This window comes from Podarcis cretensis (genome assembly GCF_951804945.1).
Source record: "Podarcis cretensis genome assembly, chromosome: 10".
NCBI lineage: Eukaryota > Metazoa > Chordata > Lepidosauria > Squamata > Lacertidae > Podarcis > Podarcis cretensis.
The window spans coordinates 5477871-5964053 of record NC_137179.1 but is presented as its reverse complement, the minus strand read 5'-3'; the positions used below and the strand labels follow the sequence as shown (position 1 = coordinate 5964053).

Sequence of the window (486183 nt, the reverse complement as noted above, 5' to 3'; positions counted from 1 at the left end):
AAAGTGTTTCAGTACTTGCCGTTGGGGGTGGGAGAGAAGCAAGAAATTTGTAAGAGGGTACAAAATAATGGGCTCATTCAAAGGGATTTTAAAATTGGTTTGTGGAGCCCACATTTTGCAAAAGGAAGAAATGATATTCACTTCAGGCACCATGTCAAGGACAAAGATAAACAGATCTCAGCTTAACATTAGCCGCTGTGAGACATTGTGAGACAAACAAACCCAGCAAACCCAGTTTCTAAGTTCCTAGCCATTCCTGTTTGGGTTATAGCGGGAGGGTCGGAAAGTGTTGTGAGATGCTCTCCAACAGCAAATCAACATAAAAGCCCGGGGGGGGGGGGGCAGCCACATATATCCAGGTCAGATAACCCTAAAATCTCTTTGGCAGGAAAAAGGACTGATTAATAGGGGAAGGTGGGTTAAAGACCCCATCTGCACTACTCTTTTGAAGCAGTATCATACCACTTTAAGCAGTCATGGCATCCCCCAAAGCATCCTGGGAAATGTTAAGGGGGCTAAGAGACTTGTTTAGGAGAGCCCTATTCCTCTAGGGACGCAGGTGGCGCTGTGGGTTAAACCATAGAGCCTAGGACTTGTCGATCAGAAGGTCGGCGGTTCGAATCCCAGTGACGGGGTGAGCTCCCGTTGTTCAGTCCCTGCTCTTGCCAACCTAGCAGTTCAAAAGCACGTCAAAGTGCAAGTAGATAAATAGGTACCGCTCTGGCGGGAAGGTAAATGGCATTTCCTTGGTCACATGACCCAGAAGATGTCTGAGGACAAACGACGGCTACTTCGGCCAGTAAAGCGAGATGAGCACCGCAACCCCAGAGTCGTCTGCGACTGGACCTAATGGTCAGGGGTCCCTTTACCCATTCCTCAAACAGAGATACTGTGATAGCCTGGGATTTGGACTCAGAGGCTAAACCTGAGGGATCCCAGCCTGCACAGGATTCCCTGCCTCCAGAACCAGCTGAGCCGGGGCTGGGGCTTGAGCCTGAAGGGTCCTCACCTGTGCTGGATCCTCAGGTGCAGGCACCAGCTGAGTCTGCTCTGGCTCCTGAGGTGATGGAGGACCCATTGCCTGCAGGTGCTCCACTCTCAGCCCCGTCAGAGGAAGCTGAGGTTGCCTCTGGGTCCGATAACCCTTCAGCCTCTCCTGAGCTGCAGAGACTTAGGGCAGAGAGGTGGAGGGAACTAAGTTCCTGCAGGAGGAGTGCTCGCCTCCAGGCCAGGAGAGGCGAGTCACCTGAGGATCGGGGCCACCCTATGCCTCGGGGCAGATAAAAGCCAGCCAGCCCCAGTCCCTGGTTGCGGGAGCAACATTGTTGGTAGCCTGTTCCTGTCTGCACCCTGTCCTGCTCTTCTGCCAGAGTTCCGACTCCCTGCCTTGGACCCCGCTTCAGCTTTGACGGACAGCCTCCATACTGCACCCTCGACCTCGGACTGGACTCGGAACTCGCTGCACGGTTAACCCTCAAGACCAGCACAGATACCATTTTTATTTATGATTTATTTCTCGCATTCATAGCCCCCCTTCCCCCCCCCCCCCGGAGCTCAAAGTGGCGCGCCTGATTCTACCTCTCATGAAATCCCCACAAGAACCCTGTGAGGGAGGTCAGGTTGAGATGCAGCGATTGGCCCCAGGTCATCCGGTGAGCTTCGTGAACGAGCAGGGATTCGAACCCTGGTCCCAGTTCGACACCCTAACCACTGCACCATGCTGTGTCTCAAAGTGGTTTAACAATCTTCGCATGAAACTCTGGGAACTGTAGCTTTTTGCGAGGAATGGGCGTCTCCCCTAACAACTCTCAGCATGCTTCACATACTACAGCTCCCATAATTCTCTGGGAGACTCTATGGCTGTTTAAAGGGGTATTGTTGTTGTTGTTGTTTAGTCGTTTAGCCGTGTCCGACTCTTCGTGAACCCCTGGACCAGAGCACGCCAGGCACTCCTGTCTTCCACTGCCTCCCGCAGTTTGGTCCAACTCATGCTGGTAGCTTCGAGAACACTGTCCTGCCATCTCGTCCTCTGTCGTCCCCTTCTCCTTGTGCCCTCCATCTTTCCCAACATCAGGGTCTTTCCCAGGGAGTCTTCTCTTCTCATGAGGTGGCCAAAGTCTTGGAGCCTCAGCTTCAGGATCAGTCCTTCCAGTGAGCACTCAGGGCTGATTTCCTTCAGAATGGAGAGGTTTGATCTTCTTGCAGTCCATGGGACTCTCAAGAGTCTCCTCCAGCACCAGAATTCAAAAGCATCAATTCTTCGGCGATCAGCCTTCCTTATGGTCCAGCTCTCACTGGACCATAAAGGGGTATAACGGCGCTTTAAACGTATACTGCAGATGGGGCCTAAATCCACCTGCCTGCTTCTCTTATGGTGCAAAAATCCCTCCGGTGTGTCTCCCCCCCCCCCCCCCCCGTTTCCCAAAGTTGTCAACCATTCACTGGGGCACCCCTGAGAGGCCGGCGCACTGGCGTAATGCACCAGTAAACCCAATGGGAAAGGCCGCTCTGTCTGCAGGTCGGGCTGGGAATGTCCTCTGCCTGAACTCTGAAGAGCTGCTGCCAATCAGTGTGGGAAATACTGCGCTGGATGGGCCAATGGTCTGCTTTGATATAGCGCAGCTTCCAATATTCCTTTGTAAACCACAAACCGGCAGCATTGCCGTGTCCTCCTTGCGCTCTAGCCAGGTCCTGGACATCACTGTGCCGTAATTTTGCTTTTCTGATGCTGTAGTCTGCAACGTTTTAATCCGTTCTCTTCCCACAATGCTCTTTGGCACCAGCATTGCAGTCTTAAGGGAGGCGACGCAAAAAAATAAAATAAAAATCCCTCTGGGTGGCCCTTAAATCACTTTTCCACTTCTCCACTTCTCATGGGATTAATCTGTCCAGGACAGCCACCCAAACAAAACTCACAAGGACTGATGCCACCAAAAAGAAACGAAACAATTTCTTGGAACAAGGTTGTCATTTCTGGATGCAGTCCATAATACTTACCCCACCCCCACCCCTTTTCGCTATCCACATTGAAAGCAGCAAACGTTTACCGGGAACCATTCATGGTGATGTATTCGGAAGAATTCGACTCGAACCCACGTCAAAAGGCTTCGCTAATACAACATCCCAAAATTAGAAAGAACAGGAGCTTGGAAACTGAGGTCTAAAAATAAAAGGGAGCTTGTTTTTCTCTCCTTTTCCCCTCTGGATAATTTCTGCAAAAATGCCATATTTTTGGAAACTCTATATTTAGATATTTGTCACTCCTGAAAACAAGGTTGTTGGTTTGTTTTGTTTTCCATGTTGATTTTACAATATTTCACATCATCGAGGCTGAAATTTGTGGTCGCCCCCCCTCCCCATAGGAATTGAACGGGGAGGGGGATGTGAGTTGAATTTGCATTTAGGCAAATCTACTGAATTCAGTATGTTTCTAAAGCACTATGGCGGTGATGGTATAGTTGGTATTTGTATGCAAACCCAGGATAGATAGATAGATAATCTTTATTCGCATTAGCCAACAGCCATGGCAACATAAAACAAGCAATATATACAAATAAAAAGACAACAATGGGTAAAAAGGGCAATCAAATGGCCAAGATTATCGTTCAGATGTTGTTGTTGTTGTTTAGTCTTTTAGTCATGTCCGACTCTTCATGACCCCCTGGAGCAGAGCACGCCAGGCCCTCCTGTCTTCCACTGCCTCCCGCAGTTTGGTCCAACTCATGCTGGTAGCTTCGAGAACACTGTCCCATCATCTCGTCCTCTGTCGTCCCCTTCTCCTTGTGCCCTCCATCTTTCCCAACATCAGGGTCTTTTCCAGGGAGTCTTCTCTTCTCATGAGGTGGCCAAAGTCTTGGAGCCTCAGCTTCAGGATCTGTCCTTCCAGTGAGCACTCAGGGCTGATTTCCTTCAGAATGGAGAGGTTGGATCTTCTTGCAGTCCATGGGACTCTCAAGAGTCTCCTCCAGCACCAGAATGCACTTTCGATAAACCTAGCAACCTTTGCTGTTGTCTGATCATTTTGATCTGATAAAAGAAAGAACAATGTCGCCGCAGATGCAGACCCAGGATATTCTCCCACCAGTGAAGATTTTAGGTCTTTCAGAGACCATTTGTGGGCTCATGTACCCCGCTATTCTGTCTTGGATGGACCACATCTGGTGTCCTGTGTTCAGTTCTGGACACCACAATTTAAGAAGGATGTTGACAAGCTGGAACGAGTGCAGAGGAGGACGACAAAGATGATAAAGGTTTTAGAAACTAAGCCTGATGAGGAATGGTTGAAGGAGCTGGGCTGATTAGCCTGGAAAAGATGAGACTGAGAGGAGATAGGAGAGTCATCTTCCAATATCTCAATATGTCACACGATGGATGGAGCAAGCTTGTTTTCTCCTGCTCCAAAGGGTAAGGAACCGATCTCATGGTTTCAAGTTACAAGAAATGGGAACATTCTTTCATATGTGGCGGACCTGTAAAAGGGTAAAAGAGTATTGGGAAATAATCTATAATGAATTGAAAAAAATGTTTAAAAGTACTTGTTTAAAAAAAACAGAATCCTTTTTGCTGGGTATAATTCAGACGGAAATTCCCAGGTGTTAAAAAAGGTTATTTATGTACGCCACTACAGCAGCCCGTGTTTTGTTAGCCCCAAATGGAAAATGAGCGAGATCTCAACCAAAGAATAATGGCAACTGAAGCTGATGGAATATGCGCAGCTTGCAGACTTAACATATAGAATAAGAGAACAAGAAGAACATATGTTTAGAGAAGATTGGAAAATGTTTATTGAATCCAAGGGGGGGAAATTGTGTACACCTGAAAATGTTGGCAGCATAAAGATAAATTCAGCAGTGTAAATAAGTTTGGATGGATGTAATAATCGAGGACTGAATGGTTTAGTTTATGTAAAATATTCGGGGATTTATGATATGCAAAATGAAGCATGGAAAGAAAAGAGGGGAAGTCATTGATATTTTTAAGGATGTTTAAATGAGTAATCTAAATTGCAAATCAATGGTGGGACTGCGTGAAGATATGAGAATTCTGGGACATAATATATAACAAACTCAAAAAGGTTTTTAAATTCTCCTTCAAAAAAATCCAGAAGCCTTTCTGTTAGGCATTATGTCCACCCAAAAAAATTAAAAAATAACTTTTTTTATGTATGCAACCACAGCGGCCAGAATTTTAATAGCAAAAAATTGCAAAGGTGACCACCAAAATTGACTGGCAGGCGAAGATAATAGAATACAGTGGATGCTCGGGTTGTGAACATGATCCGTGCGGGATGCACGTTCGCAACCCGCAGCGTCTGCAACCTGCAGCACCCGCAACCTGCAGCGCCGCGTCTGCGCATGCGCAGGTTGCGATTTGGCGCATTTGCGCATGCGCAAAGCGTAATTTAGCACTTCTGCGCATGCGTGATTGCCAAAACCCGGAAGTAACCCGTTCCAGTACTTCCGGGTTTTGGCGGTGTTCAACCCGAAAAAATGCAACCTGTGGCGTCTGTAACCCGAGGCAGGACTGTATTTAGAACTTGCAAAAATGACTGAGAGATTAAGAGGAAACTCAAATCAGAAAGTGAGTAAAGATTGGGCAATATTCAAAGAATATCTAAAAAAGTGTGGTAATGCAAATCTTCTGACAGGTCTAGATTGAACCTTGAAAACTAAGGAAATCATAAAAGCAAAAATCTCCTCTTGATATGTGACAGTTAAAAAATAAGGAAGTGCGAATAGACCAATAGTGTGTAAAAAGTACAGTGGGGTGACTCGGAAGTCAAAAGTGTGTGAGATGTCAAATGATAGGTTGTTAGTTAGTGTTCAGTTGTTATGAGGGTATAGTATTGGTTTGTTTGTGTTGTTTTTTATGTAGTATGTAAATTGTTCTGCAATGAAGCTTTAATAATAATTTTAAAAACCAGAAAATTTAATAAAAAGTATTAAATAAAACTTAGGTCATGGCCACTGGTCCCATCACCTCCTGGCAAATAGAAGGGGAAGAAATGGAGGCAGTGAGAGATTTTACTTTTTTGGGCTCCATGATCGCTGCAGATGGTGACAGCAGTCACGAAATTAAAAGACGCCTGCTTCTTGGGAGAAAAGCAATGACAAACCTAGACAGCATCTTAAAAGGCAGACACATCACCTTGCCAACAAAGGTCCGTATAGTTAAAGCTATGGTTTTCCCAGTAGTGATGTATGGGAGTGAGAGCGGACCATAAAGAAGGCTGATCACCAAAGAATGGATGCTTTTGAATTCTGGTGCTGGAGGAGACTCTTGAGTGTTCCATGGACTGCAGGAAGATCCAACCTCTCCATTCTGAAGGAAATCAGCCCTGAGTGCTCACTGGAAGGACAGATCCTGAAGCTGAGGCTCCAAGACTTTGGCCTCCTCATGAGAAGAGAAGACTCCCTGAAAAAGACCCTGATGTTGGGAAAGATGGAGGGCACAAGGAGAAGGGGACGACAGAGGACGAGATGGTTGGACAGTGTTCTCAAAGAGACCAACATGAGTTTGACCAAACTGCGGGAGGCAGTGGAAGACAGGAGGGCCTGGCGTACTCAGGTCCAGGGGGTCATGAAGAGTGGGACACGACTAAACGACTAAACAACAACAAAAGCAAAGTTTCAAACTCTAGGAACAAAGGCAAGCAACTCTCCTTACCTAATAGATTCAGGAAAGGCACACGATTCTTCATTTGGTGAGGGCTGGGCGGGGGAATGGCCTGTGAAACTCCTTGCCACAGGTTGCCACGGTAGCTAGAGTAAGTGAGCCTTGGGAACAGATTTGTTTTGTTTTTTAGAGACACTGATAACGCTGTATATCACCCTTTGCCAACCTAATGCCCTCCAGATGTTCTGGGCAACAGCTGCCATCGTACTCTAACCCTGACCCCAGTGGCATTAGACCTCTGAAAACCATTTGCTGGAATTTCATAGAATTGTAGAGTCATCTCTAAGGGTCATCTAGCGCAATGCCCTGCAGGAATCATAGCTAAAGAGTCCATGACCAATGGCCATCCAACTTCTGCTTAGAATAAGATGGAGGGCAGAAGGAGAAGAAGGGGACGACAGAGGACGAGATTGTTAAGTTGTGGGCGAACATAGCAGATGACACAGCGATTTCTCCAGAGCAGCTCTTTACTTGTACGCTGGCAGAACTGAACAGCAAACAGCTCAGCCGGCCTGCTTTTATAGGCAGCCGGCTGTCAACATTGTAGCAACAACAACCCAGAGTTTCCCGCCTAAAATAACTGACGTGGACCTGAGTGAAAACTATCTACAGACCTGAGTGAAAACTATCTACAGTATCCCCCTGCTGGCCCAGGGTGAAACTTCAGTACATAACACCCCTCCCCACCGAGATAAGGCGTTAGTTACAATCGTAATGGTTTCCTTATATACAGCACTACGCGTAATGGTTCAATTAGGCACAAAAGCATATCGGTTACATTTCCCATACTTAGACCAACAGTGATACATGTCCAACAACATAGTCCTTTAAATAAGTTGGGCGCTTGGAAACTCTGCCAGACCGCCGGGGACTGGTAGCCAAGTCCGGAGGGCCACACAGTTCTTGCTGAGGCTGTGGTGTGACCCTAGGTGGCGTTGGAACCAACTCCCCTGGATCCGCTGCTGTGGGTGGAGCCTCCGCAAGTGGAGTGGTCTGAGTCTGTGGTAAGTCTGGCAGACCCTCTGAAGCGGCTTGGTTCGGCTCCACGCTGGCAGTTTGCGAGGGAGGTGTAGATGGGGCCTCGCCATCTGTAAGTGTCTCTTCTGGAGCCGCAAGCGCAGTTGGGGGCACCATGGTAGTGTCCAAGTCCCCAACCCTGCGCCTAAGCTGGTCTATGTGCTGTCGCCACAAGCGTCCGTCTTCGAGTGCCACCTGGTACGAGCGAGGTCCAGTGACTCCCACTACTGTGGCTGGCACCCAAGGAATGTCCCCCACATAGTTCCGGGCAAAGACCTGGTTTCCTGGGACAAATGACCGTGGCGCGTTGGCACAGCCTGGGGGTTCAGCCACGGCAAAGTCCGGGTGCAGCCGGTCGAGCGGTGACCTGAGGCGGCGGCCCATAAGCAGTTCAGCAGGACTCCGCCCTGTGGCTGCATGAGGGGTGATGTGTTGCACGAACAAGTATTCGGCGACCCACTCATGCCAGTCTCCCCGGTCCAGGCGCGCCAGTGCCTCTTTTGCCGAGCGCACCATTCTCTCCGCTTGCCCGTTGCTGGATGGATGAAAGGGTGCTGTTAGGGCATGGCGGATGCCCAGTCCCAAAAGATACCGCTCAAACGTGCCTGACGTGAACTGCGGTCCGTTGTCGGAGACAAGGACATCAGGACACCCATGCGTTGCAAACAGGCCTCGCAGCACCCGGATGACGGCTTCGGTAGTGGTGGAGGGCATCAGGGCGACCTCCAGCCATTTGGAATAGGCGTCCACCACTACCATAAAGGTCCAGCCATGAAAGGGGCCAGCCAGATCGATGTGCACCCTCGACCAGGGTGTCTTTGGCGTCTCCCAGGTGTGTCCCTTACTTGCTGGTGGTGCAGGCCTCGACTCTTGGCACGCTTGACAGGCGGACACCCAGGCAGTGATGGCATCGTCCATATTAGGCCACCAGACGTAACACCAAGCCAACGCCTTCATTTTGACAATTCCCGGGTGGCCAACGTGCAGAGCCTCCAGGACGCGCTGACGGAGTCCCTGGGGAATCACGACGCAGTCTCCCCACAGCAGACAGCCGCGATGAGCCGAGAGTTCATGTTGTCTGGTTGCAAAGGGCTGGAACTACGATGCAAAAGGCCCTTGTGGCCACCCACTCCACACCCAGTTGAGCACCCGGCTGATGGTGCGATCCTGGGCAGACGCGGAGGCCACAGTGGCAGCCGATACAGGCGCTGCCGGAAGATCCTCAATCAGGAGGAGCGATGAAGCTGGAGCCGGGTCTTCCACAAATGCTGGAAGAGGGCAACGGCTGAGGGCGTCGGCATGGCCCATCGATTTCCCCGGGCGATGGATGAGCCGGTAGTGGTAGGCAGCCAGGAAAACAGTCCATCGCAGCATGCGTGGCGAGAGGACCGGTGGAGTTGGACGATCACCGGTGAGGAGGCCCAGGAGTGGCTTGTGGTCAGTGATGAGGTCAAAAGTCCTGCCATAGAGGTATTCATGGAACCTCTTCACTCCAGCCACAAGTGCCAGTGCCTCCTTGTCGAGCTGGCTGTAATTCCGTTCCGTCGGAGATAGCGTCATGGAAAAGTAGGCGAGCGGTGCTTCTCTTCCATCTGGAAAGCGGTGACTAAGGACAGCGCCGATGCCAAAAGGTGAGGCGTCACAGGCAAGGACCAGCGGCCTGGATTCACTGTACTGTACCAGCACACTGTCTGATGAAAGGAGAGCCTTGACCGCGTTGAAGGCCGCCGTCTCCCGATGACCCCAGGCCCAAGGCGTCTTTGTGCTAAGGAGTCGGTGAAGAGGCTCAGCCACTATGGCTTTGTGGGGCAAGAACATGTTATAAAAGTTCAGCAGCCCCAGGAACGCCTGCAACTCCGTCTTGTTCTTTGGGATGGGGGCCTGCTGGATAGCGCGGATGTTGGATGTGGTCGGGTGAAGGCCGGAGGCGTCGATAAGATAGCCCAGGAACTCTACCTGTGTAACGGCGATCTGGCACTTTTCCCTCTTTACCTTGAGCCCGGCCTCTTGGAACCTGGTCAGCACGGCACGGAAGCACTCGAACAGCTGCTGGTGTGAGTCTGCAGACACCAAGACGTCATCAAAATATGGTACCACGCCCGGAAGCCCTTGCAGGAGACGCTCCATAAGGCTTTGGAAGATGCCAGGAGCCACACTCACCCCGAACTGCAACCGGCGGCAACGGAATGCCCCTCGGTGGGTGACGATCGTCTGGGCTTCAGCAGTGACATCATCGACGGGCAGTTGTTGATAGGCTTGGGCAAGGTCCAGCTTAGCGAAGACCTTACCCTCACCCAGGGAATGCAGCAGGTGTTGGACAACAGGAACCGGATAAGCGTGCTGCTGAAGTGCCTTGTTGATCGTGCACTTGTAGTCAGCGCAGATTCTCACCGACCCATCTGGCTTGACAGGCGTGACGATGGGGGTTTCCCACTTGGCGTGGTCAACCGGCTCCAAAACTCCTTGGGCGATCAGTTTGTCCAGTTGTTCGTGTTATTCTAAAGCAGCAATGCTGCAGCAAGCAAAGGCACCAGCAGCTCAGTCAGCTGCTTGTGGCTGCAAAGCCAGACAGGATGTATGTGACTGTTGCCATGGAAACAAAGGGGCAGTCCATTCTGTACTGAGCACCGGATGTTAGCTCAGTGTGTGTCATATGACCTGTACAGGATGTACATGGGTGGAGTTTGGAGTTTCTCTCTGTTTGTTGAAGAGAGCAGACATGTTTTCTCTGTACTGAAGTGAAAGACAGGAATAAAAGCAATGTAGATGCATTTCTGTCTGTGTCTGATTCCCCTCCCTGGGGATATGCTGGAGAGCAGGGAGGAGGAGAGCAGTTGGTGTGTTTTTCTCACAGCCTGAGGAAAATCGCCGGAACGGACCTCGTGTGTTTTTCCTGCCGGGAGTCGCCGGAGGGAGGTCAAAGGAATTCAGCCGGTGCCTCGACAGATAGGCACATACCTCTGACCGGCCCTGAATTCTGACAATTGGTAGCAGAGCTGCTGGTTTCTACGATCCATGGAAGTCTGCAGAAATAGGAGCAGAGCTGCTATTTTCATCCCTCTCCATGGAAGCCTGAGATGGAGGCTGATTCTCTGCAGCTAGAAGCTGACCAGAAGAAGCTGAAAGCCAAGCTACGGAGCCCAGGTATGAGATTTTCGGGCTTAAGGGTGTGAATGCAGATGGATTAATTCTCTGCTTCATGGGAGCAACGTTTGGGAAAAACAGCTCCGAGAGAGAAGAGTCTGCATTCCAAACATTCCTGTGGTTTTTCCTGTCCAAGGAAAGGAATGTGGTTGCTTTGCAACGCAGGCCAGTTTCAAGATAAGGGCTGGAAGTCAGGCTATGCCCAGAGAAGCAATAACAGCTCGTGTTTAGACTAGGCCCTTACAAAGAAACTGTGAAAGGGACTTTCCAAGTGGCCAGTGTTATTGCTGCCAGGTGCACAGAGTGTAAACAAGCCAGCTATTGGATTTTAGAGGCTTGTGTTTGAGAGTCAATGCAAGGACTCAAAATGGATGTCAAGAAGGGAAGCCTGCCTTCTCCACCCCTCTTGACCAGTGACAATTATGCATCTTGGTCTGTTAAGATGAAGGCCTTGCTGCAGAATCAGAGACTGTTTGGGGTGATTGAGAACCCCATCCCTGCAGCACCAACGCGTCCTTGGGAGTCACAGGATGTGAAGGCCAGAACCGCTATAATTCTGTGTGTGTCAGACTCTCAGCTTATTCATATACAAGATTTACCGCACGCGAAAGATGTTTGGGACATGCTGAGAAGGACACATCAGAGAGATGCAGGTTCTTCAGCGTTGCTGTATTTTGAAAAGCTGACTAACCTGAGGCTTGCGCCTGATGGAGATGTTCAAGCGCACCTGACGGAAATGAAATTTCTGCGTCAGCAGATGGTGGAACGCAATTTCCGTCTGCAGGAGGAAGTGTTTTGCTTCATGGTGATCAACAGCCTGAATCGGACTTACAAAACGGTTGCCAGTCAGCTGGGGTCTCTCCCAGCGCAAGATCTAACGTCGGACAGGGTCTTTGCCGTGGTTCTTTGTGAACATGACAGACTTGCCGCCCTGGAAGTCAAGGACAGGGGGAGGGAAGAACGGAGTTCAGACACCCCCACTGCTGTAGCTACTGGAGGAGACGCCGTAGCTTTGAACGTTGTCCGATGCCACAATTGTGAACAGACTGGGCATCTTCAGCGGAACTGCAGGAAGCCACGTCAGAATAAAGGAGCCAAGGGAAGCTCCACGAAGTCTGAGGCGTCAGGCAGAAGTCATGCCAAGTCACAGGCGAAGCCTGCAAAGGCTTTGATGTCCCTAAAAGCCACACCACAAGTGGGGAATTCCTTCGTATTAGACACGGGAGCGACGGTTCACATGACCCATCGCAGGGATTTGTTTTCGTCGTTTAAGAAGCAAAGCTTCGTTGTACAACAAGCCAACGGTCAAGAGCTGGAAGCCACCGGAATTGGGACTGTGTATCTTAAAAGTCTGAACTTGACTATAAACAATGTTTATTTGGTTCCAGAGTTGAAGTACAATCTGCTCAGCGTTTCGCAGATTGCCAAGAAGGGACTAAAACTGTCTTATGATGATGAGAACTGCGAGATCTACAAAGATGGAGAGTTGTATCTTTCTGCCAAAGAGAAAGATGGACTGTATTTGTTGACTTTTGATCAAAGTGATTACATGGAATGTAATTCTTGTGATTCTAACATGATTTCTTTTGCAGGTGTAGCCAAGAAGAACGCCAAGCAGGTCACCTCAAGGGTCGACAGGGCATTTCAGCGGGTGTATGCTGATGTGATTGGTCCTTTAGCACCATCTAGAGGCAATGCAAAATATTACCTAATATGTGTTGATTCTTTCACAGGTTTTGTCTGGATTTATCTTTTGGAGAGACCGAAAGAAGCCTTAGAAAGGTTTAAAGAGTTTTGTGACAAGGTTAAAAATATGCATGATGCTGACATAGATTGTCTTTGCACAGATGAGAAGCCAATTTTTCTCTTACAGGATTTCCAGAGGTTCCTGAAGAAGAAAGGGATAAGACACAAAATTGCAGCTTCCGAAGAAGCTTGGAACAGATGTGTTTGTGTTAGAGTGAACAAAGAATTGCAAAAGGGAATGCATGCGCAATTGCTTAGTTCACATCTGCCACATGAGTACTGGGCTGAGTCGCTAATGTCGTTTTGTTACACGTGGTTGAGAAAGTTTTCAAATGAATTGGGAAGTTCTCCTTTTGAGAAACTGTTCCATAGAAAACCTTCTGTTGCCCATTTCAAGGTTTTTGGGTCTCATGTGAGGACAGAAGCTCCGGGGGGAGTAAAGAATGCCAGAGGCATTTTTGTGGGTTATGAAAAGGGTCTCTACAGAGTAATTTTGTCTGAATCTGGTAAGGTGATTCTCACAAAATTTCTAGAGAGTACTCCTGAACAGGAGCGAGTGATTGTTCACACATTTCCCACAGGAGATGATGATGATTCTGATGATGATGGTGATGAGTTTGATCTTATTGAGTTCAGTAGTACTGATGATTGGGACGCAGGTGGCGCTGTGGGTTAAAGCCTCAGCACCTAGGACTTGCTGATCGAAAGGTCGGCGGTTCGAATCCCTGCGGCGGGGTGCGCTCCCGCTGCTCGATCCCAGCGCCTGCCAACCTAGCAGTTCGAAAGCACCTCCGGGTGCAAGTAGATAAATAGGGACCGCTTACCAGCGGGAAGGTAAACGGCGTTTCCGTGTGTGGCTCTGGCTCGCCAGAGCAGCGATGTCACGCTGGCCACGTGACCCGGAAGTGTCTCCGGACAGCGCTGGCCCCCGGCCTCTTAAGTGAGATGGGCGCACAACCCCAGAGTCTGTCAAGACTGGCCCGTACGGGCAGGGGTACCTTTACCTTTACTTTACCTAGTACTGATGATGACAGCGATAGCTCAGACAGCTCAGTTGTCACAGTCATTGAGAAGAAATCTCACACAATGACTAGACCCTCAGAAGAGGAGGATGAACCACTGATTAAGCTTAGTACTGGTTCTCCAGAGAGCTCAGAGGCTGAACCAGAAAGCAGAGAAGAGCAGCACCTCTTACGTAGGTCTGAGAGAGCAACGAAGGGTGTACCACCCAAGAGGTATTCAAAAGAGTTTGCTAACCTAGCTATTGCATGTGTTGCTGTTGTAAACGACCAAGGTCAAATTGAAGCTGTGTCTGAGTCAGAGACAAAGGCACAACAGAGAGTTGCTAACCAAGGTAATGCAGAAGCACTCATTCCTTGGAAGTCACACAACCAGAGAGGTACATTGGTAAAACCAGTGGCGGGTAGTTCCAAGGGTGGAACTGAAACAACAGGGGAGTGTTATAAGTATAACAACTGTTTGTTTTCTTCTCTGGATGACGCTTTGCTCGCAGCACGCATTGATGCTTTAGGGGGAGTATGTTATTCTAAAGCAGCAATGCTGCAGCAAGCAAAGGCACCAGCAGCTCAGTCAGCTGCTTGTGGCTGCAAAGCCAGACAGGATGTATGTGACTGTTGCCATGGAAACAAAGGGGCAGTCTATTCTGTACTGAGCACCGGATGTTAGCTCAGTGTGTGTCATATGACCTGTACAGGATGTACATGGGTGGAGTTTGGAGTTTCTCTCTGTTTGTTGAAGAGAGCAGACATGTTTTCTCTGTACTGAAGTGAAAGACAGGAATAAAAGCAATGTAGATGCATTTCTGTCTGTGTCTGATTCCCCTCCCTGGGGATATGCTGGAGAGCAGGGAGGAGGAGAGCAGTTGGTGTGTTTTTCTCACAGCCTGAGGAAAATCGCCGGAACGGACCTCGTGTGTTTTTCCTGCCGGGAGTCGCCGGAGGGAGGTCAAAGGAATTCAGCCGGTGCCTCGACAGATAGGCACATACCTCTGACCGGCCCTGAATTCTGACAGTTCGTCCACCTTAGCCTTGAGAGCAAAGGGAACCCGGCGTGGCTTTAGCTTGATGGGGGCGACTTGTGGATCAAGGCTAAAGGAGATGGGCGTACCTGTATATTGCCCCAAGGTGCCGTCAAAAACCTCGGCAAAGTCTTTGACCAGACCCTCAGTCTCTGCGTTAGAGATGCAGTTGATGCCGGTGACTTCCAGGCCGAGGGCATCAAACCAGTCTAGCCCTAGGAGGCTTGGCCGCTGACCTTTGACCACCACCAACCCGAAAAATCCTTGAAGGCGATCCGGAACCGGCCAACGCCTACCACGGGAATGTCGTTTCCCTGATAGTCTCTCAGGTGTACGCGGTGAGAGTCGAGTTGCCTTTTGGACACTCTGGGTACCAGTCTTTTGATGGTGCTCCAAGACACGATGGACAGGGCAGACCCGGTGTCAATCTCCATGTCACATGGAGCTCCTTCAATGAGCACCGTGACGTTCAGCTTGCGTCGCGTAGGCGAGTCAGTTTGGCCAATCGTGGTTCCAGACGGGCAGCGGCAGTTGGTGAGAGCGAAACAACTTTCCTTGGCAGACTGGAGTGAAGACTTGGACTTGCGAGTCGATGAAGGGGGGGTGTCAGACAGAGCCGATCGGCAGACCTTAGCAATGTGGCCCCTTCTGGAACACTTCCTACAGATGGCGTCTCTGAATCGACACTTGGCACAGGAATGGTTGCCTCCGCAGCCGGCACATTCCGGTTGGCCCTTGGACTTCTGTTGGAACTTCCTGCACTCCTGCTTTGTCTGGTGCACGTCATCGTCTTCACTGGAGGATGCCTCATCAGTGCTGGCTTCTTCATGATGCACCGGAACTGGCTTCCTAGCAAGACGCGGGCTGCTGGACTTGCAGATCTCCTGGGCGGAGCGTTCAGCAGCTTCTGAGGCCACAGCCTCCTCAATGGCTTTCTGTAGCGTGAGGTCTGGCTTGGCGAGGAGACGCCGTTGCAGATGGATGCCCCGGACCCCGCAGATGGATGCCCCGGACCCCGCAGACGATTCGATCCAACAGGGCATTGTCTAAGTCTCAGAACTCGCAGTGCATTGCAGCCTGTCGCAGGGCAGTGGTGTAGTTGTTGGCAGGCAGCAATCTTGGACGGCTTTGGTGCGTAGTGGTTGCGGAGCTTCTCTTGGCTCGTGTCCCACGGTGTTGCCTGGACTGCTTCAGGCGCAACCAATGCTCGGGCCGTCTCAAACACCTCAGGCCCACAGAGGCTGAGGAATAGGCCCCGCTTACGTTCCTGTGATACTTGTGTCAGCTCGTTGGCTTGGAGGTAGCAGTCGAACCGAGCGAGGTAGGAGTTCCATGATTCAGAGGCTGGCGCAAACGGCGGTAGAGGCACAAGTGAAGCCATGATTCCAATGCCGGCGTGAAGGGCGATGGATGGAACACCGTGCACTAGCCAGAACAGTCAGCTCTGAATTGGTTCTGTTCAGTGATTCAGCTCTGCTCAGAGGTGGCTGCATCTGGCTGTGCTCTGATGTCCATCAATCCCATCCTCGTCGCCAGTGTTAAGTTGTGGGCGAACATAGCAGACGACACAGCAATTTCTCCAGAGCAGCTCTTTACTTGTACGCTGGCAGAACTGAACAGCAAACAGCTCAGCCGGCCTGCTTTTATAGGCAGCCGGCTGTCAACATTGTAGCAACAACAACCCAGAGTTTCCCGCCTAAAATAACTGACGTGGACCTGAGTGAAAACTATCTACAGACCTGAGTGAAAACTATCTACAGTATCCCCCTGCTGGCCAGGGTGAAACTTCAGTACATAACAGAGATGGTGGGACAGTGTTCTCGAAGCTACCAGCATGAGTTTGACCAAACTGCGGGAGCCAGTGGAAGACAGGAGTGCCTGGTGTGCTCTGGTCCAGGGGGTCACGAAGAGTTGGACACAACTAAAGGACTAAACAACAAAATAAAAAAGAAAGAAATGCAGTAGCAAGATTTACCAACCATCCAGGAGTGGCAGGTGAAGATGATAGATTTTGCGGAACTTGCCAATTTGACAGTAAGGATCCGGGACCAAGGGGACCAAAGATACAATAACAATTGGAATAAATTTATTGAATATATAAAGGAGAACAACAAAAATATGAAACTCTGAAACTCTGGCTGGTTTCAGAGAGAATCTGCTCCTCAGGCTTTAAGTCTTGAAGCTTCAGGGGGTGCGACACCCTCGGAGCAGATGTTTCGAGCTCAAGGTTGATCTGGGAGAAGCATTTAGGAGCCTGGGGCGGGAACAGATCACAGCCGTCCTCCATCGCACGCAGCAGGGATCATTTGAAGTCAACCTGAGCAGGAGGAAGCGAGATTGGATCAAGCCGGCTCAGAGGTTGCGGCTCTGATCTGCTTTCTGAAAGCCCCTTTGATGTGGAGCCAGAACATTCCCAGCTACGCAACCGTCTCCCTGCCGGCACATCTGAGATCAAGAAACGCGCCCTGACAGACCAGGCCTCGGACCTGGTTTCCATTAAGAAGTCAAACAGCTGTGAACTGGCTCGCCTGAATTAAGAGAGAAATATTAGCCCAAGGTCTCTGAAGGAGGGCTAGGAGAGGAAAGCAAAGGCTCCCTTTCGTTCTCATCGACTTGAATCGTCATTGTTATGTACTGAGTTGAATAGGATCCAAAATGCAGCAGTCTGATTTGTCCTAGAACAATAGGATTCAGAATGCAGCAGTCTGATTTGTCCTAGAACAATAGGATTCAGAATGCAGCAGTCTGACTGGTCCTAGAACAATAGGATCCAAAGTGCAGCAGTCTGACTGGTCCTAGAACAATAGGATTCAGAATGCAGCAGTCTGATTGGTCCTAGAACAATAGGATTCAGAATGCAGCAGTCTGATTGGTCCTAGAACAATAGGATCCAAAATGCAGCAGTCTGATTGGTCCTAGAACAATAGGATTCAGAATGCAGCAGTCTGACTGGTCCTAGAACAATAGGATCCAAAAGGCAGCAGTTTGATTGGTCCTAGAACAATAGGATTCAGAATGCAGCAGTCTGACTGGTCCTAGAACAATAGGATTCAGAATGCAGCAGTCTGATTGGTCCTAGAACAATGCAGCAGTATGATTGGTCCACAGGAGCCACCCAATCCAGCTCCAGATGGAAGTGAATCCACAACCTGATTGGCCTACAGGAGAATTCCGGAATTAGCCAATCACGTGGGGCCCATTGTGTAAATAATGTATATAAAGCAGATACTTTGGGGGAACATCCATTCCTCCTCACCACTATGAGCTGAATAAAGAGCATGAAATCCACTCTCGACTCTGAGTATATTTCAGTCATGCTGGTTGCGGGGTTCCTACAAAACATGGCTGCCTGAGGAGAGGCCAGCCAAAGACATTTTGCAGCCTGAGGCAACCTAAGGCACATGGGGCACAAGCAGCCCACGGGGGTGATTTAACTGGCCCCCGAGCCGCCTGCTCAGCAAGTCCCCGCATACTGCGCTAAACCGGCGCGGGAAATCGTGTCTGCGTAGACGCCGAAAATCATGTCTGCGCAGACGCAGACCCCAGAAATTGCCGGCGCAGGCACTCACACACACGCGTGATCTGGCCCACAGAGGGATCTCCGCTGGAGTGAACTGCCCAGGTAAGGTAATTCTTGCCAACCCCTGATGTAACCTGTCTCCTCTTTTCCTGGCTAAACACACCTAGCTCCTTCAACTCTTCCTCATAAGACTTGGTTTCCAGACCCTTGATCACCTTGGTTCTCTTCCTTGAGGCGAGCTGAGGCAATTGCCTCGGGTGGCAGGATCTAGAGAGGCAGCAGATCCTGATGTAGATTGCTATTCCCTACTCGTTCCTGAGATCTCCTGCACTCGCCGCTTTCCCCCCGGTGGGGAGGAAAAGCACCATTTTGTCATTCACCTCAGGAGCCAAAATGTATCAGGGTCACCTGGCAGAATCGGGAGGAACAGGTAGGGGAGCTACCAGCGGCCCCCCAAAAAAACTTCCGCATCCTTATCTCTCTCTTTCTCTCTCTCTCTCCAAATAAACTGCAACTCCTCCAAGCAACTTCAGCAAAGGCTGAGGGTGCCTCGCATACAGATTCTGAGAATGAGGAGATGTGAGAGATCTTATCAGCAAAGGAACTAGCAAACATCTCGAAGTGGGAGGCCAAAGAGTAAATCTTCCAGCCTCTTTGATCTCCTAAGCACTCTTATTTCTTAGACATGTTACACAAGCTAGTCAGAGACTTGTTATGCAAGTTTCGCAGGACGGGGTAGCAGTGCTGCGCTACATCAGGCCGCAGGTAGGGCTTGAATTTCTGAATGCCCTCCCAGATTTATTTATTTTTTTAAACCCCCACAAATCCTCCTCTTTGCATGTAGAAATCTAGCACGAGAGAGTGCGAGGTTTTGCAAAGGCTTCTGGCTTACCGCGAATAGGCAGCTTTTTTCACATGGGTGAGAGGCAACTTAGGGACGCGGGTGGCACTGTGGGTTAAACCACAGAGCCTAGGGCTTGCCGCTCAGAAGGTCAGCGGTTCGAATCCCTGCAACGGGGTGAGCTCCCGTTGCTCAGTCCCTGCTCCCGCCAACCTAGCAGTTTGAAAGCACGTCAAAGTGGAAGTAGATAAATAGGTACCACTCTGGCAGGAAGGTAAACAGGGTTTCCGTGAGCTGCTCTGGTTTGCCAGAAGTGGCTTAGTCATGCTGGCCACATGACCCGGAAGCTATACGCCGGCTCCCTCAGCCAGTAAAGCGAGATGAACGCTGCAACCCCAGAGTCGGCCATGACTGGACCTAATGGTCAGTGGTCCCTTTACCCTTTTTAAGGGACAACTATATGGAAGTGAGAGCTGGACCATCAAGAAGGCAGATCGCCGAAGAATGGATGCTTTTGAATTATGGTGTTGGAGGAGACTCTTGAGAGTCCCATGGACTGCAAGAAGATCAAACCTCTCCATTCTGAAGGAAATCAGCCCTGAGTGCTCACTGGAAGGAAAGATCCTGAAGCTGAGACTCCGAGACTTTGGCCACCTCATGAGAAGAGAAGACTCCCTGGAAAAGACCCTGATGTTGGGAAAGATAGAGGGCACAAGGAGAAGGGGACGACAGAGGACGAGATGGTGGGACAGTGTTCTCGAAGCTACCAGCATGAGTTTGACCAAACTGCGGGAGGCAGTGGAAGACAGAAGTGCCTGGCATGCTCTGGTCCAGGGGGCCACGAAGAGTCGGACACGACTAAACGACTAAACAACAAAAGGGACAACTGAACTATGAGTTGTGTCCTGTTCAGAGCAGACTCACCATAGATAACAGGTTCGTTGATTTCAATTGTTCTACTCTGAGTAGGACCAGCCCTGAAAACTACCCATGGTCTGAAATTGTACAGTCAGGGCTTGTACCATGTCACACTTCACAATGCCAGGGTTAGGTAACGGGGTGACAGATATTGGACTCCAACTCCCATCAGCTCCTGCCCATTTAGCCCAATAGTCAGGGATGGTGGAAAATGGGGTCCAATACCTGGAGGTCACTACGACAGGTGCCCTGGAGAGATGCTGCCAGCCAGGGTAGTATTATGCTAGTCTGACTCAATCTACGGCGGGTTTCTGGGTTCTAGGTTCAATCCTGCTGCCTGATGAGATCCTGAAGAGTCATTGCCAGTCAGAGTTGGCAGTACTAACCTAACCAATATGACTTAGGTCCAAGCTATCTGAAAGACTGTTTTTTCCCCATATATACCTGCCTGTTCTGAGATATTTTGGGGGTGCCCTTTTCTTAGTCCTGCCACCTTCACATACATGCTTGGTGGGGATGCAAGAGAAGGCCTTCTCGGTGATGGCTCCTCCCGGAAAATTCTGGAACTCGCTCCCTAGAGAATCCAGACTGGCTCCCTCCTTGCTATCTTTCTGCTGGCGGGTGAAGAAGACCTGCTTGTTCATTTACAGCCTGTAATGCTTTGAAAGAGAATATGATGAAAATGATGTATAGATGGTATATTACACCAGTGAAACTAGCTAAAATGTATAAGAGAAATAATAAATGTTGGAAATGTAAAGAAAAAGAAGGAACATTTTATCATATGTGGTGGGAATGTAAAAAAGTAAAGAACTTCTGGGAAATGATATATAATGAGATGAAAAAGATGTTGAAATATACATTTTTTAAAAAAACAGAAGCATTTTTACTTGGTATTATAGGTCAGGACATTAATAGGCAAGATGTTTTTATATGCAACAACTGCGGCAAGAGTATTGTTAGCCCAGAAATGGAAACAAGAAGAAATTCCGACAAAGGAAGAATGGCAGACGAAATTAATGGACTATGCAGAATTGGACAAAATGACAGGAAGGATTCGAAACCTGCGGGACCAGAGATTTGCAGAAGATTGGAAGAAGTATATGAATTACTTGAAGAGCAACTGTAATCAACAAATTACGCTAGTAAGACTATAAGAAGTTCTGTAAGGAGAAATATATGAAGTGTTACAAAGTAGAAAAAGATAGAGTTATTGGTTATGAGTTTGAAATGTAATAGGGAAGATAAGAAATGCATACTAAGAGATTAGATTGAAAATTTTTCAAACAGGATTGATGGAAGTCAAAAATTTGAATAAGATGTAAAAGTATGTTTAATTACTGTTGGAAATGGTATGTTAAAAAAAACTAATAAAATAAATAAATAAATAAATAAATAAATAAATAAATAAATGACCTGCTTGTTCCAACAGTCTTGCAGGAACTGACTGCTTATAATGAAAGTGCTGGCACTGTTTTTATTGTAATTATCTGTATGTTTTTAATATTGATTATGAATGCCATGGCACATTGTGACCCTTACAATATGACTTTTGTTGTAATTGTTCTGTTTAGCTTATTCTTCTTGTTGTTTTACAGAACGTCATTGTTCTACTGATGATTTGTAATGGTTTTACTGAGAACTTGTTAATCATTCCATACGATTTATGTTGCGTTCGCGATGTTCTATTATGTTATCACTGCTTGTGAGCCGCTTTGTGATTCACGAATGAATCACAATGGAAAGCGGCATAAAAATATGAGAAATATAATGAACGGATGGAAAAATGAAACGGATGAATGAATAATAGATATTACAGCTTGCATACGAAACAGAAACAGCTAGAAACACAAAAAATAACGACAATAATTAAAAAGTGAACATTAATAGAATTAAAGCTACTTTCATAGTTTTTAAAATACTGCTGTTGTTGTTTTCTACGCTTTTAGCTGTTACCTTTTTATTTGTAAGCTGGCTTGAGTCCCTGCTAGGGAAAAGGGTGAGGTATACATAGAAGAAGAAGAGGAGGAGGAGGAGGAGGAGGAAGAAGAATTTATTATTTATACCCCGCCACTCTGGACGGCTTCCACCAAAGTAACAAAATACAGTAGTCTGTTAAACATTAAAAGCTTCTCTAAACAGGGCTGCCTTCAGATGTCTTCTAAAAGTCTGGTCATTGTTCTTCTCTTTGACATCTGATGGGAGGGCGTTCCACAGGGCGGGTGCCACTACTGAGAAGGCCCTCTGCCTGGTTCCCTGTAGCTTGGCTTCTCGCAATGAGGGAACTGCCAAAAGGCCCTTGGAGCTGGACCTCAGCGTCCGGGCAGAACAATGGAGGTGAAGACGCTCCTTCAGGTATACTGGGCCTTTTAGGGCTTTAAAGGTCAGCACCAAGACTTTGAATTACGCTCAGAAACGTACTGGCAGCCAATGTAGGTCTTTCAAGACCGGTGTTATGTGGTCTCAGCGGCCGCTCCCAGTCACCAGTCTAGCTGCCACATTCTGGATTAGTTGTAGTTTCCGCGTCACCTTCAAAGGTAGCCCCACGTAGAGCGCATTGCAGTAGTCCAAGCAGGAGATAACCAGAGCATGCACCACTCTGGCAAGACAGTCCGTGGGCAGATAGGGTCTCTTCCTGCGTACCAGATGGAGCTGGTAAACAGCTGCCCTAGACACAGAATTGACCTGCACCTCCATGGACAGCTGTGAGTCCAAAATGACTCCCAGGCTGCGCACCAGGTCCTTCAGGGGCACAGTTACCCCATTCAGGACCAGGGAATCCTCCACACCTGCCCACCTCCTGTCCCCCAAAAACAGTACTTCTGTCTTGTCAGGATTCAACCTCAATCTGTTAGCCACCATCCATCCTCCAACCGCTTCCAGACACTCACACAGGACCTTCACTGCCTTCACTGGTTCTAATTTGAAAGAGAGGTAGAGCTGGGTATCATCTGCACATTGATGGACACCTAGCCCAAACCCCTGATGATCTCTCCCAGCAGCTGCATGTAGATGTTGAAAAGCATGGGGGAGAGGATGGAGCCCTGAGGCACCCTACAAGTGAGAGCCCAGAGGTCTGAACACTCATCCTCCACCACCACTTTCTGGACACGGCCCAGGAGGAAGGAGCGGAACCACTGTATGTCAGTGCCCCCAGCTTCCAGCCCCTCAAGACGGTCCAGAAGGATGTTATGGTCAATGGTATCAAACGCCGCTGCAAGATCCAGCAGAACTAGGAAACAGTTCTCACCTTTGTCCCTAGCCCGCCAGAGATCATCAACCAGCGCGACCAAGGCAGTTTCAGTCCCATGATGAGGCCTGAATCCCGACTGGAAGGGATCCAAACGGTCCGCTTCTTCCAGGCGTGCCTGGAGTTGTTCAGCAACCACCCGCTCAATCACCTTGCCCAAGAATGGAAGATTTGAGGAGAAGAAGAAGAGGAGGAGGAGGAGGAGGAATAGCAGGAAATATTTTTAGTTTAAGATGATATTGGAAAGCTGTTACATGCAGGTAGAATGAAATTCGGAAGGGAGGGATTTGGGGAAGTCAGTTAACAATGTAAATAAAATTGGGCTTTTAAGGGATATGGGATTAAGGTTGCTTTTTTATTGTTGTTGTTTTGTTTTTGTTTTTTAGTATTGTATTTTTTTCCCCTTTGGTATTTTTTTTGTCTTTTTCTGTCATATTTGTTATAATTGTGGAAAACTCAATAAAAAAAATTGAAAAAAGAAGAGGAGGAGGAAGAGGAAGAGGAAGAAGAAGAAGAGGAGGAGGAGGAGGGGGAGGAGGAGGAGGAGGAAGAAGAAATTGTAACTCCAGATGTTGTTGGACTCCACCTCCTATCACCCCCCAGCCTGCAAGGCCAAGGATGATGGAAAATCATAGAATCATAGAACTGTAGAGTTGCAAGGGACCCCAAGGGTCATTTAGTCCAACCCCATGCAGTGCAGGAATCTTTTGCCCAACATGGGGCTCGAACCCTCAACCCTGAGATTAAGAATCTCCTGCTCCACCGACTCAGCTACCGTGTTGGGTCTCCCAAGCATGATGTGCAGCTGGGGCTGAGGAACCTGTGCCTCCCCCAAAGTTGTTAGACCACAACTCCCTCCACCCCTTGGACCCTGGGCCATGCTGTCTAGGGCTGTCAAGAACCGGAGTCCGTCAACATCAGGAGCACAATGGATTTCCCCCTTCCGTGATGCAGAGAACAGCTCTGAAGCTCTCCATCTGTCGGGATGTTAACGGAAAAATCCGAGGGACAAAAACAAAGACACTGACCAGGATAACTTGGAGCAAAACAGCATCCTGTAGGCTTGGCCTTTATTGAATACAGTCGCAACAGGACTCCCACCCGCAACAAGATGAAGCAAAATGGAAGCCCAGAACAAAAGAAGACCCCAACTTTTATTAGTTACTAATCCCCCAAGCTACACTCCTAAGACTTCATCATAGAAAGGAGGGGTTGAGGGAGGAGTTGTGGTGGTAACCTGAGTGTCCTGTCACCTGGCTGGTTCCCCCTTTCCTCCCTCCCCATGAGTACTTTCCAGGTGACAAAGGGGAGTTGGCAGTTTCCTGCCCCCAGAGGGAAGAGCTGATCATTGTCATTTGTTCCAGTCCGTGTTGAATCCACTCCCATATGCAAGTTCTTTGTGAACTTGATGGTCTTCTGCCTAGGACCATCAGGGTTGGCATAGCAACTGGGCAGGGCCTCCTGTGTATGTGCTGGTATGCTCAAGGGATTATGACTGGCCTGTATTAAACCTTCCCCATTTTGTAGTCCTTCCTTCATGGAGTAAAATAAAAGTGGAACGGTGCAGATCCGATGTATGGTTGATTTTCTATGAATTTATAACAGAAGCGTCGAGTATGTCGTGTGTGTGTGTGTGAGTGTGTGTGTGTGAAGTTTGTACAAACTGAATGATTGAGGGGGGGTGTTTCCTACGACAGGGACACAATACTGGCGGCGAAGGCGGACTCTACAAATGCCAAGCATCAATTAACCAGGCGCAGCAGGCACAGATCGCAGGGGTTAAGGCGCCATTGCGTCAGCATCGTTGCACAGCAAGCATGGCTCCAGATGATCCCGGCGAAACGAACTGCTCTCATAAAGAACTGTCTCCAATTTTCCTTTCCCTCTTCTCTGCATCTGTTTCTGTTTTGGGGTTGATATTTTTCCAGCCCTGGGGCAAGAGAGGCTCTCCGGAGGAGCCCAACTTTTAAGGCCGCCAGTGGCATCCAGATCGAAAAGAGGAGGCCGGCGGTATTTGTTTAGCTCCGAAAACACAAACGCCAAGATGGCAAAGGCCACGCATTCCGTGGGGATCTCCGAAGGTTTAAGGAAAAGAAAAGGGAAAAGATGAGCCAGAAAGGGATGGAATCTTTTGGCTCTCGTTCCCAATACATTGTGCGGGAGTGTTTGGCTGGGAGGGGGTCTGGGGAGGGAGCCATTCTAGGAAGGAATAGGGGTAGTTCGTCTTCATGCCTGGAGAGTTAACTGGATCCAGAGCCCAGAAAGGCCATAGCCATAGCTGTCAACCGTCCCTTATTTGGCGGGAAAGTCCCTTATCCCAGTGCCGTGTCCCGATGCTGTCCCTTATTGATGATGTCCCTTAAATTTCCCGGGTTCCAGAGGAAGCAGCTCCTCTCCCTCCCTCCCTCCCTCCCTGCCGGCCAGGGAGGAGGGAGGCTCCAACTGTGTTGCTCACCCAATAAGGAGTCTGAGAATGACTGGGGGGTGGAGCTTGCATGCCTTGTGCCGATCAAATCGGCCGCCTTGCCTGGGGACTCGCCTTTGCTCAGCGCTTCCCAGCGGAGAGGTGACGGTGGTTTTCCTTGCCGCATCCCCTTTGCCGGGTTGCTGCGCTGTGAGAACCACCGCTTGAGGCTTCGTTTGGCTGCTGGCTGGGCTTTGTGCCTTTGGCTCAGAGGGGCTCAGAAGCTGAACATACCTGTGCCTGGAAAATCCCTTATTTTGGCTGTTGATCTCTTATTTTTGAGGCTGCTGGTCCCTTATTTTCAAATCTCTAAGTTGACAGCTATGGCCATAGCTCACTTGTAGAACATCTGCCTTGCACAATAAAGGTTCCAGGTTCAAGTCCTGAGGGGAAGTGTGTGGGACAGGTCTCAGTGTTCTGAATTCTGGGAATGGAGTTGAGAGACGCCCTAATCTGGGGAGAAAACAGCAAAGACCCCATGAAGAGAGCACAGCAGAGGTTATACTTTCTGAGAATCCTCTGGAAAAACAATCTCCTAAAGGACCTGTTGATGGCATTTTACCATTGTACTGTGGAGAGTGTATTAACTTATGGTCTGTGTGTGTGGTTTGGGAGCTGCATGGCCGGGGAAAAACAACGCTGTCCAGGGTTGCAAAGACTGCGGAGAGAATAACTGGGTGCCCTCTTCCCACCTTGGATCAAATCTACGCTTCCAGGTGCCATAAGAAAGCTGCAGAGATAGTGCAGGATAGTGCCCACCCCAGAAATGATCTCTTTCAGCTTCTGCCTTCTGGAAGAAGGTATAAAGACCAGGACTAGCCGCCTGAGAAACAGTTTCTACCCAAATGCGATTTTGGTTTTAAACACAGTGTAAGGTAGTCAATGCGATGCGGGTGGCGCTGTGAGTTAAACCACAGAGCCTAGGACTTGCCAATCAAAAGGTTGGCGGTTCGAATCCCTGCGACAGGGTGAGCTCCCGTTGCTCGGTCCCTGCTCCTGCCAACCTAGCAGTTCGAAAGCACATCAAAGTGCAAGTAGATAAATAGGTTTCCATGCGCTGCTCTGGTTCGCCAGAAGCGGCTTAGTCCTGCTGGCCACATGACCCGGAAGCTGTATGCCGGCTCCCTCGGCCAATAAAGCGAGATAATAATAATAATAATAATAATAATAATAATAATAATAATAATAATTTATTATTTATACCCCGCCCATCTGGCTGGGTCTCCCCAGCCACTCTGGGCGGCTTCCATAGAAACCAAAAATACAGTAAAATGATGAGCGCCGCAACCCCAGAGTCGGTCACGACTGGACCTAATGGTCAGTGGTCCCTTTACCTTTACTTATAGGAGTATATTGTATTTAATTATGGGGTATCAGAGTTTTTAGGAGGCTAACCAGGCTGGGATAGCACGGATAGCAGGCTTGTTGGTTTCTGAATGTCTGATGTAGATTTTCAATTTTGTTGTTCTGTATGGCACAATGACAATAAATATTATTGTATCGTATCGTATCGTATCGTATCGTATCGTATCGTATCGTATCGTATCGTATCGTATCGTATCGTATCGTACCATCTCCAGGTAGCAGGGAACCCAGCCTGAAACCCTTGAGAGCTGCTGCCAGTCAGTGTAGGCCATACTGAACTAGATGGAGCAATGATCTGACTCAGAATAAGGCAGCTTCCTATGTTCTTATGGCTCCTCCTCAGTCTGGTCCCTGACATTGAGTGAGCTGACATCCACATTGTATAATGCTAATGGCAGAGGAGCCTCTGGTGCTGATTGGCTTATTGCAGCCAACTAATCTGCATGGATTCCATGAATGGGCAGCATGGATTCCATGAATGAGAAGCAAAGTCAGGTCTTTTGGGGTGGGTGTGTTGGCAATGGGTCCCTTGGTAGGGTGCAACCCCTGGAGCTGCCTTTGAACACCCCCAGGGCTTCGCCTTGGATAGCTCAGTTCATAGAATCATAGAATTGTGAGTTCGAAGGGGTCCTGAGAGTCATCTAGTCTAACCCCCTTATAGTTGTCCTATAAGGGGATTTTACCTGCAACCTTGGCGTTATCAGCACTGCACTCAAACCAGCTGGGCTACCCAGGCTGGTTAGACTCGCAGTGTTTCCCAACCTTGTGCCTCCAGCTGGTTTTGGACTACAATTCCCATCATCCCTTGCCACTGGTCTTGCTAGTCAGGGATGATGGGAGTTGTAGTTCAAAAACAGCTGGAGGCACAAGGTTGGGAAACACTGGGTTAGAGCGTGGTGCTGATAACGCCAAGGTTACAGCTTTGATCCACGTTTCAGACAGCTGTGAACAGTGCCTCGCGGCCTAGGACCCCTGTACCTACGGGACCGCCTCTCCTGGTATGCCCCACGGAGGACCTTAAGGTCCATAAATAGCAACACCCTAGTGGTCCCAGGCCCTAAGGAAGTTAGATTAGCTTCAACCAGAGCCAGGGCCTTCTCAGTGATGGCTCCAGCCTGGTGGAACGCTCTGCCTCATGAGACCAGAGCCCTGCAGGATCTGATTTCTTTCCGCAGGAGCTGTAAGACAGAGTTGTTCCGCCTGGCCTTTGGTTGGAGCCAATTTGATTCCCTCCCTCTCTTTCTTTTTCCTTTCTCCTCCTGTGATGAGGCTGCATTTTAATACTTTAATGTTTCAGTATTTTAATGTTGTATTTTAATGTTGTTTTTAAATTGTATTCATTTAACTTGTTTTTATTATTGCTTGTTAGCCGCCCTGAGCCCGGCCTTGGCTGGGGAGGACGGGGTATAAATAATAATAATAATAATAATAATAATAATAATAATAATTACAATGGTACCTCGGGTTAAGAACTTAATTCGTTCCGGAGGTCCGTTCTTAACCTGAAACTGTTCTTAACCTGAAGCACCACTTTAGCTAATGGGGCCTCCTGCTGTTCTCATCCTGAAGCAAAGTTCTTAACCCGAGGTACTATTTCTGGGTTAGCCGAGTCTATAACCTGAAGCGTCTGTAACCTGAAGCGTCTGTAACCCGAGGTACCACTGTATTCCAGCAGAGGCTTGGACTACAATTCTGTGATTCTCCTACAACGATGTATCACAAGGGACATCTTCTGAGTGATGATGACTCTCTGCCTGCTAAACTTCCAAGGAATTTGGGGGGGCCCTGGAAACACTGTCAGACTAGAAACAAGATTTCAGCCAATCTGGTTTACTCACTTCCCACCCCTCACTTGTGGGTTGGGAGCCAGAGTGGGCGATCTTTATCACCAGCGTTTTCAATGTATACTTGGAAAACATGTCTGTGTGACGCAGTCCTTCTTTCCTTTCCCTTTTATTCTTCCTTGAGCAAGCAAACAAGCGTTTAATATCTGATGCCGTCAGAGTTCAGCGCAGACTGCAAAAGCCGACAGGCTTGGAAGCCACTATAAATAGCACAGCCCTTCTATTGTATTTCATCTGAATACATGTCACAACGCTCTTTTTATAGCCTTGCTGAACCTGATGTTTTCGTTGGCTGTTCAAACCCTGCGGACCAGAGAAGTCAGAGGATACGGCGGCCATAAAGACACCTCCTCTCTTTCTTCTTGAGGAATCCCATCTGTCCCCTACCTACTCTGAGCTCTGTTTCTTGGTCACTTTAGAGCGTGACAGAAAAGTTGGGAGCTGAACTCAAAAGCCAACTGCCAACCTTCCATCCCTTCCCACGCAGGGAAATTTATTTATTTATTCATTTAAGCAATTAAAATTTAACTCATTGCATTACTCTACTTGGGGAGGGGGAATAAAAGAGTTTTATGAAACCCTCAGCTCCTGACACTGGTACTCCCCATTTGTAAGAACACTTTCCTACGGAACTTTCCAAGTCATTTCTGTGCCCATTTCACAGAAACAGGAAGCAAAGGCATCAGAATTCTTTCGGGGGTTTTTTTAACAAAAACTCCAAGGTGCACCTATCAGAGCCTGGCGCAAAATGGTGGTTCGGGGGCGGAGCCACACCCACAAATCGTACACCAGAATGACCTGCATTCTACAAGTGCAAATCTGTATTTGACATACGACACATCAGTTAATCTGGCCCCAAACTCTTAATATTGGTTAGCAGTGTTGGAATCGGGGGGGGGGGGGATAGAACAGATCAAAAGCAACCAATTAATAATATTTGCATTCTGCAGACGAGGTTGAGCAATTAAAACAAGACCAAATTTATTTTCACTTGCTGATGTTACACTATCAGGCATCAGAAATATTCATTATATTATTTGTACCCGTCCCATCTGGCTGGTTTGCCCCCTCGCCAATCTTCTACAGCCCACCCAGTAGATCATAATCTACCTTCCATCTGTTGACTCCGTTCTAGACTGTGGTTAGCCACCTCCTCTCAATTCATTTTGTAGCAAGAATACAACGTGATCCCATTTGCCGCACCACAAATCCCTCTGAGCCACAGAGAAAGCGAAAGGAAAAAGTGCATTGGAACTCCGGATTCTTCCATCAAATTAACGCTCCACCGCTCATTATCCGTTTAATCATATTTGATAAGCCACTAAGCCAAACCACCTCACCCAGACCATGCAAAGGAGAAGAAGACATGTCTACTGAAATAGCTGGAAGTCCCACTGTCCTCGGGTACGCAGACCCAAGTCCCTCAGGAGCGGTCTTCACTTGCCGGACATGATCCGCAAGAATTCCTCGTAGTTGACCTGCCCATCTCCGTCCACGTCAGCCTCCTTGATCATGTCCTCCACCTCTTCGTCCGTCAACTTCTCACCTAGCTTGGTCATGATGTGGCGCAGCTCCGCAGCGCTGACGTAGCCGTTCCCATCCTTGTCGAAGACCCGAAAGGCGTTCCGGATTTCTTCCTCCCCATCGGAGTTCTGGATCTTCCTGGCCATCAAGGATAGGAACTCTGGGAAGTCCACAGTGCCATTCCCATCAGCATCCAGCTTATCGATCATTTCCTTGAGCTCGGCTTCTGTTGGGTTTTGCCCAAGAGACCTCATGACGGTGCCCAACTCGTTTGTGGTGATGGCACCATCTCCATCTTTGTCGAAGATCAGGAAGGCCTCCTTGAACTCAGCGATTTGGTCTTCTGAGAGATGTTCAGTCATGGCTTCCTCCTTGCTTCTGACAACTTCCACGGTCGCCCTGTGACTGCCTTGGCGTTCTCCGGCGCAATGAAGAAGTTCTTCTCTTCCCTTTTTTGGGAGTTGCCAAGAACCGCGGGTGTCTTCTCTGGCCCTCGGCCCAGGGATGAGCCACAATTTGGGGAAAGGTTAGGCAACACCCAGGTGGAGCTTCTGCTGGAGCAAAGTGAATCACGGGGAAGTAGGAGATCCACACCCTTTTAAGTTACACAACCTGCCTGTCCCGTTTGGGTAGAAGAGGCCAGAAGGTAGCGAACATTATTTTATTTTATTTTGGATTCCATGTAATTGGAGGAAGGGGAATCATGAAATTAGAAGTGTGGTTTTATAGCAAGGCCTTCATTTGGGGGCAAAAGCAGTTTGCAGAATCTTGGGATGCTAGAGGTAAAAGGGTTAAATTGTAAAGGACCCCCTGGATGGTTAAGTCCAGTCGAATTTGACTATGGGGTGCGGCGCTCATCTTTGTTTTCAGGCCGAGGGAGCCGGCATTTGTCCACAGACGAATCTTGGAGGTCCCAGGCCACAGGGAGGTTAGGCTGGCCTCAACCAGAGCCAGGGCCTTTTCGGCCGTGGCCCTGATCTGGTGGAACGCTCTGGTCCAAGAGACTAGGGCCCTGCGGGACTTGACATCTTTCCGCAGGGCCTGCAAGACAGAGCTGTTCCGCTAGGTCTTTGGCCAAGGCACAGTCTGACCTTTGGTAATCCTCATAGAACTCTAGCCCAGTGGTTGCCATTAATTTGATTTTGATTTGATTTTAGAATGAATTGATTTTAGAATGCTGTATTATTTTTCATAGGGACATGGGTGGCGCTGTGGATTAAACCACAGAGCCTAGGGCTTGCCGATCAGAAGGTAGGCGGTTTGAATCCCCGCGACAGGGTGAGCTCCTGTTTCTCGGTCCCTGCTCCTGCCCACCTAGCAGTTCAAAAGCACATAAAAGTGCAAGTAGATAAATAGGTACCACTCCGGTGGGAAGGTAAGCGGCGTTTCTGTTCGCTGCTCTGGTTTGCCGGAAGCGGCTTAGTCATGCTGACCACATGACCCAGAAGCTGTATGCCGGCTCCCTCAGCTAGTAAAGCGAGATGAGCGCCGCAACCCCAGAGTCGGCCACGACTGGACCTAATGGTCAGGGGTCCCTTTACCTTTATTATTTTACTGTTGTTAGCCACTCTGAGCCCGGCTTCAGCTGGGGAGGGCGGGATATAAATAAAATATTATTATTATTATTTATTATGGGCCCAGCAGGACTAAACTGCTTCTGCCACAACAGGACACCGAGATGGAAGCCAGAGCACATGGAAATGCCATTCACCTTCCCGCCAATAGATGACATAATAAGAGTTTATAACATTCGGCATGGCATGGGTGGAGAAAGGGATTTCTCCCCCTGTCATAAGTCTAGAATTTATAGGCATCCAAGGACGCGGAATGTTGGAAGATTCAGGACAGATCATTTCGCTTTGGAACTCCTGGCCTATTGAAATAAAGTACGTGCTTTCCTACTGGAGTCTCTTTGGCACCTGATAAAAAGGTTCTTGTTTAGACACGTCTACCCACATGCTTAGAAAGTTGGAATAATTTCAATCTTGTTTCAGTATGTTTCAATGCATGGTTTTGAATTTTCCCAGTTTTGCTGTTTTATCTTTTTGTAAACTGCTGGGACTTACCAATTAATAGGTGTATACATTTTATGAAACAAAGACAGACAGACAGACAGACAGACAGACAGACAGACAGACAGACAGACAGAAAGAAAGTTCTTCTCTTTTTATGAAGATTACCCACTCTGGGATCCCACAACTAATTCTCCCCTGGGGTCTCCTCGCTGGCCCAAACAGGACTAATTTAGCCAGCTAGCCCTGGTGATCATCTAATGTTTATTGGATGGATTTCCCCCCTAAATTGATTTTTGAATTCTGAATTTATTGTTATTCACGTTTTATACTGTATTTTACGCTGTTTTGGCTGAATCAATTGTTAATCAATTTATTGTTAGCCGCCCTGAGCCCGGTTTTCTGAACTGGGAAGAGTGGGGTATAAATAAAAATCTATTATTATTATTATTATTATTATTATTATTATTATTATCATCATCATAAGACTAGTACTTGCAGACATCCACTGAAGCTGACTGTTGGGAGATTCGGGACAGAGGAAGAAAGTCCTTCTTCACACAGCCCAGTGTTAAACTGTGGAACTCCCTCCCACAGGAAACTGTCATGGCCACCAACATGGACGGCTGTAATAAAAGGATTGGAGAAATTTATGGATGACTAAGGTGGCGCTGTGGGTTAAAGCCTCAGCGCCTAGGACTTGCCGATTGAAAGGTCGGTGGTTCGAATCCCTGCGGCGGGGTGCGCTCCCGCTGCTCGGTCCCAGCGCCTGCCAACCTAGCAGTTCGAAAGCACCTCCGGGTGCAAGTAGATAAATAGGGACCGCTTACCAGCGGGAAGGTAAACGGCGTTTCCGTGTGCGGCTCTGGCTCTGGCCAGAGCAGCGATGTCACGCTGGCCACGTGACCCGGAAGTGTCTCCGGACAGCGCTGGCCCCTGGCCTCTTAAGTGAGATGGGCGCACAACCCCAGAGTCTGTCAAGACTGGCCCGTACGGGCAGGGGTACCTTTACCTTTTTTTTAATGGCTGTGAGGTTGGAAGTGGTATGTTTCTGAATACCAGCTGATGGAAACTTCAGGAGAGGGAGAGTTGGTCTTGCACTCAGATCATGCTTGGAGGTTTCCCTAGAGGCACAAAATTGTTAGGGGTGCAAAATTTCCACACCCGGTGCTACCTCAATACAGCTGCAAGCTTCCGTCTCCAGGCTCCGTTGCAAACCAGGAAGCAACTTCTCCAGACAATGGAATGATTCTTCTTTTATGATCTCTGTGGTTTCGGTCTCCTGGGTGACACGGGAACCCTGAGGCAGTGCTCCCTCCCTTTCCCTCCCTCCCACCATCCCCTCCACAAAGCCCCGGGCACTGGCAACCCATCTAGATCAGCATCTAGATCAAGGGAAGTAATAGTGCCACTGTATTCTGCTCTGGTCAGACCTCACCTGGAATACTGTGTCCAGTTCTGGGCACCACAGTTCAAGAAGGACACTGACAAACTGGAACGTGTCCAGAGGAGGGCAACCAAAATGGTCAAAGGCCTGGAAACGATGCCTTTTGAGGAACGGCTAAGGGAGCTGGGCATGTTTAGCCTGGAGAAGAGGAGGTTAAGGGGTGATATGATAGCCATGTTCAAATATATAAAAGGATGTCACATAGAGGAGGGAGAAAGGTTGTTTTCTGCTGCTCCAGAGAAGCGGACACGGAGCAATGGTTCCAAACTACAAGAAAGAAGATTCCACCTAAACATTAGGAAGAACTTCCTGACAGTAAGAGCTGTTTGACAGTGGAATTTGCTGCCAAGGAGTGTGGTGGAGTCTCCTTCTTTGGAGGTCTTTAAGCAGAGGCTTGACAACCATATGTCAGGAGTGCTCTGATGGTGTTTCCTGCTTGGCAGGGGGTTGGACTCGATGGCCCTTGTGGTCTCTTCCAACTCTATGATTCTATGATTCTAACCCACCCTATGCCACTGACCACCGGGCTAATGTCAAACCTAGACCGCACTGGCAACCCATGCAATGCCACTGACCACCGGGCTAATGTCAAACCTAGACCGCACTGGCAACCCACGCTATGCCACTGACCACCGGGCTAATGTCAAACCTAGACCGCACTGGCAACCCACGCTATGCCACTGACCACCGGGCTAATGTCAAACCTAGACCGCACTGGCAACCCACGCTATGCCACTGACCACCAGGAAAATGTCAAACCTAGACCGCACTGGCAACCCACGCTATGCCACTGACCACCAGGAAAATGTCAAACCTAGACCGCACTGGCAACCCACACTATGCCACTGACCACCAGGAAAATGTCAAACCTAGACCAGTTTTCCCGTGCTTCCTCTTCAGCTGATGAGCTGCTGCCGGTGAAAACATAACTAAGTATATCAAGGTTAAATTTGCATTCATTGGACTTCCGGAGGCGGCGCCATCGGTAATGGCGGATTCCCTCTGAAACAGAGGGAGAATCTCCGCAGGAATCGGGTCCACCGCTACAGCGAAGCGGAGGACCCTTAAAAAACCTGCAGGCGGGAGAAGCCTGGGGCCGTGGGGCTCAGTGGGCACGCTTTGCGCCCCCCCGAACTGTCAAAGGAGCTCTGAAAAGAGCTCCGGAGCGGGGCGGGGGTTCAGCGCTGTGCTGGAGCCGATCGCTACTTCTGCGGAGAGAAGCTGCATAGCAGTTACCGGAGAGCGCTGGCCTTTTTCCTGTGAAACGTCAGATTAAAACAGCTATCCGTGAGTAAGAATTTGGAACTTGGAAAAGATCAAAGCTTAAGACCTATAAAATTTGGACTTTGAATTTGAACTTGATTGGACTTTGAATTTCAATTGATTGGACTTTGAATTTGAACTTGATACTTTGATCGGGACTTTGAACTTGAATTTAAACTCGGACCTGAAATCGGTAAAGTGCAAACAGGAAGTCCGCTTTGCCGATCCTGTAAATAGAATGAAAGCAAGGGACAAGGGAGCTTTGAACCATTGATTTTTCTTTCATATAGAGCTAAATTTCACTGTCAGATTAAAAGAAAAAATCCACCGCTCTACATTTGATATTGGTCTGTTGGTCTGCTTTAAACAATTGCAAGGCTACTCTGAAAGCACTGTTTTATGGACATTGTAACTTTTGTTGAACTCTGAGAAGGACTGGCAACAATTTAAGGGAGCTTTTAAGTTTGTAACTGTTTTATTCCTGCAACAACTGGGAAGATAACTGGGGAGTTGATGAAGTTACTGTTTAACAACCATTGATGAAACAATTTGGTACTCTGCTCCCCTAGAGGAACTTTGTGTCATAGCTGGGGATTTTCCACTGCAGCTGTTATTGCTTATGGTCAAGAAGGAAGCTTGAGAACTGTGTGTGTGACCTTGATCTCTAGAGGCAAAGCAAAGCAATGGATGAGAAACAACTAGATAAGCCACAAGAAAAGCCTCCAGAAAAAGTATCCACAAGAGCCAAAGCTAAACAACAGCAGCAGCTGCAGGCACAGCAACAATTTCTGCATAGAAGAACATCATCAGCAGGACTTTCTGCCCCACAAGTTACAGAAAGGGAAGAACCAAAAGGAACAGGCTCGGACTCTGCAACATTAGACAAGATTTTACTGGCTTTACAAAATTTGACAGTTAAGATTGATGGCAAGGGCGTGCCAGCGCTCTCTCCGCTGGTTTCGGTTGAAGGGTCTTGGAGCCCTGACACCGATTCCTCCATCTCCCTCTCCTCTCTATTGGTGTCACGCTGAATTCCTTCCCTCCGACTGGTTCCCTCTCCGGCATCGCTCTGGAGCCCTGCCTCCGCTTTCGCTCTGATGTCAGTTCCCTGACACAAAGGAAAGAGGGGGGTTTGCCCTGCCGGACCTTAAGTTATATTATGAAGCAGCAGCTTTCTGCTGGCTGAAGGATTGGCTACTTCTTGAAGACACGGACATTTTAGATTTGGAAGGATATGATAATGTTTTTGGGTGGCATGCATATTTGTGGTACGGTAAAGCTAAAATTTATAAAGCATTTAAAAACCATATTGTCAGGAAAGCATTGTTTAATATCTGGATGAAATATAAAGATTTATTGGAAAATAAAACCCCAAGGTGGCTTTCACCTATGGAAGCAAAGGCCCTGAAAAAGCTTAATATGGAATCTAATTGGCCAAAATACTGGGAAATTTTGGAGCAGGAGGGAGACAAAGTGAAATTGCAGAGCTATGAGAAACTTAAGGACAAGGTGCGAGACTGGTTACACTATTTTCAAGTAAGAGAGGCCTATCATTTTGACAGGAAAATCGGTTTCCAGGTGGAAAAATCAAAGTTGGAAACAGAATTGTTAGAACCCAATGCTAAGACACTGTCGAGAATGTATAATCTGCTGTTGAAGTGGAACACTGAGGATGAAATGGTAAAATCGGCTATGATAAAATGGGCACAAGATGTTGGTCATAATATCATGTTTGTTGACTGGGAAAAGTTGTGGACCACCGGTATGAAATTCACGGCATGTAATGCCTTAAGAGAGAATATTATGAAAATGATATATAGGTGGTACATAAAGAAACTGAAGGGACATTCTTTCACCTTTGGTGGACGTGCCCAAGGATTAAGGCTTTCTGGGAGATGATATATAATGAACTGAAAAAGGTATTTAAGTATACCTTCTTGAAGAAACCAGAGGCCTTTCTCCTGGGCATGGTCGGCCAATTGGTGCCAAAGAAGGACAGAACCTTTTTTATGTATGCTACAGCAGCAGCAAGAGTACTTATTGCAAAGCATTGGAAGACGCAAGATCTACCCACCCTGGAAGAATGGCAGATGCAAGTAATAGACTATATGGAACTGGCTGAAATGACCGGCAGAATTCGAGATCAAGGAGAAGAGCAGGTGGAAGAAGATTGGAAGAAGTTTAAAGTCTATCTACAAAAACACTGTAAAATCTTTGAATGTTGAGGACATTGAAAAGGAAAAGAAGGGGTTCTAGTGACTGAGTTAAATAAGAGCACAAAGGGAGGGATCAAGAATTAAAATGAACAAAGACTGAGCTTGCTGAACTAATTATTACATAGAATACAAGATCGGGAGGCGGGTGGAAGTAAGGAAAATAAGGTTTTAAAGGTTATAACTGGAAAGTGAGGTTTTTTTATGTTAAAATCTCTTTTTTTCTTTTCTTTTTTTTTGTCTATGTTTTCTTTTTCTTTTGTAATGTTTGTGAAAATCTGCTTTTTTGTTCTTTTTTGTGAAAAATGCAATAAAAAATCATTATATATAAAAAAATTGCATTCATTGCTCTGTGCACTTTTGTCTCTGGCCCACGCATCACCAGCATCCGGCCCCCAGATGGCTGCCCAACAGGGAATGGGGCCCTCGGGCCCTCATCCACGTGAGTACAAGAAAGCGGCCTTCCTGTTCTCTGGATCTAATGTCCTCCTTCCCTCCCTCCTTGCTTCACTTCCTGGCAGGTTTTCTGGAGAAAAGATCTGGTGGCTCAGCGTGGTGCTTCTGATCTGACCATCATTTGTCATTTTAGTTTCTGGCCCCCATATGGGACCATCTTTCACCCTCCGTCATTTTCCGTAGGAACCCAAAGGCCTCTGACAGAACAAGAGCCATTTGCTTTTCCTCCTCCCTTCTCAGGGAACGCGTGTTTGGCTCAGAACTACTCTGAGATGGTTATTTTTCACATGCATCAGGGAATCAAGTTGTTTGGGGTTGTCCAATGCTCTGAAATCACCACCTTGAGACTCAGGGGTGGAGCCTTGAAGCTAAATACCTTAAGGACTTCCTCTCCACATATGTCCCAGACCTTGTGATCATCATCTGGGGCCTTTCTTCAAGTGCATCTTCCACAAGAGATCAGGAGAGCAGCAACCTGAGAACGGGGCCTTTTCTGTGGTGGCTCCCGTTTGTGGAATGCTTTCCCTAAGGAGATTCACCTGGCGCCATCACTACAGATCTTTAGTTGCCAGGCAAAAAAAAACCCCTCTTCTCCCAGGCCTTTGGCTAATTAAACATGGCCTTCTGACCTTCTGGCCTTCTGGGTTGTGGTTTTTGTTGGTTACTATGGTATGTATGTATGTATGTATGGTATGGTATGGTATGGTATGGTATGGTATGGTATGGTATGGTATGTATCGGGATGTGGGTGGCGCTGTGGTCTAAACCACAGAGCCTAGGGTTTGCCGATCAGAAGGTCAGTACTTTGAATCCCCGTGATGGGATGAGCTCCCGTTGCTCGGTCCCAGCTCCTGCCAACCTAGCAGTTCAAAAGCACGTCAAAGTGCAAGTAGATAAATAGGTACCACTCCGGTGGGAAGGTAAATGGCGTTTCCATGCGCTGCGCTGCGCTGCTTTTGGTGTCCCATTGCGCCAGAAGCGGTTTAGTCCTGCTGGCCACATAACCCAGAAAAACTGTCTGCGGACAAACGCCAGCTCCCTCGGCCTGTAAAGCGAGATGAGCGCCGCAACCGCAGTCGTCCGCAGCTGGACTTAACTGTCAGGCATCCTTTACCTTTATGGCATGTATTTTTGTGTTTTTATACAGTCATAACTCATGTTACGTTTGCTTCATGTTACCTTTTTTCAGGTTGCATCCTGCGGCGACCCAGAAGTACTGGAAAGGGTTACTTCCGGGTTTCACCGCTTGAGCATGCGCAGACGTGCAAAATGGCGTCACGTGCATGCGCAGAAGCGGCAAATCACAACCCGCGTGTGTGCAGATGCGCCGCTGCAGGTTGTGTTCCTTTCATGTTGCGAACGGGTCTCTGGAATGGAGAGGTGCCACTGTACAGTGGTGCCCCGCAAGACGAACGCCTCGCAAGACGGAAAACCCTCTAGACGAAAGGGTTTTCCGTTTTGGAGGCGCTTTGCAAGACGAAAATGTCTTGCGAGTTCCTGCAGGGTTTTTTTTCCTCCCCCCCCCCTTTTCTAAGCCGCTAAGCCGCTTATCAGCTGATCCGATAAGCCAATAAGCCGCTAAAAGCCGCTAAACCGCTAATAGCGCTAATCCGCTAAGCCGTCAATGGGCTTGCTTCGCAAGACGAAAAAACCGCTAGACAAAGAGACTCGCGAAATGGATTAATTTCGTCTTGCGAGGCACCACTGTATTCTAAACCACCCTGTGATCTTCGGATGAAGGGCAGTATAAACATCTAATAAATCAGAATAATGATTCTCCCTGGCTGAGATGGGTCCGTGCCCTAAGTTTCACTGGAAACCAAATTGCCTGTGAATTGCCTATGAGTAAAGTTTGAACTGGAACGGGTAGATCTTCTGGCAAAAGGGCCAACCCAATTGCAAGGGAGGATCAAAGCTCAAAACCTGCTTGCCCTGGCTTACAAAGGCTTGGGACCCAACCCTGGGAAGGTCTACTGCACAAGCACCCCTGAACTGAATGGGAGAATCTCCCAGTGGATTGTGCCCAGAGATGGAACTGCCAGCCCTGCCAAATAATAGACTCCACAACTGAAAAGAGTACCATGGATTTATTTTCCCCTGGGGCCTGAGACGTCAACATCAGCAACATCTGTCCCAGATCTTTATTTTGGGTGTGTCTCCTTCAACCCGGCTGTGAGGAGGCAGACGCTTGAGAATGTTCCTTTGCAAGCTCCTCCAGTTCTCAGGTTGCAGTTCCGGGTATTAAGTGTCAACGGGAATGGTGGCGAGATGCATAGCATTTTTCTGCAAATTTCAGCCAGCGGGTAAACCGAAGTCTCAGCTCCACTGCAAAGAGAAAAGGGGAGAAGAAAGAAATGGTAAAATAGAGAATACAGTGGTACCTCAGGTTACAGACACTTCAGGTTACAGACGCTTCAGGTTACAGACTCTGCTAACCCAGAAATAGTACCTCGGGTTAATAATAATAATAATAATAATAATAATAATAATAATAATAATAATAAATTTTATTTATATCCCGCCCTCCCCAGCCGAAGCTGGGCTCAGGGCGGCTAACAACAATCAAAATAATCCAACGATTCTAAAAACATTTCATTATAAAAATTAATTAAAATCAAATTTATGGCAACCAATAAGCAAAATTCGGTGCAGATTGCCAGAGGAGGGGGGTCAGGCTGCGCCCTGACCAAAGGCCTGGTGGAACAGCTCTGTTTTGCAGGCCCTGCGGAAAGATGTCAAGGCCCTGGTCTCTTGTGACAGAGCATTCCACCAGATTGGAGCCGCGGCCGAAAAGGCCCTGGCTCTAGTTGAGGCCAGCCTAACCTTAAGAACTTTGCAGTCCATGGGAGTCTCAAGAGTCTCCTCCAGCACCATAATTCAAAAGCATCCATTCTTTGGCGATCAGCCTTCTTTATGGTCCAGCTCTCACTTCCATACATCACTACTGGGAAAACCATAGCTTGAACTATACAGTGGTACCTTGGGTTACAGACGCTTACAGGTTACAGACTCCGCTAACCCAGAAATAGTACCTCGGGTTAAGAACTTTGCTTCAGGATGAGAATAGAAATCGTGCTCCGGCGGCAGCAGGAGGCCCCATTAGCTAAAGTGGTACCTCAGGTTAAGAACAGTTTCAGGTCTAAGGAGGTAAAGAAACTTAATATGAGAACTAATTGGCCAAAATATTCTGAAATTTTAGAACAAGAAGGTGGTGAACTTAAACTACAAAGTTTTGAGAAAATAAAGTCCAAGGTACGGGATTGGCTCCATTATTTTCAAATAATGGAGGCTTACAAACAAGACAGGAAAATTGGTTTCCAGGTGGAGAAATCGAAATTAGAAACAGAACTGTTAGAACCCAATACTAAGAACTTATCAAGAATGTATAATTTGCTGTTGAAGTGGAATACAATAGATGAGACAGTGAAGCCAGCTATGGTTAAATGGGCACAGGACATAGGTCATGACATTATGTTTGCTGACTGGGAGCAGTTATGGACCACAGGTATCAAATTCACGGCATGTAATGCCTTATGAGAAAACATTATGAAAATGATTTACAGGTGGTACATGACCCCAGTCAAGCTTGCGAAGATTTATCATTTGCCCAATAACAAATGTTGGAAATGTAAAGAGACTGAAGGTACCTTCTTCCACCTTTGGTGGACCTGCCCAAAGATTAAGGCCTTCTGGGAAATGATCTATAATGAGATTAAGAAAGTACTTAAATGCACCTTTCATAAGAAACCAGAGGCATTTCTCTTGGGTATGGTCGGCCAGCTGGTGCCGAGGAAGGATAAAAATTTCTTTTTGTACGCTACTACGGCAGCAAGGATTCTTCTAGCAAAGTATTGGAAGACACAAGAGATACCCACGCTGGAGGAATGGCAGGCGAAAGTGATTGACTTTATGGGACTGGCAGAAATGACCGGCAGAATCCGCGACCAAGAGAAAGAGACTGTGGAAGAAGACTGGAAGAAGTTTAAAATATATCTTAAGAGCTACTATAAAATTGAGGAGTGCTAAAATGCTAAGGGAGAGGAAGATGTAGAATTACAGCGGTAAATTTTGTTTGATTTAGGGCAAAATTAAAAGGGAGAATGAATTTATACTTAATTGGCTAAAAGGGTTGTTGAATAATTGTTAAAAATAAAAGGATGCAAAAAGGGGAAGGTATGGGGAAGTCCGAGAAAAGAGGCTTATGGAAATAAGGTTAAGAGATTATGAATTTGTGTGTTTGCTTCTATGTTGTTTTTGTTGTGTTTGTTAAAAATTGGAAAATTAATAAAAATTTATTTAAAAAAAAAAAAAAAGAACTGTTTCAGGTTAAGAACGGAACTCCAGAACGAATTAAGTTCTTAACCCAAGGTACTACTGTATGGTGAGGACTATTCGTCGACCCACTTGGAGTCATTATTATTATTTATTGAATTTATATTGCGCCCTATACCTGGGGGTCTCAGGGCGGTTCACAGAATAAAATCAAGATATAAAACCACAAAATACCTAATAAAAATAGAAACAACAACCCAATAGCCCCCCAAACCCCCACATAGGATGCAAATCAGATCAGTCAAAGGCCTGGTTAAAAAGGAATGTTTTTGCCTGGCGCCTAAAGGGGTATAATGAAGGTGCCAGGTGAACTTCCCTGGGGAGAGCATCCCACAGGCGTGGAGCCACTGCAGAGAAGGCCCTGTTCTTGCGTTGCCACCCTCCAGACCTCTCGAGGAGGAGGCACACGAAGGAGGGTCTCAGAGAATGATCTCAGGTTCATATGGAAAGAGGCGGTCCTTGACATATTGCGGTCCTGAGCCGTGTAAGGAATCATGGAGTCGGAAGGGTCCTCAAGTCCAACCCCCGCAGGAATCTCAACTGAAGCATCGCTGTCCGATAGCTGTCCTACTGTCCAAGAAAAAGCTAGCAAGAGCTTTCACACCGCAGACAGTAACGGAACGGCAGGGAACCCAAAGATCATCTGTTCGGGCCTCAGGGCCACCTGGTGGTGAGGCCAATGCCAATAGCCAAAAGTCCCAAGGAGAGTCCAAAATCCAAAAAAGCTGTTGTCAGAGCTGCCTCTAGGTCCCAGCTCACAGAGGACCAACGCCAGACTGTCGTTATGTACAAAAGTCTTTATTGAGGTTTAGTTTCCATTTCAAAGCCGCAGCGCGCAGCTTTACGTCTTAAAGCCTAGACCGGCGAAGTACCGTCTGAGTCTCCTCCCCTATGACACCAGTTTAAGATCCTAGCCCGGCTCCACCTTTTACGCTGCTCTCTCCTCATCTGGGTCCTCCTGCCCGCTGGGGCATTGCCCTTTCTGGACTCTTCCGACGCTGAGTCGCTTAGCTCCTCCCCCTCCCTCCGGCGGGCTTTAGGACTCGGTTCCCAATCCTCGTTCTCTGCTGTCCCGCGCTCCTGTACATTTGAGCTTGCCTCTCGCGCCAACCCAGTGACCTTCCTCCTGACCGTTACACTACTTCTGTCACTGCTTCCCTCTTCCGGGATACTGGCCGGATCTGACCTCCCCTCCGTTGTCTGACTCTCCGATGGAGGTGTGGTCAGCCCTGCCTTCTCTTCTCTCCCTGGTGGGGAATGCACTGGCCCCGATCCTTGGGACTCTTCCCCCCCACTCTGCTCTGGTGGGGAAGCTGGTCCTGATTTCCAACTACTGCTCTGGGAGTCCCTGCTGCCCCCTTGCTCCTGGGACGTTCCCCTTGGGAACCCCCTACCCCTGGCCACTGGCGCCCCCTTCTGTGAATCTTCCGATTCGCTGGAGAGGCTCATGGAATCCCTTGGTCCACTGTCCTCTTCTCCTACGCTCCCCTCGGATTCTTCCCCTTCACTCTCCATCTCCTCTCTTCCCTGTGCCTCTGCTCCTGAACCCCTGACAGCTGTGTTCATCCAGTATTTTATACACACACACAGAGAGAGAGGTTCTCTTTCATAGCAGGGGGTTGGACTAGATGACCGCCCCGGGTCCCTTCCAACTTCATGAGTCCATGGATATATATAGAAAAACACCAAAGAGCAGCAGTACATAGCATAATCGCCAGGACAGATCCTGTACCATTATCCCTCACCTCTTCTGTTTTTCCCATCCTATGAGAAGGATACTACCGAATTGGATGTTATATTAAAAAATGTCCTTTAACATGCATGTTAGAGATGTGTAACTAGAAGCTGCTGGAGGGGCAGATAATGATTTTAATCACAGCAGGCAGAGTGGGGGAGTTTAACCCTTTCCTTCCCTCACCGCCGCTGCAATCCTGATGAAAAGGACCCCTCTGAAGCTGCTATTTGCACAGGAAGGACACACACACAATCGGGTGCCAATGCGAGGAAGACACGTTCCGTCTCATGCCCGTTTTTGTCCTGGTAAAGCCTTTTGTAAGGCTGGAGCCGTGAGGAGAGATCTGCAGGGCCTCAGCCCTATGGGACCGCCTCTCCTGGTATGTCCCACAAAGGACCTTACAGTCTTCAAATAAAAACATCTTGGAGATCGCGGGCCATAGGGAGGTTAGGCTGGCCTCAACCAGAGCCAGGGCCTTTTCAGTACTGGCCCTGATCTGGTGGAACGCTCTGTTACAAGAGACTAGGGCCCTGCGGGACTTGACATCTTTCCGCAGGGCCTGCAAGACAGAGCTGTTCCACCAGGTCTTTGGCCAAAGCGCAGTCTGACTCCCTCCTTTGGTAATCCTCACAGAACTCCAGCCCAATGGTTGCCATTAATTTGATTCTGAATTGATTTTAGAATGAATTGATTTTAGAATGCTGTATTACTTTATTGTTGTTAGCTACTCTGAGCCCGGCTTCGGCTGGGGAGGGCGGGATATAAATAAATTATTATTATTATTATGAAGCAGAGTTCATCCCTCAGCCTGCTATGGCCGGCCAACCAGGGGGATCCAGGTAAATCCACAAGCAAGACAGGAAGGTCATCCTTAGGACTCCGAATCCCATCAGCCCCAGCCAGGGTAAGGCTGGCTATTAACAACTTGGGACCACTTCAGCTACGAGACGCATTCGCTGAGATTCCTGCCTTGCAGTGGGCTGGAATACAAGCCTTTGGGGTCCCTTCCAGTTCTACAATTCTATGAGATCACCTTGCCCCACATGAGCCCATTCAAATGCTTTGATTGGTGGAATTGGCATGGGTGCCACAAACAGCGGTACCTCGGGTTAAGTACTTAATTTGTTCCGGAAGTCCGTCGGGGGGGGGGGATGGGGGGACACCAGGAATGTCATAGTGACATTTGCAGCTGGCGACGTGGTCTGCAGTCTATGAAAACTCCAGGCACAATCAATAATATGTCTGTCTTTTGTAAAGGTAAAGGGACCCCTGACCATTAGGTCCAGTCGTGACCGACTCTGGGGTTGCGGCGCTCATCTCGCCTTATTGCCACAAAACACTTCTTCTTTTAGGGGGAAAAAAAAGAGCTACAACAGACTGAACACACGGCCAACCTTTCTGAAAATCCTTTTCAGTATAGAGTTGTTATCTCCTTCAGTCAATTCCAACAGGCCGGAGTCTATTGCAAAGTTGAAAAGCAATTTCATTTCTCCTGCGCAATCGTCAGGTTAGTTTCTTCCAGCCTTCTACTGCCTCTTTTTTTCTTATAGGGCAATCAGAAGAAGATACAGTGGTACCTCGGGTTAAGTACTTAATTCGTTCTGGAAGTCCGTTCTTAATCTGAAACTGTTCTTAACCTGAAGCACCACTTTAGCTCATGGGGCCTCCTGCTGCTGTTGTGCCGCCGGAGCACGATTTCTGTTCTCATCCTGAAGCAAAGTTCTTAACCTGAAGCACTATTTCTGGGTTTAGCGAAGTCTGTAACCTGAAGCGTATGTAACCTGAAGCGTATGTAACCCGAGGTACCACTGTAATACCTGGTCCACATTTGTAATAGCTCGATAATTCAGCATGGCAGCATCTACACTTTGGAAGTCCCTGCCTATTGATACAGTAGGTGCCTTTGCTGTACTCTTTTTGGTGCCTGCTAAAAACATCCCTGCTCCTGCCCACCTAGCAGTTCGAAAGCACGTCAAAGTGCAAGTAGATAAATAGGTACCGCTTTGGCGGGAAGGTAAACGGCGTTTCCGTGCGCTGCTCTGGTTCGCCAGAAGCGGCTTAGTCATGCTGGCGACATGACCCGGAAGCTGTACGCCGGCTCCCTCGGCCAATAAAGCGAGGTGAGCGCCGCAACCCCAGAGTTGGTCACGACTGGACCTAACAGTCAGGGGTCCCTTTACCTTTACTCAGTTTCTTAGAAAGTTGATGTGAATTTTAACCTGTCTCATCATTTTAATTTCTTGTAGGTTTTAAGCTACTGTTGTCAATTTCCCTTGATTTTACTGTTTTACCTTTACAGGCTGTTTTTTACAGTGTATAAATCTTATGAAATAAAACGAACAAAAACAGTTGATTTTTTTTGTTTTGCTGTGCCTTTTTTTTTTTTTTTTGAGTCGACCTTTGATATTTGTGTCTGTACCTCTGATATTTACATCAGGAAAATGGCATGGGAGGGGTTAAGCCTATCCTCTCTCCCCAAACCTCCTGCTCTGGTCAAACTCAGAGCCCTCAAAAACTGCGTGTTTCGGATTGTCGCCAGCCAAGCGTTACTCAAAGTAGATGCATCAAAATTCATAGGCCAAAGTTAGTCACATCCATACATTTCACCCTCTGTTTTAGTCGTTCTTTAAAAGCTATTCTGTGCATCTCAAATATCTTGAAATGAAAGGTAGTTTGAGAGCTGAGAATTAGGCAGAGGAAAGAAGCAAGAGAAAAGGCCAGCAAGAAACACATTTCTGATTCTGCCCAATTTTCATCCCAAAATGGGATATATAGCATATTTCCACATTTTTTCTCAGAGAAACCCATGATAAAGTGCTGACAGATATATGCCTAATATATACATTTTTGCTAAGCAACTTCTAATATAATGCATCTTTGCATCTCGTCGTTTTCAGGAGTTTGCATTGCTTGGTTGGGGCAAGAAAAACAGAATGCAAAATTCGGAGAAGCGCAAATTTCAAAGAATGGTACGTATTGAATTGAATTCCTGCCCTGTCCCTAAGAGATGACTCCCTGCCTGTGGTCACATCTCCCCTCTTCCCTCATCCTTCATCCACGCATCACTGCCAAACTCTTGAACTGGAAGCTCCTCAGGGCAGAGAACTCTCCTGCAGCTGTGCATTTAATGTGAGATTAACCTGTACCTAGAGTGCAGGGCCGCGGGGGTCTCTGGCCACCATCAGCTTCTCAAACTCCTCGTAGGTGACTTTCCCATCCGAGTTGGCGTCCACCTGTCTCATCATCTCCTCCACCTTCTCGTCCGTGAACGTCTCCCTCAAGTTAACCAGCACATGCTCAAGCGAGCGCATGACTTCTCCCAGCTCCGACGAAGTGATCACCCCGTCGCCGTCCGTGTCAAAATGTGTGAAGGCCTCTTTGACCACGTCGAGTTCTGCTTCTGTGAATCGGTAAGCCATGGTGTGTCCGTCCTCTGCCCAACACAACCTCTCTCTCTCTCTCTCTCTCTCTCTCTCTCTCGTCTCCCGGAAATCACTCTCTCGTTATCCCTGCTGAAATGGGAAAATCCAGCGTCTGCCGGAAGGAGGAGATGATGAAGGGCCGGATTGCTTCGGTCCACACCCTGGCCTGGAGAAGGATCTACTTGTTTGTGGTGAAACCAGTCAGAGGAACAGCTTTGCTCCAGTGTAGGTCGGGCTCTTATAGGGTTGGCAGACCAGGTGATGCTCCACTATCAACATCCATCATCTCTGCTTCAAGGAATACAAATTGGGTGGAGCTCTCGCACGTCGCATTATCCGTCCGGTTTCGTGACATCAGGACAAAGCCCTGAGGTCTCCCTAGTTGATTTTGTGGGTGTGTGCGTGTTTGTGTGATAAATGCACCATTCGCATAGGTGTCAACCATCCCTTATTTGGTGGGAAACTCCCTTATCCCAGCGCCGTGTCCTGCTGCTCTACCTCATTGATGATGTCCCTTAAATTTCCCGGGTTTCAAAGGAAGCAGCTCCTCTCCCTCCCTCCCTCCCTCCCTGCCGGCCAGGGAGGAAGGAGGCTCCAACTGTGTTGCTTGGCTGCATTGCTCACCCAATAAGGAGTCAAAGAACGACTGGGGGGTGGAGCTTGCATGCCTTGTGGCGATCAAATCGGCCGCGTTGCCTGGGCACTCGCCTTTGCTCAGCGCTTCCCAGTGGAGAGGGGACGGTGGTTTTCCTTGCTGCATCCCCTTTGCCGGGTTGCTGTGCTGTGGGAACCACCACTTGAGGCTTCGTTTGGCTGCTGGCTGGGCTTTCTACCTTTGGCTCAGAGGGACTCAGAAGTTGAACATACAGTGGTGCCCCGCAAGACGAATGCCTCGCAAGACGAAAAACCCACTAGACGAAAGGGTTTTCCGTTTTTTGAGGCGCTTCGCAAGACGAATTTCCCTATGGACTTGCTTCGCAAGACGAAAACGTCTTGCGAGTCTTGCGATTTTTTTCGCTTTTTTCTCCCTTTTTCTAAGCCGCTAAGCCGCTAATAGCCGCTTAGCCGCTAAGCCGCTAATAGCCGCTAAGCCGCTAATAGCGCTAAGCCGCTAAGCCGCTAATAGGGTTGCTTCGCAAAATGGAAAAACCGCAAGACGGAGAGACTCGCGGAACGGATTCTTTTTGTCTTGCGAGGCACCACTGTACCTGTTCCTGGAAAATCCCTTATTTTGGCTGCTGATCCCTTACTTTTGAGGCTGCTGGTCCCTTATTTTCAAATCTGTAAGTTGACAGCTGTGATAGGAACTTAGGAGTCAAACCGACAGTATTCGTCTCAGAGAATCGCAGAATTGCATTCTTTTCTGGTGTGGAAAGAATGCAGTCTGTCACTGAGCTACATAGTCCAAATATTAATCCTCCACACAGTGATTCTGCTGCAGATGCAACACATTTTACTGACAGGGAAAACGCAGTTCCCTTTCTAGCTAGTCCATTGCTATTGCTGATCCTTCGCTCACAGTTTGGTGATGGACTTGACATCAGGTGTTTGGGGTTTTTTAAAAAGGATTGGGCAAATTCATGGAGGATTAGGCTACTGATGGTTGCTATGTGCAGAGGCAGTGTACCTCTCAGTGCCAGGTACTGATGGAATGCATTGGTTCCTTCACACCCTGAGATTCTAGGAAGCATCTGAGATGAAGAACAATGGACCTCTATAATTATGTCCTTATTGTAAGAACACATAATTATTTCCTTATTATGCTTTTTATAATTGCATCCTTATTATGACCACAATGTGAAATGTTGATCTCATTGACCCTCCTAGACCCATATTGGAAAGGGATATCACTGGTGACAACTTACATTGCTCTTCCTCCTGTCTGCAATAATCTGAGACCTTTAAGAATTTAATTTTAATTTAATTTTAATTTAATTTTCTGTTTTACAATTTAAGATACTCATTTTCACACCCTTAAAATACCAGTGACTTCCCTCCTTCTCTTTCCATGGTTCATTTTACATATCATAAGTCCTGGCATATTTTACAGAAACTATACCATTCAGTATTCCATTATTACATCCATCATAACTTATTTACCCTATTGAATTTATCTTAATGCTGCCATTCTTCGGTGATCAGCCTTCTTTATGGTCCAGCTCTCACTTCCATACATCACTACTGGGAAAACCATGGCTTGAACTATACAGACCTTTGTTGGCAAGGTGATGTCTCTACTTCTCAAGATGCTGTCTAGGCCTGTCATTGCTTTTCTCCCAAGAAGCAGGCGTCTTTTAATTTCTTGGCTGCTGTCACCATCTGCAGTGATCATGGAGCCCAAGAAAGTAAAATCTCTCACTGCCTTAGAATGCAACTTAGATGGATACAAACCACAGGAACAAAGGCAACTGAGTCCGGCTGTTGGCCCATTGAGCTTGATATTGCCCACACTGACTGGCAGAAGCTCTCCAGGGTTTCAGGCCTCAGTCCTCCCCACCCCTGCCTGGTGATGCTGGTGGAATGGAGCTGGGATGTTCTGCACTCAAAGCAGATGCTCAACCCCTAAGCTATGGAGACCTGGAGGATCAGGCCAGTGGCCCAGCTGCTGCAGCTCCCTGTTCACACAGCAGCCAACCAGATGCCCGTGCGAAACCCACAAGCAGGATTCGAACACAAGATCCCTCTTCAACGCTTGTTTAAATTACTGGATTGAGCCGAGATGGCAAAGCTGACATGCCTAATCAGAGAAAAGCCTTTGGCAACATTTACTAAAGATAGGGGGGGGGGGGGATCTTAATTTTTTTGCACAAAAAAGAAAAAAATAAGTCATTATATTTCGGGCTGAGGATTGAAGATAATGTTGGCATATAGAAAGCAGTTTTGCTGGCTGTTTGGATGTGTTGAATAATTTTTATATACAACTGACAGATGAAGAATCGGAAGTTCTCTTTTTTCTCTTTTCCTCTTGCTTTCTCTTTTTCCTTTTCTCCTTCCTCTATTTCCCTGTTTTCTCTCTCTCTCTTTTTGGTTTGTGTTTTCGCTTAGATTAGGTTTCAGTTTCGACAAAAAGAGATTTGGTCATAAACTTCGTATTCCTTCCCCCCCAGATCTTAATAAAACCGATTCAAAAATAAAATAAAAAACAGCCCTCTCCCCTCCTGTGGACTCCAGGAACTGGCATTTAGAAGGATTGCTTGCTGCCTCCAGCAGTTTGAGAAGCCTCTCAAATTTGCTGAGTTGCAGAGAAACGGAGTGCAGGCGGCACTTTGTCCAGTTTAATTGTCAAATTTCTCCTGCCTGCTACACCACCACCTTCCCAGGAAGGAAGGCTTCTGGCCAGGCAAAAGAAAAAGTGAGAGCACAGAGGACAGAAGCGAATGACTACTAAGGGAAAGTGCAATTTGCGGAGCTCCACGGAGCTCCCTGCGAATTAAACATGGAGCTCCACGAATTAGTGGTCAACGTTGGCCACAGTAAAGTCTACAGGCCTGTGCCAGTACCTGCTCATGCCCATCTCTGTATCACCCTGGCTTTTCTTATTCCTCCTTTCTCTTCGTTCTCTCTCCAATTGAGTTTTGGGACTGTAGGCACCTTGGGGCAGGGAACTGCCTCCTGCACGCCACCGCAAAGCAATGTACCGCTGTGAAAATTGCAATGGTTCGAAGCTTCTGGGAAATGATATATAACGAGATGAAAAAGACGCTGAAATATACATTTATTAAGAAACCAGAAGCATTTTTACTTGGCATTGTAGGAGATTATATTAACAGACAGGATTGTTAGTTGTTTTTATATGTAATGACGGCAGCAAGAATATTATTGGCACAAAAATGGAAGCAAGAAGAAATACCGATGAAAGGACGAAATCGATGCACTATGCAGAATTAGATAAATTAACAGGAAGGATTCGAAACCTGCGGGACCAGAGATTCTTAGAAGACTGGAGTAAATATATGAATTATTTGAAAAGTAATAGCAATGAACAGATTACGCTAGTCGGATTGCCAGATGTTTTGTAAGGAGGACTATTTGAAAATATTACAAGTAAGATTATGAGGAGAATTATTAGTTAGTGATAATTAAGAGTAACAGAGAAATTAAGAAATGCAGAAGAACGGAAAATCATCAGAGGTGTTGACGGAAGTCAAAAACATTGTATAAGAAAAGCAGTTATGTTATATGAATGTTGGAAATGATATTTTAAAAGCTAATAAAAAGTATTTTAAAAAGAAAATTGCAACGGTTTGTTACCTAGGCCCTTCACTTCTCCATCATCACCCGCACAAACTCTTCATAGTTGACTCTCCCATCTCCGTCCACATCGGCCTCCTTGATCATCTCGTCCACTTCTTCGTCCGTCAGCTTCTCCCCCAGGTTGGTCATGACGTGGCGCAGCTCCGCCGTGCTGATGTAGCCGTTCCCGTCCTTGTCAAAGACCCGAAAGGCTTCCCGGATTTCCTCCTCACTGTCAGAATCCTTCGACTGCTTGGCCATCAGTGAGAGGAACTCTGCAAAGTCCACCGTGCCACTGCCATTGGCGTCCACCTGGTCGATCATGCTCTGCAGCTCTGCTTCGGTGGGGTTGTGGCCCAGGGAGCGCATGACGGTGCCCAGCTCCTTGGTGGTGATGGCGCCATCGCCATCTTTGTCAAAGAGCGAGAAGGCCTCTTTGTACTCGGTGAGTTGCTCCTCCGTGAGCCGCTGAGCCATGCTGCTGCCTCCAATCTCACAACAAGCAACCTCTCTCTCTCTCTCTCTCTCAGTTGTGTTCCCTGCCGAAACAGGAAAAGCTAGCATGGTGTAGGGGCGTTGAGTGATGTCAGCCCACACCCTCATTTGTGGCCTAAGGCCTGGCTTTAGATCTTGCTCCTTTCTGGAGAAACCTGCTGAGAAGATAGACTCATCAGGCGTGGTCTGATGCCAGAGATGGAGGGTGCTCCTCAGGGAGGGGCCATAGCTCAGTGAGAAGATCGTCTGCCTAGCAAGCAGAGGGTGTCAGGTTCAGTTCCCACTGACATCTCCAGGAAGGGCTGAGAGGGACTCCTTTGAGCTAAAAGCACAGGTTAGTTATTGTGACTGGCCATAGTTCTAGGATCACAGAATTGTAGAGTTGGAACGGCCCTTGAGGGCATCTATTCCAAGCCCTTGCAGTGCAGGAATCTCAATAATAATAATAATAATAATAATAATAATAATAATAATAATAATTTATTTGTACCCCGCCCATCTGGCTGGGTTTCCCCAGCCACTCTGGGCAGCTTCCGACAAAGACCCAAAATACACTAAGATGTCACACATTAAAAACTTCCCTGAACAGGGCTGCCTTCAGATGTCTTCTGAATGTCAGGTAGTTGTTTATCTTTTTGACATCTGACGGGAGGCTGTTCCACAGGGTGGGCGCCACCACTGAGAAGGCCCTCTGCCTGGTTCCCTGTAACCTGGCTTCTTGCAGGAAGGGAACTGCCGGAAGGCCCTCAGCGCTGGACCTCAGCACCCGGGCAGAACGATGGGGGTAGAGACGCTCCTTCAGGTATACTGGGCCGAGGCGAAGCTGAACAATATAACACAACACGATGGCCAATAACAATGGCACTAAACACTATTTATAGACTAATGCAAATGGTCAGAAATTGCAACCAAAGTATCTGAATCTTCTTCCCCAGTCACGGTAGAATAATTCAAAAGTTCGATATGTACGTAATCTGTCACCGAATATTGCCAGAACAGAGTTTCCAGATAATCAATCTGCTTCGCTCAATGCTTCATCAGCCTATCTTGATCTATTCTTCATCAGCCAGACTTGTAAGAAGTAATATGAGAAGGATGCAGTTTTATTTCTTTACAAGACAATCTTGCAGTATCATATGAGCACTGATCCAGAGCATATTTTCTACAGCGTTTATATTTGCTTACATATAAGATTGGCAAAGAAGCAAAGCAGCTAGTAAGCCTGATCTTTATTGAACTGTTGCAACAGGGTGCTCCCCTCACATGCAGGAAAGGAGGAAGAACCCAGAACAAAGGTGTGCCTGCCCTTATATAGACATTTTAAATTGCCCGCCCTGGAGTCCAGGACCACCACCAGAAACATCAAAGCTACATCACAGAAAAGGTGGTCTACAGCAGAAATCTGAGTGGGTTGTTTATCTCTTGTCTGGCAAGTTACCTGTTAAAGCTTACTTGATTGGATACCCTGTGGAGCCTGGCCAGTCTTTTGTAATGATGAATACTTAGTTCCTGGGCCAGGTCATAAAGGTAAAGGGATCCCTGACCATTAGGTCCAGTCGTGGCCGACTCTGGGGTTGCGGCGCTCATCTCGCTTTACTAGCCAAGGGAGCCGGCGTACAGCTTCCGGGTCATGTGGCCAGCATAACTAAGCCGCTTTTGGCGAACCAGAGCAGTGCACGGAAATGCCGTTTACCTTCCCGCCGGAGCGGTACCTATTTATCTACTTGCACTATGGTCATAGGCTCACCCTATTCATACACAGACATACCCTTAAGACAGGATTTGTGAAGGAAAAGACAATGGGGAGGCTTTTCCATTTGACTTTGCAAACATTTGGTCAGTTTGGGAGTCCAAAACGGTTCCAGGACTGTTTTCCTGTGCTGCTTCAGACATGTGGTTTATATATTTATGTAGATGTTTGCTTGGTACATTTATTATATATGTAATACCTTATTTTTTTTTCATTTCACAGGGGAACCCCCCCCCCAATTGTCTGCTACTCTTCTGATGACTTAAACATTCTGTTTTCCCAAAGCAAGAGAGCTGCTCCATCAAGAGGGGGGAGAGGCAAGGAGGAACATCTGAAGGAAAACAAAGCAACTTCATATCATATGATTCCAGCGCTCCACCCCTCCGTTACACGGGAAAACACTTTGGGCTGTGTGGAAATTTCCAGGGGGCAAGACTCCCCTGTGACGCAGTGTTTTGTTTGTTTGTCTGTTTGCTTTCCCAACCCCTCCACCTGGGAGCAAATCTCTGAAGCAAGCTGCAAAGGGTTTGTTGCAAGAATTTATGTATAGGTTTGGGTGGAGGGTTGCCCCTCTAGCAGATATCATGCACATGCAGCCCACTACCAAAATCAGCAAAATCGCTTTTGTGACTTTTGTGATTTGTCCCCACAAAACATTTCATCACAGTTTCTTCCTATCTATTCAAAGGGCCTCTGCTGCACGATACCAAATGTAAGAATTCACTGATAAATGTCTCTATGTACTGGCTCACTGGGAAAACCTCAGAAATTCATATAGACATGTGAGCTCAGCTGCTCAGCAGCCCCTCTGCCTGAGTGATAATCCCTGGCCTCCTGATACCTGAGTGCCAGACAGGTAGCCATTCCAGAAATAACAAACCCAGATGAAGACAAAAGGGTGCGATTAACTTGGCTGGGAAACGGGGAAATGTAAATATCTCTTTTGTTACACTTGATGGGTGTTTGGTGGAGGGCAAGGGGAACCATGGGGCAGGGTCCAGGATGCTCAGATTACTGCCACCAGACCTCCCCTTTCATGATGTAACCATGATGTATTAGTGATGTAGTTTAGGGGGGGTGTAACATGGGGATTCTCTTTTGTTGGCGGCTTCCATCTTGTTCCACCTGGTGGCAGGTGGGAGTCCTGTCACGACAGTCTTCAGTAAAGACCAAGCCTACTGGCTGCTGTTTTGCTCTGTTATTCCTGGCTGGGGTCCTTGTTTTTTGTCCAAGGGAGACCTCAGATTTCTCCATCAACAGGTTTTAGATCAGCAACTCCTGAGGATCAGCCAGGTTCAGGCTAAGGTTGCCAACTTTCAAATCAGCTTGGCCAGCTGCGTCTTTCGCAGCAGTTTGAACAGCAAGGATTTCACAGCATAGGTGTTAAGCGCCTCTTGCTCCTGTGAAATTTCCTGGGAGGGAACACAATCCTCTGATAGAGTTTCTCCACCCAGCTTAAGCAACAGTGATGGGTCTCTTCCTCATAAACACCACTGTGGACTCATTCATCCTCGTGACAGAGCTGGGCCTGTAACTCTCTGCTTTAACAGGACTTCACATGTTCCTGGAACGGATCCTGGCACCGGACCAGATTCCGTGGCTCAAGAACTCAACATAAGCCTTTAAATACAAAAAGGATTCCCCCTGCCTCTGTGCTATTGTTTTCCTTTATTACTCAGTTCTACAGTATTTCTCTCCGTCGTGTATTTTGAGCCTGAACTGCGCTTGCAATTCTCCAGAGGTCTCTTTTCCAAGAAACAAAACCAAGGCGTTGTCTGTGTCACTGACAACCCAGGAAGAACCTGCCTTTATTTCCCCGTGAAGCCTTGATGCAGAAATATCATACACACAGCGCCTGGGTTGTTCAGTTTCACTTCTTTTCTCGCCGTTCCGAGGCACTCGGAAGACGAAGATGACTCATTTCTAAACAGGATGTGACCCTTGCCAACCCAATTTGCCTTCGGTTTCCAGTTCAGGCTCTTCGTTTCGTTTTGGTGCCGTGTCCAGTCAGTCACTGCAGACGAGGGACACTGAGGTCTCCGTCAAGCTAATGCAAGCTGTTATAAGAATTTTAAGGTCTTAGATATGTAATAAATGTTCATAAATGTACAAAGCAAACACGTACATAAATATATAAACCACATGTCTGGAGCAGCACAGGAAGACTGTCCTGAAACCATTTTGACTGACCAAATGTTTTCTCTGCAAGGAGGGAGGGGTGAGGGAACCTTCCCATTGTCTCAGGAATTGGGTAATCACCATCTCAAAGGAATGGCCAGACTACCAGAAAAGGCAATCAGATAAGGCATTATCAGATAACCTGGCAGACAGGAAAAACAACAACATTCAAATTTCTTTTGTAGACCACCTTTTCTGTGATGTAGGTATGATGTTTGTGGGGGGCGGTCTTGGGTTACACCCCTTCTGTGATGTATGTATGATGTATGGAGGGGTGGTCTGGAGCTCCAGGGAGGGAATTTAAAATGTCTATATAAGGGGAGGCACACCTTTGTTCTGGGTCCTCCTCCTTTCCTGTGTGTGAGGGGAGCACCCTGTTGCAACAGTTCAATAAAGATCAGGCTTACAAGCTGCTTTGCTTCTCAATATTCTCTGGTTGGCCTCTGTTCTTATCTCCGACGGATGGAGAACCTACAAAGGATTCTTGTGTCCCTATAAAGGAATAAGGGCAGATTTTCGTTTATTACACATGCCAGGGGGAGAAAGCAGCAAACTGGACGTAGAGCTCCCTCCCCCTCCATGTTTCTTCAGGTGCTCGAATGAGATCTATATTTTAATTCTTTGTTGAGTTTATAACCCACTTTTTCCATTTTAAGGAGCTGGAGGTGCTGGCACATGTTTCTCCCCTTCTCCTCATTAAAGCCCTACAACAACCCTGTAAGGTAGGTTAGAATCATAGAATCATAGAATCATAGAGTTGGAAGAGGCCACAAGGGCCATCGAGTCCAACCCCCTGCCAAGCAGGAAACACCATCAGAGCACTCCTGACATATGGTTGTCAAGCCTCTGCTTAAAGACCTCCAAAGAAGGAGACTCCACCACACTCCTTGGCAGCAAATTCCACTGTCAAACAGCTCTTACTGTCAGGAAGTTCTTCCTAATGTTTAGGTGGAATCTTCCTTCTTGTAGTTTGGAGCCATTGCTCCGTGTCCGCTTCTCTGGAGCAGCAGAAAACAACCTTTCTCCCTCCTCTATGTGACATCCTTTTATATATTTGAACATGGCTATCATATCACCCCTTAACCTCCTCTTCTCCAGGCTAAACATGTCCAGCTCCCTTAGCCGTTCCTCAAAAGGCATCGTTTCCAGGCCTTTGACCATTTTGGTTGCCCTCCTCTGGACACGTTCCAGTTTGTCAGTGTCCTTCTTGAACTGTGGTGCCCAGAACTGGACACAGTACTCCAGGTGAGGTCTGACCAGAGCAGAATACAGTGGCACTATTACTTCCCTTGATCTAGATGCCATACTCCTATTGATGCAGCCCAGAATTGCATTGGCTTTTTTAGCTGCCGTGTCACACTGTTGGCTCATGTCAAGTTTGTGGTCAACCAAGACTCCTAGATCCTTTTCACATGTACTGCTCGCAAGCCAGGTGTCACCCATCTTGTATTTGTGCCTCTCATTTTTTTTGCCTAAGTGCAATACTTTACATTTCTCCCTGTTAAAATTCATCTTGTTTGTTTTGGCCCAGTTCTCTAATCTGTCAAGGTCGTTTTGAAGTGTGATCCTGTCCTCTGGGGTGTTAGCCACCCCTCCCAGTTTGGTGTCATCTGCAAATTTGATCAGGATGCCCTTGAGTCCATCATCCAAGTGGTTGATAAAGATGTTGAATAAGACCGGGCCCAAGACAGAACCCTGTGGCACCCCACTAGTCACTCTTCTCCAGGATGAAGAGGAACCATTGATGAGCACCCTTTGGGTTCGGTCAGTCAGCCAGTTACAAATCCACTGAGTGGTAGCATAGTCAAGTCTGCATTTTACCAGCTTCTTTACAAGAATATCATGGGGCACCTTGTCAAATGCCTTGCTGAAATCAAGGTAGGCTACATCAAGGTTAAGAGGCAGCGGCTGGCCTAGGGTCTCCCAGTGAGCTTCAGGGCCAAATGGGGATTTGAACCCTGGTCTCCCAGGTCCTAGTTCGATGCTCTAACCATTACAGAGTAAGGGCTGTGCCTGAAGCCACTGTCGATGGGATGTAGGAAATTCTGTGGTTGGAATTTCCAACACCTTTTCCAGAAATTCACCTGTACGTGTGCACATGCGTGATTTGCAGCAAGATACCACTGTCAGAATTCCTGCTCCATGATTGCAGTCATGGGATTTTTGTCTATCACAAGATGGTGTATGTTTTGACTCCACAGAGTGGAGAGTGATGGAGACAGGATGTTTGTGTTACTGTGTTCCGTGAAGTGGGACTATTGTCCTTTTTATCTTTGCTGTCTGATACTAGAGACAGAGGGAGCCATGTTGCAGTGCTCTGTGTGTAAATAAAGTAGATTAGCCAAAATGCTGAGTTGCTGAGGTCTGTCACGCAAGCTGCGAAGACTCTGCGGATCCATAAGTGTGCCAATGTCTGTTGGCATCAATCACTGTGATGTTCAGGCTGAAGAAAGCTTTTTTATATATATATAAGATATTTATTGCAGTTTTCAATAATAATACAATGTAAAACAAAAAGAAAGAAACAACAAAAATACAAGAATAAAAACAACTAAAAACACATATAATTTCCATTTACTTATTTTCTTTTAACTTATTTTCCAGACCTCCTCATACCTCCCTTTCTTATATTCCAGTTCAAATTATTGATTCAGCAAATCCTCACCATTAGTTTTTGCTTATCTCAAGACCTTATTTTCCATGTCTCTTAAGCATTACAGCTGGAAACCACTTAATTTCCAGGTTGAAGAAAGCTTTTGAAGCTCCCGAACGATCGACCAGGAGGGAGAGAACATGCCAGTCGGGCTATGTCTCTGCCAGGGTCCTACTCGAGTGTAGGCTGAGCTCCTGACAACCACATGGGGAGGAAACAGCTTTAATGCTTCCCCACCCCCCTCAAGGCTGATCTTCCGATTTAAAACCACACCTGTTATGTACTGAGTTGAATAGGAATCAGAATGCAGCAGTCTGATTGGTCCTAGAACAATAGGATCCATAATACAGCAGTCTGATTGGTCCGCAGGAGCCACCCAATCCAACTCCAGATGGAAGTGAATCCGCAACCTGATTGGCCTACAGGAGAATCCCAGAATTAGCCAATCACGTGGGGCCCATTGTGTAAATAATGTATATAAAGCAGACATTCTGGGGGAACTTCCATTCCTCACTACTATGAGCTGAATATTGAGCATGAAATCCACTCTCGACTCCAAGTATATTGCAACACCCACTTTTTATCATCATCACAACCACCACCTATTAGTGACAGAAAGGAAAACAGGCTGTGCCCAGGGAGCGGGTGAAAATCTGCATCAGGACCAAAACTTGGTGGTGAGAAGGATTGGACCACCCTTCAAACACCAAACAGGTGCTTTTTTGGGTGGGGGGAGGAGATGTCAGAGCTGCCACCCCACATCTGCCCCAGCCGTCAGTCCATAATAATTCTATCTGTAATAGTGGTGCAGTGGATAGTGTAGAACTAAGACCTGGAAGAGATCTTGGGCCAGTTCCTGCCTCTCAGCCTAATCTACCTCACAGGGTTGTTGTGGGAATTCAATAAGGACTAGGGCCTGGAAGAGACCAGGGTTGAAATCCCCATTCTGCCATCCATGAAGCTCACTGAGGAATGCAGGTGGCATTGTGGTCTAAACCACTGAGCCTCTTGGGCTTCCCAATCACAAGGCTGGCGGTTTGAAGCCCCACGACGGGGTGAGCTTCCGTTGCTCTGTCCCAGTTCCTGCCAACCTAGCAGTTTGAAAGCACACCAGTGCTGTTGTTGTTTAGTCGTTTAGTCGTGTCTGACTCTTCGTGACCCCATGGACCAGGGCATGCCAGGCCCTCCTGTCTTCCACTGCCTCCCGCAGTTTGGTCAAACTCATGCTGGCAGCTTTGAGAACACTGTCCCACCATCTCGTCCTCTGTCGTCCACTTCTCCTTGTGCCCTCCATCTTTCCCAACATCAGGGTCTTTTCCAGGGAGTCTTCTCTTCTTTGAGGTGGCCAAAGTCTTGGAGCCTCAGCTTCTGGATCTGTCCTTCCAGTGAGCACTCAGGGCTGACTTCCTTCAGAATGGAGAGGTTTGATCTTCTTGCAGTCCATGGGACTCTCAAGAGTCTCCTCCAGCACCAGAATTCAAAAGCATCAATTCTTTGGCGATCAGCCTTCTTTACGGTCCAGCTCTCACTTCCATACATCACTACTGGGAAAACCATAGCTTTAACTATACGGACCTTTGTTTACTGGTAAATAATTTGGGGTCCTAGGAATTCACTAGGGTGGCACTTGAACTCAGTTCTTCTGTTCATGATGGCGATGGCACTGAGTTCTAATCCCAACCCAGTGACTTCCACTCAAAAACCCCAAAATATCCAAGAATGGAATTGTTCCTCTATCATTATCGCAATTATATCATGTGCCAATGTATAAACGACATACCTGCTTGATGCTTGTTTTTAAACAGGACATTACATACCAGCTGCATGAGGTCCTAGGGATAATTGAACTATATCCTAATTAATCACATGGCTAATTAAAGCACCTGACCAGTAGCCGCAAGCAATTCGTTGACTAACCCACAATTATTTACGTCTGCCTGTTTCCCTCACCTGTCTTTGCTCTGCTCCCAAGTCCTCAATTATCACCTTGCCCAGAAACTCAACAGCTAACCATCGCTCTCTCTGAGAGGCCATCTGGGATGTTGGAGTAATACTCTTGACCTACCCTGCGGACAACAACTACCAGACTTTTAGAAGACATCTGAAGACAGCCCTGTTTAGGGAAGCTTTTAATGTTTAATAGGTTATTGTATTTTAATATTCTGTTGGAAGCTGCCCAGAGTGGCTAGGGAAACCCAGCCAGATGGGCGGGGTATTAATAATAAATTGTTGTTGTTGTTGTTGTTGTTGTTGCTAGTTGGGCCACCTGTGGTTTCGTGCTGGATTTTCCCTCTGTTACCAGACTGGGGTTAGGGGAAGATGCAGCTGGGAGATGCAAAGGGAGATCGGGAAAAGCTGTTGCACAGCTTCAAGGAGGAACGGCACACGAGCCGCAAGTGGTACCCGCAGCCTCATTACAAACCAGCTCGGCGTCTGACGTGCAGCTCAGCAGCTGAAAACAATTAGGCTTCAATTGTGTGTCCCCCTCCCCCTTTTAAATAAAACGTTCTGGACCAGATGTTTTCCAAAAGCACATCACGCACAGCGAGACACAAAAGCCAGATGCTGCTTTGAACAGAGCGTGCCGATTACAACTTGGGAAGAGGGAATAACCGCGCGAGCTTTCTGGGGTTCAGAGGGCACTTTCGAACAGAAGCAAAGCCTCGTGTGCTTTCATTTCAGCTGAACGTATAAAAGGTTGGGGGGTGGAGAAGTCTGGAGCCTTTCTCTCGCTCCGAGAGACCCGCTCTTCCCCTTGGTGCAGGCAACCCAGACCAGCATGGAGTTAAGGAGTGGGACTGCATGTGCACCTTTCCAGTGGACAGATTTCTCTTCGAAGGGTGGTTGGGAGAGCTGTGTACAGGATTCAGCTAAAGCCAGAGTGAATCAGGCCTATTTGGGAAAGCCATGCTTCAGCCTGGAGCTGCAGGTGACAGCTCCAGATCACTCCGAGATAGGTTGAGCCACCTGGTGTGTTCTAGGGATGTCAAGAAGCAGGGCAGACGGATACAGGAGGGACATGTTTTGTTGCAGCTGGGGCAGAGGAAGGCGTCCGGTTGTGCTGCTGCGGATGCACCAGGGAGGACGTTGCTTCTCTCTGCGCTCCTCCCAGTGGTCATTCCTCCTCTGGTCTCTGCACAACCTTTCTGCCTGTCTCCAGGCAACTGCAGTTGTCTACAAGGGATTCCCACACGGCGGAGTTGACAGAGACATTTTTGCAATGCAGTGCGCGGGTGGTGCTGTGGGTTAAACCAGAGCCTAGGACTTGCCGATCAGAAGGTCGGCTGTTCGAATCCCCACGACGGGGTGAGCTCCCGTTGCTCGGTCCCTGCTCCTGCCAACCTAGCAGTTCAAAAGCACGTCAAAGTGCAAGTAGATAAATAGGTACCACTCCAGCAGGAAGGTAAACGGCGTTTCCGTGCGCTGCTCTGGTTCACCAGAAGCGGCTTAGTCATGCTGGCCACATGATCCAGAAGCTGTACACCAGCTCCCTTGGCCAATAAAGCGAGATGAGCGCCGCAACCCCAGAGTTGTCCGCGACTGGACCCAATGATCAGGGGTCCCTTTAACTTTTACCTTTAATGTTATTATGTAGGCGTCATGCCATCAGTTTCAAGCAAGAGGGATTTTTAAAAATGCAAATATTTACAGCCGGGTTCCCTTGGACTGTTTGTATATGCAATGCTAGCTTCTTATTGTGCTGGGAATTGGGGAAGGGTGGTAGTTCAATGGTAGAACTCATGCTTTACATTTATAAGGTCCCAGAGACAGTTACCAGAATCCTACCAGGTGGACTATTGGTTTGACTCCACATAAGCCAGCTTCCTATGAATGCACACATTCCCTTACTGTCAACAAGCATTGCTGCCACATCCAGATCACTCAGTCGAGAAGAGCATGAGACTCTTAATCTCAGGCCTCTGGGTTCGAGACTCACGCTGGGCAAAAGATTCCTGCCTTGGCAAGCGGCTTGGACTAAATGACCTTTGTGGTCCTTTCCCAACTCTATAATTCCATGGTTCATATCCCAGCAGCAAAGCCCATATAGCTTGCAACAAGCTCATCTTGACTTTTAATTATGGATGGAGATATTTTTTGAACTAAAACCATCAGCTAGCTGAACTTTACTACTTTGGGCCCACAAGAGGCCAATGGGCTCAGTAAAGAGACCGATAACCCAGCCTACTGTAAGGGAGTATGTTTCCCAAGATAAATATGTGTGCTGTTTTTTCAGGTGACGCAGCCTCAAAGCTGTGTGACAGAGCTCACGTCAAGTGCCATTTTGCTTCACTATGTGTTTACTGTCAAAATACAGAAAAGAACCCTCTCGGAAAAATGAAAGCGATAAGGATAGTACAATACGCACCAACAGGTTTGGGACAGATGTTCCCATTGGGATAGGAACCCAGATATCTGAGCCACAGCTGGAGTTAAAAGATGCCACTGAGATTTCTCTGCTTGACCTGGAGACCTGGCGATTGATGTGCCTGATAAACCACTCTCACATTAAAGATGAAAGACAAGGAAATATGAAGGAAGTTTTAATTGTTCACCACACTTAACACTGTACAAAAACACACACATTTTTACAGAGTCGTTGTGCTTTGGTTGTTTTATTATTTACATTTGTTTCCAGAATTTCATCCCCATTCTAGCTTCTAGCCTGATGGTTCTTCTGCACCAGAAATTCCCCCTCGGGGGAAAAAAAAAGAAAACTTGCAGAACTCGGCTAATTTTTGGAAGTGCTTCAGATGCATTACTAGAAGCGCTCAAAGTTTCTTCCTGCTAATTTGCGTTACACTAAGGTAAACTGCCCTCCTTCCTTGAAATTCAGCAGGGGGGACGACCTCAAAACCGCAAGTAAGGACTTCACCCGTTTCCTTCCTTCTCCTCGCTAACACCACCTCCTACCAAGTCTTGCAACATACACTGTGCCACCTTTTTGCTTCCAAATGCATCTTTCTGATGCTCCCTTCTAAAGACCTCCTCCCTTTTGTGCTCACTGTAGTATAATCTCTTTACCTAAACCTTCTGCGACATTCCCTAAGCCTTCTGCGTCCACTGCGATCTGCTTTCAGTAGTTTGGAGTACACAAGGCACTCTACGGGCCTGTGGCCAACCCAAAATGCTACATCAAAACGGACCTCAAATCTTCCCTCCCCGTAAGATTGCCAAACTTGCGGGCCACCTAAGTTCTCCTGTACCTTTAAAAGGAAATACAGAATTCTGATTACTCAGCACCTTCTCTCTGCTGAAGTAGAGCTGTTTTAAAGGCACAGGCACCCCAGGTCAGTTTGGGGGATGGGGGTAAAAACTCTTATTCTCCCATTTTCCCAATGGCTCAAGAACATATGGCTTTGTTTCACCTTGAAAAGTCCTGAACTGGCTTTTAAATATACATAACATACCAACACATGCTCTCTCTCACACACGCACCCCATCAAGTACTTAAAAAAAAAAAAAAAGGAAGAAAAACGCCAATTCGGATGTTGAGAAATACAATGAAATCAAAGTACAAAAGTTCTCTACAAATGTATTCAGGTAAAAATAATAATAATAAAACAAGATTAAATACTTGGCAGGTCATGTCAATTCACACAAGGAATGTACAACGAACAAACAAAAATTAAGTACAGAATTCCAGTCAGTAAAATGGAAACCTGTTGAACGTGGGAGTCTGTTTCTCTGAGAAATGTGGGTTGCAGGTCTCAGACCACCTTGCTTCTACAGTAATTGCTGAAATAAACCAGATTTAACAACCTAGGGGGAACTGCATCAATCCGAATTGCTCCACAAGCCAAAGAAAACTCAAATTTTAAATAATGAGCATTTTTCCATGTGGAACTGCTGAGAGAGAAATAAAACACTCTTTTAAAGATGGGCCTGCTCTATTTTCTTTGGGAATCAAGCCTCAAAAAATTCACAGCTCCTTGGCAACAGCTGAAGCTTGCTCCAAAACGTTCCTCACAGATGCAACATTTTCAAAACCCACTTTGTAACCCCAAAAATCAGAGTCCTTGCTTTTCAGAATCAGACTCCAGTTCAACAGTGTTTGCTGAAAACCAGTAGCTGCCATCAAAGGAGAACAAAAACACAAACAAAAAGACCACAGACATTTATATTCAGAAGGAGTAACCATCCTCACATTACAGGAAAGAAAATGTACACTTTTTATTTATAAATAAACAGTGGGGAGAAGGGCTTCCAAACCCTTCAAACGAGTGTCTCTTTCCGCTTGCCACTGAGCTGGGCTCTCTCCCTCGTCCTCCGGAGCCCAGAGTGCATCCGGTACGGCTTGGGGTTCTTGGCCTCATCCGCCGCCATGTCCGTGACTGAGCTGCACTCCACGCCATTCTCGTCCAGCTCCATGTGGAGGCTGCCGGAGAGGGTGGACGGCCTCCTTTTGATTTTGGCACTGGGCACAGAGGGGTTGTTCTCCTCTGCCTCTTCGCTGAGCTCCGGCAGCTCTTTGAGCTCGCAAGGCGCAGCGCTCAGCTGGTAGGGCCCAATGGCCGCCCGGATGCAGTTGAACCACTGTTGCTTGTGGAAGATGTCGTTGGCCTGCAGCGTGTGGGACTGGCCAGGAGCTGGGTCTCGGAAGCGGACCCGGAAGATGTTCTTAGCTGCAGAGGGGGGAAACAAGGGGAGGAGAGATGTCATCAGAATGGAGCTTCAAGATTGCTGATTGACACGAGTTAACTGAGCAATAAGGACGTGGGTGGCCCTGTGGTCTAAACCATGTAGCCTGGGGCTTGCCGATCAGAAGGTTGGTGGTTCGAATCCCCGTGACGGGGTGAGCTCCCGTTGCTCGGTCCCCGCTCCTGCCCACCTAGCAGTTCGAAAGCTGGTCAAAGTACAAGTAGATAAATAGGTACCACTCCGGCGGGAAGGTAAATGGAGTTTCCATGCGCTGCTCTGGTTTGCCAGAAGCAGCTTAGTCATGCTGGCCACATGACCTGGAAGCTGTCTGCGGACAAACGCCGGCTCCCTCGGCTAGTAAAGCGAGAGGAGCGTGGAACCGCAGAGTCGTCCATGACTGGACTTAACAGTCAGGGGTCCCTTTACCTTTTTAACTGAGCAATGGTCATAGAGGTTCGCTTGCCTGACTACTTTGACACATGTTCCTGGGTCAGCCAAAGTCTCCCTCCCAGCTCCCTCCCCCAGAGGTTTTCATTTGCTGAAAGGGTTTCACGAATGTTTGACCTACATCCAAATCATGAGTCACATTCAGGACCAATGCTGATATTTTTTCAGGGCCTGGCAAGTCCCAATCTGGATTTGTGTGGAAGTTTATGCCAAAATCCAGGGGAAAGGGCACTAATCCTCACAAATTCCCGTTAAAGCAAAGACAGCTGCATACAAGCCAGCCTTCGGACAGAATTGCTGAAGGATGTGAGCCTATTTGCTTCATACCTTTATCGGAATTGCCAAAGGCACCTCGAAAGGAACCTCCCATTTTCACGTCGCCATCCTGCAAGTCCTCCAGCACCAGGTCCTGAGCAGGTATCGGCTGCCGGTACACTTGGTAAGAATGACGCTCGTTACGTGTCACAGGCCGAGTTAGAACCAAGATATCTTGGAAAAGGAAGACGTAGAGCTTCTGAAGCGGGGAGGAAAAGCTTTGGTCAAGATCTTAAATTGGAACAAAATACATATATATACATGCTACATGCAAAATTACCGTATTTTTTGCTGTATAAGACTCACTTTTTCCCTCCTAAAAAGTAAGGGGAAATCTGTGTGCATCTTATGGAGTGAATGCAGGCTGCACAGCTATCACAGAAGCCAGAACAGCAAGAGGGATTACTGCTTTCACTGCGCAGCAATCCCTCTTGCTGTTCTGGCTTCTGAGATTCAGAATATTTTTTTTCTTGTTTTCCTCCTCCAAAAACTAGGTGTGTCTTGTGGTCTAGTGCGTCTTATAGAGCAAAAAATACGGTATTAGGCACGTCTCCAGTTGAAAGGATCCAAGGGGCCCTTGCTTGAAAGACCTGCCCAAGGCACAGGAGACTGTGCTGGCAGTCAGAGAAAATGCTCAAGCAAACTGGGTCAGCGGAACAACTCCAAATAAGCACCAGATCTCCATAGGCAGACAACCACGATAGAGGACTCGCATTGCCAGAGCCACTAATGATGCAGGGCTGCCAGCCAGGGAGACACAAGATAGTTTTGACTACAAAATAGGTTGAGCTGACCTATGACAAGACGTTTTGCTCATAGCTGGGAGGAAGGCCAAGCAACCCCTTCAGGTTCCAGCTTCTATTTTTGAGAAGCAGCACCGGCCAAGCTTTTAGAGAGCCGCTTTAGACTCCAAGCTGTCGTCAGTTTTCTCCAAGCCCAAAAGATTACATACTTGGAAGAATCTAAGGGATGCATTACATCACTGGGAGCCCGCAGGAAATACCTCTTGACCCCCCAGCAAAATGCATACCGTGCTTTCTGTAGTAACTTTATGCTAATTATTTCACAACCATCTGCAACCTGGGCAGATGCCAGCCCTGCTCTCGGTGTCTAAGTGTTGCCTGATGCCTCTTTATGGGTTCTTTAATGACCTGGAACCAAAGTCAAGGGCTGGAAAGAAAGTGGGGGAAAGGGGTGCCTATTCTGTCACAGCAAGATACAGTGGTGCCCTGCAAGACGAACGCCTCGCAAGACGAAAAACTCGCTAGACGAAAGAGTTTTCCGTTTTTTGAGGTGCTTCGCAAGACGAATTTCCCTATGGGCTTGCTTCGCAAGACGAAACGTCTTGCGAGTTCTTTTCCTTTTTCTTAAAGCCGCTAAGCCGTTAATAGCCGCTAAGCCATTAATAGCCGCTAAGCCACTAATAGCCGTGCTTCGCAAGACAAAAAAACCGCAAGACGAAGAGACTCGCGGAACGGATTAATTTCGTCTTGTGAGGCACCGCTGTAGTCTTCTCTTTTAAAAAAGAGAGAACAAATTGAGAGGTAAAAGTGGCAGATCCTGGGCACTTATTTCTAGAGGGTTAAAAGATGCAGCGCCATCAAGAATTTGAGACAGGCCAAGCTCTGGACCATTCCACCCTTTGCTTTAAGGTGGTGCCGCTTCACTCTGCAGTTCCTTGGCAGGTGTTGTGGCTGCAGGATGGAAGCATCTGCAGCATCACCTCTGTAAAATCAGGTACTTACATGGCCATTCTTGTTCTTCAGCTCCCCGTGGCAAAGCAGCACTTTGCTCGTTTCGATTCGTGGGTCTCTCTGCTTCTCGTCGAGGTACTCCAGCTTGTCAATGTAATACTGACATTCAGACTCCCCTTTCTTCAAGTTGATGTCAGAGAGGACTCCCTGGATTATGGAGATCTAAAAGCAAAGGGTCCACCAATTAATGCTGCTTGATAACTGAAGTCGGGCAGCGAGAGCACAGGCCTCAATACAGGCAATGGATTGAGAAGATACATGGGTCAGGGCCTTACTCAACCCAGTAAAGGTAAAGGGACCCCTGACGATTACCACAACACAAAGCAGAAACAGAATGTTCAATTGCTTGAGCCAAGCAGGACTGCCCAAGACGTTTTGGGGCTGGGGTAGAAACTCCAACTGGCAAGTGGAGTACAACACACAAAGCAGTTTCCTACAAAACTGCACCGCGGTGAGCAGAAGCCCTTGGAAGAGCACTGCTTTGTGCTTGCAAAGCTCCCAACCCATTTCAATGGGACTTGCGCAAGAGAACTTCCTGGCAGCTGGAACCCCCATGAATCAGACCTCTCCCTTTGCTTTTGTGCCTGGTGTTGGGCCTGCCACATTTAACAACGTATTTAAAAGAACATCAACTAGTACTAATTGAGAGGGGCCGTTTCCACCTAATCTAATCCATCATTCAACAAACTGCATTTACTTTTTATTGCAAGAAAGAGACAGTTTGTAAGGTGGGACTAGGTTTTAAAAAGGTACTTTACTATGGAAAGAAGATTCCGATTAAACATCAGGAAGAACTTTCTGACAGTACCGTATTTTTCACTCTATAAGACGCACCAGACCACAAGACGCACCTAGTTTTTGGAGGAGGAAAACAAGAAAAAATATATTCTGAATCTCAGAAGCCAGAACAGCAAGAGGGATCGCTGCGCAGTGAAAGCAGCGATCCCTCTTGCTGTTCTGGCTTCTGGGATAGCTGCGCAGCCTGCATTCGCTCCATAAGACGCACACACATTTCCCCTTACTTTTTAGGAGGGAAAAAGTGAGTCTTATGGAGCAAAAAATACGGTAAGTGCTGTTTGGCAGTGGAACGGACTCACTCGGAAGGTGGTGGACTCTTGTTCACCGGAGGGTTTTAAGGAAAGGTTGGATGGCCCTCTGTCATGGATGCTTTAGCTGAGATTCCTGCATTGCGGGGGGCTGGACTAGATGACCCTTGGGGTTCCCTCTCAACTCTACAATCATTAATATATTAGAAGCTCTGTGCAGAGAATCCCCAGGCACTTACTGCTTCTTCCAGAATCTGAACGTCGGGGTGATCGTTGGGTGTATGCCTCAGGATTTCCTTCAGGAGGAGAGGGTACTTGACCAAGCGACTCCGAGGGATATCCAGAAAACTCCAGAGGTCCAGCTTGCGGCTGAAAGGAGATTCAAGGCAACGCTGGAGGAAGTCCTGGACTCGGCGGTCTTGCTTCTTCTGGTCCAGGAGGGCTTTAGCTGCCAACTGGTTGCTGCAATAGGCCTTGTACGCATTCAGTCCCGGTAGCTAGAAAAGACGATGCAAGGGCATTTGTAAACTGCTGCTTCAGAACTGCCGCCCCCTCCCCACTTGAAAGAGTCAGGCAATCTGCTAGGTGCACTACAGTGTTCTATATGAATGTGAGGAATTCCAATTATGCAGCTCCCACTGTGAAGAATATAGCAGGGGGAGAAGAAAGCAAGGGGCACATTCCATAGCCAATTCCTCTGGAGTTCATAGCTGCCTTTTGGTTAAGTGAATACTGTCTACTCTCCTGCGAAGATCTTCAAAAGTGCAAAACTTCAAGAGAGGACTTATGAACTCCATCATATACCGTACTTTTTCAGACTAGAGTGCTAATATACCTGTCACATCTCTTTGTTCATAGTTGCAGTGTACAAAGTTTCTTTTAGCACGGTTTATTTCAAGTGTCCAGGTTACATCATACAGGTTATCTCAGTAACCCTTACACAATAGCCCTGTAAGTTAGGTTACTATCATTCTCATGTTTGTAGATGAGTAACTGAGGCTGGGAGGAGGCAAATAACGTGAGAAGCAGGCCTCAGATGTTGTTGCTGCTCATCTCAAATTAACTGGCAAGCAACCAGACAGAAATGCAAGTCAATTCAGCTTGAAAAGTTCATTATGCAAATGAAATCCGGAGCAACACACATCAGCTTAATTATAGGATCTCATGACTTTCCAAAGCCAATGTTCCCATGAATTTTGGATTCCTGATCTCCCGTAAGGAACAGAAGGAGAGAGATCCGAGGGTTACTCACCCATTTCACAAGAATGGGTCCAATTTGCTCCACTGTCCCATCTGGCCTTGTCGCTTCCCCCAGCCTTGCCAGAAAGTCTGCAAGATAAACACAAAGGGGATTGGTATACCAGGACACTCTTCTCAACATACGCATTTAAAAAAAATTTACATTTAAAACAGTAATCAACACAAGTGCAGAGCGCTGGGGATGACGTTCAAAGCCTTCCACCTCTGCACCACGGAGAATGCTTCTTCTCATGTGGCTTTAGATCTGCAGAAAAACCCTGCTGCACATCGCAGAAGAGGTCTGCTGGAGAAGCTGGCCAGTCCCTCTCTGCAGTGGCACTCAGCACCACTTTGCTGGTGGGTGTATGAAACAGCCCTCGCCACGGACAATTTACAGTCAGGTAAAAACCTGGCTGGACACAGGTAGCGCTGTGGGTTAAACCACAGAGCTTAGGACTTGCTGATCTAGAAGGTTGGCGGTTCGAATCCCCACGACGGGGTAAGCTCCTGCTGCTTGGTCCCTGCTCCTGTGAACCTAGCAGTTCGAAAGCACGTCAAAGTGCAAGTAGATAAATAGATACCGCTCCAGTGGGAAGGTAAACGGCATTTCTGTGCGCTGCTCTGGTTCGCCAGAAACGGCTTAGTCATGCTGGCCACATGACCTGGAAGCTGTACGCCGGCTCCCTCGGCCACTAAAGCGAGATGAGCGCCACAACCCCAGAGTCGGTCACGACTGGACCTAATGGTCAGGGGTCCCTTTACCTTTACCTTTTAAAAACCTGAAGCTTTCAGAAAGCTTTTGCCATAGGCAGCCCTGTGCTGTCTGCACATGGAATTTTATGTGAGTATTTTGTCGTAGATGCGTTATGGTTTTAACATTTTATAGGCTGGTTTTTTGAGCTACTTTGATGTGACGGGCAGAGAATGTGGCATGTTTATGTGAATTCATGAGTGCTGGAGGTTTGGGGGTTTTTTGGAGATGGGGTGAAGCTCACCTTCATGCAAAGGGATATAGGAATCCAAGTCCCCAAAGATGTGAGTGAGCTCTTCTTCAGACATGATGGACAGCTTCAGCATGGGGTCATGGTAAGCCTGTCAACAAGAAAGGATGGGAAATTACAAAAAAATAAAAATAAAAAACAGCTTGACATGGCATTGCAGTGCAGCTGCACGGTTTGGAGTGGGGGGGAAAGGGTAGTGACAGAGCCATATCTGAATGGTAGAGCACATGCGTCACACGCAGATGCTTCCAGGTTCAGTCCCAGCACTGGTCTCCAAGGAGACCTGGGATAGACTCAAACACCAGAGCGCCACTGCCAGTAAGCAGAGACAAGGCCGAGGGTCTGGCTTGTTATATGGGCAGCCTCCTATGGGACTTTCCATCCAACAGGATTGCGACCTCCAGGCAGCTGAAGCAAGAGCTCCCAGAGCACTTTGTGGCTGCGGGATTCACTGCCCACAAAAAAGGCAGGTGCACTTGCTGACTGTCGGGCTGGGAAGGACAGGTGAGCCTATAGCGGAGTTCTCTCCTCTTACACCTTCTCCCCTCCCAAATGCTATAGCTGCAATTTCTGCATTGCAGGGGGTTGGACTAGATGACCATTTCTAAACCACTTTGTGTTTTTAAGAAAAAATCTCAAAGCAGCTTGCTGCACATTAATGGTATATCCTGCCACAAAGGTGCTGCTTTGAGATTTTTTCTTAAAAACATAAAGTGGCATAGAAATGAAAATATTTATGATTATTATTATTAAAATTACCGTGTGACTTATTTCACTGAAAAACAAACTGGCAGGGGAGCAACCAGCACAACTACTTCCACAAGGAATACATTTCTCCAGTGACCTTTAATGGAACGAGCAAAGTCCAGAAAGTCTGAGGCCTAATCCAGGATATCCAGTGCATTTAACTATTGCAAAGTGGTGGGGGGGGGGGGAGCTTACAAATATATTGATTTGCAGTGTCATCAATATAAAGAAAGCAGAGAAAGATACTAACCTTTCTGGCAAGCTTCAGGTCCTCGATCAAATCCTGCTCACCCCGAGACATTTCGTAGATCGCCTGTGAACGAAAAGTGGGGGAAATATCAGAACTGTCTCCATTTTATTGCCCTAGAAATAACAGCTGCTGAAGTCAAGAATGTACCACTTCCGGGTTTCGGGGGTTTTGCTGACCACAGACTATTCCACTAGCCACTTATGTTGAAGCAGAAGCAAAGCAACAGCCAATCAAGCCCCACCTGTATAGCCCAAACCGTTTTGATCAAGAAGCCAGCCGCTCTGCAGCCCAAAGGGGGGAAGCTCAACCGTTGAGCTGCATCCGCCCACCTGGGCTTAAGGGCCAAAACGGAAGGGAAAGGCTTGAATCATTGCTGAGAAAAGTAAACTCCTTGTCATGAAAGGAGGCTTTGAAGCTGCGAGATCATGCCAAATCAAACATTGGGACGCGTTAGACTTCAGTGTGAAGTGCTGAACTCACCCAGAGGGCTGAACTTTGGCCCTCTTTTTCTCGTTTGCTGCTTCAGTCATTTGTATTACTGCATAACTTTGGTCTGGATCACCAGCTAGGATGATTCATAAAGCTGGAGTTTCAGAATTAATCATTTTTTAATGCCCAATATGAAGTATATTGTCTCCCATGTTGGGGCCTTGGCCAGGGGGAATATATTATCAGTCAAGATTCGGAGGGAGAATTTAACCTGTTTTTTAAGGAATGTGTCGGGACAGAAGACCTTCTTTATGTAGAACAGAGTTCTTCAAAACTCTTCCACCACTATTTTCTACGCACTGAACAACTGAGGCCTCCTCCCTCTCCCGTCCTTCCCCCCACAAGCTGCATCACAGAAATGCAAAACCAGAGAGCACACTATTTATGCAATCTTCTTCTCATGTATCTACTTGCCCAGTTCCTTTGCCTTATTCCAGGCAGCAAATCTGGGGATATGGTGGTGGCAGGAGGTTAGCTGTCATACATGGGGGGCTGGAAACATGATTGCTGCCTCCTGAACACTGGGTGCTTCTCTTTACACTGCCGACAGGTTGTCTTAACACGCCTCCAGAGACCGTGAGGACTTAGAAACATATTGCTCTTTTCCCTCTCAAACAACAGCCAAGATGCTCAGAAATCCCAATTCAGTGCTGAATTCTAACAGCCCCATCCGTCTGGGGCTGGCTGTTGGGGTTGCCCCACTGGAGGCATACCTCTTGGCGCTTGATTTCTTTGGTGCTCAGCGTCTCTTTCATGTTGACATCCAACGTCTCGGACCAAAGCACACTGTTTCTTCTTTTCGGTGGCGTGGGGGCAGCTGACCGGCTGCACAGTTTCTGCGCACTGCCTGGAGATTTGCTCTCGCCGCGAAGAGAGAACGACTGCAGGACAACAGGGTGGGGGAAGGAGATGGTTTGTATTCGGTCGTGAACCTTAGGAACTTAGGTGTATTTTAACAGACGCTGTACAGAAAAACAGCCGCGAGGCATTTCATGCCAACCAGGGATGTTGCAGAGCCCAGCAAACTGTGTGCATAAGCACAAACACCACAACAAAGTCCTGGTCAATGCAACAGCCTCTTGAAGAATGCCTGTGAAAATATCCTTAAGATCAGGCCCACATAATCTGTCACAAACCCACTCATGCAAGCCAAAGGCAGCTGCATGCTAAGGAAGTGACAAATAGGTGAGTTGTCAAGTACCTAGCAGAACGCCATGCCCTGGAGGTGGAATCCAAATTGCGCAGGCCTGCCTCAAGAAACTTCACCCTTAATGGCTTCAGCAACCAGGGTGTGTGTGTGTAGCTAATCCAGGCACCACGGAGCCTTGAGAGATCTAATTTGCCAATGCCCTCTTTTGCTTAACCCTCCCCCTTCCCATACTACAGATTTTGGATAGCTGGAGAGGGTTGGGGTTAAGCAGGCTGAGAATCTGGTTTCAAGTACATAAATAGTGTAATTCTACCTCTCCCAGCTCTGGTAACATTAACAAGCCATGGGAGCTGTGTTCTTTGTGGCTTGAAACAGCACTAGCATCCAGAGCAAGGAGTATTTACACAGTTGGGGTGGATGGTATATCTTACATGACAGGCTTCGCTGAGGTCACGTTTCTATTATGAACAGCCGGGTAAACTCAGACTGCAGCACATGCTGCAGTATGTCACATGCAGCCATCAAGTGTTGGCACAGGCGGCAATCTAATGCCCACCCCCCTGCACATTGGCCTCAGTTTATAGGCTACTCCTTATAAAACTGCACCAAGGTCTTGACTGGGCCATCTCTCCACAATTATCTGCAAAAGTAATCACAGTGAAAAGAATTCTGCATCCAAAAGCATGCAAATTTCATTTGTTCCAATGACTTGCTTATAGGTTTGTGCAGAAATGTGGACTACAAGGCAGTTAGGACACAAAATGCCAGTTGGTATGTGGAAAAACTGAATTAAAATATTTGTGGGGAGGAAAAATTCTAAATCCAAGTTCTGCAACTGTAAGAACTGAGCAAGTTTCTATGTCCCCCTCACCCTGTGATTTCACTAGAGGTGCTTGGAGAAGAGAAGGAAGACAAAGAAGCTATTGATACCCTCAAACATCCACTTCAATTTCCCCCCTCTGGACCCATGAGGACTATAGACTTGCTCATTTAAAAAAGTAAAAAGAGGAATATGAGGCTCGGTTCTGCAAGCTGCAGAAATCCTTTCTTCAGCAGAACTGTGGATAATACTTACTCCATAGTCACCCCCCTCCCAACAATTGCAACATCAAACCCACATGCTTATCTACTCTCTTACCTGTATTGTCTGTCCAAATCTTCGCACTGCACCATTTCTCACAGGAGAAATCAGGTTTGCCAAGGAGGTGACCCGAGCCAGAGGTCGGACGCGCTTATTGCTAGGCTCCTGCAAACAGATGAGAGAACAAGTTGTACTGATTGTTTACTCAATTCTTAGTGCGTTGACAGTGTCCAGACTCTCTTGGAGGAAGGGGATAAGGACTGCACAGAGCATCAAGGCACTCAATCCCAAAGCACACAAGCCCCATCAAAAGACAAATATATTTTGTTTAAACACTAAAGTTATAACCATAGTACAGACCAATTGCTCAGGTTAGCAAGAAGCAAGAATAACAAAGTCCACTATAGCTGGAACAAACAAAGTTGTTTTCAGGGCCAACTTTTTTTTGGCCTGTCCCCCAGGGAGAATGAGGTGTGAGGTTTTTTTCTGACTCTGCCCCTAAATCTATGCTGGGTGTTAAAATAAAAATTATCATGACAGTCTGAAGTGTCTTAGTAAGACAGGCCACCACAGCAAAGTACGCGAATAAAGGAAGAGACTAGCTATCTAATGAGAGGTGTGGAAGAAGGAAGAGTGTCTCTGCCCTGGAAGATGACTCCAGTTTGCTAGAAGCTTGTTCACACACAGAAAGGTTTGTGTGTCACTGGCAGTCACCTCCTGTGTATCACTACAGATGTGCTGCTACCACTGCCAGGCAATGTGCTGGAGGCAGAGAGCAGGGACACATCCTTGCATTCCTATGCCTCTCTCAGAAAGACACTCAGATTCCCAAAGCAAGAACAAGGCACAACTGTGCATTGAGAGAGAGAGAGATGTTCAAAGGCCTGAACTAAATACCTTAGGGCTGCATAGCTGAGGTCTGTGTCATTGCTAGGGCTGACTTTCAAGAGATAATGTCTTAAGGTATTGTAAAAGTCTGTCCCAAAACAGTAACTGCACTTTGAAGTTGCAAGACAGGGATTTCCCCTCCCTTGGAAATACAATCATGATCTCATCAAACTTCCCTCCCAGTACTTTTGATTTAAGCTATCAATTCCAACCCAGCTTCCCTTCCCCAACTGATTTCAAGCCCTTGGGCAAGATTCTGTTGCTTTGTCAGTTTTGGTACAGCACCCACAATCGCAGTGGCCTTCTACACTTTTATTTTCGATGGGGAATTGACAGGATGCCGTAATTTTACAAGAAGCCAGAGCAGAAGGCAACCTCATCACAAGACTGTGTTGTCAGCCGGCTCTATTTCACACTAGAAAAGGGTCAAGTTCGTTTGATGTTTTCAATCCAGGAGATTTCTCCTAGAGAAACCAGAAAGGTGGAAGCTATTGCCATGGGGATTAAAAGTGGGACCAACTTCATTCTTAGGTGCACAGATAGTAATGGTTGTTGGGGGTGGTGGTTGGGAGTTTACACATGCTGCACAGAGGAAGTGGTAGGACTAAAAAAGGAGAAGGACTGAGTCGGTCGGGCTTTACTGTCATGTCCAGGAGTGACGATTCAGAAATAGCTCTGCTGGAGTCAGTAAAGCACAGCCCCAGCGAGCAACAATGCTTTGCTCTCCCATTAAGATACCAATGAACACGGAGGAATGATGTCATGAATTCCACAGAGGGGGGTTGGGGTTGGCAGAGTGCAGGATCCACTTTCAAGGTAAAGCAAGGAGCATGCACATTGACAGCCCTTCTGACAGAGGAAAGTCCCATCACTGTTTGCTTGCAGTTTCATAATGTATCTCATTTGGGGGGAGGGGGGGAATGAACACACACACACAAAATCTACAGTATGTGAAATTGTTTTATATAGGTTTTATTGTTAAATCGCTTTGAGTTGTTTCATAGGAAGCAATGCACACAAAAAAATAAATAAATAAAAGTATGCCATTTTCATGTCCATGGGTGTATGCAGAACTCCTTTCATACAGACCTGCTAGGTCACCAAAACTCATGACAGATAACCATGTTTCCCGTTTTATTTGTTCTTGCGGTTAAAGCTGTGAAGCAGGGTGCCGTTATTTCCAGTTCACATATGTTGAACAGAGGCTTGGGAGCCAAGAGACTCACCAGTGAATCTAACCTGTTTACTTTGCTCCAGATGCAAGATTTCGGCTACAGCCTAAAGACCAGCTCCTCCCACCTTGTCTAGCCCAGAGAACAGCAGGTTGGGGTTGGGTCTGGGAGTGCCCCATTTGCCTCACTGTATAGCCTTGGGCAAGGGACGCAGGTGGCGCTGTGGGTTAAAGCCTCAGCGCCTAGGACTTGCCGATTGAAAGGTCGGCGGTTCGAATCCCTGCGGCGGGGTGCGCTCCCGCTGCTCAGTCCCAGCGCCTGCCAACCTAGCAGTTCGAAAGCACCTCCAGGTGCAAGTAGATAAATAGGGACCGCTTACCAGCGGGAAGGTAAACGGCGTTTCCGTGTGCGGCTCTGGCTCGCCAGAGCAGCGATGTCACGCTGGCCACGTGACCCGGAAGTGTCTTCGGACAGCGCTGGCCCCTGGCCTCTTAAGTGAGATGGGCGCACAACCCCAGAGTCTGTCAAGACTGGCCCGTACGGGCAGGGGTACCTTTACCTTTACCTATAGCCTTGGGCAAGTCACTCTTCCTCATGTAAATGTTGTGTGCAACAACTATCTGAAAGGGGTACTGCCAATATAAAGCCCTCTGTAAATAAAATACTATATTAATGACTTAGGTGGATGAAGCGAACTTAAGTTTGCACTAAAAAAGAGGACATATTCCCCCACATTTGCTCAATGTGGAATGTATTACGGAGGGTGCTTTAGTTTGTGAGCCTGAAAAGGTAGACTAGACATCGATTCTTTAAAAAAAATAAGCAAAAAGTGATGATGATAATAAAAACAAGAATGAGTTTTTCATGGTGGCGTCTACATTCTTTAGGCACTACAATGCATTCCACAGCTGTGCTGCAACATGATATTTCAAGTGGAGAGTAAGGAAAAGGTTTACATGGGTATATGCTGAATTCAGCACTGTAAAATAAGGTAGAAGAGAAGCACCCAGAAGCTAGAGCTCTGCAGAGGAAAAACTAAGAACTGGCAGGCAATCTTCTTTTCCCAAGGGCCTGTTACAGGCATGTATCACAGCACCATGCTGTTGGTGTGTACATTAAGTTTTCATAGATGCCTGTATAGCACAGCACTGCCAATGTGAAGCACACATATGTGGCAAGGCTGGCAAAAAAAATATCCCTTTTTTTACAGAGCACAAAGGATTCCACACACACATTCCCAATAGGCTTAGGTTGCCACTCAACTTCTTGGCAATTTCATTCCAAATCAGACAGACACTGGGCAGAAACAAAACTGGTTTTCTTCAGATTGGGGGGAGAGGAACTTCCCCCCTCTTCTAATTTCCTTTAGCCTTAAAAAAAAGGAACAACACCCCTTTTAGACAATTATTGCTCTTCTGGAAACCTCTGTGAACAGGCAGACTGCATACATTTTGAGTTCACTGTTCTCACACCGAAATAGTTCACCAAATATTTTTAAATTGTCTTTTGAGCAATTTGTTCATTGTTCCTGATGGCAGATCGGGAGGCAAGCTTTGAGTTTCGGAGTTGCAGCAATGGAGAGCATGACTGAACCAGTTTTTCAAGTTGTGAATTTTAAAGAGAGCATTATCTGACATCCTTGCCTGCTCTCGTGTAGAAAATAGCCTTCACACTTCAGCACAGAAGCAGAGAAGAGAATATAAAATACTCTTCCAGAGGCTTCTTTTGCTTCAGAAAACAAATCAGTCACGTTCAGATGAAACCTTTGAACTGAACCTGAATGCCTCCCAGGCAAGCAAGTCCAAATGCTGAGAACACCTGGGAAACATAGGCCAAATGAGATGTGAGCTGAAGAGCTCAGGGGCACAGGTTTTACACCAGCTGCCTGGAAGAAGAAGCCGACACTTGATAGCCACATCTGGAAATTCACTTCTAAGACTAAAGTCTGATCCCACAATATGCTTCTGTTTGTAGTTAGATATCCATTGGAATAGACCACGTAGGTGGTTCCTCAGCACTCATGCAAAGGTGATCATGTGACAGTCGTTTCTCTCCACCATTTTGCCATATCCAGGGTAACAAAGGATTTAGGACTATGAAGCTGTTCATCTCTGAACCCAATAGAGAAACTACAAGGTTTCTCTGGAAGCAGAAACTCTTCTCTGTCACACATTTATGACTTAGACGTAAACCCTATAAACATACTGGTGAATCAATAAAGAATCTGACTTAACCTCCACTCCTCAAAACATCACCGACATCTAATTTATGGAGTCTCTTTCATCAAGTCAAGATGTTAATCCTAAGCGCCTGTGTGTACATTTCTAATGGCATTATCTGTTCGGCAAGAAGAGCAGCAGCTCACTACATCTATTAATATCCACTTTAGGAAAGTTATGGCAATATCCCAAATTAAGACAGGTTAACAAATGGCAAAGAGACACACCCTGTTGTCTTCAATTCAGCAATCTCAGGCAGTACATCCAAGCTGCGTTCAAGACCTATATAACCTGTCAGGACTCACAGTACTGAACCTTCAGGTTGGCAGATAACATAAAAACGGTTTTTTGCCCTGTCCTCCTAAATTAATAAAATCTCCTGTACATGGAACATCCAGACAGACAAATAATGGCAAGCTTACTGAGAAATATCCTGAAGTTTGCTTTCAGTTGGTGTATTTCACCTCCACAGCTGCCAAAAATCCTTGCGTGTGTCGCACCAGAATGTTTAGACTCAACTTCCAAGTTCTGCCTTATTAAAGCCGAACTGTTGAATCATAAAGAAACCAACAATGCTTCCGGACAGGATGTCATATGTCACAAGGCATCACTTATAGCAATCTTGACTTTTGAGTTCTCATAATTCCCACCATCCCACCAGAAGACCCCTTGAGGTATGCATTTCAGCAGGATTAAAGTACTTTCGTTATGCCTCATATCACCTGGTCCATACAAGCAATAATCCTGTAGGAATGTCTTGGAGACCAATTTACTCAAGAGTAAGGGAAATGCCATTAAAGTGTACAACTAAGCACCCACAGTGGAGCTTGATCCCTTGAAAACGCATACCCAGACAAGTAACCCTACTGGCAGTCAATGAAATACTGTAACTCATTTGTGTCCGCTTACTCCACTGCAGGATACACACACACAACATCACAAGATTGGGAGGTGGGCGGAATTAATGTAAAAGAGGAACAACCCATGCTAAACTCAGAAGGTTAGGGGGAGAGGAGAGAATGAGCAACCAAATTCCACTGACAAATGGCTCAGTTGCTTCAGGTTCCTTAAATGGTAAACGGATGGAGGGGGGGGGGAAAGCTTATTTCTCTTTTTTGTAATCATTTTTATTAAGTTTCCAATTTTACATTTCAAAACAAACATTTTACAAACTTTAGAATATCCAAAGACTTCCCTTCTTCTCCTTCCATGGTTCATGTCTTTGTCAGCATGCAACTTTAGATAACATGCATAATATTTTAGGACTATACAGCCCTGGCTCCTCAACATCATTGCTATAAGCAGTCCCTCCCTCTTAATAAATAAAGCAGGGTCAATGCCTAGACCTCAACAAATACCCAAAGGGTTTCAACACTCCCCAGCAGCTTCCTTTTAACAGGAAAGGCATGAGACACACACTTGGCACCCTAATTAAGGAGTTCAGAACTGCCTGCCGCAATTACACCTTTCCTTAACAGCGCCCAGCTGTAAGAGAAGCTTTTCCTGAAAGGGCTGTGTTAAGTCACGCTTAGCTAGCAGCTTCAAATAAAGTACACAAGACACAAAAGTACAAATAGTACTACTCTCTACTCACTGACTCACACCTTAGCCTACGGAGAGCAACCCGGTTTTCACTCTCTTTTGCATCTCTCCCAGCAAGCTGACGACATTTATACAGGACTTCCACGTTTGCCTGCTTCAGGTGACTTCATTTCAGTCATTTTTAAACAGGCAGGTTTAGGAGCAAGGTGCCAAACAAACCAACGCTTCCACCTCTTACACGCGCAGCGTAATCCCTTGAAGGCTTACTCTGAAGCAAACCTCCTTCTGCTGAAAAGAGCGGACTTTGGGCAGCGCTTTGGGCAACTATGCAGAACCGTGCCACTTCAGAAAACCCTCTATCGTTCTTGCGATTGCTTAAGGCTTTTTACGCACGCCTTACCTCTTGTTCCCTGAAAGACTGGTTCTGCGCATCTATCACCCGAATAGTCCTCTTAATGGGGAGCAGCCCCCCGGCGTCATCGTGCGCCACCATAGCCCCTCTTCTTTTCCAAGGCTTCCTCGTGGTTTGCGCCGACTGTAATCCGCCCTCCCCACCCCTGATCCTGCGAGCCAGGCGGTTACTCAGGCCCGATCTGCCCCTCGCCGCGCTCTGAGCTCTGCTGGGGCTGCAGCAACAGCTCCATCCCGCTTCCGGGTGACTCACACAGACGCGCTCTGAGCCCGCGGCTCCGAGGAGAGGAGTCCAAGAGGCAGTGGGCGGGGCGTAAGGGCGGGCTGGTGGGCGGGGCTTCATGGCAGGGGAGAACCGGCGCTGGACCACTGGGCTGGAGCCCCCTGTAGGAGGTATCCTGAACCGTCGCAGCACCAAGGGAGACTGGTTTTGCGTGTACAGCCCTCCCACCCTCTCTTCAGACGTTTGCCTTGCACAGGAGGACGCCAAGGGAAGGCTAGCGTGTTCTCCTAACTTGCAACAAACTGAATAATTTTTCTGGAAGGAAAAAAAAATTATTTTGTTTTGACTATGGCAGACCAACACGGCTACCTATCTGTAATTGCAACAAAGTGTCAGTGTTAACACCCGCGCAGCCTGGAAACGTAGGAAGAAATTAAACTCTAAATGCTGAGATCAGAAGCCTTTGCAAAACCAACCCCTCGCGAAAATTGGACGACGCGATCCCGAGGAATAAGCTTGCAAACCCCATGCATGTTTTACCGAGCGGCGCTTACTTGCAAGTAAACGGGCTTGGCTTGTGAATCGCAAAAACAAAGGCTGCGAGCCTAACCGTGTCTACTCATAAGTAAGTTATTGAATCCAGTGCGGCTCACTTCCAGGAAAACGGAATTAGGTTTGCAACCTAACCGGCAAAATAAATGCACGGGATCGCGGCCGGGTAACCCTATCCAGTGCATGCTTTCGCAGAAGTAAGTTCCGCCAAGATCCGTCGCACTTTACTCCCAAAGTAGGTTTCACAGGGTGTACTGCACACATACTTGAGGGTTAATTTCCGAGTTAACATGCATACGGTCGGGTTGCACAACGGCAATCCTATGCACGTTTCCTTCAGAGTAAACCACGCTGACCCCCCCAGCAAAAGTCAAGTTACACAGCAGCAAAAGGATGCACGTATCTGGAAGTAAACCCTACCGGTGGCTGTGGGATTTGCTTCTGAGCAAACAAGCATAGGTCAAGGATTTATTGCTTAAACAATGAGACTTCGCAAGTAAGTAAAAAAGAGTCGTGGCACTTTGCGGGAGGCGGAACTAGCTACGCAGATCGCTCTTTGCAAGAGGAATTTGTGGAGGCGTCAGGTTTCTCACCTCTGCGCGACAAGTGACACCTGCTAAATGCCTGCTTTTAACACAACGTTTTTGCATCCTTCACACCTGGGTTATTCCTATATTCACTGCGTGGCGCGTTTGATGCAGCTTTATCGGAACTGTTTGGGGGGACTCGCTAGAAATCTAGAGCGTCTCTATAAAAATGAGCTTTAATTTACTGTATGTGCAGCAACAAGCTCCGCAAGTGGTGCTAATTTCAAAGCAACTGAAGTTCAAGCACAGCACTTGTGCAGCTTAGGGGAAATTTGAGGCTGCAGTTTTGGGAACACTTACTGGGGAACAACTCCTAAGTCAGATCTGCTTCTGAGTAGTAGAACAGGACTGAGGAACCTTTGCTCAGACCAAGGTTTGCATTCCTTTGGGGACAAACTGGGGGTGTGGCATATGCCAGTGGTCAGTGGCGTAGCGTGGGGGGTGCAGGGGGGGCCGGCCGCACCGGGCGCAACATCTGGGGGTTAGGGAAATCCACGGGTTAGGGGGCGCAAATCCACAGGTTAGGGGGCGCAAATCCATGGGTTAGGGGGCGCAAATTACTTGCCTTGCCCCGGGTGCTGATAACCCACGCTACGCCACTGCCAGTGGTGGGTGGGACCAGAAGCAAAAGTGGGCAAGGCAACTAATGTAAATTTTACCTTTGTCCAGACGACCGATTTCTGCACACACCCCTCTCTGTCCTCTACCCAGGCAGGCGAGAGGCATTATCAGAGTTCAGGATGCATCCCAGCCTGGGAAAAGAGGGACGTGGCCTGGGGAGAAGTTTAAGGACCAGGCAAAGAGGCCACATTTGTTTCCCAGGTCTGAGGTGGCCCACCCCTGGTGTATAGGGCTGGGCTGAAAGATAATCAGATGCTAAAGACAACAAGGCTTCTTCCTGTATCTTTAATAGTGAAGGCTAAGTGGGAATTTTAGCAGGTGATTGGTTTTTCTCTCACTCCTGGGGGGGTGGGGCAGGGCAGCTGCATCTGCATCTGCACCAATCGCCTCTTCTGCCCCACCCTGACCCTTGAGACAAGCCCCGCCTTCCTTTGCATGTAAAAGGTAATGGTAAAGGGACCCCTGACCATTAGGTCCAGTTGTGACCGACTCTGGGGTTGTGGCGCTCATTTCGCTTTATTGGCCGAGGGAGCCGGCATACAGCTTCCAGGTCATGTGGCCAGCATGACTAAGCCGCTTCTGGCGAACCAGAGCAGTGCACGGAAACGCCATTTACCTTCCCGCTGGAGTGGTACATATTTATCTACTTGCACTTTGACGTGCTTTCGAACTGCTAGGTTGGCAGGAGCTGGGACCAAGCAACGGGAGCTCACCCCGTTGCGGGGATTCAAACCACCGATCTTCTGATCGGCAAGTCCTAGGCTCTGTGGTTTAACCCACAGCGCCACCCGCATCCCTTATCCTTTACATGTAGCAGCCCCTAAATATGTCTATGAGCCAGTGTGATGTTGCTAGACTTTGACAAGCAAGAAGGCATGGGTTCAAATCCCTGCTAAAGTCGCAAAGTTCACTATGTGATCTGCGGCCAATTGCCCAACTTAACCTAACAGGACTGTTATGAGGATTAAACAGGGGGACTGACTGGGGGGAATCATGTGGGTGGTGATGCTCCAACCACCTTAGAGGAAGGCGAGGTACAGATGCGATGGCTAAAACTGAGTTAAGTAGCACAACTCTAGTGACTTAACGGAGCTTACTCCTGAGAAAGTGGTTCAAGGATTTCAAACTGTGTGTGTCTACACCTTTATCAGATCTGAACCTTGTGGAGCCACACGTGCATTGATCACCTGACATCAGGCAATTGAACTTGAGGACTCCTGAGTGCCCAGATTTCAAAGGCACCAGAGGATCAGGTTTAAGGTGCTGGTTTTAACCTTTAAAGCCCTATACGGCCTAGGACCCTTGTACCTACGGGACCGCCTCTCCTGGTATGTCCCACAGAGGAACTTACGGTCTGCAAATAAAAACATCTTGAAGATCCCAGGCCACAGAGAGGTTCAGCCGCGGCTCCAACCTGGTGGAACGCTCTGTCACAAGAGACCAGGGCCCTGCGGGACTTGACATCTTTCCGCAGGGCCTGCAAAACAGAGCTGTTCCACCAGGCCTTTGGTCAGGGCGCAGCCTGACCCCCTCCTTTGGCAATTTGCACAGAATTTTGCTTATTGGTTGCCATAAATTTGATTTTAATTAATTTTTATATTGAAATGTTTTTAGAATCGTTGGATTATTTTGATTGTTGTTAGCCGCCCTGAGCCCAGCTTCGGCTGGGGAGGGCGGGATATAAATAAAATTTATTATTATTATTATTATTATTATTTACTGCCCATGAGGTGAAGGGCAGTAGCCAAAGCTTTCCTTAGCACAATACATATACTGTACAGTAGTATCATATCCCAATCCTCAATTTGTTGGATTAAACAGATTTTGACCCCAGTCTCATGCCTTGGGCCCATTTCTACAGTGCCAGAGTAATTATGCACCTAGGTCTTAAAACAAAAGACGTGAAGCAACTCCCTTCACATCTCAACAGGATTTGTAGCCTAGTAAATATGCTCAAGGCTCACAATATTCAACCAACCTGTAGCTCACACCTGTGCATGATTATTCAAGGGGGAAATCCCACCGAGTTCTATGGGATTTATTCACACATGTGTGTATTAGACTGCAGCCTTGCAACATGGTTTTTCTTGTATGGACATTATCCTCTGCTGCTAGAACCTTCAGCTTTTCTCTCAAAACTAGATACTGTAAGTTATTTGTTTTAGATTAAACAGCTTCCTTAGGTGTTCAAATATTCAAGATTTGCAAAACCCACATGGAATAAGAAAGAGGGCAAAAGCAACTAAGATGTTGTGACATTTTCTCTTGAAGCAAAGCAGCTATGTGCTACAGTTTTTCTTAATGAAACTGGAACCCCTGATTAATATATCCTGCATTCCACATTCTTTGTTCTCAAAGCTGCCCCAGCCAGCCAGCAAACTGGATATGTTAACATCCTCTGTTTTATTTTCTGCTGTAAACAACTGTGCCTGCTGTAGGGATTAAAAAAAGCCCTACAAAAATCCAAACCTCAGGATGGTCCAAGGCAGGAAATAAATTCAGTTATTGTGGATATGTGCTAAACATTACAGCCATTCTGTGCAGATGCCCACATTTCAAGCACTTTCCCCTACATTGCTCCCTTACTTGAAAATAAGAGTCAACCCCAAACATTTTGCTTGCTTTAAGGAGTGTGGCAATGTGCATCTTTCAGAGTGTTCAGGGCTGAGTGACCCATAGCTGGTCCTCAGCACCCTCTGCAACATTAAAAGGGAACTCAAGGCAGGGGGGCAAAGTTCAGATGAAGCAGCTGTTTCAGTGGTACACATGGGCATAGCAAGGATTTATGTTGGGGGGGCAGAACCTCAGTTAAGTGTTTTTATTGATTTGCTTGATTTGGGAGGGGCAGCTGCCCCCCGAACCCTCTTGGCTATGCCCTTGGTGGTACCTGAAATATTTCACATGGCTTGTGAAGTTAGATTGATCCTGGACTGAAAGAACTTATCTTGGTGGCTCCCTCTGGAGGCCATGGGTCCACCAGAGGGGAGAATGTTGTTTCTACACTTAGGGGATACTTCCTGAACTTTCGGGTGGACACCACTTACATACAGCTGCTCTGTGACTCTTGTTCTAGAAGTCAACATGACTGCATTTGCACTACTGCTTTTGAATTAAGCAGAACTCTGCATTCTGTTTAATGAGACAGGCTAACTTCCTCCTCCGCCTCCTCTCTACAATCTAGAACAGGCTCCCCCAACCTGGTACCTCCAGATGTTTTGGACTAACATCAAATCCAGACAGCACAGCAAAAACAGCCAGAAGGCACAGGCTGGGGAAGGCTGCTCAAGAACGTATTATTTTACTCATTTTGCATCTCAAGATCACACAAGCATCGCTGTAATAACAGCTCATCTGTTTTCCCGTAATTCTCCCCACCCCTAGCCCCCAATCCCATCTTCAGTGCATTCAGTTCCTAATAAAATCTGTGTCAAACAGGGTCAAAGAACTGGTCCTATATTTAAGTATTTTAAAAGGATGGAGGAAGTTCTCGTGAAACTGAGAGGGGCGGGGCGGGGGAAACACCCTAAGCATCCAGCTGGGCTCTTTTTAATTAATGAAGGTTCTCAATTTTTGGCCTTCCCCAAAGTAATGAGAAGATGTAGGGCAAGCCCTTCCAAGGTGTAAATAAACCCACATTAAAGCTTAATTAAAAGGTGGTGGACAGCAAGGGTTTAGATTATGGTCAAAATAAGGAGCACCTGTTGCGATCACGGAAAAGCAAACCGCCATTGCTTTCTCAGGGATTATTTAGACAGAAGCTTGATTAGAATTTGCAGTCCACCCCTATGCATACTTGCCCAGAAGTAAATTTCACTGAATTTGTTTGTGAAGGGACTGTAGAGAATGTAAGGACACAGGAAAGAATGTAGCAAGCTGCACACTACCGAGTTAGACCATTAGTTGATCTAGCTCAGCATTACCGTATTTTTCGCTCTATAAGACGCACCAGACCACAAGACACACCTAGTTTTTGGAGGAGGAAAACAAGAAAAAAATATATTCTGCATCTCAGAAGCCAGAACAGCAAGAGGGATCGCTGTGCAGTGAAAGCAGCAATCCCTCTTGCTGTTCTGGCTTCTGGGATAGCTGCGCAGCCTCGATTTGCTCCATAAGACGCACACACATTTCCCCTTAATTTTAGGAGGGAAAAAGTGAGTCTTATAGAGCAAAAAATATGGTATTTGTGTGGGAGCATGCAGTCAATACACAATTTTGCACCCAGTTTAGTTAGGTTTCTTTTTCATTTTCGGCTTTGCCAACCCCTCAGACTCCATTGCTTTGAAAAAGGGAGTGAGCAACTTGAGATTGTTTGTATAGCTGCAAAGTGTTAGGGGCTATAAACCCATTTCATTCGTATTCACAATTATTTCAATGAGATCAAGGGGCAGATGAATGGCACAGCTTTCACAAGTGACACAGGGTCTTGCGGGTGCCATTTCTCTTTCTCTGAGGGTGTGCCATGTGATTTTTCCCCTTGCTCTCAGGAAGATAGATTAAAGGTATGAAAATTTCAGCTTCTACTATGAAAGTTTGACAACAGGTATGAGAGAAAACACACCCATTCTCTTGAGTTACTTCAATTTCATTTATTTCAGCTTTTCATCTGTGCCATTCTGGCTTAGAGCAGGTAACATCTTAAAAACAACAACAACAACAACAACAACAACAACAACATCCTTCAGAAAAGGCATTACCTAAAGAATAAGGTTCTTTTCCCCATCTTCAGGGTCACACTTTGGTAACCCTTAGGAGGAACATATAGTAAGGGGATAATAGCAAATGACCTCACAGAGCAGTCATAAATATTCTCAGTAATGTATATTCTCTAAACCAGTGTTTCCCAACCTTGGGCCTCCAGCTGTTTTTGGACTACAACTCCCATCATCCCTAGCTAGCAAGACCAGTGGTCAGGGATGATGGGAATTGTAGTTCAAAAACAGCCGGAGGCCCAAGGTTGGAAAACACTGCAAAATTAAGGAACGTTAGAAGGTTGTTGGAATGAAGTGATGTGGTTTTAGCAGAAATGATATAAAGGATTAGGTTAAAATTGACTTATTAATTGGTGAAAGACGAGAATTACAGTATATTAAGATCAATTATTAGGATAAAAACAAAGCTGGAAAGGATTTGCTGAAACATCTAACTGAACTAGAATACAAAAAAGGGAGGTGTGAGGAGGTCAAGGAAATAAGTAAAGTAAAGAAAGCTATGTAAAGGTTTGATCTGGGTTTTTTTTAATTGTTTGTTTGTATTTCTTATGTCTTTTTATTTTTATTTGTTTTTTATTGTTTCTCTTTGTAATCTTTAAAATTTGAATAAATACTATTTTAAAAAAACAACAACACTGTTCTAAACAACCACAAGACATGCATTATAAAAGGTAAGTAAATAGGTTTTGGACGCAGTTCACTTGTATTGACTATATGTGCTGGTGTTGCTTTAGTTTTCAAAGGAAAATTGTTTAAGGTGGATTTGGAAAATTTGGAAAGGAAACATATCAAACTTGGTTCCCAGTTCTGAAACACAATTACTGCCCCAGCATTCATTCCAGCATCACTCTCACTCCACTTCTTTGCTAGGCTTCCCTCACACCCACATAAATCCCTGTTCCAAGTTATCTACTTCAATCTAGTGATAGGGATGAGAGAATGAGACAACTGAGCCTTAGACTCTCATACTTCTAAGTTTGTGTCAAACCACAGCTTTGACACAAAATCATGGTTTGCCTCATGAGGACAAAATAAGCTATGATTCAAGTCTGGTGTCTTCCCATCACATCAAAAAGAAGGGGAGCGAAGAGTGTATGAAACTAAGGTTCTTATCTGTTCATTTTTAACAAATTAGCATGGTGTCTAAATTAAGCCAGTTCTCCTACTGCTAGATCCTTGCCCGCCAACCCGGCCCCACATAACAGGCCCAGTTGTACAGGAAACCAGTAGAATATCTTGTATTGGAGCCTTTTTCTATTATATAAAATACGATGTATTTTCCTTACCCCATCTCAAACTATTAACTATTTTTAAAAAGAGCATATTACTTTAAAAACTCACTTCAAAGGACCAGGTAGACATCAAGGAGCTGTTCTAATTGTACTGGTTCTTCAGATGCTCAGGAAATCACCACATTTTCCCGTCAGTCAAAACATCCTCTGGTGGGCAGGAGATCATCACATCACAAGATCTGTACAGCTAGTCTCTAAAGAGAGTCCCAAAGATACCCACAGCAAAACATCGAGCCAACAGAAAGGCTAGCACAGCAATGTAAATGTGGTGAAGAAAAGGACAGCGCTACTAGCAGAAGAGCAGCTCCATGGAGTCACACAGGAACTTGTCATCAAGTAATTAGTGTTAATTACCTAATACAATGAACTGATGTTCTGCCTCTTAAACATGCTTGGCAATGGATTATGTAAGCGTGGGCATATTTTGTGGATGTGAAGTGTTTTCTTGTTACCAAGGGCCTTGGTATGGAAGAACTGTTCCTGACCTGGGATTTGCCAATGCTGCCCAACTTTCACCTACCCAAATGCTCCAAGCTCATACTTAAATGAAACTAGCACATGATCAATGTTAGTTGAACTGCAAAGGAGACCTAATCTATTGTGACACAATCTTTTGCCCCTGGGAGGTATAAGAGGCGCTGAAAAATCCTTTGCAGCCTGTGAAGTGCCTTGGGAGGGGACAGCAGGTGATGATTTAATGCTGCAAGGTACACACAGGCAGGTATAAGTAAGTGGATGTGATGATTCTCTGCAAAGGCATTTATGGAACTAATCACATGTGGACAATCTCCAGGCATGAGCAATAAGAGGCTCTTGCAAGTATGATGGTGGGGGTGGGGAATGCGTTGTTCCTCCCTAGCTGTGGCTCCAATGTGCAGTAATTACATTTTGATTGACTATTCCCCCAAGGAGTTCAGCATGGCATGCATGTTCTCTCCACCCCCACTTATGGAGTAGGTTAGGCTGAGGAGCCCAAGATCACTTAAGTAGGTTTTATTCAACATCTTTATCAATGACTTGGATGATGGACTCAAGGGCATCCTGATCAAATTTGCAGATGACACCAAACTGGGAGGGGTGGCTAACACCCCAGAGGACAGGATCACAGTTCAAAACGACCTAGACAGATTAGAGAACTGGGCCAAAACAAACAAGATGAATTTGAACAGGGAGAAATGTAAAGTATTGCACTTGGGCAAAAAAAATGAGAGGCACAAATACAAGATGGGTGACACTTGGCTTGAGAGCAGTACATGTGAAAAGGATCTAGGAGTCTTGGTTGACCACAAACTTGACATGAGCCAACAGTGTGACGCGGCAGCTAAAAAAGCCAATGCAATTCTGGGCTGCATCAATAGGAGTATTGCATCTATATCAAGGGAAGTAATAGTGCCACTGTATTCTGCTCTGGTCAGACCTCACCTGGAGTACTGTGTCCAGTTCTGGGCACCACAGTTCAAGAAGGACACTGACAAACTGGAACGTGTCCAGAGGAGGGCAACCAAAATGGTCAAAGGCCTGGAAACGATGCCTTATGAAGAACGGCTAAGGGAGCTGGGCATGTTTAGCCTGGAGAAGAGGAGGTTAAGGGGTGATATGATAAAGGTAAAGGTAAAGGTACCCCTGCCCGTACGGGCCAGTCTTGACAGACTCTGGGGTTGTGCGCCCATCTCACTTAAGAGGCCAGGGGCCAGCGCTGTCCGGAGACACTTCCGGGTCACGTGGCCAGCGTGACAAAGCTGCATCTGGCGAGCCAGAGCCGCACACGGAAACGCCGTTTACCTTCCCGCTGGTAAGCGGTCCCTATTTATCTACTTGCACCCGCAGGTGCTTTCGAACTGCTAGGTTGGCAGGCGCTGGGACCGAGCAGCGGGAGCGCACCCCACCGCAGTGATTCGAACTGCCGACCTTTCGATCGGCAAGCCCTAGGCGCTGAGGCTTTAACCCACACCATGTTCAAATATATAAAAGGATGTCACACAGAGGAGGGAGAAAGGTTGTTTTCTGCTGCTCCAGAGAAGCGGACACGGAGCAATGGTTCCAAACTACAAGAAAGAAGATTCCACCTAAACATTAGGAAGAACTTCCTGACAGTAAGAGCTGTTCGACAGTGGAATTTGCTGCCAAGGAGTGTGGTGGAGTCTCCTTCTTTGGAGGTCTTTAAGCAGAGGCTTGACAACCATATGTCAGGAGTGCTCTGGTGGTGTTTCCTGCTTGGCAGGGGGTTGGACTCGATGGCCCTTGTGGTCTCTTCCAACTCTATGATTCTATGATTCTACATTTCCCAACTCTTATTTAATCACTACACACACTGACCTCTGTTTACTCAGAAACAGAGGACGAACAATCAAATGGAAGACAAGCAAGTCAGCAAATGTCCCTATTTCCATCCAAGAAATGTTGGAGGGTATGGCGTTTTCCAACCCCTGAGCAGGCTGAGGCAATCCTGTGTAGGGAAGTTTTTAAATGTTTATTGTTTTATTATGTTTTTATATATGTTGGAAGCTGCCCAGAGTGCTGGGGCAACCCAGTAAGATGTGTGGGTTATAAATAGTAAAAGTATCACTAAGGAATGGGATGTCCATATTTTCATCAGAGAATCGTTGGAGGGTGTGCATTATGGGCGTACAGCATATGCTAAACTTCTCTTTGCTTCTCCCCACTCTCTGACCCAAATGCCTGGGAATTCAGAAACAATGTTAACTCTTAAGGGGTGGATGCACAACTTCACATTACAGTGTTTGTGCAGAGCAGCATCCAAATTGCATGGGGAGCATTGGCCAGCAAACCCGGTGGCTTGCTGAACTAGGACATCCATGTCGTGACCAAGTTTTAGTAGGTTCTCCCCAATTATTATTTTTTATTCCTAATTATTATTTTGTAGTTTGTGTAGTTTGACTCTAAAGTAGGGTTACCAGACGTCCCCAGATTTGCAAATCTGTCCCCGGGAAACGTGGCAGCGGCAGCCTCAGCAGCCCGGAACCAGCCTGGTAGCGCAGTTGGCTCTGGCTGGCTTCAGGAGCTCCTCGCTGCTGTGGCGCCTGCCATTTTTCCTCACTGGAAGTCCCCATATGATGTCATACGCCATGACATCATATGTCAGGCACCACAGCAGCGAGCAGCTCCTGAAGCCAGCCAGAGCCAACTGTGCTACCAGGCTGGCTCTGGGCTGCTGACTGCCGTTGCCACCGCCACTACCGAAGGGGAACCAGGGATGTCCGGCGGTACAGTTCTCCTGCCCCCTTTGTTTTGACTGATTTGGGCGGGGGGGCTCAGAAGTTGTGGCCAGCCGTTGCCCAATTTTTAAAAAAAACTCTGAGCATTTATGTTTCACAAGGTGCAAAAGAAGGGCTTTGCACCTTGCCTGGCAGAGAAACCATGCACCTTGTGCCCCTCCTGGGCAACACCCACCCACCTGCGACTCCCGAGCCTCCCCCCGATCTGTCAAAACAAAGGGGGAAGGGCGCAGATCATCAGGGAAGGTTCAGGATATGCTTGGGCCCAGAGTCTTTTGCCTCTCCAACCCCACTACTGACTCCCTGTTGCTACTCAGCTTAAAAAAAAAAGTCTCCCCGGATTCATTGAAAAAAATCTGGTAACCATACTCTAATGTTATTAAAGTTATACCACCTTCTAAGGATCTCAAGGTAGTTTCCCTGGTTCTCTTCCTCCCCGTTTCATTCTTAGAATCATAGAATCCTAGAGTTGGAAGAGACCACAAGGGCCATCGAGTCCAGCCCCCTGCCAAGCAGGAAACACCATCAGAGCACTCCTGACATATGGTTGTCAAGCCTCTGCTTAAAGACCTCCAAAGAAGGAGACTCCACCACACTCCTTGGCAGCAAATTCCACTGTCGAACAGCTCTTACTGTCAGGAAGTTCTTCCTAATGTTTAGGTGGAATCTTCTTTCTTGTAGTTTGGAACCATTGCTCCGTGTCCGCTTCTCTGGAGCAGCAGAAAACAACCTTTCTCCCTCCTCTATGTGACATCCTTTAATATATTTGAACATGGCTATCATATCACCCCTTAACCTCCTCTTCTCCAGGCTAAACATGCCCAGCTCCCTTAGCCGTTCCTCATTAGGGATCGTTTCCAGGCCTTTGACCATTTTGGTTGCCCTCCTCTGGACATGTTCCAGTTTGTCAGTGTCCTTCTTGAACTGTGGTGCCCAGAACTGGACAAAGTACTCCAGGTGAGGTCTGACCAGAGCAGAATACAGTGGCACTATTACTTCCCTTGATCTAGATGCTATACTCCTACTGATGCAGCCCAGAATTGCATTGGCTTTTTTAGCTGCCGCGTCACACTGTTGGCTCATGTCAAGTTTGTGGTCAACCAAGACTCCTAGATCCTTTTCACATGTACTGCTCTCAAGCCAGGTGTCACCCATCTTGTATTTGTGCCTCTCATTTTTTTTGCCCAAGTGCAATACTTTACATTTCTCCCTGTTCAAATTCATCTTGTTTGTTTTGGCCCAGTTCTCTAATCTGTCCAGGTCGTTTTGAAGTGTGATCCTGTCCTCTGGGGTGTTAGCCACCCCTCCCAGTTTGGTGTCATCTGCAAATTTGATCAGGATGCCCTTGAGTCCATCATCCAAGTCGTTGATAAAGATGTTGAATAAGACCGGGCCCAAGACAGAACCCTGTGGCACCCCACTAGTCACTCTTCTTACAACAATCCTGTGAGGTAGGTTAGGCTAAGAGATGGTGACTGGCCCAAGGTCACCCAGTAAGCTTCATGGCTGAATGGGGATTTGAACACGGCTCTCCCAGGTCCTAGGGTTAAACACTTCATGATTCTGCCACTTTATTCTGCTTTCTGTCCTTTAAAAAATTCAATTGTATTCATTATCTACTTATTCTAGGTAGAACTTTTAAGAATTTACATTTCCTCATAGTTGGGTTTGGGGGCCCACAGCTAGTTTAAGCTGCTGCCTTGTTCAAAGGTGTCATCTAACAAATGCTATGACCAGAATGCACATACACTGAGAAAATTACTGCTTGCTTTAGCTCTTTGGGAAAATACACAGCTTTGTTCGAATGAGTGCTTATAGGAAGTCAGCCCATATGACCTGCTTGACCACAATACTTCTTGGCTATAACCTGCTTTTAACATTCCAGCAATAGATATTTATGTCCCTGTCAAAAATGTAAAGCTGTGTTCTTGTAAGCAGACGAAGGGGTTGCTTGGCTCCTATAATGTATACATGCAGTCTGGAACACAGCATTTTATTAGGCTGATGGGATGTCTCTGCAGTTAAGATGGACTATATAAATAAAAAGCTCAGCAGCACAGATGTGTTTTTTCTACAATTCATTCCCCCATTGAAATTCAGCAGTATCACTAGTACCGTTCAAATATCAACATTCAAGATGGATGAAAGCACAGAAAATCAAATAAAGCCTTCTCTTTATTCTTTCACATTCTGCCTGTGTTAATACAAGAGCTTTGCAATAAGCTCCTGGTGTAAAAACAAGCAAAGATTTACATGAAAGGAAGGGAGAAAAGCAGCCACCACACTACAAGTTTGAAACTACTTCATATTCTTTATTTAAACTTATATGCTAACCATACACTCATGGTTATTTTCTCCTCATGACTTGGGTGGTCCAGTTGGCAGTTCATCCTAAATGCTGATCTCCAACTAATAATTTATCTTTCAGGGCTGGCCAAGACAAATGCATGAGTTTGAGCTGCCATGCCTGACTAGGGTTACTATAATTGTGGGCCCTGAAAGTGGTACCCAACACAGGAAAGGATGCTATTTTTTACAGCAACATCTATCTGGTATAAGAGTAATGGCCATTCTTTAAAGAAAGTCATATACTCTAAAACCCACAAGTTCTAAAACTTTTTTTCTCTTGGCTACACTTTCAGAACAAAAATCTGTTCATGGCCACACCATTTTTTTTTAATTGATAAGAAATACATTGGAAAACAAAAAGAAACAACTCCTAGCAGTGCTTGATTTATACCACAGAACATAACTACTTTATAATATGATCATGGGACACCCATACAGTATAAAACAATGCAGCTACATAAGAACATGAATCATTCCCAAAATATAATTATAAACGAGCCTCTTACACATGTACTTTAAGTATGTATACAAACTCAGTGAGAGGTGTGAGCTTGCTTTTTTGCCGGGTAATCTCATTTATATTAGTTCTGATTTGAGACAAACTCTCATCTCCTCATTGACACAAAGAAACCTTTCTCTTTTATGATCTTTCATATTTGTCAGAGTCAAAAATCCCTGTTCGCTATATGCAGTGATCAGGGATTTTCGACTCTGACAAATATGACAAATCCGTTTTTCACTATATGTAGTGGAGAATAGTAGAATAATAGCCAATGCTCTTGAAGAGAGGTATGGATAGTTTCTGGTTGAATATTTTTTTAAAAAATTACTTTGATACTATACTATATTATACTACACTGAATTGTTTAAATGTTTCTTTGATTGTCCTTGAATCTTCCTGCCACACTTGCCATCCTTTCCTGCCACACCCTTTGAGAACTGCTGCTCTAACCCCATGAAAGGTTCATTTACTCCCCAAGGACTGGTTTATGTTACTACTAACAGCGACCATTTTACACTTGTCCAATTGATGCACAATCATGCACACGCTGGTCTCTGCCAACCTAGAAGTGGTCTGAAAGGGGGGGGGGGCAGAATGGGGTGGACTTAATGTGTGCTCCACTGATGCGCACAGGGGCCAGGAATGGAACTCCCGTGCAAAATAGTTGCCACCTGTATTTTGCTTGACTACTGCAAGTTTCATAAAGCAGCAACAGCCGAGAAGCTAGTTTACCATGCAATATAACTTTATCTGGACAAATCTGGAGTCATCATCTTAATATAAAAAAGAGCCCAGCTCAATCAAACAAACAAAAAAAGTCCACCTACTCCAGCACCTCATTTTCTACAGAAGTTTGCAGAAAGTTCAGGCACAGGGCGTGATGGTATTGCCCCTCTACTGTGGTCCCGTTTGGCCATCACGATTAACAGCCATAGATAAGAGATGCTGCCCATAAATTTGTCTAAACTCCTTTCAGATGGTTTAAACAACCACCTACGTTTGCGGTAGTCACATCTTGGATCAGCAAATTCCATAATGAATTATGTGCTGCATTAAATACTGTCATCCTTAGGTCTACAGCCTATCAATTTGAATGGCCCCAAGTTCTGGAACTGTGGGCAAGGGAGGGAGGAAATCATAACCCACTTTCTCCACACAATGTCTAACTTTAGTACATTTCTCATGTCTCCACTCATGTCGCCTTTTTTCTAAAGCAGTGGTGGGGACTCTCTAGTATGCAAACCTATTAAGGTATGGCACAGCCCCAATTTGGCCTGTGAGACTGTTCCCCACAAATTATGCCCATATGCCCCATGCCTGATGCTCTCAATTGTTCCTTTACAAGTGAGCTCCCCGTCAGTGCCCATCAGCTGACAGGTGCTGACAGGAATCCTCACTGAGATCAGATGCACTAAGGAGTTCCCCTAGAGCGGCCAAGGGGACTTTGTTAGAAGCAGAGAAAGATCTTTTGATACCGGGAGCTCACTTTTATATGGACTTGCTCTGATTGCTTGAAGTTCCGTATTTTTCGCTCTATAAGACACACTTTTCCCCTCCTAAAAAGTAAGGGAAAATGTGTGTGCGTCTTATGGAGCGAATACAGGCTGCGCAGCTATCCCAGAAGCCAGAACAGCAAGAGGGATTACTGCTTTCACTGCGCGGCAATCCCTCTTGCTGTTCTGGCTTCTGAGATTCAGAATATTATTTTTTCTTGTTTTCCTCCTCCAAAAACTAGGTGAGTCTTATGGTCTGGTGCGACTTATAGAGCGAAAAATACAGTAGTTTGCATTCAAACCACTTGGCTAAAATAGTGCTTCAAGTGTGCTCCTTGAAAGATGCACTTCCAGCACCAATTAGCTGATTGGAGCTGGGAGCGCACCTTCAAAGTAGGTCGCTGTAATAGCTGAGCAGCTGGTTGGGGGTTTCTAGTGATTCCCACTGAACTATGACATCAAGTGATTGACAGGAAGGTGATCCCATCCGCCTATCAAAGTAGGCCCACAAAAGGTGGGGGCATTTGGGATCTGGCCCACTGGCCAGATCCAGTTCCCCACCCTGAATCTAACGTAAAAAGCCATAATGCTTTAGCTTTCTTTTGTAATAAAGGTGCTTCAGCCCTTCATGTGCCAAGGGTCCTGCATTCTGTTGCACGTGTTGCTTCACACAGTGGATAGTTTATAGTAAGGGCTACTGGCTCAGGTCTCTCTAAAGCAGGATTAGACAAATTCACAGAGGATGTCAATCAGTTATTAATATGCTATCTAACTGACTTTCCATGGTAAAAGGCAGTACAGTGGTACCTCGGGTTACATACGCTTCAGGTTACATACTCCACTAACCCAGAAATAATACCTTGGGTTAAGAACTTTGCTTCAGGATGAGAACAGAAATCGTGCTCCAGTGGCGCAGCAGCAGTGGGAGGTCCCATTAGCTAAAGTGGTGTTTGGGGTTAAGAACAGTTTCAGGTTAAGAACGGACCTCCAGAACGAATTAAGTACTTAACCCGAGGTACCACTGTATCTTCCTATAACAGTGCCGTTTTTTATGTGGTTTGCTACATTTAGTGCACTAAACTACTTCTTTTTTAAAAAAACAACACACTCATATTTTCTTGGCACAGAATTTCTATTTCTTTCACATAAGTAATTCTCACAGTACTCCTTACCAGGCTTTTGAGGACCTAGAGCACAGACTAGACTGGAGATTACTAACTATAGCTTCATCATGCCCTTTGCAAGCTGCACTGTACTTCTCTTCGACTCAGCGCTGGATACTGAGGCCCCCGCAATCTTGTTTCTAATAAACATTGGCCCCACACCTTCTGAACATACACACACACCTTAGGCTTCACCTGGCATGAATCATTAGTTTGCAACTTACATAATAGCAGAGCTTAGCATTGTAGCACAGTATACACAATGAAGACTTTATCTTCATTGTGGGGCAGGTTCCACAGGGGGAGATGTATTGGGACACCCGATCTCAGTGATCACGGGCAGGAGGAGGAGTTATGCTAAGACCAGACCATGTCATTACCGAGGAGGCAGGTTTAGTCGTTGTTTGAGGACTATCCCTGCCTCCAGGTCTGGTCCTGACCGGAAGGATACAGTAATCAGCAAGGGAAACCCACATGACCTGAAAGTGTTGCTGTGCAATGCCAGGTCAATGATGAATAAAACCACTGCCATCCACGACCTGATTGTGGATGGAGGATTTGACCTGGCATGTGTGACAGAGACCTGGTTGGATGAGGCAGATGGGCCTGTCCTTGCCGCTGCTTGCCCACCAGGTTTCTCTTACGCACAGCAACCCAGGTCATGTGGGCGGGGAGGGGGGGTTGCAGCGATTTTTAGGAAGTCATTAGTCTGCACCAGGCGTCCTATTGGGAAGACCCAGTTTTCTGAGTGCATGTTCTGGAAGTTGGGCAATAGGGGCAGTACAGGATTCCTACTGGTGTACCGACCTCCCCGCTGCACCAAGGATTCCCTGCCCGAGCTGCTTCAGGTCGTGGCGGATATACTCCTGGAGACACCTAGCTTGGTTGTCCTGGGGGATTTTAACATCCATGCCGACACGACCTTACAAGGGGCAGCTCGGGACTTCGTGGAAAGCATGGCCTCCATGGGGCTGTCCCTGAATAAGTCTGGCCCAACTCATAGCCACGGACATGCCTTAGACTTGGTGTTTACCTCTACGGATGTTGGTGATCTGACATTAACTAAAAGCGAAACAAAAGAAGTGCCATGGTCAGATCACTTCCTGGTGCAACTGGACTTCTCCGCAGCCCTTCCCCTCCGCAGGGAGGTGGGACCGATTCGGATGGTCCGCCCCCGCCACTTAATGGATCCAATTGGCTTCCAGAGAGTGGTAGGGGATGCTTTATCCCAAGTTGATGGCCTTTCAGCTGATTCCCTGGTGGCACGCTGGAATGCGGAGTTAACCAGGGCTATTGACTGTCTGGCTCCGAAGCGCCCTCTCCGATTGCATGGAGCCCGGACAGCCCCGTGGCTCTCCCCGGAGCTGAGGGTGATGAAACAATCGTTGAGACGGCTAGAGCGCCGGTGGCGGAAAACTCATTCTGAATCAGACCGGACACGGGTTAGAGCTCAACGTCGAGCCTACCAAGTGGCAATGGCGACGGCGAAGAGGGCCTTCTTCGCCGCCTCCATTGCATCTGCAGAAAACAGCAGCAGGAGACTTTTTCAGGTGGTTCGCAGTTTATCGGAACCACCTGTACCACCGGGGCCTGGTAGGGACCCCAAGATCTCCTGCAATGCTTTTGCAAAGTTTTTTGCAGATAAAATCGCTCAGATTCAGAAGGAAGTAGACTCCACAGTGGGAGCAGGGCCAGGGCGGGAGAGTGCTAGAGTTCTGTCTGGTCCTGTTATATGGGATCAATTCCAATCTGTTACCTCCGAGGATGTGGACAGGCTGCTTGGACGAGTGAAACCGACCACCTGTCTTCTTGATCCTTGCCCATCCTGGCTGATAAAAGCGAGCCGGGAAGGGCTGGGCGATGGGCTTTGCGGGGTGGTGAATGCTTCCCTCTGTGAGGGAGCCTTCCCAGACCCGCTGAAAGAGGCGGTCATTAAACCGCTTCTTAAAAAAACATCTTTAGACCCGGCCAATTTGGCCAACTATCGCCCAGTCTCAAATCTTCCATTCTTGGGCAAGGTGATTGAGCGGGTGGTTGCTGAACAACTCCAAGCACGCCTGGAGGAAACGGACCATTTGGATCCCTTCCAATCGGGATTCAGGCCTCACCATGGGACTGAAACTGCCTTGGTCGCGCTGGTTGATGATCTCCGGCGGGCTAGGGACAAAGGTGAGAGCTGTTTCCTAGTTCTGCTGGATCTCTCAGCGGCCTTTGACACCATCGACCATAACATCCTTCTGGACCGTCTAGAGGGGCTGGGAGCTGGGGGCACTGTTATACAGTGGTTCCGCTCCTTCCTCCTGGGCCGTGTTCAGAAAGTGGTGGTGGGGGATGAGTGTTCAGACCCTTGGGCCCTCACTTGTGGGGTACCTCAGGGTTCCGTCCTCTCCCCCATGCTTTTTAACATCTATATGAAGCCGCTGGGAGAGATCATCAGGGGGTTTGGACTGGGTGTTCATCAGTATGCAGATGACACCCAGCTCTACCTCTCCTTTAAATCAGAACCAGTGAAAGCGGTGAAGGTCCTGTGTGAGTGCCTGGAGGCGGTTGGAGGTTGGATGGCGGCTAACAGATTGAGGTTGAATCCTGACAAGACAGAAGTACTGTTTTTGGGGGACAGGAGGCGGGCAGGTGTGGAGGATTCCCTGGTCCTGAATGGGGTAACTGTGCCCCTGAAGGACCAGGTGCGCAGCCTGGGAGTCATTTTGGACTCACAGCTGTCCATGGAGGCGCAGGTTAACTCTGTGTCCAGGGCAGCTGTCTACCAGCTCCACCTGGTACGCAGGCTAAGACCCTACCTTCCCGCGGACTGTCTCGCCAGAGTGGTGCATGCTCTGGTTATCTCACGCTTGGACTACTGCAACGCGCTCTACGTGGGGCTACCTTTGAAGGTGACCCGGAAACTGCAATTAATCCAGAATGCGGCAGCTAGACTGGTGACTGGGAGTGGCCGCCGGGACCACATAACACCGGTTCTGAGAGATCTGCACTGGCTCCCAGTACGTTTCCGAGCACGATTCAAAGTGTTGGTGCTGACCTTTAAAGCCCTAAACGGCCTCGGTCCTGTATACCTGAAGGAGCATCTCCACCCCCATCGTTCAGCCCGGACACTGAGATCCAGCGCCGAGGGCCTTCTGGCGGTTCCCTCATTGCGAGAAGTGAGGCTACAGGGAACCAGGCAGAGGGCCTTCTCGGTAGTGGCGCCCGACCTGTGGAACGCCCTCCCATCAGATGTCAAAGAGATAAAGAATTATCTGACATTCAGAAGACATCTTAAGGCAGCCCTGTTCAGGGAAGTTTTTAATATGTAACGCTGTATTGTTTTTAACACTGATTGGGAGCCGCCCAGAGTGGCTGGGGAAACTCAGCCAGATGGGCGGGGTATAAATAATAAATTATTATTATTATTATTATTATTATGCCAAGTCATAGAGTTGCTAATAAATAAGTGCCAGTCCACTTAATTCATGAGATCCCTCAAAGAACCAGAGGAAGCCAAGTGTTATGACAGTACACAATAAGAACATAAGACAAGCTTGCTGGATCAGGCCAATGGCCCATCTAATCCAGTATCCTGTTCTCACAATGGCCAGTCAGATGTCTGTGGGAAGCCAGCAAGATGGACATGAGAACAGCACCCTGCCCATTTGGGAGTCCCAGAAACTGGCACCTAGAGGAACAATGCCTCCATCAATGGAAGCAGAACAGAGCCATCACGGGTAGTAGCCATTGATAGCCTTTCCCTCCATGAATTTGGGTAATCCTCTTTTAAAGCCATCCAAGTTGGTGGCTATTACCATAACGTTAGCAAGACAGGCAGAGGCAGTTTTACTGCAAGTACAGTAGAGTGAAATGAGAATGCAGTGGAAAGATACACATGCACGGGTTCAAGTACACAGTTTTGCAAAGATTCCTGCCAGCTTCACATAACTACATTTCCTAAGAGAAAGCTAAGCATCTAAACCATACAATTTATTTTTCACAGTGCAGCTGTAAGCACAGCTATGCTTACAAATTTGGCAGACTACTGAAGCTTGTCAAATAGTGTGGACTGGGATCCCCATGAGTTGAGGAGGAGTTCACCAAGCAGTAGAAAGTTCTCTCATGAAAGCAGGGGAGAATTAGGAAGCAGACAGCCTGTATTTCTCAGTTTTAGTAATAAAGAGAGAACCCCCGAGTGAAGTGTGATACTAAGAACGTACTCCAACCTTTCACAATTTCAAGACCAGAGTCTGCATCAAATATGCTTTATCAAACCACCTTTATCAATCTGAGGAAGAATTCACAACGCCACAAGAAGTTCAAAACTTCCAAAGTCAACTGAATCTAAAATGGCCATGCATTCTTGTCCCTTCAGTCCACCAGTGCTGCAGCCGTCTCCACAGCCTCACTCTTCACTGCTCAGAACAGCCGCTCATTTATTGAATTCTAGGCTCTCGATCTTCACTGTTTGGCCTTTCACCAGTTAATAACCAGCATTTATGAAGAACATATCTGGATACTGGCCCCAACCAGGGTGAGGCTTCTGGAAAAGTAGTGGGACCAACAGGGCCTTCATGGGTCATCAAGCAACCTTCACCCATTAACCTTAAAGGCAAAGGGAGCAAACACTTGAAAAATACTGTCATCAGCTTACAAGATATTTTTGCCATCGATCAACATTTGTTGGCACAGACCTTCACCAACCTCATGCTCTAATAAAAATAGTTTCTCTCTCTTTGTTTCTCTCTTTTTCTCCAAATGTGTCAGCTTGAATGCTGGAGGAAGGTCAGGGATTTTTACAAGCCTACAGTGACGTCAGCAAGACAAACTTGAACTGCTGAAAGCTAAGATCTAACCTTCCACCTTGTTGGCTTTGAATGTTAACAGTTGTGCATGTTCAGAAGCAAATGCCATTCAGACAAGACCTTTGCAATAATTCGTACCAGCTGCAAGAGAAATGGATCCCAGTTACTGTGGGGTGTATGAGCTACGTGCTACTGAAAATAGCAGCATTTTTGCTTAAATGAGTCAAAATGAAACAATGCCATCTTAATGTAGACAGCCACACCTTTTCAAAACAAATATTGAATTATAACCACTAAGCATATATATTTGGTTTGGTAGTACCATTGCACTTAACTGTGTGCAACAGAACAGAAAGCTATTTCAATGAATTAAAAGCACACTCTGTTGGATGCTATCAAGCCAATTAATACCGATGTCTACCTTTTTGGTATTAAGACTACACTAAGCCTTATGCGCCGGGACGTGGGTGGCGCTGTGGGTAAAAGCCTCAGCGCCTAGGGCTTGCCGATCGAAAGGTCGGCGGTTCGAATCCCCGCGGCGGGGTGCGCTCCCGTTGCTCGGTCCCAGCGCCTGCCAACCTAGCAGTTCGAAAGCACCCCCGGGTGCAAGTAGATAAATAGGGACCACTTACTGGCAGGAAGGTAAACGGCGTTTCCGTGTGCTGCGCTGGCTCACCAGATGCAGCTTTGTCACGCTGGCCACGTGACCAGGAAGTGTCTCCAGACAGCGCTGGCCCCTGGCCTCTTAAGTGAGATGGGCGCACAACCCTAGAGTCTGTCAAGACTGGCCTGTATGGGCAGGGGTACCTTTACCTTTACCTTAAGCCTTATGCAGAAGATACAAATGGTTCACTTAAACCAAGGCTAGAGACCTGGGGGTCCTTTAGATATTTGTTGGACTCTCTTTTTTTTAAAAAGATATTTATTAAAGATTTTTTGATTACCATACAAATAAAGAAAGAAACACATAATAACACATATCATGACATATTTTCTTAACTTCTTTGGACTCCCTCACATCTCCCGCTCCTGCGTTCCTGATTTATAAATATCTAACCAGCAAATTATCCACTTATTTCCGTTCTTATTATCTATTTTTCCAATATTATATCTCTATTTTTAGATATCTTTTATTCAAATCTATAAAATTTAAATTTAACCTGATAATTATCCAAAGTTTATCTTTTCTTCAATTTAGCTTATCTTCATACTTCACTTCATCTAACTTAATGGTGCCAAATTACATTCCAATCTAGCATCCTTCTTAACATTCATACAATTTATAATGTTTCTGTAGGTAGGTCTTAAATTTCTTCCAGTCTTCTTCTACCGTCTCCTCTCCCAGGTCTCGGATTCTGCCAGTCATCTCAGCCAGTTCCATATAATCTATCAGTTGCATCTGCCATTCTTCCAGTGTCGGTAAATCTTGGGTTTTCCAGTGCTTGGCGACGAGTATCCTTGCTGCTGTTGTTGCATACATAAAAAATGTTCGATCCCTCTTTAACACCCTCTGGCCGACAATACCCAGAAGGAAGGCCTCTGGTTTCTTAGGAAAGGTATACTTGAATACCTTTTTCAGCTCATTATATATCATTTCCCAGAAAGCCTTCACTCTAGGGCAGGTCCACCAGAGGTGAAAGAAAGTTCCTTCATTTTCTTTACATTTCCAACACTTACTATCAGACAAGTGGTATATTTTTGCAAGTTTGACTGGGGTCATGTACCATCTATATATCATTTTCATAACATTTTCTTTCAAAGCATTACATGCAGTGAAATTCAGCCCAACAGTCCACAACCTTTCCCAGTCTTCAAACATGATATTATACCCAATGTCCTGTGCCCACTTTATCATAGCCGATTTGACCGTTTCATCTTGTGTGTTCCATTTTAACAGCAAGTTATACATTCTTGAAAGTACCTTAGTCTTAGGTTCTAACAATTCTGTTTCCAACTTCAATTTTTCCACCTGGAATCCTAACTTTTTATCAAGTTTGAAAACTTCTTTAATCTGAGCGTAATGTAACCAATCTCGCACTTTGTCTCTCATTTTTTCCATACTCTGCAATTTCCAGTTATCTCCATCTTTTTCTAATATTTCCCAATACTTCGGCCAATTGGCCTCCATATTGAGTCTTTTGCGGGCCTTAGCTTCCAATGGTGAGAGCCACCTTGGAGTTTTATTTTCCAATAAGTCTTTGTGTTTTGTCCAGACATTAAACACTGCTTTTCTGACAATATGGTTCTTGAAAGCCCTATTAATCTTAACCTTGTCATACCATAGATACGCATGCCAACCAAAAGCATTATCAAAACCTTCCAAATCCAGTACATCAGTGTTTTCGAGAAGCAGCCAGTCTTTTAGCCAGCAGAAAGCTGCTGATTCGTAGTACAACCTTAAGTCTGGCAGGGCAAAGCCCCCTCTTTCTTTCGCATCAGTTAATTAGATATTGTTGGACTCTCATCTCCCATCAGATCCAGCCAGCACAACCAATTATTACAGCTGATATGAGTTGTAGTTCCACAGCATCTGCAGGGCCTCAGGTTCCCCATCCTTGAATCAGTTGGACAAGCCAGGAGAGGTGAGAAGACACCAGCAGCAGCAGGACAAGCCAGAGAAGTTGTTGATGTTGTTTAGTTGTGTCCGACTCTTCATGACCCCATGGACCAGAGCACGCCAGGCACTCCTGTCTTCCACTGCCTCCCGCAGTTTGGTCAAACTCATGCTGGTAGCTTCGAGAACACTGTCCAACCATCTCGTCCTCTGTCGTCCACTTCTCCTTGTGCCCTCCATCTTTCCCAACATCAGGGTCTTTTCAAGGGAGTCTTCTCTTCTCATGAGGTGGCCAAAGTATTGGAACCTCAGCTTCAGGATCTGTCCTTCCAGTGAGCACTCAGGTCTGATTTCCTTCAGAATGGAGAGGTTTGATCTTCTTGCAGTCCATGGCACTCTCAAGAGTCTCCTCCAGCACCAGAATTCAGAAGCATCAATTCTTTGGCGATCAGCCTTCTTTATGGTCCAGCTTCCATACATCACTACTGGGAAAACCATAGCTTTACCTATATGGGCCTTTGTTGGCAAGGTGATGTTTCTGCGTTTTAAGATGCTGTCTAGGTTTGTCATTGCTTTCCTCCCAAGAAGCAGGCGTTGTTTAATTTCGTGGCTGCTGTCACCATCTGCAGTGATTATGGAACCCAAGAAAGTAAAATCTCTCACTGCCTCCATTTCTTAGCCAGAGAAGTATCAATTAGCAAATAGGTACAGTGAAAATATGCTGATTCAGCAAAGGCTTTGTTGCCTTCAGAGTGACAGGAGGATAAAGTTTTGATGAGGAGAGCAGGGAGATTTATTTCTTTATTGACAAAAATAGTTATAGACCACCCCTCCGCGTATAAAATATCCGGGTGGCAAACAACAACATTTATAAGTGCAATAAAATATAAAATGCAATTAAAACAATGCAAAATAATCATAAAAATGAAATGCAAACTAAATGACTGGCTCACATTGAATAAGTTTAAACAACTGAATAGGCCTGTTGGCATAAAAGGGTTTTAAGAGACATCTGAAAATTAGTTGCAAGGCTGCCTGCTGAATCCCCACTGAAGAATATTCTACAGCATGGGACCCATGACACTAAACAGCCAACTTCTAGCTGAAGCCAGTCAGGCTTTTGAAAGACAGGGACAATTAACAGTGCTCCCCAGGATTATCTCAGTGACCAAGCTAGGATGTAAGTGCTCAGGTGATCCTTAAGGCATCCTGGACTCAGGTTGTGCAAAGCTTTGTATAACAATTCAAGAACCTTGAACCTAGCCTGGGGGTGTAAGGGCAGGCAGTGCAGAAGTTTTAGCTGAAGTGTCTACACTTTAGCTGGAGTGCTAAGTACAACAGCAGCAGCAGTGGGTGAAGGCGGTAAAAGTGGTAGATTATTATCCACCTGAGAAGAGGCACGTATTTCTTTCAGCGGTTATCTCTGGATACTTGTATATTTACTGAGCTGATACTAAGCCTCATTTCTTCCAAGGTTTTGGGGAGCCCGATGAACAGGGAGATTTGTGCAATCCGATCTGAAGCAATCACTGAAGAGGGCAACAATTGTGTTGTCTGAGCCTGCTTTGATACCCACTTGTTCTGAGCTGAAGGAACCTACACGTGAACCTTAGATTAAAAAAAACAGTCACAACCATTCACAGGTCAGTGAATCCACTTTTGAGAAATAATAAAATTGAGGCTGATAAAAAGACCAAACAATAGAACCATTAATTAACAAAGGAGGCAATGATTGGGGATCCCATAGATCAGAATTAGCATGTCTCAATCTCATAGTGTTTACTTCAGGAAAAGATAAAGCCACATACAGGAAAAGTACTGCATATACTCTTAATGCCAGTTACACTCAAGGGACAGTGCATTGCAAGGTTTTACCATTACAAACCTTTCACCATTGCTAAGTTCTTGCTTTTGGCACTGGGAGGTGTTCTTTCATTTATAAAATGTCTAAGTTACCTTTCCATTTTGTGCTCAGGATGCTACGCAGCGTACATTTCAAATTGCCAGTATTTATTTTTAAATATTGTCACACACATTAGAATTAAGATTACAAAAACAACAAAAGGAAGCAATTTTGAGCAGCACAGTCTTAAAATACTCTCTTCATCTTCTGGAAAAACATAACAGTGGAAGAGCCTGGTGGGTCTTCCCAGGGAAACGCTATTCTGCAGCAGGAATAGCCAATGTGGTACTACAACTCCCGTCAGCTTCACCAGCAGAACTAATGGTCAGGGCTGATGGAAGTTGTAGTTCAACAACATCTGGAGGGCATTATGTTGGCTACACCTGCTCTACAGCATAGGTAAAGGTAAAGGGACCCCTGACCATTAGGTCCAGTCGTGACCGACTCTGGGGTTGCGGTGCTTTATTGGCCGAGGGAGCCGGCATACAGCTTCCAGGTCATGTGGCCAGCATGACTAAGCCGCTTCTGGCGAACAAGAGCAGTGCACAGAAACGCCATTTACCTTCCTATTTATCTACTTGCACTTTGACGTGCTTTTGAACTGCTAGGTTGGCAGGAGCAGGGACCAAGCAACGGGAGCTCACCTCTTCACGGGGATTCGAACCGCCGACCTTCTGATCGGTAAGTCCTAGGCTCTGTGGTTTAACCCACAGCGCCACCTGCGTCCCACGTCTCTACAGCATGGATGCCATTAAAAAGCCCAGAGAAATGAAGCCCATCCTAGGAAAACAGATGGCATTTTACAGTCCCTGCTAGAAAAATAGGGAGGAAAGGGTGGTATTCAACTAGGTTTACTCAGAATACACCCACTGAAATTGATGGAGATGACTAGGTTAGGTCCATGAATTTCTATGCATCTAGACCAAGCAAAACCTAGTGTAATATTATTCCCCAATGTCAGGCAGTGGGAAATTGGTTGCTGATGGGTAGGGAAAAGCTGAAGGGAGAGCAGTCGGATACACTGTGGGATGTCTGTTGATAAATTATATTAGTTGTGGAAGGTACAGAAATAATTATTCAGAAAAATTGCCCCCTTTATGACATTTTGCTAGAAGAATGCAAAAAAGCAGGTATTGAAAATCTTCCATCCTACTGTGTATCTTGAAGGGAAACCATTTTTATAGCACTGTTTCTTATTCTTGCCTCTTGTAATTGCTCAATAAAGTTAGAATTCTGTAATAAAAAAGCGAAGTAGCAACATTCTAGGTTTCACGGTCACAGAGATAGGTTTGGAAATAAACCAAAAATCTTCAGGTAGTATAGCCTCTGGTGATATCCAATGCTCACCATACTAAGGGCAGACTCAATGAAATCACTGGGCTTAAGTCCATCGCTTTCAACTATGAGGACAGAGTAAGATAACACCCTCCAGGTCTGGAGGTCTCAATTATCAGAGACGATAATTTTGGGTTCTTTCATGTGTTGGATTTGTCAGCACTGGCAAGTAGGTAGGTGTGCTGAGGCTGAAGCTGGGCAACTGAAGTTCAAATGCCAGTTTAGCTGGGGACTTGGTGGGTGGAGCCTTTGGAAAGTTGCAATCTCTCAGTCCCCATTTCCCATCAATTAAATGGAAACAGGAATATCCTCTCAACTACCTTGGATGGTTGGTCAACAGAAGAAGGAAAACAATAAAACCCACCACAAGCCTACAATGTAAGGTGGACCAGAAACCTCAATGAATGCAGCACCTTTGCTTATCAGCACAATCATGCGAAAAATGTTTTAATTACCTTAAGATCGAGGCTACAAATACTGACAACATCATCATCTCTCTCTCTCCGCTTCCTCTTCTATAAGGAAAGAAAACACTAGTTATACGAGTTACGTGCCTGGCTTTAATATCCTTGAAAGGAACCAGCTTCCCCAAGTGTTACGTGCCCCAAAGCTGCCCTCCTTTTTACAACTATGATGTAAACAAGCTGGAGGAATTTCATTCTGGCAATTAACGTCATTTGACTTGACATACAAGCAATTTGCCTAGAAGTTATTGCCTCCTTTGTGCTCCTATGAGAAACAGATTAAAAAGAGAACAATGAAAATCCAGAAGGAAGGAGAGCAACATGCATTAATGTCGCTATTGACACCTGGAATTCTTTCAAGAATTTACTTAATGAAACAAGAAACCTGTTTGGATTCCACAGTTCTCAGTTATGCTTACCATTATATAAGAGCCAATGTGTGCCATCTCCCACTTCTAAGTTCTACACATCACAACTATCCCATAATAACGTCCTTCCCAGTTCACCTCTGGTAGTGGCAAGTAAAATTTCCTCCCAGTGCCCAGGCAAGTCCCCTTTGTCAGAGGAATACAGGCATGTGTCCCACCACCAGAGCATGGCCTTGTGTTCATAAAGGACCATACTCTGAGAACAACATATATGGCTCTCATTCCCCCTTCTAAACTTAAAAATATTTTAGCCTCATGTAGGATCCCTGTAGCACAGCGCTCTTTAACACAAGACTTGTTATTGTGGTGGCGCCCACAATTCTATCACCACAAGACAGGACTGTGTTGCAGAGGCTGCATGTGGCACTGTTTGTCTCTCTGACAGAATAATGCTTTGGAGATCAAATGTGAGTCTCCTGTTCATGCATGCATTGGGGGTTGGGGGTGGGGGGGTGGACGGAGTGAAGCATGCAGGAGAAGCAAAGGAAAACATCTTGAAAGATACTCTGTTCTCCACCAAATGATTTCTAAAACATTACAGTGGTGCCTCGCAAGACGAAATTAATCCGTTCCGCGATTCTCTTCGTCTAGCGGTTTTTTCGTCTTGCGAAGCAAGCCCATTGACAGCTTAGCGGATTAGCGCTATTAGCAGTTTAGCGGCTTTTAGCGATCAGCTGTTAAGCGGCTTATCAGCGGAACAGCTGATAAGCGGCTTAGCGGCTTAGGAAAAGGGGGGAAAGGGGGGGGACCCGCAGGAACTCGCAAGACATTTCGTCTTGTGAAGCAAGCCCATAGGGAAATTCGTTTTGCGAAGCGCCTCCAAAACGGAAAACCCTTTCGTCTAGCGGGTTTTCCGTCTTGCGAGGCGTTCGTCTTGCGGGGCACCACTGTATTAAAAAAAATTATAATACCACGAGATTATAAACAACATGGAAATGAGTGTTTTTGCACTTCAAAGTATTTCTAACCATATCTATCACATATCTGCAAATTATTCAAAGGAACAATTTGCAAATTAACTTTACAGGCTTGGTCAGACTACCATTAAAAATAGACATGGTTTTCTTTTTATTAATCTTGCAATGCTACCAAGAATTTCAGATTCTGCTTTTTACTCAGAAACCCTAGTTTCTGCAATTCAGCTTTACTCCCTGCTTATAGCCAACCTATAGGCTTTAGTCTCATCCAACTCCAGACTCTAAAGGAAGTCCAGAGGTTTGTTTTTAAGACTGGCTAGACTAGTTTTAATAGGTCTTGCCTTGGCTGGGCCCTTCATTTTTCTCAGCCCAGTTGCGATTCATACAGACAGCAGACATTTGACAGCAAAGCCAGCTGTTTTACATCTGCTAAATCAGATGCAGACTCTTTTTAAAAAAAAAACCTGCACTTGAATGGCTCAGAGAAACAAAGGGCTATCCGGATTGATACGTTCTTCTCAGACTGGATGACCCTTTTAAACTCTCCTGAGATCAATTCATGTGGAAAAGTATTTCTGAGTGCACCAGACTGAAAAAAGCAGGATGTCTAAAGACTCAGCAAAAAGTGTTCATCACCTTTTTATAAAACAAAAAAACCCTTAATTAGAAAGAAAACCCATCTTTCTAAAATGGGTGATTCAATGATTGTATCAGATGACAGGAGGCTTCTTATTTGTAAGGAGAGAAACTTCCTTTGGGCGAGGTTGGCTTCTTTTTATTTCCACACCAAATCTTATTTTAAAATAGCCTTTATAACATGCCTCTCCCCTCCGGAACTCAAAAGTGCGCACATATCACACACATGCCACATTTTGTCCTCACAATTTGGAGGTAGATAGGCTGAAAAATGGTGTCTAGCCCAAGGTCATCCAGTGAGCTTCACGGCTGAGCAGGGATTTGAACCCAGGTCCAAGTCTGACAGTCCCTCACTTGATAAATCCAGGGACCAGGAGATCCTGAGGTCAGGTTAATGGTTCCCTTTTATTATTTGCAGGCTCATCTTGCTACAAGCTTAAAATCAGCTTGTCCTAATCTCCCAAATCAGGAAACCCTAGGAGCTGTACTACCCAGGTGAGGTCAGGATTCTTGGCAGCCTCATGTCATTGGGGACAATTCATGTCTGTTAAACTTGTATAAATACAGTTTCAGGTTTGTAATATATAGCATCTAATCTTGTTATCCTCGTCTACTGGAAAAAGCCTCTATTAAAAAAACATTTACTTACCCTAAGCCTTAATAACATAATGAACAGAGCAAAAAGTATACAAAAGCAGCTCCTCAAGAGATTAGGAGTGGAGAAATAGTCTCATTTTGAGAAGTATCACCTATCGGAAGTTATTACCAAGGGGCTGGCTGGAATTAAAAGCAAAGGAATATTTCTACAGCCATATTTCTAGATTTATAGCACACAGACTTCTGTCAAACAGCACTTATTACTGCTAGGGGTGCTCTAGCTCTGATTCAGCATCAGTAGCCTGAAGGCAAGGTGGATTTTCTGATACATAGAAGAAGTGTGGGATGAGCCAGTGTACTCCATTTACCTTATGGCTAATTTCCGTCACTTCCACTAATCCCATACAAGCAAACTGAGCAGCAAACTTTAACAGAGCAGACAGGCACCAACTTTTGCTTCTCGATTTCATACTTAAGGGAGACTTGGCACTTCTTGTTTTATGTGTTCTGAATATGCAGATATGCATTCATCAAATCTTGCTTACAATCCTTACCAGCTCAAAAAAGGGGAAAAAATCAGGTTCTTCCATGACCTCGTGCTGCGTTTGAAACACGGCACAAGGTCGGGACCAGTACCATGAAGTAAGAGAAAACTGCTTAGACCAGGCTTCCTCAACCTCGGCCCTCCAGATGTTTTGAGACTACAATTCCCATCAACCCTGACCACTGGTCCTGCTAGCTAGGGATCATGGGAGTTATAGACCAAAAACATCTGGAGGGCTGAGGTTGAGGAAGCCTGGCTTAGACTACGGGTGGCTAACCTATGGAACTCCAAAAGCTGCTGAACTACAACTCCCATTAAAGGTAAAGGTAAAGGGACCCCTGACCATTAGGTCCAGTCGCGGACAACTCTGGGGTTGTGGCGCTCATCTCGCTTTATTGGCCGAGGGAGCCGGCGTACAGTTTCCGGGTCATGTTGCCAGCATTTCTAAGCTGCTTCTGACGAACCAGAGCAGCGCACGGAAACGCTGTTTACCTGCCCGCCGGAGTCGTACCTATTTATCTACTTGCACTTTGATGTGCTTTTGAACTGCTGGGTTGGCAGGAGCAGGGACCAAGCAACAGGAGCTTACCCCGTCGAGGGGATTAGAACCGCCGACCTTCTGATCAGCAAGCCCTAGGCTCTGTGGTTTAACCCACAGCACTACCCACGTCCCCACAACTCCCATTACCCTTGACTATTAGCTATCCCAGGCTGGAGCTCACGGGAGCTGGAGGCACATCTTAACTTACATTAGTTAGGGTAAGGCCTGCAGGGTTTCTCCTGCCTCAACCATTTTTTCACATAAAAAGATAAAAAGGCATTTATAGTGAATAGGGAAAACACAAATTAAAATAAATATTGCTGCCCATATTCCTATCTACTTTCACTCCTTTGCTTTTAGGACAATAAAAAATAATGGCCTTATTGTACTATCATCATTTTCTTGTACCGCAATCAACCTTAAAACTGAACTTATGTGGCTTCATTGCACAGGGACAGCCAGATCGCTAGTCCATCCAACCAAGTACTCTATTAATTGGCAGCGGTTTTCCAGTCTTTTCTAGCCTTGGTACCTCATGACCTTTTGGGTGAAGATATCAGGGATTGAATCTGGAGCCTTATGCATGCACACTATGTATCCTACCACTACAGCTGTTTCCTAGTATTTGCTCTGGTTGAAAAAAAGTGAATCGAGCTATTAAAACCCCAGTGGACAAGTGCCCTGTGCCTCAAAGCAAGAGGAAGAACTTGAGTGTGATCCAGCTCGTTATCCAGTCAATGCTCTGTACAGGCCTCCATTCCACAAGATCCAAAATAATTTGAATTGTATACAAAGTTACTCATACTCAGAGCAGACCCACTGAACTCAATGGGCATGGCTAACTTAGTTTCACTTAAGTTCAGTGGGTCTACTTTGAGTAGAACATGGCTGCCTGAGTAGAACATTGCTGGATATATAACCCTTAGCATCCCTATCTAGCTTCTGCAATTCATGAAGAAATAGAAGTGGTGGGGAGATGAGGTTCAAGTAGGGAGAGCAGGAGAATGGCTTTGTAATCACTTTTTTGGTTGTTGCCTTGAAGGAATGACCAGTCTTAGCTAGTCACCGCAGGATCAAAACTGAGGCAACAGTTAAGATCATAATAGTCAGTCACCCTTGAGAAGCACATTTCCCCCTAGATAAACAGCATGAACTTCCACTTAATGAGCAGGTCTGTAAGGACTTGTTCTTGTGATTGCTTGAACATGAATATAAATCTCCATGGGGACACTGATAAAGGATAACATGTATGGAGACATTGGGGCAAGACTTGCATGTACGCCCCTGCCTCCCACCAGATACAGCATTCACATGTTCAGACAAATGCCTGAACATGCCTTCTGTGTTCTAAGTTTGAAATGCACCATCTCCAATAAGCAAGATGGAAAAAAAATACTATTTTCTCCAATGATGCCAATAGTCCCAGGCAAGAAACAAATGTGTAAGCAGAAAGTGCCATTGGAAGATAAAATTACTTTAGCTGTCTAGCCACACAGTGTTCCTGCTAAAAGCAATATGCTTTTCTGAGCCGCAGGAGTGGAAGTAGCTTCTACATGTAAGGAAATCAACACACAATGGGCACACACATTTTGAGACGGGAAATATCTTTTTACTGGATGATTTTTTTGGAAATCAGTTCCTGACTGTGGGTGCTGTATATGTCACATTGACTTCAGCAGGTCTTGTTTAAATTCTACTCAATCCATAGCTGGTCAAATTATTCTGTTACAGTATGCAAAAAGAAGAAATTAATGGCAGACGTTGTTCTAGCACATGGAAATACGCTGCTGCACATCATGTAAGTCTCACAAGGCAGATCAGGTACACTGACTACCATCTGAGAGCTAGCAAAGCTGGTTTAACCAGCAGCAGCATATAGAAAGTAAAAAACTGTAGCTGTCTGTCTGGGCACAGAACAAACTTTTAGTTGAGAGAGGAAGAACATGAACTGTTTCTTTGTTCATTATTCCAATTGTGAATTAATACGCTGTTTGCTTTACTCACCAGGGTAAAATCCCAATGTGGCCCAGGAGTTAGAAATGTGAATGAGCTTCCTCGCCGCAGAGAGTACCTGTGGACAGAAAATGTTTTCTTGTTTATGACAGCAGTTACAAGGAAAACCCTGAAGCTCTTACAGAGTTCCAGGCTGCTTTGCTATCAAGAACATTTAGCACAAGATATACATACACATGTGTGCGTGTGCCAGCGTGCCTTGACCCCATGCAAGGCAGAGATCTTTTAAGCAGAGTTATGTGTCATCAGCATATTCTGACAACCTACTCCAAAACTCTAAATGATCCCACTCAGCAGTTTCATGTAGATGTTAATTAAGCAGCATGGGGAATAAAATTGAAGCCTGGGAAACTCCACACTGATGGCTCCCCAAGCACCACCCTCTGGAAAAGACCATCCAAGTAGGACAGGAACCACTGCAAAGTGGGGCCACCCACCCCTAAGTCGGACAGCCACTCTAGAAGGATACCATGACTGATGGTATACAAAGCCAGTGAGAGGTTGAGGAGAATTAACAGGGACACATTTTCTCTGTCTCTTTCCCAACAGGTGTCATCATATGTCATCATACAGGGTGACCAAAGCAGTTTCTGTTCCAAAACCGGACCTAAAACCTGGTTGAAATGAATCTATAAAGTGAGTTCCCTCCAAGTACACCTGGATCTGGTCCTTGACCACCCACTCAAGAAGGGGAGATAGGTAACTGGCTGGTAAGTTACATAAATGTTTCTCTATAACCAAGCCTTTGGCTAATTGACATTCTATGGCATTTTGTGGGAAGGAGGTTACTGGTTTGTTTTTGTTTCATTGTGTATTCTGTGTTCTCATTTTGAATGTTTATGTTGTGAAATGCCCTGTGATCTTCAGATAAAGGATGGTATACAAATTTTAATAAATAATAATAATATCATGAAACTGCAGCCCACTAAAATGCCCTCACAAGTAATTCCAGGTCAAGAACTGAGAAGGGAACACTCCATTCCTAACAACTTCCATCTCAGCACCAGTGCTTAGTTTCCAAAATTAGATCTGACTCTGCTCAGGTCTCTGCATGCTTGCTCTCATCAGAACAGAACAGCTGTTTCTGGCTTTCCAGTGCAAGAGAATGGAAAATCACTTATTTCTTTGCACGATCACTACCTGAATTTTCATAAAGGTACAAAGTAAAATAAATAAATATTGTTATTCTTTCTGTGCTTCTGAACATCTGCCATATGTCAGTGATTTCCATGGAAATTGCAGGTTCTGAAGAAGCCATATGTTTCTGACAAATATTCCAACTGCAATGTTGTCTCAGTATTTCAGTGGCCAAATCAGCCTTACAGAGAATGGAACAGTGCCAGGGAGTATTTCATACAATACCACAGTTGTGTGACATACACCTTTTAAGGGTGTTAAATCATTCTCCAGGACTAGAACAAACTTAAGCAAATACATTCACTTCCAAGTTTCACTGTCTAATAAGCTTGAGGCACAGACCTTTTCATTTATTTTGGACTCCGTAGCTTTTATCCAAAACTCAGATTTTTAATATCTCAGAAGAGTAGTTTTATATAATGACAACACCTAATTTGATCAAATAATGGATTTTTTATTACATGATGCTCCAACAACTAGCAGGCTATAATGTTTCCACTCTGTGCTTCCGTTTACATCATAGTATTTGGGTGGGTGGAAGTCCTATAAATGCTGTAAACTGTATAACTTCAATCAGTGCTCTGCTGAATCAATCTGAAACACATGCCTGTTCTACATCATTTACACAGGAGACATGCAGGAACCTGTGCAGGTACAATCTTTTAAAACTGGGAAGAGAAGTCATAGATGGGAGATCTGTGGGGGATGTGGAGACGATTCTGAGAAGACAAAAACATCTACCATTTAGCATGTACATTGATGTTGCTGCTACAATGCAGAAGAAAATATTTGCTCTAGCCACCATGGCCAGTAAGATGCTAGTTACTGAACCTGGCTCCTCTTGCTACTTCTGCTGGGTAGAATTCAGAGGGCCAGGGCATTGTTCTGTTCCTTTGTATTTACTGATGCTCAGAGCTCTTTGGTGCTATTTGACAAGCCATTTGAGCATACTAGAAACTCTTAAATATTTACTTGAGGAAGACTGAACAATGGCACGACTTCCTCCAGCAAATAGCTGCAATCACTCTGGGATTTGACAGGAAGCTTCTGAGCCTCTCCATTTGTCTATATCAATATGCTAATTCGTCAGTTGCTCACTCCCCCCCCCCCCACGCACAGAAAAATTGTTGGAGTCACCAACCTCCAAACTGGTGTGGAGGAACTGGATAACTTTTACACCTCCATCCTGTATACCTGAAGGAGCGTCTCCACCCCCATCGTTCAGCCCGGATACTGAGATCCAGCGCCGAGGGCCTTCTGGCGGTTCCCTCATTGCGAGAAGTGAAGTTACAGGGAACCAGACAGAGGGCCTTCTCGGTAGTGGCACCCACCCTGTGGAACACCCTCCCTTCATATGTGAAGGAAATAAGCAGCTATCCTATCTTTAAAAGACATCTGAAGGCAGCCCCGTTCAGGGAAGTTTTTAATATTTAACGCTGTACTGTTTTAACACTTGATTGGAAGCTGCCCAGAGTGGCTGGGGAAACTCAGCCAGATGGGCGGGGTATAAATAAATTCTTCTTCTTCTTCTTCTTCTTCTTCTTCTTCTTCTTCTTCTTCTTCTTCTTCTCTCAATTGCACAGACGAGTTGTTCTTAAGACCGTCCTGGAATACACTATTCAGCCAGCCATAATTTGCAGTTACCATCATCCCAGCCTCTCCCCAATTTGGAGGTGAGACAGGTTTTCATCCCTAGGAACATAATACAAGGCAACTTTCTGAGTTATTGCTCCGCCTAGCTCAATACTGTTTACATTGATTAGTAGCAGCTCTCCAGGGTTCCACAGAGATCTCTACCAGCTGGGACATTTTGCATACAAAACACATACCAGGTCTAGGTCATCCCTAGGAAGCCCTACTACTTTCCAAGTGTCTTTCCAAGGTTCTTAACCAACTTGGGTCCAGGACACCTCATGGAACACCTGATCCCTTATATTCTGTGCTCAATCCCAGCTGTCTTCAGGGGAGTCACTGTTAGTGGTCCCCTATGGCTCAGATGTACAGATGCACTGGCCCCCGGTCGAGTACAGGATCAGGTTTAAGGTGCTGGTTTTAACCTTTAAAGCCCTATACGGCCTAGGACCCTCGTACCTACGGGACCGCCTCTCCTGGTATGTCCCATGGAGGACCTTACGGTCTTCAAACAAAAACATCTTGGAGGTCCCGGGCCACAGAGAGGTTACGCTGGCCTCAACCAGAGCCAGGGCTTTTTCGGCTGTGACTCCGATCTGGTGGAATGCTCTGTCACAAGAGACATGGGCCCTGCGGGACTTGACATCTTTCCACAGAGCCTGCAAGACAGAGCTGTTCCACCAGGCCTTTGGCCAAGGAACAGCCTGACCCCCTCCTTTGGTAATTCTTCACAGAACTCTAGCCCAATGGTTGCCATTAATTTGATTTGAACTGATTTTGTAATGAATTGATTTTAGAATGCTGTATTATTTTACTGTTGTTAGCTGCTCTGAGCCCGGCTTCGGCTGGGGAGGGCGGGATATAAATATTTTATTATTATTATTATTATTATTTCCAAGCAAGAGCCATTGTGGGCCCAATTTTATGGAACTCACATCCAATTGAAGTAAGAGAGGCCCCCTTCCCTGTTGAACTTCTGGCACTTACTGAAGACTTCTTTAATCCAGCAAGCTTTTAATTGGGATCTGATTTTATTGTTTTAACTCATCTTTAGCCTCCTGTACATCACTTAGAGACAACTGTGATTAAGTGGTAGACAAGCTGTTGAAATAAATATAAATATGTTAATAAATTGTGGGTGTCTTGCTCCATAGTCACAACTTGCACAAGTGCAGTGGTATGAGGTCTCCCTTATCCACATTTGGTCTCATCCAGCAGACCATGGGTAGGTAGGGTAACGCAGCAAACTGAATCCTGTCATTGGCAAATCCGTCATGGAGCAGCAGTGCACGCCATCCACTTGGATAGAACAGAACAGGATATTCTCCTGTTGAGATTGGATGGTGCCTTTGCTTTGCAAGCAGCCAGGAGTCTGGCCAGCATATCTCAATGTTTATGCCATCTGGTTCTTTTTCTAATTTCTGCTTTGCCTCTCCAAAGATGCTTTGACAGCAAGTTCCTTTTGGCTGCCTGGCTGGAAGCTCAGCTTGTTTGCTTAACCTTCCCCACCCTCTCTCCTTCCAGAATTAATCTGCACCAAGGGAGGTAAACTGAAGAAGGAAAAACAAGAGTGTTTCCCTTCAGCCAAATATACTGGACCCTTGTGGTAGGTTTCCTGTTCTGCCTGCTTAACTCAAAGGAAAGCCTGCTACCCATCCCCACTATATGCATATCTTATCAATCTATTGTTGTGGAGGAAGCATGCTGGGAACATCAAACAGAACAATAAGCTTGGATTCTTCCCAAAATATAGATAAGAGGACCCTTTGAAGGTCCCAAAAGATGCTGATGTAAAAATAATAATAGCAGAGCTGTCAGGTATTCAAAACATTTTTAGTTATGCTTCAGTCATCTGCCTTTAAAACAGATGGATCAATTTTAATAAATCTGCATGTTACTAAAAACTAAATATGAATGCCTTATAATTCAACAGAACTAAGTTTTCTTCTTCATTCCTTGCTTGAGCAACACACACTGGTCCGTTCAGCCTGAACATTACAGTCCGGATACATAACACTATTAGACGAGAGACATAGATACTCCCCTTAGGTAGCAGTATATCTTCCAGTCCAGCTTCTTCTCCTCCAAGTCACCTAAATTACTGCAAGTCTCAAAAGATTCCATCAGCATATTCTACCAAACTTTGGTAGCTGTTCTGTTTGAGGGTTTGTCCAGAGAGTTTAATCTAGTAGTCCTGTTAACTTTAAAACACCCTTCAATGTCCAAAATAAATTGGGTAGCAATTCTCTATTTCCTTCCTCTTTGGCTTCTAACCAGCTTTGTTTTTCCAGTTTTAAAACACTGGCGCACAGCTCTATTCAGTGATATTAAATGCATATTAAATAATCCATTTTCGGGCAGCTAGATTATGCTAATGACAATTTACAATTACAACAAGGAAATAACCTTCAGCACCCTCTAACTAACAGTTGTAAACAAGGCAGAAACCGAGTATGCATTTTTAACTCCTAGGTTGGAAAGCAAGTTCTTTCAGCGCACTGTATTTGTATCTAGTTTACATCTTTTAAAGCCACAATTCTACATGTTTACTAAAAAGTAAACCCCACTGCACACAGCTTATACTGTTACCCTACTTTTGTTGTTTCTTAAAATATATATACTGTATACAGCTTTTCACATACAGTAAACATGATGTTAAAATTCTTAAATCCTTAGGAGTGGGAAAGGTAGAAATCTCAAATCTAAGGGGAAATTCTACCCTCCGAGAGAAGCAACTCCGAAAACACTCTGGCTGAGCCACTATTTGGCAAAGCCACTTCCGGCCTGCCCTATTTAGGGCCGGCGCGGAGGGGACTCGCCCTCTTTTCGCCGGCTCGCCCCCACGTTTTCCCACCCTCCCTCCCTTTAACTAGGCTTAGGTAGGTCTTTGACTTTGCTATGGACTTCAGTCTGTCGCCGCAAGGGGCATGGTAGGAATTTTTCCCAATTGGCGATTTCTGGTCTTTTGGTTTTTCGCCTACGTCGTAGCAACTCGTCACAACTTCTCGGCATTGGCGGTAGGCATTGGTAAGAAGGGGTTAAGAGGATGTGTGGGGGGGGAAGAACGCCATCACCTCCCCCCAGCGAGCGAAGGGTGGTCCGTTAAAGGACTCCAGGGGACGTGGCCCTGTCCGAAGCCTATGGAGGTGAGGGCCAAAGGCACGCCCCAGAGCGGTGACCCGGGGGAGCTCCTAGTCGACGTGCCTCGGCAGGAGACTCCCCCGATATAAGGTTATTCCCTTCCCCGTGTCTCCAGCAAATGGGCTGGAGCCGGATAGTCGTTAGGACCAATGCCTAAGCCAATGCCTCTCATTCCTGAATTCAATAAAGTTGTGGCCTAATTCACCCAATTAACCTTAAATTATGGTGTCTCGTGTCTTTATTTACCCTGGTGGGGGGCAGGAACTCGCCACGCAATCTGCAACTCTGAATCAATTAGCAATTCTAGTGGCTGCTTCTAATGCAGCAAAACCATAAAAGTGGCACAACTGGGTAGAAAAGTTTAAATAGCAATTGGTGGGTGGGTCTGTGTGCAAAACAATATCTGACCACTGAAACCAAGTGGATCGGACACAGACTGCTACTGTTGATTTCAGGACTTCTTGTACTTTTCAGACAGTCTACAGCAGCCACTACTTTGATCTTTTTATTTCCTTTGGGGTTTCTGGGGAAAGTGGCTTTAGACACCTCAGACAGGTTTCAGCAATATTGTGCATGTGCTCCCCCACCTCCTTTTAAATAGCAAAAACAATGGCTGTAATCATAAACACGCCAGCTTTTGAACAAGTCCCATGGCGCAGTGGGACAGACTTCTAAGAACATTTGCCCTCAACTTCTTTGTCCAGCTTGAAAAGGTGAAGCAACACAGCTGAGCTAATCAGAGAATATTAACGAAGTGTCATTATCCACAAGTAATTTATATGATGGGCAGTGGTGATCTGGCATGCTTCCCACATCATCATGGCAGCATGCATGCATCAACCCCGAATTCACCATTTAACTCCTCCACTATCTCCCAACAGCAGACTTCCTATATTGGCAAAGGACCTTCCTTTCATGTTCTCTCCGGATTTTCCTCCCATGGGACTTCTGGTCCAAGTCAACTGCCTAGCAACCTGTAATAGGTTCGGGCCAAGCTACTCTGCAAAGGAAATTAACTCTGGACAACATTCCAAGCTTGCAAAGAGTCACTCATTTGAATCTCTGGGTAGAATATGAGCTACCTACAGGTAGGAAAGCCTACACCTTATGGCTTTATTTGAAGAGCCACAATATTACAGTCCTGCTCAAACAACTGTAAGCAGGCACTTCCTTGGGGGTGTCTGCTTCAGTGGCTTAAGGTTCTCACAGTGCCAGAGTCCAGCATACTATTTCAAACCACAAAATGTACTCAAAAGATATTCTGGGCAAAGTGTTATGACGGCGTGACCTCTGCAAGACTTAATTCTGAGTACATCCACAGAGGACTTCCCTGGTCCCATCCTGTCTCCCACCTGCACCCACCCCATGCACTGAAATTAGACTTCAAAGGACCTTTCTATTTGAGTCGAAGGCAGCTTTATTCAAACCTAATTGGTTTGAATATGGGTATGAGTAGTAAGTGGAGCAAGGGACGCAGGTGGCGCTGTGGGTTAAAGCCTCAGCGCCTAGGGCTTGCCGATCGAAAGGTCGGCGGTTCGAATCCCTGCGGCGGGGTGCGCTCCCGCTGCTCGGTCCCAGCGCCTGCCAACCTAGCAGTTCGAAAGCACCCCCGGGTGCAAGTAGATAAATAGGGACCGCTTACCGGCGGGAAGGTAAACGGCATTTCCGTGTACGGCTCTGGCTCGCCAGAGCAGCGATGTCACGCTGGCCACGTGACCCGGAAGTGTCTCCGGACAGTGCTGGCCCCTGGCCTCTTAAGTGAGATGGGCGCACAACCCCAGAGTCTGTCAAGACTGGCCCGTACGGGCAGGGGTACCTTTACCTTTAGTAAGTGGAGCACATGAGTAGCTGTGTGGTACATGCATATGCCTACGTTTCCGAGCACAATTCAAAGTGTTGGTGATGACCTTTAAAGCCCTAAATGGCCTCGGTCCTGTATACCTGAAGAAGTGTCTCCACCCGCATCGTCCAGCCCGGACGCTGAGGTCCAGTGCCGAGGGCCTTCTGGTGGTTCCCTCGCTGCGAGGTTACAGGGAACCAGGCAGAGGGCCTTCTCGGTAGTGGCGCCTGCCCTGTGGAACGCCCTCCCAGCAGATGTCAAGGCAATAAACAACTATTTTACTTTTAAAAGACAACTGAAGGCAGCCCTGTTTAGGGAAGTTTTTAATGTCTGATGCTGTATTCTTTTTAATATTCAGTTGGAAACTGCCCAGAGTGGCTAGCGAAACCCAGCCAGATGGGTGAGGTATAAATAATATTGTTGTTATTATTATTATTTTATATTATATATATTGTGGCATGAGGGCAGTGCCAACAGCCCCCCCCAAAAAAATAAAATACTTGGGAAATCCTCCTGTACAAGTTTTGGAATGGGTAGCAGACATGCAAATCCATGCAGCTGTATCTAACTGCATCCTACTCTGAGTAGACCGATTTAAATAAATAAAACAAGTTTGTCATGTCCATTAACTTCAGTAGGATTACTCTGAGTAGGATTGTGCTGAATACCCCTCACAGTGATACCTCTAAACCAGATAGGAAAACAAACCAAGTTTGGGAGAAATATCAGATACTTTGTAGCCTGCATCAAATCTCCAAGAGTCCAAAAACACTCCTGGCTCTGCTCCCAGTTATCCCCATTACAAACAGGGAAGCAAGCAGAGAAACTGCAACGGAATCAAAGGCATCTATCTAGTGAGTCAACAGCAGAACACACCACAAGACTTCACAGATCCAAGTCCACCACACTCTGTTGGTGCTGGCTTATCAGTTAGGACATGTTATCTCTTGCCTCCTATTCTTAAAAAAAAAAAAAAAAAAAAAAGCAAGCAAGCCTGGGCACACAACTGAAAAATGAAGGTAGACAGTTAGGACCATCAAAACCCAAGACCTAGCACTAAGCAGCAGTTACAGCCTCAGCAATAAATGGGATTTATATATGGCCAATGCTCAAGGATAAAAGTGAACTCTAATTCCAAAGCAGAACAGCAAACAACAGCGTTGATGGGAAAGGGCAGATTGTGCTGTACTCATTCCTGTAGAAAGACGCACACCACGTTGTTTCCACGTGGACCGTGGCACGGCCCACGATTCCTTGCTGCCACCCACCAGCCCCTCGGGATTTGCTCTGCCTCCTTTTTAAGTAAGCTTTCCAGCTTACTTAATAGACTAGAATAGAATTCCAGACTAATAGCATGTTTCCAGTGAGCAGGCAAGAGGCCAATTCTAAGGCTGAACTTGATGCACATTTTTTCCTACCTATTTCAAGTGCTCCCACAGACGAAGAGCAAAGATCAAATAAAGGCACTGGGCCAAATCCATGAGCAAAAACCCCACTCGCAGATTATGCCAGCTCAAAAGAATTGCCAGTTGTGGGGTGGGGGTGGGAGGGGGGAGTTCAAGAGACATTTTAAGTTCTTGTGGGAAATTATGCCCAACTAGGATCAGCAGAAGTCGTGGCATGAGATTTGTCACAAAACACATTTCCCATGATTAAGACACTGTTTTCCGTTAGCTACTTATTTTAGATGATCACCTTGTTTATAAGACAAGTATTCCTTTAGTTTCAAGCAGTGTTTGCAATGAATAGCAGCAAGATTTCAGTTATACGTTTAGTTACGGGAATATACAGTGGTAGCTCGGGTTACAGACGCTTCAGGTTACAGATTTCGCTAACCCAGAAATAGTACCTCAGGGTAAGAACTTTGCTTCAGGATGAGAACAGAAATCGCGCGGCAGCGGCGCAGCGGCCCCATTAGCTAAAGTGGTGATTCAGGTTAAGAACAGTTTCTGGAGGTCCGTTCTTAACCTGAATGAATTAAGTTCTTAACCCGAGGTACCACTATATAGGGGATGGATGCAAAGAGATCAACTGTATTCTGTACAGTAAACAAGTTTCCATATTTTTATCTTTGGGAAATAAATCCATACATAATAGGCTAAACTTTGTCCACTGTTGGTAGGAACATATTGCAATCCTTTCTAGACACTGAAAAGTTATGGAGTGTTCACTCATATGGAGTGATGAGATGGAAGCTGACCATCAAAAGGATAGTCACAACCAGTTTACATACGGTACTTAAAAGGAGGCAGTTGTGGGGAAGCAGTTGTGTTTTACTGGGAAAAGCCCCACAGAGAAATAGAAAGAGCTTGTGCTCAGGGCAAGCAGGTGGGAGAGAGGGGGAGACTGAGAGCTTGGAAACAGAGAGCAAATTAATGAATTAGTAGTAGTAGTACCACCCTGAAGATCACAGGGTGATTTACAACATAAAAATGCAGAATGAGAACACAAAATACACAATAATTTAAAAACATCAATAGCAGCCCCCCAAACACATTTAAAAGGCCATAGAACTTTTAATCAGCTAAAGGGCCTAGTTACAGAGAAACACTTTCATATAACACATAAAGATATGTAATGAAGGCAGGAGGCGAGCCTCTATGGGGAGAGCAGTCCATAAATGGGGAGCCACCGCAGAAAATGTATTTTCTCATGTTTCCACTGTCCAGACCTCTTGAGGAGGGGGCACATGAAGGAAAAGCCTCAGATGATGATCTGTAGACAATGAGTTCAAGCACATGAGCCTAAAATATATCTTGTTTGCAGAATGTACAGGCCTGAAAGAAAGAGGGCAAATAGAAGCTGGTCGAGCCTTTAAAGCACCCCATAGTCGCCTTGGACTGGTCTTAACCATTCAGGGGTCCTTTACCTCTTTTTACCATTTACTGGCATATTGGAATAGCTAAGAAATAAACTTTCGGGTCAGAGAAGAGAAATAATTTCACAAGTATTCAGATCTGAGTGGGACAGAGGAGAAAAGCAGGAGCAAGACAAATACTAGGTATTTAGCAGAGATAAGTGGGAGCTACAAGAGCAAATGAGTCTTCCAGGAAAAGGCTGAGGCAGCAGAGACAGGCAGCTTGGGGGGTGAACACAACTGGGCTGGGTCTGCTAGGAGTAATGCCTATATCATTTAGCAAACCTTAAAAAAACCCAAAAACCATTGTGTGGGGGTGGCCAAGCTATGTTCATGGATCTTTCATTTTGAAGGTTCACAGTGCTTATAAAAGAACAGCCATATCTGTGTCTACTGTATGTCTCCACCCTCTCTTCTTAACCAACAACCAGGTAGTTTGCAAATTGCTAGAGACACAAAGCCCACAACTTTTGGTCTGCACAAGGATTTGTGGTCAAGTAATAATAATAATTTATTATTTATACCCCATCCATCTGGCTGGGTTTCCCCAGCCACTCTGGGTGGCTTCCAACCAAATATTAAAAACAATACAGCATCAGTAAACAGGTGTGCTGAATTGGCTATCAAATTTCAAACAAGCCATCTTTTTTAATGGAACAGTAAAAAAGCCAAATGTTCAGCACCTAGTTTCTCCCCTTACCCAACAGTCTTTTCTCATACCTAGCATTTTGCCGTTGGCCTTTGTGCAGATACCCTCCTCAGCCATTGACAGGTTGAGTCAGAAATAATTTTTCCTTTTTACCAAACAACTGTATTAGGACCATGAAGAGGCTTTAATGTTAAACTGCAACTTATGGTAATAAGAAAATTAAAATGCCTGGGACAACAGAGCTGTAAGATCTAGTGTGGCAAGAGACACTAAATTTGTCTGTTTGAAGATAAAAGTTTGAAAGGGATCAGCCAAAACCGAAGATGAGGAAGTTCTGTGCCTCATCTCCAGTAGCTCATTTTGAAATTGAATAGCATGAAGAGCTGGTAATAGTCTTCCCTTATTCCAGTTCCTGTCTCAACTGCAGGCCACTTTGGGAGACCCAAATGAGGAAATGCAGGGTGTGAATTCTCTGCTAAATAAATAAGCAAGCCTTTAGATGCAGCTTACTGTGGAGCACCTAGCAAGTGATAATGTAGGCCACTTTGCCATGCATAGCTCCTCCTGCTAATTCCTGCATATCACCCTGCTTGTAAAACACATAACTAGATGAGATGACTGAAAAGCTAGCAACCACATCCCATTGTCCCACCCATCCTGCTTCATTACCACAGCCTCTCCCCGTTAACATTTTAAGAGCTGATTTGAGGCATAGACACCCTTTCACCATAGCCAGCTTGCTAATTTCCTTCTGTGAGAGAAAAGGGTAGTTTCTGAACTTGCATAACTCTGACTATTTTAGTCTCTTCCTTCATTTCCTTTTTGATGCCACATCAAAATCTCTGGTGAAAGGATAGTTGTACAGGTGTAACTGTGCACATTCAGAAAGGTTTGATTTACTATTTGATATGTAGTATATTAGATGTATATCCAAGAAGTTATGTTGTTGGGGGGGGGGGCGGGGTGAGAGAACAACATGCAGGTCAACAGTGTTTCAAATCAAAGTTATAGCATATTCCCTTTCATATTCACATATACATTGGGTGTCACATTGTATCCATTTATGAATTATGGTGGCCTTTTGGCATGGCCATAAGCAAAAAAGTTTGTGTGTGCATTTTATTAATTAAAGACAAAACAAATGGGAAAAGCAGACCTCCGGTTTTGAGTTAATCTACACAAAGAGATGTGTTATTCTCTGACCAAGCAGCCAGATTGCATTTTCATGTAAACACCAAGATGATGGTACTGTGCCCTTCCCAAGGAAGTAATAGTGCCACTGTATTCTGCTCTGGTCAGACCTCACCTGGAGTACTGTGTCCAGTTCTGGGCACCACAGTTCAAGAAGGACACTGACAAACTGGAACGTGTCCAGAGGAGGGCAACCAAAATGGTCAAAGGCCTGGAAACGAAGCCTTATGAGGAACGGCTAAGGGAGCTGGGCATGTTTAGCCTGGAGAAGAGGAGGTTAAGGGGTGATATGATAGCCATGTTCAAATATATAAAAGGATGTCACATAGAGGAGGGAGAAAGGTTGTTTTCTGCTGCTCCAGAGAAGCGGACATGGAGCAATGGTTCCAAACTACAAGAAAGAAGATTCCACCTAAACATTAGGAAGAACTTCCTGACAGTAAGAGCTGTTTGACAGTGGAATTTGCTGCCAAGGAGTGTGGTGGAGTCTCCTTCTTTGGAGGTCTTTAAGCAGAGGCTTGACAACCATATGTCAGGAGTGCTCTGATGGTGTTTCCTGCTTGGCAGGGGGTTGGACTCGATGGCCCTTGTGGTCTCTTCCAACTCTATGATTCTGTGATTCTAATAGTAATCCCTGTTTCTACACTGTGTTCGGATCAAGGACAAGATGAACCTACATTCCGTAGTGTGCAAGAACGCTGCTTATTAAGTCAGTTGTGAAGGAGCTGTTATCCATGCACTTGGAACCATAGAATTGTAGAATCGGAAGGGACTGCAAGGGTCATCTAGTCCAGCCCCCTGAAATATAGGAATCTTTTGCCCAACCTGGGGCTCAAACCCATGACCCTTAGATATACGATACCTTTATTGTCATTGTCCCACACAGAACAATGAAATTGAAACTCTATTGACTGAAGTATCCTGAGTTCTGTTGATGTGCAAAGTGTCTTCTAAACACTTTGGGATTAGAAGAATAATAGAATCATAGAGTTGGAAGAGACCACAGCTTACTGTGAAGAGAAGAAGAGCATTTGTTTCCATCTGAACACATTACAGAAAATAGCTTGCAGCTTTCCAATGCATTAAGAGTGCAGGGTGCTTCCCACCTTCCACCATAGCCCCAGGTTTATTCAGCCAACACAATCCAGTTAAACACAACCACAGCATAACCATCTGCACAATTCACTGTTTTCATGTTACCTGCAAGTCTACTAAAATAACAGTCCTCAACAATAGATTGTTGTGAGAGTGAACAATTCAAGAGTGAACAATGATTCAGCAGAGGAAACACAGCCCAGAATAACTAAGGAGATAGTACAAGAATACTTGGCTAGTTTAGATGTATTAGAGTCTCCAGGGCCAGATGAACTGCATCCAAGAGTATTAAAAGATGATATTCTTGTAAAGAAGCTGGTAAAATGCGGTCTTGACTATGCTACCACTCAGTGGATTTGTAACTGGCTGACTGACCGAACCCAAAGGGTGCTCATCAATGGTTCCTCTTCATCCTGGAGAAGAGTGACTAGTGGGGTGCCACAGGGTTCTGTCTTGGGCCCGGTCTTATTCAACATCTTTATCAACGACTTGGATGATGGACTCAAGGGCATCCTGATCAAATTTGCAGATGACACCAAACTGGGAGGGGTGGCTAACACCCCAGAGGACAGGATCACACTTCAAAACGACCTTGACAGATTAGAGAACTGGGCAAAACAAACAAGATGAATTTTAATAGGGAGAAATGTAAAGTATTGCACTTGGGCAAAAAAAATGAGAGGCACAAATACAAGATGGGTGACACCTGGCTTGAGAGCAGTACATGTGAAAAGGATCTAGGAGTCTTGGTTGACCACAAACTTGACATGAGCCAACAGTGTGACGCGGCAGCTAAAAAAGCTAATGCAATTCTGGGCTGCATCAATAGGAGTATTGCATCTAGATCAAGGGAAGTAATAGTGCCACTGTATTCTGCTCTGGTCAGACCTCACCTGGAGTACTGTGTCCAGTTCTGGGCACCACAGTTCAAGAAGGACACTGACAAACTGGAACGTGTCCAGAGGAGGGCAACCAAAATGGTCAAAGGCCTGGAAACGATGCCTTTTGAGGAACGGCTAAGGGAGCTGGGCATGTTTAGCCTGGAGAAGAGGAGGTTAAGGGGTGATATGATAGCCATGTTCAAATATATAAAAGGATGTCACATAGAGGAGGGAGAAAGGTTGTTTTCTGCTGCTCCAGAGAAGCGGACACGGAGCAATGGTTCCAAACTACAAGAAAGAAGATTCCACCTAAACATTAGGAAGAACTTCCTGACAGTAAGAGCTGTTTGACAGTGGAATTTGCTGCCAAGGAGTGTGGTGGAGTCTCCTTCTTTGGAGGTCTTTAAGCAGAGGCTTGACAACCATATGTCAGGAGTGCTCTGATGGTGTTTCCTGCTTGGCAGGGGGTTGGACTCGATGGCCCTTGTGGTCTCTTCCAACTCTATGATTCTATTCTATGATTCTATGATTCTAAGTATTCTGTGGCTGAAACCCAAACATACTATCAGAGAATAATCACCACTCAACACAGTGGGATTCATTTCCACATAAGAACCCCTGACCGTTAACTCCAGTCGTGACCAACTCTGGGGTTGCGGCGCTGATCTCGCTTTATTGGCCGAGGGAGCCAGCGTACAGCTTCTGGGTCATATGGCCAGCATGACTAAGCCGCTTCTGGCGAACCAGAGTAGCGCACGGAAACGCCATTTACCTTCCCGCCGGAGTGGTACCTATTTATCTACTTGCACTTTGACATGCTTTCGAACTGCTAGGTTGGCAGGAGCTGGGACCGAGCAACGGGAGCTCACCCCATCGTGGGGATTCGAACCGCCGACCTTCAGATTGGCAAGTCCTAGGCTCTGTAGTTTAACCCACAGCGCCACCCGCGTCCCTTTAACCATACATAAGATTGCACTATAAAAACTTTTCTGTTCTGAAACAGATGCAGAACTATTGCTGCAACACAACCTGTTTGGTGTAGCTTAGGTTGAAGCTTCAAGAATGCTTCCAAATAACATGTCAAGAAACTTTTACTATAGGGAAGAAGCTGGGGAGGGAAGAATGCACACTTTTCTATTCACAAGGGAAATGGCCTGTGGTCAGGAAGAAAAAATATTGTACAGCCAAACACAGAACAACCTTTGCAAACACTCACATTGTTCTAGCTACTGAAAACTGAAAGACTTTCCATACAGAACAAAATATGCTGTTTTCCATAACACTGTCCAAAAGCAGCTCCATTCTAGGACCAAGTTGGTCAAAATACAAAAGCAGCATTATTTGCGCCACCTTGTGCTCATGCATATACAGCATGTTAAGATACATGCTATAATCAGCTTTAGTGGCATTCTCTTTAAGAACTGGGAAAACATGTGCAATATAAAATGATATGTTTAAGCGATTAATTCTAATGCCAGTAACTAAAAAGATGGGGCCTTTTCTGATAAGAGGGGGAAAGAAACAGCAACAACAAAACACATCCTTTCAGACCAAGATAGAACCAAATACAGTGGTACTTCTGGTTAAGAACTTAATTTGTTCTGGAGGTCCAGAACCTGAAAAGGAGGTCCAGAACCTGAAACTGTTCTTAACCTGAGGTACCACTTTAGCTAATGGGGCCTGCCGCTGCCGTGCGATTTCTGTTCTCATCCTGAAGCAAAGTTCTTAACGTGAGGTACTATTTCTGGGTTAGCAGAGTCTGTAACCTGAAGTGTCTGTAACCTGAGGTACCACTGTATAGTGTGCCCCCAAGCAATGGATAGTTGGCTTTTCAAGCAATGACAAGCTTTTGGGGCAAGGGGGGTGGAATTCCCTGATGGGGAACATTACAAAATCAGCACCAACAGTAAAATCTGATGCATTGTTTGGGATCATCATTTGTATTCATGAAGTCCACATGGCTTCCTGGAAAGCATGGAGCTTGCTCTTCGTTCCCCACTTGCATCATCAGCCATAGCCATAAGGGGGAAGCCTTGTTAATTTCACTTGTTCTGGATGGCTTGCAAATCACGCTGACAAAGCTTTTCCTTTCACTTTCTACTCCTGGCTCCCACCACCAATCAACCCATTCCTGTGTTTCATTGTTATACTGTGCTATGAACCATAGAGTAAAAAGGTAGGAGAAACTGAAAGGAAAATATCTGCTATAGTATAGATTCAGAGTCTACTTTGGTGCATCTAGCTCAGTGCTGTCTACATGGATTGGTAGCTAGCTCTCTGTCCTACCCAGAGATTGAACCTGGCACTTTTTATAAGCAAAGTATGTACTTTGCCTCTGAGTTGCAGCCTTTTCCCAATCTATTTACTTTTCTCTCTCATCTGTACATGTTCTCTTGAGACCTGGAGGGAAAGCTCACACCCAGAACTTAATTTCTTTAAAAAGCAAGAAAGGAGGTAGGACACTCTATCACACTACAGGCCAAAACCAAAGTGAAGGGATCATTTTTTATTGTGTGGGGGGAAGCATTCAACCTCAAGAATACCAAGAAACACCAAACCCAATATATAGTTATGTTGTACTCAGTTAGAATCATGGAACTGTAGAGTTGGAAGGGATCCTGAGGGTTATCCAGTCATGCAAGAATCTCAGCTAAAGAACCTAGGGCAGATGGTCACCCAATACTACTACAGCTAGCTGGGGAAAGAGCAGAATTTCCCTTTGAAATCCACAAACATGTGTGAATACCTGTTTGTTAATAGTAATATTTTCGGTGAGTGATCTGAGTGTATTTCCCTCATCTAATCTTTGACATTCAGATCACAGCTTGCATTTCTGGGAAATGCTGTCAACACTTTAAAGGAAGAAGCATAGTTCTTGGTGGTTCAGGCCACAGGTACCCAGGAGTCTTACTATCAGAAGACATACCGTATTTTTTGCTCTACAATACTCACTTTTTCCCTCCTAAAAAGTAAGGGGAAATGTGTGTGCGTCTTATGGAGCGAATGCAGGCTGCACAGCTATCCCAGAAGCCAGAACAAGAGGGATTGCTGCTTTCACTGCGCAGTGATCCCTCTTGCTGTTCTGGCTTCTGGGATTCAGAATATTCAGGTAGAATATTGTTTTCCTCCTCCAAAAACTAGGTGCGTCTTGTGGTCCGGTGCGTCTTATAGAGCAAAAAATACAGTACTTTCCTTGTAATAATTTGTGGTTTTTAGTATATTTTCTCTCCTTTGCTTTTTACTAGCCAAGAGGTGGAAAACCTGTGGCCCTCAAGGTGTTGCTGGACTCCCTCGTTCCTAGGAAGCATGGTGAATAGTAAGGGGTGACAGGTGTGGGAATCCTACAACCTTTTAAGAGGCCCAAGTTCCCCATCTTTTAGGAGTTCAGCACCCAATTCTGCTTTGTTCTGCATCCAGCCTTCCCAAACCATGTCTGCCTTACCTAGTTTACACTGCAAACTGCAGGCAGGGGCTGCTAACATTACAGCTAATTTTTACAGCGCCTAGTCTCTATAATTATCACTATCATCTACTGGCATCTAGTGGACAGGAGCTGACTTACAGTCAACACTCTACAGCTAGGCTGGCACTGTTACGTGTTTCAAGAACTGTATTTACAGACATATCAAGGATTAGTTAAATCTAAGCCTATAACACATAGGCCTGCTTGTCAGGCCTCACTTCCTAGGTCTAAAAAGAACAACTTGCACCCCATGCTTTCCTGTTGAAAGTCATTTTCACACCATACACCTTACATTAGGTAGGAGAGACTGAATAGCTAAGGAAGTCCAGACTATAAAAACAAAATCAGTTCTGCTGAAACAATCATCCAGAGCACTTAGGGGCTAAATAGAGCTATATTTTGTAATTTTACACCCTAATTAAGGCTCCTGGGACTAATCCCCAATGAATACCATGGGACATATACTTCCAACTAAGCATGCCTCATATTGTGTTGCATGAAATGTCCTTAAGGGAAGGATTGCACCCACTCACCCTGCCTTGCCTTGTTAATTTCTGTAAGGAGTTTTGTGCCCTTGAGCTTGAGGTTGTAAGGAGTGCCCCAATGTGAGAGCCTGAGTGTATAAAAAACATCTCTGCATCATTAGAACAGACATTCAGTTGGGATAAACAGAAGAAGAAGAAGAAGAAGAAGAAGAAGAAGAAGAAGAAGAAGAAGAAAGTTGGATATTTCAAAATGCAATTGAAGGGATGGGCTGATTTCTTAGCATATACCCAAAGTGTATTTCCAAAGCGGCCTACAACTGGTTTGAATCTCTCTGAAATACAGTGGTACCTCGGGTTACAGACGCTTCAGGTTACAGACTCTGCTAACCCATAAATAGTACCTCAGGTTAAGAACTTTGCTTCAGGATGAGAACAGAAATCATGCTCCGGCAGCGCGGCAACAGAAGGAGGCCCCATTAGCTAAAGTGGTGCTTCAGGTTAAGAACAGTTTCAGGTTAAGAACGGACCTCTGGAACAAATTAAATACTTAACCCAAGGTACCACTGTATTATGATAAAATTTGTATTGTGGAGTTCTGGGCAGTGATTGGACACTGGCAACTCTTTTCCATATGCTATTGGAACAGTGCTTCATCTTACAATGTTTCAACAACCAACTAACCAGCCTCATTTTAAACTTAATATTGACTCACTTTAAACCTGGGATTCAGAAAAATGGGTAAGACTCAAGCATGCATGTTTTTGAGGGTTCCACAGACTGATACTCAAAATCCCAGTACCGTATATTTGGAAAGTAAAGCACATGTGGTACACATATGTGAGCCACCTTTAAACATTCTGCCATTAGTAAACTTGTATAGGATTGCTCCAAAAGTGGCTGGCAGAATGGTAAACCTGTTTTGTCACTTTCTCTCACCCTAGAATAGTTCTGCTATAAAATGGATGAGTGGTTTTAATGTTCACCTAGCTTACACAAAGAGGACACAAGCACTGCAACCCGTAAATGCTAATACAGAATTGGTGTAAAATAACTTTATACAGTGGTGCCTCGCAAGACGAAAATAATCCGTTCCGCCAGTCTCTTCGTCTAGCGGTTTTTTCGTCTTGCGAAGCATCCCTATTAGCGTCTTAGTGGATTAGCGCTATTAGCAGCTTAGCGGCTATTAGCGGCTTAGAAAAAGGGGGGGAAAGGGAAAAAACTTGCAAGACGTTTTCGTCTTGCGAAGCAAGCCTATAGGGAAATTCGTCTTGCGAAGCGCCTCGAAAAACGGAAAACCCTTTCGTCTAGTGGGTTTTTCATCTTGCGAGGCATTCGTCTTGCGGGGCACCACTGTACCAGCTTTGACCTACCTTTTAAAAATGACAAATGTTTCAATACTGCCAATTGGCACTCCATCCGCAAAGTAGGGCTGGGATGCTGGTCAACTGGCTGCCTATTTGATTGGGGCCAAATATTATGTGAAGTTGAGAATACCCTGGCATAAGTGGCAGCTAACCTTTATTATTACATCATGGAATCGTTCAACAGGAATGGCAGGAGTGAGGGCACCTTCCTTCACCTTAGAGGCAGCACCTGAATCTCCACCTGTCTCTCACACATTCTGTATTTAAGGGGAAGCCTGCATTGCACTTAAACTCCTAGAGAGCATCTGCTCTCCTCACTTTCCAATTAATGTAAATGATTTAAAATTTCCCAGTACCTCTGAAAAGGTACATAAGAATTCAAGAGAGAGGATGTCATAGCCATCACTGGCTCCAATAATGGAGACCTACTCTATCAATTCAATTTTTACCCTCCATTAAGCCAGCTATTGGTATAAAGTACTGTGCAAAGGGAGAAATCTTGGCCAGGGCAGAAATGCTTGAAAACAACCCTGTTTGTCCTTGTATGCCTCAAGAAAACTTGACCTACTTGAAATAAGTAAAAGTATGTTGCTGGCTGCTGAATTTTAATTGGAGTTACAATAAAAGGCTAGTAGAAGGCCATCTAGCAATAAAAGAAATGTTGCATGTTGAAGGCTTCATCTGCACGTTGCAACATTATGAGGTCAAGGTTAGTAGTGGTAGAATGTACTGCACAACTTTAGGCTGTGGGGAGGGGGAGGTTGTCAGATTTTGAATGTGACCTGGTTTTAAAAATAAAAAAAAACTCCACCCCACTAGCAGACAACTAGCACAACAGCAGGGAGAAGGCTGGGTTAGAACTTTTCTCCTTAGTGTGCTAGTGTGTTTGCTTGTTACTTGATTACTCCTCATCTGCAATTACACAGTCTATTTTATCCTATCATGATTCTGCCACCTCATTCTGCTGCATAGGTAGACCAGACCTAAGGTTGGATTTAGACATAATATCAGGTCTACAAGAAAAACGTATCCCATGCATCGTTCCACACAACTAGCTTCCCTAAACTGACAAGAGAAGGAGCCCAGGGCAGCAAGCGCAAATTCTATCAGTTCCCAGTTAGCATGAGAGAAATATGCCAAACTTCATTTTATATAATGCAGCCATTTTAGTGCTAAACTTGAAAACTACCTGGGAAGAAAAGCAGTATATAAATCCAAAACATGAATAATGAACTGTTTTGAATGGAATGTGAGTGACGCTTGCCGGGGTCATTGATAGAATCACAGAATTGCAGAGATGGAAGAGACCCCCAAAGGTTATCTAATCCAACCCTCTGCAATCCCTGACGGAAGGCTAACCAACCTCCATTTAAAAACCTTCAAGAAAAGAGAGTCCACAGCCTTCCATGGTAGTCCGTTCCACTGTCAAACAGCTCTTACTGTCAGAAAGGTCTTCCTGATGGTTGTCAGAATATCCTTTCTTGTCATCTGAATCCATTGGTTTGAGTTCTACACTCTGGAGCAGCTGAAAACAACTTCACTCCATCTTCCACGTGACAGCCCTTCAGATAATCTGAAGATGGCTCTCATGTCACCTCTGACTCTTCTTTTTCAGGCTAATACACCCAACTCTTCCACATGCGGCTTGGTTTCCAGACCCTTGATCATCTTGATCGCCCTCCTCTGCACACATTCCAGCTTGTCAATATCCTTCTTAAATTGCGGCACCCAGAACTGGACACAGTATTCCAAGTGTGGTCTGACCAAGGCAGAATAGAGTGGTTCTATGACTTCCCTTGATCTGGACAGTGTACTTCTGTCGATGCAGCCTAGAATAGCATTCACTTTTTGTGATGCTGCATGACCCTGTTGACTCACATTAAGCTTATGGTCCACTAAGATCCCCAGATCCTTTTCACATATAAATTTACAGTGGTACCTACACACACGCTTCAGGTTACAGACTTCGCTAACCCTTCCATGGTACAGTGGTACCTCGGGTTACATACGCTTCAGGTTACAGACTTTGCTAACCCAGAAATAGTGCTTCAGGTTAAGAAATTTGCTTCAGGATGAGAACAGAAATCGTGCTCCGGCGGCAACTCAAACCAATGTCTTCAGATGACAAGAAAGGAGAAAGGAAAATATTACCTTGGGTTAAGAACTTTGCTTCAGGATGAGAATAGAAATTGTGCTCTGGCGGCGCGGCAGCAGCAGGAGGCCCCATTAGCTAAAGTGGTGCTTCAGGTTAAGAACAGTTTCAGGTTAAGTTCGGACCTCCAGAACGAATTAAGTACTTAACCTGAGGTACCACTGTACTTACACAGCTCAGGACCTCAATACCTTAAGGACCGCCTCTCCCCATACAAACTGACCCAGACCCTGCAATAGTCATCTGAGGCCCTTCTCTATGTCCCCTCTCCCAGAGAGGTTCAGAGGGTGGCAACAAGAAAACAGGTCTTTTCTGTGATGGCTCACCATCTGTGGAATGCTCTCCCCAGAGAGGCTCGGCTGGTGCATCATTACATGTCTTTAGACACCAGGCAAAAGCATTCTTCTTTACCCAGGCCTATGGTTATTAAAAAATCTATGGCCTGCAAAAGTGTTGGGGATAGGACTCTTGTTATTATTATTTCATAGAATCATAGAGTTGGAAGAGACCACAAGGGCCATCGAGTCCAACCCCCTGCCAAGCAGGAAACACCATCAGAGCACTCCTGACATATGGCTGTCAAGCCTCTGCTTAAAGACCTCCAAAGAAGGAGACTCCACCACACTCCTTGGCAGCTCTTTCTGTCAGGAAGTTCTTCCTAATGTTTAGGTGGAATCTTCTTTCTTGTAGTTTGGATCCATTGCTCTGTGTCCGCTTCTCTGGAGCAGCAGAAAACAACCTTTCTCCCTCCTCTATGTGACATCCTTTTATATATTTGAACAGGGCTATCATATCACCCCTTAACCTCCTCTTCTCCAGGCTAAACATGCCCAGCTCCCTTAGCCGTTCCTCATAAGGCATCGTTTCCAGGCCTTTGACCATTTTGGTTGCCCTCCTCTGGACACGTTCCAGTTTGTCAGTTTTTTATTATGATTTTATCATTGATATTGTGTAATATGTTTCTAATGTTGTACACCACCCTGATCTTTTGATAAAGGGTGGTATATGAATTAAATTAATAGAAGTAACAACAATAGTACTGGTAAGCCAGGTGTCCCTTATCTTATATTTGTGCAGCTGCTTCTTCCTGCTTAAGTGTAGAGCCTTACATTTGTCCCTATTGAAATTCATCTTGTTAGCTTGGGCACAGTTCTGCAATCTGTTACGGTCATCTTGCATCCCGATTCTGTCTTCTGCGGCATTAACTACCCCTCACTGGGCACACATCTTGAGGGGAAGGGAAAAGACTTGCACCCTGAACACACTGCATAAACAGCTTCTGTGTCATAGGGAAAGGTCCCTTGGGCATTAATCTAAAACATGCAGTTTTGCCAGTTGCCGGGGAGCAATACTATTGAGTTTATGCCCTCTTTCTGACCTTCCCAGGGGTGGGACGGGACAGATTTGGCTGGCTTTTGTGGGTGACAGGATGCAGAATGAGATGGATTTCTGCTGTAATCCAGCAGCGCTCTTGTGTTCTTACGGATGCCTGCTGTGTCATTGTTTTTTTTAAACCACACACATCACATATCAAGTGCCCATTTCAAAGATCCGGATGAAATATACAAAAGAGCTGGCTGGCTACGTCACTCTGATTTTAGGATTTTTGCCATACTGCTATGGGTGGTGCAATAGGGGACTGTCGCATTTGCTCTGCTTCTTCACCCGCCATTCATTTTCTTTTATTTGAGTGCAGTGGCGGCTCGAAATCCTTTTAGATGAGGGCAGGGGTGTGTGTGTGTGTGAGAGATAATAACGATACAACAATACAATACGAATAGTTTGCACTCAACTCATGACGATACAAGGATATAATACAAACGGGGGCTCATCCCTTTAACAGGTGGGGGGAACCTGCAGGTTCTCACGCTTCATGTCAGACCCTCTCCGTCCCCTTTTCAGGTAGAAAGCTGAGTCTGGGCATCAATAACACATACTACTACTGCTACTACTACTACTAATAATAATAATGGTAATCTTCTTTGGCGATCACTCATAGCTGAGTAGGGGACGCAGGTGGCGCTGTGGGTTAAAGCCTCAGCGCCTAGGGCTTGCCGATCGAAAGGTCGGCGGTTCGAATCCCTGCGGCGGGGTGCGCTCCCGCTGCTCGGTCCCAGCGCCTGCCAACCTAGCAGTTCGAAAGCACCTCCGGGTGCAAGTAGATAAATAGGGACCGCTTACCAGCGGGAAGGTAAACGGCGTTTCCGTGTGCGGCTCTGGCTCTGGCCAGAGCAGCGATGTCACGCTGGCCACGTGACCCGGAAGTGTCTCCGGACAGCGCTGGCCCCTGGCCTCTTAAGTGAGATGGGCGCACAACCCCAGAGTCTGTCAAGACTGGCCCGTACGGGCAGGGGTACCTTTACCTTTACATAGCTGAGTAAGATTGTCTTCCATACAGCAATGAGAATAAATTGTACTGGACTCATCCCTTTAACAGGTGCGCCGTGGGGGAAGGGGGACCCCTCTGCAGGTTCTCAGCTTTATCTCAGACCCCCCCCCCATGCCCTTTTCAGGTAGAAAACTGGGGCTAGGCATCAATAACACTAATACTACGAGTAATAATAATAGTAATAATGGCATACAGCAATGCGAAAAAGATTGTACTGGACCCGTCCCTTTACCAGGTGTGCCGTGGGGGAGGGGGGACCCCTCTGCAGGTTCTCAGCTTTATCTCAGACCCCCCTCTATCCCCTTTTCAGGTAGAAAGCTGGGGCTGGGCATCAATAACACTAATACTACAACTAATAATAATAATAATGGCATACAGCAATGCGAATGAGATTGTACTGGACTCATCCCTTTTCCAGGTGTGTCGTGGAGGATGGGTGACCCCTCTGCAGGTTCTCAGCTTTATCTCAGACTCCCTCCATTCCCTTTTCAGGTAGAAAGCTGGGGCTGGGCATCAATAACACTAATAATAATAATAATAATAATAATAATAATGGTAATCTTCTTCTTTGGCGATCACTCGTAGCTGAGTATGATTGTCTTCCATACAGCAATGAGAATAAATTGTACTGGACCCATCCCTTTACCAGGTGTGTCGTGGGGGAAGGGGGACCCCTCTGCAGGTTCTCAGCTTTATCTCAGACCACCACCCCCTCCCCTTTTCAGGAAGAAAACTGGGGCTGGGCATCAATAACACTAATAATAATAATAATAATAATAATAATAATGGTAATCTTCTTTGGCGATCACTCCTAGCTGAGTAAGATTGTCTTTCATACAGCAATGCGAATGAGATTGTACTGGACTCATCCCCTTAACAGGTGTGCCTTGGGGGAGGGGGGAACCCCTCTGCAGGTTCTCAGCTTTATCTCAGACCCCCCCCTCCATGCCCTTTTCAGGTAGAAAACTGGGGCTAGGCATCAATAACACTAATACTACGACTAATAATAATAATAATAATGGCATACAGCAATGCAAAAAAGATTGTACTGGACCCATCCCTTTACCAGGTGTGTCGTGGGGGATGGGTGACCCCTCTGCAGGTTCTCAGCTTTATCTCAGACCCCCTCCATCCCCTTTTCAGGTAGAAAGCTGGGGCTGGGCATCAATAAAACTAATAATAATAATAATAATGGTAATCTTCTTCTTTGGCGATCACTCGTAGCTGAGTATGATTGTCTTCCATACAAGCAATGCGAATCAGATTGTACTGGACCCATCCCTTTAACAGGTGTGCCTTGGGGGAGGGGGGGACCCCTCTGCAGGTTCTCAGCTTTATCTCAGACCACCCCCCTCCCCTTTTCAGGGAGAAAACTGGGCCTGGGGTCCAAGAGTACAATAGTAATCAATATTGGTGGTGATGATGCAATCGGATCGTCCCTGTGACGGGGAGGGGGCTGAAGGCTCTTACGCCCCCCCCCCTTTTTGAAGGGAATAATATTGGGGAGGGGGTCAGCACCCCCAGCACCTCATACCGCCAGCCCCCCCAGATTATTATTCCCGTGAATTTATTTGTCACCCGCCCCTCACCCTCAGGACCCAGGGGGGCGGGGGTGGGAGGGGGCACTTACCGCCCGCAGGAAGCGGAGGAGGAGGCGGAGGAGGAGAGGGCGGCCTGCCGGGCCCCTCCGGGGGTCTCGAGGAGGGGCGCGCCTCCGTCGCTTCTCCTCACAGGCGCTCCCCCCGCGGCGGCGGCGGCGCCGGGCCTCGCCGCTTGCTGCTGCCGCCGCCGCCTCCCCTTCCTCCTCAGAGGGGGCTTCTCAGCCAAGGGGCCGCTCTCCATGCCGGGCGAGACCAGACTCACCTCCGCCGAAGCCCGGGACGAGAATGGTTAATGGCGGCGGCTGAGGGAGGAGGGCCGCCCGGCCGCCTCGCCACAAAAAAAAAAAAAGCCGTTTGAAAATGGCGGCGGGAGCCGCGCCGGCCAATCAGCGCCGCCGAGGGCCGGTTGCTAGGAGACGGCGCGGGGTGTGAGGTGGGGGGGGAGAGGCCTAGTTGCCAGGCCTGAGGCCTGCTTCGCTTTGGGGATTATTTATTTTTCAAAAGAAGGAGGGTGGGTTGTTTTCCCCCTTCCTCGTATCGCCTCGTCTCGGGGAATGTGGAAAGAGTAGGGTTAGGCTCCAGAAATGAACGGAGCGGCTTCCTACGGGTTTCAGTGGGTCTACTCCCGAGTATGGTGTATTATGTAGTTGTTTGGGCACGTCTGGCACGTCTGGCGGCTTACAGATAAAAGACCAAAACACAGCTAAAATCATAAGAAAAAGACTATAATAATATAATATAATATAAAATATAACATAACATAACATAACATAACATAACATAACATAACATAACAACAATACAATACAATACAATACAATACAATACAATATAATACACATATTTTGTGTGTGTATTTATTTTTTTCCATAAAATAACTCATTTGAGAATTCAGCTCCCATTATGGCAGCAGCCATGGTTTCCATCTCCTCCACTAGTGTCCAGTTTACTCTAATAATAATAATAATTTATTTGTACCCCACCCATTTGGCTGTTACCCCAGCCACTCCGGGCGGCTTCCAGCATATATTAAAAAAATGTTTTACCATAACATTCAACCTTAAAAAGCTCTATACAGCACTCCCTACAGATGTCTCCTAAAAGATACAGAATTACTCAAAGCTAAGAAATGAATGCTGGTCTGGGAAAACTTTTGCTAGGATAAACCTGCGGACAAGTTTATTCTGTTAGTTAATTAATGCATTTATAGTTCACCTCTACTCCAAGGAGTTCAAGGTGGTGTACGTAGTTCTCCTGTTGCATGCAATATTATATATTGCATCTATTGTCGGCATACAGTGGTGCCTCGCAAGACGAAAAGAATCCGTTCCGCGATTCTCTTCGTCTAGCGGTTTTTTCGTCTTGCGAAGCAAGCCCATTGACAGCTTAGCGGATTAGCGCTATTAGCGGTTTAGCGGCTTTTAGCAGCTTATCAGCTAAGTGGATAAGCGGCTTAGCGGCTTAGAAAAGGGGGGGGGAAGGGGAAAAAAGTCGGAAAAACTCGCAAGACATTTCATCTTGCGAAGCAAGCCCATAGGGAAATTTGTTTTGCGAAGCGCCTCCAAAACGGAAAACCCTTTCGTCTAGCGGGTTTTTCGTCTTGCGAGGCATTCGTCTTGCAGGGCACCACTGTATAACCAGTGCTCAGAGATGTGCAGTGTTCAAGGTGTTACTATTTTGGACCAGTTTACCTGCAAGTTCCCCTTAGCCCATAACATGCCCATCTGACCACTTGGATCTGCAGAACCGGCGCTGCTTCGATTCGGTTCTCCACATCTGCACACCAGTTGGCGATATATTTATTTTTTAAGTCCTAATATCCAGTTTTGCCTAAGTTTTTTTTTTTTTTTTTTTTTTTGCCAAGCAATTTCCCCTGTAGCTTTATGAGGCTTTGCCCTCGGGTGGGAAAAATATTGCGCCTGGGAAAGGGAAGTGGGAGTCAACAGACACTCAAGGAATAGTTTCGGAGAAAAGGCTTTTATTTCTACCATCCATGAACTGGTAGAAGGAGCAAGTGTGATAAGTCACAAAAAGCATGCACGAGTTCACAATCATGTGCACAAGCATATATACCCATTCCAGATCCCTCCCCCTTTCTCCTCCCTAGGTGAGGTCACCTGTCCTCACCTTCCTTCACCCCAACATTTATACTTGCGCTTTACCCTGCTGTGTGCATCTTAGTACACATGACTTGGCTGGAGAACTGCCAAAAAGTGTGGATTTTGGAGGATGGCTGCATTGCGGTTTGCACATTGCTTAAGAAGCTATGGTTTTCCCAGTAGAGATGTATGGAAGTGAGAGCTGGACCATAAAGAAGGCTGATTGCCGAAGAATGGATGCTTTTGAATTCTGGTGCTGGAGGAGACTCTTGAGAGTCCCATGGACTGCAAGAAGATCCATTCTGAAGGAAATCAGCCCTGAGTGCTCACTGGAAGGACAGATCCTGAAGCTGAGGCTCCAGTACTTTGGCCACCTCATGAGAAGAGAAGACTCCCTGGAAAAGACCCTGATGTTGGGAAAGATGGAGGGGCACAAGGAGAAGGGGACGACAGAGGACGAGATGGTGGGACAGTGTTCTCGAAGCTACCAGCATGAGTTTGACCAAACTGCAGGAGGCAGTGGAAGACAGGAGGGCCTGGCATGCTCTGGTTCAGGGGGTCACAAAGAGTCGGACACGACTAAACGACTAAACAACAACAACAAGTGTGAACTGAATCAATTTTCTCCCATATCCCTGTCTCACTATGGAGCTATGGTCTGCCCCCCACCCCGTCACCTGTGAGGCAGGCCTGTGTCACGTCTGCATTTGGTACAGAATACCCCTTTCTTTGGAGGAGGGCTGGTAAGGTGGTCTTTAGAACTGCCTCCTGCTCCATTTCTGCATTTTTCGCCTACTCCACCCCCATGTGTTACATGTCTGGCCAAAGTCTGAAGGCTCCTTTCAGGTACCGGAGCAAATCTCTCTTGCTGGAGTGAACAGCCTTGGCAAAAGAACCACCTGACTCTGGTTTCATTTCTCCACAAAAGGGCAAGGAGTGGAGGGGGGAAGCAGTAAATGAATGTCATCTGCTGCAAAGCAGTTTTGACTGGTTCAGTTATTTTAAGCCAAAGTGTACAGTTTAGAATCTCTGTACCAATGCTAATGAGTTTTGTTTATTGCTTGGCATGCACACAGGGCCATTCTAACTACTCAGAACACATTTCTGCAAAGAAACTCCACTTCAATCTTATAATGGGTTGACATGTTTGGCTGACTTACCCTCTTACCGGCTAATATTTCCCATTTTCCCACTGTAAACATTTGCATCTGCAGCCTTAAGGAGCCCCAAAAGTGATGTCTGTAGCTCATATTTGTCTGCACCGTTGAAGGTATTGCTGGATGTGTATAAGTATTAGGAAACAGACAAATACTGAGCCAGCTTTCCAGGGTTTCAGGACAGACAGCTCTCCCAGCCCTTCCTGGAGAAGCCAAGAATTGAACCTGAGTGTGTCTGCATGCAAAGCAGATGCTCTACCACTGAGCTACAGTCCTCCTCTTGATCTAACATGGTTCATCTTCGGTCCTTAAGGAACAATTTCTCCTAATCTGAGACATCTAGGTTCCTGTCCTTTAATATCTTCCAAGATGCTGGTTCATACCTTATTAGCCCGATCCATAACTCCTTTTAAATATTAGTGAAGGCCGACTGCAAGTAATTTAATCTCACTAAACCCTTCAGAATCATTTTCCTTCCGAGCTCTGGAGATTTGTGATAATGTGGAGGGCATGAATCTGGAACACTGTTGACTAAATATAAGAAAGAACTTTCTGACGGTAAGAGCTGTTCAACAGTGGGATGGTCTCCCTTGGGAGGTGATGAATCTTCCTTCCTTGGAGGTTTTCAGGCAGCGGTTGGATGGCCATCTGTCATGGATGCTTGAGCTGAGATTGCTTCATTGCTGGGGGTTGGACTGGATGACCCTTAGGGTCCCTTCCAATTCTACGATTATATGATTCTGCTCTTCCTTGGATAAAGTCGGTTAGCGTTCTTCCCTCCACTTTTCTTGCGCTGGGAGACAAGTTCTTGTGTCACTTAAAGCTCATTCGGAGAACTTTGGAGGATAGATGCGGGACAGCTTAGAAATTCGTAGCATTTTAAAATCCCTGGTGGCTGGCAGGGCTGGTGTTTTCATAAGTTGCTTTCTGAAGGTAGTGCTGCTCAAACTATTCAGATGCCCGGGGGCCAGCAGCAAGAAACATGCAGAGATGACTTCATCTGATGAGCATGGAAGCTGGTCTATTAGGGCAAATCGGAAGCTGTTCCTACCAACAGCCTGCCCTCACTTGCCTGCTTCCATTTTTAATAGTCGGGGAGTGGCTTTGCCTGCTGTTGGCTCTGGCTTCACCTTCTGTTGGTCTCCATCTTCCCCGGTCCCTTGTTGTTGTTTAGTCGTGTCCAACTCTTCGTGACCCCATGGACCAGAGCACACCAGGCACTCTTGTCTTCCACTGCCTCCCGCAGTTTAGTCAAACGCATGCTGGTAGCTTCGAGAACACTGTCCAACCATCTTCTCCTCTGTCGTCCCCTTCTTCCGTTAACTAAACAGAACTCCTGTGTTGGTGGCTACAGAGGTATACCATTTCAAAAAGACAAATTGAGTATGGCACTGTGGCTTGTCAGACAATGGTACCCATTGAGACGTCTGCTTCTTGGGAGAAAAGCAGTGACAAACCTAAACAGCACCTTAAAATGCAGAGACATCACCTTGCTGACAAAGGCCCGTTTAGTTCAAGCTATGGTTTTCCCAGTAGTGATGTATGGAAGTGAGAGCTGGACCATAAAGAAGGCTGATCACCAAAGAATGGATGCTTTTGAATTCTGGTGCTGGAAGAGACTCTTGAGAGTGTCCATGGACTGCAAGAAGAACAAACCTATCCATTCTGAAAGAAATCAGCCCTGAGTGCTCACTGGAAGGACAGATCCGGAAGCTGAGGCTCCAAGACTTTGGCCACCTCATGAGAAGAGAAGACTCCCTGGAAAAGACCCTGATGTTGGGAAAGATGGAGGGCACAAGGAGAAGGGGACGACAGAGGACGAGATGGTTGGACAGTGTTCTTGAAGCTCCCAGCATGAGTTTGACCAAACTGCGGGAGGCAGTGGAAGACAGGAGGGCCTGGAGTGCTCTGGTCCAGGGGGTCACAAAGAGTCGGCCATGACTAAACGACTAAACAACAACAAAGTAATCATTAATCACTCTTAAAACATTGCTCTCCAATACCTCTTGAATAACACTTTGCCTGAGAAAAACAAATCTGACTCCCTCCCAAATCTACAAATCTACGCAACACACAAGGAATAGATACTCTGGATGGATCAGAACTAAACGACCCAACCAGCTCAGCACCGACTAACCAGAAGCTCTTTAGACACTCATAGCACAGATATAAAAGTTCTAGTCTTTTCTCGTTCTCTCTTCCTGCACCTGATACTCAGGTATACTACATCTGAAAACTGAGGTGCTTTTAGCAATCACATCTAAATCCACTGGCTCAGAGGCACCCCAAGGTCAGGTTAATCTGGCCCCACGATTTGCAGGATGGTCTGATGCTGCTTTAAATGCCCACAGAGGGGAAAAAAGAGGTTTAATCCGCAGGCATGCTGGCAACTGCTGGATGACGAGTAACAGCCCCCAGTCCAAAGGGGGAAGAATGCGCACCAAGATCTAACTTCAAACATTCTGCAGTTATTGTTTACATAGCGTCATTGGCGCGCCTGCTTCTTTGACATGTTTCAGCCTTGGCACCAAGGCAAACTGAGGATCGGGCCCTGGCTTGAGCTAAACCATAAGCACAGTCTGTTTCAGCTCCTTTCGAACAGCGCATTTGGACACTGCTGCCTGTTTGGAGTAGAGATTATAGCATTTGGTGCATGCTTCTATCTGCACGCTGCACTGCCAACCCCTTTTCAGCTCTGCTTTAATGGAATAGCATTGGAAGTTAAAGTCACAGGAATCTTGCAGTACAGCTCTAAACTTTAAATTCCCCCTCCTCCTCCCTGCTATGGCGTCCAGATTAAGATCCCGTTAACCCTCTGCTTCAAGCCATTTTACTCACCAGTAATAATATCTGAAAGGGATGCAGGTGGTGCTGTGGGTTAAACCACAGAGCCTAGGACTTGCCGATCAGGAGGTTGGCGGCTCGAATCCCCGAGACAGGGTGAGCTCCCGTGGCTCAGTCCCTGCTCCTGCCCACCTAGCAGTTCAAAAGCACATCAAATGCAAGTAGATAAATAGGTACCGCTCCGGTGGGAAGGTAAACGGCGTTTCCGTGCGCTGCTCTGGTTCGCCAGAAGCGGCTTAGTCATGCTGGCCACATGACCCGGAAACTGTATGCAGCCTCCCTCGGCCAATAAAGCGAGATGAGCACCGCAACCCCAGAGTCGGTCACGAGTGGACCTAATGGTCAGGGGTCCCTTTACCTTTTAATAACATCTGAAGGGCTGCTGGATCAGGCCAATGGGCTATCTAGCCCAGCATCCTGTTCTCACAGTGGCTAACCAAAACCCAAAAGCAGGATTTGAGCATAAGAGCACTCTCCCCTCCTATGGTTTCAAACAACAGATATTCAGAAGCATCACTGCCTCTAACTGAGATACTGGGGTAGGAGATCTGAAAATAATACCAATATATTTCATATCTGGCCAACCAATGAGTCTCTTGGGTTTCAGATGGATGGTACATCTTTCTGCAGGGCCTGCAAGACAGAGCTGTTCCGCCTGGCCTTTGGTTTGGACTCAGTCTGACTCTTATGTTTCCCTCCCCTTATGGTTTTGATCTATGGGCTACTTTTAAAATGAGGCTGCATTTTAAATTGCATTTTAACCTGTATTTTAAATTGGTGTTTTTTTTTCCTATTACCGTATTTTTCACTCTATTGGACGCACCGGACCACAGGACGCACCTACTTTTTAGAGGGGGAATTCAAGGAAAAAAATATTATTCCCCCCCCCCAGCCCCAAAGAGCAACAGACAGGCTGTGCTCTTCCTCTTTAGCCTTGAGCAGCATCTTTAGCCTTGCACAACGGGATGGATCGCACCCGCTGTCCACCGGGGCTGGACTAGATGACTCCTGGGTTTCCCTTCCAACCCTGCAATTCTGTGACCTCGGAAGTTGTTGGGGGTCTCCACCACTGGAGGCTTTTAAGCAGGGGTTGAGGGACCATCTGCCTGGCGTTCTTTAGCTGTGAGTCCTACATTGTGAGGGGGCTGGGCTAGATGACCCTCGGGTGGCCCTCCCAACTCTATACAGTCCTACACTTCTGCGGCAGGAGATCCACAGCCACTTCACACAATGCCCACCCCCAATTTTCATTGGAGAGGCATGTGGCTTCACTGTCTAGGTAGGTACCCCCCTACCTGCCACTCTCCCCCCACCCCACTTAAGCTGAGGGAATTTCTGCCCAGAGAAGCTCCCAGGTGAGGCAAGGGTTAAGATCTACCTCTGGTAAATGGCTTTGTATCCTCCCTCTTTCCCTTTTCTCTTCTTCTTCTATGCTAGTTCCTTCTCTTGTGTTTTGTTTAATCTGTTTTTATTGTATACTAAAATAAAAGCTGCAAAGTTTCCTTTTTTATAATATTCCCCCCCCCCCAAACTAAAACATTAATCTAGATAAAAACACTGATCCAGAGGAAAATAGGGGGGTGGAGAATGGACGAAAAAGGAAAAAGAGGTAGAGATAGAGAGATTTTTAAAAAGTTGGCTTCTTTAGCCTTGCACAGCCTCCCCACGGCTGGAGAGATTGCACAAGGCTTTTCTAGAGGAGGGAGAAGGGACTGACTGGCCGCGTCAGTCCCTTCTCCCTCCTGGGGAAAAGCCTGCAAGAGCCGCGCGAAGCTTGTGTGTGGCCCTTGGGGGCTTTTCCTGCTTGCCTCCCCCCCTGCATTCGCTCCATAGGACGCACAGACTTTCCCCCTTAGTTTTTAAGACAGAAAAACTGGGTCCTATGGTGCGAAAAATACGGTATGTTTTTGCTGTAATTTTACTGTTGTTAGCTGCCCTGAGCCCGACTCTGGCTGGTGAGGACAGGGTATAAATAAAATTTATTATTAGTAGTAGTATTAGTATTATTATTACATGGGTAGACAAGTCCCAAAAGCCCAGGACACAAATTTTCACGGCCCACTTGCAGCTATGGTGGCCCATTTACCAGAATATATTTAGTGTTAACTCTGGAAGTGTGTATTCGATTCTGACCAAAGAAGCCTCCTAGAGCCCAATATACATCATGGGAGATGCAACATCAGTGCCAGATTTATGTACGTACAGTGGTACCTCGGGTTACGAACTTAATTCGTTCTGGAGGTCCGTTCTTAACCTGAAACTGTTTTTAACCTGAGGCACCACTTTAGCTAATGGGGCCTCCTGCTGCAGCCGTGCCACCGGCGCGCAATTTTTGTTCTCATCCTGAGGTGAAGTTCTCAACCCGAGGTACTACTTCCAGGTTAGCGGAGTTTGTAACCCAAAGTGTTTGTAACCTGAAGTGTTGGTAACCCGAGGTACCACTGTGTAAGCTAAACAAGATATAGCTTAGGGCCCCACTCTCCTGGGGGGCCCAAAAAAATTTAAAGGGGAAAAAACTGGATATCACATGCTATATGATAATTTAAGGACCTAATAGGTATCTAAAGCCATTTGCACATGTTGCACATGCAACCAGTCCATGCAGAATGTAGGCATCCTATATATAGAAATACAAAAACCAGCCGAAATTTGTTGTTGACAAAGGACAGCTGGACATATCAAGGGCCCCATGACCTTCAGTAGCTGAGGGCCGCATCAAACCAAAGTCCGGCCCTGTGCAACATGCCCAGCAAGCTGTGATGTGGAAGGTGATGAATGGTAAGATTCATCTCTCCCTACCCCATAAGGCATAGGTAAAGGTAAAGGTACCCCTGCCCGTACGGGCCAGTCTTGACAGACTCTGGGGTTGTGCGCCCATCTCACTTAAGAGGCCAGGGGCCAGCGCTGTCCGGAGACACTTCCGGGTCACGTGGCCAGCGTGACATCGCTGCTCTGGCGAGCCAGAGCCGCACACGGAAACGCCGTTTACCTTCCCGCTGGTAAGCGGTCCCTATTTATCTACTTGCACCCGGAGGTGCTTTCGAACTGCTAGGTTGGCAGGCGCTGGGACCGAGCAGCGGGAGCGCACCCCGCCGCGGGGATTCGAACCGCCGACCTTTCGATCGGCAAGCCCTAGGCGCTGAGGCTTTAACCCACAGCGCCAGCTGCGTCCCACCCCATAAGGCATAAGCCAGTTCTAATGATAAGACCGATTTAAATTGGGAAAAGGATATGGGGAGAGGGTTATACCCTGCCTCACCAAGGTTCACACATACAGAGACACTGCCAGCTGCAAAGCGGCTCCCCACCACCATTTTGGCCTCTCAACTCATCCGGGGCATCTGATTGAGGTGTCCTGAGACCACCCCACTGATCTCCCATCAGGTTTGGCCCTCAAACAGATCCACGGTACTGGGAGAGACACCCACATTATGAAAAGCTCTTTTCTTTCTGCTGCATGCTGGCTTCTGAAGCAGGTTCATCATCATCATCATCATCATCATCATTTATTATTTATACCCTGCCCATCTGGCTGGGCTTCCCCAGCCACTCTGGGCAGCTTCCAACAAAATATTAAAATACAGCAATACATCAAACATTAAAAGCTTCCCTAAAGAGGGCTGCCTTCAGATGTCTTCTAAAAGTCTGGTAGTTGTTTTCTCTTTGACATCTGGTGGGAGGGGGTTCCACAGGGTGGGTGCCACCACCGAGAAGGCCCTCTGCCTGGTTCCCTGTAACTTGGCTTCTCGCAGGGAGGGAACCGCCAGAAGACCCTTGGAGCTGGACCTCAAACATGCCATCAAACATTCTTAAGAAGGGAAATTTACTCCGGTTCGTTTATGATCCAGATAGGCTGTTTACTGAGAGGAGATGGAGGAGGAATTTGGATTTGATATCCCGCTTTATCACTACCCTAAGGAGTCTCAAAGCGGCCAACAAGGTCACCCAGCAGCTGCATGTGGAGGAGTGGAGACTCGAACCCGGTTCACCAGATTACGAATCTACCGCTCTTAACCACTGCACCACACTGGCTCTCTTATGCAACGGATGCAATGGAAACAGCAGCAGAGCAATTACGCAGCCAGCCACACAAGTGGCTCTGCATGCGCCCTGCAGGCAGGATCAATCTGCGCATGCACACACACACACACACGGGTTGCCAGGTCAGGAGCATCCCAGCCCCTGAGATTTCAGGGCCCAAACCTGAGACCCAGTTGCAGCCCCCAGTGATGTCACAGGCGACAGGGCCCTCGAGAGTCTATGCAATAATTTGCAGAGATGAGTGTGAATCATAGCTGTCAACCGTCCCTTATTTGGTGGGAAAGTCCCTTATCCCAGTGCCGTGTCCCGCTGCTCTCCCTTATTGATGATGTCCCTTAAATTTCCCGGGTTTCAAAGGAAGCAGCTTCTCTCCCTCCCTTCCTGCCAGCCAGGGAGGAGGGAGGCCCCAACTGTGTTGCTTGGCTGTGTTGCTCACCCAATAAGGAGTCTAAGAACGACTGGGGGGGTGGAGCTTGCATGCCTTGTGCCGATCAAATCGGCCGCGTTGCCTGGGGACTCGCCTTTGCTCAGCGCTTCCCAGCGGAGAGGGGACGGTGGTTTTCCTTGCTGCATCCCCTTTGCTGGGTTGCTGCGCTGTAGGAACCACCGCTTGAGGCTTCGTTTGGCTGCTGGCTGGGCTTTGTGCCTTTGGCTCGGAGGGGCTCAGAAGTTGAACATACCTGTGCCCGGAAAATCCCTTATTTTGGCTGCTGATCCCTTATTTTCGAGGCTGCTGGTCCCTTATTTTCAAATCTGTAAGTTGACAGCTATGGTGTTAATTGGGTGACGGGAAGAATCTGTGCAGTAATTTGCACCCAGCTCCTGCAGGACTGAAGATGGCAAGTTGCACACAGTGTCTTCTTAAGCAACTTTTTAAAAAAGGAGCATAAAAAGTAGAAAAAAAGAAAAGAGAATCAAAGTTACAAGACAGTTTCTTTTAAGACGTGCTTTAATATTTAGCATTTATACAAATCTGGGGTGTGCAAAGCTTCAGGATCCTTGCAAGAAGCCAGGAAGATTATCCCTTGATGGCAGATATGTGAGGGTTAGAGCAGAAGAAGGTGGAACGTTTAATGTCTTACCCAAAGCCCCCACTACGAGTTTGTGGCAATAAAGGCAGCGTTAGGACCGGGGGCTGCCCGATTCACCACTCAACCTTTCTGCAAAAAGGCAGCGCCTTTCCAAGCCTCAAAACAGATGGTTTTAACTTAATCCTTGGAAAGAAATTTTCTGGCTAGATGCTGTTCAAATTGACAAGAACAGCGGGGGCTGGCTCAATGGTTTTGACTCATACGAAAGAATCTTTCGGTTGGGAAAGCCATCACTCCCTTATAAGTACTTGTAATCAGAGTCCTTTTACTATATATATTCTGCGCTTATGCATGCTTACTCATGAGCAGCAAACTCCTATACATGTCTACTCAGAAGGGAATGCAATGGAGTTTGATGGGATGCACTCCTAGGTTATGTGCCTATGGGATCCCGCCATAAGTCCCACAACATTCGGGGAGGGGGGTTTACTCCCAAGAAAGTAATTGTACCGAGAACTTCAGTCTTATATATGCAGCCTGATTATTGCAGTGGGTTCTTTGTGTAGGTGTCAGTACAAGCGACGGCAGGCTTGAGAACTAAAGCCAAATTTTTAGAAAATCTTGGGTCAGCGCTGCCTCAGAGAGAGTCCCTCCAAAAGGTTTTCACCTCATTGTATAGAAGAGAAGACGAGTTTTGGATTTGATATCTCGCTTTGTCACTACCCGAAGGAGTCTCAAAGCGGCTAACATTCGCCTTTCCTTCCTCCCCCACAACAAACACTCTGTGAGGTGAGTGGGGCTGAGAGACTTCAGAGAAGTGTGACTGGCCCAAGGTCACCCAGCAGCTGCATGTGGAGGAGCGGAGACGCGAACCCAGTTCACCAGATTACGAGTCCACAGCTCTTAACCACTACACCACACTGGCTCTATAGTTGCAGAGTCGCCCTACCCTTGAAGCACCTGCCTCAGGCAGCGGAAGTGCAAGGGGCAGCGCTCTGTCCGCCCCACCACTGATGGCAGAACTATTTAGTTCTGTGTAACTCACTTTTGACAAACCTAGACAAACCTAGAAGTAGAGACATCACCTTGCCAACAAAGGTCCGTATAGTTAAAGCTGTGGTTTTCCCAGTAGTGATGTATGGAAGTGAGAGCTGGACCATAAAGAAGGCTGATCGCCGAAGAATTGATGCTTTTGAATTCTGGTGCTGGAGGAGACTCTTGAGAGTCCCATGGACTGCAAGAAGATCAAACCTCTCCATTCTGAAGGAAATCAGCCCTGAGTGCTCACTGGAAGGACAGATCCTGAAGCTGAGGCTCCAGTACTTTGGCCACCTCATGAGAAGAGAAGACTCCCTGGAAAAGACCCTGAAGTTGGGAAAGATGGAGGACACAAGGAGAAGGGGACAACAGAAGATGAGATGGTGGGACAGTGTTCTCGAAGCTACAAACATGAGTCTGACCAAACTGCGGGAGGCAGTGGAAGACAGGAGTGCCTGGCGTGCTCTGGTCCAGGGGGTCACGAAGAGTCGGACACGACTAAACGACTAAACAACAACAACCACAACCACAACCACAACCACAACTCACTTTTGATGCCATTTAAACAAGTGGCCGTCTCTGCTTGACAAGCTAATGAATGTACACTTTGCGGAGACCTAATAACTAGCTTGCTTGCTTGCTTATGTGATAGCTACATACAAAGAGAGAGAGAGAGCTAGCTATAGAACAGCTGTTTGTATAACACAGGAAGTAGGTGGTTTCTTCACAGGAAGTCGCTGCAAACAGGAGGAGACCAAGCTGCATGGGGGGGGGGGTGTGCAGAACTGCAAGCAGGAAGGAAATGTCCATGCCAGAAGGACAACAACTGCCTGAGAGGCTGTCCACGATCGTACTCCTGTTTCTGATGGATGCTCTGCTGAATCTGTACATTCGCAGCCTTTCATCTGCATCCAAGAGGGGGCATAGGAAGATCTCGGTTGGATCAGAACAAAGGTTCTCATCGTCCTATGAGCCTGGCTGCAGGATCCGACCAAAGGAGGTCCATCTGGCCCAGCACCCTGTTCCCAGCGTGGACAAACAGATGTCTCTGGGAAACCTGGGAGCAAGACCTGAGCACGAGATCCCGCTCCCCTCCTGTAGTTTTCGGCAACTGGTTTTCGGATGCATGCTCCCTCCGAGAGCGGAGGCATTGAGGCTAGTACCCCATTACCCACCCGCATTCCTCAGATGAAGATAGGGACATTTCTCACTCCCCACAACTGACCCTCCTCAATCCCCCATTTTTATTTTTTATTTTTTTGACATGCCCCAAGGTAAAAGACTTCTGGGAAAGGATTTATAATGAACTGAAAAAAGTGTTGAAAAACACATTTATTAAGAAACCAGAAGCCTTTTTACTTGGTATAGTTGGGGGGGGGGTGAAATCCCCAAAAAAGATGTTACTTTTTTTCTGTATGCCACAACAGCTGCAAGAATATTACTAGTGAAGAATTGGAAGAAACAAGATTTACCAACTATCGAAGAAGGGCAGATGAAGATGATGGACTATATGCAGCTTGCCGAACTGACCGGGAGACTCTGAGACCAGAGAGAAGAGAGGGTGGAAGAAGTTTAAAGAATATTTGAAAAAATATGTTAATATTTAAATCTTAGAATAGCTTTGGGAGTGGATATAGGCTGTAGGATTAGAAGTAGAAGACGGTGTATTTTAAAATGGTCTTAAAATGGCCCGTACGGGCCAGTCTTGACAGACTCTGGGGTTGTGCGCCCATCTCACTTAAGAGGCCAGGGGCCAGCGCTGTCCGGAGACACTTCCGGGTCACGTGGCCAGCGTGACATCGCTGCTCTGGCCAGAGCCAGAGTCGCACAAGGAAACGCCGTTTACCTTCCCACTGGTAAGCGGTCCCTATTTATCTACTTGCACCCGGAGGTGCTTTCGAACTGCTAGGTTGGCAGGCGCTGGGACCGAGCAGCGGGAGCGCACCCCGCCGCAGGGATTCGAACCGCCGACCTTTCGATCGGCAAGCCCTAGGCGCTGAGGCTTTAACCCACAGCGCCACCTGCGTCCCTCACACCAGACGGGAGTCAGCCCCAAATCTTGCGGGGTGGGACATTCCACCCCAACCTTTTTCAAAAAGCAGCTTTCACACTTCTCAGGTGCATACATTTGAAGCACACTGAAAGCTCATATACCCAACGCCGGAAGCAATGTGCTTTTAAATGTATTCGGTGTATGCAGCCTTTATTGTATTCAAGAGTCAACTGTTCCTTGCCGTACGGTTCATGGTAACCACCTGGGAATGTTCTTCTGGAATCTCCTTTCTTTCTATTTCAACCTGTTGGATTGGCTCCCACCCTCTAGAGCAGTAGAAAAACAAGCTTCCTCTATCTTCCATGTGACAACCCTTCAGATATTAGAAGATGGCTATTGCTTTTGAATTCTGGTGCTGGAGGAGACTCTTGAGAGTCCCATGGACTGCAAGAAGATCAACCCTCTCCATTCTGAAGGAAATCAGTCCCGAGTGCTCACTGGAAGGACAGATCCTGAAGCTGAGGCTCTAAGACTTTGGCCACCTCATGAGAAGAGAAGACTCCCTGGAAAAGACCCTGATGTTGGGAAAGATGGAGGGCACAAGGAGAAGGGGAGGACAGAGGACGAGATGGTGGGACAGTGTTCTCGAAGCTACAAACATGAGTCTGACCAAACTGCGGGAGGCAGTGGAAGACAGGAGAGCCTGGCTGCTCTGGTCCAGGGGGTCACGAAGAGTTGGACACGACGAAACAACAACAATCATATCATCTGTCTCCTGTTCTCCAGGTTAAATACCCAACTCCCTCAACTGTTCCTCATGCAGCTTGGTCTCCATACCCTTGATCTGCAAGGATCAATATCCTTCTTAAACTGTGGTGCACAGGACTCTAGGTGGGACCAGACAAGAGCAATACATGTTTTTATACTGCTGTTCTTTTTTTATGTGTAAAATAATTTAATTTTATTTTTAATTCCCCCCCTTTCCTTTATTTTATTATTAAATTCATATTACACGTTAGTTACTGTACAATTTCAGCACTGTACATAACACAGGTAAAGGTAAAGGGACCCCTGACTGTTAGGTCCAGTCGCGGACGACTCTGGGGTTGCAGCGCTCATCTCGCTCTATAGGCCGAGGGAGCCGGCGTACAGCTTCCGGGTAATGTGGCCAGCATGACTAAGCCGCTTCTGGAGAACCAGAGCAGCGCACGGAAACGCCGTTCATCTTTCCGCCGGAGTGGTACCTATTTATCTACTTGCACTTTGACGTGCTTTCGAACTGCTATGTTGGCAGGAGCAGGGACCGAGCAACGGGAGCTCACCCCATCTCGGGGATTCGAGCCAACAACCTTCTGATCGGCAAGCCGTAGGCTCAGGGGTTTAACCCACAGCGCCACCCGCGTCCCTTGTACATATCATATTAAATATACGGATTCCCCACATCTAACCCTATACCCTATTCATCATTTACCCAAATACACGTGACTTCCCTCACCCACGTCCATGATGTCCTTCTTGCTACATTAAAACTCTATCATATCACTGTGCTTGTATTTATTCATCACATTAATCAATCCTCTATTCGAGAATCATTACATCTTAGCTTAATGAACTCAATCAGTACTTACCCAAAGATTTCCATTGAACTAATATTGTACCATATATTCTTGAACACACTTCCATTCCTTTCTTAATTCTTGTTTAGATTGCATTCTAATTAGAATTTATACTGCTGTTCTATTGGTTCTGGTCTATATTTATATTTTAAGGATATATTTTGTCTTTTATATGGCACACCACTTAGACTATAAGAGCAGCTTGACAGTGGAATGGTAGTGGATTCTCCCTCAATGGAGCATTTTAAGCAGAGGTTGGATGGTGTCCTAAACTGGCTGGATGAAGTTAATATTTAAATCTTAGAATAGCTTTGGAAGTGGATATAGGCTGTAGGGTTAGAAGTAGAAGATAGTGTATTTTAAAACAGTATTATTTGTAAGTGATAAAATGTGAAGTTTTCTATGGTTAAAGTAAGTGTGATTTTAAAAAAATGGTTAGAAATTATGATATATGTAAACTGCTAAAGATGAAGTACAGTGGTACCTTGGGTTAAGTACTTAATTTGTTCCGGAGGTCCGTTCTTAACCTGAAACTGTTATTAACCTGAAGCACAACTTTAGCTAATGGGGCCTCCTGCTGCCGCCGCGCCACCGGAGCACGATTTCTGTTCTCATCTTGAAGCAAAGTTCTTAACCTGAAGCACTATTTCTGGGTTAGCGGAGTCTGTAACCTGAAGCGTATGTAACCTGAAGCATATATAACCTGAGGTACCAGTGTAAAATGAAAATCAGATAGGTGGGACGTGGGGAAGCCCACCTAACAATGTTTAGAAAAATAAAGATAAGACAAGAATCTGTTGGTATTGTTTGTTTTTCCGTTTGTGTTCTCTATTTGTGTTATAAAATGAATAAAAAAATTAATAGACCGGCTGGATGCAGAGGAATGGTGGGAGGCAGCAACTGAGTAAGAAGGTTCAGAGCTTGGGGATTGGTGGTGGGGCGATGATGAGTGTTCAGAGGGAGCAGACTGAGAGGAGGAGAAGGAGGTGTCAGAAGCTGAAGAGGTAACAGGGTTTAGTGCGCAGGAAGAGGCTGTTGCAGAGAAGTCCAAAATCGGAGGCAGAGGTAGAGAATGGAGAGGACTGAGGGAATCCAGAGGCAGAGATGAGGCAGGTTGGTGAAGAAGCCAGGGTGTCTCCCCCTCCTGCTGCAACCAGCTCCCCTCTATTCTGGTCTGCCGGAACCAGAAGAGATATGAAGAGAGAGGAGAAAAGGCAGGCATGCTGGCGTAGTCTCAAATTGCTTGGGAGCAACCCAGAGGAGGAGGAGACTTAGACAACTGTTGGAAGGTGGGGAACTTCAGTCCCTACAACTGCCTCATCATCATCATCATCATCATCATCATCATTTTATTTGTAGGCCGCCTTTCCATAGTGAAAACAATGCTCAAGGCGGCTTACAGCACGACAAGATTTACAGTCTCACCTCGGGTTACAGCTGCTTCAGGTTGTGTTTTTTCGGGTTGCGGACTGCCGAAACCCGGAAGTACCAGAACGGGTTACTTCCGGGTTTCGGCGGTCACACATGCGCAGATGCGCTAAATCACACTTTATACAGGACTGAGGCATGTGGAGGATCCTCCATTCGCAGCTCTAGCCGTGAGCAGAGGATCCCGGCGCTGGCGGCAAACCACTATGTACAGTGTATGTGCACCGTCACATGCATGCGCTGTATGTGCTGTACATAGTGGTTTGCCGCCACGCCGCTCGAGCACTGTACAGATGACAGTGGGATCCCTCTATCGCTGCTACAGCCGCATGTAGAGGATCCTCCGTTCGCAGCTGCAGCTGCAAGCAGAGGATCCCTGCACCGTTCGTACGGCACTGGAGCGCATCATGTGTAGCGATGCCCCGCCCTGGGTGTCACGACGCCTTTGTTCGCCCCTGGTGTTCCGTGTTCACGATCTGCTGCTATAGTCCAACAATTGGGGGAGGCAAGCGTCTTGTTTGTGGGAGGGTTCTTGCCCCCCAGCCCCCAATCTGGGGCAAACCATAGCTGCAGCTTCCAAACCAAGGGCAGCCCTGCACAGAGAGCATTGCAGTAACCCAGTCTCATGGTAGCCAACGCCTGCATAGCATACTGTAGCTAAGCTAAGAGCAAGAAGGCAGGAAGTGCAATATGTTCCTAGCTGTAAAAGAAACAAAAGGTTTTCCCTGTCCTGACAAGACAGAAGTACTGTTTTGGGGGGACAGGGGGCGGGCTGGTGTGGAGGACTCCCTGGTCCTGAATGGGGTAACTGTGCCCCTGAAGGACCAGGTGCGCAGCCTGGGAGTCATTTTGGACTCACAGCTGTCCATGGAGGCGCAGGTCAATTCTGTGTCCAGGGCAGCTGTCTACCAGCTCCATCTGGTACGCAGGATGAGACCCTCCCTGCCCACGGACTGTCTGGCCAGAGTGATGCATGCTCTGGTTATCTCCCGCTTGGACTACTGCAATGCACTCTGCAAGGTGCCCTGGAAACTGCAATTAATCCAGAATGCGGCAGCTAGACTGGTGACTGGGAGTGACCGCCAAGACCACATAACACCAGTCTTAAAAGACCTATATTGGCTCCCGGTACGTTTGCGAGCACAATTCAAAGTGTTGGTGCTGACCTTGAAAGCCCTAAACGGCCTCGGTCCAGTTTACCTGAAGGAGCGTCTCCACCCCCATCGTCCTGCCCAGACACTGAGGTCCAGCGCCGAGGGCCTTCTGGCAGTTCCCTCCCTGCAAGAAGTGAGGTTAAAGGGAACCAGGCAGAGGGCCTTCTCAGCAGTGGCGCCCGCCATCTGGAACGCCCTCCCATCAGATGTCAAGGCAATAAACAACTATTTTACTTTTAAAAGACAACTGAAGGCGGCCCTGTTTAGGCAAGCTTTTAATGTCTGATGCTGTATTGTTTTTAATATTCAGTTGGAAGCTGCCCTGAGTGGCTGGGGAAACCCAGCCAGATGGGCGGGATATAAATAATATTAATATTAATATTAATATTAATAATATCACCACATTGGCAGTATTGGAAAACCGACACCTGTGGGTTCCCCACCACCACCAAAAGTGTGCACAGTGCAGGATCCTTCCTGGGGGGGTCGGGACGCTCTCAGAAAGGATGTGAAGATTTCTCAGCAGCCGTTTCACTCCGAACCTGACAGCAAGCAGAGGCATAAGCCAGTAGCAAACTATTGCGGCCGATTCCAGCCTTTTCCTGGCATTTTTTGAAAAAGCGCCTCTGTTGCTTTAAATGAGGAGAGGACTTCATCTTCAGGTGGAGTCAATTCTTGCTGGGTTATAAATTTGCTGGGAGCCGAGAAAGCAGCTGGTTGTTGTTTTTTTGCTGGAATCTTAGCAAGCGTATAGAACCAGTATGGTAAGCTGATGGCATTGTAGTTTCTCGTTTGGATTTGAAACTGTCGCTTGAGTGCTGTATGTATTGATTTTATCTGGGCTGTGGATCTTTTTGATAACTTTCAGTTAACTTTTCTGGAAGGGTTATTGATGAATACTTTAAGCTCATTTGGGCTGGTGTTTGCTCCTTATAAGGTAAAAGCTAGGCTGTAGCAAAAGGGAGGTTTAGAGTGAGGGGGGTCTTTTCCGCACACCCCTCCCCTTAGTTTTTCTCTGTTCAGGGGCTTAGCTGATCTTCTTGCAAAGTTGTGGGTCTCCTTTCTGACAGCTGAGATCTCTTTTCCCTCTGGATCTTTAGAGGCATAAAATGTGTTATTCTGCTGTATAAAGTCCTGCTCTCGTTTTTCCACCTCCCCTTTCCTCCTGCCCTTTCCCCTACATTATTTCACACTTCAGTTATGAGCATGGTTTAGGTAGGAGATTACTGTACTTTTGCAGATTTCTTCCCCTTATTCCCCTCCCCTGTATAAGAGGAAACTGCCATATTGCCTTTGTCTACTGTAATCCCAAGGGCTGATATGCTAAAAGAATAGAGCTGTTTCCCCTTTCCAGAAAAAGAAAAATTATATATATTATTTGGGAATGTTTCAAAACTATAGACTCTCGGACAACCCCAAAAAAAGTTTAACTAAACTTCTGGGAAGCTCTTCCAAAGGACTGCTGCTTGCATTTCATTTATTTATGCTAATCTTAATGGATTTTAATTAAGATAGCTGCTTAGGGGGTGTAGGGGGAGTCCAAAAATCTAGAGTGCTTTATCCCAAAAAGGAGATCCATTGTTGGTCTTTACTCGTGAGTAGGCCCAGGTCCACTGACAGGGCAGTTCTGGAAGTCTATATTGCATGAGCTGAATTTCTGAGCTGTGACTTCACTCCTTAACCCAGCAAAATTTTGGATTCAAAGACCTATTGTTCTCTTGTTATCAAGTTGCCCAGTTGAGTATTTGCATGGAAGTTTAACTAGGAAAACCTGCCAGTCCAACAGTGTTTAGTTGGAATTCCTGGAGGGGGAAGAAAGAAAAAACCCTGTACAATTTTGATCTTGTATGGTCCTGGAGCAGAAACGGATTAAGCTTTTTTATTATTTTAATTTTTTTAAGTTGGGGGGTGGTATGCTTTAACAGTTGCACGTGGAAGCCAAGAGACGGCTGTCTCCGACCGAGGAAATCTGCAATTCCAGACTGGCTTCCTTGCTCTGTGGTTGCGTCGGGAGCAGGTGCTACCACTTGGCAAACTGTTGAGAGAGAGGAAAATGGGGAGTGGGGAGACTTCTCTTCTTTGCTGGCCGCAAGGAATGTCCCGAGTGACTCCAGCAAATTGGGACAGAAGAGCTACAATTAGAACTCCCATCATAGCTAGATGGACGGGGACTGTGGCATGTTGCGGAGGGCGGCGTGAAAAGCAGCTGTCAGATCTGATGAGCAGAAGCTGGTGTGGTCATCTCGCATTTTGATCGCCTGTAGGCTTCCCGGGGCCGACCGTTGTAAGATGCAGGAGGGAGGGAGCGAAGGACTGGATGAACTCTCCTCTGATCCTTCGCGTTGTGTTCTTGACACATGACTCATAATCTCGCCGCAGTTGGAAGAACACGGATCAGGCTGTGGCTGACCGTAGTCATCTCACTGGGATAAAGCTTTTTTTAAAAAAATAAATGCTTCTTCTGCTTTATTTCTCCTCCCAAAAAGCACTCATGTGTCACGGTCGTGGCATCTCAAATATGCTGAACAGATTTCGCCGGGTTTTACACCTGTTATTGAGGCGCTCTTGTCTCTCGGGCCATTTCTGGGCTCTGAACCAAAGTCTTGCTACAACTCCCTCTTAAAAAAAACAAAACAAAAAGGGAAGGCGCTATGTGGAGTCATCGGAAGTAACTGCGGGAGTTCAGGACAGCTGAATGGAAGCGGTACTGCATTTATGGTCAACCAGGATGATCGGCCTGAATCCATCAGTTTGGGGAGCTTCCAGGATGTTCCTAGTTTGGGGTAGGATTCCACTGCATTGCGGTCAGTCCAGGTGGCGCAATTATAGTCGATCGAGAGCTCGAGCTACAAACCTGCTTTGCCAAAAGCTTGGGCTTCTTTGCAAGAAGGAAAATGTCAGGAAGATGTGCTAGCTTTGATACAACATCATCTGTCCTCTCCCTGCAAACAAGCCAGGATGAATGCACACCAACTAGCCAATGTTATCCAATCTCCTTGCAAACGAATCAGGATAGATGCTCAATATAACAGAGACATCTGTAAGTGAAGGGCCCTTAGTTTGAAAAACACAGAGCTCTTCAGCCAAATGTTTATTATCTGCCCTTCACCCTGAGATCCCAAGGGCGGGGTGTTGTTGTTGTTTAGTCGTTTAGTCATGTTTGACTCTTCATGACCCCCTGGACCAGAGTACGCCAGGCTCTCCTGTCTTCCACTGCCTCCCGCAGTTTGGTCAAACTCATGCTGGTAGCTTCAAGAACACTGTCCAACCATCTCGTCCTCTGTCGTCCCCTTCTCCTTGTGCCCTCCATCTTTCCCAACATCAGGGTCTTTTCCAGGGAGTCTTCTCTTGTGGTGTGGTGTGTGGTGTAGTGGTTAAGAGCGGTAGACTCGTAATCTGGTGAACCGGGTTCGCGTCTCCGCTCCTCCACATGCATCTGCTGGGTGACCTTGGGCTAGTCACACTTCTCTGAAGTCTCTCAGCCTCACTCACCTCACATAGTGTTTGTTGTGGGGGAGGAAGGGAAAGGAGAATGTTAGCCGCTTTGAGACTCCTTAGGGTAGTGATAAAGTGGGTATCAAATCCAAACTCCTCTTCTCTTCTCCTGAGGTGGCCAAAGTCTTGGAGCCTCAGCTTCAGGATCTGTCCTTCCAGTGAGCACTCAGGGCTGATTTCCTTCAGAATGGGGAGGTTTGATCTTCTTGCAGTCCATGGGACTCCTAAGAGTCTCCTCCAGCACCATAATTCAAAAGCATCAATTCTTCGGCGATCAGGCTTCTTGATGGTCCAGCTCTCACTTCCATACATCACTACGGGGAAAACCATAGCTTGAACTATATGGACCTTGGTTGGCAAGGTGATGTCTCTGCTTTTTAAGATGCTGTCTAGGGTGGGTTACAACAATTTACAATTACAACCCAGGGTGGGTTACAACAATTTAAAATACATCTTTTAACAACGATTAAAGCAAATGGTTAATGTTGCTGGCTATGAAATGACCCAGACCCAGCAATCCCCTGAGGCCCTTCTTTGTGTGGCTCCTCTTCGAGGCGTCTGGAGGGTGGCAACACGAGAACGGGGCCTTTTCAATGGTGGCTCCCCAGTTGTGGAATGCTTTCCCCAGCCAGGCTTGTCTGGTGCCTTCCTTAAATATCTTTAGGCACCAGGCAAAAATGTTTCTCTATAACAGCTGTTCTCAACCTGTGGGTGCCCAGATGTTGATGGACTACAACTCCCATCATCTTTGAGCTCTGGCCTTGCTAGCTAGGGATGATGGGAGTTGTAGTTCAACAACATCTGGGAACCCACAGGTTGAGAAAGGCTGCTCTATAACCAAGCTTTTTGGCTGATTTACATTCTATGGCATCCATCTGTATCGGGAGACAATACAATACACCTCTGGGGGCTGAAGTCAAGATGTAGGATGGTTGCAGCACCTGCTGGGGCTTCAGAGACAGATGTGGGGGAGATTACTGGTTTGTTTTTGTTTTATTACGTATTTTGAATCCTAGTTTTCTATTTTTCTGTTGTGAGCCACCCTATGATATTTGGAGGAAGGGCAGTATACAGATTTAATACATACCGTACTTTTCCGTGTATAAGACTATGTTTTTTTTCTGTAAAAAAATCATGCTAAAAAGTGGGGGTCGTCTTATGCATGGGTAGTGCATAGGGTGGACGTTTGATCGGTTGATCAGCGGCTATTGTGCGTGTTATTGGTTGCTACGTCAATGGGTGGTGTTGATTGGCTGATGCTTCGGCAGTTGGGTGTGTGATTGGCAGCTTCTGCTGCCGATGGGACAGACGGGAGTCGGATTTAGCGACGCATGCAGGTGAGTGATTTTCGGCTATCACCCTAAAAAATGCTCAACAACCCTGAGTAATTCCCCCTAAAAAGCTCAACAACTCTGTGGCATCTTCCCCCATTTTCTTAAATTTGAGTCCCCCAAAATAGGGGTCATCTTATACATGGGGGCATCTTATAGATGGGAAAGTAAGGTAATAACATTTGAAACTGGTACAGTGGTGCCCCGCAAGACGAACGCCTCGCAAGACGGAAAACCCGCTAGACGAAAGGGTTTTCCGTTTTGGAGGTGCTTCGCAAAATGAATTTCCTATGGGCTTGCTTCGCAAGACGAAAATGTCTTGCGAGTTCCTGTGGGGGTTTCCCCCCCTTTTTTTTCCCTTTTCCTAAGCCCTAAGCCGCTTATCAGCTGATCCGCTAAAAGCCGCTAAACCGCTAATAGCGCTAATCCGGTAAGCTGTCAATGGGCTTGCTTCGCAAGACGAAAAAACCGCTATATGAAGAGCCTCACGGAATGGATTAATTTCATCTTGCGAGGCACCACTGTATGTAAACCTGAATTTTGCTCAGCTACGCCTGATTCCACATGTGTGTGTGTGTGTTTCTGTCTGTGTCTCTCCCTCTGGCAATCTTCTCTCCTCCTCTGGATTATGTTGTCTTTTGGACACATTAGTCCTCCTCGCCATCACCACAAAATACAGCTCATCTTTGGCCTTCTGCCCCAGGCTCCTGCCTCCTCCTTTCTTAGACTCTCTGATTTGAGCAGCGCAGGCAACCGTAGTTAAGCTTTTCCCAGGGACGGGGGATAAATTTGATTCCGTTCACATTTAAAGGCAGGCTTACTGAATCTGGATTTGCTTTGCAAAAATGCGAATAGTAGGCAAAATTGCATCGAAAAATGTGTATAGTAGGAGAAAGACACACGAAACGCTGACAAATTTTCCCGAAGACTTTTAAAAAAAATATTCACAAACTGGTTTAGAAATGAAGATTGGGAAAAATGAAAAGCGAAGGTAGCGAAACACACACATTTTCCAATCCCTGTCTCTCCTGGCTGCCCTGTCCCTCTGTGACATCACAGAAGCTCATCCAATCCAGGCCGGAGGTTCCTCCCACAAAGAGTCTCTGACACAGCACACTGCAGCATGGATTTTTATTGCAGTTAAGGTCTATTATTGATTGCTGGCCACAAAAGATAAGGATGGAATCTCTTTAGGAATAAAGGGGTTGTTTTAAACACGTGGCTATCATAAGACCAAAGGTTTATCAGCCGAGCTGGGGGAGGGGACTCACATCTGGCAACCAATGTGCCCCTTTGGTTTCAGATAGTACACAAGTAGACGAGTCTAAAAAGCCAGGGATACAAATTTTCATGGCCCTCTAGCGACTATGGTGGCTCATTTACCAAGACGAAGGTATTTAGCATTAACAATTGAAGTTTGCACTCTATTCTGACCAAACGAAGCCTCCTGGTGTATCTTTTGCTCTAGAATACACCTAAATATAAGGACGCGGGTGGCGCTGTGGTCTAAACCACAGAGCCTAGGACTTGCCGATGAGAAGGTCGGCAGTTCGAATCCCTGTGACGGGGCGAGCTCCCATTGCTCGGTCCCTGCTCCTGCCAACCTAGCAGTTCGAAAGCACATCAAAGTGCAAGTAGATAAATAGGTACTGCTCCGGCGGGAAGGTAAACGGCGTTTGTATGTGCAGCTCCGGTTCACCAGAAGCAGCTTAGTCATGCTAGCCACATGACCCGGAAGCTGTACACTGGCTTCCTCGGCCAGTAAAGCAAGATGAGCACCGCAATTTCTGCTCTCATCCTGAAGCAAAGTTCTTAACCTGAAGCACTATTTCTGGGTTAGTGGAGTCTGTAACCTGAAGCATATGTAACCTGAAGCGTATGTAACCCGAGGTACCACTGTATTAAATAAGAGAGAATCGGTGTTCTGCCAAGAATTCACCCCAAGGTTATGCTCAGTCCAGCCTCGGTCCAGTATACCTGAAGGAGCATCTCCACCCCCATCGTTCTGCCCGGACACTGAGATCTAGCTCTGAGGGCCTTCTGGCGGTTCCCTCCCTGCGAGAAGCCAAGTTACAGGGAACCAGGCAGAGGGCCTTCTTGGTGGCGGCGCCCGCCCTGTGGAACACCCTCCCACCAGATGTCAAGGAGAAAAATAGCTACCAGACTTTTAGAAGACATCTGAAGGCAGCCCTGTTCAGGGAAGCTTTTAACATTTGATGCATTACTGTATTTTAATATTTTGTTGAAAGCCGCCCAAATGGGTGGGGTATAAATAATAAATTATTTATTTATTATTATTATTATTATTATTATTATTGCTGATGAAGGGTGTTAAAGCATTTTTCTCTCTGTCCCCTTCCATTCCAGAGGGAGTGCTTGTCGATCCACATTGGCCAAGCTGGAGTTCAAATGGGCAATGCCTGCTGGGAGCTCTACTGCTTGGAACATGGGATTCAGACAGACGGCACCATCGCCGGGAACCAGGCAGCTCCCAAAATCCTGCCAGAGACGGAGCAGGTGGATGCTTCTTTCGAGACGTTCTTCTGCGAGACTGCGTCAGGGAAGCATGTGCCCAGGGCAGTCTTCATTGACTTGGAACCGACTGTCATAGGTAATATCATCTGTAGCGATCCATTGGGATGAAAATGACCTCTGGGGTGATTTGTCGATGTCCAGTAGTGAGTGCTGCCAACTCACCTGGGCGCAAGATACAAGAGAGCTGCCTTAAGGCTCTTCCAAACTTCTTTGTTTCCAAGAACAGGTCTGGGCTTTAAAGCACTGCGTTCAAGCACTTCCTGGGAAAACACACTCTCTACCATAGGAAATGGAGCAAACAGCAATCCACAGAAAACCCAAATAGCTGTTTCTTCCACTTCAGAGTTAAAGAGCGGGTTTTCAGGCAGGAGTATTTTCCAGTTCTACCAATACATAGAATCATAGAATCATAGAGTTGGAAGAGACCACAAGGGCCATTGAGTCCAACCCCCTGCCAAGCAGGAAACACCATCAGAGCACTCCTGACATATGGTTGTCAAGCCTCTGCTTAAAGACCTCCAAAGAAGGAGACTCCACCACACTCCTTGGCAGCAAATTCCACATGCAGAGGCTACATCCAGGAACCTTTTGCATGGGAAGTACCGTATTTTTCGCTCTATAGGATGCACCGGACCATAGGAGGGGGAGAACAGGGGGAAAAAATTCTCCCTCTCTCTGCTCAGCGGAGCCCCTTCCATTTCTTCCCCCGCTTCGCTGAAGGGGCGCTGCGCAGAGAGGGAAAACTGTGCAGCGCCTCTCCAGCGAAGCGAAGCCTGGAGAGCAAGAAGGATCAGCGTGCACCGACCCCCATCTGCAGCCTTCGGAGCACGGCGGGAACTCCTGCTGCGCTCTGAAGGCTCGTGGATAGCTGCTTGAAGCCCCTGGAGTGCAGCAGGAGTTCCCTGAGCTCCGGGGGCTTCAGGCGGCTTCAGCAAAAGCAACGCAAAGCCTCCGGAGCGCGGGGGGAGCTCTCCCTCTGCGCTTCGGAGGCTTTGTGTTGCTATCGCTGAAGCCAAGGAAGCCTGCATTCGCTCCATAGGACGCACACACATTTCCCCTTCATTTTTTGAGGGGGGAAACTGTGTCCTACAGAGCGAAAAATACGGTATGTACAGGGCCACTAGGCTACAACTGTCATACCTCATGTTACGTTCGCTTCAGGTTAAATCTTTTCAGGTTGCGTCCCCCGGTGACCCGGAAGTACCGGAAAGGGTTACTTCCAGCTTTCACTGCTCGCGCATGAGCAGAAGCGCAAAATGACATCACACGCATGCGCAGAAGCGGCAAATTGTGACCCGCGCACGTGCAGACGCGGGTTGCGTTCTTTTCAGGCTGCGAACGGGCCTCTGGAACGAATCCCGTTCGCAACCAGAGGTACCACAGTACCGTCCTTGCCACTTTTGCGGGCAAGGCTGCTGTGCCTGTAAAACCTGTATTATTGGTGGGAATGTAAGTTGTCCAGCTATTTTTATGTTTGGAGACTTCAAGTACAGTTGTGTCTTGGATCCCGAACGCCTTGGTACTAGGATGTTTTGGCTCCCGAACACCACAAACCCGGAATAATAATAATAATAATAATAATAATAATAATTTATTATTTATACCCCGCCCATCTGGCTGGGCCTCCCCAGCCACTCTGGGCGGCTTCCATAGAAAGCAAAAATACAATAAAATATCACACATTAAAAACTTCCCTGAACAGGGCTGCCTTAAGATGTCTTCTGAATGTCAGGTAGTTGTTAATCGCTTTGACATCTGCTGGAAGGGCGTTCCACAGGGCGGGCGCCACTACCGAGAAGGCCCTCTGCCTGGTTCCCTGTAGCTTTACTTCTCGCAGTGAGGGAACCGCCAGAAGGCCCTCGGCACTGGACCTCAGCGTCCGGGCAGAATGATGGGGGTGGAGACGCTCCTTCAGGTATACTGGACCGAGGCCGTTTAGGGCTTTAAAGGTCAGCACCAACACTTTGAATTGTGCTCGGAAACGTACTGGGAGCCAATGTAGGTCTTTCAAGACCGGTGTTATATGGTCTCGGCGGCCGCTCCCAGTCACCAGTCTAGCTGCCGCATTCTGGATTAGTTGTAGTTTCCGGGTCACCTTCAAAGGTAGCCCCACGTAGAGTGCATTGCAGTAGTCCAAGCGGGAGATAACCAGAGCATGCACCACTCTGGCGAGACAGTCCACAGGCAGATAGGGTCTCAGCCTACGTACCAGATGGAGCTGGTAAACAGCTGCCCTGGACACAGATTTGATCTGTGCCTCCATGGACAGCTGTGAGTCCAAAATGACTCCCAGGCTGCGCACCTGGTCCTTCAGGGGCACAATTACCCCATTCAGGACCAGGGAATTCTCCACACCTGCCCGCCTCCCGTCCCCCAAAAACAGCACTTCTGTCTTGTCAGGATTCAACCTCAATCTGTTAGCCGCCATCCATCCTCCAACCGCCTCCAGACACTCACACAGGACCTCCACCGCCTTCACTGGTTCTGATTTAAAGGAGAGGTAGAGCTGGGTATCATCCGCATACTGATGAACACCCAGCCCAAACCTCCTGATGATCTCTCCCAGCGGCTGCATGTAAATGTTGAAAAGCATGGGGGAGAGGAGAGAACCCTGAGGCACCCCACAAGTGAGAGCCCAGGGGTCTGAACACTCATCCCCCACCACCACTTTCTGAACACGGCCCAGGAGGAAGGAGCGGAACCACTGTATGACAGTGCCCCTAGCTCCCAGCCCCTCAAGACGGTCCAGAAGGATGTTATGGTCAATGGTATCAAACGCCGCTGAGAGATCCAGCAGAACTAGGAAACAGCTCTCACCTTTGTCCCTAGCCCACCGGAGATCATCAACCAGTGCGACCAAGGCAGTTTCAGTCCCATGATGAGGCCTGAATCCCGACTGGAAGGGATCCAAATGGTCCGCTTCTTCCAGGCGTGCCTGGAGTTGTTCGGCCACCGCTCGCTCAATCACCTTGCCCAAGAATGGAAGATTTGAAACTGGGCGATAGTTGGCCATCGTTGCCGCATCTAAAGATGGTTTTTTAAGAAGCGGTTTAATAACCGCCTCTTTCAGCGGGTCTGGGAAGGCTCCCTCACGGAGGGAAGCATTCACCACCCCACGAAGCCCATCGCCCAGTCCTTCCCGGCTAGCTTTTATAAGCCAGGATGGGCAAGGATCCAGGAGACAGGTGGTTGGCTTCACTCGTCCAAGCAGCCTGTCCACATCCTCGGAGGTAACAGTTTGGAATTGATCCCACTCAACTTGACTAGACAGAACTCTAGCACTCTCCCGCCCCGGCCCTGCTCCCACGGTGGAGTCTACTTCTTCCCGAATCTGAGCGATTTTATCTGCAAAAAACTTTGCAAAATCATTGCAGGAGAACATGTGGCCCGTACTGGGCCCCGATGTTGCAGGTGGTTCCACTAAATTGTGAACCACCTGAAAAAGTCTCCTGCTGCTGTTTTCTGCAGATGCAATAGAGGCGGTGAAGAAATTCTTCTTCGCCGTCGCTATCGCCACTTGGTAGGCTCGACGTTGAGCTCTAACCTGTGTCCGGTCAGATTCGGAATGAGTTATCTGCCACCGGCGCTCTAGCCGTCTCAACGATTGTTTCATTGCCCTCAGATCCGTGGAAAACCACGGGGCTGTCCGGGCTCCATGCAATCGGAGAGGGCGCTTCGGAGCCAAACAGTCAATAGCCCTGGTTAACTCCACATTCCAGCGGGCCACCAGGGAATCGGCTGAAAGGCCATCAACATGGGATAAAGCATCCCCTACCACTCTCTGGAAACCATTTGGATCCATTAAGTGGCGGGGGCGGACCATCCAAATTGGTCCCACCTCCCTGCAGAGGGGATGGGTCGCAGAGAAGTCCAGTTGCACCAGGAAGTGATCTGACCATGGCACTTCTTTCGTTTCGCTTTTACTTAGCGTCAGATCACCAACATCCATAGAGGTAAACACCAGGTCCAAGGCATGTCCGCGACTATGGGTTGGGCCAGACTTATTCAGGGACAGCCCCATGGAGGCCATGCTTTCCACAAAGTCCCGAGCAGCCCCTTGTAAGGTCGTGTCGGCATGGATGTTAAAATCCCCTAGGACGACCAAGCTAGGTGTCTCCAGGAGAACATCCGCCACGACCTGAAGCAGCTCGGGCAGGGAATCCTTGGTGCAGCGGGGAGGTCGGTACACCAAAAGGAATCCTGTACTGCCCCTATTGCCCAACTTCCAGAACATGCACTCGGAAAACTGGGTCTTCCCAATAGGACGCCTGGTGCAAACTAATGACTTCCTAAAAATCACTGCAACCCCCCCTCCCCGCCCACATGACCTGGGTTGCTGTGCGTAAGAGAAACCTGGTGGACAAGCAGCGGCAAGGACAGGCCCACCTGCTTCATCCAACCAAGTCTCTGTTACACATGCCAGGTCAAGTCCTCCATCCATGATCAAGTGAGTGTTCCAGTTTGCAAACGTTCTTTGGAACCTGAATGTCCGATGGGGACAATCCACGGCTTCCAATTGGCTGCTGGAGCTTCTTGCAGCCAATCAGAAGCCGCACTTTGGTTTCTGAATGCATAGGAAGTTGAATGGACTTCTGAAACAGATTCCATTCGACTTCCGAGGTACGACTGTAAACTACTTTCCTTGCATTGTGTTCTCTTGCTATGATTTGACAACGTCACAGCATATGATTAAACAAAGCAGTGCCATAGCTACAGGGAGACTAATTGAATCCCCCCCCCGGGGGGGGGAAGCCTTCAGGGGGGTGCTACTGAGGCTCCCAGCTTTTGTGTGTGTACGCAAATGCGCGTTGGGAGGAGAGTCTAGGTTTGCCCCTGACATAAAGGTAAAGGTAAAGGTACCCCTGCCCGTACGGGCCAGTCTTGACAGACTCTGGGGTTGTGCGCCCATCTCACTTAAGAGGCCAGGGGCCAGCGCTGTCCGGAGACACTTCCGGGTCACGTGGCTAGCGTGACATCGCTGCTCTGGCGAGCCAGAGCCGCACACGGAAACGCCGTTTACCTTCCCGCTGGTAAGCGGTCCCTATTTATCTACTTGCACCCGGAGGTGCTTTCGAACTGCTAGGTTGGCAGGCGCTGGGACCGAGCAGCGGGAGCGCACCCCGCCGCAGGGATTCGAACCGCCGACCTTTCGATCGGCAAGTCCTAGGCGCTGAGGCTTTAACCCACAGCGCCACCTGCGTCCCATAATGGGCTGCAATTCCGGGGGTGAGTCTAATGTACAGTGGTACCTCTGGATACGAACAGGATCCGTTCCGGAGCCCCGTTCGCATCCTGAGGTAAACGTAAAACGCGACTGCACGTGCATGGGTAGCGTTTCGTCGCTTCCGCGCATGCATGTGACGTCATTTTGAGTGTCTGCGCGAGCGGCAAAACCCAGAAGTAATGCGCTCCATTACTTCCGGGTCGCTGCGGAGCACAACCCGAAAATACTTAACTTGAAGCTACTTCAACCCGAGGTGTGACTATAGAAGCAAACTACATCACTTCTTTTGGATTTTTGTGAAAGCAGGCAAACTGTTAGAGGCAGGACAAACGTGGCGCCCGGCAGATGTCGAGGACTAAAACTCCCAACAACCTCACCCAACAGGGCCAATGGCAAGAGATGTTGGAGGGTACTCCATAGTAGAGTAACAAGGGGCATTTTCCTATTTATTGTGCCTGTGGACTCCCTGTTATCCATGGGTCAGCAAACTAAGGCCCAGGGGCCGGATCCGGCCCAACTGCCTTCTGGATCTGGCCCGCGGATGGTCCGAGAATTGCCGTGTGGATCGGCGTGGGGATTCTGATCATTCGGGCTGCGCCATTCCCCCCCCCCCCAACACACACGACGGCGCGTCCTCCCTCCCTCCCTCCTCCTGGCTTCTCCCTGCCCTGCCTAGAGGAGGAAGGGGGCTGGGCTTTGTTGAGCCACAATTGGCTAAGTGCCATTTTAAGCAGCCCCTCTCAGGAGCCAGCAATTTTGCGCCGCTCATCGTCCCTCCGCCGCCGCCCCCAGCCCCTGCCGCTCGCAAGGGACAGGAGCTGCGGGTAGCTGAGGGCTATTTAAAGCAGAGCAGCCCCTCTCTGGAGCCAGCCCTTTCGTGCCGCAATGCGCTTTATGTGGGGTTACCTTTGAAGGTGACCCGGAAACTGCAATTAATCCAGAATGCGGCAGCTAGACTGGTGACTGGGAGTGGCCGCCGAGACCACATAACACCGGTCCTAAGAGATCTGCATTGGCTCCCAGTACGTTTCTGAGCACAATTCAAAGTGTTGGTGCTGACCTTTAAAGCCTAAACAGCCTTGGTCCAGTATATCTGAAGGAGCGTCTCCACCCCCGTTGTTCTGCCCGGACACTGAGGTCCAGCGCCGAGGGCCTTCTGGCGGTTCCCTCATTGCGAGAAGTGAGGTTACAGGGAACCAGACAGAGGGCCTTCTCGGTGGTGGCACCCGCCCTGTGGAACGCCCTCCCATCAGATGTGAAGGAAATAAGCAGCTATCCTATCTTTAAAAGACATCTGAAGGCAGCCCTGTTTAGGGAAGTTTTTAATATTTAATGCTGTATTGTTTTTAAACACTCGATTGGGAGCCACCCAGAGTGGCTGGGGAAACTCAGCCAGATGGGCGGGGTATAAATAATAATAATAATAATAATAATAATAATAATAATTTAGTATTGTTACTAGTATCCCGTCGCCGCCATCGCCAGCCCCTGCCGCTCGCAAGGCACAGGTAAGCAGCCACCGGGGGTCGTCTGGTGCTGTCAAGAAGGGAGGGGAGATTCGGTGGGGGAATTCCCCCCCCCTAATATAGTCCGGCCCCCCACAAGGTCTGAGGGACAGTGGACCGGCCCCCTGCGGAAAGTTTGCTGACCCCTGCTCTTATCTCTCTCCCTACAGATGAAATCCGCACTGGGCCTTATCACTCCCTCTTCCATCCCGAACAGCTGATCAGCGGCAAGGAAGATGCAGCCAACAACTACGCCCGAGGCCACTACACCATCGGGAAGGAGATCATTGACACAGTCCTGGGCAGGATTCGCAAAATGGTTAAGTTTCCCCTGCACACACACACACGCTAACACCTATGCCACAGGATGGCGTAAAAGCTTAATTCACAAATGTTCATAGCCAGGCTGGAGCCAAACACAGGAAACTGCCTTAATAAAAAGTCAGGCCATCTTGTCCGCCCATCCCAGAGTTGTCTACTTTTTTTGGCTGGCATGGCCTTCTGGTGCCTTGCTCAGGGGTCCTTCCCATCACCTGATCTCTTATCTGGAGGCACGTGGTATGGGTTTTGGTGCACAGTGTTGTGTTGTGAACTGGTCTGATGGGGAGGGTGGCAAGCCTGGTCCAAACATGTTGGAGCACAGGCAGCTCCGAGTGAGCAAATAGGGGCCTTTTACGCCTCTGTATCCAGGCTCCTCCCCCTTGAGAGAGCTTCAGAGCCTTAAAGAGTCAACCTCTGGCTTGAAGGTGGTGGCAACACCATCAGCATGCCACAGCCTCCCTCCTACTGTGCTGCTGGACTGGTGATGAGCGGTGCAAGGCATCCAGGCTCTGGCCCAAGAGGCCTTGGTGGCCTGGGAAGCTCCACTGGAAGTTGTTGTCCAGGCGCCTCACGTGCAATGGCCTCCCTATCTTCAGCAGTCAGCTCTGGGTCCTGACCCCAGACCCTGCTCCACATCTTGTGCCCTCCAGCTTCCAACTCTGTGTCCAGGTCTGCTTTGCATTGCACCACTCTGGACTCCTTCCAATGTCCAGAAGATCAGTGATTATGTACCTAGAGGATCCCACTTCTGGTGTTTCTAACATCTCAAATGGTTTGCTTTTAGGAGTAATGGTTAAATGGAGCTCTGACTTAGAAGAGGTACTCACTGACTCTTGGGATCACTGAGTGTTTTCTCTCCAATCCCCTACTGCTTTAAGGTGGGCTACGTTCAGGTGCCACAAGCCCAGTCCTTCAAACCACGGTTTGGCAACTTGGGACTGTGCCGTGGGTTCCCTCCTCCTCCACTTCCTGGTTTTCTCCCATCACAGTTTGCTGTGATACCCCAATTGGGCAAACCATGGTTAGCACCTAAACCTGGTCCCACTTTGTGCATATGTACATGATCACATAGCTGTTGAGCAACGTTCTTACTAATCGAGCTGTTATATTGCCAACAGCCATGTCTAATAACCAAATTTCTCTTCCTGATGCAGGCTGACCAATGCAGCGGCCTCCAAGGTTTCTTGGTCTTCCACAGCTTCGGCGGAGGAACAGGATCAGGCTTCACTTCGCTTCTGATGGAGCGCCTCTCGGTGGAGTACAGCAAGAAGTCAAAACTGGAGTTCTCTGTGTATCCTGCCCCCCAGGTCTCCACAGCCGTCGTGGAGCCCTACAACTCCATCCTGACCACCCACACCACTCTGGAGCACTCCGACTGCTCGTTCATGGTGGACAACGAAGCCATCTATGACATCTGCAACCGCAACCTTGACATCGAACGCCCCACCTACACCAACCTCAACAGGTTGATCGGGCAGATCGTCTCGTCCGTGACGGCTTCCTTGAGGTTCAACGGCGCCTTGAACGTCGACCTGATAGAATTCCAGACCAACCTGGTGCCTTACCCCAGGATCCACTTCCCCTTGACCACCTACGCCCCCATCATCTCGGCCGAGAAGGCCTACCATGAGCAGCTCTCCGTGCCGGAGATCACCAACGCCTGCTTCGAGTTCTCCAACCAGATGGTGAAGTGTGACCCGCGCCGGGGCAAGTACATGGCTTGCTGCCTCCTGTACCGGGGGGACGTGGTACCCAAGGATGTCAACGCGGCCATCGCGGCCATCAAGACCAGGAGGTCCATCCAGTTTGTGGACTGGTGTCCCACCGGCTTCAAGGTGGGCATCAACTACCAGCCGCCCACGGTGGTGCCCGGGGGAGACCTGGCAAAGGTGCAGCGGGCTGTCTGTATGCTGAGCAACACCACCGCCATCGCGGAGGCCTGGGCCCGGCTGGACCACAAGTTCGACCTGATGTACGCCAAGAGGGCCTTTGTCCACTGGTACGTTGGGGAAGGCATGGAGGAGGGGGAGTTCTCTGAAGCCCGGGAGGACCTGGCTGCCCTGGAGAAGGATTACGAGGAAGTCGGGAGGGATTCTGCGGACGGGGAGGAAGAGGATGCTGAGGAAGAATATTAAACCCAAGGCCATGCGTCTGTATGGGCCAAACCTGCATGCAACTGGGCTAAGATGGGGAGGTGAACCGAACCTGTTGACTCTTTCTTTAAAAATAAAAAAAACCAACACCCCGTAATAAACATTACTGTATCTCTTACAAGACTTGTGTAGCGTAAGGACTCTTTAACACATTGTACTTTGTTTAGAAGGCACTTCCTTGTAGCTTTTTGAATCTTTACTTCCTATCTTAGAATTATGTGAAATTAACTCTTTTGAGTGCGGATCTTCAGAGGGAGCGGGTGCAGGAGAGGCTTGGCTGTCCTGTATCACTTCTGCGCACTCGAGAATGGGTAAGGGGGGTAAGGGGTAAGGGGGGGGAGTACCCTTTATTATTAGAAGACGCTGTGATCTGCTTCTTTGTACTTTAATAATAAAAAAGTGGAACAACTCTAGTATGGGAGCTTCCTTTCTGAGGCAAATAGCAGGCACGAGGACCCTAATCTGGTTTAGGATCACACCAGCGGGGGAAGGGGGAATGTTAAAACCCCTTTACCTGCCCCCTCCGCAACGCCAGGGTCCAAATTGAGGCTGCTGTGCTTGATTTTTTAAAAACCAAGTTGTACTGTTGCGTCTAGTTTGGCTCTTATATTCATGAGCAGTGTTCCCCAAACATACAGTAATTGCATATTCCTTTTGGGAGTTTAGTCTTACCAGTATACCCCTTATTGAATGCTGGTGATTTGGGAGTAGTTCTAATAATACTATTTTGAAATTGAAATACTTTATTGTCACTTGTACAACTTGTATACAGTGAGATTACACGAGCACCCCCTACTCAGCTCTCTTAGTCTTAATTCCCCTCATTTTCTGATACCCACCCACCAAACCCAAAAGTCAGTTGCCCTGTTATCTTTTCATTCAGCAGCCTAACAGCCCATGGATAGAAGCTGTTCTTTACCCTGTTGGAACTACTAATCCTGCTTCTGTATCTTCTGCTTGAGGGTAGGAGATCAAGAAAGTGCCGGCCAGGGTGTGAATCATCCCTGAGAATTTTCCTCACTCTCCTGAGGCAACGTTCTTCCGCTGTTTCATCCAGCGGATTCATGGGACAGCCTATAATATCTTGTGCTGTATTCACCACCCTCTGTGGGCGCTTCCTATAAGTTGATGTCAAACCAGCGTACCACATTGTGATGCAGTATGAAAGGACACTTTCATGGTGGACTGGTAGAATGAGATCATCAGATGTTGATTGACATCGTTCTTCCGCAATACTTTGTCTCGACTAGTTCAAATACAATCTCTCTCTCTCTCTCTCTCTCTCACACACACACACACACACACACACACACACTATAAGTTAAGTTATGATAAAGAAATTCTGCCATGTACCCTTTGAAATCCTTTCGCATCCCTGCTGGGATGTGTGCAGCACACTCTGGAAAACACTGCATTAGTGCAGTGTTTCCCAACCTTTTTTGGGCAAAGGCACACTTGTTTCATGAAAAAAATCTCGAGGCACACCACCATTAGAAAATGTTAAAAAAATTAACTCTGTGCCTATATTGACTATATATAAAGTAACTCTCTTTAATAGGAATCAAATAAACACAAAGAAAGTATTTTATAATTACTTTATTATGAAATAGTAAGTAAACAGAAATATGAAAAATTATAAAATACTTTATTCAGTGCGCAACCTGGGCCTGTTTGGCTGAACACAAAGCTGATATTCTGGCTGGAATCGAAGAAAGACACACACGTAGCTCTTCGTCAACAGCTCTCAGTCTCTCTCTGTATTTAGTTTTTATAGCAATCATGCTTGAAAAGCTCAACTCACAGAGTTATGTAGTGGAAAATGGGAGCAATGTCAAAATAGCTTTGTTTGCCAGAAGGGGGAACTCCTTGGCAGTTTCCAACCAAAAACTGTCCAAAGGTAGATCAGCAAATCTTAGCTTGAAACCACGATTTTGTCTCAGTTCAGTTAGTTCCTCCTGCTCCTGTAAAGTCATGTCCTTTCCACCAACTGATGCTGAGCTATAAGGGTCCCTAACCCAGTCAAGGCATTCAGTGGAGACTGAAGAGAAATAAAATGACAACTTCCCCTCGAGAGTTTTTAAATGTTTACCTATTATCTCACACAGTGCAGCAGTGTGAACACCTTGCCACTGCTTGGTGAGTGTGAACATTTCAAGATTGCCACTTTCCACGTGTTGATGCCAGAGTTGGACCTTTGAACGGAATCCATTTATTTTATCTGTACTTGTAAGCAGGTTTTCATTTCGGCCTTGCATTCGTGTGTTCAGTTCATTCAGATGATGAAATATATCTGCCAGGTATGCCAGCCTTGCACACCACTCATCACTTGCAAGCAGCTTTGCGTAATCTGACCTCTCATTTGTCAGAAACACTTTAAGTTCCTCCCGCAGCTCATACACACGAACCAAGACCTTGCCACGCGACAACCACCGGACCTCCGTATGAAACAGCAAGGTTTTATGCTTCGCTCCCATCTCCTCACACAAAGCTGCAAATATGCGACTTTTCACGGGTCGTGACTTTACAAAGTTTACCATGCGCACAACATCATCCAACACATGAACTAGGTCTGCTGGTAAAGTCTTGGCTACGAGGGCCTCACGGTGCAAAAAACAATGCGTAACAATCACATCTGGATTTCTTTCCTTCACTCTGCTTACAAAGCCTTTGGTGTGCCCGACCATGGCTGCAGCTCCATCGGTGCAGACACTTGTGCAGTTTTCCCACTTAAGTCCTCCTTGTTCAAGGTATTCTGATGTGACCCGAAAAATTTCTTCTCCTGTTGCTTTTTCTGGCAATGCCTTACAGAAAAAGAAGTTTTCTCTAATTGCATCACCATCAACAAAACGCACATTGGCCAAGAGTTGAGCATGTCCACTGATATCAGTAGACTCGTCAAGTTGTAATGCAAATTTCTCACTGCTATGGATCTTTTCCAAAACCACACTTTCAATGTCTGCAGACATGTCATTAATACGTCTGGAAATTGTGTTGTTTGAGAGAGGGACTTTGGCTATTTCCTTAGCTGCTTCAGGTCCGAGCATCTCCTCTACAATAGCTTTGCAGGCGGGAAGTATTAATGTCTCTGCCACAGTGTGCGACTTTTTTGACTTGGCTATAAGTTCAGCAACGTGATAGCTAGCTTTAAGACCTCTTTCATTTACCTTTGAGGTTTGTCTCATGAAAGTTGCCTGTTTCTCCGTGTTTTCACGCAGGCGAACAAAATAGTCCGCATTCTTGTTTTGAAGCGAAGGGTGTTTCGTTTGGAGATGGCGTTTAAGTTTGCTTGGGACCATAGCACTGTTAGCTAGCTTTTCACCACACACCACGCACAGTGGAGTTGGTTGGTTTGCATCTCCGGTGAAAGTAAATCCAAATGAAATATAGCTTTCGCTATATTGCCTTGTGCCAGAGAATTTGCTTGAGCTAACCATCTTTGCTTTCTTTTCATGCCCACTCATACTTGGGCTCTCATCTGGCTCCAAATTTTGTTCAGAGTCCAGTTCTTTTCTTTTCAAAAACTTTTCCATCACTGCAGTATCCGGCCATCCAATTGCCACTGACAAACGGATACAGACCCCTTTTTTTTACAGCACAGCTCGCACAAATGTACACGGAACACCCTTTTCGAATTAAAACACACAGTCTCACGAGAGCAAGGAGCAGCGATTTTATATTTTACGAAAAGAAGTCGCTAGTCCTCATGGTGACAGGTTGGAAAATATTTAAAAGCAGAACCACCTTGAGGAAGGTGGAGCCATATCACATCCCGGCAGGAGGCCTAAATTGGTGGAACGCTCAGGCCCCGCCTATTCAAAGAGGACTATTAATTTGGAGAGCTGCTATCTTCCAAACTGTGAGACGACGAGGCAAAAGGGGAGCCCTGAATGGAACTTTGCGTTTTTGTCTCAACGCCGGTCTCGCGCTGCCGCTTCCCGCGCTCTCAAGGACCCGGGAGGAGGAAGCCGTGAAGGGAATCCCGAAGGCGCGAAAACCTCGCGCATGCGCAGGCCTTCCGCCTGCGACAGCCCAGTAGGCCGGCCGAAGCGAGCGGCGATGGGATGTGGGAGGGAGGGAGCTCGCCGCCCCGCGTGTGCTCGCCGCCGCCGCCCCGCCTCTCGCCGCCCGACTCGCCCGCCTCCCTCCCACGGCACACCAGGCAACGTCTCGCGGCACACTAGTGTGCCGCGGAACACCGGTTGGGAAACACTGCATTAGTGTACTGCACTTCCCTGCATTTCTGTGCAATCATGAGGACTAGGTACTTGTAATGAAAGCCAAATTCTGTGTTGGAATGGCACGTTTGGCGCATGCCAGTCATCAACCCAGGTGGTGACAAATTGTAAAAGTATCACTCCTGCTTTTCAGACCTACCTTGTGTCTTTCCACGTCTTGTAAGGAATTCAAGTTGACCTCTCACTCTTGTGCCCAGTGCCCTGAGGAGCCATATGTGGAAGAAAAGCTCTTACTCTGCACCCCCTCTGAAATATACTTGGAGTCGAGAGTGGATTTCATGCTCTTTATTCAGCTCATAGCAGTGAGGAGGAATGGAAGTTCCCCCAGAATGTCTGCTTTATATACATTATTTACACAATGGGCCCCACGTGATTGGCAAATTCCGGGATTCTCCTGTAGCCAATCAGGTTGCGGATTCACTTCCACCTGGAGCTGGATTGGGTGGCTCCTGTAGACCAATCAGACTGCTGCATTCTGGGTCCTATTGTTCTAGGACCAATCAGACTTCTGCATTCTGGGTCCTATTGTTGTAGGACCAATCAGACTGCTGCATTTTGGATCCTATTCAACTCAGTACATAACACCCTCCTTACCTGAGGATTGCCACTCACTGTGAGTTTAGAGTGTCTGAGAACCTTTAGGCTGCCACTGACGCTGAAACTCAAAAATTGTCACTACCCTACTCAGAAGCCATTTCTCTTTTAAAAAACCACAAAAATGCACTTGGTGCGGACTGTGCAAGAGGTTAACCAAGCAGGTTAACCTGTAAATCCCACTGTGTTCAATTTACTGCTTAGTAAGGGTGCCTAAGGTTAAAGCCTCAGCGCCTAGGGCTTGCCGATCGAAAGGTCGGCGGTTCGAATCCCTGCGGCGGGGTGCGCTCCTGCTGCTCGGTCCCAGCGCCTGCCAACCTAGCAGCTCGAAAGCACCTCCGGGTGCAAGTAGATAAATAGGGACCGCTTACCAGCGGGAAGGTAAACGGTGTTTCCGTGTGCGGCTCTGGCTCTGGCCAGAGCAGCTTTGTCACGCTGGCCACGTGACCCGGAAGTGTCTCCGGACAGCGCTGGCCCCTGGCCTCTTAAGTGAGATGGGCGCACAACCCCAGAGTCTGTCAAGACTGGCCCGTACGGGCAGGGGTACCTTTACCTTTACCTTTAAGGGTGCCTAGAATTTGTTAATTTTTCATTTGAATGGAAACCTTCTAAAAACATTACCTTTGGGGCTTGGCTTTTTCTAGCCAAGTTTGTAGCACTGTTTTCGTTTAGATGGCTTGATGGCAGGAACCCTCATTTGTGACAAGAGGAGACAGACCATTGGTCAATTTTCCATGGCAATTACTGGGATTCTTGGAAAGAGTACAGTACTGGATCTCTGCCTGGCCCCGCAAGACATATCTACACGCTTTAAGAAAAGCACTTGCCCTGTATCACTTAACCTAGAATAATTATGCCTTTCAAGCAATGTATTCAGTGTCTCTAGATGGGAGGCGTGCCAAAAATCCTTGTTAGCTGCAATTTATCTGGAGAGGGGTCTTAAGGGAAGAGGAAGTACAGTGCATACAAAGCACTATAACTTTTTATACTCTATATTATTAAAGGTGTAATTATTAGGGAAAGGTTTCTGGAGGACATTCTTTTGTTCCTAAATCTTAATGTAGGAGGGGTAATAATGAATTTAGGTGATACTCAGTAGGGGAAAGGAGTTGGTTACCACCCATCTTATGCTTTTTCCCCGGCCAATTCAGGAATAAAAACTGATGCAGTGCTTACTGTAACGTATTAGGCGGATGAAACATTTTACAAGGTGGGGTAAATTCTACTGCTGAACATTTATGGCAAGCTGTACAAATACTAGGTCTGGTCTTATGCTGTGTATAAAATGATGTTTTATTCCCATGCAGGCATTCATCGGCAGTTTTTAGGAAATAGTTCCTTATATCTTAGTTAAAAGGTTTTGGTAAGCAACTCGTGTTACAATGCAGTGATGGGTATGGGCTATGGGAACTCTAGTTTCAGGGGGGAAATGTGAAGTCCAAAGGTTCCAAAGGAATCCCTACGTACACTCGCTTTAGCATAATTCCTCGTGGGACTTATTCCCTAGTGTTCACACAGTGTGTTCATTCTATTCTGCTGTCAATTGTGTAAATTGTGTCCAATTGCTAAAATCCACAGGTGTCTTGATTAGGGATAACCAACCAAAACGTTCCTAAAACAACTAGTAAAATTGTGAGCTCTTTAAAACTCTGCAGTAGTCTGCCTGTTACGCAGAGAGAGGGAGGAAGAAAGCTGACATGGTATGAAAAGCAGGAGTCACCAACACTTTTAGGGTTGCGAGCACATTTACAAGCAAACTTATGGGCACGACACCTAAGCACACACTGCAACCTATTCAATTGCTTTCGTCTCCAACTCTGAAACATCTATTCTCCCCCAACACACATTTTAACATGGCTCAAGCAAAGAACAGGTCCCACCGATCAATTATGTTATGGCAAAATGATGTCATGTGGTGGTCCTGTTCACCTGTCAAATTTGGCCCATGGAGAACGAAAAGGGTTCCCTGCCCCTGAACTTTGTGGGTCAGGACCCAGTACTGTGCTGTGGTCTAAGGGGAGTCACAGCTGCACTGCTACTGTCATCTATAGGGGGGAGAGTGTGAGAGAAAGAGATAGAGAAAGAAATAAGTCCCCAAATAAGCACTTGAGTTAAAAGTGGCTCCCAGGTCTGAGAAATCTAAATGCTTATTTTGAGTCTAATTTCAGAAAGAGGTGGGGATCCCCGGGGGCTGCTGAAGATCTTTTCTGGGCAGATGCATACCTGTGGGTACCACATGGCAGATCTTGCCGGATGGGTGGGATATAAATAAATTATTATTATTATTAAAGCCACAAAGTCTGCAGCTGCAGATATGAACCCGGTGAGCTTCTGCTGAGATCAGATTTCAGATTGAGTGGAAGAGGGCTTGGATAAAGAAACAGTCTATGATCAGGCATAGGGAAACTCGGCCCTACAGATCATAGCTGTCAACTTTTCCCTGTTCTTGCGAGGAATCCCATTTGGAATAAGGGAATTTCCCTTAAAAAAAGGAAAAAGTTGACAGCTATGCTCCAGATGTTTTGGGACTACAACTCCCATCATCTCTGACCACTGATCCTGTTAGCTAGGGATGAAGGGAGTTGTAGTCCCCAAAACATCTGGAGGGCTGAGTTTACCTGTGCCTGGTCATGACTAATCATTGAAACACGAATATATTGCTTTCAATTGTTTTTTGAAAACAGTAGCCCCACAAGGTCTGTCTCCAGCTGTAAGCCGAATTTGAACGTAAAAAAAGAAAAAGGAACAAGCCTTATGAGCAAAGCTTTAAGTAAAGAGCTTGTTGTTGTTTAGTCGTGTCCGACTCTTCGTGATCCCCTGGACCAGGGGCCAGGCCCTCCTGTCTTCCACTGCCTCCCGCAGTTTGGTCAAACTCATGTTCATAGCTTCGAGAACACTGTCCAACCATCTCGTCCTCTGTCGTCCCCTTCTCCTTGTGCCCTCCATCTTTCCCAGCATCAGGGTCTTTTCCAGGGAGTCTTCTCTTCTCATGAGGTGGCCAAAGTATTGGAGCCTCAGCTTCAGGATCTGTCCTTCCAGTGAGCCCTCAGGGCTGATTTCCTTCAGAATGGATAGATCTGATCTTCTTGCAGTCCATGGGACTCTCAAGAGTCTCCTCCAGCACCAGAATCCAAAAGCATCAATTCTTCGGCGATCAGCCTTCTTGATGGTCCAGCTCTCCCTTCCATACATCACTACTGGGAAAATTAACTATACGGCCAAAGTATGCTGGCAAAAGTAAAGAGCTACTGGAAGCCAAAGGGTTTCATATTCCCTAGTGGTTGGAGGGTATGACGTCACCCCACGTTTAAAATCCCACCTGCAGCTGCAAAACGCCCCTTCCCTCCTATTAGGGCCGCTGTCTCTTTAAGCAGCGCGCTGCTCGCTCGTTCGCTCCCCCTCCCATCAGCTATATAAGGGGGCGTGGCTACAGCTGGGCGTGCCCTACGCAAATGAGGACCCGTACTTCCTCCTCTCGACGGCCGGCGTCGCCCGTCAGCTGTCTGAGGGCGAAGAGTGGGCGTGGCCCCGCCCGCCCTTGACCGGCGGCCCCGCCAGCCAATGGCGGCCCAGAGAAGTAGGCCTGGCGGGCGGGACTTCCTCCCCCGGGCCGCGAGCGTGTGTAGGCTGAGGTAAAGCGGGACGAGAGCAGCTTACCCGGCCGCCGCCGCTGCCGCCGCCGCCATGATCAAGAAGTTCGACAAGAAGGATGAGGAGTCGGGTAAGAAAGCCCCGCTGAAGGGTGGTCAAGCGCCGAGCCTCAAGCTAGGCAGGGTGGGCTGCCCCTTCCGCAGGTGGGCCGGAAGCCCCGTAGCGGCTTGCCCCGCCCACTGGCTCGGGACGGTTTAAAACGGTTTAAAGGGGGGGGGCGGGCGCTACCACTTCAGGACGAGGGAAAGGGGGGGGAGATGGTAGTGTGAAGAGGCCCTTCTGGATCGTACCAAAGGCCTTTTTCAGGGGTGGGCAGCCTGCGGCCTTGCAGGTTTTCCCCCCGGCACCCCCTCCGAGGTGGCGCCTATGGTTCCCCCCGTGCCCCATTTTCTCCTCACAACAACCCCGCGAGGTAGGTGAGGGGACCTGAGGGGAATTTTTGCCCCTAGGCTGCGGGCTTGGAGGAAGGCCGCCCTGTGGAAAGTTATTTAAAACAAAACAAATAATGGTCTCCCCGGCTATTTCTTCCAACAACAACAACAACAACATATTTTATTTTATTTTATTTTATTTTATTTTATTTTATTTTATTTTATGTGTTTGTTTCCTGTTCAGGGAAGTTTTGAATGTGTGACATCTTAGTGTAATTTTGGTCTTTTTTAATAATTTTTTTTATTAGCTTTTCCACAGTGATAACACAAACCACAAAGCAAAATGATACACAAAAACAGAAAAAGGGGGGGGGGACAATAAACAGATAAACAATAACAACAAACTTAATTCTTCACAATAATAATAATAATAAATAATAAATTTTATTTATATCCCGCCCTCCCCAGCCGAAGCCGGGCTCAGGGCGGCTAACAACACTAAAAGTGTATGACATTATAAAACATTATAAAAATGAATTAAAATCAAAATTGATGGCAACCATAAACTAAAGCTTTGTAAAGATTGCCAGAGGAGGGGCAAATCCAACCTTTGGCGGGCTTGGAGGAAGGCCGCCCTGTGGAAAGTTATTTAAAACAAAACAAATAATGGTCTCCCCGGCTATTTCTTACAACAACAACAACAGCAACAACATATTTTATTTTATTTTGTTTTATTTTATTTTATTTTATTTGATTTTATGTGTTTGCTTCCTGTTCAGGAAAGTTTTGAATGTGTGACATCTTAGTGTAATTTTGGTCTTTCTTTCTTTTTTAATAATTTTTTTTATTAGCTTTTCCACAGTGATAACACAAACCACAAAGCAAAACGATACACAAAAACAGAAAAAGGGGGGGGGACAATAAACAGATAAACAATAACAACAAACTTAATTCTTCACAAATCCAACCTTTGGCGGGCTTGGATGAAGGCCGCCCTGTGGAAAGTTATTTATAACAAAACAAATAATGGTCTCCCCGGCTATTTCTTCCAACAATAACAACAACAACAACAAAATAACAATGGTTTTATTGATTTTATGTGTTTGTTTCCTGTTCAGGGAAGTTTTTTTTTTTAAAAAAATAATATTTATTAACATTTTAAAGACTGCAAAAGAAAGACAAAGAATTAAGCAAAACAATACAATACAATACAAAAAAAAACACACCACACAACACCAACCCCAAAACATTAAATTAACAAAACCAAACAAACACAATTTAAAACACATCTAATAAGTTCAGTATCTTAACTTTCATTCCCTTGTTTCAACGACCTCCTCGCACCTCCCTTTTTGTATTCCACTTTAATTAACTATTTCAGCAATTCCTTTCCATCTTCCTCTGGTTTCAGTCCTGTTATTTATCTTAACATATTCTAACCTTATTTTTCCCTTTAATATATAATTATCTTAACAGATTTTAACTTTATTTTCCCTTCAATACTCTAATAATCTATTTGTACTTAATTCCTTGTAACATTTTTACTAAAGCCATATAACTCCTTTCCAACATTTTTCTAACACTCATTAATTTTACAATATTTTTATAAATAGTCTTTAAACTTTTTCCAACCTTCTTCCACCGACTCTTCTCCCTGGTCGTTTCTGCCAGTCATATCTGCCAATTCTCTATAGTCCATCAACCTGGTGATCTTCTGTCCGATGCTCTTAACTCTTTTCCAAGTCCCTTCTGCGAGTCTTCTTCATATTTATACATGAACTTTACTTTATCTTCCACTGATCTTATTTTCCTTTTCCTTCCTTTGAAGCTAAAGAGTAGATCTTGGGGAAACTCCCACCTAAAGATGATTTTATTCCTTCTCGACAGGGCAACCAAATCTCCGTAGTTTAAGATCCGAAAGGTATTTCAGGACGTCTTTCAAAATTTCAGGGAAGTTTTGAATGTGTGACATCTTAGTGTAATTTTGGTCTTTCTTTCTTTTTTAATAATTTTTTTATTAGCTTTTCCACAGTGATAACACAAACCAAAAAGCAAAATGATACACAAAAACAGAAAAAGGGGGGGGGGGATAATAAACAGATAAACAATAACAACAAACTTAATTCTTCACAAATCCAACCTTTGGCCGGCATGGATGGAGGGCGCCCTGTGGAAAGTTATTTAAAGCGGAACAAATAATGGTCTCCCGGTCCCGTGTCTAATACACAAGCGGCTATTTCTTCCAGCAATAATAATAACAACAAAATAACAATGATTTTATTGATTTTATGTGTTTGTTTCCTGTTCAGGGAGGTTTTTCATGTGTGACATCTTGGTGTAATTTTGGTCTTTGTGGAAGCTGGCCAGAGTGGCTGGGGAAACTCAGCCTGATGGGCGGGGTACAAATAAATAATAATAATGGTTAATAATAATAAAAGTTATCAATACACCAGCAGAGAGTTGCAAACCCAGCCAGATGGGTAGGGTATAAATAATAAATTATTATTATTATTATTATTATTATTATTATATGTTTATTACAGTGCTACCTTGGTTCTCAAATGTAGTCCGTTCCGGAGGTCCGTTCCAAAACTAAAGCATTTCAAAACTAAGGCGCGCTTTCCAACAGAAAGTAATGCAAAATGAAAATCAGACTTTTAAAAACAACAACAACATTAATAAATTATTATTTATACCCCACCCATCTGGCTGGGTTTTCCGAGCCACTCTGGGCGACTTCCAATAGAATAATAATAATAATATATTAATTATAGCCTTTATTAATTATTATACAGTGGCACCTCAGGTTAAGTACTTAATTCGTTCTGGAGGTCCGTTCTTAACCTGAAACTGTTCTTAACCTGAAGCACCACTTTAGCTAATGAGGCCTCCTGCTACTGCCGCGCCGCCAGAGCACGATTTCTGTTCTCATCCTGAAGCAAAGTTCTTAACTTGAAGCACTATTTCTGGGTTAGCGGAGTCTGTAACCTGAAGCGAATGTAACCTGAAACGTATGTAACCCGAGGTACCACTGTAATTAATAATATATTAATTATAGCCTGCCCTTCTGGCTGGGTTTCCCCAGCCATTCTGGATGGCTTTCAACAAAATATTAAAATACAATAGTCTATTAAACATTAAAAGCTTCCATAAACAGGGCTGCCTTCAGATGTCTTCTAAAAGTCTGGTGGTAGTTCTCTTTGGCATCTGGTGGGAGGGCGTTCCACAGGGCGGGTGCCACCACCTAGAAGGCCCTCTGCCTGGTTCCCTGTAACTTGGCTTTTCGCAGGGAGGGAACTGCCACAAGGCCCTCGGCGTTGGACCTCAGTGTCCGGGGAGAACGATGGAGGTTCCTTCAACCCCCAAAACAGCCATTTAACATGAAATTTACTGTGTAATGAGATCATTGATCCATAAAATGAAAGCAATAATCAATGTACTGCACTATAAAATAAATAAAACACTATTGTAGGTGATAAAAAATAAAATTATTATTATTTTCTTACCTGCACGGATGATAGTCATTGTTTGGATGGGAGGCCTGTATCCATTTCCGCAGTCACACGATCAATCAATCAATCAGTAGCTGAACTGGGTTCTACACAGTCCCAAAAACAAATTAACCGAAAAAGCCTCAGAAACAAAAACGCAAAATAAATATCAAAAACGAAAGTGCCAAACTTCATCTGTTCCGGAAGTCCATTTGACTTCCGAAATGTTCGAAAACCAAGGCACAGCTTCTGATTGGTGCAGGCGCCCCAGAAACAATAGTCGACAGCTGCGTCGAACGTTCGGCTTCCGAAAAACGTTCGAAAACCGGAACACTTCCGAGTTTTTGGTGTTTGAGAACCAAAGCGTTTGAGAACCAAGGTACCACTGTATATTATATCACAACAGTTTGCAGACAGCCTTGCCCAAGGGTCAACCGAGCAGGGGCTGCATGAGAGGTTTGCCATTACATTGTGCGTTTTTGTGGTTTTTGTACTGTGAACCCCACACAATGTGCACTATGTAAATATTTGTTTAAATAAAACAAGTAACAGTCTCCCAGTGCTCCAAGCCTAACACATAAGCAGCTATTTTTAAAAAAATAATAAAATAATAGTAATAAATTATTTTTGTTTGTTTAATTTTGCCACCTCTGTGTCCGTAAAGATGTATCACAGCAGTTAACAAACAATATTGGAAATGTTAAAATCATCCAACTATAAAAATCTGTGATTCTGTAAATCAGAGACCGTTGGGGGGGGTGCTCTTAATGGCCTGCATATTTATTAAATAGGTATACCGTACAAGCAAACATATGTAACTTAAGAAAAAAGGAACACGGAAACAGGGAGGGGGGAATAGAGTTTCCCGTTTACATTAGCTGACAATTTGCATTCAGGAGTTTGAAGAGAAGGGGGAAAGGACGGAAAGAATTACAGCATAGTTCACTTCCTTGCAAAAAAAAAATAAATCTGTAAATCTGTCAAAGAAATAAGGTACAAGAGAAATTTGTAACTTCTTTTTTTAAAAAAATAATATTTATTAAGATTTTGGAAATTACAAAAAGAAAAAAGAAAAGTTAAACATACAAAGACAGAAACAAAAACCAAAACACTACATAAAACATTAAATTAACAAAACAAAACAAAACAAAAACAATTAAAAACACTTCCAATATTTTCGATCTTAACTTTCATACACTTGTTTCATTGACTTCCTCAACGCCTCCCTTTTTGTATTCCACTTCAATTAACTATTTCAGCAAGTCCTTTCCATCTTCATCTATTTTCTATCTTAAAGTTAATTTTAACATATTGTAACCTAGTTTTTTTCCCTTTTAATGCATTAACAATCTATCTGTACCTAGTTCCTTCTAACATTTCTGCCAAAGCCATATAGCTTCATTCCACCTGAGAAATTTGTAACTCCCAGGGAGGCGGGAAGCAGCAGTTTCTTATAAGTTTAATGTGGCAGTTGCCCACACTTTGGCAATCCCTGCATTTTGTACTCAGGCAGGTGCCTTCACTCTACTCTTATCAGCTCCTGCTAAAAACATGCCTGTTTAGACAAGCCTACTCAGATGCTTAGAAAATTCAGGTAATTTTAATCTGTTTTAGTAGAATTGTGAACCTTTCTTGGTTTTACTGTTTTACCTTTTGTAAACCGCTTTGAGGTTTTTCCTTTACCCTCAAGCGATGTGTAAATTTTATGAAATAAATAAATAAGCCATGGCAGGTAAGGAGGCAGTTATTCTCGGCTTTCCATGTCGGGCTCAGCATGCTTCTGAATGAAACCTGTTGTTGGAAATCACAGGTGGGAAAATACTGTGGCACTCAGGCTCTGCTTGTGTGGGCTTCTCGAAAGTGCCATCTTGGCTGGCCAGGGTGAGGACAGGATGCTGGTCTTGAGTTGAGCCTTGGGCCTCATCCAGCTGCAGGGCTCTTCTCACGTTCCTTGCACACCAGACTTGCTTTTTCGTTGCTGGACTACAACTCCCACCATCCCTTGCCACTGGCCATGCACTAAGTTGCTTTAAACTGTTTTTAACATTGTGGTTGAATTGTTGTAACCCACCCTGGGAATGTAGGATGAAGGACAGGTAATGAATTGTGGAAGTAATGCCGAATATAAGCTGCACCCGAATATAAGCCGCACCTTTAAAATTGATTGGGGGGGGGAGAGAAAAAATACCTGAATATGTTATTGTTGTTGTTTAGTTATGTCCGACTTTTCATGACCCCCTGGACCAGAACACGCCAGGCCCTCCTGTCTTCCACTGCCTCCCGCAGTTTGGTCAAACTCATGCTGGTAGCTTCGAGAACACTGTCCCACCATCTCGTCCTCTGCCGTCCCCTTCTCCTTGTGCCCTCCATCTTCTCCAGCATCAGGGTCTTTTCCAGGGAGTCTTATCTTCTCATGAGGTGGACAAAGTATTGGAACCTCACTGCTCCTGGCTGCATACCGGGGGGGGGGGGGGGAGCCAGAGGCCTTTCCCCTTCCTCGCTCTTTCCTTTTCTGGCCATAGGGAAGAGGACAGGGTACTACGTGCTCCTGGCATTGTTTGCCCCACGCTCCTAGCTGCATACCGTAAGGTCGCAAATATAAGCCGCACTTTAACTTTTCACAGTTGGAATTTGGGGGAAAAGTGAGGCTTGTATTCAGGCCAATACAGTAATAGTAATGTTGGCTGGGGCTTATCGGAGTTGGAGTCCTACAATATCAGGGCAACAGGTTCTGCACCATTGGCTTCTTCCCTCAACACTCCTGTGGAGTTGTACAGTTCAGAGAAAGATCACTTGTGATGAGGCAAAGTATCTTTTGGGATACTCGTCCATTATTACTCACCTTCTCAGGAAGGTAGGTTTCTAGGGAAGCCCCGAGTTCCTCCAAACACAGTTTAAAAACGACGTATAGAATTGTCATCAAGGTATTTTGTGGCTAGCATCTGTCCCCTGCCAACATTGTGTTTTGTTTTTCAGGTAGTGGCTCCAACCCCTTCCAGCATTTGGAAAAGAGTTCTGTCCTCCAGGAGGTACGACTACACCTTTCTATACACCCCCCATTCCAGGATTTCCCAAACTTAGGTCTCCAGCTGTTTTTGAACTACAGTTCCTATCATCCCTGAACACTGGTCCTGCTAGCTAGGGATGATGGGAAACAGGTCCAAAAACAGCTGGAGATCCAAGTTTGGGACACCCTGCCCTATAAGATCTCTCTTTTTTGAAATCAAGTTTGGGATTTGCAGGCTAGAGTGTGTGGCTCTCTAGGGCTCTGATTCTTGGGGGGGCACTGTAGGTCCACTGAGTCTCTGCAACTTCCCTTTTTGTGGCTACCGAAGATGTGGCTGCACCTTTGGTGTGTCTGGAAGCAGCTGGCGTCTCAACCCCAACCACCATGTTTCCTTAAAGAAAGATGGCAGCCTGAGCTGGAGAAATGGGTACATGGGATGGATAAGAGGGCAGATCTGTTCAGCGTGAACTAATTTACATGAATCTTGGGCTTGGACATGTGAACCACAACATCGGGGATGCCACGGGATCATCAGCCATAGGGGTGCTATATGGGTGTCAGAGAGCCTAGCCTTGTCTTATTGCACCTTGGGCATCTCTATACAATTGGGGTGTTGCCTGTCTGCATAGTTTCTAAAATATCTTGGAACAGAGATAAGTAATGTGTGGTGCAAGAAACCTCCCCTTTCTTGGAGACTCTAGAAACTGCATCCTTAATATAAAAAGATACCCTTGTGTGTGGAGACTTTGGGTCTTGGGTTATAACCTTGCATTGGCCACTGAGTAGAGATGCTCTGAGGGCTCTTCCCAAAAGTAGAAGCAAGACTTTGCCAAGTGAAGCTTTCTGGGTTTATCTGTGATTAGAGCCAGAAGGAAATAGTGGGTTGTATCCAACAAAATAATACCATTAGTACAAGGGTTTATCTTTGTGCAATTTCCCTTCCCTCTCCTCTTGCACCAAATCTGCTCCAGAAGATTGGGGGAACCCCCCCCCCCAGAACAGATTCAGGTAAAGGAAAAGAGGGAGAAGTTATTTTGTGCAGTCAGAGGTCCTTGCTGCATATTGGTTCCCGCCCTCCATTTTGTTGAAAAGGAATTTTAGGAAACTTCAGAATGAAAATTCCTAATATCCGTCTTTGTTGACTGCACAATTCCTGTTCCTTTTGCATAGGCGCGTATCTTTAACGAGACCCCCATTAATCCAAGAAGATGCCTGCATATACTTACCAAGATCCTTTACTTGCTGAACCAGGTAAGTGCAGCTGCTTTTGTTCAATTGAGTTGCAGCCTTTGGCTAATGAGGAAACTGTTAGAATTCCTGCTCCATGATTGCAGTCATGGGATTTTTGTCTGTCACATGACGTCGTATGTTTTGACTCCACAGAGTGGGAAGTGACGGAGACAGGATGTTTGTGTTACTGTGTTCCGTGAAGTGGGACTATTGTCCTTTGTTCTTTCTCTTTGCTGTCTGATGCTAGAGAGAGAGGGAGCCATGTTGCAGTGCTCCATGTGAAAAGGATCTAGGAGTCTTGGTTGACCACAAACTTGACATGAGCCAACAGTGTGACGCGGCAGCTAAAAAAGCCAATGCAATTCTGGGCTGCATCAATAGGAGTATTGCATCTAGATCAAGGGAAGTAATAGTGCCACTGTATTCTGCTCTGGTCAGACCTCACCTGGAGTACTGTGTCCAGTTCTGGGCACCACAGTTCAAGAAGGACACTGACAAACTGGAACATGTCCAGAGGAGGGCAACCAAAATGGTCAAAGGCCTGGAAACGATGCCTTATGAAGAACGGCTAAGGGAGCTGGGCATGTTTAGCCTGGAGAAGAGGAGGTTAAGGGGTGATATGATAGCCATGTTCAAATATATAAAAGGATGTCACATAGAGGAGGGAGAAAGGTTGTTTTCTGCTGCTCCAGAGAAGCGGACACGGAGCAATGGTTCCAAACTACAAGAAAGAAGATTCCACCTAAACATTAGGAAGAACTTCCTGACAGTAAGAGCTGTTTGACAGTGGAATTTGCTGCCAAGGAGTGTGGTGGAGTCTCCTTCTTTGGAGGTCTTTAAGCAGAGGCTTGACAACCATATGTCAGGAGTGCTCTGATGGTGTTTCCTGCTTGGCAGGGAGTTGGACTCGATGGCCCTTGTGGTCTCTTCCAACTCTATGATTCTATGATTCTATGTGTGTTTATATGTAAATAAAGTAGATTTGGCAAAATGCTGAGTTGCTGAGGTCTGTTACCCAAGCTGCGCAAACTCTGCGGATCCCTAAGTGTGCCAATGTCTGTTGGCATCGGTCGCTGTGGCGTTCAGGCAGAAGAAAGCTTTTGAAGCTCCCGAATGAAAGACCTAACTGTCAGGGGTCCCTTTACCTTTAACGCTTGATACAGTAATGCTCTCTTAAGCAATTCACATGAGAACAAGAACAAATACGAACCAGAACATTAATCATTTCCTAAAAACTAGGTAAAGAGAAAACAGCACTGTATATCACACATAAAACTGCACAGTTTATAAAACAAACTTGCTAATTAAGAAGAGTTCGGAAAGGCTAATGGGTGGTGGATGGGGAGGTCAAGGCTGGGGCTTCCCTGCATTGGCAGATGAGAATCAGGGTCACGTGGCAGAGAATCCCACTCGAGGCAGACATTAGGTCGTCCTGGGATCACCTGTGATGAGCATGGCTGAAAGTGATCTCTGGAGCTAAAAGCAGGTCTTAGTGGAACACGGTCAGCTTTTCATATATGCTGGCTTAATTTTTGTCACATATTAATTCGCTTCTCTCTAGGGTGAACATTTTGGAACAACAGAAGCCACAGAGGCCTTCTTTGCAATGACAAGATTGTTTCAGTCAAATGATGTAAGTTCCCAATGCCCCAGGAAAGGGGTTTCTCCTCTGCCTGTGTCTCTGGTTGCATGATGTGCTATGGAGGATTAAAAAAAATGAAATTCTTTTGTGGGATGCAAAGCAGCTTCATGACAGAACATTTCTGAATTTTGCAGAAAAATGTAAAAGGCAGCAGTACAGATTAGGTGGTGGTGGGAATTTGCTTCTTTTTTCTTGCGCTGGGATCCAATGTAGATCCTTTGGGACCAGTGTTATGTGGTCTCGGTGGCCGCTCCCAGTCACCAGTCTAGCTGTCGCTTTCTGGATTAGCTATAGTTTCCGAGTCACCTTCAAAGGTAGCTCCACATAGAACACATTGCAGTAGTCCAAGCAGGAGATAACCAGGACATAAACCACTCTGGTGAGACAGTGCGCAAGCAGGCCAGGATCACAGCCTGCATACCAGATGGAGCTGGTAGACAGCTGCCCTTGACACAGAATTAACCTGCACCTCCATGGACAGCTGTGAGTCCAAAATGCCCGCCAAACTGGTCCTTCAGGGACAGTTACCCCATTCAGGACCAGAGAGTCCCTCCCACCCACCTGCCCTCTGTCCCCCAGAAACAGTACTTCTGTCTTGTCAGGATTCAACCTCAATCTGTTAGCTGCCATCCATCCTCCAGCTGCCTCCAGTCACTCACACAGGACATTCACCACCTTCACTGGTTCTGATTTAAACGAGAGGTAGACCTGGGTATCCTCAGACCTTTGATGAAAGTTGGTGTTCCCATGGCTAACTTCCTGGGGGGTGACACTTACGGTTATCTTGCCCTTTCCACAGCAAACATTAAGGAGAATGTGTTACCTTACCATCAAAGAGATGGCCAACATTTCGGAGGATGTCATCATTGTCACTAGCAGGTACTGATGTTCTTTCCCCAGGCATTTGGTTGAGTGTGGAGGATCTGGCTCCAGTCAGTAAGACTTAAGTCCCTCCTATCATGTTCAGGTGTGAACTCTGTTTTGCCACCTCTAACCACCGTTTCACACACCATGCGAAAACAGACTTGCCTTTGCCACTGAGTGCCCCTTGTGTTTGCTTCCTGATGAGTTGACTGACTGGTACAATATACGCCAGAGGCAGTCCCTCCAGACATTGAGGGACTCCAAATCCCATCAGCCCCACCTAGCATGACCAGAGATAATGGGAGTTGCACTACAAGAACAACTGGAATGGTGCAGGTTTCACTTCCCTGATATTTGCAATTGCATCTTGGTCAAATGTAGACTTTACATTTTTACACGTGCACTTACAGCCTATGGGGGGGTGTATCTAAAAATATAGGTGAACATAAGCTGCTGTAGGGGTAGGAAGTGTCTCACATTTAAACTGACCTGCTAGTGCCAGACCAAAAGTGTGGTTGCCCCATTTTGTACCAATTGAAGCCTCCAAGCTGTCTTCAAGGGCTGCCCCAGAATTGAAGCCAAGTCCACCTGTTTTCTGCAAAAAGTCTGTGTTAACAGAAGCTTGCCTTAACTTTTCTAGCCTGACCAAAGACATGACTGGGAAAGAGGATGTGTACCGAGGCCCTGCCATCAGAGCCCTCTGTAGAATCACGGATGTAAGTATCAAATTCTTCAGCCATGAAAGGGGTCTTGCTGTACCCATTTTTAATGCCAGGTGTTCTCTCTCTAACATGCCTGGAATGAATTACCCTGATCCCTGTTCTCCAAGCCATTCTTTCCCCAGTGACCACATGTGCTCACTGTAACCAATTGTTTGAGTTTAGTGCTGTCTGTTTTCCAGCAAATGGGTTGGAGTTGAATAATAACGTGATGATTACCATTATCTTGATGGTAACCTGGCCATCTGAGCTTTCATTGGCTGTTTGCTCCCCCTACAGCTGTGTACAGACAGTAACAGGAGAGAGCAGTTGCTCATGTAGAGCTCAGTCACTTTTATGAATGGGATACCAATGGGTTTTCTCATCCACACAAATATCTGTACATACTAAGCTTGGCACATTAGCCTGTGTTGCCTACTCAACGTAGTACTACAATTTTGCTTTTTAAGGAATGTTTTCCCTAAATGTTAAAACTTATTAAAACCAGCCAGGGTATAAATAATAAATTGTTGCTGTTGCTGTAAACCACTGCCTGGTGTTATTTTTAAACAATAAATGGTAAGAAAGGGTTGGGGGTGTTTCAGGAAGAATAGTGGGAGGCTGTGAAAAGAGTGATGGAAGAAAGTGCAGAGCCCAGAATCTTGACCTATTGAACGCTGGAGCTCTTTGCAGACACTATTTCCATGCATGAGGTCTAGAAGCTTTTATTTTAAAACGGAAAGTGAGCTAGTTAGGAACCGATACCAGGTATCAGGTTCTGCCTGAACTTGGAGAACAGAAGCAATCCCAAGAAGATAACATTCTCTGTGTTGATATCTCTGGCGTCTCTGTGTGTTGGTACCTCTTGTTCTCTCTCTCTCTCTGGATTCCCAGGGCACCATGCTGCAGGCCATTGAGAGGTACATGAAGCAAGCCATTGTGGACAAAGTCCCCAGTGTCTCCAGTTCAGCGCTGGTGTCCTCCTTAGTAAGTGAAGGAATCTCTTTGCTGTCATCCGATTACGTTCAGGGACTGGGCAGACCCGAGCAGCTCCGACTTGTCGATATCTTGGCGGCCAGGCCAGCTTCTGCATCCTCCTTTATTGGCTAGGCCATGTTGCGCACTGTCTTTTGCTTTCTGGGTGCTTCCTGCCCTGTCCAATTTTGCAGCAAAGTGCTTTGCTGGGAACCACTGACATTCTCAATGCCTGGCTGGGGTTCCTGCCACCGCCCTCCTCCCTTACTCCAGCAGTAATTCCAATTCTCCCTTGCTGCCCCAGCTTTGCAGGATTTTAAAATACAGTGGTGCCCCGCAAGACGAACACCTCGCAAGACGGAAAACCCGCTAGACGAAAGGGTATTCCGTTTTGGAGGCGCTTCGCAAAACGAATTTCCCTATGGGCTTGCTTCGCAAGACGAAAATGTCTTGCGAGTTCCTGCGGGGTTTTTTTCCCTTCCCCCCCCCTTTTCCTAAGCCACTAAGCCGCTTATCAGCTGATCCGCCGATAAGCCGCTTAACAGCTGATCGCTAAAAGCCGCTAAACCGCTAATAGCGCTAATCCGCTAAGCTGCCAATGGGCTTGCTTCGCAAGATGAAAAAAACGCTAGACGAAGAGACTCATGGAACGGATTAATTTCGTCTTGCGAGGCACCACTGTACGAGAAAAGCAAACTCTGAAAGAAAACATTGCCGACTAGTTGCTAAACCTCCTCCACAGTTTACATACGAAGCTGCCTTATACTGAGTCAGGCCCTTGGTCCATCTCGTTCAGTTATTTCTATACTGATTGGCAGCACTTCTCTGGGGTTTCAGGCGGAGGACCTTCCCAGGCCTACCTGGAGATGCCAGGAATTGAACCTCGGACCTTCTGCATCCAAAGCAGATGCTCTACTGCTGAGCTACAGCTCTGGCATTCCCACCTTCGCCGCATCAAGCAGCTGGTCCCTTACCTTTCCCACCCCGACCTGGCCACAGTGATCCATGCAACGGTCACCTCCAGGCTTGACTACTGTAATTCGCTCTACGTGGGGCTGCTCTTGAAGCTGTCCCAGAAACTCCAGCGGGTGCAAAATGCTGCAGCGAGGCTCCTCACGGGGTCTCTGCCATGGGAGCATATTCACCCAGTGCTTTTGCAGCTGCATTGGCTCTCGGTGGAGTACAGGGTCAGATTTAAGGTGCTGGTTTTGACTTTTAAAGCCCTTCACGGCCTAGGACCCTCGTACCTACGGGACCGCCTCTCCCGGTATGCCCCATGGAGGACCTTAAGGTCCATAAATAGCAACACCCTAGGGGTCCCGGGCCCTAAGGAAGTTAGATTAGCCTCAATCAGAGCCAGGGCCTTCTCAACACTTGCTCCGGCCTGGTGGAACACTCTGTCTCCTAAGACCAGGGCCCTGCAGGATCTAATCTCTTTCCGCAGGGCCTGTAAGACAGAGTTGTTCCACCTAGCCTTTGGCTCAGAATCAGTTTGATTCCCCCTTTTTCCTTTCTCCTCCTATGATGAGATTGCTCCCTAATTGTTCTAATATTGTATCTTAATCTTTTAAATTGTATTTTAATCAACTTGTTTTTATTATTGGTTGTTAGCCGCCCTAGGCCCGGTCTTGGCTGGGGAGGGTGGGGTATAAATAAATTATTATTATTATTATTATTATTATTATTATTATTAATACTGGGTTTGCTAGTGTGATGCCTATAATTGCCCTGGTGTCTGTGAAGCCCCTGAACGGGCCCCATATTATTACAGTCATCCCTCATGTTACGTTTGCTTCATGTTACGTTCTTTCAGGTTATGTCCCGCGGCGACCCAGAAGTACTGGAAAGGGTTACTTCCGGGTTTTGCCGCTCGTGCATGCTCAGACATGCAAAATGACGTCATGCGCAGAAGCGGCGAGTTCGCAACCAGAGTTACCACTGTATTAATAGTAATTTTATTACTTATACCCTGCCCATATGGCTGGGTTGCACCAGCCACTCTGGGCGGCTTCCAACATATATAAAAACATGCCGTATTTTTCGCTCTATACGACGCACCAGACCATAAGATGCACCTAGTTTTGGGAAGAGGAAAACAAGGGGGGGGGGATTCTGAATCCCAGAAGCCAGGACAGCAAGCGGGATTGCTGCGCAGCGATCTCACTTGCTGTCCTGGCTTATGGGATAGCTGTGCGCAGCCTCTCCCGGGCAGCGGGATGAAGGCTCCCATTGTCTGGGAGAGGCTGCTCGTGGCTAAGCAAAAAGCCAGGACAGCCAGTGGGATCACTTGCTGTCCTGGCTTATGGGATAGCTGTGCGCAGCCTCTCCCGGGCAAGGGGAGCCTTCATCCCCTGCCCAGGAGAGGCTGTGCACGGCTAAGGCTCCCCCAAGAGCCATACACACACTCCGCACACTCTTTAAAGTGAGCGCTGAGCAGAGCCTCCCCCCCTGCATTCGCTCCATAAGATGCACACACATTTCCCCTTACTTTTTAGGAGGGGGGAAAGTGTGTCTTATAGAGTGAAAAATACGGTAGTTAAAAAACTTTCCAGTACAGGGCTGCCTTCAGCTGTCTCCTAAAAGTTGTGTAGTTCTTCATCTCCTTGACATCCGATGGGAGGGTGCCGCTGCTGAGAAGGCTCTCTGCCTTTCCACCCTCCCCATAAAAGTGAAAAGGGAACTTGGAAGAGGGAAGCTTCCCCCCCCCCACTTCCTCTTTCAGCTCTATGTGCTTTTTGAAGGTCTGGTGCATCCCCTGCTTTTGGGACGGCAGCAGGCAGGTGTCCTGCTCCAGAAAAGCCTTCCTAAAGTGTAATCGTTGTCCTTCTGATCTCTTCAGCCACAGTAATATGCTACTGGGTTTAAACTACCTGCTAAACATGACACCAGTCAAGCTTGCAAAAATATATCATTTGCCCGATAATAAGTGTTGGAAATGTAAAGAAAATGAAGGTACATTCTGTCACCTTTGGTGGACGTGCCCAAGGATTAAGGCTTTCTGGGAGATAATCTATAATGAAATGAAAAAGGTATTTAAATATACCTTCCTGAAGAAACCAGAGGCCTTTCTCCTGGGCATGGCCGGCCAATTGGTGCCAAAGAAGGATAGAACTTTCTTTATGTATGCTACAACAGCAGCAAGAATACTCATCGCAAAGTATTGGAAGACACAAGATTTACCCACCCGGGAAGAATGGCAGATGAAGTTGATGGACTACATGGAACTGGCGGAAATGACTGGCAGAATCTGAGACCAGAGAGAAGAGTCGGTAGAAGAAGATTGGAAGAAATTTAAAGACTATTTACAGAAACACTGTAAAATTAAGGAATGTTAGAAGGATGCTGGAATGAAGTTATGTGGTTTTAGCAATAATGTTACAAAGGGGCATGTAAAAATGGATTGCTAACAGGTGATAATGTAAAGTTACAATATATTAAGATAAAATATCAAGATAAAAGCCAAAATGGTAAGGACTTGCTGAAACAACTATTGAACTAGAATACAAAAAAGGGAGGTGTGAGGAGGTCAGGGAAACAAGCAAATGAAAGATAAGACATGGAAAGACTGATTTGTTTTTAATTGTTTTTATTTTTCTGTATTTTGTATTTTTTTTCTTCTTCTTTTTTTTCTTCTTTTCATTTTTGTAACTTCTTTGAAACTTTAATAAATATTATTTTTTAAAAAATAAAAAAATAAACTACCTGCTAAACAGGTTGGTACCCGCTAAACTTGGTTGGTAGACATGCCATGACAGGAGCAGGGCTAGTATTATTGATTCTCGGCCATTATTTCCAGCACATGATGAAGATCAACTATGATGTGGTCAAACGGTGGATCAATGAAGCCCAGGAGGCTGCTTCCAGTGACAACATCATGGTGCAGGTACGATGCTCCCACCTTCCTTGAATACATGCTTTTAGCACTGCAGGTGGTTTGAATTGGCTTTGTGCAGTTGTAATACATGATATGGTTAAATAACAGAAACACTTCCCTCCCACTTCCAGAGGAGTCTTTGCATTAGTCTGCTGCAGCAAGTACAGTCGTATCTTGGTTTTCGAACACCTTGGTGCTCTGACGTTTTGGCTTCCGAACGCCGCAAACCCCGAAGTTGTGGTTTGCGAGCTATTTTTGGAAGCCGAACATCCAACAGGGCTTCTGATTGGCTTCAGGAGCTTTCTGTAGCCAATCAGAAGCCGTGTTTTGATTTCTGAACATTTTGGAAGTCAAACGGACTTCCGCAATAGATTCCAAGGTGTGACTGTATTCCTGCGGCACCTTAAAGATTATAACACATTTTATTATAGCATAAGCTTTTGTGGATTGAGCCTATTTTTTATTTAAGTACTTCAGAGTAGCTTCATTTGAAAAAGCAATCATATTTAGTTGTATCTAGCACAACAGTAATCATGGATTTATTTGCTCCCTCCCCAATTATTTCCCCCCTGACCTGCCAGTACCATGCCTTAGGGCTGCTCTACCACCTTCGGAAGAACGACCGCCTGGGTGTTTCCAAGATGCTGAATAAATTCACTAAATCTGGGTTGAAATCCCAGTTTGCATACTGCATGCTGATTCGGATCGCCAGCCGGCTGCTGAAAGAGTCTGAGGAGGGGTAAGCATGTTTGTTTGCCAGGGCTTTTAGCAGAACAGCCATACAGTGGTGCCTCGCAAGACGAAATTAATCCGTTCCGTGAGGCTCTTCGTATAGCGGTTTTTTCGTCTTGCGAAGCAAGCCCATTGACAGCTTAGCGGATTAGCGCTATTAGCGGTTTAGCGGCTTTTAGCGGCTTATCAGCTTAGCGGATCAGCTGATAAGCGGCTTAGCTGCTAAGAAAAAGGGGGGTGGGAAAAAACCCACAGGAACTCGCAAGACATTTTCGTCTTGCGAAGCAAGCCCATAGGGAAATTCGTTTTGCGAAGCGCCTCCAAAACGGAAAACCCTTTCGTCTAGCGGGTTTTCCGTCTTGCAAGGCGTTCGTCTTGTGGGGCACCACTGTACTCAATTCCTTTCTCTCTATGGCTTCAAGGTCTTCACGAGGTATTGAAGCTGCTGGGTAGTATTGTGCTCAGGGCTGCATGCGAGGGCACGGCAACCTGGGATTGTAGCTGCAATTTCGGAGAGCAGCAGCTCTCAATTCTGGCAAATCCATAAAGGCAATTTCCTTTCTCTCTGGCAGGCATGACAACCCGCTGTTTGATTTCATTGAAAGCTGCCTGCGGAACAAACACGAGATGGTCATTTACGAGGCTGCCTCCGCCATCATCCATCTCCCAAACTGTACAGCCAGGGAACTGGCACCAGCAGTCTCAGGTGAGCATCAGGAAGACGTGACCTTCACCAAGAGCAGTTCCCCCCCATCCTGGTGCCCTCCAGATTCTTTAGACTACAACTCCCATCAACCTAGCAGGGGCTGATGGGAGTTGTAGTCCAAAACATTGGAAGATCGGGGGAGCCTGATATGGCAAGCATTTCCAGAGGGCAGGAATGGCTGCTGGCTACCGTGGGAGAACGAATCTCAAGCATCTTACAGCTTGCTCTCATCCACCTAAAGTTGGAAGGGGCTGAGATTGTTGTTCCCTCTGACCTAGTGCTGGCAGCTCTGGCTTGCGCTCCTATTCAGCAGTTGCTAGGAACTGGCCATAGGCGGTTCTCAACCTGTGGGTCCCCAGATGTTGTTGGACTACAACTCCCATCACCCCTGAGCTCTGGCCTTGCTAGCTAGGGGTGATGGGAGTTGTAGTTCAACAACATCTGGGGATCCACAGGTTGAGAAAGGCTGCCCTTGGACCTGGGCGCACAGAGCGGTAAAAGTTCCTGGGATTGTGCCCTCACACGTGAATTCCTTTTCGTTTCAGTGCTCCAGCTCTTCTGTAGTTCTCCCAAGCCTGTCCTGAGATACGCCGCAGTCAGGACCCTCAATAAGGTAAGCATTTCCAAGGCACCTTGCACATCCTAGAGGTCCTTGTCCGATACAGGTGGATTGTCAGCACTCTCCAGTGGGTTTTTACTGTTTTCCTCCCCCTCCCTGCAAGGTGAGAAGGGGGCTCCTGTTGGGGCAGTGGGCCTGTAGTATTACTCTGGCCACACGCCCCTCCCTCACCTGTCTTTACCATCCAGCTGGGTCAGGTTTAGAGAAACGGCGGCCGGCCGCATATACTTTTTACAGGACAAAACGCATCAAAAGGGTAGTTGCTGCCACCACTCCCCTGTGCCTGGGTACCAGAAAACGCAACTCAAGGGAGAAAGTTACGCTTCCTAATTACCGGCTGCCCTGCCCTGCAAGTTACTTTCACAAAAATGCAGGCAGAAATTCAACAGGTAGTGCGTAACTGATTGGTCAGGCTTCTGGACTCAGACTTCCCCCCAGAATGGCACACAGGACAAGAAAAAGTCTCTCTTTAAAATTTATTTAAATTAAAAACAGGTTTAAAGATACTTTAAAAAGTAGGCACATCTCTTGTACATTTCACACTAAATGTACACTAAAACAATAACATGGTATAGTATAGCTCGCTAACATACTTACAAATGAGAACAAAGGCAAAGTTAGTATGGTTTCAAAGTCTCAATGAAATCTGCATCTCCAAGACACAAAAGATCTTCATTACAAAGACCCACAGGCAGGATGACTATCACAATGCTTTGCTTCTCACTTGACCAAAGTTTTGTCTATTGAAATTTCCTAACTTCACTACAGGGCCTGTCGCTGGTCTTTGTGGGGTGGGCAGCAAATTCTTGGCCCAGTAACCTCTAGGACAGGTCCTGGGTAACTATGCTGCTCATGCAAGCCAAAATACTATGTAAAATCCAGCAGTTTCAAAACAGAACACAGAGGGGTGCAATTCTTGAGAATCAAGAGAAGCTGGTCTCAGCAGCGGGCGTCTCACCTTCATATTCACTGGTCCCCTGAACCGCTGCTGTACGATTCTTCCATTCTGTAAGTTGTTCTGGGTTGCCAATGTCCGACTGCCCTTCCAGGTGGCGATGAAGCACCCGTCGGCAGTAACCGCCTGCAATTTGGACCTGGAAAACCTGATCACGGATTCAAACCGCAGCATTGCCACCCTGGCCATCACCACCCTCCTGAAGACGGGGAGCGAGAGCAGCGTGGACAGGCTCATGAAGCAGATCTCGTCCTTTGTGTCCGAGATCTCGGACGAGTTTAAGGTGAGGCGATTTCCCGTCTGCCCTTCGGCCTGCAGAATTCTTAGGCGGAAGGTGTTCCTAGCTGGCAGGGCAACCTTTGTCTCCCTGGGGTTGGGCAGCGGTCCTGGCCTAAGTGAGGACAGGAATCAAAGCTTTTCAGAATCAATTATAAGAGAACACTTGTAGTTTGTGAACCAGCCAACATTCAGCATTAGACAAAGCTAAGGATCGTTTGGGAACCAGAATACAGTGGAACCTCGGAAGCTGAATGCCTGTAAACTCAAACATTTTGGCTCCCGAACGATTGAAAACCAGAAGGGATTGTTCTGGTTTTCGAATGATTTTTGGAAGCTCTATGTCTTCCGCAGCTTCTGATTGGCTGCAGGACGCTCCTGCACCAATCGGAAGCAGCGCCTTGGAAACTGAACATTTTGGAAGTCGAATGGACTTCTGGAACGGATTCTGTTCAGCTTCCAGCTATATTGTTTTTGTTTTATGAAATCATTTATTTCCTGCCATTCAGCCCTCACAAGGCCCAAGTGGGGCAAAGTGGAATTAAGGCTGTCCATGGCCTGTAGAGATCTTTGCTGAATTGCAGGTACTGATGCCCTTCTCTCAAACCTTGTGCTGCTCTTGCCTTAACAGGTGGTGGTGGTCCAAGCCATCAGTGCCCTGTGCCAGAAGTACCCGCGGAAACACAGCGTCATGATGACCTTCCTCTCCAACATGCTCCGGGATGATGTAGGTTGTGTTGCCTGCCTTGTGTGGGGCAACCGGCAAAGTATATCAGCACAACGCTCATATTTGGGTGAAATACAGTTAGTGTATCCAGTAGCAATTTTCATGCAAGCTAAAAGTTTGCTCTTGATGTGAAGTTGCCACAGTGTGACGTTGACCCAGCATTTCTGTATCATGCATCTTTTCCCAAAGAGGCCTCCATGCTCCGATTGGAGGAACCTCACATCCTTGAGACCTCCTGCTTTTAAGCCTAGGACAGGGGATGGTCGTGGTGGAGATTAATAAGTAGGGCTTGTGGCCAGAGCAAACATACTAGCCTTAGAACGATCTGAAAATCAAGGATGTTTGTTTTAGTCCCTGTAAAGTTTTGTTTTTCCTGGTTATCTGTTACACTAGATTATCTGCTGCACAAGAACAAAGGAATTTAGATACTGTTTCATCACTGACAGCTAAAAGTCCAAGAAGCCAGCCTCCCTCCCCCCCCCCCCCTCTCTCTCTCTCTCTGTGTGTGTGTCAGTCATTGTTGTTAGCACAGTGGAAACTCAGTATTCAGAGCCTGCAAGTAGCTGGCGAAGAAAAATATTCTGTGCTAGGATATAGTAAACCTCAGATCTTTCCATTTGGGAGCGTGTTCAATGCAGAAATGATGGGTAAACATTCCATTGTGGCATTTTTACTTGTGATAAATATGGTGGTGGGAACTGGACTTTCAGAGGCCATTCCAGACCATTCCTCTTCCTAGTCACTTCCTGTGGCACTTGTGGCTGGTCACGGTTGGCTCACATACCCTGTTCCTGCTTTGGGACTCGTTTCTACGACTTAGAATCAGCCAAACAACACTTGACAAATTTTGGTCACCTCATTGGTTTGGCACATGGACAAAAAATGAAGGTTTTTTTTTAAAAAAAAATGAATGTAGTTTTGCCTCCTAATTTTTCATTCGTTTTTGTCATCCTTTTTTCTATTTGTTAGGGCAAGAATTTCTCTGCTCTTTTTGTTTGATTCTTGCCCCCATTTTTAAAAAAAACCCCATTGCGAACAGCAAGTTGCTCTTGTGCTTGCAGATGTGGGAAATCCCTAAGAGGCTGTCCATAAAGTGTGTTCCTCAGTTGATTAAGTGCATTTGGGAATAGGATCTAAGCTTGATGGATGTCTGGGCTAGGCTGGTCTTCCAAGCTCCCTTTGACTCCTGCTTTTCTTTCTTTTTTTTTAAATATTTATTAAAATTTTCAAAAAATCCAGAATAAAAAATAAAAAAAATAAAAAATAAAATTTGCATTTAAAACCTTACTTTCATTAACATCTTTCCAGGACTTCCCCCCCCTCCCCCTCTTGTATTCCATTTCCATTAGATTAGTTCCACAAATTCTTACCCCAAATTTTAAAACCTTATTATAATTATAATTAGCCCATTATTCAAATTTAGTTTAACTTGTATAACCATTTCTCTTTATATTTTTTGTACTTCCCTAAGATCGACCCCAGTTCCCTTCCACGAATTCCCCTTTTTTTTGTCACACAAAGTAAAACAAGAAAAAATAAAAAGATATAATTTTACAGCCTTTGGGTTCCAAATCTCCCTCCCCCCTTTCCCGGTTTCGATCCCCAAAATCCATCCATCTGTCTACTGCCGGCCTGGAGATCCCATGTCCATGTCTAAATCTCTCTCGATTCCGCTTTGCCGTCTTTTTGGTAGTCTTTAATTTCAGAAGGCCCAATCTTAGAGAAACTCTCAGAAAAGACCATTCTTCTTCCATCCAGACCTCTATATTTAAGAGTATAACTCAAATTCTGTTTCTTGATCCTCTTAAAGTCTGGATGTCCCAGATGTTCCAACTTCGAGCTTGGTCCAATTTTTATTCCTCAGGTTTCTTTTCCTGTTCCGCTGCAAAAACCTTCTAATTCAAAAAATTCTAGTTCCTCTACAGAGGCTTTATTTGTTCAGGAACACAAACTTACGTCAAGTCCCTTCCTTTCTTCAATAGATAAATCCATTGTCTCCTTTAGTGTAGAGACCTCTGTAGACAAAATAATACTTCGTTTTTGCAGCTTTCCCAGGAGATAAAAAGTCCTGTTCAATTCCATGAGTATTTTTCCACTTGCTGCCATTCTTGCAATGTCCCAGAACTCCCTCTAGAGGGATTATGGTAACTTAGTTTCCTTCCAGATCACACCCAAAAGTCAAATTAACTTGTTGCCCTTATTTTCAGTAATTTATATCCAAATTGTAACGAATCTAACCGGCAAAGTCATCGTAACAAAGTTCTCTTTTATTCTCCCACTTTGACAGCTACTTTGACAGCTGTCAAAATTTCTATATCTCTTCACCAGTCTCTCATAACGGATCGCTCCCGGTTCCCGGGGGGTTACACTTTAGTTCTCACAAACCACTCTTCTCCTCCAGCACAATTACTTGTAATTTCCCTTCGTGAAATTAATAACTTTTTTCAAATAAACAGATTCTTCTCTCGATCTTAGTTGTCAAATCCTTGCGTTAGAACATCTACAACGGGGGGGGCGGACTTCCTTTTTGCACCTCCCCCGCTCGCTCCGAATTCGTAAAACAAATTTTTCCTTTTAAGTCCGATAAATTTACTCACGGGTTGTTCTTTTTAGCCCAAATTTTCAAATTAAGAAGTCGGTGCTCTCCGTCGAATGGCATGCGGCTTCGCTAGGCAGGGGAAGCAGTGGACTCATAGCACCACGCCCCCCGTCACCCTCTCCGCAGCCTTTAAAAAGGCTCCTTCGCGGGTCGGGGGGCGCAAACGGTGCCCGCCGAGTCACCAAGTCCATGGGCATCACCGCCCATGGTTTTTGAGGGTCCCCGCGTCGCCGGCGCAGCGGGACCCAACCCCTGCCCAGCAGGCTCCCTCCGGAGCTCGGAGGGAGTCCGCCATTCGGCGATGGCGCCAACCCGGAAGTCCTGACTCCTGCTTTTCCGCCCCCTCTGCAGGGTGGCTTTGAGTACAAGCGAGCCATCGTCGACTGCATCATCAGCATCATCGAGGAGAATCCGGAGAGCAAGGAATCCGGCTTGGCCCACCTCTGCGAGTTCATTGAAGACTGCGAGCACACGGTGCTGGCCACCAAGATCCTCCACCTGCTTGGCAAGGAAGGGCCCAGGACCCCCTCCCCTTCCAAGTACATCCGATTCATTTTCAACAGGGTGGTGCTGGAAAACGAAGCTGTGAGGGCCGGTGAGTTGGCAGGCTCCAGACCTGTCTTTGCTACGTAGCCAAGAAGGGGAAGGGAGCAGGTCTTCCCGGGGGAGGCTGCCGTGAATGGGGCCTTTGAGTCCACTGGCTTCATCCCAGAGTTGAATACATGCCCCAGATCCTTTAGCTTAGCAAGGCTGTTTGTAGGAGGCCCAGGTGCTGCTGTGTAAAGATAAGCTTGGCTTTTTGTTGGGAAGGCTAAGGGAGCAAGATGCCAAGCTTCAGTCGTGAATTTTAAAGGTGAGGGGTTGTTGCTGTTGTTTATTAGATTTATATACAGTGGTGCCTCGCAAGACGAAAAGAACCCGTTCCGTGAGTCTCTCCGTCTTGCGGTTTTTTCGTCTTGCGAAGCAAGCCCATTAGCGGATTAGCGCTATTAGCAGCTTAGGGGCTTAGCGGATCAGCTGTTAAGCGGCTTAGCGGCTTAGCAGATCAGCTGATAAGCGGCTTAGCGGATCAGCTGTTAAGCGGCTTAGCGGATCAGCTGTTAAGCGGCTTAGCGGATCAGCTGTTAAGCGGCTTAGCGGATCAGCTGATAAGCGGCTTAGCGGCTTAGAAAAAGGGGGGGAAGGGGAAAAAACCCGCAGGAACTCGCAAGACATTTTCGTCTTGCGAAGCAAGCCCATAGGAAATTCGTTTTGCGAAGCACCTCCAAAACGGAAAACCCTTTCGTCTAGCGGGTTTTCCGTCTTGCGAGGCATTCGTCTTGCGGGGCACCACTGTACAATAGTACCTCAGGTTACAGATGCTTCAGGTTACAGATGCTTCAGGTTACAGACTCTGCTAACCCAGAAATAGTACCTCGGATTAAGAACTTTGCTTCAGGATGTGAACAGAAATCGTGCGGTGGTGGGAGGCCCCATTAGCTAAAGTGGTGCTTCAGGTTAAGAACAGTTTCAGGTTAAAAACGGACCTCCAGAACTAAGTTATTAACCCGGGGTACCACTGTACCATCCTTCATCAAAAGATCTCAGGGCGGTTCACAAGATAAAAGCACAATAAATAGTTAAAACAAAAGCAACAAAACAACAGCCTGGCGCCTAAAGATATGTAATGAAAGTGGCAGGTGTGCAGTCCTGGGGAGGGCATCCCTCAAACGGGGAGCCACTGCAGAGAAGGCCCCGCTCTCGTGTTGCCACCCTCCGGACTTCTCAAGGAGGAGGCACATGAAGAAGGGCCTCAGATGATGAACACAGAGTCCAGGTTGGTTTATATGAGGAAAGGCTGTCCTCGAGGCATTTAAGTGTGCAAGCCTATATGGAGAGACCTAAAGCAACCACAGGATAATAACTTACTGATGCCCTTCTTCAGAGTTACACCCCTTCCCCACTTTATAATAATAATAAAATAATAATAATAATATATTATTTATACCCCACCCATCTGGCTGCATTTCCCTAGCCACTCTGGGCGGCTTCCAACAAAGTATTAAAATACAGTGATCTGTTAAACATTAAAAGCTGTTAAAAACATAAACAGAGCTGCCTTCAGATGTCTTCTGAAAGTCTGGTAGTTGTTTTTCACTTTGACATCTGATGTGAGGGCGTTCCACAGGGTGGGCGCCACCACCGAGAAGGCCCTCTGCCTGGTTCCCTGTAACTTGGCTTCTCGCAGGAAGGGAACCGCCAGAAGGCCCTCGGCACTGGACCTCAGTGTCCGGGCAGAATGATGGGGGTGGAGACGCTCCTTCAGGTATACTGGACTGAGGCCGTTTAGGGCTTTAAAGATCAGCACCAACACTTTGAATTGTGCTCGGAAACCTACTGGGAGCCGATGTAGGTCTTTCAGGACCGGTGTTATGTGGTCTCGGCGGCCATTCCCAGTCCCCAGTCTAGCTGCTGCATTCTGGATTAATTGCAGTTTCCGGGTCACCTTCAAAGGTAGCCCCATATAGTGCGCATTGCAGTAATCCAAGCGAGCGGTAACTTCCCTTTATCTACAGACTCCCTTTATCTACAGACTCTGTTTTCTTCTGCAGCTGCCGTCAGTGCATTGGCAAAGTTTGGGGCCCAGAATGAGAACCTCCTTCCCAGTGTCTTGGTGCTCTTGCAGAGGTGAGTTCAAAGTCAGGGAAGAGACTTTCAAAGCAGGTTCTTTCCTGTCCCTTGAGCATTGGGTTCCGTTGTGGCATCTTGGAAACAGCCACATAAGGGGCTGTTTGCCCTCTTGGGCATCCGTCAGGGCTGAGCTGAGTGGCGGTAGAAAGCAGGCATCTTAATTCACCTATAATTCACTTTTGATTCTGATTTTTTAAAAAAACCAAATCAGCTGCCATACAGATAAATTTAGCTTTGCCGTAATATTGCAAAACATTATCCAGCTCTAGGTGGAAATTCGAAAAACTGGTAAGAAAAGGGAGGAGAAAACACTTCTATGTATAGGTGTAGAAAAAGGGGGTGGGATTCTTGCCGGATGTTTAGTAGGCTTGACTGTGGAGGGCCCCCCCGTCCCAGTGTTTTAGCCACACCCACTTAGCAAGCCACTCCTCCAGCCTTCACCACGCCCTTTCTTCAAAACTACAAAGTAGAAAAAGGGAGTTGAGCTCTCGACCACCAAAGCTTGCCTTCCCACTCTCTTAGAACCTGTAATGCAGCTGTGATTCCTGAATCGCAAGGGGCTGGACTAGATGGGCTTTGGGGGTCCCTTCCAACTCTACAGTCCTATGACTCTTAACTAAGGAGCAGGGTTCTCAGGGCTCTGCATGTGGACCTGGGCCCCGGCCCCTCTCTCTTTTGTAAACAAGGACTACCTCAGCATCTGAGAACACACACTTAAAATAAAATTAAAAAATTCCTTCCAGTAGCACCTTAGAGACCAGCTAAGTTTGTTATTGGTATGAGCTTTTGTGTGCATGCACACTTCTTCAGATACACTGAAACAGAAGTCAACAGACCCTTATATATAGTGAGAGGGTGGGGAGGGGTATTACTCAGAAGGTTGGTGGGAATGGTTGATTGGCTGATAGGTGTGGTAAATGTCGATGACTGTTAACGACTGCTGTTGGTCTTACAGGAAAAAGCAAGGGGTGAGATGGCTAAAATAGCTTTATTATGTATAATGAGATAAGAATCCAATGTCTCTATTCAGACCAGGTCTCTCCATGGTTCTAAGTTTGGTAAAAGTAAAGGTAAAGGGACCCCTGACCATTAGGTCCAGTCGTGGACGACTCTGGGGTTGTGGCGCTCATCTCACTTTACTGGCCGAGGGAGCCGGCGTACAGCTTCTGGGTCATGTGGCCAGCATGACTAAGCCACTTCTGGCGAACCAGAGCAGCGCATGGAAATACCATTTACCTTCCCGCCGGAGCAGTACCTATTTATCTACTTGCACTTCGTGGTTTTGAACTGCTAGGTTGGCAGGAGCAGGGACCGAGCAACGGGAGCTCACCCCGTCACAGGGATTCGAACCACTGACCTTCTGATCGGCAAGTCCTAGGCTCTGTGGTTTAACCCACAGCGCCGCCCGCGTCCCTTTAAGTTTAGTAATGAGTTGCAATTCAGCAACTTCTCTTCCCAGTCTATTTCTGAAATTCTTTTGTAATAAGACAGCTGCTTTGAAATCTTGTATAGAATGTCCTGGGAGATCGAAGTGTTCTCCTACTGGTTTCTCTGTCTTGTGATTCCTGATGTCTGGTAGTGGCCATCCCCCCTTCAGCAGCCTTCAAGGGCTTTCTCTCCTCTTTTGCCATGCAGGTGCATGATGGACAGCGACGACGAGGTCCGTGACCGAGCAACCTTCTACCTGAACGTGCTGCAGCAGAGGCAGCTGGCTCTGAACGCTGCATACATCTTTAATGGTTGGTGCTGGCTGGGAAGGGCGGAACTGCACCTGCGAGTCCTAAAAGAATGGGATGGGGGGAACAGGGGCAATTGGTTAAGAACTGGATTGATTAAGAACTGGAACAGGGGCAATTGGTTAAGAACCTTTGTAGGATATCCAGGGAATTGCCACACCTCTTGGGGCTGCTCTGGACAATGGATTAAGCTCTGGTGTTGGGTATTTATGTCTATTGGCCCTTCCCCACCCTTGATGCTCCTGCCAGCAAATTGGGCCTCTGAGCCCCACGTGATCCTTCCTTGAACACCTTTCACCCCTCCCTCTTTGCAGGCTTGACCGTCTCCATTCCCGGCATGGAAAAGGCCCTGCACCAGTACACCCTGGAGCCCACGGAGAAGCCTTTTGACATGAGGTCCGTGCCTCTGGCCACTGCCCCCACCTTTGAGCAGAAAGCAGGTAATGGGGCAAAAACAGGCTTAAGGGGGGAGGCCTTCTGCTCCAGATGTGGAACTCCACTGCCTTTTGCTGTTGTTGTTTAATTGTTTAGTCGTGTCTGACTCTTCATGACCTAATGGACCAGAGCACGCCAGGCACTCCTGTCTTCCACGGCCTCCCGCAGTTTGGTCAAACTCATGCTGGTAGCTTCAAGAACACTGTCCAACCATCTCGTCCTCTGTCATCCCCTTCTCCTTGTGCCCTCCATCTTTCCAACATCAGGGTCTTTTCCAGGGAGTCTTCTCTTCTCATGAGGTGGCCAAAGTCTTGGAGCCTCAGCTTCAGGATCTGTCCTTCCAGTGAGCACTCAGGGCTGATTTCCTTCAGAATGGAGAGGTTTGATCTTCTTGCAGTCCATGGGAGTCTCAAGAGTATCCTCCAGGACCAGAATTCAAAAGCATCGATTCTTCGGCAATCAGCCTTCTTTATGGTCCAGCTCTCACTTCCATACATCGCTACTGGGAAAACAATAGCTTTAACTATACAATGGTACACCTCGAGTGACAGGCGCTTCAGGTTACAAACTCTGCTAACCACTGCCTTAACTGCGTGCAGTGCCCACCGGGGTTCCAAGTGGCATGATGGGGACATCCAAGAACAGCATCCTTGAGAGATGCTGTGAGCTTTCCACATCTTGAGTGTTTATCGGGTGCACTGCCAAAAGGTATATGTAGATATATAATCTGACCACGGTTAATCTTGCGGAATACAGTGGTACCTTGGTTCTCGAACTCAATCCATTCTGGAAGTCTGTTCAGCTCCCAAAACATTCGCAAACCAAGGCGCAGCTTCTGATTGGCTGATTGGCCCCAGAAACAATGCCAACAGTTGAAACGGAAGTTCGGCTTCCGAAAAACACTTACACTTACACGTTTGCGATGTTCAGGAGCTCATTTGTTCATCAACTAAGCCATTCGGGAACCAAGGTAGCACTGTAATGGTCTGTACAGGTTCTGATGATAATATTCTGTGCTGTTCTGTTCCCTTAAGTACTTACGTACTGCCTTTCAAAGCCAAGCCATCACAAAGCAGCTTATGAAAGGTAGTTTTTTGTGCAAATGGAGCTTCATGCACACAGCAGAGACTCTCTGCTGCAGCTCTTCTCCAGGCAGAATGGAGGGTTGCCTAAGTAGTAGTAGTAATAATGATAATGATAATGATAATGATAATAATAATAATAATAATAATACATTTATTGTCATTGTACGACCTGTGTACAATGAAATAAATGAGCCTCCCCCCAAAAAAAAACACTCAATCTGTTATCAAACAACACACCACCTCGCAAGTCAATTTCGTTGTTATTTTTCGTTCAACAGCTCACGGATAGAAGCTATTTTTTAGCCTGTTGGTACGGCTGCTTCCTCCCCTCTTTATGGCCTCTGAAGTGGCAGATGGAAGCAGGAATGGGTCTGGAGGGCTCTCCACCAGAGCTGTATCCAGTCAGAATGGATACATACAATATATTTTCCATGTTCTTTTGGAGAAAGCTATCCCGTGTTAAAACACCGTGTGTTTTAAGCAATTTTAACCCAATTCCTGCCTGGAGCCTGTGGCAAGCACAGTTTGGAACTTTGTACATGCCATGGGTCTCGGGTAGATTTTTTGCATGTTGTGCCTGGAGTTGCCAGAGTGGCTCCCGGATGCCCACATGAGCCTGCAAAAGGCCTTCCCTGGTGCGTAGTAAAATAAGGTGCAGTGTGTGTGATAGGTAAAGGTAAAGGGACCCCTGACCATTAGGTCCAGTCGCGGACAACTCTGGGGTTGCGGCGCTCATCTCGCTTTACTGGCCGAGGGAGCCGGCGTACGGCTTCCAGGTCATGTGACCAGCATGACTAAGCTGCTTCTGTTGAACCAGAGCAGCTCACGGAAATGCCGTTTACCTTCCCGTCGGACTTGCACTTTGATGTGCTTTTGAACTGCTAGGTGGGTAGGAGCAGGGACCGAGCAACGGGAGCTCACCCCATTGTGGGGATTCGAACCGTCGACCTTCTGAGCAGCAAGTCCTAGGCTCTGTGGTTTAATCCACAGCGCCACCCGCGTCAGGACAATTTTTCTGGTCTGCAGTCATGCCTACATGCTCACGCCTCTGCATTATGGATTTGTCTTGGACACCTTGGCAGGAAATTTTATTGGCGTTTTCTCGTTTCAGAGATTGCCCTGGTGGCCAACAAGCCCGAGAAAATGGCTCCTTCCCGACAGGACATATTCCAAGGTAATAAACAACCCCAGAGCCGCGCTCTTAAACCTTGGAGAGCTGCAGAAGGTTGTGTTTTAACTGCATTTGCCATGGCAGTTTGCAAGGTGGCTGGAGGGAGAGAGCATGTTGTCTCCCTGTAAGCTGAGTCTGTTTCTTCCCCTTTAGAACAACTGGCTGCCATTCCAGAGTTCAAGAATTTGGGCCCTCTCTTCAAGTCATCCGATCCAGTGCAGCTGACCGAGGCCGAGACGGAGTATTTTGTCCGCTGCATCAAGCACGTCTTCTCAAATCACATCGTCTTCCAGGTACAAGAAGCCTCAGCGTTGTTGGCAGAGGCTAGAGAGGATGCTAGGTGCAAGTTAAACCCCGTCCATGCCACATGCCGTGGAAAGGAATTTTTGGTGCTTCTTTGTAGTCTCAACCTTTTGTAGGCCACTGTAGTAAGAGTGCTGAACTCTGATTCAGAAGACCTTCAGTCACTTCCTTGCTCAGCTTGAAGCTCTTTCTGGCAGGCTTTGGGCAGTCATGCGCTCTCACTGTAATGTACCTCACGGGCTTTTTAGGTAATGGTAAAGGGGCCCCTGACCATTAGGTCCAGTCGTGACCGACTCTGGGGTTCCCGCGCTCATCTCGCTTTATTGGCCGAGGGAGCCGGCGTACAGCTTCCGGGTCATGTGGCCAGCATGACTAAGCCGCTGCTAGCAAACCAGAGCAGCGCATGGAAACGCCATTTACCTTCCCACCAGAGCGGTACCTATTTATGTACTTGCACTTGGACGTGCTTTTGAACTGCTAGGTTGGCAGGAGCAGGGACCCAGCAACGGGAGCTCACCCCGTCGCGGGGATTCAAATCGCCGACCTTTTGATCGGCAAGCCCTAGGCTCTGTGATTTAACCCACAGTGCCACCCGCGTCCCCCATGGGGTTTTTAGAGGGATTTAAAAAATGATGTTAAGGGACGCAGGTTCGAAACCCCGCGACGGGGTGAGCTCCCGTTGCTTGGTCCCTGCTCCTGCCCGCCTAGCAGTTCGAAAGCACGTCAAAGTGCAAGTAGATAAATAGGTACCGCTCCGGCGGGAAGGCAGACGGCGTTTCCGTGCGCTGCTCTGGTTCGCCAGAAGCGGCTTAGTCATGCTGGCCACATGACCCAGAAGCTGTACACTGGCTCCCTCGGCCAATAAAGCGAGATGAGCGCCGCAACCCCAGAATTGGCCATGACTGGAGCTAATGGTTAGGGGTCCCTTTACCTTTAAAAAATGATGTTACTTTTACGGAGGAAAACACGATTGGGCTTATGACAACAATGAGGATGCACTTCAGTCTGAGGTGACAAAAGATCCCTGACTCTGTAGTAGTTATTACAGAGGTTAGCAACCTTATCTGAGAATGGGCCAGTCGACGCTCTGTCGGTCAGAGGATGGGTCGGAGTGTGTGTGCCCGTGCACTCTTCCTGGGTCGGAGGAGCGCCCATGCACACATACTATTTCCGGCGCTCCTCCATCCCGGAAGTGCGCAAGAAATAGTGTGTGCACATGCGCACGGGTGCTCCTCCATCCCATATGCGTGCACATATGCTATTTCCAGCGCACATCTGGGTTGGAGGAGCACCTGTGCACATGCACACAGGCACCATCAACCCAGAAGTTGGTTCGTGCGCCGCACCAGTAAGAGCAGGGGGCACCGTGGGCTGGTTAGACAAGCCTCTTGGGCCACTACCGGTCCATGGGCCTTAGGCTGCCGACCCCTGAAGTTATCACTTTATGCCTTTTGACCACTGTGTCTGCTGTGGAGAAGGGCAAGAACTCTTCTGAATGCATTTTCCCAGCAGGGCTGAGAAAGAACCCTTGCCCCAAATCCTCAAAAGCAGCTGTCAGCCGGTGTATTTATTGATTTATAAAAATATATATATGCCGGTATCATAAAATACCGTATTTTTCGCTCCATAAGACGCACCTTTTTCCTCCTAAAAAGTAAGGGGAAATGTGTGTGCGTCTTAGGGAGTGAATGCAAGCTGCACAGCTATCACTGAAGCCAGTACAGCAAGAGTGAGAGCTGCGCAGCACCTCTTGTTCTGCTGGCTTCAGCGATAGCTGCGCAGCTTGCTCTGGCTTTTCAGGGAGGTGGGAGAAAGGACGGAGGGCAGCCCGTCAGTCCCTTCTCCCACCTCCCGGAAAAGCCAGCAAGAGCCGCTCTATCTTTAAAGAGCTGCACCAAGCGAGCGTGTCCGCAGTTCTTGCTAGCTTTTCTTGTTTTCCTCCTCTAAAAACTAGGTGCGTCTTATGGTCGGGTGCGTTTTATAGAGCGAAAAATACGGTACATCTCACAGCAGTTTATAACAATATAAAAACGCAGGCAATAAAATCACAAAAAGTTAAACGCAAAATGAAATTAAAAGCAAACCTCAATAGACCATTGTGGGTGGGTGGGATGTACTTTTATAGAACCCTAGAATTGTAGAGTTGGAAGGGATCGCAAGGGGCATCTAGTTCAACTCCCTTCCATGCAGGAATCTTAGTTGTCTGCACAGGCCTGGCAGAACAGAAAAGTTTTCAGCAAGTGTTTAGAACATCTGCCTCCCCCAGATGCTTTGATCCACACTTCTGACGAGCCCTGTGGCCTGTTGGTTTCTGCTCTCTTCACTGTGCAGCGAAATGCTTGTCACAAGACAATGTTTACATTCCAGTCAGAGTTGCTGTTGGAGTTTCTCACGGGAAAGGAGACTGGATGTGACGTACACTGGTTTCCTGTTTTTCACTGTTCACACACAGTTCTCTCCGTGCTTTAGAGGAGAGAGGATGCTTTCTCTGCTCCGGTAGAGGCAAGATGTTTCTCTGTAATCTACCAGCTTTGAAGTGTAAATAAAGTAATATAGAGTATGTGGCACGTACTCCTCATCATTCCGCTGTGCTTGGGACACTGCAATTTCAACATGGCCATGCGTGCTCGGGCTGAAACATCTGGCGGGCACCAGATTGGAGAAGGTTGGCGGAGTGTGCTTTGCGTGAGCCCTGGAGAAAGGGCAACAGAAGAGAGATCCTGGCCACAAGGAACCCTCAGTTTGTTTCTCCCCTCTCTCTCTAGTTCGACTGCACAAACACCCTCAACGACCAGTTACTGGAGAAGGTGACGGTGCAGATGGAGCCTTCCGACGCCTACGATGTGCTCCGCTGCATCCCTGCCCCCATCCTCTCCTACAACCAGCCAGGAATGTGCTACACACTTGTCCGACTGCCCCTGGACGACCCCACAGCAGGTATGCTGCTTTTTCAGTTTCCCAGATCCAAACAGAATCTCTCTGGGAACAAAAGATGTCTCCCTCTGGATATCAAATTTCATAGAATCATAGAATCATAGAGTTGGAAGAGACCACAAGGGCCATCGAGTCCAACCCCCTGCCAAGCAGGAAACACCATCAGAGCACTCCTGACATATGGTTGTCAAGCCTCTGCTTAAAGACCTCCAAAGAAGGAGACTCCACCACACTCCTTGGCAGCAAATTCCACTGTCAACAGCTCTTACTGTCAGGAAGTTCTTCCTAATGTTTAGGTGGAATCTTCTTTCTTGTAGTTTGGAACCATTGCTCCGTGTCCGCTTCTCTGGAGCAGCAGAAAACAACCTTTCTCCCTCCTCTATGTGACATCCTTTTATATATTTGAACATGGCTATCATATCACCCCTTAACCTCCTCTTCTCCAGGCTAAACATGCCCAGCTCCCTTAGCCGTTCCTCATAAGGCATCGTTTCCAGGCCTTTGACCATTTTGGTTGCCCTCCTCTGGACACGTTCCAGTTTGTCAGTGTCCTTCTTGAACTGTGGTGCCCAGAACTGGACACAGTACTCCAGGTGAGGTCTGACCAGAGCAGAATACAGTGGCACTATTACTTCCCTTGATCTAGATGCTATACTCCTCTTGATGCAGCCCAGAATTGCATTGGCTTTTTTAGCTGCCGTGTCACACTGTTGGCTCATGTCAAGTTTTTGGTCAACCAAGACTCCTAGATCCTTTTCACATGTACTGCTCGCAAGCCAGGTGTCACCCATCTTGTATTTGTGCCTCTCATTTTTTTTTTGCCCAAGTGCAATACTTTACATTTCTCCCTGTTCAAATTCATCTTGTTTGTTTTGGCCCAGTTTCATGATGGATTTTTAAATGGTACTTATTCTTTGCATTCTTTGTTTATTTTTAGTCTCTGGGTAATTTTATGAACATTGCTTAGAAATGCTAATCATAGAATCGTAGAGTTGGGAGGCCCCCAAGGGTCATCTAGTCGAACCCCCTGCAATGCAGGAATCTCAATTAAAGCATCCAGGACTGATGGCCATCCAGCCTCTGCTTAAAAACCTCCAAGGAAGGAGAGTCCATAACAGGCATAGGCAAACTCAGCCCTCCAGATGTTTTGGGACTACAACTCCCATCATCCCAACTAACAGGATCAGTGGTCAGGGATGATGGGGATTGTAGTCCCAAAACATCTGGAGGGCTGAGTTTGCCTATAAAAGAAGAAGAAGAGTTTGGATTTGATATCCCGCTTTATCACTACCCAAAGGAGTCTCAAAGCGGCTAACATTCTCCTTTCCCTTCCCCCCCCCACAACAAACACTCTGTGAGGTGAGTGGGACTGAGAGACTTCAGAGAAGTGTGACTGGCCCAAGGTCACCCAGCAGCTGCATGTGGAGGAGCGGGGAAGCGAACCCAGTTCACCAGATTACGAGTCCACCGCTCTTAACCACTACACCACACTACACCACCCAGATGGTGGGCGCAGGGTCCAGGTTGGTTCCAACGGGAAGATGTGATCCTTGAGGGGTCCTGAGCCGTTCAAGGCTTTATAGGTCTAAACAAGCACTTTGAGTTGTGCCCAGAAAAAGACTTCATGTGGAGGAGCAGAGACGCGAACTCGGTTCACCAGATTACGAGTCCACCACTCTTAACCACTACACCACTCTGGCTCTCTATGCCTGGTCCACAACCTCCCGAGGGAATCTGTTCCAATGTCAAACAGCTCTTACTGTCAGAACATTCTTTCTGATGCTGAGTCCGAATCTCCTTTCATGTAACTTGAAGTGGTATAACGATTAAGCAGTATAAAAATGCCTAAAATAAAGAAGCCCAAAGCGCCATTCTGGGTGTGTCCAGCACTAAAACTTCCATGAGGTTCTTCTTGCAGGCTCCCCTTTGAGGCATTTCGTCGGCCACAGTGAGCACAGGTCAGTGGCCTGATCCTGTACGGCTGCTTCTGTGTGTTTAGATGATCCTGACATGCAGCATAGCTTGGCTCTTGCTAGAAATGGTTTCACCACCTTGTGGAGCAGCTGCCCCAAGTGCATAAGGCACCCACTGGGCTTTCAGTGGTTTCCACAAGGCTTTTCTCTCCTCCCTTGTGCCCATCAATTTGCTTTTCAACACATGCAAGGCAAGTGGGAGAATTTTAAAGCAGAGCTTGGATGGCCGCCTGCCAGGGATTTTTCTGCTGTGATTTCTGCGTTGTAGTGTGTTGTGCTAGATAGCCCTGCAATTCTCTCATTCCAAGTGGCTGGTTGAAGGGATCAAAGCTCCTGCTTGTTGCAACGTGAGTGACAAGCCCTGAATCCAACCTTGAGAGCCGTGGTTCTGTGTTTGGCTCCAGATCCATACATCCAAGTTGCAACCTGGTATGCGGCCACTTCCACATGGAGTTGTCGTGACGTGTAAAGCGATTTTCGAGGCTGCCCTGCTGGGGATGTGCCTGGGTTTTAATTCCTCGGCTGTCTGTCATCGGCATTTGCCACTTGGAGGCTGGGCTGTTTTCCTTCCCGGCTTCGGTTTTTGCTCGGAGCAGGTCTCCCTCTTAACGTGGACTCCGTTCTCCCTCACCCCAGTCGCCTGCACTTTTAGCTGCACTATGAAGTTCACTGTGCGAGACTGCGACCCTCACACTGGAGTGCCGGACGAGGACGGCTACGACGACGAATATGTGGTAAGCGAGCCCAGGGCAAATGTTCTCAGCAATGCAGAAAAGTGCTGTATAAATATCATTATTATTAGTGCATTTTTTCTAATAATAATCATCATCATCATCATCATCATCAATCATAATAATTTATTATTTATACCCCGCCCATCTGGCTGAGTTTCCTCAGCCACTCTGGGTAGCTCCCAATCAAGTGTTAAAAACAGTACAGCGTTAAATATTAAAAACTTCCCTAAGCAGGGCTGCCTTCAGATGTCTTGTAAAGATAGGAAAGCTGCTTATTTCCTTCACATCTGATGGGAGGGCGTTCCACAGGGCGGGTGCCACTACCGAGAAGGCCCTCTGTCTGGTTCCCTGTAACCTCACTTCTCGCAATGAGGGAACTGCCAGAAGGCCCTCAGCGCTGGATCTCAGTGTCCAGGCAGAATGATGGGGGTGGAGATGCTCCTTCAGGGATACAGGACTGGGCCGTTTAGGGCTTTAAAGGTCAGCACCAACACTTTGAATTGTGCTCAGAAACGTACTTAAAGAATGTTTAGGGGTACTCTCATTTTGACTCAAGAAAATCACCATTTTATAGTTCAAATCAGGGAAAATACAGTAAATGGACAAAAATACAAATATTCACAAAATGTTTAGGGGTATGTGTACCCCTGTGTTCCCCCAGAAAAAGCACTGATGTTGATGATGATGATGCCCTTCATTTTGCGGTTTGCAAAATAAGATACAAGATAAAAACACAAATAATTAAAACAGCAGAACAATAACCCCCATTTCCCACTGGCTGTAGAATATTAATCAGCACTGTAGTTTGAGAGCATATTGGGATTTTATCTTTTCTGTCAAAATTCTGGATAACCTACAACAGTGGCCATTGAACACATATGGAGGCCAGTATCAAAGAGTTCTTTTTGGCCTCATCCTTGCCAGTCTTGCTCCCACCTTGGCCAGCCATTGCGTGGCTTCCTCGTTTCCAGAGGAAGCAGATTTCATGCCAGTGGTAGGATTGGGGAGGAGGAACGCGTGGGGCAGGTGTGTAAGGAGCCCCTTCTTTGGCGACTTGGGGTTGCTGACACTAACCTTTCCCGCCCCAACCTGGCCACGGTGATCCATGCGACGGTCACCTCCAGGCTTGACTACTGTAATTCGCTCTACGCGGGGCTTCCCTTGAAACTGTCCCATAAACTCCAGTGCGTGCAGAATGCTGCAGCAAGGCTCCTCACGGGGTCCCTACCATGGGAGCATATTCACCCAGTGCTTTACCAGTTGCACTGGCTCCTGGTGGAGTATTGGGTCAGGTTCAAGGTGCTGGCTTTGACCTTTAAAGCCCTTCACGGCCTAGGACCCTCGTACCTACGGGATCGTCTCTCCTGGTATGCCCTGCAGAGGACCTTAAGGTCCATGAACAACCATAGTTTAGAGGTCCCAGGCCCTAAGGAAGTCCAACTATCCTCCACCAGAGCCAGGGCCTTTTCAGTGATGGCTCCGACCTGGTGGAATGCTCTGTCCCATGAGACTAGGGCCCTTCAGGATTTAACCTCTTTTTGCTGGGCCTGTAAGACAGAGCTATTCCGCCTGGCCTTTAATTTAAATTCAGCCTGATCTTTTATTTCCCTTCTCTTCCCTCCCCCTCCTCTTATATCAAGATCATCCGCTCTGAGACCTCACAGCTAATTCTCCCCTGGTCTCCTCGCTGGCCCAAGTAGGATCAATGCAGCCAGCTAGCCCTGGGGATTATCTAATGCTTATTTCCCCTAAATTGATTTTTGAATTTTATTGTTATTCATTTATACTGTATCTTATGCTGCTTTTATCATCATCAATCTTTATTATGGTCCAGAGACCCAACAAATCATTACAAAGCAATACACAATTCATACAGCCTACCTCCAGGTTAAACAAGCATTTTGGATAGAATATAGGGATCATTTGTTCTTGCAACCACCGATAAAAACTTTGCCACTGCTAATGTTCTAGCATTTGTCTGGTCTTCCAGTAGGAACCTAATATAGTGAGCCTCTGATTTTCCCGGGAAAGGTACCAGCAAGGGTAGTATCAGTTCAGCCCTGGCTTGCTCATATTTTGCACAATGCAACAAAATATGTTTTATGGAATCAATGTCTTGAGCACACGAGCAAAGTCTGTCCTGGTAGGGAACTCCTGCTGCTTTTATAATTGCTTTAAATTTGTTGTTAGCCGCCCTGATCCCTGTTTTTGAACCGGGAAGGGCGGGGTATAAATTATTATTATTATTATTATTATTATTATTATTATTAGTATTATTATTATTATTCAGCCTGAAGGCTGCCAGCAGATCACACCAAGGCCAAGTGCTGTACCCATCTTTGCAACAGGCCGACAGGGGTGAGCTTGCTGTCTTCTGCATCTTGAGGGCGTTTCCCCACCCTGAGGACTAACCTCCTTTTCTCTGCTAGCTGGAAGACCTGGAGCTGACTCTCTCCGACCACCTCCAGAAGGTCTTGAAGCCCAACTTTGCAGCTGCCTGGGAGGAAGTTGGGGATGACTATGAGAAAGAAGAGACCTTTGCTCTCAGCACTATCAAAACCCTGGATGGTGAGATACGGCAGCTTTTTCCCAGACCTAAGATTGCATGTTAAAACCAATTTTAGAAAAAAACATTCCCAGGCTCCTGAGTGTCTTCTAAACAAGACAACTTTTTAGCTTCTGCTCCAAGAACAGGGTATATGTTCCTAGTATGGAAGATTCAAGAAAATGCAAGGCTGTTCTTTTAGCTTAGAGAACAAGAAAGGTTATTCTTGATCAGGCTTCCTCAACCTCAGCCTTCCAGATGTTTTGAGACTACAGTGGTACCTCGGGTTACAGACGCTTCAGGTTACAGACTCCGCTAACCTGGAAGTAATACCTTGGGTTAAGAACTTCAGGATGAGAACAGAAATTGCGCAGTGGCAGCAGCGGGAGGCCCCATTAGCTAAAGTGGTACCTCAGGGTAAGAACAGTTTCAGGTTAAGAACGGACCTCCGGGATGAATTAAGTTCTTAACCCAAGGTAAAGGGATCCCTGACCATTAGGTCTAGCTGTGACTGACTCTGGGGTTGCGGCGCTCATCTCGCTTTATTGGCCAAGGGAGCCAGCGTACAGCTTCCGGGTCATGTGGCCAGCATGACTAAGCGGCTTCTGGCGAACCAGAGCAGCGCACAGAAACACCGTTTACCTTCCCGCCAGAACGGTACCTATTTATCTACTTGCACTTTGACATGCTTTCGAACTGCTAGGTGGGCAGGAGCAGGGACCGAGCAACGGGAGCTCACCCCATCGCAGGGATTCGAACCGCCAACCTTCTGATTGGCAAGCCCTAGGCTCTGTGGTTTAACCCACAGCGCCACCCGCATCCCATTAACCCGAGGTACCACTGTACAATTCCCATCATCCCTGACCACTGGTTCTGCTAGCTAAGGATCATGGGAGTTGTAGGCCAGGAACATCTGGAGGGCCGAGGTTGAGGAAGCCTGTTCTAGATCTCCAGTTGTCAGAAGCAACTCTGACTTCCCCACTTAACAAGGTAGATAGAGGCAGCAGATCTAACTCAATGGCTGAGCACCTGCCTTGTATGAAAAAGACCCCTGGTTCAATCCCGTCTCTCCAGCTAGGGCTGGGTGATACCCTTGTCTGAAGTCCTGGAGAGCTGCTGCCAGGGTTTCCCAAACTTGGGTTTCCAGCTGTTTTTGGACTACAACTCCCATCATCCCTAGTGAGCAGGACCAGTGGCCAGGGATGATGGGAATTGTAGTCCAAAAGCAGCTGGAAACCCAAGTTTGATGTTGACAGTGGTGAGCTAGATGGACAGTTACCTGACCCTTGTCTAAGACAGCTTCCTAGGATCCTGGGGTGGCTAGCTTGCTACTCTGAAAGATCCCCTTTGGATCTGAGACAACACAGCCGAGACAACGCAGGGCTAATGCCAGGTCTTCTCGAAACCTCCTCTGAATGCAGAAGCTGTCAGCAACATTGTGAAGTTCCTGGGCATGCAGCCGTGCGAGAGATCCGACAAAGTGCCCGAGAACAAGAATTCGCACACGCTCTACCTGGCCGGTAAGAATCAGCCGGGGGGGGGGGGGCGGTTCAGTGGTGTCTGGGCATCCTGTGGCTGAAATGGTGTCACCCCAAGAGAATTAATGGCACTGGAGTTGTCCCGTCCCAAGAACAGCAGCAGGGACCTTCTGTGAAGCACTTCTCTCAGGAACAGCATTCATTCTTATCCAGCGATAGGGCTGGAAGTGGCTTTAAAAGCTCCTCTCTGAGATCACGTCTGCCCAAATATTTGTCTAGTTGCACTGGCTCCCGGTGGAGTATCAGGTCAGGTTTAAGGTGCTGGTTTTGACCTTTAAAGCCCTTTGTGGCTTAGGGCCCTCGTATTTACGGAACCTCCTCTCTTGGTATGCCCTGCAGAGGACCTTAAGGTCCATGAATAATCATAGTTTAGAGGTCCCAGGCCCCAAGGAAGTCACATTATCCTCCGCCAGGGCCTTTTCGGCCGTGGCCCCGATCTGGTGGAATGTTCTGTCCCATGAGACCAGGGCCCTGCAGGATTTAACTTCCTTCCACAGGGCCTGTAAGACAGAGCTATTCTGCCTGGCTTTCAATTTGAACTTAGCCTGATCTTTTATTCCCCTTCCTTCCCTCCCCCTCCCCTTTTATGAAGATTACCCGCTCTGGGATCCCACAGTTAATTCTCCCCTGGTCTCCTCGCTGGCCCAAATAGGACTAACTTAGCCAGCTAGCCCTGGTGATCATCTAATGTTTACTGGATGGATTTCCCCCCTAAATTGATTGATTTTTGAATTCTGAATTTATTGTTATTCACGTTTTATACTGTATTTTATGCTGTTTTTTGTTGCACCAATTAAGTGTTTTAAATTTGTTGCTAGCTGTCCTGAGCCCGTTTCCTGAACTAGGAAGGGCAGGGTATAAATAAAAAATTATTATTATTATTATTATTAGCTGCTCTTTAAAGACCTTTAGAACCAACAGCCCAAGGATTATATAACTAGTTAGCATAGCTATTAGAGAAGCGCTTTGTTAAGTATTTTTGGCTGTGGGTTGTGAGTCAATTGCCTTGGTTTTTGTAGGCGCAGAAGAGATTTTTACCTTAAATGCAGAACCAGGTCTCAGAATCTGGTCGTAGTTACACAGTGCAGCATAGGAAACTGCTGTTATCTCAGCAGCTGTGCAACTTTTAAGAGTTGGCATCAGAATTTGCTTCTTTCCCCCCACTTCCTTACTCCTTCTTTTAAAAAAGATAAGTCTGAGCTTACAGGCAGGGACTATAAAGGAGATAAGGCATCTTTGACCATCTCAATGTAACTAGATTCCCAGCCCCCACTCGCCTGGGGCAGATGCGAGACCAGCCATGTCTGGAAGGCAAGAAGTTCCCCATCTCTGCTCTGAATCACCCCACAACATCCCCTTCCTTCCTTGCCTGGACGATTGCAACTTATTAGCATTTCTGCAAGAAAGGATGTGAGCCATTGCGGCCGAGTGCCACCTCAGTGACTCTCCTTGTCTACCTCCAGGTGTGTACAGAGGCGGCTCGGATGTGCTGGTGAGGTCCAGGCTCGCTCTGGGAGATGGCGTGACTATGCAGGTGACTGTCCGGAGCACAGAGGAAACTCCAGTGGACGTCATCTTGGCTTCCGTCGGTTAGGAGTCTTGGCAGCTCATTCTGTGAGTCAACACACCCTCTCGCCACCTCCTGCCTCAAAGGCACTCCCGGGACCTCCAGTCCTGCATGCCTCTTTCGTTTTCCCTCCTCTCGGTCAGCCGTCTTCTGTGGCAACTGGGGGACCGGCAGCCCACCTTGCCTTTTCTTCCACACAACCGGAGCTGGGCGTTCAGGCCCCTCACCCACAAACACCCCCAGCTCCACCTCTGCATTCCTGTAATAAATTATTCTCTTTCTGTGCTGCCCGTAGAGGCAGAAAAGCTGTTAGAAGATCCTTTTTTTTAAAAAAAAGAAGAAAATCAACTTTTCTTGAATGGACTTTTATTAACAGAAAATAAACATGGGCTATCCCAACACTGTTGCATCTTTTCCCCCCAACTTGTGCTGTTTAATAAAATACATTCTGTAGTAACTGTCTGCCAAATACTGTCGTGTTTCATGTGCCCCTTTCACAGAGCAGCTTGCAAGGGATGGTAAACCCTGGATTGCAAGGGCCTTTTGAGAGCTGCTTCAGATCTCAGCACTACCAGAAAGGAGGGAGTGCTAACCTTTTGCCCAGTGTGCTCTGAGCAGTATATCAGCTTCACACCAACCCAAGTGCAGATGGCCGTCTGCCATGCCTTTTATGGCTTGCCAGATTTCTAGTTGCGCAAGGAAAAAGCTCCCCTCCCTTCTTGGCAGGACACTGTAGATAACTAGTTTCCCACATGGTTGGTTCTGTGCGCAGGATGGTAAATTATATGCCTTGATAATTTCCCAGTGCTGTAGTGCAGGGGGAGCCAGCGTGGACTCCTGGAGCAGTTGGTACCTTCGCTGTCTTCCGCTGGCACCCATGAAGTCTCTGAGCCCCACAACACTGCCCCCTTGGTCACGGGCTGCTGACTTCCTTCTCCTTTAAAGTACACAGAGCTCAAAGATGAAGTTGGAAAAGGCGACATTTCTTTCAGCGCTCTGCACTTTTCAAGGTGCAGAGCAATTCTGATTATTCAGAAAATCTTGTCCCTTTAGTTCAACACACATCTGTAAATTAGATCCAATTTCTTTCTAAAAATACAGAAGAAGCTCTGCTCACAATGGCTGTGTTGGAGGGTTGCTGATAAGCGGATTGCTTTACACTCAGCGCCTCCTACCTTCCGTCCTTCATATCGGGACAAGAGCCAGGTAGATGATCTGCGAGTGAAACATTACCCCCAACCCGGGGGGGGGGAGTTGCAAGGACAATTACCCTCATTTGTCCTTGTTTATGGTCCGCAATTGGTCTCCGCTAGTGTGGGATCTGCCTCCATTTGTGGCAGAAAGCACCGGAAGTCCTGCCTTTCCCCCCCGGGAGAACCAAAATGTGCACAGGCATTTCCTCTTTCAGAGGGAGGAGGTCAAGAAGTGACCACAGGCAGTGGCACCCATGGTCATTTGCTTCAAAATTCAAACCTGTTCCAGGGCCTGAAAAGGTTGGCAACCCCTTCTCTAGAGTCTCCTGGTGAGTTTCATAGGTAAACAATGGTTTGAAGCTACACTGGGCACGTCCAAGCTCAGTGCGTTACCCTCTGCCTTAAAGGCCGTATGAATGAAATCTCCCTCTTGGCCCAGGTCCAAGTTGCTAGACTTGCTCTGCAAATGAGGTTCTAGAGCTGCCTCCAGCAGTCTGGATTTCCTTTCAACTGGACCTTTTAGAGAAGGAAAATACGTCTGAAGCAGAAATGCCAGTTCAAAGCCATCTGGGTTTGAAAAGCTGTTTCTTTCAGCTGCTGTGTTACTGCAACAACTTCACAAAGTTGTACCATGGAAGAGTTTGGGCCAGATCCTTTATATGCCTCTTCCTACTTAATTTCTGCCCCCTTTTCTGTAAGAGATGACAGCACTATCAAACCATGACTACTCAGAAGTGAATCCTACTGAATTCAACAGGGCTTATTTCAAGGTAAGTGATGTTAGGATTGCAGCTTTAGTTCTTTTGCAACTTCAGAGCACCAAGCATTCCTTTAACAATCCGTTTTCTGGCTGGCAACTCTGCATAGCAAATAAACTTAAAAATGGATTAATTTGGGCATCTTCCTGTGCAATATTTTTTTCCCTTAATGAACTAAAAACAGGATTCGCCGTTGCCAGGTGGGCATGAGAGTCAACCAGACAAGAGATTGCACATCAAGGATACCCAAGCCGGCGCTGTAAATGTTTTATAGAAATTGCTGCTGCCGCCACACTTTGAGCAGGCAGGCCGAAGATGAAACCCAAGCACTACACCGCACCCCTTCTTCTGTCAGCCCACAGGCATTTAATCAGTGACTTAACCGAAAAAGGGAAAGTCCTTCACACAACACATTTGTTAAACTATGGAGGTAGTGATGATCGTCAACCTAGATGGCTTTAAGAGAACTGGACAAATTCATGGAGGACAGGGTTATCGATGGCTCCTAGCCAGGATGGCGCTCCTGTACCACCTCAGTTGGACACCGATATGCTTTTAATAATAATAATAATAATTTATTATTTATACCCAGCCACTCTGGGCAGCTTCCAGCAGAATATTAAATGCAATGATTCATCCAGTATTAAAAGCTTCCCTAAACAGGGCTGCCTTCAGATGTCTTCTAAAAGTCTGGTGGTAGTTGTTCTCTTTGACATCTGGTGGGAGGGCATTTCGCAGGGCAGGCGCCACCACCAAGAAGGCCCTCTGCCTGCTTCGCTGTAACCTCACTTCTCGCAAGGAGGGAACCACCAGAAGGCCCTCGGTGCTGGACCTCAGTGTCTGGGCAGAACGATGGGGGTGGAGATGCTCCTTCAGATATACTGGACCGAGGCCGTTTAGGGCTTGAAAGGTCAGCACCAACACTTTGAATTGTGCTCAGAAACGTACTGAGAGCCAATGTAGGTCTTTCAAGACCGGTGTTATGTGGTCATGGCGGCCGCTCCCAGTCACCAGTCTAGCTGCCGCATTCTGGATTAGTTGTAGCGTTCCTCTGCTCACAGGTTTCCCACAGGTTGGCCGCTGTGAGAAGAGGATACAGTGGTACCTCGCAAGATGAATGCCTCGTAAGACGAAAAACTCGCAAGACGAAAGAGTTTTTCATTATTTGAGTTGCTTCGCAAGACAAATTTCCCTATGGGCTTGCTTCGCAAGACGAAAACGTCTTGCAAGTTTGTTTCCTTTGTCTTGCAAGTTTGCTTCCTTTTTCTTAAAACTGTGCATTCAGGGGGTGCAATTGCGACTTGACTTCGAGGAGCAACTCACAGCATGCCTTTTTTGAGGTTTTTGAAGACTTTGGTGATTTTTGAAGCTTTTCCAAAGTCCGTGCTTCGCAGACGAAAAAATCGCAAGACGAAAAAACTCGCAGAACGAATTAATTTCGTCTTGCGAGGTACCACTGTACTGGAGTAGGTAGGTCATTGGCTTGATCTATCGGGCCCGTACTGTGTCCTAAACATCTCCCAGTGGAGCTTAAACACTTCGCAACCCATCTCTCGCATGCCAAGGTTGAGCTTATAGAGTGAGAGGAGCCTTCGGAGCCCCTCCTCCCCGGTACAGTGGTACCTCGGGTTACATACGCTTCAGGTTCCAGACACTTCAGGTTACAGACTCCGCTAACCCAGAAATACTGCTTCAGGTTAAGAACTTTGCTTCAGGATAAGAACAGAAATCGGGCTCCGGCAGCATGGCAGCAGCAGGAAGCCCCATTAGCTAAAGTGGTGCTTCAGGTTAAGAACAGTTTCAGGTTAAGAACCTCCGGAACGAATTAAGTACTTAACCCGAGGTACCACTGTATTAGCAAGAGGTCTTTTTCCATGTTGGATGTGGAAAGGATCACGGCAGAAGACTGGGAACAACCTAGAATCCCCTATGCGACACCCCAGCCCCCGTGGACCATAAACAAAATAGAACTTATCCCTCACAAGAAGCCACATAAAACCACACCTCAAAGAATAATGGGAACCATATGTGGTGTTTGTGCTCCTAGGTGTGTGGCATCATACTGGGTTCATAAGGAAAGGGTTAACTAATTGTAAAATGACTAACTAATGGGAACCCAAGGGGCAGAGTTAACTGTGTATAAGGTTTTAAGCACAGAGTTTTTTGTTGGGGGAGGAGTTTGAGTTAGGGTGGTTGAGAAGACAGCCTGGAGTTAGGAGAGACAGAGGAGATAAGTCTGTGGGTTGGGCTAGTCTGGTGTGAGAGAGGGAGAGAATTTGTTAAGAGGAGTCAGTCAAACAGTTGAGATAATCAGTCAGAAGGTATAGGCCAGTAAAGAAACTAAGATACTGATAGGTATTATCGGAGAACCATAAACTTGTTAATGTTTGTAAAATAAACTGTTTTTGGTTCACTTTTAACAACTGTGTGATCACCACCATAGTTTAAGGGCGATGTGAACATCTCTGCGAGGGGTGAACTACAGTTCCCAGAATACTTGGGAGGAAGCCATGCGCTTTAGATGCGCGGCGTGGCTGTGACCGTAGGCACGATTCAGTCCACCCTTCCTCTCTGCTCGCCTCCCAGCAAGGAAGTAAACAAGCCGTGCAAGAAACAGGACCTCTCCCCCTTCCAGAACCCGGCGAACGTCCCTGCCATCTTCGAAAGAAGCAAGACAAGTATGCAGAGAAATTATGCAACTGTTTGTATGGCTCAGTCTCGCCCCTCGGAGCCATTCCTTATCTCCTTAAGCAACACGGAGGAAGGACCAGCAGCTGAGCGTACAAGGAAATCACTTTCGTCTCTCCATGCCAGTGACTGGCCAGGAGTCTTATTGCTTCCGTCGCCAAGGGAGAAACTGGTTCCCTGCGCTTTGTACGGAGGCAGAGAGCCCCGAGCCCACGATTTAGCCCTCTTGAACGAAAGAACGCCTCTTGAGAGCAGAGAATCGGCTCTCCCGCTCTTCCTGCTCAGAAGGAGTTGATGAAGTTCAGGTAGGAGTTCAAGAAGCCGAGAGGGTCCTCCAGTTGGGGGTAGTGGCTGATGTGGTCGTCCAGCACAGAAACCGTCGACATGGGGAGCACTTGCCTGTGGGGGGAAGTAGCGAGAAAGGGCTCTTTAGAACACCCCACAACTGCTACAGGGAACAAAGGAAGAAAGCGGAATTAAGGTTCGCGGTAAAGCTTCTCTCCTGATCTATGTAAGACAGCTTCCTAGGATGTCAAGCCGGGTTTAAAACGTGTTTTCTTTTTTTGACGAGTTATCAAAAATGTACAGAACAAAGTACAATTACCTGCTGGGAATGTAAAGAGAAAGAAGGTACTGTTCATCATATGTGGTAGCCGTGTAAAGTAATAAAAGCTTTCTGGGAGATGATATATAATGAACTGAAAAAAATGTTTAAAACAACTTTTGTTTTAAAAAAACAACAGGTTTTTTTATTAGGAATTATATGTGCCGACATTCCAAAGGAGCAGAAAAGACTTTTTATGTATGCGACAACAGCTGCACGGATGCTATTAGCCCAGAAATGGAAAGAAGAGTCCCTACCAGGAAGGAATGGCAAACCAAGGTGTTGGACTATGCTAAAATGGCAAAGCTGACTGGGAAGCTCAGAAACCGAGAGAGCAAAAACTTCAGAAAAGAATGGGGGAAATTTATAATTTACTTAGGAGAACACTGCAAGCAGGGATTGAGTTGAGTGAAGAGGCATAGAAATATTAAAAAAGCAAATCAAACAAACAAGCTGCGTACTTAACAGGCAGGCAGGCATTCAACAGAGGCTGCTTTTCCAAGCAGGCAATGCAGGGGGAAAGATGCATGTGTTGAAATTCTGCCTTATGTCCTGGTTAAAATGTAAAGAGGGCCTTGTTGAGAAAAGGCAGCAACCTCCAGTATGTATTTGGAAATCCTCACTAGTGCTCAAAGGCTTCATTTTGTTTCAGACCGATATCTTGATGAAATAGCCCCAGGGCATTACATGGTACAACTGTGGCCCCTCACAATAAGCTTACTTGTAGAGCTGAAGGAACTCTGGGTGTGGATTCACCGGGTCCAGAGGCCCATAAATCAGATGTACTGCAAGAGAGGAAGAACAGCATCTTTGTCAACTTCCAGGATACAGGCCACCCCACCAACCCAAAAGCAGCAGAATTAATCTTGGCTCTTCCGTACAGCCCAAGACACAATTGCAGCCTTTGCTGTTTCCTACTCACGGGGAACAGACGTGGACTGCAGAGCTCCTACCCAGCGGTTCCTGTGCTTTTTCCGTTGGTTGATGTACTGCAAAAGGCTGAAGAACAAAATTCATCCATGGAGACCGATTCCAAGCACTTGGCAGGAGCCTCAGGTCGCTCAGAGGCAGCCGCTGTCCGTTTGGGGGAAAGTCTGAAGCTCTCTAGTTGAGCACCTCCCTGGTTCAATCCCCAAAGAGATCTCCACTTAGGGCTGGGGGGGGGGGGAATCCCTCATTGAAATCCTAAAGGTTTTGTCAGTGCTGCGAATACTGAGCTGAACAGCCTGGCACTGTGTAAAGCACTTTTCTAAGACAGTGCCATCTCTGTGATGAGCCCCCAAAGCAGGCAGTTCTGAAGCTGACTTTTCAGCTGAGATTCCATAAGGCTACGTCATAATAAGAGCTGGACGATATATCGTCCAAAACCAGTTTGGAGTCCATATCCGTGATATTGCAAATCGGGATTTTGGCGTGTGCTTATTCAAAAATCTCAACGTGGGGGAAACCGTGAAGCCAGCCAAGGCTTCTCTTGATTCCTGCAATCCATGTAAACTCTGCCTGCTCAGCTCTTCGGGGAGCAAATCCCATCAGCAGTTGCCGGCAATAATCACGTTGCAGGAAAAACCGTGGAACCATCCTTATGCCAGACATTGTGATACAGTGGTGCCCCGCAAGACGAATGCCTCGCAAGACGGAAAACCCGCTAGACGAAAGAGTTTTCCGTTTTGGAGGTGCTTCGCAAAACGAATTTCCTATGGGCTTGCTTCGCAAGATGAAAATATCTTGCGAGTTCCTGCGGTTTTTTTCCCTTTCCCCCCCCCCTTTTCTAAGCCGCTTATCCGCTTATCCGATAAGCCGATAAAAGCCGCTAAACCGCTAATAGCGCTAATCCGCTAATGGGCTTGCTTTGCAAGCCGTAAAAACCGCTAGACGAAGAGAATCGCGGAACAGATTCTTTTTGTCTTGCGAGGCACCGCTGTATTGCAAGGCTTAGCTAGTGATATATTGCAATGCTGAAAACCAGCATTGAAATTGCCCAGCCGTAGTCATAATCTTACCTTATACAAGTGAATAAAGACAACAACAACAACAACAACAATTTATTATTTATACCCTGTCCATCTGGCTGAGTCTCCCCAGCCACTATGGGCGGCTTCCAATCAAGTGTTAAAAACAATACAGCATCAAATATTAAAAACTTTAATATTTTATTAAACGGGTGTTTTGCAGGGTACAAACACTAAGATTTAGGGACGCGGGTGGCGCTGTGGGTTAAACCACAGAGCCTAGGACTTGCCGATCAGAAGGTCGGTGGTTCGAATCCCCACGACGGGGTGAGCTCCCGTTGCTGGGTCCCAGCTCCTGCCAACCTAGCAGTTCGAAAGCACATCAAAGTGCAAGTAGATAAATAGGTACCGCAACCTGAGCGTCTACTGTATAGTCCGGCCCCCCACAAGGTCTGAGGGACAGTGGGCTGGCCCCCTGCGGAAAACGTTTGTTGACGTGAAGATGCCAGATATTGAACCCTGCAAGCAAAGCTAAGACTTCTCCCTTGAATGCAGAGCTGTCAACAGAAAACCCGGCAAGGATCAGTGATCTTAGAGCGTACAACATGCGCAGCTTTGGAGCAGGCTAAGTGAGCATCCTGGGCAACTATGCTGGGGGGTGCCCCGTATTTCAGGGGTGGCGGGATTTGGGAGAACTCCTCAGCTGGCAGCAGGCTCTTCACCCAAACCTTGAGCTCAACGCTCCAGGTTAATTCAGGTGACGGTAACACTAACCCAGCAAGCTTGCTCATCCAACACAAAGCAGCAGCCCAGGCGCTGAAACAGGATAGCCCAGGTGCCAAACCTCCTGCGAGGCCCTGAAAGGAAGATCGGAGTTGAGAGGAAGCTGATTCTCTGCCAGGTAAACATGAGACTCAGGATGCTTCAATTGCACCAGGAAGAATGGATCCTGTTTTCCCCAACACGGCTAGGTAAACAGGGCTCCATGTTGATTGCAAGAGGCAATATTGAGCCCCACCACCAGCACGACTAGTGTTAAATTCTCTCGGTCTCCCAAGCACCTTAACAAAAAGCTCTTTACCAACCTGGTGCCCACAGGGGATGTAGTCCAAAAGTTCTGGAGGGCACCAGGTTGGCAAATGGTGACCTAAGGCAGCGGTGGCCATAATCATCATCATCATCATCTTGGGAGAAAAGCAATGACAAACCTAGACAGCATCTTAAAAAGCAGAGACATCACCTTGCCAACAAAGGTCCGTATAGTTCAAGCCATGGTTTTCCCAGTAGTGATGTATGGAAGTGAGAGCTGGACCATCAAGAAGGCTGATGGCCAAAGAATTGATGCTTTTGAATTCTGGTGCTGGAGGAGACTCTTGAGAGTCCCATGGACTGCAAGAAGATCCAACCTCTCCATTCTGAAGGAAATCAGCCCTGAGTGCTCACTGGAAGGACAAATCCTGAAGCTGAGGCTCCAAGACTTTGGCCACCTCATGAGAAGAGAAGACTCTCTGGAAAAGACCCTGATGTTGGGAAAGATGGAGGGCACAAGGAGAAGAGGACGACAGAGGACGAGATGGTGGGACAGTGTTCTTGAAGCTACGAACATGAGTTTTACCAAACTGCGGGAGGCAGTGGAAGACAGGAGTGCCTGGCGTGCTCTGGTCCAGGGGGTCACGAAGAGGCGGACACGACTAAATGACTAAACAACAACAACAACAACAACAAAAATAATAATTTATTATTTATACCCCGCCCATTTGGCTGGCCTTCCCCAGCCACTCTGGGCGGCTTCCAACAAAACACTAAAATACAATAACCTATTAAACATTAAAAGCTTCCCTAACTTGGGTCCTTCAGCTGTTTTGGGACTACAATTCCCATCATCCCTCTTAGCTAAGGATGATGGGAGTTGTAGTCCAAAAAACAGCTGGAGGGCCAAGTTTGGCAACTACAGACCTAAGCCTGCAACTTCCAAAGTCAACTCACTGGGACTTAACTTCTGGGGGAGTGAGCTGTTAGCTGCAAAGGAAGAACTTTTTTTCCCAAAACCTACAAGCAATATACCAATATATCACAATTGTCTGGCATAAGGATGGCTCTACAGAACGTGCTGGAATATCTAACGACAGAGCAGCATAAATGCCTCATCTCTGCAGGCAACGGGCGGTTTTGAAACGCTCTCGAAATCTGTCTCCGGTGTTAGGCGTTTCCCTTCATGTGGCCAAGACTAATTGTGGGTCCAGCGGTCAAGAAGGCGAATATTTGTACAATCAAACTTTACTTTTACATCCTCCTCCTTTTCACACCCCTTTGCGCGCTGTCTCTCTCTTAATGTAAAGGTAAAGGTAAAGGTACCCCTGCCCGTACGGGCCAGTCTTGACAGACTCTGGGGTTGTGCGCCCATCTCACTTAAGAGGCCAGGGGCCAGCGCTGTCCGGAGACACTTCCGGGTCACGTGGCCAGCGTGACATCGCTGCTCTGGCGAGCCAGAGCCGCACACGGAAACGCCGTTTACCTTCCCGCTGGTAAGCGGTCCCTATTTATCTACTTGCACCCGGAGGTGCTTTCGAACTGCTAGGTTGGCAGGCGCTGGGACCGAGCAGCGGGAGCGCACCCCGCCGCAGGGATTCGAACCGCCAACCTTTCGATCGGCAAGTCCTAGGCACTGAGGCTTTAACCCACAGCGCCACCTGCGTCCCTCTCTCTTAATGTAGAATATGGTAATTTGTTAAAAACTGAAATAAAAAATAGTAACAAGGTAAAGGGACCCCTGACCACTGGGTCCAGTCGTGGCCGACTCTGGGTTGCGGCACTCATCTCACTTTACTGGCCGAGGGAGCCGGTGTACAGTTTCCGGGTCATGTAGCCAGCAGGACTAAGCCGCTTCTGGCGAACCAGACCAGCGCGCGGAAACGCCGTTTACCTTCCCGCCGGAGTGGTACCTATTTATCTACTTGCACTTTGACATGCTTTCGAACTGCTAGGTTGGCAGGAGTAGGGACCGGGCGACAGGAGCTCACCCCGTCACGGGGATTCGAACCGCCAACCTTCTGATCAGCAAGTCCTAGGCTCTGTGGTTTAACCCACAGCGCCACCCACTTCCCTAAATAAAAAATAAACCGGCCCTATTTCAGAGACCGCAGCTGATTCATGGACTATAATGTCCACTCCTCGCTTACAGCTTGCCTGGTTCCACAGTAAACCCCAAAAGCAACCCTGTGTCCACTATCGTTCTGTTTTTTCCTGTGGTGGCCTTACCTGTCAATCACAAGGTTGCCGTCGTTTGTTCGGACTGCTGTCCACATGTCCCAGTATTCAGCGTCTGAAGGCTGGGTATATGGGCCGAAGACAGCCGCAAGTCTGGAAGATTCGAAAGAAGAAGGGGATGGACTATTAAGGAAGAGAATCTAAACACCCTCCAGAAGAGGTTTCCAAAACCGTACAGCATCCTTTGAGCAACAAGTACGTTCTCTTTCCCTCTTCTCAGAGAGGGCACGAATAAAGACAAGAATCCAAGGATTCCGACGAAATAAGAACGGCAGACAAAATTAATGGACTCTGCAGAATTGGATAAAATGACAGGAAGGATTCGAAATCTGCACGACCAGAGGTTTACAGAAGATTGGAAGAAATGTACGAACTATTTGAAGAGCAACTGTCATCCACAAATTACACTGGTAGGGCTACAAGAGGTTTTGTAAGGAGAAAGATATGAAATATTGCAAAGAAGAGATAGAAGAGAGACATTAGATATGATATTTAAATGTAATAGTGAAAGTAAGAAATGTAAATTAAGTGAAAAGATTGTAAAATTTTCAGATGTGATTGATGGAAGTAAAAAAAAAATTGTGTAAGATATAAAAGTACGTTTAATAATTGATGAAAAGGTTATGTTAAAAAACTAATTATATATATATATATATATATATATATATATATATATATGAGAATATATGAATTCAAGGATTCAGAATACTAACTCACCCTCTGGCAAAGAAGAAGTAATTTGATAATCGGGTGATAATGGGTGAAATCAGGCCGCCATCTTTGAGAATCTTTGAAGGAAAAGGAAAAATTAATCACTGTTTAATTGGTTGAGGACTACAAATCCAACAGCCCCAGAAAGCATAGCTTCATTGGGTGCAAATTAGTTTCTGGGCCCATTTCAATAGTGCTGGTTTTGACCTATAAAGCCTTAAACGGCTCAGGACCACAATACCACAAGGACTGCCTCTTCCCATATAAACTGAGACGGACTCTGTGCTCATCATCTGAGGTCCTCCTTCAGGTCCCAGCCAGATGGGCGGGGTATAAATAAATAAAATTATTATTATTATTATTATTATTATTATTATTATTATGAATGTCCTCCATGAAGTCCATAGGGCAGGAACAAAAGAACGGGGCCTTTTCTGTGGTGGCTCCCCATCTGTGGAATGGCTATCCCCACAGAAGCTCTCCTGGCTCCTTCACTGCATATCTTTAGGTGCCAGGCAAATATATCCCTCTCCTCCCAGGCCTTTGGTTAATTAAATGAACTTAATTAAGTTTAGTAAATAATAACAATAATGATAATGTTTCTGGAATGCTCTCCCCAGGGATGTTTAACTGGCGCCTTCATTATACATCTTTAGGCAGAAACATTCCACTTTAACTAGGCCTTTGGCAAATTAAATCTATGGCCTTTTCAAATGGGAGACGGGTTCTTTTTGTTTGTTGGTACTGTGTGTATTTTTGTGCTTTTATATTGTGATCCGCCCCGTGATCCTCGGATGAAGGGGAGTATAGAAATATATTAAGTAAATAATGGAACAATTCTATTCATAGAAGCTCGGTTCTTACCGTTTGGATTAATCTGGGGTGGTGAGTTTCTGGGAAAATACCTGCAGGAAACAGGAGGGGAGAGTCACTCTCACACTCAAATCGAATTCCTGTTCTATTTTCTTTTTTTAAAATAATGCTTTTTATTGATTTTCAAAAAGAAAACAAAATTAAATAAAACATCATCTTTTACACTCAACATTTTTGTATCTTCTTATTTACCCTGCGCCCTTTCGCACCTGGACTTCCTTTCATTCCTGCTTCGGTTTTCATAATTTACATCCTCTCTCACATATTCTTATTTACACTCTATCCATATCACAAGATTTATATTAGCCCTGCTACAGTTTTTAGACTTCTACAGTGTTTCCGTACTTACACAACAAATTTACTCCACTCCTCTTTAAGCTTTGTTACTTTTTGGTATCGAATTTTATAAGGCATTTTTGCCAATTCTATATATTCAAACAATTTCGTCTGCCGCTCCATTACACTTGGAATCTCCTGGGTTTTCCATTTTTGGGCCACAAGAATCCTGGCGGCAGTCGTGGCCTACAAGAATAATTTACAATCTTCTTTTCTTAATTCATCTCCTATTATCCCTAGTAAAAAAGCCTCTGGTTTCTTTGGGAAGGTATATTTAAAGAGATTTTTCATTTCGTTATATATTATGTCCCAATTTTTTTTTCATTTTTTCACATGTCCACCACATGTGAAAGAATTCTCCATCCTTTAGTTTACACTTGTTCTATTTTCAATGTATATTCTACCTGTAATAGCCTAATGTCCTTTTTAATTTTTTCATTATTTGGTCGTTGAATCAATTCATTTTCCTTTTTCTTTATTTTGTCCAACAGTCCCATTTTCTCCTTATCACTCTCTTTTCTTTGTAAGGCATTTTGTTTTATAAAGTTTCCCCCTGACATCTGGTTGGAGGCTGGACCAGATGGGCTATTGGGCTTGATACAGCAACCTCTTCTTATGCACAAATTCTTTATGCCATGAAAGCAACTTTTACCCACAAACCTACTGCTGGTCACATTTAGGATCTCAGCAGAAACTCAAGCCCAAGGCTTCAAGTAGTACCTTGGTTCTCAAACTTAATCCGTTCTGGAAGTCCGTTCCAAAACCAAAGCGTTCCAAAACCAAGGCGCGCTTTCCCATAGAAAGTAATGCAAAACGGATTAATCCGTTCCAGACTTTTAAAAACAAACCCCTAAAACAGCAATTTAACATGAATTTTACGAGACCATTGATCCACAAAATGAAAGCAATAAACGATGTACTGCAGTCACACAATCAATCCATCAGGAGCTGAACTGGGTTCCACACAAAAACAAAACAAAAAGAGCCACAAAAATGCAAAATAAATAGCAAAAACAGACAGACCTCAGCGTAACACTCAAAACGGAGCTCATTCAGCTTCCGAAAACAGTTTGCAAACCAGAACGCTTACCATATTTTTTGCTCCGTAAGACACACTTTTTTCTTCCTAAAAAGTAAGGGGAACTGTCTGTGCGTCTTATGGAGCGAATGCATGGTCCCCGGAGCCGAATTGCCCAGGGGCAAAAAGCAAATCGTGCTTTTGGGGGGGGGGCGGAGAGGGAAGGGGGTGTTGAAACTAAGCCGCTGATAGTTTGCCGATCAGGAGCGAGATAAGGGATGCTAGCGATAAAGGAGGCTGCCTGGGAGGGGGGAGGTAAAAGCTCATGGATACTCAGAATTTTTGCACTGGGTCACCCCAAATTCACCATCAGATCACATAGCATGTCCATGGCTACAGCCTGCACCAAAAAAATCACACATCCACTGTTTCGTGGGGCTGCAATGGCACAAAAACGTGGTTACAAAGCACGGATCCACATGGATCCTCAGGATTTTGGCATTGGGCTACCCCAAACTCACCGTCAAATCACATGTCTGTGGCCACAGCATGAACCACAAAAATCATACATCCACTGTTTCGTTCAAAATCTTTTTTTTTCTTGTTTTCCTCCTCTAAAAACTAGGTGTTTCTTATGGTCAGGTGCGTCATATGGGGCGAAAAATACGGTACTTCCGGGTTTGCAGTGTTTGGGTTCTAAGTTGTTGGAGTACCAAGGCGTTTGAGAACCAGGGTACTGTAATCATAATAAGAATATGGAGGACGTTCTTTGGAATAAAAGCCTTACCTCCATTTGACAGGCATAGGCTGTTGATGAGGACGCTTCCCGTCGTATTGTGCTCATACCTGAGGACAAAGAATAGGTAAGGCGGAGCATGGAACTGGCGGAAATGACTGGCAGAATCCGAGACCAGGGAGAAGAGTCGGTGGAAGAAGATTGGAAGAAATTTAAAGATTATCTACAGAAATACTGTAAAATTAAGGAATGTTAGAAAGATGTTGGAATGAAGTTACATGGCTTTAGCAGAAATGTTATAAATAATTATAATAGATTGTAATTGGATTAAAGGAAAAAATAATGTTAGAATTTGTTAAGTTAAATGATAGGTCAGAAATTTGAGGAAGATGGAAAGGATTTGCTGAAACAATTAATCGAAGTGGAATACAAAAAAAGGGAGGTATGAGGAGGTCGCTGAAACAAGTAAAAGAAAGTTAATAACATTGAAAGTATAGGTTGTGTTTCTTTTTTCTTTTTTTAATTGTTTTTGTTTTATTTTTGTTATGTATATGTAATATTTTTGTTTTTGTATTGTATTGTTTTGTTATGTTTAATTCTTTTTCTTTTTCCTTTCTGTAACTTTTAAAACTTTAATAAATATTATTTAAAAAAAAAAAAGAATAGGTAAGGCGGAGCGGAGTCAGGGCAGAGCCACACCTTTTTTTGTGGCAGTGCGGTGCAATGGTTGGAGCGCTGGACTAGGGCCTCGGGTTCAAACCTCTGCTCACTGGGTGGCCTTGGGCCAATCACCACCTCTCAGCCTAACCTCACAGTGAGGATTATCAGGGCAAGGGGCAAACCACATACACCACCTCGAGCTGCCGGGAGAAAAAGGTGGACTGGAATGCAATAAGTGACAAGACACTCTCAGGCAAGCCCTCAAAGGTATTATTTCACAGACGCCGCTGTAGGAACAGCTGTATAATAATAAATAATAGTGTTCTCGAAGCTACCAGAATGAGCTTGACCAAACTGCGGGAGGCAGTGGAAGACAGGAGTGCCTGGCGTGCTCTGGTCCATGGGGTCACGAAGAGTCGGACATGACTAAATGACTAAACAACAAAATAAATAATAATAATAATAATAATAATAATAATAATAATATTCTATTTATACCCCGCCCATCTGGCTGAGTTTCCCCAGCCACTCTGGGCAGCTTCCAATCGAGTGTTAAAAACAATACAGCATTAAGTATTAAAAACATCTGCCTTCAGATGTCTTTTAAAGATAAGACAGCTGCTTATTTCCTTCACATCTGAACGGAGGGCATTCCACAGGGCGGGTGCCACCACCGAGAAGGCCCTCTGCCTGGTTCCCTGTAACGTCACTTCTCACAATGTGGGGACCGCCAGAAGGCCCTCGGTGCTGGACCTCAGTGTCCGGGTAGAACAATGGGGGTGGAGACGCTCCTTCAGGTATACTGGGCTGAGGCTGTTTAGGGCTTTCAAGGTCAGCACCAACACTTTGAATTGTGCTCAGAAACGTACTGGGAGCCAATGTAGGTCTTTCAGGACCGCTGTTATGTGGTCTCAGCGTCCACTCCCAGTCTAGCTGCCACATTCTGGATTAATTGCAGTTTCCTTCAAAGGTAGCTCCATGTAGAGCGCGTTGCAGTAGTCCAAGCGGGAGATAACCAGAGCATGCACCACTCTGGCGAGGCAGTCCGCAGGCAGATAGGGTCTCATCCTGCGTACCACATGGAGCTGGTAGACAGCTGCCCTGGACATAAAATTGACCTGCACCTCCATGGACAGCTGTGAGTCCCAAATGACTCCCAGGCTGTGGCCCTGGTCCTTCAGGGGCACAGTTACCCCATTCAGGACCAGGGAGTCCCCCCACACAGACCCGCCCCCTGTCGCCCAAAAACAGTACTTCTGTCTTGTCAGGATTCAACCTCAATAGTGGGCTGTAGTGTGCTGACCTCTGCACTTGGGGGCAGGTTCCATGGCACCAACAACACCACCCCAAACCACGAGCCGCCTCTTTGCAAATAGCTACATCAGGCGGGTGCAGGGAAGACTGCTAAAACTGGGTGGGTCCATTATCTAATGCTAATGTTTATTTAAATCCTGCCATCAAGTCTATTGACTGTCTTTATTTCTGCAAATATAATATGCTTTAAATTTCTGCAAATATAAAGGTAAAGGTAAAGGTACCCCTGCCCGTACGGGCCAGTCTTGACAGACTCTGGGGTTGTGCGCCCATCTCACTTAAGAGGCCAGGGGCCAGCGCTGTCCGGAGACACTTCCGGGTCACGTGGCCAGCGTGACATCGCTGCTCTGGCGAGCCAGAGTCGCACACGGAAACGCCGTTTACCTTCCCGCTAGTAAGCGGTCCCTATTTATCTACTTGCACCCGGAGGTGCTTTCGAACTGCTAGGTTGGCAGGCGCTGGGACCGAGCAGCGGGAGCGCACCCCGCCACAGGGATTCGAACCGCCGACCTTTCGATCGGCAAGCCCTAGGCGCTGTGGCTTTAACCCACAGCGCCACCTGCGTCCCTTCTGCAAATATAATCTGCTTTAAATGTTTAGAAGATAGTGAAATAGGAAGGTGTAATTACTGTTACTTTAACGTTTTTGGGCTTGATGCTATGTTATTAACAACTTTTTCTGTTAAGAGATAGCAAAGTGGATGAAAATAGAAAGAAATCAGAAGCGGAAGTTGGGGGAAGGCTTGGGGGGGAGGGGGGAGGAATATATAGTAAACGTTAAGAATTTGAGATGTGTGTAATGAATGAAGAAGAAAAATGAATGAAAACTTTAAAAATGAAATAAAAATAAATTGGTTGGGTGAGGGGAAAAGTTAATGTTCTGCCATGGAAATTAGCGACTGCAATTATTAAACTTCTTCATGCCACACCTTTCTCCCCAGCAATTCCAAGGCGGCTCGCGGCATTTAAGAATGACGACACAAAATACGAAAACAAACTCGTTAGAAACAGTAATTGAAATACATTCAAGCACACTCAGAACCAGCAATTAAGAGTTTGCCCTGGCAGCAACCCAGCGGTCAAAACTACACCTGAGCGCAAGTTTCCTAGGAAGGTATTTCTAGGCAGATGGAGGGAACCAGTCTATCCTCTCTGGGCTAGAAATGAATTCTGAAAGCGGCTCAGGGAGCCTCAAAGTGCAGCGAATGCAAAGAAAGAACGAAGCAAACTGGTAAAGGGCACCGGTGAAAACACAGAAACGTTGGGGCTTCCACTCACCTGTGGAGAAGCTCCTGCGCAACGGTGTCCCCGTAGTCGTGCGAGAGGAGGTTGACCCGCTGGTTCAAAAGCCCCAAGTGGTCCAGAAGCCCTTCCACGATGCTGGCTTGCTCAAAGATGGAGTACTGATGCGGCCTCTGTTTGGGAAGTACAGCGGACGCTTGGTTTGCGAACGTGATCCGTGCGGGATGCACATTTGCAACCCGCAGCGGCGCGTCTGCATACGCGCAGGTTGCGATTCGGCGCTTCTACGCGTGTGCAAAGCGTGATTTAGCGCTTCTGTGCATGCGCGACCGCCGAAACCCGGAAGTAACCCGTTCCGGTACTTCTGGGTTTCAGCAGTCCGGTGCTGTGGGTTAAACCACAAAGCCTAGGGCTTGCCGATCAGAAGGTTGGCGGCTCGAATCCCCGTGACGGGGTGAGCTCCCGTTGCTCGGTCCCTGCTCCTGCCCACCTAGCAGTTCCAAAGCACGTCAAAGTGCAAGTAGATAAATAGGTACCGCTCTGGCGGGAAGGTAAACGGCGTTTCCGTGCGCTGCTCTGGTTCGCCAGAAGCGGCTTAGTCATGCTGGCCACATGACCTGGAAGCTGTACGCCGGCTCCCTTGGCCAGTAAAGCGAGATGAGTGCCAGGACTGGACCTAATGGTCAGGGATCCCTTTACCTTTACCATTACCCGAAAAAACCACAACCTGTAACCCGAGGTATGGCTATAAACGGAGAGCCCAGCTGCAGGCAGGCAGACTGAAATGCATCCAAAACACACCTCTCCATTCATACAAGCCATGGGTAGGCAAACTAAGGCCCAGGGGCCGGATCCAGCCCAATCGCCTTCTCAATCCGGCCCGCGGACGGTCCGGGAATCAGCGTGTTTTTATGTGAGTAGAATGTGTCCTTTTATTTGAAATGCATCTCTGGGTTATTTGTGGGGCATAGAAATTCATTCATTTTCTTTCTTTTCAAAATATAGTCCGGCCTCCCACAAATGTCTGAGGGACAATGGACCAGCCCCCTGCTGAAAAAGTTTGCTGACCCCTGATATTACAAGCAGATAATGCTTAACCCCCAGTTTTTTTGTGGGGGGACAAACACAGAACATCCTTATTGTGTCGCACGACTGACAGGCAGGTCGTTCCACTCAGCTGTCGGAACCCCTTGCGTCGAGATTGCTTACCGGTTTGTCGCTGAAGCCAAACCCCACAAAATCCAGGGCGATCACTCGGTTAAATCGCTGCGTCAGCCCTTCCCAAATCTGCAGCAGGGGAGAGAAGAGGTGAAAATCAGGAGGCGTCTCTGCAGAACTGGCGAAACTGACAGGAAGAATCCGGAACAAGGAAGATCAAGTATTCCAAAAAAAGACTGGAGCAAATTTATATTATATTTTAAAGACAACTGTAAGCAATTAACATCATTAGCAGGGTTATCTGAAGATTTGTGAGATGAATTCGTTACCTATTCAGGTAGAGTAATTTTAATATTTTAAGTAATGATATAACAAGAATGGGAGAGGAAGTGAAATGCAAAAATGCAAAATTTAATTTTGGAAGCCATTCGGTGGGAGGGAGGGAAATCATTTAGGCTCGGCTGAGCCAAAAGATTTAGTAAGAGGATACGAGGTTACGTATTGTGATTATATGTAAAATAATTAAAAAATATTATTTAAAAAAAAGAAAATCAGGAGACATCTCTCTCTTTCTTAACAGGGAGCTCCCTTTATAACCGGTCTCCAAAATTTCAACACCTCTCAGGGGCTGCCTCACCTTGCACCAGTCGTAGCTGGAAGTTGGAAAACCATGCAGGAGGACCACAATGTCCGAACTGCCAACGGCGCCCGAGGCATCTGCAGAGAACAGAAGATCCATTATGGCATTGGCCCACCCTATTAACAATTAATAATAATAATAATAATAATAATAATAATAATAATAATAATAATAATTTATTATTTATACCCCGCCCATCGGGCCGGGCCTCCCCAGCCACTCTGGGTGGCTTCCAACAAACTATTAAAATACAGTGGTCTGTTAAACATTAAAAGCTTCCCTAAACAGGGCTGCCTTCAGATGTCTTCTAAAAGTCTGGTAGCTGTTTTTCTCTCTGACATCTGACGGGAGGGCGTTCTACAGGGCGGGCGCCACCACTGAGAAGGCCCTCTGCCTGGTTCCCTGTAGCTTTGCTTCTCGCAATGAGGGAACCGCCAGAAGGCCCTCGGCGCTGGATCTCAGTGTCCGGGCAGAATGATGGGGGTGGAGACGCTCCTTCAGGTATACTGGACCGAGGCCGTTTAGGGCTTTCAAGGTCAGCACCAACACTTTGAATTGTGCTCAGAAACGTACTGGGAGCCAATGTAGGTCTTTCAAGACCAGTGTCATATGGTCTCGGCAGCCGCTCCCGGTCATAAGTCTAGCTGCTGCATTCTGGATTAGTTGCAGTTTCCGGGTGACCTTCAAAGGTAGCCCCACATAGAGCGCATTGCAGTAGTCCAAGCGGGAGATAACCAGAGCATACACCACTCTGGCGAGACAGTCTGTGGGCAGGGAGGGTCTCATCCTGCGCACCAGATGGAGCTGATAAACAGCTGCCCTGGACACAGTATTGACCTGTGCCTCCATGGACAGCTGTAAGTCCAGAATGACTCCCAGGCTGCTCACCTGGTCCTTCAGGGGCACAGTTACCCCATTCAGGACCAGGTAGTCCTCCACACCCGCCCGCCTCCTGTCCCCCAAAAACAGTACTTCTCTCTTGTCAGGATTCAACCCCAAAAGCACTTTCTCCCCAGGGAGGTCTCCTGGGTGCCATCATTGTCTATCAAGGGCTGTGATCATCATCTGAGGCCCTCCTTCGTGTGCCTCATCCATGAGATCCAGAGGGTGGCAAAATGAGAACAGGGCCTTTTCTGGGGTGGCTCCCCATTTGTGGAATGCTCTTCCCAGGGAGACTCACCCAGCACCTTCACTACGTATCTTTAGGCACCAGGCAAAAACTTTCCTCTTCAACCAGGCCTTTGGCTGTTAAAACCATCTACAGTCATACCTTGGGTTACAGCCGCTTCAGGTTGAGTTTTTTCAGCTTACGGACCGCCGAAACCCAGAAATACCGGAACGGGTTACTTCTGGGGTTTGGCGGTTGCGCATGTGCAGAAGCGCTAAATCGCGCTTTGCACATGCGCAGAAGTGCCAAATTGCAACCCGTGCATGCGCAGACACAGCTTGCGAACGTGCATCCCACATGGATTACGTTCGCAACCCGAAGGTCCACTGTACGACTTTTTAAACTTGGAGGCCAGTTTATAAACCTGATAAATAGATCTTCAGGCACCAGGTAAAAAACTATCAAGCCTTAGGTTTTTAATGATCTTGGACCTTTGAGAGGAGGTGGGATTTTTAAACATTTTCCTTTTCTGGTTTTAATATATATATGTGTGTATATGTGTAAGTCATTTTGGATTGATTGTGGCCACACACACCAAAAAAGCGAGCAATAAATTTAATGACAAAAATAAAATGCCACTTAAGTTTTAACTCTTATTAACCAGCAAAACGCATATCGTTATGGAAAGCAGGAATCACGGCCAGGTAGCCGTTCACAACCTTTTCCCAGTTCCATCTTTCTATAAATTTCCCTTCTCGTGGACTGCACGTGATCCTTATTACTGATTAATTAACGGTCGTTCCCCCCACCCTGTTAACAGAGGCAGGGTTCTATTTTTCCAATATCGTGCAATGCAAATCTTTGCACCGATCAATAAACCTGCTAACTAGATATCTACCTTCCTTGCTTCCCTTTTCGTTAGCATAGTCTGAAGGTTTCTCACTGAATGCTGGCCACTTTTAAAAACGGCCGATTTTAGGTAAATGAGCTTCCTTCGATTTGTTTGCTGCCTTTTGTGTCTGTCTGTCTGTCTCTTTTTTTTTAAGCAATCACAGAACAACCTCATGGCTATTTTCAAAGCCGTCTTTACTGCAAGCAGCACAGAGCGTTTCGCAGAAAACTCGGCCAGGCATTTCGGAAACAAGGAAGCAAAACACAGGAGAGGAAACCTCTGTAGAAGATATTCTGGTTCTGGAAGGTGAAATAGCTTCCCGACGACCTCCATGACTGCAGAGCCGGCGATAACTTGGGGGGTGGGATGTGCAGGTAGACAGCAATGAGGGGCACGGTTAGAAGCCCCACCTGCAGCCACCACTCTCTCATTCTGGGAAGAGAAAGAGAAGAAATTTAGTGTTTACACGGCGGGGAGAGAGCGAGAAAACAGTGCAGTCCTATTACCACATCGTTGGACTTTGCTCCGCACTCCAAGGTTCAGAGTTCGAAAACCGTGCATGCACACATTTATCTTTTTTTATTATTACTTTTTTATTCAAAATTAAAACAAATTATCCAGAAACATATCATCCTTATTTCCCCCCTTTTTTCCTCCCTCCCCCCCAGAACCCACCCACCCCCACCCCCCGACTTCCCTCAGTTCCAGTCTTTGATTTCTCTAAAAATGCTGTTTTCTGCATGTTATACAGTTGTATAGATCCTCAAACTATTTCAGTAATAATTATCAATAAGAAGTTTGTGAATGTTTATTCAAAACCGGCCAAGGAGTCCAGTTCGCTTTGTTGCATCTTCAAATACTTTGTAAAAGGTTCCCATTCATCCTTAAAGTCACAGTTATCCTTGTCCCGTAGCTTGTGTGTCAGTTTTGCCAGTTCTGCATAGTCCGTCCATTTTTCTTGCCATGATTCTTTAGTTGGGGTTTCTTCAGTCTTCCATCCTTGTGCTATTAAAACTCCCGTGGCCATTGTCGCATACATGAAGATGTTTTTCAGCTTTTTTGGTAGATCTTTCCCTACAATCCCTAATAAAAATGCTTCAGAGTTTTAAAAAACGTTAAATGGAACGTTTTCTTCAATTCATTATATATCATTTCCCGACATGTTTTAATTACCTTACAATCCCACCACATATGATAAAACGTCCCCTCCTTTTCTTATGCACACATTTATCAAAAGGCTGCCTTTGTGAGCCCACCAGCCCCCTATGAGAAAGGGACCTTCCATTCGCAAAAGAGAGAGATTTAAAAAATGGAGGAACTCCTACAGAGATTTGCTTGCATTAATCACATTGGGACACTGGGCAAGTTTGGGTAAGATAATCCACACCCTCCCCTCTTCCCCATAAAATTACATATTGACACACAGAAACAGATAATTGTAGAGTTGGAAGGGCCCCTGAAGGGCATCTAGTCCCGCCCTCTGCCTGGTTCCCTGTAACTTGGCTTCTCGCAGTAAGGGAACCGCCAGAAGGCCCTCAGCACAGGATCTCAGTGTCCGGGCTGAACGATGGAGGTGGAGACGCTCCTTCAGGTATACTGGGCCAAGGCCGTTTAGGGCTTTTAAGGTCAGCACCAACACTTTGAATTGTGCTCGGAAACGTACTGGGAGCCAATGTAGGTCTTTCAAGACCGGTGTTATGTGGTCTTGGCGGCCGCTCCCAGTCACCAGTCTAGCTGCCGCATTCTGGATTAGTTGTAGTTTCCGGGTCACCCTCAAAGGTAGCGCATGGCAGTAATCCAAGCGGGAGATAACCAGAGCATGCACCACTCTGGCGAGGCAGTCCACAGGCAGATAGGGTCTCAGCCTGCGTACCAGATGGAGCTGGTAAACAGCTGCCCTGGACACGGATTTAACCTGTGCCTCCATGGACAGCTGTGAGTCCAAAATGACTCCCAGGCTGCACACCTGGTCCTTCGGGGGCACAGTTACCCCATTCAGGACCAGGGAGTCCCCCCCACCCGCCCGCCCCCTGTCCCCCAAAGTTCTTATGAGGGCCTGTGTGGGCAAGGAAACGTTAATAAGGAATTGCAGAATGTGGGGCGAGGGTAGAACCAGGAACTAAGCCCATGCTGCCCCCAAGCTGCCCAGCCCAGTGGAGGGAGAACTGTAGGCAGCTCAAGTCAGGACACATAAAAGTCCACAATTCTCCTTTTCATAGAATCAGAGAATTGTAGAGTTGGAAGGGGAGCCAGGGGCCATCTAGTCTAACCCCAGGAATTTTCTTGGGTATCAGGGGATCCCACAGAGATGCAAACTCATGCCACGCCCTGATTAATAGCTCCAAGGTCTTCTGCACTCGGACTGAGAAACCTCTTGCTTAGGAGCACAGGAACGTTGCCAATGCCAAACTCTGGGTCTATCTTTTATCTGGGTCTATGCTTTAATGTTGCATTTTAATCTTGTTTTTTAAGTTGTATTTTAATCAACTTGTTTTTATTATTGGTTGTTAGTCACCCTGAGCCCGGTCTTGGCTGGGGAGGGCGGGGTATAAATAAAATTATTTACTTATTATTATAAAAGGTAAAGGTAAAGGGACCCCTGACCATTAGGTCCAGTCGTGGTCGACTCTGGGGTTGCGGCGCTCATCTCGCTTTATTGGCCGAAGGAGCTGGAGTACAGCTTCTGGGTCATGGGGCCAGCATGACAAAGCCGCTTCTGGCGAACCAGAGCAGCGCACGGAAACGCCATTTACCTTCATGCTGGAGTGGTACCTATTTATCTACTTGCACTTTGACGTGCTTTCGAACTGCTAGGTTGGGAGGGACAGGGACTGAGCAACGGGAGCTCACCCCGTCACGGGGATTCGAACCGCCAACCTTCTGATCGGCAAGCCCTAGGCTCTGTGGTTTAACCCACTGCGCCACCCTGGTCCCTTATTATTATTATAATTATTATCTAATTCAGCATAATCCACACAGACCGGGAACGGCTCTCCAAACATTTCTGCAAACCGGGAGAGGGCAGAGTTTGAACCTGAGGCCTTCTGCATTCAAAGTGGTCTGTTTGACCACTGCCCCCTCTCCAGATGGGGGGGGCAAGCTATGCCTGGACTCGTCCCAGGCACCTGACAGGGAGCAGCACCCAGCACTGCTGTGCTAAAACAATTCTGGGATAAGAGTAGGCGTGCAATCTCAAGAAAATTAATGCTGCTTGCTAGTGCAAAACTTTGCAGTGCTTGGTTTAAAAACGTTGTGTTTTGAAAGCTCAGCACTAAAAATGAGCAACACTCCCTTGAGCTCCTGGCAGGAAAAGGTGGCAGATATAAATAAATAAATAATAATAATAATAATAATAATTTATGCTCTAACCATCTGGTTGGGTTTCCCCAGCCACACTGGGCGGCTTCCAGCAAAAATATTAAAATGCAAGATGATGGAATTTATGGAGCTGGCTGATCTCACCGGGAGAATCCGTGAACAGAAAGAAGAGGAACATCAAGAAGACTAGAAGAAATTTAAAGACTATTTGAATAAGTATTGTAATATTAAAGATAGGTAATCACTTGAAAGAAACAATTAGGCCTAGGAGTAAAATGGAATTAAATTTATAAATAAGAAAACGTATGATAAGGAAAGTTATGTAATATGATTAGGACTATGATATGGTCTTTTGAAACCCCGATATTGGAAACTGCTACATATAATTACTAAGAAATTCAGATGGAAGAGATTCGAGGAAGTCAAATATGTTTATGAAGATGGATGGTACTTAATTTTAATTAATTAAGTGGTAATATGTTGCATGTATCTTTCTTCTTCTTTTCTTTTTTGTTTGTCTTTATTATTGTTAATCTTTTCTTTCTTTACTATGTTTGTTTACTGAAAATAATATATATTATTTGGAAAATATATATTAAAATGCAATATTTAATATTAAAAGCTTCCCTAAAACAGGGCTGCCTTCTTCTAAATGCAATAAATAAGCAAATAAACAAGCAATTCTGCACCCATAAAACACTCCCCTCCTGCTTTTCTCCCAAATTTCTATTAAAAAGAGTCCCAGGGCTGCAAAGAAGGGATAAACCCAGCAATTGCTCCTCCTGCCCCCCAACCCAGACCCCCCCAAGAGAAGAAGTGGGGGTCACTGCCCCCCTTCCTGGTCCCTAGAGAGGGCGCGCATGCGCTCTCCGCTCACCTGCGCTCCGGGCTGCGGGTAGGCGCGTCCCATGCCGCTCCCGCGGAAAGAAAAGGGCTTCTGGAGCCGGGGGGACGGCCAAAGCGCATGCGCGCCCTGGCCAGCGCCTCGATTGCCGCGCCCCCTTCTCGAGAACTGGCTATTATTGGGCAAAACGCTCCCTTTGTTGGAGCGGGTGGGAAGACTTACCCTTCCGCGCCCCCTGGCGAGGGCAGGCGGTACTGCGGCCCGCAGGGAGAAGCGGGTTTGCTGCATTGGGGGCGCGGCTGAGTCGCCCAAAGTTTTTATTAGTTGGGGTTTTTTGGGGGGGGGGGTTGCAAATAGAAGGAGAAGAAATGGAGGCAGTGAGAGGTTTTACTTTCTTGGGCTCCGTGATCACTGCAGATGGTGACAGCAGCCACGAAATGAAAAGACGCCTGCTTCTTGGGAGAAAAGCAATGACAAACCTAGACAGCATCTTAAAAATCAGAGACATCACCTTGCCAACAAAGGTCCGTATAAAAGCTATGGTTTTATGGAAGTGAGAGCTGGACCATAAAGAAGGCTGATCGCCGAAGAATGGATGCTTTTGAATTCTGGTGCTGGAGGAGACTCTTGAGAGTCCCATGGACTGCAAGAAGATCAAACCTCCACAAGGAGAAGAGGACGACAGAGGACGAGATGGTGGGACAGTGTTCTCGAAGCTACGAACATGAGTTTTACCAAACTGCGGGAGGCAGTGGAAGACAGGAGTGCCTGGCGTGCTCTGGTCCAGGGGGTCACGAAGAGGCGGACACGACTAAATGACTAAACAACAACAACAACAACAACAAAAATAATAATTTATTATTTATACCCCGCCCATTTGGCTGGCCTTCCCCAGCCACTCTGGGCGGCTTCCAACAAAACACTAAAATACAATAACCTATTAAACATTAAAAGCTCCCTAACTTGGGTCCTTCAGCTGTTTTGGGACTACAATTCCCATCATCCCTCTTAGCTAAGGATGATGGGAGTTGTAGTCCAAAAAACAGCTGGAGGGCCAAGTTTGGCAACTACAGACCTAAGCCTGCAACTTCCAAAGTCAACTCACTGGGACTTAACTTCTGGGGGAGTGAGCTATTAGCTGCAAAGGAAGAACTTTTTTCCCCAAAACCTACAAGCGATATACCGATATATCACAATTGTCTGGCATAAGGATGGCTCTACAGAACGTGCTGGAATATCTAACGACAGAGCAGCATAAATGCCTCATCTCTGCAGGCAACGGGCGGTTTTGAAACGCTCTCGAAATCTGTCTCCGGTGTTAGGCGTTTCCCTTCATGTGGACCGTAAAGAAGGCTGATCGCCAAAGAATGGATGCTTTTGAATTCTGGTGCTGGAGGAGACTCTTGAGAGTCCCATGGACTGCAAGAAGATCAAACCTCTCCATTCTGAAGGAAATCAGCCCTGAGTGCTCACTGGAAGGACAGATCCTGAAGCTGAGGCTCCAAGACTTTGGCCACCTCCTGAGAAGAGAAGACTCCCTGGAGAAGACCCTGATGTTGGGAAAGATAGAGGGCACAAGGAGAAGGGGACGGCAGAGGACGAGATGGTGGGACAGTGTTCTCGAAGAGACCAGCATGAGTCTGACCAAACTGCGGGAGGTAATGGAAGACAGGAGCCACTGACGTGCTCTGGTCCAGGGGGTCACGAAGAGTCGGACACGACTAAATGACTAAACAACAACAAATCCCACCACCCCTGAAGTGACTTAAGACCTGCATGCCCTGAGGGAAGGCAAAAGCTGTGGTGCCCATATTTTATATCTACAGTATATGTTTCAGTAACTTAAAATTGTAACTAACTTTGGGTGCCTTGGCAGAATATAAATGTAATAAATACACAAATAATAAAATTGACACGTTACATATTGATGGTGCAACAGATCTCATTTATTAATTATTATTATTATTATTATTATTATTATTATTATTATTATTATTTATACCCCGCACTCCCCAGCCCTCCAGAAATCTATGTAGATTAACATTCTGTTCCCGGCAGACGCAACCCAGTACCCCAGCTGGAAGCCCACGGCCGGACACAAGACACCAGAAGCACCCCTCGCCCGGCCGCCCCCCAAAATCCTCCGGCACTATTTTTCTAAAGGACCCTCTTCTTCATCTCAGAGCCTCCGGCGGAAGGACACCAGCGGCAGGGCACATGACGTCACAATCCCACCTCACGCGGAGGCGTCCCGGCGTTGCCGCGGTAACCACAGACGCCTCTTTTTTTTCTTTTTTTTTACGGTGCGCACGCGCGGCGCCTCCTCGCCTACGCGCCGGGACTTTAAAGCACACGCCGCAAACACCCTCACAAAGGATTTTAAGAGGGAGAGCGCGCGGGAGAGCGCTGGTTGGCTCTCTGCGCGGCGAGAGGCGGGCCAATCGGGGCGTCGGCACGCCGGCCGGAGAGGCGGGGATTGGTCCAGGGGCGCGCGGGGGGCGGGCGCGAGGGGAGGGGGCGGCGCGGTGGGAAGGCGACGCTGACAGTTGGGCAGGATGTCGGCGAGGAGGCGCATCGGGGACCCTGAGGTGAGGGCTCGGCCCCTGCGGGGAGCCCCGGGAGACCCCGTCGCCTCTCTGCTCTCCCCCCTCACGAAGCCAAAACGGGGTGTTGTGTGTGTGGGGGGGTCGCCCTCTTTTTTTTGGGGTGCCCCCCCGACGACCCCCCCCCCGAAGCCCAGCTATGGCGCCTTTTCTCCCCCCTTTGGGGGGGGCTCTCCCTCAAACTCCCTTTTTTTAGGGGGGGGGTTGTGGTCCTCATTTTAGGCGGGGTCCCCTCTGTGTTTTAATGTTTTAATGTTGGTTTTTTGCATAGCTTGCCTTTTAATTCTTTGCTGTTTCTATTAACTCATAGCCTTATTTTAATAAATGTTATAATACCAACCTACTAATACTACTACTAATAGTAGTAGAGTGGCTGGGAAGGCCCAGCCAGATGGGCGGGATATAAATAATAATAATAATAATAATAATAATAATGATGATGATGATGATGTTGTATTTTAATCTTGTTTTTAAGTTGTATTCATTCGACTTGTTTTTATTCTTGCTTGTAAGCCGCCCTGAGCCCGGCCTTGGCTGGGGAGGGCAGGGTATAAATAAAAATTATTATTATTACTAGGGCTTGCCGATCGAAAGGTCGGCGGTTCGAATCCCTGCGGCGGGGTGCGCTCCCGCTGCTCGGTCCCAGCGCCTGCCAACCTAGCAGTTCGAAAGCACCTCCGGGTGCAAGTAGATAAATAGGGACCGCTTACCAGCGGGAAGGTAAACGGCGTTTCCGTGTGCGGCTCTGGCTCTGGCTCTGGCTCTGGCCAGAGCAGCGATGTCACGCTGGCCACGTGACCCGGAAGTGTCTCCGGACAGCGCTGGCCCCTGGCCTCTTAAGTGAGATGGGCGCACAACCCCAGAGTCTGGCAAGACTGGCCCGTACGGGCAGGGGTACCTTTACCTTTACCTTTTACTAATACTACTACTAATAGTAGTAGAGTGGCTGGGAAGGCCCAGCCAGATGGGCGGGATATAAATAATAAAATAATAATAATAATAATGTTGTATTTTAATCTTGTTTTTAAGTTGTATTCATTCGACTTGTTTTTATTCTTGCTTGTAAGCCGCCCTGAGCCCGGCCTTGGCTGGGGAGGGCGGGGTATAAATAAAAATTTATACCCCGCCCTCCCCAGCCAAAGCCGGGCTCAGGGCGGCTTACAAGCAAGAATAAAAACAAGATGACTGATTACAAACTTAAAAACAAAAATAAAATACAACATTAAAATAATGGAACATTAAAATATTAAAATGTAGCCTCGTCGCAGGAGGAGAAGGAAAAGAGAAAAAAATAATAATACTTGAGATAGTAGTATCTCAAGCAACACTGGACCTGCCTAAGAAAAAGAAGAGTAGCCTTTCTTTCTTCCTTCCTTCCTTCCTTCCTTCCTTCTTTTTCTCTCTCTCTCACATATTAATGTCACCTGCCGACCTTGGATTTTGTAATATGGGGGGGTGTTCCCCAAAGAGGCTGCTCTCCCCCCCCCCACTTTTTGGGGGGAAGGGGTGGGTCAAATATTTTTCTCTTTCTTTATTGAGGGTTCTCAATAAGCCCTGGATCTGAGTCCCTAGGGAGCCCCTACCCTAGACTCTTTCATTGTGGGAGGGGGGTATTATTCTCCTATTCGCCTTTTTTGTTCTGTGTTTCTATGTTGTGTTTTTATGCTGTGAATCCGCCTTCGTGCTTCGGATGAAAAGTGGTATACAAATTTAATAACTGAGATAAAATAAAAATGGGTTTTTTTTTGGGGGGGGGGTGTTGTTTCCCTCAACCCAGGCTTCTCAGAGGGCACTAGATACATTTGTGGAAGGGGAGAGGTCTTCTTGTAGCCATTAGCCACTCGGGCTGTATGGAACTTCCACAGTCAGGAGCAGTATACCTTCCAGGAGCAGTTGCTAGGAGACAAACTTGCCAGCTTCTCAGAAGCATCCTATTGGCTGGTACAGGAAGCAGGGTGCTAGACCTCTTGTATCCAGCAGGGCTGCTGTAATATCTTGTCTTAGGTGTCTGAGTTGCACATTCAGTGCTGCTGCCACCCTCATTCTGACTTTAAAAAACATGTTTTGGAAAGAAAGCTCTGGCTTTCTCATATTGATGCTTCCTGCTTCCGCTGATGTGGAAGGCAGGTACCAAATCATTGGTACTGTTTAAACTTCCTGCTGTTACACTGGTGATGCCAACTGAAAGTTACATTATATTGAGATAAATTACAGAACAAAAATTGGAAAAGATGGAAAGGATTTGCTGAAATAGTTAACTGAATTAGAATACAAAAAAGGGAGGTGTGAGGAGGTCAAGGAAACAAGCAAATGAAAGATAAGTTGGGAGGATTAGTTGTGTTTTTTTGTGTGTTTTTTGTTTTTTGTTTTTTTTCTTATTGTGATGTGTTGTTTTGTTTTTTGTTTAATATGATGTTATTACTTTTACTTTTGCTTTTTGTAACCCTTAAAATTTTTAATAAATATTTTTTTAAAAAAAAATGAATGTGAGAGCCAGTGGGATATTGGAGACTGGGTTTGAGTTCCAGCAGGGGATCTGGGGAAGAATTTTCTCTGTCTGGAGACATCATACTTTTAACTCACTGTGATTGATGGAGGCTTACTAGGTTGACCATGTCGGTGGGTAGGTAGTCATAACGCATACTACATGATTGCTGCATCCTTTTAACTGAGCTCTTGTCTTGGCTTTGGGTTTCCACCTCATATTGGTGATTTAATGGACGGGTGTTGAAATTGCTTTATGAATGACATGTGACTCTGGGTGGGAAACCTGTGGCCCTTCAGATGTTGCTCCCTCCATCCCTGGCCACTGATTGGCCAGACTGAACTTCCTTTCCAAAACATTTTTTTTTTTTAAAGTCAGAAGGAAGGTGGCAGAATCCCTTACCATTGATTGACCAGACAGCTCCCTCCATCTCTGACCATTGATTGGCCAGACCGGCTGGGGCTGATGGGAGTTGGAGTCCAGTATCATTTAAAGAGCCACAGGTTCCCTGACTCTGCAGTGACTTTGGAGGGTCGGGACTGAGATGGCAGTGGGCTGGTGGCAAAGTCCTGCTGAAATATTGTTCTACCCAAACAACTGCTTTCATTCGTTATGTTGTCAGACATAACTAAATTAATGATTGGTTGTGACACTCTGTTCAGAAGGGAGGCTGCATATCAGTGGTGGAGCACATGATGCTTTGAATGCAGAACGTCTCTGGTTCAATCTCTAGTATCTCCAAGCAGGCCTGGGGAAAACTCCATTGTGAATGTATATCAGAATTCTTGCTTCTCTGTGCTGCTGCAGAGTTTTGGGTAGGGACCTGTGGTGTGTGTGTGTGTGTGTGTGTGCATGAGAGAGAGAAGCAATGACACAAATACTTTGCCAACCTACCTCATTGTGAGGAGGAGAGAGAGTAGTTTAAAATAATTTATTTGATTCAATATTTGCCATTTTAACAGGATCATGTGAATGGACCTTTGAGGCAGTTGTATATAATACGGCATTACCAGTCAGACAAGTGAACAAGGCTGCAAAGCTACTGGGTGCCTCTTTGGACAGGCACCAATAACTTTTATGCTGGCTCCTAGGAATCTGGGTTATTTTTTCAGCCCTACATTTTTGCTGAAAGTTGATAGGAATCAAACTGAAGAGAATCATTTCCAGGGCATGTAATTGCCTGAGCTCAAGCCACAATATCTGTGTGCCGTCTGGCAGTCTACGTTTCTGTGCTGATATCTATTTGCCCTAGCAGGCTGTGAGTCCATTTGGAACCAGGAGATCAAATAACCCAGCCACTCTGTTCCTTCCAGTGCTGCTCTGACTGAGTGGTAGTTTGAACACCACCTAGCCAGGATCAGCAGTCTTCGAGCCCCCTATTCAAAGGAACGAAGCCCACCATGATTAGTTAAAGTAGACTTGCTAACTCCCCAGTGTTCCTGGGGACCTGTTAAAACCACTACCCTGTGTCAGTCTGCATTACTGGAAGCAACGGGACAGCTGGGTTGTTAGATCATCTCCTCATCCTACATTTCCCTGAGGTGCACTGGGAGTCTCGGGGGTCACATTGGTACCGACAGATCACTGTGACCTGTAGCCCTGCATGGTGCATGGACATTGTGGAATGGGCCTATAATAATAAGACTTGCTTTTCCTCTCTCCCAGACTCAAATCTAGGGGAGGAGAAAGGACCAGCATAATAAACTCCTATAGTAAGGATGGATGGCATATTTGGTAAATAAATAAAAAGGATCCCCTTGGTTAAACTCAGCGATTGAACTGGAGTAAAGCTGTTAGAGTAGGGGTAATAAATGTGTGGCCTTGGTAGAGGCTGGAGGAAGAAATAAAGTTTGTGTTGTGATAAAATGTGGTCTTATGCCATTTGCCTCTTTGCATATCTTAGTATATTGGCTCTTGGGTTTAGGACTACTACTGCCCAAAATTTCTTGCTACACTCTTGTTTCAGCAATTATGTTCAGATCTCATCTGGCATTCCAGTTCTTCACTCCATACTTGGGTTACCTGTTGTGTATACTGAAGGTTTCTCTCTTTCCTTTTTTCTTTCAAAAACACAACAGTTTTTGACCAAAAGGATCCCACAGAATCCTAAATACCAGCATGTAAAAACTCGCCTTGACACAGGTAAGTGAACATCTCTCTGCTTGGATAGAAATGTATTAATCGGAGAAAAGTGAGACAGAAACCTTTCCCTTGCTACGTCCAATCCGTGGAATTTTTCCCCTATATCCTTGAGGTTGTTACCTTTCAAGGGTTGTGGGCTGTGATGTCAGATCATGAGGTAATAATGTGCTTTTGTGACTTAGATCTCAGAGTAAACTTAGTACAAGCTATTAGAAAGTCAGCACATTTGATAATCTTGTTAGAGAAGGCTTGTAAACATAAGTATTTGGTCACCTATGATGAATAAGAATTGCCATGAGGCAATCAGGAGTGGAAGTATTAGAAAAGTATTTCATTTCAGCCCTACTTATTTAAGAGGATTGTTGCAAGAGTCAGATGGGACAGGTGAAAACACGTTTGCCACCCCGAGCTCCTTGAAAGAAGAGCAGGACTAAAATGCAATAAATAAAATATATATTTCAAGCCTCACAGACCTAGCATTAACTATTTTTGGATGCCTATGATTTTCCAGCCCTACTAATCCACATTAAGGATTATGAGCATAGGATTAACTTGGAATAAACAGGTGAGGTGAGGCCTTGGTAACAGTTAAGATTTCTCCCAACATTTTCCCAACATTTATATTGCTGTGGAATGAATGAATCGTACATCTTTGGTGGGAGAGGATTCACCATTGGGTGTTTGTTCTCTTGTAGGTAGCAGTATGACCAAATACACTGAAAAACTGGAAGAGATCAAAAGAAGTGAGTAACATCACAACCACCACATAGACTTCTGTAATCCACTCACTCAGGCCCACAGATCGAGCTGTGTGCGGGGTGGGCAGTGCAGGAGAATTTTTTGTAGTAGGTTTAGCACTTTGAGGCTCTGCCATGTGACTTGGGATTGTTCCCACCCAAGCAGGGGGCAGGGGTCCTGGAATTAACACATTGTTGGCATATTTGCAGTTGCTGTCATGTATGATCTGGCTGAGATTCCTACATTGCAGGGAGTTGGGTTAGATGAGCCTCAGGTTCCCTTGTTGTTGTTGTTTAGTCCTGTCCGACTCTTTGTGACCCCCTGGACCAGAACACGCCAGGCACTCCTGTCTTTCATTGCCTCTCGCAGTTTGGTCAAACTCATCTCGTCCTCTGCCGTCCCCTTCTCCTTGTGCCCTCCATCTTTCCCAACATCAGGGTCTTCTCCAGGGAGTCTTCTCTTCTCATGAAGTGGCCAAAGTATTGGAGCCTCAGCTTCAGGATCTGTCCTTCCAGTGAGCACTCAGGGCTGATTTCCTTCAGAATGGAGAGGTTTGATCTTCTTGCAGTCCATGGGACTCTCAAGCGTCTCCTCCAGCACCAGAATTCAAAAGCATCCATTCTTTGGCGATCAGCCTTCTTTACGGTCCAGCTCTCACTTCCATACATCACTACTGGGAAAATCATTGCTTTAACTATACGGACCTTTGTTGGCAAGGTGATGTCTCTGCTTTTAAGGGTCCCTTACAACTTTACAATTCTATGATTCTGAGATCTCCCGCAACCCAAATTCAAAGCATCTCTGTTCAGGGAATGTCACGTCCAGGGATTAATCTTCACCAAAGTGTGCCTATGTCACTGCGTGCATTTTCAGAACTTCATTGTGCAAAAATGGGGACTGGAAGCTTTCCAAAACGAATTCTAAGATTCTCAGCTTAATTAATTCTGAGAACTGTCTTTTTAAGCTTTGTACAGTTCAAGTAGCAAGTCACATTACATACTTAGAATACAAAGGGATTTCAGGTGTATTTTTCAAAAACAAAACTGTTTTGGCTTTTCCTCACTCTGCACTCCTTTTTTTTAAGTTGCAATTGCTTTGGTCAACTAGAAATGAAGTTACTTTGTTCCACAACATTCTTTTGTTCAGAGATTGCTTTTGAGTACTGAAATCTTAGCAGCGGTCTCGTCGTATCACCGCTACAAAACTTGTTGTGTTTCTGTCCCTTTCTTCGTCTGCACTCCCTGTTGTGCAAACCCGAGTGCCTCTTTTGTGAAAGACTCTTTTTTTCTCTTTAAATCCCACTTCAAGAAGCTTAGATGCAGGTACCCTCTCACCGGGCCGGTGGTGAATAGCACCTTGTGTGGTTCAGATAATTTGCTAACCATCTTTGATTTCTCATGGATAGACGACACCAGTTGGACACAGGCTTAAATGCCTGGTACAGTGTTGCCTCTGTCTCTTCTGTAACTTGAGAAAAACAGCTACGAGGCTAGAAAATCAAAACTGAGAAGCCAGCAGGTGTAGTCCTCATTTGCCTATCTAGTGGAGACGGGTGAGAAACAAACCACCTAGTTTTCTTTTCATCGTAAATCTTGTTTTGCTGCTCCTGAGGAGTTCTAGACTCTTCTGAACAGTTGTATGTTGGTTGTCTCTGAATCTTTGCTTCAAGATGTCTGGAACCTTAAAGGGACCTTCTGAATTAGCTCCAGGTATGTTGTGCTGATGTTGTGGGACAAAGTGGCTCTGTTAATTTTCTCTTCTATCTGATGCCCCTAACTGCTTTGGGCCACAGCTCCCTGCTGGCTGGTGCTGATGGGAGCTGTAGATTTTCTTCTTTTCCCTTAAGGAGAGCCAGTGTGGTGTAGTGGTTAAGAGCGGTAGATTCATAATCTGGGGAACCGGGTTCGCGTCTCCGCTCCTCCACATGCAGCTGCTGGGTGACCTTGGGCTAGTCACACTTCTCTGAAGTCTCTCAGTCCCACTCACCTCACAGAGTGTTTGTTGTAGGGGAGGAAGGGAAAGGAGAATGTTAGCTGCTTTGAGACTCCTTCGGGTAGTGATAAAGCGGGATATCAAATCCAAACTCTTCTTCTTAAGGACAGCAAATTGTTGGATATCCATATCCATCCTTTTTATAATGCCCCTGGACCAGGCCTGGCAGGGAAAATAATAAATAAATATTTACTTCGTGGCAGGTGATGCTAAGCTTGTTTCATTTAAGGTGTTGGTAGCTGAAAAGCAAAGTTCAGTCATGCACAGTTTAGCAGTGTCTTGTATATGTTGACCTTATGAATATCCATGGAGTGGTTGTGATCCTTGCCTTGCTTTCTCATGTCATTCAGAGTTGTATGTCGGCTGGCGCTTCAGTGTGCTCTGTCCTCTTCTTGTTAGCTCAGTGTGGGCTGGATTGCATGAAGTAACTGGTGCTCCTGATTTGAGGAAGGGCTTTCTTTGGTTAGAAGGAGGTCTTATCTTAGGTGACCTTTTGGATCCCACCTCCAACCCTCTGTGAAGGCAGCAGTAGATAGTGCAGGGCTGAGGAACCTGTCACCCTCCAGATGATGATGGCGTGCAACTCCCACCAGACCCAGCCAGCATGGCTAGTGGTCAGGGATATGAAGGGAGTCCAATAATGTATGGCAGGCCACAGATTTCCCCACCCTTGAGAGAGGGAATTGGCCTGGGAATTGGGTGAATCTTTAGTTGGGTAGATCTGAGGGGTTTGGACTCTGTTCCCTGCACAATCCCGTTCAAGGTGGTTGGGAGTGAGATCGGATTTTATTCTAAGATGAGGTTACCAGATTTTTTTTAAATGAATCCTGGGACACTTTTCAACTTCCTACTAAATAGATGGGTTTTGTCACGGGACTGATTTGTAAATCTGGGGTCTGTCCCCGGGAAACGGGGACGTCTGGTAACCTTTTTCTAATAATGGTTCATGAGTTTTGGAAGAATAGCGGAACACAAGTATAATACATGGAACTAATGCAATGGTACTGCCAAAGTTTTCTTATAGATTACACCTCTTCACTGTTTTCCAGATTACAGATACAAGAAAGATGAGCTCTTCAAGAGACTGAAAGTGACTACTTTTGCCCAGCTGGTATGTTCTGTCCTTAAACTGCATTTTTCCTGAAGTGTCCCATATCTGTGAGCTCGCCATACTTTTGCAAATGAGACTTTCATCGTTTAATATCCTGGACAACTAGCAGGATTCAAGGGTTCTTGGGCCCCTCAGGTGTCAACCCTGATATTAAACTACAGTATGTGAAGCACAAATAAAGATGCCTCAATACGACCCTCGGGATTCTGTGATTCCATGAAAACTCACACTAGGGCTGGCCTTCCTCTGGGCTGATGCTGCTTCCTGAGTCCCAGAACAACCCTTTTGCTGAGCTGCTTTTGACCATGTCCTTGCGTCAATCCACAGGTGACCCAGGTTGCTTCCCTAGCTGATGAAAACTCAGAAGTACCATGTGAGGAAATTCAGAAGTTTGATGGTAAGGTCCGGGGCTTCTAAGAAATTCATTTTTTTAAGGTTCTTGGAAATGGTAGAATACTGCTACAAGGAAAGACGTGTAGGCATAAAGTCCTGCCTTGTAACTTTGTGCCAGTGGTCCATTTTGTCTGGCGCTGGCTACTTGGTTTCCCCCGACCTATGACCTGAGATCCTGTTTTAGTATCAAACCTGGGATGTTCTGCTTATATAAAGCATGTCCTCTGCCGCTGGGCTACGACCTTTCCCCACACAGAGGTCTGCTTACTGCTTTTTTTCCTTATTTAAGCAACTGTTTGGGTTCTTATGTGACAAAGTAAGCACTTGTTAAAAGTTAAAAGATTATCACGGAGATAGATGCATGCCAAATAGTGGGCATTGTGTCTTGTCATCAGCGATATCACAAACACTGTCCAATGGGTGCTGGTTCTGTTCCTAGCTGGAGGCTTTGGGATTTGGCAAGTGCTGAAAATTTGGTTTCCTGTGAGCAAATGAATGCAAATATAATCATGTGCTACAAGGCGAGAAGAGCACTTCTACATCTCTGGAAAGCTTATTGTCCATACAGTCTAGAGGCTTTGGAGATAGCCTCTGTCTCATCCTCTACAGCAGAATCCCAGCCTAACTTATCCCTGCACTTACCCTGACTCCTCAGACTAAACCCTGTTATTACCAAATTTCTGTTTTATTGTTTTTCTCATTTTGTACACCATTGAGAGATTCAAAGGTCTTAAGAGATTCAGAAATGCTTTTAGATAAATATCTTTTTCAATGAAATATCTGCCTTCCCCTCACCCCTGTTTCAGAAGGCGATGCTGCTCCTACAGATAACAGCCCTGACATGGCGGCAGAGACCAATGGCAAAAGCAGCCCTGGTGACAAACCAGCCAGTCCCATCCTGTTCATAAACAACACCGGAGCCGGGGAGTCATATCGTTCCACCCTGCAGAGGTATCCAAGAGTCTGTCTCTGTGCTCGGGCTTCCTTCCTTCCACCTGCCATGATTCCCTTTGCTCCCTGCAAAGATGGGTTTGGAAAAAATCAGTGATGCAATTTGATGAAGTCCGCTAATACTAATAGATGAGACTCCAGAAGCAACACATGGTATTTCAGCTTAAAATGCTGAAGCAGGTCCACTGGGCTCTTGGCATGTTTGATAGCCTTTCCAAAAAGTTGGATGAGACTTGATCAGGCAAGCTTCCATGAGAAAGGAGTTGGAAAGCAAACAACTGTGATCATAGAAGCCTCCCTCCTTATCCTAGCTGGGCACCTGTGTCCTTTTCTATCAATGGCTGTTAGCCATCAGCTAAATGGAATCTCAAGAACCTTCATACCATCTGCTGGGGACAAACAGCAGGAGGAGGGCTACTACTTTCATGCCCTGCTTGTGAACTTCTCACAAGCATTGGGGAGTGATCAGTGGGCGAAGTTGGGAAGCCTAGTGGGTCACGTTTGGCCTGCGGGCCAGATGTCCCCCACCCCTGGACTAGCTGGGCTTTTGTCCTTATATTTGAAGGTAAAGGGACCCCTGACCATTAGGTCCAGTCGTGACAGACTCTGGGGTTGTGGCGCTCATCTCGCTTTACTGGCCGAGGGAGCCGGCGTACAGCTTCCAGGTCATGTGGCCAGCATGACTAAGCTGCTTCTGGCAAACCAGAGCAGCACACGGAAACGCCGTTTACCTTCCCGCCAGAGCTGTACCTATTTATCTACTTGCACTTTGACATGCTTTTGAACTGCTAGGTTGGCAGGAGCAGGGACCGAGCAACGGGAGCTCACCCCATCACGGGGATTCGAACCGCCGACCTTCTGATTGGCAAGTCCTAGGCTATGTGGTTTAACCCACAGCGCCACCCACGTCCCTGTCCTTATATTTAACCTCACCTTTTCCCATTAAGTTCAAGGAATCATTCTATGTCTTTGCTCTCCCATTTTATCTTTGCAGGAACCCTGTAGAGTAGGTTAGGGTATCTTCAGATGCTCTTAGTCATTGGCACCAGGAGCACAACCTCCCCCGTGATCTTAAGGGGTTACAGGATTCATCACCTAGGAAACTGGCTGGATTGCTGTCTGTTCTGAACTCGGAGGGCAGTGTCTGTCTGTCACTAAATTGCTGGCTCCTTTGATCAGCGTCTGCCTAGCACTGATAACCACAGAAACATACTACCATATTTTTCACTCTGTAGGACGCACCAGACCATAAGACGCAACTAGTTTTTGGAGGAGGAAAACAAGAAAAAAAAAATTCTGAATCCCAGAAGCCAGAACAGCAAGAGGGATATAACTGTGCAGCAATCCCTCTCGGTGTTCTGGCTTCTGGGATAGCGGCGCAGCCTGCATTCGCTCCATAAGACACACACACATTTCCCCTTACTTTTTAGGAGGGAAAAAGTGCGTCTTACAGAGCGAAAAATATGGTATTTTGACCTGACAGGCTGACGGCGGTCCTTATTGTGCCTTTATCCTGAAGTTAATGGCTCCTCTTTCTCCCAGTGTCATCAGTGGCGTGGGTGAGCTGGACCTGGGGAGAGATGCCCCGAAGAAAACGGAAAACTTTGCGAAAGACAGACCTTACCCTGACTGCCCCTACCTGCTGCTGGACGTGCGAGAACGGGATGCCTTTGAGCAGTGCCACATAGTGGGAGGTGAGGCAGCCAGAGCGTCACCCCAAGGGTTGTATGAGTGGGGGTGCACCATAAGCATCCCCCCTCTTGCAGAGGTTGATCACCTTTAGAGAAAACCAGAATGGACAAAGCAGCCTGCAAACTGCAGAGAATGTTGTGGAGGTGTCCACCTTCTCTGAAGGCAAGAGCTGCTTCCAGTATTCCAACTTACATCTGCTGATGCCTTTTGACTCCCCCGTCAGATGGCGGTGGTGGTTGCTCATGACTCCGACCTGGCTTTTGCAGGTTTTATTGTGCAAACTATTTACAGTGCAGATCTACCAAGTTCATGTCCGTCTCAGTCACTTGCAGAATCCAGGAGTAGCCCCTTCCGGCTTCTCCCCCAACATAAGAACTTTGGCACCCCAAGCCTCCTCCTCCCCTCCTTGCATTTCACCCTTCTGCACAAGGTGGCGTGCGTCCCTCCTGGCCAGCCTGGCGAGGTGAGGCTCTGGGGTTCTCAGCAGCATCCTCCAGCCCTCTCCTCGCTTGGCTGGCCCCTTCCCTCTCTTCTCCACTGGAGGTGTGGCTTTTCCCACCGCTGGAAGAGGAACTGCTCCTCAGGAGTTTCGGAGGCCCCCTGCCTCCCTCCCTCCCCGTACCGATGGCAGTCCCCTGACACATGGCTTCCTAAAAAGAGCTCCAAGAACTGCAGGCTGTTTTCTAGCTCAGGAGAAGGCAATGAGCAACTGACTCCCCAATCACCACTGCATGAATTCATTCTGTAAAGTCACCAATGTGATAATATACTATTTTATTTATATATTCAATTTGTATACTGCCCTTCATCCACAGATCTCAGAGCAGTCACCACACTTACCTGCTCAGGTGATAATTTTGTGCACCTGACAAAGTGGACTCTGGCCCACAAAGCATAACAATAGCATTTCATTCATTCATTCATTTATATGCTGCCCAGCAAGAAATAGTAAAAACCTAGTACAACATCTGACACTAAAAACTTAGCCTTCAGATGTCTTTTAAAAATCACAAAAAGCTGCTTAAAGATTAACACAGGTTTCTGAGTCATTTGTGCTGTCCACAAGTAACAGGCTTCCTCCTCTGGGATTTGCTATCTGCAGACACTGAGCCTGCTTAGAAGCAACTCTGTAAGACTGGGGGTCCTACCGCACTCCTTGATACCAGAGGTGACCACATCAGGAAAGGGCGGGGGGAGCGGTTTACAAATGCAGTCCAAGCTGCAAGTCTGTCTCCTAGGCTTGGCCTCCTCCCTCAGTAGGAGAAGGCATCCTGGAAGAGGTATTTGGCCCATCTGCTTCAGCAGCAGATCTGTACAACTGGCATGCATATGTTGGAGTTCCACCATCCCAGTTTCAGTCCCAGTGAGAGAAAGAAAGCAGGGCTTCTGCTGAGCTTTATGAAGAAAAATAAATTCACTGGTGTGATCAGCATTTTCTCTTTCCCTCCCCTTTCCCTTTTCCGAGCACAGTTCAAAGTGTTGGTGCTGACCTTGAAAGCCCTAAATGGCTTCGGCCCAGTATACCTGAAGGAGTGTCTCCGCCTCCATCGTTCTGCCCGGACACTGAGGTCCAGCTCCAAGGGCCTTCTGGCAGTTCCCTTACTGCAAGAAGCCAAGTTACAGGGAACCAGGCAGAGGGCCTTCTCGGTAGTGGCACCCGCCCTATGGAACGCCCTCCCACCAGATGTGAAGGAAATAAGCAGCTATCTTCTCCTTAAAAGACATCTGAAGGCAGCCCTCTTTAGGGAAGCTTTTAATGTTTAATAGGTTATTGTATTTTAGTGTTTTGTTGGTAGCCGCCCAGAGTGGCTGGGGAAACCCAGCCAGATGGGCAGGGTATAAATAATAAATTATTATTATTATTATTATTATTATTATTATTATTATTACTACTACTACTACTACTATTATTACTATTATTAATATTCCCTGTCTTAGCTAGTGAACTGAAAGAGGAAAGAATGGTCAAGGTGTCTTCTCACACTGGGGTTCTTTGCCTGGCACTGCTGCTCTTGCTTGGAAGTGGATGGACCGCTAAGCCTCTGCTCTGGCTTCTTTTGTCCAGCATTGTCCTACCTTAAGAGCTAGAGAACCATCCTCCCACCTCCAAATGGATGCTCACGATTCCAATATGATTTTGTGTGTGTGTGTGTTTTGTCAGCTGTAGAACAGGCCTGCTTAGTTTCTCTCTTCTGTTCTAAGCTTGCTTTTCTCTTCCCTTTGCAGCTTACTCCTACCCAATCGCCACGCTGTCCAGAACCATGAATCCCTATACAAATAACATTTTGGAATATGTATCCTTCATCCAAAGAAGCCTCTTGGTGTTCTGCCGCTATTTCTACTTCAAATGCACAGCTTGATCAGGAGCCCTGACCCCACAGGAAACGAAGCTCACGGTCCTGTAACGTTCCCTTTGAGGAAAGCTCAGTTCTGTGCTCAGATCCACTTGATCATCATATTTCGCTGCTTTCCCCACAGTATGTCTTCCAGATCCATGTTTCCTTTGCATATGTGGGTCTGGAACCCCATGGAGATCAAGGCCGATGGGGAAAATTTCAGGGATCTGAAGGGTGGAGAGAGATGAAGCATTGGGGCTCCAGGATGCCTGCCCGGGGTGTGACTTGGGCATAAGCCAATGTCCAATATGTGGAGCTTTTGCTGCCCCCCCACCTCCTACTTATCAGTCTATGATCCTTCCTCTCCACAACATCCCCGGACATGCACCCTCTCACACCATTAAGGAGAGGAGATGCGGGTGACGCTGTGGGTTAAACCACAGAGCCTAGGACTTGCCGATCAGAAGGTCGGTGGTTCGAATCCCCGCAACAGGGTGAGCTCCTGTTGCTTGGTCCCTGCTCCTGCCTGCCAACCTAGAAGTTCGAAAGCACGTCAAGGTGCAAGGAGATAAATATGTACAGCTCCGGTGGGAAGGTAAACGGCGTTTCTGTGCACTGCTCTGGTTTGCCAGAAGCAGCTTAGTCATGCTGGCCACATGACCCGGAAGCTGTACGCCGGCTCCCTCGGCCAGTAAAGCGAGATGAGCACCGTAACCCCAGAGTCGATCACGACTGGGCCTAATGGTCAGGGGCCCCTTTACCTTATAATAAACTATCCATCATCTTTCCTCCCAGTCCTATTCCTTATCCCCAGGACTAAAAGGAGACACAGACTATCCTCATTTAAAATGTCCAGGGATGTTACCTAATTTAGCTCACTTCCGAATACAGAATTTGAGTTTTCATGTTTTTTGATGGAGTCGAGAGCTGTTGCTTGCCAGTCTTTGACAGCAACCGAATGTTGAGGCTACTGACCTCGGTTTCCCTTGAGAGAAAGTGTTGACGCTTGTGTCCAAATCTCACTTCTCGAAGCCTAGGTGCCCCTCACCTGCCGTTGGAGTGAGCTGTCAGGCACTGCTACCTTGACATCCCTAAACGCTTGAGGATGGCGGGCGGGGGGGGGGGGGGGGCTTGGCCACCATCTTGTTCTCTTCCCACTTCCGTTGATTCTACAAGCCTTAGCATCTCCGCCCGCCAGAAAAACGCTCATGGAAAGATCATCATTCTGTACGACGACGACGAGAGAGTAGCGAGCCAAGCTGCTACCACCATGTGTGAAAGGGGTTTTGAAAACTTGTTCATGCTCTCTGGAGGTAGGAAGCCCTGGAATTTCCAGGATAATTACAGTGGTGCCTCACAAGACGAAAAGAATCCGTTCCGCGAGTCTCTTCGTCTAGCGGTTTTTTCGTCTTGCGAAGCAAGCCCATTGACAGCTTAGCGGATTAGCGCTATTAGCGGTTTAACAGCTTTTAGCGGCTTTTAGCGGCTTATCGGCTTAGCGGATAAGCGGCTTAGCGGCTTAGAAAAAGGGGGGGGGGAGGGGAAAAAACCCGCAGGAACTCGCAAGACATTTTCGTCTTGCGAAGCAAGCCCATAGGAAATTCGTTTTGCGAAGCACCTCCAAAACGGAAAACTCTTTCGTCTAGTGAGTTATACGTCTTGCGAGGCATTCGTCTTGCGGGGCACCACTGTATCTGCTAGTTTCAGATATCAAATCTATTCTCCCTCTTCTCCCGCTCTCACACACAGAGGTCACTTTGCAATGTGATCTCTGGAGAACTGACATGCGTTGCATATAGTACAGTGATGTGCCCTGGTGGCTATGCTTGCACATGAACGTGCCTAAAGAGCTAAATTTCTGGAAAGATCAAACCAGTTTAATAGGCTCGGCTAATTAGGTCAAAACCACATGCCAAAATTGCCCCAAATTCTGCTTTTGTGACCTGTCTAGTTATGCAAATCACCAAGCACACTTTGTATATATCTGAGTTTCTCTTTTAAAAGAGCTGTGCATAGCACATTCGCCCTGAACACAGAAACCTCATTTCGTCCCTGCTTCCTCAGTGTTTCAATGAACAGGCAGCTGTATTTTTTTCCCACCGTATTCCCTTGTCCAGCAGGGCAGAGAGAGAGTGATATGTGCACTGCCTCCATTTCCAGTGCTAAATGTGCAATGGACCATGCCGATATAGGCTGAGGCTTCATTCTAAATCAGCCTTTAGCACCTTCAGAGTAACATCGGAAGGTGTCGAGCCGGACTGCGTTGTCAGAATCTCCTTCTTCCTTGCCTGCCAGGTCTCAGAGTCGTCGCTCAGAAAATCCCCGAAGGTCTGGTAACTGGCACATTTCCTTCCTCTTGCCTATCGGCCAGCCAGCCTGGGACCGCCCGGAAAAGAGCCACTCCCAGGCAGCCCCTCCCCCCGCCCGCTGAGAATAAATGGAGATTTACAGCAGAGGATCTACAAAAGATACAGTACTATCTAGAAGAGGAGCAACTTCCGACAGATTCCGCCAGTAAGACTTAGCTGTCTGTCTCCTACAGCTGGGGTTGTCACCTTTGGTCAGGCAAAATATGGGACAAGTCCGGGCGGGGGAGATGGGAGGCTAAAATTACTCTCCCTGGTGCAGAAATGACTTCAAAGCAATCCATTATAATGGGTTGTTTCTGATGTTAGTCATACTCATAGAATAGACCAAATGAAATTTATGGACCTAAGTTAGCAATGCATATTAATTTCAATGACTGACTTCCTCCCCACCTGCTGAATTTCTGTCTGTCAGAAAGAATGGTAAATGTAAAACTTCTGAATTACTGCTCTGGTGTTTCTTAAAACACTCAAAAAAACTTGCAGTCAGTAAAACACACGCTAAGAACATCAGTTAAAACCAACCCAATAATAATAATAATAATAATAATAATAATAATAATAAATTATTATTATTATTATTATTATTATTATTATTTATACCCCACCCATCTGGCTGGGTTTCCCCAGCCACTCTGGGCAGCTACCAACAAAACACTAAAATACAATAACCTATTAAACATTAAAAGCTTCCCTAAACAGGGCTGCCTTCAGATGTCTTCTAAAAGTTTCGTAGTTATTTTTCTCTTTGACATCTGACGGGAGGGCGTTCCACAGAGCGGGTGCCACTACCGAGAAGGCCCTCTGCCTGGTTCCCTGTAACTTGGCTTCTTGCAGTGAGGGAACCGCCAGAAGGCCCTTGGTGCTGGACCTCAGAGTCCGGGTAGAACGATGGGGGTGGAGACGCTCCTTCAGGTATACTGGGCCGAGGCCGTTTAGGGCTTTAAAGGTCAGCACCAACACTTTGAATTGTTCTCGGAAACGTACTGGGAGCCAATGTAGGTCTTTCAAAACCGGTGTTATATGGTATCGGCGGCCGCTCCCAGTCACCAGTCTAGCTGCCGCACACAGCAATTCAATACAGCAATTCAATATATATATCATCACAGTTGCAGGATCAACATAAGCCCCCAGAAGACAGACTCTGGCCATGAGAAGCTTACAGCCTAAGTTTTAACGTTGAGTGGAGCAAAGAGGTTCAGGGGCAAAAGAGGGGAAAGGACCCAAGCTGTGTCCCAAGCTGTGCCTTGTCGGTGGCGGTAGGAGATGGCCGGGTTGCTTAGCCAGAGGCCAGCTTGCCTCTCTCACCCTCCTGCTCTGCTTCCTCTCTTACAGCCCGTCTTAGCCGTGGTTCTTCAGCTCGAGACTCCAAAGCCACCGCCGTGCGAAGCAGCCAGAACCTGCCCACCACCAACACAGCGGTGGCCCTCTCCACCCGCTCCCTCAGCAGCAGCAGCCTGCAAAGCAGGCCCTGGAGATAGACGGTGTCGTTTCCCACTCAATAAAAGAGAGTCCCTCTTCCTGGGGCCCTTTGATCACTACAGCCAGTCTTTCGCTTTTAGGAAGGTGGTGCGCACGGGGCAGAGAGGGGCAGAGGAGCAAAGGTGGGCAAGGTATGGAATAGGAGAGGGGGAAACGCCACAGGCCAAGGACCTTTGGAGCAGAAAAGAAGCCCAGGGTGGGAAGGAAACAGGCTAACCTTATCTAAACCTCCCAGCTAAGACTCCGGTTGGTGTTTGCCATTGCCTCTCCCCACCCCTAAAGGTAATGGGATTTCTTAACTGCTGGTACGTGAGAACATGTGAACCAGAGCAATACAAAAACGTGGCTGGACTTTGAACAGAAATGGAGCAAAATGAGCAAAGTTAGTAGTGAGCAAAGTTAGTTCTAAGTTCTTAAGTTATAATAACTAGACATTTGTGGTACAGCCAGGTGATGCATGGGTGATCTGAGTGTTTAATTTATGGCCTTCTGCCCAGAGTTCCTTGTCGTCATCCCAAAAATACTCTTAATAACAGCAGTTGTACATACAGGGGAAAGAACGTAACTCCTCCGCTTCCTGGATTTTCAGAGCCATAAACCTTGGCCGGCTGTTTTTCCTGCTGTGGCCATTCCAGGCTATGAATGTGAATATGTGGGCAGCACAGAGGGAAAGTTCCCTCCCCTAACGTTGAAGGATAACTTTGGGGACCAGATCATGAAAGATGCTGGAAATAAGATGCAAGGGATAGAAGGCAAAGCCATTCCATCACCTAGATGAAATCCCTTCTCAATAAAACGTCCTGATTTTGGGAGAGTAGCAGAAGTTGTGGTGGAGGGAGAATGTATCCGTCCCACTTCGTAATTCCATTGTTTGTTTGCCTCTGAGGGTGATGCTGAGCGTCACAATGGAGCAGTGTAATTCCACCCCCGGTAGTTTTGAGGCCGCTCATACCTCAAAAGGGCAGCGTTTCACATACAGATAACTTCTGGCAAATTTGCTTGGCTTGTTGCGTTGGCAGAAAGGGGAGTCCTTTTGACCCCTTTTCTCTCCTCTCCCTCCATCCCCCTGTGACATTTCCTTTCTCTTGCTAGGACACCTGAGATTAATGACACATCGACTAGCAGGCCGGTGGCACTCTGTCTCTCTGCCAGCCGTTCTCTTTTACAGTTTGCACAGTTGGCTGGCTGTGCAGGAGAAAATGCCTTCACCTCCGCTGTGATCCGAACAGCTCAGAGTGGCATCAGTGCCAGATCAGTTCTTCCTTCCACCTGTGGTTCACCTTGCAGGAGGCAGAGAGGTCCTAGTGTTCCCCAGCCTTGGCTCTTAGGACAAGCTGCTTTCTTGTCGGTGTCAAATAGAAACTAGAGCAATTATCTTTTGGCTTGCAGTCCTAAGCTATGGTGCCAATGGTCTGTGGCATGGACATCTCCGCTCCAGACGTCATGGGCAGCTTACTGCTGCAACTCTGATCCTGCTTAGCAGCGTCGGAGCTCACAGCCTCCTCCTCCTAAGCCCCTTTGTTTTCCTCTTCTGACCCCAAAGTAGAAGCTGGGTCGCCTCTGTTTCTGAGATGTGAACCAGCTGGGTGTCTGTAGAAGCCATAATCAGTGGTATCCCATGTTGGTCCCAGGTAGACAGAGCTTCCCCTTTTCTTGTTCCCACTTGTTACAGAAGGAAGGTTCCACTGTGGTTTGTTAGTGCTGGAACAATTCCCTTTGAAAGAATCCATGTGGGGACCATAAATGTACAATCTGCTTTGAGCAAAGATCCAAGATTCCAGCTGCCTCCCGTTTTGCAGGCCTTTCCTAGGAGAGAATCTGCCCAGATTTCCAGTATGCTGTTTTCCAGGTGCAGCTCATCCCACAAGCTTTTCCCATGGACAAAGATGATTCCATTAGATGTCCTAGGAGGCACCGTCTTCCCTGGACACTCTCCATCCCTACCATTTAAAGCACTAAATTGTAGAATTGTCTCTGCCACATCAGTTGCATTTGTTGACCCCATACGGATGTGACACTTTGGCCTTGTTTCCGTTCTTCAACTTTCCCCATATGGCACTGTCATAAAATAGCCCTGGAGCAGTCTCCCCCAACCTGGTGCCCTCCAGATGTTTCGGAACCATCGCTCCCATCATCCCTGACCACTGGCCAAGTCAGCTGGAGCTGATGGGAGCAGAAAGCCCCAAAACATTTGGGGAACATCAGGGTCTATTTCTTCTCAAGTTGTGACTGCAACTGTCAACTCGACAAGCTAGTTGTATCCCTGGTGGCGTTTTAACCCCTGTCTGCGTTCATAAGCCCCTGGAAGCAACACTACAGCATCTCAGTTTCGCCCTGTACAAGGGATCTCAAATCTTAGAAGCAGTGATCTCTCTAGGGGTTCCATGTGGCACACATGGGTTCCAGTCACATACATTTTTCTTCACCTCCAATTTGAAAAGCTGCCCTTTAGGGCTTTTCTTTTTATACAGATTTTTAAAAGAGCTCTATTTTTATATGAAACGAACTTTGCAAGGTTACAAAAAGTGACCACCAACCCCCGTAGCAACTAATGAGTTTGGCATTCATCAGCCACCTGGCTCTCTCTGGGGTTTTTCCTGCCCTTGAGTTTCATCCTTGCCGTAGCTTTTAACAGTAGCCTGGAATTGCTCCTCCTCTGTAGACTGGGGGATGTTGAGATAGGCACGAGAGCGTTTCACTCCTCGGCTGTTTGTTGGACGTCATCTGCAATATCCTTAAGCTACTGTGGACATCTTGCTGAGCAGTTCTGCCATTTGATTTTTGTTCCTTTTGAGCGATCATCTTGAGCACTTGTAAAACTGATTGTCTAAGGGCAGCTGCTATTAAATAGGGTGGGGTCCAAGAATTGGGGGTGAGTATTCTGTCTGACGTCTGGGTCAATCTGCAGCGTTGGCAAAGCCCTTCAGCTAAGCTTGTTTGCCTTACGTAACCAAGTCACAGAAGTCTTCTGTGCTTCCTCTTCCCCATATTTATCCTGAACCCTGTCTTGCCTGGCAGCGATTTCCTGACAGTTTGAAATGAGTTGTATTTAAATATCATGTATTTATTATAAATGGCGAGACCGATGGTTGGTTGATGTTAGCCCTTGGCATATGTGTTGCTCCCTCTTGGTCTGCGGTGATCGTCTCTTTTTTGCACAGTAGACTGGTTGAGCTTTGTAGTGTTTTTCCTTTCCGACTGCTTTTTTATTGGCTGGCAGTTCTTAGTCCTTTGTAAAACAAAAAGCTGAAGCCTATGGACACTGCCTGCTGCCTAAGGAATTCTGGAAATGGTACAAGTGAGCTAAGCATTCCTAGTAAACCTTTGCCAAAGTGCAATGTTCAGGATTCCTTGGGGAAACGCAGGAAGGCAAACTGGTTTGAGACCAAGTAAGTGTTTTTACAAGAAATGCAGGTACTACGTCTTTTTTCTTAAACCCAAATACCATTTTGTGCAACTGCATCAAGAGTCTGTTTAGTCAACAAACTACATGATTCCCCATTTCCACTGAGCATTTGATCAGAACCTCAGTTTCAACAAGCAGATGTTCCTTCAGTGTTGGGATGCTTGTGTGTCTTTTTGTCCCAGTTTCGTTTCTGTTCCCCCAAGACTTGAGCTTTCTGGCCCTGGACTTCCAAATGCCATCTTGTGTATCAGAAATGCAATCACATTCTGAATCCCGCAGTCTGAAGAAGAGCCTCTCTTAATCCTTGGCACTGGAAGAAGAGCAGCTCAACATTGCTTTGATCCTCTTATTGGCTTTGTGGATTTTGTATATTTTGCTCATTAGGTTAATTATGTCAAACGGTTTGGCCGGTCCTGCTTTTTATGACGGGTGGATCAGATATTTCTGTGTATAGTTTTGCCTCTTACTTTGTTTTCAGCTCAATAAAATAAGAACCGTCCACCATATCTACAAGATTCTTGCATGGGCTACCAGTCAAGTCACTGCAGGAGATTCACTGCAGAAATCATTTGAGTTGTTGTAGTCGTTGGCATCTGTCTCGAGAGACAATGAAGTGTGTGCCTCCGGGAGTGAAGTCAAACCACTATGCTAACAGCACCAAAATGACCATCCCAGGGTGCAAGCCTAGGCAGTGTGTATGGAGGTCCTTGGCTGCCCAGATGACAAGACCCCACCCCCTCGATTTCGCTGATGTGGTCCAAAAGATCTCTTGAGATGCATTTGTGTTTGGTAATATACAAAAAAAAATAAAAATTAAAAATTGTCCAGTAGCACCTTAAGGTAAAGGTAAAGGGACCCCTGACCATTAAGTCCAGTCGTGGCCGACTCTGGGGTTGCGGTGCTCATCTCGCTTTACTGGCCAAGAGAGCCGGCGTACAGATTCCGGGTCATGTGGCCAGCATGACTAAGCCACTTCTGGAGAACCAGAGCAGCTCATGGAAACGGCGTTTACCTTCCCGCCAGAGCGGTACCTATTTATCTACTTGCACTTTGACGTGCTTTTGAACTGCTAGGTTGGCAGGAGCAGGGACCGAGCAACGGGAGCTCACCCCGTCACGGGGATTCGAACCGCCGACCTTCTGATCGGCAAGTCCTGGGCTCTGTGGTTTAACCCACAGTGCCACCCGCATCCCTAGTAGCACCTTAGAGACCAATTAAGTTTGTTCTTAGTATAAGCTTTCGTGTGCATGCACACTTCTTTAGATACACACTTCTTCAGATCTGAAGAAGTGTGCATGCACACAAAAGCTTATACAGTAGTACCTCGGGTTAAGAACTTAATTCATTCTGCAGATCCATTCTTAACCTGAAACTGTTCTTAACCTGAAGCACCACTTTAGCTAATGGGGCCTTCCGCTGCCACTGCGCGATTTCTGTTCTCATCCTGAAGCAAAGTTCTTAACCCAAGGTACTATTTCTGGGTTAGCGGAGTCTGTAACCTGAAGCATCTGTAACCTGAAGTGCCTGTAACCCAAGGTACCACTGTACCAAGAACAAACTTAGTTGGTCTCTAAGGTGCTACTGGACAATTTTTTTATTTTAATTTTTTATATATATTTCAACTGTGTCAGATCAACATGGCTATCTACCTTGTGTTTGGTAAAATAGGAATAGGGGTCCTCTTTGAATGACACCCACTTCTACATAAGCTGATAACCAAATGGTGCCTAAGTGTTGAGTGTTTGCAGACAGAAAACACCCCCCCCATTTGCAAGTTTTCCCAACAGTGACCATACACAGTGGTCATGTAAAGGACTCCTGAGCCACTAGCCTGAAGTGGAACATCCTTTGGAGTTATCCAAGGCTTCTCTGAGTGAGGAGCTTTGCTTGCGAGCACAATAGCAAAGAAACTCTTTCATGGAAAAATTTGAAAGGACATTCCTTTCTTGGCTATGATTCCTGCGTTGCAGGGGGTTGAACTAGATAGATGACTCTGGGTCCCTTCCAGCTGTACGATTCTATGATCACTCAAATTCTTTTGATTGAGAAAAGTGAGAGTTCAGAGCATGTGTGTAAATTGGAAGGGATTATTTGTGAGAGAAGGCTGATCGCCAAAGAATTGATGCTTTTGAATTCTGGTGCTGGAGGAGACTCTTGAGAGTCCCATGGACTGCAAGAAGATCAAACCTATCCATTCTGAAGGAAATCAGCCCTGAGTGCTCACTGGAAGGACAGATCCTGAAGCTGAGGCTCCAAGACTTTGGTCACCTCATGGGAAGAGAAGACTACCCTGATGTTGGGAAAGATGGAGGGCACAAGGAGATGGGGACGACAGGGGACGAGATGGTTGGACAGTGTTCTCGAAGTTACCAGCATGAGTTTGACCAAACTGCGGGAGGCAGTGGAAGACAGGAGTGCCTGGCGTGCTCTGGTCCAGGGGGTCACGAAGAGTCGGGCACGACTAAACAACAACAACAAGGCAATGGAAAAGCTACTTCTGTACTCATTCCAAGTGTTTATTACATATTACCAAGGAGGCCCCTGTGTGTTGGTTGCAAAGTTGTCTCCTGAGACAACAGCCTCCTACTTTTGATTCTAATAGGGATGATCTCGTGTGTGTTCCATGATGACCATCAGGGCCAGCCATGTCTCCTCAGCAGCGGGAATGATTTGGCTGGCAGGGAGCATGAACCCGTAACGGCCCGTGTCTCGCAGCTCAAAGGTGTAAGAGTATTTGATGCCTTGTTCGTAGGTCCAGTCGATGGTTCCACCACTTGCTTGGTCTAGATCAAGGAAATGGGTACACAAAAGAAAAACAGCCGCATCACATCTCTTCTATACAACTCTTGCTACTCTTCCAGTCTGGAATAGTTTAATTTCCGTCCTGTGCATGCTTTGAAACTCAGTGTTAGGGTTCTGGTTGAAAGTAAAGGGTAGACTCTGTTAATCCTCTTTAATAGGCAGCTTGGCATCCAAGCAGTGCACAGCTGACATAAGGCTTGGACCCAGTTCAACACACCTGCTTAGAGGGGGGGGACTCTGGGTTGTTTGCTATCTCATCTAGGAATACATTTGACTTCAGAAATAATAAAAGCACAATGCCTTCAGAAGCACGTGCAACATTCTAAAAAGCAAGTCCTCATGGTTATGAAGCAAACCTGGATCGTGTACAAGAGACTTTTAAGAGAACCCGTACAGAGAACCTGTCAGTCACATATGAATCTTGCAGGCATAGCCTAAATGAATGCTGTTGCATTTGGCCTAAAAAAAAATTGTAGAAAAGACTTATGCCCAAGAAAGCCATATTTTGTGAATAGACCGTACTGTGTACTGTAAATACCAGATCTGTCCTGATTTCTGAACTAGATGATTCTCAGGGTCCCTTCCAATTCTATGATTCTATGATGTGCATTGGAGCATCCCCAGTACTGCAACCTCCATAGAAAACTATACTCTTAGAGAAGGTAGAGTTCAATTCAAAATAGTTGACTGCCCCCTGGCAGCTTGGAGCACCACATTTGTTTTCACAAGTTGGGTCACTTACAGATGGTGGTGATGATGCTACCATATCTGTATTTGGTTCCATGGAGAGAAGTAAGGGCTTCGACTGCCTTCTGAGCAAGAGCGTCCTGGAAGGGAACAAGGGGCAGAAGGAGAGGAAGAAAAAGTGAGATCTAGAAAGGTCAAGCACATGGGATGAGAACTGCTGCATAACAAAGGTGACCTAAGAGATGCAGGCTTGTGGGGAGAGAATTTACCCCCTTCAGTGGGTGGTGCTGTAGTCCAAACCACAGAGCCTAGGGCTTGCCGATCAGAAGGTCGGCGGTTCGAATCCCTGCGACGGGGTGAGCTCCCGTTGCTCGGTCCCTGCTCCTGCCAACCTAGCATTTTGAAAGCACATCAAAGTGCAAGTAGATAAATAGGTACCGCTTCGGCGGGAAGGTAAATGGTGTTTCCGTGTGCTGCTCTGGTTCACCAGAAGTGACTTAGTCATGCTGACCACATGATCTGGAAGCTGTACGCCGGCTCCCTCAGCCAATAAAGTGAGATGAGCGCCACAACCCCAGAGTCATCTGCAACTGGACCTAACGGTCAGGGGTCCCTTTACCTTTACAGAGGTACCTCGGTTTCCAGACGCTTCAGGTTACATACTCCGCTAACCCAGAAATAGTACCTCAGGTTAAGAACTTTGATTCAGGATGAGAACAAAAATCGTGCTCCGGCGGCGTGGCGGCAGCAGGAGGCCCCATTAGCTAAAGTGATGCTTCAGGTTAAGAACAGTTTCAGGTTAAGAACGGACCTCCGGAACAAATTAAGTTCTTAACCTGAGATACCACTGTATTTTAATTTCTGCACTTGTCGCTTTTTCCGTACACAGTTTTCTCCTGTCTCTGCTAGGCCAGCTCCTATTTCCCTACAGGAAATGTTTTCATGCTCGGGATCCCTATCTTTGTATATCCTCCTGCTTTGGTGGTACTTCGCAAGAAAAAACACACCTTATATGCTGTCTCCCAGGTGTGCTTCTCTTTCTTCTTACCCCTCTTGTTCTAAAGAGGTCGCTCTAGAGATAGCCCCATCACTTTGGGTTTCATTCACCTGCTGTCAAAAGTGATGGCTTTTTAGTAGTTCAGAATGGCCAGCTGAGGTTTAATCAGTGATGGGAGACGGTTCCCTGATAGCTTGGGATTCATTCTCCAGCTTTTGGAACGGGAAGTCCATCGGAGGACGTGGGGCAGTGACACACCTCCAGCTGAGTGGTGAGGTGGAGGAGTGATTTGATCTTACAAAGGCCGAGCGTTTGGGGTTGGGGTGTGGAGTTAGCTGAAATGGGGATTCAGCAGGAGCTGCACAGGTTGCCCCTTCTGGGGGTCTACTGCTGGTTCCTTACACACAGACACCGTGTCCCTAAGGGGGGGGGGGACTGAGCCATGGAGTCCTACCAGCTCCGCCTGATCAGCAGCTTTCTTGCTGGTGTAGCCATAAGGATAAAGGAGAAGCTGAGAGTAGCTGTGGATGGAGACGAAGGCTTTGATGTTGCCGTGACTCTTCACAAAGTCCACGATGGCTTTCACTTCGGGCTCAGAGTTAGGGTAGGGTCCACGGTAGGTCTCGGTGCAAGGATTCCCGCTGGATCCAGCCTCTGTAATGCACAAAAAACACTGTTTCATTGGTTGCTGTAGATCAGGAACAATTCAGATAAGGCACTTTGGTGACGCAACCCGTCCATAACCTACTGGTTTGGACGTTAAAAACTCATGAATTGATAAGGGCAGGTCTATGCGATAAAGTTAAATGAGGGTTTGAGACCATATCATGGCTCACTCATCCCCTCAGTGCTTTTTTTCTTATGAAATGTTTAGGGGGTACTCTCATTTTGACTCAAGAAAATCACCATTTTATAGTTCAAATCGGGAGAAAGAAATACAGTAAATGGACAAAAGTACAAAGATTCACAAAATGTTTAGGGCAGTCTTTCTCAGCCTATGGGTCCCCAGATGTTGTTGAACTACAACTCCCATCACCCCTAGCTAGCAAGGCCAGAGCTCAGGGATGATGGGAGTTGTAGTCCAACAACATCTGGGGACCCGCAGATTGAGAACCGCTGGTTTAGGGGTCTGCGTACCCCCAGAAAAAAGCACTGCATCCTCCCAATCACACACACTTCAATTTTTGGTAGAGAATCATAGAACTACAGAGTTTGAAGGGACCCTGAGGGTCATCTAGTCCAACCCCCTGCAATGCAGGGATCTCAACTGAAACCTCCATGACAGATGGCCACACAAGCTGGAGAACTCTAGCTCCAGTCTAGGAGTCGGGGGCTGGAAGGTTTGGAATTTGGCCATAATGAGTTGACAGGAAACTGACTATGGTGAATGTCATGGACTGGTTGGACACAGAAGAATGGTGGAAGGAACCAACTGGGGAATCCCCAAGGGTGTTGGGTCCCGCTTGAGGTTTTCCAGCAGGCATCTCAGTGGCTTCCATGAGAGCAGGGTGCTGGACTAGATGGGCCCATGGCCTGATCCAACAAACACTTCCTGTGTTCTTAACTGGAGGCTGGAATTGAAACAATGACCTTTGTGTACTCTACCTCCAAGTGATAGTGCTCCACCCGACATCAGCATCCCCAATTAGGCACATGAAATGATGTATGGAAGTGAGAGCTGGACCATAAAGAAGGCTGATCGCCAAAGAATTGATGCTTTTGAATTCTGGTGCTGGAGGAGACTCTTGAGAGTCCCATGGACTGCAAGAAGATCAAACGTATCCATTCTGAAGGAAATCAGCCCTGAGTGCTCACTGGAAGGACAGATCCTGAAGCTGAGGCTCCAATACTTTGGCCACCTCATGAGAAGAGAAGACTCCCTGGAAAAGACCCTGATGTTGGGAAAGATGGAGGGCACAAGGAGAAGGGGACGACAGAGGACGAGATGGTTGGACAGCATCATCGAAGCTACAAACATGAGTCTGACCAAACTGCGGGAGGCAGTGGAGGACAGAAGTGCCTGGCGTGCTCTGGTCCATGGGGTCACGAAGAGTCGGACACGACTAAACGACTAAACAACAACAACAATGTTGTATGGAAGTGAGCTGGACCATCAAGAAGGCTGATCGCCGAAGAATGGATGCTTTTGAATTCTGGTGCTGGAGGAGACTCTTGAGAGTCCCATGGACTGCAAGAAGATCAAACCTATCCATTCTGAAGGGAATCAGCCCTGAGTGCTCACTGGAAGGACAGATCCTGAAGCTGAGACTCCAGTACTTTGGCCACCTCATGAGAAGAGAAGACTCCCTGGAAAAGACCCTGATGTTGGGTAAGATGGAGGGCACAAGGAGAAGGGGACGACAGAGGACGAGATGGTGGGACAGTGTTCTTGAAGCTACGAACATGAGTTTGACCAAACTGCGGGAGGCAGTGGAAGACAGGAGGGCCTGGCGTGCTCTGGTCCAGGGGGTCACGAAGAGTCGGACATGATTAAACAACAACAAATCCTGTGCCATAGTGCATTGGATCCCTTCAGACAATCATATTCCGCTCGACCTCACAAAGATACACGCCCCCCCCATCGGGGTGGGGGTTGAGGAAGCAAAACCCTTTACCTCCAAATCCTGCGTCCCAATTCCTGTTGGGATCCACTCCAATGCAGGATGACCCGCTGTTCTTGGACCTTGTCTTCCTCCACATGCGGTTCTGCAACAGCCAGGAAAGGCCCATCAACAAAGTTCAGAACTTCCAGACCTGCTTCTGAAGCTAAATGCGCAATTCAGTCTACCAGCTTCATGCTGAACACAGAGTCTTGAAAGGGAAAGAAATACCTTGGAGTGGGTGAAGGCAAACCCATCTGGGTTTGTGACAATTTCTAGGAAGATGTCGAAGTTGTCCAGGATGGAGGTCAGGGAGGCATCCTTGCCGTAGCCATCAAGGATCTGAACAGGATGAAAGAGAAGGGCTTAAGGACAGAGCCTTGGAGTCCGTCATCATTCGTAGACAGAGCTGTGTCTGGCTTCTTCAGACAAAGACAAAGACATTTTTCTTTTCCACCCTTCCGTCCATCTTTCCTTTATTTCATTAATAACCCACCATTTTTTCCTCCAAGGAGCTCAAGGTGGCATCAGTGGTTCTCCACCATCTCATTTAATCCCAACAAGAGCCCTGTGAGGTTGGTGAGGCTGAGAGGCAGCGACTGGCCCAAGGTCATCCAGTGAGCATCATAGCCGAGTGGGGAAATTTGAACCCTGGTCTCCCAGTTCCCAGGCTAGTGCTCTAGCCATAGCTGTCAACCGTCCCTTATTTGGCGGGAAAGTCCCTTATCCCAGCGCCATGTCCCGCTGCTGCCCCTTATTGATGATGTCCCTTAAATTTCCCGGGTTTCAAAGGAAGCAGCTCCTCTCCCTCCCTCTCTCCCTGCCGGCCAGGGAGGAGGGAGGCTCCAACTGTGTTGCTCACCCAATAAGGAGTCGAAGAACGACTGGGGGGGTGGAGCTTGCATGCCTTGTGCTGATCAAATTGGCCGCATTGCCTGGGGACTCGCCTTTGCTCAGCGCTTCCCAGCGGAGAGGTGACGGTGGTTTTCCTTGCTGCATCCCCTTTGCCGGGTTGCTGCGCTGTGGGAACCACCGCATGAGGCTTTGCTTGGCTGCTGGCTGGGCTTTCTGCCTTTGGCTCAGAGGGGCTCAGAAGTTGAACATACCTGTGCCCGGAAAATCCCTTATTTTGGCTGCTGATCCCTTATTTTCGAGGCTGCTGGTCCCTTATTTTCAAATCTGTAAGTTGACAGCTATGGCTCTAACCACTACACCACATTGGCCTTTGACACCTGACAGGTGCATTTTCAGGACCCACCCTATTCTTGCAACTGTTCTGGGGCTGTTTTTAATTCTGAATTTTACATTATTGCGACCCACCCTGGGACCTGCCAGTGAAGAACAGGTAAAAAATGTGGTAATTATAATAACAATAATAATAAATAATATATTTTTCAATTTAGTCTCTGTTTGCTAAATAGTGAGCATCTCCTCTAGACGAGAAATGTGTTTGTTATGGTTAGGAGAAGGAAAACACAATGGCAGATGGGATCAATTTCTCCAGAAGACCTTTGATTTGATTTATTATTTGGAGGCTGCTTTTTTGACAGCACCCCTGAGCTCAAGGGAGCTGAGAATTATAAGAAGGCATTAAAATTAGCAATCAGCATTCCCATAAATAGAATCCTATCAATAAACACCACAGCATCCAAGCAAATCAAACCAAACTGTTCAAGTAGTTCAATACAAACTCATAATACTATTTTTGTTATATGTTGCCTACGTATGTCAGTTGCTGTCCAGGGCTCCTTCTGGAGGAACAATGGGATATAAACTGAATGATTAAATAAATACAACTAATAATTTACCAGAGATCAAACAGGTCTGGAAGCCTTGTGATTGGCATAAATATAAACCAACCAGGATGTATTTGCACTTTTGGATAGCTAGCTTCACTCTAGATTCCCATGGGAAGGGACCAAGACAATGCAAGACATGGAAGCTGCACTCCTTCTCTCTCAGAATCCTGGTGCCCCTCTCTGAGATTCCACACCAAGTCTATCTCTGCAGCCTTGAGGAGTAGAAACTTCTAGCAGTAAATAAACAATGACATTCCGAAGATGGTGGGTTCTGTGCCCCTAGTACATGGACACATTTGGGTGCATGCACACCATTTAAAACCCACCCACCCCCAATAATCTTGGGAACTGTAGTTTATGATGGTGCCAGGAATTGTAGCTCTAAGCGGGAGACTACAGTTCCCATGATTCTTTGGGAAGGGTGCTTTCAGTGGTGAATATGAAGCCATGAAGTTGTGAAATCCTTGCAGCATTGGCGTCTCTGAACATGGGCGGTTCATTCTTGGCCGGCAGTTGCCGATGGAGCTCTGAGCCCTTCCTCCTGCGTGTGAAATGTGTGCCTCTGAGACTAAATTGCAGCCAATACCTTCTTTGCAAGGGACGCGGGTGGCACTGTGGGTTAAACCACAGAGCCTAGGACTTGCCGATCAGAAGGTCAGCGGTTCGAATCCCCGCAACGGGGTGAGCTCCCGTTGCTCAGTCCCTGCTCCTGCCAACCTAGCAGTTCGAAAGCACGTCAAAATACAAGTAGATAAATAGGTACCGCTCTGGCGGGAAGGTAAACGGCGTTTCTGTGCGCTGCTCTGGTTCGCCAGAAGCGGCTTAGTCATACTGGCCACATGACCCGGAAGCTGTACGCTGGCTCCCTCGGCCAATAAAGCGAGATGAGCGCCGCAACCCCAGAGTTGTCCGCGACTGGACCTAATGGGCAGGGGTCCCTTTACCTTACCTTCTTTGCAAAGTAGACTCCACTGGCTTGAGTGACCCATTCTCGGGAGTGGATACCGGTGTCGATCCAGATTGCTGGCCGGTTGCTTCCCCCGGTGCTGAACTGTGTGGAAAGAGGAGAAAGAGAAATCTGAATTTCTACCTTCTCCTCCGCAAGGCTGTCTCCAACCAAGTCTGATGGGCCTGCAAGCTCCCTATGAATGCCGGGTACTGAGAGTGGCATCTTAGCATCCAGGCCCATAAATCTGAGCACTTTGTTAAACCTCATAATTCCCTAAAGCAATTTCCCAGTTCTTTGGAGCCTGGGAGCACATTTGAAAAATCTAAGGAAATGTTACGCATGCCACAAAATGCCCATTTCACAGAATTGGTGGTGCTTGAAACACACACAAACTCTCGAAACAACGGGGGACACACACCCAAAAACCAACTCCCCAAAAATAAATTTCTCAAAACATAAAAATTAGGAGGGATAAGGGTCCTATTGAATGCCAGAAGTATTTGAAGAAGTCGGGGTGCCCACAGGTGCCATGTTGGAGACCCAATATTTAAAGGCCGAAATATTAACACATTAAATCCATATGTGTTAGAGATGTGGGAGTTCCACCTCCTGCATGGCGTGGGAAAGTCAGGAGTGGAAATTAATGTTTGTTTGTCCAAATGCCTCAGAAATGAGTTACCTTCAAGATGTTGATTGGTCGGCCCTCGTAACTCTTCCCAATCTGGATTTTACTGACCAGTTTGGGGTTTTCACCCACCAGGAGGTCCATGAAATCGTAGATCTAGTGGAGAGAGAGGGGGGGGCTGGAATGAAGTATGTCTCTGTGTGTCTCACTAAGAGTCTGTGTTCTGAAATTCTGCCTCAAGAAAGCAACCGTCAAGACTCCAGGGGTCCCTGAAATGAGGGCTTTATTTTCCATTGTGAAATATACTCGGAGTCGAGAGTGGATTTCATGCTCTTTATTCAGCTCATAGTGGTGAGGAGGAATGGAAGTTCCCCCAGAATGTCTGCTTTATATACATTATTTACACAATGGGCCCCACATGATTGGCTAATTCCAGGATTCACCTGTGGGCCAATCAGGTTGCGGGTTCACTTCCACCTGGAGCTGGATTGAGTGGCTCCTGTGGACCAGTCAGACTGCTGCATTCTGGGTCCTATTGTTCTAGGACCAATCAGACTGCTGCATTCTGGACCCTATTGTTCTAGGACCAATCAGACTGCTGCATTCTGAATCCTATTGGCTGCTGACATTTGGATCCTATTCAACTCAGTAAATAACACATTGTGTTCTACATGGCAATGTTAGTCAATTAAATTGTGGAGTGGGCTAACTCACCTGAATTGCACATATCCTGTGTCGTGGAGTAGAGAGACCATTACTATACACACACACACACCAATGATGACAGCTGCTATCTCTTCTTATTTATTACATTTATATACCATTTATAGGGATGCGGGTGGCGCTGTGGGTTAAACCACAGAGCCTAGGACTTGCTGATCAAAAGGCCGGCGGTTCGAATCCCCGTGACAGGGTGAGCTCCCGTTGCTCGGTCCCTGCTCCTGCCAACCTAGCAGTTCGAAAGCACATCAAAGTGCAAGTAGATAAATAGGTACTGCTCTGGTGGGAAGGTAAACGGCGTTTCCGTGCGCTGCTCTGGTTTGCCAGAAGCGGCTTAGTCCTGCTGGCCACATGACCCGGAAACTGTACACCGGCTACCTCGGCCAATAAAGCGAGATGAGTACCGCAACCCCAGAGTCGGCCACGACTGGACCTAATGGTCAGGGGTCCCTTTACCTTACCATTTATATACCACTTTTATCTTTCAATGAGTTCCAGGTGGGTGAGCCAGTTCTGCACACTTTCCCTCTGGACTATCCTCCGCAGCTTGAAAAGCATCCCCCTTGTTTGATGACATTTTGATAACACTTGCAAAAATGTTCACCTACCCACTACCATTGCCCTCGCTCGCTTGCTCTCTCAGTTGACTTTGCCCGAGGTGATGTCACGACCTAACTACCCCTGATTGGCTATTTACATATCTTATTCACTGTGTGTTCTCTGATTGGCTTGGACTGGTGAAGTGATGAGCCCAGAATGCCCTCGCTCGCAAGTGGCTTGGTTAACCCTCAGTGTTGTCCCCACATTGGCAAACCTGTTTGACTATATAGCACAGGGGTCAGCAACCTTTTTCAGCCGTGGGCTGGTCCACCGTCCCTCAGACCATGTGGTGGGCCGGACTATATTTTTTTTGGGGGGGGGGAATGAACGAATTCCTATGCCCCACAAATAACCCAGAGATGCATTTTAAATAAAAGGACACATTCTACTCATGTAAAAACACGCTGATTCCTGGACTGTCCGTGGGCTGGATTAAGAAGGCGATTGGGCCAGATCCGGCCCCCGGGCCTTAGGTTGCCTAGCCCTGATATAGCATAGTCATGACATCATCCCATCCCGTCCAATGAGATTACAAGTTCAGGAAGCAATAAACAGGAGAGATGAAGTGTACCTAGAACAGCAACAAAAAGTGATAGGTATTTCTGCTATCAAAGCATTAGCTGGAAAATATTTTTACCCTATCTCCTAAACCCATGTCTTTGCTCCCCATACAAAATAATCATATTGAAATGGGATATTTGCAGTTACAAGTAGGCATTTATTTCACTCACCTCATCCAGATTGTGGTAAGAAGCATAGTTAAATGTCTCAATCGACCGGGGCATAAAATGTTGGCGGGACATGAAAAGCTTCTCCTCATCCACCAGTGACTGGAAGGGACAATGGAAAGAGTCAGGGAGGAGTGGGGGTTTTTGGAGAAAAGCCCACTCCCTTTTCTTGAGTTTGTAGCTAATGCACGTTACTTTAAACCACATGAGCCCATGGTCTGTCTAGCAACCTAGCCAGCACTTACTTGTGAAATCTCTAAGTTAACTCTGCCCCTAAAAGCTGAGCCATTTTGTGGTTCTCTCTTATAACCTTTAAATAGTTCCTGCTCCTGCATGAATAAAGCCTTTGAACTCTCCCAGTGGAAATGGGAGTGTGTGCACAGCATATATCTGAGGTGTCAATGATTTGGACAGCATACACATAATACTTTTAAAGCACACTTGAAACACATTTCCCCCCTGAAAAAATTCTAGGCACCATAGTTTGTTATGGGTTGCTGGTGATAGATAAACTATTGTGCTCAGGATTCATTGCCGTGTGTACACAGCCTAGGTTAAAGAGGTTTGTCTCCAGCATGATAGTGGCGGTGAGAAGGTAGACTCAGTCAGGGAAAGGTGCCTGTGAGGGGAGGCTTCCCTGAGGTCCCTCAAGAACCTGACACCCTGGTGTCAGGTCTCAGGGCTGACAATACACAGGTTTATACAGCAGGGTCAACCCTACCATTAGACGGTGGTAGAAGTGAGGTCTTGAAGGACAGAACTGGGCCAGGCCTGCTTTGCAGGCCACACACACCTGCACCCGTTTCCCTTGTCATCTGTGCAGGTCACTGACCTGAAGGTCCTGGATCATGATGGAATAATGGATGCCATTAGATTCCAGGAACACCTTGACTCCTTGGAGGCTCTCGAATGGGACACGCACGTCTATGGGGAACTCGGAGTGAACTGGGTGGCGCCAGAAATCCAGCTGGAGAAGAGAAGTATTAGTTTAATATATGTGTATGGCGTGTGCTTTGTCATCTCTCCTGTGGTGCAATAATGTCAGAATTGCCTTGCTGGCTGTGGAACCTGGGGAGCTGCCTTATATTGAGTCACAGCATTGGTCCATCTAGGTCAGTATTGTCTGACACTGACTGGCAGCAGCTGGACCTGGACCACGTTTCATGGGTTCAATCAGTCCATGACGGGGTGTTACATCAAACAGAGATAAACAACCCCACCTGCATCTCTGCTCCAAGGCATTACCTGAAGATGCTCAAGAGCTTCCAGCTCCTTCACCTTCTCCACTTGGAACTCATCTGCAGCAAAGATCCTCAGCACCTGGTGTCTGCAGAGACAGGTTATGTGAGCCTTTGCACGCTTGACGATGGGCTTTCGTGAAGGATAAACATGGTGGTCATTCTGTGACTGGCTAGCTGAATTCCCCCCACAGGTATCTGTGCTTGCTGGTTGTCTAAGCAGGCAGCATTGGTAGAATGCGCCAGAGGAATGTGTGTCCCCACGCCCCACCTCCCCAATGCCCAATATACATGCGTTAGTTCAAGCCTAGCCAAAGTTGGCCCTCCAGCTGTTTTGGGACTACAACTCCCATAATCCCTAGCTAACAGGACCAGTGGTCAGGGATGATGGGCACTATAGTCCCAAAACATCTGGAGGGCCAAGTTTGCCTATGCTTGATTTAGTTAATGATTTAAATTAGAGCTGTAATACTTGTGTTCCGTCACTAGGTGCCGCTGTAGTGCTGCTCTCTTCAGCAGATGCAAAAAGAATTTCACATCAAGCTGCAAAACAGAAAAGCTTTGGGCATAGAGCACAAGGTATCAAATAAATGCCTCCAACATAGCTGCTCCTTCAGTTATTACTTATGAAAGGGAGCAAGCAGGGCCGGATTAAGACCTTTAGAGGCCCTTAGCACTTTAAAGATTATAATAATATTATATTATATTACAATGGTACCTCGGGTTACAGACACTTCAGGTTACAGACTCTGCTAATCCAGAAATAGTACATAAGGTTAAGAACTTTGCTTCAGGATGAGAACAGAAATCGTGTGGCGGCAGCAGGAGGCGCCATTAGCTAAAGTGGTGCTTCAGGTTAAGAACAGTTTCAGGTTAAGAACAGAGCTCCAGAACAAATTAAGTTCTTAACCCAAAGTACCACTGTACAGTGGTGCCCCGCAAGACGAATGCCTCGCAAGACGGAAAACTCGCTAGACGAAAGAGTTTTCCGTTTTGGAGGTGCTTCGCAAAACGAATTTCCTATGGGCTTGCTTCGCAAGACGAAAATGTCTTGCGAGTTCCTGCGGGTTTTCCCCCTTCCCCCCCCTTTTTCTAAGCCGCTTATCCGATAAGCCGCTAAAAGCTGCTAAGCCGCTAATAGCGCTAATCCGCTAAGCCATCAATGGGCTTGCTTCGCAAGATGAAAAAACCGCTAGACAAAGAGACTCGCGGAACGGATTCAACCGCTAGACGAAGAGAATTGCGGAACGGATTCAACCGCTAGACGAAGAGAATGGAGGAACGGATTCTTTTCGTCTTGCGAGGCACCACTGTATATCGAACTGGCTAGATTAACAGAGGCAATTAGAGATCACACTAGACAAGAGTTTCAAAAAGCATGGAGGAAATGCAGAGTATACTTCACAAAACAGTGCCCTAAAATACACACTTGGACTTGTTTCGACTAATGTCTGCGGGAGACTTTGTGGATATTTAAGTTATAATTAGAAAAATCTTAATAGGAGGATTGGTTTGAGAAGATATCGAATTCTTTGAGTAAGTTTGGACAATTTGGGGCAATTAAAATGTCAAAAGTTAACATAAGAAACAAAAAATAAAGAAAAAATGAAATGAAATGTGGAAAACAAAACCTATAAAATAAAATGCAGAACCAGCTGCAGGTTGGTGCAAGTAAAAAAAAAAAAACCCCACAAAAAAACCACACACAAAAAACAAGTCATGCTTTTCCATTTCCCTGGACTATTCCATCTGTCTGTCTGTCTGTCTGTCTGTCTTTCTCTGTCCGTCTCTCTTTCTGCTACCTGGAGATGGAAAGTGGAGCTAGGTAAATCACGACGCGGACCCCCCGATCTTGTGTCTACGTACCCCACAAAGGTCTCGGTGCCGAGCGCAACAGCCAGGAGGGCACCAAACCACAAGAGACTCCTCATTTTGGCCAAGACGGGATAGCCACTAGGAACTGGGGTGCCTCCCCAAGGCCTCTTATATTCCATCCACAGTGTAAACGCTGGCTGGAGCGTGGCCAGTGGCTACAGGGACCAGCCTTCCGCCAGCCGCCCTCCTTCCCACAGCTCCGTCGGGAAATGGGCTGACACTTCCAACCCCTTTTCCTGATTGATGTTCTGGGGAACGTGGCACCTGCCGTGATAAGCGAGGAGGTCGGGGACCCACAAAGTTTCCTTTCGTCTCTGCCAAGGTTTTGTGCAATGCCAAGGGGTTGTTGAATCATCCGCACCACAGAGCTCAAACAGAGCAGAGGGCTTCAGATCCATGCCAGGGGTTCTGACCCAAATTAACCCCCCCCCCCAGACACACACACACCTGTAGTTGAAGGTGCTCCTAGATGGGTATAGGGTGCTCTTTCTGTGTATAAATCATAGGTAGGTAAACTAAGGCTCAGGGGCCGGATCCAGCCCAATCGCCTTCTAAATCCGGCTCAGGAATCAGCGGGTTTTTCCTCCTGGGCCATGTCCAGAAAGTGGTGTTGGGAGATGAGTGTTCAGACCCCTGGGCTCTCACTTGTGGGGTGCCTCAGGGTTCTGTCCTCTCCCCTATGCTTTTCAACATCTACATGCAGCCGCTGGGAGAGATCATCAGGAGGTTTGGGCTGAGTGTCCATCAATATGCAGATGATACCCAGCTCTACCTCTCTTTTAAATCAGAACCAGTGAAGGCGGTGAAGGTCCTGTGTGAGTGTCTGGAGGCGGTTGGAGGATGGATGGCTGCTAACAGATTGAGGTTGAATCCTGACAAGACAGAAGTACTGTTTTGGGGGACAGGAGGCAGGCAGGTGTGGGGGACTCCCTGGTCCTGAATGGGGTAACTGTGCCCCTGAAGGACCAGGTGCGCAGCCTGGGAGTCATTTTGGACTTACAGCTGTCCATGGAGGTGCAGGTCAATTCTGTGTCCAGGGTGGCTGTCTACCAGCTCCATCTGGTATGCAGGATGAGACCCTCCCCTCCCTGCAGACTGTCTCACCAGAGTGGTGCATGCTCTGGTTATCTCTCGCTTGGACTACTGCAATGCGCTCTATGTGGGGCTACCTTTGAAGGTGATCCGGAAACTGCAATTAATCCAGAACGCGGCAGCTAGACTGGTGACTGGGAGCGGCTGCCGGGTCCACATTACACCGGTCCTGAAAGGTCTACATTGGCTCCCAGTCCGTTTCCAAGCACAATTCAAAGTGTTGGTGCTGACCTTGAAAGCCCTAAACGGCCTCGGTCCTGTAAATCTGAAGGAGCGTCTCCACCCCCATCGTCCAGCCTGGACACTGAGATCCAGCGCCGAGGGCTTTCTGGCGGTTCATTGTGAGGTTACAGGGAACCAGGCAGAGGGCCTTCTCAGTGGTGCCGCTCACCCTGAGGAGGCTGTCTGGGAGGGGGGAGGTAAAAGCCCATGGATCCTCAGGATTTTTGCATTGGGTCACCCCAAATTCACCATCAGATCACATAGCATGTCCATGGCTACAGCCTGCACCAAAAAAACACGCACCCACTGTTATGTGGGGCCACAATGGCGCAAAGCACAGATCCACAACATGGATCCTCAGGATTTTTGCATTGAGCTATCCCAAACTCCCCGTCAAATCACGTATCATGTCTGTGGCCACAGACATGAACCACAAAAATCATACACCCACTATTTCGTTCATAATATTTTTTCCCTTGTTTTCCTCCTCTAAAAACTAGGTGCGTTTTATGGTCAGGTGCCTCTTATGGAGCAAAAAATACGGTATGTTGGTCACTGCCAGGAGGACTGGGGAAACCCAGTCAGATGGGTGAGGTAACAGGCATATCATTATTATTTCCATCTATCTCCACTGTGAAACATAGACAAAGAATCATAATTTGGAAGGGACCCTGAATAATAATAATAGTTATTATATCAATATAATATAATATAATGTAATATAATATAATAATGAAATTATCGTATATATAATATGTTGTTGTGTTGAATAGGACGTACTTATTTTCATCAGATAAATGTTGGTGGGTATGCAAAATACTGGACAGGTCAGGGGGGAATTCCACCAAGTAATTCCATTCTTCAGTAACTTTTTTCTCATTTTGTCCCTGTAATTTAGTCTTGCCCTGACATCATATTCCATCATCTTCATAAGCCAGTCTTTTTCGTTGGGATTTTAATAGTCTCTCGGGTCAAAGTGAATATTTGATGTCCTCCACAGATTACGTTTTTTCGTGTTCTAGTGAGTAACTCGGCAGCTGTTGCAACCAGGGAAGGACACAGAGAGATTAGCCACTAATGCTATTTTTGCCACTGTGCCAGAAGAAATGTTAACCTTCGGGATTAAATCATATATACCACCTTGGACTTCTTTGAGAAAAAGTATGCGGGTGGCACTGTGGGTTAAACCACAAAGCCTAGGGCTTGCCGATTAGAAGGTCGGCGGTTCGAATCCCCGCTGTGGGGTGAGCTCCCGTTGCTCGGTCCCTGCTCCTGCCAACCTAGCAGTTCGAAAGCACGTCAACGTGAAAGTAAATAAATAGGTGCCGCTCCAGCAGGAAGGTAAATGGCGTTTCCATGCGCTGCTCTGGCTCCCTCGGCCAGTGAAGCGGCTCCCTCGGCCAGTAAAGCGAGATGAGCACCACAACCCCAGAGTCGGCCACTACTGGACCTAATGGTCAGGGGTCCCTTTACCTTTACCTTTAAAAATAAATAAATAAATAAATAAATGTCCTGAGCTATTTTCCTTGGGAATTTGAGTGGCCTGCCTTGGACCCTCTCTTAAAGACAATCATTTTGCAGCCAAAACTTTTCCCAGCGCTGTATCTCCGTCCTAGAAAAAGCTACGGCTTTTTAATGTGGATGATCCAAGCGGCTAGTCCACAAGCATCTGAGCCTCACCAGAAGGCTGTGGTGTGTGGCCAACCCTGTGTCTTGGTTGTCAGGTACCCCAGGAGACCATGGATTTCATACGCTGATACAGAGGCCTGCAGAGCTCAGAGCTGGGACGAACGGCAGCCCCCCGCGCTCTAGAGACAAAGGCGATCACAACCCTTTGCCACAAGTCTGTGTGGTGAACGTGCAAAAGCTAGAGCACAAGAGTTTCCAGAGTTCAGCCCCATTCCATGGAATCGATTGCCTTCCTGCCTTGCTTTATGGCATCTGGCTAGTCGCTGTTGGAAGCAGAATCACGCACGAGAATTGAACTTTTGGTCCGGCCAGCGGTGAGGGATTTGTGGCCTTCTCGAGGCTGCTGGACTACAGTTCCCATAATTCTGCAACATCTATATTAGCCATGCCACAAGGCAGAGTGACAGACTGCTTTAGGGGGCAGAGACTGGCGGCTTGGGTTGCCACCCGCCTTCCATAATACAGTGGTACATTGGTTCCCGAATGACTTGGCTCCTGAACGGCTTGTCTCCCGAACGCCGCAACCCCGGAAATGAGTGTTCTGATTTGCAAATGTTTTTGGAAGCCAAAAAGTCTGACGCAGTTTCTGCAGATTCCAGTTGAGTGCAGGAAGCCATGCCTTGGTTTTCAAACAGTTTTGGGAGTCAAATGGACTCTCGAAACGGATTTAGTTCGAGAACCAAAGTACCACTGTACAGGGTTGTCCCTTATTAGAGTGTAAATTGCTGTGACCTATATTGATGCAATACAGGACGCAATTTGTCCCGTATCTCCCGTATTTCAACTCTCTCCTGTGTTGGATTAAACTGTATGGAGCCCCCTAGGCAGTCAAAATCGGGAGAGGGGGCTCACCTCTCAAATACATTTTTTAATATTTAATATTAATTTAATACATTTTTTATTTTACCATTTTAATAAACCAATTTTATTACACAAAACACTGGACACAGAAAGCTTGGTTGTCATGTTCTTCCAATATCAAATCAATATTGTTTTGATCCATTGTCGCGGGGCCCTTAAAAGGCATGGGGCCCAATAAGCCGGTGCCCATTCTGCCTTTTTGGTAATCGGGAAAACTCCTCTCTCTCTTTCTCCACCCCTCACTTCTTTCCTTTTCTTTTTTCTCCTCGCTGCCTCTTTTCATCCTTCTCCCAAGGAGCAGCAAAGCAGGGCAAGGCTTTTGTGTCAGTGCAGCCCAGAAGCCCCTATTCTGAATATACCGTATTTTTTGCTCTATAAGACTCACTTTTTCCCTCCTGAAAAGTAAGGGGAAATGCGTGTGCGTCTTATGGAGCGAATGCAGGCTGCGCGGCTATCCCAGAAGCCAGAACAGCAAGAGGGATCACTGCTTTCACTGCGTAGCGATCCCTCTTGCTGTTCTGGCTTCTGAGATTCAGAAATTTTTTTTCTCTTGTTTTCCTCCTCCAAAAACTAGGTGTGTCTCGTGGTCTGGTGTGTCTTATAGAGCGAAAAATACGGTAGTTATCTGCATTATATTTGGGAGTGGGGTGGGAGAGAAGCAGCTCCCCACAAGGCTTATATTGAGCTGGCCCTGACCGCAGGCGTCCCACATCTTTGCACTAGACCAGGGGGCAGCAAACTTTTTCAGCAGGGGGCCGGTCCACTGTCCCTCAGAACTTGTGGGGGGCTGGACTATATTTTGAAAAAAATATATGAACGAATTCCTATGCCCCACAAATAACCCAGAGATACATTTAAATAAAAGGACACATTCTACTCATGTAAAAACACACTGATTCCCGGATCGCCTGCGGGCCGGATTGAGAAGATGATTGGGCCGGATCCGGCCCCCAGGCCTTAGTTTGCCTACCTATGCACTAGACCAGCGGTTCTCAACCTGTGGGTCCCCAGAGGTTGTTGGACTACAACTCCCATCATCCCTGAGCTCTGGTCTTGCTAGCTAAGAGTGATGGGAGTTGTAGTCCAACAACATCTGGGGACCCGCAGGTTGTGAAAGGCTGCACTAGACCAAATGTTTCAGACACTGGATGTTTCTGGGACACCACAAAACTTGCACTGCTTTTGAGAGACAAGATAGACCCTAAAATCTGGCATGGCTCCATGCTTTGTGGGGCCCTGGGAGCAAATTGCGGAGCAACGCAGTTTGTTTTCTGTGTATTCTTCTGCTTTGAGTGCATTATAATTCTATTTGTTGCTTTATTATTAAATATACCGTGCGACTGTCCTTCAGTAATGAACAGAGTGAAAGATTCTGAGTCATTGGGGTGGAGAGTGAGTGTGCTTAGTTTATTATTTCGCTCATACAGTGATACCTCGGGTTAAGAACTTAATTCGTTCCGGAGGTCTGTTCTTAACCTGAAACTGTTCTTAACCTGAAGCACCACTTTAGCTAATGGGGCCTCCCGCTGCTGCCGCACCACCGGAGCCCGATTTCTGTTCTCATCCTGAAGCAAAGTTCTTAACCCAAAGTACTATTTCTGGGTTAGCAGAGTTTGTAACCTGAAGCATCTGTAACCAGAAGCGTCTGTAACCCAAGGTACCACTGTATTGTTAATATTGTTTTACAGATTATAAACGTACTGATTTGTTAATCATATACCGTAGTTTTCGCTCCAAAACACGCACTTTTTTGCTCCTAGAAAGTAAGGGAAAATGGAGAATGAAATGTGGATAATGGAAAATATTATGTTATTATGAATGTCTTTTATTGGTTATATAAAATTTAATAAATATTATTAAAAAAAAAAGTAAGGGAAAATGCCTGTGCGTGTTAAGGAGCGAATGCACGGATCGGAGCCATGGCTGCCGTCAGTCAAGCAAAGCGGGAGCCGCTTACACACTCTAGGAGGCTCTCGCTTTGCTTGCTTTAAAGCGACCTGGAGCCGGGGAGGAGGGAGGGAAGGAGAGCCATGGCAGCAAAGCGGGCAGCAGCCGCTTACACGGGAGGAGGGACAGACGCTAGCAAAGGTCCGTGTGCTCTCTAAACAGAGCAATGAGGCTGCAGAGGGACGGCAGGAAAGATAAAATTTAAGCAACCAGCAGCAAAATAAAACCAACCTCGAGCTCTGAGCCACGCAGTGAAAACCAGGAAGTTAAAAAAAAAAGGCTGGGGATGAGGGAGAGGGGAAAACTTCGCAAATCCCCGCGTCTCAGCTGATCCGCTGAGAGGGAGCAGCTTGTTTTCAGGCAGGATAGATTCGAGCATTGTCTGGGTCCTAGTGCCCCTACCTCTTTTTTGTGCTCCATTCTATTGCTGCTGGTGGCTGCTTATCACTCAGGCTACAAGGAGGAGCGCTTTTACACAGCTAATGGTGAATCCCCTGCAATCCAAGTCCTCCTCACTTGCTCAAATCTATGCTGCCTCAAAACAAGGAGCAGAAGGAAAAGGCTGCAAACTGTTAAACGGAAAAAAACCCAGGCACAGGGCAAGTACCTTAAGTATACCTTTAAAGCAACAGTGCTCTTTCCCTCCCTCCTCCCCGCTCAGCTCCCCGAAAAGCTCCTTCTCCACGCGTGCTCCTTGTCCCTTGAGTGGTTTTCCTTCCCTCCCCACTTAAAACGTGGTTACAAAGCACGGATCCACATGGATCCTCAGGATTTTTGCATTGGGCTACCCCAAACTCACCATCAGATCACATGTCTGTGGCCACAGCATGAACCATAAAAACCATGCACCCACTGTTTCGTTCAGAATATTTTTTTCTTGTTTTCCTTCTCTAAAAACGATGTGCGTGTTATGGTCAGATGTGTGTTATAGAGCGAAAAATACGGTAATAGGACTTTTGCCGTAATTGTGAGGTTTAGCTTACAGTGGTGCCCCGCAAGACAAATGCCTTGCAAGACGAAAAACCCGCTAGACAAAAGGGTTTTCCGTTTTTCGAGGCGCTTCGCAAGATGAATTTCCCTATGGGCTTGCTTTGCATGACGAAAACGTCTTGCGAGTCTTGCGAGTTTTTCCCCTCCCCCCCCTTTTTCTAAGGCGCTAAGCCGCTAATAGCCGTTAACCCACTAAGCCGCTAATAGCACTAATCCGCTAATCCGCTAATAGCGCTAATCCGCTAAGCCGCTAATAGGGATGCTTTGCAAGTCGAAAAAACCGCTAGACGAAGAGACTCGCGGAACGGATTATTTTCGTCTTGCGAGGCACCACTGTATTTTTTAGCTATTGTTTTGCTAACAATGTTTTACAGATTGTAATTGTTTCACGGATGATTTGTTAATTATTCTCTGTGCTGTATTTGTGATGATCCATTATGTTCTATCAGGTTGTTGTTGTTTATTGTTTGCAAGCCGCTTTGGGATTCAGCTGAAGGAAAAGCGGCATAGAAACGTAATTACCAATCAAATCAAATATTGCATTTGAGTCCAAATGCAGACCTCAGTGCCCATAATATTGCATTCACTGGATTAATTTACAAGTCCCTTAACAGCTGGGGTCCAGGATACTTTAATAAATGTCTGCTTCCTTATATCCCTGAGGACTTTGGGGGGGGGGTCACTATTAAAGATCTCCCACAGCACAGTTGCACAGAAGCCATTCATCTAGTACTGGGTGCCTCCCACATGAGACAAGACAGGCAGCCCCACTCCCTGTTGAACTGCAATACTCGCTTCTTTTTCTTTCAACAGGTGTTTTAAAAAGCTTTCTGATGATGTGGTTAACTATTTTGTTTCTATCTATCGCAACTTTACAGTACCCGGCTTAGAAACTGTGGCTGTGTACACACCTATTGAAATATACTTGGAGTCGAGTGTGAATTTCATGCTCTTTATTCAGCTTATAGTAGCAATGAATGAATCTTTCCCCCCAAAACGTCTAGCTATATATACATTATTTACACAATGGGCCCTGCGTGATTGGCTAATTCCGGGCTGCTCCTGTAGGCCAATCAGGTTGCGGATTCACCTCCTCCAGAAGCCTGAGTGGCTGCTCCTGTAGGCCAATCAGGTTGCGTATTCACTTCCACCTGGAGCTGGATTTGGTGGCTCCTGCAGACCAATCAGACTGCTGCATTCTGAATCCTATTGTTCTAGGATTCAGCTCAGTACATAACAAATATATTTAAAGCACCCCCCTGCTCCCAATGAATCTTGGGAACTGTCATTTGTTAAGGGTACTGGAAACTCTAGTTTGAAGGGCTAAACTGTAATTTCCAGGGTTCTGGGAGGGCAGAGGAGTGCTTCAAAAGTATGGTGTATTTGTCAGGCTGTTAAGCTTTTATTATTCACTATTTATCCCATCCTTTCTCCCAAAGGAACCTAAGGCGATGATAAATGGCTGAAATAAATATACAGTGATACCTTGGTTCTCAAATGCCTTGGTTCCCAAATGCCAAAAACCCAGAAGTACGGTAAGTGTTCCAGTTTTTGAACTTTTTTCGGAAGCCAAACATCTGATGCAGCTGTCGGCTATTGTTTCCCAGGCGCCTGCACCAATCAGAAGCTGCGCCTTGGTTTTCAAACATTTCAGAAGTCAAACAGACTTCCGGAACGGATTCAGTTCGGCGCTTTTAAGGACTTTTAAATTGCTGTTTTAGGGGTTGCTTTTAAAAGTCCGGAATGGATTAATTCATTTTGCATTACTTTCCATGGGAAAGTGCGCCTTGGTTTTGGAACGCTTTGGTTTTGGAACAGACTTCCGGAACGGATTAAGTTTGAGAACTAAGGCACCATATCCAGTCTAAATTTGGGGCAGCAGTTCTGTGCAAAATGTTTCCTATTGAAATGACCTGGAAAACTTGCAAGTTCCCTTGCTATTTTCTTGCATTTCAAGCCGGTCCCATTTAAAAAATATCGCCCAACCGTGGCGTTTGGCTTTTCCCCACTGCACCCCTTTTCTTATGAGACAACACAGCTCCTTTGGGGGGTTTTTTTGAAGACGCCTTTATTCATCTTTAAACGGAAGCGTGTGGCTGATTTTTCTCCCTGTCCCTCTAGGCTCCAGAATCACTCTTCTCAGTATGGATGGTCTCTCACGTGCTCCATGATGGTTTTCAGAGCCAGCCAGGTCTCTTGGGCTGTCGGAATAATCTGGCTGGCGGGCAAGAGGAATCCGTACCGGCCGGTGTCTCTGAGTTCGAGACCAAAGGAGTATTTGATGCCTTGGTCGTAAGTCCAGTCAATGCTGCCTCCACTGGCTTGATCTGGAAGGAAGAAAAATGCTCAGGATGGAACTCTGGCTTGGCAATCTGTACGAATAATAATAATAATAATAATAATAATAATAATAATTTATTTTTATTTATACCCGGCCCTCCCCGGCCAGTGCCAGGCTCAGGGCGGCTAACACCAGTAAAATTACAATAAAAACATAATGGGGGGGGGGGGAACAATTTAAAATACAGGTTAAAAATACAATTTAAAATGCAGCCTCATTTTTATAATAGCCCATAGATCAGCTGTTCTCAACCTGTGGGACCCCAGATGTTGTTGGATTACAACTCCCATCATCCCTGAGCTCTGGCCTATTCCACAAAGTATTTAACATTTGCCGTGTTAAGGAGTCAAATAATATTGCTAAGCGTGTAAGCAGTTTATTGTTCAACCGAAAAACTGAAATATTTATCAGTGCTGGTAGCGAAACTTTGTTGTTATTGTTTAGTCATTTAGTCATGTCTGACTCTTCGTGACCCCCTGGACCAGAGCACTCCAGGCCCTCCTGTCTTCCACTGCCTCCCGCAGTTTGGTCAAACTCATGCTGGTAGCTTCGAGAACACTGTCCAGCCATCTCGTCCTCTGTCGTCCCCTTCTCCTTGTGCCCTCCATCTTTCCCAACATCAGGGTCTTTTCCAGGGAGTCTTCTCTTCTCATGAGGTGGCCAAGGTACTGGAGCCTCAGCTTCAGGATCTGTCCTTCCAGTGATCACTCAGGGCTGATTTCCTTCAGAATGGATAGGTTTGATCTTCTCGCAGTCCATGGGACTCTCAAGAGTCTCCTCCAGCACCAGAATTCAAAAGCATCAATTCTTCGGCGATCAGCCTTCTTTATGGTCCAGCTCTCACTTCCATACATCACTACTGGGAAAACCAGAGCTTGAACTATACGGACTTGGTAGCGAAACTACAAAAAGCAATTGAGGTGGGTGTGGCCTCTGTGGCTCCACCCTCTTTCGCCTCGGGCTGAAAAGCCGCCCCCATCCTGAGCTGAGGAAGACTTCTGATGACCACAATATCAGGCATATATACTCACAGATAATGTTGCAAATGGGGCCAACTTTATATACGGTGCCGTAGAGAGAAGCAAGGGCATCGGCCGCCTTTTTTCCTAGCGAATCCTAGAAGGAAATCAAAAGTCAGTCGGTGGGAATCACAAAACAACCTTTGGATCTGTAATGGTTCTAGGGGGTTGCTCGTGCGTAAGTCGTCGCCACACCTGGCTGAGTCACCTGAGTGAACCCTTTCTGTCCGGACAGCCGCTCATCCGTGGCTGTCTCAATCGCTGGCAGAATCCGTCAGTGGGCATTTCTTGAACGTCTTCCAGCAAAGAAGTTCTTTGACGCCTAGTCTCCTCCTACTCTCCCTGCGCGGAAGCCTTCTGCGCAGGGAGGGTGTGGGCAGCGGAGGACCCGTGCTCTCCCCGCTGGTCTCCGGCGAGGAGTCCTGGGGCCTTCTCTCTGATTCCCCCATCTGCCCCCCTCCTCCACTGGTGCTACGCTGATTTCCTTCCCCAGCGGATGGGCTGCCTCTCTCCCTACTGGGACCCTCTCCGGCATCCCTCTGGAGCCTTCCCTCCACCTCTGGCTCCGATGGCAGTTCCCTGACAGGATCCCTGGAACATCTCCTACCAAAGGATAGATAAAACAAAGCTAGAGGTGTGGTTGGTTGGTTGGTTGAGTTTATTCTATGCATCGCTGGATGGTAAAACAACAATGACAACAACAACAACCTCGCAGCAGTTTGCAAGAGATAAAAACAGGAAAATCGAGAAAGGTTTACAACCCTGCTTTAAAACATACAAAAGTAAGAAAGAATGGGAAAAACTTATAATTTATTTAGAAGACCACTGTAAACAGATGAAAATATTAGCAGGGTTTTAATCTCACTCGTAATGTAATAAATGCTATGGGCAGTATGAATTGATATAAAGTATAGATTACGAAACAATATGCGGTTGAAAATGTTGACAATAGGACCCATGGAGGGAGATTATATTTGTAAAATCAAATAAAAACCATTTCAAAAAAGCAAAACAAAACAAAACATGCAAAGGTTATGTGCTAAAACAGTTTCAAATTGCCTCGACTTTCTACAGATCTATGACAGATTCCTTTGTCCATTTGCTCAGAAACGATGATATTAACCAGGTGAGTAAAGTATTAAAACGAATGGATTCTTAAAACAAATAAAGAATATGATAAATAAATTCAAGTAGGTAGCCGTGACGCAGTAGAAATATAAAAATAATAAAAAAAACTGTCCAGTAACACCTTAGAGACCAACTACCGTATTTTTCGCTCTAAGACGCACCTAGTTTTTGGAGGAGGAAAACAAGAAAATAATATTCTGAATCTCAGAAGCCAGAACAGCAAGAGGGATCGCTGCGCAGTGAAAGCAGCAATCCCTCTTGCTATTCTGGCTTCTGGGATAGCTGTGCAGCCTGCATTCGCTCCATAAGACACACACACATTTCCCCTTACTTTTTAGGAGGGAAAAAGTGAGTCTTATAGAGCAAAAAATATGGTAGGTTTGTTCTTGGTATGAGCTTTTGTGTGCATGCACACTTCTTCAGATATTTCGTGCATGCACACAAAAGCTCATACCAAGAACAAACTTAGTTGGTCTCTAAGGTGCTACTGGAGAAATAAATTGGGACCTAAGAGGAGCCTGGCTGTGCTTATCTCTGAGCTTCAGGTCCAGCATCCTTTTCTCACTGTGGCCAACCAGATACATATGGAAACCCAAAGCAGGACCTGGATGTAAGGGCAAGACTCTTCCAGACCTGTGATTTGCAGCAAGTGGCATACAGTGACACAGTTGTCTCCACCAGCAGAAGCAAACACTGCCATTGCGGCTAGGAGCGTTCTCCTCTGTGATTTTCACCTAATCCTTTTTCTTTTTTTAGCCATCTGAGTTGGTGGCTGTCCTGTGGCAATGAGTTCCACCTCTGCCTCTGGCCACTGGAGACATAAGCTTCGCCGCTGTCATCGAGTGGCCGGCCAGCAGAGGGTGTTGTTAAGTTGTGGGTGAAGATATCAGATTCTTCAGACAGCTCTTGTTTATTCACAGGCCAGAACAGAACTGAACTGAAGGGTTCAGCCAACCTGCTTATATAGAGCTCAACTACATAGCAACAGTAACAACTTTCTGTAACTATCCAATCACTGAATGTCACTTTCAATTCCTTATTTGCATATGCGGACCTGAGTGAAAACTATCTACAGTATCCCCCTGCTGGCCCAGGGTGAGAACTTCGGTACATAACAGGCATCTCTGCTAGTACAGCCAAGTCCAGCCTGGGGCCTTACCAGTTCTTCGTAATCCTTGATGGCGGCGGCGCAATTGTAGCCGTAGGGGAACATCAGGAGTTGGGAGTAGCTGTGGATGCTGATGAAAGCCTTGAGGTTTCCGTGGCTCCTCACGAAATCCACGACGGACCTCACTTCCACCTCGGAGTTGGCGCTGGGGCCGTGGTAGGAGTCTGAACAGGGGTTGTTGCTGGCTCCGGGTCCTGCAAAAGTGGGAAGCCCAAGGAACAAGGTCAAAACAAAAGCTCACCACGAGGCTGGGATTGCAGGCCCTCCGAGGGTCCCTATTTTCCAGGGACAGTCCCGGATTTACAAAAAACCGTCCCAGTTTCTGAATTGATCCCGGAATGTCCCGCTTTTCCTTAGGACATCCCTATTTTTGTTGGAGAAATGTTGGAGGTATGGTAAAAGTAAAGGTAAAGGGACCCCTGACCATTAGGTCCAGTCGTGGATGACTCTGGGGTTGCGGCGCTCATCTCGCTTTGCTGGCCGAGGGAGCCGGCATACAGCTTCCGGGTCACGTGGCCAGCATGACTAAGCCGCTTCTGGTGAACCAGAGCAGCGCACAGAAATGCCGTTTACCTACCCGCCAGAGCAGTACCTATTTATCTACTTGCACTTTGACGCTTTCGAACTTCTAGGTTGGCAGGAGCAGGGACCGAGCAACGGGAGCTCACCCCGTCGCAGGGATTCGAACCGCCGACCTTCTGATTGGCGAGTCCTAGGCTCTGTGGTTTAACCCACAGTGTCGCCCACTTTTCCTTAGGAAGTCCCTATTTTCATCGGAGAAATGTTGGAAGGAGTTATGTGATCCCTGAGCCAAAGAGATGAGTAACTAACTATACAACATTTGGAAAATATCGGAAGGCAACCATGTGTGCAGATATGGAAGTTGTTTAATGTTCAATGTTTTATTGTGCTTTTATACATGTTGGAAGCCACCCAGAGGGGCTGGGGCAACCCAGTGTGATGGGTGGGGTATAAATAATAAAAATATGATGATGGTTATGGAATAAGACATCCCTGTTTTCATCAGAGAAATGTCGGAGGGTATATGCTGCACTTAAGGCCTCTCCTTGCTCCCACAACAGCTGCCAATGGCCTAGTGGTTAGGGCAGAAAGCGACAGTTTTAATATGTTTTATATGTTCTATAAGCTGCCCAGAGTGGCTGGGGAAACCCAGCCAGGTGAGTGGGGTCTAAATAATAAAATTACTATTAGTAGTATTAAGGTGAACTAGAATCTTGGCACTACCGTGGAAAAGGGCTGGGAGCCAAACTGATGGTCTCGTGGAGGACAAATAAGAGCAGAATCCTTTGGGAATTTTGAAAGGGATTTGCACATCAAATAGACACCGTCTTCATGGACCATCGAGGACTATTTCAATAAGCCTTTCTTTCTGTTTGTATTGGAATTTGTTTTTAATTTTTGTATGTGGGATTTGTCCTTATTTGTTTTTCGCTCCATAGGACGCACTTTTCCCCTCCAAAAATTAAGGGGAAATGTTTGTGCATCCTATAGAGTGAATGCAGGCTCCTTGGCTTCAGCGAAAGCAACGCGAAGCCTCCAAAGCGCAGAGGGAGCGCTCCCTCCGCGCTCCGGAGGCTACGTGTTGCTTTCGCTGAAGCCTGGAGAGCGAGAGGGGTCGTTGCGCACCAACCCCTCTTGCTCTGCAGGCTTCTCCAGCGCTCCCTCTAGCACCCCGTGCCCTGCAGAGGCTTCGCGCACAGTGGCGTAGTGTGGGGGGTGCAGGGGGGTGCAGCCGCACCGGGCGCAACATTTGGGGGGGCGCGCGCTCGCACTCGCAGCTCTCTGCCCCTACCTGGCTCACTCACTCTCTCTCACTGCAGTGCTGGCTGTGCAAATCCGATCCGAGCTGCCGGGTCGCCGCCCACTGTGGAGGGGGAGGGTGCCAGGCGTGCGTTGCGGTGCGGAGCGGAGAGTGAGCGAGGGAGGGACTATCTGGGGGAGGGACAGTGCAGCGGCCGCCCAGCGCAGCGCTGAGCGCGGGAGAGAACCACACCCGACCAGCCCAGGCAGCAGCAAAAAGAAGCTGGCAGCGGCGGCAGGTTAGGGGTTAGGGGCGCAAATTACTTGCCTTGCCCCGGGTTAGGGGGCGCAAATTACTTGCCTTGCCCCGGGTTAGGAGGCACAAATTACTTGCCTTGCCCCGGGTGCTGACAACCCACGCTACGCCGCTGTTCGCGCAAAGCTAGACCAGCTATCCCAGCGGCTATCCCAGAAGCCAGATCCCTCTTGCTGTTCTGGCTTCTGGGATTCAGATTTTTTTTTTCTTGTTTCCTCTCCCCCAAACTAGGTGCGTCCTATCGTCTAGTGCGTCCTATAGAGCGAAAAGTATATATTTTATTTTTAAACCGTTGATGTTTTGCCCTGTGTAATGGCTTCAAGATATTTTATGGAGGATGATTCATAAATGGAATCAGTCGAGCAAAGCATCATGCCCTGTTGTGTCAGCTCAATATTAAATCCTTCTGCCTAGCTACCTCCAAAGCCGGCGTCCCAGTTCCTGTTTGGATCAGCCCCAAAACATAAGCTGCCAGGAATCTTGGAGCGGGTCTTCCTCCACATACGGTTCTGAAAGTCAGAGAGAAGAATGGCGCAGTTGGAAAAACCCTCCACAAAACACCAGGAGAGCAGCGAGAAAGGACCACAATGGCTGAAAATCTTCCCAGTTTGAATCGGAAGAGAAGGTGGTAGGTTTTCAAGGACTCACTTTGGTTTGAGAGAAGATGTATCCATCCGGATTTGCAACAGGCATCAGAAAAACATCCATTGCATTTAACAGGGAAGTTACTGACGGATCGTTCCCATAGTCACTGGCAATCTGGAGAGGGCAGGAGATGTCTTAGGGCTATTTTTGTCTCAATCTGTATATTATTATTATTATTATTATTATTATTATTATTATTTGTACACCACCCTTCATTCACACAGATCTCAGGGCAGTTCAGAACATAAAAATCACAATAGAAAAACCACAAAATGCCTAGTGAAAATAAGAACAGCAACCCAATAATCACCCCCTCCCACAATACATTTAAAAGGGCATTGGATGTCTTTCAGCTGAAAAGGAACATTTTTACCCTGGTGCGTAAAGATGTATAATGAAGGTGCCAGGCAAACCTCCCTAGGGAGAGCGTGCCACAAACGGGGAGCCACCACAGAAAAGGCCCTGCTTTCGTGTTGCTGCCCTCTGTACATCTCATGTGAGGAGGCACACAAAGAAGGGCCTCAGATAATGATCACGGGGTCCAGTTCTGTCAGTTCATATGGTCCTGGAGGTATCGTGGCCCTGAACCATTTAAGCCTTTATAGTATGTGCACATATTCCCCTTTACTCTGCATGCAGCACACTCTCATGGCTGGTGTGGGAAGCGATGCAGACACAGTGTTAGTGTGTCCATATTTATCCTGTCTCTCTCATGTTGTATCTAACCCAAGGGATAGCTCAGTCAGTAGAGCACGAGGCTTAATCTCAGGGTCATGAGTTCAAGTCTCACGTTGGGTGAAGAATTCCTACACTGCAGGGGGTTGGACTAGGTGACCCTTGGGTTCCCTTCTAACTTTGCAATTCTATGATTCTTAGGGAAAACTTCACTTAGGTGCATTTTTCTCCAAACCAGCTTTGAGCATAGCTGTCAACATTTCCCTTTTCTTGCGAGGAATCCTATTTGGAATAAGGGAATTTCCCTTAAAAAGTGGTGGGAATGTAAAAAAGTGAAGAGCTTCTGGGAACTGATATATAATGAACTGGCAATTTTCTTGCCAAGAATGTTGTTTTTGTTTCAAACACTACAGATTGTGGACAAGACGGAGTGTTTCCGGAAGTGGCAGAGAGATATTTCTAAATTTGTCTGGCAGGGCAAAAAGCCCAGAATTAAGTTTAAGATACTAACTGACGCAAAAGAAAGAGGGGTCTTTGCCCTGCCAGACTTAAAGCTGTACTATGAAGCCGCAGCTTTCTGCTGGCTAAAAGACTGGCTACTTCTCGAAGACACTGATGTACTGGATCTGGAAGGTTTTAACAACGCTTTTGGTTGGCATGCATACTTATGGTATGACAAGGTTAAGATCAATAAGGTTTTTAAGAACCATATTGTCAGGAAAGCAGTATTTAATGTCTGGACAAAATACAAAGACTTATTGGAAAACAAAACTCCGAGGTGGCTTTCACCTCTGGAAGCTAAGGCCCGAAAAACCCCCAATATGGAGGTCAAATGGCCAAAATATTGGGAAATACTAGAAAAAGATGGAGACAATTGGAAATTGCAGAGTTTGGAGAAAATGAAGGATAAAGTGCGAGACTGGTTACACTACGCTCAGATTAAAGAAGTCTTTAAAAATGATAAAAAGGTAGGGTTCCAGGTGGAGAAATCGAAGTTGGAAACAGAATTGCTAGAGCCTAAGACTAAGGTATTATCAAGAATGTATAACTTGCTGTTAAAATGGAATACACAAGATGAAATGGTTAAATCGGTCATGATAAAGTGGGCTCAGGACATTGCGTATAATATTATGTTTGAGGACTGGGAAAGGTTGTGGACCATTGGGTTGAACTTCACTGCATGTAATGCTCTGAAGGAAAATGTAATGAAAATGATATATAGATGGTACATGACCCCAGTTAAACTTGCCAAAATATACCATTTGTCTGATAATAAATGTTGGAAATGTAAAGAACATGAAGGAACATTCTTTCACCTCTGGTGGACCTGCCCTAAAGTGAAGGCCTTCTGGGAAATGATATATAATGAGCTGAAGAAGGTATTTAGGTATACCTTTACTAAGAAACCAGAGGCCTTCCTTCTGGGTATTGTTGGCCAGAAGGTGTTAAAGAAGGACCGAACATTTTTTATGTATGCAACAACGGCAGCAAGGATACTCATCGCTAAGAATTGGAAAACTCAAGATCTACCCACACTGGAAGAGTGGCAGATGCAGCTGATAGACTATATGCAACTGGCCGAGATGACTGGCAGGATCCGAGACCTGGGAGAAGAGAGGGTTGAAGAGGACTGGGGGAAATTTAAGACTTATTTACAGAAATACTGCAATTTGGTTGAATGCTAAGAAGGATGCTAGATCATAAATAATTGCCTACCATTGGATTAGATTTGATTTTGATGATAAGTGAGAAATAAGGAAAATATAAATTTATTTTGGAGAATTGTTAGATTTTACCTAAATGAGTGGTGATAAATATTGTAAACAAGTGGGTAATTTGCTTGGAAAAAATCTTTTGCAACGATGTAAGTGGGAGCGGGAGATGAGAGGGAGTCCAAAGAAGAGACGAAATTATGTTATGATATAAGTAATTTTTATTTATGCATTTGTATTCAAAAATCTTAAGGGACGCAGGTGGCGCTGTGGGTTAAAGCCTCAGTGCCTAGGACTTGCCGATCGAAAGGTCGGCGGTTCGAATCCCTGCGGCGGGGTGCGCTCCCGCTGCTCGGTCCCAGCGCCTGCCAACCTAGCAGTTCGAAAGCACCTCCGGGTGCAAGTAGATAAATAGGGACCGCTTACCAGCGGGAAGGTAAACGGCGTTTCCGTGTGCGGCTCTGGCTCGCCAGAGCAGCGATGTCACGCTGGCCACGTGACCCGGAAGTGTCTCCGGACAACGCTGGCCCCTGGCCTCTTAAGTGAGATGGGCGCACAACCCCAGAGTCTGTCAAGACTGGCCCGTATGGGCAGGGGTACCTTTACCTTTTTATTCAAAAATCTTAATAAATATGAAATTTAAAAAAAAAAATATAATGAACTGAAGAAGATGTTGAAATATACATTTGTTAAGAAACCAGAGGCTTTTCTTCTAGGAATTACAGGAAATGAAATAAATAGAAAGGATTGCAAACTTTTCCAATATGCAGTAACAGCGGCGAGAATATTACTGGCCCAGAACTGGAAACAAGAACAAGTTCCAACAATATAGGAGTGGAGAACAAAGTTGATGGACTATGCAGAACTGGACAAATTGACAGGGAAGATTAGATATTTACGAGATCAAAAGTTTATCGAGGACTGGAAAAAGTGGGTGGACTATTGGGAAGGTATAAGTGACAGAGAAATAACGTTAGTGGCATTTAAAGAAGCTCTGTAAAAGTCAAAGAAATATTGCAAAAAAGAAAAACAGGTCTCAAATGGTTTTCGAAAGGCAATAGCGAATTTAAGAACTGTGTATTTAAAAATCAAATTTGGATGATTGTCAGAGAGGCTGAGGGAAGTCCAAAATTGGAAAATCTGTTAAAGTTGAAATTGTGATGTGTTATATATTCTTTTTGCGGAAATTAATAAAAAATTATATTTTAAAAAAATAAATAAATAAAAAGGGGGGAAAGTTGACAGCTATGGCTTAGGGAGGAGGGAAAACAGCCGTTCTGTGTTTTCAGCTGGTAATCCTCTTCACCTACAGATGGCCAGCTTGAGTCGGACCTGAGTTTTGGTGGAACTCCAGGCCAAAAGGGCTGCAGTGGAACCTCTTTCTGAGAAATAGTTCTGCTCCCTTTCATTCTCCAGCGGTATGTTTATGAGCATGGGTCTCACTCATTTTGGCCATGCTCACTGCTGGCATGCGGCCCGCAGAGGCACGCCGAAGGCTCAATGCGGCCCTTAGGCGAAAAGGGATTAGCCATAGTTCAGTCGGAAAGAACAGCCAACCTTCTTCGCAGTCCAAAGGGCAGTAGCTTGCGTGACCCATTCTCGAGCGTGGATGCCGGCATCGATCCAGATCGCAGGATGGCCCCTTCCTCCGGTGCTGAACTATTGGACAGAAAGGGATGTTTAAGGGATGTTTACTTGCTGGATCTGCACCCTGCCTTTGCACCAAAATGTGTGCAGGGTGGCTAACAGGAGCAAAATACAACCATCGAAACTGTTGGGATACTGCCAGGGAGACAGTCCTCTCCCAACGATCCATCTGTCTCCCGTAGAACAACATCAGTCAGTTAGCGACACGAGCCTCCGACACATTCCAGGACTCATGCACGCCCTTGCAGGAGACTCCGCAACAGAAGATGCACCCAGAAGAGCATATTTACAACATTATTCAGCGTTGGTCAGAACAAAGGAAAAACATGACTGCCTGCCTTCGTGTCGAGGCAACAGAGAGAAACAAAAGCTATATACAAAACGGAAACTCCCTGTGAGCAGGAAGTACGCAGGCTTGTGACACACAACAGCCTGCTCCCTTTTAAAGGAGGAACGGAAATATCCTAACATCTTCCCCCTTTCCGTGTAACCTGTAGTACCTGTGGTTCAACCCAATTGCAACCTCTGTACATAAACCTTAAGTTGTTCTCTGTTAACAACCTTAGACAACAGATCAGCAGGAATTTCATTTCCTGGCATGTAGGACACCTGAATGAGTCCTTTCTGAATACACTCTCTTGCACGATGTAGCTTAATCAGCAAGTACTTGGTTCTCTGCTTGCAACTCTCTGAGGTCAGCAAAGCCAAACAGGATCTATTGTCTTGATACACCTGTATAGGACATTTCACAGAAACTCTGATGTCCTGAAACAGTTGCATCAACCATTCACAATCCATGAGTGAAAATGACAGAGCATTCTGTTAGGAAATATCCTAACAGAAACATGGCAGCAGGCTGATTAAATTGTTGGGATACTGCCGGGAAGATGGGGGAATCAGGCAGGCCCCCAGCTGGCTCCAGCCAGCGGCAGGCAGCCGGTCTCCCTTGGAACAGCATCAAACAGCGACACGAGTCTCAGATACGTTTAGAGACTTGTGCACGCTCCATCAGCAGAGTGTGCAAATCTTCTCGCAGCAGAAGAGGCGGACAGAGAGATGTGCAAGCATTTTATTCAGCATAGTTCAGGAACAGAATAAAACATGTCTGCTTCCCTTTGTCTCCAGCAAAACAGCAGTAACACAAAAGCTATATACAAACGGAAGTTCCCAGAGAGAGCCGGAAGTAAACAGGCATGTGACACACAACAGCCTGTTCCCTTTTAAGGTGGAACGGAACTATATCCTAACATAAATAGGCAAGAAGCAGCTAGCTGGGGGAGAAATTGCACCATTTGCAGTTAGATATTGATGTAGTAGTTAACATGAAATTGGCATACCTTGAGGACGAAGAGGGGTCGTTTTTCATAAGACTCCCCAATCTGATGTTTGCTCACAAGCTGGGGGTATTCAGCCACAATATCATCCATAGCGCTGTAAATCTAAAATACAACATTGTGTGTTTTATACCGCCGTCAGAGAGAGGAATGTTTATGAGAGAGAGAGAGAGAGAGAGAGAGAGAGGGAGGGAGAGGGAGGGAGAGAAGGAAAGGGAATGTTGTATCTGGGGACAAGTATTGGGTGTAAAGCGACAACGCTTGCAGTAAGTATTTTGCCTGTGTTATCCTGGCTGCTGCATGGAACAATGCATGACTGAGACCTTGAATCTGTAAGTAAAGCATGTTTAACTTACTTCGCAGTATGTGGTCCGTTCCTTACAAAAAAGGGGAGTGTCGTAATGGGATAAGAAAGGTCTAACAAATTATATTTCTAACGCTACACCATTGGGCAACTTTTATGAGTTTAATTCTCTACTACTGGGGCTCTCTGTGTGCTAGCCCTTTCGAATCCAGGTGCCCAGCCGTTTCCTTCTGCTGTTCATCCACCCACACAGTCCATTCAATTATTTAATTCCCCAGAAATACCGACTTAGGCAGGGCAACAACATCTGGCTCAGCATGAGGCATCTTCCTAACATCTCTTCATCTTACAGATGAGTGACAGCATGTCGCCCTCGCTGTAACAGCGCGGCAGATTTGGCACACCAGGCCAGGGCACAGGACTGGCTCTCTGGGGCCCCCTGACTGCCAGGATCAACTACCTGCAGTTGAAATGGCCATTTGGTGCAAGAGCAGATCCATAGGTCTCTGCCTGTGATGGCCTGGGAATCAGATTTGGATGCTGAACCTGAGGAATCCCAGCCTGCACAGGAATCCCCGCCTCTAGGGCTTGAACCTGTGCCGGATCCTCAGGAGCAGACACCAGCTGAATCCGCTCAGGCTCCGGAGGTGATGGAGGACCCATTGCCTGCAGGTGCTCCTCTCCCAGCCCCGTCAGGGGAAGGTGATGTTGCCTCTGGGTCCAGTAACCCTCCAGCCTCTCCTGAGCTGCAGAGGCTCAGGGCAGAGAGGCGGAGGGAACTAAGTTCCCGCAGGAGGAGTGCTCACCTCCAGGCCAGGAGAGGCGAATCACCTGTGGGCCGGGGCCACCCTAGGCCTCAGAGAAGATAAAGGCCAGTCAGCCCAGTCCCAGGTTGCGGGAGCAACATCGTTGGTAGCCTGTTCCTGTCTGCACCGTGTCCTGCTGTTCTGCCGGAGCTCCTGACCTCACCTGACTCCCTGCCTTGGACCAGACATGGACCATGCCGCACGGTAACCCCCCCAACCCCCCAGGACCAGCACACTGCCTCTCCACCATCTCCACCTTGAGTTTGAAGAGAAAGACAAAAGCGGCGGGTTAGAGGAGGTGATCAAATCTTTATCCCACTTACGGATTCCAAGGGGTGATATGCGGCGTAGTTGAAACTGTTGCTGCCACGCTCTTTCCGCGCGTTGAGGTTCATCTCTCGGGCTTCTTCATCCACAATAGCCTAGGGCAAGAACCCGTGCTGTATTGATGTATAAGCTAAACAAGCTATAGCTTAGGGCCCCACTCTCTTGGGGGCCCCCCCAAAAAATTGAAGGAAAAAACTGGATGTACATTTCCAAGATATAAGATAAAAAAGAAATAAAATAAAACCTACATACAGCAACAGTGTTTTGTGTTGTGTAGGTTGTGTAGGCTCCTATTAGGTCCATCAATCATCATATAGCATATATTCACGAAAAACAGTGACAATTTGTTGTTGACAAAGGACAGCTGGACATATCAAGGGCCCCATTACCTTCAGTAGCTTAGGGCCTCATCAAACCTAAATAAAACCTACATACAGCAGCAGTGTTTTGTGTTGTGTATGGACCTAGGCTCCTGTGGCGCTGTGGGTTAAACCACAGAGCCTAGGACTTGCCGATCAGAAGGTCAGCGGTTCGAATCCCTGCAACGGGCTGAGCTCCCATTGCTCGGTCCCTGCTCCTGCCAACCTAGCAGTTCAAAAGCATGTCAAAGTGCAAGTAGATAAATAGGTACCACTCCAGCGGGAAGGTAAATGGAGTTTCCGTGCAATGCTCTGGTTCTCCAGAAGTGGCTTAGTCATGCTGGCCACATGACCCGGAAGCTGTACTCCGGCTCCCTCGGCCAAGAAAGCGAGATGAGCGCTGCAACCCTAGAGTCGTTCACGACTGGACTTAACTGTCAGGGGTCCTTTACCCTTTTTTTTTAAAGGTCAAATCCACACCATACTTTTAAAGCATTCTCAACAGCCTTAACAGACATAAGGCTTCATGGTAGATTTCCTCCCAGCTCTTTCCCCCCCCCCCCCTTTCCTACCTGGACATCCTCAATCAGGACGGAGTATTTGATTTGATGGGACTCCAGGAAGGCTTTGACATCTTGCAAGCAGGCAAAGGGGACCTGGACATCTGCCGGGCGACCAGGATATGAAGGGAAAAGCCAAAAATCCAGCTGACAAGCAAAGATAAGCAAAAAAATATGAGTCAATGAATCGTCAGAAGAAATGGCATAGGCTCTGATGCCCCTGAAAACACCGGGAACGTCGCAAAACCCTGAAGCCATCGCAGCGTCTCACAGCCACGGAAAACCCCAAATCCCCATCTTTGTTGAGTACGCTAGCCAGAAACAGTGTCATGATGGTGGGGGAGCATGGGGTGGGGGCAGGGAGAGAGTTGCCGCCTTTGCCACCACTCCTGGGAGTCAGAGAAGCCAGTCAAGTCGAACCCAACATGGGAGGGACATTTGGACCTGAGGGACTGTGTCCCTGCTTGTAATAAACAGAAATTTGCCCTTATTCCCTTATGAGGGACACAAGAGCCCTTACAGAGTCCTTTGCAGGTTCTCCATCGGTTGGAGAGAATAACAGAGGCCAAGCAGCAAATATTGAGAAGCAACAACAGCAGCAAGAATACTTATTGCAAAGTACTGGAAGACACAAGATCTACCCACCCGGGAAGAATGGCAGATGAAGGTGATGGACTTCATGGAATTGGCAGAAATGACTGGCAGAATCCGAGACCAGGGAGAAGAGTCGGTGGAAGAAGATTGGAAGAAATTGAAAGGTTAACTACAGAAATATTGTAAAATTAAGGAATGTTAGAAAGATGTTGGAATGAAGTTACATGGCTTTAGCAGAAATGTTATAAAGAATTAAGTATAATAGATTGTAATTGGATTAAAGGGAAAAAATAATGTCAGAATTTGTTAAGTTAAATGATAGGACAGAAATTTGAGGAAGATGGAAAGGATTTGCTGAAACAATTAATCGAAGTGGAATACAAAAAAAGGGAGGTGTGAGGAGGTCGCTGAAACAAGTAAAAGAAAGTTAATATCATTGAAAGTATTGGTTGTGTTTCTTTTTTCTCTTTTTTAAATTGTTTTTGTTTTATTTTTGTTATGTATATGTAATATTTTTGTCTTTGTATTGTATTGTATGGTTTTGTTATGTTTAATTCTTTTTCTTTTTTCTTTCTGTAACTTTCAAAACTTTAATAAATATTATTTTTTTAAAAAAGAGAGAATATTGAGAAGCAAAGCAGCTGGTAAGCCTGATCTTTATTGAACTGTTGCAACAAGGTGCTCCCCTCACACGTAGGAGAAGGAGGAGGAACCCAGAACCCAGGTGTGTCCGCCCTTATATAGACATTTTAAATTGCCTGCCTTGGAGTCCAAGACCATCCCCAGAAACATCATACATGCATCACAGAAGGGGTGTAGCTCAAGACCACCCCCAGACACATCATACCTACATCACAGAAAGGGCGGTCTACAACAGAAATCTGAGTGTGTTGTTTACCTCCTGTCTGGCAGGTGACCTGTTAATGCTCACTTGACTGGATTCCCTGGGGAGCCTGGCCAGTCTTTTGTAATGATAAATACTTAGTTTCTGAGCCAGGTCACAGGCTCACACCCTATTCATGCACAGACATACCCTTAAGACAGGATTTGTGAAAGAAAAGACAATGGGGAGGCTTTTCCATTTCCTTCGACCTTGCAGAGAAAACATTTGGTCAGTTTGGGAGTCAAAATGGTTTCATGGCTGTTTTCCTGTGCTGCTTCAGACATGTGGTTTATATATTTATGTACGTGTTTGCTTGGTACATTTATGAACATTTATTTTATATATACAAGACCTTTTTTTTCCCCATGCTGATTTCAGATCCAGTATAATCAGGACTCTGAGCAGGAACCGGGACTGCCGTACGCACCTAAGCGTCTCCCTAATTACAGCCTCCCTCTTTGCGTGGAGCTTGTGAATGCCTTGGAGAAGCAGCCCAAGATAAAAATGAAGTATAACAAGCAAAGGAAGAAACAGGTGCTCCTCTGTGGAAGCTGGTGCAATTATAAGCATTATTACTTGTGCAACTTTTAAAGAACTGCAGTTATGCAAAGCGTAGCCTGGGCTTCTGAGCTGAGCTTCCAGGATATTCTTTTTCCAAAAGCTCTGTCAGTCTCCGAACAAGCTGTCTCCAAAGGGGTCCGAACTTCAATGTCTAAAACTCCTGGTAGAGGACAAGGATCTAGAGATCACGCTAAGGGTGGCCAAATTCTGTGCGACTGCCATAAAACTTACAGAACAAGCTGTACTACCAAAATGATTAAGGTTTTAAATGACAATTTTAGGTTATATTTTAGTGATCAAGATTTATTTATTTTTTATATATATGATTTTTATTAAATTTTCCATTTTAACAATCCAATCAAATCACATTAAATACTCCAAACTATACAAATACATATCATATAGTCCAAATATTCTGCCAAATTATAAATTTTTGTTGGGGGTTCCCATGCTTTAAGTTCAGTGGGGCTCTAATCATCTGATGTTTCTACTGCCTTGAGTTCCTTCTTTAAATCTTCCTGTTGTTATCCTTCTAGTGATCAAGATTTAATATATATTTTTAACTGCCGCTATATCTGAATTGTCTCTGTTCTACCCAATTGCAATCCAATGTGTTCCTGTAGTGTTTTATGATTTTTCTGATATTGTAAGTGAGCCAGAACTGGTCTGTGACCTTAGTAATAAAATTCAATTCAGCTGTCACTCCCCAACCATTCACATTCAGGACAGAGAATTAGCCAACACCCCCAAGAGGAAAAACCACACACCTGGAGAGGTTCCAAAGTTTCAAGCTGCTTCAAGATGCGGACCTGTTCGTTGTTGCTTGGCTCCAGCCGAAGAACTTGATCACTACAAGATTTTAAAAATGGTACTTAGCTCAGCTCTCTGCTGCACTGCAATTTTATCCAAGGTAGATTTACCACACAGGAAAGCCAACGTGAGCTTTGGGATGGGAGGAGACAGTTTGATGTGAACCTACCAAGTCCGATACAGTGGTACCTCGGGTTACAGACGCTTCAGGTTACAGACTCCGCTAACCCAGAAATAATACCTCAGGTTAAGAACTTTGCTTCAGGATAGGAACAGAAATCGTGTGGCGGCAGTGGGAGGCCCCATTAGCTAAAGTGGTACCTCAGGTTAAGCACAGTTTCAGGTTAAGAACGGACCTCCGGAACGAATTAAGTTCTTAACCTGAGGTACCACTGTATTCTCAAAACACGACCTGGACCAAAATGCAAATTTCCCCAAAATTTGCAGTTCTCTGAATTCTGCGGAATTCTGACCAGACAACATGTACAAAAATTACATGGCTTTAGTAGAAATGATATAAGGAGTTAAGTACAAATAAGTTTTATGGTATTAATGGTAAGATAAGGTTAAAATAAATTAAGATAAGAATGGATTTGCTGAAATAATTAATAACTAGAATACAAAAAAGGGAGGTGTGAGGAGGTCGATGAAACAAGTAAATGAAAGACAAAGAAATGGAAAAATTGGATGTGTTTTTAACTGTTTTTGCTTTTATTTTTGTTTTGGATGTATTTTTTTTTTGTTTTTGTGTATTGTAATGTATTGATTTGTTTTGCTTATTTTTTTTCCCCTTTATTCTTCTTTCTGTAATCTTTAAATTTTAATAAATATCATTAAAAAAAAATATGTCTGTGTGCCTGTGCTATTTTTCTAGAAAATGAGGTGCTGGAACTCAGTGTGAACGTCTCCCTTGTTCTCTTATAATGAAACCTGAGAGGTGCCAGAACTGAGCTCTGGTGAGTTTTGGCTGAAAAAAAGCCCGGTTGTGTGGTGTGCTGAAAAATGTGCGTGGCTGAGAAAATCACACAGACAAATGCATTATATAAGGGAATCTTCATCTAAACGTGTTGTGCTTGAGGAGAAATGCACGAAAAGACGCTGACCGATTTCCATGGGGCCTTGTCAAAAAAAACAGTCACGGACAACTTGCAAACTGGAATGCTTTTTGGCTGCTTTTCAAGCAGACAGAGCAGGAGATCCCTCCCTCAAAGAGAGAGAGAGAGAGAGAGAGAGAGAGAGAGAGAGAGAGATCTGTCCTCGGACGTTTACCCATGAGATCGCCCACTTCACCACTTCATATGGCGGAACGGGCACTGCTACAGCTCCATAACCCCTGTGCCACATTTGTAAGAAGTACCGTATTTTTCGCTCCATAGAACGCGCTTTTCCCCTCTTAAAAACTAAGGAGAAAAGTCTGTGCATCCTATGGAGCGAATGCAGGGGGGAGGCACACAAGCTTCGCGCGGCTCTTGCGGGCTTTTCCCCAGGAGGGAGAAGGGACTGACGCAGCCAGCCAGTCAGTCAGGGATGGATCGCGCTCGTTGCCTTGGCTTCTTTAGCCGTGCTGGAGAGGTTGCGCAGTGTCAGGGAACTGACATCGGAGCCAGGAGTGGAGGCTCCCAAGCGATGCCGGAGAAGGGGCAAGCAGGGAGAGAGGGAACTCATCGGCTGGGGAAGGAAATCAGCGTAACACCGGGGATAAAGGGGGGCGGTTGGGGGAATCGGAGAGGGGTCTCCAGGACTCTTCGCTGGAGACCAGCGGGGAGAGCACTGGTCCTCCTCTGCCCACACCCACCCTGCGCAGAAGACTTCCGCGCAGGGAAAGCAGGCGTAGACTTGGCGTCAAAGAGCTTTTGTGCTGGAAGAAGTTTAAGAAACGCCCACTGACGGATTCTGCTAGCAACTGAACAGCCACGAAGTGAAGGGCTGTCCAGTCAGGAAAGGTTTAACCAGGCTAACTAGCCAGGCATGGTAGCAACTTACGCACGAGCGTATCATTATATTTATGATTTATGGTATTGGAGAACCTTGATTTATTTTGACATATTATTTGATATTACCAGCTGAAGAAGGCATTTACTCTGAAACAGGGCCCTGTCCAGGTCACCACTACTGAGTCGTACATCTAATTCATACTCCGGATACTTCTTTTTGGCCCTATTTGATTCTTTATTCTGACTTTATATAATATGGCCATTGAGACTTGTATAAAACAATTGTTGTATACTGGTATTTTACGTACCTTTATACTATATCACTGCATATTTGAAACTACATTATTTCTGCACTTAAACGTTGTGTTTAAATTTACTATTATTTTAAAACTGTCACACTTATACGTTGTGTTTAAATTTACTATTAGTTTAAAACTGTTATTCTTAGCAGAATATACACGTTTTTCTTTTCAACTCTCGAGTAGGAATTATTCCTTGTATTGAAACTTTTGGCCAGAGCTCTTGGTATATCCTTTTCAGTGTACTTCCAACAAGAACTCCAATTTCTTTAATGGTAGCAACTTACGCACGAGCAACCCCCATACATTCATTACACGCAGCTATGGCAGAAGCCAAGACAGCCAGCGAGATGGATCCCGCTCACTGTCTTGGCTTCTTTGCTCTTTGGGGCTGGCGGGGGGGGGGGGAACTCGGGCTTCCCCCGCAGCCCCCAGAAGCTCTGGAAGAAGTGCTCTTTGGGGCTGGAGGGGGATAATATTTTTTTTCTTGATTTCCCCCTCTAAAAACTAGGTGCATCTTGTGATCCGGTGCAACCTCTAGAGCGAAAAATACGGTATTTTAGTATGGTGGCACCTGCCCTTTGGAATTCCCTGCTTCTTGACAACCAGGCAGGTGCCTTCGCTGTGCTCTTTTCGGAGCTTGCTAAAACCATTTTTTATTCAGACAGGCCTACTCAGGAGTTTACAAAGCTGGTGCGAGTTTTATTCCTTTTTCATTCTCTTGCTATCTTAGCTTTTTGAAAGGCTGCTCATTCTTCTCATCGATAATTTTTCTCGTTTTGAGGTTTGTTTGCTGAAATCGAGCTGTGTATAAACCTTAGAAAATAAATAAGTATCAGAGGCAGCTTTGACTCTCCTGGATCCCCAAACCCTCCTGATCCTTTGACGCACAACAAGAGCGGTGGGTAAACCGTACACTGGCCAGGGGAAGGAAAATCGCTTAATTATTTTGTTTGTATGTTTATGAAAATGCTGGAGATAGGAGGAAAAGAGGGGGCGGGGAGTTGTCTTTCCACCGGTCTTTGGACCGGTTCCGCTGCCCCACCAACACCTGCTCCAGATGTGGTAGGATTGCTCTGCCAAAACCAGCTGCTCTCTTTGCCCCTTAATTTCCTGTTGGCAAAATAGGGCAACAACCAACCTCACCAAATTGATATGGTTCGTCTAAGTTGGCAGTGTAATAAACAAAAATCTGCCCTTATTCCCTTATGGGGAACACAAGAGCCCTTATAGAGTCCTTTGCAGGTTCTCCATCAGTCGGAGAAAATAACAGAGGGCAACCAGAGAATATTGAGAAGCAAAGCAGCTAGTAAGCCTGATCTTTATTGAACTGTTGCAACAGGGTGCTCCCCTCACAAGCAGGAAAGGAGGAGGACCCAGAACCAAGGTGTGCCTGCACTTATATAGACATTTTAAATTGCCCGTCCTGGAGTCCGAGACCACCCCCAGACACATCATACCTACCTCACAGAAAAGGCGGTCTACAACAGAAATCTGAGTGCATTGTTTACCTCCTGTCTGGCAGGTTACCTGTTAATGGTCACTTGATTGGATACCCTGGGGAGCCTGGCTAGTCTTTTGTAGTGACAAATATTTATTTCCTGAGCCAGGTCACAGGCTCACCCTAGTCATACACAGACATACCCTTAAGACAGGTTTTGTGAATGAAAAGACAATGGGGAGGCTTTTCCATTTTCCTTCGACCTTGCAGAGAAATATTTGAGGTCAATTTGGGAGGGATAAAATGGTTTCAGGACTTTTTCTGTGGGGTTTCAGACGTGTGGTTTATATATTCAGTTATGAACATTTATCTTTTATACAGGTGTGTGTGGGTGTGTGGGTGTATACCGGTGTGTGTGTGTGTGTGTGTGTGTGTGTGTGTGTGTATAACCTTAATTTTTTTATTTCAGCAGCAATGTCAGTGATGCACATTAGAACAGTGTAAAGATAAGCATTATTAAACCTGCCCCATTGTGGGATAAACGAATAACGAATGAATAAATCAGAGCAGGAACGACCATGTCTTGCCTTGAGAAACTGAGAAACCTTTTGGCTCAAAGGTTCACAAATAGTAAAACTCTTTGTTGTAAGTAAGGGACAAACGCCTGACACAGAAGGATGCTGCAAGAAGTAAAGATACGCCTTAGAAATTCCTCTCTTTGTTAGTGGTGCAATTTAGACTAGGAACAGTGTGTTAGAAGTGGTTTGTGAGTCTGGAGACTTGTCAGATTTATAGTTTCTAGCTATAACTAGAAATGGCAGAGACAGGTTAGAGTGCTAAGGTAAAGGGTAAAGGGACCCCTGACCATTAGGTCCAGTCGTGGCCGACTCTGGGGTTGTGGCGCTCATCTTGCTTTACTGGCCTAGGGAGCCGGCGTACAGCTTCCGGGTCATGTGGCCAGCATGACTAAGCCGCTTCTGGCGAACCAGAGCAGGGCACGGAAACGCCGTTTACCTTCCCGCTGGAGTGGTACCTATTTATCTACTTGCACTTTGACGTGCTTTCAAATTGCTAGGTTGGCAGGAGCAGGGACCGAGCAACGGGAGCTCACCCCGTCATGGGGATTTGAACTGCCAACCTTCTGATTGGCAAGTCCTAGGCTCTGTGGTTTAACCCACAGCGCCACCCGCGTCCCTGGTTAGAGGGCTAGCGCAGGCTTAAAAGGCTTATGAATATTGGCAAGACGGCCCTTGAAGAAGATAAAGTTAATTAGCATGAACATGCGGTGTATGTAAATGGACATGGGATGTATGTTAACGGTTGGGGGCACATATCAAGGAGAAAATGTGAAGGAGGCGTGTCGGAGAAGTCTGTAACTGCAGTTTCCTGACCATTAGGAGATTGTAGGAAGGAATTTCGGACTAGGTAGGATATAAATTAGATGTGATGTAAACTGGAATGTGTGCTGTCCTCTTTTTACAGCACAAGCTGGGTTGGGGCGGGTCTCCCTTACATCGCTGTTCGACAATAAATCTGGTTATGCCTGATCTTTCGTGTAAGACTCCTTTTTCTCACAGAGAAACTTGAATCTTTCTGGGGAAGATCCCTGGGTCATTTTTGTCCGACACCCATATCTGATCTATGGTGGAACCCAGGGAGACAAAACTGTCTACCACCTCAAGTGCAGTGGCGTAGCGTGGGGGGTGCAGGGGGGCCCGGCCGCACTGGGCGCAACATCTGGGGGTTAGGGGGCGCAAATCCACGGGTTAGGGGGCGCAAACTACTTGCCTTGCCCCGGGTGCTGACAACCCACGCTACGCCACTGCTCAAGTGTGTGTCTGGAGCAATGCCTCAATGCCTCCCACATGTGGTTTTGGCTATCACATGGCAGCACAGAACTCCATACAAAGATGCAGTGCCGTCTTACCCGTAGGTGCTAGGGGTGCGGGCACCCGGGCGCCGGGCTCTCAGGGGCGCCAGGCCGAGAGTCCGGGGCCCGAGAGTTGAGTCCGGGGAAGAGCTTGCCCGTCGGTCGGAGCGCCGCTCTTCTGCTGCCGTGAGCTCAGGGGCAACCGAGCCAGCAAGACGCTGAGGCGGCCGGCCAGCTCTGGCCTCCTGCGCACCTGGGACTGGGCAACCTGGGGAGGGGGCGCCGGGAAAATCTTTGCACCCTGGAGCCACATATGCATAATAATAATAATAATAATAATAATAATATATCATTATTATTATTACCGTATTTTTCGCCCTATAGGACGCACCGTCCCATAAGGCGCACCTAGTATTTTGGGGGGGAAATAAATGGGGAAAAATTATTTTCCCCCCAGGCGCAGGGCTGGGGCGGGGGAGGCCCGCCCGAGCTTCCCCCGACCCCAGCCCCCAAACAGGCAGCTCTCTGCAAGCTGTGGGAGCCCAGCGCTGGCTCCCGCTACTTGCGGAGAGGTCCGCGAAGCCTGGACACGCTGATCTCAGCGTGCGCAGGCTTCAGCACGCAGGCAACTCTCCACAAGCAGCGGGAGCGCTCCCGCTGCTTGCGGAGAGGTCCGCGAAGCCTGGAGAGCGAGAGGGGTTGGTGTGCACCGACCCCTCTCGCTCTCCAGGCTTCACCGAAAGCCTGCATTCGCCCCATAGGACGCACACACATTTCCCCTTCATTTTTGGAGGGGAAAAAGTGCGTCCTATAGGGCGAAAAATACGGTATTTGAGGGGAGTCGCGCGATTCAGATTGTGCAACTAGAGTTGATTCCGAGCTTTTGCAGAATAAACCTGCACCCCCTCCACTTTTTGGGAGTGTTGGGGAAATACCCCGGAAAGTGTGAGATGACATTTGCTAAGTCGTCCCTGTAAACGAATCAGGACGGATGCTTGCCGAACTAAGATGCAATCTTCGTGAGGGCATAGGAAGGAATTTTGAGGTTGCCCCAAACACAAACATACCCCAATCTCTAGACGAACTACAAAACTGCCATCAGCCAGCAGGGTCACCCTGAGCCCCGAAGTCTGGTGGTATTGCAGTGTTTGAAAACCACATACCTTCCAACGTTCCCCTGATAAAAACTGGGAGGCACACCTTTTGGCGCTGCCCAAGTCAGCTGGCTGGCATGGAAGAGTGTGACCAAAAGACATACGTCTTTTGCAAGCACCAGAGACAACACTGGCTCATCTCAGGACATCGCAGGATCAGATCAGAAGCCGGGATGGCTTCTGTGATTCCAGGAATTTCCTGGGAAAATAGGGGTGGTTGGAGGATACGAAAGCAGCAGAGAAAGCGTTCCAAAAACAGTGGGGTCCAAAGGAGAACTCACCCAACAAATGTCTGCAGTCCCTGGGAAGCCCCAACAAGGGCTGCAAGAAGCAGAAACAGCCTCATATTTGGAAAGTTGTTCAGAAGAGAATGACGATTCAACTAGGCTGTATTTAAGCTGCGTCTAAGCCAAAGTGGCTGCATGTGTTTAAATTCCCATGTCATGTCTGAAAGGTTTGAAGCACCTCGGTAGATAAGGGAGTATTTCGCCCTTGGAAAGTCTTGCTTGCCTTAATGTAATCATATAATTAATGGGTGGACCTTGATCACCAAGGCTGGGACGCAGGAGCCCTCGGGGCACAGTAGTAAACAGCAAAATTGCAGAATTGTCCAAGCGACTGGATGTGGCCCAGATATTCCAGAGACAGCCTATTCACAGGTGAGTCAGAGTGCTGCGGCAGCTAACCCTGGTGCGGGGAATCCAAACGTTCCTGAACTACAACCAGCTCCATCTGGTACGCAGGATGAGACCCTCCCCGTCCGTGCACTGTCTCGCCAGAGTGGTGCATGCTCTGGTTATCTCCCGCTTAGACTACCGCAATGCACTCTATGTGGGGCTACCTTTGAAGGTGACCCAGAAACTACAACTGATCCAGAATGTGGCAGCTAGACTAGTGACTGGGAGCGGCCGCCGAGACCACATAACACCAGTCCTGAAAGACGTGCATTGGCTCTCAGTATGTTTCCGAGCACAATTGGTGTTGACCTTTAATGCCCTAAATGGCCTCGGGCCAGTATACCTGAAGGAGCGTCTCCAACCCCATCGTTCTGCCTGGACACTGAGGTCCAGCTCTGAGGGCCTTCTGGCGGTTCCCTTGCTGCGAGAAGTGAGGTTACAGGGAACCAGGCAGAGGGCCTTCTTGGTGGTGGCGCCCGCCCTGTGGAATGCCCTCCCACCAGATGTCAAAGAGAAAAAGTATCTGACATTTAGAAGACATCTGAAGGCAGCCCTCTTCAGGGAAGCTTTTAATGTGTGACATTTTAATGTATTTTTAATCTTTGTTGGAAGCCGCCCAGAGTGGCTGGGGAAACCCAGCCAGATGGACGGGGTACAAATAATAAATTATTATTATGATTACAACGCCCATCATCCCTAGCCACTGGTCATTATTGCTGGGGCTGATGTGACCTGTAGTTCTGCAACCTCTGGAGGGCCAAAGTTTCCCCACCCAGAGGTACCTCCAAATCGACTGCACTGACTGGCAGCAGATCTCTGGGGCTTTGGGCAGGAATCTGTACCAGCCCTACCTGGCAATGCCAGGGATTTGAACCCAGGACCTTCTGCATTCAAAATAGTGATGCTTTGTGCACCCGTGTCTAGTCTTCCTCCTATCTAAAATTTATTATTGGTGTGCGTTTTCCTTTCTGTAAATCTACCAAAGAATAAAATAAAATAAAATCGGAATTAAGGGGTTTTCTCAGGACGATGGGGGAACTTGCCCTTATTCTGCCAGGCGCCCTCCAGAACTTGGTGTGATGGCCTGGGATTCGGATTCAGATGCTGAACCTGAGGAATCCCAGCCTGCACAGGAGTCCCCGCCTCCAGAACCAGCTGAGCCTGGGCTGGGGCCTGAGCCTGAAGGGTCCTCACCTGTGCTGGATCCTCAGGTACAGGCACCAGCTGAGTCTGCTCTGGCTCCTGAGGTGATGGAGGACCCATTGCCTGCAGGTGCTCCACTCTCAGCCCCGTCAGAGGAAGCTGAGGTTGCCTCTGGGTCCGGTAACCCTCCAGCCTCTCCTGAGCTAAAGAGGCTCAGGGCAGAGAGGCGAAGGGAACTAAGTTCTTGCAGGAGGAGGGCTCTCCTCCAGGCCAGGAGAGGCAGGTCACCTGTGGACCGGGGCCACCCTATGCCTCGGGGCAGATAAAAGCCAGCCAGCCCCAGTTCCAAGTTGCGGGAGCAACGTTGGTGGTTGTCAGTCTCTGCCTGAACCCTGCCCTGCACCCAGCTTCGACGTTTACGGACTGCCTTCATATTGCTTCATTGACCACAGACTGGACTTGGACCTTGACTCTTGATTAACCCCCAGGACCAGCACACTTGGTGCCACTCGCCTCTATGGGTAAGACGCCCCAGAGGGGACCCTCCCTCCCCAAGAACTAGGAGATCTGTCCATATTAGAGAACAAAGAATGCAGAGAGGAGGCGGAACTTCCCTTTGGCACCCAGGATGTTGCTGGGGACAGAAGGGGGAGGGTTTAGAGTAGCCAACTCTAAATGTGGAGAGATGTCGATTTTTGCTTGCAACCAGATGACTGAATCAGAAAGACTATTGTCAGGGGAGGGCCATCGGAACAGGGGAGGGAGGTCTTAGTTTCTGTTTGCCACTGAGTAGTGCTTTGGAGTCACAAGGCTCTGTTTACATTCCAGAGACAGTCCAGGCTATTGGAAGTCTCACAGGAGACGGGAGACGGATGTGACGTACTGGTTTCCTGTTCTTTGTTCCTTTGTTTCAGTTGCTCTCTGCTCTCACAGGGAAAGGATATATTTTTCTGTCTGCGTAGCTTAGTAATAAAGCATAGCAATGATGTAGCCATAAATCTCATCACTTCTGCGTACTGTTTGGATTCTCTGCTGAATGGCATGTGCCTGGAGCCTTATCAGAGGCTCAGGTTGTCAATCTCATGGGGGCGATTCCGAAGGACTCAGAGGCTGGAGGAAGATGAGCTTTATCAGCTTGGTCAAACACAGATCCCGACAGGAGGCAGGGAGATACAGAGAGCCTCCGACGCTTCTGAGGAGCAGCGTCTAGTCCAGCGGTGGTGAAAGCCACACCTCCAGTGGAGCAGAGGGGGAAAGGCCAAGCGAGGGGAGGGCTTGAAGATGCTACTGAGAGCCCAAGTGCCTCACCTAGTCCGGCTGACCAGGAGGCAGACACGCTGTTTCCGTCACCCAGCTTACGCAGAGGGGTGAAACATAAGGAGGTTTGGGGTGTCTAAGTTCTTATGTTGGGGGAGAAACTGGAAGGGGCCACTCCCGGAATCTGCAAGTGACTAAGACAGATGTGAACTTTGTGGTTCTGCACTGTAAATAGTTTGCACCAAATAAAACCTGTTAAAGACACGTCGGAGTCCTGCCTGGTTACTCACAAGAAACCATCACCAGCACCTGACAACTATAAAATATAAACCGCTCGTTAATTCTTGTCTGTGAAGTTACCGAAGCGAGGGGAGGACTCTCCACGCCTGACACAGCGCGGCTTCTCATGGACGCACCATTCAGTCAGCAAATGGCATTCCAACAAGCCGGCCGCCTTCCCAGCATGTTGCAAAGAGGAGAACACTATGTGGTATGTTGTTGTTGTTTAGTCATTTAGTCGTGTCCAACTCTTCGTGACCCCATGGACCAGAGCACGCCAGGCCCTCCTGTCTTCCACTGCCTCCCGCAGTTTGGTCAGAATCATGTTGGTCTCTTCAAGAACACTGTCCAACCATCTCGTCCTCTGTCGTCCCCTTCTCCTTGTGCCCTCCATCTTTCCCAACATCAGGGTCTCTTCCAGGGAGTCTTCTCTTCTCATGAGGTGGCCAAAGTCTTGGAGCCTCAGCTTCACGATTTGTCCTTCCAGTGAGCACTCAGGGCTGATTTCCTTCAGAATGGATCGGTTTGATCTTCTTGCAGTCCATGGGACTCTCAAGAGTCTCCTCCAACACCATAATTCAAAAGCATCAATTCTTCGGCCTTGCCGTGGCGAAGGGGCTTGAATAACTCAGAGAAGCTATGAGCTATGCCGTGCAGGGCCACCCAAGATGGACAGGTCATAGTGGAGAGTTTTGACCAAACGATATCCACCTGGAGCAGGAACCGGCAAGCCACTCCAGTATCCCTGCCAAGAAAACTCCATGGACAAAGACAACAGGCATATGTGGTATAGGAGCTTTATTGACACGACTCAGCCCGCAGTCACCTCTCAGAGGTGCGAGTCGCCCATCTTACCCTCCTCGCCCAGGCCAACAACCCTTGAAGGAAGCCCGGGCGAAAGCGGGTTGTGTGTGGACATGGTTTCCCTTCCCCGGAAGGGACTCCACTCAGGATCAGTTGCGCTTTCCTGGAGAACACCATTCTGGGTCAAAGAAGTGCTGGGCCAGCCATTCTCTGGTCCTCTTGGCTTTGCAGCGAGGACACGGTTCCTCGGGCATCCAGGGCACTCGCCTGGGGCTCCTCTGCCTCACCGCCATCTTCCTCCCTTTCGTGCTGGAGGCACTGCCATCCGTATCACCTGTCTGGCTGCCTTTCCACGAGGACACCTGCGATTCTGAGGTGCCCACGGAGTCGCTGTCACAGAAGGTTTGCTGGCTGAGCTTGGAGAGGCGCTCCGTTGTCTCCTTCCGGGGAGGAGGAGAGCTGGGGGACGCCTCGTCCTCAGCGACGTCCCTGTCACACTCTCCTGTAAACAGCTTCCTCAGGCACCCCAGGATGCCGCACGCGCTGTCTTGACACCTGTCGGTGGGGTCCTGGCAACCTAGCAGGCATCAGGTGAGAGAGAGAGAGAGAGAGAGAGAGAGAGAGAGAGAGAGAGAGAGATATGAGGGGGTTATTTTTGCGGTGGGTGGAGAAATAGTGAGGTTGCCATCCACTTTCGCCTGAGCTCAGTGGTTCTCAAAGAGCATCGCAACCATGCTGCCATACCCTCCAACGTATCTCCAATGAAAAGAGGGACATCCTATATATTTACACAAAGGCATCCATTTACAACATACCATGTTATTATTTGTGGGGCAAAAATTGTTAAGAAAAATTCTAGCCCCAAAGGGGGGATATTGTGATAGGAATTTTGAGGTCTTAGATATATGGTAATGTTCATAACCGCACATACATAGATCAGCCCAGGAAGACCGACCTGAAGCCATTTTGATTCTTAAACTGAGCAAATGTTTTCTCTGCATGGTCAAAGAAAAGCCTTCCCATTGTCTTTTCCTTCACAAATCCTGTCTTAAGGGTATGTCTGTGTTTGAATAGGGTGTGAGCCTGTGACCTGGCCCAGGAACTAAGTATTTATCGCTACAAAAGAATGGCCAGCCCCCCCCCCCCAGGCAATCCAATCAAGTAACCTGCCAGACAGGAGATAAACAACAACAGGAGAAAAACAACATTCAAATTTCTGTTTTAGACCACCTTTTCTGTGATGTAGGTGTGATGTATCTGAGGGGTGGTCTTAGGTTACACCCCTTCTGTGATGTATGTATGATGTTTCTGGGGGTGGTCTTGATCTACAGGGTGGCAATTTCAAAAGTCTTTATAAAGCCTTGCGCACCATTTTTCTGGGTTCCTCCTCCCTCCTGCGTGAGAGGGGAGCACCCTGTTGCAACTGTTCAATAAAGATCCAGCTTACTTGCTGCTTTGCTTCTCAATATTCTCTGCTTGGCCTCTGTTATTCTCTCCTACCAATAGGGAACCTATGTAAGGACTCTATATGGGCTCTTGGATACCCCATAAGGGAAAAAGGCAATTTTTGTTTACAACACTAGCAGGCATCAGGTGAGAGAGAGAGAGAGAGAGAGAGAGAGAGAGAGAGATATGAGGGGGTTATTTTTGCGGTGGAGAAATAGCGAGGCTGCCATCCACTTTCGCCTGAGCTCAGTGGCGCTCAAGGAGCCTCACGATCATGCTTCCATACCCTCCAACGTATCTCCAATGAAAAGAGGGACATCCTATTCCGTGCCCTCCTCCATTTCTCCGGTGAAAACAGGGACACCCCAGCGGGGGACGTTCCGGGATCAAAATAGAAACTGGTTCAATCAATCGACCGGTTGGACATCCCTAAAATAACTCAAAAACGTCAAACAACTTTGGCCTAAACTAAAAAAAAAAGTTATAGAATTTTGGCAAAAAAAATAAAAAAACAAATCGGAACAGCTTTGCCCAAAAAAAGGTTCAACAACTTTTCTGTCTGGATATGGCAACCCCAGTTTAATCCACCTATTAAATAGATCACTGTTTTGTATTTGATCCCTTGCCTATTATAAACTCACTGGGTGACAGCGGAGAGCGACGCTCTCTGTCATTGCCTCACAACTTGATCTATTCTTATTTAATATATTTCTTAAAGCTTACACACCATTTGATGGTAAAAAAACGACCCTCAAGCAGGTTACAAAAGAACAAAGCAATAATGGGTTAAAAGGATTATTTTGAACATTCAAGATAGGATTTTGTGATTCCGGGATGTCCTGCTTAAAACGGGACGGCTGGGTATGCGGCAATCGTCTCCTCCAAAGCAAACAGCAGGTTGTTTTTAAACTCTGAGTTCCTGCTTGACTTTTGCTTAATAAGAAATGCTTTTCTTTTTTTCTTTTTCTTTTTTTGCAGCAAATGAATTAAATTTTACCTTTTGTATATCTAACCTTCTTGCATGGCTGAATTCCACCACCGCATTTCGGGACGATCTGTTCTTGGAAAATATGGGAAAGAATTCCATTTAGAACCCGATGCATATGATTGGGGCTAAGTTTACATGCACACCAAGCCATTTGTAGCACAAATACACAGCTTTTCTCAATCTGGAACCGTTTGTGCTTGTCCTCAATGTGCCGCTTTCAGTCTAGAATCGTTCCATTCCCAAAGGGTTAGGCTTTACACCTCAACCACCCCCTTCTATAGCCCCCTCACAGCTTGCTCCAATCCCAAATCCCATTTAAAGGGAGGTGGGAGGTGCTTCATGCTGGAGTTGCAGCAAACCATAGTGCCTTAAGCAAATGGTAGCTTTGCAAAGGGAAAAGTACCATTTCCAGGAACCTTGGGATAAGGCATCTCCCATTCTTCAGCTGAGGTGCAGCTCTGAGGGTCTTCTGCTGGTTCCCTCACTGCGAGAAGCCAAGTTACAGGGAACCAGGCAGAGGGCCTTCTCAGTGGTGGCACCTTCCCTGTAGAATGCCCTTCCTCCAGATGTCAAGGAGATAAAGAACTACACGACTTTTAGAAGACATCTGAAGGCAGCTCTGCATCGGGAGGTTTTTAATGTATTTTTAATCTTTGTTGGAAGCCGCCCAGAGTGGCTGGGGAAACCTAGCCAGATGGGCGGGGGTATGAATAATAAATTATTATTATTATTATTATTATTATTATTATTATTAAATGTTTGATGTTTTTATATGTGCTGGAAGCCGCCCAGAGTGGCTGGGGAAACCCGGCCAGATGTGCGGGGTGTAAAAAAATAAAATTCTTATTATTATGTGCTTTATTTGTGCAATGAAGAGATGCTTTGAATGCTCAGTTTTATCTGCTGGCTGTTATGGTGGTAATCGTTTGCTGTCGCTGGATCTGCTCTCCGTATGTGTTGGCGTGTATGTGTGTTTTGGCATGATGTTTCCATTGTTTGTGCCAGCCTTTGCCAGGCCCCTCAGATATTTTGGGGTACAGCTCCCATCAGACTCAGCCAGCACATGTGTTGTTGTTTTTAATCATCAGCTGGTTTGGAGTCTGCTGAAGCCGTTCCCTTAACCTAAAAGTTCTGGACATCCAGCTGGCCGCTGTTGGAAGCCAAAGGGTCAACAAGACAGCGCTTTGGGTTCCCCTTCTGTCCTCCAGCCGCACACAAGGGGAATACGGCTAATAAAAGACTATTACCCAGTCTGCACCAATGTAGATGATCCTTATAGCAGCCACAGCCAGGCAGTAATAAAGCAAAATTTCTCCCAGGGCCCAGCAGACATCGTCTTCTTCGGGTACCTCCTCCTCGCACTCGAATTCCTCCAGGGAGCCGGTCTCGACGGGGTCTCTGGTCCGTGAATAAATCCACCACAGGAATGGGAAAGGGAATGCCATGGGCCGCGAGGGGCCAAAATGTCAGGTGAGGAAGCAAAGAGTTTGAAGAGGCAGCAGCAACATGGTACCCCGGCAACTGATTGTTGACAGGAGTTTGCCTCACAAGCCGTGGGCCAGGACCCAACAGAACCTTTTTCTCGCATCATTCTCAGAACCGTGGCGATAAGAAATGGGAGAAGGGTGCTGCTGCCCTGGACCATTTCTGTTAGAGCGCCATCGAGAACGCTTGCTTGCTTGTCTGTTGCATTTATTAAATAATAATAATAATAATTAATAATAATAATATATTATTTATACGCCGCCCATCTGGTTGAGTTTCTCCAGCCACTCTGGGCGGCTCCCAATTGAGTGTTAAAAACAATACAGCATTAAATATTAAAAACTTCCCTCAACAGGGCTGCCTTCAGATGTCTTTTAAAGATAAGACAGCTGCTTATTTCCTTCATATTTAAAGGGAGGGTGTTCCACAGGGTGGGTGCCACCACCGAGAAGGCCCTCTGCCTGGTTCCCTGTAACCTCACTTCTCGCAGTGAGGGAACCGCCAGAAGGCCCTCAGAGCTGGACCTCAGTGTCCGGGCAGAACGATGGGGGTGGAGACGCTTCTTCAGGTATACTGGGTTATTTAGGTCTTTCAAGGTCAGCACCAACACTTTGAATTGTGCTCGGAAACGTACTGGCCACCAAACTCTGCCAATTTGTTCTTACCCACAACAACTTCAAATTCGGTGATGACCTGTTCCTTCAGATCAGCGGCACAGCTATGGGCACCCGCATGTATGCCAACATCTTCATGGCAGATTTAGAACAACGTTTCCTAAACTCCTACCCACTCAAACCTCTCTTGTACCTGCGATACATTGACGATATTTTTATCATCTGGACACATGGTCAACAGACCCTGGACACCTTCCACCAGAAATTCAATGATTTTCACCCCACAATCAACCTAACAATGAATCAATCTATGCAAGAAATACATTTTTTGGACACTACTATAAAAATACAGGATGGGCGCATAGACACCACCTTATACTGTAAACCAACTGACCGACAAACATATCTACATGCCTCTAGCTACCATCCCAAACATACCAAACAGTCCATTGTATATAGCCAGGCACTACGTTACAGCCGCATCTGTTCCAATTCTACAGACAGAGACTCTCACCTAAGAGATCTACAGCAAACCTTTTTAGAACTAAAATACCCAGCAGATGAAGTTAGACAACAGATCAACAGAGCCAGACTGATACCCAGAGAGAACTTGCTGCAAGACAGACCCAAAAAAGAAAATAACAGAACACCTCTAGTCATCACATACAGCTCCCAAGTTAAAACAGTACAACGCATCATCAGAGATCTACAACCTCTCCTGGACAATGACAGTTCTCTTTCTCAAGCTCTGGGAGGAAGACCTTTCATTGCCTACAGACAGCCACCCAATCTTAAACAACTCCTAACCCACAATAATACTACAACCAGACCTAACACGGACACTGGCACCAGAGCCTGCAATAAACCCAGATGCCAACTTTGCTGCCACATACACCCGGACAACACCATTACTGGCCCCAACAACATCACACATACCATCTCGGGACTATTTAATTGCTCATCGTCTAACATTGTGTATATCATCAAATGCCAACAGTGTCCTTCAGCTCTCTATATTGGACAAACAGGCCAGACCTTACGCCAAAGAATAAACGGACATAAATCAGACATCAGGAATCACAAGACAGAGAAACCAGTAGGAGAACACTTCAATCTCCCAGGACATTCTATACAAGATCTCAAAGTAGCTGTTCTATTACAAAGGAATTTCAGAAATAGACTGGAAAGAGAAGCTGCTGAATTGCAACTTATCACCAAACTTAAAACCATGGAGAGTCCTGGTCTGAACAAAGACCTTGGATTCTTATCTCATTATACATGACAAAGCCATTTTTCACCTTCTCACCCCTTGCTTTTTCCTGTAAGACCTATTGCAGTCGTTAAGAGTCGTCAACAGGCTCATCCCAGCTATCTGCCTATCACCCATTCCCACCACCCTTCTAAGTAATACCCCTCCCCACCTTCTCACTATATAGAAGGGTCTCGAAACTTCTGTTTCAGTGTATCTGAAGAAGTGTGCATGCACACGAAAGCTCATACCAAGAACTAACTTAGTTGGTCTTTAAGGTGCTACTGGAAGGAATTTTTTTTGTTTTGACAAATTTATTAGTTGAACATATGATAGATAAAGCAAGGATATGTACCATTTTATAACATGCAGAGAACAAGATATGTAAAAAAATTAGGGAGGGGAGCTGAGGGAAGTCCTTGGTGGGGGGGAGAGGGAGGGTTGGGGAGGAATAAAGGGGGGGGGGAAATAATGTAACTGATTATGAGGATTGATAAATTGCTACACTGAAATTGGTTAATAAAAATATTTTTTAAAAAAAATGAATGACGGGAACGGCCACAAAAGATTCCTGCATTTTCAGGCAGTGGCGTAGCATGGGTTGTCAGCACCCGGGGCAAGGCAAGTAATTTGCGCCCCCTAACCCATGGATTTGCGCCCCCTAACCCTAACCCCCAGATGTTGTGCCCGGTGCGGCCGGCCCCCCCTGCACCCCCCATTCTACGCCACTGTTTTCTTTTTTAAAAAAAAAAAAATTATTAAAGGTTTTGTTTTTTTAATACAGTAAAGAGAAAAAACAGCATAAGCAAAAAAAAAAAAGAAAAAGAAAAAACAAACATAAAATTTAGCATCATATAATGACCAACTTTTCTTCGTTTTTGGACTTCCTCACATCTCCCGCTCCTGCATTCCACATTAATAAAACTTTAGCCAGCAATTTATCACCTTATTTCCATTCTTATTATACACATTTTCAATATTTTGTCCCTAACTTTGAAAATTTTATCTATATCTTAAATACCTAATTTTGACATAATATTTATTCAAAGTTTATTATTCTCATACGATTCACTCATTCTCATAATCTTTTCAACTAACTTTATGGTGCCCTGTTATTTTCAAATCTCTCATCCTTCTTAGCACTCATATAGTTTACAATGTTTTTGTAAATAATCCTTGAATTTCTTCCAATCCTCCTCCACTGCTTCTTCTCCCAGGTCTTGGATTCTGCCAGTCATTTCTGCCAGCTCCATGTAGTCCATCAGTTGCATCTGCCATTCTTCCAGCGTGGGCAAATCTTGAGATTTCCAATATTTAGCTACAAGTATCCTTGCTGCTGTTGTTGCATACATAAAAAATGTTCGATCATTCTTTAGCACCCTCTGGCCTACAATGCCCAGAAGGAAGGCCTCTGGTTTCTTAGGGAAGGTATACATAAATACCTTTTTCAGCTCGTTATATATCATTTCCCAGAAGGCCTTAACCCTAGGGCAAGTCCACCAGAGGTGAAAGAACGTTCCTTCAGTTTCCTTACATTTCCAACACTTATTGTCTGACAGGTGATATATTTTTGCTAGCTTGACTGGGGTCATGTACCACCTATATATCATTTTCATAATGTTTTCTTTCAAGGCATTACATGCCGTAAACTTCATACCGGTGGTCCATAACTTTTCCCAGTCCGGAAACATAATGTTATACCCAATGTCCTGTGCCCACTTTATCATAGCTGATTTAACCATTTCATCCTGTGTATTCCACCTCAGCAACAAGTTATACATTCTTGAAAGTACCTTAGTCTTAGGTTCTAGCAGTTCTGTTTCCAGTTTCGATTTTTCCACCTGGAATCCTAACTTTTTATCCAATTTAAAAGCCTCTTTAATCTGAGCGTAATGTAACCAATCTCGCACTTTTAGTCTTTTAGTTTCTCCAGACTCTGCACTCTCCAATTGTCTCCATCTCTTTCTAATATTTCCCAGTATTTCGGCCATTTGACCTCCATATTGGGTCTTTTCACAGCTTTAGCTTCCATAGGTGAAAGCCACCTTGGGGTCTTGTTTTCTAATAAGTCTTTATATTTTGTCCAGACATTAAACATTGCTTTCCTAACAATATGGTTCTTGAAATTCTTGTGAATCTTAACCTTGTCATACCACAGATATGCATGCCATCCAAAACCTGTTTTCAGGGGGTTGGACTAGAGGATCTTTGTGGTGCAGTCCAGCTCTACAATTCTGTGATGCTATGATTCTGCAACATCTGGGGGCCACAGGTCTGCCTCCCCCTTCAACGCCATTTGCATTTCTAGGGGATGCATTATGAAGATATTCAGAGGGCAATATACAACAAATAGCAATGAATAGCAAAACTGCAGCACAACGCAGGTGATTCTGGAACACGTCATATGAGGGGTTTTAATGTTGCGCCCTTTTCATGTTGCGAACGGGCCTCCAGAACGGATCCTGTTCGCAACCAGAGCTACCACTGTATATAAATAAAATAAATAAAAAGCACTGCACAAGGCAGACTGGTAACCACTAATGTTACGGGAAAAATCTGGGTGCGAGGCTGCTCTGCCACCCAGCTCGTCGGACTACGTCCGCGGGTCCCTGCGGAGGAAAATGAGCTCAGCCAGAGACAGGAGCAAGCTGCAGACGATCCAAGTTTATTGCGCAACAGGTTCAAGGCGAGACTGAACAGCGAGAAAGGGGTGACATGAGTTTTTGAAACTTCCCTCCATGTCCCAGAATACAGTGCAAAATACATCCCAGTTACATCATGAATACATTAAAGAGAGGTTGGGTTACAGAGATTAACATACCGAGGAGGGAGGGGGAATATGCAGAGCTGGAGATATGCGCGGATAAGCGCTTCCTGAGTATCGGAGATGAGAGGACAATAGTCCAAGTATGCAAAGTCTGCCACCTGGCATTGCCCGGAGGAAAGGATGGGCAGAGTGATTTGAACGGATTAGGGTCTTCCTGAGTACGTGACACCTCGCTCGAGGGATTATGGAGACAGCGGAGGTGTCATGGAGTCCTGAAGAAACTGAGTCGATCGACACCAAACCCAAGGAAATTGGAGCTGCGGTTGATTTTATACGAATTTTAGAAGTTTTTAGTCCGTTTCAGTCCATTCCTATATTGATAATTGAAGTTGGAAATAAAATAGATACATTGTTGCGAGATTTGGCACTTTTATGGGTTCACGAGTTTCGGTTCCATTGTTCTCCCAGCGGGGAGCCGTCAGCAGCTTGTCAAGGGGTCAAATGAGGCGTGCAGGAGCTCGCTGAGCTAGCTCTGCAAAGCGAATGCATGGTTCTGATTGGGTAGAACGCAGCCATTGTAGCGAATGGAGGATACAACTTGATACGGTCAACCCACAGTACAGATAATAATAATAATAATAATAATAATAATAATAATAATTTTTTATTTATACCCCGCCCTCCCCAGCCAAGGCCGGGCTCAGAGCGGCTTACAAGCAATAATAAAAACAAGATGAATGATTACAACTTAAAAACAAAAATAAAATACAACATTAAAATATTAAAATGTAGCCTCATCGCAGGAGGAGAAGGAAAAGAAAAAAAAAAGAGAGGGAGGGAGGGAATCAAATTGGCTCCAAGCCAAAGGCCAGGCGGAACAACTCTGTCTTACAGGCCCTGCGGAAAGAAATCAGATCCCGCAGGGCCCTGGTCTCATGAGGCAGAGTGTTCCACCAGGCCGGAGCCAGTGTTGAAAAGGCCCTGGCTCTGGTTGAAGCTAATCTAACTTCCTTAGGGCCCGGGACCACTAGGGTGTTGCTATTTATGGACCTTAAGGTCCTCCGTGGGGCATACCGGGAGAGGCGGTCCCGTAGGTACGAGGGTCCTAGGCCGTGAAGGGATTTAAAGGTCAAAACCAGCACCTTAAATCTGACCCTGTACTCCACCGGGAGCCAGTGCAGCTTGAAAAGCACTGGGTGAATATGCTCCCATGGCAGAGACCCCGTGAGGAGCCTCGCTGCAGCATTCTGCACCCGCTGGAGTTTCTGGGACAGCTTCAAGGGCAGCCCCGCGTAGAGCGAATTACAGTAGTCAAGCCTGGAGATGACCGTCGCATGGATCACTGTGGCCAGGTCGGGGCGGGAAAGGTAAGGGACCAACTGCTTGATGCGGCGAAGGTGGAAAAATGTCGCCTTGGCTGTTGCTGTAACTTGCGCCTCCATGGAAAGGGAGGCGTCAAGGATTACACCCAAACTCTTAACGGAAGGCAATGGCACTAATTGGGCCCCCGCAAGAGAAGGGAGTTGGTCCCTCATCCCCATACCATCCCGACCCTGCCATAGGACCTCCGTCTTCGAAGGATTTAGAAAGAGGCATAAGAATTTGGGCTTATCTCGCCCGTGTAGAAAAGGAGGAGGCACTTTATCTGTAGGGCTTGGAGTAGAATGTGGTGCTTGTGTAACGGTGTGGGGGCTAAGGGGTCGATGTAGGGCTGGGGTGCCCTTGAGGTCATCGCCTCGGACCCTCTGGTCACCGGCGGAAGGGAGAAGGAAGGCACCCCCCCTTTCCGTATCAACTAATAACCACCTTAAAGCAGAGGCTTTCTGTTGGTTTCTGCTCTCTTCACTGTGCAGCGAAGTGCTTGTCACGAGGCAATGTTTACATTCCAGTCAGAGTTGCTGTTGGAGTTTCTCACGGGAAAGGAGACTGGATGTGACGTACACTGGTTTCCTGTTTTTCACAGTGTTTCTCTCCGTGCTTCAGAGGAGAGAGGATGCTTTCTCTGCTCCGGCAGAGGCAAGATGTTTTTCTGTAATCTACCAGCTTTGAAATGTAAATAAAACAATATAGAGTATGTGCACGTATTCCTCATCATTCCGCTGTGCATGGGACACTGCAAAATCAACACTTTCAACCTTTTTGAGTTCATGGCTCCCTTGATCAACTACCTTCTTTCTGCTGCACCCCTGGGGGGGCTCAGGAGCCCAGTAACCCCTCACCCTTTTCCGAACACCCACACTTGTGGAGTGTTCCCTCTGCCTCCTCTCCTGTCCCCACTTCTTGGGGGTCCTCTGGGTAGCCGTCCGTCCCTGATTGCTGAGCTGCCCCCTTCCCTGCCCCAAAGAGAGGTGCCCCCCAGAGGCACCATTCGCCTGCGGATCTTGTAGCCAGGGCTGCTGTAATAAACAGCTGTACAGTCATACCTCGGGTTATAGACGCTTTGCATTTTTGCGGACCGCCGAAACCCGGAAGTACCAGAACGGGTTACTTCCAGGTTTCGGCGGCAGCGCATGCACAGAAGCACTAAACCGTGCTTTTTGCATGCGCAGAAGCGCCGAATCGCAACCTGCACGTGCTCAGGTGCGGGTTGTGGACGCTGCTGGTTGCGAACATGCATCCCGCATGGATCATGTTCGCAACCCGAGCGTCCACTGTACAAGCCTTTGGAGGCAGAGACGTGAGAGGGCATCAGAGGAGGGAGGGAAGGAAAGAGGGGCAGAGGCCAGTGTGGAACCCCTGACCAGTGGCGTAGCGTGGGGGGTGCAGGGGGTGCCAGCCGCACCGGGCGCAACATCTTGGGGGGGGCGCACTCGCAGCTCTCTGCCCCTACCTGGCTCACTCCCGCTTGCAGCGGCAGCAGCAGCAGCCTGGCAAATAGGGCGCGCGCGCGCAGGGCGCACAGAGTGGCAAAGGCGAAGGAGACGAGGCAGAGGCTGCGGGCTGGCGGAGGAAACAGGAGAGATTCAGATTGCAAGCAAGCCCTTCGTCGGCTTGGGGAAAGCCCTGCGGGGGCCAAGGGCACGCGCCTCGCTTTGCTGGGCGCAGAGGTGGGGAGGGAAGAATCTCCACCCCTCTCTCTCTCTCCAAAGGGGATTTACGCCGGCTGAGCTGGCTTTCGCCTCCTCCGCCACCGCCTGGGGACAGCTCCTCGGAGGAGAAGGACGTTGGGGAGCGCAGAGAGGAATCGGGGGGCCGCAGCTCCAGCCATCGCCCATCGCCAGCAGTGTCTGTTCCTCCCTCGGGGGGGCTCCTCAGGGGGCTCCTTGAGGAATCCGGGCAGCAGGATCTTTGAGACGCTTTGCCTGCGAGGCAGCTGCCCACCACTCCCGGGGCCAGCCCGGGCAGCCAAGTGAGACCCCTGCTTCTTCAGAAATTTCTCCAAAGGCTTCATCCCGCCGACGGCAGTGGGGGCACCCAGGGGCTCAGCTGCGCCCCAGGACAAGGGGTGATCCAATGTGCCCTTTTCAGCTTAGGCCAAAATTGGGGATCAGGGGCGGCGCACTCTGCGGGCCTGCCGCGGGGGTGGAGAGACGTGCGATCAGAGAGTCATGGCTATGCCAGATGTTGGAGGCGGGTGAAGATCTGGCCAAGAAAGTGGCAGGGAGCTGCCTCTTTGGAGAAGGGAAACGTGTCCGGCGTTGGGGAGGGGGGGTGGAGCGGGGGCGCTGCTCTGGCCAACCTTACCGAGCGTGGAAAGGCTTTAGGGGGCGGGGTGCGCGGGGTCCTGCTTGACTCTCCCTGCAGGGGGAGTGACCAGAGGCGCCTCCGATGGCTTCGCGTCCTGACGCCCTCCTGAAGTGGTAGGCGGCGAGAGGCAGACAGGTTGATTGCCGTCTACTCTTTGGCCGCGCCAGAAACGTGGCGAGCGGGCGCAACATCTGGGGGTTAGGGTTAGGGGGCGCAAATCAACGGGTTAGGGGGCGCAAATCCATGGGTTAAAAGGTAAAGGTACCCCTGCCCGTACGGGCCAGTCTTGACAGACTCTGGGGTTGTGCGCCCATCTCACTTAAGAGGCCAGGGGCCAGCGCTGTCCGGAGACACTTCCGGGTCACGTGGCCAGCGTGACATCGCTGCTCTGGAGAGCCAGAGCCGCACACGGAAACGCCGTTTACCTTCCCGCTGGTAAGCGGTCCCTATTTATCTACTTGCACCCGGGGGTGCTTTCGAACTGCTAGGTTGGCAGGCGCTGGGACCGAGCAGCGGGAGCGCACCCCGCCGCAGGGATTCGAACCGCGACCTTTCGATCGGCAAGTCCTAGGCGCTGAGGCTTTAACCCACAGCGCCACCTGCATCCATGGGTTAGGGGGCGCAAATTACTTGCCTTGCCCCGGGTGCTGACAACCCACGCTACGCCACTGCCCCTGACCATCCTTCGAGGCACCCCGGGGTGCCATGCCGCACTGGCTGAAAACCACCACAGGAAAAGAAAGCGCCAGAGCACTTGTCGCCCCCAGGATCCCACCTGAAACCCCTCAAAGGCCGTGCTTTTTTTCTGGGGGGCAGTGGTACGCATACCCCTAAACATTTTGTGAATCTAAGTTTGGCCTCATTGAGGTATTTCAATATGAGTAGGAAAATGAGAATACAGTCATACCTCGGGTTACAGAGACTTCAGGGTGTGAGTTTTTGGGTTGCGCACCACGCCGAACCCGGAAGTACTGGAACGGGTTACTTCCGGGTTTCAGCGCTTGCGCATGCGCACATACACTGAATCGCGCTTTGCGCATGTGCAGAAGTGCTGAATCGCGACCCTTGTGTGCACAGATGCAGCGCTGCGGGCTGCGAACACTGCGGGTTGCGAACATGCCTCCCGCACGGATCACGTTCGCAACCTGAGCGGCCACTGTATTGTACCCCTAAACATCTTTTTTAGGGGGGGGGGAAACAATATTCAAAGGTCTCTGTTGATTTCCAGAACATCCTAGACCAGTGGTTCTCCAAGGGAGTGGAGGACCATCCTGGGGTGGCAGTAGTAGATGGCAAGTGTGGAGCGAAGATTCGCGGACAATTGAAAGAAACATTTAAACATTTCAGTGTAGCAAGGTATAGTACTGTATCAAAATAGTTTTCTTTTTATTTTCAGAATAGGGATAGGTATCTTTTCAAAAGGAGAGCAAGAGCATCGAGTGAAACTGTTACATACTAAAGGCACATATGTAAGAGGCATGTTTATAATCATATTTTGGGAATGCTTCGTGTTCTGATGGAGCTGCCTTGTTTTAAACTCTCTGAATGTCCCATATTATAAAGTAGTTCTGTTCTGTGTTGCAAATCAAGCACTGCTAGGAGTTGTTCCTTTTTGTTTTCTTTTTTTTTTGCATATAATTTTTATTAATCAACATCAGCAAATAAAACAAAACAAAATACATTAATTTCACATCGTTTTCATAACTTATTTCTCTTTTGGACTTCCCTCAGCTGTTCCGTAAATCATCCATAGTCATAATTTTAATTACACATTTCTCAAATTTATATTGACATTATTTATCTCTTTTTTCCTATTCCCTTTAGACAATATTTCTTGCTTTTTTACAGTGCTTCTTTAAATCCCTTAAGCGTCATCTGTCCTTCACTTAAATATTCCAGATATTCCACAAATTTCCCCCAGTCCTCGATGAACTTTTGGTCTCTTAAGTATCTAATCTTCCCTGTCAATTTATCTAGCTCTGCGTAATCTAACAATTTCATTCTCCACTCTTCCACGGTCGGTATTTCTTGCTGTTTCCATTTCTGGGCCAGTAACACTCTTGCGGCTGTGATTGCATATCGAAAGAATTTGCAGTCTTTCCTTTTTATCTCATTTCCTACTATTCCCAACAAAAAGACTTCTGGCTTCTTTATAAATGTATATTTTAAGATCTTCTTTTTGTTTTCTAATGTCTTTCTGAAAACTAAGAGGACCAAAAGTGCTTCATTGTTTTTTAAGGATTCTTTCAGCTGTTCCCATTTTTATCTGTAAGCCGCCTTGGGTCCTTATCAGGGAAACAAGCGCTGTATAAATATGTGGTAGAATATTTACAACTAGCAAAACTGACGGGAAGAGTTAGAGGAGTATTGAACCAGAAAATATTTGGAGAATGGAGAATATTTAAGGATTCCATAAGATCATATTGTACCAACCACACCATATTAGCAGAACTTGAGTGATACTTGTCAACACAAAAAATACTGTTTGTGGAGTAGACGGGAACAATATTAAAGAATACAAAACTGCAAAAAAAAAGGACAGTATAAACAGTACAATGAGAATGATTGGAAGACTCGTTTTGTCAGAAGTTTTTTTTTTTATTTAAGTGTTTATTTAAGTATTAATTAGGAAGATGAAGGTTTTTTTATGCACTTAAATCTGCTTTTTCTTCTTTCTTTTTTCTGTATTTTCTTCTTTTCTTAAATTTTCTTTTTGTAGTATGAGATTGTAAATTCTTTGTATATGTGTGTAATTTAAATTAATAAAGATTTATTTATTTTTTTAAAGTGATAATAATATAATGAGAGGCGCCTAGAGAGAACTTTGCTCCGCCTCAGCGGTTTCTCCCGCCAAAACTTGAAAGCGACCGGCCGGCTAAATGAGGGCGGGGAGGGAAACAGATACGACCCAATCAGAGCCGAGCGCGAGAGCAACCTCCAACCGTCGCCTTCACCCTTCCGTCGCCCCGGCGACAGCTCCCGCCTCCGCCGTCTTCTCCCTCCTCCAATCGGTGCGAGCCAATCCCCTTCTGCTGTCGTCAGAGGGTTGGATTTTTTTTTTTTTTTAAAAAGGAGCCTGCCCCGCTGCGCATGCGCGCTTTAAAAAACGAAGCAGCGTGAGGAGCCGCCCGGGTGAGTGAGGGGAGACGAGCGCGGGGAAGTTGAGGGGGTCGGTTTGCCTTTGAATTGGGGGGGGTGAGTGAGTGGTGCGCATGCGCTCCCTGGGGCCCCGTTTACCGTTGGGCCCCAGAGGCGGGGACGGTTAACCCTGGCGCCCTAGAGGCTGCCGGACTCCAACTCCCATGAGCCTCAGCCAGCACGGCCAGCAGCTAGGCATGATGGGAGTTGTAGTCCAGCAGCGCCTGGAGGGCCCTCAGGGTGCCCCTGCCCCAGGGGGAGCGCGTGGGGCGCCCCATTTCTCGCCGTGGGGCAGAGCAGCCGGTGTCAGGATCAGTCCCTGGCATCTCCTGGTAGCTGGGCCAGGAAGCGGGGGCCCGGCTGGCCCCCTGGCATTATGAGGCAGCCTTGGCTAATAAGGCTTAGGCTGTATGAATTAAATCAAGTTAATTTGCTGGTAATTTAATTTGCTGGTAAAATGTATGTTTAGAAAGCAGGAACAAGAGATGTGAGGAAGTCCAAAGTTGAGAATGAAATGTGGATAATGGAAAATATTATGTTATTATGTATGTTTTTTATTGGTTATACAAAATTTAATAAATATTATTATAAAAAATAATAATAATAAGGCTTAGGCTGCCTGAGGGACCGTGTTCCCCTCATGGGAATCTGCCCAGGGGAGGCCCTGGGCTCCATCCTGCCACTTTCTCGGGTACATTCAGTGGGGACGCGGGAGAGGGCCTTCTCGGTGGTGGCTTCTCCCAGGCAGCTGTGGAACTCCCTGCCAAGAGAAGCCAGCCTGGCTCCCTCCTTGTCGGCCCTCCGCTGTGCAGGGGGAGGAGACCTTCCTGTTCCAACGTTCTTTTGGGACCCGGCTGTTTTAATGAGGGGACTGGCGGCATGCTGTTTTTATTGTAATTACAGTGGTGCCCCGCAAGACGAACGCCTCGCAAGACGGAAAACCCGCTAGACGAAAGAGTTTTCCGTTTTGGAGGCGCTTCGCAAAACGAATTTCCCTATGGGCTTGCTTCGCAAGACGAAAATGTCTTGCGAGTTCCTGCGGGGTTTTTTCTAAGCCGCTAATAGCGCTAATCCACTAAGCCATCAATGGGCTTGCTTTGCAAGACGAAAAAAACGCTAGACGAAGAGAATCGCGGAACGGATTCTTTTCGTCTTGCGAGGCACCACTGTATTTGAATCGTGGAATTGTAGAGTTGGAAGGGACCCTGGGGGTCATCTAGTCCAACCCCCTGCTATGCAGGAATAGGCAGCTATCCCATACGAGGACTGAACCCGCAACCTTGGTGCCATCAGCACCACGCTCTGACCAACTCAGCTATGTTTTAATAGAACTTGTGTATATGTTTAATTGTATTTTAATTATTGACACCCCCCCCCATGTTTTTAGCTGTTCTTATCTGTAAATTTCCTGGGGGGGGGGAAGCAGAGTATAAATAACTATATAATGATCACAAGAGTGTATGATTTACATGGAACTGTGCCCCAAGATTCCAGTTGAAAACATCTTTCTGTCTTTTAAAACTCTCCTGGTTTTAAATTGCTTGCAATTTTACTGTTCCATGGTGTTTCAATGCTTTTTCCCTTCTGTAAAGCAACTAATAATAATAATACTTAATGTGTTCATTAGCTGCCCAATAGCTTATTGTTATTTATTAAATTTGCATGCCACCCTTCTGAAGATCACAGGGCGGCGTGGTGTTCAATAGAAACAAAATTTAATCCATGAATGTATTTCTGTAAATGGCATTAAGACCATTGGGATAAGACAAAGGTGCAAAATTAACATTGGGTGCAGAGCAGAGACACTTGTAATGTTGGTGGAAAAAATTGCTTTGCAGCTATGCGGCCCAAAGGAAGGTCACTGGTGGGCTAAGGCCCTTTTAAGACCCTGACAACAAACAACTGAAGTGCATCTATAATGTTTGCTTACTGTGAAAAGGAGCTTCAGATGTAGTTAGTTCTCTTTACTACTTATTTATCCGGTCTGCCCCACGGAGAGCCTCAAGGTCCATAAATAGCAACACCCTAGTGGTCCCGGGCCCTAAGGAAGTTAGATTGGCTTCAACCAGAGCCAGGGCCTTTTCAACTCTGGCTCCAGCCTGGTGGAACGCTCTGCCTCATGAGACCAGGGCCCTGCAGGATCTGATTTCTTTCCGCAGGGCCTGTAAGACAGAGTTGTTCCGCCTGGCCTTTGGCTTGGAGCCAAACTGATTCCCTCCCTCTCTTTTTTCCTTTCCTTCTCCTCCTGCGATGATGGGACGCAGGTGGCGCTGTGGGTTAAAGCCTCAGCGCCTAGGACTTGCCGATTGAAAGGTCGGCGGTTCGAATCCCTGCGGCGGGGTGCGCTCCCGCTGCTCGGTCCCAGCGCCTGCCAACCTAGCAGTTCGAAAGCACCTCCGGGTGCAAGTAGATAAATAGGGACTGCTTACCAGCGGGAAGGTAAACGGCGTTTCCGTGTGTGGCTCTGGCTTGCCAGAGCAGCGATGTCACGCTGGCCACGTGACCCGGAAGTGTCTCCGGACAGCGCTGGCCCCTGGCCTCTTAAGTGAGATGGGCGCACAACCCCAGAGTCTGTCAAGACTGGCCCGTACGGGCAGGGGTACCTTTACCTTTACTTTACCTTAGTGGTCCCGGGCCCTAAGGAAGTTAGATTGGCTTCAACCAGAGCCAGGGCCTTTTCAACTCTGGCTCCAGCCTGGTGGAACGCTCTGCCTCATGAGACCAGGGCCCTGCAGGATCTGATTTCTTTCCGCAGGGCCTGTAAGACAGAGTTGTTCCGCCTGGCCTTTGGCTTGGAGCCAATTTGATTCCCTCCCTCTCTTTTTTCCTTTCCTTCTCCTCCTGCGATGAGGCTACATTTTAATATTTTAATGTTTCAATATTTTAATGTTGTATCCTAATTTTGTTTTTAAGTTGTAATCATTCAACTTGTTTTTATTATTGCTTGTAAGCCGCTCTGAGCCCGGCCTTGGCTGGGGAGGGCGGGGTATAAATAAAAATTATTATTATTATTATTTATATGGCTTCATCAGTGTGCAGAATGCAAGGAGAGGAGCTTGCAACATAAAATTTGGCTCAAGGTAAAGGACGTGGGTGGCACTGTGGCTAAACCACAGAGCTCAGGACTTGCCGATCAGAAGGTCAGTGGTTCGAATCCCCGCGACGGGGTGAGCGCCTGTTTCTCGGTCCCTGCTCCTGCCAACCTAGCAGTTCGAAAGCACGTGAAAGTGCAAGTAGATAAATAGGTACCGCTCCGGCGGGAAGGGAAACGGCGTTTCTGTGCGCTGCTCTGGTTTCGCCAGAAGCGGCTTAGTCCTGCTGGCCACATGACCCAGAAGCTGTCTGCGGACAAACGCTGGCTCCCTCGGCCTGTAAAGCGAGATGAGCGCCTCAACCCCAGAGTCGTCCGTGACTGGACTTAACGGTCAGGGGTCCCTTTACCTTTACCTTTTAAAGGAAGCACAATTGATATCCTGCAGTTCCCATCTGCAAGTGTAATAGCTGTGATTTCTACATTGCAAGGGGTTGCACTAAGTGAGCCTTGGAGGTCCTTTTCAACTCTACAATTCTATGAAAGGAATTTCTGCTTGTATAGTCGGACTTTCCCCTTCCTCTCCCAGCAGCCCCCATTGGCTCCCCCCATCTGCCGTAGAAGGCTGAGAGACCATCTTGAGAAGATTTCGAGGGAAGAAGGGGACATCCGGTCGCACAGCTTTGGGGTAAACAGGAGAAGGTGCACTTGAATTAGCACTGAAATTTCTTTCAATGTTAAGTAAATGTTCTCATATAACTAACTGTCCCTCTGCTCTTTCCAGACAATGAAGGGGGAACAAGGTCCAGCTGCTTCCCTCATTGACAGGACCATCGAGATGAGGAAAGAAACTGAAGCAAAAAAAGTGGTCTTGGCATGGGGGCTTCTGAACTTGTCCATCGCTGGCATGATTTATACTGAAATGTAAGAGAGGCAAACCCCCCAACTTCATTCTGCATCCTTGCTGATGGTTTCTTGTGGCCCATAGTCATCAGTGAGATAAATGTTCACTGCTTCTCCCATGAATTCATCGTTCATCATCCCATGAATTCATAAAGGATTTCAAGTCACTTTCCCTTGGTGTCAGCCATACAGGGGATGGTGATAATTGAGCTGCTGTATTTGGCTGTTTTAAAAATGACAGAGAGAATGTTTGTGGAAGTGCTTTCTGGCGCTCTAAAATGCTATTAAATTTTAAGGTGTTAGTAATGAGTAAACGTGTCTGCTCTGCTTTGGCAGATGACTGTTGGGTGGAAGACACAAATTCCTCATAGCTCAGATTTGGAGGAGGGAATCAGGGAGGCCACTGTGAGGTGCTGGAAATCCAGCCATAAAGTTCATTCTGGGGGAAATTGTTGTATCTTCATCATGGGGAGTGAGCTATTTATTGTGAGTCACTGAAAAGTAGTTGGTGCTTCCATGCTGTGGGGCTATGAATGACCTTTGTCTCCCTCTTCCCTCCTGCCCCCCACCCCAGGTCTGGAAAACTAATCAGTTCCTATTATAACATTTCGTGCTGGTTACTGTGGTATGTTGGTAAGTACTTTGAAACTCCAGAAGAATGTAGAAGTTGTTTGAATGGACTGGGGATACCTCTGCATTTATGCCTTCAGGGAGAGAAAAAGGAAGTGAGGAGGTGATCCTCTGGGTTTCGTTTTTTCACAGAATTGTAGAGTTTCAAGGGTCATCTAGCCCAACCCTCTACAGTGTTGTCATCACAGCTTAAGAATCCCTGGCTGACGGCCATTCAACCTCCTTTTGAGAACCTCAGAAGGAAGGAGAGTCCCCCACTTTCCGAGGGAGTCCATTCCACTGTCGAACAACTTTTACTGTCTGAAAGTTTTAAGAATAATAATAATAATTTATTTATAACCCCCCCCCCCAATCTGGCTGGGCTTCCCCAGACACTCTGGGTGGCTTCCAGCAAAATATTAAAATACTGTAATGCATCAAACATTAAAAGCTTCCCTAAACAGGGCTGCCTTCAGATGTCTTCTAAAAGTCTAGTAGTTGTTGTTCTCTTTGACATCTGGTGGGAGGGCGTTCCACAGGGCGGGCACCACTATCTAGAATGCCCTCTGCCTAGTTCCCTGTAACTTGGCTTCTCGTAGGGAGGGAACCGCCAGAAGGCCCTTGGCGCTGGACCTCAGTGTCTGGGTAAAACGATGGGGGTGGAGACGCTTCTTAAGATATACTGGACCGAGGCCTTTTAGGGCTTTAAAGGTCAGCACCAACACTTTGAATTGTGCTCGGAAACGTACTGGGAGCCAATGTAGGTCTTTCAAGACCAGTGTTATGTGGTCTCAGCAGCCGCTCCCAGTCACCAGTCTAGCTGCCGCATTCTGGATTAGTTGTAGTTTCCGGGTCACCTTCAAAGGTAGCCCCACATAGAGCGCATTGCAGTAGTCCAAGCGAGAGATAACCAGAGCATGCACCACTCTGTCAAGTCAGTCTGCGGGCAGGGAGGGTCTCATCCTGTGCACCAGGTGGAGCCGTTCACAAATTCTTATTGTAATCTTCTGTTTTGTTCTAGAACTTGCATTTGCGTCTTTGTTCAGCCTTAATGCCTTATTTGACTTCTGGAGGTATTTTAAATATACTATGGCCCCAACCAGCTTAGTTATGAGTCCTGGACAGCAGACCCTTCTGGGGTTGCAGAATGCAGGTAAGAATGCAGATTAAAATGCAGATTAAAAAAACCACAACTCTGCAATTCAAGTAACTTATTCAAAACATTTGGAGCACCCGTGCAAATACTGACACAATGGAAGTGGTGTGTATTTTCTACGGGGAAAGTCATGTATTTGACAGATCATCTTGTCGAGGAGGGCAAGGGGAAGGCAATAGGGTGGGATCTTATGGGACGCGGGTGGCGCTGTGGGTTAAACCACAGAGCCTAGGACTTGCCGATCAGAAGGTCGGCAGTTCGAATCCCCGCGACAGGGTAAGCTCCCGTTGTTCGGTCTCTGCTCTTGCCAACCTAGCAGTTCGAAAGCATGTCAAAGTGCAAGTATATAAATAGGTACCGCTCCGGCGGGAAGGTAAACGGCGTTTCCGTGTGCTGCTCTGGTTCTCCAGAAGCGGCTTAGTCATGCTGGCCACATGACCCACAAGCTGTACACCAGCTCCCTCGGACAATAAAGCGAAATAAGCGCCGCAACCCCAGAGTCGGCCACGACTGGATCTAATGGTCAGGGGTCCCTTTACCTTTTTACCTGATCTTACATGTAGCTGTGCTTGGTGTGCTGCCAGCAGCCTGTTGTCGCCCGCCAAGCTTTCTCTGCAAAGCACACCATGAAGAGCAGAAAATTTAAAAAGCAAATAAAATGGCTGAGTTCCTTGACATATTTTCGATCCTGTGGGATGTGCAGAAACTTTCTTTTCTTCTTTATTAGGTTTTATAAATAAGAATGTTATATAAATAAATATACCAAGTTTTCTCATATTATTTGTATATCACAAAAGTAGCATAATAAATGTGGGTAAATATCTACAAGATATATTTCATTATTAGTGATGAGTGTATAAGTTCTTGGTTTATGAATTGGTTTAAATAATTAGAAGAAGAAGAAAGGGAAGAGGGGGAGTGGCGAGTGACGTGGTTATGCTTCTATTAGTGTGTGTGAGGGGTTATGTCAACGTTACTTGTATGGGTTCTCTTACGGTTCACTTGTTGTATTTCCTTGGTGTTGAGAAAGGTTGGGTATGGCTTAGTGTGTGTTTGGTTGTCTTTGCTTCGCTGTAGTGAGAATTGTATTTGTGTGTGAGCGGAGTGTGAGTGTGTATTTTTGAATCAGGTTAGCCAGATTGATTCGTATGCTGTCGGGGGATTCTTGTTGTTTTCCTGTAGGGCTGTGTAAGTGATAAAGGTGCAGAAACTTTCTAAAGCTTAAAAATATATATATTTAAAAATTTCAATTTCAGCTGTCCAGACTACTCCACCCCGTGAGCTGACACCAAAGAAAACTCCTCCTTCGACGCCTTCTCCTCCCATCCAAGGACAGAGTGTTCTGAGTTACAGCCCTTCCCGCTCGCCTAGTGCCAGCCCAAAATTTGCTTCCAGCTGCATGTCCGGCTACAGCCCTCAGCTCCAGGCTCTGTCGGGTAGCAGCTCTGGTTCTTACAGTGCTGCTATGAGCTACTCCCCAGGCAGCTGCTACAGTAAGGTACAGAACTTTCTCATTAGTCTTTCCTCCTATAATACTTTTGTTGTTGTTTAGTCGTGTCCGACTCTTTGTGACCCCCTGGACCAGGGCACGCCAGGCACTCCTGTCTTCCACTGCCTCCCGCAGTTTGGTCAAACTCATACTGGTAGCTTCGAGAACACTGTCCCACCATCTCGTCCTCTGTCGTCCCCTTCTCCTTGTGCCCTCCATCTTTCCCAACATCAGGGTCTTTTCCAGGGAGTCTTCTCTTCTTTGAGGTGGCCAAAGTCTTGGAGCCTCAGCTTCAGCATCTGTCCTTCCAGTGAGCACTCAGGGCTGATTTCCTTCAGAATGGAGAGGTTTGATCTTCTTGCAGTCCATGGGACTCTCAAGAGTCTCCTCCAGCACCAGAATTCAAAAGCATCCATTCTTCAGTGATCAGCCTTCTTTATGGTCCAGCTCTCACTTCCATACATCACTACTGGGAAAACCAGAGCTTTAACTATATGGACCTTTGTTGGCAAGGTGATGTCTCTGCTTTTTAAGATGCTGTCTAGGTTTGTCATTGCTTTTCTCCCAAGAAAGAGGCGTTTTTTAATTTCGTGACTGCTGTCACCATCTGCAGTGATCACGGAGCCCAAGAAAGTAAAATCTCTCACTGCCTCCATTTCTTCCCCTTCTATTTGACAGGAGGTGATGGGCCCAGTGGCCATGATCTAAGTTTTTTTGATGTTGAGCTTCAGACTATATTTTGCGCTCTCCTCTTTCACCCTCATTAAGAGGTTCTTTAATTCCTCCTCACTTTCTGCCATCAAAGTTGTGTCATCTGCATATCTGAGGTTGTTGATATAATACTAACAAGTATTTATAAAAATGTTATTTCATTTAGTGCTCAAAGCACTCTGGGTGGGCATGCATGCACACATGCATGTTTCAATTATTTTGCTGCATTTATATTATTCCTCCAAGCAGCTCAAGGTGAAGAGCATGGCTCTCCTCCCTCCTCATTAAAAACCTCACAAGAACCAGGCCAGCGCAGAGAGCTTGTCTAAGGCCCAGAACGGGAGTCTTGTTTTTGCTGTTAAGCTGGGAGGCACGAAGCATTCTTGGCATGATAGTGTAAGTCCAGCTGGCCCCTGGTGGGGGTCCCCAGCTGGCTTAGCCCTCCGTGGCCCGGGGCAAGTGTACATGGCTACCCCATTCCCTGCATGGGCCTGACAACAACCCTGTAAGGTGGGCTGAACTGAGAGGCAGCGACAGGCCCAGTGTGTTTCATGGCTGAGTGGGGATTTGAACTCTGATCTATTCCAGTTCAGCACTAAGCACTACACCACACTGTCTCTCCCCATTTTACAGTTGCGGATAGGGAGGCTGAGGCTGGAAGTGTGGATGTGTTCACTGATGAGGTCTGTGTGTTTAGGACTTGCACCTCCTCCCCTTGACCGCTTCCCTGCTCCAACATGGCTTTGATTTCAACCGCCTCAGATGACATGAGCTTATCCTGTTGCAATGCAGAGCTGGAATCCTTTCCAGATTTTCCCACCTTTTGTACCCCCCTTTGGGCCAAGTGCCAGAGGCATGAACAAAAGTTAGTGTTTCTTTTTAAAAATATATATATATATTTGCAGCTCTCTGATGGAAAATAAATGGGGAGAGATCACTCATCCACGTGTTGGGAGTCCCAGCATATTCCAGGGAGATGGGAAGCCCAGAGCACTTGCTCTTTAGGTGTCCCTTTTATGAAGAGGCACGTAGCGAGACCTTGGATCCCCTACTGGTGAGGCTCGCTGACCTCCCGGAAAAGCAAAAATTTGACCTTTTCCTGTTTGGCAAAGATCAGAAGACGACCTGGACGGTCGCCAGATTCTGTGTACAGATCTGTAGGCGCAGACCATCTCCCGACTCAAACTAGTTCGTTAAGAATATCCCCAAACTCGGTTCCATGGGAGACTCTGGGTCATTTCTCTGCGGTAGTTTATCTTAAAGTTTTAAGTGTCTATACGCTTATCGCATTTATAAATTTTAAATTTATTGTTGTACATTGTTTTGTTTGTTTGTTTTCCTTCTGGGACTGTACCCCAAGTGTGTTTTATAAGCTGGTCTCTGACCGTAATAAATTATCTATCATCTATCTATCTATCTATCTATCTATCTATCTATCTCAGTATATTCCATTTTGTTTTGCCTAGGTCCCCCCTTTTAGCCCGTCCCCAAGCACTTCACCATACCCCACCAGCATTGGCCCAATGGATAGCAGTGGAATGAGGTCACGGTATCGCTCTTCGCCAACTGTATACAATTCCCCTACTGGCAAGGAAGACTATATGACGGACCTCAGGTCTTTGGACAACTTCCTTCGAAGCGAGGAGGAGAAGCTGCACAGAGTTCAGCTGGGTAAGCAATTCTCCACGTAAACAATGTCTTTGGCCCCACCTGATGGAGTATTCGTGTATGTCCATAGCTATGAAAGCCTTGCCAGCCAGTTCCCGTAGATTCCCGTAGCCAGTAGATTTGTAATCTGGGGGACTGGGTTCGTGTCTCCGCTCCTCCACATGCAGCTGCTGGGTGACCTTGGGCCAGTCACACTTCTCTGAAGTCTCTCAGCCCCACTCACCTCACAGAGTGTTTGTTGGGGGGAGGAAGGGAAAGGAGAATGTTAGCTGCTTTGAGACTCCTTTGGGTAGTGATAAAGTGGGATATCAAATCCAAACTCTTCTTCTTCCCATAATTTCTTTTACATGCTTGTGGTTGGATAATTACAGGGAGCACACGGTGGCACTGTGGTCTAAACCAGTGTTTCCCAACTGTGGGCCTCCAGCTGTTTTTGGACTACAACTCCCATCATCCCTAGCTAGCAATACCAGTGGTCAGGGATGATGGGAATTGTAGTTCAAAAACAGTTGGAGGCCCAAGGTTGGGAAACACTGGTCTAAACCACTGAGCCTCTTGGGCTTGCTGATCAGAAGGTTGGTGATTCGAATTCCCGCGGCGGGGGTGAGCTCCTGTTGCTCTGTCCCAGCTTCTGCCAACCTAGCAGTTCGAAAGCACGCTAGTGCAAGTAGATAAATAGGTACTGATGCAGCGGGAAGGTAAAAACGGCATTTCTGTGTGCTCTGGTTTCCGTCATGGGGTTCCATTGTGCCAGAAGCGGTTTAGTCATACTGGCCACATGACTCGGAAAGCTGTCTGTGGACAAAAGCCGGCTCCCTCGGCCCAAAAGCCAGATGAGCGCCGCAACCCCAAAGTCGCCTTTGACTGGACTTAACTGTCCAGGGGTCCTTTACCTTTTACAGGGAGCACAGATTCCAGTTCTCCTTCTAGCAGCCCAACCTTTTGGAACTACAGCAGGTCCATGGCAGACTATGCCCAGATGCTCAGGAAATTCCAGTACCAACCTGCCTGCAGGTCCCAAGCCCCATCGGCCCACAAAGATGAAGCTGAGTTGAGCTCCAAGCAGGTCGCTGAAGAGGTAAATGGAAGATTGGCATCGGGGCAGTAGGGGATTGTTTCCTTCTGAATGGCATCTCTAGAGCATCAGTCTTCAACCTTTTCACATCCAGACCCACATTTAACCCAAACATGCTTTTGGAGACCACCCCCTACCTCCCCCATTATATTTATATGGCGGTAGTTCTACTCACCTTAGTTCAGGGGCCAACCCACCAGCTGAAGACCACTCTAGAGCCATTACACGTTACTGGCAAATCACTACAAGTGCATGTACAGTGGTACCTCGGGTTACATACGCTTCAGGTTACAGACTCCGCTAACCCAGAAATAGTACCTTGGTTTAAGAACTTCACTTCAGGATGAGAACAGAAATCATGCTCCAGTGGCACGGCGGCAGCAGGAGGCCCTATTAGCTAAAGTGATGCTTCAGGTTAAGAACAATTTCAGGTTAAGAATGGACTTCTGGAACGAAATAAGTACTTAACCCGAGGTACCACTGTACTTAATAGTACAGTCCCCATTGGGACTGGAAGACTGAATTCAGAGTAAAATTGCATTGGAGCGTGCATTTGGGAGCAGTAATAGTTGTTTACTATTAGATTCTAATGGGTTATTGATACTGCTTTGTTTGATATACAGTGGTGCCTCGCAAGACGAAAAGAATCCGTTCCGCGATTCTCTTCGTCTAGCGTTTTTTTCGTCTTGCGAAGCAAGCCCATTGACGGCTTAGCAGATTAGCGCTATTAGCGGCTTTTAGCGGCTTATCAGCTTAGCGGATAAGCGGCTTAGCGGCTTAGAAAAAGGGGGGGAAAGGGGGGAAAAGTCGGAAAAATTCGCAAGACATTTCGTCTTGCGAAGCAAGCCCATAGGGAAATTCGTTTTGCGAAGCGCCTCCAAAACGGAAAACCCTTTCGTCTAGCGGGCTTTTCGTCATGTGAGGCATTCGTCTTGCGGGGCACCACTGTACGTTGTTTATTTTAAAGCTATTGCAACTTTTTGTATTTGATCTGATTGTTGTTATTGTTTGATGATTTATTTTGTTTTTAAATGGGCGGGGTATAGATAAAATAAAAAGTTTATAGGACCTGCGACTTTATAACTTGCTTACTATGTTTCAAGAAGCTAGGAGGATTTAAATAATAATAATCATACAATGACTGGACTGAGTTGGCGTACTGAGACCATCTGGTTTTCTCATTCAGGTTTGGGCAAGAGTGTCAATGAGTAGGCAACTGCTGGATCACATGGACTCCTGGACTGCTAAATTCAGAAATGTGAGTTCTGCCACTGGCCTTTGAAATCAGACAGGTGACTTCTTGTTTGATTTGGGGGTAAATAGTCAAATTAAGCTAAGAAGGGATGGCTGACAGATTGCTCTGTGGGACAAACTGAAATGGCTTGAAAGCCCAAGACGCAGTTCAACTTACCTTTCTTTCTTTCTTTCTTTCTTTCTTTCTGCCATTTAGTGGATCAATGAAACAATTTTAGTGCCCCTCGTTCAAGAGATTGAGTCCGTGAGCACTCAGATGCGGAGAATGGGGTGCCCAGAGTTGCAGATTGGAGGTACGTTGACTTACATACAACTTGTGGTCTGTTATCTCCTGTTGAAGGGGAAATAGCCCACTATTTTTACCGCTTGGTAATACCTGGGAACACACTTTGGACGCCACATTTGTTTATATTTAGAGGTAGAGTCGGATCAGGTTGTTGTGATCTACTGGGACACTGTACAGATAAATTTGCATGTTTGTGGGTAGCAGAACATAACCTTGTAGATTAAATAAAAGGAAGCGAGCAGCCCTTATCATGACTTATCTTAGAACTTTTGGGGCTTTTCCTGTCTGGCGGGCTCATGGCCTTTTGTTTTTGCAGATGCCAGTATCAGCAGTCTGAAGCAAGCAGCCCTGGTTAAAGCTCCACTCATTCCCACGCTGAACACAATAGTGCAGTACCTGGACCTTACACCAAACCAGGAATATTTGGTTGAAAGGATCAAAGGTAAAGAGTCACGGTGCTGGTGTGCATTTTGGGGCTTTTTTACGCTAGGTATAATTAGCATTGGTTTTCAGCAAGCTGCTGTTGCATCAGCAAGGCCTCTGCACTTTGGTCTCTGCTAAGGCAGAGGTGCCCCTTCATGGATCACTGACATCACCTTGCCAACAAAGGTCCGTATAGTTAAAGCTATGGTTTTCCCAGTAGTGATGTATGGAAGTGAGAGCTGGACCATAAAGAAGGCTGATCGCCGAAGAATGGATGCTTTTGAATTATGGTGCTGGAGGAGACTCTTGAGAGTCCCATGGACTGCAAGAAGATCAAACCTCTCCATTCTGAAGGAAATCAGCCCTGAGTGCTCACTGGAAGGACAGATCGTGAAGCTGAGGCTCCAATACTTTGGCCACCTCATGAGAAGAGAAGACTCCCTGGAAAAGACCCTGATGTTGGGAAAGATGGAGGGCACAAGGAGAAGGGGGCGACAGAGGACGAGATGGTTGGATAGTGTTTTCGAGGTTACCAGCATGAGTCTGACCAAGCTGCGGGGGGCAGTGGAGGACAGGAGTGCCTGGCGTTCTCTGGTCCATGGGGTCACGAAGAGTCGGACACGACTAAACGACTAAACAACAACAAGGCAGAGGTGTGGTAGTGGAAGGAGGGTCTGAGTTTCAAACAACAATATTACAGATTGGCAGTGTAGCACTTAATGGTGATCCCGATGAAGTTTTCCCCAGGCTGAAACCCAATGATATAATAATAATAATAATAATAATAATAATAATAATAATAATAATAATTTATTTATACCCCGCCCATCTGGCTGGGTTTCCCCAGCCACTCTGGGCAGCTTCCAACAGAATATTAAAATACAATAGTTATTAAACATTAAAAGCTTCCCTGAACAGGGCTGCCTTCAGATGTCTTCCAAAAGTCTGGTAGTTGTTTTTCTCTTTCACATCTGGTGGGAGGGTGTTCCACAGGGCAGGCGCCACCACCGAGAAGGCCCTCTGCCTGGTTCCCTGTAACTTGGCTTCTCGCAGTGAGGGAACCGCCAGAAGGCCCTCGGAGCTGGACCTCAGTGTCCGGGCAGAATGATGGGGGTGGAGATGCTCCCTCAGGTATATCATTCTAAACCAGCTTTTGCCAACTTGGCTCCCTACAACTCCCGTCAGCACCATCGTTCAAAACATCTGGAGGGCACTAGGTTGGTGAACGCTGGACAAACAGGTGTTGAAGGGAACAGCCCTCTTTCAGAACTGTCTCTTTCAGTCATTGAATAGTACTGAAGCTCCAGGAACGGAATCTCTTTTGTTAAACCTTCCTCCAGTTCTGCCCCCAAATAACGTACTGCACAATTCTGCCAACCCACAGAGCTTTCTCAAGGAGGGTGCATGAGCTCTTTCCGGTGGAATCGGGGCGGAGACTTCAAAGCACGGAAATGGGATACTGATTTGCCCACAGACTCTGCAGTAAGTCTTGTGTGTTGTCTTCCCTGAATATATTCCATTAATGTTCTGTGGCTCAGCAACAGTGCTAAGAATTAGATGGGAACGTAGATTGCGGTACTTGGAAGCAAGGGTTATATGCCATTAATTTTAGTCCTCTTGTGCTTAAACGAGGTTACATGAAATGTATGACATTTGTACGAACTTTTCTGTTTGGATCTGAGCTGATTGCTAGGTTGCCTGTATTGGACTGACCTTGAAATTTTTTAACTACTTCTACACCTTCTCAAAGCACTAGAATAAAATTGTTTTGAAGTGACGCAAACACAGTAAGTCGTTAGCAGACATTAAGGAGTTTGTTTGGCTCTGTCCCAGCTTGGTTCAATGTGGATTTCATTTCCCTCCGCCTCCTTCAGTGCATCCTGGCAAGCTGAGAGAGAGAGAGAGAGAGATGCACTTACTGTATTTTTTGGTCTATAAGACTCACTTTTTCCCTCCCCAAAAGTAAGGGGAAATGTGTGTGCGTCTTATGGAGCGAATGTAGGCTGCACAGCTATCCCAGAAGCCAGAACAGCAAGAGGGATTGCTGTTCTCACTGCGCAGCGATCCCTCATGCTGTTCTGGCTTCTGAGATTCAGAATATTTTTTTTCTTGTTTTCCTCCTCCAAAAACTAGGTGCGTCTTGTGGTCTGGTGCGTCTTATAGAGCGAAAAATACGGTAATTGCTTAGTATACTTTTGCTTCTATATAAGTATTTGCTAGTAAGGGTCATATTCATGTCATTCTTTATTCAGTTGCCTGGGAACAGGGTTGTGTTTTGTATTAAGAAGAAGAGTGAATTTATGGCTTATTCTGGGGATATTTTCTTGCCAATGATGGTGAGGAAATGCATTTCTTTCTCTTTCTTCAGATTATCATGCACGTGTTCTGCACATACCTTGACTCCAGGCTACCACCTCATCCAAAATATCCCGATGGCAAAACATTCACCTCCCAACATTTCATCCAAATGCCTGATAAGCCAGGTAATGGGGCTGTTATAGCATTTTATGAACTGGGTGGGGCGGTGTTTTGCCCTCACGCATTGGTGATGGTTGATCAAGAGAACAGAGGAAACTCCACACAAGCAGGGATGCCTCTGTGTACATGGAGCTCTGTATGCATATAGGAGTCTCATAAAACTTTTTGAGTATGGCCTTTAGATACATCCAGCAGTATCCCACAAGCTATGTGTTGAGTAGCATTATCTTACTTTATATAAACAAACACACAGGGTTGTATCCAGTGGTGATGCTTAGCTGACAGTAAGGCCTCCATCAGTGGACTGGGGAGAGAAGGAATTTTCAGCCATTCTTCCCCCCCCCCCCCGAAGCCCGCCCCCATCTGCTCCTGAGGTTTTGCAGAGTTGTTTCGGGGGGGGGGGGGGGCGAAGGGGAAATGGCTGGGTATTATTTCCCTCCCTCTACCACTTGTCATCAAGGGACGTGGGTGGCGCTGTGGGTTAAACCACAGAGCCTAGGACTTGCCAATCAGAAGGTCGGCGGTTCAGATCCCCGCGTCGGGGTGAGCTCCCGTTGTTCAGTCCCTGCTCCTGCCAACCTAGCAGTTCAAAAACACATCAAAGTGCAAGTAGATAAATAGGTACCGCTCCGGTGGGAAGGTGAACAGCATTTCCGCGCGCTGCTCTGGTTTGCCAGAAGCGGCTTAGTCATGCTGGCCACATGACCCGGAAGCTGTACGCCGGCTCCCTCGGCCAATAAAGCGAGATGAGCGCCACAACCCCAGAGTCGGCCACGACTGGACCTAATGGTCAGGGGTCCCTTTGCCTTTTACCACTTGTCATCAGCCAAATAACTCCATTAATCAAGGCAAAATATGAACTTGTTGTTCACAGACGTCTCCAACGAGAACTTGTTTTGCATCTACCAGAGTAGCGTCAACCCTCCCCACTATGAACTTATTTACCAGCGACAAGTCTACAGTCTACCAAAGGTAGGAATGTAGCAACTTCCCATTGGTGCCTCCAGGACAGCAGATCAGCACAGAAGAAATTGGGTGGTGTTCCAAAACTGCTAGGGGTGGGGATATGAGCCGTCTGCTCTACAGGATATTTCCATGGCATCAGTCTCCACACACCTGTTGAGCCGTCACCCATCTGTGGCTGGGAGAACGGAGCAAAGTACTGGTTGTCTCCCTTAACAAGGCTTGCCAGTTACCCTTCATTATAAGTGACAATCCCTGCAACAAAATGTTGTGGTATGAAGTACTGCTGTTCAGGATTCCCTTTTCTAAAGCTTCTACATGACATTTCCCGCTCCCCTCCTGAATTTTCTGCTTCTTTCCCCTAATTGTCAACCAGCATGCAGTCACTGAGTTTGCTTAGTCCCCATTGGTGTGTTTTCAGCCTCACCGGTCTGTTTTCAGCTTTTTGGCGTTTTGGAGGTAGTTTCCCCCTGAGGATTTTTTGGTTACTTCTGCAGCCCTTGGGGCTTCCCTGAGGGAACCTGCTGACCCCTCTCTTGGGTGTGGGTGGTGCAGCCTCAACTGCACAAGGGCCCACAGTCCTGGGAATGAGCGCACATTTAATGTATAGGATACTTAGGAAGCTTCAGGGGGGAGAGAAACAGTTCACTCTTGAGCTATCCAAAAGTATAGCTGCTTTCGGGTCTAGGAGATGCTGTATTGTGCACTAGATTCTCAGTTGACCCAACCAGGTGTGTACATAGTGGTCTTACAGAGGTGTAAGCAATTCCAGTATTGCAATGTGACAATATACAAAGGGCAACAGCCCCTAATGCTTAGTCTAAGTCTTTGTCACATGACTCCCCTCCTGCTCACTCAGACCCCTTTTGTCTTTCAATTTAGGGCAGAAACAACTTGTTCCACACCTTGCTAATGTTCCTGTACATCATAAAGACTAAAGAATCTGGGATGCTTGGGTAGGTATGGCGTTCTGCGTATTGCTGAACCCAACACTGGGCTGGGAATGTCCACTGAAGAGCTTCTCTCGGTCAGTGTGGACAGTACCAAGATAGAGGAACCCGACAGTCTGGCAGCAATGGCATAAGGCATCTTCCTGTGTCCCTAAAGAAGGAGAAGTGATCTGCTCCCTGCCCAGAAGAGAGCTTATCCCATCACACTGAGGGTGGAGGGGGAGAGTGGTGGAAGAGAACAGATACTAGCCAATAGAGTGGGGAGGGATGGCAGGTGGAAATATTTAGCAAGAAGGACTGAAAATGAGCTGGAGTGGCCCCCATTTATTATTATTATTGCTGGCATGTGCATGTATTGGGGTGGAGGCTTGACGAACAAAACTCCCTATTTTACCGTATTTTTCGCTCTATAAGACGCACCAGACCATAACACGCACCTAGTTTTTGGAAGAGGAAAACGGGGGGGGGGGGTTTCTGAATCCCAGAAGCGATCCCGCTGGCTGTCCTGGCTTATGGGATAGCTGCGCGCAGTCTCTCGTGGGCAAGGGGAGCCTTCATCCCCTGCCCGGGAGAGGCTGCGAAGCTGAGCCAGAAGCCGGGACAGGCAGCAGAATTGCTGCGCAGCAATGCTGCGCTGTGCTGTGATCCCGCTGGCTGTCCTGGCTTCTTGCTTGGCCGTGCGCAGCCTCTTCCGAGCATGGGGAGCCTTCACCCCCTGCCTGGGAGAGGCTGCATGCAGCTAAGCCTCCCCCAAGAGCCACTCTCCCTTTAAAGAGTGCGCGGAGTGTGCGTGCGGCTCTTGGGGGCTTTTCTCCAAGGAGGGAGAAGGGCAGCCCTTCTCTTTAAAAAAAAAAAAAAAAAAATTATTAAAGTTTCAAAAAAAGTTACAGAAATGAGAAAAAAAAGAAAAAATACAAAATACAGAAAAATAAAAAACAATTGAAAACATTTCAATCTTTCCATGTCTTGTCTTTCATTTACTTGTTTCCCTGACCTCCTCACACCTCCCTTTTTTGTATTCTAATTCAATTAGCAATTTCAGCAAATCCTTTCCATCTTTACTTTTATCTTAATAATTCATCTTAATACGTTGTGACTTTACATTCTCACCTATTCATAATCCGATTTTACTTATTTCTATAACATTACTGCTAAACCACAAAACTTCATTCCAGCATCCTTCTAACATTCCTTAATTTTACAATGTTTCTGTAAATAATCTTTAAATTTCTTCCAATCTTCTTCTACCGACTCTTCTCCCTGGTCTCGGATTCTGCCAGTCATTTCCGCCAATTCCATGTACTCCATCACCTTCATCTGCCATTCTTCCCTGGTGGGTAGATCTTGTGTCTTCCGGAAGGGCTGCCCTTCTCCCTCCTCGGGGGAAAAGCACCGAAGAGCCGCACACACGCTCCACGCAGCTCTTTAAAGGGAGCTCTGAGCAGAGCCTCCCACCTGCATTCCCTCCATAAGATGCACACACACTTCCCCTTTTTAGGAGGGGAAAAGTGTATCTTATAGAGTGAAAAATATGGTAAGTGGGAGTAGGAGAATGAAGCCCAGTTAATCAAATAAATACGGACATTAGAATTGGCTTCTGTGTATCAGTAGCAATATTTCTATAGAGAGTCCTGAATGCAGTTATCGAATGGAGGGATTTAACTTAACCCTGCTCCTGATGCACCAGCTTCAAATGAGACTTTAACATTTTAAATTTCTTATTTAATGATGAATGGTATAACTTACATGTCTCGATATGAAATGCATCAACTATTTTTTGCAGGCGGGTCAATCTTGGCTTATCTGGTGTGAACGTTTTGTGGATTTTTGGAGACTAGCTGCCAGTCCCTGTCACAGGACACGTGGGGATAAGCACCCCGACTTGTTTTGGGAAGAGAACTCAGCAGCTTGCTGAACTTACTGCCTTGAAAGCATGGTTTGGATATATAAAGCAAGACATTTGTTTTTTAAAAAACTGTATTTGGAATAATAATGAGAAACTTTCAGCATCAAAACCAAATGGTTTCTGTGAATGACTTGACTTGAAGATCACAGTGGGAAAGCTACATCATTTCTAGATGGACTGAATTACCTTTTTGGATATCATTCTGTTGAATGCGACTGCTGCTTTTAGACGACAACAGGAGGCCTGTTCGCCACACAAACCATCTGCCTCTGGAGGAGATTCATATAAGCATGACACCAAGTCGATAATGCATTGCTGAACTGGATCCAAACTATTCAAGTGAGGCTGTGATTTCTTGGAGGCTGCTTCCATTTTGCCATGTCAGAAAAAAGGTCACATCAGTATATCTTAAGTACAAGGCCCCAAACCACAGAAATACATCAAATCAGGTTTCTTTTGAGTCTTGGTTACAAAGGTATGTGCCTTTCATCTCTAGAGCATGAGTGACTTTGTATGATCTACGTTGCCTTTTTTTTTCTTTTTTGAAGTGACAGTATTCCAGCTCCTCTTATCAGCAACACAGAACAGCAGGCAAACTTCATTTTGACACGGCCTTTTCTCGGGGCCCTTGGGAGATGTAGTATTTTGGGTCGGGGGGGGTTCAAATTTCATGTTTCTACGGGAACTGCATCTAAAGCATAGGGGTTTCCAATAGTTCATGGCATGGAAGTGCTGCTGCCTTTCTTCCCCAGCGCAGTCTGATGAGCAGAGAGCTACAAGAGTGGAACATCACCCTGCCAGTGGTACCTCTACTTATGAGCACCTCTGGTTACGTATCCTTCGGGATACGCATGCTGCAAACCCGGAAGTATTTTTCCGGGTTTCGCCTCATGCACAGAAGTGCTCTACCGTGCGCATGTGCAGAACCAGCACCTCCGGTTGCGAAAACCTCAGGATCCAACCGGAGCTCCGGAACGGATCCCGTCCACAACTAGAGGTACCACTGTAGTTTATTTTTCCTCCTAGGTTAAGACTGGTGGGCGGGAGAAAGATTGGCATGGATTGGACGTCGCATGTCTTTGGATAATTTGGTATATATATGTATTTTAATGAACAAATTCTGCTTCCAGTCACATCATTGGGGCCTTTCCAGTCTGCAAACATCTTGGCTGCAGTTGTACTTCTCTTTCCTTGCAAGGGAACAATTTTGCTGCTCTTTGTGCCTGATGGTTTTGGAAAGGAAGTAGCGGCTGGAACAATTGCCGCACCTTTTTAAAATTAGGCTTCCCCCGTGAAAAGCTCCCCAACCTTAGCATGTACATCTTGGTGCCCAGGCATTTGACAAACATAGCTATTTCAGAAAACTGCACCCTCTTTTAAAGAATAGGACGCTCCAAAACAAACCCTAACTCTCAGCATAAAATATAATTCATTTGCCTTGCAACCACAGCACGCACGACAATTTGTGGGTCTAATTTAATTAATTTACCGCTAGAGGTCTGCAGCCCTGCATCTCTTAATTCAGTTCTGTGAAACCCTAACCCTCAACATATCAACAGATCTTGTTGTGACCCAGAGCGGCATATTTTGTAAGCAAAGCTTCTTTTGTTGCCTTGACAATGTGTGTTTATACTGGATTTTGCAGGAGGGAACAGGCTGGTGAGATGGCCGGGGGTGGCTGCTTCTACTTCCATAGCCACTGGTCTTAAGACCTATTGCTGTGACAGCAGCTTGTGTGTTACGTTTTTCTGATCCGAGTCATGCTTTCCTCAGGGAGTTGAGACCTTTGCTGACACCTGTCTTGGTGCTGCCATTAAAACGTCTGTTTTGATTTGTCTCTGTGTGACTCTTCCCTCTTTTTTGCCTGTCCTGTCACATCGCAAAACCTGTGGTCCTTCGGATAATGTTGTACTACAATTCCCATCATCACGCTGACCATTGGTAGTGCTGGCCAGAACGGATGGCATCCTGCCTTATACCTTTAGCTTCTTAGGTAGCCATTCTATTTAAGGTATCAATAGAATCCTTTTACAGCCTTCAGCTAGCTAGCTAGCTATCAGTCTCCCATCATTCTCTCTTTCTGCATAATTCCGGGTTACTAAGCAGTTTATGGGATGCGGGTGGCGCTGTGGGTTAAAGCACAGAGCCTAGGTCTTGCCGATCAGAAGGTTGGTGGTTCGAATCCCTGCAACGGGGTGAGCTCCTGTCGCTCGGTCCCTGCTCCTGCCAACCTAGCAGTTCGAAAGCACATCATAGTGCAAGTAGATAAATAGGTACCACTCTGGCAGGAAGGTAAACGGCGTTTCTGTGCACTGCTCTGGTTCGCCAGAAGCGGCTTAGTCATGCTGGCCATATGACCTGGAAGCTGTACGCTGGCTCCCTTGGCCAATAAAGCAAGATGAGCGCCGAAACCCCAGAGTTGGCCACAACTCGACCTAATGGTCAGGGGTCCCTTTACCTTTTACCTTTTAAGCAGTTTATATCTATTGCACAGCCATTAAAAACGCAAGAGCCCTGTGGGATCAAAGGCTCATCTAGCTGGTCGTCGTCACTGCCTCTTGTGAGAATAAACTCCAGAGTTCCTTCTGAGCCCTACACAAAGTCGCTAGCTGCAGGGTTGACTGGACTACTACCAGCTCTGCTTTATTGTACAGTGGCACCTTGGATCTCAAACGCCTTGGTACTCAAGCAACTTGGAACCCAAACACTGCAAACCCAGAAGTGTTCCAGTTTGTGAACTTTTTTTGGAAGCCGAATGTGCTCCATTTTGAGTGTTACACTTCCGATTTGAGTGCCACGCTTCTATTTTGAATCTGTTTTTGCTATTTATTTTGCGTTTTTGTGGCTCTATTTGTTTTGTTTTTGTGACTGGGGGGAACCCAGTTCAGCTACTGATTGTGTGACTGCAGTACATTGTTTATTGCTTTCATTTTATGGATCAGTGGTCTCGTTAGATAGTAAAATTCATGTTAAATTGCTGTTTTAGGGGTTGTTTTTTAAAAGTCTGGAACTGATTAATCCGTTTTGCATTACTTTCTATGGGAAAGTGCGCCTTGGTTTTGGAACGGACTTCTGGAACGGATTAAGTTTGAGAACCAAGTTACCACTGTACTCTGAGAAGACGACTGTTAACTTCAGCCTCCTCAAGCACAGCTTGTCTAGACCGTAAAGGCAGCCGGTAGCCCACATGATATGCCCACCAATTGGGTAGTCCCTAGGCAGCTGGCTTTGGCAAGGACCTCTGTGGTTCTTGGTCCCTCTTAGTGGCTGCCCAGTTCCTTTGGGCCAGTAATTTTATAATATGACAGATGTTCTGAGGGGCTGAAAGTTAAATTTGAATGCTCTTCATATACACCTATGAAGATATTTCAAGGGTTGACTTGAGGCTTGGTGGTTTTTTTAAGCATGGGTAATAATTGCAGGATGGAAACCCTACATAAAGTGCAGCCTTTCTCGGTGTAATTTGCCAGCCTCGATTTTGGTAAAAATGAATCCCAGACTGGGCTGACTGACCCTTAAAAGAAAAATGTGCTCCTCTTCTCCGGCTTAAAACAAATATTCCCTCTGCCTTTTCCTGCTTCAATACATTACGTGCTGCCTTTTTAAAGGCTGCTACCTGCCCGCAAAACTTTTGAAAATCATCCAGGCTTTCTCTTTGGGAACTGCAGAGAAAAATGACCATTCAGTCTGGCTGCCAGAGTCTTTTGTCTCACTGTTTTGGTATCCTGGTACAGATTTGTACAGGGTTGTCAGCCCTTGAAAGCTCATCCCCTGGCAGATACAGTCTTTCTGGCTATACAGAAGAAGGAATTATGTCATTGGTGAGCTCTTGGAACGTATTCTATTTTGATGATTTTTCACATCAACTTATGATTTAGAACATGTTAGCGAGACCTACATGTAGCAGCAACAACCAAAATGGGAGATAAGTGTATGAGTTTGGACAAATACAGAAATTGGAAAACTACAGAAGCAGAAAACACACTGAGGCCGAAAGTGTCTGTATAGCAGGGCCCACATACAGGTAGATTTATTGTTGGTCTCAGTACATCATGAGTTTGCACAGAGTGAGGCGGTCTTTGGTTCACTGATCGTGTCTGTACAAGATTTTTGGTGTCCACTGTTGTGAGCCAGATCCATTTTTATTGCCCAGGTGTGAGATTCCATCTAGTAGGAATCTAGCTCAGTAAGCGATTCACACCTGTAAAAGTGTGGTGATACTTCATTTCCCTAAATTAATGTGAACCCAAAACCTGAACTAGCAGAAGACCTGTGGGTTATGCCAACACAGCAGAGATGCCCACAAAGTGACGATATCGACAACGTAAACTTTTATTTGCTCATATGGTTTTGACCAACTTTCATTGCTTATTACTCTTCACCTGTGTATGAATGTCCAACACATATCAGGGTTCAGTTTGTGGGTTATGGGAAAAACTTGTTTTATACCCCAAAAGGAATTGCTGATGGAACCAGAGGACATGGGTCTCCCCAGTTTGTGAGGAACTTGAAAGCTTGCTTGCTATTTTCTGGCACCTCAGCTGGCCCTAATAAAAAAAAAAAATACTACTCTGCTGTGGTTTTTGAACTCTTGTTTTGTGTGTTCCCAAAAGCCAAAATGTGCCCCAACCCTATGGAGGTGTGGGGTGACTTGATAACATGGATTTTGTCCACAGTTCTAGCTTCAGCCAAAGGGGTCGTCATAGTTTACAGTATAAAACAACACACAATACCCTACTAAAAACCCAGCTGAAACATCACTCCCCATTTTGAAGTTTAGCATTAGCGAGGAGAAGCATGTTCACAGCGGAAAATTTTCTTGCAATGCTTGCAGGGGCTCCGGGTGTCTCTGTAGGAAGTATAAAAGAGAGCCTTGTAGAGACTTAACGGATTTAAAAGGAGATAAGCTTTAGCTGATTAGTCCACATTTCATCAGCTGCATGAAATGTTATCCCTGAAGCGCAGATATACATACTTTTTTTTAAAAAAAAAACAACCGCATGGTGGACAGCGGTATGAAATGGGTGAGGAGCAGCCTGTGACAATGCCAGGTCAGTTGTGACCATTGAGAATAACTGGGTGACTAATGCAACCTTCCTAGCTTTGCAGCCCTAACTGCGCCTATGGCAGGAGAGAAAATTGCAGTCTGGAGAGTTGTTGTAGTTGTTTAGTCGTGTCCGCCTCTTCGTGACCCCCTGGACCAGAGCATGCCGGGCACTCCTGTCTTCCACTGCCTCCCACAGTTTGGTCAAACTCATGCTGGTAGCTTCCAGCTGCATGTCCGGCTACAGCCCTCAGCTCCAGGCTCTGTCGGGTAGCAGCTCTGGTTCTTACAGTGCTGCTATGAGCTACTCCCCAGGCAGTTGCTACAGTAAGGTACAGAACTTTCTCATTAGTCTTTTCTCCTATAATACTTTTGTTGTTGTTTAGTCGTGTCTGACTCTTTGTGACCCCCTGGACCAGGGCACGCCAGGCACTCCTGTCTTCCACTGCCTCCCACAGTTTGGTCAAACTCATGCTGGTAGCTTTGAGAACACTGTCCCACCATCTCGTCCTCTGTCGTCCCCTTCTCCTTGTGCCCTCCATCTTTCCCAACATCAGGGTCTTTTCCAGGGAGTCTTCTCTTCTCATGAGGTGGCCAAAGTATTGGAGCCTCAGCTTCAGGATCTGTCCTTCCAGTGAGCACTCAGGGCTGATTTCCTTCAGAATGGAGAGGTTTGATCTTCTTGCAGTCCATGGGACTCTCAAGAGTCTCTTCCAGCACCAGAATTCAAAAGCATCCATTCTTCAGTGATCAGCCTTCTTTATGGTCCAGCTCTCACTTCCATACATCGCTACTGGGAAAACCATAGCTTTTACTATACGGTCTGGAGAGGGAGTCCTAAATGGATATAGCATTAAACTTGCCGATACACTTGATTGCATGCTGGAGTCTCCCTTTGTGGAAGAACTGTGACTTTCGTGTTAGCAGCAGAACGCTCCGGCTTGCTCTCCTGACATCATTTCTACACAGAACTATAAACCCCCACCAAGTCGAAGGTATAAAGCGAGAACATAAATAGCTGATTCCCTTATCCAGTACCTAATCAGATTCAATAAATCATTCACCGTCAATTGGATTTGCACTACTGGCTAATCAGTTCAGAATTATCTCTTTGCTACAAACCTAGCCTAGGCCTAGTTCTTGAGAGTTAACTGTTGCAGCTTGAATTGGGAGATTACCTCTTTGCAGAAGTAAACAATAAAATAACCACAGCATTGACAAGATCATTTCTGGTGAACAAAATAAAATTCCTCTGTTACGAAATGGAGCGGAACCCCTATTATATATCACAGCAGGGGTTGGAGAATAAGAAAGAAAATATAAATGTCAGAGCACCCTTGGAATTGAAACAGGCTTGGAAGCAGCATGATTCCAAGCATGTCTGCTCAAAAATAAGTCCCATCAAGTTAAATGGGATTGCTGCCAGAGATTGTATCCGCTGTAGGAGGAGCAGTTTGGGATCTGCTTATAGATCTCTGGGATCTGCTTGTAGTTCTCCCTGGGGTACTTTCTTGCACCTGGCTATAATTGGGGATGTTGGGAAAGATGGAGGGCACAAGGAGAAGGGGAGGACAGAGGACGAGATGGTTGGACAGTGTTCTCAAAGAGACCAGCATGAGTTTGACCAAACTGTGGGAGGCAGTGGAAGACAGGAGGGCCTGGCGTGCTCTGGTCCAGGGGGTCACAAAGAGTCGGACACGACTAAACGACTAAACAACAATAGTTGGGGAATATTGGGGAGCTAGTAAAAGAAATGCCCAAAAGTAGATCCTGTAAGCCTGAAGTCTGCACACCCCATAGCCTACAGGAAGGAAACCTTGTGCCATTGTTGCTATTTAATGCCATGCAGAATGCTGCCATTCCTTAAAAAGGTAAAGGGACCCCTGCCCATTAGGTCCAGTCGTGTCCGACTCTGGGGTTGTGGCGCTCATCTCCCTTTATTGCCCAAGCGAGCCGGCGTACAGCTTCTGGGTCATGTGGCCAGCATGACTAAGCTGCTTCTGGCGAACCAGAGCAGCGCACGGAAACACCGTTTACCTTCCTGCCGGAGCGGTACCTATTGATCTACTTGCACTTTGATGTGCTTCCGAACTGCTAGGTTGGCAGGAGCAGGGACCGAGGAACGGGAGCTCACACCGTCACAGGCATTTGAACCACTGACCTTCTGATCGGCAAGTCCTAGGCTCTGTGGTTTAACCCACAGCGCCACCCGCGTCCCTTAGACCAGCCATATTGCCCAGGAAATTCATAAATAACTGCCAGTAACAGAAATGGGCTTAGGATATCAGACCAGGACTAGAGAGAAGGAATGAGGATATGTTATTATTTATTACATTTATATAGTGCCAATCAACTGAAGATCCCAGGGCAGTTTACAAAATAAAAATACAGGATAAAATCTGCATACACGTACAGTATATCTCTGCAGAAATAGTGGGCAGTTGAACAATGCACCTTTGTACCATGAGTTGCATTCTAGCCACGCAAAAATCGAAACAAGTTTTTATTTTATTGCAGTTTTATCATGGACAGCTCAGTTGGTGAGACCATGGTGCCGATAATGCCAAGGTTGCAGGTTGGATCCTCGTACGGGACAGCTGCCTATTTCTGCATTGCAGGGGGTTGGACTAGATGACCCTCAGGGTCCCAACTCTCAGATTCCTTGATCCCCCTTTTTTTCTCCCAGTAGCTCAAGGTGGGGTACATGGTTCTCCCCACTCCTCATCTAGCCCACACAACGACCCTGTCAGGTCAAGAGAAGAGTGTTCCTGCACCCACACGCCTCTCCATCCTTCATTCAGGCAAGCAAGAGAAGCTATAACACAGTTTGAGGTTTCTTTCTAGCCGGGCTAAAGCACTTGAGAAGGGGGTGGAGCACAGCCAGCGAGGGGTGTGGCCTAAGAGAGAGGGTGTGGCCTAGGGGAAGGTCCCAAGGGCCACCAAGGGAGGCCTAGGGGGCCGCCTATGGCCTCCGTGCCTGAAGTTCCTCACCGCTGCCGGAAAGGGTGAGAAACAACAGTGTTTATGGCCATGTGCAGAATGCATTCCCCTCCTCACTAGAAGAGAGTTAATTCTTGCCTTTCGCAAACCTGATTATAGATTAACCGCTTAATATATTAAAAATATCTCTTAAGTGGTGCAAAGAGAACTGAGGCGACAACAGACAACTTTAACAAAACATTGCAAATTATTATTATTATTATTATTATTATTATTATTATTTATTTGTACCCCGCCCATCTGGCTGGGTTTCCCCAACCACTCTGGGCGGCTTCCAACAAAGATTAAAAATACATTAAAATACAGTGTTACGTGTAAAAATGTTAAGTTTTGGGGACCTTTCAGAGTGACCATCACTCCAAAGCAACTGCGCCCTAAAAGCACCCACATACGCACGCCTGCTGCGCTTGGCCCCATTCACACGTTCCTCGTACACGGGTCCCTTTGCGCGCGTAACCCACCGCGCTCCGCTCCTTTGCAGCGACTCCCTCCTCCCAGGGAAGCTTCGCGGCCCCTTCGGCCAGGTCTCGGCGGCGGAGCTCGCTCCCGCGCGGAAGAGCCGCCCTGAGGACTGGCGCCTTTAAAAAGCCAAGCGCGCGCCGAGGAAAGCGCACGCTTTGCGCAGCGAGAGAGAGGAGAGGCGGCGCTCGCTGCCCCACCGCGCCGCCTGCCTGCCTGCCTGCCTGCCTGCCTTGCTGCCCCTCCCGACCCCCAGCCCCACCTCCTCCTTGGGGCTGGACCCAGACCCACCCCCGGCACGTGCTGGACTCGCCCGGGGAAGCGGAGCTTGGAGAGGCGCCCGCGGTCAGTTGCGCGCCGGAGCGTAGCGCTGGAGGCGGTGGCGAACCCGGAGCCGGTTTGCGCGGCGATGTCGGCGGACGCGGATCACGCGCGCAGGCGGAGGCACACGCACGACAACTGCGGTGAGGGGTCGCTTATCTTACGCGGGGAAGGGGGCGAAGTAGGGGCCGGGCAGGAGCATCTCCCTTAGAGGAGGAGGAGGAGAAACAGCCCTCCAGATTTTTTAAATAGTTATCCTTTATTACGCATAGCTCTCCAGATTTTCATGGGCTTTTTTGGAGAGGTCTGTTTTCCAGCCCAACCCGGGGATCGAACCAGCGACCTTCGCATGCACAGCCAGAGCTTGCACACTGCTGGAGCGATGGCCCTCGAGTCGCAGAGCTGCGGATAATATAGAATTGGAAGGGAACCCGAGGGTTATCTAGTCCAACCCCGTGCGACGCAGTAATCTTTTGCCCAAAGTCGGGCTCAAACCCACAACCCTGAGATTAATATTGGGCACATGTATAAGTCTATGTTGCTGTTTTAGGTTTCGCAAAGCACCTTGAGAAGGTGTTTAACTTTAAAGGTGGCATAAAAATATTTTTAAAGTCTTCTTCTTTGGTGATCCCTCGTAGCCAAGTAAGATTGTCTTCCATGAACACGGTTTTAACAATGAGTCCGTAAGTGACTGTGGAGGCCAGTTCTGGACCCACACGTCCTTCCACATTGGGGACATAGGTTTCCAGGCGGGAGTTGATCACGGTGTGGATTTGCCAATCGTGCCTTCCTCTTAGCACGTTTCTCCCTTGTGTCCTGAGTTCGAGTGTCTTCAAAGCTGTTGGCAAAAGCTGTCGTCCAACTGGAGCGCTCACAGGCCAGTGTTTCCCAATTGTTGGTGTTTATACTACATTTTTTAAGATTTGCCTTGAGACAGTTTTTGTTTTTGTTTTTTTATAAATATTTATTGAAATTTTTTAAATAAATACAAAATGCAAAAATGATAAACAATATAACATGAATCATAACACATTTTTTCAAAACTTCTTTGGACTCCCTCACGTCTCCCGCTCCCACTTACATCATTATAACCTTTTTCCAGCAATTTATCATCTTGTTTACATTCTTAAATCTCGTTCAATTAATTTAATCTAATAATTCTCCAGAAATTTTATATTTTCCTCAATCTCACTTATCGTCAAATTCAAATCTAATTCAATGGTAGGCAGTTATTTATGATCTAGCATCCTTCTTAGTCTTCTGCCAAATTACAATACTTTTGTAAATAAATCTTGAATTTCTTCCAGTCTTCTTCAACCCTCTCTTCTCCCAGGTCTCGAATTCTACCAGTCATCTCGGCCAGTTGCATATAGTCCATCAGCTGCATCTGCCACTCTTCCAGTGTGGGTAGATCTTGAGTTTTCCAGCTCTTAGCAATGAGTATCCTTGCTGCCGTTGTTGCATACATAAAAAATGTTCGGTCCTTCTTTAACACCTTCTGGCCGACAATGCCCAGAAGGAAGGCCTCTGGTTTCTTAGTGAAGGTATACTTAAATACCTTTTTCAACTCATTATATATCATTTTTTTAGATTTGCCTTGAGACAGTTTTTGAACCGCTTTTGTTGACCGCCAGCATTACGCTTTCCATTTTTAAGTTCGGAAGAGAGTAGTGTAATGATTCTAAATTCAGCTTTTAAAATAAATTTGCACCGTGAAGCTAGAACGGACTCCCTCTGGAGATTGTGGACTCTCCTTCTTTGGCGGTTTTAAAGTAGAGTTTGGATGGCAAGCTGTCATGGATGCTTTAGCCAAGATTCCTGCATTGCCCTTGTAAGGTTAGCAGATTTTTTCTATGAATCTGGGGACACTTTAAATAAATAAATAGATAGATAGTGCGGGATGTTGATGCTGCAGCGATGAAGGTGGCAGAGGGGCAGCCACCACCTTGACCTCAACCATCACATTCCCCCTTCCTCCGAGGCTTCTGTCTCCTTTCTCCATGAGCCTGGGCAGCCCCTGAGTTGTGGGTTTTTCGGCAGTGGTGGTGGGGAAGCTGTGTGCGGTGGGTCAGGCATGGAAGGCGGAGACGGAGGGCTGAGAGTGGCGGCGGCGAGGCTCCGGCAGTGCGATGCCTCCCTTCCCATCAGAGCAACCCCATTCCCATTCCTACTTTTGTGCAAGCAGGAGGGGGTGGGGATCCCTCAGCTGGGAAGCAAGGCTTCACACTGCCTTTCAGAGCTGAGGACTTCAACAAACCAAAATCCGGCCCTGCTTTTATCCCATCTTAAAATGGGGCATGCGAGTGTCAAACGATGTTCATCTCTGGGTCTCGCTGGAGAGCGAGGGTCCTCTTAAGACAGGCTACCTCAACCTTGGCCCTCCAGATGTTTTGAGACTACAATTCCCATCATTCCTGACCATTGGTCCTGCTAGCTAGGGATCATGGGAATTGTAGGCCAAAAACATCTGGAGGGCTGAGGTTGAGGAAGCCTGTCTTAAGGGATGAATTCGCAAACTAAGGCCCGGGGGCCGGATGCGGGCCAATCGCCTTCTAAATCCGGGCCGCGGACAGTCCGGGAATCAGTGTGTTTTTGCATGAATAGAATGTGTCCTTTATTTCAAATGCATCTCTGGGTTATTTGTGGGGCCTGCCTGGTGTTTTTACATGAGTAGAACTGTGTCCCTTCTCTTTAAAATGCATCTCTAAGTTATTTGTGGGGCATAGGAATTCATTCATTATTTTTTCCCCAAAATATAGTCCGGCTCCCTACAAGGTCTGAGGGACAGTGGACCGGCCCCCTGCTGAAAAAGTTTGCTGACCCCTGTCTTAAGGCATTTTGTACAAAGTCCCCCACCTGTCCATAGTGGTCCGAAGGATTGAAGGGTAATTAAGATTTCAGATTTGAAATGCTGGAAAGATGAGATCACCCTGCTGCCCATTGATCCAGCCAATCGCCCTGAATTCTTGGGGATTAGTGGACCTTGGCATTTCAAAGAGGGCAAGATAAACGGATGGAGGATAACGCTACTGCTGTGGCTACTGGCCACAGGGTGTACGGCTCTGAAAAATACTATTTGCTGGGAATTCCTAGTGGGGAAAGAGAGCTGTTTTTGTCAGATCCTGCCCATTGAGGCATCTGGTTGGCCGCTGTGAGAACAGGATGCTGGCCTAGACAGGCCTGATCCAGCTTGTAGGATTCTTCTTCTGTTCTTATTTAAAGCGGAGCATCCATGAGGCTTAGCTCGGTCGATAGAGCACGAGACTCTTAACTTGCGGGTCGTGGGTTCGAATCCCACATTGGGCGAAAGATTCCTGCGTCGTGGGGGTTGGGCTAGATGACCCTCGTGGCCCCGTCTACCATTCTGTGATTCTGTATCCCGCTTCTAGAAGCCAGGCACCACAGGGAATTAAGGGAGACGTTTCATTCGTTGCTTCACAACAGCGCCCAAGCTCTTGGAGCCAAAAGCACTCGTTTTTTCCCCATCTTCCAGAGTTGCCAGATAAAATCAGGTTTTATCTTGATAGCCTTTGACCCTAAATTCTTCCATTGTCATGTCTCCTCCTGCACCTCCTTAAAAAGAAAATTCTGGGTCACCAACAGGGCCTCTTTCACGGCCTTGGTGGATAAGATCGTGTTTGCGTTGCGATTGCGTGGGGCTCTGCACGTCTCTGCTTCAAACCCTCACCTTGCGGGGGAAGCAAGTTCCCACCCATTTTCAGCTGGAACTACAACTCATTGGGCAGAAAACTCGGAGGCTGACAGTAGGGGGTGCTAAAGCCATTGGCACATCTATGTCCGGCATAGGCAAACTCGGCCCTCCAGAGATTTTGGGACTACAACTCCCATCATCCCTGACCACTGGTCCTTTTAGCTAGGGATGATGGGAGTTGTAGTCCCAAAACATCTGGAGGGCCGAGTTTGCCTATGCCTGATCTATGTTGTGCATTGAAAGCAGCATCTCACCACTTTAAACAGCCATGGCTCTCCCAGCAAGCATTCTGGGAACGGTAGTTTTCTAAGAGTGGTTAGGAGAACCCATTTTCTCCCTATTAGCAGAGCTGAGATTTCCAGAGTGCTTTAACAACCAATCCCTCTTCCCAGGGCACTCTGGGAGTTGTAGTTCTGTGAAGGGAGTAGGGGTCTGTGGTAACGCTCGGCAGCTTTTTAACAAACTACAGCTCCCAGGATTCCTTGGGGGAAGCCAAGTGATGGGATGATACTTTCAATGTATGGTTCAGATGGGAGCCTTAGTTGTGTTCATTAATTTCAGCTCACCTACTCCTAGTGAAAAAGGGATGCGGGTGGCGCTGTGGGTTAAACCACAGAGCCTAGGGCTTGCCGATCAGAAGGTCGGCGGTTTGAATCCCTGCGACGGGGTGAGCTCCTGTTTCTCGGTCCCTGCTCCTGCCAACCTAGCAGTTCGAAAGCACGAATCTGGGTAATAATATGGGCTTTTCCCAGAGGGAACCCTAAATGGATTGTCTATGCCAGCAAAGCACAAAGTACAAAGCTACAACTCCCATCTGCAGCAGAAATGATCAGATTGTTCAGAATTCGAGCTGTCAGATGGCATTACTCAACCTGTTCATCCATAATCTTTTTCAGATGGGCTTTTCCCCACCTCCTCATTTCATTGCTTTGTTTTGCCCAAGATTCAATCAAACGTGCATTAGGCATTTGAAAGCATCCAACACGCTGACTGCCCAGCCGCATTAGGAAACCTCAAGACCCTGGTGTTAATTTGGTTACAGCTTTAATCCTTGCATTTCAATGCAGAAGTAGCTCCCCTAAAGACGATGCTTACTGATATTGGTGAGAAAACACAGAGGGGCCCATACGTAGGAGAAACCTGAGCACCAATAACCAAGATGGTAACTCAACCCCTCAACAGATATTAGCAATTGTAGGTACCGCTCTGGCAGAAAGGTAAACAGCGTTTCCATGCGCTTCTCTGGTTTGCCAGAAGCGGCTTAGTCCTGCTGGCCACATGACCTGGAAGCTGTACGCCGGCTCTCTCGGCCAGGAAAGTGAGATGAGCACCGCAACCCCAGAGTCGTCCGCGACTGGACCTAATGATCAGGGGTCCCTTTACCTTTACCTTACTCCTAGTGAAACTTAGTTGAATATGACCTGATGTTTTCATTTCTGTTCCTGGGATGCGTTTTTCTATTCTCTGCAATGGCTGGCAGCAGCTGTCCTGGGTTCCAAACGAGGGTCTCTCTCCCAGACCTACCCTTTGATCGAAGCTGGGGCCTTCTGCATGTGGGGCACACGCTCTGGGTCAGGAGCGAGCCCCACCCCTGCTGGGAGACCAGGAAGAAGACATTCCAGGTTGCTGTGACTCCTAGTAGCCTCGTTTCACATGGCTGATGGCCAGGGATGCTGTGAGCTGTAGTGCAAACACTTCTGGAGGGCATCAGGTTGAGAAAGGCTGCTCTAGGCTTCGGGGCACGGAGCTAATGCATGGATAGGCAAACTTGTTGTTGTTTAGTTGTTTAGTCATGTCCGACTCTTCGTGACCCCCTGGACCAGAGCACACCAGGCACTCCTGTCTTCCACTGCCTCCTGCAGTTTGGTCAAACTCATGCTGGTAGCTTCGAGAACACTGTCCCACCATCTCGTCCTCCGTCGTCCCCTTCTCCTTGTGCCCTCCATCTTTCCCAACATCAGGGTCTTTTCCAGGGAGTCTTCTCTTCTCATGAGGTGGCCAAAGTCTTGGAGCCTCAGCTTCAGGATCTGTCCTTCCAGTGAGCACTCAGGGCTGATTTCCTTCAGAATGGAGAGGTTTGATCTTCTTGCAGTCCATGGGACTCTCCAGAGTCTCCTCCAGCACCAGAATTCAAAAGCATCCATTCTTTGGCGATCAGCCTTCTTTATGGTCCAGCTCTCACTTCCATACATCACTACTGGGAAAACCATAGCTTGAACTATACGGACCTTTGTTGGCAAGGTGATGTCTCTGCTTTTTAAGATGCTGTCTAGGTAGGCAAACTAAGGCCTTCTAAATCTGGCCTGCAGACAGTCTGGGAATCAGCGTGTTTTTACATGAGTAGAATGTGTCCTTTTATTTCAAATGCATCTCTGGGTTATTTGTGGGGCATAGGAATTGGTTCATCCCCCCCCCCAAAAAAAAATATAGTTCAAGCCCCCACAAGATCTGAGGGACAGTGGACCGGCCCCCTGCTGAAAAAGTTTGCTGACCCCTGAGCTAACGCATCGCGTCCCTTGGTTTCCCTGTGGGGGGGTTTTGATTCCCTCTCTCCTCCCTCCTTCCTTTGTTGATGTTCATCTCAAGACGTCTTAAGGCTCTGAGACGGTTAAGCTGCCCTTAATCTCTCAGTGGTGTCTAATTGATTGCCTTGGTGCACATCATGTGAGCCCCACACCCCACGGGCTGCACATAATTCTCCTCGCCATCATCTGATGCTTGCGCCGGTCCCTTGGTGTCAGGTGGCAAGTCCGTCAGCTTTCTGTGGGGCTGTGATTTCACAGCGCCACAAGCATTTTGCATGCTACAACCCTTACAACTCCTTGGTCCTGAATGGGGTAACTGTGCCCCTGAAGGACCAGGTGCGCAGCCTGGGAGTCATTTTAGACTCATGGCTTTCCATGGAGGCGCAGGTCAGTTCTGTGTCCAGGGCAGCTGTTTACCAGCTCCATCTGGTATGCAGGCTGAGACCCTATCTGCCTGCGGACTGCCTCGCCAGAGTGGTGCATGCTCTGGTTATCTCCCGCTTGGACTACTGCAATGTGCTCTATGTGGGGCTACCTTTGAAGGTGACCCAGAAACTACAATTAAGCCAGAATGCGGCAGCTAGACTGGGGACTGGGAGCGGCCGCTGAGCACCAGTCTTGAAAGACCTACATTGGCTCCCAGTACGTTTCCAAGCACAATTCAAAGTGTTGGTGCTGACCTTGAAAGCCCTAAAAGGCGTTTTTGTTTTCAAGGTTTTTGTTTTTGCAGCTATTTTAGGTTGGATTTTGTGACAGTGTGGAACCCAGTTCAGCTACTGATTGATTGTGTGACTGCAGTCCATTGTTTATTGCTTTCATTTTATGGATCAGTGGTCTCGTTAGATCGCAAAATTCATGTTAAATTGCTGTTTTAGGGGTTGTTTTTAAAAGTCTGGAATGGATTAATCCGTTTTGCATTGCTTTCTATGGGAAAGTGTGCCTTGGTTTTGGAACGCTTTGGTTTTGGAACTGACTTCCGGAACGGATTAAGTGTGAGGACCAAGGTACCACTGTATATCTAACGTCCAAAAGGTATCTCTTTTAAGGACAAGGCCAGTCCTTCGTTGCAACCTGAGAAACTGCGATTTCCCAAAGCTCTCTGTTCTTGTGTTCACACAGCAGTGCAGAGAAACATCTGTGGAGCTATTCTGATTCCTTTGGAAGCAGTCTGAGGAATGTTCTGTACATAGCAGAGTGGTGTCAAATTCCTAGGGGCTCACCATATTAGCAAATTTTTAATTCCCCCCCCCCCCAAGAGTTGTGGACCACTTTCAAGGCTGGCTGAGTTACCGGTACAGGGTTATAAAGACTAGGACTAGCCGCCTGAGAAACAGTTTCTATCCAAATGCGATTTTGGTTTTAAACACAATGTAAGGAGTCCCTATGGGAGTATACTGTATTTTAAAAATAGCAGAGTTTTTAGGGGGCTAACCAGGTTGGGATAGCTGGGATAGCAGGCTTGTTGGTTTTGAATGTCTTACGTAGATTTTTTTCCCAGTTTCATTCTGTATGGGACAATGACAATAAAGATTATCTTCTTTCCCCCCCAGTTTTCTTTATTAATTTCCAAATTTTTAACAACTACAACATAACACAAAAAACAAAACATAGAAAAAACAAACATAGAAAATTTCTTCCAATCAAAATCCAAGCTGATTTCCATTGTTAAGTGACTTCCTCAAATCCTTACTCACAGATTTTCATTAAATCTCATTTTGGCAATTTTCCAATATTCATTTTATAATATAATTAACTAGTTCAAATTACCAAGTTCCTTTCTTTTCATCATAGTCTCAATGACAATAAAGATTATCGTATAGTATCGTATTTTTCCGTTTATAAGGCTAGCTTTTCCCCCTTAAAAATAATGTCAAAAATGTGGGGGCGTCTTATACGCAGAGGCCATCTCTCCCCATTTTCTTAAACCAGAATCCCCCAAAATAGGGGGCGTCTTATACATGGGGGCATCTTATAGATGGAAAAAATACGGTAACTTCCAGCGTTTATCTGACGGCTGTTCTGTCTCCCCTTCCAGACTTCCCCAAAGAACTGGAGCCCAAGGCTGACCCACATCGGAGGGGGTCTCTCTGCGACCGGCACTGTGCGGCCGTCAACAACACCCATGGGGACGTGGGGGACCTCCATTCGGGGTCCCACCAGCTCATGCATGGCATCCTCACCCCCAGGATACTGCCAGGTAAGGTGGGGGGGGGTAGGGGAGCTTCTATTGTTAAAGGTAAAGGGACCCCTGACCATTAGTTCCAGTCGTGGCCGACTCTGGGGTTGCGGCGCTCATCTCGCTTTCCTGGCCAAGGGAGCCGGCGAACAGCTTCCGGGTCATGTGGCCAGCATGACTAAGCCGCTTCTGGCGAACCAGAGCAGCACACGGAAACGCCGTTTACCTTCCCGCCGGAGCGGTACCTATTTATCTACTTGAACTTTGACGTGCTTTCGAACTGCTAGGTTGGCAGGAGCAGGGACCGAGCAATGGGAGCTCACCCCGTCGCGGGGATTAGAACCGCCAACCTTCTGATCGGCAAGTCCTAGGCTCTGTTGTGGATTTCATGCTCTTTATTCAGCTCATCGTAGTAAGAAATGGAAGTTTCCCCGAAATGTCTGCTTTATATACATTATTTACACAATGGGCCCCACGTGATTGGCTAATTCTGGGATTCTCCTGTAGGCCAATCAGGTTGCGGATTCACTTCCACCTGGAGTTGGTTTGGGTGGCTCCTGCGGACCAATCAGACTGCTGCATTCTGGATCCGATTGTTCTAGGACCAACCAGGCTGCTGCATTCTGGATCCTATTGTTCTAGGACCAATCAGACTGCTGCATTCTGCATCCTTTCGTTCTAGGACCAATCAGACTGCTGCATTCTGCATCCTTTCGTTCTAGGACCAATCAGACTGCTGCATTCTGGATCCTATTGTTCTAGGACCAATCAGACTGCTGCATTCTTGATCCTATCGTTCTAGGACCAATCAGAATGCTGCATTCTGGATCCTATTGTTCTAGGACCAATCAGACTGCTGCATTCTGGATCCTATTGTTCTAGGACCAACCAGACTGCTGCATTCTGGATCCCATTGTTCCAGGACCAACCAGACTGCTGCATTCTGGATCCCATTGTTCTAGGACCAATCAGACTGCTGCATTCTGGATCCTATTCAACTCAGTATATAACAATACCCCTGATGTGTGCCCACTTCCTCCCTCCCTCCCTAATAATAATAATAATAATAATAACAAATTTTATTTATCTAGTGTTTTCGAACCCTTCGTGCTGCCCCCACCACTCCGAGGAAGTCCCGACATGCGATGGCTGCCTGGTCAAGACCACCCTCACCGCAGAGAACGAGGTTGAGGCTCACAAGCTCTCCAACAATTACAAGGTGTGTTCCTCTCAGTGATAGGAGGGCGGGCGATGGCAAGGGGGGGCGGGCAGAAATGGAGCCCGGTGTGCCCTTTTCGATTCCTGGGAATGGAGTTGATAGATGACCTAACCTGGGGAGAAAACAGCAAAGACCTGATGAAGAGAGCACAGCAGAGGTTGTATTTTCTGAGAATCCTCTGGAAAAACAATCTCTCAAAGGACCTGTTGATGGCATTTTACCATTGTACTGCTTAGAGTGTATTAACTTATGGTCTGTGTGTGTGGTTTGGGAGCTACACAGTCAGGGAAAAAACAACGCTGTCCAGGGTTGTAAAGACTGCAGAGAGAATAATTGGGTGCCCTCTTCCCACCTTGGATCAAATCTACACTTCCAGGTGCCATAAGAAAGCTGCAGAGATAGCACAAGATAGTGTGCTCCCCGGAAATTATCTCTTTCAGCTTCTGCCTTCTGGAAGAAGGTCCAGGGTTATAAAGACTAGGACTAGATGCCTGAGAAACAGTTTCTATCCAAATGTGATTTTGGTTTTAAATGCAGTGTAAGGTAGTCTCTGTGGGCGTATATTGTATTTAATTATGGGGTATCAGAGTTTCTTAGGGGGGTTACCAGGCTGGGGTAGCAGGGATAGCAGGCTAGTTGGGTTTTGAATGTCTTAGGTAGATTTTTCAATTTCGTTGTTCTGTATGGGACAATGACAATAAAGATTATCGTATCGTAGAGCCGGCACAACCACAAGGTGAGGTGTGGCAGTTGCCTCAGGCGGCAGATCCACACTGCTGCCGCCCCCCTTCTCTCTAGCCTCCTTTTTCTCCCTATGTTGCCTTCAGCTTGCATGGGGAGGGGCTGCACAAAAAGAGGAGAAGGTGGCAGGGGGGCCGGGAGGTGGCATTTCCCCCCCCCCCCGCCTCCCTTGCTGCCATCATTGCTGTCCGATCCTACAGACTCTTCTTATCAGTGGCATAGTGTGGGGGGTGCAGGGGGGGCCGGCCGCACCAGGCGCAACATCTGGGGGTTAGGGTTAGGGTGCGCAAGTCCACGGGTTAGGGGGCGCAAATCCACGGGTTAGGGGGCACAAATTACTTGCCTTGCCCCGGATGCTGACAACTCACGCTACGCCACTGCTTCTTATTCAATTATTTCTCAAAATATATACACCGCTTGGTTGCAAACAGCAACAGCAGCAGCAATCCTCAAAGTGGTTTGCAAAAAGATCAAGCAGAGGGGAAATGGCAACATAATAATCATCATCATCATCATCATCATATTCTTTATAGCCCCGTCTATCTGGCTGGGTTTCCCCAGCCACTCTGGGCAGCTTACAGCACATATAAAAAATGATAAAACTTCAGACATTAAAAACTTCCTGAAACAGGGCTGCCTTCAGATGTCTGCTAAAAGTCAGATACAGTGGTACCTCAGGATGCGAACGGGATCCGTTCCGGAGCCCTGTTCGTATCCTAAATAGAACGTAAGATGCGCCTGCGGGTCGTGTTTTGCCACTTCCGCGCATGCGCGTGATGTCATTTTGAGCGTCTGCGCATGTGTGAGGGGCGAAACCCAGTAGTAACGCACTCCATTACTTCCGGGTTGCCACGGAGCGTAACTTGAAAACGCTCAACCTGAAGCACATTCAACCTGAGGTATGACTGTAGTTGTTTATTTCCTTGACATCTGGTGGGAGGGCGTTGCACAGGGCGGGTGCCACCACCGAGAAGGCCCTCTACCTGGTTCCCTTAAACCTCACTTCTCGCAGGGAAGGCCCTCAGAGCTGGACCTCAGTGTCCGGGCTGAATGATGTGGGTGGCGACGCTCCTTCAGATATACTGGGCTGAGGCCATTTAGGGCTTTAGAGGTCAGCACCAACACTTGGAATTGTGCTCGGAAACGTACTGGGAGCCAATGTAGGTCTTTCGGGACCAGTGTTATATGGTCTCGGCTGCCACTCCCAGTCTAGCTGCCACATTCTGGATTAGTTGCAGTTTCTGAGTCACCTTCAAAGGTAGCCCCACATAGAGCGCATTGCAGTGGTCCAAGCGAGAGATAACCAGAGCATGCACCACTCTGGCGAGACAGGTGGGGTCTCAGCCTACTTACCACATGGAGCTACTAGACAAACATGGACTAAAATGATCTCAACTTTTCTGCGCAGTGGGGTAGGTTTTTGGTTTTGTGCTCTTACCTGGAGGTCCCACCCAAGTCCGCTGAGTGGTTCAGGGTCCAGTTTGAGTACAATAATGAGAATAATGGGGTGCAATTTAAGAAAGGCGAAAGCTGAGGGGGACCAGAGACCCAGATAATTGAGTTTTTGGAGTCTGTAGGTTAGCAGTGGGGAACGCTCAGTTCATGCACCTGGTAACTTTGAGGCTGGATTACTGCAATGTACTCTATGTGGGGCTGCCCTTGGGTTTGGCTCAGACGCTCCAGCTGGTGCAGAATGCTGCGTCCAAATTGCTGACGGGAGCTTCTGGTTGAGAACAGCTGACATGATTGTTAAAACAGCTGCATTGGCCGTCCCTCTGCTACCCAGCTGGATTCAAGGTTCATGTATTAATCCAGGGACTGCCAGAACCCTGATATCCTAGCCTGATTATCTGCAGGAGTGTCTCAGGTTATTCCCCTACGTCGGTGCGGCTCATTTGACAACAACAACAACAACGACAAGAAACCGCGCCTTTAGCGTCGCTGGCCCGGTCCTGTGGAACTCTCTGCCACTGGAGATTCAGCAGACGCCGTCTGGGCCAACTTTTAAACGCCCGCTGAAACCTTTTCTGTTTCTCAAGGCCTACGTAGGCAATTAAGAGTGCACACACTGCAGTCATCTTACTTCTGTTTGCTTTTGCTTTTAACTTGCTTTTAATCTTTTACGCTGTTGTAAACAACGGTGATATATTTCTGTGATACGGTGGTACATAATTTTTTTTATTAATAAATAAATGAGTTTGCGGGGGTGGGGGAAGCAGGTTAGTTTCCCTCGCTTGCCTCATATCTTGGCTTCTACAAATGCTAGAAACTTAACTCTTTATTTGAAAAAAATTAAGCCGGGGTTCTCGAGATCACGATTCATCAACCGGGGGGCAGTATCTTCCTTTGCCTTCCTGCAGACATTCATGGGAACATCACTTTCAAACAGCCATGGCTTCCCTGCTCAAGAGTCCCAGAAATTGTAGTTTGACAACCTAGAACCTCTGTCCTAGAACTTTGGTTCCCAAAAAGGGCTTGGTGATGCAACGTAGCTTTAAAAAGTAAAGGTAAAGGGACCCCTGACCATTAGGTCCAGTCGTGACCAACTCTGGGATTGCGGCTCTCATCTCGCTTTATTGGCCAAGGGAGCCGGCGTACAGCTTCCGGGTTATGTGGCCAGCAGGACTAAGCCGCTTCTGGCGAACTAGAGCAGCGCACGGAAACGCCGTTTACCTTCCCGCCGGAGCGGTACCTATTTATCTACTTGCACTTTGACGTGCTTTTGAACTGCTAGGTTGGCAGGAGCAGGGACCGAGCAACGGGAGCTCACCCTGTCGCGGGGATTCGAACTGCCAACCTTCTGATCGGCAAGTCCTAGGCTCTGTGGTTTAACCCACAGCGCCACCCACGTCCCTAACGGAGCTTTAAGTAGCTTTAATAGATGTCCCTGTAACAGACGACCTCTTTCTCTCTCCTGCAGTTTGGCTTTAAGAAATGGAAGAGCCACGTGACAGCCAGGCCCTGGGAAGACCGCTCGGAAATCGTGAAGGAGCTGTACTCTGACCTGAACATAATTAAAAGCCCAGCAGGTAAAAAATAGAAATATAAACCCAGTTAGTTTCCTACTGCTGTTCTTGCCTAACAATCACCTGGTCATAAACATCAGGACGGGCTTGTATTTTTTAAGAGGCCAATCCTCCTGTATCTTGCGGAAGTACAAACTTGTTTGATGAAACTTTTACCCCACTTTATCCATTAAACACCCCCATTAAAAAAATAAGTGGAAAAAAGTGCATATAAAACTCTATTGAAAGATCTCAAATACTAGTAGAATTGTGAAGGTACAACAAGCACAATAATATTTATACACCGCTCATCTGGTTAGGTTTCCCCAGCCACTCTGGGTGGCTTCCAGCAAAATATTAAAATACAATAATTCATCAAATATTAAAAGCTTCCCTAAACAGGGCTCCCTTAAAATGTCTACTAAAAGTCTGGTAGTTGTTTTTCCCTTTGACATCTGGTGGGAGGGTGTTCCACAGGGTGGGCGCCACCACCGAGAAGGCCCTCTGGCTGGTTCCCTGCATCCTCGCTTCTCGTAGGGAAGGAACCGCCAGAAGGCCCTCGGCGCTGGACCTCAGTGTCTGGGCTGAACGATGGGGGTGGAGACGCTCCTTCAGACCGTTTAGGGCGTCCAAGGTCAGCACCAACACTTTGAATTGTGCTTGGAAATGTACTGGGAGCAATGAAGATCTTTCAGAATCAGTGTTATGTGGTCTCGGCGGCTGCCCCCAGTCACCAGTCTAGCTGCCGCATTCTGGATTAATTGTAGTTTCTGGGTCACCTTCAAAGGTAGCCCCACATAGAGTGCATTGCAGTAGTCCAAGCGGGAGATAACTAGAGCATGCACCACTCTGGCGAGACAGTCCGCGGGCAGGGAGGGTCTCATCCTGCATACCAGATGGAGCTGGTAAACAGCTGCCCTGGACACAGAATTGACCTGCTCCTCCATGGACAGCTGTGAGTCCAGAGATCATCCACTCTGCCCCTCTGCCAATGCAGAGAATCCACTGCTACAGCTTCCCTCATAGGTTGGCCGTCCAGCCTTCATCAAAACCTTGACTGATGAAGCGTCCACCTTGTTCCAAGGCAACCTCTTCTGCCAAACTGCTTGGAAGCTCTTCCTAGTGGTTAGTTGAAATCCTCAAACATGAGTTAGGCACCGGGCAAATGTTATCTGGAGAGTTTTAATTATTTGAGGGCCAGCACTGGAAAATTCTACTGTCCTGTAGCAACTCAAAAAGATCTCTACCTACATCATATAGTTAAAAGTAGTATCCTATAACTTTAAACACTCATGGTTTCCCCCCAAAAAACCCTGGGAACTGTTTGTGCTGAGAGTTGCCTTGAAGACCCTATTCTGCCCACAGAATTACAATTGTTGTAATAACAGATAAGACAAATATTTCACCAATATTAGTCTTAAGTTGTATATAGGTCAAGTAATCTCTTTTTTTCAAAAAACAAAACAAAGCACACACAAAGATGAATACTTACAGAGATAGCATTTACCAAAGATTCAGACTCTCAAAGACAAATAATGAATGACCCTGTAACTGTTCAAGAATTTTGTGATGCCATCAAAAAATCTAAGAAAGGAAAGGTACTGGGCCAGAAGGACTGTCGGCTTTTTACCACAAGTCTTTTGAAGATGTACTTTTACTACCCTTTCAATGGACAATGAACAATATTTTACAGAGCGGTAAGATTCCAGATAGTCAGAGGGAGGCCAAAATGCAGCACTGGGAGAGATCATCAGGAGGTTTGGGCTGAGTGTTCATCAATATGCAGCTCTACCTCTTTTTCAAATCAGAACCAGAGAAGGCGGTGAAGATCCTGTGTGAGTTTCTGGAGGCAGTTGGAGGATGGATGGCGGCTAACAGATTGAGGTTGAATCCTGACAAGACAGAAGTACTGTTTTTGGGGGACAGGAGGCAGGCAGGTGTGGGGGACTCCCTGGTCCTGAATGGGGTAACTGTGCCCCTGAAGGACCAGGTGCGCAGCCTGGGAGTCAGTTTGGACTCACAGCTGTCCATGGAGGCGCAGGTCAATTCTGTGTACAGGACAGCTGTCTCCCACCTCCACCTGGTACGCAGGATGAGACTCTACCTGCCTGCAGACTGTCTCGCCAGAGTGATGTATGCTCTGGTTATCTCCCGCTTGGACTACTGCAATGCTCTCTATGTGGGGCTACCTTTTCGGTAGCAGCGCCCATCCTGTGGAACTCCCTCCCACCAGATGTCAAAGAGAACAACAACTACCAGAGTTTTAGCAGACATCTGAAGGCAGCCCTGTTTAGGGAAGCTTTTAATGTTTGATGTATTACAGTATTTTAATAATTTTTTGGAAGCCGCCCAGAGTGGCTGGGGAAGCCCAGCCAGATGGGCGGGATATAAATAATAAATTATTATTATATTATTATAATTATTATAATTATTACACTTATACCTATAGAAGCTCAGGACTTGACTTTGATGAAAAACCATCGACCAATTTCCTTACTGAACAATGATTATAAGTTACTTACATCAGTTTTGTCAGAAAGGTTAAAAAAGATTTTGCAGGATTCAATTCATCATGATCACTGTGAATTCCTGCCTAAAAGACAGTTAAGAGATAATGTCAGAAATATATTAGATGCTTTGGAATAATAATAATAATAATAATAATAATAATAATAATAATAATAATTTATTATGTATACCCCGCCCATCTGGCTGAGTTTCCCCAGCCACTCTGGGCGGCTCCCAATCAACTGTTAAAAACAGTACAGCGTTAAATATTAAAAACCTGCCTGAACAGGGCTGCCTTCAGATGTCTTTTAAAGATAGGATAGCTGCTTATTTCCTTCACATCTGGTGGGAGGGCATTCCACAGGGCGGGTGCCACTACTGAGAAGGCCCTCTGTCTGGTTCTCTGTAACCTCACTTCACGCAGGGAGGGAACCGCCTGAAGGCCCTCGGAGCTGGATCTCCGTGTCCGGGGAGAACGATGGGGGTGGAGATGCTCCTTCAGATATATCTGAATTGCCACAAGAAACGAGCTGCTTTGATTTTTTTGGATGCAGAAAAAGCCTTTGACAAGGTGAATTGGGTATTTTTGTTTAAAGCACTGCAAGAAACGAACTTTGGAGATAACTTTATTAAATGGGTAAAAATGATTTACAAATCACAGACAGCCCAGATATTTGTTAATGGGAAATTGACAAAACCCTGTGAGATAACAGAAGGGGACAAAGCAAAAGTGTCCATTGACCCCATTAGCTTTCATTCTGGTCTTGGAAGTCTTGCTTAGAGACATTAGACAAAATGTGAGAATTATGGGAATAAAGATTGAAAAAGAATTTCAAAAACCATCTGATTAAGAATTTGGAACAGATATGAACCTCGATTATGTCCAAAGACACCCGATTGGATTTCACCACAAGAAGCTTTTCGTAGAAAAGAGGAGGTTGCCAAAGAGAAACCGCTAACTTATCAAGAGTTATTAGAGTGGAGTCAAGAAGATCATAAAATTAAAACAAGGGGAAAGTTAACAGTGGAAGGTTATCGTTTCCAGCGGTTTTCTCATTTACGACTAGCGAGAGAGAGATTTAAGTTGGATAAAAAGACTTTTTGGTTAAGGTCCTCTCCTCTCTCCTGCGCGTCCTTGAGGCCTTAACCTCCAAAGTCCTCTGCGTCTAAAGGAAGGGGACGTGGGAAATGCGAGTCTGGGATAGACTTTGTGTGTTTTAAAAAGCGAATCTTCTACCTAGGCTCTATGCTGACATGTGGAAACCTTTTCTACCTCCTCTGTTTCGGATGGTGGCTGTCCTTGCTCTATGTCCTGGTCTCCATCCTGATGTTCTTCACCATCCTGGGGGTGCCCTATGGTGAGTTCAGGGGCCTTAGCATAGAATCGTAAAATTGGGACCCCAGGGTCATCTAGTCCAACCCCAGGAATCTCAGAGCATACGAAAAGCAGTTGTGGCTGTGCTCATGTTCAAGATCCAGTTTCTGGGAGGAGGGAGGGACTGAAGAGGCAAAAGCAATGGGTGAGTGGAAGATTCGGGACAGGTATGTTTGTAAGAACTCAATTGTTTAGTGTGGTAGCGTTTGGACTTTGGAACTACCTGCCAATTGATACAAAGCAGGCACATATGTTGGAGGTTGATATCTGTTTTAACTGGTTTGAATATTTTAACATTTTGGCCAATGATTGTACAGTGGTACCTCTCGTTGCGGACACGATCCGTTCCGAGGTGCCGTTCGCACCCCGAAAAGTCCGCAACTAGAGCGGCGCTTCTGCGCAAGCGCGGAGCACGATTGAGCGCTTCTGCGCATGTGCGAAGCGCGCATAATGCTTCTGCGCGTGTGTGCGGGGCGACACCTGGAATTATACACTTCCGGGTTTGCCGCGTTCGCAAGCCGAAAAGACGCAACATGAACCTAATGCAACACGAGGCATGACTGTATTCTTTTATTCTTTTTCTAAACCGCTTTGAGGATTTTTTTTTAATTTTAAAAAATAGCAATCAAGAAGTGCATACATTTTATGAAATAGGTAATTTTTTAAAAACGGAAATCTGCCCCAGAAAGCCAGAGCTAATGTGACTAGCAGCCTAATTTTCGTCTTAGTGGCTGGGAATAGTCAGGCTAACCTAATGCGATGTAGCTGATTTTTCTGTGAGGAAAAGCCTGAGACTTTCATATACCACGCCCATTATCCCAGATGGGATCTTGCCAGTGGCGGCTAGTGGCTGTTGGGAGTCGTAGTATGGAAGGCAGAGCGCCTGGTCAGGGACAGATCTACTGTGAAACAAATCAAGCTGAACAGTCTGGTCGATCCAATTTGAATCGCATGACTCAAACAGATTAATTTTTGGTGGTATAAATTCTGACAATCCCGGAGTTTGAGATTGTCGGAATATTTTGTAAAATGTGCTTTGCGTAGTAGGTGTTTCAGCTGAAAGATTCTATCGACTGTGGTCTTTTCTCGGTTTATTTCATCTTTCTAGGATGCATCCTGCATGTCTAGAACACTCCTCACATTTTCATCGCACCCCCATAACTCAAAAACTATAAATCACAGGACATTTTTATTCTACCCAGTGACTTTGGCACGTGAGATAATCCAGTACAGTGGACGCTCGGGTTGCGAACATGATCCATGTGGGAGGCATGTTCACAACCCGCAGCGTTCGCAACCCGTGACCCACGTGTCTGCGCACGCGTGGGTCGCAATTCGGTGCTTCTGCGCATGTGCAAAGTGTGATTTAGCGCTTATGCGCAAGCGCAAGCGCCGAAACCGGGAAGTAACCCATTCCAGTACTTCCAGGTTTGGTGCCATGCGCAACCCGAAATCACGGAACCCAAAGTGTCTGTAATCTGAGGTATGACTGTACAGCGATTTTAATCAAAATCTGAGATGTAGTTGTTAATTTTTTGAAAAATAAACGTGCTGATCCCTTGTGGGGCAACCCCAGTGAAGAAGGTCAAAGGGTCAAAGGTCACCTGGAGTACTGTGTCCAGTTCTGGGCACCACAGTTCAAGAAGGACACTGACAAACTGGAACGTGTCTGTCAGAGCTGCCCGAGGTCCCAGCTCACAAAGGACCAACGCCAGTCCGTTGTTATGTACAAAAGTCTTTATTGAAACGCAGTTTCGATTTCAAAGCCGCGGCGTGCAGCCCTACGTCTTAAACCCTAGACCGCTGAAGCTCCGTCTGAGTCTCCTCCCCCCAGACACCAGTTTAAGACTCTAGCCTTGCTCCACCTCTTCCTTTGCTCTTTCCTCCTCTGGGTCCGCCTGTCCACTGGGGTCTTGCCCTTTCTAGACTCTTCTGACGCTGAGTCCCCGGATTCTTCCCCCTGCCTCCGGCGGGCTTTAGGACCTGGTTCCCAACTCTGGCTTTCTGCTGTCCCGCGCGCCTGTACATTTGAATTTGGCGCGCGCACCCAGCCGGCCACCTTTCTCCTGACCGTTACACTGCTCCTGTCACTGCTTCCCCCTTCGGGGGGGCTAGTAGGATCTGACTTCCCCTCCGTTCCCTCACTCTGCGATGGAGGCGTGGTCAGCCCTGACTCATCTTCTCTCCCTACTGGAGGGGACGCTGGCCCTTATACATGGGACTCTTCCCCCCCGCTACGCTCTGGTGGGGAAACTGGTCCTGATTTCCAACTGCTGCTTTGGGAGTCCCCGCTGGCCCCTTGCTTCTGGTGCGTCCCCCCTGGGACCCCCCTTGCCCTGGCCATCGGCGCCCCCTTCTGGGAATCTCCTGAATCGCTGGAGAAGCTCATGGAATCTCTCGGGCCACTGTCATACTCCCCTACGCTGCCCTCAGATTCTTCCCCTTCGCTCTCCGTTTCCTCTCTCCCCTGTGCCTCTGCTCCTGAGCCCCTGACAGTGTCCAGAGGAGGGCAACCAAAATGGTCAAAGGCCTGGAAACGATGCCTTATGAGGAACGGCTAAGGGAGCTGGGCATGTTTAGCCTGGAGAAGAGGAGGTTAAGGGGTGATATGATAGCCATGTTCCAATATATAAAAGGATGTCACATAGAGGAGGGAGAAAGGTTGTTTTCTGCTGCTCCAGAGAAGCGGACACAGAGCAATGGCTCCAAACTACAAGAAAGAAGATTCCACCTAAACATTAGGAAGAACTTCCTGACAGTAAGAGCTGTTTGACAGTGGAATTTGCTGCCAAGGGGTGTGGTGGAATCTCCTTCTTTGGAGGTCTTTAAGCAGAGGCTTGACAACCATATGTCAGGAGTGCTCTGATGGTGTTTCCTGCTTGGCAGGGGGTTGGACTCGATGGTCCTTGGGGTCTCTTCCAACTCTATGTTTCTATGATTCTATGGTTACCCAGACCACATTGCTGGTTGAGAAGGGGGGGGCGGGTCATGACAGTTGGAGCTCCAGGGCCCCCCCAAAAAAACTTAGAATAATAGGCGGAGCCAGCAAATTCTGATTTTTGTCCCTGTCCTCTTCCTTGATGCATTCTGCAAGGGGCAATCCTGAGATTTAAGGAGAAGAGGAAGATGCCAACAAGAACCACCCCCTGGGCTGGTTTAAATTAACAAGGAAAGTGGGGGGCACGGGGTTGCTGGCCGAAGGCAAAGGACCGAGGTTGCTGGCGCAGTGCCCCATTTGCCTAATGGATCTTGCCCCCGCCTACAGAAAGGGGTAGCTTCGGCTGGGGAGGGCGGGATATAAATAAAATTTATTTATTATTATTATTATTATTATTATTATTATTATTATTTCTTTGCTCCGGGACCTCACCTGTCTTTCTCCCCTCCGCAGGTAAGCTGTGTTGGAAACTTGCGGGATATTTCCTCTGGCCGTTTGGGAAAGTCATTCAAAAGGTAGGAGACCCAAACGGAAGCTGGCAGCCGTCTGTCCAGGACACAGCCTGCAGCTGTTGATTTTTGCAGAACAGCGACTTCGGGCGTTTTTGAGAGGTGCCGGCCAATAATGGCGGCTGAGGAAGCTGCGTGTCTTTAGGGCAGAGGGTGAGGGAAGGGGGGGGGGCTGTGGCTTGCGAGATGAAACCTGCCTGCTCCTCTGGGGTGGGGGGTGATTTTGGTCCTCGCCTTACGGTCACTCCTGGAAAGAATATGCAGGCCGAAATGCAGCCGGCCTTTGAATAATAATAATAATTTATTATTTATATCCTGCCCATCTGGCTGAGTTTCCCCAGCCACTCTGGGCGGCTTCCAATCAAGTGTTAAAAACAATACAGTATTAAATATTAAAAACGTCCTTAAACAGGGCTGCCTTCAGATGTCTTTTAAAGAGAACATAGCTCCTTATTTCCTTCACATCTGAAGGGAGGGCGTTCCACAGGGAGGTGCCAACACCGCGAAGGCCCTCTGTCTGGTTCCCTGTAACCTCACTTCTCGCAATGAGGGAACTGCCAGGAGGCCCTCGGTTCTGGATCTCAGTGTCCGGGCTGAATGATGGGGGTGGAGACTCTCCTTCAGGTATACAGGACCGAGGCCATTTGAAATGATGTTCACTTCTCCGAATTCTGCACTGCTGTTTAAAAAAATTGCTTAGCCATGTGAAGATAGCAGTAGAAAAATACATGAGAGTGGAGGGGGGAGAGAATTGCTTACAAAAATACCATATGTTCCGGCGTACAAGACGACTTTTTAGCCCTGGAAAATAACCCCAAAAGTCGGGGGTCGTCTTATACACCGGGAATACACATTGGGAAGGAGGAGAAGGAGCCGGTGAGCAGAGGGGACACAGAAAATCCTTCCGAGTGCAGCGCTCGCTCGCCCGCCCGCCCACCAAACGCCTTGCCTTGGGCTGCTGCGACAGCAGAGGCAGCGGAGGGGTGCACGCTGTGCCCCTGGCGGCTCTCAAACTCTGTAACTCTAAAATTGAACAGCAAAAGTTGGGGGTCGTCTTATACTCCCTGTCACCTAATACGCCGGAATCTATGGTATGTTTATTAGAAGAAATGTGCAATGATAACTCTTTGTGAGGACTCTACCACCTCCAGCACAGACCACCTCGAATGCGGTTTTAAAACCTATACAGCCGTACCTTGGGAGTTGAACAGAATCTGTTCCGGAAGGCTGGAACAGAATCCGTTCCAAAGGGTTCGGAAACAAAAGCGTGGCTTACGATTGGCCGCAGGAAGCTCCTGCAGCCAATCAGAAGCCCCTTCGGAAGTTCGGCTTCCAAAAGAAAGTTCGGAAGCAGGAACACTCACTTCCGGGTTTGCGGCGTTTGGAGGCCAAAACGTTTGAGAGCTAAGGTGTTCGAAAACAAAGGTACGGCTGTGTTTAGTTTTGTTGTGTGTTGGCAAATCACCTTAAGTCTACAGTGGACGCTTGGTTTGCGAACCTGATCCGTGCAGGATGCACGTTCACAACCTGCAGCGGCACGTCTGCGTGTGCGGGTTGTGATCCAGCGCTTCTGCGCATGCGCAAAGTGTGATTTAGTGCTTCTGCGCATGCGCGACCTCAAAACCCGGAAGTAACCCGTTCTGGTACTTCCGGGTTTCGGCGCGTCTGTAACCCAAAAAAACACAACCTGAAACATCTATAACCCGAGGTATGACTGTAATGTGAAAGGTGATTTGTAATCTATTGTTGTTGTTATTTTATTATTATAATATTTTGCCTAATGTACACATTTATTGCAAACCGGTTCCGGCAGTAAAAATAATGTCTTGGGCTTTGATTTGGGAAGCACCTTTTCCCTCCCCTGACTTCTTTCTCAACTTCTGCATCTCGCAGACGAAAACTTACCACCGGAACTGCAACATGAAGTTCAGCAAATACGATGCCATTGCAGAAGTGAACGAGGTGAAGGAGACGACTCCCCTTGTCGCCCGCCAGGAGTCGGCTTGCGAGGACAGTGCAGCGCACTGGGTAAGGTGGGGTGCTGCTTTCCTAGAATTGTAGAGTTGGAAGGGACCCCCAAAGGCCATCTATTTCAGCCCCCTGGAATGCAGGAATCACAGCTCAAGAATCCTTAAAGGAGAGGGGGCAGACTCCCCCCCCCACTGGAGGTTTTAAAACAGAGGTTGGAGAAAACGAGTGAGGACCCAACTAAAGAAGAATGGTAACTGAAGCTGATGAAATATGTGCAGCTTGCGGACGTAACGTATAGAATCAGAGAACAAGAAGAACGTACGTTTAAAGAAGATTGGAAAATGTTGTTGAATACCGTATTTTTCGCTCTATAGGACACACTTTTCCCCCTCCAAAAATTAAGGGCAAATGTGTGTGCGTCTTATGGAGCGAATGCAGGCTCCTTGGCTTCAGCGATAGCAACGCAAAGTCTCCGAAGCGCAGAGGGAGCGCTCCCTCCACGCTCCGGAGGCTTCGTGTTGCTTTCGCTGAAGCCTGGAGAGTGAGCGGCGTCGGTGCGCACCAACCCCTCTCGCTCTCCAGGCTTCAGGGATGCCGCCTGAAACCTTTGGAGCTCAGTGGGAACTCGTGCTGCGCTCCCAAGGCTTTGGGTTCCTTTTGCTGAAGCTGGGAGAGCAAGACTCTCCAGGCTTCAGCAAAAGGAACCCGAAGCCTTTGGAGTGCAGCACGAGTTCCTGCTGCGTTCCAAATGCTTCAGCCACGCACCTGCCTGGAAGCCGGAGGAGGAACAAAAGGGTCTCCTTCTGTTCCTTCTCCAGCTTCACTTGAAGGGGCGTTGCACAGTTCTCCCTCTCTGCGCAGTGCCTCTCCTTCGCAGGAGAGGGGGAGCTGTGTGTTACGATATGGATGCAATGCAGCTGCAAACTGCTAGCTTGAAATGTAAACAACATGGGAATGTTGGGACTGCCGTGGGAATCAGAGGGGCAGTCTATTGAGCTCTTCCGTTTATTCCTATCCAGGAAGTGTTTGTTACTAGACTGCTGGAGCTTGAAGAGAGCAGTCACGTTTTGTTGTAATGCTGCAAAGACAGAAATAAAGGCATGTAAATACGTTTCTGTCTATCTCTTTCCCCTGCCCAGGGGAGGCAGGAAAGAGGGGTGTGTTCTTCTCACGTTTGAGAAGAATCGCCGATCGAGACCTTGCCTGCGCCTGCTGGGGAATGCAGCCAGGGAGGTCAACAGGGAATCAAGCCGGGTGCCCTAGGATTGTTGCCAGTTCCTCTGATAAAAGGCTTGATATCCCAACACTGTGCAGCGCCCCTTCAGCGACACGCCTGCCCTGGCTTCTGCCTTAGCCCTGCGCAGACTCTTCGGGCAGGGGGAGCCTTCATCCTCCTGCCCTGAAGAGGCTTGGCGCGGGTATCCCAGAAGCCAGATCCCTCTTGCTGTTCTGGCTTCTGGGATTCAAAATATTTTTTTCTCTTGTTTTCCTCCCCCCCAAACTAGGTGCGTCTTATCATCTGGTGCGTCCTATAGAGTGAAAAATACGGTATATGGGGGGAAATTGTTTAAAGTGGAGCCTCTGGATATGAATTTAATTCATTCGGGGGGTCCGTGCGTACCCCGAAAAATCCTTATCCAGAGGCGCCGCTTTTGCGCATGTGCGCGGCGCGATAGAGCGTTTCTGCGCACGTGCAAGTGGCGAAAGCCGGAAAAATACTTCTGGGTTTGCCGCTTTGGCAACCCAAAGTTTAAATGGCTCGAGAGTAACGTAACCCGAGGGTCTACTGTACATTTGAAAACGCTGGCAGCATTAAGATAAATTCAGCAGTGTAAACAAGTTTGGATGGATGTAGTAATGGAATACTGAACGGTTTAATTTACCTAAAATATGCAGGGATTTATGATATGTAAAATGAACCATGGAAAGAGAAGAAGGGAAGTCATTGATATTTTCAGGATGTTTAGGTGAGTATTGTAAATTCTAAAACGGAAAATTTAATAGAGTTATATTTTTAAAAATAAAACAGAGGTTGGGTGCCCATCCTGCGAGTCATTTTGGACTCACAGCTGTCCATGGAGGTGCAGGTCAATTCTGTGTCCACGGCAGCTGTTTACCAGCTCCATATGGTACGCAGGATGAGACCCTATCTGTCCGCAGACTGTCTCGCCAGAGTGGTGCATGCTCTAGATATCTCTCTTGAATTACTGCAATGCGCTCTATGTGGGGCTACCTTTGAAGGTGACCCGGAAACTACAACTAATCCAGAATGCAGCAGCTGGACTAGGGAATAGGAGCGGCTGCTGAGACCATATAACACCAGTCTTGAAAGACCTACATTGGCTCCCAGTACATTTCTGAGCATAATTCAAAGTGTTGGTGCTGACCTTTAACACCCTAAACGGCCTCGGTCCTGTATACCTGAAGGAGCGTCTCCGCCCCCATTGTTCTGCCCAGACACTGAGATCCAGCGCTGAGGGCCTCCTGGCGGTTCCCTCGCTGCGAGAAGCAAAGCTACAGGGAACCAGGCAGAGGGCCTTCTCGGTGGTGGCACCCTCTCTATGGAACGCCCTCCCGTCAGATGTCAAAGAGAACAACAACTACCAGACTTTTAGCAGACATCTGAAGGCAGCCCTGTTTAGGGAAGCTTTTAATGTTTGATGCATTACAGTATTTTAATATTTTTTTGGAAGCCGCCCAGAGTGGCTGGGGAAACCCAGCCAGATGGGCGGCTTATAAATTATTATTATTATTATTATTATTATTATTATTATTATTAATTATTATTATTATTATTATTATTATTATTATCATCATCTGCCAAGGAGTCTTTAGCTGTGATTCCTGTCATGCGGGAGGGCTGGACTAGATGGCCCTTGGCGGCCCCTTTCACCTCTACAGTTCTGTGGTTCGGCCCCTGTGTGTTTTTGATCTGCCGTGGGGAAGCTCTCCCCCCTGACTGATCCATCCCATTCCCTATTTCTCCCCCAGCGGCGTCCCAGCACCTACGTTTGGCTCCTTTTGGGCTACCCGCTCCTCTCTCTCGCCCACGGGCTGATCTGCTTCGTCTGCTGGCTGCTCGTCTTCATCATCCCCGTGGCCAAGATGAACGGCCGCACCATCACCAAGGTCCTCCTCCTGCCGCCAGAGCAGGTCCACGTCCAGCGGCTGCGGAAGGTAAAGGTGTTGGCAGGGCAGGGGCCGCGGACGTTGCAGAGGGCAGGGCCCCCGTGGAAAAAGGCCTTGTGGCTTTTTAGCGTGAAGTCAAGCGAGGAAGGGTAGAACTTTGGAGAATTATCCGAGCAGATAGACAAAGATATTTCGTCACACGGTTGGTTGTTAACCTGCAGAACTCCCTGCCACAGGAGACAGGCATGACCACCAGCTGGGATGGATTTAAAAGAGGATCACAGATGAGGAAAGGGCAATGCTTCTTGATCCCACTTGTAGGAAACCCCAGAAGAAGAAAGTTGCTCTCATGCTCGGATCCTGTTGCATATTTCCCTTCGGTTCGGCCCCTGTGAGAACAGGATGCTGGACTGTATGGGCTATTGCCCTGATCCAGCTGGCTTTTTTGTGTGTGTGCTTATGTTGCAACGCGGGTGGCGCTGTGGGTTAAACCACAGAACCTAGGACTTGCCGATCAGAAGGACGGCGGTTCGAATCCCCGCGACGGGGTGAGCTCCCGTTGCTCGGTCCCTGCTCCTGCCAACCTAGCAGTTCAAAAGCACGTCAAAGTGCAAGTAGATAAGTAGGTACCGCTCTGGCAGGAAGGTAAATGTCATTTCTGTGCGCTGCTTTGGTTCGCTAGAAGCGGCTTAGTCATGCTGGCCACATGACCCGGAAGCTGTATGCCGGCTCCCTCGGCCAGTAAAGTGAGATGAGTGCCGCAACCCTAGAGTCGGCCACAACTGGACCTAATGGTCAGGGGTCCCTTTATCTTTTTATGTTATAACATCCCAGGGCAAACACACACAATTCACACAGTCCCTACCCCGGAACTGAAGCTTTAGCACAGGCGTCGGCAACGTTTTTGTGGCTTGGGCCGGTTCATGGTCCCGCAAACACCGCAATGGGCCGGTGTGCGCACACACACATAAAGGCTATTTCCGGCGCGGAGGAGGCGTGCGCAGCTTCTCAAGGGCTGCAGGAGCTTCCTGCAGCCAATGGGAAGCCGGCCAGCGTCGCGGAAGGCGGTCCCCGCTCTGTTCCGCGCCGGTTTAGCGCAGCACCAACTGACCGAGCGGGTGGTGGGGGTCCATGCGCTGGTTAAACGACCCCCATGGGCTGCTTGCATAGCTGTCAACTTACAGATTTGAAAATAAGGGACCAGCAGCCTTGAAAATAAGGGACCAGCAGCCAAAATAAGGGACCTGCAGCCTCACCTGTTCCAGGCACTCCAGTCTTCCTGTCCTCCTGCAGTCTGGTCAAACTCATGCTGGGTAGCTTCGAGAACACTGTCCAACCAACTTTGTAACCAGAGGTTCAACTGAATAGAATCTGAATCACATGCACCACAAGGCCTATGCAGCCTCAGCTTAAGATGGCTACCCGGCCTGGCTTTGCACAGCAAAGTTTGCAGCAGCATGCGCAACAAAATGGCGTCCAGCATTCAAAAAACCCCTCAGCTTGCATTAACTAGCCACACACAAGGCATGCAAGCTCCAACCTCCAGTCGTTCTTAGACTTCTTATTGGGTGAGCAACACAGCCAAGCAACACAGTTGGAGCCTCTCTCCTCCCTGGCCGGCAGGGAGGGAGGGAGAGGAGCTGCTTCCTTTGAAATTTAAGGAACATCATTTAAGGGACATCCATCAATAAGGGACAGCAGCGGGACATGGTGCTGGAATAAGGGACTGTCCCTTCAAATGAGGGACACTTGACAGCTATGCACTTGTGGCCCATGGGCCTTAGGTTGCTGACCCATTTTAGCAGCCTTGTGCATTGACTGGCGTCAACTGATGGTCTCTTGGCTCTGTCGTCTGCAGACAGAAGTTCCCCTTGACGCTGAAGTGCTCCTTTGCTGCTACCGGGCTGTGAACGCTTATTACTACAAATACGCTGTGGATGGGATCAATGTATTTGCCGTCAGTATCCTTTCGGTGTTGTTGCTTTGGGCTTTGCCTCCTTGGGAGTAAGGTTTGCACAAGAGCTGTGGATCTGGGTCTCTCTTAGCAGAGTAGGATCTTTTGAATGCAGTGATGCCCCTCCTTGACTTATAAACCTCAATTGCATTGCATTTTAAAAAAATAAAATAAAATTGAGCAGACTGAATCTTTTAAGCAAAACAGATGGGTTTTCTGCGCGGAGTGGCTTCTGCAGATGTAGCAAGAACTGAGGAGCAAAACCTGGACAGAGCTGAACACAGCTACTTGTCCAAGGTTGTAAAGACTGCGGAGAGAATAATTGGGTGCCCTCTTCCCACCTTGGATCAAATCTATGCTTCCAGGTGCCATAAGAAAGCTGCAGAGATAGTGCAGGATAGTGCGCACCCCGGAAATGATCTCTTTCAGCTTCTGCCTTCTGGAAGAAGGTCCAGGGTTATCAAGACTAGGACTAGCCGCCTGAGAAACCATTTCTATCCAAATGCGATCTTGGTTTTAAACGCAGTGTAAGGTAGTCTCTATGGGAGTATATTATATTTAATTATGGGGTATCAGAGTTTTTAGGTGCTAACCAGGTTGGGATAGCTGGGATAGCAGGTTTGTTGGTTTTTGAATGCCTGATGTAGATTTTTTCAATTTCGTTGTTCTGTATGGGACAATGACAATAAAGATTATCGTAGCGTATCAACCGTTCTGAAAAACCTCCTTGCCCATCTTTAAACAAAGAGGTTGCACACTCTGACATGCTTAAGACTTTGCATGGGCCTCCAGAGGAGCCTTGGTTCAGATCAGGCCCCAGGTGCAACCCCAACGTTTTGAAGTTTTAATGTCCTCCATAAGAACTAGAAACCTGTTTTGGTTAAAGCAGGAGCGTTGATAGGGAGAGTGTCAAAACTCTGGCTCTGCTGTCTAATTCAACGCTTGCACACTGCAGCTCGGCCTCAGCCTGTCGTATTCCTAGCACCTCCTTGGCTTCTTCTTCCCGGGAGGAATAGTAATAATAATAATAATAATAATAATAATAATAATAATAATAATAACAACTCATTATTTGTACCTCGCCCACTCTGGGCGGCTCTTTCTCAGCGAAACCTCCTGTGCAGTTGATGCCACTCAAAAGAAAATACGCACGTTTTTCCTTTCAATACCTCTCGTCAGATCTGCTCCCTTTGGTTATTGTGACTCTAGTTCTGGGCTACGCGGATAAGCACAACCATTACACCAGCTCTGTGGTGAAGTTTACCTTGGCGCTGCTCTCCATCATGCCCCTCTCGTACTACATAGGCATGGCAATTGCCAGGTAAGAGAAAGAATTAACCGTGAGATCTAGAATCATGGGATCATACAAGGTGTGACCCGAAAGTTCAGTGAACGTCCGCAGAAATCGGACAGCGAGAAATATTCGAACGTACAACCTTACAGGCCTTCAAATTAGGCCCCCTCTGATACAACGCACCGTTGACAACGTTTGTAGAACTGTTGGAAACTTCTGGAGAAGTCCTCTTTTCGTACTGCTTTCAGTTCCCTCGTCACAGCAGCTCGGACGTGTGAATTGTTGGGAAATCTGTGCCCTTTCAGTGCAGATTTCAGTTTTGGAAAAGGAAAGAAATCTGGGATTGGCCAGATCGGGAGAATATGGAGGGTGGGACAGCTCAGTAAGCTCAGTAACGATTTCACACGGAATATGCAATTCTTCCACGATTATTCAGACAAACGCCGATCCCTCACCAATAACTCACAATCTCGTATCGACATTTGCCGCCATTCTGCTCGCCGCCGGTCTGTGTGCTGGTCCCGAGGGTTAACCGTGCAGTAAGGTCCGAGTCCAGTCCAAGGTCGAGGGTGCGGTATGGAGGCTGTCCGTCAAAGCTGAAGCGGGGTCCAAGGCAGGGAGTTGGGTGAGGTCAAGAACTCTGGCAGAAGAGCAGGACAGGGTGCAGGCAGGAACAGGCTACCAACAATGTTGCTCCCGCAACTTGGAACTGGGGCTGGCTGGCTTTTATCTGCCCTGAGGCATAGGGCGGCCCCGGTCCACAGGTGACTCGCCTCTCCTGGCCTGGAGGTGAGCACTCCTCCTGCGGGAACTTAGTTCCCTCCGCCTCTCTGCCCTGAGCCTCTGCAGCTCAGGAGAGGCTGGAGGGTTACCGGACCCAGAGGCAACCTCAGCTTCCCCTGACGGGGCTGAGAGTGGAGCACCTGCAGGCAATGGGTCCTCCATCACCTCAGGAGCCAGAGCAGACTCAGCTGGTGCCTGCACCTGAGGATCCAGCACAGGTGAGGACCCTTCAGGCTCAAGCCCCAGCCCCGGCTCAGCTGGTTCTGGAGGCGGGGAATCCTGTGCAGGCTGGGATCCCTCAGGTTCAGCCTCCGAGTCTGAATACCAGGCCATCACACCCTGCTAGACTGAGGGTCATCTTCGATGGTTTGCCGCCCTTCACAAAACCGCTTCAACCACTCACACACTGTCTTTCGAGTTACAGCTTCATCTCCGTACACAATTGTGAGCATTTTGGGTGGCGCTGTGGGTTAAACCACAGAGCCTAGGGCTTGCCGATCAGAAGGTCGGCGGTTCGAATCCCCGCGATGGGGTGAGCTCCCGTTGCTCGGTCCCTGCTCCTGCCAACCTAGCAGTTCGAAAGCACATCAACGTGCAAGTAGATAAATAGGTACCGCTCCGGCAGGAAGGTAAAGGGCGTTTCCGTGCGCTGCTCTGGTTCGCCAGAAGCGGCTTAGTCCTGCTGGCCATATGACCCGGAAGCTGTACACTTGCTCCCTCAGCCAGTAAAGCAGGATGAGCGCTGCAACCCCAGAGTTGGCCACGCCTGGACCTAACGGTCAGGGATCCCTTTCCCTTTACCTTTAATGCCAATTGTGTGTTCGAATATTTCTCGCTGTCCGATTTCTGTGACCATTCACTGAACTTTCCGGTCACACCTTGTAGAATGGCTGAGTTGTGAGGGACCCCAAGGCCCTTCTGATGATGCTAAGGGCGGCGACTTCACCTCGTGGACCTTCTCCGTTTCTCCTGCAGCATCTCAGCCCAGAGCAACTTCGCGGTGGGGGCCGTGGTCAACGCCACGTTCGGCTCCATCACGGAGCTCACTTTCTACATCACGGCCCTCATCAAAGGCGCCCGAGAGAAGAACAAGTGCTACGAGGAAATCGTCAAGTCCGCCCTGACAGGGACTCTCCTGGGCTGTGTGCTTTTCATCCCGGTGAGTCCAGCCCTCGAGTGGCCGTACAAACACTTGAAATAAATAACTACCTGACTTTTAGAAAACATCTGAAGGCAGCCCTGTTTGGGAGTTTTTAATGTTTGATGTACAGTGGTGCCCCGCAAGACGAATGCCTCGCAAGACGGAAAACCCGCTAGACGAAAGGGTTTTCCGTTTTGGAGGCGCTTCGCAAAACGAATTTCCCTATGGGCTTGCTTTGCAAGACGAAAATGACTTGCGAGTTCCTGCGGGGTCCCCCCCCCTTTTTCTAAGCCGCTAAGCCGCTTATCAGCTGATCCGCTAAGCCGCTTATCAGTTGATCCGCTAAGCCGCTTATCAGCTGATCTGCTAAGCCGCTTAACCGCTAAGCCACTTATCAGCTGATCCGCTAAGCCGCTAAGCCGCTTAACAGCTGATCCACTAAGCCGCTAATAGCGCTAATCCCCTAAGCCGCTAATGGGCTTGCTTCGCAAGACAAAAAAAACCGCAAGACGAAGAGACTCGCGGAACGGATTCTTTTCGTCTTGCGTGGCACCACTGTATTTATTGTGTTTTGAATGTTCTATTGGGAACCACCCAGAGTAGCTGGGGAAGCCCAGCCAGATGGGCGGGGTATGAATGAATGAATGAATTAATGAATGAATGAATAAATAAATAAATAAATAAATAAATAATGTTATTAATTACAATATATTTATTTATTATCTTCCTTCTGGGAATTTGTGGCTTCTCTGTCCCTCCGCTCTTCCCAATCCCCTCGTATCTGTCAGGACTGTTCCTTCCGGCCTGAAATTCTGCGACTGAATTCTGCAGGCGGAACAGGGGAGCTTTCCGCCGCCTTCGGAAGGGATTTGTTTTTACTTTATCGGTTTCGTAACGTTTACACGTCGCTTTGATTTAATTAATTAATTGGTGAATTTACTAGACTCCTCCTCTCGCCGCGTTAGCTTGGGGAAGGCTGTGCTAGAATAAGGCTCCCCTTTTCTGCATGCTGGATGGAGTCCCCAGCCTGGTTCCACAGTGGTCCCGTCATCGACCTCGCGACACGTTATTCCCCGACTGTAACAGATCTGTAAAACAACAACAGACTTGCCGCAAAGTTGCACAGTGAAAAATCGGAGGGGTGGTGCTGCAATGTGCTCTCCACGGGGCTTCCCTTGTGCTTGATCCAGAGGCTGCATTGAGTGCAGAATGCTGCAGCACGATTGCTCAGAGATCAAAGAAGTAACTTACAGGGTCCCATGGGGGGGGCGGGGTCAAACTTGGCCCGGACCAAAGGCTAGGTGGAACAGCTCCGTCTTAGAATCATAGAATCATAGAATCACAGAGTTGGAAGAGACCCCAAGGGCCATCGAGTCCAACCCCCTGCCAAGCAGGAAACACCATCAGAGCACTCCTGACATATGGTTGTCAAGCCTCTGCTTAAAGACCTCCAAAGAAGGAGACTCCACCACACACCTTGGCAGCAAATTCCACTGTCGAACAGCTCTTACTGTCAGGAAGTTCTTCCTAATGTTTAGGTGGAATCTTTTTTCTTGTAGTTTGGAACCATTGCTCCGTGTCTGCTTCTCTGGAGCAGCAGAAAACAACCTTTCTCCCTCCTCTATGTGACATCCTTTTATATATTTGAACATGGCTATCATATCACCCCTTAACCTCCTCTTCTCCAGGCTAAACATGCCCAGCTCCCTTAGCCATTCCTCATAAGGCATCGTTTCCAGGCCTTTGACCATTTTGGTTGCCCTCCTCTGGACACGTTCCAGTTTCTCAGTGTCCTTCTTGAACTGTGGTTCCCAGAACTGGACACAGTACTCCAGGTGAGGTCTGACCAGAGCAGAATACAGTGGCACTATTACTTCCCTTGATCTAGATGCTATACTCCTATTGAGGCAGCCCAGAATTGCATTGGCTTTTTTAGCTGCCGCGTCACACTGTTGGCTCATGTCAAGTTTGTGGTCTTGCAAGCCCTGCGGAAGGATGTCAAGTCCCGCAGGGCCCTGGTCTCCTGCGAAAGAGCATTCCACCAGGCTGGGGCCAAAGCAGAAAAGGCCTTGGCCCTGGTTGAGGTCAGTCTAACCTCCTTGAGGCCCAGGACCTCCAAGATATTATTATTTGCAGACCGTAAGGTCCTCCACGGGGCATACCAGGATGTCTTAAACATTCTTTTCATTTCACTGTATTTTTAAAAATATATCTTTATTAATTTAAAATAAATACATTTATGAAAAACAGACGTACATACAAGTAAACAAACATACAATCAAACAAACAAATAACAGAAAAATCAAACAAACCCCCACACTATAAGATATAAGAAGATAATTATAATTTTCATCATATATAGTCCTGGCATTGAACACAATTATAAAATTTATAGAAAAGAAATTTAAAACTGACTTCCAATTTATCTCACTGTACTTTGTCTATCCATTACTTTACAGTTACATATTTCTTATATAATTTCTTTTTACCTCCCTACAAACTTACATTTATACAATACAGGGATCAGTCTAATTCTGCCAAGATGTTTCCTTTCATTCGATAGTTTTCTAAATATTCTTTAAAGATTCTCCAATTCTCATAGACTGTTTGTTTTGGTTGGCCTCTTACTCTTCCTGTTGCTTTCGCTAGATGCAGATATTCTGCCATTAGGATTTGCCAATCTTCCGTGTTGGGTATTGTTGTGTTTTTCCAATTTCTTGCTACTAAAATTCTGGCCGCTGTTATTCCATGAACATGAACAATGTTCTTTTCGATTTCCCTATTTCTTTTGGCGAAATGCTTAATAAAAATATAAATTATCTTTTCATTTCATTGTAAATTACCCCCCAATAACTTTTAGTTATTTTGCAACCCCGCCATTCTTCTTTTGCTGGTATCTTGTCGTCCTTCCATCTTTGGGCTAGTAACATCCTAGCTGCCGTTGTGGCATACATAAATAGTTTTTTACATCCTTTTGGCAAGTATTGACCTGTAATACCTAACAGAAATAATAATAATAATTTTATTATTTCAGTTACAGACCAGTTCCAGCTCACATACAGTATCAGGGAAGTCATAAAACACGATAAGGATACATTTTAATTTACGATTGGGTATAACAGGGACAATACAGATATAGCAGCAGTTAAAAATACATAATTTAAATCACTAAAATACAACCTGAAATTGTCATTCAAGGCCTTAGGGAACAAGCTGTACTACCATAATGACCATAGCTGTCAACGTTTCCCTTTTTTAAAGGGAAATTCCCTTATTCCTATTGGATTCCTTGCAAGAAAAGGGAAAAGTTGACAGCTATGATAATGATTAAGTTTTATGGCAGTTGCACAGAATTTGGCCAACCTAATAGAAAAGCTTCTGGTCTTTTAACAAAAGATGTCTTAAACATTCTTTTCATTTCATTGTAAATCGTTCCCCAATAACTTTTAGTTATTTTGCAATCCTGCCACTAATAATAATAATAAATAATAATAAATAATAATAAATAATAATAAATAATAATAAATAATACCCCGCCCATCTGGCTGGGCTTCCCCAGCCACTCTGGGCAGCTTCCAACAAAATATTAAAATACAGTAATGCATCAAACATTAAAAGTTTCTCTTTGCATTTACAACACTTATTGGAGCTTGTCCTATACATTTTTGCCATTTTTTCAAGGGTAATGTACCATCTCTCGGGGGTGGGCAGTGTTAAGTTGTGGGTGAACATATCAGACGACACTGCGATTCTTCAAACAGCTCTTGTTTATTCACAGGCCAGGACAGAACTGAACGGAAGGGTTCAGCCAACCTGCTTATATAGAGCTCCAGAACAACGTTACTGTAACAACTTTCTAAAACTATCCAATCACTGAACGTCACTTTCAATCCCTTATTTGCATAACTATCTACAGTATCCCCCTGCTGGCCCAGGGTGAGAACTTCAGTACATAACAGGCAGTTTGGAGAATGCAGAGCTAGGTCTTCCTGCTTCCTCGCTGCCTCTTCCAAAGCCAGGCTGGCGAACCCAGGAATGAAGCCACTATCCTTCTCTCTCTTTCTCCTTCTAGGGGCTGTGCATGGTGATTGGCGGCATTCGGCACCAAGAGCAGAGATTCAACAGCAGGTCAGCCGGGGTCAGCTCCGCCCTCCTCTTCCTCTCTGTGGGAGGTAAGTTGCGGAGGTAGGTAGGTAGGAGGGCATAGCTGTCAGCTTACAGATTTGAAAATAAGGGACCAGCAGCCTCGAAAATAAGGGATCAGCAGCCAATATAAGGGATTTTCAGAGCGCAGGTATGTTCGACTTCTGAGCCCCTCCGAGCCAAAGGCACAAAGCCCAGCCAGCAGCCAAACGAAGCCTCAAGCAAAGGGGATGCAGCAAGGAAAACCACCGTCACCTCTCCGCTGGGAAGCGCTGAGCAAAGGCGAGTCCCCAGGCAAGGCGGCAGATTTGATCAGCACAAGGCATGCAAGCTCCACCCCCCAGTCGTTCTTAGACTCCTTATTGGGTGAGCAACGCAGCCTAGCAACACAGTTGGAGCCTCCCTCCTCCCTGGCTGGCAGGGAGGGAGGGAGAGAAGCTGCTTCCTTTGAAACCCAGGAAATTTAAGGGACATCATCAATAAGGGAGAGCAGCAGGACACAGCGCTGGGATAAGGGACTTGCCCACCAAATAAGGGACAGTTGACAGCTATGTAGGAGGGAGCCATTGATAGCCTTACCCAACTTCCAGTCATTTATTGCGTTTGACTAAAAGCCACTACAGATTAGTTTTTACAGATCCAGCAAGTTCAATTAAAACCTGATGAAAGAAAACCAGAGATACGCACCCGTTTACAATAAGTCAAATTAATGAATCGCCTGTAAAGTTTGCGGCATTGTCTTTTATATACCTTTTATATATTTAGCGGCTTTAGCAAACGGGGCCGTTTTTTATGTGACAAGCAGGTCGCAGTCAGATAACAGCCAACATATTTTCACTTCAGGGTTCTGCCAGCATCTGTTCCAAAAAAATCTCTTTCTGGGGTTTTGACAGAGCTGGCAATAGAGCATATAACAGGGGAGATCTTCTACCTCACCTATAGTGGTAGCTCTGGTTACACACTTAATTCATTCCAGAGGTCTGTTCTTAACCTGAAACTGTTCTTAACCTGAAGCACCACTTCAGCTAATGGGGCCTCCTGCTGCTGCCGTGCAATTTCTGTTCTCATCCTGAAGCAAAGTTTTTAACCCAAGGTATTATTTCTGGGTTAGCGGAGTCTGTAACCTGAAGCCTATGTAACCTGAAGTGTATGTAACCCGAGGTACCACTGTAGTACCAATGGGAGAATTTTGAGATATATATTAGAGATAAATCAGCCTCGTTATAAACCCCTGAGCAGTCTTGCAACACCAGGGAATACGAAAATAGCTGTTGTCAGGTTTTTTGAGGCTAGCAAGTCTAACTTGGCCAACCCAAGCTTCTTCCTTTGTTCCTCCAGGAGGGAAAAGCAGCCAGAATTGCCTTAACCCTCCACAATAAGCCTGAACATCCATATTAAAATGTGCTAGAAAATGATCCCATTAATATGGTTGTGAGGAAGGTACAGGGGAGGTTGTATTTCCTGAGAATGCTCAGAGGATTGAATCTATCTCAGCACCTACTTCTGTCCTATTATCATAGTACCATTGAGAGTGTCTTAACCTATAGTATATTATCGTGGTATGGGAGCAGCTCTGGAATGGATAAAAAAGCCTTACAGAGAATAATTAAAATTGCCCAGAATGTTATTGGGCTCCAACTACCAACCCTGGATGAGATCTTCACGTCTCGCAGCTTGAAGAAGTCACACAATATCCTGAGAGATCCCACCCATCCTGCTCACAACCTCTTTGAACTGTTGCCTTCGGGCAGAAGATATAGGACAATGAAAACACGAACCACACGCCTTCTGAATAGTTTCTATCCAAGAGCTCTGATTGCACTAAACAATGATCTCAGGGCCAGTTGTAAGAAATAGCAAGCAGTGAGTAGTAAGGAATGAGATAGGTTTTAGGTTATGCTATGCTTCTAATAGGTTGTGTTATATTCTGGATTATGTATGTTTTAATAGATTATGTCTGAATAGGATGAGAGTGTTGGAGATACGTGCAAATGTGTATGTGAATCCGGTCTTGGGTGTTTGATTTTCGTTGTTGTGTATACTGTGTATATACGGACAATGACAATAAATTTATCTAATCTAATCTAATCTAATCTAATCTAATCTAATCTAAAACAACACAGTACAGTGGTACCTTGGTTCTCAAACGCCTTGGAACCCAAACACTGCAAACCGGGAAGTAAGTGTTCCAGTTTGCGAACTTTTTTGGGAAGCCGAACATCCTCCGTTTTGAGTGTTACGCTTCCGTTTTGAGTGCCACGCTGAGGTCTGTCTGTTTTTGCTATTTATTTTGCGCTTTTGTTTTGGCAGCCCTTTTTGTTTTGTTTTTGTGACTGTGTGGAACCCAGTTCAGCTCCCGATGGATTGATTGTGTGACTGCCGTACATTATTTATTGCTTTCCTTTTATGAATCAACGGTCTCGTTAGATAGTAAAATTCATGTTAAATTGCTGTTTTAGGGATTTTTAAATTTTTTTTTAAAGTCTGGAACGGATTAATCCGTTTTGCATTACTTTCTGTGGGACAGCGCGCCTTGGTTTTGCAACGCTTTGGTTACGGAACGGACTTCCAGAACGGATTAAGTTTGAGAACCAAGGGACCACCATAATGGAAATGGGAAACTCGGGTCAGGAGGAAAGATGTGGGCTGGACGGATCCTGGGAGGCGATAGGGCTGATCTCCTCTTGCTCTCCTTTCCCCCCAGGTGTGTTCGCTCCAACCCTCTTCTCCAAAGTCTACGGGAGGCTGGTCTGCGGGGAATGCCAGAACGTCACCCAGGAGCCACCAGGGCACTATGTCTGCCAGAGCTGCCACTTCGACTTGGTGAGCAGCAGCTTCTGGGCCCCACATGGGGCTGGGATTTCACCAACCAGTCCCAGCCGCGTTGGCTATAAATCAGGCATAATCTCTTTGCTGCTCTGCAGTGGATATCAGCGGCAAAAACCAACCCAGATGCATTCTGAGTTGCTGGTTTCTTCAGACACTGCAGGAGTTTTTGGCTTCTTAGGGTTCCGAGTTGTTGACGATTTAACTTCTATGCTGCTTAAAGCCATAATAATAATAATAACAACAATAACAACAACAACAACAACAACAATAATAATTATTATTTATTATTTGTACCCCACCCATCTGGCTGGGTTTCCCCAGCCACTCTGGGCGGCTTCCAACAAAGATTAAAAATACATCAAAATGTCACACATTAAAAGCTTCCCTGAACAGGGCTGCGTTCAGGTGGCTTCTAAATGTCAGGTAGTTGTTTATCTCTTTGACATCTGATGGGAGGGCATTCCACAGGGCGGGCACCACCACCGAGAAGGCCCTCTGCCTGGTTCCCTGTAACTTGGCTTCTCGCAGGGAGGGAACTGCCAGAAGGCCCTCGGCACTGGACCTCAGTGTCCAGGCTGAACAATGGGGGTGGAGACCCTCCTTCAGGTCTACTGAACCGAGTCCATTTAGGGCTTTCAAGGTCAGCACCAACACTTGGAATGGTGCTCGGAAACGTACTGGGAGCCAGTGTAGGTCTTTCAAGACCAGTGTTATGTGGTCTCGGCGGCTGCTCCCAGTCCCCAGTCTAGCTGCCGCATTCTGGATTAGTTGTAGTTTCCGGGTCACCTTCAAAGGTAGCCCCACGTAGAGCGCATTGCAGTAGTCCAAATAACTCACCGAGCTGTTTACCAAGTATAAAAACAGTTGCTTTTATTATCAATTAACATTTCTATATCGCACTTCATCAAGAGACCTTAGGGCAGATTACAGCTTAAATTGCAAAACAGATAACATAAGAGCAAGAGCAAAAGGGGGGCAGGGAAAAATTGCGCAGGTGTCATAATGTAAATACCCCTAATTATTATTTTTTTTTTTTTATAAATATTTTTATTAATTTCCAATTTTTAACAGAAACAAAAAACAACAGAGAAAACAGACAAACAAAAAACTCATATTTTCATAACCTTATTTTCATAACCCTCTTTTCCCGGACTTCCCCATACCTTTCCCTTTTTGCATCCTTAGTTTAGTACCATTATTCAGCAACCTATCTTACCCATTTAAATAAAAATTCGTCATCTTTCTCTATTCCACCCTAAAATTTAAACCCAATTATCGCTGCAATTCTACGTCTTCTTTTCCCTCAGCATTTTAACACTCCTCAGTTTTATAGTAATTCTTAAGATACATCTTAAATTTCTTCCAATCTTCTTCCACAGTCTCTTTCCCTTGGTCGCGGATTCTGCCAGTCATTTCTGCCAGTCCCATAAAGTCAATCACTTTCGCCTGCCATTCCTCCAGCGTGGGTAGCTCTTGTGTCTTCCAATACTTTGCTAGAAGAATCCTTGCTGCCGTGGTAGCGTACAAAAAGAAATTCTTATCCTTCTTCGGCACCAACTGGCCGACCATACCCAAGAGAAATGCCTCTGGTTTCTTGTTAAAGGTGCACTTAAGCACTTTCTTAATTTCATTATAAATCATTTCCCAGAAGGCCTTAATCTTTGGGCAGGTCCACCAGAGGTGGAAAAAGGTACCCTCAGTCTCTTTACATTTCCAGCATTTGTTATTGGGCAGATGATAAATCTTCGCAAGCTTGACTGGGGTCATGTACCACCTATAAATCATTTTCATTATGTTTTCTCGTAAGGCATTGCATGCCGTAAATTTAATACCTGTGGTCCATAACTGCTCCCAGTCAGCAAACATAATGTCATGACCTATGTCCTGTGCCCATTTAACCATAGCAGACTTCACTGTCTCATCTATTGTATTCCACTTCAGCAGCAAGTTGTACATTCTTGATAAGTTCTTAGTATTGGGTTCTAACAATTCTGTTTCTAGTTTCGATTTCTCCACCTGGAAACCAATTTTCCTGTCTTGTTTAAAAGCCTCCATTATTTGAAAATAATGGAGCCAGTCTCGTACCTTGGACTTTATTTTCTCATAGCTTTGTAGTTTAAATTCACCACCTTCTTGTTCTAAAATCTCAGAATATTTTGGCCAATTGGTTGTCATATTAAGTTTCTTTACCTCCTTAGCCTCCATAGGTGAAAGCCACCTGGGAGTTCTATTTTCCAATAAATCTTTATACCGTATCCATACATTATATAGTGCTTTCCTGACAATGTGATTTTTAAAACCCTTATACACTTTAACCTTGTCATACCAGATATATGCATGCCACCCAAAATTGTTATCAAATCCTTCCAAATCTAAAATGTCTGCATTTTCAAGAAGTAGCCAATCTTTTAACCAGCAGAAAGCTGCCGATTCATAGTAAAGTCTTAAGTCCGGCAGGGCAAACCCCCCTCTTTCTTTAGAGTCAGTAAGTATCTTAAACTTGATTCTGGGCTTTTTGCCCTGCCAGACAAATTTAGATATGTCTTTCTGCCACTTCTTGAAGCAGTCCAGTTTATCAACAATTTGTAATGTCTGAAATAAAAATAACATTCTAGGCAATACATTCATTTTAATCACAGCGATTCGACCTAACAAGGAAAGCTTCAGGTATGACCATATTTCTAAATCTTTCTTTATCTCAGTCCAGCACTTGTCATAGTTGTCCTTAAATAAGTTCACATTCTTAGATGTCATGTTAATCCCCAGGTATTTTACACTCTTTGCCACCACTAGCCCAGTTTCTTCTTGGAATCTTTCCCTTTCAACATTTGTTAAATTCTTTTCCAGTACCTTGGTTTTTTGTTTATTCAACTTAAATCCTGCGACCTGGCCAAATATTTGAATTAATTCCAAAGCTCTTTTGGTACTAGTGTCTGGCTCTTGCAAAGTCAATACTAAGTCATCTGCAAAAGCCTTTAATTTGTAATGTCTGGCTCCGACCTGAATCCCTTTTACCAGCTGATCTCCCCTAATCATATTTAACAGGACCTCCAGGACCGATATAAAAAGTAATGGGGATATTGGGCACCCCTGACGTGTCCCTTTTTCTATAGGTAATTCATCCATAACCACATTATTTACAATTAACTTCGCCTTTTGCTCAGAATAGATTGCACTTATACCATTTTCAAACCTTTGGCCTACCCCCATCCCATGGAGATTCTTTTTCATAAATTTCCAAGATATATTATCAAAGGCTTTCTCCGCGTCCACAAAGATTAAAACTGCTTTTGTATTAATGTTCACTGACAGCATTTCTATAATGTCAATTATATTCCTTACATTGGTAGATATATGCCTACCCGGGAGAAAGCCTGCCTGATCTTTATGAATCTCCTCCACCAACACCTTCTTTAGTCTTCTTGCCAAAATGTCTGCAAAAATTTTGTAATCCACATTAAGTAATGATATAGGGCGGTAGTTCTTGATCTGTTTTTTATCAACCTCAGTCTTTGGTATAAGTGTGATGAAGGCTTCTTTCCACGTCTCAGGTGCCCTTTTCCCCTCTAGTATCTCGTTGCAAACCTCCTTAAGTGGCTGAATTATCCAGTCTTTCAAAGCTTTGTAATATCTGGAGGTTAGTCCATCTGGCCCTGGAGATTTCCCCAATTGCATGTTTTGAATGGCACCCTCGATTTCTTGTTCAGTTATTTTCTCATTTAAAAACGCTGTACTTTGTTGCGAAATTTTTTGTAATCCATATTTCTTAAGAAATTCTTCAATATCTCTTTCGTTTTCCGGCCCTTGTGCATACAGTCTTCTGAAATAGCTCTGAAAACAGTTGCTGATCTCATTTGGTTTCGAAATATTCTTTCCATCTACCTCCAAACTTGTAACTGTGTTCAATTTCAATCTCTTCTTCAATTGCCATGACAGGAGTTTCCCACATTTATCTGCCGATTCAAATGTCTTTTGTCTCATTCGTTTAATTTTCCATTCAATCTCCTGATTCATCAATTCCATATATTGCTTCTGATACAGTTTGATTTGTCTCAAGATCTCATGTGACTTTGGGTTGGATCTCAGTTTCTTTTCACTGTCTTTTATCCTTTCCAAAATTTTATCTTTCTTCTCCTGTTGTTTCCTCCTTTTCAAGGAGTTCTGCTGTATCAAGAAACCCCTCATCACGGCCTTGCTTGCGTCCCAGATCACTCGTTTCTCCACTTCTGTCCTTAGATTTATCTCAAAATAGTCCTTCAAAGTCTTTTGGGCCTTTTGGTACACCTCTGGATCTTTAAATAGGGTGTCATTCATTCTCCATCTGAAAGAGCCAGCTGTTGCTGTTCTCATTTCCATCTTTACTGCATTGTGGTCGGAGCATGTCTTTGGGCAGATTTCCACTTTCTTTATCTTAGGAGCCATCCCACTAGTAATCCATATTTGATCTATTCTTGTCCAGGTCATCTGTGATTCTGAAAAGAATGTTCCCTCCCTCTCGAGAGGATTTCTTATTCTCCAAATGTCGATCAAGTCCAAGTTGTCAGTCATTTCAAAAAAAGTCTTAGGTAGTCTCCCGTCCTTGGAGATCACCTGTCTTTGCGCTTTGTCCATATTTGTAGAGACAACCCCGTTCATATCGCCTAATAAAATCACCTTGTAATCCAGATAATTTGTTAATGTCTCATGTAATTTCTTATAAAATTCTGCCTTCCCTTCATTTGGTGCATAGATTCCAAATATCAAAGTTTTTTCTCCTTGGATCTGTATCTCAATTGCCAAGATTCTGCCCTGTTCATCTTTAAAAATCTGTCTTGGAGCCAATTTCTCTTTTGCGTATATCACCACTCCTCTTTTCTTGACTTTATCTGATGAAATGAATTCTTGTCCCAATCTTTTATTTATAAGAAGTCTTCTGTGTGCTCTTGTCACGTGGGTTTCTTGTAAGCAAATCAGATCCAATTGTTCTTTCTTCAAAATATGAAAAACCTCACGCCTTTTCCTGGGAAGGTTCAGTCCATTACAATTCCAAGTTAAGATTTTCAGAGACATTGTTAATTAGTTACCTCCAACTGCACCCTGCAGCTGTTCTTCGTCCGTTGGTGATTTGAGTCCAAATGTCAAGTTCCCCAGGTCTGTGTCTGCAGTTGAATTGAGGACCCCTTTCACCAGGTCTTCTCCGTATTTATGTAGGAACTGTTCTTTATCTTGTATAGTTTTTATCTTGACTTTCTTTCCTTGGAAGTTGAAAGACAAACCCTGTGGAAATTCCCACCTGAAGGGTACGTTGTTCTTTTTCAGCAGGTCCACCAGAGTCTTGAACTGAGTTCTCACCTCCAAAATGTATTTTGGAATATCCCTGTAGATTTGCACAGAGACGTTTTGAATCTGAAGTGTTTTCTGGTAATGCAAATTAAGTATCTTGTCTCTCTCCTCTTTCGACCTCAATGTAATCAGGCAATCCCTTGGAATCTTCCTGCCTTGCCTGTAAATACCCCTAATTAAAGTATTATTATTTATTCATTAAAATTATTAGTTGCCCCTTTTTTTTTTTGCAATGGCAACTCAAAGCAGCTTCGTGACTTACAATAAAAGAACAACATATATTAAAACTACCCATCTGCTCTAGAAGGTTGTATGTAGATGGTTCAATCAGCCTTGTTAAAGAGGAAGTTTAAATGAAGGCATTGGGCAAGCATTCCACAAACATGGAGTCGATGCAGAAAAGGCCCCGTCCTCGTTTTGCCACCATCAGGACATCCCACGAAGATGATCTCAGGGTCTGGTGCTTTACCAACTGCACTGGCTCCCGGTGGAGTACAGGATCAGGTTTAAGATGCTGGTTTTGACCTTTAAAGCCCTATGCGGCCTAGGACCCACGTACCTACAGGATCGCCTCTCCCAGTATGCCCCACGGAGGACCTTAAGGTCCACAAATGACAACACTTTGGAGGTCCCAAGTCGCAAGGGGGTTAGATTGGTCTCAACTTGGGCCAGGGCCTTTTCAGTGCTGGCTCTGACTTGGTGGAATGCTCTGTCACAAGAGACCAGGGCCCTGCGGGACTTGACATCTTTCTGCAGGGCCTGCAAGACAGAGCTGTTCCACCTGGCCTTTGGTTTGGACTCAGTCTGACCCTTATGTTTTCCCTCCCCTTATGGTTTTGACTTTTAAAACGAGGCTGCATTTTAAATTGCATTTTAACCTGTATTTTAAATTGGTCCCCCCCCCATTATGTTTTTACTGTAGTTTTACTGGTGTTAGCCGCCCTGAACCCGGCTCTTGAGTGGGGGTATAAATAAAATTTATTATTATTATTATTATTATTATTATTATTTTCAGTTCATATGGAGAGAGGCTGGCCTTGAGGTTCTGCGGTCTTAAAACTTTATAGGTCAAACCCAGCTCTTTGAACTGGGCCCAGAAATTAATCGACAACCTATTGAGCCAGGATTGGTCTTATGTGCCAAAGACAGTCTTGCCTCGGTGAGCAAACTGGCTGCCAAATTCTGCACCGGCTGAAGCTTCCAAACCATCTTCAAAGGGAGCCCCACAAATAACAATATTTGCAAATGGATCACTTCTGGCACTGCAGGGTCTGATAATTCTATTATCTCTTGGTAGATGGAGAATAATGGGACCCTTTACTACAGCCATGTTGAGTAAGTACCTTATCGTTCATCCTTTTTAATTGCCTGTCCTGTTTAACTGCTTCTGGTCATGGGAAACCTCGCTGGCTGGCGCTGTTGTGAGCCACAAAATTCCATTCCGTCATGTGCCAGAGGCGCATAACATGCTCTCTGTCTTCCTCAACCTTGACTGTGGCAGATCGATTTTTCTAACACAGCCCCATGCATGAGTCGTTCATCATCTGATCGGATCACCAGTTCCCTGGTAGCTTCTGAAAATAATAATAAAAACTCTGCATGAGGCTTGGGGAAGCGACTCCTGCGACTCAAAGGAGCTTCTCAAAGAAACCTGTTTATTGAGCTATATAATAAAATTTAAAAATTATCGAGTAGCACCTTGGAGACCAACTTAGTTTGTTCTTGGTATAAGCTTTCGTGTGCATGCACACTTCTTCAGATAAGTTGATGGACTTCCATTTCATGAAGCTCAGTGTGGTGCCTTTCATGGTTCTAGATTCAGGTAGGTAGCCGTGTTGGTCTGACGCAATCGAAATATTTATAAAAATAAAAAAATGTCCAGTAGCACCTTAGAGACCAACTAAGTTTGTTCTTGGTATAAGCCTTCATGTGCATGCACACTTCTTCAGATACCAACGTTTATCCTGATTCGCTTGCACAAAGCTTACGGGGAGGTTAAATGTTATCTGGTCTTTAATGAGCTTTTGCTCTGATTTGTTTGTGGGGAGGCTGAGTGATGATGAGCATTCGTCCTGCATTCATTTGCATTTGGTTCTTCCAGTTAATCATTGCGTCGCGTCATTTCATGCTTTTTGATGCACTTCCTCATAATATTCTTAGCTTCTTTTCTTACGTTTTTTTCACTAGCACAGCAGAGCCCTCTGCTCCGCGTTAATTTTTATTTATATGAAGAATTTCAAAACCATTTGGCAGAGAATGTCACGGCCATTTGCTATAGGACAGGCAAACTGAGCCCTCCAGATGTTTTGGGACAACTCCCATCATCCCTGACCACTGGTCCTGTTAGCGAGGGATGATGGGAGTTCTAGTCCCAAAACATCTGGAGGGCCCAGCTTGCCTATGCCTGCTATAGAAGCATTAAAGCCAAATGTATAAAATCAGAAAATACAGAAGACTCAACACTGAACCAAATGAATTCTCTGTAGACACCTGAAAGGCTTTGAAGTGGCACAAACTTAAATTTCCTGCTTTGCAGCTGGATTCCTCCCACCAAGTACCATATTTTTCGCTCTATTAGATGCACCGGAGGATAGGACATACCGGTACAGTGGTGCCTCGCAAGACGAAAAGAATCCATTCCGCGAGTCTCTTCGTCTTGCGGTTTTTTCGTCTTGCGAAGCAAGCCCATTAGCGGATTAGCGGATTAGCACTATTAGCGGCTTAGCGGCTTAGCGGCTCAGCTGATAAGCGGCTTAGGGCTCAGCTGTTAAGCGGCTTAGCGGATCAGCTGATAAGCGGCTTAGGGCTCAGCTGATAAGCGGCTTAGGGCTCAGCTGATAAGCGGCTTAGGGCTCAGCTGATAAGCGGCTTAGCGGCTCAGCTGATAAGCGGCTTAGGGCTCAGCTGATAAGCGGCTTAGGGTTCAGCTGATAAGCGGCTTAGGGCTCAGCTGATAAGCGGCTTAGCGGCTCAGCTGATAAGCGGCTTAGGGCTCAGCTGATAAGCGGCTTAGGGCTCAGCTGATAAGCGGCTTAGGGCTCAGCTGATAAGCGGCTTAGCGGCTCAGCTGATAAGCGGCTTAGCGGCTCAGCTGATAAGCGGCTTAGCGGCTCAGCTGTTAAGCGGCTTAGCGGATCAGCTGATAAGCGGCTTAGCGGCTTAGAAAAAGGGGGGGGAGGAAAAAAAACCCGCAGGAACTCGCAAGACATTTTCGTCTTGCGAAGCAAGCCCATAGGAAATTTGTTTTGCGAAGCACCTCCAAAACGGAAAACTCTTTTGTCTAGCGGGTTTTCCGTCTTGCAAGGCGTTCGTCTTGTGGGGCACCACTGTACCTAGTTTTTAGGGGAGGAAAACAAGAAATAAGAAAGCAACGCAAAGCATCCTGAGCTAAGAGAGAGCGCTCCACCATCTTCACTGAAGCCAGGAGAGCAAGCGGAATCGGCGCGCAGCAATCCCTCTTGCCCTCCTGCCTTCAGCGAAAGCAAGCCCCCTGGTTTTCCTCCTGCAAGAGCAGCTCGCTTTTAAGGGGAGTGCGGCTCCTGGGGACTTTTCTGGGAGGTGGGGGAAGGGACAAAAGCCAGGGACAGCCGCATGAAGCCTCCGCAGGGCAGCGGGATGAAGGCTCCCCGCTGCCCTGCGGAGGCGTTGCGCGGCTAAGCCAGAAGCTAGAACAGCGAGAGGGAGCGCTGCGCAGCAGCCACATCCCTCTGGCTGTCCTGGAAAAGCCCCCAAGAGCCGCACACACGCTCCACGCGGCTCTTTGAAGGGAGTGCTGAGCAGAGCCTCCCACCTGCATTCCCTCCATAAGACACACACACATTTCCCCTTACTTTTTAGGAGGGGAAAAGTGCGTTTTATAGAGCGGAAAATTCGGTGCTGACCGCCTAGAACCATAGAATCGTAAGGGGCCCCCAAAGGTCCTCTAGTCCAACCCTTTGCTATGCAGGAATCTCAACATGCGGTTCCCCATTCCATTTGAAACCAAAGCTGACCCTGCTTAGCTCTGCAAATGGCCTAGCGGTTTTATTGCTGCACCACCAGGAAGATAGAAGCAGCTGGTCTGTCTTGGTATAGATCAGCTTCTCTACGCTCATCTCTGCCTCTTAAAGTTTGGTCCTGGGGTTGCCCTGGCAGGTGGGCCAGGTGTAAAGGGTAGAACCCCCCCCCCGGATATTTTAACCCTTTGTGTGTGGCAGGCCCCTGGTGTATACGGTGTCCCTGTTGCTCCCTGCGGCGTACATCATCGGCCTGCTCTTCACCCTGAAGACTCACTCGCACATCTACGACATCCATGTCAGCGACTGCCACAGTAAGTAGCTTCCTGAGCTGCCTTTCTCTTGTCAGATGGGGAATAATTTACACCCCACCCATCTGGCTAGGTTTCCCCAGCCACTCTGGGTGGCTTCCAGCAAAATATTAAAATACAAATCTTAAAAGCTTCCCTAAACAGGGCTGCCTTAAAATGCCTACTAAAAGTCAGATAGTTGTTTATTTCCTAGACATCTGCTGGGAGGATGTTCCGCAGGGCAGGTGCCACCACCGAGAAGGCCCTCTGCCTGGTTCCCTGAAACCTCACTTCTCGCAGGGAGGGAACCGCCAGAAGGCCCTCAGAGTTGGACTTCAGTGTCTGGGCTGGACGATGGGGGCGGAGACGCTCCTTCATGTATTCTGGACTGAGGCCATTTAGGGCTTGAAAGGTCAACACCAACACTTTGAATTGTGGTCAGAAAGGTAAAGGGACCCCTGACCATTGGGTCCAGTCGTGGCCGACTCTGGGGTTGCGGCACTCATCTCGCTTTATTGGCCAAGGGAGCCGGCGTACAGCTTCCGGGTCATGTGGCCAGCATGACTAAGCCGCTTCTGGCGAACCAGAGCAGCACACGGAAACGCCGTTTACCTTCCCGCCAGAGCGGTACCTATTTATCTACTTGCACTTTGACGTGCTTTTGAACTGCTGGGTTGGCAGGAGCAGGGACTGAGCAACGGGAGCTCACCCGCATTCCGGATTAGTTGTAGTTTCCAGGTCACCTTCAAAGGTAGCCCCACATAGAGCGCATGGCAGTAGGAAGTGGGCCTCTCTTAATGCCTTGAGGCGGGTTGTGCGCCACCATGTTGAAGTCCCAGAGCTCTGTACACAATTCTTCACAGTGCAGAGTTAATCTGCGGAACTCGCTGCAACAGGAAGCAGGGATGGCTCCCGTCTTGGAAAAGATCAGACAAAACCGTGGCAAAAGCTTTCCTTAGGTGGCCTTTTAGAAGTGGGTCGGATGCCAGGCAAGCCCTACTTCTCCCAGGCCTTTGGTCAGTTAAACAATCTATAGGATATTAAACTGAATTGGGTGATGAATTGTTTTCGTTTGTTTCTATGGTGTGTGTGTATGGTAAAGGTAAAGGTTAATAGGGACGCGGGTGGCGCTGTGGGTTAAACCACAGAGCCTAGGACTTGCGAATCAGAAGGTCGGCGGTTCGAATCCCCACAACGGGGTAAGCTCCTGTTGCTTGCTCCCTGCTCCTGCCAACCTAGCAGTTCGAAAGCACGTCAAAGTGGAAGTAGATACAGTGGTGCCTCGCAAGACGAAATTAATCCGTTCCGTGAGGCTCTTCGTATAGCGGTTTTTTCGTCTTGCGAAGCAAGCCCATTGACAGCTTAGCGGATTAGCGCTATTAGCGGTTTAGCGGCTTTTAGCGGATCAGCTGATAATGGCTTATCAGCGGATCAGCTGATAAGCGACTTAGGGCTTAGGAAAAGGGGGGGAAAGGGAAAAAACCCCGCAGGAACTCGCAAGACATTTTCGTCTTGCGAAGCAAGCCCATAGGGAAATTCGTTTTGCGAAGCGCCTCCAAAACGGAAAACCCTTTCGTCTAGCGGGTTTTCCGTCTTGCGAGGCGTTCGTCTTGCGGGGCACCACTGTAAATAGGTACCACTCCGGCGGGAAGGTAAACAGCGTTTCTGTGAGCTCTGGCAATCGTCACAGTCCTCCGTGTGCCAGTAGTGGTTTAGTCCTGCTGGCCAGTTGACCTGGAAAACTGTCTGTGGACAAACGTTGACTCCCTCGGCCTGAAAGTGATATGAGCACCGCAGCCCCCGTCGCCTTTGACTGGACTTAAACGTCCAGGGGTGCTTTACCTTTTTACCTATACAGTCATACCTCGGTTTACAAACGCTTCAGGTTGTGTTTTTTTGGGTTACGGACCGCCAAAACCCAGAAGTACCAGAACGGGTTACTTCCGGGTTTCTGTGGTCGCGCATGTGCAGAAGCGTTAATTGCGCTTTGCGCATGCGCAGAAGCTCTGAATCGCAACCTGCAGCAGACGCGCCATTGTGGGTTGCGAATGCTGCGGGTTGCGAACATGCATCCTGCACGGATTACGTTCTCAACCCGAGTTTCCACTGTGTGTGTGTGTGTGTGTGTGAGAGAGAGAGAGAGAGAGAGAGAATGGCTGCCCTGTAATCTTTGGATGAAGGCTTCTTAGAAATTTAATAAATAACAAATAAACACCCCTTGTAGTTTAAGGGTGAATTCTGGACGCAATGGAGATGTAAAAGATTCGGCTCAACATCACCAAGAGGAAATGATTAATAATAATAATATAATAATAATTTATTATTTATACCCCGCCCATTTGGCTGGGCCTCCCCAGCCACTCTGGGCGGCTTCCATAGAAAGCAAAAATACAGTAAAATATCACACGTTAAAAACTTCCCTGAACAGGGCTGCCTTAAGATGTCTTCTGAATGTCAGGTAGTTGTTTATCGCTTTGACATCTGCTGGAAGGGCGTTCCACAGGGCGGGTGCCACTACCGAGAAGGCCCTCTGCCTGGTTCCCTGTAGCTTTGCTTCTCGCAATGAGGGAACCGCCAGAAGGCCCTCGGCGCTGGACCTCAGTATTCGGGCTGAACGATGGGGGTGGAGACGCTCCTTCAGGTATACTGGACCGAGGCCGTTTAGGGCTTTAAAGATCAGCACCAACACTTTGAATTGTGCTCGGAAATGTACTGGGAGCCAATGTAGGTCTTTCAAGACTGGTGTTATGTGGTCTCGGCGGCCGCCCCCAGTCACCAGTCTAGCTGCCGCATTCTGGATTAGTTGTAGTTTCTGAGTCACCTTCAAAGGTAGCCCCACGTAGAGCGCATTGCAGTAGTCCAAGCGGGAGATAACCAGAGCATGCACCACTCTGGCGAGACAGTCTGCGGACAGGTAGGGTCTCAGCCTGCGTTCCAGGTGGAGTTGGTAGACAGCTGCCCTGGATACAGAATTGACCTGTGCCTCCATAATAAGGGGAGGATGGAAGTCCAGGAGATTCCTTGGAATCTTGTTCTTAGGATTTATGTTGGAAAACCAAATAAAAAAATAAAAAAATAAAAAAATTATAGTTACCTGCAAAAAAGGGGGGGGGAATAAATTTAATAAATAACAACTGTGGTAATGTTGCTGGATGTTTTGCTGCGTTCTTTTATATTCTGTTGGAAGCCGCCCAGAGTGGCTGGGGCAACGCAGTTGGATGCAAGTAATATATTTTTTTTCATTATTTTATTTAAAAAATTAACATAATTGTTACAAAATAAGCAAAATATTGCAAATACATACATACATATTTCAAATAAACACATATATATGAAAAAAGGAAAAAAGAAAAGAAAGAAGAAAAAATAAAGAGAAAAGAAGAAGAAAAGTTTGAAGAATTTCTTCCAAGTTTATTCTACAAATATCTCAATATGAAAATAATAATAATAATTCATTGATTGACTTCCATCGCTTACACTGCACTTCCTGTATAAATTTTAAGCAAGATTGTTATTCCGTATTTTTCCCATACAATCTCACACAAATATTCTAATCAATACATCTTTCATAAATCTGTTCTAAACAAGTAATACGGATGTACGCGTCTCTCCTGTTCTCTAGTGCCCGGTCACCATCACAGCGCAGTGGTCCACTGGTCTCGCTGGAGAGCTTTGCTCATCTTGCTGGTTGCCACTCTGGGCATGTCCGCCTGCGCTGACCTGGCCACGGAGCACATCAGCCCCATCTTGAATAACTCAGCGGTGTCTCAGGTGAGGAGGAGGCAGGGCCGGGGCTGGAGCAGGTGGGGGCCGCAGTGGGATGATGCCATCCTTGGCGGGAAGACCGGAGCTCCTTCTCCATGTCCCCCACCCCATCTAAGGAGGTGGTTTGCTACCGGGGCCTTTTTGGTGGTGGCACCCCAACCATGGCTTACTGTGTCCACAGAGCATCTCTTAAGCCTCTCTGTTCTCCCAAGCCTTTCAATGTGATTTTTAGTTTTTAATAATAATAATTAATTATTTATACCCCGCCCATCTGGCTGGGCTTCCCCAGCCACTCTGGGCGGCTTCCAAAAAAATATTAAAATACTGTAATACATCAAGCATTAAAGGCTTCCCTAAACAGGGCTGCCTTCAGATGTCTTCTAAAAGTCGTAGTTGTTGTTCTCTTTGACATCTGACGGGAGAGCGTTCCACGGGGAGGGCGCCACCACCGAGAAGGCCCTGTGCCTGGTTCCCTGTAACTTGGCTTCTTGCAGCGAGGGAACCGCCAGGAGGCCCTCGGAGCTGGACCTCAGTGTCCGGGCAGAACGATGGGGGTGGAGACGCTCCTTCAGGTGTACTGGACTGAGGCCGTTTAGGGCTTTAAAGGTCAGCACCAACACTTTGAATTGTGCTCAGAAACGTACTGAGAGCCAATGTAGGTCTTTCAGGACCAGTGTTATATGGTCTCGGTGGCCACTTCCAGTCACCAGTCTAGCTGCCACATTCTGGATTAGTTGTAGTTTCCAGGTGACCTTCAAAGGTAGCCCCACGTAGAGCGCATTGCAGTAGTCCAAGCGGGAGATAACCAGAGCATGCACCACTCTGGCGAGACAGTCTGCAGGCAGATAGGGTCTCAGCCTACGTACCAGATGGAGATGGTAAACAGCTGCCCTGGACACGGATTATTTTATTTTAGGATTATTTTTGTTAAATTTCTTTTTAAAGTTATGTGAGATGCCGTTGAGAGAGTGTCTTCTCATGATAAATAAGACATCCTATATACAGGCGAATAAATTCTGTTGGTTAAGTGGGATGGCAGGGTTTTGAGGCTGGCTGCCGACAGAAAAGGGGGGATACGTTGGGAACTTCAATTTGTTCTGCAGTGTTGCTGTTAAGCCTCTGAAGTTCTGATAACTAAACCATCTGTTACATACAATGCCTAGTAACTAGGTATTGCAACTTTAAAAAGTGGAAAATGTAAACATCCTATTCAAAGTTATGAGGTGTTGATGTTTAGTCTTTTTATATATGCTAAAAAGGATTCTCAATTCCACACTTAAAATAGATTAGAATCTACTGTAAATCTATTGTGACTAATGCCGTTTTGCATGTACTCTGGAAGTATCTGGAAATAAAAGTGTTCAAAATGTTTAAAATAGAAGAAAAAGAAACGGTGTTGCCATTGGGCCGTTAGCATTGTTTTATGGGTCTTTAAGTATATGATCAGTCTTTGAACGATATATCAGTAACGCAAGGAGGCGTTTTAATTTTTTTAAGTACAGTGGTGCCTCGCAAGACGAAATTAATCCGTTCCGTGAGTCTCTTCGTCTAGCGGTTTTTTCGTCTTGCGAAGCAAGCCCATTGACGGCTTAGCGGAATAGCGCTATTAGCGGCTTTTAGCGGCTTTTAGCGGCTTATCGGCTTAGCGGATAAGCAGATAAGCGGCTTAGAAAAGGGGGTGGGGAGGAAAAAAACCCCGCAGGAACTCGCAAGACATTTTCGTCTTGCGAAGCCCATAGGAAATTCGTTTTGTGAAGCACCTCCAAAACGGAAAACCCTTTCGTGTAGCGGGTTTTTCGTCTTGCAAGGCATTCGTCTTGCGGGGCACCGCTGTATTTCTGCATTGCCTCATGACATTCTCCCGTAATTGCCATTTTCCCACAATTTCTGCTCCGTTGGTCTGGAGTTTCTCTGAACCGGGTTAACTCTGAAAAGGAGACTGGTGTGAGGAAATAATCATAATCATAATCATAATATTGATACAGTGGAACTTCAGTTCTTTGGTTGTCAAGCGTAATCCATTCCGGAAGACCGTTCAACTTCCGAAACGTTCGGCAACTGAGGCGCAATGGGCTGCCGGCAAGTTCAATGGGGGAAACTGAGAAACATGCCTCAGAAGTTGTTTGACTTCTGAGGCACGTTTGAAAACTGAAGCAATTACTTCCGGGTTTTCGGCGTTCGGGTTCCGAATCATTCGGCTTCCGATATGCTAGAATGTCATGAAGTGTTGACTATCCTACACCCTGGGTAGGCAAACTAAGGCCTGGGGGCCGGATCTGGTCCAGTCACCTTCTAAATCTGGCCCCCGGACAGTCCAGGAATCAGCTTGTTTTTACATGAGTAGAATGTGTCCTTTTATTTAAAAGGCATCTCTGGCTTATTTGTGGGGCCTGTCTGGTGTTTATACATGGGTAATAATAATAATCTTTATTGCGGTCCAATGACCCATAACATGGATTTGGAATAAAATACAGATTCATACAGACAACCCCCCCCCCCGGGAAGGAAATTTACATGAGTAGAATGTATGCTTTTATTTAAAATGCATCTCTGGGTTTTTGTGGGGCATAGGAATTTGTTCATTTTTAAAAAAAAAAATATAGTCCGGCTCCCCACAAGGTCTGAGGGACAGTGGACAGGCCCCCTGCTGGAAAAGTTTGCCGACCCCTGGCGTGGGTGAACCCTATTTTAGTCGCGTTGTGTATATACCGTATTTTTTGCTCTATAAGACTCACTTTTTCCCTCCTAAAAAGTAAGGGGAAATGTGTGTGCGTCTTATGGAGCGAATGCAGGCTGCGCAGCTATCCCAGAAGCCAGAACAGCAAGAGGGATTGCTGCTTTCACTGCGCAGCGATCCTTCTTGCTGTTCTGGCTTCTGAGATTCAGAATATTTTTTTTCTTGTTTACCTTCTCCAAAAACTAGGTGCGTCTCATGGTCTGGTGCATCTTATAGAGCGAAAAATACAGTACGGTGGTGCCCCGCAAGACGAATGCCTCGCAAGACGGAAAACCCGCTAGACGAAAGGGTTTTCCGTTTTGGAGGCACTTTGCAAAACGAATTTCCCTATGGGCTTGTTTCGCAAGACGAAATGTCTTGCGAGTTTTTCCGACTTTTTTCCCCCTTCCCCCCCTTTTTTCTAAGCCGCTAAGCCGCTTATCTGCTTATCCGCTAAGCTGATAAGCCGCTAAAAGCCGCTAAGCCGCTAATAGCGCTAATCCGCTAAGCCGTCAATGGGCTTGCTTCGCAAGACGAAAAAACTGCTAAACGAAGAGAATCGCGGAACGGATTCTTTTTGTCTTGCGAGGCACCACTGTATATTGAAGCTCTGCACTGCTTGGAGCGAGCAGCTTATAAATTGGCTAAAGAACCAAATAACCAGGCTGTCTCTCCTTCCCTCAGCACTTCATTGGCGTGACCATCCTTGCCATGGTGCCAGAACTCCCAGAGATCGTCAATGGGATCCAGTTTGCCCTGCAGAACAATCTCAGCCTGAGGTGGGTCCGCGGAAGCCTAGCCTAGAGGGTTCCCCAAGAAATATTCCTTAAATATGCCCTCCTCCTCCTCTTTAGACCGGGGTGCAGGTCGCAGCGGATGTGAAGAAGGAAAACCCATTTTTTTCAGCCCAATATATATATACATCTCAAAACAGTTTGCAGCAATAAAAGAATGCAACAAAGAACATTTAAAAGGTTAAAAACAGACACCCATTTTCAGCTGAAACTACAACTCACTGGGCAGAAAACTCGGAGGCTGGCAGTAGAGGGCGCTAAAGCCAGTGGCACCATCTATGTCAGGCGTAGGCAAACTTGGCCCTCCAGATGTTTTTGGGACTACAGTTCCCATCATCCCTGACCACTGGTCCTGTTAGCTAAGGATGATGGGAGTTGTAGTCCCAAAACATCTGGAGGGCCGAGGTTGCCTATGCCTGAATTAGCCATTTTGGGAAGGATGTAATTGTCTTGAGTCATCTCCCAGTGGAGCGGGAAAGCTTTCGGGAGGCATTTAAAAGCTGAATTTCCAGTGGCATAGAGTTCCACAGGACTGTTCCGATGACATCAGTTTTCCGTTGTCGAACGAGCTTTTGCCAACTTGGAGGGTTGGGGTTGACCAGCAACACACCTGCAGATGATCTCATCGACCAAGCTAGGATAGTATAAGGGTTCAGGTGATCTCTGAGGTACCCTGGAACCGTGTGCGGATTCTGCGATGTAAACATGACCCCTCCTGCGTTGTGGCAGGTGCCCTTGCCATCCTGTCAGAGAGGGACCTTTGGAACTCTATGCTACAGAAGGCGATTTCTAACCGGGTAGTGGGAAACAGCAAGGCGGTTGGGGTCCTTATGTATCCGGGGAGGGGATTTTTGACAACTGCATTCACCTCCCCTCCTGTCTCTTTCTCTCTTCCAGCATTGAGATTGGGAACTGCATCGCGGTTCAGGTCTGCATGCTGCAAATACCCATCCTGGTGCTTTTCACAGTCTTCTATGTAAGTCATGGGCTCCCCAACCTCCTTGTATTGTCATATCATGGTGTTGAAAGAGACCCCCAAGCAGGGCCGGATTTAGGTTAATAATAATAATAATAATAATAATAATAATAATTTATTATTTATACCCCTCCCATTAAAAATACATTAAATGATGAGGCCCTCAGCTACTGAAGGCAATGGGGCCCTTTCTATGTCCAGCTGTCCTTTGTCAACAACAAACTGTCACTGTTTTTTTGTGTTGAATATATGCTGTATGGTACTTTATGGACCTCGTAGGTATCTAAAGCCATTTGCACGTGTTGCCACGCAACCAGTCCATGCAGAATGTAGGCACCCTGTATATAGAAATGAGCAAACCAGGGCCTTCTAAGCACTGGCCCCAGCCTGGTGGAACACTCTGCCTCATGAGACCAGGGCCCTGCAGGATCTGATTTCTTTCCGCAGGGCCTGTAAGACAGAGCTGTTCCGCCTAGCCTTTGGCTTGGAGCCAATTTGATTCCCTCCCCCTCTTTCTTTTTTCCTTTCTCCTTCTGTGATGGAACTCCTATTTGGGGACTTCCCTGGCTTTTTTCTGGCCCACGTAGGACCAGTCTGGATAGTTGGCCTGGGTGAAGACTTGACGTTTTCATCCCCAAAAAGTTTTTGATTGAGTTTCCACTGAAATGAGGCTGCATTTTAATGTTTTAATGTTGTATTTTAATTTTGTTTTTAAGCTGTATTTCAAATCAATTGTTTTTATATTTGGTGTTAGCTGCCCTGAGCCCAGTCTTGGCTGGGGAGGACGGGGTATAAATAAAACTTCTTATTCTTATTCTTATTCTTATTCTTTCCAGCCCACGGACTTCATCCTGGTCTTCAGTGACCTTCATGTTTATGCAAGCATGTTCAGCGTGGTCTTGATGAATTACATCTTTATGGATGGCAAGTGTGACTACTTCCAAGGTAAAGGTGGCTTACAAGCTGCAAGTTCCAGTCCTGCCTGCTGGGGCGGGGGGGGGGGCTACTCGGACCCAGAAGACCACTGCCTCTGAGCTAAGTTGGGCTGCGTACTTGCTGTAACCTTTAAAGGACATTCAAAATGTAATCTCCACGCCACCCGTCTCCAGGTGCTGGGAATCGTAGATTTAAGCAATCTTAAGGGTATGTTCAGGGGACGCAGGTGGCGCTGTGGGTTAAAGCCTCAGCGCCTAGGGCTTGCCGATCGAAAGGTCGGCGGTTCGAATCCCTGCGGCGGGGTGCGCTCCCGCTGCTCGGTCCCAGCGCCTGCCAACCTAGCAGTTCGAAAGCACCTCCGGGTGCAAGTAGATAAATAGGGACCGCTTACCAGCGGGAAGGTAAACGGCGTTTCCGTGTGCGGCTCTGGCTCGCCAGAGCAGCGATGTCACGCTGGCCACGTGACCCGGAAGTGTCTCCGGACAGCACTGGCCCCCGGCCTCTTAAGTGAGATGGGCGCACAACCCCAGAGTCTGTCAAGACTGGCCCGTACGGGCAGGGGTACCTTTACCTTTACCTTTAAGGGTATGTTCAGAAGGGACGCGGGTGGCGCTGTGGGTTGAACCACAGAGCCTAGGGCTTGCCAATCAGAAGGTCAGCAGTTTGAATCCCCGTGATGGGGTGAGCTCCCATTGCTCAGTCCCAGCTTCTGCCAACCTAGCAGTTGAGTGCAAGTAGATAAGTAGGTACTGCTCTGGCGGGAAGGTAAACAGCGTTTCCTTGTGCTGCTCTGGTTCACCAGAAGTGGCTTAGTCCTGTTGGCCACATGACCCGGAAGCTGTACACCGGCTCCCTCAGCCATTAAAGCGAGATGAGCGCCTCAACCCCAGAGTCGGCCACGACTGGACCTTTTACCTTTAAGGGTATGTTCACATCAGCAGCTTAAAACGCAGCAAAGTCATTTCAGGTTTTTCACCATCTGAGTGCGAAGTTTGTCCCCTCCCAAGGGATGCCTTCGCCAATGCACAGGACCTTTTGGGTTTCCTCTGGCCATGAACCTGTCATCTGCGCAGGTGTGCTCATCTGCGCATGCACAGCGGCCGTCTCAAATGTTCACACAGTACAAAGTGAATAAGGCTTAAGTTTTCTAGTTGGATTGAAGCTGGGGTTGGTTTTTTTGGGCGGGTGGAATCATCCAACAGCAGGATTTGTTCAGAAACGGCACGATCAGTATAGATTGTGGGTCGTGCATCGTGTGTGCGGCTTTAAAAAATAATCTAGCAGTGGGAGCACACTGGATGCAGAATAAACCTTGTTGAATTTATGGCCTGCCCTTTATCAGCAGATCCTAAGTTACAAGAAAGTGCAATCCAGAATTAAAAGGAGTTAAAACCATCTTTGGCTACATAATTGGCTTATAGAAAATACCTTGGTTTTCGAACAGCTTAGTTCTCGAACATTTTGGCTCCCGAATGCCACAAACGCGGAAGTGAGTGTTCTGGTTTGCGAACTGTTTTTGGAAGCCAAACATCCAACAGGGCTTCGGATTGGCTGCAGGAGCTCCCTTCAGCCAGTCAGAAGCCACGCTTTGGCTTCCAAATATTTTGGAAGTCGAATGGATTCCGTTTGACTTCCGAGGGAAGGCTGTAGAATAGCTGGATGAGTGAGTACTTTGAACAAGTTACGACATTTAGCTGGCAGAGAATCAGAAGTCGTTTTTATCTTTTTCTAATTTTCTCTCTTTTTGGATTGGATTTTAAAAATATGTACTTTTTTCTGGTGTGTGATAAAAAAATTCATACCGTATTTTTCACTCTATAGGACGCACTTTTTCCCCTCCAAAAATGAAGGGGAAATGTGTGTGCATCCTATGGAGCGAATGCAGGCTTTCGCTGAAGCCTGGAGAGCGAGAGGGGTCGGTGCACACCGACCCCTCTCGCTCTCCAGGCTTCAGGAAGCTATCCACAAGCCTTGGGAGCCCGGCGGGAGAATAGCAGCCTGCAGCCTGAAGCTGTTTTAGCTTCGGGATGGCTGCGCAAAGCCTCAAGCCTTTAGAGTGCAGCTGTGCTCCAAAGGCTTCAGGGATCTTTGAGGCTGGCAGTGGGGGAAAGCAGCGCTTCCCCCCACCGCCAGCCCCACAAGCTCGGGGGGGGGGCAGCGGCAAGGCTGCATGCAGCCTTTGCACTGTCCCCTGACCTGCTCTTGAACGCACCTTGAACGCACCTTGTTTTAGAGGGGGAGAAGAAAAAATTTTTTCCCCTGTTCTACCCCTCCTATGGTCCGGTGCGTCCTATAGAGCGAAAAATACGGTACAGTGGTGCCTCGCAAGACGAAAAGAATCCGTTCCGCGAGTCTCTTCGTCTAGCGGTTTTATCGTCTTGCAAAGCAAGCCCATTAGCAGCTTAGCGGATTAGCGCTATTAGCGTTTTAGTGGCTTTTAGCGGCTTAGCGGATAAGCGGCTTAGAAAAAGGGGGGGAAAGGGGGGGAAAGTCAGAAAAACTCGCAAGACATTTTCGTCTTGCGAAGCAAGCCCATAGGGAAATTCGTCTTGCGAAGCACCTCCTTTCGTCTAGCGGGTTTTTCGTCTTGCGAGGCATTCGTCTTGCGGGGCACCACTGTACTTTGCCTTGGGTATGGACTTTGGTAAGTATCAGCAAAGGAAAAAAAGTAAAAAAAAAAACCCCAAGGTGAGCAAAGTTTATCTACCGGTGAAAGTTTATCTACCGGTGAATCTACCGGCCTTCAAATCGCCAAGAAAAGATGTCTCATGCAAACGATGACTTGGACCCCCCAATCTTTCCATGCTGACCTGCTCTCTCCCCCCGTAGGCACCGTGCTGGTGATGGTTTACTTCATCCTCCTCGCAGTGTACTTCTTTGCTCCTTCTCCCGCTGGATGCTGATTCCTCGCACCGCGCTGGACCCCATCCTCCCGCCGCGGAATGTGCCTTTCGCTCAGGGACTTTAAAAACCGCCGCCACTACCAAGGAAGGTTTCCTGCTGCATCTTGTCAAGGTTTTGGTGGTGGGAAGCCTCTCTCAGATTCCTGCCAGCTTCAAAGCTTGTTCCCCGACACGTTGGGTGTTTTTAAATTGAAGAGGCTGAACTGGGAACGGCAGAAGGATGTTGTTGGAAGTTGGATGGACGGGAGCAAGCGAGCCAACTCCTTGCTCCTTTCCACGCTCCCAAAAACTGTCCGAGATTCCCGACAGCTCCGATGTCTGCTGTTTTCTCGAAGGCTCTCGCTGTGTTCGTGACTTTCTGGGGTTCTGTTTGCTCAAAACAGCTAGCTACCTCATGTCCCGGTGGCGGTGGTCGAGGTGGTGATGGCAGGGTGCTCCCAAGCAAAACTGCCTCTGGCCTTGACTCCAAGCACAATAAAAGATGCCTCTTCTGAATACGTCTCCCACTTGGCCCTTGAACTTCTTTTCAGTAGCTCTGAGTCGCCGTCTTATCTCAATAGGGAGGCTGTGTGGTCATGAAATACCGTATTTTTCGCTCCATAAGACGCACTTTTTTCCTCCTAAAAAGTAAGGGGAAATGTCTGTGTGTCTTATGGAGCGAATGCGTGGTCCCTGGAGCCAAATTGCCCAGGGGCGAAAAGCAGATTGTGCTTTCTTTTCTTTTTTTGAAAGAGGGAAGGGGGTGTTGAAACAAAGCTGCTGAGCAGCTGATCGGCAAGCGATCGGGAGGGGGATAAGGGACTCTAGTGATAAAGGAGGCTGCCTGGGAGGGAGGAGGTAAAGACAGCGAACTTGCAAGGAGAGGAGACAGAAATACTAAAACAAGCAATGAGGAGAGAAATTAGAAGGCGGAGCAAAAATTTGCTCCAGCTAAGGAAAAGACACTAAGGCAAACAAGAGGGAAGGGAGTGTTGAAAGGAAGCAGCTGATCGGCAAGTGATTGGGAGGGAGATAAGGGACGCAATATAGAAGGCTGCCTGGGAGGGGGGAGGTAAAAGCTCATGGATCCTCAGCATTTTTGCATTGGGTCACCCCAAATTCTCCATCAGATCACATAGCATGTCCATGGCTACAGCCGGCCCCCCAAAAACACACATCCACTGTTTTGTGGGGCCGCAATGGCGCAAACACGTGGTTACAAAGCACAGATCCACATGGATCCTCAGGATTTTTGCATTGGGCTACCCCAAACTCACCGTCAAATCACATGTCTGTGGCCACAGCATGAACCACAAAAATCATACATCCACTGTTTCGTTCAGAATATTTTTTTCTTGTTTTCCTCCTCTAAAAACTAGGTATGTCTTATGGTCAGGTGCGTCTTTTGGAGCGAAAAGGTCTTATGATACCTTTTCCCCCCTTGGCTGGTCCACCCAACCTCTGAGAGAGGGGAAAAGTTGTGGTGTGGTGTGGTGTGTGTTTTTTTTTTGGGGGGGGGGGGCGTTTTGTGAATGATCATGAAAGTCTAGTGCAGTTTCCCAAACTTAATACAGGACCATCAGAAACAACCACTGGGCAGCCGCTTTGTTCATCAATCTCGTCCGCCGTTACTTGACATTGGCTTGCAGGATTTCGGACATTTGCAGCCCTAACTGCATATGAGTTTGTTTTTTACCATATTGGCCTGAATATAAGCCACACTTCTTTTTTCCAAATTCCAACCATGAGAAGTTATAAGTGCGGCTTAAATTTACAACCTTACAAAAATTGGCTTTTACAGTATCACTGCTGAAACAGACATACAGTAAAATGGAACGGGTATGAGTGCCTGCAGAATTTTAAGGGAGCGGCTTATATTCGGGTGTGGTCTCCCACCCCCCTTGAATTTTAAAGGTGCGGGTTATGTGTGGGTGCAGCTTATATTCGGGCCAATACGGTATTTAATAATAATAATAATAATAATAATTTATTATTTGTACCCCGCCCATCTGGCTGGGTTTCCCCAGCCACTCTGGGCGGCTTCCAACAGAGATGAAAAATACACTAAAATATCACATATTAAAAACTTCCCTGAACAGGGCTGCCTTCAGATGTTTTCTGAATGTCAGGTAGTTGTCCATCGCCTTGACATCCGATGGGAGGGCATTCCACAGGGCGGGCGCCACCACCGAGAAGGCCCTCTGCCTGGTTCCCTGTAGCTTTGCTTCTCGCAGGGAGGGAACCGCCAGAAGGCCCTCGGAGCTGGACCTCAGTGTCCGGGCAGACCGATGGGGGAGGAGACGCTCCTTCAGATATACTGGACCGAGGCCATTTAGGGCTTTAAAGGTCAGCACCAACACTTTGAATTGTGCTCGGAAACATACTGGGAGCCAATGTAGGTTTTTCAAGACCGGTGTTATATGGTCTCGGCGGCCGCTCCCAGTCACCAGTCTAGCTGCCGCATTCTGGATTAGTTGTAGTTTCCGGGTCACCTTCAAAGGTAGCCCCACGTAGAGCGCATTGCAGTAGTCCAAGCGGGAGATAACCAGAGCATGTACCACTCTGGCGAGACAGTCTGCAGGCAGATAGGGTCTCAGCCTACGTACCAGATGGAGCTGGTAAACAGCTGCCCTGGATACAGATTTGACCTGTGCCTCCATGGACAGCTGTGAGTCCAAAATGACTCCCAGGCTGCGCACCTGGTCCTTCAGGGGCACAGTTACCCCATTCAGGACCAGGGAATCCTCCACACCTGCCCGCCTCCTGTCCCCCAAAAACAGTACTTCTGTCTTGTCAGGATTCAACCTCAATCTGTTAGCCGCCATCCATCCTCCAACCGCCTCCAGGCACTCACACAGGACCTTCACCGCCTTCACTGGTTCTGATTTAAAAGAGAGGTAGAGCTGGGTATCATCTGCATACTGATGAACACCCAGCCCAAACCTCCTGATGATCCCTCCCAGCGGCTGCATGTAGATGTTGAAAAGCATGGGGGAGAGGACAGAACCCTGAGGCACCCCACAAGTGAGAGCCCAGGGGTCTGAACACTCATCCCCCACCACCACTTTCTGAACACGGCCCAGGAGGAAGGAGCGGAACCACTGTATGACAGTGCCCCCAGCTCCCAGCCCCTCAAGACGGTCCAGAAGGATGTCATGGTCGATGGTATCAAACGCCGCTGAGAGATCCAGCAGAACTAGGAAACAGCTCTCACCTTTGTCCCTAGCCCGCCGGAGGTCATCAACCAGTGCGACCAAGGCAGTTTCAGTCCCATGATGAGGCCTGAATCCCGACTGGAAGGGATCCAAATGGTCCGCTTCTTCCAGGCGTGCCTGGAGTTGTTCAGCAACCACTCGCTCAATCACCTTGCCCAAGAATGGAAGGTTTGAGACTGGGCGATAATTGGCCATCGTGGCCGCATCTAGAGATGGTTTTTTAAGAAGCGGTTTAATAACCGCCTCTTTCAGCGGGTCTGGGAAGGCTCCCTCACGGAGGGAAGCATTCACCACCCCACGAAGCCCATCGCCCAGTCCTTCCCGGCTAGCTTTTATAAGCCAGGATGGGCAAGGATCCAGGAGACAGGTGGTTGACTTCACTCGTCCGAGCAGCCTGTCCACATCCTCGGAGGTAACAGCTTGGAATTGATCCCACACAACTTGACCAGACAGGACTCTAGCACTCTCCCGCCCCGGCCCTGCTCCCACGGTGGAGTCTACTTCTTCCCGAATCTGAGCGATTTTATCTGCAAAAAAATTTGCAAAATCATTGCAGGAGAACATGTGGCCCGTACTGGGCCCCGATGTTACAGGTGGTTCCGCTAAATTGTGAACCACCTGAAAGAGTCTCCTGCTGCTGTTTTCTGCAGATGCAATAGAGGCGGTGAAGAAAGTCTTCTTCGCCGTCGCTATCGCCACTTGGTAGGCTCGACGTTGAGCTCTAACCTGTGTCCGGTCAGATTCAGAATGGGTTATCCGCCACCGGCGCTCTAGCCGTCTCAACGATTGTTTCATTGCCCTCAGATCCGTGGAAAACCACGGGGCTCTCCGGGCTCCATGCAATCGGAGAGGGCGCTTCGGAGCCAAACAGTCAATAGCCCTGGTTAATTCCGCATTCCAGCGGGCCACCAGGGAATCGGCTGAAAGGCCATCAACATGGGATAAAGCATCCCCTACCACTCTCTGGAAACCATTTGGATCCATTAAGTGGCGGGGGCGGACCATCCGAATCGGTCCCACCTCCCTGCAGAGGGGATGGGTCGCAGAGAAGTCCAGTTGCACCAGGAAGTGATCTGACCATGGCACTTCTTTCGTTTCACTTTTACTTAGTGTCAGATCACCAACATCCGTAGAGGTAAACACCAGGTCCAAGGCATGTCCGCGGCTATGGGTTGGGCCAGACTTATTCAGGGACAGCCCCATGGAGGCCATGCTTTCCACGAAGTCCCGAGCGGCCCCTTGTAAGGTCGTGTCGGCATGGATGTTAAAATCCCCTAGGACGACCAAGCTAGGTGTCTCCAGGAGAACATCCGCCACGACCTGAAGCAGCTCGGGCAGGGAATCCTTGGTGCAGCGGGGAGGTCGGTACACCAAAAGGAATCCTGTACTGCCCCTATTGCCCAACTTCCAGAACATGCACTCAGAAAACTGGGTCTTCCCAATAGGACGCCTGGTGCAAACTAATGACTTCCTAAAAATCACTGCAACCCCCCCTCCCCGCCCACATGACCTGGGTTGCTGTGCGTAAGAGAAACCTGGTGGACAAGCAGCGGCAAGGACAGGCCCATCTGCTTCATCCAACCAAGTCTCTGTTACACATGCCAGGTCAAGTCCTCCATCCATGATCAAGTCATGGATGGCAGTGGTCTTATGAATCATTGACCTGGCATTGCACAGCAACACTTTCAGGTCATGTGGGTATCCCTTGCTGATTCTAGTATTCATCCGGTCAGGACCAGACCCGGAGGCAGGGATAGTCCTCAGACAACGACTAAACCTGCCTCCTCTGTAATGACATGGTCTGGTCTTAGCGTAACTCCTCCTCCTACCCGTGATCACTGAGATCGGTTGTCCCAGTGCATCCCCCCCTGTGGAACATGCCCCAGCCATTTTGTGGGCTGGGGCCCACTCCCCGGCAGCCCTGACCCCTCCCCTTAAGAACAAAATAACCCCTTTAAAAAACAACAACAAAAAAGCAACAACACAAATAAAACAATACAAACAAAAAACAATAAAAATTATAAAAATTACAAAAACATAAAATCAAACAAATTCCCAGGCCCAATAAACATCCACCCCACCCCACCCCACCCCACATACAAAAAATTCAAAATAAAATTTTTTAAAACATTTTAAAAGCACTCTGCACCCCTCCAGCAGTAACAGCAACTGTCCTAGTGAGGCCCGTCAGGCCCCGCCCCAGGCCAGATGGTGAGTGGCAGGAAGGAGCAGGGCCCTCAGACACTCACACAGGAGAGTCCTCCTGGGCAGCGGAGTGCAGCAGTCCATGTGAGGCTTCAGGCCCCACCCCAGGCCAGATGGTGAGTGGCAGGAAGGAGCAGGGCCCTCAGACACTCACATACAGGAGAGTCCTCCTGGGCAGCAGAGCGCAGCAGTCCCTGTGAGGCTTCAGGCCCCGCCCCAGGCCAGATGGTGAGTGGCAAGAAGGAGCAGGGCCCTCAGACACCCACACAGGAGAGTCCTCCTGGGCAGCAGAGTCCAGCAGTCCTTATGAGGCTTCAGGCCCCGCCCCAGGCCAGATGGTGAGTGGCAGGAAGGAGCAGGGCCCTCAGACACTCACATACAGGAGAGTCCTCCTGGGCAGCAGAGCGCAGCAGTCCCTGTGAGGCTTCAGGCCCCGCCCCAGGCCAGATGGTGAGTGGCAAGAAGGAGCAGGGCCCTCAGACACCCACACAGGAGAGTCCTCCTGGGCAGCAGAGTCCAGCAGTCCTTATGAGGCTTCAGGCCCCGCCCCAGGCCAGATGGTGAGTGGCAGGAAGGAGCAGGGCCCTCAGACACTCACAGGAGAGTCCTCCTGGGCAGCAGAGCGCAGCAGTCCCTGTGAGGCTTCAGGCCCCGCCCCAGGCCAGATGGTGAGTGGCAAGAAGGAGCAGGGCCCTCAGACACCCACACAGGAGAGTCCTCCTGGGCAGCAGAGTCCAGCAGTCCTTATGAGGCTTCAGGCCCCGCCCCAGGCCAGATGGTGAGTGGCAGGAAGGAGCAGGGCCCTCAGACACTCACAGGAGAGTCCTCCTGGGCAGCAGAGCGCAGCAGTCCCTGTGAGGCTTCAGGCCCCGCCCCAGGCCAGATGGTGAGTGGCAAGAAGGAGCAGGGCCCTCAGACACCCACACAGGAGAGTCCTCCTGGGCAGCAGAGTCCAGCAGTCCTTATGAGGCTTCAGGCCCCGCCCCAGGCCAGATGGTGAGTGGCAGGAAGGAGCAGGGCCCTCAGACACTCACAGGAGAGTCCTCCTGGGCAGCAGAGCGCAGCAGTCCCTGTGAGGCTTCAGGCCCCGCCCCAGGCCAGATGGTGAGTGGCAAGAAGGAGCAGGGCCCTCAGACACCCACACAGGAGAGTCCTCCTGGGCAGCAGAGTCCAGCAGTCCTTATGAGGCTTCAGGCCCCGCCCCAGGCCAGATGGTGAGTGGCAGGAAGGAGCAGGGCCCTCAGACACTCACAGGAGAGTCCTCCTGGGCAGCAGAGCGCAGCAGTCCCTGTGAGGCTTCAGGCCCCGCCCCAGGCCAGATGGTGAGTGGCAAGAAGGAGCAGGGCCCTCAGACACCCACACAGGAGAGTCCTCCTGGGCAGCAGAGTCCAGCAGTCCTTATGAGGCTTCAGGCCCCGCCCCAGGCCAGATGGTGAGTGGCAGGAAGGAGCAGGGCCCTCAGACACTCACAGGAGAGTCCTCCTGGGCAGCAGAGCGCAGCAGTCCCTGTGAGGCTTCAGGCCCCGCCCCAGGCCAGATGGTGAGTGGCAAGAAGGAGCAGGGCCCTCGAAATTTGTTTTATTTATATTTGTTTGTTTATTTATATTTGTTTTATTTATATTTGTTTGTTTATTTATATTTTTTATTTAAATTTGTTTTATTTATATCCCTCTTTCCTCCCCAAGGAGCCCAATGTAGCAAACGGATATGCAATATAACAACAGAAAAGAAAGCGAAAACATTTTGAAATGGATTAAAGCATTCTAGAAGCTGTTAAAAGAGCATTATCCCATTCAGTGATCTCAGGGTTGCCAGGAAATGTATTTTTCAGAGACGCAATGGCCTGGGCTAAACAGGAATGTGTTCAAACTCCTCCTAAATGTTAGTAATGATCGAGACAGGCATGCTTCTCTGGATCTGAATGACTGGCTTACGTTACTTGTTAGCGGCTCCCAATGGGTGGTTCGTGGACCACCTGGGGGTCTGCGTAACCCACCCAGGAGGTCTGTGACACATACTCATCAGCTGTCCCAGACTTCACATTTCGGGGGGCTGTGCTCCCACAAAGGTCACATGACTGGTGTCGGAGTGCGGCGCTGAAGATGTGCACCCCATTTTTGTGCTGGGACAAGTTGGAGGGTACGGTGGCACCGTTCGCAAGACGAAAACTGCCACAGAGGTCTCAATGTTCTCAAAAGTAGGGGACCTACGGCTTGGCTTTTGAAAAATGGGGGGTCCACAGTACTTAAGAGCATATATTCATCAGAATTTCACCTGTGGGTCCTGCCAGGAAGGTAAGACAGTAAAATAAAATAAAAAACCTTTTCCCTGCCACTGGGTTAGACTTCCTCTAGCTAGGGTTTCTCTCTCTCTCTGCACCTGAGGAAGTACAGATTGAAAGCCATGCTGCTTCTCAGCTGAGCTTGCATCCTGCATGTCTAAATGACGCCAGAACACAGCCATTTGATAGAGGCAGTAGAGTGACAGGAAAACTTCCTGCCCCTTAGGGCAGGAAGAAGGGGGTTCCACACTTGAATACTCCAGCATAAAGAACACAAACAGCAAAGCAAAGGTATGTGCTATTTGCCTTGATCACAGAGGACTATTCAAACATGTCAGGCAGGGTTTGGAAAACCAGTGGCTATCCAGACATTGCTGGAACCAATCTCTCATAAATCCTAGTCAAGACAAAATAAAAAAATTCCTTCCAGTAGCACCTTAAAGACCAACTAAGTTAGTTCTAGGTATGAGCTTTCGTGTGCATGCACACTTCTTCAGATACAGTGAAACAGAAGACACCAGACCCTTCTATATAGTGAGAAGGTGGGGAGGGGTATTACTTAGAAGGGTGGTGGGAATGGGTGATAGGCAGATAGCTGGGATGAGCCTGTTGACGACTCTGTTGACGACTCTCAGGAACCATCATAAATCCTAGGCAGCATGATCATGAATGATGGAACCGTTATCCAGCTGTTACGCTGTTTTGTTTTCATTATTTACTTGCTTTTGCCCTGTATTTTATTCTCTGAACCACCCTGAGATCTTATGATGGGAGGACAGTACAGTGGTACCTCGCAAGACGAAATTAATCCGTTCCGTGAGTCTCTTCGTATAGCGGTTTTTTCGTCTTGCGAAGCAAGCCCATTGACAGCTTAGCGGATTAGCGCTATTAGCGGTTTAGCGGCTTTTAGCGGCTTCTCAGCTTAGCGGATCAGCTGATAAGCGGCTTAGCGGCTTAGAAAAAGGGGGGGGGGGAACCCGCAGGAACTCGCAAGACATTTTCGTCTTGCGAAGCAAGCCCATAGGGAAATTCGTTTTGCGAAGCACCTCCAAAACGGAAAACCCTTTCGTCTAGCGGGTTTTCCGTCTTGCGAGGCGTTCGTCTTGCGGGGCACCACTGTATATAAATTTAATAAATAGATAACAGAGCCCCACGCCACTCAGGAACGCATGGTACGGGCATGATTATGTTGCTTCCATGAACCAGGCCTCAGGTGTGTTTCAAGAAGAGGCAATGCATGGCACAGGAGGGGTGAATGACTTCAGATACAGAAGACTGGAAGGCAGAGGGACATGAGATTATGGACTGAGCTCATCTGCTTTACAAACCATGGCTTAGTGCCACATGCTCAAGGACCACACCAGCTCAAAGACCCCTTGCATTCCACAATCCAGGACTTGACAATCCTGGTCAAGCAGGGAGCCAGTCTGTCTCAGTGTCCCAACAGCCAAGAATGGCTTACATCTGCTAACCTAGAAAACCATGGTTTGGTGGGAATGGCAAACCATGGTCCCGGCTACTCAAATGTTGAAACACAATGAAAGCTTGTTGCTAAATCAGAATTGGAAATCCTGGATCATGAGGAGGGGTAACAGGGAATGAGATCCATGGTTCGATGCTACATGGGAATACTGTACAGCAGGGATCGACAACCTGCGGCCCACAGAGGCCGTTTAACCGGCCCACGAGCCACCCCAGAACTGACGCCCGCTTGGCGAGTCCCGGCACGCTGCACTAAACTGGCGCAGCATGGCATGGGGACTCGCTTTTGCAGTGCCGGAAATCGTGTCTGCGCATGCACGGATGCTGGAAATTGTGTCTGCGCAGACGCCGGAAATTTCAGCAGCACACGCAATCCAGCCCACGGAGGAATCTCTGCGGGACCGATCCAGCCCAGGCAAATTACCGTATTTTTTGCTCTGTAAGACTCACTTTTTCCCTCCTAAAAAGTAAGGGGAAATGTGTGTGTGTGTCTTATGGAGCGAATGCAGGCTGCGCAGCTATCCCAGAAGCCAGAACAGCAAGAGGGATTGCTGCTTTCACTGCACAGTGATCCCTCTTGCTGTTCTGGCTTCTGAGATTCAGAATATTTTTTTTCTTGTTTTCCTCCTCCAAAAACTAGGTGCGCCTTGTGGTCTGGTGCATCTTATAGAGCGAAAAATACGGAAAACTTGTCGACCCCTGCTGGACAGCATTGAGCTCCTATCCACTTCCAAAGAAAGCTGTGATACTCCCACCAGAATTTTAAAGAAGACAACTTGACAAGGACTACCAATAATATTTCATGTACAGTTGTTTTAAAAAAAAAAAATTTAAAAGCCAGTTGCTCAGGCTAGGTATGACGCTTGGTTTGACGGCTGTTTTGGTATACATTCTACAGGACATTTCCGCAGCCATTTGGAACACAACAGTTAAGACACAGACATGGTTTCCTTTTCCAGCATTCTTTTTAAAAAGGCAAATACTGTCCACAGCAAAATGTCAGGCATTTTGCCTATGCTAAAGAAGAACAGAAATGCAGCGGTGACAACATGGCATTTCCTGCAAATGAAGGAGCAGTTAATAGGAAGGTTTTTGTTTCGGAGGAAGAAGACAGGCCATAGAATGGGGTTTTAAAACAAACCAACTTGCAGGGGGTGGAAGCAAGAACTGGGGGGTGGAAGCCCCCTATCTACGTAAGAAAAACTAGCGGATAATAACAGCTATTGCACAGAGCATGAATTTCCAAATCCTCCTTCACTTACACACTCTCTCATGCACACAAACACACATACACACACTTGCGACAGGAGAAAGAAAAAATAGCATCAGCTTTTTCACAGTTCTCTTTCTCCGTTAACTCCTTCATTGTCAGGCATAACAGAAATGGTACTCGGGCAGCTCTCTATATCCTTTTCCTGCCACCATTCAGGATAAACTCTTGTGCTGAAGCCAGCCAGCCACATGGAAGTAAACCAGTCTTGGACTGGGCAGTTCAATATGAAAAGGCAATAAATGAGACGCGTTTCAGAAAGTCACAACACAAGGCGCCAGCCTTTCCAAACTGTAGCATCTGTAAGAAGACAGATCAGAGAAAGCCAGCTCGCATTTAGGCCTTTTCTTTTTTTAGAGAGGCAGGGGGTGTGGCAAGAGCTACTACGATGGGTTCCCGAGTTAGCAGCCAGCCTTCCCCTTTCGAAACTGCTGCAAGTTATGGCCATCTTACAGAACAGTAACTAGGAGAGACTGTGTCACGCCGTCCGCCTTGCCTTCCTGCGACTACAAAGCATGCAGCAAAAGCGGTACAAATCAGCTGAGCGACAGCGTCTTTCGTTCATGATGTATTTATAGGTATCCATAAATTAAAACCAAAAAAAGCTTGACTTCCATAAACTTTAAAATAAAAATTCACAGAAGAAAAAAAAAAGGCATCTGATGTATATTTGCCGAGTAAGGCTTTGGAGTCGGGCGTCGTCCCATCTCCTAGCAGCAATCCTCCGCAGTGCTCATAAATAGAGAGAGAAAAGGAGAGGGTGAGAGAGAGAGAGGAGAGGGGGAGAAAAGAGAGGGGCGAGAGGAGTCACTTTTTTAAAAGTAGTGTTTGAAGAGCAGGTGCTTTCTCATTTCAAGCGCTCGATGAGTCCCTGTGTGAGTCCAAGGTGCAAAAGCTGCGATCTGGTGAGGTTTGCTAAGTGGGGGAAAAACCCCAGAAGCTTCTCCCAAGAGAGTTCCAAGAGGCTGGGCACTACCAACCACATCTTAAAGAGAGAGCCAGTCCGTTTGTTCCTTTGGATGTCCACCACGCCTCCGTGGACGTACATGCAGCCGGCCTGTGTGGAAACAAGGGGGAAACGGAAGATCACTGCTGGGTTTTCTTTTAAGCAGAATGGCAAGCACCTGGATTGCCTGCGAAGGAGAGATGCCATCCGGCCCCAAACATCGGTGATCAGGCTGAATTCTGTTTGCAACCACAGGTAGCAAGAGGGCAGTGGGTGCTACAAGCCTGCCAGCCAGGTTGCCCGGTGCTTAATGACCTCAAGATCCTCAAAGGCAACTCATTTTGTAACTTGCTCTACGTGGGGCTGCCCCTGAGACTGACCCAGAAACTCCAGCGGGTGCACAATGCCATGGCGAGACTCGTCCTTGCCAGGGATCACATTCACCCGGTGCTTTTCTAGCTGCACTGGCTCCCAATGGAGTACAAGGTCAGGTTTAAGGTGCTGGTTTTAACCTTTAAAGCCCTATACGGCCCAGGACCCTCGTACGGGACCGCCTCTCCTGGTATGTCCCACGGAGGACCTTACGGTCTTCAAACAAAAACATCTTGGAGGTCCTGGGCCACAGGGAGGTTAGGCTGGCCTCAACCAGAGCCAGGGCTTTTTCGGCCGTGGCCCCGATCTGGTGGAACGCTCTGTCCCAAGAGACTAGGACCTTGCGGGACTTGACATCTTTCCGCAGGGCCTGCAAGACAGAGCTGCTCCACCAGGCCTTTGGCCAAGGCACAGTCTGACCCCCTCCTTCGGTAATCCTCACAGAACTCTAGCCCAATGGTTGCCATTGATTTGATTCTGAAATGATTTTAGAATGAATTGGTTTTAGAATGCTGTGTTACTTTTATTGTTGTTAGCTGCTCTGAGCCCGGCTTCAGTTGGGGAGGGCGGGATATAAATAAAATTTTATTATTATTATTTGTTCTGGGCAGCAGCCGGTGGGCCTGACGTGCTTGCAGAGAGCCAAACTGCAGAGAAAGGCCCTTTGCTCCCACCCTCCGCTCCTCTTACTCAGCCTGAATAGCACTGAAGACATGAGGCAGAACAGGGGTGGAGAACCTCCGACCTGCAGGGCATCCAATTTGGCCATTTCCTATCAAGCAAACGCCCACCTTCCCGCCCGTCGGCTGACATTGCTGGTTTAATCCTGCAGTGCCTGAGCGTTTGTGATCCCAGCAGCAGGATTTCATCTCCAGCATCTGAAGGTGGCTGTTCCAGGGCCATTTCCTACCCCCCAATGACGGTCTGGGTTGACAGAACTCCAGTATTTTCAAATACCTCCCTCAGCTGGTTAATTCACTGCCCCCCCCCAGCTTCTTGCTGGCCATTTCTGTGCCACGTAGGACCTTGCAGAGAGGCTGGGTGCTGGCAGCTGCTTACCGGAGTCACAGCAGCACAGTGGAAATAAACTGGCTCTGGCATCACGGCCGGGAGTTTCACCCACTGGAAGGTCTGCAAGCTCAGTTTCCAGATGTCTCCCAAGATCACTTCTCCGTTGTATCCTCCACAGACAAAGACATCTGAATCGAAAAAGGGCGCAGGGCATTAGGCATTGTTTTCCCACCATAAAGGAACACACAAGGAGGGTTTGCTCAGTTCTTCACCTGGTGCAGAGAGAAACTGCCGTTTCCACAACGGTTTCTCTCGCCAGACTTCCTCTGAGATTAATGTGCTCCCCCACCTCCATCTTTTCAAGGAAATACCGTACTTTTCCATCTATAAGACACCACCATGTATAAGACTACCCCTATTTTGGGGGACTCAAAGAAAACGGGGGAAGATGGCACAGAGTTGCTGAGCTTTTTTTTTTTTTTTTTTTTTGCAGAGGATTGCAACAGCAGCAGCAAGAATACTCATTGCGAAGTATTGGAAGACACAAGATCTACCCAACCTGGAGGAGTGGCAGATGAAGGTGATGGAATATATGGAATTAGCGGAAATGACTGGCAGAATCCAAGATCTGGGAGAAGAGTTGGTGGAAGAAGACTGGAAGAAATTTAAAGACTATTTGCAGAAGTATTACAAAATTAATGAATGTTAAAATGATGTTGGATTGAAAACAAGTGGTATTAGCAACAAAGTTAAAAAGAGTATGCAAATAAGTGAAATGATAATTGGGTGAAAACATAGAATTTTGATACGTTAAGATATAGAGTTAAGATAAATAAAAGAGGGTAAGGATTTGCTGATCTGATTTTGTAAATGGGAATACAAAAAGGGAAGGTGTGAGGAGGTCAGGAAAATAAGGATAAGAACCTTATAGTTAGCAAAAGAATAATGGTTGTTTTTCTTCTTTTTTATTTTTACTTTTACTTACTTTTTGTGTTTTGTGTATTTTTCTGCTTTGTGTTTTTTACTTTTCTGTTGTATTTTGTTAAAACTTTAATAAATATCTATTTAAAAAAAAACAAAAATTGCTCGCCCGCACACGTCGCAAAATCTGCCTCCTGTCTGTCCCATCGCCAGCAGAACCTGCCAATCGCCCACTCAACTGCTGGAGCATCAGCCAATCAACACCACCCATTGACGCGGCAACCAATAACACGCACAACAACCACGGCAGCAACCAAGCAAACGCCCACCCTATGCACACTACCCATGTATAAGACGACCCCCACTTTTCAGCATGATTTTTAAAGAAAAAAACATATTCTACATGGAAAAGTACAGTAACTTTTAATCTTGCCTGGGAACCTAGGAATCCTGGGAACCTAGGAATCATCTGAGGCCCTTCTTGATGTGCCCTCTCCCTGAGAAGCAACGCAAGAATGGACCTTTTCTGCGCTGGCTCCCCGTTTGTGGAATGCTCTCCGTAGGCAGTCTCATCTGGCACCTTTATTACATATATTTAGGTGCTAGGAGAGAAAGTTTCTCTTTAACCAGGTGTTTGGCTGAGAAACACCCTGTGGCTTTTAAAATGTGTTTGTGGGAGGCGTTCGTTTTTGTCTGTGATTTATTATGTATCTTGCGTTCTTATTTTGTATTTTTCTGTTGAGAAACGCCCCGGGATCTTCAGATTAAGGGCAGGATACAAATTTTAAAAATAACCCAGTGTATGCAGCGAGGAATGCCCGGGTTCAAGTCTCCACTCAACCATTATAGCCTACCTTATAGGGCTGTTGAGAGGATGAATTGGGTGGGAGGGTTGTAATAGGTATGCTTCCCTGAGCTCTTTGGACTCATGTAATAGTTAAATAACTACCGTATTTTTTGCTCTATAAGACTCACTTTTTCCCTCCTAAAAAGTAAGGGGAAATGTGTGTTCGTCTTATGGAGCGAATGCAGGCTGCGCAGCTATCCCACAAGCCAGAACAGCAGGAGGGATTGCCGCTTTCACTGTGCAGCGATCCTTCTTGCTGTTCTGGCTTCTGAGATTCAGAATATTTTTTTTCTTGTTTTCCTCCTCCAAAAACTAAGTGCGTCTTGTGGTCTGGTGCGTCTTATAGAGCGAAAAAATACGGTAAGTAATAAGCAAAATTCTGAATTTTCCCACATCCACCCACTTCCTTCCTGCCTGCCCACTCACCCTATTTATGGAACACTCTTCCCAGGAATGCCCCTTTGGCACTGCCAGACAAAGAAGTTTTTGTTCTTCCATGCATTTGGGCACCACCAACAATACATTGTAACATTAAATCCATTTTTAACCAAGTTTATGTGATTTTATTATTCTATTTCACTTTGGTTGTAAATGGCACTGGGATACAGTGGATGCTCGGGTTGCGAACATGATCCGTGTGGGATGCACGTTCGCAACCCGCAGCATTCGCAACCTGTGTCTGCGCACGCACGGGTTGTGATTCAGCGCTTCTGTGCATGTGCAAAGTGTGATTTAGAGCTTCTGCGCATGCGTGACAGCTCAAACCCGGAAGTAACCCGTTCCAGTACTTCCATGTTTCGGCAGTCCGCAACTCGAAAAAACGCAACCTCAAGCATCTGTAACATGAGGTACGACTGTACTCTTTCTTCTTCCTTTTTAAAGTGGGAAGTGACATGGACATTTGACAAACCAGAGTCCATTTGGAGGAAGTGGCCCTGGGGTTATGATGTTTCTCCCCTCGAGTCAAACCAGCCTTCCATTTCTCTTGTGACAAGCTTTCCAACAATATGGCTGACCCTTCCACCCTCTGCTGTTAGAATGTTTCTGAACATGCTGAGGCACCGCAGCACCTCAAAGATGGACTGTTGTGTGCATACAGAAGTAGGCTCAAACGCTTCATCCCAGTTGGGATTTCACATGCCACAAAGAGGAGCCTCTGCAGCTGAACGTGCCAAAGTGAGCCAGTGATTCTTACCATTTTTTATCTGTACACAACTGTGACATCTCCTGGCCGCCGGGAAATCTGTGGAACAAAAACCTGAGGGTGAGCGAGTGAAAGACTGTTCAGTAAAGGTGGGTTTCTCATTATTGGGAAGGGGCTGGCCAGCCTGAAAAGGGGCTTAACATGAATTGCAAAGAATTCTTGTGCCTGGCTGCGAAACACTCACACGATCGTCCAATACCAACTGACCTTTAGCCATCCTTCAGTTTAATCCATATGAAGGGGTGAAGTCGAAACAGTGAGGGAGGAAACTGCCTACTCCTAAAGCCTATTTTAGCTTGTGTGTGGATAAAGATGAAAAGCCCAAGAACAAAAAAATAGTGCAGTAGCACCTTAGAGACCAACTAAGTTTGTTCTTGGTATCAGCTTTCGTGTGCATGCACACTTCTTCAGATACACACGAAAGCTTATACCTAGAACAAATTTAATTGGTCTCTTAAGATGCTACTGGACTATTTTTTTATTTTTGATTTCGACTGCGTCAGACCAACATGGCTACCTATCTGAAGCCTAAGAACAGTTTGTGCTCGCTTTACAAGCGCTCTGGAATGCCCATTGAAGAGAGGGTTGTGAGAGCAAACCAATTAAAATGACCAGGGGAAAATAATCTGAACTGAAGTATGTTGAAAGGCCACTTGGCGCGAGGAGCCTTCATATCAAGAAAGGTTACAAAAGCCTAACTATGGGCGTTGATTAGAGCCCAAGTCAAGTGGAATCATTAAATCTGAGCTCTACATGAATACAGTAAACCCACAACGTATGTGCATATAATTTGTGTGCATTTAAGTGCTTGGCTAAATAGATAAACAGGGGACAGGCATCTGGGGAAAAAGTCACTGGCAATCCCACCCACCACAGAACCCACGGTGTTTTGGCTATATGCAATTTTGGTTTTAGGCATGATTTCTGGAACATAGCCCTTCTTGAAAGTTTACTGTACATTTTAAAAAGTGTTTCTGAGATGTCAGATTTCCACAAGGCACCAGAATCCAAAGAGAAATACTGTGGTACATTGGGTTAAGACCTTAATTCGTTCTGGAGGTCCGTTCTTAACCTGAAACTGTTCTTAACCTGAGATACTATTTTAGCTAATGGGGCCTCACGCTGCCGCCACCATGCGATTTCTGTTCTCATCCTGAAGCAAAGTTCTTAACCCAAGGTACTATTTCTGGGTTAGCGGAGTCTGTAACCTGAAGCGCCTGTAACCTGAAGCGCCTGTAACCTGAAGGGTCCGTAACCTGAAGCACCTGTAACCCAAGATACCACTGTATCTAGTTATTAAAAAAATTAATCTGGAACCAGCTACTATACATGAGACCTGATATTATGCAACATTTTTGGTGTATATTTCAGATCAATCTATGGGTTTAGTTTGGATTTTTAACAAAGAGTAAAGTACAAAGATTTTGAGAAGACTGACTTGTTTGCAAACTTCCTTTGAATCTCTCCCTGAGGCCCCCCACCAACATTTTATTTCTGGCTACAAATAGTTTTGTCTTTTCAACCCCTGCCAATATATGCTATTTTTCAAAAGCCTACCTTTTTTCTTATGAGGCTTTGTTGCAATTTCTTCCCAGGTGTTTGTTTCGAGATTGTAGGCATGGATCTGAAGCAACAGAAATAATACAATTATATATATATATATTTTTAATGACAGAAATGGAACAAGGCAAAGGCTGAACTCAAGGCCTCTGCCAGCAAATTCACCCGTCAAGCCCACTCTATCACCCCACAAGAGATTTCCAAGTTAAATAGCTAAGTGCTGGAAATTAGGCAAGAGGCTGACACTTGATTCATGATATCCGGGGGTATGGATTGTTGGGTTTGCAGAAAAATTGCCATGTCATCTGCCTGCTGCCGAAGGGAAACTTGAGCCGTTATACCGTATTTTTCCTTCTATAACATGCAGATTTTTTCTCCTAAAAAGGAAGGAGAAATGTCTGTGCGTGTTATTGAGCGAATGTGTGGTCCCTGGAGCCAAATAGTGCAAGGGGAGGCAAAAAAAAGCAGGCAAAATTCAAATCGCGCGTCTCCTAGAAGGGAAACATGAAAAGAGGAAGCGGCTGCTTTCCGGCATTCTGCCTCAGGGTCTTACTGCCCACCCACCTCTGTTTCCTTGCTGTGTTTGCTCAAACGGAACAAAGAGCAGGGAAAGCCCCTCCCCTCCAGGCAAGCAGAGGGGAAAGCTGAAAACATGCAGGAGGGAGGGAGGGAGGGAGAGAGAGAGGGGGGGGAGCTGGCTGGCTTGGGTGGGTAGGTGAGGGAAAACTTTTGCCTTCCTTTCCTCCCTATACCCCTCTCCTGCATTCTTAGCCAGCTGCTTCTCTGCACACCCCTCTCCTGCTCCTTGTCCCTTCTGTGTTTTTCCTTCCCTCCCCACTTAAAATGTGGTTAAAAAGCATGGATCCACATGGATCCTCAGGATCTTTGCATTGGGTCAGCCCAAATTCACCATCAGATCACATAGCATGTCCATGGCTACAGCCTGCCCCCCCCAAAATCACGCACCCACTGTTGCCTGGGGCTGCAGTGGTGCAAAAATGTGGTTAAAAAGCATGGATCCACATGGATCCTCAGGCTCTTTGCATTGGGTCAGCCCAAATTCACCATCAGATCACATAGCATGTCCATGGTTACAGCCTGCCCCCCAAAAACCACGCACCCACTGTTGCCTGGGGCTGCAGTGGTGCAAAAATGTGGTTAAAAAGCATGGATCCACATGGATCCTCAGGCTCTTTGCATTGGGTCAGCCCAAATTCACCATCAGATCACATAGCATGTCCATGGTTACAGCCTGCCCCCCAAAAACCACGCACCCACTGTTGCCTGGGGCTGCAATGGTGCAAAAATGTGGTTACAAAGCATGGATCCACAGGGATTCTCAGGATTTTTGCATTGGGTCAGCCCAAATTCACCATCAGATCACATGTCTGTGGCCACAGCATAAAGCACAAAAATGATACATCCACTGTTTCATTCAGAATGTTTTTTCCCTTGTTTTCCTCCTCTAAAAGCGATGTGCGTGTTATGGTCAGGTGCGTGTTATAGAGCGAAAAATACGGTAATTCTGTGCGCCTTGGCAACCTGTCAAATGGCTCTTACTGTCAGAAAGTTCTTCCTGGTGTTTTAAGTCAAAATCTGATTTCTTGTAACTTCAGTAATAATAATAATAATAATTTTATTTATACCCTGCCCTTCCCGGTTCAAAAACCGGGCTCAGGGCAGCTAACAACAAATTTAAAACACTTAATTATAAAGCAGCATAAAATACAGTATAAAAACATGAATAACAATAAAATTCAAAATTCAAAATTCAATTTAGGGGAAATAAGCATTAAATAATCCCCAGGGCTAGCTGGCTGAATTGGTCCTACTTGGGCCAGCGAGGAGACCAGGGGAGAATTAGCTGTGGGGTCTCAGAGCGGATGATCTTGATATAAGAGGAGGGGGAGGGAAGAGAAGGGAAATAGAAGATCAGGCTGAATTCAAATTAAAGGCCAGGCGGAATAGCTCTGTCTTACAGGCCCGGCGGAAGGAGGTTAAATCCTGAAGGGCCCTAGTCTCTTGGAACAGAGCATTCCACCAGGTCGGAGCCATTACTGAAAAGGCCCTGGCAATGGTGGAGGATAGTCTGATTTCCTTAGGGCCCGGGACCTCTAAACCATGGTTATTCACTGACCTTTTCTGCGGGGCATACCAGGAGAGGCAGTCCCGTAGATACGAGGGCCCTAAGCCACAAAGGGCTTTAAAGGTCAAGCACCTTGAAATCTTTCCGCAGGGCCTGCAAGACAGAGCTACACAGTCCGACCCCCTCCTTCTGTAAACCTCATAGAACTCTAGCCCAGTGGTTGCCATTAATTTGATTCTGAATTGATTCTAGAATTAATTGATTTCAATTAATTGATTGTGATTTTATGTAAGCTGTGTTAATTTTATTGTTGTTAGCTGCTCTGAGCCCGGCTTCGGCTGGGGAGGGCAGGATATAATTTTTTAAAATATTATTATTATGTCAATTAACTCAACAGGAACTGTGCAAAAGTGTGGCTATGTATGTCAAAGGGGGCTTGCACAGGATAAATTCATCCCAGGTTGTGCCCTATTAGAGATACAGGTGAAACATACTGGGATTCCTCGTATGCAAATCTTTGCAAATTTTGTCTTCAGGGCACTCTGGTGGATGTTCCCCCTTGCAAGAGCAATGTTCTGAGATGGAAAAAAGGGTGACCTGCCACACAATCAATCAGAGCAGTGACTGGAACCCAGTTCTCCCAAACCAAACCCAATTCCATTCACTAGATCACTCACCAATCTGCATTATGTGCCAAATACTCAAGACCTCAACATTCTGCTATTAAAATTCACCAGCTCTGGTCATGGGCTTACTTTCTGATCTCACTAGCGAGAAATCAAACTAATAAAAAGTATTTTGGTGGTTGATCCTATTACCTTGTCCAAGGAATAGGCTGTCCAAGAAGTTCCCCCTCCTAAGATGTAAATCCTCTGCCCGTCATGTGCAATTTCATGTCTGTATCTGGAAAGACAAAGTCAAAATTATTTGTGGCTTCATCTCCCTGCTCATCTATATGGGTGTGTGTGTGTGTGTGTGTATGCATGCACAAGTTTCTAGCCCCTGTGGTGCATTCAGTTTTCTCAGTCTGTCAGCCAAGAATGCCATGCTATATATGAATAAGAATAAGAATAAAAAAATAAAATATTATTTATACCCCGCCCTTCTGGCCGGGCCTCCCCAGCCACTCTGGGCGGCTTCCAACCAAATATTAAAATACAATAATACATCAAACATTAAAAGCTTCCCTAAACAGGGCTGCCTTCAGATGTCTGCTAAAACTCTGGTAGTTGTTGTTCTCTTTGACATCTGGTGGAGGGCGTTCCACAGAGCGGGTGCCACCACTGAGAAGGCCTTCTGCCTGGTTCCCTGTATAACTTGGCTTCTCGCAGTGAGGGAACCGCCAGAAGGCCCTCAGTGCTGGACCTCAGTGTCTGGGTAGAACGATGGGGGTGGAGACGCTCCTTCAGATATACTCGACCGAGGCCATTTAGGGCTTTAAAGGTCAGCACCAACACTTTGAATTGTGCTAAGAAATGTACTGGGAGCCAATGTAGGTCTTTCAAGACCGGTGTTATGCGGTCCCAGTCACCAGTCTAGCTGCCGCATTCTGGATTAGTTGTAGTTTCTGGGTCACCTTCAAAGGTAGCCCCACATAGAGTGCATGGCAGTAGTCCAAGCGGGAGTTAACCAGAGCATGCACCACTCTGGTGAGGCAGTCCGTCAAACATGCTAGTATTTTCATAGCAAATGTTTCCAAATTTAGACATCCCAACTAAACCACACAAAACCTACCAACATCTGGAGGGCAGGGGGAGGTGGCTGAAGAGACAGCCAATTTTTTTTGAATTGGAATTGACATTTTAATAAGAACGTCTATCGTGAGACTATCATTTTGAATGAGGAAGACTTGAGGCTGGTCACCTTGCAGCCAGTTTTACGCAGCAGGCGCCACTGAGCAAGAGGCCAAGCTCACCTTTCCTCCGGCATGTCACAGTGCATGTTGTTTGGCTTCAGCTGGGTCCACTCCCTGGTGTTCAGGTCCAGCTTGTGCAGGTCGGTGCTGTAAATGTATCCTGTCGTGCCTCCGAATACGTACAAGGAGCCATTTATGATCGCCATCGCCTGGTAAGGGAGAAGAGGGAAGAGCTGCAGGGGAACTGAAGGGGCACCATAGGAAGGCAGCCGAAAGGCAGGGATCCTCTGAAGAGCATCCGTCTCCCCCTTCCCTGGATCCCCTTTGTCACACCACTTTCAAGGGAGCAGAGCCAGGAGTGACAGTATGCCACAGACAGCACTTGGTATTGCCAGGGCAATTAAATCTGCCTGTAAGTCTGATCTCATTTCCGTGAACTGATTTGAGCTTATGGTTGAAATGTGGTACTGAAACACTGCAATGTGTACAGACACAGGGTGGGGTAAAGGAACAGCCTCTAGCCTTGGATGTATGGAAGATGGTTGTGGTACCTAAAATTGAAAAGCACTCTGTACAGCGGACGCTCAGGTTGCGAACATGATCCGTGCGCACAACCTGCAGCATCCGCAACCCACAGCGGCACGTCTGCGCATGTGCAAAGTGCAATTTAGTGCTTCTGCGCATGCGCAACCGCCGAAACCCGAAAGTAACCCATTCTGGTACTTCTGGGTTTCGGCAGTCCGTAACCCGAAAAAACACAATCTGAAGCGTCTGTAACCTGAGGTATGATTGTACATGCTCCAGCATATTCTATTTTTCTCTTTTATAGGGCTAAGCCATCAAAACCTTGGGCTCAAAGGTGCTTCAGTATACTTCAGGCTCAGGAACTTGAGAACTGCTCCCCATTTTTAGACCCGATGAGATAAGTGAGACCTGAATTAAGAGCACAGGCCTCTCAGGAATATGGAACCACTCTCTGTCCTTCAAGAGTCTAATAATAATAATAATAATAATAATAATAATAATAATATTTACAACCTGACCATCTGAATAGGGTTGCCCCAGCCACTCTGGGTGCCTCCCAACAAAATATTAAAAACACAGTAAAACATCAACCATTAAAAACTTCCCTGTATAATAGAATAGGGGCTGCAGTGGATGACACACCCTCCCCCGTACCTGTCCATAGATGCGGTTGGGCTTCTTCCCTCGACAGTTGAAGAGGGCCCAGCGCTTGTACTTGACATTGCAGACATGGACGTCATTGCCATTGCTCTCGCCAAAGGGGATCCCGGTGCCGCCAAAGACCAAGAGGTTATTCCCATGCAACACAACTGGCAGAAAACAAGAATGCAGAACAAAACCTTTGACATGCAGATTTGCTAGCCCTCAACTGCACCTTGGAACAATTGTCTTCTCTGCTGAGCTGTTCACCAGTAACCAAAAGTATAGTGAAGGGTCCTGTGGCCAGCATGACTAAGCCGCTTCTGGAGAACCAGAGCAGCGCACGGAAATGCCGGAGTGGTACCTATTTATCTACTTGCACTTTGATGTGCTTTCAAACTGCTAGGTTGGCAGGAGCAGGGACTGAGCAACAGGAGCTCACCCCGTTGTGGGGATTCGAACCGCTGACTTTCTGATTGGCAAGTCCTAGGCTCAGTGGCTTAACCCACAGCGCCACTCGCATTAGCACTGAGTAAATGGGGCCTGTGCAGTAGAGCGTGAGCAGCAGACGGGTTCATGTGCAAGCAGTATGAATGGGCATGCAAATGAACAGACAAAGTATACTAAAGGAACCCGAGCAACTCATATTGCTTTTCAGTCAAGCACTCACACAGCAGCAAAAGGCAGTAAAAGTCGCTGACACTTCCCTGCAGACCTGAATTTCACAACAGAAAGTGGACTGCACTAATGGAAAAAACCTTGCCTGCAGAGCTGTGGATGAATCATGCAAAGTACATCCACCATGAAGACTTTCCGGGGGGGGGGGGGGGAGAGAAGTAAAGAGAAAGGACAGAGCTCCAGCATTCAGCATCCCCAGCGTCCCAAGCTGTAGCAGTTCCAAAAGAAAAGGGAAGCGAGAAAGCCCTGCAAAAACCAACCCCATGGCCACTGCTGGGGTGAGGGTGGCGGTAGTGCCACACCTCTTAAGACTCTTGGTAGCCACAACTATGTAACATGAATTTATCCACAGTGCAGATCCGGCCAGCAACAATACGAAGCCAAGTCCTTCTTGGCATCTAAGCCTGGACTTTTATAAGACCCTATTTTAAGTACAGGAGTTACAAAACGGATCTCAAATTAGCTCACTCTAATCTTACTCAATTACTGCCCTTATACAGATGGGACAGCTGATTACAGTGGTGCCCCGCAAAACGAATGCCTCGCAAGACGAAAAACTCGCTAGACGAAAGAGTTTTCCGTCTTTTGAGATGCTTCGCAAGACAAATTTCCCTATGGGCTTGCTTCACAACACAAAACGTCTTGCGAGTTCTTGCGGGTTTTTTCCCTTCCCCCCCCCCTTTTTCTAAGCTGCTAAGCCGCTAATAGCCGTGCTTCGCAAGACGAAAAAACCACAAGACGAAGAGACTCGCGGAACGGATTAATTTCGTCTTGCGAGGCACCACTGTATTATTAAATTTCTATACCACCCTTTCAGGGCAGTTCACAACAAGAATGCTATTAAGGCGAGGAGTTACATTTATGCTTTACTGCCGCAATAATTCATTCTCCTCCACTCACGTGACATAGATGCTAACTCTCGAGGCATGTAACCCTCTGTGCCCATTTGATGCCAGGTGCCGGTAGCAAAGTTGTATCGCCAAAGCTCCCTGAAGAGTGGGTAGTCTTCATTCTCTGGCCCTCCGGACTCGTCATAGTCAGGATTGTATCCTCCGAACACGTACAAGTTGGCATTGTCTGCCACACAACGGTGGCCGCTTCTGGCTGGTGGGACTCTGTGGCCTAAAGCAGAGAGACAAAAGATTTTCATGAACTAAGGCGGGACAGAATATATTTTGCAAAGCTGGGTGAAGCAGCATAGAAAGATGGCAAAGGAGGGAGAGAGGTGGGCATCACAATGGATAAAGTCTCAGCACCAAGAAAGGAAGTTGCTCCAGTTCCATCCTGGACAAATTCCCGCGAACCCGTTTTCATTGGCGGGCATGGGAGCAGGTAAGTCATGAAAGTTTGGGTAAAAAGCTACAAGCTACTACCGAGAAGGCCCTCTGCCTGGTTCCCTGTAACTTGGCTTCTCACAATGAGGGAACAGCCAGAAGGCCCTCGGCGCTGGACCACAGTTTCCAGGTAGAACGATGGGGGTGGAGACGCTCCTTCAGGTATACTGGACCGAGGCCGTTTAGGGCTTTAAAGGTCAGCACCAATTGTGCTCGGAAACATACTGGGAGCCAATTAAGGTTGTTTATGGTGTGACTGTGCTCTTAGATAGCCAGTACAGGTGATAACTGTTTCCAGGAAGGAGCGCTTTTGCACATCTTAAACTAACGCGCCAACTGCAACCAAACCTAGAGAGAGCAGATCCAGCTGTGGTTATGCATGCCCTTGTTACACCTGGAGTTGCATTACGGTAACAAGCCTTGCATCAGACTCTCTTTGAAGGATATAACAGGACTCTAAGTGTGTTCAGTTGATGCAGCAAGAAGGAGTCAAGAGTTCTGACAGGCAACAAGTTCCTGAAGTGTGTTGCTCCACTATCATACCACCTGAACTAATTTTCTGATTTCTTTCCAGACCCAACCCAAAGTGCTGAGTACCATTTTTAAAGCACTGTGTGGCTTGGAACTCTGATACTTAAAAGACTGTCCCCTGGTTGGTGGTGGCACATGAGGGGAAAATATTCTCTGTGGCACACACACATTATGGGACTTCCTATTCTGGCTGTGTTTCAACAGCACCTGAAAAACTGGCGGTATCAGCACGCTGGTCAATGTCCAACTTTCTTTACGTTTCCCCTCTTATATACTGCACCTGATTCTTTTAAAAGTTTTAGTTGCGCTTTTGACAGTTAATGTAAGCAGGAAACAGGAAGTATAAAAACAATTAATAACCGAAAGTGCAACTATATGCATTATTGGGGTAAATACCAGTGAGCACCATGGGATTTATATCCAATAAGCACGCAAGGGATCAAGCAGCACGTTTCCAATGTAATGAACTTGGCACTGTTTTATGGGGTGGAATTAGTCACGAACGACGGGAAAGGTGCCAAAAGCTTGTGTGGCATACTGGCTAAAGCTATGAGTCAGGAAAGCATTGGAAGACACAAGACCTACCCACCTTGGAAGAATGGCAGATGCAAGTAATGGACTACACGGAATTGGCGGAAATGACTGGCAGAATCCGAGACCAGGGAGAAGAGTTGGTGGAAGAAGATTGGAAGAAATTTAAAATCTAGCTACAGAAACACTGTAAAATTATTGAATGTTAATGACGTTGGAATGAAACGAAGTGGTTCTAGTAATAAGGTAAAACAAAAATATGCAAGAATGGATTGATATTAGACGAAAATTTGAAGTTATAATATGTGAGGATAAGCAATTAAGGGTAAACTAAGAGGGTATGAATTTGCTGAACAAATTTTTAAATGGAATACAAAAAAGGGAGGTGTGAGGAAGTCATGAAAATAAGTAAATGAGTGGTAAGATATTAGAAAGAGGGATTTTCATTTTTTCTTTTTTCTCTTTATGTTAAATTTTGGTTTTTGTATTTTTTGTGTGTTTTTCGTTTACTGTTTTGTAACCCTTTTCTTGTTAAAAATTTAATAAATATTATTTAAAAAAATAAATAAAGCTATGAGTCAGGAAGTCCTGGTCTCACCTGTCAGGAACTCATTAGGGGGCCTTAAGCAAGCTGCTTGACCTCTCCCTTCACCCTACACCAGCAAACCGCAGAAGCAACAACGCCAGGCTACCTTGCTGTTCAGGTTCGGCCAAGGTGCTGTACACAAGTTGCAACGTACTGTACAGTGGTACCTTGATTCTCAAATTTAATCCGTTCCTGAAGTCCGTTCCAAAACCAAAGCGTTCCAAAACCATAGAAAGTAATGCAAAATGCAACACGTTTGACTTCCGAAAAACGTTCACAAACTGGAACACTTACTTCCGGGTTTGCAGTGTTTGGGTTCCAAGTTGTTTGAGTACCAAGGCTTTTGAGAGCCAAGGTGCCACTGTATACACACACACACACACACAGCTCACCCCAAGGCAGTGACTGCAGCATCAGACGACCTTGCAGGGCTGCTGTTCAGGATTTACACATGGGGCTCCCTACATTGTGCACGCGCAGGGCGAATGTCACCTGAGGAGGCTCCCCAAACACCCCTCCGTAAAGCCCTTATAAGCAGATCAGACCAACGTCACCCCAGTGAGCTGCTTCCAATGGCGGTCAGCCAGAAGCCCCCAATCAAGCACAAGACATTCAGATTCAGCATATTTGGGGAAAGCGCAAAATATGGTCTGAAGCTCAACATCAAAAAAACTAAGATCATGGCCACTGGGCCCATCAGCTCCTTGCAAATAGAAGGGGAAGAAATGGAGGCAATGAGAGATTTTACTTTCTTGGACTCCATGATCACTGCAGATGGTGACAGCAGTCATGAAATTAAAAGACGCCTGCTTCTTGGGAGAAAAGCAATGACAAACCTAGACAGCATCTTAAAAAGCAGAGACATCACCTTGCCAACAAAGGTCCGTATAGTTAAAGCTATGGTTTTCCCAGTAGTGATGTATGGAAGTGAGAGCTGGACCATAAAGAAGGCTGATCGCCGAAGAATGGATGCTTCTGAATTCTGGTGCTGGAGGAGACTCTTGAGAGTCCCATGGACTGCAAGAAGATCAAACCTCTCCATTCTGAAGGAAATCAGCCCTGAGTGCTCACTGGAAGGACAGATCCTGAAGCTGAGGCTCCAGTACTTTGGCCACCTCATGAGAAGAGAAGACTCCCTGGAAAAGACCCGGATGCTGGGAAAGATGGAGGGCACAAGGAGAAGGGGACGACAGAGGACGAGATGGTTGGACAGTGTTCTCGAAGCTACCAGCATGAGTTTGACCAAACTGCGGGAGGCAGTGGAAGACAGGAGGGCCTGGCATGCTCTGGTCCAGGGGGTCACGAAGAGGCGGACACGACTAAACAACCACCATTCGTGGTGGGCAGCGGGGCTCTGGCTCTGGCAGCGGGGCTCTGGCTCTGGCTCTGGCGGCGGCGCAGGCGCAGACGCTCCCTCCCTCCCCCCCCCCCCACTCACCGCCACGGCCCGGGCCCGGCGGGAGCCTGACGAAGCGGTTGAGGAGCCCCCCGCGCGGAGCTTGAGCCGCGGGCCCGTTCCCGCCGCCGGCGCCGCGCTGCCGGTTGCCGTCCCAGCCCTCTCCGTTCCCCGCCGACATCTTGGCCCTCCTTCCTCTTCTCGGCTCCCTCACAGTCGCCCAAACGGAGCGCGACGTGAGGGGCTGGAGGAGGGGGGGGGGCAAACAAGAGTTTCCCGCTGCCACAGCCAATAAGCGCCGGCCTTGCACAGCGCCGGCCAATCGGAGGCGCGGTTGTTGGAGAAGAGGCTAGTGCGTCCCTGCGCGAGGAGTGGGAGGGGGAAACCAGGAGTTTCCGGCTGCCATAGCCAATAGGCGCCGGCTTTGCACAGCGCCGGCCAATCGGAGCGCCACGTGAGGGGCTGGAGGAGGGACTTGTGCCTGCCTGCGCGAGGAGCGGTGGGGGGGAACAAGAGTTTTCCCGCGACCACAGCCAATAGGCGCCGGACTTGCACAGCGCCGGCCAATTGGAGGCGCGGTTGTTGGGTCGGCTTGGAGGAGGAGAGGCGAAAGGTGTGGGCGACGTCGTCATGGAAAGGAGGGGGAGGCGGAGGTAGCCAGGCCAGAGCAATCGCTCGCAAGATTAAGGCCTTTCTGCACAAAACGGGGAAGAGACGGGGGAGGCAAGAGCAATCGAAATAGGAAATAGCGGATCGACAGGCTGAAGAGACGGTGGTTCTTCGCCAGGAACCTTGGGAGTTGTAGTTCCGCGAGGGGGGTCGCCCTCCCAGGAGTTCTGAGGAGGCCGTGACAGTTTTAAGGGCTGCAGATGAGATACAAAATGAATGTTGTTAATAATAATAATAATAATAATAATAATAATAATAATAGTAATAGTAATAATAATAATACATATAAAACACAACAAAGCATCAAACATTAAAAAAACCAAGATATCCTATGCAAGCAACATATAAACCAATAAATCAGTGAAAAGCAGTTACAAGAGCAACAATAAATAGTTTATAGTTATACCCACATCAAGATGATGGATTGTTCAGAACTAGCTGACCTAACTAGAAGAGTCTGCAACCAGAAGGAACAGGAGTATCAGGAAGAGTGGATTAAATTTAATGATTACTTAGTTAAATATGTTATGTTATTTAACTGAAAACAGCTTGCAGATACTTAATTGGCTTAGGATTTTATTTATGTTATGGGATGAATTAATATGTTTAATTTCATAATGTCAAGATCTAAGGATGTTAATGTTTAAGTTAAATTTTATGAGAACTGTGATTTGGAAAACCGTTAAAAGGACATGCAATGAAATTCAACCAAGGGGAAATTCAACCAAGGGGAAGTCACTTAACAATGTTAATAAGTGTAATTTTCAATAAGGCTATGATTTATGTTTGTTTGTCTTATGTGTTCGTTTCTTTATAATGTTGTGAAAACTAATGAAAAAAATTTGGGGGGAAAATATTGTAATATCCAAATCAAAGTAACTGCCAACCCCAACTGAACATTTAACCGACAAAAATGAAACAAGAGGAACCAAAATAAGGGAGGGAAAAGACTGCTGTACTTCTAGCGTTAGTAACTACTTGCATCTTGCCTTTCCTTCGAGGAAATAAAGGCAGCAATACGCGGGTCTCCTCTCCACCGCCGTTTTGGCCTCACAACAACCCTGTGAGGTAGGCTAGGCTGGCTGGACAGGCTCAAGCTCAGCCAATGAAACTCATGGCCAAGTGGCGACTTGAAGCTGGGAGCCCCCTGCTTAGCTTAACACTCTAACCACTATGCCACACTGCCTTGCAGCACAGAAAGGTGCCTTTTCTGACAGTAAGAGCTGTCCGACAGTGGAACGGTCTCCCTCTGGAGGTGGTGGACTCTCCTTCCTTGGAGGTTTTTAAGCAGAGGTTTAGCCTTCCAACTCTACGATTCTCTGATGGGCTACGCTGGGACTGATGGGAGTTGGAGTCCATCAGCATCTAAAGGGCTGCAGGGTCCCTGTGTCCCATTTAGAATGTTGTATCATTTTACTAAGGGACGCAGGTGGCGCTGTGGGTTAAAGCCTCAGCGCCTAGGACTTGCCGATCGAAAGGTCGGCGGTTCGAATCCCTGTGGCGGGGTGCGCTCCCGCTGCTCGGTCCCAGCGCCTGCCAACCTAGCAGTTCGAAAGCACCTCCGGGTGCAAGTAGATAAATAGGGACCGCTTACCAGCGGGAAGGTAAACGGCGTTTCCGTGTGCGGCTCTGGCTCGCCAGAGCAGCGATGTCACGCTGGCCACGTGACCCGGAAGTGTCTCCGGACAGCGCTGGCCCCTGGCCTCTTAAGTGAGATGGGCGCACAACCCCAGAGTCTGTCAAGACTGGCCCATACGGGCAGGGGTACCTTTACCTTTACCTTTTATCATTTTACTGTTGTTAGCCGCTCCGAGCCCGGCTTCGGCTGGGGAGGGCGGGATATAAAGAAAATATTTTGATTACTAAAGGTAAAGGGACCCCTGTCCATTAGGTCCAGTCGTGGCTGACTCTGGGGTTGCGGCGCTCATCTCGCTTTATTGGCCGAGGGAGCCGGTGTACAGCTTTTGGGTCATGTGGCCAGCAGGACTAAGCCGCTTCCGGCGAACCAGAGCACTGCATGGAAATGCCGTTTACCTTCCCGCTGGAGTGGTTCCTATTTATCTACTTGCACTTTGATGTGCTTTCGAACTGCTGGGTGGGCAGGAGTTGGGACTGAGCAACGGGAGCTCACCCCGTCACAGGGATTCGAACCGCCGCCCTTCTGATCAGCAAGTCCTAGGCTCTGTGGTTTAACCCACAGCGCCACCCGTGTCCCCATTTTTTAAAAAATATTATTATTAAAACCCGTTTTTTTGTCCCACTGCGCTTTCTCGGCAGAGGGTGGCTGCTAACCAGGGGAGAAGACGATTGCTTCCGTCCTTTGCTTGGCCGTTCCACTCCCTCGAGACCAGCCTTGTGCAGAAGTCCCAGCAAAGGAAGAATGGATGCAAAAACTTATGGAATACAGTATGCAGAAATGACGAAATGTCCCGGAAGAATGAGAAATCAAGATAGCAAACTTTTTATAAAAGGATGGAAATGGTTTATTGAGTAATTGTAAGCAGATAAAAACCATTACCAGGATTATTGTAATAACCTGCAGTTTTATAAGAGTAAGGTAAAGGTAAAGGTACCCCTGCCCGTACGGGCCAGTCTTGCCAGACTCTGGGGTTGTGCGCCCATCTCACTTAAGAGGCCAGGGGCCAGCGCTGTCCGGAGACACTTCCGGGTCACGTGGCCAGCGTGACATCGCTGCTCTGGCGAGCCAGAGCCGCACACGGAAACGCCGTTTACCTTCCCGCTGGTAAGCGGTCCCTATTTATCTACTTGCACCCGGAGGTGCTTTCGAACTGCTAGGTTGGCAGGCGCTGGGACCGAGCAGCGGGAGCGCACCCCGCCGCGGGGATTCGAACCGCCGACCTTTCGATCGGCAAGCCCTAGGCGCTGAGGCTTTAACCCACAGCGCCACCTGTGTCCCTTCCTTGATAAGAGTAGATAATTTAATTTATTACGGTCAAGGACCAGCTTGCATAACACAATAAAAACAGCATTCATAAGAGTATATATTTAAAGTAGATGAATAAATGAGCAAGCTAAGTTCATTTGGATATGCGGAAGATATTAAAAATAAATTTAAGGAACCGCAGAAAAGAGGGGGAAGGAAGTTCGAATTTTTGAAATGTTAAAATGATTGCTTGGACTACTGCAATGCGCTCTACGTGGGGCTACCTTTGAAGGTGACCCGGAAACTACAACTAATCCAGAACGCGGCAGCTAGACTGGTGACTGGGAGCGGCCGCCGAGACCATATAACACCGGTCTTGAAAGACCTACATTGGCTCCCAGTACGTTTCCGAGCACAGTTCAAAGTGTTGGTGCTGACCTTTAAAGCCCTAAATGGCCTCGGTCCAGTATATCTGAAGGAGCGTCTCCTCCCCCATCGGTCTGCCCGGACACTGAGGTCCAGCTCCGAGGGCCTCCTGGCAGTTCCCTCACTGTGAGAGGCCAAGTTGCAGGGAACCAGGCAGAGGGCCTTCTCGGTGGTGGCGCCTGCCCTGTGGAATGCCCTCCCATCGGATGTCAAGGCGATGGACAACTACCTGACATTCAGAAAACATCTGAAGGCAGCCCTGTTCAGGGAAGTTTTTAATATGTGACATTTTAGTGTATTTTTCATCTCTGTTGGAAGCCGCCCAGAGTGGCTGTGAAACCCAGCCAGATGGGCGGGGTACAAATAATAAATAATAATAATAATAATAATAATAATAATAATAATAATAATGTAAAATCAGTGAAATGTATAAAGCTGAAAAGCAGAGAGAGAGAGAGAGAGAGAGAGATCAGCCTTGCGGCTAGTGATGGGCGCGGAACCGAATCTCCCCGGAACCAACGTTGCTTTGGTGAGGAGGCGCGGCGGGAGGTTTATACCGAGGGACCAAGATGGCGGCGCCCAGCGCTACGGCAGCTGCTGCTGCTGCTGCCTCGGAGAAGGAGGATGGCGATTCGGGCGGCAAGACGAAGTCTCCGGCCATCACGCCGCAGAAAATACGGGAGCTGATCGATGAGGGGATCGCTCCGGAGGAGAGCAGCCCGGAAGGGTGAGCGGGGAGGGGAGACGAGCAGCCGGCGCCGAAGCCCGACCGCCCCATCCGCACCTAGAAGCGGCCTGCGCGGCGTCCGAGGCGGCCTTGGGGCCGGAGAATCTCGCCTTCCCCTCGGTGCTGCTTCAGGCCAGACGGCGACGGGCAAGCAGGATCCCAGGGCTGAGGAGAAGGAAGGGGCTTGGGATTGCACAGGATAGAGAAACCTGGATTTGTTAAAAAATAAATTAAAAAATTCCTCCCAGTAGCACCTTAAAGACCAACTAAGTTAGTTCTTGGGATGAGCTTTCGTGTGCATGCAGTTTCAGGTTAAGAATAGATCTCCAGAACGAATTAAGTACTTAACCCGAGGTACCACTGTATTAGAAAAGACAGGATGTTATAACCAATATTCCTTTCTTATTGTTAATTCTTTTTTGCTTTTTATTTTCTTTATCTTCTCTCTATTATATTTTTGTGTTTAATTTTGATGTGACTATTTGTAATATATATGTAAGATAAAAAAATTCCTTCCAGTAGCACCTTAAAGGTAAAGGTAAAGGTACCCCTGCCCGTACGGGCCAGTCTTGACAGACTCTGGGGTTGTGCGCCCATCTCACTCAAGAGGCCAGGGGCCAGCGCTGTCCGGAGACACTTCCGGGTCACGTGGCCAGCGTGACATCGCTGCTCTGGCCGTTTACCTTCCCGCTGGTAAGCGGTCCCTATTTATCTACTTGCACCCGGAGGTGCTTTCGAACTGCTAGGTTGGCAGGCGCTGGGACCGAACAGCAGGAGCGCACCCCGCCGCAGGGATTCGAACCGCCGACCTTTCGATCGGCAAGCCCTAGGCGCTGAGGCTTTAACCCACAGCGCCACTTGCGTCCCTGTAGTAGCACCTTAAAGACCAACTAAGTTAGTTCTTGGTATGAGCTTTCGTGTGCATGCAGTTTCAGGTTAAGAATAGACCTCCAGAACAAATTAAGTACTTAACCCGAGGTACCACTGTATTACAAAAGCAGGATGTTATAACCAATATTCCTTTCTTATTGTTAATTCTTTTTTGCTTTTTATTTTCTTTATCTTCTCTCTATTATATTTTTGTGTTTAATTTTGATGTAACTATTTGTAATATATATGTAAGATAAAAAAATTCCTTCCAGTAGCACCTTAAAGACCAACTAAGTTAGTTCTTGGTATGAGCTTTCGTGTGCATGCAGTTTCAGGTTAAGAATAGACCTCCAGAACGAATTAAGTACTTAACCCGAGGTACCACTGTATTACAAAAGACAGGATGTTATAACCAATATTCCTTTCTTATTGTTAATTCTTTTTTGCTTTTTATTTATCTTCTCTCTATTATATTTTTGTGTTTAATTTTGATGTAACTATTTGTAATATATATGTAAGATAAAAAAATTCCTTCCAGTAGCACCTTAAAGACCAACTAAGTTAGTTCTTGGTATGAGCTTTCGTGTGCATGCAGTTTCAGGTTAAGAATAGACCTCCAGAACGAATTAAGTACTTAACCCGAGGTACCACTGTATTACAAAAGACAGGATGTTATAACCAATATTCCTTTCTTATTGTTAATTCTTTTTTGCTTTTTATTTTCTTTATCTTCTCTCTATTATATTTTTTGTGTTTAATTTTGATGTAACTATTTGTAATATATATGTAAGATAAAAAAATTCCTTCCAGTAGCACCTTAAAGACCAACTAAGTTAGTTCTTGGTATGAGCTTTCGTGTGCATGCAGTTTCAGGTTAAGAATAGACCTCCAGAACGAATTAAGTACTTAACCCGAGGTACCACTGTATTACAAAAGACAGGATGTTATAACCAATATTCCTTTCTTATTGTTAATTCTTTTTTGCTTTTTATTTTCTTTATCTTCTCTCTATTATATTTTTGTGTTTAATTTTGATGTAACTATTTGTAATATATATGTAAGATAAAAAAATTCCTTCCAGTAGCACCTTAAAGACCAACTAAGTTAGTTCTTGGTATGAGCTTTCGTGTGCATGCACACTTCTTCAGATACTGATACTTCTTCAGATACTTCAGGTATCTGAAGAAGTGTGCATGCACACGAAAGCTCATACCAAGAACTAACTTAGTTGGTCTTTAAGGTGCTACTGGAAGGAATTTTTATTTTTATTTTTTGACTATGGCAGACCAACACGGCTACCTATCTGTAACTGGATTTGTTCAGTGCATTCATGCATCGTGCCCCCTTTCCTCCGTGGTTCTTTCCTTCTTCCTCCCCATTTTTATCCTTGCAACAATTCTGTCAGGCGGGGTTAAAGATGAATCGTACTGTGGGAATAATAATAATATTATAATAATTTATAATTTATACCCCGCCCATCTGGCTGGGTTTCCCCAGCCACTCTGGGCAGCTTCCAGCAGAATACAGTGGTGCCTTGGGTTACATACGCTTCAGGTTACAGACTCCGCTAACCCTGAAATATTACCTCGGGTTAAGAACTTTGCTTCAGGATGAGAACAGAAATCGTGCTGCGGCGGCAGCGGGAGGCCCCATTAGCTAAAGTGGTGCTTCAGGTCAAGAACAGTTTCAGGTTAAGAACAGACCTCCGGAACGAATTAAGTACTTAACCTGAGGTACCACTGTATTAAGCTACAATAACCTATTAAACATTAAAAGCCGCCCTAAACAAGGCTGCCTTCAGATCATAGCTGTCAACCTTTCATTTTTTTGTGGGAAATTCCCTTATTCATGCACCATTTCCCGCTGCTATCCTGGACTGTTAGATATCCCGTAGACTGTCCCCAGGACAAGTGAGGCTGCTGATCCCTTATTTTCAAATCTGAAAGTTGACAGCTATGCTTCAGATGTCTTCTAAATGTCAGGTAGTTGTTGTTCTCTTTGACATCTGGTGGGAGGGCTTTCCATAGGGCAGGCACCACTACCAAGAAGGCCCTCTGCCGGGTTCCCTGTAACTTGGCTTCTTGCAGGGAGGGAACCGCCAGAAGGCCCTTGGAACTGGACCTCACTGGGAAGAACTGCCCCGTTTGATCAAAGGGAAAACAGGGACATCCTGGGCATTATTCTGTTTCTAGCTGCCTGCCTAGGGGGTGCCCCCCAAGCAGGGCAGGTGTCCCCTGTTTTCTGCTCCCAGGACAGCTGTGGACTTAACATGTGGATGATAATGCTTTAGTTTGTATGGGGAACCCTTTTCAGCCTGAGGGCAGCATTCCCTACTAGGCCAGGTGTGCTGGTGTGGATGCTTGTTCCAGCAGTTGCCACCAATGCAGCAGCTGCCTGTAAAAAGCAGTGTTACAAGCTGCTACAATGATACCTTACCTCAGTTCCCAACTGCTTTCTACTTCTGCTCATGCTAATATACACTATTGTCATAAGTGTGAGGAAATAAATGGGAATAATTTTTTATTTTTTTTAAAAAAACCCTGTGCATGACCATGTTAATCGTGTGCCATTTGGTATATTTGTATGGAAATTGAAAGCTATTCTGAGTACTGACTGTGAATGGTTTTAACACATTTGATCCTGTGCTTTGCACTGTCATTGAGGTACAGTGGTACCTTGGTTTGCGAACATTTTGGATTACAAACACGTCAAACCCGGAAGTGCGTGTCCTGGTTTGCAAACTTTTTTTGGATTACAACTTTTTTTTTTTTTTTTTTTTTGGGATTACGAGCAAATTTTTTGAGAGCCCCATTGGCGAAAGTGCATCTAGAGCAGTGTTTCCCAACCTTGGGTCTTCACCTATTTCTGGACTCCAACTCCCATCATCCCTAGCTAGCAAGATCAGTGGTCAGGGGTGATGGGAATTGTAGTCCAAAAACAGTTGAAGACCCAAGGTTGGGAAACACTGGTCTAGAGTTACAATCTGTTTTGGTTTACAAACGGACCTCCGGAACAGATTATGGTTGTAAACCAAGGTACCACTGTATATTGGTTCAGTGGGCCAAGGTTGCTGGTCTTCAACTGTTCAATTGTAGAAGCTTTATTTTGGTCTGGGTGGAGACATATTTGTGCTGATGAAAGATAGGAGTGAAATCGGTTCTTGCTGCCACCATGAACAGAAAATTGTCTTACTTTACTATCTCTTCCCTGCATTTCAGAAAGGATTCGTCTGCTTTCACTGAACTATCAAATGGATCTCCCCAGATCGACGAGCTGCCTTTTGAGGGCACCAGTAAAGAAGCCTACTTCAGCAGAGTGGAAACATTTACCATATCCTTTTCCCCTTGTTTGTGTGGCTATTCCCTCCCCCCCACAGGTGGAATAAATGAAGACAACGGACACAGAGTTTTAGGTTAATGGGCGAAAATGGGCACAACTTTATTGATTACAGGAAAGAAGGGTATTGGCTTTAGGCATTGGCCCTAACCGACTATCCGGTCTGACCGGGAAGGGTTAAACACCAACAGGGGGAGCCACCCGAGATGCATATCCCTGGGCGCTCCCCGAGGGGTTACCGCTCGGGGGCGCGCTTTAGGCCCTAGCCTCCGTAGGTTTCGGACGAGGCGTCGCCCCTCGGAGTCCTTTAACGAACTACCCTTCAAGCATTGGGGGAGGTGATGGCGTTCCTCCCCCCCAACCTCATCTGCATGATAATACCCCGGCCAATGCCTACCGCCAAAACCGAGGGAGTTGTGACGATTTGCTACGAGGTAGGCGAAAAAACCAAGTGGCTCACAAAACCAGCCAATTAGCCAAATGGAAAAACTCCTACCAGGCCCCTTGCGGCGACCAGCCGAAGCCCATAGCAAGGTCAGTGGCAAAACCTAAAGGGCGGGTGGGTGGGAAACTGCGTCGTCTCCAGGGAAGAAAGGGGGCGAGCCAGGGGCTGCCCTGACCTTAAGTGGCCCTAGGAAGGCCCGCCCCTGCCGCCAGCCAATTGGCTGGCGCCACAGGGTATGCTAATTGGGTGAATCCCTGTCTCCTGCGAGGCTGACGCCAGCCTCGCGAGAGTGAGTGTGGGCGGGGTCGTGATCCCACAACCCCCCCTCCTCCTGAAGATCGGAAGGGGCATTCTGAGACAACTATATCGAGCAACTCCCCAGTAGTCAAGAGCAATATCAGCCACTGGGAATTTCCCCATTTTGTAATTTGGAACTGCCAAATAGTGGGGATTCATAACAAGTCAAAATTGGGCATGTTCTGTAGGTTAGGCGAGTGAAGGTCTAAGTAAGAGGGCCGTTCAGCAGTAGGGTGAGAATTGGGCACAGAAAGGCGGAGCCGGGGAAGTGCTGGCATTTCATACTCATAGATGGAACTGGGATTGGTCCCAGCTGAAAAAAATAGCTTATGTAGATTGGTTCTTCTGTCTTGCCGACAATTTTATTTATTTAATTTATCCCCAGCTAAGACCGGGCTCAGGGCGGCTAACATCAGGTATAAAAACAATTGATTAAAATACAACTTAAAAACAAGATTAAAATACTACTTAAAATGTAGCCTCATTTCAGTGGAAGCCCAGATCAAAAACTGTTTGCGGGGAGAAAATGTCAAATCTTCACCAAGGCCAACTATCCAGACTGGTCCTATGTGGGCCAGAAAAGCCAGGGAAGTCCCCAAATAGGGGTTCCATCACAGAAGGAAAGCACCTGGGGGTGCTTTAGACAGCTGAGAAAGTTGGACAAAGTTTTAAATTCCATGGTAGGCCCTCGGAAGAGGAAACCTTTATCCTAAGCATAAAAAGTTGAGCTCCTTAACGCAAGCACTCGCTCAAGTGGGCAGGCAAACCCCATGAGTTGTCTCCTCTGATCTGTGCCAAGTATGGATGGACCAATATCGAGTGCGATATGTTGAAGTGTGCCAGCTGCCAGGCCTACCTCTGTGCCAGTCTGCAGCTGGCTTTCGACTTCAGCAAGTGTAAGTGCTGCAGAGCCTCAAATCCTGACAGGGCCCAGTCTGTTAAAATCCAAAGGCGACCCTTTGTAACAATTTGCACAATTCTGTGATTTTCTTGGGCAAGTGTGGAATGTGGACAGCTGTGGGGGGAAAGGCAAATTCAATGCTAGAGATAATTAGGAAATGAATTCTGGGGAGGGGCACACATTGCTTCCAGGATGAGGGACTGGAATGCTTCTGAATACCAGTTGCTGGAAACCGGATGAAAAGAGTCCTACCAGCATCACGTTGGCTTCTCTTAGAACATCCAGTATACCTGAAGGAGCGTCTCCACCCCCATCATTCTACCCAAACACTGAGGTCCAGCACCGAGGGCCTTCTGGTGGTTCCCTCACTGCGAGAAGCCAAGTTACAGGGAACCGGGCAGAGGGCCTTCTCAGTGGTGGCCCCTGCCCTGTGGAACGCCCTCCCACCAGATGTCAAAGAGAACAACAACTACCAGACTTTTAGAAGACATCTGAAGGCAGCCCTCTTTAGGGAAGCTTTTAACGTTTGATGTATTACTGTATTTTAATATTTTTTTTGGAAGCCGCCCAGAGTGGCTGGAGAAGCCCAGCCAGATGGGCGGGGTATAAATAATAAATTATTATTATTATTATTATTACATGATGCTGGATTACATGGGCCATCAACCTGATCCAGCGTGCTCTTCTTATGTTTAAGAACTCCCATCAGTCTTAAACAGCATGATCAGCATGGTCAATGATCAGAGATTATTGGAGCTATAGTGCAACAACATCTGGAAGTCCAAAGGTTCCCAGTCTGTGATTTATAGCATTTTTTTAACCCCTGCACCTCTCATACTGCTCTCCCCTGTTGGAATGGCTTCAGCTAGGTGATAGCTGGAGTCCCTAGTGAATTCATGATGTGGGCAAGATTTGAATTGGTGGACTCCCAGTTCACCGCTCAGTCTCTTAGCCACCACCTTGCACCAGTTCCTGTGTGTCCCTAGTGATTAATAATAATAATAATTTTTTATTTATACCCCGCCCTTCCCGGTTCAGAAAACAGGGCTCAGGGTGGCTAGCAACAAATTTAAAACTCTTAATTGATGCAACAAAAAAGAGCATAAAATACAGTATAAAACGTGAATAACAATAAATTCAGAAATCAAAAATCAATTTAGGGGGGTAAATCCATCCGATAAACATTAGATGATCACCAGGGCTAGCTGGCTAAATTAGTCCTATTTGGGCCAGCGAGGAGACCAGGGGAGAATTAGCTGTGGGATCCCAGAGCAGGTGATCTTCATAAAAGGGGAGGGGGAGGGAAGGGGTTAGTCTAGAAGCGCCTGCTGTTGTGGCAATGATGGCACTGAGTATGGACTTGGTCAACCCCTCAGAGACAGTTCCATGTAATAGCAGGTTATCAGCATAAAAAGCATTTGAACAAAACACTTGAGTTTGCCTGATGTGAGCTGTCGTCTGAAACAGTTGGGGAGGTGCCATGCTCAGGAGAGCTATTGAATGGGCATGGTTACTTTGTCACTTAACCGGTTTGAAAGGATTTTTCAAGGTGGCTCCTTTCCTGGGGAGACCTGGCATTCAGGAGGTATGTTTGCTTTCCAGACAAAGAGAGGTGTGTGGAGCTGAGGAAGGCTTTGTCAGCGGCTCACGAGAAGTTCTGCTTCTGGCCTGACAGCCCCTGCCCAGGTAAGCAGTGAGACGCTTTGCTGATGGTGGGAAAAAGGAGTCAAGCATTTTTGTTGACTGCTCTGCCTGCCCCACTGTTTGTTGGCCAACTGTTCTTAAGACTGCTATTTCTTCCGCCTTTTGATTAGATCGCTTTTCTGTCTTGCTGGTCGACGAGCCCCTTGCCCTTTTCAGTGACTTCCTGGAGCGCTTTCAGAGCCTCTGCCAGTTAGAACTGCAGCTGCCTACTCTGAAATCAGAAGATCTCAAAAGCATGGTAAGAGTTCTCAAGCGGCCTGTGACCCTGCCGGGGTAGTGAGACAAGCGGAGGGGAGAGTCCATGGGTTAAAGGACTCGAGCATCAATCTGAATTTTTAAATGAGGGACACTTGACCTGTAACTCGCCAGCTGGAGGTGATCTAACAAAATTCCAGCTTGCAACTCTCAGACAGGGTTTTAAAAAGGAGCCAAAATGTAGCCGTGCCTTGATTGTCTGAGCTCAGTCCAGGAAACATGAATTGTTGTTGTTGTTGTTTAGTCGTTTAGTCGTGTCCAGCTCTTCGTGACCCCCTGGCCCTCCTGTCTTCCACTGCCTCCCGCAGTTTGGTCAAATTCATGTTTGTAGCTTCTAGAACACTGTCCCACCATCTCGTCCTCTGTCGTCCCCTTCTCCTTGTGCCCTCCATCTTTCCCAACATCAGGGTCTTTAAAATCTCACTGAGCATCTGAATCTCACTGAGCATCTGAGGTGCCTTTCCCTTTCCACTGAGTAACTAAATAAGCCATGGTGTTTGGATTAGAGGCAAGGCAGAAAGAGGACTTGTGGTTTGGCTTGAGCCCCAGCAGCTCTTCCTTCTACACGTAAAAAACTTGTCTTCTGAGGAAGCGCCATGTGCCCTGATCAAAGGCGGATATAGGGGATAATAATAATAATAATAATAATAATAATAATAATAATAATAATTTATTTATACCCCGCCCATCTGGCTGGGTTTCCCCAGCCACTCTGGGCGGCTCCCAATCAAGTGTTAAAAACAGTACAGCGTTAAATATTAAAAACTTCCCTGAACAGGGCTGCCTTCAGATGTCTTTTAAAGATAGAATAGCTGCTTATTTCCTTCACATCTGATGGGAGGGCGTTCCACAGGGCGGGCGCCACTACCGAGAAGGCCCTCTGTCTGGTTCCCTGTAACCTCGCAATGAGGGAACCGCCAGAAGGCCCTCGGAGCTGGACCTCAGTGTCCGGGCTGGACGATGGGAGTGGAGACGCTCCTTCAGATATACTGGACCGAGGCCGTTTAGGGCTTTAAAGGTCAGCACCAACACTTTGAATTGTGCTCGGAAACGTCCTGGGAGCCAAAGGCAAATCGGGTTTCCTATGATTCATTGCCAAGTCAGCTGGAGGCAAGCAGGGCTCTGGGAGCGAGTCCTGATGGAGGGAACCCAAGTTATCGATCCCTCGTCCCTCCCAAAGAGGTGGAGGGTGAGCTTAGATTATCAGAGATCCCCACATTGATTTGTTGCTGTTGTTTTCCGGATCCTATTATAATTGTTTGCAATGAAACCTTCATGGCTTAGATTTCCCTTTGCTTACTTGAAAGCAGAAGCGGAACTAGAGGGCTGCTGCTTCCCCATCCCTAGGCTGAAGGGGTTATATCCCACATAGTGCCAAGGAACACATTCCATTTGTGCAATGAAACTTGCACACCTACGAAATCGGGGGGGGGGGGTCGTCTAACCCTCTGTAGCAGATTTGGGAAGAGTGCAAGTTGCAGGTGAGTTCCATGTGCGAATAGAAAACCTTGCACTTGGGTGTTTGTCAGGTGCCACCCAAGGTCTCAAAATCTCATGGAACATTGAAATAATAATAATAATAATAATAATAATAATAATAATAATAATAATAATAATAATAATAATAATAATAATATAATATTATTTATACCCCGCCCATCTGGTTGGGTTTCCCCAGCCACTCTGGGCAGCTTCCACAGAGACCAAAAATACACTAAAATGTCACACATTTAAAACTTCCCTGAACAGGGCTGCCTTAAGAGGTCTTCTGAATGTCAGGTAGTTGTTTATCACTTTGACATCTGATGGGAGGGCGTTCCACAGGGCGGGTGCCACCACCGAGAAGGCCCTCTGTACCTTGGCTTCTCGCAGGGAGGGAACTGCCAGAAGGCCCTCAGAGTTGGACCTCAGCATCTAGGCAGAATGACAGGGGTGGAGACGCTCCTTCAGGTATACAGGACCAAGGCCGTTTAGGGCTTTCAAGGTCAGCACCAACACTTTGAATTGTGCTCGGAAACATACTGGGAGCCAGTGTAGGTATTTCAGGACCGGTGTTATATGGTCTTGGCGGCCGCTCCCAGTCACCAGTCTAGCTGCCGCATTCTGGATTTGTTGCAGTTTCCGGGTCACTTTCAAAGGTAGCCCCACGTAGAGCACATTGCAGTAGTCCAAGCGGGAAATAACTAGAGCATGTACCACTCTGGTGAGACAGTCTGCGGGCAGGGAGGGTCTCAGCCTGCGTACCAGGTGGAGTTGGTGAAAGCTGCCTTCTACCAGGTCCGAATCTTTGCTCTCCCAGCCTTGGATTTTCCACCTGGGGGGAGAGAGGCTGCCATTGGGGACTAAAGGAGAGTGGCGTCTCTCTGACCCAACCTCTTTTCCATGAAGGCCCGTTGGCATTTTCTCTTCCTTCCTTTGTGGAGCTCCTGCATGAAACTGGAGAGATCTCTGCCCCCAGTTCACTTTGGGAAGAATGGGAGCTTTTCAGGTACAGAATCCCAAGTTTTCTAGGTAACCAAACGCAGAAGGCAGGCAGTTCCCTTTAGGCAGTGTGTTGACATGGTATGTTTGGCTTCCCAGGGCTTGACAGAAGAGAAGATCAGCCACGTCTTGCAGCTGATTGAGGAGGAAGCCGACTGCAAAACAGAGAGTGAGAAGACGCCAGTCAAACGTGCCTCAGACCTTCAGATCCATGTCCCAGCCTGCATCTTGGCCCTCTGTGGATGGACTAGTAGGTATGTAGGCAACCGGAATCATGGAATTGTAGAATTGGAAGGGGACCGAGAGAGTCAGCTAACCCAACCGCCTGCTGTGCAGGAAGCACAGCTAAAGAAATGGGACGCAGGTGGTGCTGTGAGTTAAACCACAGAGCCTAGGACTTGCGGATCAGAAGGTCAGCGGTTCGAATCCCTGTGACGGGGTGAGCTCCCGTTGCTCGGTCCCTGCTCCTGCCCACCTAGCAGTTCGAAAGCACATCAAAGTGCAAGTAGATAAATAGGTACCGTTCTGGCGGGAAGGTAAACGGCATTTCCGTGCGCTGCTCTGGTTCGCCAGAAGCGGCTTAGTCATGCTGGCCACATGACCCGGAAGCAGTACGCCGGCTCCCTTGGCCAGTAAAGCGAGATGAGCGCCGCAATCCCAGAGTCGGTCACAACTAGACCTAATGGTCAGGGGTCCCTTTACCTTTTTTTAATCTCTTGTTTAAAAACCTCCAATGAAGTGACATTCCACTGTCAAACAGCTCTTACCACCAGAAGGTTCTGGTGTTTAGTCGGAATCTACTGTCTTGTAATTTGAATCCAGTGGAAAACAAGCTTGCTCCACCTGTCATGGGACAGCCCTTCACATATATGAAGATGGCTATCACACCATTTCGGAGTCTTCTCTTCTGCAGGCTAAACATACCCAATCGAAAGATGTCTTTCTTTTTTAAAAAATTCATCTTTATTAATTTAAAATGTCATCTTACATATATATTACAAATAGTTACATCAAAATTAAACACAAAAATATAATAGAGAGAAGATAAAGAAAATAAAAAGCAAAAAAGAGTTAACAATAAGAAAGGAATATTGGTTATAACATCCTGTCTTTTCTAATACAGTGGTACCTCGGGTTAAGTACTTAATTCGTTCTGGAGGTCTATTCTTAACCTGAAACTGTTCTTAACCTGAAGCACCACTTTAGCTAATGGGGCCTCCTGCTGCTGCTACGCCGCCGGAGCACGATTTCTGTTCTCATCCTGAAGCAATGTTCTTAACCTGAGGTACTATTTCTGGGTTAGCGGAGTCTGTAACCTGAAGTGTATGTAACCCAAGGTACCACTGTAAAGTCTTCTGAAAGAAACTTCCAATCGTTCTCGTACTTTTTCTATTGTCTTAATTTTATCACACAGTTTGTTTTATAACTTTTCCTGTATATTCATCTAGCATATTTATTCCGTTTATTATATACAAGTATCATTCAGTTCTGCTAGGATAGCATCATTATTATAATAATATAACCTTATATATTCTTTGATTAGTCTCCGTTCTCTGAATTTTTTTTGAAAGATTTCAGGCACATTCAGACATTCCCACGTTCCAGTCCCGTCTCCCCTGCTCCTTCTGTACTGGGCAAGTTGTCCCGCAGCTGCCCTTGTCATCACCATCTGTCGCAGGGACGGAGAAGCTGTGGCTCTCCAGATGTTGCTGAGGGTCCCAAACATCTGGAGGGCACTAGCTTGGGAAAGGTGAGCCTAGAGGGACTTGGAAGCCTCAGGGCTTTCCAGATAGGGCTAAGCTGATGTATTGGTATGGATCACATTTCCTTTATCCCCTGATTTTAATTCTTGCGTCTTCCCTCAGCCCTTCCTCTGGATCCGTCCATCTCCCCTTGATCACCTGTTGTCGCTGCATGAGGAAGGTGGGCCTATGGGGTTTCCACCAGATCGAGTCGGCCATCCCTGAGATGGAGCCTCCCCCCAGCCTCACCAGCACTCCTCTCCCTTTTTCGGACGGGCGCACGGACAGAGTCCCTGCGGTGCCCACGTCCCCATGCCGGATGATGACCCGTAGCCGGGACACGAGCTTCCCTCTGGGCTCTGAGCAGGTCAGTCTTGTGGGGGGCCAAGTTACAGGTCTAACCTTGAAGGGGCTTCCTTTCACATTGGGGCAGTGGCTCCTCTTTCAAATCCCTGCCCTGCATTTGTTGTTGTTGTTTAGTTGTGTAGTCGTGTCCGACTCTTCGTGACCCCCTGGACCAGAGCACGCCAGGCCCTCCTGTCTTCCACTGCCTCCCGCAGTTTGGTCAGGCTCATGTTTGTAGCTTCGAGAACACTGTCCCACCATCTCGTCCTCTGTCGTCCCCTTCTCCTTGTGCCCTCCATCTTTCCCAGCATCAGGGTCTTTTCCAGTGAGTCTTCTCTTCTCAGGAGGTGGCCAAAGTCTTCAGGATCTGTCCTTCCAGTGAGCACTCGGGGCTGGTTTCCTTCAGAATGGAGAGGTTTGATCTTCTTGCAGTCCATGGGACTCTCAAGAGTCTCCTCCAGCACCAGCACCATAATTCAAAATTTGTACATTTTGAACCACCTGCATTTGTACCACCAGCAAAAAATTTTATTTGCATTCTTGGGCTCTGTTTAGATTTTCTGGATCTCCTCCTGTGACTTTTAGAGCGTAATAAGATGCCATAAGAAAGCTGCAGAGATAGCGCAGGATAGTGCGCACCCCAGAAATGATCTCTTTCAGCTCCTGCCTTCTGGAAGAAGGTACAGGGTTATAAAGACTAGGACTAGCCACCTGAGAAACAGTTTCTATGCAAATGTGATTTTGGCTTTAAACGCAGTGTAAGGTAGTTTCTAGGGACGCAGGTGGCGCTGTGGGTTAAAGCCTCAGCGCCTAGGACTTGCCGATCGAAAGGTCGGCGGTTCGAATCCCTGCGGCGGGGTGCGCTCCCGCTGCTCGGTCCCAGCGCCTGCCAACCTAGCAGTTCGAAAGCACCTCCGGGTGCAAGTAGATAAATAGGGACCGCTTACCAGCGGGAAGGTAAACGGCGTTTCCGTGTGCGGCTCTGGCTCGCCAGAGCAGCGATGTCACGCTGGCCACGTGACCCGAAAGTGTCTCCGGACAGCGCTGGCCCCTGGCCTCTTAAGTGAGATGGGCGCACAACCCCAGAGTCTGTCAAGACTGGCCCGTACGGGCAGGGGTACCTTTACCTTTTTTAAGGTAGTTTCTATGGGAGTATATTGTATTAATTATGGGTTATTGTATTAATTATAGAGTTTTTAGGGGGCTAACCAGGCTCGGATAGCTGGGACAGCAGGCTTTGTTGGTTTTTGAATGTCTGATGTAGATTTTTTCAATTTCGTTGTTCTGTATGGGACAATGACAATAAAGATCATATCAATTATCGTCATAAGGGTGTATCTTGGTTTACAACCATAATCCGTTCTGGAGGTCCATTTGTAAACCAAAACAGATTGTAACCCAAGGCGCACTTTTGCCAAATGGGACCTCCAAAAAATTTGTTCGTAATCCCCCCAAATTGGGTTGTAAGCCAAAAAAAGGTTACAAACTGGGACACGCACTTCCGGGTTTGGCGTGTTTGTAATCCAAAACGAATGCAAACCAAGACGTACGCAAACCAAGGTACCGCTATACAAGGGTTGTCCAGCTGAACCTGCTGCCACGCAGGAAGCACAGCTGAAAAATTCCTAACAGATGGCCATCTGGCTTCTGTTTAAATACCTCCAATGAAGGAGAGTCCGCTACCTTTAACAAAAGAATGCTGCTTGCTAAAGTAACCCATAAAGGAAATCTGTGATCCATATAAATTAGGTAAGGTGGGCATACTCTGCCAGTATGGGCTTATTTCTACTGCTCTCATCTTTTCATTTCCCTTACTGCAAATCTACTGACCCTGTGTCTTTTTTAACTTGGTCTTCGTCTGTTGTCTCTGTCTTCGTTGTCTCTGTCTTCATCTCTCTCTTCATTGTCTCTGTCTTCATCTCTCTCTGTCACTCACTGCCTCTGTGTAGGAGTGGGATGGAGGGAGAATAGTTTCTGCCCCCCTGGGACCCCTTCTGAGTCCCACTCCTTGCTTTATGCAGGGGGATGGCACACCCAGCTAATGCCTCCTCCTCTTGCCCTCCTTCCCTTGCGCAGCACGAGAAGAGCCCGTCCTCCGTGATCAGCCGCATGCGCAGCTGGGACAGCTCCAGCTCCAGCGAACGAGCCGAGGCGGAAGCAGCGAGCCCCACCACCCGCAGCCGTCCCGTCACCCGCAGCATGGGGCAAAGCGATGGCAGCCTGGGGGCAGAGGTCTCCTGCAGCCCTCACCGGAGGACCAAGCGGGCGCGACTGTGCTCCACCAGCAGCTCGGTGAGTGCTTGGCAGGGGGGAATGAAGAAGGAGGAGGAAGAATAAGCCAATCCTTCAAGAGACAAAAAACAAACTAAAACAGGGGTCAGCAAACTTTTTCAGCAGGGGGCCGGTCCACTGTCCCTCAGACCTTGTGGGGGGCCGGACTACAGTGGTACCTTGGGTTACAGACGCTTCAGGTTACAGACTCTGCTAACCCTGAAAAAGTACCTCAGGTTAAGAACTTTGCTTCTTAACCTGAAACTTAACCTGAAACTGTTCTTAACCTGAAGCACCACTTTAGCTAATGGGGCCTCCTGCTGCCGCCGCACCCGCAAAGCACAATTTCTGTTCTCCTCTTGAAGCAAAGTTCTTAACCTGAGGTACTATTTCTGGGTTAGCGGAGTCTGTAACCTGAAGCGTATGTAACCTGAAGCATATGTAACCCGAGGTACCACTGTATAAGGAATTTCTATAGGAGTATATTGTATTTTAAAATGGGGTTTCAGAGTTTTTAGGCGGTTTTGAATGTCTTATGTCCATTTTTCAATTACATTGTTCTGTATGGGACAATGACAATAAAGATACTGTATCGTATTGTATCGTATCGTATCCCACCTTCTCCCAGGAGCTCAAGGTGGTGTGGATGGTTCTCGCCCCCTTATTTAGTCCCCACAGCAACCCTGTGGGACAGGTTAGGCTCAGAGGCTGTGGCTGGCCCCGAAGGTCACCCAGGGCGTTTCAAAGCTGAGCGAGGATCTGGACCCTGGTCTCCTATGTCCTAGTCCGATGCACTAACCACTGCGCCACGTTTATGTAGTGTGTAAGACGGGCAGGTGGCGCTGTGGGTTAAAGCCTCAGCGCCTAGGACTTGCCGATCGAAAGGTCGGCGGTTCGAATCCCTGCGGCGGGGTGCGCTCCCGCTGCTCGGTCCCAGCGCCTGCCAACCTAGCAGTTCGAAAGCACCTCCGGGTGCAAGTAGATAAATAGGGACCGCTTACCAGCGGGAAGGTAAACGGCGTTTCCGTGTGCGGCTCTGGCTCGCCAGAGCAGCGATGTCACGCTGGCCACGTGACCCGAAGTGTCTCCGGACAGCGCTGGCCCCTGGCCTCTTAAGTGAGATGGGCGCACAACCCCAGAGTCTGTCAAGACTGGCCCGTACGGGCAGGGGTACCTTTACCTTTACCTTTAAGACGGGCAAAATTCCTCAGAAAAGGTGGCTGGAGGACATTGGTCCTTGAGAGGCTTTGCTTCTTGCCGGGATATCGAAAATTAAAGCGGTCAGAAAGTTGTATGTGGGTTTCTCTTCTCCGCCATGGCTTTGAACACCTGCTTTCTTTTGTCTTCCTCCCATTGAAATTCCCGACTCCTCTCGATAAATTAATAGGAAGGATTCGAAAACCTGTGGGATCAGAGATTCTTAGAAGGCTGGAGCAAATATATGAGCTATTTGAAAAGTAATTGCGATGAATAGATTACGCTAGTAGGACTGCAAGAAGTTTTGTATGGTGGACTATTCGAAATATTGCAAGAAAGACTACGGGGGAAAATTATTAGTTAAGGATAATTAAATGTACAGTGGTACCTCAGGTTAAGTACTTAATTCGTTCCGGAGGTCTGTACTTAACCTGAAACTGTTCTTAACCTGAAGCACCACTTTAGCTAATGGGGCCTCCTGCTGCCACTGTGCCGCTGGAGCATGACTTCTGTATGTAACCTGAAGCAAAGTTATTAACCTGAGGTACTATTTCTGAGTTAGCGGAGTCTGTAAGCTGAAGCATATGTAACCTGAAGCGCATGTAACCCAAGGTACCACTGTAATAGGAAATTGAGAAATGCAGATTGATAAAGAACGGAAAATCATCAGAGGTGTTGACGGAAGTCAAAAATATTGTATAAGATGTGAAGATATGTTGTATGACTGTTGGAACTGATATGTTAAAAAATTAATTAAGATGTATATATAAAAAATAATAATAATAAATTCCCGACTCCTTTCTCTCTCTCTCTCAGGATTCATCTATCCGGAGCTTCTTTGACCCCATTTCCCAGCACCGCGACTGGTGCCCTTGGGTCAACGTGATGAAGGATCCTGTGAGCTCTGGAGGGACCCAACAGGAGGGAAAGGAAGACCTCGGCTGGCAGGTCACCTTGAAGGCCCTCCTGGCTTCTAGGCAGTCTGACCGGCCTGTGGATTTGGAGTCAGAGGTGAGAACCCGTCTCCCAGTGCCCGTGGTGTGCTAGGCGCTGTACAGAACAAGGAAAGCCCTTTTCCGCACAGCGTGTGGTTAGCCTGTGGAACTCCCCAACACAAGAGGCAGGGACGGGCACAAGCCTGCCTAGATGGCATGCGCAGAAGCAGCAAATCGCGACCCGCGGACGCGCAGATGCAGTTTGCGTTCGGCTCATGTTACGAATGGGGCTCCGGAATGGATCCTGTTCGCAACCAGAGGTACCACTGTATATGATCAGCATTTATCCATCATTACTAGAAATCATAAAATGTAAAAAATGTAAAAAAAAGGAATACCGTTCTCTGAAAACAGCTTCTTACATACAGAGGTTCCTCATGTGTTTGGGTAGTGCACTCTGTACATTAATTTTATTAGTAAATTAATGGCGGCATTTACATCCCGCCTCTTCCTCCAAGGAGCTCAAGATGGCGTGAATGGTTCTCCACCTCTTCATTTATTCCCCACAACAACCCTGCGGGGTAGGTTAGGCCGAGAGGCAGGACTGGCCCAAGGCCACCCAATGAGCTTCATGCCCATGCCTTTGATTTCTGATGCCCATCGTTCCAAATTAAATTTATGCAATGCACCTCATAATCTTTTCCACCCCTGTAGAGCCCCATCAACCTCAGGAGGGGTCAGTATCTACCTCTTTGAGAAAGGACTGGTTCCATTGTGGAACTGCTCTGACCATTGAGTTTCTCTCGGTGTTCACCCAGAATCTGTCCTTCTGGTCCTTTGCTCTGTGGGGCGGCAGAGAACAAAGTCTTTGCCCTGTTCTTTCTGCAGGGATTTGAGGAAGGTTTCATGTGTCCATCCGTCCCCAACATCAGCCTTCCGGCAAAATGTACAGTGGTACCTCGGGTTAAGTACTTAATTCGTTCTGGAGGTCCATTCTTAACTTGAAACTGTTCTTAACCTGAAGCACCACTTTAGCTCATCCTGAAGCAAAGTTCTTAACCCGAGGTACTATTTCTGGGTTAGCGGAGTCTGTAATCTGAAGCGTCTGTAACCTGAAGCGTCTGTAACCCAAGGTACCACTGTATCTGACTTCTATAAGACACCTGAAGGCAGCTCTGTTTAGGGAAGTTTTTAAAATTGGATGAATTATTGTACAGTGGTACCTCAGGTTAAGTACTTAATTCGTTCCGGAGGTCCGTTCTTAACCTGAAACTGTTCTTAACCTGAAGCACTACTTTAGCTAATGGGGCCTCCTGCTGCCACCGCACCACTGGAGCACAATTTCTGTTCTCATCCTGAAGCAAATTTCTTAACCTGAAGCACTATTTCTGGGTTAGCGGAGTCTGTAACCTGAAGCGTATGTAACCCGAGGTACCCCTGTAGTCCTTTCCTACATCCTTCCCTCCTTTGAGTTGTTCCCCACACCCCTGCCAATCTTTATTATCATCTTCTGAACTCATGCAAAGTTGTCTACAAGAGCCTCCGCCAACCGGGTTTTCGGACTACAACTCCCAGATGTGCTGGTTGGGACTGCTGGGAGCTGTAGTTACTGCTTGCGAGATGGAACGATTCCCCCCCCCAAACACCCCCTGCTCACCATTCTGGGGGGTCTCCTGACACACACACCCAAGATCTAATTTGGGGGGTAGGGGAAAGCCTCATTGCTCCAGGGCTTTTGCTGACAGAGAGCCAGTGTGGTGTAGTGGTTAAGAGCGGTGGACTCGTAATCTGGGGAACTGGGTTCGCTTCCCCGCTCCTCCACATGCAGCTGCTGGGTGACCTTGGGCCAGTCACACTTCTCTGAAGTCTCTCAGCCCCACTCACCTCACAGAGTGTTTGTTGTGGGGGAGGAAGGGAAAGGAGAATGTTAGCCGCTTTGAGACTCCTGAAGGGGAGTGAAAGGTGGGGTATCAAATCCAAACTCTTCTTCTTCTTCTTCTGACAGGGTTTGTTCAGGGAAATCCCACCTGTGGAAACTACTAGTAATGCAGCCTGAAATTGCATTGTCCATTTCTGCTGCAGCATCACACTGCTGCCTCCAGAGATAACACTACACGTTTTTGCCTGCGTTCGTGTGAATGCTTAAGTTTGTCTCTCTTTCCTGCTACAGAACCTCTCTGTGAAATCCCGCAAGGTCTTCCGGATTTTCCGGCAATGGGAAGCTCCCTGTTCCTCCTGAGAACTTCCGGCCTTTGACAGCATTGTGGAAAGGAACCTGCTAAGCATCATGGATGGAATTCTCTCTCTGTCTCTTTGTTATTAATGGAAAAAGACTTATTTGCACTGGTGGCAAGGCTGTCCTGGGAAAACTTGCCTTCGCTCCAAATTTGTAACCTGGAGTAATCCTCAAGGGCAGCAACCGGCTAACAATGGGAAGAAGACACGTCAACTGCAGCCACGGGGAGCCATCTTTTTCTATGCCTTCTTCGGGTTTACATGATGGTTTCCTGAATCCTTTGCACTGGTTCCCAACTGCCTAGGGCGATTCTCTATCTTAGGTGGAGCTGAATTTCCCTGATGTGCCCCTGGCTTGAATTGAACTGGCTCCAGCTGTGAGAGAAGATGGGTGAGATGGCCCACTTTGCATGTGGCAGATTTGGGTACGTCTCAGCTACAGAATTAAATTGGTTTTGCAGTTGAGGCTCACTGCCCTCCTGCTGCAAGGGATCCTGGGAACTGTAGTTCTGCAAGGGGCCTAGGGCTATCCAACAAACCATTCTCAGCCCCTGCACAAAAACTACAACTTCCTGCCATCTTTTTTGGGGGGGGAGCCATGCTATTTAAATGACTTTAAAACCAATTTAAGTTTGCGACGTAGATGTGGCGCTCGTGTTGAGTTTTGTACCCAGGCTGAGGTCTGGAGAACGTGACATTAATAAAACATTTTGCTGTCTTTTTTTATGATCATAACTTCGCTTAGATTTCCATTTGCGTGTGAGACTGCCAGGAGCCACGAGTGTTCTCTACCAAAAACCTTTTTGTTCCTTATCAGCCTAAATTGTACAATCTGGACGGCCAAAGAATTGACTTTGAGTGGGATGCATTTATGAAGAACATGCGTTCCTGTCTAGTAAGGGTGAGGATCTCTGCTTGGCTCCATGGGCCAGATTTTTATCTCCCTCAAACAGCTGAGCCAGAAGGCTTTGGTTCTACCACCAATGCCTGGTTTCTCTTGTCAATACAGTCACCAGGCTCCCAATCATGCATTGGCAACCGTGTCGCCTACACCTGATATCCCCAAAGCCCTGAGCAACTTGGATCCAAGATACCTGAGCCCTTATATCCCAGCCTGATCACTGAGATTATTCAGAGGAGTGTTCTTAGCTGCTCGCCTGTGTTACAGAGGCATGACTGGGTTCAGCAGGAAGTCAGGAATTTAGTCTTGCCGATCACAGAATTGGAGGGTTGGAAGGGATGGCCAAGGGTCATCTAGTCCGTCCCCCGGCAATGCAGCAATAACAGCTAAAGAATCTCTGACAGGTGGCCATCGAACCTCCGCTTAAAATCTTCCAAGGAAGCAACACCTCTAACAAATAATGCAAATTTGCTTTGCGTGTTTAACCAGGTTGCAGAATCCTGTTTTGAATTTCCAGGGTGCTGATTTTTTAATTCCCTTCTCCTTACACAAAGTGCAGGATCTGCCCCTCGCCGTCCAACTGCGTTCATCTCCATGTGCTTCCCAGTTTGACACTCGGCTGTCTCGTTCCTTGCTTTAAAAAGTTCCAGATTTTCTGAAAAACCTGAATCTTGGAGACAGAATTCACCGTGGAGATTGAGGGCATTTGGTGCTCGACTTGCCTAATACTATATTGCAGCCGTTGCTGGGGGGGGGGGCGCTCCTTGACACACAGCGCAGAAGGGGTAAAGGCATCTTTCGGTGGAAAAGCCATTTGCTTTACATGCAGATACGACCCTCAATGGCATCTGCCTTGCCTAAAACTCCAGAGAGTTGCTGCAAATCAAAAGGAGACAATACTGAACTAGATGGACCTTGAGCTAGATGAAGCCTGCTGGATCCGGCCCATGGCCCATCTTTCCCAGCATCCTGTTCTTCTCACAGCGGCCGACTGGGGGAAACCCAGAAGCAGGATTCGAGCGCAAGAGCAACTCTCTCTTTCTGCCATTTCCAGCAACCGGTACAGTGGTACCTTGGTTCTCAAACTTGATCCGTTCCAGAAGTCTGTTCCAAAACCAAAGCGTTCCAAAACCAAGGTGTGCTTTCCCATAGAAAGTAATGCAAAACTGATTAATCCGTTCCAGACTTTTAAAAACAACCCCTAAAAGAGCAGTTTAAGATGAATTTTACTCTTTAACAAGACCATTGATCCATAAAATAAAAGCAATAATGTACTGTACTATAAAATAAATAATACAGTATTGAAGATGATAAAAATTAAAATAATTTTTTCCCCCTTACCTGCACTGATGAGAGTCATTGTTTGGATGGGGGGGCTTTTATCCATTTCTGCAGTCACACAATCAATCAGTAGCTGAACTGGGTTCCACACAGTCACAAAAACAAATGAACCGAAAAAGCCTCAAAAACCAAAGCGCAAAATAAATAGCAAAACCAAAAGCACCAAATACAGTATTCAGAAGCATTGTCACCTGCAACCATGGAAGCAGAACATAACCCTTATGGCTAGCAGACCTCAAGAGGAACTCTCCCCTTCTGTGGTTTGCAGCAGCTTGGATTCAAAAGCATTGCTGCCTCCACAATAGTGTAGGCAGAGCACAGCCATTGATAACAATTACCGTATTTTTCGCTCTATAAGATGCACCAGACCCCAAGACGCACCTAGTTTTTGGAGGAGGAAAACAAGAAAAAAAATATTCTGAATCTCAGAAGCCAGAACAGCAAGAGGGATCGCTGCGCAGTGAAAGCAGTGATCCCTCTTGCTGTTCTGGCTTCTGGGATAGCTGCGCAGCCTGCATTCGCTCCATAAGACACACACACATTTCCCCTTACTATTTAGGAGAGAAAAAGTGAGTCTTATAGAGCAAAAAACACAGTACTGTATTTCTCTTTTAAATCCATCCAAGTTGCTGGCCATTGCTGCCACCTTGTGGGAGGGAGTTCCGCAGCTTAATTATGCGCTGTGCCGAAATCTGTCCCAAAGAGTCTGCTTCAATGGATGTCCACAAGTTCTGATGTTAAGAGAGAGGGAGGAAAACTTTCCTCTATCCTTTTTCTCTGCCTTATTTTTTACATACTTCCATCATGTTGCCTCTTGCTCTCCTTTCCTCTAAACTAAAAACCACCCATTGCTGTTCTATCCCCTTGATCATTTTGCTTGCCCTTTAACCCCACGGCTGTGGAGCAGTCGATCAGTGCATGTGGCTATGAACCAGAAGGTTGGTGGTTCAAGCCCACTGAAGGATGGGTGTGGGCAGGATTCCTGCATTTTGGGGCTGGACCCTTGGGGATCCCTTCCAGTTCTACAATCCTTTCCAACAATAGCCTTTTCAAGGTGAGCTGACCAGAAATTTACACAGCATTCCAAACTACAACTAATCCAGAATGTGGCAACCAGACTGGTGTCCGGGAGCGGCCGCCGAGACCACATAACACCGGTCTTGAAAGACCTACATTGGCTCCCAGTACGTTTCCGAGCACAATTCAAAGTGTTGGTGCTGACCTTTAAAGCCCTAAACGGCCTCGGCCCAGTATACCTGAAGGAGTGTCTCCACCCCCATCGTTCTACACTGAGGTCCAGCTCTGAGGGCCTTCTGGTGGTTCCCTCGCTGCGAGAAGCAAAGCTACAGGGAACCAGGCAGAGGGCCTTCTCGGTAGTGGCGCCCTCCCTGTGGAACGCCCTCCCATCAGATGTCAAAGAGAACAACAACTACCAGACTTTTAGAAGACATCTGAAGGTAGCCCTGTTCAGGGAAGCTTTTAATGTTTAATAGATTATTGTAGCTGGAAGCCGGCAGAGTTGCTGGGGAAACCCAGCCAGATGGGCGAGGTATAAATAATAACATTATTATTATTATTGTTGTTGTTATTGGTTAGACTTGGTGTAAGGTAGCTTTTAATGTCCTGTAAGACGCGGGTGGCGCTGTGGGTTAAACCACAGAGCCTAGGACTGACCGATCAGAAGGTTGGTGGTTCGAATCCCCGTGACAGGGTGAGCTCCCGTTGCTCGGTCCCTGCTCCTGCCAACCTAGCAGTTCGAAAGCACGTCAAAGTGCAAGTAGATAAATAGGTACCGCTCTGGCAGGAAGGTAAATGGTGTTTCTGTGCGCTGCTCTGGTTCGCCGGAAGCGGCTTAGTCATGCTGGCCACATGACCCGGAAGCTGTACTCCGGCTCGCTCGGCCAATAAAGCGAGATGAGTGCCGCAACCCCAGAGTCGGCCACGACTGGACCTTATGGTCAGGGGTCCCTTTACCTTCACCTTTAGGAGAGGTATATCAGCTATATAAAAGCAGGACAGAATGGAAATCTATCCTCTGTGTTTTTTTTAATTGTAGTTTAAATCTGTATCTAAAAGCGTCTGGTGCCCTCCAGATGTTTTGGACCGCAACTCCCATCTGCCTCTGGAGGGCACCAGGTTGGGGAGCGCTGACCTGATCTGTTGGCCGAGAGCAGAGAGCGCGAGCCTTTGCCAGAAAAGCCATCTGGACGTAAGGTGGGTGGGGGACTTTGCTGGTCTGCTATCTGAAGTAGTCCCATGCCATAGCTGGGCTGGCTGCATTTTGGTAGATAGTTGGTTGGGAGGGGCTTAGTGGGGGGGTTTTGCACAGTTGTCAAGGAAAAACAGCTGTTTGCTTTCCAGACCTCAGCCGGTTTCATAAGACGCCGCTGCTGACGTTGCAAGGTTTTATCAGTCCTCTCAAACATCTGCTGAGGAACGCTCCCTGTCCTTTGTTGATTCCCTGGGAAGTACCAGGCGCTCAGCGCTGAATGCTGGCAAGAAAAAAATGCAGGCTAGGGAAGGATCCAGTAGCTGAGGGGTAAAAGGTAAAGGTAAAGGTACCCCTGCCCGTACGGGCCAGTCTTGACAGACTCTGGGGTTGTGCGCCCATCTCACTCAAGAGGCCAGGGGCCAGCGCTGTCCGGAGACACTTCCGGGTCACGTGGCCAGCGTGACATCGCTGCTCTGGCGAGCCAGAGCCGCACACGGAAACGCCGTTTACCTTCCCGCTGGTAAGCGGTCCCTATTTATCTACTTGCACCCGGAGGTGCTTTCGAACTGCTAGGTTGGCAGGCGCTGGGACCGAGCAGCGGGAGCGCACCCCGCCGCAGGGATTCGAACCGCCGACCTTTCGATCGGCAAGCCCTAGGCGCTGAGGCTTTTACCCACAGCGCCACCTGCGTCCCTATCCAGCTATCCAGCTGAGGGGTGGATAGGTTTATTTCTGTGCATTTAGTACCCAGATGGGCAGCCTGTGGCTGAGGAGCTGCATGTGGACCCCAGACTCATTTTACATCATGGGTAGGCAAACTAAGGCCTGGGGGCCGGATCCGGCCCAATTGCCTTCTAAATCCGGCCCCCCGATGGTCAGGGAATCAGCATGTTTTTACATGAGTAGAATGTGTCCTTTTATTTAAAATGCATCTCTGGGTTATTTGTGGGGAATTCATTCATTTGCCCCCCCTTCAAAATATAGTCCGGCCCCCCGCAAGGTCTGAAGGACAGTGGACTGGCCCCCTGCTGAAAAAAATTGCTGGCCCCTGTTTTATGTAGTCCCTGAGGCCTCCTAAATCTGCTGAATTGTTTTATCTCATCGGTGCTTCTTCCCCTTCACCACCTCCTCATTCCACGCTTTTAAGTGACTGGCCACTCCATTTGGTTTCAGAACAATTTGAAGGGGTAGCTGTTTATTAGGTAAAGGGACCCCTGACCATTAGGTCCAGTCGTGGCCGACTCTGGGGTTGCGGGGCTCATCTCGCTTTATTGGCCGAGGGAGCCAGCGTACAGATTCCGGGTCATGTGGCCAGCAGGACTAAGCCACTTCTGGCAAACCAGAGCAGTGCACGGAAATGCTGTTTACCTTCCTGCCAGAGCGGTACCTATTTATCTACTTGCACTTTGACGTGCTTTCGAA

At 47.0% G+C, this 486183-nt stretch overlaps 14 protein-coding genes, 3 long non-coding RNA genes and 1 pseudogene across 20 annotated transcripts; 6 read left to right on the top strand and 12 right to left on the bottom strand.

Annotated features, from left to right (window-relative positions):
• Positions 1-7821: 7821 nt before the first annotated feature.
• On the bottom strand, positions 7822-330892 carry LOC307225311. The gene is made up of 3 exons (XR_013842861.1): positions 330732-330892; positions 225783-227808; positions 7822-7842 (listed from the first exon to the last, which is right to left on the bottom strand). It is a non-coding gene; the product is annotated as an uncharacterized lncRNA (long non-coding RNA).
• Positions 29775-30843, bottom strand: LOC307225271 (calmodulin pseudogene; annotated as a pseudogene). The gene has a single exon. The product of its transcript is annotated as a calmodulin pseudogene (transcript).
• Positions 39806-52090, bottom strand: LOC307225238 (neo-calmodulin-like). Its single transcript, XM_079993140.1, has 2 exons — positions 51478-52090; positions 39806-40062 (listed from the first exon to the last, which is right to left on the bottom strand). Exon 1 carries the CDS (start codon positions 52060-52062, stop codon positions 51487-51489), a length of 576 nt encoding a protein of 191 aa, XP_079849266.1. The 5' UTR covers positions 52063-52090; the 3' UTR covers positions 39806-40062; positions 51478-51486.
• Positions 63064-81200, bottom strand: NET1 (neuroepithelial cell transforming 1). The gene is made up of 10 exons (XM_079992702.1): positions 80915-81200; positions 74751-74858; positions 73176-73343; positions 71974-72036; positions 70971-71067; positions 69989-70065; positions 68976-69233; positions 67682-67852; positions 65949-66135; positions 63064-65158 (listed from the first exon to the last, which is right to left on the bottom strand). The coding sequence occupies exons 1-10, from the start codon at positions 81005-81007 to the stop codon at positions 64749-64751; spliced, it is 1632 nt and encodes a 543-aa protein (XP_079848828.1). The 5' UTR covers positions 81008-81200; the 3' UTR covers positions 63064-64748.
• LOC307225371 lies at positions 76538-79386 on the bottom strand. The gene is made up of 2 exons (XR_013842942.1): positions 77326-79386; positions 76538-76949 (listed from the first exon to the last, which is right to left on the bottom strand). It is a non-coding gene; the product is annotated as an uncharacterized lncRNA (long non-coding RNA).
• LOC307225287 (uncharacterized protein) lies at positions 113946-140611 on the bottom strand. Its single transcript, XM_079993232.1, has 3 exons — positions 140278-140611; positions 114363-114429; positions 113946-114080 (listed from the first exon to the last, which is right to left on the bottom strand). Exons 1-3 carry the CDS (start codon positions 140487-140489, stop codon positions 114045-114047), a joined length of 315 nt encoding a protein of 104 aa, XP_079849358.1. The 5' UTR covers positions 140490-140611; the 3' UTR covers positions 113946-114044.
• TUBAL3 (tubulin alpha like 3) lies at positions 159218-175626 on the top strand. Its single transcript, XM_079992812.1, has 4 exons — positions 159218-159413; positions 165843-166086; positions 172910-173058; positions 174215-175626. The coding sequence occupies exons 1-4, from the start codon at positions 159411-159413 to the stop codon at positions 175193-175195; spliced, it is 1377 nt and encodes a 458-aa protein (XP_079848938.1). The 5' UTR covers positions 159218-159410; the 3' UTR covers positions 175196-175626.
• Positions 176795-181140, bottom strand: LOC307225317. The gene is made up of 2 exons (XR_013842867.1): positions 180614-181140; positions 176795-180255 (listed from the first exon to the last, which is right to left on the bottom strand). It is a non-coding gene; the product is annotated as an uncharacterized lncRNA (long non-coding RNA).
• On the top strand, positions 183580-225607 carry COPG2 (COPI coat complex subunit gamma 2). Of its 2 annotated transcripts, none has more exons than XM_079992370.1 (24): positions 183580-183763; positions 190532-190584; positions 191733-191813; positions 193354-193425; positions 194234-194313; positions 194939-195014; positions 195891-195983; positions 199768-199854; positions 200427-200584; positions 201150-201283; positions 201829-201896; positions 202952-203140; positions 203765-203860; positions 206811-207054; positions 209051-209126; positions 210765-210868; positions 211180-211305; positions 213497-213559; positions 213710-213849; positions 216625-216796; positions 219403-219500; positions 221930-222068; positions 223467-223565; positions 225047-225607. In XM_079992370.1, exons 1-24 carry the CDS (start codon positions 183727-183729, stop codon positions 225175-225177), a joined length of 2616 nt encoding a protein of 871 aa, XP_079848496.1. In that variant the 5' UTR covers positions 183580-183726; the 3' UTR covers positions 225178-225607. The 2 variants fall into 2 exon arrangements, with proteins under 2 accessions (XP_079848496.1, XP_079848495.1); XM_079992369.1 differs by lacking the exon at positions 183580-183763 and adding an exon at positions 183959-184109 and having other exon boundaries at positions 190536-190584.
• MEST (mesoderm specific transcript) lies at positions 229479-250568 on the bottom strand. Its single transcript, XM_079992984.1, has 12 exons — positions 250492-250568; positions 246574-246728; positions 244294-244373; positions 243708-243785; positions 242535-242671; positions 239335-239393; positions 237185-237225; positions 236327-236397; positions 235601-235702; positions 231316-231392; positions 231115-231178; positions 229479-230188 (listed from the first exon to the last, which is right to left on the bottom strand). The coding sequence occupies exons 2-12, from the start codon at positions 246725-246727 to the stop codon at positions 230071-230073; spliced, it is 981 nt and encodes a 326-aa protein (XP_079849110.1). The 5' UTR covers position 246728; positions 250492-250568; the 3' UTR covers positions 229479-230070.
• On the top strand, positions 252966-270808 carry CEP41 (centrosomal protein 41). Its single transcript, XM_079992943.1, has 11 exons — positions 252966-253046; positions 257625-257688; positions 258384-258431; positions 261468-261529; positions 261857-261926; positions 262729-262873; positions 264416-264567; positions 266792-266859; positions 268100-268214; positions 269197-269415; positions 270603-270808. The coding sequence occupies exons 1-11, from the start codon at positions 253014-253016 to the stop codon at positions 270746-270748; spliced, it is 1122 nt and encodes a 373-aa protein (XP_079849069.1). The 5' UTR covers positions 252966-253013; the 3' UTR covers positions 270749-270808.
• On the bottom strand, positions 276637-289831 carry LOC307225108 (carboxypeptidase A1-like; the record flags this gene model as incomplete). The annotated part of the gene is made up of 11 exons (XM_079992884.1): positions 276637-276938; positions 277700-277784; positions 279096-279295; positions 281257-281347; positions 281473-281583; positions 283990-284091; positions 284669-284770; positions 286666-286764; positions 287495-287629; positions 287908-287989; positions 289767-289831. The coding sequence occupies 11 exons, from the start codon at positions 289829-289831 to the stop codon at positions 276751-276753; spliced, it is 1260 nt and encodes a 419-aa protein (XP_079849010.1). The 3' UTR covers positions 276637-276750.
• On the bottom strand, positions 298716-322632 carry CPA2 (carboxypeptidase A2; the record flags this gene model as incomplete). Its single annotated transcript, XM_079992883.1, has 11 exons — positions 322506-322632; positions 315484-315565; positions 312691-312825; positions 311756-311854; positions 310326-310427; positions 308899-309000; positions 304958-305068; positions 304728-304818; positions 302224-302426; positions 299949-300033; positions 298716-298903 (listed from the first exon to the last, which is right to left on the bottom strand). Exons 1-11 carry the CDS (start codon positions 322568-322570, stop codon positions 298716-298718), a joined length of 1263 nt encoding a protein of 420 aa, XP_079849009.1. The 5' UTR covers positions 322571-322632.
• SSMEM1 (serine rich single-pass membrane protein 1) lies at positions 326364-330398 on the bottom strand. Its single transcript, XM_079994617.1, has 3 exons — positions 330066-330398; positions 328828-328885; positions 326364-326961 (listed from the first exon to the last, which is right to left on the bottom strand). Exons 1-3 carry the CDS (start codon positions 330261-330263, stop codon positions 326534-326536), a joined length of 684 nt encoding a protein of 227 aa, XP_079850743.1. The 5' UTR covers positions 330264-330398; the 3' UTR covers positions 326364-326533.
• Positions 330893-341673: 10781 nt separating the features above from the next.
• On the top strand, positions 341674-362491 carry TMEM209 (transmembrane protein 209). Of its 2 annotated transcripts, none has more exons than XM_079992686.1 (16): positions 341674-341752; positions 345379-345491; positions 345574-345713; positions 346267-346325; positions 347323-347454; positions 348714-348955; positions 351124-351328; positions 352228-352403; positions 353587-353658; positions 353851-353947; positions 354257-354382; positions 355748-355845; positions 356732-356846; positions 357716-357813; positions 358687-358760; positions 360538-362491. In XM_079992686.1, exons 3-16 carry the CDS (start codon positions 345577-345579, stop codon positions 360590-360592), a joined length of 1686 nt encoding a protein of 561 aa, XP_079848812.1. In that variant the 5' UTR covers positions 341674-341752; positions 345379-345491; positions 345574-345576; the 3' UTR covers positions 360593-362491. The 2 variants fall into 2 exon arrangements, with proteins under 2 accessions (XP_079848812.1, XP_079848813.1); XM_079992687.1 differs by having other exon boundaries at positions 341683-341752; positions 345382-345491.
• Positions 362492-369504: 7013 nt separating this feature from the next.
• LOC307224977 (uncharacterized protein) lies at positions 369505-429628 on the top strand. The gene is made up of 20 exons (XM_079992464.1): positions 369505-369627; positions 377757-377918; positions 378989-379116; positions 382778-382886; positions 386612-386728; positions 390137-390198; positions 392086-392220; positions 395155-395340; positions 397151-397253; positions 398426-398567; positions 400299-400482; positions 404537-404636; positions 407312-407430; positions 414056-414093; positions 416955-417067; positions 420666-420814; positions 424209-424303; positions 425216-425294; positions 426131-426239; positions 429060-429628. Exons 1-20 carry the CDS (start codon positions 369573-369575, stop codon positions 429131-429133), a joined length of 2259 nt encoding a protein of 752 aa, XP_079848590.1. The 5' UTR covers positions 369505-369572; the 3' UTR covers positions 429134-429628.
• A 10492-nt stretch (positions 429629-440120) lies between these two features.
• On the bottom strand, positions 440121-456826 carry KLHDC10 (kelch domain containing 10). Its single transcript, XM_079992896.1, has 9 exons — positions 456630-456826; positions 453110-453331; positions 451547-451701; positions 450428-450576; positions 449331-449415; positions 446424-446490; positions 444858-444905; positions 441943-442082; positions 440121-440622 (listed from the first exon to the last, which is right to left on the bottom strand). Exons 1-9 carry the CDS (start codon positions 456766-456768, stop codon positions 440413-440415), a joined length of 1215 nt encoding a protein of 404 aa, XP_079849022.1. The 5' UTR covers positions 456769-456826; the 3' UTR covers positions 440121-440412.
• A 4290-nt stretch (positions 456827-461116) lies between these two features.
• ZC3HC1 (zinc finger C3HC-type containing 1) lies at positions 461117-481025 on the top strand. Its single transcript, XM_079992754.1, has 10 exons — positions 461117-461293; positions 465382-465493; positions 466987-467137; positions 468745-468828; positions 468957-469084; positions 471682-471836; positions 473448-473691; positions 475746-475961; positions 477954-478148; positions 480243-481025. Exons 1-10 carry the CDS (start codon positions 461136-461138, stop codon positions 480309-480311), a joined length of 1512 nt encoding a protein of 503 aa, XP_079848880.1. The 5' UTR covers positions 461117-461135; the 3' UTR covers positions 480312-481025.
• The last annotated feature ends 5158 nt before the right edge of the window (positions 481026-486183 follow it).

Bases quoted from the DNA above. Each gene is read 5' to 3' on its own strand.
- LOC307225238 (XM_079993140.1), bottom strand. From the start codon at position 52,062: ATGAGGGTGTGGGCTGACATCACTCAACGCCCCTACACCATGCTAGCT.
- NET1 (XM_079992702.1), bottom strand. From the start codon at position 81,007: ATGGTGGCGCACGATGACGCCGGGGGGCTGCTCCCCATTAAGAGGACT. The intron at 72,037-73,175 runs GTATGCCTCCAG...TTTCGTTCACAG, and splicing joins AAGAAATCAAGCGCCAAGAG to GCGATCTACGAAATGTCTCG. The intron at 69,234-69,988 runs GTGAGTAACCCT...CGTCTTTTCTAG, and splicing joins GACCCATTCTTGTGAAATGG to CTACCGGGACTGAATGCGTA.
- LOC307225287 (XM_079993232.1), bottom strand. From the start codon at position 140,489: ATGGAGAGCGGCCCCTTGGCTGAGAAGCCCCCTCTGAGGAGGAAGGGG. The intron at 114,430-140,277 runs GTAAGTGCCCCC...TTCTGTCCACAG, and splicing joins TCCTCCGCTTCCTGCGGGCG to GTACTCTCTGCGGCGAGGAA. The intron at 114,081-114,362 runs GTGAGTAAAGCA...ATACTGTAACAG, and splicing joins CACATTGGGATTTTACCCTG to AATAATTTGACCAGCTATGG.
- TUBAL3 (XM_079992812.1), top strand. The intron at 166,087-172,909 runs GTAATATCATCT...CTCTCCCTACAG, and splicing joins CTTGGAACCGACTGTCATAG to ATGAAATCCGCACTGGGCCT. The intron at 173,059-174,214 runs GTTAAGTTTCCC...TTCCTGATGCAG, and splicing joins TGGGCAGGATTCGCAAAATG to GCTGACCAATGCAGCGGCCT.
- COPG2 (XM_079992369.1), top strand. From the start codon at position 184,060: ATGGTTCCCCCCGTGCCCCATTTTCTCCTCACAACAACCCCGCGAGGT. The intron at 194,314-194,938 runs GTACTGATGTTC...TAACTTTTCTAG, and splicing joins GTCATCATTGTCACTAGCAG to CCTGACCAAAGACATGACTG. The intron at 213,560-213,709 runs GTAATAAACAAC...CTTCCCCTTTAG, and splicing joins CCGACAGGACATATTCCAAG to AACAACTGGCTGCCATTCCA.
- MEST (XM_079992984.1), bottom strand. From the start codon at position 246,727: ATGAGAGAGTGGTGGCTGCAGGTGGGGCTTCTAACCGTGCCCCTCATT. The intron at 237,226-239,334 runs GTAAGGCTTTTA...TGTTTCCTGCAG, and splicing joins CCTATGCCTGTCAAATGGAG to GTATTTTCCCAGAAACTCAC. The intron at 236,398-237,184 runs GTAAGAACCGAG...TTTCCTTCAAAG, and splicing joins ACCCCAGATTAATCCAAACG to ATTCTCAAAGATGGCGGCCT.
- CEP41 (XM_079992943.1), top strand. From the start codon at position 253,014: ATGTCGGCGAGGAGGCGCATCGGGGACCCTGAG. The intron at 261,927-262,728 runs GTAAGGTCCGGG...CCCCTGTTTCAG, and splicing joins GGAAATTCAGAAGTTTGATG to AAGGCGATGCTGCTCCTACA. The intron at 262,874-264,415 runs GTATCCAAGAGT...TCTTTCTCCCAG, and splicing joins TATCGTTCCACCCTGCAGAG to TGTCATCAGTGGCGTGGGTG.
- SSMEM1 (XM_079994617.1), bottom strand. From the start codon at position 330,263: ATGGCATTCCCTTTCCCATTCCTGTGGTGGATTTATTCACGGACCAGA. The intron at 328,886-330,065 runs GTAATAGTCTTT...TTCCAAGAACAG, and splicing joins TCTACATTGGTGCAGACTGG to ATCGTCCCGAAATGCGGTGG. The intron at 326,962-328,827 runs GTAAAATTTAAT...GATGCCTGCTAG, and splicing joins GAAGGTTAGATATACAAAAG to GTTGCCAGGACCCCACCGAC.
- TMEM209 (XM_079992686.1), top strand. From the start codon at position 345,577: ATGAAGGGGGAACAAGGTCCAGCTGCTTCCCTCATTGACAGGACCATC. The intron at 347,455-348,713 runs GTAAGAATGCAG...TTTCAATTTCAG, and splicing joins TCTGGGGTTGCAGAATGCAG to CTGTCCAGACTACTCCACCC. The intron at 348,956-351,123 runs GTACAGAACTTT...TGTTTTGCCTAG, and splicing joins CAGGCAGCTGCTACAGTAAG to GTCCCCCCTTTTAGCCCGTC.
- LOC307224977 (XM_079992464.1), top strand. From the start codon at position 369,573: ATGTCGGCGGACGCGGATCACGCGCGCAGGCGGAGGCACACGCACGAC. The intron at 390,199-392,085 runs GTAGGAGACCCA...TGCATCTCGCAG, and splicing joins TTGGGAAAGTCATTCAAAAG to ACGAAAACTTACCACCGGAA. The intron at 420,815-424,208 runs GTGAGGAGGAGG...TCCTTCCCTCAG, and splicing joins ATAACTCAGCGGTGTCTCAG to CACTTCATTGGCGTGACCAT.
- KLHDC10 (XM_079992896.1), bottom strand. From the start codon at position 456,768: ATGTCGGCGGGGAACGGAGAGGGCTGGGACGGCAACCGGCAGCGCGGC. The intron at 453,332-456,629 runs GTGAGTGGGGGG...TCTCTGCTTTAG, and splicing joins GCCGGGCCCGGGCCGTGGCG to GCCACAGAGTCCCACCAGCC. The intron at 440,623-441,942 runs GTAAGCAGCTGC...GTTTCCACACAG, and splicing joins ACTGTGCTGCTGTGACTCCG to GCCGGCTGCATGTACGTCCA.
- ZC3HC1 (XM_079992754.1), top strand. From the start codon at position 461,136: ATGGCGGCGCCCAGCGCTACGGCAGCTGCTGCTGCTGCTGCCTCGGAG. The intron at 469,085-471,681 runs GTAAGAGTTCTC...TTGGCTTCCCAG, and splicing joins CAGAAGATCTCAAAAGCATG to GGCTTGACAGAAGAGAAGAT. The intron at 475,962-477,953 runs GTGAGTGCTTGG...TCTCTCTCTCAG, and splicing joins TGTGCTCCACCAGCAGCTCG to GATTCATCTATCCGGAGCTT.